The 450019-nt window shown below is 38.2% G+C and overlaps 1 protein-coding gene across 1 annotated transcript; it reads right to left on the minus strand.

The window, feature by feature from the left end:
* Positions 1-7733: 7733 nt before the first annotated feature.
* atos (atos homolog atossa) lies at positions 7734-377825 on the minus strand. Its single transcript, XM_090369459.1, has 12 exons — positions 377651-377825; positions 200235-200410; positions 188480-188673; positions 166900-167025; positions 138818-140387; positions 116447-116575; positions 103865-103935; positions 103583-103694; positions 93780-93941; positions 72645-72704; positions 19608-19783; positions 7734-8095 (listed from the first exon to the last, which is right to left on the minus strand). Exons 1-12 carry the CDS (start codon positions 377664-377666, stop codon positions 7930-7932), a joined length of 2958 nt encoding a protein of 985 aa, XP_090225585.1. The 5' UTR covers positions 377667-377825; the 3' UTR covers positions 7734-7929.
* Positions 377826-450019: the final 72194 nt, after the last annotated feature.

Below are 450019 nucleotides of genomic sequence, written 5' to 3' on the forward strand. Positions count from 1 at the left end.
CCAATTTGATTGGATACTATGATGTGGTCACAAAGGAACTGGATGCAAAAAATAATTTTGATCTCATATACTTAATCTTAGGAAAGCTTTTGATACCGTTTCATATGGAAGACTACTGTACAAATTGGAGCACTATGGCATTAAGGGCAACATGCTGCTATGGATAAAGGATGGTTGAGTGGGAATCAATGGACACTGCTCTTCGTGGACTAATGTTATTAGTGGAGTCCCCCAGGGTTCAGTGTTGGGTCCATTGTTGTTTTCTGTATTATTAATGATGTTGATGACGGTATATCAGGCTTAATGTCGAAGTTTGCAGACGATACGAAGGTTGGTAGGGTTACTAATGACAGTATACTACTGCAAGAAGATCTAGAAACATTGGGCTGAGAGGTGGCAACTGAAGTTTAACATTAACAAATGTAAGGTACTGCATAGTAACCTCCGAGTACCATATCAACCGTGTGTGGTACTACCTGGGGATAATTGTGCAGTCAGATATGAAGTTTCCTGAGCAGTGCAGACCGTCTGCAAGAGTAGCTCATGGTGTCTTGTGAATGATATATAGAAATTTTTCTAATAGGGATAAGGAGGTTGATTATACCATTGTAGAAGGCAATGGTCAGGCCACACCTTGAGTACTGTATACAGGTCTGGAGGCCTCATTTTAGGAAGGATGTAGAGCTGCTGGAACAAGTACAGATATGGGAAACAAGATTATTGAATGGAACAAAGGCTTAAGATTTGCAAATGTCTGGTGACTATGCACCTGCAAGTTGATCTGAATGAGGTGTATAAGGCCTTGAATGGTTTGAGCAAGCTCAATGCTGATGGGATCCTGCCTCTTGCCCAGATTAAATCACTTGAGGGGACATGAATTCAAACTGAGGAAAGACAGTTGTTGAATAGATGTGCAGAAGTTTGCCTAGTAGTTATTTGTTGTAACAAACTTCCATCTGTTGTCATAGAATTCGACAGCTTAAATAAATTCAAGACAGAACTAGACAAATACTTGGAGTGAATGGATGGGTGAAATGGGAATTTTTTTTTGGCTGATGCTGTATTTTTTTGCTTTCTTGCATCATATGTCTCTTCTCATGCTAATGCATTTGAAAAGTTCATAGCCCGAGTATGAAGGGTTTGTTTGAGGAGTGTGGTAACATATTACTTTTCATCGTAGTCCTCTTTAGTGTCAATACACTTTATCCACCAATGCATTGATTCCAGCTGAAATGAGGTTTTTTCCATGGGCCTCCAGGAAATGCATCTACTGCAGCAATGACATCAGTGTTGGTGGGAAAATGGATGCCATCCAAAAAATATGTGAAAGTCCAATAGTGCTAGATCTGGTAAATATGGGGGATGGTCTAAGATTTTAAAAGCTGCACTCATGCAGTGCAGACATTGCAATGAAAGACTTGTGAGCAGGAATGTTATCCTAGTAGAACAAGACCCCTTTGCCGAGTTTTCCTCTACATTTGTCTGATGTTTTCATGCAAACACCTCGTAATAGTATTTGAGGATTTTTGGCACAAGGACCTCTTGGGCCATATTGTGCCTGTTCTTGATTTAGTTATTACTAATTTCGCATTACTATAATTAGATATAATAATACAAATTTATGCATTTTAAATACTGAAACAGTTCCTCCAAATTTGCTTTATTACCGAGAATACGTGATAATGTTAAAGGTCCCTGTAAGTTGGATAGGGAGCTAAAGCTAGATTTTCGGACAGTTGAAAGTTCAGAACATTCAATGCGTATGTGTTTTATTGTTAGGTGTGACTGACAAAAGAAACACTAAGGAGAGTTCTCTCCCATAAGCAAATACAGGTGAGTTGGATGCGAATTACCAATGTGGAACCTTACCAGAATCACTTGTCAGCTTGTCCTGAAACTAGATGACCACTGTTGGCTATTTTTTAATCTGCAACATTTTATTATTGATTTGAGCTTGCCAGAGATGAGACCATTGTTTTCTACATGTTTTTTTATAATGGATTTGTAGTCAGTGTAGGCACTTTCAGTTGAGTGAAAAATCCAGAGTCGGGATGTTTAGAAGCAGAGTCCGCATGTTCGTTACCTGGGATGCCAACATGGTCAGGGATCCAGCAGAAGGTAACTTTCTGGTTGTCTGTTTGATAGTAAGATAATTTAGACCTGATGTCTTTAAGAAAGGGGTGATAGGGAGAAAGAGTAGATTGGATGGCAGTTATTGCACTTAAGGAGTCTGTATATATAAGCGATTGCTCAATATGGAAGTTGATTATGTTGTCTAGAGCCTGTTTTATTGCAAATAATACTGTGGTATAGAGCTACTGAGAAGGTGTAAGAAACTGCTGTAGCCGCATCTGTTTTGCAGCCATCAGTATAAATTTGTACTTTCTCTGAGTTGGCCAAGGAATGCGATTTGTGTAGTTGTTGAATGGTGATATTTGCCAGGGAGGATTTTCCCCATCTTAAAAAGAAATTGTCACAGAGAGGTGAGAAATCAGTCCGGGGAGATTTTGGAGTGGGAAGATCCTCAAATATGTTCTGAAAGTTAATATCCCAATTGAGTAAGAGTTCTTGCAATCGAAGCCCTGCGGGGCAGTTTTCGTTGGGTTTATTGTGATATAGCATGGTGAACTGAGGGTAAAACAAGTACTGCCAGCTGGGGTGGAATGGATTGCATTTAATCTTTGCTGCATAGTTACACAGTAAATTTTTCTTCTGAGATGAAGAGGAGGTTCATTTGCCTCAATATACAGGCTGTGAACTGGGGATGTTCTGAAGGCTCCCACAGCTATCCTAAGGGCACTATGCTAGATGGTGTCCAGACGTAGTAGGGAACTTTTCCTTGTGGAGTCATAGACCGGTGACCCATAATCCAAGCATGATCTTATTAAAGCTCTATAGAGATGTAGGAGAGAGCTTCTATCAGCACCCCAGGACATAGCAGAGACTGTTCTAAGAATGTTCAGTTTTTTAAGACACTGTCCACAGATAAGCTATATGAGAAGCAAAATTAAGTTTATTGTCTAAGTATAACCCCAATAGATGGAACTTGTTGGTAACAGGTATTAGGCATTTTTTTAAAATATATTTCTGGGTCCGGATGTAGTTTGCATTTTTTACAAAAATGAATTGCAGTGGATTTCTTTTCTGCTGGGGAGAAACCATTCCGTAATGCCCATGATTCTATTTTAGCTATAGAAATTTGAAGTTGCCTTTCAATGTATTCATAGTTTGGGATTTACAAGAGATAATGAGATCATCAGCAAACATGTACCGTTTCTACTGTATTTGGTACATCCCATGTCATGTTTGTAATTCTTATTGAAAATAATGTTGCACTGAGAATGGAACCCTGCGGTACACCCTCCTCTTGTTCCAATGATTTGGATAAATTGCTCATGTATCTAACTTGAAACGTTCTGTAGCATAGGCAGTTTTGAATAAATTGGGGTAACTGCCCTCTCAAGCTGAAAGAATGAAGATCTTGAAGTACAGCATATCGCCAGGTGGTATCAAATGCTTTCTCAATATCGAGATTAATCACAACTAGATGTTCTCTCTTTATGAAGGCATTAACGGATGGCAAACACCTCATAAGGTCTGCATAATATGCACTTGTGACTCTGGCCTTTCTGAAGGTAATCCACTAGCAACACTCCATCATCATCCCAAAAAAGTAATGCCATCTTATCCGGCAGAAGGAATTGAAGAATGGGGAGGACAGCCATGTTTCCACTGTTTGTGACTGAGCAATTTGTCATCCATGGTCATAAATTTTGCAAGGAAATGTGTTGGATCTGCTTGAAAACTATTCACTTCACTCGACAACCCTTGTGCATATTTGATCTGCTGACAACAACTTTGGGATCCATTGTGCTGACACCTTTTTCATAGCAAGAATCACTGTTATTATGTGGTAACACATGTTCAGTGGAAATGTACAAAACTGTCACTTACTGATCAGTCAATACTGGATCATGCACACACTCAGCCGACCGGGCTAGCCGGGTGGGTAAAGCACCTGCCTAGCAACCCAAAGGTCGCGGGTTCGAATCCCGCCTCTGGCTTGGATCAAAGTACTGCAAAAACCTTGGGAGGTGCATTATGGCCACAGAAGCCGATGCGCCAATAACTACCAAAGAAAAAAAAAAGCACACACTCAACTTCTGGAGTGATTCACTGTGTAGGTCTTCCACAGTGTGGGTCTTATAGGCTCTTTCTCTTCCTCGTTTAATTTCTGCTGCCCAATTCTTAACTGTGGAATAAGAAGGGGCATCCTCCCCCAATGTTTCAACCATATCCTTATAAATTGCCTTTTGGCATTAGTCCCTTTTTTTCCCCAAACATTAGATGACTGCATGGTGACTGATTTGGCCTCATTCATGCAACTTTGTCGACTTCAGTACCTGTAATTTAAAAAAAACAAGACATTGAAACCCTGGTGGATTACTGTTTGAAGTGTTATACATTAAGTACAGAAATGAAATTTTTAACACTGTACCACAACCTTTTCATACTCAGCCCATGAACTTTTCAAAAGTCCCTCCTAGTGTGTTCATTATTCATTTCTTTTTATAATGCTGTAGTTCTTGCTTGTGGTGTCAGATTGGATTTCCGATTGGCTCATTTGAGTAGCCAATATTCAGATGCAATGAGAGGCTTTTTGGAGAATTTCCATAGTGCTGAGATTTTTTGCTTTTCATTCTTGGTTTTATTATTATTACTGTTTTGGGGGAGTAAAGGCTTTCCCAAATCCACATCTTCCTTGACGAAAAATTTGTAGAACAGATTACCTGAAGTTGTTTTGTTTTGTTTTTCCTTCTATATTTGGATGGAGGAGGAGGTTTAAGTGGTATGGAAACTGGCATGTTTACTGGTCTGGGTTTGTGTTGTACTTTTACTTACTTTGGGAAAGACCTTCTTTTGGTGGTATCAACTCAGTCTGATGTCCACAAAAGAGTCCGATTCAGTTGATTGATCAGTTTCTCCTTGTCGGCAACAGACCTGCACTTAGCACAAGTAGGAGTACTAGACAACTTGCCATGGAATAACCATATTTCTGACATCAGAAACATCATAATGGGTTTGGTTAATATGGTCTGATAGTGCATACCAGATATCAGGCCTTAATGGAAGTTGGATGCTGCGGTGTGTTTATGGTCAAAGTAAGATTACATGTGAGAATGCCATGCCATCTCTTCTAATGGAGATTCTCTTGGCTTGTCTTTCCTTTTGTTCTTTAAATTTTTCAAAGATCTCCTCTTCAGAAACATCTAATAGATCAAGCCTTTAGAAGAGTCACTATTACTGGTAATCCTGGTAAATTACTAGTAAGCCACAGAATGACAAAGACATTCTGCGGCTTTGCTGTCAACACGCCACTGGCGATCTGAACTGGGTACTCTAACCTGGTTCCCTTTAAAACCTCATCCCCAGGCGGGCGGGGGGAGATGATCTCTGTCTCCTCTCCTCCCTGCCTATCCCCCATACTTTGCCTGGTGGGCTCATCTCCACTGACCTCTTTGGGGCTGTCTACTCTATCATCTCTATTCTTCTGTTTTCCCCCCTCTCTCACTAAATCAACCAAGGTACACCCTTAACAATGCCTTCAAATTCTAATCAACGTCTAAATTCCACCGGTTTTGTCTAAATCTCTAAGACAACAAACACTATTAGCCTTTATCTAGCATATAGCCTCATGTTTAAATTTAATAACATCAAAGTTTTGCCCAACCTATTAGGCCTTTAACACATCTCTTTAGTGTTCAACCCCAACCAGCGATTTCCTAACAGCAATCCCATTAAGCACTAATGTCAAATGCATAAATTTTTTTTTTTTTTGGTCCTAGCCACTGAAATCCCAGGAAACTAGGTGGCAGGACCTGCCAGAGCAATTTGTTGTGATACTGGATACACCCGGCTAGCCTCCACGTGGCAAGGTATGGGCAAAGTCAGGCCCCACTAGGGGCCTGGCAGCCAATAAGCCGGTCAAACAATGGGCACAACATATCACACTGCAAAGACATGGCCCACACACTTTCAAGCCTCTGGCTTGACAGTGTACTGTCCTCAATACAGCGAAACACACACGGAGTTTGGAGAAATCCCAGGTGCCATTTGACACGAACATACCTTATTACTGGTAATCCAGCAGAAAGAGGTTAATATCAAGTCACTTAGAATGTCTAGCATTAGTAGTCTCAATGAGGATGTGTCCTGACCTGAGTCTTAACAGATTTGGGAGATCCAGTTATACTTTCCAATTTTTCTTCTGAACTCTAAAAGGAGAGAGTTTTCCAATCACGTTTTCAATATTGGAGTAAATGATCAAGAAAATTGTTCATATCTTTTTTTATTTAAGTGTCTGGGTTGTCTGTCAGCACAGAGAAATTAATGTATGAGTTATTCATGATTTGCTCTTATTTGGCCCTGGGAGATTTGTCTTTTCTCCCATTTTGCCAGCCCTGCTACCTGGAGGTAAGAGTGATGCCACCTAGTGACCCAAGTGAAGAAGGAAAAAAAAATTGATTAAAGAAAGGTGACTTTCCTTCGTAGGCTATTGTGATTAGTCTTATTAAGTTAGCAGATTGAATATGTAGGAGAAACTTATTTACAGTTAAGCATATTAGATAATCATTATGAAAAGACACTCTGGTCACTAATATTGCTTGACACCCAAAGCCACCTAAACCATAATGAGATGAATGGTACCAGAAATTGAACATTATCCTTTGTGTTCAGTTAAAGGACTTCGATTGTGTTTATGTGCCCATCTTTCTGCTAATTCAACCTATGGGAGACACTGAATGCTTGACTTCTGCAAACTAAACTAAAAGATAAAAAAGCATGGATTATCAAACTTCTTAGCCAATATGTTAAGTGGAAAATGTTAATCATGAGATAACTACAGCAGACAAATTCTGGTGGAATTAAATAATGTAGAAAATGATCATATCTTGTAATTCTTTCCGCTTCCCCATACCATTCCAAGAGTTTTACATTAAGGTCTCCCTGTATCCTTTTTATTCATTTTCTAGGACTAGTCAACTCATTATGGTTTAGGTACATCTTTATCTAGAAATCACTGTTTTTATTTACTCTTATGTTATTCTCAGATGTTTACATTTTCTTTATATGTAAATAGTTTTTCTCACTTAAAAAAAACTCATTACTTTCAGTCTCTCCCCACCCACACAAGTTGGAGGTAATGGTGACATTTGATTTTCTTTTGTGTATTTCCTTACCTATCATGCCTCTTGCCATTTTTCTGTAGTTTCTTGAGAGGGCTGAAAAATAAAACTCATTCTCTCTCTCGACAGATTTATGTTGTAACATTAAGCATGTGCGTCCATAAGTTAATTCATCTGTTTCTTACATATCATTTCAATGAATACTATGAGATTGTAATTTGTTTATTTTTCTGTTTCCATCTAGAGGCTCGCTGACAGCGTTTAGTGAAGCCCTGAAATATAGCCGATATGTTAATTTAAATAGAGGTGTGGTAACATATCAATGAACAGCTTACACAAAAATTCCCCTTCCAATTAAGAAAGAATTGGCATTAATTTCTATAGGCATATTGCTACTTCTTCAATATACTATCAAATATAAATGTTAAGACGAGCTGTTTTTAAGTGTTGAAATAAAATACATATGTGATCAGAAATGTGTATTCTTTTTATCATGCATAATTAGTACAATAAGAAGTGAAAATTTTATTACAAAAATGTCTAACAATAAGTTAACCATGATTTAATGTTGCTTCAATACTACTACAGTCTCAATATTTCAAACAAATACCCACACAATCTATAACTTTCACATTTGATCTTCGACTTAACATAAACACCAACAAGTAAGACACTGTAAAAGACAACCAGTAACAATATCTACAACAATATATATGGTCGGTCCCTAAAGTAGCAGCCATTGTTACTTATGAGGAGAAAATTTGGGATTGGTGGGACCCTGAGTAAATGATCTCAATTCATAGGGTCTTTGTCCATGAACAGTGGCTGCATCCAAGTCACTCTTTCGAAATATGATCATTCGGACGTCAGTATGGAGGTAGATCCTTCCAGATTTGGAGCTGGCAAACCTAAATGAAAAAGATATTTACGGAAACCTAAAGTTAGTAAACCTAGAGAGAGAGAGAGAGAGAGAGAAGGCAAATCATGAAAGGGAATGAAGCTAACTTTGATAATTTGCTTGATACATTGTCAGACTTCTTTTAACCATCATCTCATTCACTGTAACAAACATTTTTGATCATGAAATTGTTAAATTGACAGTTTTATTATTTTGAATTGGAGGGGTAGGTTTAATAAGTCCTTACTTAAATATATGTGCACTAAAAAGAAGTTAGAGAGAACGAGAGACTTAGCATATGATACAAGAAAGCGAGCTTGTATAGCATCAGCCAAAAAACAAACAAAAACTTCCCATTTCGCCCATTCACTCCAAATGCTTATCTAGTTCTGCCTTAAGTTTTCAACTTCCACTACAAATGATGGAAGTTTGTATTAGTATTAGCAATGGCCACCTGGTGCAAGGAAGCCTATGGCTTATGCTGCACCAGCCAAAAAAATAAGAAAAAAATTTAAAAATAATAATAATTAATAAATAAGAGAAAAGGGAAACCTAAGTGTTTTCCTCTTACCATACATAATTATCCAATAATTATCCATAATTATCCATACATAAGTTACCCATGTAGGTAACTTATTCCTGTAATTTATACCTCGCTGGCTCAAATAAAACTTCCTGCAATCCAGTCTAAACATCTCCCCCAGTAACTTGAAATTATGGCCCCTAGTTCTAGAATCATTTATAACTATGAGAATTTCATCCTCATTCATTTTGCTCATGCCTCTCAGAGCCTTAAACACCTCAGTCAAGTTTCCTCTAAGATGTCTAGTTTCCAAGCTCTGCAACCCACATATTCGAAGTCTTTCCTCATATGGATGCCCTTTTGCTGATCTCACCAGACGAGTTACCCGTCTCTGGACCCTCTCAAGAAGAACAGTGTCTTTCTTTAGGTGCTGTCTCCATATCTGAACACAGTATTTCAAGTGTGGTCTAACAACAGCCTTATATGATGGAATTATGATGTCCTTATCTTCCACTACCAGCTTCAGTTCATCTCCACCAAGTGTATAAGTTATTTTGGGGTTACTGTTCCCCAGGTACAATACCTTATACTTTGCTGGATTAAAGCATAGCTGCCATTTTTTTTGACCATCCTTGAAGTCTACCTAGGTCATTCTGAAGAAGCTCTGCTTGGAGCAATCATTAACTACTCTACCGATCTTTACATCATGCCCTCTATCCCTTCATCGATGTCATTTATGAAAATCAAAAACAAGTGGCTCTAATACTGATCCTTGGGAACCCCACTTCTTACATCAACCCAATCTGAGAAATAACCATTTATTACAACCCTCCTGCCCTAAAGCCATGCAGCTATCCATCTAAAGACTTTCCCTGTGATTCCAATCTGTTCCCACTTATAAAGTAACCACTCATGTGGGACTGAGTCAAATGCGTTGCTGAAATCCAAATAATGTTGCAATTATTCCCAACGTCCAGCTCACCAGATTAGTTAAACATGATTTTACCTTTACAAAACCATTCCTTCAGAATTCCATTTCTATCTAAGCGATCCTGAATTCCAACTTTGATCATTGTCTCCATTATTTTCCCTTCTACTGAAGTTAAGACTGACTGGCTGGTAATTTCCCACTTCACTCTTAGAACTGCCCTAATGTATTGGACTGGCAGCTGGACAAATATACACTGGCATCCCAATCCAACGGAATCACTCCCAAGTTCAGTGATACTTGCATAATTAGCCTCAATGGTTCAATGCACTCATTTTCCACCTCCCTTAAAATTATAGTGTATATGCGATCAACCTCAGGAGCCTTACTGGCCTGTAGGCTCGAAAGTTTTTTTTATTAAATAAACATGTTGTTGTTGATATGGGGGTTTGATGGCACATAAGCTACTTTGGATATAATGCGCCTATTCATTTATTATAAAAAGAAATGAGATTCTCTAAAGTTATTGGTCTACCAAGTTCTGTCTTGTTCATAGTAAGGGCAGTCAATGAGAATGTGTTTAATACTCAGATTTATATTACAAAGTGGACACTGTGGCGGGTCGTTCCCTGTGAGTAAATAAAGGTGGGTCAGATAAGTATGTTCTATTCTTACCCTTGAAAGGACTACTTCTTCTCATCTTGATGTGCGGACACTGGAGCGCCAAATTTTTGGATCACGTTTAAATTGAAAGAGTTTATTATTAATTTGAGAGTGCCATATTGCTGTCCATTTTGACAGGCATGCAGCCTGAATGGTTAATGCATAGTCTGATGGTGGAACAGGGATATTAGTTAAGTCTAAGGTGGTTGGATTTATTGCAGCTTTATCAGCCAGTTCATCGCCCAAAATGAGCGGGAATCCAACAGAAGGTGACAAGTTGATGACATTCTTCAATCTGTAGTAATATGCTTTTTATTTCATCTAGAACAGGGTGTACTTTATCTAAGGAGTTACATAAAGCCAAGATTGAGCTGAGGGGAATCAGTGTAAATAACAGATTTTAAAGCACAGTCAGAAGAGAGATTTTATAAAGCCAGTTTGATTGCATATAATTCAGCTGAGAAGATACTGAATTCAGATGGCAAGGATGCTGAAATAACGGTATTTGGAAACACTGCAGCCGCTCCAATGTTTGAATTAGATTGAGCCGTCTGTATAAATTGGAGAAAAATCCATCTTTGAGTGTGAGCTTCATAAAGATATTTGATGTTTGTAAAATATTTTTTCCCCATTGAGAGAGGTAAGTGTCACAGGTCGGTATAGGAGGTGGAACCCATGGTGGTCGAGTACAAGTTGTTACCTGTTGTACGGAATGGATGGAAACATGCCAAATTTGCATCAGTTCAAGAAGGTGAAGACCAGCTGGCTTTACGTTGCTTGGTTTATTTCTAAAAAGGTTTTCTAATGGTGGATTGAACATTAGTGGGGGCTCATGGGTATCAATATAGAGACTATGTGCTGGTGATGTTCTGAAAGCACCGAGTGAAAGTCTCAAAGCACTGTGTTGAATTGGATCAAGACAGCGCAATGCACTCAATCTGGCTGAATCATAGATGGGAGCTCCATAATCAAGACGGGATCTGATTAATGCCCGATATAGCCGAAGCAGAGATTGAACGATTTGCGCCCCATGTTTGGGAGGATAAAGCTCCAAGTATATTTAACTTTTTTTAGACAGGAAGATTGTACATTTTTAATGTGGTCTATAAAATTTAACTTGTTATCAAGGGTTAATCCTAGAAATCTGATGCTATTAGTGACCGGGATGGAGACATAAATTTGAAGTTCAGGATCCGGATGAAGTTTGCGCTGTCTACAAAAATGAATGGCAACTGTTTTCTGCTGCGAGAGTTGATAGCCATTGAGGCTGGCCCACTGTTGTATTTTATTAAGTGATATCTGGAGCTGCCATTCAATAGACCTCATGTTTTGGGAATGGCAGATGGAAAGATCATCTGCATAAAGGTAGGTCTCAACTGTATTTGGAAGCTGATTGGTGATGGAATCTATTCTAAGAGCAAACAAAGTGGCACTCAGTACTGATCCCTCTGGTACTCCTTCCTGTATGAACGTTTTGGAGAGGGCATGTTGGTACTGAACTTGAAACGATCTAGTACGTAGGAAGTTCTGAACAAATATAGGAAGGTTGCCTCGCAGACCAAGAGAGTAAAGATCACTAAGTATGCCATGCTGCCAGGTAGTGTCAAAAGCCTTCTCAATATCTATTGAAACCATTACAAGATGTTAATGTTTAACAAAGGCATTTCGAATGGCGAATTCAGCTTTGACCATAAGATCTAAGCATGACCTATTTTTACGAAAGCCATATTGGTTATGGCTCATTAGATGTTGTGACTCAATGATCCATATGAGTCTTCTGTGGACAATTTTTTCAAGGATTTTGCTCAGGCAGCTTGAGAGAGAGATCGGTCTATAGCTATAGGGGTTAGTAAAAAAAAAAAAAAAAAGTAAAGTGCAGCCATTATCAACCCACTGCAGGATGGAAGCCTCCTGAACAATTCATGCTGAGGGAAATGGACCATAATCTGCCACGCTGGTCCAGTGCAGGTTGGCAGATCGACCGTATTCAGCAGTCAGGGGCTTGAACCCCGGTCTACTCAAAGAGCGTGTGCTACTGCACTCCCGCTCCTGACCACTTGGCTACAGAGGTTAGTTGGATCTTTCCCAGGTTTTAGGAAAGCCAAAACAGTAGAGTGATGCCAAGAAGCTGGAAAAACATTTTCTAAAAATATACGATTGTAAAAAACCAGGAGCAGGCATAAAGCTTTGTCATAGAGATGTTGTAGCATGACATAATAAATCACATCTGGCCTGGCAGCACCATTGTGGGCTGTTCTAGTGGCATGCAAAAGTTCAGAGTATTGCAGAGGTTTGTTATATGGAAGAGGGCTGGTGGTTTGAAAGTTTATGGCATGCTTTTCTGGAGCATTAGCAACAAAGGCCATATTGCTCCGGGATATGCGGTGGTCATTCCTTGACCTTTCCACATCCTCCGTATTTGGTGGTGACAGGCTCGAACCCCGGTCTAATCAAGAAGCATGTGCTACGCACTGCTGCTCCTTCCCACCTGGGCTATGGAGGTAACCTTTTCTCTAGTGTTTTTAATTCGTTGGAATGATGTAGAATATGCTGATGCTGCTGATATTTCAGCAAAAGTATTGCCCAAAGCATTAGCAATATCTAAGGAACTGGATAGAGCTTGCTCTTTCCAGGAGAGGTTTGGAGAAGTTATGGTAGGAAACTTACCAGATGAACTGTCTAATTTTTTTCCATATAATTTTCGGATCAGTGTTTTTGTTAAAGGTCGATGCAAAACGGGTCCAGGATTCTTTCTTGGCTTGCCTTTGTGTAAAACGTGCTTTTGCCTTTAGCTTCTCGTAATTAATGAGGTTGATTGTGGTTGGACATTGCCGAAATAAATTCCAGGCTTTGATTTTTGCTTTTGTGCATTCATCATTCCACCAGTAATTATAATGCTTGTGACCAGGGGGATTTGATAATGGCATTGTGTCCTTGGCCACTTTTAGGAGATGTGATGTGATCTGTTACATTATCAATATTCTGGAGCTGGATTTTTTGCTTGTCAAGAGAGATTGATGATCGAAATTTTGCCCAGTTTGCATGAACAAATTTCCATTTCCTGCGGAGTTTGTTATGAAAAAATTGCATACGACTGGAAGGTGGTCACTGCCCATAGGATCATTTAAAATGTATCACTATGATTGGAAAGTGTATTGGAGAACAAATTGAGAGATCTATTGCTGAGGTGTGTCCACTTGGGAGTTGTATGTGAGTGTGTGCACCAGTATTGAGTAAGGTGAGGTTTTGTGACTCTAGAAAGCTTTCAACGAGTCAACCACGTGTGTCTAGTTTAGGATCGCCCCATAAGGGTGGTGCCCGTTAAAATCCCCTAATATACAGAGAGGTGGAGGTATCTGTATTAAGAGATCTTCAAGATCTTTTAAACAGTAAGTATGGTTTGGTTGTAGGGGACTTAGAGGGGAACAGGTATCCTGTGTGTTATCAGACACTCAGCCTAAAACACTGATGGATCCAATATCTCTCTATTACAGAAGATTTAGGAGAAGTCCGGTTGGCCTGCCTCCCTAAAATCCACTCATGCACACCTTCTCGATGGTAAGCCCTGTTACGTCACTTAGGTGGCAACGAACGTGTAGAGTGGTTCTCTTCAAGACGCCTGGTCAGCATGAAGAGGAAAAGACCAAACCCTCCAGCAATGAGAGCACAACAATACAAATGGCCCTCAGTCCCCAGCAGCTTTCACTCTCCCTCTTACGGCAGCGAGAAGATCAGAGTGGAAGCAGAGGGTGCTAAGAATCTCTGGGTACGACCAGGCTGCCATGCACGGAAATTGAACTTGGCCTGTTATAACGTACGATCACTCATCGGTGAAGCTTGGCCTGTTATAACGTACGATCACTCATCGGTGAAGACAGGATATTAGAGCTGGAAAAGGAATTAGAAAATGTGAATTGGAATATCATCGGTTTGGCTGAAACAAGAAGAAGAAATGAATCACTTATAAGTTTATCAAGTGGAAATCTGCTGTACACCAATGGAAACAGTGAAAGGAGTGGAGTTGGGTTTCTGGTCCATAAAGATTTTAAAAACAACATTTTGGAATTCAAAAGTACATCACCAAGGGTGTCAAGACTAATATTCAAGATTTCTAAGAGGTACAAGCTAAAGATTATAATGATTTATGCCCCCACTTCGAGCCATGATGATGAAGAGGTTGAAGAAATGTACACTGAAATTGAGAGTCTTCTAGATGAGCAGAAAACCCACTACACTATTATTATGGGGGACTTCAATGCTAAGGTTGGAAAAAGGCAAAACAGCGCAGAAAGAGGAACTATAGGAAATTTTGGAATTGGTGAAATAAAAGAGGTGAAAGACTTGTGGAATTTGCAGAATCTCAAGGACTGTCAGTAATGAACACTTTTTTCAAGAAAACTGTGAACAGAAAGTGGACATGGAAGAGTCCAAATGGATTAACAACTAATGAAATCGACTTCATCCTCACTAACAGAAGATATATTGTGAATGATGTTACCGTCCTGAATAAGGTAAATGTTGGAAGTGATCACAGAATGGTAAGATGTACACTTGATATAGATGTAGGAAAGGAAAGGAAAAAACTGACTCAAGTAAATAATACAAAGGTCTTTGAAATAACAGAGGAGGAGAAAAAGCAGTATGTACTGGAACTTAAGAACAAGTTTGAGCTTCTGCAGACTGCTCAGGACCAAGATATCGACGAGGAATATTACAACTTTCTGAAAGTGATAAAGCCCAAGAAACCTATAGGGAAACAGAAATCCAAAGAAGAAAAAATTAGTCAAGAAACACTTGTCATGATGAACCAAAGACGACAACTAAAGAGCAAGAAAAACACTGACAGGAAGAAAATTGAGTATACTGAGTTATGCAAAGCCATTAGAAAGAGACTCAGAGAGGACATAAGAAGATTTAACACAAGAAAAGTAGAACAAGCATTAAGGGAAAACAAAGGATTTAAATCAGCAGCCATGAGCAGTAATACAGAAAGACAAATGATACTGAAACTGAAGAATAGCAATGGTGTACTTATAAACAGCAGAGAAGGCATAATTCAAATAGCAGAAGACTACTATAGAGAATTATACAAGGAGCGAGGGAATAATACCAGCAGTGGGGAAGATGGATTGCAAAGTAGCAACACATACGACATACCCGATATTCTTCCTGATGAGGTAGAACATGCATTGAAGAAAATGAAGAATCGGAAAGCCCCGGGGGAAGATGAAGTTACTGTAGAGTTGTTAAAATTGGGAGGAAGAGACATAACACAAAACTGGCAAGGCTCTTCACAAAGTGCATTAGAAAAGGTGTGGTGCCTAAGCAGTGGAATAATGCAATCATAGTTTTGCTGCATAAGAAAGGAGATAAATCAGAAATTGGAAATTATAGACCAATTAGCTTGTTATCCCACATCTACAAGTTGTTCACAAGGGTCATTACTAACAGATTAGAAAGAATACTTGATGAGAATCAACCGAAAGAGCAAGCTGGCTTTAGGACAGGATTGTCAACTATGGATCACCTTCACGTAATATCACAGCTAATGGAGAAAGCAAATGAATACAAAACACCATTATGCCTGGCATTTGTGGATTATGAAAAGGCATTTGACTCCATACAGCATAAGGCAATGTTTCGGGCACTGGAAAGACAAGGCATAGATACTCCATATATTATGATTTTGAAGAAAATATATGAGAGTGCTACATCCTTTATTAGACTAGACAAAGACAGTAGGAAATTTAAAATCGAGAAAGGAGTTCGACAAGGAGACACAATATCTCCGAAGCTGTTTACTGCTGCCCTTGAGGAAGCTTTCAAAAGATTAGACTGGTCGCAGAAAGGAGTCAATGTGAATGGAGAGTACCTAAACCATTTACGATTTGCAGATGACATTGTGGTCATAAGCCACGATCCCAAAGAATTAGAGGAAAATCTTAATCAGTTATGCACAGTTAGTAAGGATTTTGGACTAAAGATGAATATGGCTAAAACAAAAGTAATGATGAACAAGTATGCCACGGAAAGGGAAATAATGATTGAAGGAGCAGTAATTGAAAAGGTGGAGTCATATACTTATCTGGGACAAGTTATTAGCTGTAATAATGATAAATGGCTGGAAGTCAAGAGAAGAATAAATTTTGGATGGATAGCATTCAGGAAATATAGTCACATACTGAAGAGCAATATCCCAGTTTGTCTGAAACGTAAAATAATGAATCAATGTATACTCCCCACCATGACTTATGGAAGTGAAACTTGGGCACTCACCAAAAGAATGGAAGAGAAGCTAAGAACTACACAGCGAAGAATGGAACGAATTATATTGGGAATCAGACTGTTAGATAAGAAGAGAAACACATGGATTAGGCAGCAAACTCAAGTAAAGGACATTCTTATCAAAACTAAAGAACTAAAATGGTCTTGGGCAGGACACATAGCTCGAAGACATGATGACAGATGGACTAAGAAAATAACAGAATGGTACCCAAGAGGAGCTAGAAGAAAACCTGGAAGACAAAAGCGGAGATGGATAGATGAAGTTCATGAGGTATTGAGTAGTAAATGGATGGCAAGTGCTCAAAACAGAGGGAACTGTAAAGTTGCTGGAGAGGCCTTCATCCTGCAGTGGATTGAAAATGGCTGATGATGATGATATTGAGAACCAGTGTTATTGAAATATGGAGAGAGTTATATGAACAGCAACAGCTTCTTTTTTCAGTTTGAAGCTTCTTTTTTCAGTTTAAAATATGTTTTTTAGTTGGGATCTTTGAATTTATCAGGATTGCTACACCACCATGGGCAGCATTTGCTGTATTATGATCTCTTCAATAAAGACAATAGTTCTTTATTGAAGGAGAAATTTGTGAGATTAGGTAAGTTTCCTGAAGACAAAGGGAAACTGGAGAATATTGGTTAATTAGATCACAGATATCATCTGTGTTGCAACGAAAGCCTCTGCAGTTCCATTGTAAAATACAAGGCATTATTTGTGTTTAATTGATGGAACTGTATCTGACTGCTTTTTGAAGGTTACTGGCTTATGATGTTCTGATTTAGATTTATCTTTTTTGGGGAAAACTGGCTGACCTGTGTCCATTTCTTCTTCTGCATGGATTTCTAGAAGGGGATCTTCCTGTATGGATGTGCCATCTGTGTCCATGGTTGTGTCCTGAAAATGTTTGACTACATTTGCGTTTGAACTATGAGATATAGTATCTATGACTGGAGTAGGAGATGCCACTGGTATTGTCAGAGAAGTGGATTGTTGCTTAGAAAGAACATTTCTAGCCCAATCAGAAATTGATTTGTTAATGGGAACTGTTACATCAGTTTGAGTGAAGACTGTCTGATATTTTTTTACAGCATTGGCATAGGTCATATTTTTGGTTATAGTAGGAGCAACTAATTTTCTCGCTTCTGGGTGACCTACTTTGTTCTCAACCTTGTATTTTACTATTTTTTTCTCAGTTTTCCACTTTTTACATGTCTTAGAATATGCAGGATGGTCACCTTTGCAATTTGGGCAGGCCATTTTTGTAGCTGTGCAGTTACTTTGTATGTGATCTGAGGATCCACAATTAGGGCAGACAGGAACTCCTCTGCATACAGTTTGTGAGTGGCCATACTTTTGGCATTTGTAACACCTTAAAGGGTTTGGAATGTAAGGGTGGATGCGGCAAAGTAAATAACCTGCTTTTACAGAGGAGGGTAAGTTGGGTGTATTGAAGGTGAGAATAATATTTCTTGTAGGTGTAAGTTGATTATCTTTTTTAACCATCATTCGTCTTGTCCCTGCAACTCTTGGGTTATTTCTTCCTCGGTGACGTTCAATAAGTCCCAACTGGATATCACACCCTTAGATGAATTTAGGGTTGTGTGTGGAGATATTTTAACTGGAATGCCAGCAAAGCTTGTAAGTTGTAACAGCTTCTCAGAATGTCTGTGGTTGGTGGTTTCTACTAGTAAGTCTCCTGATTGCAGTCTCTTCACCGTCTTGGGAGATCCTGCAATACCCTCCAGATGTTTTTGTATGACAAATGGAGACAATTTATAAATGGGCTGACTAGTAAGAGAGTGGATGATTAAGAACGATGGGCAAGGTTGCTCCATCCGATCAGTCTTTTGTCTCTTTGGATTATTGTTCTCAATATCCTGTTTGCTCCTTTTAGCCCTTGGCAAGTGGACTTGCCTGCCAAGATTTCTGGTCCCGCCATGGGAGGCAGGAGCAGTGCCACTAGGAGGCCAAGCTGTTAAAGTGTTAGTTGGTTAGTAACCTAGAAATATGGATAAAAAAGAAAGGTGGCTTTTCAAGTGTAGAACGGTTTTAAAAAAATAAGGCATTAGAGAAATGTACAAACTTAAAAATAACTTTAATCGCCTTTGAAGAGCACTTTATAAATCTCACAAATATTGCTTGGCCTCAAAATACGCTTGGCACCTGGAGCCAATAAACATGTGAAATTTCAACATCACTCCCATAATTTCTCATTGACATAAAGGGTTTTTCTTCTGTAAATATTGATTTGGTTTGTTCTTCTCTTCTTTGCATTTATATATGTGAAGAATTACTTATCCCCCCCCGCAAGCAATTTTTCATAATCTGCCTTAGCCAGCCAAACCTTTTCTGTAGCACTATTACAGATCAATTTGTAGCTGTTATACACTTCTGTACTTTTAATGCTCTAACTTTTCCATGCTGTCTATTTCATTATTCATCAACTTGGACTCCTCCTCGTGGAGTATTTTTTTTTAAATGTATATATGCATATTTTTAATTAATGTTTTAATTAATATACATAAAAAATATGTATATTTTTAATGTATATTCAAGGCTTTCAACTATCAACCACCTGCTAGCTAAAGGCAAATTTCCACACATCTATTCTACAATTGTCTTTCCTCAATTTAAATTTGTCCCCTCAGGTAAGAGGAAGAATCCCATCAGAATTAAGCTTGCTCAAACCATTCAAGGCCTTATACACCTCAATTAGATCACTTTTCAGGTGCCTAGTCTCCAGATGCTGTAATTTATAGAACTTAAGTCTTTTTGGTAAGAGCAAGCCTTTGTTCCACTCACCAATCTCATTGCCCTTCTCTAGACTCGTTCCAGCAGCTCTACATCCTTTCTAAAATGAGGCCTCCAGACCTATATCCTCTATTACTACTACTTTTATTGTTTAGAGAAGAACACAGCTCTTAACTGACTACTTGTACTCAGCCAGAACTTGTAAGCCACATCATTGCCAAATTAAATTTGTTTGACAAACTTATATAATATGATTAAGTATATTATTCTACAATATGTAGCAATAGCTGTGCTGTAAAACTGAAAAAAAAAAAAAAAAAAAAAAAAGATATATATAAAGATTGATAGCAAGAAATGAGGAACACAGGCATTACCTAAGATGGATGAGGTAGCGAAGCCACTTGTGAGCTTCCGGATCATCTTCTGAAGCATCAGAAGGCATATACAGTGTTCTCTGTCTAAGGAACGTCTGTGAATTTGGTGGCATATCTGAGAGTTCGTAGCGAACCACAAACATTTTCACTACAGTCTGATGAGGATTAAATAATGTCTAAAATAAATGGGAAACAATAATTAAGATTATATCAAAAAGATGTAAAAAAATTGAAAGAAATAAATTTTGAATTTTGAAAAAAAATTTGAAAATGAATAATAGTATCTAACATATATATATACTGGTGTTCAAAGAAGGTGCATCACCCCTTAAAATTGTAATTGTCGTCCGAATAACGTAAGTATATGGCAATATTTCTTACAGATTGCATCAGATAAAATTAACACGCGTAGGTGATGACATAATATTGCATCAGCTGTTACTTTCAGCTATATAAGCATGCTATTCAAGTGTTACAGTCATTCCTTGCTTGTGTCAGGATGGCAATTGATGATGCCACGAAGAAAGAGTGCTATTGTTGCTTTACGTGAGGAAAGATGTTTTTCCCATCATATTGCTTATAGAGTGTCTTGTAATCAGTCGACAGCGAGTAGATTTCTTTCCAAACTCAAGAATACTGGTTCTGCTGATAGGAACCGGATGCAAGCGAGTCTCTATGCCAAAACAGAACAGTGTTTTGAAGTGCTTATGCCTTAAAAACCGTAAAGCTTCTTTGTCTGAGCTGATATGAGAATGGGAAGAATATACAGGAGTGGTAGCAAGTGCAGTAACAGTCAGAAGACGCCTCTTCAAAAATAGACTTGTAGGCCATCGTCTTAAGAAGAAGCCCCTCCTCATACAAAAAATGAAAAAGGCCCGATTAATGTGGTGTAAGGAGGATGTCAAATGGACCCCCGAGCAGTGGAAGTCAGTTATTTTCTCAGATGAGAAGAAATTCAACCTCCATGGCTCTGATGGGAGACAAACAATTTGCTGTAGACGAATACCTGGCTATATTGGAAGGCAAATTGCTGCCAACCATTAGAGACCATTTCAACCTGCCAAGGAACTGCATCTTTCAGGATGACTCTGCTCCTTGTCATTGGGCAAAAAATATAAGTGGGCACTTCTGTAGTTACTTTAGTTTCATTTCTGTATTAGAGGTTCAACAGTAATGTGTTTACATTTGTTACAGGTAAAAAAATGGTTGGAAGGACGGTCCATTACAACTCTTAGCTGGCCAGGAAACAGCCCAGACCTGAATCCTATAAAGAACTGTTGACATCGTGTGGAATCTGCAGTTGCCAGAAAGAAACCAAAGACTCTTCGTGAACTTCAGGAAGCCATAATTCGTGTTTGGAACCACAAACCATCAGTTGATTATCTTCAGAAATTGATCTCGTTAATGCCTCAACGGTGTACTGTTGTCACCAGGGCCAGAGGTGGTTCAACTAAATATTAGTTTGCACCTGGTGAACTTTCATTTTGTTTTCCATTTAAAATGATAAACTGAAGCAAACTGAGGGCTTCTGATAACATTTCAGCCATAACTGTAACTGTCTTGTTCAACAAAACTGTTGTATAAAGGTTGCAAATGCTCATTTTGGAATAGTTTGAAAGCACCTGTTAAATATTACTTAGCTTTGCCTTAACTATTAATAAATATCTTTTGTTTATATTTCTATTTGTGATGCTAGTCATTAATGTAACATACCATTGTGAAAAAGGGTTAGAAATATGAAATTCCTAGGTGATGCACTTTCTTTGAGTGTGTGTGTGTGTAAGATATATTAATGTATCATATGTAATTTATCAATGTTGCATTCACTGAAACCATTTCATCAACTGTATACCTCTTTTCTATATAACTCTTTAAACATTTCCTTTAAAGAGTTACACTGAATACCCATTTATATATACAGCAATACCTCGCTTAGCACATTTTCCAACAGCATGGGTTTCACTATAACACTGTTTTCAATTAAGTTTAAGTCAAAAATTTACTATACATATTAAAACTCATTCAATAGTCTAGACACGTACTCTATATATATATGCTGCATTGTTGTAGCCTAGGTACACATACATATATGCTGTGGTGTCAACTCTATTGTCTCACATGCACATGTGTCAATAGCTCCCCTCAGGCAGTCAGAGGCAACATGCTACTGTGTTCAGTATTCTTAATTCCATCCTGATGAAATGAAGTGATAGATTTTCAAACTTTTCACTTCACAATTTATTTTTTACTCCTTTATATACAATTGAAAATATATCTGCATCTTGGCTAGAAATCACTGCAAACAACATGCATTCTGTTTTGCCCCATTTGGCAAATGATTTCACTGGTTTTGAATCACAAGTTCAGACAATTGCCGAAGACATTGTGAAGATCGGAAGAGACTTGGGATTTGAAACTTTGGACACTGCCAATGTACATTACTGCATTGACTCACATGATGTGACTCTTCTTGTAGTTTGTCTGTTACAAACTGCAGAATTGTTTTCCTAGAAGAGGAAAACAATTCTGAAGTGGCACCAAAAGAATTTTCAGCAGAAGAATTGGAGAAAGTTTTTCGGGGGGGGGGGGGTGACATGGCCTGCGAGGCGATTATGAATGGAGATCTGAATGTTGAACATAGCATCAAGATACAGCAAATTTTACAAGATAGGATTTGAAGCTACAAAGACGTGTAAGCCGAGAAAAAGAAGGGATGACTTCATTATTGAAATATCTAAATAAACAAAGCTTTTTTTTCTCATCTTTCATAATGTCTTTTCATTAATAAAATTTTTGCAATATTTTTAAATTTCAAATCCTTTTAATTGGCTATCAAGTGCAAATTGTTTATAGATTTATTGTAATTTGTTTATAGACTGTTTCTCTTGTATGCATTCAATTAAAACCCAATAATAATTATACCTCAATCAGCACTGTTTCACATAACACTGAACAGTTTCGGTATCGATTATCAGTGCTATGCGGGGTATTGCTGTGTGTGTATATATATATATATATATATATATATACACATTAAGCAGAATTTTTATTTTTTTTTTTTTTTTTGTAGTTGTTGGCGCATAGGCTTCTGTGGCTATAATGCGCCTCCCAAGATTTTTTTTCAGTACTTTGATCCAAGCCCGAGGCGGGAATCGAACCCGCGACCTTTGGGTTGCCAAGCAGGCACTTTACCCACCCGGCTAGCCCGGTCGGCTCTACACATATTAAGCAGAAATATGTGCGCATGAGCAAATTAAAGTTTTGTATGCTTATTTGACTTTTACACTGAAAAAGACAGATTTGTGTTTATATTTTATGTATAAATATTAAGTTTACAACAGAATCCCCCCCCCCTTTTTTTTTTTGGAAAATAAAAGATAAAAAAAACCATTTAACTTTTAATAAAAATTAAAAAGTTAAAAATAAGAATGAACAAACAGTATGCTTAATGGGAAAAGAAGCAGCAGGAGCAATCCATTAGGAAAAGAAAAAGGATTGGTATTATCCAAGCAGAATTAAAAAAAAAAAAAAAAAAAAACCTTTTCAGAAAATTGGTCAACTGGCACTTTCCAGATGCCACATTACTATGTTTGTTTGTCACTACTTAGGAAAGATGAAATATTGTCCAAACCCAATCCAAAAAAATAAAATAAATAAATAATAATAAATTTTTAATTTTTTAGAAAATTAATGACCAAACTGGCACCTTTCAGATGTCACAATACTGCATTTGTTTGCTACAAGCATGCTATCAATGCTGGGTTAAAGGTGCCAAACAAGCAACTCACCTTTAACCCAGCACTGACGTCACATTTAGCCCAGTATACCATTTGATATCCTATATAAGCAGTGAAATTTTGAAGCTGTTTGGAGCTAGTATTTCAAATTCATATCACTGTTTCTGTAATAGGATGAGACTGGCTTAAGGCCAGTGCTGCATAGTTTACAGCTAGGAAATTACTAGACTTAAAATTTCACATCAAAACACACTGAATTTGGTGTAAAACTGATTTTTCATTCAAGTAATGTTTGAACATCCTATCCATATTTTCCAGTATAGGAAAATATGTATGGGATGTTCAATGATGGCAGTGCTCAGATTGACAAATTGCCACCATTAAATGTTAAGAAAACCTTCCACAAATCAAAATTATAATAGAATTTTAAGCACTGAAGCAACAGAATCAATAAAATATTCAAATGGTCTAACATACATAAAAGCAAGTTTATCTCACGTTTACAAAAATTTGAGGCAAGACTTTCCATTCTAGTTACCAAAAGGTTAACTCAACCATTATATTGGATTTAAAAAGAAAACAGCAGTTTTAATGTCCAAATCATCAAATCTTGTATTTTAGTAAGAGAGATTTTACAATTTCCATAAGATATCAAGTAAGAATCACTAAAAGTTGAAGTTGCAAGAACTTTTTGTTGGTAAAGAACTTAGAACTCTGGGCTATTCGAAACACTGGTTTTAAAAATATCATATAAGTTTAACAACAGTATTATTCTTATTAAGTTTGTCTATCTACCACTAGCCACTCTGTAGTGTTTAACTTAAGAGATAAAGTTAAGAGTTGTCTAAAATTTATTACATTGTCTTAAACCAGAGTCAATTCTTTCGTAAATGTCGCAATTATTCCCAAAGTCCAGCTCACCAGATTAGTTAAACATGATTTTACCTTTACAAAAACATTCCTTCAGAATTCCATTTCTATCTAAGTGATCCTGAATTCCAACTTTGATCATTGTAAAATACTGAATGGGGAAACTAAAGATCAAACACTTATTTTTTAATATGACTTTGTAGAAGTAATTTATAAGATTCTAAGGCATATCTGCTGCCGGGAAGCAAACTTGCATCAAAACAAACAAGTGCTGTGCCTTAACACAAATATTTGTCCATTCAATTGTTCTCTGTAAAAGGTAAGGTGCAAAATAAACTGTTCGAAATCAGTACACTGATTGAACCATGGGCTATTTGCATTATAGCTCGGATTTTTGCTCAGCATCAACTGTCCTGCCTAGAAAGCACTATAAAAGCTGTATACTTGGTTCACAGTTTCATATGTTCTTTACTAATGTTGAAAATTTTTTTTTTTATAGTTTGGTATTTTCCACAAGAAAAGGTAACATTTCTGAAGGTTATGCTTGTTGAATTTTAACTCTTTAGTTTGTGAAAAACAAAATATCATCCTTAGTGTGCATCTACCAATAAAATTTTACCCTAAAGGGTTATTATAATGGATCCACAGCCCGGGGATATCAGGACCAAAAAGAAACAGGGATGGGCAGTAGCTGATGATGTTGAAGCTGATGAAATTGAATCAGCTCTTCATAACATCATCTGATATTGAAATGGAATTCTCTATTCAAGTGATCCAAATTCTGAATCTTGCTCAAATACATCTGTTAATGTTAGAATGCTACAAACAACATATGCCTGTATTACTTAGAGAGGTGATTCCATCCTAGATGAAATTTCTTTTATTTACTAAAAAGCAGTGCCTATTTGTTCCAGCACTCCAGAGAAATAATCTAATTGGCGGATGATATTGAACCAAAATCTATAAAAAATATAAGTTATACTAAAGGCACACAGAAGTAAATATAAGCAGCAGCAAACAACTTAAATAATGAAACCTAGCATTTCAGACCTATGTGAGATACCCAATCAGTCAATACAGGGGTTTTTTTTTTTTTTTTTTTTTTTTTGATACAAATAAATACAGTACTTAAATCTCTCTCAAGATTAAGGGCACAGCCACTTAGCATTAACATTAGTAGAGGCATGCAATGCAAGAAAGCAAGCTTATGCAGCATCAGCCAAAACAACCCAAAAAAACTCGCATTTCACCCCTCCATTCGATCCAAATGCCTGTCCAGCTCAGCCTTAAATTTATTTAGGCTATTATTATTAGCATCCACAACAAGAGATGGAAGCCTGTTCCACCAATCAACTACCCGCTGGCTAAAGGAAAATTTCCGCACATCTATTCTACAACTTTGTTTCCTCAATTTGAAACTGTGTCCCCTCAGGTTCTTAGTCTGAGCAAGAGGAAGAATCCCATCAGCATTCAGCTTGCTCAACCCATTCAAGGCTTTATACACCTCAATCAGATCACCTAGCAGGTGCCTACTCTCCAGGTGCTGCAATTTGCAGAACTTAAGCCTTTCTTGGTAAGAGCACCCCTTTGTTCCCCTCACCAATCTTGTTGTCCTTCTTTGTACTCGTTCTAGTAACTCTACATCCTTCCTAAAATGAGGCCTCCAGATCAGTACACAGTACTCTAGGTGTAGCCTGACCATTGTCTTGTATAACGGGATAATCACCTCCCTGTCCCTGCTAGCAAAATTCCTATATATCATTGACAAGACCCCATGACCTACCCTGGCAGCCCATCTGCACTGTTCAGCAAATTATTAGTTTGTTTGGCTGTTTTCATTTGTTCAGTCGCAGCTGACTTTCGGAGACTTTATGGACAGGCTGCCTCCATGCTGTCCAGTCTTCAACAGCTTCTTTGAAGTCCTTCGTGCTCATGCCATTAGTACACCGTTGCAAATGGGCATGTTGCTAAGAAAGGTTACACAAGATAGTGTTTCTCCAGTAAAGAAATCATAATTCTCTGGAATAATGAGATGTATTTTTTGTATTTATCATTTTTTTGAAATAAAAATTGAAAAGAAAACTTAGTTAACTTCAATCCTTAAAAGGAGTGAAGTTAACTAGGTTTTCTTCTTCCCACTGAAGCATGACCTGAGATCAGCACAATAAGGAACTGGTGGAACAAAACACAAGTACAGGGTTTATTAAATTGCCAAGTGGAATGAAGTGTACTATTATCAGTAATTATGGAGAGGATTTCCATAACAGGAGATTATTCACCCACTGGCAATTACGTTAAATCACATAGAGAAAACCCTAAAATTCACAGCTTTGCAGTCAGCTGATTATGCATTGTTTGTGCTTTGATTAGTCACTAAATCTAACATTAGTTGGAAATTGTCTGTTATGTGTACCCAGGAATCTCTGCAGTAGATGAGTGTTTACTGGTCTAGAAGTTCTTGTCAATCAGTTGCTTCCCTGAGTGATTTTAATTATAAATGATAATGTATATGTATCTGATATGTAGTTTGCAAAAGAGTGCCTCCCATTTCTTCATTTAACGGTAAATGACAGCTTTCTTCCCCTTGCGAGGCAGAGGAAAGAAACTTATCCACAAGCTTTACATTAATTAGTAATTTGACCTTATAGTTGCTAGTCATTTTGTCGCTGTACTCTATGATTTAAAAATTATAGCCAGTAAAGTGCTACATTTATTTTACATTTTAATGGTGGGTTTATAAAATTCATGCTAGTGCTTCAACAAGGAACTATGATAGCAACAAGAAGTTAAAAAACCAAACATTGTTCCTGAACTTGAAGTAAAATATCAAAAATGTATCAGAAATTGAGGTTCCACTTTAGACTTTGCCTTGAACATGCTGGCACTTTCTGAACAAGTTTATGGCAATTCATACTAGAACTCAAAATTGCCATATACCTATATGTCAAAAATGTCAGGATAAGAACTCCGCCCAAAGTGTTAATTTTTAAATGATAATAACAATTAATATAATAATAATGTGTATAGTGTATATTTTGTAGATAAAAGTTCATTTTGAGATTCTAGGATTAGTACCTTTGTAAGCCCACCTGGATGAATGCCACTAGTAGGTAAATATGTAAATTATTGTTTTGCATCTAATAACAAAGTCTGCAGATGGCCAGATGTCTATTCCCACTAACAGAAATCGCAAATCCATAGCTGGGAGATTAAAACAATAGTCCAAGAGACTGCCCCATGTAAACAATGCAGTCATACAAGGTATTTCTTCCACCTGAGGCAAATAAAAATTTTGCACCCCTACCCCCATATAAATAAACACAAATTTAACAACAGATAAAGAATTAATGAAATACTGAAAAACGCATGTCATCTTCATTCGTTTTCTATATTTAAAAGAAAACAACAAATAAATACATATTACTGTATATAAACAAATATATTTTTAAATTGCACATTCTGCACCCCTGGTTTTGATGGAACTTGGGAAAGTTCCCTGCCAAATTATGGGTGGGGCACTTTCCCAAGAAAGGATTTCTTTATCATTTAGGATGATAAAGAAATCCTTTTAGATTTCTTTATGCATTATTCATTTAACAATTCAAGGGGGCTAAGGCAGGGTATCACTTTGAGCTGTTAGTAAAATCTGGAATAATGTCTGAATTTCCAGCTGCTGGGTGAGCACAATGTCTAATCTTTGTGCCAATGTGATTTTTTGACTGGTTAAGTTAATTTAAAGCACAAACTCTACAATCTGATAACCTCTAGATTTAACCACAGTTAACAGGAAGGAATCAATAACCAGTTAATGTTTAAAATATAATTTAAATAAAAATATCTTGTAAGCAAAGAACTTAACTCTCACTTGTCCACAATCCCTTAACCTCACTATTTGCAGATACCCTTCAGAATAAAAATCACCACAAACAAAGTTATACTGCATAAACTATTTAGCATATTTTTGCCTTATTCAAAAGATTTCTCTAATTAATTTTTAAATTAGAAACTAGAAAAAACTTCCCCTGAAAAGTATTAAGAGTTGCTCCATAGTAAACAGAATCGCTTGAATGAAGAAAAAAAAAAGTGGATGAAAAATTACCCCATGTGATTAGCAACAAGTTAATATAGAAAAGGAAAGAATGCCTGAAAGAACAGAACCTAACCTAGGGAATCTCAAGCATTAGGTGTGAAGCTAGATGGAATAACCCTCCATTAAAACAAAAATAAGTGGTCAGAATGTGAACTGATGATGAAATTGAAAGTGAAACTACAAAATGGAAACATACTCAGAAGGCCTTTCCATACCAAATACAATCAAAAGGCTTGGAAATATCAAGAGTAACTGCTCCTGTTTCTCCAGACTTTTTCCACAGCCAACTGCAACTTTAAACACAAAGCGTATTGAAAATCCTATAGCAGAATTATGATACAAATGACCAAAAGAACCCTCAGAGGTCAGGAACCTTGATACATGAATAATTCTTGACTTCAAAATATATTTTTCTGAATTCAGAATATATTTTGTCGAATTAGCAATAACTGTGTTCTATTGGCAAGAGGGGCAGACTTCCAACCAAATGATGTTCAAATTATTGGTACTGCACAAGATTTCAAAATCTGTTGCTGGTTGTAATCACCACATGCACAGTACTAGACATACTTTGAAGAGAAATGATGGCATGCGAATACAACTCAGCTTTGAACCAGTAGTGTTGCATGAGTTGGGTGGACATCATCCCCTGTCTTCTCTTACCCATTCCACCAATAATTTGTGTGACTTCTGGTTACAAAAACGTCAGGACAGTCATAAATTCCTTTCTCCCTCCCCCCTTTTCTCTTTACTTTTATTCTGTGACACTTTCTGTTTTTTTTTCTCACTGCATCCTTGAAAATGTTACTGCATACAGATACTAGTCACTATTTGCTTAAGCACCAACTCCACTAAATGACCGAAGATGTCTGTAGGGATCTGCAGCCATGCTGCCAGCAAAGGTTTCCACAGGTAATATGAGACATCAGCATAATCACCGTTGCGTGTCCATATGCCTCAATTCCCTATTCCAAACATCCCACGGATGTTCAATTGGACTGAGAATAGGTTAATCTTGAGGTCAGTCAAGGTGGGTGATATCTTCGGTGTGTTCCTCGAATCACTCACGCATAGTGCAAGCCTGATGACATGGTGCATTATTGCCTTGGAAGATCCCATTTCTGTCCAGGAAAAAATGCAGGATGCACTTGCTGGAACTTGTAACTAACCTTTCAACTGGTTGCTGCTCTTGTTGTTATAATTTATTAATGTTCTGGTTTTCAGGAGAAAAGAACACTGAAACACATCCGGCGAGCATGGGCTTGGCACACCCAGGTCCTGAGCTGGATATCATCATTCTTCTCTTTCTTGGTGATTCCCTTCTACTTTTGACTCACACTCTCACTCTCTCTCTCTCTCTCTCTCTCAGGGTAACTCGAATTTTTTTTTTTTTTTTTTTTTTGGCTGGTCCAGCACATAAGCTTCAGGCTTCCTTGCACCATATAGCTAATAATAATAATAATAATAATATAGGGGCTAGCTTTCTGTCTCCTGCAAGAGCAGTTAAGTGAGGCCACCACCATGAAATATGTTAGGGATTCATCCTTTTTTAATTTTCATATTCATTACTTTTAAACAATCAAAGCATTAACAGTTTTAAGTAGGTTAAACCTAAATTTACTTGCCATTATAAATCTTTAAAAAAATCCATGAATTGCATAGATAAAAATGGGGAAAACCTTTCTTCAAAACCAGCTCACATTTCAAATCTCAGGCTGATTTAGGGTTCAGTGAATAACCACATTGCAAGTTTAAACAAAATCCAACACATTACTACCAAATCTCTGTTGAATTCACATGGGTATGTACAAGTATTGATCTCTAGTATTGGTTTTTATAAGGTACATTTTAAATTATTGTTATCTATATAAATTCATTTAGCTAATTTTATATTTTGCAGATTCATATTCTATCTTTTGGTTATACTTAATCATAAATTATTCTGCTTACAATCAAAGTAAATTCTTATTTAAATTTAACCGTTGATACAAGTATGTACTTTATAATTAAAGATATTATTAAAATGACTAATTAATAAAATTTTTAAATAAGTTTTTTTTAAACCTTCACCTCTGGGTACAATGGATATAAGAAAAATTTTAATTAAAAATAATAGGAAGAGACAATCAAATGAACTAGAAGCCAGCATGAGCAAAAATGATTCATTAGAGCATTTACAGAAAAAGCCTTGCCAAAACATCTGTGAATTAAAAAGAGAGTTTAATACTGAATGGGGGAGAAAAATATTTAATGGTCAAACAACAAAATTCTTTGGACATTGTTGCTATTTGTGAAATTTGCAGAGCTGTAATTGACCAAATAAAACCTTATGCTATGAAACACCATTATAAAATGCATGAAAGTATAAATACAAAATACGTATGGTAATCCGATTCTTTGCAAGAAACTCTAAGTTTCAGATCGAGTTGTCTTTGCAACTCGATCTGAAACTTAATTTGCATTTATTTCAAGGTCAGAAGAAGAAGAATTACATTTGGAAACTCTAAAGGCATGTTATATTATTGGACAGAGTGTGTCAATAAATCTTTCTTCAGCTTATGCCTAGATGAAAGTAAAGATTTAACACAAATCAATATAATGCACACATTATATTGATAGTGATCAAGGTCATTTAGAAATGAAGCATAGTAGTTTTAGTGAAACACTGTACTTAACTTCTCTAAAATAACGCTTGAATGTCAGAAATATTTACAATGCAGTAAAATAAACTTGAATGTTCTTGGCATTTCAATGAGAAATCTTCGTGCTGTAACTGCAGAAGGCACTGACATGATGAGGAGCCAAAGTAGTGTATTGAGCCTCCTTAACAATGACTGTCAAAGTTCTACATTTCATCTACGCTGTTCTTTCCTTCAAGAAACACTTGTTTGCAACTCTGCTAACGAATCAATGGTAAAGAAGGTTATTACCATGATAAACATTAACAGTGTACGTAGAAATAATGTTTGATTGTTATGTGACACTACTAATGAAAGGCATAAAGTACTTCTTAACTACAATTATATCTGCTGGTTAAGTTTCGATTCAAGTGTGCAGAGATTGTGTGAGCTTTACGATAATGTAGTAACTGCCTTGGCCCCAAAATATCATCATTTAGTGCTAAAATTACAACAAGCCTCCATTCGTGGTGGCACCCTACTTTTAAGACTTAATCAAAGCTTAGTTTCATATATTGCCAATTGACAATTACTGATGCACTTTTGATAACCTAGAGTTTTGATAACAAAATTACTACTGCTGACATAGTCACTCAAATAAAAACAGATGATGATCTATACATTTTTTCAAGCATTAATGATTTTCTTTCAAATAAATCACTAGCAATTTAGACTCAAATAGAACATAAAATAATAATGCATCTTGAAACATCATATCACAAACTGGAAATACACTTAAAGAGTTACAGTTTTTCACAAATACCACATCATTTGTGTTGTTGCCATTTCAAGAGATCAATCAAACTTCACTCTCCATCAAATGCTAATTTAGCCTAGAAGCTCGCTTGCCCTACCATCTCTCCAAGATGGTATCATCCCAGTCTTAAGCAGCCACAGAGAGTTGGCAGTTACCTTTGACCCAAAACTTAATTTTCCAAAACTATAGAGTAGCCTTAGTAAATAAGATGAGCTGCTTCAGATGGTATGCTAAACATCATCTACTTTATGTAGATGATGTTTAGCATAATGACTTGAACACCACAAAGAAATATATCCAGCCCTTAATCTACCCTACTGTGTTTGTATGCAGCTGAAATGTGGGCACCAAATCCAACATTAAAGAAAAAGGATTATGGAGAAGAGTACTGGCTTCTGAAACTGGTAATGTACAAGCATCATATTTCCTATTAATTCAGACTACCAAAATGGTCATGCAAATAAATCTACCAAAGCTTCCAATGACCATTAAACCTTTCAAACCTATAATTATTTTTGTTCTCTTCTCCATGTGGTACAGCTGTATATACTGAAACAAGAAGAAATGAAGCACAAGATTGATTGTTATTTAGTTTTTTAGGAGCATTAGGCTATATTGCTACGGGGATATGCGTGGTCATTTCCTGACCTTTCCGCATCCTCCATATTTTGTGGGACACTTACAAGATTATCAAGTGGAAATCTGTTGTACACTAATGGAAACAGTGAAGGTTCAGTTGGCTTTCTGGTCCATAGGGGTGTGGTGCCCACACCACATTGAGGAATGCTGCTCCTCTATGTTACCAGGTAGTACTAGGTGGTAGATGACTCTCATCAACCGGTGTAATACCACCACTTTACTTATTGGAGGCTTGAAGTGGTGGAACCCATGTTTAATCTCTAGAGCTAAGTTCCGGTCAACCCTTCCCTATCTCTTCCATCATGCAGTATGATTGATGACTTTTGAGGTTATGATGAACATCGTGACGAGATCCAACATTCCTTACATTTCAAGGGTACAGCTCTAAAACGGTGTTCGCAGGGCGGCCGCTAGTTAGTACACCAGACCAAACCTATCGGTAACGCTCTAGGAGGCTTCTGGATCGGCTAGTGTATAATCTTGCTACCCCTACTCTGCCAGATAGTGACTGGAGGGAGTCCGAGTAGTGTGTATGCGGGAAGCATTGTGGAGGCCACGTTATGTCAAGGATCTGGGTATATTCTTACCATGTGTACGCCATATCCAAAAATTTCATTACTTAATACAGTATGTCCCACCCACTTTTTCTTACTATTGAATACACCATGAATTGTCAAACTAATAGCGCAAGCTTATCTGCGAAAAGATCTAAACCTCCCAAGCACTTCCTAATTCATTTCATAAATATACGTGGTCCCAATTATAATCTTAATGATGTCCATTTCCACTTGCAGTCTGCCAAACTCCATGTACTTTTTCTGACAGAATCTCAGTTATCAGTTGATTCAACTACTGCTCATCTCAAATGCCCAAATTATTCACTGTATGATTCCTTTCACCTCAAAGGTGGTACTTGTGCATATGTCTGTTCTGATATTCCCTGTCAGAGACTTGGCAGGAATCTACTCTCTTTGATCTTCTCTGGCTTAAAATCTCCCTACCTCATTGTGTCAAATTCATCTGTTGTCTCTACCGTTCTCCCAACTCCACTAATCACTTGGAGCTCTTTGACTTCCTCTCTTTGCAACTTGACTTTCACCAGTCAAACTTTCCTAACAGTGAGGTAATTTTCCTTGGTGATTTTAATGTTCACAACTCAAGCTGACTTCCAATTTCTAGTTACACCGATGCAGCTGGTTGAGATGCTGAGGCTTTTATCATTACTAATGACCTTGCACAGATTGTTCATTTACCTACAAGAATACCGGACAATACTATTCATACAGCCAACACACTTGATCTTTTTCTCACAAACAACCCGTCTAAGTACACAGTCGAAATGAGAGGTCCTTTATGCACTTCAGATAACAACTTGGTGATTGTCTCTTTTCCAATGGAGCCTTTATCTCATGGCTATTCCCAACCTCGTGTTGTTTGGCATTACAAGAATGCAAAATGGGATGACCTGCGAGATTTCTTTTCTTCTTTTCCTTGGTTGGATTGCTGTTTCAAAACTTCTGATGTCAACGTTTGCTCCGATCGTGTCAGTGAAATTATTCTTGCAGGAATGGAATCCTTTATCCCACACTCCACTTTAAAATCTCGTCCTTTATCTAAACCTTGGTTTTCCAATAAATGTGCTAAGGCTGTTCAAGAGAAGAATGTTGCATATCGTAATTGGCTTGTTTCTAATTCTTCAGTTTCATTTTCTGCCTACACCAAAGCTCGCAACAATTGTAAAGCAGTTATTAATCAGTCCAAACTAGAGTTTGAACAGGCTAAGAGTAGAAAACTTGCTTCTTGCTCTAATGGTAGCCAAGCATTCTGGTCCCTTGTCAAAGCTATTGGCCGCAACTTTTGCCCATCTCTGCTCCCCCCTCTGTCCAAACCAGATGCACCTGTTGTCACTTCAGCCAAGGATAAAGCTGACCTGCTAGCATCCCATTTTTCTTCCAAATCGTATATTAATGATCTTGGTAAAACACCTCCCACCATTCCCAACACACTCCATTGAATGCCTCCTGTGGTCTTTCGTCAAAAGGATTTCAGAAGGATTTTGACGAATCTTGATGCTAAGAAAGCTCCAGGTCCCTATGGTATTTCTCCACTTGTTCTCAAAACCTGTGATCCTGAACTTACTCCTATTCTTTGCCGCCTTTTTTCACTTTCTTATTCCAAAGGTGTTTTTCCTTCTGCTTGGAAATTTGCTCATATCCAGCCAGTTCCTAAAAAGGGTGACATCTGTAACTCCAATTATCGTCCCATTGGAATTACTTCTACTCTTTCTAAAGTAATGGAGAAATCAATTAAGTGCCAACTCTTAAAATACCTAGAAACCTTCCATCTGATCAACGATCGCCAGTATGGATTCTGTCAGTGTCGATCCACTGGTGATGTTTTGGCTTATGTTACCCATTTATGGACTAATTCAATGGAAAGGTTCGGTGAAACACAAATAGTTGCTCTTGACATCTCAAAGGCTTTTGATCGTGTTTGGCATAAAGGTCTTCTAAACAACTTTCCATCTTATGGTTTCCCAACTGTTTTTTTGTAATTGGTTATCCAGTTTTCTCTCTGATCGCTCACTGAGGGTGATGGTAGATGGCTCTCTGTCTTCTAACTTCTCCAATAATGCCAGTGTCCCCCAAGGTTCAGTTCTTTCCCCCACTCTTTTCCTCTTGTATATTAATGACCTTCTTCCATCAACTGGAAATCCTATTCATTGTTTTGCCGATGATAGCATATTGCATTCCACTTTCCATTTTGAGAAACCTTGCCCTGTTCAATTAGCTTCAACTTCTCGAAAATCTGCTACCAATTCCTTAAATGCCGATCTTCTGGTAATTCTCCAATGGGGCAAAGACAGCTTAGTTTATTTCAACCCTTCTAAAACTCAGTCTTGTCTTATATCTCCAAAAAAAAAGGATTCTTCTGATCCTATGCTTACCTTTAGTGACATTCCGATTTCTAGGCAAAATGATATATCTCTTTTGGGGATTACCCTGACTTCTAATCTCTCTTGGCACAAGCACATTACAAATACTGCTTCCTCTGCATCTAAAAAACTTGGTTTTCTCTTTCGCTCTCGGTGTTACTTTTCTTCCAAACAGCTGCTCACTCTGTATAAATCGCAAATCCACCCTGCCATGGAATATTGTTCCCACATCTGGGGTGGTGCCCCCAAAACCTCTCTCAGGCTTCTTGATTCCATTCAGAAGAGGGCAGTTAGGTTAATTAATGATTCATCTCTAACAGAGTCTCTCCACTCGCTGTCTCATAGACGTACTGTTTCTGCTGCATGCCTCTTCTACAGATACTTCCATGGGCACTGTTCTTCTGAATTGGCTTCTATAATTCCCACTCTCTCTTTAAAAACAGTCCGAACACGTGCAGTCACCAGCCAACATCCATTTACTGTCCAACTTCAAACTCACAGGACCAACTTTTCATCTTCCTCGTTTATTCATTCAACTGCTGTTTTCTGAAACAACCTTCTTTCATACGTATTTCCTGAAAATTACAGTCTACAGAAGTTCAAGTCCAATGTCAACAAATATCTTCTTTCATCTTCTCAACCTCCAACCCAAGCACGGTACTAAGTATTATAGGTTCTAATGCCTCTCGTGTTTGGGGTTTACATAAAAAAAATAAATAATAAAGATATGACAACATCTTGGAATTCAAAAGTACATCACCAAGGGTGTCAAGATTACTACTCAGGATTTCTAAGAAGAACAAAATAAAGGTTATAATGATATATGCACCAACATCAAGCCACGATAATGAAGGGGTTGAAGAAATGTACACCGAAATTGAGAGACTTCTAGATGAAAACAGAAATCCCCACTACATCATCATTATGGGGACTTCAATGCTAAGGTTGGAAAGAGACAACCCACCACAGAAATGGAAACTATAGAAAATTTTCGAATTGGTGAAAGACCTGTGGAATTTGCAGAATCTCAAGGAATGTCAGTAATAAACATTTTATTCAAGAAGTGGGTTAACAGAAAGTGGACACCTAAGAGCCCAAATGGATTAACAACTAATGAAATTGATATCATCCTCACTAACAGAAGATATATTGTGAATGATGTTATCCTGAGCAAGATAAATGTTGGAAGTGATCACAGAATGGTAAGATACATACTTGATATATATGTAAGAAAAGAAAGGAAAAACTGACTGAGTAAACAATATGAAAGTCTCTGAGATAATAGAAGAGGAGAAAAAGCAGTATATACTGGAACTTAAGAACAAGTTTGAGCTTCTGCAGACTTTCAAGGATCAAGATATTGACAAGGAATACAACTTTCTGAAAGTGATAAAGCCCAAGAAACCTATAGGTAAAATGAAATCGAAAGAATAAAAAAATAGTTAAGGAACACTTGCACAATGAACCGATTACAACAAATGAAGAACAAGATAAATGCTTGCTGACATGGACAAAATAGAGTATACTGAGTTATACAAAGCCATTAGAAAGGGACTCAGAGAGGACAGAAGATTTAACACAAGAAAAATACAACAAGCATTAAGGGAAAACAAAGGACTTAAATCAGCAGTAATACAGAAAAACAAATGATACTAAATCTGAAGAATAGTGATGGTGTACTTATAAATAGCAGAGAAGGCATAATTCAAAAAAGCAGAAGACTTGGGCCTTTTAATGCACCCAGCAGACACTAGGGTCCTTGGCCTACCGGGACCTCACTTGTTGATCTTAAATAATTTTTAAAAGACCCTCTGTCCCATGTGTTACGTTGCGGTCGAAAGCACTGCAACCACTGAACATAATGATATATGAATAATTTTTTTGGCTTTCTTTAAATAATTTAAAGTGCCGAAAATATTAATATTTAATTCTCGCTTATGATTATAAATTAATAATATATATATATATATAATTTTTAAGTGTCAGCTAGGTTCTGTGCAAAGCTTCTCACATGCAAAGTGATGTCACGGATGCCTTATAAGTCCGCTGCCAGTCAACAAATTTATTGCTCGGCGAATTGTATTATGTAGATTTGCCGCATCATCATCAGTGTTATTGCAGTTGGCCACTGTACTGGTTAAAATAGAAACATATTTACCAATAATAGATTCTCTAATATATAATTTAGAAAAACCTGGTAAAGCATACAAAAAAGTGTATGATAACTTTGGTTTTTTAGAACACCTGCATTTACTTGGTGAGAACAAAATTAAAAATAAACCTCACAAGTTAGCTGCTTTTTATCACTTAGATTTAAATGGAAAAGAACTGAGTTCTGAATGAATGTATTCATTTAAAATCTTACTTAATAAATAGTAGCAATAGCTTAATTTTCAGTACTTACCTTAATATACTCTGCAGTTGGGCTTAAAGTGAATACAATGGAAATAGACTAAAAATTGGATTTAATGTGGATGAGCTTAAATTTTTGAATGGGGTTAAAATATGCTCAAGGAAATAGAAGTGCACGTCTTCATCCTTGGTTGTCATGAATTGAAGTTGAAAGAAATTGGAACTATGAGAGTTACAACCAAGGATGAAGACGTGTACTTCTATTTCCTTGAGCATATTTTAACTCTGTTCAAAAATTTAAGCTCATCCACATTAAATCCAATTTTTAGTCTATTTCCATTGTATTCACTTTAAGCCCAACTGCAGAGTATATTAAGGTAAGTACTGAAAATTAAGCTATTGCTACTATTTATTAAGTCAATTAAATCGGTACCCTAAGGAATCCTACAATTTATCCAATTAAAATCTTACATAACTAGATTTGATTTACACAAAAAACAACTCTGGTGAGAAAGAGGAAAGTATAAGTATTCAAAAATTGCACACCCATATGCAATGAGAAAACATTTTCAATGTATTTCCAAATATTAAAATTTTTTTGAGCATGATGGTAACAAATGAATTTTGCAGTGAACATTCATTTTCAAAGTTAATAAAGAATGAATATAGAAATAATATGAACCAGTCACATTTAAATCATTTAAGTTTAATGGCAATAGAGAATGAGCTTTTACAAAACATCAATTTTAATGATGTCATCCAGGGTTTGCCACTTTGAAATGTCGAAAACCACTTTTATAATTTTTGTAAAAAAAACTTTTTTTAAGTTGTTCATAGGTAAAATACCTATGAACAACTTTAATACTAAAATACCTTTCTTCATATTTTGAACAAATTTCATACAAATTAAAGATTTCAAAAAATATAAAAAAAAAAAATTTAAAAAGAAAAACAAGAAGAATTTCAAAAATAAAAATAACTTCATCAATGGGTTTCCACCTTGATGTGGTGATGAAGCATAGTTTCCAATAGATCTTTTAACACATATGGCTAGGAATGCAACTAAGACCCAGAAAAAAATTAAAACAAAATTTAAACAGAATAGGGGGCCACATTTGGAAATTCGCCAGGTGCCCCGAGAGTTCTTAAAACGGCCCTGCAGAACACCACTAAAGTATTATATGAGGAGCACGGGAATGATGCCCAGCAGTGTGGAAGATGGATCACAAATTAGCAACATATACAACATACCCGATATCCTTCCTGATGAGGCAGAACATGCCATGAAGAAAATGAAGAATAAAAAAGCTCCAGGTGAAAATGAAGTTACTGTAGAGATGTTAAAATTAGGAGGAAGAGACATAACACAGAAACTGGCAAGACTCTTCACAAAATACATTAGGAAAGGCATGACACATAAGGAGTGGTATAATGCAATCATAGTTTTGCTGCATAAGAAAGGAGATAAATCAGAAATTGGAAATTATAGACCAATTAGCTTGTTATCCCATATCTACAAGTTGTTCACAAGAGTCATTACTAACAGATTAGAAAGAATACTTGATGAAAATCAACCAAAAGAGCAAGCCGGCTTTAGGACCGGATTCTCAACTATCACCTTCACATAATATCACAGCTAATAGAGAAAGCAAATGAATAAAAAACCATTATGCCTGGCATTTGTGAATTATGAAAAGGCATTTGACTCCATACAGCTTAAATCAATGTTTCGGGCACTGGAAAGCCAAGGCATAGACATCCCATACATTATGATTTTATGAGAACACTACCTCCTTTATTAGACTAGACAAAGACAGTAGCAAATTTAAAATTGAGAAAGGAGTTCAACAAAGAGACAGCATATCCAAAGTTGTTTACTGCTATTCTTGAAGAAGCTATCATAAGATTGAACTGGTCGCAGAAAGGAGTCAACACAAATAGAGAATAACTAAACCATTTAAGATTTGCAGGTGACATTGTGATCATAAGTAACGATCCCAAAGAATTAGAGGAAAATCTTAATCAGTTATGCAGAGTTAGTAAGGATTTCGGACTAAAGATGAATGTAGTTAAAACAAAAGTAATGATGAACAAGTATGCTGCAGGAAGAAATTTAATTATTGAAGGAGCAGAAATTGAAAAGGTGGATTCATATACTTATCTTAGACAAGTCATTAGTTGTAAAAATGATAAATGGCTGGAAGTCAAGAGAAGGATAAATGGATAGCAACCGGAAAATATAGTCACATACTGAGGAGCAATATCCCAATTTGTCTGAAACATAAAATAATGAACCCAAGTATACTCCTTACCATGACTTACACAAGTGAAACTTGGGCACTCACCAAGAGAATGGAGGAGAAGCTGGAAACTACACAGCGAAGAATGGAACAAATTATATAAGGAATCAGACTATTGGATAAGAAGAGAAAATACATGGATTAAGCAGCAAACACAAGTAACGGACATTCTTATCAAAACTAAAGAACTGAAATGGACTTGGGCAGGACACATATCTCAAAGACATAACAGATGGACTAAGAAAATAACAATGGTATCCAAGAGGAGCTAAAAGAAAACCTGGATGACAACAACAGAGATGGACAGTGAAATTCACAAGTTCGTGGGTACTAAATGGATGGCCATTGCACAAAAGAGAAGAAACTGGAAAGTTTCTGGAGAGGCCTTCATCCTGCAGTGGATTGAAAACGGCTGATGATGATACAATTATGTGCCACAGTTCATGTAATAATAGGCTTAAGCATTTGTTGAGAATGCCAGATTGTAAACAACAGGAACTGGAAAGTTGCTGGAGAGGCCTTCATCCTGCAGTGGATTAAAAATAACTGATGATGATGATAGCTATATGGTGCAAGGAAGCCTGAGGCTTATACTGCACCAGCCAAAAAAAAATTCCTGAGTTACCCTGAGAGAGAGAGAGAGAGAGATCACCAAGAAAGAGAAGAATGATGAAAAAAAAAAAAAAATATATATATATATGTATTTATATATAATATATAAAAGATTATATTAAAGAGTAAAAAACAGATAAAACATCAGAAAGTTAAACTGGATATGGCATGTATATTAATTATAATATACACATATATATATACACATATACACACACACACATATATATGTGTGTGTGTGTGTGTGTGTGTGTACGCTCAAATTTGATGTTCAAAAATTATTTGTTTTGTGGTTTAAATGAACTATGAAAACTTGATGGTAAAACATTTTGAAAACTCTTGTTGTTGTTTGGGGTTTAATGGCAAGAGCAGCTTCGGCTATATTGCACCTTGAAAACTCTTTTACAACATTTTAAATGCATGCCTTGTAGTATCAAACTTTCCTTTTCTCCCACCTCTAACACTTCTGTCACTGTTTTCTTCTTATTTGGATTTTCATCTTTCATAAAAAAATGAAAGATGAAAATCCTCAACCATTTCACTGATTTTCAGCCAAAAAAATTAACTGGCACAGAAATGGCCAGCTCTGTCTACAGTACCCATTTCTTGTGTATTCACAAATAGTGACCAGCTTTCTAATTTGAAAATATTCTCTTCTTTTTAAGTTTGCTTTACCATTGTTACTGCAGTTTCGGTATGATAGAAAGTACAAAGCATAAGTACAGTTCTTTCCACACTAACACTTAAACTTTTATTTCTTTTTGAAAACCAACAATTCTGTCCCTAATCATGACTTGCCTTTGCAGTTGTTGCCTTTGCATGTTAATTCAATTAAGATCTAACTACAATTAAAAAACACTGTAGCAAAGGTAAAGAAAGCCCACACGAGAAGCACACAAAAGTTTGGTAAATTTACCGGTAAAAGTACTTTGCCATAGCAGGATTTGTATTGTTCGTTCAGTAAACATACAGTGGGTGTTATCAGTAAGGAGTAGAAATTGAATCCATGGGAGATTGAAAGCCTCCCAAAGGGGAGGGGGTAACGATCTTTTTTCTTTAGAATCAGTGGTGGGCTAATAGATAAATTGTTTATTAAGAAAAAAAAAGGCAAAGGTAAAGGAAGCCCACACGAGAAGAACGGCAAACTTAGAAAAAGTTTACCGGTGAAACTACGTTACGAACATTTTTTACGCCAGAACTTCCAATATGACTCTGTTCATGATTCAATTAGTGATTCTAAAGAAAAAAGGCCAGGTTATCCCCCCCACACACACTTCAGGAGGGTTTCAAGCTCCCGTGGGATTCAACTTCTACTCCAGACCGATAACACCCACTGTCTATTTACCGAGCGAGCAACAATACAAATGCCGTTATGGCAAAGTACTTTTACCGGTAAATTTCATCAAACTTTTACATGCTTCTCGTGTGGGCTTTCTTTACCTTAGCCAACACTGTTACTTGCCTGGACATCCTGACCACCAAGGGGAGTTTTGCACATGATCAATGGATCACTATATGTCCTGGAATGTGATGCTTTTATCTGGGATAAATTGTGGTAAATATTGTGGAGTATTTTTTTTTTATTGTAGTTATATCTCAACAATACTGCATTTTTCAATTTGTTTACAGTCTTCATCTCTAGTGATAATTAGTTTATGAAATTCTTCTATTAGTTGAATTCCAGTGTAAAATAGGTCACTGAATAAATGAAATCCACCGTACTCAACTGTGAAGCAGTTTTTGGATGAGATGATGCACAACCTTGAGGTGAAAACCAAGTCTAGTCTTACCAGACTGCTGTCAGCAGAAGGTTCCCAAAATATTCTCTAACATAAACTGTTTGTAAGTTAACTAAATCAAAGGCCCCACTCTGCTGGATTTTAAGGATTGTAATGTTTGAATGAAACCATACCCTTGAAACCAACAGTATTTTTATCTAATACAGCATTTTATCTGAAACAAAATACTCAAAGCCAAATATTTTTTACTTCAGATCTCCACTTTGAATTATTTTTGTTTGCTCTTTTGTTGGTGGCTAGAGATGCAGCATCCAAAATATCTGAAGAAATAGAATTCTGTCTGTCCATGCTTCAGACCAGTATTCCTTTACATCAGTTTTTTTTTTTTTTTTTTTTCATTTAGTCTCATATGAATAATAACACCAAACATGTCTTTAATGAAACTGAAGCCATTTAGTGAAACCCAGTCACATCATATGAAATAATCTTCAGCATAGTTATCTGTTTCTTTTAAAATTTCTTCAAATAAATAAGCAATAAAAAACAACTGAAAAAATTCAAATTCAGATTTTCAAATACTTCACTTACCCAACCAAAATCCACAGTTTGAAATGGTAAAGGGGAAAATGTTTTAATGAAACATTTACCATGCTTTACCCACAATCTTCATAGTGACATGTTGTCATCAATTTCTTTATCACTGCTACTAGAAACACCATTTGGATCAAAAATAACACTGTCACTATCTGACAAAAGTTAATATTCTGAACCAGAACGGCCTTTACAAGATGTTGATACCATGTCTAAATATTTCACCTTCTAAAACAGAGCATAAGATACAAAAAAAATGGAAAAAATTTTACCCAAACTGAAAAAACTCAATCGATTTAGTTTTTTCAGTTTGTTTATATGAAGTATTAAAGATGACAGTACAATAATTATGCTGGCACAGCATGGAAAACAAATTTCAAAATAAGCAACTACTGATGGTCTTCGCAGCCATCACAGATGGGAAATGGGATTTTACAACAGCTTCTTTTACAAGTAGCTGTAAATATTATGTGTGCCATTGTAAAATTTTTACAAATGTAATCTCCTTCCAGAGTTTCTCATTTAAAGACATTGTTAATTACTTAAGTACTAAGTACTGACTGCAGAGAACAACACTATTATCCCAAGTTTCTATTCTGCAATATTAATAATCACTGCACACCTGCTGGACAATTCATTAACAAAAATAAGCAGAAGTTTGCAAAATTTTATATTTATTAATTTTTTATGAAAAGAAAAACTTTGTCATTAACTAAATTACGATAGAAGGATGGAGAATGGTCAAATTGAGTAAACAAGATGGAGTCTTCATGATAAGTCCAGAGAGTTGGCAACTATTAAAATTGTTTTAAAGTAATAAAAGTTGTATCAGAATTAAAAATTAAATGTGTTAATTTTTATATACAGTACTTCAAATATAAGACCCTTAGTTTTACATGTTAAATCGACCTCCATTGCCTTACTCCATTCGTTAGTTAGCACAGAAGATTATTTATTTATACTTCTCTATATGCAGTAATCTATCTGCTCATATAATACGTGTATATTATTCTTGTTTTGGCCAATAGAAAAAAAAAAACAAAAAACTTTTTCATATGGTTTTTTTTTTTTTTTTTTTTTTAAATACTGAACCAACTCTTTCAAAAATTGATCAGTATGAGTTAGCCACACGGTTTACATAAAATGCAAAAAATGACTCAAGTACAGAGAAGTATCATGTGTTTCTAGCACAATGATACTTGTGTTAGATATATGTTAGAAATAAATGAAATGTACCTAAATAACACTGAGAACGATAACACTAGCATTAGCAAAGGCACATGATGCAAGAAAGCAAGTTTATATAGCATCAGCCAAAAAAAAACACCCTTATTTCACACATCCACTTGCTCCAAATGTTTGTCAAGTTGTGGCTTGAATCTATTTAAACTATCAACGTCTACAACGACAGATGGAAGTTTGTTCCAGCAATCAACCACCTGCTGGCTAAAAGCAAACTTCTGCACATCTATCCTACAACCGTCTTTCCTCAATTTGAATTCATGCCCTCTCAGGCAAGAGGGCATGAATTCAAATTGAGGAAATCTGAGCAAGAGAAAGAATCCCATCAGCATTGAGCATGCTCAAACCATTCAAGGCTTTATACACCTCAATCAGATCACCTCGCAGGTGCCTAGTCTCCAGACACTGTAATTTGCAAAACTTAAGCCTTTCTTCGTAAGAGCAACCCTTTGTTCTATTCACTAATCTTGGTGTCCTTCTCTGTGCTCGTTCCAACAGCTCTACATCCTTCTTAAAATAAGGCCTCCAGACCTGTATACAGTACTGTAGGTGTGGTCTGACCATTGCCATATACAAGGGGATAATCACCTCCTTATCCCTGCTAGAAAAATTCCTGTATATCATTGATAAGATACCATGTGCTACTGTTGCAGACCATCTGCACTGCTCAGAAAATTTCATATCTGCCTGCACAATTATCCCCAGGTCCTTTTCATTCTCTACCACTGTCAATGTGGTACCACAGAGTTGATATGTTACTCTGGGATTACTGCTTCCCATATGTAGTACTTTACATTTGTCAATGTTAAACTTCGTTTGCCACCTCTCAGCCCATCTGCTCAACTTTTCTAGATCCTGTTGCAGCAGTGTACTGTCATTAGTGTCATTAACAACCCTGCCAACCTTCATATCATCTGCAAACTTGGACATTAAGCCTAATATACCATCATCAATATCATTTATAAATGCAGAAAACAACAATGGACACAACACTGAACCCTGAGGGCCTCCACTAATAACATTAGTTCATGAAGAGCAGTGTCCATTGATTACCACTCTGTCTTCTCCCACTCAACCATTCTTTATCCATAGCAGCATGTTGCCCTTAATGCCATAGTGCTCCAATTTGTACAGTAGTCTTCCATATGAAACAGTATCAAAAGCTTTCCTAAGATCTAAATACAGTGAAACTTCCCTTTAACGGACAGCCATGGGGAACGAAAATGTGCCCGTTAGAGAGAAGTGTCCGCTAACAAGAAGTCTGAAGGAGAAAAAAAAAAAGAAAGAAAGAAAAATCGTTAAACGTTTAATGTAAAATTAAATTAAAATATATACAGATTTTGCACAATATTTTTGTAAATAATATACATACAATTGTGCTGTGCATATTATGACTTTATCTTAAGAAAAATACATACAGTAATCACTTATTTTTTCTGCACCTTCTTCCGGCTGATAATTTTGTTTTCAACATTTGTTTGGAGTGAAGAAACCATCGAAAGTCCTTCAGTATCTTCTTCAGCGGCGAAAAACATTTTTAAATGATTGATTTGTATGAGCTCTTCTTCTATTTTCATCGGTGGTTCGTCGTTAATATGTTCTTCGACAGAATGACCTCCTTCCATTTTTTCATCCTTATGAGGAACTTCTTGAAAAATATCGATGATAATGTCGTTGATATCTACAGCACCATTTTCTGTAGTGAGGTTAGAGTCTATATCTTTGTAGCCAGGGTCACTTGTAGCGGAAGTATCGTACATTATCAATAGATGTTGAAGTTCTTGTTCTTCTTGGTGCTCCACATTGCTGTTCACAACTTCAATTTTTGCATTTGAGAAGCCAGACTTTACAAAACAGTTCACGACAGTTTGTTTTCTAATTGCGTTTACTGAAGAGGAAATCCATTGAATCGCATCTAGGATGCTGAGTTTCTTTGCAAGGTCACTCGCACATGTTACATCGTTCATGTTTGCAATGAGATGTCTTAAAATATGTTTTCTGTAGTGAAGTTTAAAATTTTTTATTATCCCTTGATCCAAGGGCTGACACTCTGCAGATGTGTTTGGTGGCAGAAAAACGATTTGAACGATACAATTCAATGTGCGGGTAAGATGCAGCATTATCTATGAAAAGAATAATTTTTCTGTTTTGACGAATCATGTTTTGGTTAAAGTGACTTATCCATTCACTCACGATATCTTGTGTCATCCACGCTTTTTTATTAGACTTCCAGTCAACATTCAAAAGATTCAACTTTATGCCCTTGAAACAACAAGGATTTTGTGGTTTTCCTATAACAAGAGGTTGTTCAAAGTCTCCCAGCATATTTGTACACAATTATACAGTCAAGCGTTCCTTAGAAATTTTTTCGCCCTGGCACTTTTCGTTTTTTAGACTCATTGTTTTTTCAGGAAGAGCTTTAAAAAACAACCCTGTTTCGTAACAGTTGTAAATATCCTTAGCTTCAAAATCACAACATAAATCTTCCAATTTGACGGTCCACTCTGTTACAACCCCAGTATCAACAGATCCACTTTCACCACTTACGGTTTTCCAAGAAATTTAATGCAAGTTTTGAACTTGTCTGGCCATCCCACAGAAGCTTTGAACTCATTTACTCCCATAGATTTCGCAACCTCCAAAGCCTTTTCCCTAATAATAGGCCCATTAATGGGAATTTTTTTAGCACGTGCGCGACAAAACCACTCATATGTAACATTGTCAATTTGAAGTTCAACAGTTTTCGGGAATGATTTTTAAACCTGATCATTTACGTGTTGCCAAAATTGTTTGAGCAGTTCATTTTTTTTCTTTAGGATTTCGCTTACCTGCGTCTTCCCGATTTTGAATTTTGCAGGGAGATTGCAAACACTATTTTTTTGCCGTTCATACGCATTAATGAGTTAGACCTTATCTTTTAAAGTTAAATGTTTACAAGAAGACATTGTGCACTTCACACGACACTGAACAAAACTGAAAACTGAAACTCAAAAGACAAAAGGCCGACAAAATCCACCCCCCCCAGCACACACCAACTAGATCAGAAGTTTTACACGTGCCTTAAAATTCTTGAAAAAGAGTTTAGAACCGTGACATAAACCTTGATAAAATTCAGAGAATCGGAAATAGAAAATAAACACACGATTGAGGCAATACGTGGAAGAAACGTTCCTAGAAAAAGGGCCGTGAGCTCAATCGCTGTCCGTTATGGGGAGATCAAATTAAGTGCTAATCTAAACGAAACAGTGCAGATTACCTGTCCGCGTCCGTTACAGAGAATGTCCACTAGACACAAGCTGAAAACACGTTAAAACCAATAGAGGAGAGTTGGGGAATTTAAAAATGTCCGTTGTAGAGAGATGTCCGTTGTAGAGAGGTGTCCGTTAGGACAAGTTTCACTGTATATGATATCAAAATTATTTTTTGCATCCAGTTCCTTTGTGACCACATCATAGTATCCAATCAAATTGGTCAGACAAGACTTCCCCTTAACAAACCCATGCTGTGTCTGATCTATAAGTGTTGTCTAGATGATCCTGCAGTGCTTCTTTAACCAGCGCCTCCATTAATTTCTGTGGAACAGAAGTTAAACTAACAAGTCTATAAGTACTTGTCACCCTTTGATCCTCCTTTGTGAATTGGGGTCACATTTGCACATCTCCAGTCCATGGGTACCTCCCTGGGTCCGAGGAAGCTCTCATAATTATGGCTAAGGGTTTGCTTATTTCCTTTGCTACCTCCATTAATATAACTGGAAAGATCCCATCCACTCCAGGTGCCTTTTTCATGTTTATCTTCAACAATTTCTCCTCCACATACCCTCAGTTATTAAAAAATCATTTAACTCACTACCATAGTTTAATACACTCTCTGGTATTCCCCTCCTGGAATAACTCCTCATGTTTGAATATCGATGCAAAATATTCATTTAGTTTGTTAGCTACCTGAGCAGGATCATCAACAGTTGAACCATCGATATCAAGTGGACCAATCTGATTCATCCCCTTCCTTGTAGAGTTTACATAAGTAAAGAACTCTTTGCTGTTCTTCTTTGCATCCTTTGCCAAAGATTTCTCATAACCTGCCTTCGCCTGCCTAACCTCCTTTGTAACTTGGTTACAGATCAACTTATATATATCATAGGCTTCTGTGTCACATGTTAATTTATATGTATCCTATGCATTTTTCTTCTGTCACATGTCTAATTAGTTCGTCTGACATCCAGTTAGGCCTAAATCTTGAACAATATTTCTTTGTTGATATGAAAAGCCTAGTAGCTTCCAAGATTAATTCTTTGAATGCTTCCCATTTTGGATTTGCTGTTGGTAACATCATCAGTTGGTTCCACCGTATAGAATTTAAATACTGTCTCAGACCACCGTAGTCACCTTTACGAAAGCAAAAACCCTTCCCTTTACCCTTGATAGTAGTTACCTCTTTGAGTAAATCCCACTTCAGCACACTGTGATCACTGCCACATAGTGGTTCCTTTATCTGCAGATTCTTGATGCATGAAGAATCATTAATGATAATCAGATCAAGAGTTTACCCCCTCTAGTTGCTTCCCGAACATGCTGCTGTAGAAAACAATCATCCAATAAATCCACAAAAGCCTTGCTAGTGTATGAGTGACCAAACCACAAATTCCAGTCAACATCCTGGAAATTAAAATCCCCCATTATAAGACACTCTAATTTACTGGCCCACTATTTCTCTGCACAATTGCTCATTATACTCATCAGATTCATTAGGCCTATAATGCACACCTACTCTCATTTTTCCTTTCCCAGTGCTTATGTCACACCAAACAGACTCAACATTGCATTGTCCACCAACATCAATTGGATGCACTTCCTTAGATTTTATGTTTCTCTTAACTAACCGCATAAACCTTCCTCCCTTCCTATTCTGTACACACCATACTCCCCAAATTCCAGTTCCGCACTGCTTATGTCTGTGTGACACCATGTCTCTGATATCCCAACAATATCTGCCTTTGATGTCTGCCTTTGAGCACTTCAAGCTCATCGAATTTATTAACTATACTCCTAGCATTGGTGTACATGCAAGTATACTTGCACCTGTTTCTACTCTTAGTTACTCTAACACAGCCCATGTATTTACTTGTTCCACTATGACTCACAGCAGTCCTGGAAATTCCCTTGCTTTCCAGGCTGCTGCTCAACTGCATTTCAACAGAAGTAGTGCAAGAATCACTTTTACCTCTGCCAGTGGCTACTGTTAATCTATTAGTCCGTGTATCCCCCCCCCCAAGCCAGCAGTTTTCTGATCCACCTAACTCTGCCTCGATAGCATCAGCAAATATTCTTGCACCCTTTCTATTTAAGGGTATCCCATCTCTGTAGAAGCAGTCTCTCCTGTTAACAAGGACAGACCAGGCTGAGAAAAATTCTACCCCTTGAGCCTTGCACAATCTCTCCAGGGCCCTCATCATATACTCCCTCCTATCGTGTCTGTGCAGAATTGCAAACACTTTCAAATTCAACCCTAACTCATGGCTTTTTTTCAGCATTGTCTTGTACTTGTTAAGTAATTCTGCCGGTCTCCTACTCTTAATATCATTAGTGCCAACATGTACAACAATATCACCCTTTTTGCCCTTAAAAGATGATATCTGCCCTACAATGTCATCAACCTTTGTCCCTGGCAGACATACCCTGGTCCTGTTCGATCTATCCTTTTTGCATAATATGTTCCCATTTCCCTGACAATAGAGTCACCTATAACAACTAGTTCCTTTGGGACCAGCGCATTCTGCCTTGGGGGTTGCCTCTGTGTTGCGTGATGTTCAAGTGCAAGCTCTGGCATTGATGTGGGCAGCTGAGAGCTTGATGGGCCCCTCAATTTAAATCCTTCGAGGGCATCCACCCTGTCCTTCAAGCTATCATATAAGCCCATAACAATGCCGAGTTGGTGCCTGATTTCCTCGCACTCCTTACATCGCGCGCGCGCACGCGCGCACACACACACACACACACACACACACACACACACACACACACACACACACACACACACACAGACATTCCCCTTGGCAATATCATGTCCCGTTCCTGATTGCTCTACAAACATCAAACAAGCAGTACATTTCAATAGACTGTGATTCAGAGGACAACCCCCCCCCAGCTCTTCCACTAGTTTGAGCCTTTTGCTTTGCTGCTCTGGTCTGAGTCATGATTTCTATTCAAGTTCAATAAAATTCCAATACAAAATATAACCCTAAACGTATATCCCAATGCAATTATAACACTATATATATGTATTTCGGTATCGAATATTATCTCCGAGTTACGTTATATGACATTCTTAAAAGGGAAATTAAACTTATGGCTATTAGCCAGGATTTAATGTCAACAGTACTAGGAAATATTACTAATTTTTAATCTTTTCACTATGGAAGTTGCCACTACCCAAATCTAACAATTAGGTGTTTATATGATGCAAGGTAATAGACACTAAAGCAGGGGCCAAAGTTGGATGTGAAAGATGGGTCCCCCTCAACCACATGATCCCTTTCCTTTCCAAATTTCCACAGGTCATGGTACATGGCAAACAGGATTCCATTGGTGTTAGCCGAGAACCTAGGCTTAAAAAACTAGATAAGTATAACTTTTGTCTCCTTATGGTTTCTTGAAAATTACAATCTACAGAAATTCAAGTCCAATGTCAACAACTTATATCTGTATTTTCAACCTTTAACCCATCCATAACACTAGAGTACTACAGATTGCAAATTTTTCTTTGGGATTACCAGGTATTTAAAAAAAAAATTTTTTTAATACCATAAAATAGTCTCACTACTACCTGCCAGACACTAAAACAAAACCACATGGCAGATAATGTGTTCAGCAGTTCACTGTATTCTGTGATAAGGTAAAGGGTAAACTGCAGCCATTATCAATCCACTGCAGGATGGAAGCCTCCTCGACAATTCATGCTGAGGGACATGGACCATAATCTACCACGCTGGTCCAGTGCGGGTTGGCAGATCGACCATATTTAGCAGTCAGGGGCTTGAACCCCGGTCTACTCAAAGAGCGTGTGCTACTGCACTCCCGCTCCTGACCACTCGGCTATGGAGGCCTTGTGATAAATTAGAGCATATCAATATATCCAGTAGGCCCACAACTGTTCCAAGACATTACGTAAGCACTACTAACTTAGGATTAATAGTAAGAAATATAAATTGTTTCTATACTGTTAAGAAGAGCAATAATTATCACTAATTTGATTATCACTGACGGTTTCAGAAAGGGCTTTTTTTTTTTTTTTTTTGTTTAAGAGTGAATAAATACTTTGTGTATTTTAAATTCTTAAATATAATTTTAAGTGCTACCTCTTCAATTTGATTCTTTTTATTTTTTTACTCTTGTACATTTTCAAAAAAATCTTATAAAAACTTAATTTGGTGTTTTGGTTAAATAATGTTATTACAGTGAAAAATATTTAACACAGAATGGCTCATTCCATATTTGTATGTGTGTGTGTGTGTGTGTGTGTGTGTGTGTGTGTGTGTGTGTACATGCACGTGCACCCGCATGTTAACCCTTACTTCATCACATGAATAACAATGGTTATCCATCATATTTAAAACTGTTGCCCACAGTTAGTTGGTATTTGTGGCTGGAACTTAATGACACAAGGGCAACTAAGGCCTAAACATATCTCTCTGCTATTCACTTGAAAACTGGATTATGAGCAGCATTTCAATGTTAATTAAATGCAGTCAAAGGTTTCTCTGTCTCAGGAAGAAAAAAGTTCTGTAAAATTTGCTGTATTTCCTAGAAGACATTGTAGGGTTGGAGGGCCCTGTTGGTTTCAAAGAGCCTGATATTTAAGTAATGGGGACAATCAATTACGATGTGTTTGACAGTGAGCTGGGTTCTACATGAAGTGCATTGAGGACTTTTGCCCAGAAGTAAATAAAGATGGGTAAGAGTGGCCAGTGCGTAAACATGCTAACACACTTCCTCTTGTCTCTTTCAGCAGGAGCTAGAAATCCATTTTTGTGGTTCAGTTTTAATTTGATGGAGTTTGTTAGTCTGTTCTCTCCGTATCTGTGCGTATTCAAGGCTGCATGCTTTTTAGATTATACTCTTAAAATCCACATAGGTAACTAGGGCTAGAAAACAAACTGAACAGAAACAAATGTTCAGTATGTTATGCAGCCTGATCTACTATTTCATTTTCAAGAATAACAGAGTACCCAGTATCCAGCAGAGTATCATTTCTTTACAGTGTCCTTGAAAGTGTTGGAGGTAATTTTTGATGTCTTTCAATACGAGATGGAAAGAAGAAAGATTATTTTGAATAGCCAATAATGCACTAAGGGATTCTGTATAAATTAAGACAAGATATAAGGACATGGCTACCTGGATTACATATAGCTCAGCCATCAGTATGCTACATTCAAGGAGTAGTGAAATACTGTCTGTAAAGGAGGGAAAAATGCTATCATACTGCACCTACATGATTAGCATTAGTTGAGGCATATGATGCAAGAAAGCAAGCTTATAGAGCATCAGCCAAAAAAAAAAAAAAAAAAAAAAACTTCCCCATTTCACCCATCCAGTCCCAACAAATGTTTGTCTACTTCAGGCTTAAGTTTATTTAAGCTATCACCTTTTACAACAACAGATGGAAGTCTGTTCCAGCAATCAACTACCCACTGACTAAAGGCAAACTTCTGCACATCTATTCTACAACTGTCTTTCCTTGATTTAAATCTATGCCCCGTCAGGTTCTTAATCTGAGCCATTGGAATTATTCATCAGCACTGAGCCTGCTCAAACCATTCGTGGCCTTGTACACCTCAATCAGAGGTGTACAAGGTCATGAATTCCTTGTAGGTGCCTTCTCTCTACTTGTTCTAGCAACTCTACACCCTTCCTAAAATCAGGCCTCCAGACCTGTACACAGTACTCAAGGTATGGCCTGACCATTGCCTTATACAAAGGGATAATCACTTCCTTGTCTTTGCTAACAAAATTCCTATATATCATTGACAAAACTCCATGGCCTGCTCTGGCAGCCCGTCTGCACTGCTCAGAGAATTTCATATCCAACTGCACAATTACCCTCAGGTCTTTTCCAGTCTCCACCTACCTGAGTGTAGTACCACACAGTTGGAACGTTTCACTTGGATTACTGCTACCCATATGCAGTACTTTGCATTTGTCAATATTAAACTTCAGTTGCCACTTCTCAACACATCTACATAGCTTTTCTAGATCCTGTTTCAGTAGCATACTGTCTTTACTATCATCAACAACCCTGCCAACCTTTGAATTATCTGCAAACTTGAACATTAAGCCTGACATACCTTCATCGACATCATTAATAAGTACACAAAACAACAATTGGCCCGGAACCAAACGCTGGAGGACTGCATTAATTACATTAATCGACATAGAGCAGTGTCCATTTATTACCACTCTCTGCCATCTCCCACTGAACCGTCCCTTTATCCATTGTAGCAACTTGCCCTTAATGTCATACCGCTCCAATTTGTACAACAAAATATACAAATACTCCAGATGTACATTCTCCTTCTTCCATGTGCAGCAATATCAAAAGCTTTCTTGAAATCCGAGTATATGATATCAAAATTATTTTTTGCATCCAGTTCCTTTGTGACCACATCATAGTATCCAATCAAATTGGTCAGACAAGACTTCCCCTTAACAAACCCATGCTGTGCCTGAACTATTACTGCAGTCTTGTCTAGGAGATCCTGCATCACTTCTTTAACCAGTGACTCCACATTATTTTCTCTGTCACAGAGGTCAAACTAGCAGGTCTGTAATTACTCCTGTCACCCTCCGATCCCCCTTTGTGAATTGGAGATACATTTACACATCTCCAGTCTGTGGCAACTTCCCGAGTCCAAGGATGCTCTCATGATTATGGCTAAGGGTTTGCTTACTTCCCTTGCTGCCTCCATTATAACTGGATAGATTCTATCTGCCCCAGGTTCCTTTCTTGTGTTTAATTTCAACAATTTCTCTTCTACTTTGCTCTCAGTTATTACAAAATCACTTATCTCCCTGTTAGAGTTTGATAAACTTCTGGCATTCCCCTCCTTGAATAACTTCTCACATGTGAATGTAGATGCAAATTACTCATTCTGTTTATCAGCTACTTGAGCAGAATCATCAATAGTCAAACTATCTATGTTAAATGGACCAATCTGATTCATCCCCTTCCTTCTAGAGTTTGCATAAGTAAATAAGTCTTTGTTGTATTTCTTTGCATTTTTTGCCAAGGATTCCTCGTAATCAGCCTTCGCTTGCTTAACCTCCTTTTTGACTTGATTACAGACTAGCTTATATGTGCCATAGTCTTCTGTATCACCTGCTAATTTATAAAAATCCCACATTTTTTTCTCTTCCACGAGCCTTATTAGTTCATCTGACATCCATTTAGGCCTAAATCTTGAACAGTATTTCAAATTGGTATGAAAAGCATAGCAGCTTCTAAGATTAATTCCCTGAAGGCCTCCCATTTAGAATTCACTCTTTTTAACATCATCAGTTGATCCCACTGTATAGAATTCAAAAACTGCCTGAGACCACTGTAGTCACCTTTACGAAAACAAAAACCCTTCCCTTTACCCTTGATGGTAGTTACATCTTTAAGTAAATTCCACATCAGTAGACTGTGATCACCGTCATCTAGTGGTTCCTTTATTTGCAAATTCCTAATGCATGAATAATCACTGCTGACAATCAGGTCAAGAGTATTACTCTCTCTGGTTGTCCCTCAAATATGTTGCTGTAGAAAACAATCCTCCAATAAATCCACAAAAGTCTTGCTAGCGTGTGACCAACCCACAAGTTCCAGTCAATATCTGGAAAGCTAAAATCCCCCATTACAAGACATTGTAATGGAGGATTTTATTGGCCCACTCTATTTCTGTACACAATTGTTTGTTGTAATCATCAGAGTCATTAGGCCTATACCACACTCCCACTCTCATTATCCCTTTCCCTGTGTTTGTTACACCAAACTTACTCAACATTGCACTGTCCACCCGTGTCAACTGGATGCACTTCCTTAGATTTTATGTGTTTCTTAACTAACTGCATAATCCCTCCTCCCTTCCTACCCTCTCTATCCTTTCTGTACACATTGTACTCCCAAATTCCAATTCTGCACTGCTTATATCTGTGTGACACCATGTCTCTGATATCCCAACAATATCTGTCTTTGATGCCTTGATGCAGTTAAAATTCATTTACTATACTTCTAGCATTGGTGTACATGCAAGTATACATGCACCTGTTCTTACTCTTAGCTACTGACACAGCTCATGTATTTACTTGTTCCATGATGACTGCCAGCAGCTCTTGAAATCCCCAGCAACTTTCTCTCTAGGCTGCTGCTCATTACAATAGAAGTGGTGCAAGAATCACTTTTGCCTCTGCATGTGGCTACTGTTAATCTTTTAGTCTGTGAATCCTCCCAAGCTATCAGTTTTCCTCCCTGGCAAGATCAGGTCCTGTTCTAGACAGCTCTGCAAACATTTCACATTTTGTGCATTTTTTTTTAGACTGACGCGTTGGAGAATCACCCCCTTCAGTTCTCCTCTGAGCCACAGCACTCTGGCTAATTTGTGAGTGTTGCTTTGCTGCTCTAGTATGGGTCATGATTCCATTTAAGTACAAGTTAATTAACAATGAAATTTAATAAGATTAATAAATTTTACTGATTAATTGATAATACTATAAAGCTAATAGATTTCTAATATAGTGATACGTGTTTCGCTATCTAGTTTTATATTAACTTTATGATATCTTGTTCAGGATATACGTTGTATCGTATAACAATGATGGCAAGTTACGAATGGTAAATCTACGGACACTAAGTATGAACTTTCAAAATCACTATCTAAATTTAAAATAAACCAAGGAGCTTGACTAGGACTATAAGCAACTTATAGAAAATAATTTAATATAACAATTAAGTCAATAAAATGGTTAAATATAATTAAAAACTTAGCGTTTGCCGGAGCTGCAAAATCTTGTTTGACACATGGATACCCCTTACTGAACCAGATTTTGTACCGTTGGTGTATATTGTGCATATGGGATGCACAATACACTTTTTATGGGAATATTCTGAAGTATGAACAGCATGCAGTTGTTGGAAACTAAGGGCTGAGAAACTATTCTTTTTCCACTGTGTGAAGGAGTCATCACAGTGAGGATCAAGAGTCATCCATGGCAGATTAGGCAAGTAAGTATCCTGATGGCTGTTGCTGAAATCCAATTTCCAGTTAAGCAAATGTTTCAGGCAAAGTACTGCAGGTCGAGGCTCTCTACACTCTGCCTCATAGAAAGGAAGCCATTGAAGAGACAGTTCCAACTTGGATGAGTATGAAAGCTTTGTATCTTTGAATGCTGCAAAGATATGCTATAGACACAGCAAAGTTTGCTTTCTAAGAGATAATGGGGATTCATTAGCTTCAATATATAAACTGTGCACTGGGGAAGTTCTATAAGCTGCAAGAGCTATCCAGAGAGCGTTGTGCTGAATGGTGTTGAAGAGTTGTTACAAAACACTCTTCCTGACTGAGGCATGTACCAGAGATCTGTAATCCAGTAATGATCTTATTAATGCCTTATAGAGATGTAAAAGTGAACCTATCTGTGCCCCACAATGTGGCTGATACCAATCGGAGAATATTCAATTTCTGTAGGCAGTTAGTTCAGGGATTTTTTTACATGAGTCTGAGAGTAAAGTTTATTATCCATGATTAAGCCCAAAAAATTGATGGTATTAGACACTTTTCAGATTATTCTTTATACGAAGTTCTGGGTCGGTGTAGCAAATGTTGTTTTCAGAAATGAATTTTCAGTAGATTTTTTGCTCAGATATTCCTCAGACTTTTGCTCAGATATTCAGTTATCCATTTCAGAGTTCAATATTCTAGTTTATCACCAATTGGAGCTGTCTTTCTATGGTGCTCATACTTTGAGAGTGATAGGAAATAGTGAGATCAACTGCATACATATATGCCTCAACTGTGTTTGGAATGTCTCAGGTCATACTGTTTACTCTCATTGCAAATAATGTTGCACTTAGAACAGACCCTTGTGGCACACCCTCTTCTTGAAAATGTATGGAGAATAACGAAATCTAATCATCATCATCATCATCATCAGCCATTTTCAATCCACTGCAGGATGAAGGCCTCTCCAGCAACTTTCCAGTTCCTTCTGTTTTGAGCACTGGCCATCCATTTACTACCCAAAAACTCATGAATTTCATCTATCCATCTCCGCCTTTCAGGTTTTCTTCTAGCTCCTCTTGGGTACCATTCTGTTATTTTCTTAGTCCATCTGTCATCATGTCTTCGAGCTATGTGTCCTGCCCAAGACCATTTTAGTTCTTTAGTTTTGATAAGAATGTTCTTTACTTGAGTTTGCTGCCTAATCCATGTGTTTCTCTTCTTATCTAACAGTCTGATTCCCAATATAATTCGTTCCATTCTTCGCAGTGTAGTTCTCAGCTTCTCTTCCATTCTTTTGGTGAGTGCCCAAGTTTCACTTCCATAAGTCATGGTGGGGAGTATACATTGATTCATTATTTTACGTTTCAGACAAACTGGGATATTGCTCTTCAGTATGTGACTATATTTCCTGAATGCTATCCATCCAAAATTTATTCTTCTCTTGACTTCCAGCCATTTATCATTATTACAGCTAATAACTTGTCCAAGATAAGTATATGACTCCACCTTTTCAATTGCTGCTCCTTCAATCATTATTTCCCTTTCCGTGGCATACTTGTTCATCATTACTTTTGTTTTAGCCATATTCATTTTTAGTCCAAAATCCTTACTAACCGTGCATAACTGATTAAGATTTTCCTCTAATTCTTTGGGATCGTGGCTTATGACCACAATGTCATCTGCAAATCGTAAATGGTTTAGGTACTCTCCGTTCACATTGACTCCTTTCTGCGACCAGTCTAATCTGAAAGCTTCCCTCCTTACGAAATCTAATAACGAACCTTAAAAGTCCTGAGGTTGAGGACGTTCTGTATTGGTTGTGGCAAGTAACCTCTTAGGCTGAAATTATGTAGGTCTTTGAGAATGCCATACCCCCGTGTCATGTCAAAGGTTTTTTTCAATATCTAACAATACCATTACCAAATGCTGTCTTCTGACAAATGCATTTTGGGTGTTAGCTTCAGCTTTGATATGCATATCTAAGGTACATTGGTTCTTTTGAAAGTCATATTGACAGTCAATCAAGAAGTTCTGTTTCTAAGATCCACATAAATCTATGATCTACCATCCTTTCCATTGTCTTGCCGAAGCAGCTGGTAAGGGAGATTGGTCTATAAATTATTTGGTAAGAAGGAATCTTTCCCTGATTTCAGGAAGCCTAACACAATTGAATGACACTAAGATAGTGGATGTTTTCTCTAAGATCCAGTTGTAAAAGGTTAATGGGTTATGGCTTTCTCACTGAGATACTGGTCATTGCTAGAAGAGTTATGCAAGGACAGCAAGTTCTACTAGTGTAAAAGGTTGATTATATGGACAAGAGGCTGCAGTAGCAAAATTGATCTTGTACTGCTTGTCACAAGATTTTTATATTGAAAATGTGGGTCATATGCAGTAGCAGTTGATACTGCAGAGAAAGCTTCAGCAGTGCTTCTGCTATCTCAGCAAGAGAGAACAAATTTGTTACTCCTCCAGGAAAGGATCGAGGAGGAAACTTTATATTTACCATTCAGAGCTTGAATTTTATTACAAATTAATCTTGAATCTGTGTCTGTTAATGGTGCTGGCAAAGTTAATTCAAACTTCTCGTTTGGCCTACCATTTGATTTGTCATGCTTTGGCTATGAGTTTCTTGTAATTAATGAGGCTATCATTAATTACAAAAAATTAATAACCAGTGGGAAATTTATGGTTGATTCCATGCTTTAATTTTCCTTGATTTCGCAAGGTAGAAGTCTCTATTCCACCAGTGATTGCAAAATTGTCTACATGCTCATGATTTTGGAATTGATACAGTGGCAGCATTTAATATTTGGTTGATATGTGTGGTTACATCTTCAATAGGAGAGAACCAAATCAGCTGATCATCAAGATGGATGTGTTTTGAATAATTAACCTCATCTGCCTTATAGAAGTTCCAGGTAGAGCAACTCGAAAACCAAGGAGTCAACTGAGTTTGTATTATATAGATAATAGGGAAGTAATCGCTGCTATGTGGATCACTCAGCTATGTGGAAAAAGGCAGCACTTTTTGTGCTGCCTTTTTCCACACGTACTGCTCAATATTGAACAAATATCCACAGCACTAGGAACTCAAACTTTGCATTTATTTGCATTCTGGTCATTGTCATCACTGCTGTCATCTGTGGAATTAACAGGGTGCACTAAGTCTGTAACGTCACTATCTGTCAGCATCTGTGCCGTAGTAACGTTTTCATCCACTTACATCTTCATTTAACGAAGATGAAATGTTTGATACAAGTGAACATCTTACAAAATGTTGGTTCCATTTCATTTTCTTCAGAAGGCTGAGGAAGAACAAAATCCAGTGTGAATAAAACAGTTTTTGCTTTTATCATTGCTGACATCCCAAGACACCAGACAGCACATGGCAAGCATCCAGAAAGCTGATTCTGAAATCTTGTTTTGCTTCGATTGCAGTCAGCTGTTTCCTCAGTAGTGTTCTGTAATGGAATTATGTTTTGTATAATGTCCTGGTCACATGGCTGTATAGTTTTGCCTTTCAATCAGCATTCCTTATTTTTTGGAATTTGAGAAGTATATCCATGAAAAAAAAAACAAAAAAAAAAAAAAGCAGATCTGAGTTTTAGGCATTCTGCATACACTTATAAGGGGTTTAGAGGGGAACAGGCATTCTGTGTATTATCAGACACTCAGTCTAAAGCACTGATGGATCCAGTATCTTTATATTTCAGAAGATTTAGGAGAAGTCCAGTTGATCTGTCTCCCTAAAATCTACTCATGCACACCTCGATGGTAAGCTCTGTTACGTCATTTTGGTGGCAACGAACGTGTAGAGTGGTTCTCTTCAAGATGCTTGGTCAGCATGAAGAGGAAAAGACCAAGCCCTCCAGCAGATGACAACACGACAAAATAAATGGCCATCAGTCCCCAGCAGCTTTCACTCCCCCTCTTACGGCAGGTAGAGGGTACTAAGAATCTCTGGGTACAATCATGCTGCCATGCACGGAAACTGAACTTTGCCTGTTACAACGTAAAATCGCTCATTGGTGAAGATAGGATATTAGAGCTGGAAAAGGAATTAGAAAATGTGAATTGGAATATCATTGGTTTGGCTGAAACAAGAAAAAGAAATGAATCACTTATAAGTTTATCAAGCGGAAATCTGATGTACACCAATAGAAACAGTGAACGGAGCAAATGTGGGGTTGGCTTTCTGGTCCATAAAGATATAAAAAACAACATTTTAGAATTCAAAAATTCCAAAAATTCATTATAAAGGTTATAATGATTTATGCACCAACATTGAGCCATGATGAAGAGTTTGAAGAAACGTACACTGAAATTGAGTCTTCTAGAAAAGCAGAAAACCCACTACATTATCAATATCGAGACTTCTATGCTAAGGTTGGAAAGAGATAAAACAGCGCAAAAAGGGGAACCAAAAGAAATTTTGGAATTGGTGAAAGAAATGAAGGAAGTGAAACACTTGTGGAATTTGCATAATCTCGAGGAATGACAGTAATGAACCCTTTTTTCAAGAAAAGGGTGAACAGAAAGTGGACATGGAAGAGCTCCAATGGATTAACAACCAATGAAATTGATTTCATCCTCGCTAACAGAAGATATATTGTGAATGATGTTACCGTCTTGAACAATGTAAATGTTGGAAGTGATCACAGAATGGTAAGTGCACACTTGATATAGATGTAAGAAAAGAAAGGAAAAAAACTGGCTTGAGTAAATAATAAAAAAAAAAATGTTCTTCTTTATACTCCGAAAAAACCAACAGGTCAGTGGAATTTACAATAAATCATCAGTACAAACATTAATCTTATTTAGTAGTCATGGGCTTGAACTCCAGTCTACTCAAAGAGCACGTGCTATTGCACTCTTTCTCCTGACCACTCGGCTAATATGAAGGTCTTTGATATAACAGAAGAGGAGAAAAAGCAGCATGTACTGGAACTTAAGAACAAGTTTGAGCTTCTGCAGACGTTTCAAGACCAAGATATCGACGAGGAATGCTACAACTTTCTGAAAGTGATAAAGCCCAAGAAACCTATAGGTAAAAAGAAATCCAAAGAAGAAAAAATTATTCAAGAAACACTTGTCATGATGAACTGAAGACAACAAATGAAGAGTAAGATAAACACTGATTAGGACAAAATTGGGTATACTAAGTTATGCAAAGCCATTAGAAAGGGACTGAGAGAGGACATAAAAAGATTTAACACAAGAAAAGTAGAACAAGTATTAAGGGAAAACAAAGGACTTAAATCAGCAGCCATGAGCAGTAATACAGAAAGACAAATGATACTGAAACTGAAGAATAGAAATGGTGTACTTATAAATAGAAGAGAAGGCATAATTCAAATAGAAGACCACTATAAAGTATTATATAAGGAGCATGCGAATGGTGGCCAGCAGTGTGGAAAATGGATCACAAATTAGCAACACATACAATATACCCGATATCCTTCCTGATGAGGTAGAACACGCATTGAAAAAAATTATGAATCAGAAAGCCCCAGGTGAAGATGAAGTTTACTGTAGAGTTGTTGGGAGGAAGAGACAACACAGAAACTGGCAAGACTCTTCACAAAATACATTAGGAAAGGTGTCATGCCTGAGGAGTGGAATAACGCAATCATAATTTTGCTGCATAAGAAAGGAGATAAATTGAAAATTATAGCCCAATTAGTTTGTTGTCCCACATCTACAAGTTGTTCACAAGGGTCATTACTAACAGAGTGGAAAGAATACTTTATGAGAATCAACTGAAAGAGAAAGCTGGCTTTAGGACAGGAATCTCAACTATGGATCACCTTCAGGCAATATCACAGCTAATGCAGAAAGCAAATGAATATAAAACACCATTATACCTGGCATTTGTGGATTATGAAAAGGAATTTGACTCTGTACAGCATAAGGCAATGTTTCAAGCACTGGAAAGACAAGGCATAGATACTCCCATATATTATGATTTTGAAGAAAATATATGGGAACACTAACTCCTTTATTAGACTAGACAAAGACAATAGCAAATTTAAAATTGAGAAAGGAGTTCGACAAGGAGACACAATATCTCCAAAGTTGTTTACTGCTGCTTTTCAGGAAGCTTTCAGAAGATTAGCCTAGTCACAGAAAGGAGTCAATGTGAATGGAGAGTACCTAAACCATTTATGATTTGCAGATGACATTGTGATCATAAGCCACGATCCCAAAGAACTAGAGGAAAATCTTAATCAATAGGCAGAGTTAGTAAGGATTTCAAACTAAAGATGATTATGGCTAAAACAAAAGTAATGATGAACAAGTATGCCACAGAAGGGGATATAATCATTGAAGGAGCAGTAATTGAAAAGGTGGTTTCATATACTTATCTGGGACAAGTCATTAGCTGTAATAATGATAAATGGCTGGAAGTCAATAGAAAAATAAATTTCGGATGGATACATTCAGGAAATATAGTGACATAGAGGAGCTGTTGTTGTTGTTATTTGGTTTTTAGGAGCATTAGCAACTAAGGCCATATTGCTCCGGGATATGCGGTGGTCATTCCTTGACCTTTCCGCATACTCCGTATTTGGTGGTGACGGGCTCGAACCCCGGTCTAATCAAGAAGCATGTGCTACGCACTGCTGCTCCTTCCCACCTGGCTACGGAGGCGCCCATAGAGGAGCAATATCCCAATTTGTCTGAAACGTAAAATAATGAACCAATGTATACTCCCCACCATGACTAGTAGTGAAACTTGGGCACATGCCAAAAGAATGGAAGAGAAGCAGAAAACTATGCAGAGAAGAATGGAACAAATTATATTATTAATCAGACTATTGAATAAGAAGAGAAACATGGATTAGGTAGCAAATTCAAAACTAAAGAACTGAAATGGACTTGGGCAGGACACATAGCTCGAACACATGACGACAGATGGACTAAGAAAATAACAGAATGGTACCCAAGAGGAACTAAAAGAAAACCTGGAAGACAACAACGAAGATAGGCAGATGAAATTCACAAGTTCGTGGGTAGTAAATGGATGGCCATTGCACAAAACAGAAGAAACTGGAAAGTTTCTGGAGAGGCCTTCATCCTGCAGTGGGATGATACACTTATGTGCCACAGTTCATGTAATAGTAGGCTTAAGCATTTGTTGAGAATGCCATGTTTGTAATAAAAATGAACATCATGGGTCAAAAATATTAATTTTAGAGGGACATAGGTGTCTATTATTAATTTATTTTTGATTTTGATTTCATATCTTACATGTCACTGTTTCAGTTTGTAGTGCATCAGTTGGATTATAAATTACCAGTAGGTAATGTAATTTGCATTACAAGTTTTTGATCAATGTTGTTTCATGGACTGTTATTGGTGGACCTTACATTCTGGACAGCTGACCGGGTAAATGGAATTCTTATTTTAATTTTTTTCATGACAGCTGCATTTGGTGTGCCAAGCTGTGATAGCTGAACACTAGCACCAAAAATATGGTAAGAAGAATTATAAAAATTGAAATAAGATATGACATGAAATTTTTGAATGCATCAACACATTAATTCCATATTTAGCATTGTTACTGTACACAGTGCTAAAAAATAAAATAGTAAACCTTTATTATTATTATTGCATCAGTGTAGAATGTTATTGATTTCATTTGCAGTTTGATTGTTCACTTTTATTCACAATCTGATTCACATACATTATGCGCTTGATTGCAGAAATTTAATCAAGAGCAAAGAAGTGGTGAAATCATATCTGGCACTTGCATTACTTAATTATTTTTTTAAAAAAAAATCTCTAAAATTTTAAAAATATATTTTTAAAAAATGTATATTGAAAAATTAAGTTTTTATTCTTAAAGTTTTATTAAACATTATTTTAAAACTCATTTAAATCTTTAAAATGAGTTTTTAAAAAAATTCCATATATGCTTAAAAGATATTACTCAGAATCTGTGTAAATTTATATGCTTATGAAAATATCTATTATTATGATGATTTTTAATCCTGGTTTAATGTTAATTTATAAAAAATAATTTTTAACATAATTAAAAAATATTTATTTTTCTTATATTCACTATACTGTCAAGATAATGAATATATTATTAAGTTCCCAATTTTAAATCATTTATTGCCTCTATTCCAAACATTTCCATGGAAGACTCATGCAATACATGGTGTGACTTTTACGTATGTGCCAACTAGAGGGGCAACGGCTGTTAATTTTATGCATTGATTATATCAATAATCGGTGCAATTTTTCTCTTTTGGTGGATGAAGCATTTTTTTAATGTCAGTAGCCAATCAGAAAAAAATACTAGATGCTCTTTCTATTTGCAGCATATTCTACTGGCAATTTTTAAAGCAGCAAAGGGAATTTAAATTTAAACAATGGAAGCTTTTCTCATCCATTAGCACTACATACAACCATCACTGTGACCCTTTTCCTTTGATTTCTTGCCACCAGAGTATCCATCTTTAAAAGAAAGATGTTTTAATATTAGAGGCTTCATTGGGAGGATATTCTTTCACTAAAACAAGCAATGTTGATTCAAGCCAACTAAATGTCACTTCTTGTGATGCTTTTTGTAACTCCATAGAAATGATGCCATTCCTTTTCTTACACTGTTCTAACTAAGATGGATTCACAGAAAACTAATCAATCCCATCATTCCAGCAAAAACTGTCAGCCTTCTCCACCAGAAGTGGACCAGAGACAGTAGCAATTGTGGAACTTTGCTTGTTTGAATCATGCTTGTTTGAATCAAGAAATGCAGCCTTTAAATTTTTAATTTTCACTACCTTCAGACATTGTCAATCCACTTTAAATTTATCTTGATTTATTCTTCTTGTAGAATTTTATATAGAGTTTGATATACCAAATTTTTTACACGTTTCATTTGGAGAAGCTCCATTTTAGTTTTAAGGGAAACAGGATTTTATTTACTTTTCTCTCTATACCTTTCTTTCAATTTTGCAGGAACTTATTGGCTGTAAAAGATAATACAGTCAATCCACATATAACACAGTACTTCTACAACATGTTTCGCTCTAACATGATTGATAAATTGCAGCAATCCTCCCACAACATGGTATTTATATAACATGGTTAGAGAATTAGGGCAAACCTCGCATATCACTGTATTTTTGAGCTTTTATGCTGGGGAAACTGATATTATGTTGGATGTAATTTTTCAACATTTCCATTCTTTTTTGTGAATCCCTGCTGTTGACTCGCTAGTTGTTATGCAAAAAAAAAAAAAAATTATTAGGAAATCCCATGTTGGGTTCGGTGCTATGGAACTTGTGCTTTTTTGAGACTAAAAAAAAACTAACTTTGAAGCATACAGTCGTGACTTTTAAGGTTTTTGTAAGGTTATTTTGGTTTTTATTTGATTGTTTATAAATTTTTTGGGTTATTAGCATTAGAAGAGGCATATGATGCAAGAAAGCAAGCTTACACAGCATTGGCCAAAAAAAAAAACCTTCCCATTTCACCCATCCATTCGTTTCAAAAGTTTGTCTAGTTCTACTTTGAATTTTTTTTAAGCTATCAACTTCCACAACAGCTGATGGAAGTTTGTTTCAGCAATCAACTACCCGCTGGCTAAAAGAAAATTTCTGCACATCTATTCGACAACTGTCTTCCCTCAATTTCAGTTTATGCCTCCTCAGGTTTGTAATCTGAGCAAGAGGAAGAATCCTATCAGCATTCAGCCTGCTCAATCCATTCAAGGCCTTATACACTTCAATCAGATCACCTCACAGGTGCCTACTCTCCAGGCAGTGAAATTTGCAGAACTTAGGTCTTTCTTGGTAAGAGCATCCCTTTGTTCCCCTCACTAATCTTGTTGCCCTTCTTTGTACTTTTTCTAGCAACTCTAGATCCTTCCTAAAATGCAGCTTCCAGACCTGTATGCAGTACTCAAGGTATGGCCTGACTATTGTCTTATATAAGAGGATAACTACCTCCTTATCCCAGCCTGCAAAATTCCTGTATATCATTGAGAAGACCCCATGAACTACTCTGGCAGCCTGCCTACACTGCTCAGAAAACTTCATATCTGACTGCACAATTACCCCAAGTCTCTTTCATTCTCCACTATCCTGAGGTAACACCACACAGTTGGTACATATCTGTGGGGTTACTGCTACCCATTTCCACCTCTGCCTGCGGCTACTATTAATCTATTAATCCCCCAAGCTAGCAGTTTTCCGACCCACTTAACATTGCCTCGATAGCATCAGCAAATATTCTTGCACTCTTTCTATTTAAGTGCGTCTCATCCCTGTAGAAGAAATCTCTCCTGTTAACAAGCACAGACCACACTGAAAAAAAATTCTACCCTGTGACTCTTGCACAATCTCCCCAGGGCATAATTGATTGACAAGGCTCTCATCATATACTCCTTCCTTTCGGTCTGAGCAGGATTGTAGACACTTTCAAATTTAACCCTAATTCGTGACTTTTTTTTCAACATTGAACTGTACTTGTTAAGTAAATCCACAGATCTCCTACACTTAATGTCATTAGTGCCATCGTGTATGATATCACCTTTTGTACCCTTAAAAGATGATATCTGTTCTACAACGTCATCAACTTTTGCCCCTGGCAGACATACCTTGGTCCTATTCCACCTCTCCTTTTTGCACAATATATTTCCCGTTTCCCTGACAATTGAGTCACTGACAATAACTAGCTCCTGTGGGACCAGCACATTCTGTCCTGAAGATTGCCACTGTATTGTCTGGTGCAAAAGAGTGAGATCTGGCATTGAGTTGGGCAGCTGAGAGCTTGATGGTGCCCCCATTTTAATTCCTTCGAGGGCATCTACCCGACTCTTTAAACTCTCATAGAAGCCCATCAGAATGCTGAGTTGGCACCTAATTTCTTCACATTCTCTGCACCTAGCACACACACAAAGACATCCTCCATGGCAAGATCATGTCCTGTTCGAGAAAGGTCGCAAACATGTCACATATTGTACATTTTTTTAGACTGTGATGTGTTGGAGAATCACCCCCCTTTGGTCTCCCCCCCCAAATACAGCACTTTTGCTACTTTGTGCATGTTGCTTTGCTGCACTAGTCTGGGGCATGATTTCCGTTTAAATACAATTTAACAATAAAAATTAATAAGATTTATAAATTTAATTGATTAATTGCCAATACTAAGCTAACAGATTCCTAATACAGTGCTACATATTACGCTATATAGTTTTACGTTACACCTTACGCTAGCAAGTTTGAGATATACATTGAGCTATTCTGTATCAATCTACAACAATGACGGCAAGTTTTGAACAGTACAAGTTTTATCGATACTAAGTAAAAAAAAAAAATGTAAAGTGCAGCCATTATCAACCCACTGCAGGATGGAAGTCTCCTCAACAATTCATGCTGAGGGAAATAGACCATAATCTGCCACGCTGGTCCAGTGCGAGTCGGCAGATCGACCTTATTCAGCAGTCAGACGCTTGAACCCCAGTCTACTCAAAGAGCGTGTGCTACTGCACTCCCGCTCCTGACCACTCAGCTACAGAGGCCGTTGATACTAAGTAATAACCCACAAAAATCTCTATCTAATTTTGAAATAAACTAAGTATTGTAACTAGAAATATAAAGCTACTTCTAGAAAATAAATTAATATGCCAAAATTTAAGAAAAACTTCTGTATTAGCTGAAGCCACTCTCATTCCCAATCTCTATATAGGTACAGTAAGTCTCCGACTTACGTAAGCCCGAATTACGTAATTTTTTTTTTTTTTTTTTTTTTTTTTTTTTTTTAAGGATTGTAAAATTATTCTCAGTGGTTGCTACTTATTCTCAGTGGGCACCACTGAGAATAAGTAACAAAAGTCTTCTCTACTAGAAAAGCATTACTTATTCGAAGTAGTGCAATACTTGGTATCTCGTTGTGAAGGTAGTCACAATAACGTTTCTCTAGTAGACAAATAAGTAACACTTCTCTACTGTTACTTATTCTCAGTTGTGCCCACCAGAAATAAGTAGCAGTAGTCTTCTCTACTAGAGAAGTGTTACTTATTCGAGATACCTGGTATCTCGTTGTGAAGGTAACCACAATATGAGATACAATTAAAAACAATGCCTTTACACTATATACATAGTTTAATTTTATGGGTTAACTATGGTGTATCTACACCGATATGATATATACATCAGTTTTTAAGTACAATAACATGCATTCTTCCTTCCTTTTGTGTTTTCTTATGTGCCACTTCAGCTACTTCACAACTGTCCCCAGAAAGTTTTTTAAACTAATTAAAAAAATATAACTAATTATATGAAAAATCAGATCAGTATGTAACTATTTTTCTTCAATTCTTCTGAGGATATCAAGTGGTTTTTGTAATTTTGGCATATCAGGGATATAGTAGCAATATTTTATTAGTCATTACCAAGTTACGTAAAACTCAACTTACGCAAGAAGTCCTGGAACGTATCACTTACATATGTAGTAGTAGTAGTAGTAGTTGTTGTAGTAGTAGTGGCATGTGATGCAAGAAAGCAAATGTATGAGCTTATGCAGCATCAGCCAAAAAAAAAAAAAAAAAAAAAAAACACACCATTCCCTCCAAATGCCTGTCCAGTTCCTCCTTAAATTTATTCAACCTATCAACTTCCACAACGACAGATGGAAGTTTGTTCCAGCAATTAACCACCCGCTGCCTAAAGGAAAATTTCCGCACATCTATTCTACACCTGTCTTTTCTTAATTTGAATTTATGCCCCCTTAGATTCGTAATCTGAACAAGTGGAAGGATCCCATCAGAATTCAGCGTGCTCAACCCATTCAAGGCCTTATATACCTCAATCAGATCACTGCGCAGGTGCCTAGTCTCCAGCCACTGCAATTTGCAGAACTTAAGCCTCTCTTGGTAAGAGGATCTCTTCATTCCCCTCACCAATCTAGTTGCCCTTCTCTGTACACGCTCAAGTAAATCTACATCCTTCCTAAAATGAGGTCTCCAGACCTGTACGCAGTACTCAAGCCGTGGCCTGACCATTGCCTTATACAGAGGGATAATCGCCTCCTTTTCCCTGCTAGCAAAATTCCTATATATCATTGACAAAACCCCATGACCTGCCCTGGCAGCCTGTCTGCATTGCTCAGAAAACTTCATATCTGCCTGCACAATTACTCCCAGGTCTTTTTCATTTTCTACCACCTTAAGTGCAGTACCACACAGTTGGTACGTTTCTCTGGGGTTACTTTTACCCATATGTAGTACTTTGCATTTGTCAAGGTTAAACTTCAGTTGCCACTTCTTAGCCCATCTGCCCAAATTATCCAGATCCTGTTGCAGTAGCACACTGCCATTACTGTCATTAACAACCCTGCCAACCTTTGTATCATCTGCAAACTTCGACATTAAGCCTGATATACCTTCATCAATATCATTGATAAATATACAAAACAACAGTGGACCTAACACCGAACCCTGTGGGACTCCACTAATAACATTAGTCCAAGAAGAGCAGCACCCATTGATTACCACCCTCTGTCTTCTCCCACTCAACCATCCTTTTATCCATTGTAGCAACTTACCCTTAATACCATTCTGCTCCAATTTGTTCAATAGTCTTCCATGCGCAACAGTGTCAAAAGCTTTCCTGAAATCCAAATATATGATATCAAAATTATTATGTTGGGGACTTACTGTATTACTAAACTTTGTTCTTATAAATATGGTGAAACCGGCAGAAAACGGAATTGGTGAGATTGAACTTGCTAAGTCGGTAGGAGGGGAAGGTTTTGATATGACTACTGAAGATGTTCAAGAATTGCTAGTAGAAAATGAGGCTGGAGAAGCGGATTTGGTGGAAATGGCATCGGAGGTAAACCAAATCAATTCAGAGGCTGATAGCGCAGATGAAAATTCTGAAATTCCAAATTTTACACTAAAAAGTATACTGGAAGGCATAAACTTAGTGGAGCAATTAGAATCTTATTTTTTGAATGCAGATCTTTTGACTGAAAGAGCGCAAAGTTCAAAAGGGAGCTTCAAAAATGTTTGGTTCCATACCATGAAAATTTCAAAGATCCATCAAGAAAAAGCAAACAAACCCAGATTACTGATTTTCTAAAGAGAGTAGAAGATACACAAAATCTATATGCTGCAGAAGAAAGTTCAGAAGGTGAAAATATTCTGCAACAGAGAAAACATTCTTGTTTGATTGTGCTTAGCAGCGACGAAGATGAAGAAAATTAAATGAAATGAAATTAAATGAAAATTATCTGACATATATGTATCACAGTTTGTAAGATGTTTGTTCAGTTATTACTATTTTTAATAAAAATTAAGTTTCCGATAGTTATAAAAATGGTGTATTTTTGTTAGCTTTTGCAACGTAAGCCCCCTTTTGTACTGGTTCTTAGTCCCGTATAACACAGTTTCGCACTACATGAGACTTTATATTTTTAATGAAAGGAGAGTTAACTTCATTTCCATGAAGTTAGTTCTCCTTTCATTACAAGATAACACAAAGAAACACTATTGGTATTTTTAATATGTGCTCCATGACAATATGAGTCAAAACTCTAAAACTGTAACCTTGTGAAAAAAGTTAAAGCACAGTTGAGGTTAAAACTTTCAAAAATTGTAGTTAACTCTTATCAGGTAAATTATTTAGTAATAGTTCTTTTTTTTTTTTTCCATACCTGGTAAGGCTGCATCCCCCCCCCCCTTTTCATGATTAGAATGTTTGTGAATTTTTTTTTTTTTTTTTGGACAGAACAATTTTTTCATCTTAACTGATGTTTTACAGTTATCCACTTCTTGTTAACCATTCTAAATATAATGTTAAAATGCACCTTTCTAAGACCTTGTGAATATTTTGCGTTAACTGACTCTGGTCATACATTTTCACATTAAAGATTTCACTGCAATTCCTAGGTTGAATATTGTAGGGATCATTATCTTTATGTTGTATTTTATTACCATTATTATTAGTATTATTAGTTTACTTATCAGTCCTAAGGATGAGAAAATTATTTTTAAATACTATTAATAATGTTATTTTCTCTTATTTTTCTTTGTTTAATTTCAGTTATCTTAAATTTACAATTTCTTTATTACTATTGGATTGAAGATTTTCACAGAGTTTTTATTTCATCTGCCCTTTATTTAATTATTAGCAATTATTACCTGTAATAACTGCTAGTGATTTATCCCTCCATAAAGAATGCCATTTTTCCCAGTAGCACCATTGTGTACTTTGAGCTTTATTACAGGTTCATCCAAAGTCATGTTACATAGTTCCTACGTTTGTCCACCTCTTTTTAACAGCACAATTTCCAAAACTCTGTTTATAGTGAATTTGTCACATTCTGCACCACATGTTTCTCACGTGAAGCTGTGATGTCAATTTTGATTATAATAGTTGAATACCTGAATATCCTCCAGTCACTGAGGATGGATGTGTAATTATTTCCAAAACTTTTAGTGATAACTAAATTATTTCTTTTTTTAAATCGGCATAGATTTGTATATTCGTTAATGTTAATTATATTAAGGAATATACTATCATCATTTTGAAGAAAAGTAAGTTTTCTGCAAAAAATGCAATTTCCAGAAATCTTTTAGAAAAGTTGGCAGGTATAAAACTATGGTAGCACAGTTTGTGATTTGAAATATTATTTTAAAGGATAAGTTGAAGGATATTTTTAAAATAGAAAACATGATCACACATGCCAACAACAGTTAATTTACACACAACCTTTTGCACACAAGCTTTTGCTATTTTTGAATTTAGTCCAATAAAACAGTACTTTAAGACATACTATAACTTCTAAATTTACACACAACCTTATATGGTAACCCAAACCACTCAGGATACATTAAATCAAGATATATATTTAAATAAATCAGTCTTCAGAATGTGAAGAGGTTATAGTAGGGTCCTTAAGTTTTTTCCACTAACATGTATCGTGCCTGCAAATTATACATTCTAAAGATCAATTTGCCTGCTTTAGAGGGTAAAAGCCTGGAGTGCCTTATCAAAAATCCTTCATGCCAGTTATTGTATAGTATCAATTGTTTGATAATTCAAATTATCAAGTTTTGGATGGTAGGAAAAAATACCTTTATGCACTTCACTTGTTTTTCAACCACTTCATCTTACTACAGCTTTTTCCAGTTCACTTGTCCTCATTGTCATGTACAGTATAACATAACAAACTACTAAATCGTGATAAAATTATAATGGTGATATAAGTAATACTTACCACTTGAACTGTTCCTTTCCTTGGAACATGGTAACCTTTCTTTCCAAGGTTGATGTGACCCTAGTATAGGAATAATATCTCGTATAAATCAAGATTTCTATTATAAGAAATCTAAGATAGTAACATCAACGTGAGTTTTTTTTTAACAAAATAAAATAATCATAAAGCATAGGACTACAATTAGCAATTCACTATAGAACTGGCAGTGATAATTCACAATATTTTGTTTGTAGTGAACTATAAAGTAGCATAGTGGATGGCATCAATATATACCGACCTCCTTCTTATACAGAAGGAGGTCGGTATATCGTCCGCCTACATTACGTATTATCCAGGAGTGTCAGGACGCATCTCGAAGGTCCTTAGAAGCTACAACATCAAATGTGTGCAATTACCCTGCAGGAACCTACGGTCACTTGTCTCCAACGTGAAGACCGCTTTCACACCTGTCTTACTCAGCAATGTGGTGTATCGTATCACCTGCAGAGACTGTAACAGTTGCTACATAGGGGAGACATCAAGACGTCTCCAAGATCGCCTCACAGAACACGACAGAGCAATCCGGCTTGCCGAAACTGACCAGTCCGCGGTCGCAGAACATTTTTGGGCCACCAACCATGATCTTGACCCCAAACGCGACTTGGAGATAGTGGACCACTCACGACACTTTCGCCACCGCCTATGGCTAGAGTCACTCAACATAATAAACAATTCTAAGGCATTAAATCGCCAGAAAGGCATGTGTCTACATCCCATCCTGGAAACTATTGTTTTATTGCTGGATGATCAGTGGCGTAGAAGCAGCACACGGCCGTGCAACAACGATGACGCATGATTAACGTGCCACTTTGCTCGTTGTATTGTATTCAAAATTTGTATTAACTTGTCAGTTGACAAAGGGACACGCGTCCCGAAAGCTACTGGTTTTTTATCTTATTATATTTTATTATAATTTGTTTTGTTAATAAACTGGGTAATAACTATAACTATGTGTATTTAAACTATGGACACCAGTACTCCAGGCCCATTCGTTACCATTAGTTATGAAGTATAACTCCACAAGATGAGAGATGCCTGATGGTGTACATAATGACAAACTAAGAAAATAATTGCACAAGGCATAGATTATGATTAGCAATTCACTATGAACAAAATATTGTGAATTATCACTGCCAGTTCTATAGTTTTAACATAATGACTGCAATTAAAAACTATTAAATTACTCTTTTATAAAATAAATTTTAGACTCCTTTATGATTAAAAACTACTAAATTACTACTTTTATAAAATAAATTTTAGACTCCTTTATGTGGGGTATAAGCAATGTGCAAATTTGCATCCACACATTGTGAAATCAAGCTTGTACACTGCTACAAAAAAAGTGCACAGCCCATTGTTAGCTGCTGCACTGTTATGTCAACTGTAATAAAACAATTGCAATGAAGAGGTCAATTCTTCTTTGCTTTGCCATCCAGAGTATAAAGAGACAGTAAATTATTAATGGTAAATTATGTACTCCATATGTTGTTAATTCAAGATTAAAAACCAAGCTGAAGCCTATTCTTAAAAATCAATAAACAACTTATGGGAAGTAGTTCTATGTCTCACAATGGTACACTTGATATTATCTTAATTTCAACCCTCATCTCTTCCATCATGCAGTATGACTGACAACTTTTAAAGTTATGTTCAGCATAATGGCAAGAACGATTCTTCCTTACATTTTGAGAGTACAGCTCTAAAATAGCATTCGCAGGCCAGCTGCTAGATAATCCACTGGACTGAAACTAATGGTAATGCTTTAGGAGGAATCTGGATCAACTAGGGTATAATCTTGCTGCCTCGACTCTGCCACACAGTGATTGGAAGGAGTCAGAGTAGTGTATTTGTGGCGGGGGCACGTCAGGGCCACATTATGTCAAGGAGCTGGGTATATTCTTTCTGTGTGTATACATCCACATCTAAAAATTATTACTTCATACAATGTCTCACACCTCTACTTTAACTTTACTACTAAATACATCACAAACAGTCAAATTAATAGAACAACAAAAAATTTCCTTGTTCATTTCACAAATATACGTGGTCTCAGTTCCAATCTCAATGGGATAAATATTTTTAATTTTTACCGTATTCTTCGTTAATTAACATAGTACATCGTGTTTTACAGAGATATTAAATAGGTTTAGTAGCGTTCATTAGCTTCTTATTTAGAATTTAACCAGTAATTTTTGGAACTTACGACTCCCTGTGTTGGCGGCAATATTCTTGAACTAGCCACCATATTGTAGTCGATAAGCTTAACGTATATAGTAAAATTAGATAGCGTAATACAAAGCATTGTATTAGCAATCTGTTAGCTTATTATAATATTATCAATTAATAAAAAATAATAATATTATTAGCTTCTTATTTAGAATTTAACCAGCGATTTTTGGAACTTACGACTCCCAGTATTGGTGCCAATATTGTTGAACTAGCCACCAATATAGCAGTCGATAAGAAATTAAATTTAACGTATATATATCTCGACCCGATAGTGTAAGGTATAAAGTAAAATTAGATAGCCTAATATGAAGCACTGTATTAGGAATCTATTAGCTTATTATAATATTATCAATTAATCAAAAATAATATTAATATTATCAAAATTCAATGTTAATTAAATTTAAACGGAAATCATGACCTAGACTAGAGCTGCGAAGCAAAGATCACAGACGAGCAAGAATGCTGTGACTCGGGGGAGAAATGAAGGAGGCGATTTTCCAATGCGTCACAGTCTCAAAAAGTGTGACAATATGAAATGTTTGCCGACCTTTCTAAAACAGGACATGATCTAGCCAAGGAGGATGCCTTTGTGTGTGCTAGGTGTCTAGAGTGTCAAGAAATTAATCGCCAACTCAGCATTCTGATGGGCATCAATGAGAGCTTGAGGTGCAGGATAAATGCCCCAAAGAAATTAATGAGGGGCCCATCGAGCTCTCAGCTGCCCAGCTCAACAACAGAGCTCACTCCTGTGCATCAGGCAAAAGAGAGGCAATCTACAAGGCAAAATGTGCTGGTCCCAAAGGAACTAGTTATTGTTGGTGACCATTGTCAGGGAGACAGGGAATATACTATGCAAGAAGGACAGGTAGAACAGGACCAGGGTATGTCTTCCAGGGTCAAAAGTTGATGACGTTGTAGAGCAGATATCATCTTTTAAGGGCACAAAAGGTGATGTTGTTGTACACATTGAAACTAATGACATTAAGAGTAAGAGATCTGCAGATTTACTCAACAAGTACAGTTCAACTTTGAAAAACAGTTGCAAGTTACAGCTGAATGTGAAAGTGTCTGCAATTCTGCCCAGACACAAGAGGAGGGAGTATATGATGAGAGCCTTGCCGTTCAATTCGGTTCTGGAGAGATTGTGCAAGGCTCAAGGCGTAAAATTTTTTTCATCCTGGTTTGTGCTTGTTGACAGGAGCAACTGCTTCTACAGGGATGGGGCACACTTCAATAGAAAAGGTGCAAGAATATTTGTTGATGCTATCGAGGCAGTGTGAAGTGGGTTGAAAAACTGCTAGCTGGGGGGGGGGGATACACAGACTAAACGGTTAAAGTGGCCGCAGGCAGAAACAAAAGTGATTCTTGCACTGGTTCTATTAGAATGAGCAGCAGCCTGGAATGGAAGGTAATGGAGATTTCCAGGACTGCTGGGAGTCATAGTGGAACAAGTAAATACATGGGCTGTGTTAGGGTAACTAAGAGTAGGAACAGGTGCATGTATAATTGCATGTAAACCAATGCTAAGAGTATAGTTAAGAAATTTGATGAGCTTAAAGTGCTAGTCAAGACATCAAAGGCAGATATTGTTGGGAAATCAGAGACATGGTATCACAAAGATATAAGCAGTGCAGAATTTGAATTTGAGGAGTGCAATGTGTACAGGAATGATAGACAGAACAGGAAGTCAGGAGAGGTTGTGCTGTTAGTTAAGAAACACATATGCAAAATGGGATGACCTGCGAGATTTCTTTTATTCTTTTCCTTGGTCGGATTACTGTTTCAAAACTTCTCATGTCAATGTCTGCTCAGATCATGTCAGTAAAATTATTCTGCAGGAATGGAATCCTTTATCCCACACTCCACTTTAAAATCTCGTCCTTTATGTAAACCTTCGTTTTCCAATAAATGTGCTAAGGCTGTTCAAGAGAAGAATGTTGCATATTGTAATTGGCTTGTTTCTAATTCTTCAGTTTCATTTTCTGCCTACACCAAAGCTCGCAATAATTGTAAAGCAGTTATTAATCAGTCCAAACTAGAGTTTGAACAGGCTAACAGTAGAAAACTTGCTTCTTGCCCTAATAGTAGCCGAGCATTCTGGTCTCTTGCCAAATGCTATTGGTTGCAACTTTTGCCCATCTCTGCTCCCACCTCTGTCCAAACCAGATGGTTCTGTTGTCACTTCAGCCAAGGATAAAGCTGACCTGCTAGCATCCCATTTTTATTCCAACTCATGTATTAATGACCTTGGTAAAACACCTTCCACCATTCCCAACAAGCTCCATTCAATGCCTCCTGTGGTCTTCCATCAAAAGGATGTCAGAAGGATTTTGACGAATCTTGATGATTTTTCTTCAAACTCATGTATTAATGATCTTGGTAAAACACCTTCCACCATTCCCAACAAGCTCCATTCAATGCCTCCTGTGGTCTTCCATCAAAAGGATGTCGGAAGGATTTTGACGAATCTTGATGCTAAGAAAGCTCCAGGTCCCGATGGTATTTCTCCACTTGTTCTCAAAACCTGTGCTCCTGAATTTACTCCTATTCTTTGCCACCAATTTTCACTTTCTTATTCTAAAGGTGTTTTTCCTTCTGCTTGGAAATTGGCTCATATCCAGCCAGTTCCTAAAAAGGGTGACAAATCCCTCCCATCCAATTATCGTCCCATTGCAATTACTTCTACTCTTTCTAAAGTAATGGAGAAATCAATTAACTGCCAACTCTTAAACAACCTAGAAACCTTCCATCTGATCAACGATCGCCAGTATAGATTCAGTCAGTGTCAATCCACTGGTGATATTCTGGCTTATGTTACCCATTTATGGACTAATTCAATGGAAAGGTTTGGCGAAACAGAAGTAGCTGCTCTTGACATCTCAAAGGCTTTCGATCATGTTTGGCATAAAGGTCTTCTAAACAAGCTTCCATCTTATGGTTTCCCAACTATTTTTTTGTAATTGGTTATGAAGTTTTCTTTCTGATCGCTCACTGAGGATGATGGTAGATGGCTCTCTGTCTTCTAACTTCTCCACTAATGCCGGTGTCCCCAAGGTTCTGTTCTTTCCCCCACTATTTCCCTCTTGTATATTAATGACCTTCTTCCATTGACTGGAAATCCTAGCCATAGTTTTGCTGATGATAGCACATTGCATTCCACTTTCCATTTTGAGAAACCTTGTCCTACTCAATCAGCTTCAACTTCTCGAAAATCTGTTACCAATTCCTTAAATGCTGATCTTCAGGTAATTCTCCAGTGGGGCAAAGACAACTTAGTTGATTTCAACAAAACTCAGTCTTGTCTTATATCTCGCAAAAAGGATTCTTCTGCTGCTATGCTTATCTTTGGTGACACTCCGATTTCTAGGCAAAATGATATATCCCTTTTGAGGATTACGCAGACTTCTAATCTCTCTTGGCACAAGCACATTAGAAATATTGCTTACTCTGCATCAAAAAAACTTGGTTTTCTCTTTTGCTCTCGGCGTTACTTTTCTTCTAAACATCTGCTCACTGTACAAATCGCAAATCCACCCTACCATGGAATATTGTTCCCATATCTGGGTGGTGCCCCCAAAAGCTCTCTCAGGCTTCTTGATTCCATTCAGAAAAGGGCAGTTAAGTTAATTAATGATTCATCTCTAACAGAGTCGGTAGCCAGGTGGGAAGGAGCAGCAGTGCATAGCACACGCTTCTTGATTAAACCGGGGTTCGAGCCCGTCACCACCAAATACGGAGGATGCGGAAAGGTCAGGGAATGACCACCGCATATCCCGGAGCAATATGGCCTTAGTTCCTAATGCTCCTTAAAAAATCAAACAACAAACAAACTAACAGAGTCTCTCCACTTGCTGTCTCATCGACGTACTGTTTCTGCTACATGCCTTTTCTACAGATATTTCCATGGGCACTGTTCTTCTGAATTGGCTTCTATAATTCCCGCTCTCTCTTTCAAAACAGTCCAAACTCGTGCAGCCACCAGCCAACATCCATTTACTGTCCAATTTCAAACTCACAGAACCAACTTTTCATCTTCCTTGTTTATTCATTCAACTGTCATTTTCTGGAACAATCTTCTTTCATACGTATTTCCTGAAAATTACAGGGTACAGAATTTCAAGTCCAATGTCAACAAATATCTTCTTTCATCTTCTCAACCTCCAATCCAAGCAAGGTACTAAGTACTATAGGTTCTAATACCTCTCATGTTTGGGGTTTACATAAAAAAAAAAAAAAATCTAAAGAAGTGCATCCAATTGATATTGGTGGACAATGCAGGGTTGAGTCTGTTTGGTGTGACATAAGCACTGGGAAAGAAAAAATGAGAGTAGGTGTGTGTTATAGGCCTAATGAATCTGATGAGTATAATGAGCAATTGTGCAAAGAAATAGAGTGGTCCAGTAAATCAGAATGTCTTATAATGGGGGATTTTAACTTTCCAATTATTTATAGGAAATTGTGGGTTGGTCACTCGCACACTAGCAAGACTTTTGTGGATTTATTGGATGACTGTCTTCTACAGCAACATGTTCGAAAGGTAACCAGAGGGAGTAATACTCTTGATTTTATTATAAGCAGTGATTATTCATGCATTAAGAATTTGCAGATAAAGGAACCACTGGGTGACAGTGATCACAATGTACTGATGTGGAAATTACTTAAAGATGTAACTACCATCAAGGCTACAGGAAAGGGCTTTTGCTTTCGTAAAGGTGACTATAGAGGTCTCAGACAGTTTTTAAATTCTGTACAGTGGAATCAACTGACGATGTTACCAACAGTAAATTCTAAGTGGGAAGCATTCAATGAATTAATCGTGGATACTACTAAAAGTTTCATACCTATTAAGAAATATTGTTCAAGGTTTAGGCCTAAATGGTGATCAAATGAACTAATGAGGCTCGTGGCAGAGAAGCAGAATGTATGGGATGCATATAAAGCCTAGGGCAGGTATAAACTAGTCTGTAATCAAGTCACAAAGGAGGTTAGGCAGATGAAGGCAAATTACGAGAAATCTTTGGCAAAGGATGCAAAGAGTTCTTTACTTATGTAAACTCTAGAAGGAAAGGGATGAATCAGATTGGACCACTTAACACAGATGGGTTGACTACTGATGATCATGCTCAGGTAGCTGATAAATTGAATGAGTATTTTGCATGTACATTCACACATGAGTAGTTATTCAATGAGGGGAGTGCCAGAAGTTTATCAAACGTTAACAGGGAGCTAAGTGATTTTGTAATAACTGAGAGCAAAGTGGAGGAGAAATTATTGAAATTAAACATAAGGAAGCATCTGGGATGAACAGGATCTATCCAGTTATATTAAAGAGGCAGCAAAGGAAGTAAGCAAACCCTTAGCCTTAATTATGAGAGCTTCCTTGGACTCAGAGGAGGTAATATGGACTGTAGGTGTGCAAATTTATCACCAATTCACAAAGGGGGTTCAAAATTTGGCACAAGTAACTACAGACCTGTTAATTTAACTTGTATTCTGGGGAAAATAATGGAATCACTGGTTAAAGAAGCATTGCAGGATGATCTAGACAAGACTTCAGTAATAGTTAAGACACAGCATGGGTTTGTTAAAGGGAGGTCTTGTCTGACCAATTTAATTGGTCTATGATGTGGTCACAAAGGAACTGAATTCCAAAAATAATTTTGATATCATATACTTTGATTTCAGGAAAGCTTTTGCTGCTGTACAAATTGGAGAGGTATGGCATTAAGGGTAAGTTGCTACAATGGATAAAGGGATGGTTGAGTGGGAGATGACAGAGAGTGGTAATCAATGGACACTGCTCTTCATGGACAAATGTTATTGGTTGAGTTCCCCAGGGTTCAGTGTTGGGCCCATTGTTGTTTTGTATATTTATCAATGATATTAATGAAGGTATATCAAGTTTAATGTCCAAATTTGCAGATGACAAAGGTTGGCAGGGTTGTTAACGACAGTAAAGACAGTATGCTACTCCAACTGGATCTAGATAAGTTGAGAAAATGGGCTGAGAAGTGGCAACTGAAGTTTAACATTTACAAATCCAAAGTACTGCATATGAGTAGCAATAACCGAAGAGAAATGTACCAACTGTGTGGTACTGCACTCAGGGAAGTGGAAAATGAAAAAGACCTGGGAGTAATTGTGAAGTCAAATATGAAGTTCACTGATCAGTGCAGACGGGCTGCCAGGGCAGGTCATGGAGTCTTGTCAATGATATATAGGAATTTTGCAAGCAGGGACAGGGAGGTGATTAACCTGTTATACAAGGCAATGGTCAGGCCACGTCTAGAGTACTGTGTACATGATTGGAGACCTTATTTTAGGATGGATGTAGAGTTGCTAAAATGAGTACAAAGAAGGGAAACAAGATTGGTGAGGGGAACTAAGGGGTGCTCTTACCAAGGAAGGCTAAAGTTCGGCAAATCGCAGTGCCCGGAGAGTAGGCACCTGCAAGGTGATCTTGATCGAGGTGTATAAGGCTTCGAATGGGTTGCGCAAGCTGAATGCTGATGGGATTCTTGCTCTTGCTCAGACTAAGAAACTGAGGGGGCACAGTTTCAAATTGAGGAAAGATAGTTGTAGAATAGATGTGTGGAAATTTGCCTTTAGCCAGCAGTTAGTTGATTGGTGGAAGAGGCTTCCATCTTTTGTTATGGAAACTAATAGCCTAAATAAATTAAAGGCTGAGCTGGACAGGCATTTGGAACAAATGGAAGGGTGAAATGGTAGATTTTTTTTTTTTTTTTTTTTTTTGGCTGATGCTACATAAGCTTGCTTTCTTGCATCGTATACCTCTACTAATGCTAATGCATGTCCATTTCAACCTGCAGTTGGCCGAGCTGCAATTCCTTTTTTTGACAAAATCCCTATCACTGCTGCTTATCTTATTTGTCCTAATTATTCATTGTATGATTCCTTTTGCTTAAAAGCTGATACTTTTGGATATGCATGATAGTTACTCTGAAGACGCTCTGCTTGGCAGTGATCATTAACTACTCTACCAATCTTTATATCATCTGCAAATTTAGACATTACATAAGCCATCTATCCCTTCATCGATGTCATTTATGAAAATCAAAAATCATAACACCCAAGTCCCTTTCCTCCACTACTGGCTTAATTTCAACCCCACCAAGTGCATAAGTTATTTTGGGTTTACTTGTTCCCTAAGTGTAATACCTTACACTTTGTTGGATTAAAGTACAGCTGCCATTTTTCTGACCATCCCTGAAGTCTATCTAGATCACTCTGAAGAAGCTCTGCTTGGTGGTGATCATTAACTACTCTACCAATTTTTACATAATCTGTAAATTTAGACATCATGCCCTCTGTCCCTTCATCGATGTCATTTATGAAAATCAAAAACAACAGTGGTCCTAATACTGATCCTTGGGGAACCCCACTTCTTACATTAACCCAATCTGAGGAATACCCATTTATCACAACCCTTTGCCTCCTGCCCTGAAGCCATCCTGCTATCCATTTAAGGATTTTCCCTGTGACTCCAATCTGTTCCAGCTTAAAGTAACTGCTCATGTCGGATTGAATCAAATGCTTTGATGAAATACATATAAACAATGTTGAAATTATTCACTAAATCCAGCTCTTGAGTGACCATGTCAAAATAGCTAGCCAAATTATTTAAACATGATTTTCCCTTTACAAAACCATGCTTAGTATCCTTCCAAATTCCATTTCTATTTAAATGATCTTGAATTCCACCCGTGATCATTGTCTCCATGATTTTCCCTACTACTGAAGTTAAATCGACCAGATGGTAATTTCCCACATACATTAAAACTTTTCCAATCCAACAGAATCACTCCCAGTTACATTATTCCCGAGGGCAAGCACTTGTTTTTTCAGAGACTGAAATTTTTCTAGCAATGCACCAAATTTTATCTTAAGATCGGTACACTCCTTACAATGGTGACTAAGAAAAGAATCGCCAGGTGAGCTATGATTATCCACCAGGTCGACCTGTCGGGCAAGAGGAATGGGAGCCCATACCCACTGCAGTGCATCATTCATTGGTGGAACATCTACGTGAGAGTGGAGTGTGGTATAGTGACCAGAGGAAGACTGACACGCTTGAAGTTCGTAGTAGTGATATCAATGTAAAACAATGTGTCCAGATACTTTTTGGAGGGTGATTATTCAATTATAAAGGAATTTTTATACAAATTAAAACTCAATTAGTGCAAAATTCCATTAGAATGGAATTTTACAATAATTATGCAGGCCTTCCTAAATTTCTAAAAACTATATTTATGAGCACATATATCGAAATAAAATTCAGAAACTCAAAACTAAGATCTCTACTGACCAACAAATAGTTTAAAAATTAGCAATGACCAATTAGATGCTGATATACCTGAACATTCAGAAATTCTATTCCCAGTTGATTTTAATGAAAAATATGGAGTATTGGTCTTTGTTTCTATTTTTATATTTAATGTGTTTGTTAAACACTTCTGTTCCTCAGTTTTATACTTTTTTAAATCTTATTATGTTGCTAAATGATGTGGTTACCATCGATAATTGAAAACTTTATCTGCATTTGAGGAAAAAGAATTTATTATTAATTTAGAAATTTACTAAGTTATATATGTGAAATTTAAAGCATCAGATGTTTCAGGCCCCATATTATTTTAGGTTTTGATGAAGGGCCTAAAAATATTTTTTGACCAGCTAAGAAAGATTTTCTTTATCAACCAATTCTAATGCACAGGCCAGGCACAATTTGTGAAGTAGTAGCATTAATGGAAGCATGTGATGCAAGAAAGCAAGCATATCAGCTTATTGCACCAGCATCATCAGATATGGAAGAGCTTAAATTTATTTAAGCTATCAGACTTTCACAACAACAGATGGAAGTCTGTTTCAGCAATTAACCGCCCACTGGCTAAAGGCAAATTTCCGCACATCTATCCTACAACCGTCTTTCCTCAATTTGAATTTATGCCCTCTCAGGCAATTATTCTGAGCAAGAGGAAGAACGCATGCCCACTCAGGTTCATAATCTAAGCAAGTGGAAGAATCCTATCAGAATTCAGTGTACTCAGCCCATTCGAGGCCTTATACACCTCAGTCAGATAACCTCGCAGGAGCCTACTCTCCAGATGCTGAGGGTCTCCAGAGGACCCCTTCATTCCCCTCACCAATCTTGTTACCCTTCTCTGTACATGCTCAAGCAACTCTACATTCTTTCTAAAATGAGACCTCCAGACCTGTACTCAAGGCATGGCCTGACCATTGACTAAGGATAGTCACCTCCTTTTCCCTACTAGCAAAATTAGCATTAGCAAAAGCACATGAGGCAAGAAAGCAAGCTTATATAGCATCAGCCAAATAAAAAAAAAAAAAAAACATCCTTATTTCACCCATCTACTCGCTCCAAATGTTTGTCAAGCTCTGCCTTGAATCTATTTAAGCTATCAACTTCTACGACAGATGGAAGTTTGTTCCAGCAATAAACCACCTGCTGGCTAAAGGCAAACTTCTGCACATCTATCCTACAACTGTCTTTCCTCAATTTGAATTTATGCCCTCTCAGGCAATTATTCTGAGTAAGAGGAAGAATCCCATCAGCATTGAGCATGCTCAAACCATTCAAGCCTTTATACACCTCAATCAGATCACCTCACAGGTGCCTAGTCTCCAGGCACTGTAATTTGCAAAAGCCTTTCTTCATAAGAGCAACCCTTTGTTCCACTCACTAATCTTGGTGTCCTTCTCTGTGTTCACTTCTTGGTGTTCTTCTCGTTCCAACAGCTCTACATCCTTCTTAAAATGAGGCCTCCAGACCTGTATACAGTACTCAAGGTGTGGTCTGACCATTGCCTTATACAAGGGGATAATCACCTCCTTATCCCTGCTAGAAAAATTCCTGTAGTATATCATTGACAAGATACCACGAGCTACTCTTGCAGACCATCTGCACTGCTCAGAAAACTTCATATCTGCCTGCACAAATATCCCCAGGTCCTTTTCATTCTCTACCACTGTCAATGTGGTTCAATCAACAATAAAAAGCAGTGTACCTGCTACAACAAAAAAGACCTTGCCAAAACAACCACACCTGGTGGTACTGCGACCAACAACCATTGAGGAAAATCAAACAAGTGAACATTTAAAGATGCAAATCATGACCAGCCTAAAAGAGGAATTCAAGACAACCAGAATAAAGTCGGCCAGGAAAACTAGAAATGTCGGAGTACTGATAGAGACAGAAACAAGGGAGGAAGTGCAAAAAATTATCAGTAATACCAAAATCACTGAGCTGGGGCTCACAGCGACTACCCCTAAAAGAAAAGGGCCCTCAATAGTTATATATGACTTGGATATAGACCTGACCCCGGACAAACTAACAGAGGAAATCTATCAAAGAAACCCGATGTCCGCTCTCCCGGAACACAGAAGGAATGCACTGCTGACAACAAAATATTCAACCAAGTCCAAGGATGGCACTCAACAAAACTGGATAACTGAACTTGTGCCTGCAGCATGGAAAGTATTAAACACCCAGAACAGAGTATATGTAAATTGGGGCAGCCACCGTGAACATGTGGCTGTACCCAAATGCTTCAGGTGCTGTAAATAAAGGCATACAACGCACACCTGCACCCAGACTGACCCCACATGCGGCCACTGCTCGGCAAAAGGCCACACCTACAGGGATTGCCCAAACAAGAGTACTGACCCAATCTGCACCAACTGCAAGAGTCTGAAGCTGGACTGCACCCACTCAATCAGGGATAACAAGTGCTCCACCTACCTGAAGATTAAGAGCTTGTTCCAATCCAGGCTGGATTATGGGGATGCGCCTTAGAGGATACAATACTACAGAGGTAAAATTTCTGCAGATCAACGCACATAGGGCCAAAGCAGTAGCATATCAAGGTCCGTATCAAGGTTGAAGAGGAGAATGTAGACGTCATGATAATACAAGAGCCATACTCACACATGAAGATAGTCAAGGGATACCCCCTGACCTACAAGATAGTACAATTCGAGGGCAACACCCCTTGGGCTGCAGTCGCGGTCAGAAATCCGGATATTATGGTGACCAAAATCACACAGCTTTGCACAGCCTGGGCTGCATGTGCCCACCTCACCACAGCTGTGGAGGCATTTTATGTTATTGTCCCCTACTGTCGCCCGGGCAAAGACATAACCTCCGCCACAAGATACCTCCAACTGGCTTCTGACACCCTTCCCAATGCTAAAATTATAGTTGGTGCAGATGTGAACTGCCGGTCACCAATGTGGCATAGTCACACGCCAGACAGACATGGCACCAGAAACGGAACTATATTGGAAGAGTTCCTGGCAAATTCAACGTTGACAGTGTTAAACTAACCAAACAATCTGCCCACATTCAGTAATACACTGTGGGAGGCCACCATAGATGTCTCCTTGGCTTCCAGGAACATCACTAATCATACTACCGACTGGTCCGTCCAAGAGGCCTGGACAACATCCGATCATTGAGCCATTACGTTCCAACTCAACAGATCGCTGACTAGGGTACCTGCAGCTAGACAAACCACTCACAGATACTCCATATACAAAGCAAACTGGGAACTCTTCCAAAGTACCTTAAAAAGCAGCATAAAACAGAGACAGAGGGAGCTTGAGCACCTCGAAGACCCAGATCACCTCCAAAGCAAGATAACAAAGATCATAATGCACACAAGCGACATCACTATTAAAAAGAAAAATCCAACCCATGCGGCTGTGCCCTGGTGGAATCTAGAACTGCAACGACTCCGGAAAGAAACACAAACCAGAAGAAGGGCCTTTCAGCGGGCCAGGTGCTTCTGGCCGACTGCAGAGGTCGAAGTACTCCGACAACGCTACAAAGAAGCTGGGAAATCATCAAAAAGACAGTAGAGTGTGCCCCGAACCTGTTGCTCAACCTCTTCAACCTCTGTCTTCACTGTGGCACCTTCCCGACCTCGTGGAAGAAAGCAAACGTCAAACTAATCCTGAAAGGAACACTTACACAGCCCAAATCAGAAGCTGTAAACAGCAATCTTGGGAGCGCCTGGTCTCCACCATAGGAAACGAGAACCCCTGAGGAATCGTCTACAAACTGACCATGAATAAACTCCCGAGGGGAAGTTATTGCCGCCACCACATTGACCCAAGGAGGCATGTCCACAACCTGGGAGCAGACCATTTCCAATATCCTGGACACAGTCTTCCACCCGGCTATACAACCGGAGACAACAGAGCAGATCCAACTCTGCTCAGAAAATTAAAGCTATCAAACAGCAACGACAGAACCTCACTTCACTGTGGAGGAGCTCAACAGTGCTGCCACCCCCATTAGGGGAAGTAAATGCCCTGGACCACACCTTTTGGAGCCCAAAATCATCAAAAGGACAGTAGAGTGTGCCCCGAACCTGTTGCTCAACCTCTGTCTTCACTGTGGCACCTTCCCGACCTTGTGGAAGAAAGCAAACGTCAAACTAATCCTGAAAAATCCGACCAAACCACCACACCTCCCAGAGTCGTACAGACTAATCACACTTTTCACAGTTGCAAGTAAACTACTCGAACGCCTCCTCTATGGACGAATACAGCAATATTATGACAGCTGTCCTGGCCTCACACAACCAATTTGGCTTCAGGCGGGGCGCTCAGCCATGGACGCCTTAACACACCTACAAGAACAAGTAAGAAGATGCACCAAGAAGTATTTCCTCGTGATTGCCGTGGACTTTGCTGGAGTGTTCAACACACTTTGGTGGCTGAGCGTCTTGGCAAGGCTTCGGGTTGCTGGGATCCCAGGCAACCTCTACAGCGTCATCAAGAGCTACCTCACAAACAGATCCATCAGGATTGTTGCTCTCTATGGGACCCTCTCCAAGAATACATTTCGCAGCTGTCCACAGGATTCGGTCCTTGGACCACTACTGTGGAACACAGTAATGGACTCCTTCCTAGCCATAGACCTTGACGAGGTAAAATCACAGGCCTTTGCCGACGACCTCTTACTAACAGTGTCAGCGACTCAAGGGCACAACTTGAGACACTGGCAAACCGGGCTCTGTCCACCCTTCAGGAATGGGCAAAGCAAAATCAACTTAGAATATTCCCTGAAAAGACAAACTCCATTTTGCTCAAGGGGTGCCTCAACCTCAGGCAGCCTCCACAAATCAAGATTGACCAGAAAACAATTAAATTCTCAAAGCAGCTAAAGTACCTAGGCATGATTCTAGATCCGAATCTATCATTTCAGGACCACCTGAAATACTTGCGCACAAAAGTCAGACAATACACTGTATTGGTTGCCAGAGTCACTTGCAGAGACTGGGGCCTAGACAGACGGGTGCTACGTCTTTTCTATAAAACCATCTTCACCCCAATAGTCACATATGCATCTGGCGCATGGTATCAAAAAGCCACAACTGTTGTCAATAAACGAATCATTGACTCGATTCACCGATCAATCCTTCTGACCATTACTCGAGCTTGCAGCACAGTGAACACACATGCCCTGCAAGTCCTTGCTGGTGTCCTTCCACTGGACTTGGAGATCATTCGACGGGGCCTCACGCACCACCTAGACAAGGGTATCCCACAGACATGTTTAGGATTCGCCACCGACATCATCAATAGCAAGACAATGGAAAAGAAAAAGCTGCATGCTCACCTGCTACAGGTGTGGTAGGATAGATGGGCACCTCGCAAAAAAGGCGAAATCACCAGAAAGTTTCTGCCCAACATTGGCCGGATTTTTCCGAACTTCCCACTCTGGTTTTCTCCAGTCCTACAAGTAACATACCTACTGACAGGACATGGAGCTCTGAATGCAAAGCTATCCCTACTCGGAATACAGGAAGATCCCACCTGCACCTGCAGGGGGTTGGAGAGCTGGCAGCACCTCATGCACGACTGCCAGCTCTATGATGACCTCCGCAGTGCATTCATCACCAAAATACAGTAACTACCGTACAGCCAGGAGCACCACATCTTGGACACCAGGGAAGAATATCAGGCTTTCTCCAGCTATGCACTGGCCCTGTTCATAAGACGGAGAGCTCTTATCGCAGCGAACCGCAAACAACCACTGACACCATAAGGAAATGAACAAACCTCGAAGGAAATCGTCCTGCGGAAGACGCCTGGAACCCAATGGCCTCCGATAATCAAGGCACTAAACCCTGAAGTGGACCTAAAGTCGAATCAATGAGAAATGAGTCTATAAACAACATTGATGCAAACACCACATGGATGGGAAATGAAACAAGAAAGATCCCACAAACGCCGACAAGCAAACCCGGACCTTTTGACAGTAAAGACTGCAGAATGGACGGGAACCACCCCATGAACTAACATGCTTCAGTCCGATTGCTCCTGGGAACGGACTAGGACCACCAGCAGCTCCGCTGCCAAATGCTATATGGCAAGCTGAATGTGGTACCCTTACTTTATTCACCTTAAATTCCCTATCCCTGGCAGGAGGGAGAGGAGACATGCTCTGGTTCCTCCCTGCCTTGCCGACCCATCTCTTCGCATGGTGAGGCATGGACTGCCTCACTGACCACCTAAGGTCGCCTTCTCTATTGTTCCCATGCTTCTGCCTTTCACCCCCCCCCAGTCTTCAGCCTCTTCCCCCACTCTACCTGTATATCTTATCCATGGCAGGGGTAGATAACTCTTCTTCGTCTCCTCCACCCGCCATCCAAACTTCCCTCTGGTGTGGCATGGGCATGCCATGCTGCCTAGCAGGGGGTCATCTCCTCTATCGACCCCTTACTTCTACTTCTACCCACCAGTCTTCAACCTCCCCTCCCTCCCGCTTTTATCTTTCATCTAATGTATAGCCCACACGTCTAAATTTAGTAACAACAAAATTCTGCTCGACCTATTAGGCCTTTTAACACATCTCTCTAGCGTTCAACCCCAACCAGCGATTTGCTAACAGCAATATTATTAAGAATTAACATCAAACGCGTATGTATATTTTTTTTTTTTTTTTTAGGTCCTAGCCACTGAAATCCCGGGAAACTAGATGGCAGGACCTGCCGGAGCAACTTGTCAAACACCCAGCTAGCCTCCACGTGGCGAGGTATGGGCAATGTCAGGCAGCACTAGGGGCCTGGCGGCAAATAAGCCGGACAAACAATGGGCACAACACATCACACTGCACAGACATCGCCCACACACTTTCAAGTCTCTGGCTTGACAGTGTACTGTCCTCGATACAGCGAACACACGCAGAGATGGGAGAAATCCCAGGTGCCATCTGACACGAACATACCTTATACCTGCCAATGTGGTACCACAGAGTTGATATGTTACTCTGGGATTACTGCTTCCCATATGTAGTACTTTACATTTGTCAATGTTAAACTTCATTTGCCACCTCTCAGCCCATCTGCTCAACTTTTCTAGATCCTGTTGCAGCAGTGTACTGTCATTAGTGTCATTAACAACCCTGCCAACCTTCGTATTGTTTGCAAACTTGGACATTAAGCCTGATATACCATCATCAATATCATTTATAAATACAGAAAACAACAATGGACCCAACACTGAACCCTGAGGGACTCCACTAATAACAGTAGTTCATGAAGAGCAGTGTCCATTAATTACCATTCTCTGTCTTCTCCCACTCAATCATCCCTTTATCCATAGCAGCAATTTGCCTCCAATGCCACACTGCTCCAATTTGTGCAGCAGTCTTCCATGTGCAACAACAAAGGCTTTTCTAAGATCCAAATATATGATATCAAAGTTATTCTTTGCATCCAGTTCCTTTGTGACTACATCATAGTATCCAATCAAATTAGTTAGACAAGACTTCTCCTTAACAAACCCATGCTGTGTCCGAGCTATAACTGAAGACTTGTTTTTTTTTTTGTTATTTTGTTTTTAGGAGCATTAGCAACTAAGGCCATATTGCTCCGGGATATGCGGTAGTCATTCCCTGACCTTTTCATATCCTCCGTATTTGGTGGTGACGGGCTCGAACCCCGGTCTAATCAAGAAGTGTGTGCTACGCACTGCTGCTCCTTCCCACCTGGCTACGGAGGCGCCAACTGAAGTCTTGTCTAGATGATCCTGCAATATTTCTTTAGCCAGTGCCTCCATTAATTTCCCTGGAACAGAAGTTAAACTAACAGGTCTGTAATTACTTGTGTCTCCCTTTGATCCTCCTTTATGGATTGGGGTCACATTTGCACATCCCCAGTCCATGGGTACCTCCCCTGAGTCCAGGGAAGCTCTCATAATTATGGCTAAGGGTTTGCTTACTTCCTTTGCTGCCTCCTTTAATATAACTGGATAGATTCCATCCACCCCAGGTGCCTTTCTCGTGTTTATCTTCAACAATTTCTCCCCCACTTTACTCTCAGTTATTACAAGATTATCTAGCTTACTGCCAGAGTTGAATACACCTCTGGCATTCCCCTCCTTCAATAATATTGTGTGAATGTCAATGCAAAATATTAATTTAGTTTGTTAGCTACCTGAGCAGGATCATCAACAGTTGAACCAGCGATATCAAGTGGACCAATCTGATTCATCCCCTTCCTTCTAGGGTTTACATAAGTAAAGAACTCTTTGCTGTTCTTCTTTGCATCCTTTGCCAAAGATTTCTCGTAATCTGCCTTCGCCTGCCTAACCTCCTTTGTACCTTGGTTACAGACCAGCTTATATATATCATAGGCTTCTGTGTCACTGTTAATTTATGTATCCCGTGCATTTTTCTTCTCTGTCACATGTCTAATTAGTTCGTCTGACATCCATTTAGGCCTAAATCTTGAACAATATTTCTTTGTTGTTATGAAAAGCCTAGTAGCTTCCAAGATTAATTCTTTGAATGCTTCCCATTTTGAATTTGCTGTTGGTAACATCATCAGTTGGTTCCACCGTATAGAATTTAAATACTGTCACCGTAGTCACCTTTACGAAAGCAGAAATCCTTCCCTTTACCCTTGATGGTAGTTACCCCTTTGAGTAAATCCCACTTCAGCACACTGTGATCACTGCCACCTAGTGGTTCCTTTATCTGCAGATTCTAAATGCATGAAGAATTGTTACTGATAATCAGATCAAGAGTATTACTCCCTCTAGTTGCCTTATGAACATGCTGCTGTAGAAAACAATCATTCAAATAAATTCACAAAAGCCTTGCTAGTGTTTGAGTGACCAACCCACAAATTGCAGTCAATATCCAGGAAATTAAAATCCCCTATTATAAGACACTAATTTACTGGCCCACTATTTTTCTCATCAGATTCATTAGGCCTATACCACACACTTACTCTCATTTTTCCTTTCACAGTGCTTATGTCACAACAAACAGACTCAACATTGCATTGTCCACCAACATCAATTGGATGCACTTCCTTAGATTTTATGTTTCTTAACTAACAGCATAACCCCTCCTCCCTTCCTATTCTGGCTATCCTTTCTGTACACACTGTACTCCCCAAATTCCAGTTCAACACTGCTTATGTCTGTGTGACACCGTGTCTCTGATATCCCAACAATATCTGCCTTTGATGTCTTGACTAGCACTTCAAGCTCATCGAATTTATTAACTATACTCCTAGCATTGGTGTACATGCAAGTATACATGCACCTGTTTCTACTCTTAGTTACCCTAACACAGCCTGTGTATTTTCTTGTTCCACTATGACTCCCAGCAGTCCTGGAAATTCCCATTGCCTTGCTTTCCAGGCTGCTGCTCAATTGCATTTCAATAGAAGATTTCTGGTATATCATTGACAATACCCCATGACCTGCCCTGGCAACCTGTCTGCATTGCTCCGAAAACTTCATATCTGACTGCACAATTACTTTCAAATCTTTTTCCTTTTCTACCACCCTAAGTGTAGTACCACCCTGTTGGTACATTTCTCTTGAGTGATTTCTACCCTCATAGGCAATACTTTGCATTTGTCAATGTTAAACTTCAGTTGCCATTTCTCAGCCCATCTACTCAAATTTTCTAGATCATGTTGCAGTAGCACACTGCCATTGCTGTCATTAACAACCTTGCCAACCTTTGTATCATCTGCAAACTTTGACATTAAGCCTTCATCAATATCACTGATAAATATACAAAACAACAGTGGGCCCAACACTTTACCCTGGGGGGATTCCACTAATAACATTAGTCCATGAAGAGTTGCATCCATTGATTACCCACTCTGTCTTCTCCCACTCAACCACCCTTTTATCCATTGTAGCAACTTACCCTTAATACCATACTGCTCCAATTTGTACTACTGTACAAATTGGATAATAATGTCAAAAGCTTTCTTGAAATCCAAGTATATGATATCAATATGCAAGTAATATGCTTTTACTATGCAAGTTTTATTTAATATCCCAGCATAATATGAAAAATAAATTTCCATTAAGGACCATGCCACAAACTATATTTAAATGAACATGAACTAAAATGTCTTTATTGTGAAACAGGGTACAAATTAAAATTAATGTATTTTTTTTTTTTAATAAAAGATATATTTAATGTATTGAAGCTAGCTGCAAAAGATACAAAGATCTACAATATTTGTGCATCTAGTTTTAGAATTTTATATAAAAGATAATGCTATCAGTCTGCAAAATAGCATACTGTATAGTTTGTTAGTGTTGACATCAATCAGTTCCTAATATGGTACACAGTAATTTTATTTATCATCCAGTTTATCTTTCCTACATCATGATTCATGTTTTACTGATATATCTCAACTTTGCAGTTGCTGAATTATATGTGCCATTCAGTAATTATAAAGTTGAGATATAACAATAAATCATAAAGGTTGAGCAACTTAATAAGAAACAAAGTGGCCACTTAAATTATACTATAACAATTATTGTTACTATAAGAGTACTTACTAGATATGGAGATGCTACTTTATCTGTATCTTGCAGGGAATAGAAGAACACTGATACAGATAAAATGATATGACGTGGGCAAAATGATCCACTAGCACCAATCTCAGCTGTAAAACCTTGTACTGTACTTACTGGCTCTAGTCTGCCATTTAAAACTGATTCCTGAAAATAAAGAACTTCTTAATAATAACAGAAGAAAATTTTAATTTTAATAACATTATACAAGATAATCTGCAAGATGTGTGACCCTAATTTCAGATATTATTTCTTAGCAGCAAAAACAGACGAAATACAAAGGAATACAACTACAGTAAAAATTTTTATTTTATGTGTAAATATATTTATTTCCGTTTTTCAAAGTAGTCTAAGCTTAAAAAAAAAAAAAACAGTGCAGGAGACTCTTAAGATGCATGGTGTTTCTTTATTATCACATTACAGGATAATTTTTTTTAAAAAATCAAATAAACACTTTCACAATGAATCATAAAAAGACTCCCTGCATTCATAAAACCAAAATGAAATTCCAATCCAAAATTAAATTCCTTATTTCAGTAGGATAATCCCTCACCTTTGCTCATGCATTCCATGAATGTACAAGTTTAAGGCTTTAAATGTATTAACTAAATGTTGATGGCATCCTTACTCTAGCTGAGTGGTGTCCAACCTACAGCCCGCAAGGAAAGAACTAAAATAGCATTTTAGAGAGTCACATCACTGTGTGTACAAGCATACATGGACACATAGTCCAATGTAGTCATATGTATGCTAAATACAATTATGTACATATCAATCTTTTCATATTGTGAAATTCTACAATTTTGATATAACTTGTTCATTGTATTGAATTATTATTGATTTGTATTGAACTGAAAAATCATGGATAAAAATTATTGATTTGTATTGAACTAAAAAATCATGCATAAAAATGTTCCAAAAGAGGAAAGTTGATTTGGAGTGTTGTATTTTTAATCGAAGGTAGACTGAAAACTATTTCTTCATTGAGTAAGACAAAAAAGCAGCGTGTTTGGTGTGTAAGGAGACTCTCAATTTTTAAAGAATATAATTTAAATGATACTATGATTCCAAGCATGATATGAAAAGAAAAGTGTTCAAGGTTACAAAACAAATTTAAAAAAACCAACAAAACACAGAAAACTTATCATTCAAGAAATTTATCTGCTGTAAGTGCCAGTTATCAAGTTACACATTTGATTGATTGATTTTGAAAAGTAAACCATTCAGTGATGGTGAATTTGTTAAACACTGTTTGTTAAAAGTTGTGGAAGAAATTTGTCTGTAGAAACGAACAATGATGAAAGACATTACTTTGTCTCGATAAACAATTATGCGAAGAGTAGAAGATATTGGAAAGAATTTGTTCAAACAATTTTTGGAAAACAAATGAAATATTTCAGTGTCTAACTGGATGACTGTAGTGACATAAATTAGTATTAGTAATGGCCACATTGTGCAAGGAAGCATATGGGTTATGCTGCACCAGCCAAAACATTAAAAAAAAATAAAAATAATAATGAGAAGAAAATTTTAAAAAATAAATAATTAATAAAAGAGAAGGAAATAGACAACCTATAAGTTTCCCTCCTCTCATAAGTAACTATCCAATTGACCTTTCAATTTCCTCAAACTGTCAGCCTCTACCACCCATGTAGGTAACTTATTTATAAACCACTGGCTAAATTAAAACTTCCTGCAATCCAGTCTAAACATCCCCCTATAACTTGAATTTATGGCCCCTAGTTCTAGCATCATTTATAACCATGAAAACTTCGTCCTCGTCCATTTAATGTATGCCTCACAGAGCCTTAAACACCTCAATCAGGTCTCTTCTAAGGTGCCTAGTTTCCCAAGTCTGCAACCCACATATTCAAAGTCTTTCTTCATATGGACGCCCTTTTGCCGATATCACCAGGCAAGTTACCCGTCTATGGACCCTTTCAAGAAGAACAATGTCTTTCTTTAGATGCAGTCTCCATACCTCAACATAGCACTCCAAGTGTGGTCTAACAATAGCTTTATATAATGGGATTATGATGTCCTTATCTCTACTAGAAAATGTTTGATAAATCATTGATAGGACACCATGGGCCTTCCTTGCAACCTGTGTACAATGCCTCGGAGAACTTCATTTCTGAGTGTATCATAACACCCAAGTCCCTTTCCTCCACTACTGGCTTAAGTTCAACCCCACCAAGTGCATAAGTTATTTTGGGTTTACTTGTTCCCCAGATGTAATACTTACATTTTGCTGGATTAAAGCACAGCTGCCATTTTTCTGACCATCCCTGAAGTCTATCTAGGTTACTCTGAAGGAACTCTGCTTGGTGGTGATCATTAACTACTCTACCAATCTTTACACCATCTGTAAATTTAGACATCACAACCTCTTTCCCTTCATCAATGTCATTTATGAAAGTCAAAAACAACAGTTGTTCTAATACTAATCCTTGGGGAACCCCACTTCTTACATCAACCCAATCTGAGGAAACTTTTCCATTTATCACAACCCTTTGCCTCCTGTCATGAAGCCATCCTGCCATCCTTTTAAAGATTTTACCTCTGATTCCAACTTCTCATGTGGGACTGAGTCAAATGCTTTGCTAAAATACAAATAAACAATGTTGAAATTATTCCCTAAATCCAGCTCTTGAGTGACCATGTCAAAATAGCTAACCAGATTAGTTAAATATGATTTTCCCTTTACAAAACCATGCTGAGTATCCTTCAGAATTCCATTTCTATCTAAATGATCCTGAATTCCACCCTTGATCATTGTCTCCATGATTTTCTCTACTACTGAAGTTAGACCCACCGACCGGTAATTTCCCACATCACTCTTAGAACCGCCCTTATGTATTGGGGATACATTCGCACTTTTCCAATCCATCGGAATCACTCAAGTCCAGTGATGGTCTCATAATTAGCCTCAATGGTTCAATGCACTCACTTGCTGGCTCCCTTAAGATTATAGGGTATATGCCATCAACCACAGGAGCCTTACTGGCCTGTAGGCTCGAAAGATCTTTTTATTAAATAATCATGTGAAATTTCAATATCATTAATTACATATTTTTCAACTTCACTCCCATAATTTCTCTTTGACATAAAGGGCTTTTCTTCTGTAAATACAGATGCAAAGTAACTGTTGAGTTAATCTGCAAAATCAGCCAGGGTATCTAATATTATCCCACACCAATTACATAAGGGTCCAATCTGGTTTGCCTTTCTCTTCTTTGCATTTCTGTATATGTGAAGAATTCCTTATCCCCATTCTTTGCCAGCGATTTCTCATAATCTAACTTTGCCAGCCTAACATTTTCTGTGGCACTATTATAGATCACTTTGTAGCTGTTATAGGCTTCAATACTTTTTATTGCTCTGTAACTTTTCCATGCAGTCTTTTTTTACTCAAGTAATCTGGCAATTTCATTATTCATCCAAATTGGGATCCTCCTCATGGAGTATTTTTTAATGGTATATACACATTCAATGCTTCTGTGATTAATGTTTTAAAGGTGTACCATAATTCAATTGTATTCATTCTATGTGCAATATCAACCCAGTTAATAGAAGCCATGTAGCATTTTAAGGCATTGTAATTTCCTTTTCTGAAATTATAACCCATTCCATTGACTACTGCTACCTCTCTCTTCATCGTTCACCATAGAACTCTGTGATCACTTCCTACTACTGGTTCCTGTACTGTCAGCCCTATTATGTCATCTAGTTCATGGGTGATGATGAGCTCTAGAATATTCTTTTCCCTAGTACTTTCCCTGACATGTTGGTACAAATTAAAATCATCCAGTTGATTTTAAAATTTTTCCCCATGTGGAGTTTCCTTCCCACTTGCTCCATCAATTAGAGGCAAATTAAAATTACCCATCATAAAACATTCACACTTACTTGCCCACTTCATTTGCATGTAGAGGCTTTCATCATAATCTTCACAAAATCACCTGGTCTGTAGATTATTCCCACTTTCATTAAAGACACAGCCCAACTCCTTATCATCATATGTGGAAATAATGATAATTTTGTTTGTTTGTTATTTGGTTTTTAGGAGCATTAGCAACTAAGGCTATACTGCTCTGGGGATATGCGGTGGTCATTCCCTGACCTTTCCGCATCCTCCATATTCAGTGGTCATGGGTTCGAACCTCGGTCTAATCAAGAAGCGTTTGCTACGCACTGCTTCTCCTGCCCACCTAGCTACGATGATAATTTTGTACCAGTTGAAGATTTAGCTGATCTACAGAGTGTGCAGTGAACAAGTACAGGTGAAAATCTTTTTGAAAATTTTTGCCAATCTATTAAAAAGTTAGGATTAAATATTAAAAACCTGTTAGGAGTCAAACTGATGGTGAAAAAAAAAAAATGATTGGTAAAAACATTGGGCTTATGGGTAGAATAACCAAGAAAATAATAAATATCAGAGCTGAACCTCCAATTGAAATTCACTGCATTGTGCATGAAGATGCTCTCTGTGGGAAATTTTGTAAATCACGTGGCCTTAATCAACATAAGTTTCAACAGTTTCTTTCAGAATATACGAAGATGTAATTTTTCACAGTGCATGTTCGTGTCAGACGGCACCTGGGATTTCTCCCATCTCCGCTTTTCATAGTGCAACGAGACAGCTTAGTCGTGACAAAGTGTTATTGTTTCTTTAAACTGCATCATGAAATTGATATTTTTTATGACAGCAAAAGGAAAACCAATAAAACCACTACCAAATATGGAGTTGTTGTTTGATCTTGCAATTCTTACAGACAATTCTAGTCATTTAACTGCTCTTTAGCATTAGCATTAGCATTAGTAGAGGCATATGATGCAAGAAAGCAAGCTTATTCAGCATCAGCCAATAAAAAAAAAAAAAAAAAAAAAAACAACCACTACTCCCATTTCACCCCTCAATTCGTTCGAAATACCTGTCCAGCTGAGCCTTAAATTTGTTTAGGCTATCAACTTCAACAACAAGCGATGGAAGTCTATTCCACAAACCAACTGCCCGCTGGCTAAAGGCGAATTTCCGCTCATCTATCCGACATCCGTCCTTCCTCAATTTGAATTTATGCCCTCTCAGGTGATTATTCTGAGCAAGAGGAAGAATCCCATCGGCATTGAGCATGCTCAAGCCATTCAAAGCCTTGTACACCTCTATCAGATCACCTCGGCGATGCCTAGTCTCCAGGCTCTGTAATTTGCAAAACTTAAGCCTTTCTTCGTAAGAGCAACCCTTTGTTCCATTCACTAATCTTGTTGCCCTTCTCTGTACTCGTTCCAGCAGCTCTACATCCTTCTTGAAATGAGGCCATCAGACCTGTATACAGTACTCAAGGTGTGGCCTGACCAATGCCTTATACAAGGGAATAATCACATCCCTGTCCCTGCTAGAAAAATTCCTGTATATCATTGACAAGACACCATGAGCTACTCTTGCAGCTCGTCTGCACTGCTCAGAGAACTTCATATCTGCCTGCACAATTACCCCCAGGTCCTTTTCATTCTCTACCACTGTCAGCGTAGTACCACAGAGTTGATACGTTGATCTGGGGTTACTGTTTCCCATATGTAGTACTTTACGTTTGTCAATGTTAAACTTCATTTGCCACCTCTCAGCCCATCTGCTCAACCTTTCCAGATCCTGTTGCAGCAGCATAGTATCAGTAGTGTCCTTAACAACCCTGCCAACCTTTGTATCGTCTGCAAACTTGGACATTAAGCCTGATACACCATCATCAATATCATTTATAAATACAGAAAACAACAATGGACCCAACACTGAACCCTGAGGAACTCCACTAATAACATTAGTCCACGTTGAGCAGTGTCCATTGATTACCACTCTCTGTCTTCTGCCACTCAACCATCCCTTTATCCATAGCAGCAATTTGCCTCGAATGCCACACTTCTCCAATTTGTGCAGCAGTCTTCCATGCGCAACAGTATCAAAAGCCTTTCTAAGATCCAAATATATAATATCAAAGTTATTCCTTGCATCCAGTTCTTTTGTGACTACATCATAGTATCCAATCAAATTGGTCAGACAAGACCTGCCCTTAACAAACCCATGCTGTGTCTGAGCTATAACTGAATTCTTGTCCAGATGATCCTGCAGTGCTTCTTTAACCAGTGCCTCCATTAATTTTCCTGGAACCGAAGTTAAACTAACAGGTCTATAATTACTTGTGTCAGCCTTTGATCCTCCTTTGTGAATTGGGGTTACATTTGCACATCTCCAGTCCATGGGTACCTCCCCTGAGTCCAAAGAAGCTCTCATAATTATGGCTAGGGGTTTGCTTACTTCCTTTGCTGCCTCCTTTAATATAACTGGATAGATCCCATCCACCCCGGGTGCCTTTTTTATGTTTATCCTCAACAATTTCTCCTCCACTTTCCTCTCAGTTATTAGAAAATCATCTAGCTCACTGCCAATGTTTACTTCACCTACGACATTCCCCTTCCTGAATAACTCCTCATGTGTGAATGTAGATGCAAAATACTCGTTTAGATTGTTAGCCACCTGAGCTGGATCCTCAACTGTTGAACCATCAACATCCAGTGGACCAATCTGATTCATCCCTTTCCTTCTTGAGTTTAAATAGGTAAAGAACTCTTTTCTGTTTTTCTTTGCATCCTTTGCCAAGGATTTCTCATAATCTGCCTTTGCCTGCCTAATCTCCTTTGTGACTTGGTTATATCTATCATAGGCTTATATCTATCATAGGCTTCCACGTCACCCATTAATTTGTATGTATCCCATGCATTTTTCTTCTCTGCCATGTGTCTCATTAGTTCATCTGACAACCATTTAGGCCTGAACCTTGAACAATATTTCTTGGTTGGTATGTAAAGCCTGGTAGCTTCCAAGATTAGTTCCTTGAATGCTTCCCATTTTGAATTTGCTGTTGGTAACATCTTCAGTTGGTCCCACTGTATAGAATTTAAATACTGTCTCAGACCATCATAGTCGCCTTTATGAAAGCAAAAACCCTTCCCTTTACCTCTGATGGTAGTTACCTCCTTGAGTAAATCCCACTTCAGCACACTGTGATCACTGCCACCCAGTGGTTCATTTATCTGCAGATTCCTAATGCATGAAGAATCACTACTGATAATCAGATCAAGAGTATTACTCCCTCTAGTTGCCTCCCGAACATGCTGGTGTAGAAAACAATCATCCAATAAATCCACAAAAGCCTTGCTAGTGTGTGAGTGACCAACCCACAAATTCCAGTCAATATCTGGGAAATTAAAATCCCCCATTATAAGACTCTCTGATTTACTGGCCCATTCTATTTCCCTGTACAGTATCTTATTATACTCATCAGAGTCATTAGGCCTATAGCACACTCCTACTCTCAATTTTGATTTACCTATGCTTATGTCACACCAAACTGACTCAACACTGCACTGTCCAGCGATGTCAACTGGCTTCACTTCCTTGGATTTTATGTGTTTTTTAACTAATAGCATAACCCCTCCTCCCTTCCTATCCTGTCTATCCTTTCTGTAGACGTTGTACTCCCCAAATTCCAGTTCTGCATTCCTTATATCTGTGTGACACCACGTCTCTGATATCCCAACAATATCTGCCTTTGATGTTTTGAGTAATACCTCAAATTCATTAAATTTATTTACTAAACTCCTAGCATTAGTGTACACGCAAGTATACATGCACCTGTTCCTATTCTTAGCTACCCTAACACAACCCATGTGTTTACTTGTACCACAATGACTTCCAGCAGTCTCTGAAATATCTCTTAATTTAAAACAAGGGAAAGGAAAATTGGTCTTTGATTTGTATGGAAACATCAAATCATTTCAGAATAAGTTATTATTTAAATCCAAATTGTGCAAGACAATTTAGTTCACTTTGATTGTTGTATGGTGCTAAAAGAGAAACACATTTCCAAAGAATCATTGCCTCTCATTATTACAATTACTTTTTGATGAGTTGAAAGTCAATTTGCTGATATAAGATTGCACGAAAAAGACATAAGCTTGTTTGAGAATCCATTTACTTCTATGGCTGAAAACCATAATCCCAGCTTGCAACTTGAAATTATTGATCTTCAAGCCAAAACAATCAAAAATAAGTATATGGACTGTGAAAATAAACTACTTGAATTCTGCCATCTGAAGATTTTCTGATAATAATAATAAAAAAAAAAATTCCATGAAAATGGCTACTTTGTTCAGATTAATGTATGTTTGCGAGCAAATTTTTTCATGCATGAAATCAAATAAATATTTAAAAAGAAACAGAATAACAGATAAGCATCTTCGTTTCATATTGAGAACTGGAGTCACAATTTTTCACTCAAATTTTGAACAATTATCTAAAAATATTCAGCCTCAATCATCTCATTAAATGTTAAGTTTTGTTCAGTAAATTTATTGTGTATTGTACTTAATAAAATTTTCGAATGTTTTCAATTTTAGATGTATTATTATAATTATTTATTCACCTTCATATTGGAAAAGCAGTGAAGTGATCCTTTTCAGGTTGTAAATTTTTTAAATGGAGCATTTAAAAACAAAAATAAAGTATTTTTTTAAAAAACAAAAGTAAAGTATTATTTTTTTAAAAACAAATGTAAGTTATATTTTAATCATTTTAATAAAATCTAAAAAAATAAATCATTGACATAAATTTGTTACTCATAAAGGTGTTGGGAATTTGCATTTTTTATATATAACCTGAAAATAAAAAATGGTAACATGAAAATAGAAACTTCCTTTTACATGTAAAAAGATATAGAAAATGTAACACACTCATTTTTCTCGAATCACTCAAGTGCGGCCCACAAAACAAATCTAACTTTGAATATGGCCCCTGTACGGGAAAAGGTTGGACACCACTGCTCTAGCTCATACAACATGGGCATAAACTTAAATTGAGAAAAGGATGTTTGCAAGATGGATGTGCAAAAATTTCCTTTCAGCCAGAAATTGAGTGTTGGAACAGGCACAAATTGCCAGTATTGGCCATGGTTTAATCTGTATTTGGTTCACTGACTTGAACTTGTCTACAGTCTGATCCAAACCAAATTTACAGTACAGTAATTACTTGAATTCACAAAAGGAAATCATTCCTTGAAAGTCATTTGTTTAGAAAAAAAAATCATTAAATGAAAATGAATTTGCTATTAACTTAAAGGTAGTAATTGGGGATATGGTGACCTAATACAGATGTGTACAAATGTATTGCACACATGTGTATATGCTTTAATATATTTAATGATAATTTTAAATGAAGAGGAACATTAAAACAGAGTATAAAAGAAAGAAGGAAAAATGATAATTCATTTACTAGTTGGATTTGATCACTAAGGTCCTGAAGCTAGATTGAAGAGTTGCTGGATTCCATGGCTTCAAGAAAAGTGTCTAGTGACACATGTTTCATATGCTTAGTTTGTTGTTCTTTCATTTTATAGAAACAGAACATCTTCAACTTTACTTATGTTGAGGCTGCATTCCACAGTTGAACCATCTTCTTAAAATCTATTGCAAAAGAGGTGGGGAGGTCGTGTAAAGGAAAGCAAGCCCATGAAAGAGAAATCTTCCTTTTTTGATATAAGAACATTTTTCAACGAGAGTAATAATGCTTTCATTTGGAACACTTTCTTGAAAAATACCTAATTCTTAAGTAGTTAATATAAGATATTTAAAAGAGTATCTTTAAAAGTAAGAGTGTATTTTTCAATATAATAATATTTTACTGGCAAATTAATATGTACTGCACAATGATAAGTGACATATCCTAGTATTAAATTTACCTCAAAAGTTCCCAGCAAACTACATATAGTGATGGAAGCAGGTGCACTTGTACTAAGCTGAAGAACTCTATCATGATCCTCTTCATCTTCTGGTTCTTTTTCAAATAGTGCCCTAAAATTTATACAGATAATTTTATAAATGAAATGTTCTACTAAGGTGAAAATAAATTTTATAAATTTTTGTGAGTGTATTTCATAATGTATAAATGTTCACACACAAACTCTATTTTTGTTTATTCTAAAATATATACTACAAGGTTCATATCTTAAATTCATCCTCACCTTTTTATAGCAGAAACTGTTGTTAGTGAGCTATCAAAGTCAAAGCAGGTACCAGATTTTCTGATTGGGGCCTAAATCAATAAACAGCACAGTTATTGGCACCTTACCTAAGATGATTCATTTAATTAAATACATTAATAACAAAGAATCCTTATAATTTCACATTCATTCTCCACTGCTGAATGAGAAGCTGAGGTAATTACCAAGAACAAAAAAAAAATATATATATATATATATATATATCTATATATATATATATATGGCCCTAACACTAATATTTAAATTTATTAAATTTAAATATTAGTGTTAGGGCCAAAAGTTTACAAACGTGGATTAACTTTATGTACAGGAAACTGTGGCATCTACGTTAGGTTACCTGTTGTTTAAAGTTATTGATAGTAGTTGCCGTTGAATTTAAGCCAAAGACCTATTATCATGCAGTAAGATTACGTGGTAATAGGCCTTTGTTAATCCACATTTGTAAACTTTTGGCCCTAACACTAATATTTAAATTTAATAATAAAAAAAAATGGACAGGAAACTATTGAAACATTAATGGCAGCATATATGTACTATTTCAGCACATACTGAAATAGTGAAACGGTGTAGCATCCTCAAGAGATACGTTTAACATATATCTGCCAGTTACCTAATAATTTCTAATTTTTAATGCTTATGTAAAACCTTTATAAACGTAAGTTGAATCGTTAGTATTAAATTTAAAATTCAGTTATTAAGGCCAGTGAGCCTATTTAATTGTAAAATGCCTCAGAAAGTAAGTATAATGGTTAATTTTTTAAACTTTAAATTTAACATATATAAAATTGAATCCTTAAAGCTAGAGAGAATACTCAGAAAACAAATTTGTTAGTTAATATTGATAAATTAAAATGAATTCTTAAAGCTTGTAAATCTCGGAATAAAAACTATTCAGAAAGTAAATTGTATTAAAATAAATATGGAGTTCTTATAACTAGTAAGTCTATTATAAAAAAAAAAAAAAAAAAAAAAAAAAAACTTTAGTTATAAAAAAACTTAAGTGAATATTTTAAATTTTAGATTTTAATAAAAATTCAGTTCTTAATGCTAGGGAGACTATTATAGTAAAAACTATTTAGAACATAAAATTGATGGTTAATATTTGTTAAAAGTTAAAATTTAGTTTGTAAAGCGAATAAGACAATTATGGTAAATACTATTCAGAATGTAAAATCTATGGTTAATAATATTTTAAATTGCAAAAAATTGAGCTCTTAAGGCTAGTGAGGCTATTATAATTGATAGTCTTTTCAAAATAAAAAGTAGACATATAAAAAATTCTGGATACACAAAGAGACAAAGATAACCCTTACCAAATTACGAATACCTAGCTAATCCAGGGCCATTACTAATGACGGGTGGTAACTTGCACCTAACATTTTTTCTGCAATCATATTCTATTTGCAATCCTTCTCCTTAAATCTTTTCAACACTCTAATAAGCCAGTGGTTTTCAACCGGGGTGCCGCAACAACATTCTAGGGGTGTTGTGTAATTTGGGTTTTAAGTTACTTAAAATTATTATTATTTGTTTTGTTTTTTTATTTGTATATTTATTTCATTATAAAAAAGTGTATGGTATCCATTGTACCATATCTTTTTAATTTTGTGGTGATCTATAATTGATCTTTATTTAGTACCTCTATATAAAGAAAAAAATATTATATAGGTATATATATTAAAAGGTCAAAAACCAGTGTTAGGTATTTCTTTTGGCCTGGGGGTGCCACAAAAAAATTACTGGGACACTAAGGGTGCTGTGAACCGAGAAAGTTTGGGAACCTCGGCTCTAAGCTGTTAGTGCAATACGAGAGCAGGAGTGGCTATTGCCGTCCTAAGTACTTACCTAATTTCACCTTCCACTTGCTGTATACCAGACATGAAATAAGGGTGGAAACTACCCATACTTAGAAATGTCAATACATATATATATATATATATATATATATATATATATATATATATATATATATACACAGGGTGTTTCACTACCAGTGCAACAAACTTGTAGGAGGTGTAGGGGGCACAAAGACGAATCGGAATCACATAGCATTGCAGGGTCCGAAATGCCTTCGTCATGCGGTAGAGGACGTTGAACGGGAAGGTCACGTGAACAGCGATCCCGCTGGAAGTCAGCATTTGTGAACCGGTTCCTGAGGCAGTAGGATGGACGGGTATTCAAACATTGAACTGGCCAACATACACCTCACGTATGGAGCTGCAGACTGTAATGGGCGCGCCGCTCTGCGCTTGTACCAGGAACGTTTCCCGCACAGGCATGCTCCTCATCATACGATTTTCGCACGTGTGCACAGAAGGTTACGTGAGACTGGTTGTTGCACGAGAGGTACCATGAATCGAGAGCGAACGACGAGGACGCCAGACAATGAGGAGAATGTCCTACATCTTGCAGAAGGCAATCCGAGTACTCAAGCGATAGGCCAACGATTGGGTATTTCCCAATCCACTGTATGGAAAATACTGTCAACAAACCAAATGAGTTTATACCATCTGCAACATGTCCAATCATTGGAGCCTGCGGATTATCCACTCCGGAGGACTTTTGCTACTTGGTTTCTTCAACAGAAACGGTTCGCAAATGCTGACTTCCAGCGGGATCGCTGTTCACGCGACCTCCCGTTCAACGTCCTCTACCGCATGACGAAGGCATTTCGGACCCTGGCTGCTATGTGATTCCGATTCGTCTTTGTGCCCCCCCTACACCTCCTGCACGTTTGTCGCACTGGTAGTGAATCACCCTGTGTGTGTATATATATATATAAACGTAAATAAACTTTGTTTATACTCCAGAATGACCACATAAAGTCAGGAGTTCACAAGATAAAGAGGACACAGGAACATTGCCATATTTAGTAGTCACATGAGCTTGAACCATGCTCACACAGGGCACATGTACTTATGTACACTTTTGCTTGACCACTCAGCTATGGCAGTGTGCTTGAAGGGTTCATTAGCAAAAAAGAGAATAAACAAACAAAAATTAAATAAATACACAAGGGTCCTTATTACATCATTTTGCATAAGACAATTTTCTGGAAGCTGCTAAGAGGCATTTTCTTTACAGCTTAAAAATTGTTTTCTTGTTAACATTTGTTTAAAATTAGTCATGTGACCAGGAATGTATATCATGGTTAATAAATATTTATAATTTATAAAATCATTCATTTTGCAAGATATCCAATACTAGTTTGCAGTATAGCACAGTAGTTACATACAGCAATACCCCACTTAGCACGGCTTCAAACAGCATGGGTTTCACTATAACATGGTTTTCAATTAAGTTTAAGTCGAAAATTTACTGTACATATTAAAACTCATTCAATAGCCTAGACAGGTACTATACATATATGCTGCATTGTCGTACCCTAGGTATGGTACATATATGCTGTGGTGCTAACTCTGTTGTCTACCATGCACATGTGACAATATCTCCTTTCAGGCAGTCAGCTGCAACGTGCAACAGTGTTCAGTATTCTTAATTCCATCCTGATGAGATGACATGATAGTTTTTCAAACTTTTCATTTCAAAATTTATTTTTTACCCCTTTACATATGATCGAAAATATATCTGCATTTTGGCTAGAAATCACTGCCAACAACATGCATTCTGTTTGGTAGAACGTTTTGCCCTATTTGGTAAATGATTTCACTGGTTTTGAATCGCAAGTTCAGATAATTGCCAAAGACATTGTGAAGGTCGGAAAAGACTTGGGATTGGAAACTTTGGACACTGCCAATGTACGTGACTGCATTGGCTCACATGCGACTTAGATGATGCAACTCTCCTTGAAATTGACAAGCAAACTGCATATGCAGAAGAGGAAAATAATTCTGAAGTGGATAACACTGAAGTGCCACCAAAACAATTTTCAACAGAAGAACTGGAGAAAGTTTTTTGGGGGGTTGACATGGCCTGCAAGGCGATTACGAATGAAGATCCGAATGTTGAATGTAGCATCAAGATACGGCAAATTTTACAAGTTAGGATTCGATGCTACAAAGACTTGTATGCCAAGAAAAAGAAGAGATAGCTTCACAAGACTTCATTATTGAAATATCTAAATAAACAACTGGTTTTTTAAAGCACTTTTCTCATCTCTCATGATGTTAACTTTTCATTAATAAAATTTTTGCAATTTTTTTTAAAGTTTCAAATCCTTTTAATTGGCTATCAAGTGCAAATTGTTAATAGACTTTTTCTCTGGTATGCATTCAATTAAAACCCATTGTAATTATACCTCAATCAGCACGGTTTCACATAACAAGGAATAGTTTCAGTACCAATTATCAGTTCTATGCGAAGTATTGGCTGTATTTAGTTTCTAAGACAATTTGAGTGATAAAATCATATTCCACTATTTATTATTTGTGTTTAGCTGATTAAGATGGTGAATGTTATTTACGTGACCTTCAAAGTTGCCTTAAAAAAAAAAAAATCCAAATTCGACTTCTGCTGCCATTGTTACAGTATTGATAACAATATATAGTAAGAATATAGGCAATCATGCCCCAGCTACAAGTGAAGATCTCAAACTGTAGCGAGAATGCATTGGATTGGGGAGAACTGTTAGTGGCATATGTATGAATAATATGTATACCCCATATATTATGATTTTGAAGAAAATATATGAGAGTGCTACCTCCTTTATTAGACTAGACAAAGACAGTAGGAAATTTAAAATTGAGAAAGGAGTTCGACAAGGAGACACAATATCTCCGAAGCTGTTTACTGCTGCCCTTGAGGAAGCTTTCAGAAGATTAGACTGGTCGCAGAAAGGAGTCAATGTGAACGGAGAGTACCTAAACCATTTACGATTTGCAGATGACATTGTGGTCATTAGCCACGATCCCAACGAATTAGAGGAAAATCTTAATCAGTTATGCACAGCTAGTAAGGATTTTGGACTAAAGATGAATATGGCTAAAACAAAAGTAATGATGAACAAGTATGCCACGGAAAGGGAAATAATGATTGAAGGAGCAGTAATTGAAAAGGTGGAGTCATATACTTATCTGAGACAAGTCATTAGCTGTAATAATGATAAGTGGCTGGAAGTCAAGAGAAGAATAAATTTTGGATGGATAGCATTCAGGAAATATAGTCACATACTGAAGAGCAATATCCCAGTTTGTCTGAAACGTAAAATAATGAATCAGTGTATACTCCCCACCATGACTTATGGAAGTGAAACTTGGGCACTCACCAAAAGAATGGAAGAGAAGCTGAGAACTACACAGCGAAGAATGGAACGAATCATATTGGGAATCAGACTGTTAGATAAGAAGAGAAACACATGGATTAGGCAACAAACTCAAGTAAAGGACATTCTGATCAAAACTAAAGAACTAAAATGGTCTTGGGCAGGACACATAGCTCGAAGACATGATGACAGATGGACTAAGAAAATAACAGAATGGTATCCAAGAGGAGCTAGAAGAAAACCTGGAAGACAAAGGCGGAGATGGATAGATGAAATTCATGAGTTTGTGGGTAGTAAATGGATGGCCAGTGCTCAAAACAGAAGGAACTGGAAAGTTGCTGGAGAGGCCTTCATCCTGCAGTGGATTGAAAATGGCTGATGATGATGATGTATGAATAATGACTATATTATGTATGCTACTTACTCTCTTTTAGTGAAGCTACATTTAGCAGAACATGGCAACCATAGGGATACCTTTGTTTATTTCAAAGAGCATTAGGAGATTAAGCACAAATTCAGCATTATGATGGGCTTATACAAAGGGTACTAGGAAAGTTTTGCAATACAGCTTTGTTTATTTAATTTTTTTCAAAGTAATTTCTTCTACATTCAATACACCTCTCCATCCTCCGAAACCAATCTTTAAACCAGTTCTGCCAAGTTTCACTAGGGAGTAAAGCACACTCGTTGTCCCAAGCCCGTAGAAGGTCCTCATCACTGGAAAACCGCCTCCCTTTTAGCTTCATTTTCACATGCGGGAACAGTGCAAAGTCGCAGGGAGCAACGTCTGGACTGTAGGGAGGGTGCTCGAGAAGTTTCAGTCCTGTCGTGGTCAAATATTCGGTGCAGGCTTTGGCGCGGTGAGCTGGAGCATTTTCGTGATGGAGGTACCAGGTGTCCATTCTTGACTTTGGCCGCAGGTTCTTCATAGATCCAATGACTTTAGGCAGGCATTGTTCAGTATACCACTTAGCTGTGACTGTCTTCTGCGTGTCCAAAACGACACGTTCCACAATTCCACTCGATTTGAAAAATACAGCTATCATTTTCTTCTTTACAGATCGGGATTTTCTGACAATTACGGGTGTGTCGTCATCATCAAAGACCCAAACTTTGTTTTGAGCCTTGGTCGGCAGATCGTAATAGTACAGCCAAGTCTCGTCACCTGTCACAATGTTGTTCACATACCGAGATTGTCCCTTATCAAACTTTTTTAACATCTCCCGGCACCAAGTCACACGTCGTGTCATCTGCTCTTCAGTCAGTTGATGCGGCACCCAGAGAGAACAAAGTTTCTTCACGTGCAAATGATCTTGCAGAATCGAACGAATTGCTGGTGCATTTAGGCCCAAAGTATCCTCTATCTGTTGGTAGGTCACTCACCTGTTTTCGTCAAGCATTTTCCTCACAGCAGTAACGTTTTCCTCCGTAACTGACGTTCGTGGCCTTCCCGGCCTCTCAGAATCCTCCAGAGTGAAATTTCCCCTTTGGAATTCTCTATACCACCTGAATATCGTTGTACGATGTGGACAATCATCATCTAGTGCAAGAGTCATTTCTTCTAAGCACTGGTCTATGGTTAAACCACGCACGAAACTATACCGAAAAACTGTCCTTATCTCATTTCGTGACCACGATGCCATCGCAAGCACTTTACACTCTCACTACTAATGAATAACTGAGCCCATCGACTTGGCGCGGCGGCTACTATGCACGTATGAACATGTCTCAACATGCAGCAACAAGCAGCTTCCTGTGATTCATTGTTGCGTCATATTGCAAAACTTTCCTAGTACCCTTTGTATGAAGGCTTTGAAGAACAGGGTTAATGCCCTTGGAGGATTAAAAAAGAGAAACCCATCAAGCCCTCAGTAGCACTGAGCATGATTCTAGCAGGGATAAGGAGGTGATTATCCCCTTGTATAAGGGGATAGTCAGGCCACACCTGATTACGGTATACAGGTCTGGAGGCCTCATTTAAAGAAGGATGTAGAGCTGCTGGAACGAGTACAGAGAAGGGCAACAAGATTAGGGAATAGAACAAAGGGTTGCTCTTACGAAGAAAGAGCTTAAATTTTGCAAATTAGTGTCTGTAATTTGCAAAATTACAGACACTGTAAATTTGTCTGGGACTAGGCACCTCAAGGTGATCTGATTGAGGTGTATAAAGCCTTGAATGGTTTGAGCATGCTCAATGCTGATGGGATTCTTCCTCTTACTCAGAATAATCACCTGAGAGGACATAAATTGAAATTAAGAAAAGACAGATATAGGATAGATGTGTGGAAGTTTGCCTTTAGCCAGCGGGTAGTTGGTTGGTGGAACAGACTTCCATCCTTTGTTGTTGATAGCCTAAGTAAATTTAAGGCTGAGATGAACAGGTATTTGGAACAAATGGAGGGGTGAAATGGGAGCGGTTTTTTTTTTTTTTTTTTTGGCTGAGGCTGCATAAGCTGGTTTTCTTGCATCATATGCCTATACAAATGCTAAAGGCTAGAAGTCCCAGGAGGAAGATGAATGGAAGATCTAGGTGCAATGGGAATGGAGGAGGAAGGCTTTAAGATTTGTAATAAAGCAGTCTTTTTTTTTTTTGTTTTTGGCATAAATCTTCTCACAGTAAAACTATCTAATCCACACTTAAACTGCAGGCTTCTGTCCTATCTTATCAATCATATCGATATCATATTGCTTCCTGCGCAAGTTTTTCAGCATTTGAGAGAGAAAATAAAAAAAAAGTTGCATCCCTTCACTGCCACGAAGCACAACCTCTTACTCTTCTTCCTGCTCTTCAGCAGTCATGATCAAGAAACGAGTGAATGACAATGACTGTTATGGAACTGATATGCTTATAATGAAGAAACACCGTTAACACAATCGAGTATTAATGAGTTCATTCACACTAATTTCTTCACCTGAAAATATCAGTTCCATTACATTTGCATCATTAAGGTCAAAACACACACCACCATTTGTAGGATTACCATTTCTTTCTTATCAAATCCTGGAACAAAATGGCTTCAACATAAAGAATATGGAAAATAAACATATATGATTCTGTTTTAGGATATCGATAAGATAAAAGCTGAATTATTAAATAATAGCAGTTAGCATTAGTAGAGGCATACAATGAAAGAAAGCAAGCATATACAGCATCAGCCAAAAAAAAAAAAAAAACCCTTCCTATTTCACCCATCAATTCATTCCAAATGTTTGTCTAGTTCTGCCTTGAATTTATTTAAGCTATCAACTTCTACGACGACAGATGGAAGTTTGTTCGAACAATCAACTATCTGCTGGCTACAGGCAAATTTCTGCACTTCTATTCGACAACTGTCTTTCCTCAATTCCAGTTTATGCCTCCTCAGGTTTGTAATCTGAGCAAGAGGAACAATCCTATGAGCATTGAGCCGGCTCAATCCATTCAAGGCCTTATACACCTCAATCAGATCGCCTCACAAGTGCTTAGTCTCTGGATGTTGCAATTTGCAGAACTTAAGCCTTTCTTTGTACGAGCACCCCTTTGTTACCCTCACCAGTCTTATTGCCCTTCTCTGTAGGGCAACAAGACTGGTGAGGGGAACAAAGGGATGCAGAGTTGCTGTACTCGTTCTAGCAACTCTACATCCTTCCTAAAACGAGGCTTCCAGACCTGTACGCAGTACTCAAGGTGTGGCCTGACCATTGCCTTAGGGGATAATCACCTTCTTATCCCTGCTTGGGAAATTCCTGTACATCATTGACAAGACCCCTCTGGCAGCTTGTCTGCCAGAAAACTTTATATCTGACTGCACAATTACCCCCAGGTCTCTTTCATTCTACATAGCTGGTACATTTCTCTGGGGTTACTGCTACCCATATGCAGTACTTCGCATTTGTCAATGTTAAACTTCAGTTGCCACTTCTCAGCTGATCTACCCAACTTTTCCAGATACTGATGCAGCAGCATACTGTCATTACTGTTATTAACAGTCCTGCCAACCTTTGTATCATATGCAAACTTTGACATTAAGCTTAATATACCTTCATCAATATCACTGATAAATATACAAAACAACAATGGGCCCAACACTGAACCCTGAGGGACACAACAACTAATAATGGACACAAAGAGCTGTGTCCATTGATTACCACTCTATCTTCTCCTACTCAACCATTCTTTTATCCATTGTAGCAACTTGCCCTGTATGCTATACTACTCCCATTAGTACAGTAGTCTTCTATGTGCAACAGTATCAAAAGCTTTTCTGAAATCAAAGTATATGATATCAAAGTTATTTTTTGCATCCAGCTCCTTTGTGACCACATCATAGTATACAATCAAATTGGTCAGTCAAGACTTTCCCCTTAACAAACCCATGCTGTGTCTCAATTATTACTGCAGTCTTGTCTAAATGATCCTGCAATGCATCTTTAACCAGTGACTCCATTATTTTCCTTGGAACAGAAGTTAAACTAACAGATCTATAATTACTCGTGTCACCCTTTGATCCCCTTTGTGAATTGGAAATACATTTGCATATCTCCAGTCCATGGGGACTTCCCCTGAGTCCAAGGAAGCTCTCATAATTATGGCTAAGGGTCTACTTACTTCCTTTGGCACCTCTTTTAATATAACTGGATAGATCCCATCCACCCGAGTGTGTTCATCCTGCTTGAAAATCCGGTTGGTTTTATTGTCTGGATGTGGGGAAGGGCCTATGTACTCTGTTTTTTTAAACAGATGTACTGAGTTGCTTTTAATCAGAAGCACTTGGGACACCTACTGAGGGAATCGGGGATTTTTCTAATAAAGAAAAATTTTTTAACAAGTCTCCTCAACCTGTGTCAATCTCTAAAAAGTGTTGTAATTTTTTCAAAGTACCAATAATATCCAGTTTCAACGGAATGTAGGAACACATCCAAGATGGTAACCTACCTGAAATGCAGGTCCTTTGGTCCCTCCATATCTGCTTTGACATCCAGGGTGAGCTAGCTCACATTATAAGCAACGTCATTCATAATGGTACCCATTACCGATCATCAGAAGCATAGTGGCTTCCACCTTCAAGAGCCAAACACCTGACAACTATGGTAATCTCACCACAAAAATACCACTTATCACAGAAGACAAACTTCACATCATTAGCATTAGCATTAGTAGAGGCATTTGATGCAAGAAAGCAAGCTTATGCAGCATCAGCCAAAAAAAAAAAAAAAAAAAAAAAAAGTAACATAAATAAATAAAAATAACCACTTCCACTTCACCCCTCTGTTCGTTCGAAATACCTGTCCAGCTGAGCCTTAAACTTATTTAGGCTATCAACTTCCACGACAAGGGATGGAAGTCTGTTCCACCCACCAACCACCCGCTGGCTAAAGGCAAATTTCCGCACATCTATCCTACATCTGTCTTTCCTCAATTTGAATTTATGCCCTCTCAGGTGATTTTTCTGAGCTAGAGGAAGAATCCCATCAGCATTGAGCATGCTCAAACCATTCAAGGCTTTGTACACCTCTATCAGATCACCCCGCTGGTGCCTAGTTTCCAGACACTGTAATTTGCAAAACTTAAGCCTTTCTTCGTAAGAGAACCCCTTTGTCCCATTCACCAATCTAGTTGCCCTTCTCTGTACTCGTTCCAGCAGCTCTACATCCTTCCTGAAATGAGGCCTCCAGGCCTGTATACAGTACTCTAGGTGTGGCCTGACCATTGCCTTATACAAGGGAATAATCACCTCTTTATCCCTGCTAGAAAAATTCCTATATATCATTGACAATACACCATGAGCTACTCTTGCAGCTCGTCTGCACTGCTCAGAGAACTTCATATCTGCCTGCACCACCACCCCCAGGTCATAATCTAATTCATCCCTAGGACAAGTGACAAGACTTCTTAGTTAGCCAGAAACAAGGTCAAAACAAGATTTTCTGCTTCCAGAAAAATATGGAACTTCTCAAACCTTCCCACACCCACTTATCAGAAAGCAAAATTAAACATCCTGTGTATCACATGAAGTGTGGGGTTTGCAAAAGGGGGTTTATGTAGAACAGAGTCAAAGGAATATGTTGAAAAGAATCAGTGAACAGAGAAGCAATATGCAAGTCAGAAAGGTTTTCACCTCAGATCTGGCCCTACGTTCTGCTGAAGGTAGACAGTGTTGAAACTTTGAAATTACAACTTTTCAGAAACCGGCAGAGGTTAAGGAAACCTTTTAAAGAATCATTTTTCATTAGGGCTCTGGTTCTCCTCAATTCCATCAACAGGTCCAAGAGTCTTCTAATTCACAATGACCTGGTACGTTTTCAAAACCAGAGTCTCAGCACAAGCTCTCTGCCATCACAGACATTGAATTCCATGTCCAGCACAATATAACTGACAAGCTCTTCAAGCTGCCAAGCAGTCTTCTTCTGCGAATAAAGCTAACACATCGCAAAATGTTTCACTCAGGCTATGCAGTCATACTGCCATGAGAAATAGCAAAATTTCTTCATCTTCTTATTAAGCATGAGGAATATCCACTTTCACCTACACTTTGGTACTGTCCAAACAGCTGTAAGTTACCAGGACAGGGATCATTAACAACAATTACAACATGTAGCAGCCCTGTGGATTTTAGTGTGTGCCCTGTATTCCCATAGCTCTTTGCAGAATCACATTATTCAAAATGAATAACATACTTGTTAACTTGTGCTCATTTCTTCAGTTTGTTTGTGTTTCCACTTATTTATTGTTTCTGCTTTTATGTGTGTTTTCAAGTATGTTTGGAACTGACAAAGTAAACCAGGAAATTCATATTTTACAAAACATCTACATTAGTAACATAATTTTAATGTAGTTATTCCTGAAAATTTCCTCTGTGTGTGTGTGGTTTCTATCAGACATGTCTAAATTACTATGCAACTCATTGTTAATAAACTTGCATTAAATTAACACAATAGTGTAAAGTGCCTCTTTTATCCATTTATTTTGCTAGATAATGACTTTTAAAAATCATATAGGACTGAATGTAACAGTGAATTTCCTAAACCAAAACCCAGTGGCAACTAATTAATACATTAACAAGAAGGAGGAAAGAGTAGGAAGATTCCAGGGTTACTAAATCCTACATAAAATGAGTAACGAGCAAACAAGAATATAAATGAATAGGTCTATCATACCCAATCTGGTCACAATGGGGTTAAGTAGGTTTTACTTTTTTATTTTAATTGCTTGCAGAAATTCTTTCCTAAATATCTTGACTATCCAAGAAGCAGATGTGCATATGTTGCCTATCAAATTATTTAAGGATACTACTTTTCACTTACAGCATATAAAAACCTTAGTTCCAGGAAAATTTACTTACTGGACTGGATGTCAATGGGAGACCCGTTTTCTGATGGAACACAAGACTGGTGGCACTATCTAGTGAACGCCTGAATCGGGCTTTTTCTTCAGCAGAAGGAACAGGATGGCCATTACTGAAGAAATCAATCTAAGAAATGTACTATCAGTAAATAACGATGTACAATACAAAGGCATGTAGTGATATTGCTCATAACTGTATAGGGTGTCTGAAAAAGAATCATACTTTAAAAAGTAAGCATTAAAACTACTTGCCCAGTTTTCAAAGTGAAGGCTGACTCTCAAAGTTCTTTTTATATCTAATTAAATCCCAAATGGATGCTCCATTTTTTGCAGGACAAGATTATATTTGAACCCATGAAAAGATTTAGCATCAATGCAGAATAACTGTTTCCACAGGCATAGGCAATTCTTTCAGTACACTCACTTTTTTGTTATGTGCAAAAAATTAGTCAACACATGTTATTAGGTGGTATCAAATAAGTCCTTCCACAGTCTCCAATTTTATACCCAGAAACCATCTCTGCCTGACATTCAGATCCAAAAGCACTTGTTTACAAAAAACTTTATCCTTAGATGTAATTCCTCCAGCAGACAAAATGCATATGACTAGAAATAGGTAATTGGCACTCATTATCACTAGTTATATCAAGAAGATAGCATTAGCATTTTAAAAAGGCATACGATGCAAGAAAGCAAGCTTATGCAGCATCAGCAAAAAAAAAAAAAAAAAAAACCCTCCCATTTCACCCCTCTATTCGTTCCAAATGCCTGTCCAGCTCAGCCTTAAATTTATTTAGGCTATCAACTTCCACAACAAAAGATGGAAGTCTGTTTCACCAATCAACTACCCGCTGGCTAAAGGCAAACTTCTGCACATCTATTCTACAACTTTCTTTCTTCAATTTGAATCTATGGCCCCTTCAGATTCTTAATCTGAGCAAGAGGAAGAATCCCATCAGCATTCAGCTTGCTCAACCCATTCAAGGCCTTATACACCTCAATCAGATAGGACCAAGAACCCAATTATATAAAAAGCACATACACTAAAAGTGCCAATTAAAAAAAAAAAAAAAATATATATATATATATATATATATTTTTTTATGCAAAGGTATGCCACATTTCTTATTGGCTACATCAACAGGTATAACTTCTGAAAATAGGATTCTAAGAATCTACATGTTCTTTAAAAACATGAAACAGGCACTCCTGAAATTGGCACTTTTAGTGTATGTGCTTTTTATATAATTGGGCTCTTGGTCCTATCTGATTGAGGTGTATAAGGCCTTGAATGGGTTGAGCAAGCTGAATGCTGATGGGATTCTTCCTCTTGCTAATATATATATATATTTATATTTATATATATATATTATTGCCAGTGGTGAGAATACAGTCTAGCATGGAAGTGCATAGTCTCTATTGGACATCTAAATTACCATGCAACTTGTTGCTAATAAACTTGCATTAAATCAACACAATAGTGCAAAATGTCTTTTTTATCCATTTATTTTGCTAGATAATGCTTTTTAAAAATCACATAGGACCCTGTGTAACAGTGAATTTCCTAAACCAAAACCCACTGTTAAAGATCATTTAAAATTCTTACAATTTTTAACTGGTCTCTAGCAAATTCTGCAGAACTTGAATCAAAGCACACACAAAAAAAAAAAAAAAAAAAAACTTTGAGAGTTCCTAATCATTCTAGTGACACCATAAGTAATGACTTAAGCAATTCGAACCCCATTAATTTTTTAACTATGATGATTCTATGTAAATAATAATAACAATACAAATTTCACTTTTGGGAAAAATTTTATTTTGTGTATTTTACACATAAAACAGTATTATTTAATGTGCTGCTGAGTAATTTCTATACTACTAATGGTATGGATGGTTTTTTTTTTTTTTTTAAAGTACAGTGGACCCCCTGCTTTACAACTGGTTCACTGTATGATCAAATCACTTTACAACGGATTCTCCATAATAAAATACCATTCACTATACAATATGTAGTAAGCACCAATCATTGTGATCACCACGATTGCAAATTGAATTTTAATTCCATTAAACAGTGATTCTAACAAATGAAAATGGAAGAATATTATCCATAGGCTATAAAAGTAAAGATATAAAGCACAAATTTACACTTTATTACCTTACCAATTAACAAAATTAAATGATACGTGAAAATCAGAAGAATATTTTCCACAGGTTAGCAAAATAAAAATAAATTTATGCTTATGTGCATAGCTTAATTTCAATTAAAACGCAATAAAAAATAAATTTATGCTTATGTGTATAGCTTAATTTCAATTAAACCACAGTGAAAAAAATGTCACACTAGGGTACTGTAACATGTGCATACTAACTAATATTTCTGTTCACCGACTTTTTTTTTTTTTTTTTTTTTTTTTATGTTGTAAAATTAAAAACATTAAAAAAGATAATCAATGCCAAGGAACATGGCACATACAAACTAACTAACATGATACGCACAAGTGAGATAAGGAGTAACAAGTTTACGAAGCTTAAAAAGTAGGAATGAAGAGAAGATTCCGAAAATTTATGTTTTTTATGATTGAAGATTTCGTGGAAAAGGAAACACATTTCACCACAATAAAGTAAAACCCCACAGAATTCCAGCTATCAGTATTATCATAAATGCAATAAGATCAAGTTTACTACTCATTTATAATAGATTGCACTAACAGAAAAGCCCAATAAACCAGAAACTGCAAATTGTTTTTGTTTTATGATAATGATCTCCAGAGATGTGCTTTAGAAAAATATCACAAAGGTGTTCAAAATTCATTCTTATAATTCAACATATGATAATGATGAAAGTGTGGTGCATTTTAACGATTTCAATTGGTTTTTTGAAATTTTATTCTATAAATTGGTTGATTCTACTAACCAGTGATCGTGTTAACTGGCACCTATTTCACTTTACGATGGGCTTACGACTGTCTCTGACTGGACCACGTGGTCTTTCCTCTCAGACAATAACAGCATTTGTAAATGTGTTTTCCACGTGTTTTGTTTTTGCTTACTTTAGTTGAAGTGATTTTTTGTGTTGTGCTTACTTGACATAAATTACTGGATTGAATTTGTGTATGTAAAATGTTGTGTAAACTGATAATATGGCCCCTAAAGTTTGTTGTAAAAAGAAAATTTTCAATTAAAATTAAACAAGAAATAATGAAAAAATATGATGTAGTGCTAAAATTAGTTCATTGGTGTGTGAATATGGTTTTTTCCCCATCAACCACTTCTACCATAGTGAAACAAAAAGAAAATCTTAAAAAAATTAAAGTAAGTGATGAATTTAACACAGTCCAAAAAAATTAGAGAACTGATTGTAGAAATGGAAAAGCTTTTGTTGCTGTGGATAAAAGAAAAACAAAGTTCCTGGACTTTACACCTTCAACTAATAATACACGATATGGGGACTTTAAATCCAACAAAAATTTGTTTTACTGTTTTAGGAAAATATCTGATATTAAAAGTGTAATAATCACGGAGAGGCTTGCAGTGCTGATCAGGAAGCAGCTGAAAACTGTAAGGTGGAGTTTCAAGAGCTCATTGAGAAGGAGGGTTATCTTCCTCAACAAGTCTTTAATACAGACAAAATGGGCCTCTTTTGGAAAAGAATGCCCGGTCAACATACATCACAAAAGACGCCTTGTTGCCTGGGCATAAGCTTATGAAGGATAGGGTTACATTGCTATTGGGGTCCAACACCTCTGGAGATTTTAAACTTAAGCCAGTGTTGGTTTACCACTCAAACTCCAAGAATGTTTAAACAGCAAAAGGTCATCAAAGGCAGGTTGGACATCTTCTCGCAGTGTAACAAGGTCTGAGTGACTAGACACCTCTTCAATGAATGGGTATTTGAAGTGTTTGGTCCTTCAGTCAAAAGATACTTAGAAAAGAACTAACTTCCTTTAAAATCACTATTACTTTTTTAGATAATGCTCCAGGCAATTATCCCCAAACTTGCCCAATCTCTGGAGGAGCAATTTGGCTTTGTTTATTGTCAAATTTCTTCCACTCAATACCCCCCTCTCCATGCTTCAACTGATGAAGCAGCAAGTGATTGCCAACTTTAAAATATCATTGTGAATTCTTCAAATGAAATTTCTACTCAGCACCTCAATGCAGCCTGGAAGAACTTGTGGCCTTCGGTCATCCATAATTTCGAAATATTTGAAGATGAAGGTGTTCTAGAGCAGGAAATTATCACTTTTGGTGAGTCCTTGGCTCTTGATGTTGATGCAGAGAAGTTAACTGAGGACCATGGAAGGGAGTTGACAACAGAGGAGCTTCAGGAATTAGAGCAGATGAGCAAGCATGACAATGGAGATGAGGAACATGAGAAGGATGACGATGTAGCAAATTCTCGAAATTAATTACATGTTTGCTGCATGGGACATTGTGAAGAGAACAATAAGAAAAAACCCAGTACTGAAACTACTGAATTGATGACCTGCAAATTTGAAGATCAGGTGTTTCAAGAACCTTCAGAGAAGGTGCCAAAAACAAACTACTTTGGACAGTTTTTATATAATAAATAGCAAGAGTCAGCAATCATAAAGAACATCAGATCCTGAAGGTTGTCCTGATATTTTGATGGTAGAAGATTCTCCTTCAACTTCATCACCACACCATCATTGCAATAGCTTTTCTGGTGTAAATTAAATGAAAATTACCAATCTTGTTTTTTAATATTTATAATTTTAAACAACATTTGGGGGGGGGGGGAATAAGTAAAAATGTAGCACCATCAGCATTTTTTTCATCTTTTTTCTTTTTGAAATTTGTACTGTAGCATGTTTTAATGTTTATTTCAGTGTATAAGATTCTCCACAATTTTATGGCACCTTTTTTTTTTTCAAATAAAAAGTCGCATGGTATATACCGGAAATACAGTATTCAGTATTATATAAAAAACTAATACAATTTCCATTATAAAAATCACCTTTTAGAGAGATTTAGTTATATAGCAAAAATTTCAACTTCCGAGGTCTTGGAATGAATTACCAAAAAACAATGTGTTATTCAGTTCACATTACGATATTTTCATGATACAACAGCGTTTCTGGAACGGTTTAATATTGAAAAGCAGGGGTCCACTGTATTTTATAATGGATGAATTATAGCTATTCTTGGAGAGATAACTGAATTATCTTTAATTCCAGTAAAACTCACTCCTGTAATATCTAACAAAACCATTCTAATCTAAACAAAAATGATTTCCACTTTACCCTTGACATAACATTTTTTTTTCAAAAAGGGGTGCACAAACCTCAACTCTATTCAAAACAGAGCAGTTATATCCATGGCCTCTGTCACATCAATTCATTCCAATCCTTTTCACATGGGCATTCACTTTACATTTTGTTATATGCCTTTTCTACAGATATATTCATCCTAATTAGCATATAAAATTCCTCCAGCTTCTTCCAAAAACCATGTTTATAACCTGCCACCATTGATTCATAGTCCAAACTTCTCAAACTAATTTTGCTTTCTTTTCATTCATTTCCTCTATGTCCTTCTTTTAAAACCACCTTCATTCATCTTTATTTCCTAAAATTTATAATCTACAAAAATTTCAAGTCTAACAAGTCTCTTCATTTGTCTAAAATCCATCTTATCTATGAAATTAAAGAGCTAGAAAATAACCAGTCTTTTATGTTTGGAATTACAATACCAGAAATGATTTACACTTCACCCTTTGTTCTCTTAGCAGATCAACAGTTAACTGTACATCTGACAGATTTGAAACACATTACTGTGTTAAGGTTGAGATCCAGGATCAAGGCTACAGCATGTAGCTGCATTTTTCCCAAGCTCTTCATTGCAATTAGTTTTTGAAATAATTCTGAGATTTTTTAAATTTTATTTTAATACACTAAACTGTAGTTAATATATAGTTTGAATTCCTTTAATCATGCAGGTTAGTTTATTTTTGTATTTAGATAAATATTTGGAAAGCTACAGCTTAATGTTCAGATAGCCTTTGCTATCGATATTTTGGCGGGAACTTAGTGAATTTTGTTGGATAGCTCAAATTTAATTTCACGAGTGGTTAAAAGTTTTGTTAGCAGTATAATTTCTGTAATACTCTTTTAATTTAAATTCTGTGGTAAATAGTGTAAATTTAAATTTGTAAAGTACAGTATTTGGAAAGCTATAGCTTAATATTCACATAGCCTTTGTTATCAATATTTTGGCCAGAATTTAGTAACTTTCGTTCGGTAGCTTAAATTTAATTTCTTTAGAGATTTATGTTTTATCAACACTAATTTCTGCAATATTTTGTTAACATAAATTCTGTAATATATTGTAATTTAAATTTCGTAATCTTTGTAAAGTTCAAATTTTACAAAAATTATGGTTGATACAAGATCCACTTAAAATACAAAGTCCAGGGGGATCGTGACTCAAACAGAAATGCGTGCAGGTATTTCCGGTGTGAGTCCTGACTTCGTCGTTTGTACAGCCTGTGGCATGTATTCTAAGGTACCTTAAATTTAATTTCTTTAATTTCTTCACTAATTTCTGCAATATTTTGTTAGGACAGACCTAGCTCATCTGGCGATTCTTTCTTTGCAACAAATGTAAGGAGTGCATTGATCTCAAATTACAACTTGGTGCATTACGAGAAAAATTTGAGTCACTGAAGAAACAAGTGCTTGCCCTATGAAAAAATGTAACTGGGAGTTAATCAGGGACTCAAGTATCTCCTGACCTACCAAGTGAGGCACCCCCAATTCGGGTCACAGAAAAGAATAGCTAAGCACAGACTGCTCTGGTCGAAGGTGATCTAGTTTTACTGAGACTCTACTGTCAGGCAAATGGGCAAAATTTTTTGTAATAAAGATAGGTAGGCTTGGAACTAGTGTTTGCCAGAAGCAAAAATTGATGTTACCAACAGATTGTCAGATTTTAAGGGAAGTAAAGAGAGAATTATTATTCATGTGGGGAATAACGATATTAAATGTAAAGACTTGACCATCTATTCGATAAATATAGGACTATGATAAAAAAAAAAAATGCCATGAGATAAGTCAGAATGTGCATCCGTTTGTCTGCAATTCTGCACAGACACGACAGGAGGGATTACGTGCTGAAAGCCTTGTGGATTAATTCAAGACTTGAGGGAATCTGCAAGGCACTAGAGGGAGGGGGGATTTTTTTTTATCAGCGTGGCCCACATTTGTATGTAGAAGGAATCTATTTTGTAGGGATGGTATTCATTTGAAGAACAGTGGTGCAAGGATTTTTGCCAGTATCATTGAGGATACCCTAAGGGGTCAGGGAAACTGCTAGTTAGGGAGAAGGGAAGGGAACTATAGATCCACATTTATCTGAAAATATGGGAATTCAAAAATGCAATCACAATAACTGGCACTCACTGTAATGATTTTATGGCACCAACATAAAAAATAAATAAATGCTGGCTCATTCGGATTACTGATGTTTCCAATTACTGACGTTCGGATTTGAAGCTCTACTGTACGTAGATTTCAACAAAGCTTTAAATACCTTTCCACATGAAAGACTTCTATACAAATTGAGCAGGGTGGCATTAAAGGAACATTGCTGATATGGATAAAAGCATGATTGATTGGGAGAAGACAGGCAGCAGTTGTCAATGGATACTGTTCTTTTTGGACTAATATTATTAGTGGAGGCTCTCGGGATTCAGTGTTGAGCCCACTGTCATTTTCAATATTTATAATGGTATTGATGAAACATATCAAGCTTAATATCTGAGCTTCCAGATGATACAAAGGTTAGTACGGGGTGGTTAATGATAATAATCAGGATATTCTAATGCAACATGATCTAGAAAAATTAGGCAGATAGGATGAGAAGTGGCAATTAAAGTTTCATGTTACTAAATGCAAGGTGCAGAATATGGGTAGCATTAATTCCAGAATAACATACCAATAATATTCTTCAAATAGGGGTTGAAGAATATTATTGGTATGTTACTCTGGGGTTGGGAAAATTCATATTCACAAAAATTACACACATACACCAACCGTTGCTGAAATAATTTACTTTTAATTTACTTTAATACTGTAAAATATACATAGAACTAATAAAATAACAAAACTTTTCTTTAAATTAATGTAGAATTAAAATAAAATCTATTTACCATAAATATAAAAATATATAAGAATTCATGAGAAAATAAAAGCGATAAAATAATGAAACTAAAACACCGAGACTAAAACCACTAAAATCCAAAAGCTTTCAGAGGCATCCGCCTCCTTTCTCAACAGTAAGATTTTTATGGTACAACACATCCTTAAATAACAGCAGGCTCACAGCTCTCAGCACGTGGTTCCACAGGAGCATGGGCAGTATTCTCTTCATGCATACTGGAACCGGAAATGGCTCGGGAGCATGCCAGGCGGAACTGGTCATCCCGTCCGAGAATCACCACCTCAAAGAGGGGATGAATGCAAATTCCCCTGTCTCTGTTAATGGTATTGTTCTCGGAAGAACAAATCCGCAAGCTCTCAAGCCACTTGCGGTCTCAAAACCTATGTGCATGGTCAACGATGACAGCTTTGTCCGGGGAGATCTGATGATGCTTCTCCCAAAAATGTTCCGCTACAGCGGACTCCCCATAATCCGCAGATTTTATAGCATTCATGTGTTCCCCCATACGATCTTTGAACTGCCACCTCGTTTCACCAACATAACACTATTGTGTTATGTTGGTGAAACGAGGATGTCAATTACCCAACATAAATCTGGGTAATTGGCATCCCGTTGCATGTAATGTCCAAAACACCTGATTCGAAATCTTTCCCACCTTCATCCAAAGTTGTAAAATCTTGTTGACTTGTCATTCTAAACCCACCAGTGGATTTCTACGGGTAACCTTGTATATGGCACTATCATTTAAAAGTTCCAAGGCTTTTTATAATATTCATCTTTATCTAATTACATTACATGCAACAGGATGCCAATTACCCATAAAGCAGGGGTGCCGCTCAGACTCATTGTCTTTTATAGGTAGCCCTATGCATGCTCATTCCAGGTTTTTAGCCAAGTTGATCTCACCCATAGTTGGACATTCCATTTTCACCATTAGGGACAGTAGGAAATTGTTAGATTCGTAAGGGATCAAAAAATAGAGGAAGGCGAGGCTATGATATCTTTTGATGTGTTGTCCCTGTTCACGTGTATTCCCATTGAACATGGGGTGCGATGTACACGTATGGCTTTGGAAAAGGATAACACCTTAAGTAATAGGACTCCTTTAAGCTTAGAGGATATTTGTAAGGGGGTAGAGCTTTGTCTTTCAAGCACCACTATGGTGTTCCAGGATACAATGTACAAGCAGGTTCATGGCACGGCAATGGGGTCTCCCATCAGTGGCATCATAGCAAATTTAGCTGTGGAGGAGCTGGAAACCAAGATTTTTGATAGATTAAATTCTCCCGTGCACACATGGAAAAGATAAGTTGATGATATGTTCACAATTATTCGGAGGGGGAGAGAAGATGAGGTACTTAGTTTTCTAAATAGCTTCTCCCCGTTCATTCAATTTACCTCGGAGGTGGAAGTAGGGGGGGTACCCTCCCTTTCATTGATGTGTTGGTTTACAGGGAAGGCCTCAGGCTAAAAACTAAGAGTATACAGGAAGTCCATGTGCCGAGGCCAATATACACACTATAACACGGCCCAAATCAACCATCATAAGAACGGTGTCATTAAGGCATTGTTGGGACCCATTGCAGCAGCACCGAGGATAGAAATGAAGAAATTATATGAGTTACAGTGGACCTCAGGAAATGTGGTTACCCCCAGAGGATCTTGGACAAATTTATTAGAGGAGTGGAGTTTGAGCAAAGAGAGCCGTTCATACCAGTTGCCACCGCATACATTCCTTACTATCCGGGCCTAACAGAACGTATAGCACATAACTGTCAGACACGCTGTGTGCAACTTCCGGGACGGAGGTTGCACACAGTTGTGTCTCAGGTTAAGGACCCCATACCAAGGGATGTTAGTAGTGGGTTTGTTTATGAGATTAGATGCCCAGATTGTGGCGTGTGTTATGTTGGTGAAACGAGGCAGCAATTCAAAGATGTTCCGCTACAGCGGAAGTAGCAGAACATTTTTGGGAGAAGCATCACCAGATCTCCCCGGATGAAGCTGTCATCGTCGACCATGCACATAGGTTTTGGGACCGCAAGTGGCTTGAGAGCTTGCGGATTTGTTCTTCTGAGAACAATACCATTAACAGAGACAGGGGAATTTGCATTCATCCCCTCTTTGAGGCGGTGATTCTCGGACGGGATGATCGGTTCCGCCTGGCACGCTCCCGAGCCATTTCCGGTTCCAGTACGCATGAAGAGAATACTGCCCGTGCTCCTGTGGAACCACGTGCTGAGAGCTGTGAGCCTGCTGTTATTTAAGGATGTGTTGTACCATAAAAATCTTACTGTTGAGAAAGGAGGCGGATGCCTCTGAAAGCTTCGGAATTTTAGCAGTTTTAGTCTCGTTGTTTTATCGGTATTTTAGTGGTTTTAGTTTCATTATTTTATCGCTTTTATTTTCTCATAAATTCTTATATATTTTTATATTTATGGTAAATAGATTTTATTTTAATTCTACATTAATTTAAAGAAAAGTTTTGCTATTTTATTAGTTCCATGAATATTTTACAGTATTAAAGTAAATTAAAAGTAAATTATTTCAGCAACGGTTGGTGTACATGTGTAATTTTTGTGAATACCAATAATATTATTGAATAGCTTCTATTAGCACCAGATGACATTTACTTTTAGCTTCAACAATTTCGTTTCCATCTTCTCAGTTATCATAAAATTATTTATGCCCCAGTTAGAATTTGGTAGACTTCTAGTAATACTCATCCCTAAAAACTTCACATGTGAATGAAGATCCAATATATTTATTCACTCTGAAAAGAAGATTATCAATAGATATGCCATTAATAGCTAGTGATGCAATGGTTCCTCGCTTTCCTTCTAGTGTTAACATAAGCAAAGAATTCTTCACTACTTTTCTCTGCATTTTCAGCCAGACTTCTTGCAAGCTTCATTTAGCTTGCCTAATACACTTAGTGACTGATTGCAGACTTGTGTTTGCATTTGTTGTCGGTTTCTGTTTCCTCTAATAATTTAGAATTAGATGAATTTGATAAGCTTGAAGTGCTAGTTTTGATGAGCTTGAACTGCTAGTCAAGACATCAAAGGCAGATATTGAAGAGATGTGGTGTCACACAGATATAGGCAGTGCAGAGTTGGAATTTGGAGAGTACAATGTGTATAGGAAGGATAGACGGGACAGGAAGGGAATAGGGGTTATGCTGTTAGTTAAGAAACACATAAAATCTAAGGAAGTGCATCCAGTTGATGCTGGACAATGCAGTGTTGAGTTTGTTTGGTGTGAAATAAGTGCTAGAGAAGGAAAAATGAGAGTAGGTGTGTGTTATAGGCCTAATGAATCTGATGAGTATAATGAGCAATTGTGCAGAGAAAAAGAGTGGGCCAGTAAATCAGAATGTTTTATAATGGGAGATTTTAACTTTCCAGATATTGACTGGAACTTGTGGGTTGGTCACTCGCACACTAGCAAGACTTTTGTGGATTTATTGGATGACTGTCTTCTACAGCAACATGTTCGAAAGGCAACCAGAGGGAGTAATACTCTTGATTTGATTATCAGCAGTGATTATTCATGCATTAAGAATCTGCAGATAAAGGAACCATTGGGTGACAGTGATCACAATGTATTGATGGGGGAATTATTTAAAGATGTAACTACCGTCAAGGCTAAAGGGAAGGGCTTTTGCTTTTGTAAAGGTGACTACAGAGGTCTCAGTTTTTAAATTCTGTACAGTGGGATCAACTGATGATGTTACCAACAGTGAATTCTAAATGGGAAGCCTTCAGGAACTTAATTTTTGAGGCTACTAGTCTTTTTATTGCAACAACGAAATACTGTTCAAAGTTTCGGCCTAAATGGATGTCAGATGAATTAATGAGGCCAGTGGCAGAGAAGAAGAATGTATGGGATGCATATAAAGTATCAGGAGACACAGAAGCCTATGACAGGTATAAACTAGTCTGTAATCATGTCACAAACGAGGTTAGGCAGGCGAAGGCAGATTATGAGAAATCTTTGACAAAGGATGCAAAGAAAAACAGAAAGGAGTTCTTTACTTATGTAAACTCTAGAAGGAAAGGGATGAATCAGATTGGATCACTTAACACAGATGGGTTAACTATTGATGATCATGCTCAGGTAGCTGATAAACTGAATGAGTATTTTGCATCTACATTCACACAAGAGTTATTCAAAGAGGGGGAGTGCCAGACGTTTGTCAAACATTAACAGGGAGCTAAGTGAATTTGTAATAACTGAGAGCAAAGTGGAGAAGAAATTGTTGAAGTTAAACATAAGGAAGGCACCTGGGGTGGACAGTATCTATCCAGTTATATTAAAGGAGGCAGCAAAGGAAGTAAGCAGGACCTTGGCCATAACTACGAGATCTTCCTTGGACTCGGGGGGGGGGGGTCCTAATGGACTGGAGGTGTGCAAATGTATCACCAATTCACAAAGGAGGTACAAAAGGTGACACAAGTAACTACAGACCTGTTAATTTAACTTGTGTTCCGGGGAAAATAATGGAATCACTGGTTAAAGAAGCATTACAGGATATAGACAAGACTGCAGTAACAGTTAAGACACAGCATGGGTTTGTCAAAGGGAGGTCTTGTCTGACCAATTTGATTGGTTACTATGATGGGGTTACAAAGGAATTGAGTGCCAAAAATAATTTTGATATCATATACTTCGATTTCAGGAAAGCTTTTGATACTGTTACACATGGAAGACTACTGTACAAATTGGGGAGGTATGGCATCAAGGGTAAGCTGCTACAATGGATAAAGGGATGGTTGAGTGTGAGATAACAGAGAGTGGTAATCAACAGACACTGCTCCTCATGGACAAATGTTATTAGTGGAGTTCCCCAAGGTTCGGTGTTGGGCCCATATTTGTTTTGCATATTTATCAATGATATCGCTGAAGGTATATCAGGTTTTATGTCCAAGTTTGCAGATGATTCAAAGGTTGGCAGGGTTGTTAACGACAGTAATAACAGTATGCTACTCCAACTGGATCTAGATAAGTTGGGAAAATGGGCTGAGAAGTGGAACTGGAGTTTAACATTTAAAAATGCAAAGTACTGCATATGGATAGCAATAACCAAAGAGAAACGTACCAACTGGGTAGTACTACACTCAGGGAAGTAGAAAGTGAAAAAGACCTGGGGGTAATTGTGCAGCCAAATATGAAGTTTGCTGAACAGTACAGACAGGCTGCGAGGGCAGGTCATGGAGTCTTCTCAATGATATATAGGAATTTTGCTAGCAGGGACAGGAAGGTGATTATCCCGTTATACAAGGCAATGGTCAGGCCACACCTAGAGTACTGTGTACAGGTCTGGAGGCCTCATTTTAGGAAGGATGTAGAGTTGCTAGAACGAGTACAAAGAAGGGCAACATGATTGGTGAGGGGAACAAAGCGGTGCTCTTACCAAGAAAGGCTTAAGTTCTGCAAATTGCAGCATGTGGAGAGTAGGGACCTGCGAGGTTATCTGATTGAGGTATATTAGGCTTTGAATGGGTTGAGCAAGCTGAATGCTGATGGGATTCTTCGTCTTGCTCAGACTAAGAATCTGAGTGGGCACAGTTTCAAACCGAGGAAAGATAGTTGTAGAATAGATGTGCGGAATTTGTCTTTAGCCAGCGGGTAGTTGATTGGTGGAACAGGCTTCCATCTTTTGTTGTGGAAGCTAATAGCCTAAATAAATTTAAGGCTAAGCTGTACAGGCATTTGGAACAAATGGAGGGATGAAATGGGAGGGGAGGTTTTGCTGATGCTGCATAAGCTTGCTTTCTTGCACTGTATGCAATATGCAAATTAATGCTAATAATAATCCCATGCATTTTTCTTCTCTACTACTGTTCTCATCATTTCATCCAACATCCGTTTAATTCTAAATCTCAAACACTGTCTCTCAGCTGGTATAAAATTAGAATCTTCTGCAATCAGTTTCCCGAAAACTTCCCATTTAGAATTTCCATTTGTTAACATTATTAGTTACACCCACTTCATCGTATTCAAATTTTGATCCCCTATATCTGAATGGCACAATGTGTCAGATATTCCTACAACACCCATGATCACAACCAATACTTCAAATTCACTATATTTATTTATTATAAGCTTATTAGTGCAAAAGTAAGTATGTAAGCCCATTTTTGCACCTAGTGACCCTAACATAGAGTATATATTTGCTTATCCCATGAAGATCTGTAGCAGACCTTGGATTCCCCCACAACTTTCTCTCTAGGCTGTTGCATGTCCCAATAAAAGTACTGCAAGAATTAATTTTGCTTCTGCTTTTGGCTGTCATTAAGCTATGTGTGGGTTTGCTTAAAGATATAATATAAAGTAAGGTATTTTCTGAACTAAAAAATTTCTTTTAACTTTCATGAATATAAAACAAAATATTTCTAGGATTACGGATCAAATTCTAACCATAATCCATAGTAAAGTAAAGAATATACCTCAGAATATAAAAGATAAGGGGGGGGGGGGAATGACAGGTAGTTCCCACTTCACGCCTTACGAGTTCTTTTCTTCAATAAATAAATGCTAAACATTAATAAATATGGCATTTCATATATGCGTAGCTATACAACACACTACTACTGTGCATGCGTTTGTTGGTTCAGGCAGACAAGAGCATCTCACTGACTCGCATAACATAAAGCAGTTACCATGCTGAGTTACACAGAGTGGTTGCGTTGCTCTTCATTTTCGCTGTCTTGTCAAGTGCACTAGAAATGCTGCTACAGATTTAAAAAATGCTGATGCATGCTATCCTAAAATTTATAAAGAAAAGAGATGACTGTCTTGGAAACAAATGACTCTTTAGGCACTTCCGAAGAAAAAGATGACTCCTTGTGTTTCCAACGAACCAACAAGTTTTTTTTTTTTGGTAGTTGTTGGCGCATAGGCTTCTGTGGCCATAATGCACTTCCCAAGGTTTTTGCAGTACTTTGATCCAAGCCTGAGGCGGGAATCGAAGCCGCGACCTTTGGGTTGCTAGGTAGGCACTTTACCCATCCGGCTCGCCCAGTCGGCTTAACCAACAAGTGCTGAGCAAACAATGAGTGTTGAACCATCAAGTGTGAATTTAGTCGATGATGATGAAGAATAAACATTCTTTAACATTTGTATGACATAAATAATTTCTTTATTATTATAATTTGCTCGATTTTAAGGGCTTTTCTTTCATTTCTTCCATCATGCAGTATGATTGATGACTTTTGAGGTTATAATGAACAACGTGGTGAGATCTAATATTCCTTACATTTCGAGGGTACAGCTCTAAAACTGTGTTCGCAGGCCGGCCGCTAGTTAGTACACCGGACCGAACCTATTGGTAACTCTCTAGGAGGCTTGCGGATCAGCTAGTGTATAATCTTGCTACCTCTACTCTGCCAGATAGTGACTGGAGGGTGTCCGAGTAGTGTGTATGCGGGGAGCATTGACGAGCCACGTTATGTCAAGGAGCTGGATATATTCTTACCATGGGTACGCCATATCCAAAAATTTGATTACTTCATACAGTATGTCCCACCCACTTTTTCTTACTATTGAATACACCATGAATTGTCAAACTAAAAGAGCAAGCTTATCTGCGAAAAGATCTAAACCTCCCAAGCACTTCCTAATCCATTTCACAAATATACGTGGTCTCAATTCTAATCTCAACGATGTCCATTTCCACTTGCAGTCTGCCAAACCCCATGTACTTTTTCTGAGAGAATCTCAGTTATCAGTTGATTCAACTACTGCTCATCTCAGATGTCCAAATTATTCGCTGTATGATTCCTCTAGCCTCAAAGGTGGTACTTGTGCATATGTCTGTTCTGATATTCCCTGTCAGAGACTTGGCAATTTGGAATCTCCTCTCTTTGATCTTCTCTGGCTTAAAATCTCTCTACCTCATTGTGTCAAATTCATCTGTTGTCTCTACCATTCTCCCAACTCCACTAATCACTTGGAGCTCTTTGACTTCCTCTCTTTGCAACTTTACTTTTTCCAGTCAAACTTTCCTAACAGTGAGGTAATTTTCCTTGGTGATTTTAATGTTCACAACTCAAGCTGACTTCCAATTTCTAGTTACACCGATGCAGCTGGTTGAGATGCTGAGGCTTTTATCATTACTAATGACCTTGCACAGATTGTTCATTTACTTACAAGAATAAAGGACAATCCTAATCATACAGCCAACACACTTGATCTTTTTCTCACAAACAACCCTTCTAAGTACATGGTCGAAGTGAGAGGTCCTTTAGGCACTTCAGATCACAACTTGGTGATTGTCTCTTTTCCAATGGAGCCTTTATCTCATGGCTATTCCCAACCTCGTGTTGTTTGGCATTACAAGAATGCAAAATGGGATGACCTGCGAGATTTCTTTTCTTCTTTTCCTTGGTTGGATTGCTGTTTCAAAACTTCTGATGTCAACGTTTGCTCCGATCGTGTCAGTGAAATTATTCTTGCAGGAATGGAATCCTTGATCCCACACTCCACTTTAAAATCTCGTCCTTTATCTAAACCTTGGTTTTCCAATAAATGAGCTAAGGCTGTTCAAAAGAAGAATGTTGCTTATCGTAATTGGCTTGTTTCTAATTCTTCAGTTTCATTTTCTGCCTACACCAAAGCTCGCAACAATTGTAAAGCAGTTATTAATCAGTCCAAACTAGAGTTTGAAGAGGCTAAGAGTAGAAAACTTGCTTTTTGCCCTAATGGTAGCCGACTTGGCTACCATTAAGCTATTGGCCGCAACTTTTACCCATCTCTGCTCCCACCTCTGTCTAAAACAAATGGTTCTGTTGTCCCTTCAGCCAAGGATAAAGTTGACCTGTTACCATCCCATTTTTCTTCCAACTCATGTATTAATGATCTTGGTAAAACACCTCCCACCAATCCCAACACGCTCCATTCAATGCCTCCTGTGGTCTTCCGTCAAAAGGATGTCAGAAGGATTTTGATGAATCTCGATGCTAAGAAAGCTCCAGGTCCCGATGGTATTTCTCCACTTGTTCTCAAAACCTGTGCTCTTGAACTTACTCCTATTCTTTGCCACCTTTTTTCACTTTCTTATTCCAAAGGTGTTTTTTCTTCTGCTTGTTCCTAAAAGCCAGTTCCTAAAAAGGGTGACAAATCCCTCCCATCCAATTATCGTCCCATTGCAATTACTTCTACTCTTTCTAAGGTAATGGAGAAATCAATTAACTGCCAACTCTTAAACTACCTAGAAACCTTCCGTCTGATCAACGATCGCCAGTATGGATTCCGTCAGTGTCGATCCACTGGTGATATTCTGGCTTATGTTACCCATTTATGGACTAATTCAATGGAAAGGTTCGGTGAAACACAAGTAGTTGCTCTTGACATCTCAAAGGCTTTCGATCGTGTTTGGCATAAAGGTGTTCTAAACAAGCTTCCATCTTATCGTTTGCCAACTGTTTTTAGTAATTGGTTATCCAGTTTTCTCTCTGATTGCTCACTGAGGGTGATGGTAGATGGCTCTCTGTCTTCTAACTTCTTCACTAATGCCGGTGTCCCCAAGGTTCAGTTCTTTCCCCCACTCTTTTCCTCTTGTATATTAATGACCTTCTTCCATTGACTGCAAATCCTATCCATAGTTTTGCCGATGATAGCACATTGCATTCCACTTTCCATTTTGAGAAACCTTGTCTTGCTCAATCAGATTCAACTTCTCAAAAATCTGCTACCAATTCCTTAAATGCCGATCTTCAGGTAATTCTCCAATGGGGCAAAGACAACTTAGTTGATTTCAACCCTTCTAAACCTCAGTCTTGTCTTATATCTCGCAAAAAGGATTCTTCTGCTCCTATGCTTGTCTTTAGTGACACTCCAATTTCTAGGCAAAATGATATATCTCTTTTGGGGATTACCCTGACTTCTAATCTCTCTTGGCACAAGCACATTACAAATATTGCTTCTTCTGCATCTAAAAAACTTGGTTTTCTCTTTCGCTCTCGGCGCTACTTTTCTTCCAAACAGCTGCTCACTCTGTATAAATCACAAATCCACCCTGCCATGGAATATTGTTCCCACATATGGGGTGGTGCCCCCAAAACCTCTCTCAGGCTTTTTGATACCATCCAGAAAAGGGCAGTTAGGTTAATTAATGACTCATCTCTAACAGAGTCTCTCCACTCGCTGTCTCATAGACATTTGGTTTCTGCTGCATGCCTCTTCTACAGATACTTCCATGGGCACTGTTCTTCTGAATTGGTTTCTATAATGCCCACTCTCTCTTTCAAAACAGTCCGAATACGTGCCGCCACCAGCCAACATCCATTTACTGTCCAACTTCAAACTCTTAGAACCAACTTTTCATCATCCTCGTTTATTCATTCAACTGCCGTTTTCTGGAACAACCTTCCTTCATACGTATTTCCTGAAAATTACAATCTACAGAAGTTCAAGTCCAATGTCAACAAATATCTTCTTTCGTCTTCTCAACCTCCAACCCAAGCACGGTACTAAGTACTATAGGTTCTAACACCTCTCGTGTTTGTGGTTTACATAAAAAAAAAAAAAAAAATTCCTTTGGATAAATAAATCATTGTTAAACATAAAATAGTGTTTTGTCAACCTTTATTTAACATTACTATAGTCAAATTTCATTGTTGAAAATGTAACCCCTGTTTTTAACATTATTTCTATGAGAAAAATATTCCCCACTTTACGAATTTTTGATTTATTGTGCATGCTCTAAAAATGAATGAACTCGTAAAGTCGGGAACTACCTGTATATTTTTCAGAATAAATAAAGTACTTACAGTGAAACTTGAAAACAGATGATCAAAGTTATTAATTTTTAAAAGAAAAATTTAGTTTCAGTGAATTTAGAAAAGAGTAGAAAATAAAATTTTTGTTAGAAAAATCTGACAAAATTTGCAGCTATCTATTATGTTAAAGATAAAATCTATATAACGAATTACTGAATTTTAAAAAGTATATTACATATATGAAAAAATTACAGTTTTGGATTTAAATTGTTCTCTTTCTGCATTAAAAAAAGTTTGAAACTACCTCACAAGTAATTTAAATTAAGGAAAAGTAATACATTTGTTCCTATTACACGTTGAAAATGATATTTTGTAAAACATTAGACTGAACTATGTCATAACTGAATTCATTTTACAAAAACAAATAAAAGTTTAAATATAACATTTGCATATTATATTCATTATTATATATTAAAAATCTGTTCACATGCAAGACCTCAAAATTTGTATTTTTTTGGCACATTTTAACCAAGGAGACAAAATATATCATTTAAAAATAATATACAGTAGAACATTGAAAATCCAAAAGTCAATAATCCAAACGAGCCAGCTTTTATTTTTTGCACCATAAAATAATTACAGTAAGCGCCGGTTATTGTGATCACATTTGTGAATTGAATTTTTATTCTATTAAATGGCAATTATAATAAGCAAAAATCTGAGAAATATTATCCACAGGCTATAAAAATGAAGATATAAAGCAGCAATTTACACTTTTATTACCTTACCATTTAACAAAATTAAATGATACACAAAAATGACAAACAAACTGAATGATGAATCGACAAACGATCAACAAACTGAATGCCGTCCAACCCAACTACTCTTGCTGAAAAGAGTGAGAGATCTGGCAATAAAGAAACAAAGTTCGAAAATGGTGCAACAAAAAATACGTAATTATTTTTGTTAAAGGTCCATATGTGTTGTTGTGGCTGAAAGTTTCATTTATTTTATTACCTATGAATAAAAATACATAAGTAAAAACTTAGTGTGTTTATTTCTAAACTTACTAAACCTTTTTATTTTAGTCTCCACAAGAGTATTTTTGATAAGTTCGAAAATCCAAACAAATCTGAAGTCCGAACTACCCCCGGTCCCAATAGTTTGGATTATCGATGCTCTACTGTATTTGTATTTATTTGCACTTCTTTTTTTTATATATATTTAACTTTGATTATGTAAGTGAGCACAACATGCATTTTGCAGTATTTCATATTCATTTTTAATTTATGTTTATTTATGGGGGATGGGGAGAAGAATACAGCCACCAAAATTTTTTAAGCTGAAACAGTAATGCACACTATCAATGAAATGCTGTTTTTTTTTGCATCTTTCTATACACTGCATTTTGTTTTTATGCTCATTTGGTTGACAATATGTGATCACATTGCACTTCCTGCCATTTTAAAAATTAAACCTACATACAAAAAAAAAAGAAACCTTTTCTAGATTTTATAATACAGGTAAAATTCTTGAGAGAGAGAGAGAGAGAGGGAGGGAGAGAGAGAGAGAGAGAGAGAGAGAGAGAGAGAGAGAGAGAGAGAGAGAGAGAGAGAGAGAGAGAGAGAGAGAGAGAGAGAGAGAGAGAGAGTGTGTGTGTGTGTGTGTGTTCTTTGGCATCATACTGAAGGATGCTGCTAAATCAAACAACTTCATACACCACATGCACAAAAAATATGGTTTATCATTAAATCTTATAGAATCTATCATTTCACTAAATGTGTTCTACATATTCATGCAATATAGACTAGCACATCTGATGAACAATTTTTAAACAGAAATGAAAAATAAAATTTTTAAAAAAATTCAATGTTTTTAAAACTGAATTAAAAGTGAAGTTTTTTTTTTTTTTTTTATGAAAAACACCGAGAAAAACTTAAGATGGTGGTCAAAGAATGGACATTAAAAAAAAAAAAAAAAAAAAGAGTATATTTTATATTGTAAAATTGGCAGCTATGCAATAATTACACTCGATACTTGTATAATTCCAATAATGATTTATTCAATTTAATCATTAAGGAAAATCACATGCATGAAACATGGTTATTTTATATCAGTTAAAATATTTTAAAGTAAATTTAACTTATAGCTAATTAAGAAGGCTAAATCCTGCCTTCATTGAGCAGTATCTGGTGATACTGCTCAAAGCTTAAATATAAAATGTTTCTATTCTGTATTACCTCCAACACTGTAGTTTAAAACTACAGATACTGTACTGTGACACATTTATGCTGATGCAAATAAATTACAAGGATCTATCATCTAAGGCAAATGTACACTCATCAGAGATGAAAAGTGGCAATAAAGAAGAGTTGGATTTGACCAGTAGAAATCAGTCTTCCAGAAATTAAACCGTGAATCCCACCAATCTCAATTCAATATCAAACGAAATCTCCAAGCTTCTTGGGTCCTAGTACCATCCCTGGACTTTGGTCGCAGTAAAAAGAAGCTGAAAACAGCTCTGAATGAATTAGAACATGGTCATTCAGAGATATTTTCACTATCTCTTTACTGTAGTCAAAGTCTAGGGTTGACGCTAATTATTGGCAAATAATTAGCCAAAATCTAATTATTGTCTACCATGTGGTAGTATCTCAAGTATTCTTAATATCTCTGCATATATTAAATGTCCTCATTCCATATTTAAGCAGTCCTGATAGTGATCATGCCTTCAATACAGATGCTCAAAATATTTTCTGCATTGTCTATATATATATATAGTATTGCTGCTCTTTCTACACGTCATTATCAAAAGTTGTTGTGATGTCATCTCTGATATATTTTCCACAATTTTTTTTATTGTGCAATTTTTTCTGTATTATTTATTATTTTTTATTTATTTACTCTTTCAAAATATCCTTCAAGTATATCACTTTTATGGAGCATTTGATCAAGAAATGTGATAATGTATGATAAATTACAATGCTATTATAAACTGAACACAACTCTCAGATATGTACTACTGCACTGTGATTTCAAAAAATTATTTGGTAATATTAACATGACAGCAAAACTATCACTTTACTTAGGGTTGAAAGATGCAGGCATTATTATAAGATTTCAAATTACAAAAAAAAAATTAAAATTAACAAGACAATAGTATAAAAATAATAAAAGAAATATAGCAGATGTTGAAAAGGATAAATATTCTCTGTCACTAGCAAAAAAAAAATGACATCTATGTAAAAAAGTTCTATTATAAATGAAAATAAAAATGAAAGATCAAAAACAGCTAATAAATGAGAGAATGAGGAACGGGGCAAAAAAAAAAAAAAAAAAAAAAAATCAGTATACAGGTTGCAATAATACTGTGTAGAGTGCACAAAAATATGCACTCTATACAGACTTACTAATCAGGACAAAAGTAAAAAAATTTGATTAGTTTTGAAATTAGCCATAATTACCTCACAGTTTTGAGCCAATTCGCTTCCGGTTGGTTTTAATAACTGTCGAAGCAAGCAATTACTTTTAAGCATACTGGCCGTCATCTCAGAGCTATTAAGTCCTTCACTCCATGTACTACTGTGGGGCAAAGTGGTGCCATTAATTTTTTTATCATCTGTTTGTTTATTCTCACTGAATTCTTGAAGATTTTTGACACATGTTTGGGATTTATTTTGTAGATATGTACAGTCATCTTCACCTTTAGAGCTTGAAAAAATATATACATTTCTTTTGCCAGGTTCATATTTTTTATTGTGGTTAAAATTTTCATTTCCGCTACTGCCATCTATATGTACATTACTTTCAAGTTGTTTCTGATCCTTCGGTAAGTGAAAGGAGGTATGTAAATTTGGCATCTCATTTTTATGTAGAGGACAATGTGGCTCCATTTTGTCACTACATGTCCCTACAAAAAACCTGCAAGTCCTACTTTGATATTTTTGTTCTGTAGGAAGAAGGGTTGCCTGCTCTGTATTTCCTGTACTGCTGCTTCTCTCCAACAGTTCAGTGGCTTTATTGCACTTAAGTGTAGACACTGAATCCTTGCATGTTTTAGTCCTGTGCAATTCCTGCAACAGATCTAACTTGGTAAAACCTTGGTGTGAAGATAAGTGAGCATTTTGTGATGCACTACTTCTGTGAGCATTCATGGAGCTATGTACATTTTCTGTCTCTATATTAGATTCTTTATGCAATGAAAGTTCTTTATCTTCCAATGGAAATGACAACTGGGAATATCTATTACCATATTTAACTCCAGGATATCTTTGTTTCAATCTGTTTAGAACACATTCCATTTCTTCCCTGGGCAAAGATAATTCATCAGTACATAAATAATTTGCTACTTGGTCTTCTCTTTTATTTACATCCTTGACAGTATTCTTCTGAACACTATGTATAATGGGCCGCTTTATATTTACAGCTTCTGAATGAACATCACAAGGGGTAGAGGCACGTATGTCACTTACAAGGGAGTTTTTCAAGAACCTTTCTACAACTGGCCGACGCTGTGGTCTACTTCTTTCTTTAGTAGCTTGCTGCAGCCTCTGTCTTTCTGCTTCTCTCTTTGTAATAGCTCCTTTACCAAACATAAGATGCTCTGGAACTTCAAGGCTTGGACTTCCACACCTGGATGGAGACTGATATCTCTTTGGATACATCTGAAGAGAATGTGGAGGATCTAAAAGACTATCTCCTAACATTGAGTCAGCAGGACTACTAGTCCTGGAATTTTGTGTGGCAAGAGGTTTAGATGGTGGAATAATACTGGAACTGTATTCTCCTTCATCCCTTTCCACATTATAAGAAAATTCTTCTCCTAACTTTGAAGCTGAATGTTTAGAGCTCTTTATTCCATTATTCTGTACCAGGTGTTTTTCACAAACTACCACAGGAATTTCTCCACATCGTGGAATTGATCTTACAGTAACCTTCATTGCATTACTCCTTCCTACATTAGAAACTGGGAAAATATGAATGTCTGGCTGTTTGTTAAACTTGCAGGAAAAAGCTTCTCCAGGCACACATATCCTAAAAGACAAATTGATATTTGTTATTTACTAACCTGTTTAAAGAAACTATTAAAACAGGGGTGGACTGGCTGCAGTTGGCCCTGCTGGCTCCAAACAATTTTGGATTCCCCCCCCCCCTCTTATTCCCAGCAATAACACACTACAAACCCTATTGGTCCTGGTGGCAATCTCCACCTAGCTTCCTGCACCAGTCCTCCACTGCACTATTATATGTGTTTAACACAACAATATTTAAATGTCATAGCATATAAAGAAAAATTCAATAATATTGATTAAATTCTAAGCTACACTTTTGTAAAACATACTAACTCACTATAATATCACTCTTCCAAAAATCAACAAGAAAAATTATTAACAAATTTCAATTATTCCCAAAGCAATGCACTTTGAAATATTGGTGTGTCCTGACTACAAATTTTGTGTATTCCAAGGCAGGACTATACTTGTAGAATGAAGAAGCTACACACATGAAAAAAATTTGATGTCCACCACCCCAAGCTGGTCAATTGTTAATGGTTATTTCACTCTGTGTGTGTCCACACAACAGAATTAACACTCAGATGAAAGCAACTCAGAATAAAGTATGCCAAAGCTGTTTTTTTCCCAATTTAAATAAAATCTTTACCAATTGATTACAGATTATCAGCAGTGACTATTCATGCATTAAGAATTTACAGATAAAGGAACCACTAAGCGGCAGTGATCACAGTGTACTGATGTGGGATTTACTTAAAGATGTAACTACCATCACATCTTTAAGGGAAGGGTTTTTTGCTTTTGTAAAGGTGATTACAGTGGTCTCAGAGATTTTTTAGGTTCTATACAGTGGAACCAACTGATGAGGTTACCAACAGCAAATTCTAAATGGGAAGCATTCAAGGAAGTAATCTTTTAGTTCAAACTAAGAAATACTGTACTAGGTTCAGGCCCAAATGGATGTCAGATGAAGTAATGAGACCAGTGGCAGAGAAGAAAAATGCATGGGATGCATAATCAAGTCACAAAGGAGGTTAGGCAAGCGAAGGCTGAATATGAAAAAGCTTTGGCAAAGGATGCAAAGAAAAACAGCAAAGACTTCTTTACTTATATAAACTCTAAAAGGAAGGGGATGAATCAGATTGGTCCACTTGATATCAATGGTTTGACTGTAGATGATCATTCTCAGATATCTGCCGAACTAAATGAGTATTTTGCATCTATATTCATACATAAAGAGTTATTCAAAGAGAAGAGAGCCAGATGTTTATCAAAGTCTAACGGAGAGTTAAATGATTTTGTAATAACTGAAAGCAAAGTGGAGGAGAAATTGTTGAAATTAAACATAAAAAAGGCACGTGGGGCAGATCGAATCTAGCCAGTTATAATGAAGGAGGCAGCAAGGGAAGTAAACAAACCATTAGCCATAATTATGAGAGCATCCTTGGACTCAGGGGAAGTCCCCACAAACTGGAGATGTGAAAATGTATCTCCAATTCTCAAAGGGGGATCAAAGGGTGACACGAGTAATTACAGACCTGTTGGCTTGACTTCCATTACAAGGAAAATAATGGAGTCACTGGTTAAAGAAGCATTGCAGGATCATCTAGACAAGACAGCAATAATAATTCAGACACACATTTGTTAAGGGAAATGTCTTGACTGACCAATTTGATTGGATACTATGATGTGGTCACAAATGAACTGGATGCAAAAAATAATTTTTATATCATATACTTGGATTTCAGGAAAGCTTTTGATACTGTTGCACATGGAAGACTACTGTACAATTTGGAGCAGTATGGCATTAAGTGCAAGTTGCTACAATGGATAAAAGAAAGGTTGAGTGGTAGAATACAGAGAGTGGTAATCAATGAGCACTGCAATGGGTAAAGAGGTGGCAAATGAAGTTTAACATTGACACATGTAAAGTACTACATATGGGAAACAGTAACCCCAGAGTGACATATCAACTCTGTGGTACTACACTGACAAATTACTGGGGTAATTGTGCAGGCAGATACGAAGTTTTCTGAGCAGTGCAGATGGTCTGCAAGAGTAGCTCATAGTGTCTTGTCAATGATATACAGGAATTTTTCTAGCAAGGATAAGGACGTGATTATCCCCTTGTATAAGGCAATGGTCAGGCCACACCTTGAATACTGTATACACGTCTGGAGGCCTCATTTCAAGAAGGATGTAGAGCTGCTGGAACGAGTACAGAGAAGGGCAACAAGAATAGTGAATGGAACAAAGGGTTGCTCTTACAAAGAAAGGCTTAAATTTTTCAAATTACAGTGTCTGGAGATTAACACCCGCGAGGTGATCTGATTGAGGTGTATAAAGCCTTGAATGGTTTGAGCATGCTCAATGCTGATGAGATTCTTCCTCTTGCTCAGAATAATCACCTGAGAGGGTATAAATTCAAATTGAGGAAAGACAGAAGTAGGATAGACGTGCGGAAGTTTGCCTTTAGCCAGCGGGTAGTTGGTTGGTGGAACAGACTTCCATCTTTTGTTGTGGAAATTGATAGCCGAAAAAAATTTAAGGCTGAGCTGGACAGGAATTTGGAATAAAGGGGGCAGGGGTGAAATGGGAATGGTTTTTTTTTTTTTTTGGCTGATGCTGCATAAGCTTGCTTTCTTGCATCATATGTCTCTGCTAATGCTAATGCTCTACATGGACTAATGTTATTAGTGGTGTCCTCAGGGTTCTGTGTTAGGCCCATTGTTGTTTTATATATTTATCAATGATATTGATGAAGGTATATCAAGCTTAATGTCAAAGTTTACAGATAATACAAAGGTTGGCAAGGTTGTTAAATAACAGTATGCTGCTGCAACAGTATCTGGAAAAGTTGGGTAGATGGGCTGAGAAGTGGCAACTGAAATTTAACATTGACAAATGCAAAGTACAGCATATGGGTATCAGTAACACCAGAGAAATGTACAGTACTAGCTATGTGGTGTTACACACAGGGTAGTGGAGAATGAAAGAGATCTGGAGGTAATTGTGCAGTCAGATATGAAGTTTTCTGAACAGTGCAGACAGGCTGCCAGAGTAGGTCATGGGGGTCTTGTCAATGATATACAGGAATTTTGCAAGCAGGGATAAGGAGGTGATTATCCCCTTGTATAAGGCAATTGTCAGGCCATACCTTGAGTACTGCTTACAGGTTTGGAAGCCTCATTTTAGGAAGGATATAGAGTTGCTAGAATGAGTACAGAAAAGGGCAACAAGACTAGTGAAGGAAACAAAGTGGTGCTGGTTTGAAGAAAGGCTTAAGTTCTGAAATTGCAGCTTCTGAAGACTAGGCACCTGCGAGGCAATCTGATTGAGGTGTATAAGGCCTTGAATGGATTGAGCATGCTCAACGTTGATGGGAATCTTCCTCTTGCTCAGATTACAAACCTGAGGGAGCATAGATTCAAACTGAGAAAGACAGTTGCAGAATAGATGTGCAGAAGCTTGCCTTTAGCCAGAGGGTAGTTGATTACTGGAAGAAACTTCCATCTGTTGTTGGGGAAGTTAAGAGCTTAAATAAATTCAAGGCAGAATTAGACAAACATTTGGAATGAATGGATCAGTGAAATGGGAAGGTTTTTTTTTTGGGGCTGATGCTGTATCAGCTTTCTTTCTTGCATCATGTGCCTCTACTAATACTAACTTATGAAAATACGAACTAAGCATTTTATTAAGTCTATTCATGCATATAATTATCAAGTGTTGAAACAGCCATTTGAAATTCAATAGCACTGCATTTGATCTGCAGGTCTATCAATGGAAATGCTTGCTTCTAATGTTGTTTACATCATATCCCAGTAGCATCTAATCACTGCAGCATGCTTTGCTGTCACCTTTTCAAGTTAACTTGTTAACAGTGAATCTCAAATATGGACATTTTTTAACATGTGGGTGTGTGTGTGGGGGGGAACTGTCTATAGCATGGCAAAGGGAGTTTTATTCTAAAAAGTAATTTAAAATATTTTTTAAATAATATACAAAATAGATTATTATAACTGTGTTAATAATACATTCAAATGAAAGGATAGTTCAAGACAAGAACAATTTTGAAAAGGAAATTTGCATGTCTATTCAAGAAACAATCAGGAGGAACCATCTAATTTATAATATATATATATATATATATATATATCAAATAATTAAATTAGTTAAGCAATAAATTCAGCAAAGTTACTCATACACACAGAAAATTATAATTAAAAGTTTGTTGTTGAAGAAACTGACTGCATAGTTCATTCATATGCAGTCAGTTCCATAAGAATTTATTATCCTTGTTAACAATTAATCACACAGTTAAATAAAAATATGGTTGTGCTCCTAGAGTAACATATGCAGCCACTACTGCACAATTAAAAGAATGAGCCCATAAACTGCAGCAAAAATTACATGACCCATTATCAGTTTTTCTCATAATTCTCCTCCCACCTCGAAAAATGCTACAGCTAGATCCACACCTAGGCTCCATAGGAAAAAATATGGTTAAATTCAGAGATCTGAAGTTCCAGAAGCCTTTTGGAAAAGCAGTCTCTAAATAAGCTTTCAATTTCTACAATGCTTGTTTTTAAAATGAAGTACATTATTCTACTTGCTGGAATAGCCACACACTGAAAACAGATGCTCACATCATGGTAGTGATTCTCATACTTTTGCTAGTGTAACCCAAGCCCCCTTTTTGTTAAAACAAATTTACAGACTTTCAACATACAAAAGCTTAATTTCCATTGAAAACAAAATAAGACAAAAAAATTTATATAAAAAAGTATAATATTATTAATATAAAAGACATGTAAATACAGTTTTATGTTTCCACTTTTGATTAATTTTAGTTAAATCCAAACATAAAACTGTATTTACAAGAAATAAAAATAATAATATCGCAAACCTGTCTTTTTCATTTATTTAAATCTTAAAAGGGGAATGCAAGATGTTTCCAATTTATTTTCAACTTTATTAGTATAAAGTAGCCTTAAAATGAAACAAAATGGCTAAGCATTAGCATTAGTTGAGGCATATGATGTAAGAAAGCAAACTTATACAGCATCAGCCAAAAAAAAAAAAAAACCCTTCCCATTTCAAACATCCGGTCATTCCACATATTTGTCTGGTTCGGCCTTAAATTTATTTAAGCTATCAACTTCCACAACAACAGATGGAAGTCTGTTCCACCAATCAACTATGTGCTGGCAAAAGGAAAACATCCGCACATCAATTCTACAACTGTCTTTCCTCAATTTGAATCTATGCCACCTCAGGTTCTTAATCTGAGCAAGCAGAAGTATCCTGTCAGCATTGAGCCTGCTCAAACCATTCAAGGTGTTATACACCTCGATCAGATCACCTCGCAGGTGCCTAGCCTCCAGACTCTGCAACTTGCTTGTTATTCTCATCAATCTTGTTGCCCTTCTCTGTACTTCTTCTAGCAACTCTACATCCTTCCTAAAATGAGGCCTCCAGACCTGTATACAGTACTCAAGATGTGGCCTGTCCATTGCCTTATACAAAGGGATAATCACCTCCTTGACTCTGCTAGCAAAATTCCTAAATATCCTTGACAAAACTCCATGACATGCTCTGGCAGCCCATCTGCACTGCTCAGAAAACTTCATATCTGACTGCACAATTACTCCCAGGTCTTTTTCATTCTCCAACTCTCTGAGTGTAGTACCACACAGTTGGTACGTTACTCTCGGGCTACTGGATAGAATTTTTTTCAGCCTGGTCTGTACTTGTTAACAGAAGAGACTGCTTCTACAGTGATGAGATATACTTAAATAGAAAGGGTGCAAGAATATTTGCTGATGCTATCGAGGCAGTGTTAGGTGGGTCGGAAAATTGCTAGCTTGGGGAGGATACAAGAACTAATAGATTAACAGTAGCCACTGGCAGAGGTCAAAGTAATTCTTACACTGCTTCAATTGGAAGGAGCAGCAGCCTGGAAAACAAGATGCAGGATATTTCATTGACTTTTTTTTTTTTTTTTTTTTTGGTAGTTGTTGGCACATCAGCTTCTGTGGCCATAATGCACCTCCCAAGGTTTTTGCAGTACTTTGATCCAAGCCTGAGGCGGGATTCGAACCCGCGACCTTTAGGTTGCCAGGCAGGCACTTAACCCACCCGGATAGCCCAGTCGGCTTTTCAGAGATTGTTGGGAGTCATTGCGGTACAAGTAAACACATGGGTTGTGTTAGGGTAGCTAAGAACAGGAACAGGTGCATGTATACTTGCGTGTACACCAATGCTAGGAGTTTGGTAAATAAATTTGATAAATTTGAGGTATTGCTCAAAACATCAAAGGCAGATTTTGTTAGGATATCAGAGACGTGGTGTCACACAGATATATATAAGGAATGCAGAACTGGAATTTGGAGAGTACAATGTGTACAGAAAGGATAAACAGGATAGGAATGGAGGAGGGGTTATGCTATTAGGTTTTTTTTTTTTTTTTGGTAGTTGTTGGCGCATCGGCTTCTGTGGCCATAATGCACCTCCCAAGGATTTTGTAGTACTTTGATCCAAGCCCGAGGCGGGATTCAAACCCATGAATGCTATTAGTTAAGAAACACATAAAATCCAAGGAAGTGAAGCCAGTCAACAATGCTGGACAGTGCAGTGTCGAGTCAGTTTGGTGTGACATAAGCACTGGGAGATCAAAATTGAGAGTAGAAGTGTGCTATAGGCCTAATGACTCTGATAAGAATAATAAGAAACTGTACAGGGAAATAGAGAGGGCCAGTAAATCAGAGAGTCTTATAATGGTGGATTTTAATTTCCCAGATATTGACTGGAATTTGTGGGTTGGTCACTCACACACTAGCAAGGCTTTTGTGGATTTATTGGATGATTGTTTTCTACTGTAAGGACCCATCCTTACAATAATTTAATAAAGTTTTGTTAAATATTGGGAGAATTAATTGTAGTGTAAATAGTTAGTTTTCAGCTCAAATATCATGGGTTAGGAAACACTGGAATTCGAAGGTTATTCCAGACACTCCCAGTTAGTTATATCTCGGTTGTAAAGGATTCCTTAAGCGAGTAAGTAAAAGTATAATAGACCGAAACAAATCCCACTTAAGACAGGAGCATATACTCTATAGAAAGGGCACTGAGTGCGGGAGTGGCCCTCCTAAAAAATTTCACGGTGCGACTCTAGCAGGTGTGGGCGAGGTAGTAATGGATGTGAATGTGAGGTCACAAAGAAGGCATGAAACTTGCTTAGTTGACCGGAACTTACGTTTATTTTTCTCGAAAGTGCCAGAAATTTCCAGACCAACGGAAGTTCGGACACAAAAGGATGGAAAAACACGCCCATGGAAATGAAAGGAGACGAATAAGAATCACGAAGGAAAGGATGTGGAAGTCAACGATTGGCCAGGAAGAAAGCGGAGGGATTTTTGAGAGAACGTAGAGAAGGGTCTGAAAGATTGATACTGAGCAGATTCGAGGAGTTTGAGTTTTGGGGTGATTCGGAAAGAGTCGTGATCTAGTTTTGGTGGTGGATGCAGTCCTGGGGAGATGGAAGTAGTAGCGGGAGAATTGTGATAAGAACTCTAGGTAAGACGTTCACTTGTAGATATTGAAGCAGTATGGAGGGAGAAAGGAGAAACACACTCTGAGAATTCTAGAGGTAAAGTTTAATCAAATGAGCTGTCGAGCGACTGGCCTACTCGGAAAGCACCTCAGTCCACGGAAATAAATGCAGGCTAGGAAAGAATATAGGATCCTGAATTAAATCCAGCCGCGTAGTACCCGGTAGGGAAACATCAGAAAGATTACCGTGATCCCCGGATGGACGACTTTCTGCATTCCAGTCCACGCCTAAGACAGACAGGAACGTAAACCGAGCAAGGAGAAAATCACGTAATTGTATTTTCAGTAGTCATTCTTCATGGATTAAGAATCTGCAGATAAAGGTACCACTAGGTGGCAGTGATTACAGTGTGCTGAAGTGGGATTTACTCAAAGAGGTAACCACCATCAGGGGCAAAGGGAAGGGTTTTTGCTTTCATAAAGGCGACTACGATGGTCTGAGACAGTATTTAAATTCTATACAGTGGGACCAACTGATGATGTTACCAACCAACTAAGAAATATTGTTCAAGGTTTAGGCCTAAATGGATGTCAGATGAACTAATGAGACATATGGCAGAGAAGAAAAATGCATGGGATACATACAAATTAATGGGTGACATGGAAGCCTATGATAGATATAAGCTGGTCTGTAACCAAGTCACAAAGGAGATTAGGCAGGCAAAGTCAGATTATGAGAAATCTTTGGCAAAGGATGCAAAGAAAAACAGAAAAGAGTTCTTTACCTATGTAAACTCTAGAAGGAAAAGGATGAATCAGATTGGTCCACTGAGCAGGATCCTCAACTGTTGATGGTTCAACAGTTGAGGATCCTGCTCAGGTGGCTAACAAACTAAATGAGTATTTTGCATCTACATTCACACATGAGGAGTTATTCAGGAAGGGGAATGCCAGAGGTGTAGTAAACTCTGGCAGTGAGCTAGATGATTTTGTAATAACTGAGAGGAAAGTGGAGGAGAAATTGTTGAGGATAAACATAAACAAGGCACCCGGGGTGGATGGGATCTATCCAGTTATGTTAAAGGAGGCAGCAAAGGAAGTAAGCAAACCCTTAGCCATAATTATGAGAGCTTCTTTGGACTCAAGGGAGGTACCCATAGACTGGAGATGTGCAAATGTGACCCCAATTCACAAAGAAGGATTAAAGGCTGACACAAGTAATTATAGACCTGTGAGTTTAACTTCTGTTCCAGGAAAATTAATGGAGGCACTGGTTAAAGAAGCACTACAGGATCATCTAGACAAGACTTCAGTTACAGCTCGGATACAGCATGGTTTTGTTAAGGGAAAGTCTTGCCTGACCAATTTGATTGGATACTATGATGCAATCACAAAAGAACTGGATGCAGGGAATAACTTTGATATTATATATTTGGATCTTAGAAAAGCTTTTGATACTGTTGCACATGGAAGACTGATGCACAAATTGGAGCAGTGTGGCATTGGAGGCAAATTGCTGCTATGGATAAAGGGATGGTTAAGGGGGAGAAGACAGAGTGGTAATCAATGGACACTGCTCTTCGTCGACTAATGTTATTAGTGGAGTCCCTCAGGGTTCAGTGTTGGGTCCATTATTGTTTTCTGTATTTATAAATGATATTGATGATGGTATATCAAGCTTAATGTCCAAGTTTGCAGACGATACAAAGGTTGGCAGGGTTGTCAAGGGCACTACTGACACTATGCTGCTGCAACAAGATCTGGAAAGGTTGAGCAGATGGGCTAAGAGGTGGCAAATGAAGTTTAACATTGACAAATGTAAAGTACTACATATGGGAAACAGTAACCCAAGAGCAACATATTAACTCTGTGGTACTACACTGACAGTGGTAGAGAATGAAAAGGACCTGGGGGTAATTGTGCAGGCAGATATGAAGTTCTCTGAGCAGTGCAGACGGGCTGCAAGAGTAGCTAATGGTGTCTTGTCAAATGAAATATGTGCTTTTTGCCAAATGAATTTGGCAAACAGCACATATAATGAATTATAGGGAGAGAGAGTCAAAAGACCATGTCAGTGATTGTTACTTTTGTAATGTTACTTTTGTTACTTTTAATAGTGAAGAATTTGCATAACATTGTTTATCCAACCCTGGATTCAGTGATGAGACCAATCTCTCACAACGAAGTATGCCAATTCCAGCACCTGCACAGCATGGACTAGATTTTTAGAAGACAAAATGGAATGCAATGAAGGTACAGCTGGCAGTGCCCTAAGCACTTCATTAGATCCTGAGTACACCCCCAACAAGAGCCATAGCTCTTTATGCCAGATGAACTGAATGGACCCATCAGAGATCTAGCTCTCTCCAAAAGATATTGCTTAGAGTAGTGAATGGTTTGAGCAGGCTCAATACTGACAGGATACTTCTGCTTGCTCAGATTAAGAACCTGAGTGGGCATAGATTCAAATTGAAGAAAGACAGTTGTAGAATAGATTGTGCAGAAGTTTGCCTTTAACCAGCAGGTAGTTGATTGTGCTGGAACAGACTTCCATCTGTCGTTGTGGAAGTTGATAACTTAAATAAATTAAAGGCTGAACTAGACAAACATTTAATGACCAGATGGGCAAAATGGGAATTTTTTTTTTTTTTTTTTTGGCTGATGCTGTATAAGCTTGCTTTGTTGCACCATATGCCTCAACTAATGCTAAAAAAAAAGGAAGATAAAAGCTGACCTTCTCGCTTCAAGACTAAAGCTGAAACAACAGGTTGTTGTTGTTTTGGTTTTTAGGAGCATTAGCAATTAAGGCCACATTGCTCCGGGATATGCGGTGGTCATTCCCTGACCTTTCCGCATCCTCCGTATTTGGTTGTGACAGGCTTAAACCCTGGTCTAATCAAGAAGCATGTGCTACGCACTGCTGCTCCTTCCCACCTGGCTACAGAGGTGCAGCTAAAGCTGAAACAACAGGTTAAGAAGAACAAAGTGTCTCACTATTTTAAAACGAAACCAAGTTTTGGTGACATTAAATAATAAAATAAACAGTCTGTTCTACTACTGACATGATATCAATGGAATTTTTTGGGAACTGTCACAAGTATGTAATGAAGGTGGAAGAAGCTTTCTTGCATAACAGAATCATCCATCCCTACTGCCCACTCTGTTCACCTAAAGGAGACATACTACAACATGAAGAAACTACTCTAAGTAATTCGATACAGCACTTATCAATGTTGTTGTTGTTTGGTTTTTAGGAGCATTAGCAACTAAGGCCATATTGCTCAGGGGATTTGCGGTGGTCATTCCCTGACCTTTCTGCATCCTCCGTATTTGGTGGCTCACGGGCTCGACCCCCGGTCTGATCAAGAAGCATGTGCTACACACTGCTGCTCCTGCCCACCTGGCTACGGAGGCACCGCACTTATCAATGGAATATCTGCAGTGATGACGTCAAAGTCATTGATATGTTAACACATATGCAAGGAGGATTCCAAAAAATTGTTTCCTATGCCTATGGAATAGCTGTTCTATCACAGACCACTACATCAGACATGCCTGGCCTCGAAGAAGCACATATTGAGCCAATAACAAGCAGTGGACAGTATGTTCTATTAGTGGATCAAATGAAAATTTTTCCTTCCACCTCTGAAAAATTGGTCTAATGAAGAGTTTTCTGAAAACAATGGGGAAGATGAATTAAGAGGATTTCATTACATAAAAATCAGTGCTGCAAAAAGTGAAAAATGAAATCTTTGTAAAGCCACAAATCAGAGGACTTCTGCAGGATGAGAGGTTTGAAAAATGCCTCAGTGTATTAGAACTAAAAGCATGTCATGCTTTCAAATGAATCTGTGGAAAAATTTTGGGTACCCACTGAATTTCTGCATATGAAGATGGAGTTCAGAAACTGCTCAATGTATATAAAGAAATGGGATGTTGTATATTACTGACACTTCATTTTTTGAAACTGCAGTTAGACTTCTTCCCTTGGAAGGGGGAGTAATGAGTATGGGGAACAATTCCATCAAGACGTTAAATCAATTTACATTTCATTATACAGAAAAATAAAAACCTAATAAGATATGTTCTGTATTGAATTAGATTAGAAATGAACGGAGCTGTTGTAGTCATAGGCTTTTAGCCAGCTTGATTTGATTGTTCTAAAAACCAGAGGGGATGAGAGTGTCCACATGTTGCTCAAAGAAATTTCAGCTCCAGGAATCCGATAAGTTTTTAAAAATATCTTGCCGTTTTTACCTATTTGTCATCTTAAATAATATTCCATAAGTAGCTTTCTATTCTTAGTTACACTCCTTAGTTCATTTTGAATTTAGTTAGGGATTTTCAAGGTTACCGCTTAGTATACGTCGAAGCTTGTACCATTCAAAACTTGCCATCACTGTTCTAATGCATTAGATCAATACAGAATCATCATCAGCCATTTTCAAATCCACTGCAGGATGAAGGCCTCTCCAGCAACTTTCCAGTTCCTTCTGTTTTGAGCACTGGACATCCATTTACTACCCACAAACTCATGAATTTCATCTATCCATCTCCGCCTTTGTCTTCCAGGTTTTCTTCTAGCTCCTCTTGGATACCATTCTGTTATTTTCTTAGTCCATCTGTCATCATGTCTTCGAGCTATGTGTCCTGTCCAAGACCATTTTAGTTCTTTAGTTTTGATAAGAATGTCCTTTACTTGAGTTTGTTGCCTAATCCATGTGTTTCTCTTCTTATCTAACGGTCTGATTCCCAATATGATTCGTTCCATTCTTCGCTGTGTAGTTCTTAGCTTCTCTTCCATTCTTTTGGTGAGTGCCCAAGTTTCACTTCCATAAGTCATGGTGGGGAGTATACATTGGTTCATTATTTTACGTTTCAGACAAACTGGGATATTGCTCTTCAGTATGTGACTATATTTTCTGAATGCTATCCATCCAAAATTTATTCTTCTCTTGACTTCGAGCCATTTTTCATTATTACAGCTAATAACTTGTCCCAGATAAGTATATTACTCCACCTTTTCAATTACTGCTCCTTCAATCACTATTTCCCTTTCTGTGGCATACTTGTTCATCATTACTTTTGTTTTAGCCATATTCATCTTTAGTCCAAAATCCTTACTAGCTCTGCATAACTGATTAAGATTTTCCTCTAATTCTTTGGGATCGTGGCTTATGACCACAATGTCGTCTGCAAATCGTAAATGGTTTAGGTACTCTCCGTTCACGTTGACTCCTTTCTGCGACCAGTCTAATCTTCTGAAAGCTTCCTCAAGGGCAGCAGTAAACAGCTTCGGAGATATTGTGTCTCCTTGTCGAACTCCTTTCTCAATTTTAAATTTCCTACTGTCTTTGTCTAGTCTAATAAAGGAGGTAGCACTCTCGTATATTTTCTTCAAAATCATAATATATGGGGTATCAATGCCTTGTCTTTCCAGTGCCTGAAACATTGCCTTATGCTGTATGGAGTCAAATGCCTTTTCATAATCCACAAATGCCAGGCATAATGGTGTTTTATATTCATTTGCTTTCTCCATTAGCTGTGATATTACGTGAAGGTGATCCATAGTTGAGAATCCTGTCCTAAAGCCAGCTTGCTCTTTCGGTTGATTCTCATCAAGTATTCTTTCTAATCTGTTAGTAATGACCCTTGTGAACAAATTGTAGATGTGGGATAACAAGCTAATTGGTCTATAATTTCCAATTTATCTCCTTTCTTATGCAGCAAAACTATGATTGCATTATTCCACTGCTTAGGCGTCACACCTTTTCTAATGCACTTTGTGAAGAGCCTTGCCAGTTTTTGTGTTATGTCTCTTCCTCCCAATTTTAACAACTCTACAGTAACTTCATCTTCCCCCGGAGCTTTCTGATTCTTCATTTTCTTCAATGCATGTTCTACCTCATCAGGAAGAATATTGGGTATGTCATATGTGTTGCTACTTTGCAATCCATCTTCCCCACTGCTGGCATCATTCCCCTGCTCCTTGTATAATTCTCTATAGTAGTCTTCTGCTATTTGAATTATGCCTTCTCTGCTGTTTATAAGTACACCATTGCTATTCTTCAGTTTCAGTATCATTTGTCTTTCTGTATTACTGCTCATGGCTGCATAACGTATATCTCAAAGTTGATAGTGTAAGGTATAACATAAAACTAGAAAGTGTAATATGTAGCAATGCATTAGGAAACTGTTAGCTTAGTAAAGTATTAGCATTAGTAGAGGCATATGATGCAAAGAAAGCAAGCTTATAACAGCAAAAAATTAAAAAAAAACCTTCCCATTTCACCCATCCATTCACTCCAGATGTTTGTCTAGTTCAGCTTTGCCTTATTTAAGTTATCAACTTTCATAACGGCAGATGGAAGTTTGTTCCAGCAATCAACACCTGCTGGCTACAGGCAAATTTCTGCACATATATTCTAAAACTGTCTTTCCCCAATTTTAACTTGTGTCCCTCACCTCAGGTGAGTAACCTGAGCAAGAGAAAAAAATCCCATCTGCATTGAGCTTGCTCAAACCATTCAAGGCTTTATACACCTGAATTAGATCACCTTGCAGATGCCTAGTTTCCAGAGGCTGCAGTTTGCAGAACTTAAGCCTTTCTTAAGTTTTGAAATTTGTAGAACTTAATCATTTCTTGGTAACAGCAACCTTTTATTCTACACACCAATTTTGTTGCAATTCTCTGTACTCATTCCAGCAGCTGTACATCCTTCCTAAAATGAGGCCTCCAGACCTGTATGAAGTACTCAGGGTGTAGCCTGACCTTACTTATACAAGGGGACAATCACCTCCTTAACTCTGCTAGCAAAATTCCTGTATATCATTGACAAGAAACCATGAGCTACTCTTGCAGCCCACCTGCACTGCTCAAAAAAGTTCATACGATTTCCCAATTATCCCGAGATAGTTTTCGATCACCACTACTCTCAGTTTAGTACCACTCCGTTGGTAAGCTATTCTGGGGTTACTACTACCCATATGCAGTACTTTACATTTGCCAACGTTAAATTTCAGTTGCCACCTGTCAGGTCCATCTGCTCAACTTTTCAAGATCCTGTTGCAGCAGCATACCATCCTTACTGTCATTAACAATGCTACCAACCTATGTATCATCTGTAAACTGGAGACATTAAGCCTGATATACCTTCATCAATATCATTGATAAATACAGAAAACAACAATAGACCCAACACTGAATCCTGAGGGACTCCACTAATAACATTAGTCCATGAAGAGCAGTGTCCATTGATTACCACACTGTTTTCTCCCACTCAACCATCCTTTTATCCATAGTGCAAATTGCCCTTAATGCCATACTGCTTCAATTTGATGAAGCCATACTACTTCAACTCGTGTAAAAGTACCAAAATCTTTCCTAAAATCCAAGTATATGATATCAAAATTATTTTTTGCATCCAGTTCCTCTCTGACCACATGATAGTATTCAATAAAATTTGTCAGACAAGACTTCCCCTCAACAAACCCATGCTGTGTCCAAACTATAACTGCAGTCTTGTCTAGATGATCCTGCATTGCTTCTTTAACCAGTGACTCCATTATTTTCCTTGGAACGGAAGTTAAACTAACAGGTCTGTAATTACCTGTGTCACCCTTTGATCCCCTTTGGAATTTTTGGACACATTTGCACATCTTCAGTCCATGGGGACCTCCCATGAGTCAAAGGAAGCTTTCATAATTATAGTTAAGGGTTTGCTTGCTTCCTTTAATATTACTGGATAGATCCCATTCACCCCAAGTGCCTTTCTTAAGTTCAATTTCAATGATTTCTCCTCCACTTTCCTCTCAGTTATTACAAAATCATTTAGCTACCTGCCAGAGTTTGATAAGCTTCTGGCCTCCATCTGCCTACACACTTCCTCATGTGTGAATGTAGATGCAAAATACTCATACAATTTGTCAGCTACCTCAGCAGGTTCAACAACAATCGAACTTTCGATATCAAGTAGACCAATCCGATTCATCCCCTTCCTTCCAGAGTTTACAAAAGGAAAGAAGTCTTAACTGTTTTTCTTTGCCAGACATTTCTGTAATCTGCCTTTGCTTGCCTAACAGACTTTGTACTTTGATTACAAACTATCTTATATCTACCATAGGCATCTGTGTCTCCTGATAATTTATATGCATCCCATGCATTTTTCTTCTCTGCCACGAGTCTCAATAGTTCATCTGACATTCATTTAAGCCTACACCTTGAAGAGTATTTCTTAACAGGTACAAAAAGACTAGTAGATTCCAAGATTAATTCCTTGAATGCTTCCAATTTAGAATTTGCTGTTGGTAACATCATCAGTTGGTCTAGAATTTAAAAACTGCCAGAGACCACCAGTCACATTTACAAAAGAAAAAAACCCTTCCCTTTACTCCTGATGGTAGTTACATCTTTAAGTAAATCCCACATCGGTACACTGTGATCACTGCCACCTAGTGGTTCCTTTATCTGTAAATTGCGCCTCCGTAGCCAGGTGGGAAGGAGCTGCAGTGCGTAGCACACGCTTCTTGATTAGACCGGGGTTCGAGCCCGTCACCACCAAATACGGAGGATGCGGAAAGGTCAGGGAATGACCACCGCATATCCCCCGAGCAATATGGCCTTAGTTGCTAATGCTCCTAAAAACCAAATAACAAACAAACAACAATCTGTAAATTCTTAAAGCATGAATAATCACTGTTGAAATCAGATCAAGAGTATTACTCCCTCTGGTTGCCTCTCAAAAACATGCTGTTGTAGAAAACAATCATCCAATAAATCCATAAAAGTCTTGCTAGTGTGCAATTGACCAACCCACAAGTTCCATTCAATATCTGAGAAGTCAAAATCCCCCATTATAAGACAATCTGATTTGCTGGCCCACTATTTCTCTGTACAGTTATTTGTTGTACTCATCAGAGCCATTAGGCCTATAATACTCTCCCACTCTCAATTTTGCTTTCCCAGTGCTTATGCCACACCAGAGTGACTAAACATTGCACTGACCACCCATATCAACTGGATGCACTTCCTTAGATTTTGTTTCTTAACCAACAGCATAACCCCTCCTCCCTTTCTAAACACATTGTACTCCCCAAATTCCAATTCTTCAAATGTGTGAAACCACGTCTCTGATATCCCAACAATATCCGCCTTTGATGTCTTCATCAGCACCACAAATTGATCAAATTTATTTACTACACTCCTAGCACTGATGTAGATGCAAGTATATATGCATCTACACCTTAGTTACCTTAACACAGCCCCTTAACTAACAGCATCGCTCCTCTTCTACTGCCAATTAACCAATTAAATTTATTAATCTTATTTTCATTGTTAATCAATTAAATTGAAATTAAACTGAAATCATGCCCCTGACTAGAGCAGCAAAGCAATGGGCACAAAGTAGTGTAGTGCTGTGGTTCAGAGAAGAACCGAAGGGGCGATTCTTCAATGCAATACAATCCAAAAAAAATCTGCAAAATGTTAAATATTTGCAAACCTTTATGGAACAGGACATAATCTAGCCAAGGAGCAGTGGCGTAGCTACCATGTAGGCAGGAAAGGCAAATACCTCCGGGCCTGGCATCTTTGGCTGTCTCCTGTTTTTGAAATTTTCATTAATTAAGTAGGGGCCTGAATATGCCTCTGGGACCAAAAAAGGGTAGCTACGCTACTGCCAAGGAGGATGTCATAGTGTGTGTGTGTGTGTGTGTGTGTGTGTGCGTGTGTGTGTGTGTGTGTGTGTGCGTGTGCGTGCGTGTGTGCGTGTGTGTGTGTGCGCGCGCTAGGTGAGGAGACTGTCAAGTAATTGGATGCCAATTCAGCATTCTTATGGGCATCTAATTAAGAGAGTTTGGGGAGTTGGGTAAATACCGTCAAAGAAATTAAAATGGAGGCCAAACTCAACACCAGAGCTCACTCATGTGTATCAGACAAACAAGGCAGAAAGTGCTGGTCTCATAAGAGCTAGTTATTGTCCCATTTTCCTGACTCAACTGTCAAGGAAATGGGAAATATATTGTCAAAAAATGATAGGTGGAGTAGGGGCAAAAGATGATGACTTTGTAAAGTAGATATCATCTTTTAAGAGCACAAAAGGTGATATTTTTGTACATGTTGGCACTAATGAACCTAACCTCAGAGGGCTCACATCCGGTGAGTATGGGCTTGGCAAACCCAGGATCCTGAGCTGGATATCATCATCATCATCCACTTTCTTGGTGATCTCTCTATCTCTCTCTCTCTCTCTGTCTGTCTGTATGAGCCCGTTACCACCAAATATGGAGGATGCGGAAAGGTCAGGGAATGACCACCGCATATCCCCGGAGCAATATGGCCTTAGTTGCTAATGCTCCTAAAAACCTAACAACAACAACTTTCTCTCTGTCTGTCTCTCTGGGTAACTAGGGAAAGCATAAGCCTCATGCTTCCTTGCATCATATGGCTAATAATAATAATAATGACATTAAGAGTAGGAGATCTGCAGACTTACTTAACAAGCATTTGAAATTTGAAAGTGTCTGCAATTCTGCCCAGACACGATAGGAGGGAGTATATGATGAGAGCCTTGTCGATCAATTCGGCCCTGGAAAGATTGTGCAAGGCTCAAGGGGTAGAATTTTTTTCAGCCTGGACTGTACTTGTTAACAGGAGAGATTGCTTCTACAGGGATGGGATACACTTAAATAGAAAGGGTGCAAGAATATTTGCTGATGCTATCGAGGCAGTGTTAGGTGGGTCGGAAAACTGCTAGCTTGGGGGGAGACAAAGACCAATAGATTGACAGTAGCCACTGGCAGAGGTGAAAGAGATTCTTGCACTGCTTCTATTAGAATGAGCAGAAGCCTGAAAAACAAGATGCATGGTATTTCAGAGACTGCTGGGAGCCATTGCGGTACAAGTAAACACATGGGTTGTGTTAGGGTAGCTAAGAATAGAAACAGGTGCAGGTATACTTGCGTGTACACCAATGCTAGGAGTTTAGTAAATAAATTTGATGAATTTGAGGTATTGCTCAAAACATCGAAGGCAGATACTGTTGGGATATCAGAGACGTGGTGTCACACAGATATAAGGGATGCGGAACTGCAATTTGGGGAGTACAACGTCTACAGAAAGGATAGACAGGATAGGAAGGGGGGAGGTGTTATGCTATTAGTTAAGAAACACATAAAAACCAAGGAAGTGAAGCCAGTCGACATCGCTGGACAGTGCAGTGTGGAGTCAGTTTGGTGTGACAAACATTGGGAGATCAAAATTGAGAGTAGGAGTGTGCTATAGGCCTAATGACTCTGATGAGTATAATAAGGAACTGTACAGGGAAATAGAGTGGGCCAGTAAATCAGAGTGTCTTATAATGGGAGATTTTAATTTCCCAGATATTGACTGGATTTTGGGGGCTGGTTACTCACACACTAGCAGGGCTTTTGTGGATTTATTGGATGATTGTTTTCTACATCAGCATGTTCGGGAGGCAACTAGAGGGAGTAATACTCTTGATTTGATTATCAGCAGTGATTCTTCATGCATTAAGAATCTGCAGATAAACGAACCACTAGGTGGCAGTGATCACAGTGTGCTGAAGTGGGATTTACTCAAAGAGGTAACTACCATTAGGGGTAAAGGGAAGGGTTATTGCTTCCGTAAAGGCGACTACGATGGACTGAGACAGTATTTAAATTCTATACAGTGGGACCAACTGATGATGTTACCAACAGCAAATTCAAAATGGGAAGCATTCAAAGAACTTATCTTGGAAGCTACTAGGCTTTACATACCAACTAAGAAATATTGTTCAAGGTTTAGGCCAAAATGGATGTCAGATGAACTAATGAGGCATATGGCAGAGAAGAAAAATGCATGGGATACATACAAATTAACACATGACACAGAAGCCTATGATAGATACAAGTTGATATGCAACCAAGTTACAAAGGAGGTTAGGCAGGCGAAGGCAGATTACGAGAAATCCTTGGCAAGGGATGCAAAGAAAAACAGCAAAGAGTTCTTTACTTATGTAAACTCTAGAAGAAAGGGGATGAATCAGATTGGTCCACTTGATATTGATGGGTCAAGTGTTGATGATCCTGCTCAGGTAGCTAACAAACTAAATGAATATTTTGCATCGACATTCACACATGAGGAGTTATTCAGCGAGGGGAATGCCAGAGGTGTATTCAACTCTAGCAGCAAGCTACAGAATCTTGAAATAACTGGAAGTAAAGTGGAGGAGAAACTGTTGAAGATAAACACAAGAAAGGCACCCGGGGTGGATGGGATCTATGCAGTTATATTAAAGGAGGCAGCAAAGGAAGTAAGCAAACCCTTAGCCATAATTATGAGAGCTTCCTTGGACTCAGGGGAGGTACCCATAGACTGGAAATGTGCAAATGTGACCCCAATTCACAAAGGAGGATCAAAGGCTGACACAAGTAATTATAGACCTGTGAGCTTAACTTCTGTTCCAGGAAAATTAATGGAGGCACTGGTTAAAGAAGCACTGCAGGATCATTTAGACAAGACTTCAGTTATAGCTCAGACACAGCATGATTTTGTTAAGGGGAAGTCTTGCCTAACCAACTTGATTGGATACTATGATGCAGTCACAAAAGAACTGGATGCAGGGAATAACTTTGATATTATATACTTGGATCTTAGAAAGGCTTTTGATACTGTTGCACATGGAAGACTGCTACACAAATTGGAGCAGTGTGGCATTGGAGGCAAATTGCTGCTATGGATAAAGGGGTGGTTGAGGGGGAGAAGACAGAGAGTGGTAATCAATGGACACTGTTCATCGTGGACTGATGTTATTAGTGGAGTCCCTCAGGGCTCAGTGTTGGGTCCATTATTGTTTTCTGTATTTATAAATGATATTGATGATGGTATATCGGGCTTAATGTCCAAGTTTGCAGACGATACAAAGGTTGGCAGGGTTGTCAAGGACACTACTGACACTATGCTGCTGCAACAGGATCTGGAAAGGTTGAGCAGATGGGCTGAGAGGTGGCAAATGAAGTTTAACATTGACAAATGTAAAGTACTACACATGGGAAACAGCAACCCCAGAGCCACGTATCAACTCTGTGGTACAACACTGACAGTGGTAGAGAATGAAAGGGACTTGGGGGTGGTTGTGCAGGCAGATATGAAGTTCTCTGAGCAGTGCAGATGGGCTGCAAGAGTAGCTCATGGAGTATTGTCAATGATATACAGGAATTTTTCCAGCAGGGATAAGGAGGTGATTATTCCATTGTATAAGGCGATGGTCAGGCCACACCTAGAGTACTGTATACAGGTCTGGAGGCCTCATTTCAAGAAGGATGTAGAGCTGCTGGAACGAGTACAGAGAAGGGCAACAAGATTAGTGAATGGAACAAAGGGATGCTCTTACGAAGAAAGGCTTAAGTTTTGCAAATTACAGTGTCTGGAGACTAGGCACCAGCGAGGTGATCTGATAGAGGTGTATAAAGCCTTGAATGGTTTAAGCATGCTCAATGCTGATGGGATTCTTCCTCTAGCTCAGAAAAATCACCTGAGAGGGCATAAATTCAAATTGAGGAAAGACAGATGTAGGATAGACGTGCGGAAATTTGCCTTTAGCCAGCGGGTGGTTGGTTGGTGGAACAGACTTCCATCCCTTGTGGTGGAGGTTGATAGCCTAAATAAGTTTAAGGCTCAGCTGGACAGGTATTTTGAATGAACAGAGGGATGAAGTGGAAGTGGGTTTTTTTTTTTTTTTTTTTGGCTGATGCTGCATAAGCTTGCTTTCTTGCATCAAATGCCTCTACTAATGCTAATGCTAAAGCAGGGAGGTGAAGAATGAAAAAGGGTGAAATGAAAAAGAGAGAAAGAAAAAGAGATGGAGAATGAAAAAGACCTGGGAGTAATTTCACAGTCGGATATGAAGTTCTCTGATCAGTGCAGACGGGCTGCCAGAGCACGTCGTGGAGTTTTGTCAATGATGTATAGGAATTTTGCTAGCAGAGACAAGGAGGTGATTATACCTTCGTATAAGGTAATAGTCAGGCCACACCTTGAGTACTGCTTAGAGGTCTGGAGGCCTCATTTTAGGAAGGATGTAGAGTTGCTAGAAAGAGTACAGAGAATGGCAACAAAATTGGTGAGAGGAACAAAGGGATTCTCTTGCCAGGAGAGGCTTAAATTCTGTAAGCTGCAGCATCTGGAGACTAGGCACCTGCGAGGTGATCTGATTGAGGAGTACAAGGCCTTGAATGGTTTCAGCAGGCTCAATGCTGATGGGATACTTCCACTTGCTCAGATTAAAATCCTGAGGGGACATAGATTCAAACTGAAGAAAGACAGTTGTAGAATAGATGTGAGGAAGTTTGCCTTTACCCAACAGGTAGCTGATTGCTGGAACAGACTTCCATCTGTTGTTGTGGAAGTTAATAGCTTAAATAAATTTAAGGCTGAACTAGACAACCATTTGGAGTGACCGGATGGATGAAATGGAAAGATTTTTTATTTTTTATTTTTTGTTTATTATTATTATATATTTTTTTTGCATCATATGCCTCAACTAATGCTCATACTAAGCACAGATCAATTTTCTTAAAAAATTGCAAGTGAGGATTAAATTTGAAGGTGCCTGCAATCCTGCCCAGACACAATAGGAGGGAGTATATGATGTGAGCCTTGTCAATCGATTCAGCCCTGGAGAGATTGTGCAAGGCTCGTGGTGTAGAATTTTACTCAGCGTGGTCTGTGCTTGTTAACAGTAAAGACTAAATAGAAAGGATGCAAGAATATTTGCTGACACTACTGAGGCAATGCCAGGTGGTTCAGAAAACTACTAGCTTGGAGAGATTCATAGACTAATAGATTAGTAGCAGCTGCAGGCAGAAGGGAAAATGATTCTTGAACTGCTTCTATTGGGATGAGCAGCAGCCTGGAAAGCATGTTCCTGTGGATTTCAAGAACTGCTGGGATTCATCATGGAACAAGTAAATACATGGGCTGTATTAGGACAACTACAAGTAAGAACAGGTGCATGTATACTTGCATGTACACCAATGCTAGGAGTTTAGTAAATAAAACTGAAGAATTTTAAGTGCTGGTGAAGACATCAAAGTCAGATATTATTGGGATATGAGAGAGGTAGTGTCACTCCGAGGTAAGAAATGCAGAATTTGAGTTTGGAGAGTTTGGTCACCTGCAAACCAGCCAGACTTTTGTGGATATATATGGAACGATCGTTTTCTACAGTAGCATGTTCAAGAGGCAACCAAAGGGAGTAATACTCTTGATCTGATTATCAGAGGTGATTATTCATATATCAAGAATTGCAGATAAAGGAATCACTTGGTGGCAGTGATCACAGTGTACTTATATGGGATTTATTTAAAGATGTAACTATCATCAAAGGTAAAGGGAAGGGTTTTTGCTTGGCGGAGACTTGTCTGACCAATTTGCTTTGATACAGTCACAAAAGAAAGGGATGCAAAAAGTAATTTTGATATCATATATTTGGATTTCAGGAAGGCTTTTGATACTGTTGCACATGGAAGACTGCTGTACATATTGGAGCAGTATGGCATTAAGGGCAAGTTGAGTGGAAGAAGACAGAGTGGTAATCAATTGGCCACTGCTCTTCGTGGACTAATGTTGTTTGTTTTTTTTTTTTTTTTTTTTGTTAGTTGTTGGTGCATCGGCTTCTATGGCCATATTGCACCTCCCAAAGTTTTTGCATTTTCTGCTCTGATCCAAGCCCAAGGCGGAATTTGAACCGGCGGCCTTTGGGTTGCCAAGTAGGCACTTTACCCACCCGGCTAATGTTATTAGTGAAGTCCCCCACGGTTTGGTGTTGGGCCCATTGTTGTTTTGTATAAATATAAATGATATTGATGAAGGTATATGAGGCTTAATAACCAAGTTTGCAGATGATACAAATGTTGATAGGGTTGTTAATGACAGTATGCAACAGGTTCTAGTAAAGTTGGGCAGATGGGCTGAGAAATGGCAACTGAAGTTTAACATTGACAAATGCAAAGTAATGCATATGGGTAGCAATAACCTCAGAGTAACCTACCAACTGTTTGGTACTACGCTCGGGGTAGTTGAGAATGAAAAGAACCATGGAGGGATTTGTGCTGTCGGATATGAAATTTTCTGAGCAGTGCAGACAGGCTGCCTGAGCACGTCATTGGGTCTTGTCAATGATATGCAGGAATTTTGCTAGTAGGAATAAGGAGGTGATTATCCCCTTGTATAAGGGAATGGTAAGGCCACTCCTTGAGTACTGCATACAGGTCTGGAAGCCTCATTTGGGAAGGATGTAGAGCTACTGGAACAAGTACAGAGAAGGGCAATGAGATTGGTGAGGGAAGTGAAGGGTTTCTCTAAGAACGACTTCAGTTCTGCAAATTGCAATGTCTGGAAACTTGGCATCTGCAAGGTGATCTAATTTAGGTGTATAAGGCCTTGAATCGTTTGAGCATGCTCAATGCTGATGGAATTCTTCCTCTTTTTCAGATCGTGTACCTGAGGGGGCATAAATTCAATTGAGGAAAGACAGTTGTTGAATAGATGTGCAGAAATTTGCCTTTAGCGAGCAGTTGATTGATTGATACAAACTTTCATTGGTCGATGTGAAAGTTGATAGCTTAAATAAATTAGAGGAAGAACTGAATAAACTTTTTGGAGTGAATGGGAAGAGGTTGTTTTTTTTTTTTTTTTTTTTTTTTTTTCCCCACTTGTACAAACTTTGTTAAAATTTTTTGCTTGTACAAGCTTGCTTTCTTGCATTACATGCCTGTACTAATGCTAACTGATATTCTAAAATCATATAAAAATGTATGCAGTTACATTATATTTAAGAAACAGTTAACTCTGGGGAACCTGTGTGAAATGATTACATGATTAATATATGCACAAAATTATATTAACCTGTTCACTGCTGGTTTGTGAAGGAGTTTTTAATCCATGTGGATGAAAAACCACCTGACTTTAAGAATCATTTTCTTCTCATCTGACAGAAGAAAAAACTGGATATTTTTGTCAAGCTACCTTTGCCAGCAACTGACTAATTCAGCCATAGTTCAAAGAAAGCGCAAAAATGTCTCTGCCCTCTCCAATCCAGACTGACTTGATCACATAATTTTTGAATTCAGTCCATTAAGATCATAGATCGAAACAGCAGTGAACATGTTAAAGTACAAAATATATAATGTATTTGTTTTAATTTAACCTGGCAGTGAAGTACTTTACAAGCACAGCTGAAAAATATCTGATAGTATTATTCACCTCTTCGAGATTAACAGCATTTTCCTTATCTAGTCTAAACATACCAGATTTTGTTTAGGTAGTTTTGTAAGTAACGTGCAGGATTATTGTTTATGCAGAGTTACAAGTGAAATTGGCAATTCTTCAAATAGGCTTCTGAGGTTGGGTAAGTTCTAATTCATAACTGCAATGTAATACACCAACCATATAACCAAAACTTTAGCTGTACAGTTTATAACTAAATCATATTTTTATGGTTTACTAAACAAAATTTTTAACATTAAAATGTTAAAATAAAATACACTGATTGCACAATAAAAGCAATAAAATATAAAGAATAGCAATTACACTATTATGGAATAAAAGCAATAAAAACAACCACAGCTTTCAGAGGCAACCACCTCCTTTATGAACAGTAAGACTTAACTTGTAATGGTACATCCTTAAATACCTGCAGGACACAGCTCGCAGCACGTGTTATCGTAGGAGTATGGGCAGTATCCTCCACACGTGCACAGAAATAACTCAGGAGCGTGCCAGGCGGAACCATTCATCCCATCCAAGAATTATGGTTTCAAAGAGGGAATGAATACGGATTCCCGTCTCTTTTAATGGTGTTTTGCTCGGAAGAGCAAATCCGCAAACTCTTGAGCCATTTGTGGTTCCAATATCCGTGTGAACGATCAACTATGATGACATCACCAGATGAAATGTAGTGGTTCTCCTCCCAAAAATGTTCAACCACAGCCAATTTCCCATAATCTGTGGCCTTTGTGTTAATATGATCCCCCATTGGCACGCTGTAGTTAATACATATAAATGTGTCAATTTGAATTTTAGCATTTTAACTGTTTTCTAAACATGAAAATGGAAGTGACTAATAGTTTAATGTTTATGTTTACAATAGGTATTTTTTTATTATTTTTTTTTTTTTTTTTTTTTTTTTCTGTCTAGCAGAATTAACAATTTTCTTCTTTTTGGATGTGTAAAAACACATTTTTGAATTTAAAGATTTTCATTAAAAAACATATATTTCATATCATTAGGAAAAGGTTGAAGCATGGGTATATTGCAAACAAAATTTTAAAAATAAACTTTATTTTACAGAGGGGGGAAGGCAGGACTGTCAGGCATGCTGCCACTATGAATGTTACTTTTTTTTTTTTTTTTTTTTTGTAGTTGTTGGCGCATAGGCTTCTGTGGCCATAATGCACCTCCCAAGGTTTTTGCAGTGCTTTGATCCAAGCCCGAGGCGGGAATCGAACCTGCGACCTTTGGGTTGCTAGGTAGGCACTTTACCCACCCGGCTATGTGAATGTTACTGCTGGGTTAACACTAATAATAAGAATCATTTATAATATTTATTACAAATGTTTCCAGCTTCCTTATAATGGCATAAAAAACATTTCAGTGTTTAGATGTTTCACATTTCCTCATGAATTTAAAGCTTCAGACTTTAAAAAAGCTACACTTTGATATGCAACAAGATGAGAGAGATCTCACTAAGTTCAATGGCAATCACACTTTAATGTGCTCTGAATATAGCATCTTTTATTAAAAGTATGACTCAAGTGATAAAAGGTTGGGAACCACTGCTCTAAATTACCTTTTTTTTTCTTCTTGCACATATATAAATATATTTTTCACAAATCTAAATATATTTATCATACAAATTTTAGAATACAGAAAACTTGCATAGTTGAATGAATTACAATAATTAATTATGCCATATACTAACCTGTAATGAATATTTTGTGGAGATTTGCCTCCAGTCAAACTTAACCAAGCACAGAGCTGAGAAAAGTGCAAAAAAGATCGAACAGCCTGCAACAGGCCCCGAGGATTGATATTCGCATCAAGCACTCTAGAAAATAAAATCAAAACACATTCAATTAACTTTATGTATAAAGATCATTAGGGTATATCATTAATTATAATTCAAATATCTTTGATCTATGTTTGAAAACAAAATATCATTTTAACATATTACCACCATACTTGTTAATAAAATTAATTTTTTTTATTAACACTTACGGTATTATATGTTAAAATTTACAATCAAACAAATTAGGATCATAAATTTTACATTGATTGTACAGTGCAGTAAGGTTGCAATTAAATTGTAAATTTTGCAACATAGGCTACATTATGTCTGTTCCGATATTCCCTGTCAGAGACTTGGTAATTTGGAACCTCCTCTTTGCGACCTTCTCTGGATTAAAATCTCTCTACCTCATTGTGTCAAATTCATCTGTTGTCGCTACTGTTCTCCCAACTCCACTAATCACTTGGAGCTCTTTGACTTCCTCTCTTTGCAACTTGACTTTCTCCAGTCCAACTTTCCTAACAGTGAGGCAATTTTCCTTGGTGATTTTAATGTTCACAACTCCGGCTGGCTTCCATTTTCTAGTCACACCGACCCAGCTGGTCGAGATGCTGAGGCTTTTGCAATTACTAATGACCTTGCACTGATTGTTCATTTACCTACAAGAATACTGGACAATCCTAACCATACAGCCAACACACTTCATCTTTTTCTCACAAACAACCCTTCTAAAGTACACAGTCAAAGTGAGTGGTCCTTTAGGCTCCTCAGATCACAACTTGGTGATTGTCTCTTCTCCAATGGAGCCTTTATCTCATGGCTATTCCCAACCTCGTATTGTTTGGCATTACAAGAAAGCAAAATGGGATGACCTACGAGATTTCTTTTCTTCATTTCCTTGGTCGGATTACTGTTAAACTTCTGATGTCAATGTTTGCTCAGATCGTGTCAGCCAACTTATTCTTGCAGGAATGGAATCCTTTATCCCACACTCCACTTTAAAATCTCGTCCTTTATCTAAACCTTGGTTTTCCAATAAATGTGCTACGGCTGTTCAAGAGAAGAATGTTGCATATCGTAATTGGCTTGTTTCTAATTCTTCAGTTTCATTTTCTGCCTACACCAAAGCTCGCAATAATTGTAAAGCAGTTATTAATCAGTCCAAACTAGAGTTTGAACAGGCTAAGAGTAGAAAACTTGCTTCTTGCCCTAATGGTATCCGACCATTCTGGTCTCTTGCCAAAGCTATTGGCCGCAACTTTTGCCCATCTCTGCTCCCACCTCTGTCCAAACCAGATGGTTCTGTTGTCACTTCAGCCAAGGATAAAGCTGACTTGCTAGCATCCCATTTTTCTTCCAACTCATGTGTTCATGATCTTGGTAAAACATCTCCCACCATTCCCAACATTTTCCATTCAATGCCTCCTGTGGTCTTCCGTCAAAAGGATGTCAGAAGGATTTTGATGCTAAGAAAACTCCAGGTCCCGATGGTATTTCTCCACTTGTTCTCAAAACCTATGCTCCTGAACTTACTCCTATTCTTTGCCACCTGTTTTCACTTTCTTATTCCAAAGGTGTTTTTCCTTCTACTTAGAAATTTGCTCATATCCAGCCAGTTCCTAAAAAGGGTGACAATTATCGTCCCATTGCAATTACTTCTACTCTTTCTAAAGTAATGGAGAAATCAATTAACTGCCAGGTCTTAAACTACCTAGAAACCTTCTGTCTGATCAACGATCGCCAGTATGGGTTCTGTCAGTGGTGATATTCTGGCTTATGTTATACATTTATGGACTAATTCAATGGAAAAGTTTGGTGAAACACAAGCAGTTGCCCTTGGCATCTCAAAGGCTTTTGATCGTGTTTGGCATAAAACTCTTCTAAACAACCTCCATCATTCCATCTTATGGTTTCCCAACTGTTTTTTGTAATTGGTTATCCAGTTTTCTCTCTGATTGCTCACTGAGGGTGATGGTAGATGGCTCTCTGTCTTCTAACTTCTCCACTAATGCTGGTGTCCCCCAAGGTTCAGTTCTTTCCCCCACTCTTTTCCTCTTGTATATTAATGACCTTCTTCCATTGACTGCAAATCCTATCCATAGTTTTGCCGATTATAGCACATTGCATTCCGCTTTCCATTTTGGGAAACCTTGCCCTGCTCAATCAGCTTCAACTTCTCAAAAATCTGCTACCAATTCCTTAAATGCCGATCTTCTGGTAATTCTCCAGTGGAGCAAAGACAACTTAGTTGATTTCAATCCTTCTAAAACTCAGTCTTGTCTTATATCTCGCAAAAAGGATTCTTCTGCTCCTATGCTTATCTTTAGTGACACTCCGATTTCTAGGCAAAATGATATATCTCTTTTGGGGATTACCCTGACTTCTAATCTCTCTTGGCACAAGCACATTACAAATATTGCTTCCTCTGCATCTAAAAAACATGGTTTTCTTTTTCGCTCTCTGCATTACTTTTCTTGCAAACAGCTGTTCACTCTATAAATCGCAAATCCGCCCTGCCATGGAATATTGTTCCCCCATCTGGGGTGGTGCCCCCAAAACCTCTCTCAGGCTTCTTGATTATGGAATCAACAACCTTCCTTCATATGTATTTTCTGAAAATTACATTCTACAGAAGTTCAAGTCCAATGTCAACAAATATCTTCTTTCATCTTATCAACCTCCAACCCAAGCACGGTACCAAGTACTATAGGTTCTAATACCTCTCGTGTTTGTGCTTTCATAAAAAAAAAAAAAAAAAAAAAAAACTTATCAAGACCTAACAAGGGAATTGTTTCCTACCTTAAAATAATCTGTCAAAACACAGTTTCAATGGTAGAGCATGTTTCAAAAGAGAATTAGGAAGGTGTGCGATAGCAGTTATTTCACTTTCACAGTTAGGCTGTGCTCGAAAAAAAAAACAAGTTCTAATCCATGTTGAGCATATTTCACTGAAACTTCTTCATCTTCATCACTGCAAATTTTGCAAGATTCTATTGTCTGCAATGAATTCCTTTTCATTTGTCATAACCTGAAACATTATCCAGATCCACTTCTGCATAATCTTTGAAGCTTATATTTTCCTGTTGTTTGTTTGTTATTTGGTTTTTAGGAGCATTAGCAACTAAGGCCATATTGCTCCGGGATATGCGGTGGTCATTCCCTGACCTTTCCGCATCCTCCGTATTTGGTGGTGACGGGCTCAAACCCCGGTCTAATCAAGAAGCGTGTGTTATGCACTGCTGCTCCTTCCCACCTGGCTATGGAGGTGCCACATACGTTTTCCTTTAAGTTTATGTGATGATACACATGCTCAAATATTTCTTCCCTATTATCACTGTTCTTTGCATTTACTAGAGGAAGAAACATGTGAAACTTCACACATCGCATCATTCAAGGCAGTAAATCCAGCATGTTTGAAGCAGTTGCCGATCACTTTTTCATCAACTTCATCCCATGCTGAAACACAAATACATTGCCTGCAGGATGTCAACTTCACACTGAATTTTGCTTTCAAGACATAGCACAATTCTGTTTAATAGCATTCTTCAGTAGTTTTTCTTAAAAAATGGATTACACTTTGATCAAGTGGCCGAAGAACTGATGTCATGTTTGGTGGTAGGCACTTGACAGTGATTACACTTGGGTAGTTTACTTGATAACGAGGGGTGCAGTTATCCACAAACAGCAAAATTTTATCTTCAAGCCTTAAAGCATAGGTTCCCAAACTTTTTTCAGGCCACCGCCCACTTTGCAAGACATAAATTTTGTAACACCCCCCATTATAACAGTTTTCCGCGTTCAAGCCGTTTGATATTTTCGACGTAAATAGCAACTAATGATACATTACTGCTTATGCTATTAAATTATTGAAAAAGTAGTGGCCAATATGTGCTTCATCTTGACACAGTTATTGCTATTCCGATTTTGATGAAACATAGCCCATATGTAAAGATTGTAAGTGTATGCTCGAATAAAATTATGCACAGTTTCATACAATGGTTTAAATATGAAAATTCAGAATACATATTAAGAGATTGTATTACATTAGTAAGAATCTTATTGTAATAATTAAAACACCATCAAATGTATTATAAAATTGTTTATTTCGAACTTACAAAGTAAAAATACAAAGAAAAAATAACAAATTAATGTGAAGGATGAGCCTGATGCATTTTTAAAAGTTTGTTAATATCGAGTTCAACTTTCGTTAAAAACAGTCGTAAATCGCCACGCTCAGTTATATGCAATCGGTTCCTTTTCTTAGATAGTAAATTCGCTACAGCACTAAACCCATGCTCGGCCAAATAAGAAGATGGAAATGCAATTAAAAATTTCTGCACTATTTCCCATAATCCAGGGTACAGTGTCGGTATTGATTTCTGAAGCCAGAACTCTTGGTATCCACTTTTGAATTTTATTTTTAGTTCTTCATTTGTTGTGAGTTCTATAAGTTCCTCTTCTAAATTTGATAATCCTGCTGTGTTTACATGTGAGAAAAGATCTAGAACCCAATTTGGTATATTCATGTTTAGAATATCCTGGAATCGCTCATTGAAATCAGCATGGAGAACCTCCAAGTGTTGGCAGTATGTAAGTAAATCTTCCTTTTTGAGAGACACTGCTGATAAATTTGAAAAGTGGCTATATTACCCTTGGCCTAGATTCCTCTTGAACAGAAGAAGTTTCCCCACAAAAGCGGCAATAACGTTTTTTGTTTTAATTAAATTCCATTCATCACCTTGTAATTGTAGATTGACTTCATTAAATATTTTATAGAGGTCTGTCAAATAAGCAATGTCATTTTTGGATGTAATCAGGTTGGCCCGCAATCCGTCATCTCTGTTTTCTAGGAATTCTAGTACTGAATCAAACAAATTGTAAAATCGATTCAGACAAATACCTTTTGAAAGCCAACGAACTTCTGTGTGAAGCAGCAAATGATCTATCACTCAATGAATTGCTTCTAATCTTGTTGACTGCTCTAATAATGTAATGGAGCAATGTATGCAGGCGTTCACTTAAATTCTTCACAACCAAATGTTGACGATGAAGAACACAATGTATAGCGAGCACATTTGGTACTGCTTGTTTCAAATGCGCTATGAAACCCTTGTGGCGCACTGTCATTGCTGGAGCACCATCAGTAGCAGCAGACAAAATATTACGAATAGGAATGTCTTTCTCTTGAAAAAACTTATTCATGGTATTAAATATAGATTCTCCTTTTGTATCCACTTCCAAATTTTTAGCAAATAATAATTCTTGACAAACTTTTTCTTCTTTTATGAATCGTACGTAGGATAAGAGTAGTGTGTCATTATTTGGGAGAGCTGATTCATTGAGTTGAATGGAAAATTGGCATGTCTTCAAATAATCGCACAATGATTTTTCAAAGTCTTCAGCCATTTCATCGATTCTTCTTTGCACTGAATTATTGCTCAAAGGAATTTTCCTGATGATATCTGACGCTGGCCTATGAAGCACAGTGTTTATTACTTCTTTTACTGCCGGCAAGATTAATTCCTCACCAACTGTGTGTGGTTTTCCCGCTTTTGCGATTAATAATTAAATATTATAAGAAGCTTGTAATCTGTCATTATCTTGTTTAGTGGACGATGCAAAAAGTTTTGATATAGTTGGACGTTTAAAATATTTTTCTTCTAGTACTTGAAAATAGGACAAATCTTTATCCTTTTCGTCAGCATGCATTTTAGTCAAATGCTCTTGTAGCCTAGAAGGCTTCATTGCTTCATTTTAAAATACTTTTTTGGCAAATCAAGCACATAGGTAATAATTGGTTCGTAGGAGACTGAATAAAGCCGTATTTCAAATACTCAATACTGTACTGTCGACATTTCTTCTTAGATTCAGACATAACGAAGTAATAAAATTTGCAACAATATTCACAAGATTTAATTTACACTTTGTATGACTCCAATTATCTATCACACTTTCGACTGATGATTGTAATGAAACTTATTCCTAAACAGCAAAAATGTACGCCTTTCAAAAACAGTTGTTGCTACTGTTTCGCTTTATTGCTTCTTATGTCAACTCACAGTAGCTCACGTTGCCGCGTTTCAAAGGCCCTAGGCTAATTAGGATGGGTTTAGAAAAATAATAGAAAAAGGCCTAAAAAAATACACACTTGATGCCACATTTTTGTCATCTGCGTGAAATTCAATAGAAGGTTTTGAAAATTGAAGTGGGAAAATCGAAGAAAACAGTTCTGGCTTCACCTATAGCGAATTTCAGCTGTGCCCATAGAGTAAAAATTATAGAATTTATTAGTTGACCTTTGAACTGGGTCCACTGGACCCTGAGGAGATAAAAATACGGATAAGGAGCCACCGACCCCTAGGCCGCCTGAACACTCCCCAATTGCTTCTGAACCCACTATTGCCCCCCCCCCCAGAAGGCTTCAGTGCCCACTGGGGGGGGGGGTACCACCCACTTTGGAAATCTATGCTTTAAAGCATTGAGGCTTCTGAGCTTTCCTAATGATTAAAAGAGGAAGCTTCTCTGTGCCAGACATGTTTGCTGCTAGGAGAATGGTGATCCATCATTTGGCCTCTTTACCCCCAGAGGCTCACATCTGGTGAGTATGGGCTTGGCACACCCAGGGTCCTGAGCTGGATATCATCATTCTTCTCTTTCTTGGTGATTCCCTTCTACTTCTCTCTCTCTCTCTCTCTCAGGTTAATTCAGAATTTTTTTTTTTTTTTTTGCCTGGTGCAGCATAAGCCTCAGGCTTCCTTGCACGATATGGCTAAGAATAATAATAATAATTTTCCGCAACTATATTTCTTGCCTTTAAATGCAAGTATTTTATCCAGTAGCAGTTAAAAAAAAAAAAAAAAAAAAAGTCCTGTTTCATCAGCATTGAAGATGTCATTTTGATCGTATATCAGCAAAACATTCTTTAAATGATTTTCCTTCCATTCCTTTGTAGTGTCAATGCCCACAGCTGCACTTTTGCCACAACACACTTTTTTTGAAACACAGGCCATGGAGTCTTAAATTTCTGGAACCATCCATCTGACTTTTAAATTCTTCAGTATCTATTTGATGCAGAAATGATTCAGCCTTAGCCATTCCAAAAGTACCTTTTCAAGATCTAGATACTTCGGCTTTCGTACTCAAATCCTACCCAGTGCAGCAGATTTCTCTGAACTTTCAATCTTCTTCCGATCTTTTAGAATAGTGAGCAAAGTACTGTTAGGAATGCCAAGCTGTTTGGCGATGTTAAGTCTTAGAATGCACACCATTAACTACATCTTGCAAAATCCTAATTTTATCTGCAATTGGCAAAGCTATCTGCTTTCTTGGAGCCATACCAATAAATATACACTATGACTAATGAAATTAACTTCTAGCCAATGTTCGTTTCATTACCACACTGCAAGAAAGAGCATGGGAAATCTTAACATGTGATTTCTTTCTGTCAGGCTGCAAGTTTGTCAATTACTTCAAATATTTGAAGTGTTCTGTCATTTTTAAACACAAATATTGTAATAAAAAAGTAAAAATTAAAATTAAGAGGTAGAAATTTATGGTCGTTATAGAGAAATCCTTTCATTTTCAGTGACGTTATACTGAATGTAAAATAACATTAGGGTAATGAGAAATTGGTCAAGACCAACCATACAGGATGTTATAATGGTGTGTGTGTGTAGAAAATGTAAATTAAGTTACATGTGCAAATTAAAATGATAGCAAAATGGATAAGGCAAATATACCAAAAGCTAACATAACAATAGTTAAAAAAAAGAAACAACAAAGAGAAGGAAGGGGGGGGGATAAATTAAGAGTTTTGTGAAAAAGAAAGGTAGAGCTTCAAAACAATATGTACCTAAAATTTTGAATAATACCTTAGATAATGCCAATACAGCATAATTTACAATCCAATTAAGAAAAAATTTAGATCCCCCAGAAAACACAGAGGCCAAATAACGTGACATATCAGAGGTGATTTTCCAAATCCTTTCTTTCACTGAAAGATGTCTTCTTCTAGTAAAACAATACCTTGAATTTGTAGTAAAGGAAAAAACTGTTATAAAGCAGTTGACCGGTAAATAATGCAACCAAGGCTTTTATAGGTAAAGCAGTTTTAATTGCTAGCTGTGAAAATCAGTGGTACATCCAGAAATTTTGTTCAGGGGCAGTTTGCACATATGCATAAAACTGTAAAATGTGATGCTTTACAATCTGAAAATATTAAGAATGCAAGCTGGTGCTGCATCAACAATATCATTTGGCTTTAAAGATACAGTGAATTCTGGTTATTTGGGCCACCGGTTAATCGGGGGCGGCCGTTTATTTGGGGAAAATCTTAAAAAAACAACAGAACCCAATCGAGAAAATAGCCAGGATTTACTTCTCTTAATTGGGACAAAATGCCGTTTAATCGGGGCAGAAGACCGCAGCACTGAAGATTACCCTACGATTGTCCCCAACCGTACCACGTAGTTCGGTCGAATTTCTGGAGGTCACAACCATAAAACAATAAAAACAATTAGCAGTCACCTGTTTATTGCTTTTGTGTTAGTGAAATCTATCATAAACTGATAGTAAACTTGATCTTATTGAATTTGCGATAATACCAACAGCTGGAATTCTGTGGGTTATTATTGTGAAATGTGTTTACACTTCTATGGAATCTTCAATCATATAAAAAAAAATAATTTTCAGGCTCTTCTCTTCATTCCTATTTTTAAAGCTTCGTGATTTGTTATTCCGTTCTCACTTGCGCGTATCGTGTTACTTGCAATTTGTGTTCTTTGTTATTGATTGCTTATCTTTTTACTGTTTTAAATATTAACCCCCACCCACAAATGACACTGAATAGAAATGTCAACTCGTTTAGTTAGTATGTACATATTACAGTACGTATTAATTATTCCGATTATCACGTATATTCTTCCGAATTTCACGTATCATTTAATTTTTTAATTGGTAAGGTAATAAAGGGTAAATTTGTACTTAATATATCTTTACTTTTATAGCCTATGGATAATATTCCTCCTATTTTCGCTAATTAGAATCGCTGTTTAATAGAATTAAAATTCACTTCACAAACGTGATCACAATGACCGGCGCTTATTACACATCGTATAGTGAATGATACTTGACAATGGTGACTCCATCATAACGTGATTTGATTGAACAGTGAACCAATTGTAAAGGGGGGGGGAGTACATTGTATTTTTAACTATTTACGTGAAACTTCGAATAATTGGGGCAGCCGCTTAATCGGGCCAAAATGCACTAGTCCCAATGTGTGCCAAATAACCGGAATCGACTGTATATGAAAAAAAGGGTAACATTCAACTCTTAATGTTATCACTTATTCAGTAAACTTTGCAATTTAATGCAAACTGCTCTAGAAAATTACAGTTGTGTGGCTGATCATGCAGCACTTGTATGAACAAGTTAACAATTTGAGAGCAGAGCAGCACAGATAAAAAGAAAGAAAATGTTCAGTGTGAGCACACCTAGAAAAACATATGCTCCATTAAATGTATGATTAATGCCGTCCGCAAAACAATGGTTTACTGATGTGCACAGCTAACAGATTTAAATTAAACACAACCCAAGTTTTCTGCCACCATGACAACTAGTCAGCTGAATGAGAAGTTAAGTTTCAAGGTTAATATTAATAAAAATCTGATTGAATTTCTCCAGAGTACATTAATAAGTGAGCAGTGGTTGCATGGGACATCACAGGTCCCTCTCCAAATTAAGCATTAACTATTGGTTCAATGCTAATGGCAGAAACTTTCAATTCCTTTCTAAATAGAGTCAAACCTTTATTTGAGCAGCTTTGAAAGTGAACAATTATGTACTCAGAAGTATGTATGTATGCAATGGGGCTGTTTTTGCCTTCTGCTTCAACACTTCAGTTTCAGCAAAATGTAATCAATATGTCATTTAAGCTGAAATTAACTAACATGTTGGCTGACTTAGCTGATGCACCTGATACAGAAATTATTCTGTTTCACAATTACTTTACGAAATGCGTTTTTGACTATATTATAAAACTTTTTCTCTTTTATGGGATTTTTTCCACCTGTGATGGGTACTACTACCAAGTGAATGGGATGGTTTGTTGTGTCTGACTACTACTATTATTATTACTGTTGGTTGAGGAATTCTAACCATCCTACAAGTGTTCAGGATTGTGGCTTTCTGGAGTTCCATGTGAGTTTCTCTGCGAGGCCTATTGCTGCTAGGTTCTTATGAAGAATCTTTGGCACCATGTTGATGGTTGACAAGGTGATCATAACTTGTTCCATATGCCACATTTATTCGACTTCCTGTCTTAGATCTGTGTATTTCCTGATATTTTCTTCATATGTTTTCTGGAGGTTGCTGTTGGGCACTGCTATGTCAATCAGGTAGGTAGCTATTTCCCCCTTTTTGATGAGGGTTATGTCCGGTCTGTTGTGCAGAATTGTCTACCATTATTATGGCATGGCCCCAGTATAGTTTGTGAGTAGAAGTCTCTAGTGTGGCCTGAGATTTGCACTTGTAATAAGGCACAATTTCTTTTGATCAACTGGTATTTTTACACTAGCTTCTGTGTATTATCCTGGTAACCTGGTCATGTCTGTGAGTGTATTCCATCTGGGTGATAACCCTGCATCCTGTAGTAATGTGCTGGATTATTTCCAGGGCCAGGTAACATTGTTGACATGCATCACTTGTCACTCCTGGATCCTTGGTGATGTAGTTCTCAGTGTGGATTACCTGGTCTTGGATGGAAAGCACGAATACTTCAGTCTCAGGGAAGAGTCTCCCACTCAACTATCTTATCTATGTAGTCTTGATGGAGGTCATTGTAATGTCTGCATGGAGTGCCTTCTTTGCTGATCTTTGTTTCTACTGTCTGTGTAATTGGGGTCTCCTTGTTAAGGATAAGTGGTGTGCCATTTGTCTATCTTTCTTATGGCTTAGTAGATGGCACTATTTTCCTGGAAGATTCCACAGGTTCTTAATCTCCTTCTCTTGTTCAATGAGGTCAGTCAAACTCCTCCCTCCTCCTATGGTTAGTCTCTCGATGGGCAACTTCAGGTAGTTTTGGCAGCATTTGGTTATCATTATCCTGGACAATAATGGTATCTCCTCCAGCTCTATGTTGATCCAATCTATGATCCCAAAGGAGTACACGGTACTAGGATCACGTAGGTGTTTATGGCTCTGACCATGTTCCTGCCATTCAGCTTTGATTTTAGCAGGCTCTTCATTCTCTGATGATATTTCTCAGTGAGGCGGGCCTTTATCTCCTTGTGTTCTAACTGGTAAGCCTGCATCACCCCAGATATTTGTAGGTCTCTCCCTCTGTCATGGCTTTTATCTCTTCACTGGTCTTTGGCTGGTAGTTGTGCCCAAATGGATTTCCCTGAAGAAATCCATGGTTCTTGCACTTGTCTAGGCCAAATTGCATCCTGTCACTGCTGAACTCTTCAGTGATTTTGAGTAGTTCTAGGAGTTGATTCTAGGTTGTGACATTGAGGTTGATATCATTCACATACATCAAGAAAGTACAGTTTGATATCATCTTCATACAGTAAATATTATTATTATTGTTAATGTTATATTATTTCTCCCTGATAGGGGATTCCACCCAGTGACGGGTACTGCTACCAAGTGCATAGAATGGTTATGTCTGGTGTTACTGTAGGTCGAGAAGCTCTCTGACTATCCTACAGGTGTTCAGGATTGTGACCTTCTGGAGTTCCTTGTAGGCGTTCTGTGGGAAACCTATTGCTGCTAAGCTGTTATGTAGGACTTTGGCACCATACCGATGGTTATACAATGATCGGGATAGTCGTTACTTGTTGCACATGCCACATCTCTTTGATCTCCCATCTTAGACCTGTGTACTTCCTGATCTTTTCTTGGTGGGGTTTCCAGTGTTGGGCACCGCTATGTCAAATAGATAGGTAGCTTTCTCCTTCTTCTTGACAAAAGTTATGTCTGGTCTGTTGTGGGGAATTGTCTGGTCTGTTATTATGGCGTGGTCCAAGTATAGTTTGTAGGTTGGAGTCACTAGTACAGCCTAGAGTTCGTACTTGTAATATAGTACACTTTCTTTGATCAAATGGTATTTCCTCGCTGGCTTCTGATATATTATCCTGGCTAAATGGTTGTGTCTACACGTGTACTCCATCTGGGTGATCACTTTGCATCCTGCAGTGACGTGTTGCATCGTTTCTGAAGCCAAATGGCATGGTCGGCATGTGTCATCTGACACTCTAGGCTCTTTTGCGATGGATTTTCTGTAGTTCTCGGTGTTGATAACCTGGTCTTGGATGGCCAGCGTGAATCCTTCTGGAAAGAGCGTCCCACTCATGAGTCATGCATTGAAAGTCATTTTATCTGTGGTCTTGATGGAGGTCATTGTAGTGTCTACCATGGAGTGTATTCTTTGCCCATGTTTTTAGACCGTTTGTTCCAACTGGGCAGAAGGGGGCTCCTCACTTAGGTTGAGGGGTGTATACTGCTTGGCTATCTTCCTTATGGCCTGGTAGAGTGCTGCTGTGTTTTTCTAGAAGTAATCCTTCAGATTAGCTATCGCTGTCTTCTGTTGCTCAATGAGGTCTATCAGGCCGCTTCCTCCCTCTTTCCAAGCTATTGTTTCTCCACGACTGACTTTGGGTGGTGCTGGCGACCATTGGTCATCATTGTCCTTGTCTTTCTCACAATATCCTACAGCTTGGTGTTAGTAAAATCTATGATCCCGAAGGAGTATGTTAGCACTGGGAGTGCATAAGTGTTTATGGCTTTAACTGTGTTCCCTCCATTCGGCTTTGCTTTTAGCAGCCCCTTCATTCTCTGATATTTCTCAGTCAGGTGAGCTTTGATCTCCTTGTGCCCTAACTGCTGAGCCTGTATCATCCCCAGGTATTTGTAGGTCTCTCCCCCTGTCATGGCTTCAATCTCTTGACCAGTCTGTGGCTGGTAGTTTCAATCAACAAATTTCCCCTGATGCAATCTGTGGGTCTTCCATTTGTCTAGACCAAATTCCATCTTCATATCGCTGCTGAATCCTTTGGAGATCCAGAGAAGTTTGCTGGAGTTCCTTCTCAGTTGCTTTGTTATTTGTTGTCATTTGGTTTTTAGGAGCATTAGCGACTAAGGCCATATTGCTCCGGGAATATTCAGTGGTCATTCCCTGACCTTTCCGCATCATTCGTATTTGGTGGTGATGGGCTCGAACCCCGGTCTAATCAAGAAGCGTGTGCTACGCACTGCTGCTCCTTCCCACCTGGCTACGGAGGCGCATTTCTCAGTTGCCATGTAGAGCTTGATGTCATCCATGTACATCAGGTGGGAGGGGGTGTACAGGTTTTTCCTTCCTTCCTTTGAAGTTATATCCATACTTGCTGTTATTGAGCATTGTGGATAGCAGGTTGAGTGCTAGACAGAACCAGTGGGCTCAGGGCATCTCCCGGAGAGGTATCTATCAGGGGGCATCTTATGATGTGGATTGGTCTGGTTGTGATGCTCTCGACATTGATGGTCAAACTTAATTTTGCCATGGTTGCTTCTAAGAAGTTTGTCACTGTCGGATTGACTTTGTAGATCTTCGGCATCTCTATTAGTCAGCTATGAGGCATGGAGTTGAAGGCCTTGGGGTAATCGATGTAGGCCGTGTACAGGTTGCGGAGCTTCTTGTAAGCTTGCTCTCTAACTGTGGCATCAATGGTTAATTGAGCCTTGCAACCTTTCTGTTGTTCAGCCATGATATTCTGTCTCTCCAAGTGAGCTGATATCTTCTTAGTTATGCAGCTGGTTAGGATCTTATACATTGTTTGGAGACTGGTGATTAGCCTGTATTTTGCCGAGTTCCTTGTATCTTGGCCTTGAGCCTTCAGAGATATGTGATTCCTTGGGTAAGAAATTCTGGATTGTCTCCAGATGTTTTTGATTTGGGTGAACTGCTTTGCTAGGTACTTGTGTGCAAGTGAGCTTCTTGTACCAGTATTTATGGATGTTATCTATTCTCGGGTTTTGCCAGTTGTGGAACTTCCTCCTGAATCTCTCATCCCTTGTACATCCTTGGTTTTCTTCCATTCTAGTTCTATCTAGGGAGCTCGGCTGTTATGTCTTACTTCACTGCTCCATCATATGTTGCCCCAGAACTCCTCAATCATCTGCTCAGGTGGTCCATTTTCGTCTTTCCCATCTTGTCCGATACTCCTGTAAAAGGCTCTCTGATTTTCATCGAAGATTCGGTTTATTTTCTTCTGGGAGCTCTCTTTGTATCAGCATGGTCTCTTGCTGAGCACGAGGAGGTTCTGCTTCAGTGTGTCTAAGTATTCTCCTATTCTCTGATTTTTGGTCTTATGTTTAATGTGGACATTGTCTCTTTTGAGGATGCTCTTCACTTTTCCAATCAATCAATTTCTTACTCCTATTATCCTGTGGTACTGGGTCAATTGGCCTATCTTGGCTCTTAATTCTTCTATCTCCAGCTGAAGTCTTCTTTACCAAGCTGGCAGGTCCTTGTTTTTTCGGTTCTTCTGCTGCTGGTCTGTTGTTTCTCTTCCATTAACCCTAGTGCAGTAGTTTTCAACCAGGGTGCTGCAACAATATTCCAGCGCTGCCATGTAATTTCAGTTTAAGTTATTTAATATTATTATTTTTTAAAGGTACATCTTTATCTTACCTATGTGAGTTAGGATTTTCTGTGCTTACAACTATAAAAACTCATAGAAGCAAACGATTGGGGAAGAAATGAGGGTATGTTTCTGCCATATTCCACCCAATATCAAAAATTATCTGCAAATCACACCAGGCACAAATATCTCATTGAAAAGTTACGTAAACTTTTCAATGAGAAAAGTTTACGTAACAAAGCAAGTGTTTAAATCCTTCAAACCAAGTGTTTAAATCCTTCCATTGTACAGTATCTTTTTAATTTTGTGGTGATCTATAATTGATGTTTATTTAGTATCTCTATATAAAGAATAAACTTATTATATAAGTATATATAATTTGTATTATGAAGTGTAATTTTGTTTACAGCAGACTCTTGATTAACCGGGATCGGATTAACTGGGACATTTCAAGACTCCAAATTAAAAAAAAAAAAAAAAAAAACCAACCAGAAATAAATTTCAAATAATAACTAGAATAGGTATAAACATATCTTGCAAGTCGTAAATTAGCGACAAGAAGCGGCGTTATAAGTCATCAATGGGAGATTAGTGTACCTATTATCTTGCAAACCCTGCTGTCTTCACATCCACGGCTCAAAAAAAAAAAAAAAAGGAAAAAAAAGAGAGATAGACCAAATATCTAGTTTGTTTTAGTGCGTTACGGCGCGTCGATTGTTGTGTTCAATCAGCACAACTAAAGGCAAATTTTGTTTCATTATTTATGTCAGGGATATCAGAATTTTTATTATTATTATTCATTTATCATTTTTTTTTTTTTTTTTGTTCAGAAATCGCAAAAATGATGGGCAAACGCAAGAGTTGTTCTTTCAATTAAACAAAAACTTATTATTCAAAAGTAATAGTGCATTCATTAAATTATAATGCTGGTGACCAAACCATACGCAACATTGTAAAAAATAAAGGGAAGCTATATAGATTTAAAATCGACATCGTAAAAAAATAAAGGGAAGCATCGTATTGGACACGCAAGTATTACGTGGTAAGGTTTTTCGTTTTTTTATCTATCGCCATACTTTTTACGTAGGTTGCTGAACATTTTTCGATACAGTAAGTCCTCGACTTACGTTATTTATATTTTTTTTATATGACTAAATATTTCAGTGAAGAGGACACACACACTTCACTATAATACTGTAACTTAAAAATCCACAGAATTTCACCTATCCGTATTATCGCAAATGCAATAAAATTGAGTTTACTCCCGTTTATAATGAATTGCAGTAACAGAAAAGCCCAGTAACCTGGAAAGTGCAAATCGTTTTATGGTAGTCTTCTTCAAGAGGAGTGTTTCCATTTACAATGGATTTCATCAGCCTACAGGCGCCTCCGTAGCCAGGTGGGAAGGAGCAGCAGTGAGTAGCACACGCTTCTTGATTAGACCGGGGTTCGAGCCCGTCACCACCAAATACGAAGGATGCGGAAAGGTCAGGAATGACCACTGCATGTTCACGGAGCAATATGGCCTTAGTTGCTAATGCTCCTAAAAACCAAAAATAACAATAACAATATCAGCCTACAAGTTATTTTTGGTAGGAATTTTTTCCCACCATAAAGTGCAATTCAGATGTCTTGGTTGGTTAAGCCTCGGGCTGTCATGCACTCCCGTACTCCATCCATCCATGTCCTCCTAGGTCTTCCTCTTCTTCTTCCAGGAGGTATCCATTCCAGGATACCCTTTGGATGGTAGAGACCATCTTGGTGGCCAAACGTTCCTTAATGTTCTCTGTTTGTTCTACCATCCCACTCACACAGAAAGCAAGGCATTTTTGTGTAATTCAAGTTCTTGGCCAAGTAGCAGACCAATAACTTAATCTCCACACACTAGCCAACCATGATCCTTGTCCTGAATCTTTTCCAAAAGAAGCTTAACTCTTTTGTAGTTTTAAGCAAGCTGAATGGGTTACAGGAATGGATGCCTACTGTCAGGACAAAAAGGCTGTTCTGTGAAGCATGCAGTGCGTCCAGATAACTTCGGGTGCTTTCTTTTTAACTAATGCTTGAAGACCAGCCTTTTTGTCCTGACATTGACTGTGCTCCGTCAGTACAGAGTCCAATGCAGTTATCCCACTTTATGCCGTTCTCATCAATAAAAGTATCAATTATATTAAAAATTTCATTGGATGTGGCCTTTCCAGGAATGGGGTTGCAAAATAATATATCTTCCATTATATTATTTTCTGCAACATATCGAACATATGCAATTAAATGAGCATCTTTAGCTACATCAGTTGCCTCATCTGCTTGTATGGTGAATTTCGAAGTACGCAGTCGAGAAACTAATTGATCGCAAAGATCTTCAGATATATCATCGATTCTTCTGCCAACTGTATTATCAGCAAGCGGTATTTGTCACAACTGGTTCACATATGATTCGCCGAACATTATTTTAATCATATCAATAGCTGCTGGCAAAACTAGAGTTTCTCCTATTGTGTGTAGTTTTTTACATTTTGCGAATCTGTAAGAAACTTGGTACGACGCTAGCAATGCATTTGATGGAACAGAAACTATTTTTTTGAACGTTTGCTTTTGTTAATTAATAAACTCATCTAATTTTCCTTTAAAAAATTCTGTGGGCTTACCAACGTATTCAGAATGCATAGTTTTAAGGTGCCATTTTAATTTGCCTGGTCTCATACTATCCGCAGCCAAAACTTTCGTACAAAACAAACACATTTGTTTTTCCAAGCCATCTATAATAACACTTGTGAATCCTAATGATAAATAGGATGAATCGTATTTTCTTGTCTTGGGAGTTCTACCTCCTTGTTCACTGTTGCTTGTATTCCAACTACCTTTACTTGTATCAGCATCAGTATCTTCATTATTAGTGGATTTTCTCTTGTAACCAGTCAAAAATTTATCCATTCATCTAAAAATATTAGGATTAAATTTATATTCTTAAAAAATACAACTTCTAAATTACAAATGATTATTATCAGTAAGTAATCATGCCAAAAACAATAAAAAACACAATCGCACACTGCTGAAACCATATTTTCAACCATTCATCTAATGCTATACTATGCAATCTACCTATATATGTCATACATAGTACGGACTAAATTATATATATTACATCATATCAATCATAATTCATCAATCCATTTCAGCAAAATATAATATTTTTTTTCCAAATAAATGTTTATCTCATGTTTATATTGAAGTTAGAGTGAGATAGGTAGCGGTAAATGCTTTAAAAAATAGCTTATAAAATTAAATGTTACGTTATGAAAGTTTATTTATATTTTTTTATTTATATATGTTATGTTATGAAATTTACATTTCTGTTAAACTTTTCGCGCCTCCTTTTGCACTAGTCCGCGCCTCCCCAGGGAGGTGCACCTCGAGTTTGGAAATCACTGGCTTACAGTCTGTTGGTTAGAAGAAAATAAAATACCAAAAAATAAATAAAATATTTATTACTCCAGGAATATTGTTGAAATAGTAGCAGTAGTAGTGGCATGTGATGTAGCAAGAAAGCAAGTGTATGAGCTTATGCAGCATCAGCCAAAAAAAAAAAAAAAAACACACCATTCACCCCAAATGCCTGTTCAGTTCCTCCTTAAATTTATTTAACCTATCAACTTCCACAACGACAAATGGAAGTTTGTTCCAGCAATTAACCACGCGCTGGCTAAAGGCAAATTTCCGCACATCTATTCTACATCTGTCTTTTCTTAATTTGAATTTATGCTCCCTTAGGTTCATAATCTGAACAAATGGAAGGATCCCATCAGAATTCAGCGTGCTCAACCCATTCAAGGCCTTATACACCTCAATCAGATCATCGTGCAGGTGCCTAGCTCCAGCCACTGCAATTCGCAGAACTTAAGCCTCTCTTGGTAAGAGGATCCCTTCATTCCCATCACAAATCTTGTTGCCCTTCTCTGTACATGCTCAAGCAAATCTACATCCTTCCATCCTTTCTAAAATGAGGCCTTCAGACCTGTACACAGTACTCAAGGCATGGGCCTGACCATTGCCTCATACAGAGGGACAATCACCTCCTTTTCCCTGTTAGCAAAATTCCTATATATCATTGACAAAACCCCATTACCTGCCCTCGCAGCCTGTCTGCATTGCTCAGAAAACTTCATATCTGACTGCACAATTACTCCCAGGTCTTTTTCATTTTCTACCACCCTAGGTGTAGTACCACACAGTTGGTACGTTTCTCTGGGGTTAATTCTACCCATATGCAGTACTTTGCATTTGTCAAAGTTAAACTTCAGTTGCCACTTCTTAGCCCATCTGCCCAAATTTTCTAGATCCTGTTGCAGTAGCACACTGCCATTACTGTCATTAACAACACCCTGCAAACCTTTGTATCATCTTCAAACTTCGACACTAAGCCTGATATACCTTCATCAATATCATTGATAAATATACAAAACAGTGGACCCAACACCGAACCCTGTGGGACTCCACTAATAACATTAGTCCACGAAGAGCAGCACCCATTGATTACCACCCTCTGTCTTCTCCCACTCAACCATCCTTTTATCCATTGTAGCAACTTACCCTTAATACCATTCTGCTCCAATTTGTACAATAGTCTTCCATGCGCAACAGTGTCAAAATCTTTCCTGAAATCCACATATATGATATCAATATTATTTTTTGCATCCAGTTCCTTTGTAACCACATCATAATATCCTATCAAATTTGTCAGACAAGACTTTCCCTTAACAAACCCATGCTGTGTCTGAATTATTGCTTCAGTCTTGTCTAGATGATCCTGCAATGCATCTTTAACCAGTGACTCCATTATTTTACCCAGAACAGAAGTTAAACTAACTGGTCTGTAATTATTCGTGTCACCCTTCATTATTTTACCAGCAATATATCCCCAAAATGTATCCCCTTTGTGAATTGGGGATACATTTGCACATTTCCAGTCCATGGGGACCTCCCCTGAGTCCAAGGATGCTCTCATAATTATGGCTAAGGGTTTTCTTAGTTGCTTTTCCGCCTCCTTTAATATAACTGGATAGATCCCATCCACCCCAGGTGCCTTATGTTTAACTTCAACAATTTCTCCTCCACTTTGCTCTCAGTTATTACAAAATCATTAAGCACCCTGCTACAATTTGATAACCTTCTGCCATTTTCAAACCTTAATAACTCCTCATGTGAGGAAGAAATGAGGAAGATTGTAGATGCAAAATACTCATTCAGTTTGTTTGCTATCTGAGTAGGATCATCAACAGTCGAACCATCAATATCAAGTGGACCAATCAGATTCATCCCCTTCCTTTTAGAGTTTACACAGGTAAAGAAATCCTTGCTGTTTTTCTTAGCATCCTTTGCCAAAGATTTCTTGTAATCTGCCTTCACCTGCCTAACCTCCTTTGTGACCTGATTACAGACTAGCTTATATCTGCCATAGGCTTCTGTATCGCTGAGATATACATCACTGAGCCTAAAAAAAAATGGTTCCCCATTTTTTTTAGGCTCAGAAAAATGATGTCTCTATCATGAAAAGACTGTTCCTGGGTCCAGCAGATACTTGGATTTTAGCCTCGACTCTGAAAGCTCTGCAGACCCTTTCGGTAGATTTAAATCTCTCAGGAGATCATCAAGCTAACTTTGTGTAAACAGCTGTGGTCCAGAGTTGTGATTTTTCTTCACCACATTAATCTATATCATCCTCTAAATTGCAAATGTTAGATTCTGGATCTGAGAGCATATGCTGAAGAACAACTGGTTGAGCTGGTACTGGTAGTTGAGGTCCACGGAGTACTGGCCTTATAGCTGAAGTAACACTGTTGAGGTACCACAATGCTCTGCTTGTTCTTTGTGTTATAACCTGCAGAAATTAGGGAAAAAAAGTAGCGGTCATTAGTATGATCCTAAGGTTCCCTCCACACCACAGAAATGTCAAATGTCTTGGCTTTCTTTTTACCATTCTCACAACTGCAAGCCTCCAAGCATGTATGGAACTTCACGGGAGGGGGGGGGGGCAACTTTTATCTTGGTCATGTAATTTCATTCCAAAATATGTAGCATATACATTTTGCATAATTGTTATATTCTGCCTTTTTTTCACCACAGCATAATTTCCACAAATATAACAAAATATGTTTAGATCATTTACACAACCACGGGTTGCCATTGTCAAACACACAAAATATGAAAATCACATTAGAAGCAGATACTCGTTAGCATCACAGCACCAGCAAACAATTGAATGAGGAAGAAACACTTTGCAGGTTTATAAATAAAGCCGGCTTGCAGGGCTCGATATGTCTAAATACATCTGGGGATGTCTACACCTGTTGGTGTAGACAAAGGAAGTAGTACAAGCATAATCTGTAATACCTCATAATCTTTTGCATTTTAATTCTACAAATTCTTCATCTCTGTGACATCATAGCTAAATCCTGATGGTCCAGCCCTCCCTTTGCCTCCCACTTTTGGCATGGCAGAATGCCCAGTTATGTGTTATATTAAATACAATAGCAAGAAAAATCACATACCCTACAACCTTAACTACCAAATAAAGGGTACAAATTTGAAGTTCCAAATGCCTATTTAGTTTCCCCCCACCTCAAAGCCTTTTATAATTCTTATAAAACCATTTTTTTGCACATTCAACTCTCATAAATATCTTATATAAAAATGTACTCATCATCCTTTTAGATACTGTTTCAACAAAACTAAATGCAAGGATAAACACTAGAAAGATATAATAAAAACACCAAACCAAGAAAAATAACTACCATATGAGTACTCTTATTTCTGGGGAAGTAAAATGAGAAAAAATAAGTTAACGTTCTCACTTATATCTGTTTGTCAATTACCTTCTCGGCAACATATGAACAGTCCACTGTTCCAATAATGTATATGACATTTCAGGTACTGATGATGTATCAACATTCTGAGTGCCTGAGGAAGACATACAGCAATCTGGATACAGAAGGACTTCTATTGACATTGGAATTCCATTTTTCCATAGGAGCAGCATATGTTTTTGAATAGTTTCATATTTTTGACACTGAAAGCATAAAAAAAAAAAAAAAAAACTTAAATAGAATCAACTCGCAAATAATAAAAAATAAATTATTTCAATTTAAAACAATATTATAATTTTAACAGATTCACTAAATCGAAATTGCTTTACATGCCACATAAAGAAAATTTAATACATTCATAAAAATCAGTAAAGAAAAAAAAAAAAGCTCTGAGTGTCACCATATACTAAACTAAATGCAATGTGATAAAGGTATTAACACTTATGCTATGGACCAAATATTTTATTGCTGTCTGCTAATAAATGCAGTTATGAAAGTTCACTTTTTTATTATTATATTTATTTATGTGTTTGTTTGTTATCTTTTATTTAGACACTAGTCACTACAGTGGATTCAGTATTATACTGATTTATTATTTTCCCCTTTAATTTGTTCACATTTAAGTTCTATCCTGATAAAATAATATATATCTGAAATTTGAACACATGATTTTTAGGCTCATTAGCATATACACATAATCCATCAATCTTCCATCTGAATGTAACAACTCTGCACCCTGTGGCTGGATTTTCATAGAAAGATTTGTCTGATAGCTTTACTCTACAACAGGATGTCAACACATATGTTCACAGGCTAAAGAGAGTGTACTTAGGGACTAGCAGGCTAGAAGAGTGAAAAAGGTATAGCATTACAGAAAGATTTTTTTTTTTTTTTTTTTTTGTCTCAGACAGGTTTTAAATTCTAATACAGTGGAACCATCTGTTGATATTATCATCAGCAAATTCTAAATGGGAAGCATTCAAGGAATTAATCATACTTTTTCATACCAATGAAGAAATACTCTTCAAGGTGTAGGCCTAAATGGATATCAGATGAGCTGATGAAATTTGTAACAGAGAAAAAAAAGTGCATGGGATGCATATAAATTATTGGGCAACACAGAAGCCTATGGTACATAAAAACTAGTCTCTAATCAAGTCAAAAAGGGGGGGTCAGGCAAGCAAAGGCAGATTATGAGAAACCTTTGATGAAGGATGCAAAGAAAAACAGCAAAAGCTTCTTTACTTATGTAAACACTAGAAAGAGGGGGATGAATCAAATTTGTCCACTTAACATTGATAGTTTGACCTTGATAATCATGCTCAGGTTGCTGACACTCTGCATGGGAATTTTGCATTGACATTCACATATAAAGAATATTTTAGGGAAGGGGATGCCAGCTTATCAAATGCCAGCTCTAAGAGGGAGCTAAATGATTTTGTAATAAAACTTTTTTTTTTTTTTTTGATGAAAACCCCAAACACAAGAGGTATTAGAACCTATATTACTTAGTACCATGCTTGGGTTGTTGGATGAGAAGACAAGAAGATATTGACCTTAAATGAACCTCTATAGACTAATTTTCAGGAAATATGTATGAAGAAAGGTTGTTCCAGAAAACGGCAGTTGAATGAATAAACGAGGTAGACAAAAAGTTCGTTCTGTGAGTTTGAAGTTGGTTTATTATTTGGTGTTTTTTTAGGAGCATTAGCAACTAAGGCCATATTGCTCCATTAAGCCACATGCGGTGGTCATTCCCTGACCTTTCCGCATCCTCCGTATTTGGTGGTCACGGGCTTGAACCCCGGTCTAATCAAGAAGCGTGTGCTAAGCACTGCTGCTCCTGCTCACCTGGCTACGGAGGCGCCTTTGAAGTTGGACAGTAAATGGTTGTTGGCTGGTGACGGCACATGTTTGGACTATTTTGAAAGGGAATTATAGAAGCTAATTCAAAAGAACAGTGCCCTTCAGTGTACACCTATGAGACAGCGATTGAAGAGACTCCATTAGAGATGAGTCATTAATTAACCTAACTGCCCTCTTCTGAATGGAATCTAGAAGCCTGAGAGAGGTTTTGGGAGCACTGATCCAAATGTGGGAACAATATTCCATGGTAGGGCGGATTTACAATTTGTACAGGGTGAACAGCTGTTTGGAAGAAAAGTAGCGCCAAGAGCAAAAGAGAAAACCAAGTTTTTTAAAAGCAGAGAAAGCAATATTTGCAATGTGCTTGTGCCAAGAGAGATTAGAAGTCAGGGTAATCCCCAAAAGAAACTATTAGCGGTCATTAGTATGTTGGCAAGATATCATCTTGCCTAGAAATTGGAGTGTCAACAAATATAAGCATAGGAGCAGAAGAATCCTTTTTTGCAAGACATAAGACAGAACTGAGTTTTAGAAGGATTGAAATCAATTAAATTGTCTTTGCTCCACTGGAGATTGGCATTTAAGGAATTGGTAGCGGATATTCGAAAAGTTGAAGCTGATTGAGCAGGACAAGGTTTCTCAAACTATAAAGTGGAATGCAATGTGCTATCGTCGGCAAAACTATGGATAGGATTTCCAGTCAATGGAAGAAGGTCATTAATATACAAGAGGAAAAGAGCGGGGGGGAGGGGGGGCTGAAGGACTGAACCTTGGGGACATCAGCATTAGTGAAGAAGTTAGAAGACAGAGAGGGATCTACCATCACCCTCAGTGAGCGGTCAGAAAGAAAACTGGATAACCAATTACAAAAAATAGTTGGCAAACCATAAGATGGAAGCTTGTTTAGAACACCTTTATGCCAAACATGATCGAAAGCCTTTGAGATGTCAAGAGCAACTGCTTGTGTTTCAAACTTTACCATTGAATTTGTCCATAAATGGTTAACATAAGCCAGAATGTCACCAGTGGATCGACACTGACAGAATCCATATTGGCGACCGTTGATCAGACGGAAGGTTTCTAGATAGTTTAAGAGTTGGTGGTTAATTGATTTCTCCATTACTTTAGAAAGAGTAGAAGTAATTGCAATGGGACGATAATTTGATGGGAGGGACTTGTCACCCTTTTTAGGAACTGGCTGGATATGAGCAAATTTCCAAGCAGAAGGAAAAACACCTTTGGAATAAGAAAGTGAAAAAAGGCGGCAAAGAACAGGAGTAAGTTCAGGAGCACAGGTTTTGAGAACAAGTGGAGACATACCATCAGGACCTGGAGCTTTCTTAGCATCGAGATTCGTCAAAATCCTTTTGACGGAAGACCACAGGAGGCATTAAATGGAGAGAGTTGCGAATGGTGGGAGGTGTTTTACCAAGTTCATTAATACATGAGTTGGAAGAAAAATGGAATGCTAGCATATCAGCTTTATCCTTGGCCAAAGTGACAATAGAACCATCTCGTTTTGACAGAGGTGGGAGCAGACATGGGCAAAAGTTGCAGCCAAAGTTGTAATAACTGAGAGAAAAGTGGAAGAGAAATTGTTGTAGTTTAACATAAGAAAGGCACCTGGGGTGGATGGGATCTATCTTGTTATATTAAGGGAGGCAGCAAAGAAGGAAGCAAACCCTTAGCCATAATTATGAGATTCGGGGAAGAAATGTGCAAAGTTATCCCCAATTCACAAAGGGGTAACAAAGGGTGACACAAGTAATTACAGACTTTAGTTTAAATTCTGTTCCAGGAAAAATAATGGAGTCACTGGAAAAAGAAGTAATACAGAATCATATAGACAAAGCCACAATTATACTTCAACAACAGCATGGGTTTGTTAAGAGAAAATGTTGTTCGACCAATTTTATTGGTTACTACAATGAAGTCACAAAGGAACTGGATGCAAAAAATAATTTTGATATCATATACTTCGATTTCAGGAAAGATTTTGATACAGTTGCATATAGAAGACTAGTGTACAAATTGGAGCAGTGTGGCATTAAGGGCAAGTTTCTGCTATGGATAAAGGGATGGGTGAGTGGGAGAAAACAGAGTGGTAATCAATGGACATTTTTCTCCATGGACTAATGTTATTATTGGAGTCCCCCAAGGTTAAGTGTTGGGCCCATTGTTGTTTCTATATTTTATTGATGATACTGATTAAGCCATACCAGGCTTAATGTCCAAGTTTGCAGGTGACACAAAGGTTGGGAGGGTGGCAGTATACTACTGCAACAGGATACTAGAAAAGTTGGGTAGATAGGCTGATAAATGGCAACTGAAGTTTAACACTGATAAATGCAAAGTACAGCATATGGCTGCAGTAACCCCAGAGTAATGTACCAACTGCCTTCTCCTCTCTCTCTGGCAAAATTGCAAAAGCATATGATAGTAGTAGTGGCAAGTGATGCAAGAAAGCAAGCTTATATAGCATCAGCAAAAAAAAAAAAAAAAAAAAAAAAAACACTACATATTTCTCCCATCCATAATTTGTCTAGCTCTTCATTGAATTTATTCAAACCATCCACTTCCACAACAGATGGAAGCCTGTTCCAACAATCAACAGCCTACTGGCTGAAGGCAACCTTCCGTATATCTATTCTACAACTATCCTTCCTCAACTTTAATTTATGCCCTGTGATGCGTTCTCAACCACAGGAAGAATGCCATTCACATTCAGCTTACTCAATCCATTCAAGGCTTTAAACACCTCAATCAGATCTCCCTGTAGATGCCTAGTCTCACTGCAATTTGCAAAACTGAAGCCTTTATAGGTAAGAACATCCTTTTATTCCTCTCACCAATCTGGTTGCACTTTTCTGTACTCATTCCGGCAGATCTATATCCTTCCTAAAGTGACACCTCTAAACCTGTATATGATACTCAAGGTGTGGCCTAACCATGAACTTGAACAAAGGGATAATCACTTCCTTATTCTGCTAGTGAAGTTTCTGTATATCATTGACAAAACCCCAAAACCCCCACATGTCTTTTTCATTTCCCACTAACCTGAGTGTAATACCAAACAGTTGATAAGTTACTCTGGGATTACTGCTACCCATATGCAGTACCTTGCATTTATCAATGTTAAACTTTAACTGCCATTTCTCAGCCCACTAACACAATTTCCCTTGATCTCGTTGCAGTAGCTCACCCTGATTACTGTCATTAACTACCCTGCCAACCTTTGTATCATCTGCAAACTTTGACATTAAGCCTGATACCTTCATCAATATCATTGATAAATATTGAAAACAACAATGGGCCCAACACTGAATCCTGAGGGACTCCACTGGTAACATTAGTCCACAAGGAGCAGTGCCAATTGATTACCATTCTCTGTCTTCTATCACTTAACCATCCCTTTATCCATAGCAGTAACTTGCCCTTAATGCCACATTACTCCAATTTATACAGCAGTCTTTAATATGCAACACTATCTATCAAAAGCCTTCTAAAATCTGAGTATATGATATTGAAACTATTTTTTGCAACCAATTCCTTGGTCACTGCATCATAGTAACCTATCAGATAGGTTAAACCAGACTGCCCCTTAACAAATCCCTGATGTGAATGTAGTATAATTACATTCCTGTCCAGATGGTCCTGCATTACTGATTTAACCAGTGACTTCATTATTTTCCCTGAAACAGACGTTAAGCTAACATGTCTGTAATTACTTATTTCACCTTTTGATCCCCCTTTATGAATTGGGGATATATTTGCACTTCTCTAGCCCATAGGGACATCCCCTGAATCCAAGCACATGCTCATAATTATGGCTAAAGGCTTGCTTAACTCGTTTGCTGCCTCTTTTAATATGATTGGATAGATCTATCCACCAATGGCACCTTTTTTATGTTCAGCTTCAACAGTTCCTCACCCCCCTTTCTTTTTAGTTATCCCAAAGCCATTTAGTTCCCCATTGGAGTTTAATAAACTTCTAGCATCCGCTCCTCTAAAGAATTTCTCATATGGGAATGTAGATGCAATATACCTATTCAGTTGGTCCACAACGTGAGCCAACTGAATAGGTATATTCAGTTGGCTCAAACATCAAGTGGCCCAATGTGATTCAATCCCTTCCTTCTACTTTTAATATAAGCATAGAAGTCTTTGCTGCCTTTCTTTGCATTCTTTATGCACTAGTTACTTCTCAATCTGCCATAGCTTGCCTAACCTCCTTTGTGATTTGTTTACAGATTAATTTATATCTACCATAGGCTTCTGAATCACCTGATAATTGATATGCATCCCATGCACTTTTCTTCTCTGCCACTTGGCTCAATAGTTCATCTAACTTCCATTTAGGTCTAAGCATTGAACAATATTTCATCATTGGAATGTAAAGTCCAGTAGCATCTATGATTACTTCCCCAAATGCTTCCCATTCAGAATTTTCTGTTGGTAATATCAGTTGGTCCCACTGCATATAATTTGAAAACTGTCTGAGACCACAGCAGTCACACTTGTGAAAGCAAAAGCCTTTCCATTTACAATTGACAATAGCTATGTCTTTAATTAAATTTCACATTAGTATACTGTGATGACTGCCACCCAGTGGGTCATTTACCTGAAATGTCTTAATACATGTAGAATAATTGGTGTAAAAAAGTTAAGAGTATTGCTTTCTTTTATTGCCTCTCTAAACATGCTGCTGTAGGAAACAGTCTTCCAAGAAATACATAAAAGTCTTGCTAGTCTGTGAGTGAACATTTTACCCCAGGGACTCGCATCTGATGAGTAAGGGCTTAGCACACCCAGAGTCCTGAGCTGGATATCATCGTTCTTCTCTTTCTTGGTGATTCCCTTCTACTTCTCTCTCTCTCTCTCTCTCTCTCTCTCTCTCTCTCTCTCTCTCTCTCTCTCTCTCTCTCTCTCTCTCTCTCTCTCTCTCAGGGTAACAGAGAAATTTTTTTTGGCTGGTACAGCATAAGTTGGGGGGATACACAAACATAGATTAACAGTAGCTGCTGGCAGAGCTTAACAAACATTTGGAGCAAGGGATGGGTGAAATAAGGGGTGTTTTTTTTTGGCTGATGCTATATAACTTGCTTTCTTGCAGCATGTGCCTTTGCTAATGCTAAACCTCAGGCTTCCTTGCAGCATATGGCTGATAATAATAATAACCCACAAATTCCAGTCCACATATGGAAAGTTAAAATACCCCATTACTAGATGTTCTGATTTTCTGGTCCACTCTATTTTCCTGTATAGATGTTTGGTATACTCACCAGAGTCATTAGGTTTATAACATTAATTCTCTCGAATTTTGTTTTTCCCAGTGCTATTATCACACCAAACTAACTCAACGTTGCACTCACCACCCAAGTCAACTGGGTGCACTGCCTTAGATTTAATGTTTTTCTTAACTAAAAGTATAACCCGTCCACCTCTCCTATCCTGCCTGTATACATTGTACTCTCCATATTCAAATTCAGCATCACTATGTCTGAGTGACACCATGTTTCTGCTAGTTTTACAATGTCTGCATCTGATAACTTAATCAGTACTTCAAATTTATTTACAATGCTCCTAGCATTAGCATACATGCAACTATACATACTGTTAATCTTTGTTACCCTTACACAGCCCATATATTCACTTGTCCCATGATGACCCACAGCAAGGCTTGAAATCCCCGACACCATGCATTCCGGGCTACTTCATTTTACAATATCAGCAGTACAAGAATCACCTTTACGTCTGCCTGTGGCTCTGGCTAATCTATTAGTCTGTGTATCCCACTGCTCCAAGCTAGCAGTTTTCTGACCCACCTATCACCCACAATAGTATCAGCAGATATTCTTGCATCCCATCGATTTAAGTGTATCCCATCACTGTAAAAACAGTCTTTCCTGTTAACAAGCACAGACCATGCTGAAAAAAAATTTTACTCCACAAGCCTTGCACATTCTCTCCAGGACTGAACTGATTCAAAAAGCTATCTACATGTGCTCTCTCCTATCATGTCTGGGCACTTTCAAATTCAATCCTAACTCATGACTTTTTCCCAACGTTGCCCTGTACTTATTAAACACAGAGCAACGTTGAGTCTTCAGATCTCCTATTCTTAATATCATTAGTGCCAATGTGTACAACAATATTACCTCTTGTGCCCTTAAAAGATAATATCTGCTCTACATCATCATCTACTTTTGCCCCTTGCAGACATACCCTGGTTCTACTCCGCCTATCCTTCTTGCATAACATATTTCCCATTTCCCTGACAATAGCCATCTCCTGTGTCCCCCAGTGGATTCTGCCTAGGAGATTGCCACGGTGTTGTCTGATGCACAAGAGTGGGCTCTGGAACTGAAAAGAGCAACTGAGAGCTTGATGGTCCCCCATTTTAATTCCTTTGAAGGTATCTATCTACCCTCCCCTTCAAATTCTCATAAATGCTCATCAAAATGCTGAGTTGGAACCTAATTTCTCCACACTCTTTGCACCGAACACACACACAAACACATCTCCACTGTACCATGTCCTGTTCCAGAAAGATTGGCAAAGATTGCACAGTGTTTCACATTTTGTTAAGGTGTGATTCTTAGGAGAATCGCCCCTTTGGTTCTCCCCAGAGTCACAGTACTCCTGCTACTTTCTGCCAGTTGCTTTGCTGCTATAGTCTGGGGTATGATTTCCATTTGAATACAATTTAATTGATTAACAATGAAAATTAATCAATTTAATTGATTAACTGACAATACTACTTTAAGCTAATAGATTCCTAAATGCAGTGATATGTTTTACACTATCCAGTTTTACATTATACCTTATGCTATCAATTTCAAGAAATATGTTACACTATACCATTATGACTGCGGTTTTAAATTAGTCATATCCTTATTAAAAAGTAAAATTTCTTAGCTAAAAACAAATATATATATATACATATATCATCATCATCAGCCATTTTCAATCCACTGCAGGATGAAGGCCTCTCCAGCAACTTTCCAGTTCCTTCTGTTTTGAGCACTGGTCATCCATTTACTGTTGTTGTTGTTTTTGGTTTTTAGGAGCATTAGCAACTAAGGCCATATTGCTCCGGTGCGGTGGTCATTCCCTGACCTTTCCGCATCCTCCGTATTTGGTAGTGACAGGCTCGAACCCCGGTCTAATCAAGAAGCGTGTGCTACGCACTGCTGCTCCTTCCCACCTGGCTACGGAGGCGCCCATCCATTTACTACCCACAAACTCATGAATTTCATCTATCCATCTCCACCTTTGTCTTCCAGGTTTTCTTCTAGCTCCTCTTGGGTACTATTCTGTTATTTTCTTAGTCCATCTGTCATCATGTCTTCGAGCTATGTCTCCTGCCCAAGACCATTTTAGTTCTTTAGTTTTGATAAGAATGTCCTTTACTTGAGATTGTGGCCTAATCCATGTGTTTCTCGATTTTAATTTAGTATATTTTAATGTATTTTATTGTTCTTAACCCAGTATATTTTAATGTATATTTTATATGTATATTTCATATATTTTAGTTGTAAAGTTAATATAATTTATTGTAAATACAGACAAATATAACTTATTATAAATACATAGTTATCAAGATTCCAGTTTTCGTTTTCTTTGTGTTTTATTTCTACATAAGGTTGGTGAAAAACATTTAAAACTACAATATTTCTCTTCTTATCTAACAGTCTGATTCGACTTCTCTTCCATTCTTTTGGTGAGTGCCCAAGTTTCACTTCTATAAGTCATGGTGGGGAGTATACATTGGTTCATTATTTTACGTTTCAGACAAACTGGGATATTGCTCTTCAGTATGTGACTATATTTCCTGAATGCTATCCAACCAAAATTTATTCTTCTCTTGACTTCCAGCCATTTATCATTATTACAGCTAATAACTTGTCCCAGATAAGTATATGACTGCACCTTTTCAATTACTGCTCCTTCAATCTTTATTTCCCTTTCTGTGGCCTACTTGTTCATCATTACTTTTGTTTTAGCCATATTCATCTTTATATATATATGCCTAACAAATGATTAGAACCTTCAAGCTACTTAATTATCACTACTGAACCCTACTATTCCACTGCACTACTAGTTATGTTACAATATTCATGCCAAAACACAATACAATAGTGGTACAAATAATAAGTCACATTTTACAAAATTGCTAGCTTCATTTAAAAATATGCTAACAAACACAAAGACTATCAAACTATTTGTCAAACACAATTATTTGATATGTTAATAAAATCACAAAGACAGTAAAAACTGCCAATAAACTTATCCATTCCACGAGCTGAATATTCTTCTACCATTCACCAGGTATTATAATACAGACTATATATTTATATATATGAATTATTCGCAGTGATGCCATTTAACAAAGAAAAAAAAAAAAAAAAAACTGAAAACAAATAAATTCAATAACATAGCATTATTCTGTCAAACTGAATAACCATATTGTTCTGTCTAGCTTTTTTCATTTTTTATAAGAAATTAAAAAAAAAAAAAAAAAACTACTACTACTTTTATAACATAAGAATACCCTAACCCATTACATGTCAAACTGACAACCCAACCACACTACTTGGGCATAGTAGCAGCAGCATACCAAGTACCGCAAAAATAAAATTATTTTTAGTGGCATCCAAAGTTGTTCTGTTTTTGTTTTTCTGTGATATTCATGATCCCTCTTCTAATCCCTAATCCCTCTTCTCTTCCCAGATATGAGATCACTTGCAATACAGAGTCAGCAAGGCATTTCGCTACACCACTGCACTATTGCCTTTCCTTATCAGTTGTTTTACATTGAAAAATGAACAACACTTGGCAGTGTATTCACTGTGTGTTTTAATTTAAAAACTACACATTCTTCTCAACTGCTGCTTAATGGAGGCAGTAGGGACGTGCTATACTGTTTACCCATCCATAGCTATAATATCAATTACAATGATATTAACAGCCTATAACAAATCAAAAATAACTTGAAAACAACAACTGCAGTATTACTGATCCTCAGAAACAAAAAGTTGGAAATGGTATTGCTTTTTCAGTGTTCAATTAAGACATTGAAAATTAATGCAATTCATAAGACAATTAAAATTAAAGATAAATTATAAGACCAAACACTTAACATCGAAAGCAGCTGGAGATAGAAGGATATAAACTTAAAACAATACATAACATTAAACACTTGGGATCGATAATACAGGCTGATGGATCATTCAAACTGGAGGTTGAGAAGGGAATTAGCAATGGAAGAAAAGTGATCCTTTGGAGTAGGAATATACTCAGTAAGACAAAGAGACTTATCTACCAAACAATAGTTCAGAACATAATGCTCTATGGGGCAGAAACACGAATGGTAAATAAGAGACAATAAGGGGAATTTCTTGCAACAGAAATGGACTACTGGAGAAGAGCAGCAAGAAAATCAAGACTGGAGAAAATAAGAAATGAACAGATTCAACGAATGATGGAACTGAAAACTGATATAATCCAGGTAACTGAAACAAAAAAGCAGAGGTAATAGGGATATACCAGAAGAATGGAGAAGGATAGATTTCCAAAACTGATTATGAACTGGGTGACACTAGGAAGAAGAGAGGACGACCAAGGGAGGTGTGGATGGAGGAGTCGAAAAAGACATGGAAAGATGAGGACTGAGAGAGGAAGATACAGAAAACAGACAACTGTGGCAAAAAAGACTAGAACAATAAAAGTTTTTTTTTTATGCAAGGAAAACCTACTGCATAATGAAAAATTCCTAATGATCATGAATGAAAATTCCACATTAAATTTTAAATAATAATATAATATAGTAATAATCATAAAATTAACATCGTTAACAGCAACATATGCAAGTCATTTGCAATGTTTAAAACCTTACCTCTGGTGAAACAGGATCACACTGGTGTCTATTCTGACCTTGAGGTGGGGGACAGTGGTGACCTTCTCCATAGCCTCTTTCAGTTACACCAGGCACTCGGCCCTCTACTATCAAGGTGCCTAAGTCAATATACAGGTCACATGGATCAAGGTCCTCCTCCACAGATGCATGCATCTCTAAAGAGTAATTATATACATATTATTAATAAAACATTATTAATAAAAATAAATATTTAATACACAAATTAAAATATCATATCTGCCTGTCATATACTCCAATGAAAACATTAGTATCAGTAAAAGCAAAGATATGCAAAATGGCAATCACTAAAAATGAGCAAAAACATGCTTGATATAAATTATACCACTTACATCCAGAAATGCAATTTATTCCTGTGGTTGACAAAATGCAATGAAACAAACTTCCTAATATCTGGTCTATTAGTTTTCCTGGATAGTTTTGTATTTATGCACCCTCGTTTTCACATCACCTCAATGCCCCATCAAATACCTAGCTTCCCAACTAGGTATTTGACAGGTATATGCACATCCCTTTACTATTTTTAGTATTAAGTATTGTCAAATTATGAAGTGAGCTTATGATGCATCAACTAAGAGAGAGAGAGATCAATGTGACCTGTCTTCACAATAGAAGTCTCCTACCTTTGGACCCTTTCATAAAGCTCTTTAGATGCTGCCTCTAGACGAGATCTGATACTCCAAATGAAGTAACCTCCTTATTGGATGCAGAAAAAGCACAATAAATCAGTTAATCACTAATCAAACTTCTTTATTAAATCAGTTAATTACTGATAAAACCACTGTACACTACAGTGTACACTGTAAAGTAAGCTGTGTGTCTGACTATAATGCAAATAAACAAATAGTTTCTCTTCCATTACACCCTTCAGCTGTGCATAAATTATTCTCAGAATATGATTTCCCAAATGTGCAACCATACATCTGTCCAAATCAATCTGAAGGAGCTCAACTTGCTGACTTACATCATTAACCAGACCTTCGCGTCAATTTCAACATCACACCCTTTATTCCTTTGCTAATACATTTAAGAAAGCTAGAAATTGGAGTAGACCAACACCAAACCTTGAGGGACCCCACTTATAACCCTGGCCCACTCTGAAGAATTTATAATAACCCTCTGCTTGCTGAATGCAGCTATCCTTTAATTCCCCTCACATTCTTACCCATAATCCCAATGCACTCCAGCTTGTACAGTAATCTCCCACATGGAATGACATTAAAATTCTTTACTAAAGCCTAAGTATGAAATTTCAAAATTATTCCTTGCGGCCAACTCCTCAGTGGCCATGTCATAGTAACTAGACAGACTAGTCAAACAGGATTTAAAGTGCCATACTGTGATCCATTTAGGACAGTGGTCCCCAAATGTGATACATGTACCACTAGTGGCATAAAAAGCTTCTGCTCGTGGTATGCAAATTTAGTGCCAGTATTCACTTGGGGAAACTGCAAAACACAGCACCACTTCTGCTGATGACTGTGTTTCCATGTACAATAAACCCTCGATTTAACAGACTAATAGGAGAGAAGGGGTGTCCGTTAAATCAAATGTAACCTGGGGGGGCATTTTTTATTGTTCTTAATGTAAAAAAAAAATCACTTATCCTTCCATGTCTTTACAATTAATGTAATTTATTGGCTGATCCTTACTCTGGCAATCCTTGTAAACATGTCCTGATTGGGCACAACGCCCACAAGTCACAGTTATATAAGAACAAAGTGCAGAAGAGTGCCATAACCTAAACAGTTGAAGCACTTTGTAACAACTATGAACTTCCAGAACTTATGAGAATTATAACCAAGATAGATTCTATCATTGCAAAATATATACTTATACATTTTTTATGGTAAACTAATGACTCAATTGGTTATTTTAGGTTTTAACCCAGTGTTAAAACACAAATATACACCCACACATTCTAATTTCTATATATATATATATATATATATATATATATATATATATATATATATACAGGGTAATTCACTACCAGTGCGACAAACTTGCAGGGGGCACAAAGACGAATTGCAATCACATAGCATTGCAGGGTCCGAAATGCCTTTGTCATGCGGTAGAGGACGTTGAACGGGAGGTAGCATGAACAGCGATCCCGCTGGAAGTCAGCATTTGCGAACCATATCTGTTGAAGAAACCAAGCAGCAAAAGTCCTCTGGGGTGGATAATCCGCAGGCTCCAATGATTGGACGCGTTGCAGATGATATGAACTCATTTGGTTTGTTGACAGTATCCTCCATACAGTGGATTGGGAAATACCGAATCATTGGCCTATCGCTCGAGTACTCGTACTGCCTTCTGCAAGACGTAGGACATTCTCCTCATTGTCTGGTGTCCTCATTGTTCGCTCTCGATTCATGGTACCTCTCGTGAAAGAACCAGTCTCACGTAACCTTCTCATCATAAGATTAAAATCGTCTGATGAGGAGCACGCCTGTGCAGGAAACGTTCCTGGTACAAACGCAGAGCGGCACGCCTGTTACAGTCTACAGCTCCATACGCGAGGTGAATGTCGGCCAGTTCAACGTTTGAATACTCGTCCATCCTACTACCTCGGGAACCGGTTCGCAAATGCTGACTTCCAGCAGGATCGCTGTTCACGCGACCTCCCGTTCAACGTCCTCTACCGCATGACGAAGGCATTTCGGACCCTGCAATGCTATGTGATTCCGATTCGTCTTTGTGCCCCCTACACCTCCTGCAAGTTTGTCGCACTGGTAGTGAATCACCCTCTATATATAATGTGAGGTTTGTAGAATAAATAAAGTGTCTGTGAAAATGGAAATGAAAACTACACAAGGTGCCACAACTAGCATTAGCATTGGCACATGATGCAAGAAAGCAAGCTTATATAGCATCAGCCAAAAAAAAACCCCTTATTTCACCTAACCACTCGCTCCAAATGTTTGTGAAGTTCTGCCTTGAATCTATTTAAGCTATCAACTTCTATGATAGATGGAAGTTTGTTCCATCAATCAACCACCTGCTGGCTAAAGGCAAACTTCCGTACATCTATCCTACAACCGTCTTTCCTCAATTTGAATTTATGCCCTCTTAGGCGATTATTCTGAGCAAGAAGAAGAATCCCGTTCGCATTGAGCATGCTAAAACCATTCAAGGCTTTATACACCTCAATCAGATCACCTCGCAGGTGTCTATTCGCCAGACACTGTAATTTGCAAAACTTAAGCCTTTCTTCATAAGAGCAACCCTTTGTTCCATTCACTAATCTTGTTGCCCTTCTCTGTACTCGTTCCAACAGCTATACATCCTTCTTAAAATGAGGCCTCCAGACGTGTATACAGTACTCAAGGTGTGGCCTGACCATTGCCTTATATAAGGGGATAATCACCTCCTTATCCCTGCTAGAAAAATTCCTGTATGTCATTGACAAGACACCATGAGCTACTCTTGCAGCCCGTCTGCACTGCTCAGAAAACTTCATATCTGCCTGCCTGCACAATTACTCCGAGGTCCTTTTCATTCTCTACCACTGTCAGTGTGGTACCACAGATCTGATACGTTACTCTGCGATTACTGCTTCCCATATGTAGTACTTTACATTTGTCAATGTTAAACTTCATTTTCCACCTCTCAGCCCATCTGCTCAACTTTTCTAGATCCTGTTGCAGCAGTGTACTGTCATTGGTGTCATTAACAACCCTGCCAACCTTCGTATCGTCTTCGTAAGAGAAGTTTAAGGGATAGTAGAAAGTGGAAGTGAATTAGTGGTTAAACAGGTGAAAGAACTTGAAAAATCTAGTATAAAAATGAACTGGGACTGAGAGGGGGGGAAGTAAATAACACTATATTCAGATATGGAGGGCAATTTTGGGAAGAGGTCAAATCAGGGGATGGCAAATATGCAGAATCTGAATATAGGTGAAAATATGATACATAGCCAGAAAATTCATCAGAGGGACTACTCCTAAACATGTATCAGGCACTGCATTTCGAAACTTGTCTGTAGTATAAGAAAAAGGGGGCAAATATGCGGCCTTTTATGCAAGGGTGATACAAACACTCCGTCTATCCTTAATCCTATCGCTATTTTCGCTTTCTTTTGAGCATCTTTTATCCCCTTCCCCTCCCCTAGAATTTATCATTCCCTATACCATTTGCTTGTCTATACTTTTCATGCACTTCACATATATTTGTATATATTTATATTTATTTTAATTTACATTTTTTACACTGCGTAGGGACTACCTTGTCTACCAATATTACAATAAAACCCGCATATTTGCCCCCCTTTTTCTTATACTACAGACAAGTTTGGAAACGCAGTGCCTGATACATGGTCAGGAGTAGTCCACTGATGAATTTACTGCCTATGTATCATATTTTCATCTACTACAGGGTGGCCAAAAATTAACTTTACAACTTTAATTTCAAATAATTCATATAATAAAGGCAAAACAATTAATATGTTAAAATAAATGCTTTATTTGGACCTTTCAATTATTTGTGGAATATAATGTCGGCCAAATGGCCGCCTCTTGCTGCCACACAAATGCGAGCTTTTTCTCATAACAACTACACAAATTTCAGGCGATTTTTTAACTACTGCTTCTCAAATATTGTTCTTTAGTTGTTCAATCGATGTTGGCTTGTTGGCATAGAGACATCCTTTAAGATAACCCCACAAAAAAAAAGTCTGCAGCAGTTAAATCAGACAATCCCGACGGCCAGTTGATGTCACTGCTTCTGGAGATTAATCGGTGTGAAACATTCTCTTCAAAATTTCGATTGTGGCTCGTGCTGTGTGACATGTAGCCCCCATCTTGCTGAAACCACGTTTTCCAAACTCAGTTCATCCAATTGCTATGACAGAAAGTTCTCGATCGTGGCACGGTAGGGGTTGCCGTTCACAGTTACAGCATTACCCGCTGCGTCTTCGAAGAAATAAGGTCCAATAACACCTCCTGACCAAATTCCACACCACACTGTCACTCTGCGAGGATGCAATGGTCACTGATGGATCACTTGTGCATTTTCAGTGCCCCAATAGTGGCTATGTTGTTTGTTAACATAACTGCTGAGGTCGAAATGGGTTTTGTCGCTCGTTATGATTTTCTCATAAAAATTCAGGTCTTCATTAGAGACGAGTAAGATTGAATTAATGTAGTTGCAACAGCATTTGTGGTCTCAAGGCTGAAGTTCTTGAATCAACTGTATCTTATTTGCATTTGTATTCATATCTTTTTTGAGAATATTCTGCAGAGACAACCACGAAATTCCAATTTATTGGGAACATCGCTGTGAGGACGTTGTCGGTTCTTCAGCTACACTTTCATGGACGATTTCAATATTCTCCACTGAGTGTGCACTTCTAATGTGGCCTGACCTTGGTCTATCTGCCACAGCACTGCTTTCCTTGAAATTAGCCACTAAACGAATAATTGTGGGCTGGAAGGCATATTGTTTCTGCCAAGAATTGGATGCAATTTTCTGAGGGTCACCATTATTGATGACTGATTTTTGCAGTATGTTTTAATAATAACAACGCGTTGTTGAATCTTTAAGTGCTCCGTAACAAATTTTCCATGTCTACACTGCTTGACGGTCAAATATGCACTGTCATGTTCGACCCAAACTAAAATGGCGGCCTTTATAAGTTGTAAAGTTATTTTTTGGCCACCCTGTATATTCAGATTCTGTATATTTGCCATCCCCTGTTTCGACCTCTTGCTAAAATTGCCCTCCCATATCTGAAATAGTGTTATTTATTTTATTTATTTTATTTTTTTCCCTCAGTCCTAGTTCATTTTTACACTAGGGGTTTCAAGTTCTTTCACCTGTTTAACCACTACTTCACTTCCACTTTCTACTATCCCTTAAACTTCTTAGTTCTGGCACCTTGTGAACTTTTCATTTCCATAGGCACTTTATTTATTCTACAAACCACACATTATTTATATCCTTTTGCTATATATATATATATTAGAATGATGATTAAAAAAATAAAAATGATGCCAGCAGCATGGCAAGATAGAAGAGCGAAAATAGTCAAATTTAAACATAAGGATCAAACCAACAGGGAGGGAAGAGAAGGGTAACAAGAGTAAAAATACTGCAACAGAAACTCTCCAAGATAATTTAGAAAATCTAAGTTTAAATCTAAAAATCTAAACGCAAAGATAAAGAAAATAATAATCAATTAAAGTTTGAATGCCAATTAAATAGAAATTTAATAGCAACCTCTCTGATGGGCACCAAGTCCAAATTTATGTGAAATATCACCAGCAGAGATGTAAACCAACTACAATGAAATAAACCAAAAATAGACTGACCATGATGCCCCATCTCAACAGAGGACCGCAATGCCAATAATGGTCAGGGAATCGCCGCATTTCGATCGCTAGACAAATCGCTGCAAAGGGAAGTCAATTATTCAAATAGAGGGTGATCTAAAAGTCACTAAACAATTAAATAATCGGTATTTCAGTGAATTTTTGATGTATGGTAACGAGATTAGCACAGAAATGCATAGAATTATGTGAAGTTTTTTCCGAAAGAATGTCAAAATTATTTCCAAATATGTCCACCATTTGGCGCTTGATCTGTAACACCACAAAAACACCTCATTATAATAAATGTTCATTGTGGTGACCTTCGCGGTTGAGCACTGCCTGAAGACGAGTAACGACGTTATGGACGGCATGAAACAGCATTTCTGGAGGTATCATTGATATCTGCCATCGTATAGAGTCATTTAGCATTGCCAATGACGTTGGGTGATCTCTGTAAACCCGTGACTTCAGGTAGCCCCACAACCAAAAATCGCAGGGCGTCAGGTCTGGAGACCTTGGTGGCCATTCATGCTGAAAGTGACAGCTTATCACTCGATTTTCTCCAAACACCGAGAGTAACAGCTGTTTCACAGGAGAAGCAATATGGGATGGTGCACCATCCTGCATGAATGTCACAACATCCAAAGCTTGCCTTTCCCCCAGGCTAGGGATAATGCAGTTTCATAACAGGTCAGCATAATGCTGACCTGTGACAGTGACAGTTTCAAAACTAGAGTCACTGATTTCCTGAAAGAAAAATTGCCCTATTGGTGTTTCCGTGTAAGCTCGAGGGTTTTTCATTACCCAAATTCTGCAATTGTGTATGTTTACAGTGCCATCGAGAGTGAAATGGGCCTCATCCGTCCACAAAACATTTTACGGCCAGTTGTCACATTCTTCAATTCACTGAAAGAACCATAATGCAAATGCTTCCCGCTTTGCAAAATTGGGATGCCTAAGTTCTTGAAGGTGTTGAATTTTGTACGGATATCTACGGAGGACTACTCTTAGTGCTCTCCATAAACTCTCATATGGGATGCCATTTCAACCCCAGGGGCTCACATCTGGTGAGTATGGGCTTGGTACACCCAGGGTCTTGTGCTGGATATCATCATTCTTCTCTTTCTTGGTGATTCCCTTGTTCTCTCTCTCTCTCAGGGTAACTTAATTTTTTTTTTAGCTGGTGCAGCATAAGCCTCAGGCTTCCTTGCATTATATGGCTAATAATAATAATTTCGACATGAAACTGTGATGATGATACCATTAGAGTATCCATGTCTTCCACAACTGCAGCCACAGTTGTGGAAGACATTGTCTCAAATTTCTCAAATTTCTTAATCATCATCTTTAGTCCTGAAACAGTCACTGGTCCTTTACCACGTCGCATACCCTTCAGCTGACGGAAAGATCACAAAGCTGGAGTTGCAGATTCAGCATTAAGGTAATAACATTTCACAGTATTTTATCCCGTAATGATAACATGACTGCTTAGCTTCTTTTCTTTTTCTTTCCCAAACGTTCACTAAACTGTTTAACTGTTGTTCTTGCAGTGCCCTTATGGCAGACACGCCACCTGGTGGCCATAGTTGGAATTAATTTTGACATTCTTTTGGGGGGGGACCCCACATAATTCTATGCATTTTTGCGCTAATCTCATTACCATGCGTCAAAAATTCACCGAAATACCGATTCTTTAATTGTTTACTGACTTACTGCCTTTGTGGCGATTTGTCTAGCGATTCCCTGACCATTATTGGCCTTGTGGTCCTCTGTTCAGATGGGGCATAATGGTCAGTCTATTTTTGGTTTATTTTATTTTAGTTGGTTTACATCTCTGCTGGTGATATTTCACATAAATTTGGACTTGGTGCCCGTCAGAGGGGCGCTGTTAAATTTTTATTTAATTGGCATTCAAAATTTAATTGATTATTATTTTCTTTATCTTTGCGTTTAGATTTTCTAAATTATCTTGGAGAGTTTCTGTTGCAGTATTTTTACTCTTGTTACCCTCTTCTGTCTTGCCATGCTGCTGGCATTATTTTTATTATCATCGTTCTAATTTATTTTTATATTTCAAGCATCATGTAGAGGAATATGCTTTTTGCTGCCTCTGATGTTTTCTTTACCTTTTTATTATGAAAAATTCAGTTCAACTATTTCAAACATTATTCAAATGTATGCATATGAGTCGACAAACATTTTTAAAGGGGTCTGTAAATCTCAGTAGTTTGGGAACCACTGATTTAAAGAATGGTTTCTAAATTGTTTTGTGCCAGCTGTGGAAAACTATTTAAAGCAGAAAAATCTAGATTTCAAAGTTTTATTATCCAAAACATTTAAGTTATCCTAATGCTGAAATAATGTTTCTACCACCTAATGCAACTTCATTAATTCAACCATTAGATCAAGGTATTATATCTACCTTTAAAACTCATTACATCAGAAAATCGCTACAATGGATTTTAGAAAAAAATTGATTCCATATCTATTGAAGTGGTGGACTGTATCGGAATCATAGCTTTATCGCTCAAAGAAGTAAAACCGTCAACATTAATTGTGTGTTGGAAAAATGTATGGCCAGAGACAGTTCATTCAAGAAATATGGTTGAACGGGCAGAAAACAGAATCGATGCTATTTCTACCAGTAGAACTTGCTAAGTCGGTAGGAGGGGAAGGTTTTGATGATATGATTACTGAGGACGTTCAAGAATTACTGGTAGAAAGAGGCTGAAAAAGCAGATTTGGTGTAAATGGCATCGAAGGTAAACCAAAATCAATTCAGAGTATGTAGTGCAGATGAAAATTCTGAAGTTCCAAATTTTACACTAAAAAGCATACGGGAAGGCATAAACAGCCGAGCAATTAGAATTCTATTTTCTTGAATGCAGCTCTTCGACTGAAAACAGCAAAAAGTTTCAAAAATGCTTATCTCCATACCATGAAATTTAAAAAGGTCTATCAGGCAAAAGTAAACAAACCCAGATTACTGATTTTTTAAAAAGAAAGAAGATACACGAAATCTAGATGCTGCAGAAGAAAGTTTAGAAGTTGAAGATATTCTGCAACAAAGAAAATATTCTCGTTTGATTATGCTTAGAAACGATGAAGAGGAAGAAAATTAAATGAACGTACATTATCTGACATATGTATCGCAGTTTGTAAGGCGTTTGTTCAATTATTACTATTTTTAATAAAAATTGAGTTTCCAATAGTTATAAAAAAATGGTGTAATTTTGTTAGCTTTTTGAACGTACCTCCCCCTCCCTTTTTTGTACTAGTTCTTAGTCCGGTATAACACAGTTTCGCACTACAAGAGATTTTGTAGGAACCTAACTACCGTGTTATACAAGAGTTACCTGCAGACGCGTAGCTAAGTTTTTGGCACCCTTGGCAAATTCGTGGCTACGTGCCTTTTTTCGATAATTGGTAAAATCATGATAAATAATAAGTACAGTCGGACCTCTGTTTAACAAACTTCTTTATAGCAAATTTTTCTATTTAGAGATAAATATTTTCTTTTTACCGAATTTTTTTTAGAATTCACTCAATAGAATTTTATTCTTTACCAAATTTTTTTTAGAGTTTTTTAGAATTTTTTTTATTTCTTCATTTTATGGAAACTAAAATTTTCTTCGTTCATAGAACGAAGAAAATTTTCATATAACGACTGCATTACGACGAGACTTAACTGGGTACACATCATTCGCACCCATGGCCTTCAAAGCAAGCAATAGTGCTGTTGTTACACCAGAATTAAAAGATAAAGAGATTACCATCTGCAACTCAGTGGGACCAATAAAACCTATCCAACTACCTGTCCCACATACCGAAAAGTTGAACTGGTCAACTACTTTCTGTGTATCCATAGCCAATGGGCAGACCAAGGCTCTGGTCAACCTTTATTGTAAGCACCCTGTTAGAGATTTAGAAGAGAGTGGTTTCCTTTATCCTGAAAAGCGGTCATCTGTTGTTTTGTGGAAATGAAATTGCACTGTTTCAAAGCTATTGGCCTATCATCAAGCACAATAATGAGATACAGAGGAAATGATGCCTCCCACACTACTATCGTAGTTTTTTCTTATCTATGGTGTATCCACACCGATATTATATAGATTTAAAACTCTTACTCTTAACATATTATGCTTTGTCGTATTTAGTTATTTTAAATTATTTCACTTCATACTTTTGTTGCTAACAAATTAATAAATTCATTATGAATTTCTGAAGATAAATAATTAGTGTGGTGTTTAATATGCGATTCTAGAGCATTTTTCATACCAATGTCAAATTGGCTGACAAATTTTATCAAGTTTAAAAATATGGCACAATTTTTTTCTTTGATATCGATATTACTAGCATGTCCACGAAATGCCAAATTATTTTCAGCACAGAACAATATACATTTCAATATTATTTTCAATATATGACGCCATTTCAAAATTTCACTTCTTAGTGCTGCTTGTGCAGCGTCATCAATTAGTCCACCTTTTTGAAGACCCTTTTCTAATAATTTCCATTTTATGAAATTGTTTATGTTGTAATGAATTCTCATGAAAAAGAACGTTTGGGTTTAGATGTTTCCAATCCTTAAATCCATCTAAGCTGCAAAATGGATCATTATTTGTGCCAGATACAAATAAGAGGCATGGAAAACAATATATTGCATCTTTGTTTTTGCAATAAAATAACCATTTCCTCTCTTTCAATACTTTCATTTTTGTAATTGCATGAATTATTGAAACAGCGGCCATTAGTGGCAGGATACGTATTTAAGACTATGTTCGGACTGTGTTGCACCATAAGAGATCTGTTTTTGTGGGTATTAAAGTTCCATGTGGTCGGATCATTAAAATTAAGACTTACATGTTCCATGTAATTATTGCTGCCATAATTTTCTTCTGCCAAAATGGATCAACAACGATATTGTCCACACTTTCTAATTCTTTTAAAAGAACTTCAACTGTTTGAGCTTTTTCTTGGACTTCCATTTCAGTGGCATTATCGTTTATTTCATCTTCATTCGAATCATGTTCGTTTTCTTTGCCACTTTCAGGTTTGGAGTGGCTTATTGTAATCCAGTTTTGTAAACTGGCAGAATGTTTTTTTCTAATTTCCTCTTTATGCATTCTTTCTACACGGTACTGATATCCACTTTTTTTCTTTGGTGGCATGTCTAAAATTAATTTGGCCTTTTATTGTTTTATTTAAATTATAAATCACAATATTCACGATTACCTGTTTATATAGCAATCACAAAAACACTATAACTTATAACTTATTCAGTTTGTACACAATGCGAGAATTGCAAACTACTATGCATTTGAGCAAGCGCTGATGAAGCTATCGCCTGATTGGCCCCTTCAAGGTTACATTCTGGACAGAAAATAGATCTTATGTACTCACATGTAAGGATGCGGTGCAAGGTTGAATCGCGATGTGAAAATTAATTTTTAGCCTCCCTGTGCTGTCATCTTGATTCGACATCATTAAGGGGCACCATTTCGTCAGCTAGCCTCGGGTATTGAAATAGCTTGGCACTGTACTAATGTGGCCTGTCAGTGGCGCCCCTGGCACCTGCCCCAATTCCAAGGCATTCCTACGCCACTGGTTACCTATATTAACTTCATTTGCACAATTTTATGACAGCGAATTACCAGGAATGCTCAATGTTATCGGTGGAAAACAGTAAAGAAAACAAGCTACTACAATTGAAACATTAGCTCTTTGTGATGGAAACATATTTCCTAACGTGTATCAGCTAAAAATATTAGTTGTCCTTCCTGTTTCCATAGCAAGAGTCAAAGAGTTTTCCAGCCTAGGCAGACTGAAAAGTTATTTGAGAAACACCATATCAGAATCTTGTCTGGTAGAACTGGCCGTTACGTCAGTATACACAGGGACATTGATATAAGTGATATCAAAGTAACTGATAAAAATACGGTAGTAGTATTTAAAAAAATAAAATAAAAAAATTGGGGTGGGTTGTGTATGGGGACACAACCACAATCGTTTAAGGCGTGAATCAGTCTTTGTGTTATTAGAGGAAGGGTAAGATGTAAATGAATAAAGTCTTGGTGGTTATAAGTGAAGTATAATTTTATTTATGCCTATCTATATAATTTTATTTATGCTTATCCTATCATTGGCCAATGATAGGAGAAGTAAGATACATATGGCATAGTATTTACATCGATGTTTCTTACAAAGGTTAAAGCTATACAAGTGTTGTGGCACCTCAACACAACACTTGTAAAGCTATACAAGTGTTGTGGCAGCACTGCATAGCACACACTTCTTGATTAGACCGGGGTTCCAGCCTGTCACCACCAAATATGGAGGATGTGGAAAGGTCAGGGAATGACCACCGCATATCCCAGAGCAATATGGCCTTAGTTGCTAATGCTCCTAAAAACCAAATAACAAACAAACAAGTGTTGTCCAGAGTAGTGGGCGATGTAGAAATGCACTTCAAGTTGAACTCACATTGAACTTTTGAATTTTTCTTTCCAATGATATACGTTCCTTACATTTGTTTATATTTCCTTTGCAATTTTTTCGACATTTATGAAAAATTTTCTTCAACTCAGCACACTTATCGGCTTATAACTTTACAAATTTTATTTTATCGGTTATTATTGCTAAATAATATTGTAGATCCTGTTATTCTCTACAAATCGACACCGATTTCAACGTCCTATCTCTTCGCAATCCAAAGTTACACTGCCCAAACGCCGCGCGGCACCGCCATTTTCAGTGTTCACGCAAAAGCGCTACCCCTTCCCCCCTCACCGCTGAAAACCCCACTACCCACCATTTCAGATACGGACATAAACCCTCTATCTAACACAATTTAAATCATTAGATTATCATTTACAGTTTACGAGATATAAGCGCGACAAATCTTGCCATTTTTTGGTCGCTACAGTTTTCGTAGAGACCCCCCCCCCATACCGGATCGAATTTAAAGACGTATTCATGTCAAAAAATAAAAAAATAGAAGAGTGGACGCAATATTTAATTTCTACAGTCATGCAGGCGATGATTTTTTTACCTATACTACATAGTGTGTATCTGTCAGTGGTACCAGTGGATCCCCACAAAACCGCGAAAAAATATACTACAATCATCCGGTCAGCAGGTTTAATTACTTTTAAGGAAGACATAGCAAAAAATTTATCAGCACCCCACTTCGAAAAATCCTGGATACGCGCCTGCTGGCTGCCAAACACCGTTACAACGAAGCTGTAAACTCCTTTAACCACCCCGGAGCTTTCCAGAAACAGTTATAAATTTCTTCATATGGAAACGAACTTGAATCTTTCGTACGCAGGATTGTCTGCAGCACAAGTACTTGGTACGGATGGCTGGGAACAGAAGGCTATAATTTCTCCCTGACTAATTTCATAAAATAATAATCTACTGCACTAAATACCCGCTTCTTTACTTATGACATCTTTTTAATGTAAAATTTTAATCCATTTAGCGCTCATATGTGACATGAAAACTTTCACTGAAAAGCTGTTTATTTCGTCCCCTACTTACATTTGATTTGATGGAGAAGACCTCAAAACTTCTGTTCATGGTTTTCCTCATTTGGCACAAAAACAAACTTTGGTTTCGACTGAAACAATGCTGATCAAAGATCCTTACCTAGAGGGTATTTTTCTTCTCTTTTTTTTTTTTTTTTTTTCCCCTGCTCCAGAAACTACCAGTATACCCGCTCAAGCTGAAAACAAATCACTGAACGGTCTAATAATCCACGCCATGAATGCTTCCAAGAAATAAGCTTGCGACACGTAATGTCAGGTATGACATTACTTGTTGCTTATTTCTACAGAAGCCTTAATTAACCATTTTACGATATCTTTGTCTGAATATTTTTTCCCCTTTGCTGTTTTTTAGAGCAGGAAAAGCTATTTAGAACTTAATCTCTCAACAAAAAACCTGCCTAGAGTCTCAATTCAGACCTCTATAACTGGACATGGGGGGAACAAATCGAAAAATAATTACAGTAGATTATGATTATGTCAAGTTTTTCCCGAAACTGCTTGTTACTTTGCTTAAGCCAGAAATCGCTGTTACAAAAATGATTATAATAGACTGAATGTTTCATTTCCTCATTATAATTAACAAACTCCTCCAAAATGTTTGGGGGACTACCTGCTTAAGTTTGCACAAATTCCAGAAATATGCAAAAGCTCTTCGCAAAATACGCAAAAACTCGAAGCTTTCTTAGCGCTCGTCCATATTACATTTTCAGTCGTAATTCGACAAATATTTTAAACACAAAATTTTAATAATAATAATTAAAAAAAAAAAAAAAAAAAAGTTTCTTTGGACTCTGCCACGGTTCTGCTCATTCTTTCTTTCTCCCTCATGTTGCCTTAGGATTACCCTACCCGATGCCGATCGTGTCTTCAATTAATTTTGCGGATCGAGGGTGGGATGCAGTTTCAGTTTTTGAGTGTAAATAATTTAATACAATAATAACAAAAAATTACTATATTAATTCAATGCTTATCGGGTGTGTGTCATATTTCGATTTGTAATATGAATTACAAACAATACTAATCCTAATACTGATAATTTTTATAAAATTGCATTCATTCGCCTGAAAGATACTACAGTATCAGTTTTCGAGATTTAAAAAACTGTTTTAACCCCTCCTTCGATATGAAAAGATAGCCATAAACTGCTATTACTTATATAGCCCATTAGTATCTAATGCAATATTGTGCTTGACTATGAAGTTTGCACTCATTAGTAAAAAATTAGAAACTTAACACCAACAATAAAACCTTTTAGTACGAAACATCAGTAAAAGTTTCCTAAAAATTGTAACTTTATTATTATTAGCCATATGGTGCAAGGAAGCCTGAGGTTTATGCTGTACCAGACAAAAAAAAAAAAAAAGAAAGAAAGAAAGAATGGTGAAGTTCAATCAAGAATGGACAAAAATATATACTGTAGCTGGTTACGTGAAGGACGAGGTGAATTTCAGCAAAATTCCACCGGTGCCTTGTGCAAGGGAGTTTTTTCTCTCACCCCAGGGGCTCACATCTTGTGAGTATGGGCTTGGCACACCCAAAGTCCTGAACCAGATGCCATCATTCTTCTCTTTCTTGATGATTCCCCACCCCCGCTCTCTCTCTGAGTAAATTGGAATTTTTTTTTTTTTTGGCTGGTGCAGCATAAGCCTAGGCTTCCTGCACCATATGGCTAATAATAATAAGTGCACAATTTTTAATAATATGATTTTCATTATTAGTCACGGTGGAGAAAATGATATTAAACAACATATGACAAAAACTCGTATCTACAATTTAAATGCATCGGCTCAATCTTCACACACATCAAACTTCTTTGTGGCACTAAATAGTAGTTCTGAAAGTCAAATTAGAATAGCTGAAACAATATTTTGCTACCATTTCTGTTTACATTCATAAAGCTATCGTTCAACAGGATGTGCTGAAACTTTGTTTAGTGGAATTGCTAATCAATATAGTTGTGGAAAAACAAAAAGCAATGCAATAGTGACTGGTGTTTTAGGCCCATTCTCAAGAAAAATGATTTTAAAAATATTGGAAGGTGAAAACCCATTTTCTATAATGACTGATGCTTCAAATAAAGGCAATATTAAAACTTTTCCTTTGATAATTAGAGTTCAAACTTCACTTCTTAGCTTCTATTCTCTTGAAAGTGAAACATCTAAAGGGATAGCTAATTCGTTGAAAATAAAAATTGAACCATCTGGACTTTTATTAAAAAATATTACATTTCTTTTTTAAATAATGCACCAGTAAATTTTGGCAAAAATCTATTTTTTCACGGAATTAGAAAAAATCTAACGCCGATATTATATCAATAGGATGTAATGCTCATATTTTACACAACACTATAAAAAATGCTGCTACTACCTTAAAAATAGACAGAAACAATTATTAAAATTTATGAGTTTTCGTCTTCTACAAAAAGAACTGCAGAATTAAAATCTTTTTTTGAATGGATCGAAACGGAGTGGATGGAACTATTAAGGTCATATACCAATTCAATGGATGTCACTTTTACCTTCAGTTGAGAGATTGATTTTAAGTTTTCTACTAGTAAAGTCATATTTTATGAGTCAAGACTCGACTGTTCGTTTATTACAAAAATTTGAAGACGACTTGTCTCTTGCATGTGTTGGATTCATTTCGAACGTTGGGGCCATTTTTCAAAAGGGATTGTTGAAATTACAAAGCGAGGATGCAACAATCGTTGATGTTTATGATATAATGGAAAATTTAAGAACATTCTTGAAGGAAAGACAAAATGAAGTTTTATGGTACGTGAAACTACATTAGTTGAAAATGAATTAAGAAAATGTGATGACGATCAAGAAATTAAGCGATTCAAATTAGACGTTTCAAAATTTCATCAAAAATCTATTACAAATCTAGAAAAGTGGTTTGATTTTAATGACAATACCAGGAGACCCGTGCATGCTTTTCTACGTAATATGTAGAGGTATGACAGAGCAAGTCAAATCTTTTCTATGTAAAAGACACCCGTCGAAACGTACCGATCGATATCTAATCGGGAAATGACCTTGTAATTACAGTATTTACCTGTGCATTTGTAGCGCGCGGCATTCAAGGCCGAATAAATATCACTACGTAATTATTTACCTGCATTTACATAGGTCACTTAGCCCAGTAAAAATTCAGATCTTGGAGGTACCACTCCATCAAAGTCAATTGCAGCCATTATCAACCCACTGCAGGATGGAAGCCTCCTCAACAATTCATGCTGAGGGAAATGGACCATAATCTGCCACGCTGGTCCAGTGCGGGTTGGCAGATCGATCGTATTCAGGGGCTTACCATACTTTGACTAAAAGTCAGGAAGAAGGCAGTGATTGGTAGGTACCACTCACTGTTTAGCTCCGCCCCTTTCCAACTAGGTTGGTATGCCAGGGTGTTTATCTCCCCCCCCCACACACTTGCCACTGTTTTAAAATCGGGAACTCGATTTTAAAACAGCAGGATGGGGGGGATAAACACCCTACCTTGTCAGTGATATATAGGAATTTTGCTAGCAGGCTCAGGGAAGTGATAAGGCAATGGTCAGGCCACACCTAGAGTACTGTGTACAGGTCTGGAGGCCACATTTTGGGAAGGATGTAGAGTTGCTAGAACGAGTACAGAGAAGGACAACAAAATTGGTGAGGGGAACAAAGGTGTGCCCTTACTAAGAAAAGCTTAAGTTCTGCAAATTGCAGCGCCTGGAGAGTAGACACCTGCGAGGTGATCTGATTGAGATGTATAAGGCCTTGAATGGGTTAAGCAAGCTAAATGCTGATGGGATTCTTCCTCTTGTTCAGATTAAGAACCTGAGGGGAGCATAGATTCAAATTGAGGAAAGACAGTTGTAGAATAGATTTGCGGAAATATGCCTTTAGCCAGCATGCAGTTGATTGGTGGAACAGACTTGGATCTTTTGTTGTGGAAGTTGATAGCCTAAATAAATTTAAGGCTGAGCTGGACAGGCATTTGGAACGAATGGAGGGGTGAAATGGGAGGGCTTTTTTTGGCTGATGCTGCATAAGCTTGCTTTCTTGCATCGTATGCCTCTATTAATGCTAACTAAGCAGCCCCCACTCCTCGATGACACAAAATCAAAACGCATTCACAATAATCACCCAATCACAGAACTCGATCGTACAATCACTCCGTTCTACGACCACGCTCACATGCGCAGAGACAAATGCTACCCAAATAATAAATTTTAGCCAAAGGCCTTTTGCTTTAGGTTTCATGAGGAATACCGTTTTATCCGAAAGAGCAGGACTAAAATATTCAACTGAAATATTTACAAACTATACAAATATTTACATACGCACAACATTCATTAATATACAAAAAAACGTTACAAAGGAACATCAAATGTTAGACAGTGAAGTAAGTGCACAAGGTTAGTGAACGTTATGGAGTCAGTTGTCAATAATCAATTGCATGTTTAGTGACGTAATTGCCTAGCCCTCCCATTGCCTCGAATAAATATCACTGGGAGGAAAACTTTTTTAATGTATAGAAAGATGTTAAAAAAAATTACATTTAACATTATCTAATCCATTAACATTTAATGCAATTCGAGAATTAGTAGAAATATTCAACATCAAAAATGTTAACTTAGATTTGCTTTTTGAAGAAATTAAGTTTAAAGGCATTTTGTTCGTTACTGAGTTATGAAGAAAAGAAAATAAGTGTTGATAAAAAATGTGTGCAATTTTTCTCAAAATTTCCGGAGGTAAATAATTTGTCTCAAATTGTAAGCTCCATATTAAGCATTACACATTCAAATGCTTCATCAGAAAGGGTTTTCAGCTTAATGAAAACTGCTTGGCGGAAAGGGAGAAACCGTCTTTTATTAGAAAATTTAGAACCCAAACTTATGGTGAAAGAAAACTATAACATGTCCTGTTTAGAATTTAAAAACTTTTTTAAAATCTTCGGAAGGAGAAGAAATTTTAAAACTAGCGAAATCTAAAGAAAAATATTTAAGGTAAAAGTAGTCTTCCTCGCTATTTTTAAAATAACTGTTATAAATAATATTATAGTTTATATAGGACAAATACATATTAACAACAATCATATAACAAATAAATACTATGATTGATTGATAAAAAAAAATTATATTAATTGTAATTTTATATTTTTATTTTACTTTTTTGAAGGAAAAAATGCTACACTAAACATTTCACGTTGTCCCGCTTACCAATTTTCAAAATATGGCCACCCTGATTGCGGGAAATTCAACATTACTGTATAAATTTAAGTAGCTTATCGTCATACATAGTACATACAAAATCGTCTGTATTTACATTTTTTTACTGTTTATTATTTTTTTAAAAAAAGGGCGTGCGTTCATATACTTAAGAAAAAATTATAGTACAGCCTCGACATAACGCGGATGTCAGGCAACAACTCTAATACGGGCGTTATAGAAGAAAAATTTACAATTTTTTCCCCGTTTTTTTTTTTTTTAACAAAATTCGTAAAATAATAAGAGGAGTTTACCTCAATATAGTACGTAGAACACTTCCGCATGATACACTCCAGAAATTAAAACGGAAAAACCGAAAAAAACCGACAACTTACCGGTACATTAGAGTAAAATATAAATAATTAAATAATTAAAAACCAATTTAACACAATTCAAATCAATTTAAAACAATTAAAAATCAATTTAACGCAATTAAAAAGAATCTAACGAAAATATTCAAAATGATTTTCCTTCCTTAAGCTGACAACGCTTTTCGATCGTATGTCGTGATCACAGGAATGAAAATTACCGAATAAGGTTGAATCTGAAACTTATAGTGATTATTTGTCTTCGCGCATGCGCGTAAAGGTCCACGCATCGGAGATCAAATATGGCCGCCGAACATTAACAGAATTCTCGTGTAATTTAATTTCTACGGTTTCTGCAATTAATAGTCGCGTATAATTACGTTGAATATTAAGTATTTTGGCCTCGTTAAATAAAAAAGCATGTTTTTCGTTAATGGCATGAAAGGCTAATTCTGACGCTGCTGAACGAGAAGCACGAACTGAGGCTTGATGTTGATTTACACGAATATTAAGAGAAAATCGCGTCGAACCTTGGTAAGACGAGTTGCAATCACCGCAAGAAATGTTGTATACCAGATCATTAATTTGCGTTGCGAACGCGGAAAGAACCGAGCGATTGTTCAGTATAGTGTGAAACTTCCGTATTGGCCTAGCCACAATTTTAAATTCGGTATCTTTAAAGAATCTATTAAGCTGTTTGTGCCACTGTTCAACATATGGGACCGAAATAAAGTATTTTTTGATAGTACTATTGTTGGTTGGTGTATTTTGTATCATAATTCGGTTTATTGTGGCAATGGAATAACCCCTGTTTAAGAACCTGCTAGTTAATATTTGTATTTCTGAGTCCAAAGCAGATTCCGTTGTTGAATATTTATAGGCATTAAGAAATTGATTAAAGATAATCGATCTTTTGTAGGCGAACGGGTGATAGCTATTATAATGTAGAAGCATACTGGTGTTTGTAGGTTTTCGATAGATGTTAAATTGTATTTTATTCGAGTCCCTGGTAAGCGTGAAATTTAGCAAGTTTAATGACTTTGTATCCGTATCCTCCCTTTCCAATGTAAATTTGAGTCTAGAATGAATATTATTAAACGAATATAAAATGTCTTGGATAGTACTACTATCAGTAATAACTAGAACATCATCTAAATACCTCCCATAGGAGTCGAAAAGGTGTCAAATGTATATTCTCAATCGTTGAGAGATAGATCTCTGACATTAAGCCGCTAAGGTTCAAACCCATCCAAAAATTTGTTTGTACACCTTGTCTCGAAAGGTGATTGGCCTCAACTAACAGTTTAAAAATTTCCTTAATAGGTAGCTTTATATAATTAATCGGTGTCGAGTTTTTATTTAACACATCCCAAATAATATCTAATGTGTATTCAACGTTTACATTCGTATATAACGAGGTAACATCTAGTGAGAATAAATTGTCATTGTCGCCGAGTCTACAGTCTTTAAGATTATTAAATAATGTATCGTAGTTCTTAATCCCAAATTGTATTACCTGTCTAAAGGGTTTTATAATGTTATATACATGTGTGGCTAAGGATGAAAATGCCGAGTTCCTGTAGGAAACAATAGGTAGAATAGGAAATCTAGTCTTGTGTAATTTTACCTGACCGAAAAGTGCAGGAATATTGTATGTTCTGGCCTTCAATTCTTTTAACTGGGCCATAGTAATGTAGTCGTTTTTTCGATACGTGGTTAACGTTTTATTCTATTGACTGACCAAATTGGTAAACAGTGGCGGGTATACTTCAAGATAAGTGGAAGTATCTGAAACAACTAAATCTAACTTAATATAATCAGGTTTATCTAGTATTACCGCTGCCTTTATCTGCCCTCTGCATAATAATGTCCTTATTTCCCCGAAGTTCTCGTAAAGCTGAACTGTCATGTGTATTCAATTTAGGAAGTCGTGTTTCTTTTATGTTATTCACTACTTGGTTAACTTGTTGAATAAATACATATTTTTGTGGACATTACGAAGTCCAAATTCCAATTACGCATTGTTTTTTTAGGCAGTTTTCGAGGTGGCAAATTATAATTTAATCCTTTGGATAAAAGTGAAATCTGGTCCTGCGATAGTGTACATAAGGAAAGATTTGTAACCTGTTGATATGTCGGTTCGTTGAATACTGGGTGGGGTGGGGGGGGGTTCGTGAACTAGCAGATATATTCTATGGTAGTACGTTGTGTGTCTGTGGGGGGGTTGTCACCCAACTCGTATGAACTTGATCGAAAGCCCGCGACAATGTGTTAGAATTCGCATGAACGTGTCTTGACCTATCCGATAATTTTTGCAACTTATTTAAGTGTCTGTATTTTATTTCTGAGGCCTGTGCTTCCCGTCACAAATCTATGGAGGTCTTCAATACAGACCAATCGTTCGGATGTAGATAATTTCTTAATTTATCGCGAAGTTTCCTAACCTGGGAAAGGTATTTTTGTTTATTCGAATATCGAGATTTTAAGGCAAGCTTAACAATATTACGCGATGTGGTCAGTGTTAGTTGTTTTATGCCTGAAATTTTTTGATTTAAATTAACCCTGGCAAACTTCGGAACGATGTTGTTTTGAAGGCAATATTTTAGAAAAGAAATATGGTAACTTTGGGCCGAGTACCTTAGTGTTGATTTAATGTAATTTTGCACCAAGCCATTCAAAAAATCTCCCATAATTGTGTGTATCGATAGTTTACTACTGGAGAGACAGGAAGTGAATGAAATAGTCAATAAGAGTTTAAAAAATGAATTAGATAGTATGAATCAGAGCTGTAATACTCAATACGTTCTACGTTGATATTAATATTCGTAAAATAATAAGAGGAGTTTCCCTCAATATAGTACGTAGAACACTTCCGTATGATACACTCCAGAAATTAAAACGGAAAAAATCGACAACTTACCGGTACATTAGAGTAAAATATAAATAATTAAAAAAAAAAAAAAACACAATTCAAATCAATTTAAAACAATTAAAAATCAATTTAACGCAATTAAAAAGAATCTAACGAAAATATTCAAAATGATTTTCCTTCCTTAATAAATAAACACTTTATTTACTAATGTTTTATAAGTATACAGACTTAGAGTATTAGAGGTTATATCATTCCCTTTACGTTAAAGTGACCAGACGTCCCGGATTATGCGGGACAGTCCCGGATTTCAGTCATTTTCCCCGCATTGCAAACAGTTCCGGATTGGACATGTAGCCGCCATACATAATGCAAATGATTTGCATTACGTTTGCCGGGAACCAATGACACAACGGAAAGAGTTTTTTCGGTAATAAATAAGCTGTGGACGTCAACAAAAACGCAGCTGACCGTAGAAACGCCGAAAGCAATACTACAAGTTAAGTGCAATTTTGCTACTTCTTGTGAAGAATTTTACGAAGAAATAGCAAATAATGAAGAATTATTAAGAAAAATCCACTCAGCGGAAAATGTTTAATTATATTTTTTAATTTCTCTTGGTTTTTTTGTTAAAAGAAGTATGTATTTTTATTATTATTCTACAGAAAAAAACAACCTTTTTTCACTAAAGAAAAATGAAAATCGATTAAAAACATGAACCCTCCAATGTGTTTTTTTCCCCCTTCTAATTACAACTATTTTCCCAGTTCACGTCCTTCACGCAACCTTCTGTTCGTTACGTAGCGTACCACGAAGGGTACCGTATACGGAATTTCAGCCTTTCTGTGAGAGAGAGAAAAAAAAATAAATAAAAAATACACACACACATATATATATATATATATATATATATATATATATATATAGCTATATTCGTGTTTTTTTTTTTTTTTTTTTTAAGTGTGATATTTTATAAGTTTAGTTCAAAGAAGTATATGTATTAATTTATATTTTGTATAAAAAATTTTAAAAAACCGTGTATATTGTTTCGGGGGGGGGGGTTTGAAAATCCTCCCCTAGATGTCCCGCACTGGAATACCTAGGATCTGGTCACTTTACTTTACATTCTACTAATACACAATGCTTTATGGAGTTATATTTTACGGATTCGTACTGAAATAGTCATGTAATTTAGTTTGTCGGAACTGATCACAGCATTTTTATCAGTACATCATTCTGAATAGTGGTCAGATGCAATAAATGAAGATGTTCACTATCACTCTGCCGTTCTAATCATGCCTTAATCTCATTAATGTTTTCAGGCACTTTATTAATTTCTGGTTCTTTTTTCCTTACACTAGTCATCTGAGTCACTCTCTATACTTCTGTTTCTCGATTGTCTTCCCACTGTTCATATAGGCTATTATTTTTTCCTCGCTCAGGTAATGAGCAACTGGAGCTTCCGCATCCACCTCAATCCAAGCATGGAGGTCATTTGCTCCAAGAATGCCACCAAATACATAACAAGCAGCCTCTGCTTCTTGTTCGGGAAATGCTGCTAATTCCAAGTATTATCAGTAATCTCGTCTTTTTCAATTTATTTTTTTCAGCAGTTTTCAAATTGCTGTTGAGCTTACTTTCTCCCGCGCTAATCCAATATTGTATGCAACATCTTTCAGTGTTAATGTTTCCAGAAATTCTAGAACTTGAATTTCTGAGTTCACAACACCAACAAGTAGTTCACCACGATTGTAAGAGCTGAAGGCCCGAATAATGCCCTGGTACATGGGCTGAATTAGCGAAGTTGTGTTATTTGGCAGAAACGTGACTGTGATCTTGCCACCTTTCAATTTTGGGGTATCAGCCGAAGGAGGAGCTGGGCAGTGATCCAACAGTAACAGGGCCTTTCCCTCAAGTTTTTTGGAAGGCAAGTGCCGTCTAACCAACAGTACAAACTCACTTTCAAGCCACGAAGCAAAAATATCACTCGTCATCCAAGCGTTGGAGCTATTTTTATAAATCACATGTAGTGATTTCATGTTGACTTGCTTAAAGTACTTTTACCAATGCGCAATGGCTTTAGCCTGTGATTTCCAGTCTTGTTTGTGCACAGTAATTCTCTCTCTCTGTTATTTTTCGTATCAACTTTTTTTTTTTTTTTTTTTTTTTGGGTGCCTTTTTAATACTCAGAGACTTGTTAGAGAGAAGTTCACAGTACAGCACTGTATCGTCACAGTTGTACAACTGTTCATCTGTGAATTCACGATCTTGAATCACATTATGCAAAAATTCAGGAAATACCTCTGCTGTTGTAATGTCACCAAATGCAGATTGACCTACAAGACTAACTTGAGATACCCCACGGCAAGCCTTCCATCTACAGGGCCAACCTTCAAAATCTTTAAATGTGTCATCATCTCCGCCAAGTAGCTTATATAAAGATTGGTCCACATCACTGTTTTTATAAAGTCTAGTTTTCTTTCGAGGCCTACTACATCTTCTGCAGTCTACGAATGAACGCAATTTTATTTCCTCTTTCATCCAACTGCGAATCGTTCCTTTTGAAATTCCGCACTCGCGAAATATACTGCATTTTGTTTCTCCACTCTTAGCTCTTTCGATAATCTTTAACTTTTCTTGAATTGTATAATTTTTCTTTTGGTGGCCCTACCGATTTTCTAATTTTGCCATATATTTATTTCTGATGACCTCGATTTTAGCCTGTTTCCAGAAAACTAAAGCAGAACCAAACTCCGGCCTATGGGCGCCGGCAGCATGGTGGTGCTAGTGCAACATCTTTGGATTTCGAAGTAATACAACACAATGCAATTGCATCATTTCTGTTCATAGCACACCGATGTGCACAAAACATTATGACCAGCGAGGCGTTATGCAAATCGAAGCAACTGCACGTGAACTACGGCGCGTACGCGGGTCGGGACACGGTATTAAAAACACCCGATACTGAGCTCCGTTAATCAGTGTTACTCTTGTTCTTCAAATGGGAAAGGCAGCGTACTTAAGCGAGTTTGACAAAGACCAAATTGTAATGGCCAAACGACTGGGCCAGAGCATATCCGAAACGGCACGGCTGGTGGGTTGCTCACGGTCAGCCGTGGTTAGTACCTACCGAAAGTGGTCCGAGGAGGGGAACCCCACGAACAGCCGCTGTGTTGGACGACCACGACTTATTTCATGACATAACACCAAACTCAAAATATTTTTAAGGTAAATTTTACTATTCTCTTTTTTTATATGTCGTTATTCTCCTCGTGTAATTTAGTTTACAGTTTAAGAAAATGCGACATGAAAGAATATATAGCTGTTTTAAACTGCCTGATTGAAGAATACAGTGAAAGGTTTGCTGATTTTAAGAATCGTCATTCTCTCTCTCTCTCTCTGGGTAACTCATATCTTTTTGGCTGGTGCACCATAAGTATTAGGCTTCCTTGCACCATACGGCTAATAATAATACGCTGGTGCACAAAACTTAAGGACTATTTCTAAATGTTCCAACCACAGAGGGTAGAGGTCGCTGACTAAATCTGGCCAGATGCACAGTTCTTCTGCCCCTCGGATTAATTAGCTAATTAGTTATTCAAAGTGATTAAAGTGGCCTTATTTTGAGTTCAGAAAATACTATTCGTCAAGATCTATCAGTAGATGGTCTCAGAGTCAAGATCGGCAAAGGTAATGAGAAGTTATGACTACTGTATTTCAACATTTTGATTTGTAGCGTGTGATTACTATGTACAACTGCACACAGCATGGCGACGCTATATAGGTTCGGCCGTTATTCAACATAGAGTTTTTAGTTTTTTTAAGGAGTTTGTAACTTTATTGTCTATTTAGATGTTTGACATTATGCAGGATTGAAGCTGCTTCATTACGGTTTAGTTATATTTAATTTTTAGAAAGATTGTATTTGTCATTAATGAAATTGATACTCATGAAGATTTCGTTGAAATAATTACGTACATCGGCGGCGGCCATAACTTCTTCTCCAATCAAATCAAAGGGCATTGTTTCCGTTGTTTTGGTCACGTGACCATCAGCAACACCTCTCATTGGTCGGACCACAGAGGATCGCCAATATGGCTGCCGTTGTTACTGCCACGCTGAAACAGCGCTCTGCGATTTATCGATTAAATTATGAGTTCTTAGTGCTTTCATTTCAGGAAAAGTATGTCCAGTGATTTATAAACTACAGTGGACTCTATAGGTGAGGAACTTTTGAGTATTTAACTGGGATTTTGCAAGTTACCAGCGTTTTTTTATCTGTTTCCTTTGTTTGCCAGACCTACACTGGTCACCATGTGGCTGGCAGCAGGGATATAGAGAGGCACCGATTTTAACGCGGAAGCCACGTTGGTACCTTGTACTTGACTGGGGAGGATGCCACGATCTGTGATATATCCAGAGCAAAAGCTGCTCCAACAAGCTGTGCTTACAACTGTTTTAAAAGACAGTGAATAATGTTTTTAGTGACTCCCCCCCCCCGCCATAAACTTTCCATCATGTTGTGGAATCTTCTCTCACGTGCCTATTTCAATATTTTAGATGTCACAGGAAACCCCATGCAGAGGTAATCCCACTGCTCTAGGGGCATTTTAACACTTGACCCCCCCCCCAACGATTTGACCTTGGGGATAGCTCAAATCGTTGCCAGGGTATTGTGTGACAACCATACAACGCACGAACTTGTGTGACCCACCAAACTTAGTGTTTTTAAATCAGCTACAAGAATATATAAACAGAACCCCGCTAATCCGAATACTCCGATTTTACGATATGGCCAGAAATGCCTTCGGAAAACCCCAACCAAACCGAAAAAACATCGGAAAAGAACCAGAACCCATCCTGATTGCTGGCAATAGGGACAACACCAAGGAACAAAAACCGACCCCACTTTCAAAAAAAAGGAACAAGAAACCGGGCGTCCCGAAATTCGAACGGGAAACCAGGTCGCAATCTGACCCGAGCAAAAGTAATTTGGAACAACAAAACCAACTGACTGAGATGACTGAAGAAATGCAAACCCTAGACCGCACCTTACCAGGGGGTCCAGTACCAGACCAGATTCTCATACTCAGGTCTGCACTGGAGGAAATTTTTGCAAAGCAGAACAATCGAGTTACAACAACGATTCGAGCAGACATTGTCTCACTGTGGACAAAACTGGAGACTATCCTGTACAAAACCCACATAGAGAACGAAAAAATAAACGCCACATTAGAGGCATACCTGCAAGGCGGGGCAAGAGAAATGCCACAGCGTGCCCCAACCTACTCAGAAGCGCTGAGGAGCAAAACCACCACTGCAAACATAAATGAACCTGCCGCCAAACCTGCAAGAGTGTCCTCGAGAAGAACACTCCTACCAACACCCAACATAGTCATCTTAAAGTCAACAGGACAAGATCATACAAGCGAAGAAATAAAGAAGGTGGTAATGGAAAACCTGCGGAAAGACCTCGGAGCTACCCGAATTAAAACAATAAGGAAAACAAGAAACCCAGGGATTGTAATAGAAACGGAAACCAAGGAAGAAGCGGAAATAATCATGTCCAATGCAAAGATCCCAACCTTGGGCCTTACTGCGGAAACCCTAAGAAGAAAAGGGCCATCTGTCATAATATTTAACGTGGACCAAGACATCACCCCCGAGACTCTAACCGGGGAAATCTATAGGAAAAACCTACAGAGAGGACTACCAGAGAGGGATGAAAAGCTAATGGTAATGCCCAAGTATAAAACAAGGGCCAGAAGCAGCGGAAACTGTAACTGGGTAGTGGAGCTGGCCCCAGAGGCCTGGCAAGTCCTTCGGAAACAGCGATCAATTTATATAGAGTGGAGTAGCCACAGGTACAGAGAACACGTGGCTATAGTAAAGTGTTTTAGGTGCTGCAAATATGGGCACATGACGCACACATGTAAAATATTGGAACCAACCTGCGGCCACTGCTCCAAAAAGGGGCACAACTTCAGTAGCTGCCCAAACAAAGCAAAAGACCCTGTATGCGTCAACTGCAAGCTACTAAGGCTAGATCATACGCATTCCATAAGAGATCCAAAATGTCCGACATATCAAAAGTTGAAGTGTATATATCAACTCAGAACCGATTATGGGTACGCAACGTAAAAAAAATATAACGATGGAGTGCTAAAAATTCACCAAATAAATGCGCAACGTGCGAAAGCAGTGGTCACCCAAGTATGCCTAAAAGCAGAAGACGATGCTGATCTCATCCTTATTCAAGAGCCCTACACTCACATGAAGAAGGTTAGGGGATACCCGCTCAGGTTTAAAATAGTACAGAGTGACGAAGATACACCGTGGGCAGCAATTATAGTCCGCAACCCAGAAATAACAGTAACCAAGATCCCAGTTATGCACGCCATGGGCAGCATGTGCACATATAATCAGCTCTGGTCGGCTGCCTATATGCAGTCTCTCTCTACTGCAGACCTGGCGTCGAGATTGACTTCACCATTACATATCTCCAGGATGTCCAAACTACCCTAGCAGGACAGAGGATTATAATAGGTGCCGATGTCAACTGCCGATCCCCAGTCTGGCACAGCGCCACGCCGGACCGGCAAGGCACCAGAAACGGCCAAAGATTGGAAGAGTTCCTGGCTAACTCAATATTGACGGTTAAAAATCAACCTTTCTGCCTCCCAACCTTCTGTAATACACTTTGGGAGGCGACCATTGACATCACCCTAATCACAAGAAATATCGATTCCCACGTGACCGACTGGACGGTGCAAAATGCTTGGACCACGTCGGATCACCGTACCATCACCTACCGGATACAGAGAACCACAGCAAGAATCGCAACAGAAAGGATGATGCTAAACAGATTTGCAATCTCCAAAGCCAATTGGGAACTCTACCGAGAACAGCTTATTAGTAGAGCCCAACATGATAGAATTGGGCAAACCAGACAGGATGGCCAAGAAATGAGAGAGGACCCAGACGAACTGCAACAAATAATAACAAACATCATAACCAAGGCAGCTGAAGTTGCCATAAAAAGAAAAATGCTTTCGAGCAAGACCATGCCCTGGTGGACCCCAGAGCTGCAACGACAAAGGAGATTAGTCCAACAAAAAAGGAAGGAATATCAGAGAGCACGGAGGTCGTGGCCACCCGCTGAGGTCACTTACCTGCGCCGCCAATATACAGTACTGAGAAATACTTATACCGAGAGTATAAAGAAAAGTAAAAAGTCCTCCTGGGAATGACTGGTCTCAACTAAAGGTAATGAGAATCCCTGGGGAGTGGTCTACAAGATCACAACAAATAAACTCCCCAGGGGGGAAATAACCACAGCAACTATAACGCAGCAACGCACCCTCACCACAACATGGGACGACTCTTCTTCAAACAGGCCTCTGAGGTTGGGTATATCCGTACTGTGACTTTAGTGTTTTGCACCAACCTTGCGTAGAAGTAGAAATAAAAACACCAGGGAAACTAAACTTTTGATAACTGTATTTAAAATAACCCGCATCTACAATAAATTTAACTTTACAATAAACTCTACATATAAATTATTAAAATCTGCTACATTACAATCAAAAATGTATAAATATACAGATTAAAACGATAAAAACCGTAGCTTTCAAAGGCTCAGCCTTCTTCTTCAGCGGTAACTCTTGCTATGCAGTACAACTTTAAATATCAGCAGGCTAACGGTACTCCTCACGTGTTTCCATTCTCGTGTGCCTCGTTCTCTCGCGTTGTGGAACTGGAAGTGGCCCGAGTGGAAGCCACACGGAATCGTTCATCTCTTCTGAGGATAGTGGTCTCAAAGATGGGATGAATCCGCGTACCTCTATCCCTATTTATGTTAATTGTAGAACAAATCCGCAAACTCTCGAGCCACTTACGGTCCCAAAACTTACGCGCCCGATCGGTGATGATAGCATCGTCCGGGGAGATCTGGTGCTGTTTCTCCCAAAAATGCTCGGCCACGGCGGACTTGCCATATTCCGCATTTCTTATTGCCTTAGCGTGTTCCCCCAGACGATCTTTGAGACGGCGTTTTGTTTCCCCTACATAACACTCCCCACAATCCGGGCATCTAATGCTATATACGACCCCACTAGTGTTCTCTTTTTTAATGGGGTCTTTAACCTGAGACACGATAGTGCGCAGCCTCCGTCCCGGAAGCTGCACACAACGCGTCTGGTACTTTCTTAGTATTCTAGCTATATGATCAGTTAAACCCGGATAGTAGGGAATGTATGCAGTGGCTATCGGTGTAAATGGCTCGCCTCTCCTCTGATTTCCTTTAACATATTTCTCTATAATCCTCCGGGGGTAACCACATTTTGCAAGATCCGTTGCGACCCGTTCATACTCTAATTTTCTATCATCGGAGGCACTGCAATGTGATTTTGCTCTTTCAACTAAAGCTCTTACCACACTGTTCCTATGATGGTTGGTTTGGGCTGAGCTGTAATGCAGTATGGGACGACTCGGTGGCCAACATTTTGAACACCATTATAAAAGATCCACCGAATATACTCACGGAAGACCAACAAGCTATCATACAGGCACACGAGACCTATAACACCCAACAAATGGAGCCGCCAATTACCATGGATGAGCTACAGGAAGCTGCAACACAAATGCACAACAAGAAATGCCCTGGTCCTGACCTCTTGGACCCAGAACTCGTTAAGAGGGCGGTGGAGCACATACCGGAACCCCTGCTGCACCTCTTCAACGGCTGCTTCAGAGTGGGCCATTTCCCAACTAGCTGGAAAACAGCACATCTCAAGCTCATCCTGAAAAACCCAACTAAACCACCTGAACAACCAAACTCTTACCATCCAATAGTGCTGCTATCAACACTAAGTAAACTCCTGGAGAGAATACTACATCGAAGAATACTCAGCCACTACAAAGAAGCTAACCTAGAGTCACCCAGACAATATGGGTTCAAACCCGGACTCTCCACGATTGAAGCAATTCGGAACCTCCTAGAAAGCGCAGCACAATGTAATGAAAAGTACTTCCTGGTAATTGTGGTCGACTTTGCCAGGGCGTTCGACACCCTCTGGTGGCCGAGCGTCCTGGGCAGACTCCGCAAGGCAAAAATCCCCATGAATTTATATAATTGCATTAGATCCTACCTCTCAGATAGAAAAATCAGGGTAATGGCACCATTCCGGAGCCTGACAAGATTGGTCCGCAGGGATCTGTGCTGGGGCCGCTCCTGTGGAACATTGTTTTTGATGAATTCCTGGCACTCGACTTGGGTGATGTCAATGCACAAGCTTTCGCGGATGATCTCGTCCTAACGGTGGCAGCGAGCTCTAGATCACAGTTAGAAGCCCGTGCAAACCATGCACTGCAAGTGCTCCAGGACTGGGCAAACCTGCATACACTGGAGATTTCCCCGACCAAAACGAACTCAATTCTACTGAGAGGAACACTCAACATCAGACGGCCGCCCCAGATAAAAGTAAGGGGAAGCACAATCAAACTGGCAAAACAGATGAAATACCTAGGCATTATCCTAGATTCCAACCTGTCCTTTAAACAACACCTCTTATATCTGAAGGAGAAGCTGAGAAAATACACAGCACTAGTAGTCAGAGTAACACGCAGGGACTGGGGACTAAACAAAAGAACATTATCCCTCTACTATAAAGCAATTTTCGTCCCAGCAATTACTTATGCAGCCCCAATATGGTACGTCAAAGCAAGAACTGCAGTAAGTAAAAGAATCCTCGATACAATACAGCGAAAAATACTCCTCACTATCACCAGGGCGTGTAACACGGTGAGTACCTGTGCGCTGCAGGTCCTGGCGGGAACTCTCCCTCTGGACCTGGAGGTGGCGAGATGTGGGCTGATGTACTACCTGGCAAAGGGAACACCGACCACGTTTGACACTTTTACACTGGACCCTACAAACAACCACCGAATGGAAAAACAGAAAATCATGGAACACCTGAAAGAAACTTGGCAGAGGAGATGGCAAGAGACGACCAAGGGTGAAGTCACACGGAAATTTATAGCCTACGTAGACAAGACCTATCCAAAAGCCCGCAAATGGTTCTACCCAGGACTGAACACCACCTTCCTCCTGACGGGCCATGGGCCCTTTAACGCAAAACTGAATGCATTCGGACTGACCGAGGACCCAACTTGCACCTGTGGCAATATGGAGACGTGGCAACGTATCATGCACAAATGTGAATGCTATGAGGAACAAAGATCAGTACTCATCACCAGTATAAAGTTTGTACCAAAAGACAATGAGCATCACCTCCTGGATTCGGAAGACGAGTACACCGCGTTCAGCCGCTACGCCCAGGACATCTTTAACAGAAGTAGAACAGAAATCGCAATCCGCAACAATATGGAAACATCTGAATAGAAGAACTCCATTGAAATTAACCAAGGAGGAGACATTCACGACTACAGCATGAACATACCGCATGACTACAACCGATCAGAAGAAATTACCAACAAAGCTACCTCTCCATTCATGACCTGGTGCAAATGGCCAGGACTGATGCTCTCAACAAATATGACTACCTGAATTGACATCAAAGCAGTACTACAAAGTGACCAGAGTCATCACTCCTCTTCCTGATCACATAAGATGAACACGAGACAAGTGAGACTGAACCAAGACTGTGACCTACCTGAAGTAACACTGAATTGAACATCCAAAAACCATGACTGTGACCGCAGCTACGCTGTTGCCTCGCCTTTTGGCGATCTGGGTTGGACACCTAGTCTGGCCCACTTTCTCTCCATATCCTGGCGGTGGGAGGGGCCGGGACCGTCCCCTCCCCCTTCTCCCCCGTTTACTTCTCTTGGTGCGGCATGGGCATGCCACACTGATATCTGGGGTCATCTACCCTATTGGCCTCATACTTCTCTCTTTCCCCTCCAGTCTTCAGTCTTTCCCCCCACTCTCTCTCTCTATACATCACAGTGTATGCCCCACACGACAAAAACTTAAACTTCGAAATTATAACAGCCAAATCGTGCATCAATTCCGAAACTTTACCTCATTAGCGAACCACCCCTTAAAATCGTGTTATTATTATTATTTTTATTTATTATTACTATTTTTTTCTATATATATATATTTTTTTTTAGGCCCTAGCCACTGAAATCTCAGGAAATTAGGTGGCAGGGCCTGCCAGAGTAAATAATTATGCTGGGTGTACCTGGTCTGCCTCCACGGGGCTGAGTGTGGGCAACGTTGGGCCCCAGTAGGGGTCTAGCGGCTAAATGGCCAGAGGAACAACGATACACAACACAATACTTCCAAATCCCATACACTTTTAAATCTCTGGCCTTAACAGTGATCTGTTACACCCACAAAGAAAACCACGCGGAGATGGGGGAAACCCCTGGTGCCGTTTGACACGAACACTTTACACTTTGGTCGGACCACTCTGAGCAATATGTTGTCAGAAGATTTTTTACACACCTGTCAGGCCTGTCTGAAGAAGGTAAAACACGTAATAATCTGCAATGGCAACTGCAGCCGATCCCTATGCGGGATCGCATAGGGATCAGCTGCAGTTTGCTAAGTTTATCAGGACGGTCACTAATTTCTAAAATGACAAAGGTAGCTAATGAGCGTTACGTTTGTGCCCGATGCCAGTGCAAACCTGCCCCAAGGGCAGCCACAGAAGCTAACATGCTGCCAGGGCAGAATGACGACCCCAAAGACATTACATCACTGAATACAGATGCTAACACCGTACAGTCACTAGATGGATCTATAACAGAACAAATTCATTCACTGCGCCTAAACCTGGAAGCAATAATGGCAGAACAGAGCAATCAAATCACTACCATTGTCAGAGGAGAAATCATAGAAGTATGGTCACTAATGGAGCATGTTCTGGTAAATCTTCATGTAGAACATGAGAGAATGAAGGCTAAGCTAGAAGCTTACCTTGAAGGAAGGGGGAAAGAAATGCCACAGCGCCCGCTATCCTACGCCCAAGCGCTGAGGACAACTCCAGATACAACCGCAAGCATCAACAAAGAAGAAAACACTACTCAGCACGCCACATCTAGTCATAATAAAGCCAGTGGAAAACTCGACTATAGACAGCAGCGAAGCAGTAAAAACTACCATTGTCCAGAAACTGGCCAAGGACTTTAAAACCACAAGAATAAAGTCCATCCGAAAAACAAGAAATGTTGGAGTAATCATTGAAACAACAACCAAGCAAGAGGCTCACTCTATCATCACCAATCCAACAGTCATTACCCTAGGTCTTACAGCAGAAATCCCTAAAAAGAGAGGCCCATCTATACGTATATTTGATGTGGGCAAGGATATCACTCCAGAGAACATCACAGATGAACTCTTCAACAGAAACTTCCAAGAATTAACTGACATAAGTAATGCCAAGGAACACATTGAACCAAATTATCACACTAGCTCCAAGTCTCCCCAGCTATACAAAGGGGTGGTGGAGCTTTCTCCACAGGCATGGAAAATCCTCAAACTACAGGACAGTCTTTATGGGTTGGAGCAGTCACCGCTTCAAGGAGCACGTGCCTGTTCCAAAGTGCTTCCGATGCTGCCGTTTTGGGCACACCACCCACACATGCATGCAAACCGTGTCTACCTGTGGGCACTGTGCCCAAAAAGGGCATGACTATAATTCTTGCCCAAACAGATCCACAGATGCAGTTTGTGCAAACTGCAAAGCAGCAAAGCTCAATGCAGCACATTCTCTCAGGGACAGTAAGTGCCCTGTTCATATAAAAGCTAAGAGGAACCAACAAATAACGACCGATTATGGCAGCACGCCCTAAATCATTCAACAGCAATATCATAAAGTTTATCCAACTAAACACCCAGCGAGCCCGTGCAGTAAGTGCCCGGATTAGAATCAGGGCCGAAGAGGAAAATGCTAACATTAATTCTACAGGAGCCATATACCCATTCAAAGCTAGTCAGGGGATACCCCCCGACTTTCAAAATCATACATACAGATGAAGACACGCCCTGGGCTGCCATAGGTGTCCGTAACCCTAACATCGTGGTTACGAGGATTTCCTCCCTATGCATTGCATGGGCGGCATGTGCCCATGTAATTTGCCCGTTGGGAGCCTTCTACCTCATCTCCCTCTACTGCAGACCTGGCCAAGATATCACTCCAACAATAAATTATCTACATACAGTCCTTGCTACACTTCCCAACAGCAAGTGTATCCTTGGGGCAGATGTAAATTGCCGCTCTCCTACCTGGTACAACCTGACCACTTATCGCTCTGAGTGCCACAATGGGCAGCTTCTTGAAGATTTCCTGGCCACTTCTCCCTTCCTGGTTCTGAACAAGCCCAATAACCTGCCTACCTATTCCAGCACTCTGTGGGAATCCACAATAGATATCTCCATAGCTATACAATCCATTTCCAGCAAAATTTCTGGGTGGCAGGTCAACGAGACCTGGACCACCTCAGATCACAGAGCTATTACATTTCAACTCACAAGATCCATTGATCCAACTCCACCACCTCACTACAATATTAGTCGCTATGCCATTAACAAGGTCAACTGGGAAATCTTTTGCTCGACGCTGCAGACCATGATCCAGAACCACAACTCTTCTGATCTTCCAGCACTGGACCCCAACCAACATCAAAAGCTCACAACAGAAATCATCATCCAGGCCTGCAATCAATCAATTAGAAAGAAAAGACCAATGCCTAATGCTGTCCCATGGTGGTCCCCAGAGCTGGAGCACCTTCGCCGAATTGTACACTCCAAAAGAAAAGCCTTTCAGAGAGCTCGTACCTCTTGGCCCCCAAATGAGGTCAACACTCTCCGTGAAGAATATCGAAGAGTGAGAAACGACTACACCTCCCTTATAAAGCAGCATAAAAAATCATCTTGGGAATGACTCGTGAAAACGACTGGCAATACTGAACCATGGGGGGGGTACCGCATCACCACCAACAAGCTCCCGAGGGGCGAAGTTATCCGATCCACTCTCACACCAAAGGGCACTATGACTACATTGTGGGAGCAGTCTATGGCCAATATTCTGGACACACTTTTTGGCACAGATACTGATCCTCTGACAGTACAACAGCAAGAAATATGCCAGGCAAACAACACCTACTTCAACAATGCTGTTGAAGACCAATTTACCACCGATGAACTGCAGCAGGCTCTTACCAAAATGAAGGAGAGGAAATGTCCCGGACCAGACCTCATTGAACCCGAAGTCCTTAAAAAGACCACCCAAATCAACATCCAGTTTCTACTCGACCTCTTCAATAAGTGCTTGTCCCATGGATCTTTCCCAGAAGAATGGAAAATCGCCAATGTAAAACTGATCATAAAAAATCCGTCTAAACTGCTCCAACAACCAGAGTCATATCGACCCATTGCCTTTTTATCCATGGTCAGTAAACTGTTTGAACGACTACTCCTAGTACGGCTCCAAGACCATTACACCAAAGCTGGGCCCCAGTCCAACTTCCAGTTTGGAGTTCAACTGGAGCGTTGCACAAAAGACGCACTGCAAAGGATTATCTCTGCAGTCTCAACTTCTACCTCCAAATACTACCAATAGCAATAGATTTCGCAGGAGCATTTGACAGGCTCTGGTGGGCAAGTATCCTTTGCAGACTTAGGCAAGCAAATATTCCATTAAATTTATACAAATGCATCGAAAACTACTTATCAAATAGGAAAATTACAATCTCCTCAACGTACCGAAGAATTACCAGGTCAATCTACAGAGGTTGCCCCCAGGGTTCAGTCCTTGGGCTGTTTTTGTGGAACATTGTCCTGGATGAGCTCCTTGGACTGGACCTAGGTCCTGTAGCTATACAAGCCTTGCTGATGATGTGACCATCTCGATTGAGGCTAACAGCAGAGTTTCTCTGGAAGCCAGAGGAAACCAGGCACTTCAAATCCTTCAGAACTGGGCAGCCCTACACAAACTAAGACTCTCACCCCAAAAGACACAATCCATTCTCCTGAAGGGATCACTGCAGCCTACTAGAAACCCTACTATCAAACTTCAAGGCCAAACTGTCAAGCTAGTTTCTACGTTAAAACTACTGGGAATAGTACTTGACCCTAAGCTCACTTTCTCTCCACATCTTGTTCACCTCCACGCAAAAGTGAGAAACTACACTGCTCTCATTGCACGGGTGAGTCGTTGTGATTGGGGATTGAACCGACGCACCCTTAAGATTCTGTACAAATCAATCTTCCTTCCCTTCATAACATATGGATCAGGGGTCTGGTTTCGCAGGGCAACTCTTTACAACAACAAACAAACTGGGAACCATCCAGCGCACCATCCTTACTATTACAAGGGCATGCTGCACAGTTAGCAATCCAGCCCTTCAGGTTCTTGCGGGCGTCCTTCTGCTTGATCTGGAGGTTATTCGAAGGGGCCTCCACTACTGTCTATCCAGGGGTATACCAGCAACTATCCTTGGACACTCCATCAATAATCTGAATGAAATCAGGCAGGAAAAGAAAAAAATTGCCATCCTACTACTTCAGACCTGGCAGGACAGATGGACTGGTACCGACAAGGGCCCAATCACCAAGAAATTTATACCTTATGTGAATGCCGTATTTTCTAAATCTCGAAATTGGTTTTCTCCTGGTCTTTATACCACCTACCTCATTACTGGACACGGATCAATAAACCATAAATTAACATCCATGTTAGCCTCAATTAACATCCATGGGAATCATTGACAACCCCTACTGTGCATGTGGTGAAATAGAAGACTGGAACCATCTAGTATATACCTGTCAACACTATGAGGACCTCCGCAGCATCCTGTTTACTTGTATACAAGATAACCCTCAAGGAAATGAACACTTATTCATCAGAGAAGAAAACTACTACTCTGAGTTTACCAAGTTTGCACAAGCCCTCTTCACAAGACGGAGCACCCTATATTGCCAACACAAAACAGGAACAACCCAAACATCTGATCCTAACCTAACTGGCCAACCGATCTTAACCTGGATAGGATCAACTGGCGTATGGGCCACCTCATTCCTCAGTGGCAACTTGCACACAGCTCTTGTCTTATTTTACGTCCTTCCCGGGTTCCCCTTTCAACTGATGGCACTTATTGCTCCATTGATAACCTGGAGGATGCCTTCACCTACATCTTTCATATTTCTAGCTATACCCTCCTTTCTTGCGTACACTTTGTACTTCTGACTCTACCTCTTTTTTTTTTTTTTTTCCCCATCCAGGAACCTCTGGCGAGCCTGGCGGAGACAAGCCAGAGAATAATGGGCAGTCTGGCTACCTCCTAGTGGTGTGTGCGGGCAACGTGGAGTCCTACCAGGGGCCCTGCGGCCAAATGCCAGGACACAACAGAACCTGATGCAATATGTCATATACAACACACAACACTTTTCTGGCATTTACAGTAGTACTGTATTCCTTCACAGCGAACATATGGCGCAGATGTGGGAAACCACAGGTGGCACCTGACCCTAATACTATGCACACTATGAATAATGTTCCAACCACAAAATCTTTACTTAAGGTGCTCTTTACTGATGAGAGTAGATTCAGTCTCAGCAGCGATTCTGGATGTCAGATAATCTGGCAAGAGGTTGGCACCCAGTATCACCACGCAAACATCACTGAAAGGGATTGATATGGAAGTTGAGGTATTCTCGTCTGGGGAGGCGTTATCTTGGATGGACGTACAAACTCCAGATACTGGAAGGCGGTACTGTAACCAGTGCACGTTACTGTACTGCAGTAATTCTTCCCCATGCATATCTGTTCCGAGGTGCTATTGGCCCCGAGTTCGTGTTTATGGATAATAACGCCATACCCCATCACACTGCAGCTGTTGATATGCTTTTAGAAAGTAAGTACACTGTTCGTATGGATTGGCCTGCCCGTTCCACCGATCTAAATCCCATTGAACACATATGGAACCCTCTGGGGAGACGCCTAACGGCACGTCTACACCTACCGAGAGGAATGGATGATGTTACCGCAAGAACTTATCAACATTGTTTTAAGTATAGACAGGCAGTGCAGAGCCTGCATTGACATTAGGGGTGGCCATATCTCCTACTGAGGACCACCTCTTCCCTTTGTTCCATCTTTGGCAGTGATGCATCTATATCATGGCAGCCAGTGCTATGCTGCGATTTTTGAATAAAGTTCCTCTGTACCGTTGTTTCCATTATTGAATCGGTGTTGTTTCCTTCATCATTTCTGTACTTCACGAGGTTCCTTTGGTATGTTTTTCCCATATCCAGGCCACTCCTATGAGAAGCTACAGGTGAAAACCTGACGGGTCATTAAATTTTGCACACCAGTGTATATGCTGCATTCATCGAGGGAATTTGACCCCAATCATCAGTGAAGACAGGCAAGAAGCCAGAGTATTTGGCTCGGTGGGCAGCATAGATTTGTTGGCAGACAGAATTTGGAATGGTAGCCCTTCCCCCACTTAATACATAAGTTGCATGATACTGTTCGAGCATGCCAGGGCAGAAGTAGTTGCTCGATGAATGGGGAACATTGTCTACCGTGCTGTTAAACTCTCTGAGCAGCTCTTGGACACGAATACCAAAAGGGACGGTTGGCAGTCTGATAGGTGTCAGGGATATTCCCATCATGACTCAAAAACTGTCTTTACGTGGGGTCTGGCAGGGATTTCAGATTGAAAGCATACTGTAGACTCTACAGTATGCTTTCAATCTGACCAAAACAGTTCTCTACAGTGTAGAGAACTGTTTCGTACGCAGCCATAACGATGGCTCATTTTCCTTTGACACAGAAGCTCTGGACAGGAGATGTTCGGAATGCTCTAGAGGAAATACGAATCGAAATGCTCCAGTGGCAATACCTGATGGTCGATGGGATCCAGCCACCAGAACACACTGAGTCTAGCAGCTGCATATACCTGTGACCGGTAAACTAACTTAGATCGCACTAGTGGACGACAGAGACGCCCAGTGGCGGCTCGTGACTCTGATGTTTGGGTATGCTGCGTCTTAAAGTTACATTAAATTGCCTTGGTTATAAGACATACACAGTAATAATAATAATAAGCAAGTTAAATAACTACAAAACATTAACAGACTTGAACTTTTATTTTAAAAAATCCATTCTTCGGTTTTTATTTGTTGAAAATAAATTAATAACTTGTTTATCCAAGTTTGGTGCACTGTTCACCAAGCTTTTCTCTATTGAAAGCATTTAGCCTTTCTGGATTCATAGTGCTCCTTAAAAATGTTTTTATTCTTTTTAATATCGAATGGCAGCGTTCGGGCTCTGAAGTAGTCATCGGAATGGTCAAAAGAACTTTTTATGCGTTTTGTAGGTTCACCAAGAACTTCAGCTAGATTATTTTCTGAGATAAATTTCAGCAAGTCAGTTAATTTGCAATAATTGTGTAGATCATGTCTGCTATAGAAAATTTGTAATTCCGTAAGAAGTTTTTCTCTTTCAATCATGGGATATGCCTCAGTAGTCCCCGTACCTCTTCCATGGGCATTTTCGTACGAAGAATAACGAAGTTCTCCTTGTTAAACAATTTAGCAGCAATTAATTGCTTTATTTCTCACCTATGTCAACACTTATATAGTCACATACTTCTTTCGCTTCAATCATAAGTGTTTTTGAAGGATTTTCACAGTACATTGAATTCCTGATTTTTTGAATGGAATTCTTGAAGTTCGTATATATTCATGTATTTTAATTGCCTCAATTTCTCGAGATTGCATTTATTATAAATAACTTCCACGTGAGGCATTATCTAATGGAAAAGCTCTAGCCAGAACTCGAATTTTTCATTACTCAAGATGTGCAAAATTGCAGTTGCTTCTGAAATCGTCTTATCTGCGTTTGCTATCGCTTGTAGTTCCTCCATGCACTTTTTTAAGGATTCAAAATTTTCATAAACGCTGTTGACGGTGCGTATATTGAAGTGCCGTCTTGTAGGGGAAGGTCGGGCAACACGGCTGTCCATATACTTTCTGAGAACAGAGACGCTGTGGTGATCTCGAGAAAAATATTGGTATCGACTTCAGGTTCGAAAAGAATATTCTTGAATCTCGGGTACTACTCGCTACATTTCTCATAATCAGATTCAGTTGGTGCGCATTTTTGTAACTTTTCTTTTATTTTAGCCTAAACTCCCCCCTTTCTTGCCTTTCATCACACTTGCGCCATCAAATGTCTGAGCAACCAGTTTTTGAGTATTTCCTTCAAGGATTATGTCTAACTGATCTAGAATGCACTTCGATATTACGTCTGCCGTTTGGTTTTCCGAAGTGAAAAAACCCCAAAAACCCTCAAAAATGTCTCCATTCAGTTCATATCTCAGAACAATTACCATTTGTATATGTTCTGAAACATCTGACATCTGTTGTGTTTCGTAGCCATGACAGCTACGAATGAAGCTTCTCTAATTTCTCTTTTTATTTCATCCCAGCATATTTGCAACAAACAGTCAAGAATATCATTATGAATAGTTTTTGAAATGCCTTTAAAATGCTGCATTACTTTCTAAATGGTTCTTTAAATTGGAATCCAATGTACAAGCGAAATTTATTTATCCTCTGAATACTCCTGAACTTTTAGAATCGTCTTTTTCGTCATGTCCACGTAAAGGAATTTCAAACTGTTCACAAAATTTAATGAAGTCTATTATTTTTGATAATACCTCACGATTCTTGGTAACTTTTCTGTTATGTTTGCAGACCGAAAGTCTGTAGGCCTCACTAAGCTGTTCTTTAATATTTACGCTTCCTAAAAGCGATAGTGAAATCACATTATCAATATGTTTCTTAGAATTCTGTTTTAGAGTTTTTTCTTTCATTCTGTTTATGTTTGTAAAGCCACTTTTTGTCCACGTTAAGTCACCTCCGAACAGTAAACATGGAAAATAAAACAATGCATTTTTAACTTCACATCCACAAAGCCAACTTTTCCTTTGGTACCATTCAGTTTTAAAACTGCGAATATATTTCTTATTATTACTTATTCCCCACTGAGAAATTTAAATCTTTGGTGTGGGGCGGCGGCCTTTTTTAATCGCATATTTTTCTTGGAGAGATAATCGTGAAAAACTAAGTTGCTGAAGTATATTCACTGTCACGCGATTTACTTCATGGGGAAGCATGGAGGCCATGATCCAATCAAATTTCACAAAATCGTGTGTCGTAGAAATAATGTTTTACTTACACATCACCTCATAACATAACTTCAACTTAACAAGTTCAAGCTCAATTCGCAATTAAGCTGTAATCACATAATTACACTATTGAATGTTGAGTATTGACTTAACACTTATATTATTCAGTTACTTAATTAGGGCGAATAACAAAAATACACCGACATTGTGGCGACACACTCATCATGGTCAACGGTGAAATCCGCACTAAGCGCTTTACAGTGACTGATTCGTTTCACCTATAAAAAATGTATATTCGCAAGTTGCCAGTGGCAACCAACTACCAGATATTCACTGGAATGTAAAATGTGGCGCCTTCGTAGACAGGAGCAGCAGTGCGTAGCACACGCTTCTTGATTAGACCGGGGTTCGAGCCCGTGACCACCAAATACGGAGGATGCGGAAAGGTCAGAGAATGACCACCGCATATCACCGGAGCAATATGGCCTTAGTTGCTAATGCTCCTAAAAACCAAATAACAACAATACAAAATGAGTCACTGCCTGGCACATAGTGAGGCCTACGGTTAATTAAACTTCAAAGTTGGAAACGATTTCGTGTTTTTATTCGTTTATTATTGAAATGATTACTGGAAATAGATGTTGCGCATACTGTATGCGGGTCCTGTTAATAAAAATATTCATTGCGTTGCATTGTTCTTCACTACATTTCATATAACTCTGTTCACTGTACATCTAGATTTAAATAGCTGGGAATGGTGCGGTGCCTATAGACGAGCCGCCCCTGGAGACGAAATAAAATGCATCGGTCAGCATCCCAAGAATTAGAAATTGCATGTAGGCCATTCAAGATTCTCGTGCACTTAGCACGTAGATGGCGGATATGTTCTGGAAAGGTCAACCTTCTACCAAACACAAGCCCGAAAAATCTAGTCTCGGTTATTACTGGAATTACATTTTGTCCATGTCTCATTTTAGGTTCAGGGTGGTGATTACGCTTGCGACAAAATGTACGCAGTCTTTTGCGGTAAGAACCTGAAGCCATTATTCGCTGCCCATGAGTTCAGGTGATCAATGGCACGTTGCGGTTGTCTCTCGATTACACTCATGCTGCACGACTTAGGGAATATGCTAAAATCGTCAACATAGAGGGCGCAGTTTACAGTTAGAGGAAATTGTTCTGTAATGGAATTCACTTTGATGGCAAAAAGCGTAACACTTAAAACTGATCCTTGCGATACTCCCTCGCCCCATGTGTGACAAAGCAGAACAGAATGCAGCACAGACAGTAGAGAACAGACTAAACGCAGCACAGCTGCAAACAGCCTGATGTGATCTGAAGAGGACACCCTAGCCCTCTTCACCTATTATTCCCACTTCCTTGGGGGGGGACGTTTTTTGTTCCTTCTCCTCCACCCCCAAACTTCTATTCTGGTGGGGCATGGGCATGCTCCACTGAAAACTGAGGCTATCTACTCTATTGGCCCCATATTTCTGTCTTTTCCTCCCAGTCTTCGGTCTCCCTCCCCTCTCTACCTTCATCATAGCGAAAGCCCCACATGTCAAACTTAACATGATAAAATTATGTTTAACATGATACTTAACTTAAACTTACCCCAAACGTAACATAAAATTACCTTACGCCCAAAACTCGGCCTAGCAAACCAAAGCGATATTACCCCTACGATAGCGAAGATTTTTCGCTTATTCATATTTTTTCTTTAGTTATTTTTTTTATTTTATTTATTTGTTTTTATTTTATTTATTTTATATATATATATATTTTTTTTTTTATTTATTTATTATTTTTTTTTTTTTTTAAGGTCCTAGCCGCCGAAATCCCAGGAAATTAAGCGGCAGGACCTGCCAGAGTGAATCTACAGCTACTGGGTTCCTGGTCTGCCTCCATGGGGCGTAAGTGGGACAACGTTGGGCCTCAATAGGGGTCCAACGGCTAAATGACCAGATGAACAACGGTACAGAACACAACACATGAACAATTGCCACACACTTTTAAATCTCTGGCATTTCCCAGTGAACTGGTTCACCACAATGAAAGCAACGCGGAGATGGGGGAAACCCCTGGTGCCGTAAGACAACAACACACACTTACTCCCTCCTCCTGGCAAAAGGGATGAGAGAGTGTGTATGTTACTCGAACTTGGAAATAATAAATAAATCTTTACTGTGAAGTACAGAGTTACAGCACAATATCGCATCAGGGCGACGAACGCCAGTGGTTCACATGTAACAGTTTGAGAAAAACAGAATAAAATATGGCATACAAATACAAAGGGGCTAAATAATACAGCGTACAAATACAGAGCTGAATACAACATGAAAATACAGAGCTGAATACAACATGAAAATACAGAGCTGAATACAAATACAGAAAAACAGAATACAACTTGCCAAAGATTCAGCAGGGCTTTAGTGATGACAAATTTTAACATGACAATGGGAGCATCGTGATCCTCTTTCAGTAGGTCAGGGTTCAAGAGCTTTGATAAAGTTTTCCATATCAAAGAACACAACACCAAATGTTCTCGTTTTAGGAAAGCATCCTAAAAATCATCCGGATGCATGTTTCCAATCTAATTAAATGGTCAGGAGTGGACTTGTGCCTTCGGAAGCCGCACTGCACTCTGGAGAGGAGGCCATTTGGCTTCAAATATCATATAAGATGGGCGTTGGCCATTCTCTCCAGGATTTTGCACAGACAGCTGGGACTACTGGATCTTTTCCCACTTTAAAAAAGACAAGCAATTGCCTTATGCCAGAAACTGCTCTTCTAGAAAGATTCTTTTATACAGAAAGTTTGTTTTTCAGGAACAGAAACGCAGAGGAATAAGGAGCTGTTAAAGAGATGATAGAAAAAGTCTCTCTAAGAGCACTGGCAACTATAGTTGGATCTGCAATAATGCACCATTATGTTCCAACATCGCACCCTTCAACGATAGGGCTCTCATTTGTAGAGTGTATTTTCCAGATTTTGTCCCAGACAGCGTTAGGGCTCGTCGATTTGGTAATAGTGGAGGTAAAACGGATTCAAGATTGCTTTTGGCTCTGAAAGCGAATATATCAGCGAGCACGTTTAAAGGCTAAGACAGTAGTTTTCAACCGAGGTGCCGCAATAACATTCCAGGGGTGCCACATAATTTGGGTTTAAGTTACTAAACTTGTTTTTTTAATTTATGTTTATTTCATTATAAAAAGGTGTACAGTATCTTTTTAATTTTGTAGTGATCTATAATTGATGTTTACTTATTACCTCTATATAAAGAATAAAATTATTGTATACTGTATACATATAATTTGTATTATGAAATGTAATTTTTATAATTATATTATTGTAATAACTATCACATATATATATATATATATATATATATATACATATATATATATATATACATATATATATATATATACATATATATATATATATACATATATATATATATATATATATGCAGAGAGAGAATCGGATCTAACAGGCAGAAAATTAAGTAGGGGGTGCCGCAAAATAAAATAACTTACTTAGGGATGCCATTATTAAAAAAAGGTTGAAAACCACTGGGCTAAGAGATAGACCGCGGTAGGATATCTTCGAAATATCTCCCAAGCTTTGCTTTGAGGGTTTTTTTTTTTTTTTTTTTTTTTTTTGCTGCTGTGCATTCTATCAAGGTTTTGGAAATGGTGGAAACTGGTTAGATGTTTTCGGAACTGTAACTGCACGGACAATATTTTCTGTGATGTAAGTCACTGCATTATTGGTAGGCTCCTTGCTGTTAAACCAGATATGAAAGGTATTCCATTCAGCCCCATCAATCTCCATGACGGTAACATGAAAGGGAAGCAGGATCTCACATTAAGTAGGCTGGTAATCATGCGGAAGTGATCACTCACTTCCATATAGCTTCTCATCCGCCAGCGAAGAAAGGAAAGGAGAGCATATAAAAAAATCGAAAGCAGAGTACGTAAGGGTAGGCATATGGAAAAAGGTGATGGATCCCACATTTAGAAAGGCAAAGTCATTTTCAGCGCGTATGTGCTCTATGACACGTTCCCTTCCATTAACGTCAGCACCACCCCATAGGGTGTTTTATATCCACTGATATCACTGAGGAGTAAGACATGAGTGGGCATGTGCACAATGAGATCATCCAGGTCTGTCTGGAGGATGTCAGCCCCAGGTGGCAAATAAATAGAACAGGCTGTTAATAAAAATCCTACCGTAAAGTGAATTGCTACCGCTTCTGCATTGGAGGAAAGCAGATGAGGTTAAAATGGGGTTTCGTTGGCCACAAGGTTAGCAAGTCCTTCATGGGCAGGTCCATCCCCACTCTTGTCCTTATTTAATATAGTAGTATTATGAAAGGAAGGGCTTTATTTACCTTCAACTAGGTCACCTGCAAGCAAACTGGCTCATACTTTTGCAGTTGCCTTGATGCCATCAGTATTTCACCACAATCAGCGACAATTTCAGTGTAGGAATTTAGTCATTATTTCAACTTGGTGAATCCGTCGATCAGCTTCCAAAGTGCAGAGGGCTTACTTTCCTCAGCCTTGGATTTATCTTTTTTGGAGAAATATGGACGCTGTCCCGTGTCCACTTTTTCTTCCGCAAAAAGTTCCAAGACTGAATCGTCTGTCGTCTCTTTCACCTCGACTTCCATTTGGTTGAGAAAGAATAAAAAACTAAGTTTTTTATTCTTTGCTCTAGCGATTTCTTTTATTACTGCTGGAGCATTGAGAGGTACCCATATGGAAGTGGCAGCTGATTGGTCTTTCTGCGAATGTTTATGTGAGCTTAACAGGTGGCGTATAATGGAAGCGAATGACTCTTTACGTGGGACAGTCATTTCTGTTTGAGTTCCAATTGAACTTCTTCCTGCTACTTTCTGAGCTTACGTAGGTTTGTTTGTAATTAAGGGTTTCACCTCTTTTCTTGCCTCCTGATATGTCCAGCCCTGCCTGGAGTTTTTTTTTTTTTTTTTTAAACTTTCCACCTCTGGCATGCTGAGTGCTTTCCTTGACAATTAATGCAGGCGTATTTTGGGGCTGAGCATAATGTAGTTTGGGGTCCTTTGCAGCATATCCAGCGCATGCAAGGGCTCCACAAGAGGCCATTTGCAAGTGTTCATATTTCTGGCACTTAAATGACCTTAAAGAATTTGGGACATAGGACAGCCAGCTTTGATCTCATTAGGAAACACTAGTGAACTGAACGCTAGGATGATGTTTCTAGTGGAAACAATTAACCCATCCCTACGCATGAATATTCGGTTCGCACCTGTCAGTTTTATTCAGAACAGATTTCCTCTTCAGATACTTAAAGAAGATCCCATTTTGTGATGACACCACAGAATGAATTCGGTGTTTTGTAGTGGTAACTATGATCAGCATTCCCCCTTAGAGGAGCTGTTCTGAATGTTTGTCACTTCTGGTCTCTACAAGGATGTCTCCTGAGCGAAGGTGTTTCACTAATTTAAGGAAGTCTGCCAATCTTTTCAAACACTTCTGGATAAAGAAGAGTGATATTTTTCCTATAGGGCTCTCATTTGTGGAGTGTATTATCCGGTAACGGGGTGTTACCGGATAATACACTCGGTAACACATCCGGTAACGGGGTGTTGGGCCTAACCTTGCTGTAAGAGGCTTTTAAGAGCATCAGCGACTAAAGTCATTGCTCTGTATACTGTCTGTAAATTGTGTGTGTTCTGCGGTATATCTCTCTTTGCTGGATGAAAAACCAGAGTTCCGGGAGAAAAAAACCAGGCTACCCTTGCCTGAGACCAAATAACCTAGCTATGTTGTGAAAATGGCTCTGAAAATTCCTCCCGTCGCCGACAGAACTAACTCAGGTCATTTCTACCTGGTGTGGGGAGGACGGCGATCCTACCAACTGTGCTACCCACTTGGGCTGTGTATGTGTAGGGCCTGATATAAGTTCTGTTTTCTGCCTTTTTGCTGAAGTGACAGCGGGGTAAACTTACAATTTATCAGGGGTTGTATCGGGGCCCAGAAGAAATAACATTATCAGGATTCCTAGAGTTTTTGATTCAGTGCCGGCGCTCCCTACTCACCACACCCATCACAGAGCACAAATGGGACGCCCACTACCCGACAAACAATAAATGTGCTCTTGAGCGGAACGCCAGCGCTACCCAGACACCTTATCCGCATCGCCACCAGCCTGAGTTCTATCCCTTGGACCAGGACATAGCATTGGCACAGCTGACGCTTTAGGGCAAATCCTCTAGCCGAGCAACCCTTATCAAAGCAGGGCCCTCAACCAACAGGATCCCTCCCAGAATTCTCGCAGAACTCAATGCACGGCAAACACGCCGGATTCCTGTGATATTAGCCTGAAAGCTAGGCTGTAGGTGTTGGATCCCAGTGATGCTAATCTGGAGGACCAGCAGCATCATCATTGGGAGATCCCCTCACAACGCACAGGTGCCAAAGTTGAGGGGGATAAGACACGACGTGACTGTCTTCATGAATACAACTTACGTGCAATTCTTAGAGCAGCTCCTAAACTACGCTCACACGAAACTTGCCTTCACCTTTTATGATTGTTTCTTGCCAGCTTAGATGCCCGAGCTAAATTGTTCAAGAGTTAGATGCAAAAACATGTTTGTAGAGAATAGCGTGTCCAGAAAACATATTTTGAATCAAGTTTCCCTACAATCGAGTCAACCCTAATCTCAAGTTGACACCTACAGTGTGACTGCGTTATTCCTGGAATATACATTAAACTGTGCACAATGTCATCTCTCATCCTTCAGTTAGAAATCAGTTGGTAACGTTCCAGTTTAGTAAATGTTATTTGCTTACTAATTTTGGTTAATTTAATGTTTTTGTATTTCTCATTTTATTTATTTTTTTTAGGGACATTATAAGGATCCTCCGTAGTCTAACGAAGGATCCTTATAATGTCACTCGGTTGTCTGTGTCACAAGCATTGTATATATATATATATATATATATATATATATATATATATATATATATATATATATATATATATTTTTTTTTTTTTTTTGTTAGTTGTTGGCGCATCGGCTTCTGTGGCCATAATGCACCTCCCACCAAAGTCTTTTGCATTTTACTCTGATCCAAGCCCGAGGCGGGATTCAAACCCGCGACCTTTGGGTTGCCAGGCAGGCGCTTTGTCCACCCGGCTGCATTGTATCTTTGGAACCACAACCTATTGACTTGAAATTTTGCATGGGTTTGTACATCATGTGGGCCAACATAACGCCATATTGATCGTTGTTCACAAAAATTTGTCTGAGAAATGGGGGGGGGGGGTAAATGTGGAGGGACAAAAATGTTCTCGACAACCTATAGCTTATTATAACACCGTTGGAAAGAGCTGAACGAGTAGGTTTAAAATATTTTTAAAATTAAAAATGACGGCGCCAAACGGGAAAATGTAATTTTCCGGTCCCCGCCTCTATTTCCGTCGCTAATGGAGCTAAAAATTTAAAAATCACATTAGCTATGCGTTATTCGTTGCTTATCAAGGGAAACCTATTCCGATCGAAATCTATCATTTACTTTGTGTTAAAATTTAAAAAAAAAATTTATTGCACTTCGACTGCGCGCTTCTTTGTACTAAGTAACTTTCCTTTTGGTGACTAAAAGGTTGCTAAATAGTTAGTTAATAATTCTATAAAGGTCACTTATAAATTTTGCGACGAGAAGTATTTTTTAACAATTTTCAAAGCTGGAGTCGTTGTCATTCACAACTGGAAAAACTCAAATAGACAACGTTTTCGTTAGTTGCTCAGTTTTAGACCAAGCCGGGGTCCTAAACTTTTTTCAGTTACCATAAAGCTCTCTATATGAGATACTACACTAATGACCATTCGTGAGCCAGTGTTCACGAATGGTCAGTCTCAGAGAGCCAGTGGTGATGCGGTGGTGATGTAGAGGCGCCTGTACGGAGTCTTCCACGGCCCTTATCTGCTAGTCGCTTCTCCCCAAGACTTTAATCGCTTCTCCAGGAAGAAGTCGGAGTAACTTCTCCCACCATTGTCATTAACAACAACTGAAAAAACTCAAACAGACAACGTTTCGTTAGTTGCTCAATTTTAGACCAAGCCGGGGTCCTAGAAACTTTTTTTCAGTTACCTACATAAAGCTCTCTATATGAGACACTACTCTAATGACCATTCGTGACTACGGACCCTTCATCCTGAGTGCCCGGCACTCAGTAGTTGACCAATTTATTTTAAGTCTAATGCTTCTCTTTTCCTCTCGCGATATTGAAACCTTTATCCTATCGTTGGACTCAAACATCAACTGTCAAAATAAATCTAAAATCTCTAGCCTCCTGGCGATAAACGGTTAAATTGAAATATAACGTACATATTTTTTCCTATTAATAAATTATTTTCTCTGTCTAAAATTTGAACAGTAATACCCATTATACTTGTCCAGAGCTTTAAGAGACACGTGTCAAGTTTCCCCCCAATGTTGGTACTATATGAATACCTTAACAATGGATCGCGTTACTTAATGGGCACTTGCAGCGAACGAGCTACAGCGAAGGACGTTAAAAGCTATCCTTGACCTCAAAAATTAACATCACCAGGGAAAACGGCGGTGTAGAGGTGCTCGCATGAAATTGTGGTCAATGGCGGCACCCATATAGCTAAAGCGAATGAAATGATATTGGTTAGCACCTGCTAATGCAAAGTTAAATTCCCGTGAGAAACGGTAAGCATTTGGTTGAAGTAGCATTACTGCTATTGTACTACTTCTGCTAGGTATTAAAATGAGAGATTGATCAATTAAAAGCATTTGGTGGGCAAAGCAGTAAAAATTTGGCTATTACCGTATATTCCGCCCTATAAGTCGACCTCTAGTTTTTGCCTTTAAAACTCGTGAATATTGTTTAGTCATATACTCACAGTAAAGTCGATTCCTTTCTACAGTCATCTTTCGAAAGTCACATAATGGTATTTTTTTATAGTAAAATCTACATGAATCAGTCACCTGCTTTGTATTCCAATGATTTTTGCTGTTTAAATTCAAAAGTTTAAAAGTATTCCTCTGGAATTCCCTTATGTAGCAGGTCACGAAACAAAACCTAGAAGTTTAGTTGACGAAGTGGCATTGCTCTTACTGACGATAATGTAGGCGGGAGGCTTTATGTACTGAAAATTGTTTTTTCCATAACGAGGCCGCATTAGGCAAATTCAGCCGATTGTACCCAATTGGGCCCCGTGCCTGTTTTATTTTTTATTATTTGGCATTAAGTTTGCGGATCATTTGAGAAATAGCTTCAAGTGCAATATTCTTCTACTTGCTCTACACGTACTGACTTGGGAGTAGTAGACAATAATACAGCAATATGCAGACAGAAAAGCAAGAACGATTACACTTTAAGTATAAACAGAAACTCTACAGTCATTAACTAAACGCTCATTTGTGCAAGAAGATAAGGGCATGATTACATACAGACCTGTGTGAGTGTTGCCTATTGCAAAACCGTCTTTTGTCATGCACATTGTATGAAAAATGACAAATTGCACACACATTTTCAACAATAATAATAAAATATGTCCATACTAGGGGGTCCCAAAGTATTTTAAGATTTTTTTATTAAGCACTGAAAAATTTGCAGCAAAAAAAAAAAAAAAAAAAAAAATTGGAATGATTAATATTAACGTAGTGATTTTATCAAAATATCGCTCCACGAGATTTTATCACTGCCATGGCATTCTGGAAATTAATTTTATAATAGGGTCTTGACTAACTTTATTCCACTCGATCTGCAAGGATCCCCCATAAATTTTATGAAGATGGGCAGACTTAACGGTCTAGAATTCAGGGGTCCCAAACTTTTAGAGAGGCGGACCACATGAATTTTTGGAATATTTGGCGAGCCGCAGAAAATCCCTAATTACTGAAAACTACATTCTCTGCATAACTTTAATGTTATGCAGAGAAACAAATTTTATACCTGCCTATATCTACAGATTCAAAAATAAATCGATGGATATGTAATATAAAATATACCAGTTTGTTTATATCAAGTTTTAATTATTACTTTTTTTTTTTTTTTTTTATGTGAACCCCAAACATGAGGTATTAGAACCTATAGTACTTAGTACCGTGCTTAGGTTGGAGGTTGAGAAGACGAAAGAAGATATTTGTTGACATTGGACTTGAACTTCTGTAGATAGTAATTTTCAGGAAATACGTATGAAGGAAGGTTGTTCCAGAAAACGGCAGTCGAATGAATAAATGAGGAAGATGAAAAGTTGGCTCTGTGGGTTTGAAGTTGGACAGTAAATGGATGTTGGCTGGTGGCGGCACGGGTTTGGACTGTTTTGAAAGAGAGCGGAAATTATAGAAGCCAGTTCGGAAGAACAATGCCCATGGAAGTATCTGTAGAAGAGGCATGCAGCAGAAACAGTACGTCTATGAGAAAGCGAGTGGAGAGACTCCGTTAGAGATGAATCATTAATTAAACTAACTGCCCTCTTCTGAATGGAATCAAGAAGACAGATTTTGGGGGCACCACCCCAGATGTGGGAACAATATTCCATAGCAGGGCGGATTTGCGATTTATACAGAGTGAGCAGCTGTTTGGAAGAAAAGAAACGCCGAGAGCGAAAGAGAAAACCAAGTTTTTTAGATGCAGAGGAAGCAATATTTGTAATGTGCTTTTGCCAAGAGAGATTAGAAGTTAGGGTAATCCCCAAAACAGATATATCATTTTGCCTGGAAATCGGAGTGTCACTAAAGATAAGCATAGGAGCAGAAGAATCCTTTTTGCGAGATATAAGACAAGACTGAGTTTTAGAAGGGTTGAAATCAACTAAGTTGTCTTTGCCCCACTGGAGAATTACCTGAAGATTGGCATTTAAGGGATTGGTAACAGATTTTCGAGAAGTTGACGCTGATTGAGCAGGACAAGGTTTCTCAAAATGGAAAGTTGAATGCAATGTGCTATCATCGGCAAAACTATGGATAGGATTTCCAGTCAATGGAAGGTCATTGATATACAAAAAAAAATAGAGTGGGGGAAAGAACTGAACCTTGGGGGACACCGGCATTAGTGCAGAAGTTAGAAGACAGAGAGCCATCTACCATCACCCTCAGTGAGCGATCAGAGAGAAAACTGGATAACCAATTACTAAAAACAGTTGGCAAACCATAAGATGGAAGCTTGTTTAGAAGATCTTTATGCCAAACACGATCAAAAGCCTTTGAGATGTCAAGAGCAACTACTTGTGTTTCACCGAACCTTTCGATTGAATTAGTCCATAAATGGGTAACATAAGCCAGAATATCACCAGTGGATCGACACTGACGGAATCCATACTGGCGATCGTTGATCAGACGGAAGGTTTCTAGGTAGTTTAAGAGTTGGCGGTTAATTGATTTCTCCATTACTTTAGAAAGAGTAGAAGTAATTGCAATGGGACGATAATTGGATGGGAGGGATTTGTCACCCTTTTTAGGAACTGGCTAGATATGCACTGCTTCTATTAGAATGAGCAGAAGCCTGAAAAACAAGATCCATGGTATTTCAGAGACTGCTGGGAGCCATTGCGGTACAAGTAAACACATGGGTTGTGTTAGGGTAGCTAAGAATAGAAACAGGTGCAGGTATACTTGCGTGTACACCAATGCTAGGAGTTTAGTAAATAAATTTGATGAATTTGAGGTATTGCTCAAAACATCAAAGGCAGATATTGTTGGGATATCAGAGACGTGGTGTCACACAGATATAAGGGATGCAGAACTGCAATTTGGGGAGTACAACGTCTACAGAAAGGATAGACAGGATAGGAAGGGGGGAGGGGTTATGCTATTAGTTAAGAAATACATAAAATCCAAGGAAGTGAAGCCAGTCGACATTGCTAGACAGAGCAGTGTCGAGTCAGTTTGTTGTGACATAAGCATTGGGAGATCAAAATTGAGAGTAGGAGTGTGCTATAGGCCTAATGACTCTGATGAGTATAAGAAGAAATTGTACAGGGAAATAGAGTGGGCCAGTAAATCAGAGAGTCTTATAATGGGGGATTTTAATTTCCCAGATATTGACTGGAATTTGGGGGCTGGTCACTCACACACTAGCAGGGCTTTTGTGGATTTATTGGATGATTGTTTTCTACATCAGCATGTTCGGGAGGCAACTAGAGGGAGTAATACTCTTGATTTGATTATCAGCAGTGATTATTCATGCATTAAGAATCTGCAGATAAATGAACCACTAGGTGGCAGTGATCACAGTGTGCTGAAGTGGGATTTACTCAAAGAGGTAACTACCATTAGGGGTAAAGGGAAGGGTTATTGCTTCCGTAAAGGCGACCACGATGGACTGAGACAGTATTTAAATTCTATACAGTGGGACCAACTGATGATGTTACCAACAGCAAATTCAAAATGGGAAGCATTCAAAGAACTTATCTTGGAAGCTAAAAGGCTTTACATACCAACTAAGAAATATTGTTCAAGGTTTAGGCCAAAATGGATGTCAGATGAACTAATGAGGCATATGGCAGGGAAGAAAAATGCATGGGATACTTACAAATTAACACATGACACAGAAGCCTATGATAGATACAAGTTGATATGCAACCAAGTTACAAAGGAGGTTAGTCAGGCGAAGGCAGATTACGAAAAATCCTTGGCAAGGGATGCAAAGAAAACAGCAAAGAGTTCTTTACTTATGTAAACTCTAGAAGGAAGGGGATGAATCAGATTGGTCCACTTGATATTGATGGGTCAACTGTTGATGATCCTGCTCAGGTAGCTAACAAACTAAATGAATATTTTGCATCGACATTCGCACATGAGGAGTTATTCAGCAAGGGGAATGCCAGAGGTGTATTCAACTCTAGCAGTAAGCTACAGAATCTTGAAATAACTGGGAGTAAAGTGGAGGAGAAACTGTTGAAGATAAACACAAGAAAGGCACCCAGGGTGGATGGGATCTATCCAGTTATATTAAAGGAGGCAGCGAAGGAAGTAAGCAAACCCTTAGCCATAATTATGAGAGCTGCCATGGACTCAGGGGAGGTACCCATAGACTGCAAATGTGACCCCAATTCACAAAGGAGGATCAAAGGCTGAAACAAGTAATTATAGACCTGTGAGCTTAACTTCTGTTCCAGGAAAATTAATGGAGGCACTGATTAAAGAAGCACTGCAGGATCATTTCGACAAGACTTCAGTTATAGCTCAGACACAGCATGGTTTTGTTAAGGGGAAGTCTTTCCTGACCAACTTGATTGGATACTATGATGCAGTCACAAAAGAACTGGATGCAGGGAATAACTTTGATATTATATACTTGGATCTTAGAAAGGCTTTTGATACTGTTGCACATGGAAGACTGCTACACAAATTGGAGCAGTGTGACATTGGAGGCAAATTGCTGCTATGGATAAAGGGATGGTTGAGGGGGAGAAGACAGAGAGTGGTAATCAATGGACACTGCTCATCGTGGACTAATGTTATTAGTGGAGTCCCTCAGGGCTCAGTGTTGGGTCCATTATTGTTTTATTGTTGTTTTATTTTATTATTGTTGGGTCCATTATCACAAAAATACAGTTAGTAATACAACAAAATCATAATTAATCCGATGAATGGGGTTGTAGAGTACTAAGTTTCGTAATATCGGGTTTTAAAGTACTAGTTCCAATTCTTAAAGTCATGTAAATGCGGGTCAGTTAGATGTGATCGTATTTTTGATTTTATATATTTCATTTTTGAAAAGGTCGGCTCACATATACATGTACTTCCGAAAATTGATGTAACCTTTCTTGCAAAATTTTTAATTTTTGAATAATCGGACTCAGATAATGCTGAATAAAACTAAATTAGATTTTCATTTTTAAATATTGTATTCAGTGCAACATTAGATTGAATGATCTACCAACTTTTTTTTACGAGATGATTTTGAACATCAGCTCCTAAATCTTCAATTCTACTCGTTACAGTTGATGAAGATAAACTTACAGACGAAAAATTCTTTGCTTTCTCAGGACATATTTCTTTTGTAATTGCCAAAAAAATTCGTTTTAAAAATTCTCCATCCGTAAAGGTCCTTCCTTCTTCGGCAATGATTTGGGAGGCTCGAAAACCAGCTCTAACTGCAGATAAATTTTGATGAGTAAAAAGTTCTAATCTGTTGTTGACTTCGAAAAGTTTGGATTAGTGCTTGGAGTTTTTTCTGCCGCAGATTTCCTTGAAATTTGTCGTAATTTGAGGCATGTTTAGTGGAGTAGTGAAGTTTCATATTATATTCCTTGAACACCGACAAGGCTTCATTGCAAATAAGACACATGCAAGTATCAGTGAGCAGTGCAAAAAAAGTAATTAATTGGCCACAGCTCATTAAGAACGCGACAGTCAGCATCAACTTTTCTTTTTTTTTTCGACATGATTTTTATGGGATCACTAGAATAAAAAAAAAACACTCAAGAATATTGAAGTAAGCAAGCACTGAACGTGTCTTAATTTTATGAAATATTTTAACATAAAGATTATTGTTCATATCACTCATATCACGTGAAATTAATAATATAGTTTATTAGGCTCATTGCTTAATAAACTACATTATTATAATATAAAACTATATTATTAATTATAACTAGGGGGCATCGCCAACCCCCGCGCACGCTTTTCTACGTAATATGTAGAGGTAGGACGAAGTAAGTCAAATCTTTTCTACATAAAAGACCTGTCAAAATGCACTGATCGATATCTAATCTAATATATAAAATAAAATAGAAAGTGTAAGAATAAACTATAAGAAGTAAAATTGTGTGAATGTAAGTTATTATTAATTGCATGTTCTATCTTAGCCTCTTCACTGGACAGACTGATGGCTATGCAGGCCCTAAGGAGCCTCATGGGTATCCAAGCTGACACCGCGCTGTAGCATTTCCTAGCTGGCATAGTGTGGGATGCTGACACTGGTCATTAGGGTAACCCCAGGCGAGTGTGGGATAGAGCTGCAAAAAGCACGCTCCACCATAGGAATCTCTTTCCCGATGTTCTTTTATTCCTACCACCTGGGGTGGTAGGAATTCTCCTTCCCCACCCTGGGTTGCCCCTACCCGCTTTTGCGTGGTGGCTCACCCCATCACCCACTTTCAACTCCCACCCTCTGGACCTGGATGGGCATCCTGTTCCAGGGGTCTACTTACTGTCTCCCCTTTCAAATCAGGCGAGTGCCTCAACTATTTCCCACCGCATGTTCTCTGCTCGTTTTATCCCACCCTATTCCTATCTTTCCATTATTATTATTTTTATTTATTTATTATTTTTTGGGCTCTCCTTGGATGCCTAGGCTACACCACAAGGTTCACCCCACCAGAGCTTTCTTCTCTCCTAATGTGTCCTGGTCCTCGGGGAAATGATGAAAACTGGGGGTGTTAGTGGCTCTCCACAGGCCCCAGGCTAAGTGACCAAAGGAACAACACAACTCACACTAATACTTCACAAAACACACACATCATGGCCTTATGCAGAGTATTGCATTCTACACAATACTAGTAAAAACGCGGAGTTAGGGAGACCATCCCCGGTGCCGCCAGACAAAACACTGTCACTATGATCGATATCTAATCAGGAAATAACCTATGTAATTAATTACCTGTGCATTTGTAGTGCGTTATTTATCTGCGTTTACATCGGTCTCACTTAGGAAAGGCCTTTTACTTAGGGTTTCATAATGCATGAGGAATATTGTTGCATACCAAAGCGCAGGACTAAAATATTTATTAATATATAAAAAAAAAACTTGACAATTGACCATCAAATGTTCCATGAACAAACAGGGAAGCACGTGCACGAAGCACGGCGAACGTTATTGGAGGCAGTTGTCAATAATTAATTGCATTTGTAGTGACGTGTTTGCCTCACTCTCTTCTCCCACTGGCTCTAATAAATATCACTAGGAGGAAAACGTTTTTAATGTACAGAGAAATACAGGATGATTCACCAGTGCGACAAACTTGCAGGAGGTGTAGGGACACAAAGACGAATCGGAATCACATAGCATTTCAGGGTCCGAAATGCCTTCGTCATGCGGTAGAGGACGTTGAACGGGAGGTCACGTGAACAGCGATCCCGCTGGAAGTCAGCATTTGCGAACAGTTTCTGTTGAAGAAACCAAGTAGCAAAAGTCCTCCGGAGTGGATAATCCGCAGGCTCCAATGATTGGACGCGTTGCAGATGGTATGAACTCATTTGGTTTGTTGACAGTATCCTCCATACAGTGGATTGGGAAATACCCAATCGTTGGCCTATCGCTCGAGTACTCATACTCGGATTGCCTTCTGCAAGACGTAGGACATTCTCCTCATAATCTGGCGTCCTCGTCGTTCGCTCTCGATTCATGGTACCTCTCGTGAAAGAACCAGTCTCACGTAACCTTCTCATCATACGATTAAAATCGTATGATGAGGAGCACGTCTGTGCTGAAAACGTTCCTGGTACAAGCGCAGAGCGGCGTGCCCGTTACAGCCCGCAGCTCCATACGCGAGGTGCATGTCGGCCAGTTCAACGTTTGAATACTCGTCCATCCTACTGCCTCGGGAACCGGTTCGCAAATGCTGACTTCCAGCGGGATCGCTGTTCACGGGACCTCCCGTTCAACGTTCTCTACCGCATGACGAAGGCATTTCGGATCCTGCAATGCTATGTGATTCCGATTCGTCTGTGTCCCCTACACCTCCTGCAAGTTTGTCGTACTGGTAGTGAATCACCCTGTATAGTTTAATAAAGTGACGTTTCGGATATCTTGCTGAAATCTATCATCAGACCATGCTGTGGGGAGAAAAGAAAGGGATACAAATTTCAATATTTTAGGATATTTAAATTTGTATCCCTGTTATTTTTTTACAATTACCAATATTACAATTTGCAAATTACGATTCTCAAGTATTAAGTTGTGAATTGCTGTTACAATAGAAAAGGAAATCGAAGATAATACAAAGAGATTAATTTCAACACCTGTCGACAGCCTCCTCTTGCCGATGCTACCAGAAACTTTGTGTATACAGGCTGCCAGCAGTTAATTTATAGCAGAGGGATTAATTCCATTAATTCTACTATCTCAGTATAGTAGATACTTCCTCAGTATTTACTATACAAGATTGTATAGTAGATACTGAGGTGGCCTTTACTTCCATACTCTGACATCTTGCACAGGCTGGTTCTGGATCTTACCGATACCAATCATCAGACCATGCTGCTGGTACTAGGTTTTATCCTGTATCCGGGATTCTTGTGTAGTGGAAGCCTAGGGTGACCTTTGCTCCTACCTTCTAGACATTAGGGTTGGTGTGCAGGCTAGCAAGGGATTAGGAAATCCCTAATTACTGTCTCTAACGCCTATTGCTATTTAATGACAGGGTCATTAAAGGATTATTTTAATGATATTTCAAAGAAAAGCTTTGAGTGTAAATAACAGAATTAATATCCAAGACTAAGCTGACGACACAGAGGCGTCAACACTATTAATCAACCGACGAATATTAAAATAATCTGTAAAATGCATTTTTCATATTTTTTGTGATCTTTTTACGATCTAATTGAAATATCCGCGGGCCGGATACAATTCTTTCGCGGACCGGATCGTAGTTTGGGTACCCCTGGTCTAAATGATAACATAAAAAAAAACTCTACTGGATTTAACTCAAGCAATTGGGATGGCCACACCATAATCTTCAATATTCATACTGTTACTTTGTTGCTAGGAAATCCTTGCACAGAGCTGTACACGGACTTCAAGATTTTTGGAGAACTTGCTAGGAACAATAGAGATGCACTTAGTGTCATTGTCCTGTTATAATATAAAATTTCTTCCACAAAGTAGAAGTCAGAAGACACTGCATTATGACCAAGAATGCTTTTATAGCTTTCTTTTCTTAAAATTCCTTCAACTGACGATGTCGCCCACTCCAGAAGAACAAAGGCAACCCCAGTCCCCAGATCATGATTGAACCACCAAAGTGCTTGACTATAAGCAGTAAACAATGTGGCACCATTTTTTCTTCAGTTGATCGTCTCACAAACTCTATACTTGGATCCAAAAATTACAAATTTGAATTCATCCGTCCACAGTACGTTTTTCAATTCTTTAGCTATCCAATGTGGTTGGTTCTTAGCCCACGCCAACAGTTTCTTTCGATTTTCCGGTTTTAAGAGGGTTTTCGGACCGCTACATGACCATGAAGTCCTGCTTGTTTAAGACGAAGTTTTACGTGGACGTAAACAAGGGAGTTTCTCTGTTCCTATTGAACTTGGTTCGAATTTCGGTCGACTGCGTTTAGAAAGCAGTGTTATGATCTTATCTTGTGCTCCCGTTGTTACACGCTGTAGCCCTAATCGTGATTTATCCTTTAAACTGTCATTGAATCGTCGAAGGGTAGTTTGTACTCCTTTAAGTGAAACAGCCTACTTTTTTGCCAATACTGCTCATGGAATAACTTTCTTTATGCAGAGTTACAATAGTATTTTCTAATACTCAATTATTTCTCGCCATGTTCATTAAGAAACACTATATAATATCGGTGTTTAGATACACCTTAGACACTCTTAAAAAACTACAAAGTAGTTGTTGTGGGCATCATTTGTTCTTTCTCATATTGTGCTCTGCCTTCACGACGAGTTGCCATGATACTGCACTACCTCAAATAAGTAACGCTTCACTAATAGAGAAGACTATTGTTACTTATTCTCAGTGAGTACCACCACCCAGACATGTTTCAAGGCTATTGGCCTATCATCAGTGGGTGGGCAGGTACCCTAGTCTTGCAGACATGACGTCATGATGTCTGGGTGGTGGTACTCACTGAGAATAAGTAACAATAGTCTTCTCAATTAGTGAAGCGTTACTTATTTGAGGTAGTGCAGTATCATGGCAACTCGTCGTGAAGGCAGAGCACAATATGAGAAAGAACAAATGATGCCCACAACAACTACTTTGTAGTTTAAGAGTGTCTATGGTGTATCTAAACACCGATATTATATAGATACTAAACTCTTAAAGTATTATGCCATGTGCATTTAATTATTTTAAAAAATTAAGAAACACAAAAAAAAAAAAACTTACATCAAACAATTTTTCTGAATGAAAGATGCTCGATTTTATATGTTACACTCCTACTCCTCGATTTATATAATTTCAAAGCACTCTAGAATCATCTACAATCTTCTATAACATTGAAACGATACTCCCACTTTCTAGAATATTCTATATTTTGTATCTACAACGTTCAGGAATCTTCTACAATATTCTACCACGTTCATGAGTCTCCAAAACTTTTCTGGAATATTTTAATATTCTAGAAATTTATTAAATATTATTTAAACTTTGATTTTTTATACATAATAGAAAATATTGTAACAAAAATTGGTAAACAAGTTGATGCTATTTTAATAAAAACTTTGAAAATTAAGAAAAATGAAGGTATATATGCAATAAATTGTAAATATTTTGGTATTAATTCATGTCTTCTTAGCCAGTCTTAATCCAAGACTAAAATTTTCTAGTAGGCGTATAACTCAGACTTAATTTTTGATGAAGTGCTTCAAAGATCGACTTATACGCCAGAATATACGGTAGCTAAATGTCTTCGGATCAAAACAAAAACATTTCAGAAACAAAATAAAACAGATGCGCAGATATACCAAGGGAATCAGTAGACTGAACAAGTGTAGTATATATTTTCGCTGGTAGAAATGAAAAGAACTAGCGTACAGCTGTTCCTGTTGTCCAGGTGAGAAAACTTACATTTAGAAACGTTCAAGTGCAGTTGCCATTTTCAGATCATTTTAATGGTTTTCCACAGTGAAATGGTGAAAATGTAGGAAAAGTCCGCTTCCTCGCATTTTTTAGCCATTACAATCAGTACTAATACTCTAATGAACTGCATTGCGTTAATACTATCCGCTTTTGGTCACAATAAATTTCGAAGTTGTATACCTTACTATCTAACACCCAGCACATGATGGGCATATATTATTCATCACATTACTCACCGAAAATAGAAAAGAACACCAGGTAAAGAGAAGCAGAAGCAACTATTTTATTTGGGGTTGGGGAAGGAAAGGTTTTCAAAGAGGCGTGAATAAGTTTTCACATATGTTCCATTTGTGGCCCATAGGATGTCAAAATGTTCAATTTCACGGCAACTACTGTTCAGCATTTGTTTTGTTGCAGAACAAACTGCTTTGTTTACATGCAAAAGTTCATTCACACTTTGAACTTTAATGGGATGCAGTTGTTCCTCAACTCTTGGGTTCCCCCTCCCTTCTTCTGGCTTTACGTTATCAGGGAAGCGAGGGAGACAAGAAATGGGTCCATTTCATGGAATACAACAACCTGTTAAATGCGTTATCAAGAAATCCTCTAAGGCCTTCCGGCAATCGTCGTGGTAACCTAGTAATGTCTGCATGAAAATTTCCATCTTTGTTTCTTTCTTATAAAATAAAATATACATTTTATCAACTTTTTTTAGGGATATTTGTAATGTGGTAAGTCATATTTCCACTGCGCAGTACTAATAAGAGTGCATTATTACTACTATATGTAATATTTATTACGAAAATAAAAACCATTTTAGTATTTTCGCGTATCACCGGTTAAATATCCCGACAGAAATGAGAAAAAATAAATTACAAATTAAACAGGTAACAGGGTGATATTCAAGAGCAGTCCCAGGTAACAGTACCTCTAAAACCTTAAGGTGTTTTTTTTTTTTTTTTTTTGTGTACTGCTACATGACAACTGAAGCTTAACGTGGAAAATAATATATTAGGTCAGGGTCCCGATAGATTTTGGTTTGCGAGTGGTGGTGAAAATTCTTGGGCGGGAAGTATTACCGGTAATTAAGGCCTACTTAACTGGCTAGCTTTAGTTGTACTAGCAGTTTTTGGATCGCCTATAGTTCCATGTTAACTATTAACATGGGATCAAGTTAACAAAAATATAAATGTAAAGTCTGGAAAACTTAGAGATTTAAAAACAGTGAAAGAGGAAATAAAGGAAATTATTAAAGATTGAATCAAGAAAGGTTAGGAATATAGCTAAGGAGAAATTAGGATGTTGACTTTCTTTCACATGGCCGTCTCTGCCACTTCCTCGGGGGGCTTTGAGTAGATAGATAGGCATACTAAAAGAATGTCAAAATCATACCCATTTCTATAGTCTCAATAACAGTTTTGGTGTGTAAGTACTCATATTAAGTTATGGATGTCCTTTATTAATAATTCAAATAAATTTTATAAACTAATAGAGCATTTTATAAACTAAAATGCTCTATTCCCCCCGCCCCTGCTTTAAATTTTGGATTATTAGCTGCAAAATGGGATTGAGATCCAACGCCCGTCTTTGGGTCTCAATTATTGAGACTACAGAAACGGGTATGCTTTTGACATTCTTTTAGTATTGCTATATCTGCTCAAAGCCCCTCGAGGAAGTGGCAGAGAGACGGCCATGTGAAAGAAAGTCACCTTCCTAATTTCTCCCTAGCTGTATTTCTAACCTTTCTTGACTCAATCTTTAATAATTTCATTTCCTTTATTTCCTCTCTCCTCCTCCTTTAAATCTCAAAGCTTTCCAAACTTTACATTTATATTTTTGTTAACTCGATCCCATGTTATAATTAACATGGAACTACAGGCGATCCAACAACTGCTAGTCAGGTCTTATTACCGGTAATGCTTCCCGCCCAAAAATTTACCACCACTCGCGAACCAAAATCTATCGGGACCTTGACCTAATATATCAATGCGCGTACAATGTTGTTCATCCTACAATAGCATAAACGCAGCATTGTCGCAACGGAATATTTAACAAATATAGAACATTGGCTTAAAAATAGTGTTCAAAAAATAGTGTTCAAAAAAAAAAAAAATAATATATATATATATATACATACACACACATACATACACACACACACACACACATATATATATATATATATATATATATATATAAAAAGAGTGCAAAGTGCGCTACCCGGAACATTGCTCTATTCCCCCCGCCCCTGCTTTAAAAATCCTCTGAATGCTCTGGTGGTATAAGTACAGATCTATAATACATAATATCGCTTGCTTATAGACAAATTCTAATAAAGTTGCAGGTTTCGTTAGTTTTCCATTTCTTCCAATATTAATATATCTTTATTTATTTTACTGCCTACAATTAAAGCAAGATGTTCACTAATGCACTGAATGCAAATAAAAAAACTGCAACATTTCAAATTTTATTCATGAAACGAAGGAAGGATACTATTTTCGTACTGCTTACCGTTACATGATTAACAAACGTCATCCACAAGACACTATTAAAAGCGCTGAACGTCACTGTTTCCTGTTTCTCTTCTCTTATTCTCTGAAGTAGTGTAAGTTCTGCCAAGGGCATCTCTCACTCACACACACACCAATTATTTCCGTAAGGAAATAACAGACTAACAAAACATTGAATAAAATTGATGCAAGGACAGCAAATAAAATCGTTTTTGTCAGGTACGCATTTATACGTTTGGCAGCTCAAGACAACCCCTACAGAGGAAATTAAAATCTCCTACAGAGGAGATTTTACCTGGCCGGAGACCACATAGTGGTCTCCGACCAGGTAAAACAGTCCTACGTATTAGAAACAATACCAGAGTTCAAAACTTGGGCGCCAAAGTACATTTTCATAATACTGATTTTTTAAAAACAACCGGTTTTAGTAGTATTACATTTTTCTGTATTGTTCTTTATGACATTTTATATATGTTTCTCAATAGTTAAAAATATTAGGAGTATTACAACAGTTAATACAATAAATGTATAGTGTCACATAACTGTTGTATTTTCGTATTTATTAATTATTTATTTATCGTATGGCTTGTACAGTACATGGAATCAAATTACATGACTCAAGAATGATTGATATAAAATTAAGTACAAAATAAAATTAAATAGAACAAGAATCGCAGATGAACATTTAACTTATTTAAATAGTCAATTGCTGCATCGGTCACCATCAGGAAGTCTCCAGGGTTTCCTTCGTAGGCTCGCAAAGCACAGTCCTCTGTGTTGGATGGTCTGTCTATCAGCTCCGCAGTCACACGTCGGGGAAGGAATTTTGCCCCACTTATAGAGAAGGTTTGCACGTCTACCGTGGCGCGTTCGTACCCTGTTTAATGCTAGCCATATCCTACGAGGCTGGTCAAAACCAGGTGGTTTTTCAGAGATACAAGGCATGTTACAAACCTAAGGGGGCATAAATTCAAATTAAGAAAGGACAGATGTAGAATAGATGTGCGGAAATTTGCCTTTATCCAGCGGGTGTTTAATTGCTGGAACAAACTTCCATCTGTCGTTGTGGAAGTTGTAGGTCAAATAAATTTAAGGAGGAACTGGACAGGCGTTTGGAGGGAATGGTGTGTTTTTTTTTTTTTTTTTTTGGCTGATGCTGCATAAGCTCATACACTTGCTTTCTTGCATCACATGCCACTACTACTACATCGAGGAGGGGAGTTTTGTAGCCACTCTTGCGTCGAGGTATCCAGAAGGTTGAAATTGGCTTGTTGCAATGTTTTTGGCCGTCAGGATTGGTGGATGTCTGGAACGAAGCCTGTTTATTCCTAGGTCTCCAATGTCGGAGTTTATTGGTAGTTCAGGATTGTCTATTATTTTTTTGTATTCTCTGATGAGGGATGTGGCTCAAGACGGGTAGCCAAAAGGTAGGGGTGGACCTGACTGTTCCAGCTATGATGCGCATGGTGTTATTTAGCCGTGCATCCACCTTTTTTTTTTTTTTATGTGGTTACTGTTAAGCCAAACTGCAGCACAATACTCAGCAGCTGCATAGACAAGGCTGACAAAAGTACGGTGGAGGCACAGTCCCTTGTGGTACCACACAAGGGACTGTGCTTTTGCCTTCAGCCCTTGTCAAATGTTCGCTGAAAGATAAAGTTCTGTCTAGTGTGACACCCAAGTATTTCGGATATTTGTTGTGGTTAAGCCAGGCGTTCTCGAAGTGTACGTTTAGCTCTCTAGTGCCATCTTATTATTGAGATGGAAGCGCAAGATGCCTCATTCTCGGCTGCGCTAGGTTGGAGCCTCCACTTGCAAAAGAATTTTCCCAAGGTGGATAGATCAGTTGTTAAAATCCCTTCTGTTTTTTCGACTGATTTGTGTCTCGTTGCTATTGCCCAATCATCCGCGTAGCCAAACTTTCTGGAGCGAGTCTCATGCATGTCTGCAAGGACTGGACAGCAGCGCAATGGGGTAAGGAACTCCTTACTGATGAGAGTAGATTCAGTCTCAGCAGCGATTCTGGACGTCACCTAATCTGGCAGGACGTTGGCACACAGCATCACCCTGCAAACATCACTGAAAGGGACTGATATGGCAGTTGAGGTGTTCTTGTCTGGAGAGGCGTTATCTTGGATGGACGTACACAATTCCAGATACTGGAAGGCGGTACTGTAACCCGTGCACGCTACTGTACTGAGGTAATCCTTCCCTATGTGCGTCTGTTCCGAGGTGCCATTGGCCCGAGTTCATGGATGATAACGCAACACCACATTGCACTGCAGCTGTTGATATACTTTTGGAAAGTGAGGACATTGTTTGTATGGATTGGCCTGCCCGTTCCACCGATCTAAATCCCATCGAACACATATGGGACGCTCTGGGGAGACGCCTACCGGCACGTCCACACCCACCAGAAAATGTTCACCAGCTGAAGATGGCGCTGACAGAGGAATGGACGACGTTACCGCAAGACGGTGCAAAGCCTGCATCGACATTAGGGGTGGCAATATCTCCTACTGAGAACCACCTCTTCCCTTTGTTCAATCTTTGGCAGTGATGCATCTGTATCATGGCAGCCAGTGTTATGTTGCCATTTTTTAATAAAGTCCCTCTGTTGTTTCCTTCACCATTTCTGTACCTCACAATATTCCTTTGGTATGCTTTTCCCATATCCAGGCCACTCCTATAAGAAGCTACAGGTGAAAACCCCTACTGATCCTTAAGTTTTGCACACCAGTGTATTACTGCCTGCAATTAAAGCAACCTCCATTTCACCTTATAAAAATATTTTTATATAACAGAGAAGAAATTAGAATAGGTTTAAATAAATAATTTCTTAGGGAAATAAAGATTTATTTGACAATAACTCAAATCAACAATTTTCAAACTTAAAAATGGTTGATTTGTGCTCCTCGTAGTAAATATCATTCTCAATAGATAGAACAAAATGAAGGACTTTTCAGCTGAGGTCCTTCGTTCTGATTTAAAACTTTATTTAAATCAATGGTCGTTGCCGGTGAAGATCAATCTGGTGTAAATGGAAGACAAATGCATACAATGAGCGACTAACTGTTCTGGTGGCTTTATATAGTTATATAAAAATCCTCAATAGTTTGCTATGATTTTCAAGCTGTTTAAACCGCTGTTTCTGGGAAACATGTGTAATGTCCATCAAAAAGCAGAAAAACCCACTCTTGAATATTTTCTCCCGTCTTTCTTTAGTGATTGTTCTCGTCCATCAAACATTTTCATATATCTACCCTTTCAAGCAGTTTCCTGAAAGGACATTAACATCTCATTCGCAATATTAACAGGGCTTTCAAATCCATTGTTTCTGTACCAAGACTCCAAAATAACTCTTATGAGGAGACGTTACAGTTGTAGTTATTTACTATCGGATTTTGCATTATCTTACAGTATTAATTAAAAACAAAATAACGTACCATACGGTAACGAAATTAGAAGTTGATATGTTAGGCAGCGTGCCTCATGTCTAATACCAACACACCTCCACAAGAATCAATTTAAACAGCCTCGTGTTTGATAACATAGCCATTACACTCAGTGTGACTCTCTTCCACACTACTTTACATATAATTTTATCACAAAAACTTTAGGTTTGCGACGGCCCAATATCACTTGGGGTCCGGGGAGAACGCCAGTGACTAAGGATATTGGGACGCGCTGAACTGTTGGTAATCAAGACAAGGTGTAGGCCCCTGTCGTGTATGGCGGACTCGCCATAAGACTTATCAGGGACACCCGGGGAGGAGGGCGGATACCAATGTGATTTTGACCATAAACAATACGGCTATAAACTGGTATGAGGCCGCTACAAGTTTTCCGCGGTAACAATTTTTGACCCATTCCGCCTCTGCTAGTGTTTGCTGTGTTAGTTGCAAATCAACGGTAGGGGAGGATGGCTTCAGGGTAGCCTTAAGTGTACATCTTTTGCTATACCTCAATATGGAGAGAACCCACAAACCATCATGACTAGTACTATTTTAAAAAAAAGTCTACGGATTGAAAACTGTAGTGCATCCCTAACATACAGTTGATGCCAGGACGTTTTACAGATTCATCATGACCACACCTCTTCTTACAGATTCATCATGACCACACATACTGATCTCTATTTTATTACAGGCATTCCCCGACACGTAATACTTGACTTCCGTAAATTCTGCTTTACGGAAATTTTGCTGGCTGGTGTAAAAAATCATGGAAACGTATTTTCCATCCCGCAGGAATAAATGGAAGTATTGTGAAAACATCGCAATGTGAACCCAATAAACACAATTAAGCTATTTAACTCTCTAAAATGTCACTTTAATGGAGCGCTACCCTTTCATCGTTATCATATGTTCTGTTGTAAGAATCAATTTTAAATGCCTTTGTTGATATTTTTCTAAAGAAAATTTCTGGAGGTCACGACCATAAAACAATTTGCACTTTCCGGTTTATTGGGCTTTTCTGTTAGTGCATCTAATTATAAACGAGTAGTAAAGTCGATCTTATTGCATTTGCGATAATCCCGATAACTGAAATTGTGTGACTTTTTACGTTATTATGGTGAAATATTTCCCCTTCACTGAAATCTTCAATCATATAAAAAACAAATTTTCAGAATCTTCTCTTCATTCCTATTTACTTATTACAATGATGAATGGTGAGTGCAAGTGGCGGCAATGCTAAGATACGAAACAAAATTGATTTAGAAATGAAGATGAAATGATTAAGAAGTAAGAAGCAGGACAAAGTTTGTCATCTACTGAGCGAGAATTAGGTCTTCTGCTTCAGCAGTGAATACTACTTTAAAGGACAGTGCGCGCATATAAAAGAACATGTTAAAAGATCAACAATGATCACAAAAGAGCATTCAGGTGCTATATCGAAGATGGAAAAACTATTATTAACATGGATGGAAAATCAGATTCAGAAGCGAGTGCCCCTGAGTCTAATGGCCGTTCAAGCAAAAGCAACAAGTATTTATGAAGATATTAAGGATAATTACGGCGAACCCAAAGTCAACTTCGCTGCAAGCAACAGGTGGTTTAATAGGTTCAAGCATCGCGCTGGTTTCCACAATGTTAAAGTATGCAGTGAAGTCACCAGTGCCGATTCTGCAGCAGCAGAGAAATTGTGATGTGCTGGACCTCACCTCAAAAGCCTGTTTTCCAAGTAAACCACACACATTATCAAATTAGTAAGATTCGTTGATTCTTGCCGATTATAAAAATCTAACGAGCAATCTAACCAAATCCAATGCAGACCTCTTAACATTTCGCTTTAAGGAATGGAATCTACTGGATCCAGAGGCGAAACTAAATTTTGCCTCTTCCCTCGGGAGATTTCTAAACTGAGGCCTGCATGATCCACAACAAATCAGTCGTCGTTTCCCAAGCCTTCTGACCCCATCCTTCAGCAATTCAGTTGCATCAGTGTGAGCTGAGAAGAAGTGATCGACGTTCAACTCCAGGAATTTGTTACTGAAATTGCTATTCTTATGGAAAATGTCAATCAACTGACAAACAAGATTTGAAAATTAGGAGTGTTTCGGCATGTTTGTGCCTCGCATCCTCACTGATAATCACAGACAGTGGAGAGTTCTAGCATATCAGAATTTTCGTCGACGTATTGTTGCTAACCTACACTTTGTTTCTTCCATCGTTACTGATGATGAATCGCTAGCGTATGACTCGGAAACAAACACCCAGTCCCCTCAATGAAAGGTTGTCTTCTCCATGGCCCCAAAAAAAAAAAAAAAAGAGCAAGAATATCTCGATCAAATGTGAAGGTGATGCTTTTCGTATTTTGACTCACAGGGCACTGTTCATTATGATTTTGCTCCTTGGTCAAACAGTGAACCAGGAATACTACAAAAGTTTTAAAGCGAATGTGCGACGTTGTTCTGATAAAATCACCACAAAAGTGAACTTTAGGGAATTTTCACTGGCATCATGACAACGTGATGGCATGTTGTATTACAAGGTACCTGCCCGCCCACTGATGATGATGAAGCCCAATAGCTTCGAAACGATCACCTGGGTGGTGGTATCCTCTGAAAATAAATAACAGTAGTCTTCTCTACTAGAGAAGCGTTATTTATTTGAAGTAGCGCAATACCGCTATCTCGTTGTGAAGGCAACCACGATATGAGATACAATTAAAACGATGCCTTCTACGCTACTTAAGTAGTTCAAATTTATGGGTTAACTATGGTGTATTTACACCTATACTATATAGTTAATTACCAAAACCCATAAGAATTATGCCTAGTGCATTTCATTTTCAAATTACATTAGTAATTAGGCACAGGAAAGGGTGTATATAGAGTGGACAAGCCGTACGTTCCAAGAACACAGTCGTCATCCCAAAGTGCTTTCGCTGTTGCAGGTTCAGCCACACTACACATACATGTACACAGGTCGATTCCACGTGTGGGCACTGTGCTTAGAAAAGGCATACCTAACAAAGCTGAGGACCAGGTATGCACCAACTGCAAACTAGCGAAGATGTATTACAATTATTCAATAAGGGATACCAAGAGTCCTGTTTATCTGAAGGCAAGAAGCACACAGCAACAAAGAATCGACTATGACTCCACTTCAAACTTATACAATCATGAAATTTACACAGCTAAATGCTAATTATACAACCATGAAATTTATTCAGCTAAATGCCCAGCGAGTGCGTGCTGTCGTGGATCAAATAAGAATAAAGGCCGACGAAGACAATACAGGTATTCATCCAAGAGCCCCCACACAAATGCAATCAGTCAGCGAATATCCCCCTTATGTACAAAATTACAGTCAGAAGACAAAACTTGGTGGGCAAATCACGTAACCAAAATCCACACCCAATGCACCCCCCCCTGGTACAATGGGTTGATGGAATCGCTCCCATCAACCCATTGTACTGTCACCCAGGTGAGCGCATAGCTCCAGCCATCGGGTATCTGCAAGTAGTCCAAACCCGCCTCCCAATGGGAAGATTATTCTCTGTGCTAACATCAACTGTCATTCTGCATGTGGCACAGTAACTCGGAATTCAGCCCAGGCAACCACAACAGCCTGCAACTCGAACACTTCCTCGCTACATCCTCTCTTATAATCCTTAATAAGCCCAAAAGCCTGCCCACATTCAGTAACACTATATGGAGGGCCACAATATCTATCTCAACAGCCACAACACAGATCATTGACTTGCTAGTCCGCAAGCCTTGGACAACTTCCGACCATTGAGTGACTACTTTTAACCTTCAATGCTCGATAGCAGCACAGCCTCCTAGAAACAACATAATCTGCTATGCACTAACCAGAGCAGATTGGAATCTCTTTAATTCTACAATTCAAGGTCCCTTCAAATTCTTGGAAACAACAATCTCACAACCAACAACCAGGATCAGAGGAAAATAAAATCAATCATAACCAATGCCAGTGACAAAAGCAATCAACAAAACCATTCCCCAAGTGCCGTCCTGTGGTGGTGGTGCAACCCACTGGAACATCTCGGCTATCAAGTTCATGCAGCGAGGAAAGAATTCCAACAGGCTTGCTCTACTTGACTTCCCCGTAAAGTAAATGACCTGCGTAATACCTACTGTAGGCTAAGGAATGACTACACAAACCTATAACCAAGAAGAAACAGTCATTGGAGCACCTGATCTCCATGACTGGAAACACTGACCCCTGGGAGTTGTATATCACGTTTTTAAGATACAAGTTCCCCCGAGGTGAGGTCATCTCCCTACTCAACCTCTGGAGGATGAGTAGGATTTCTTACTCATCTCTTTGATTCTCTTCACTACATCCTTAATTTATTTATTTTATTTATTTATTATTATTATTTTTTTTTGTCTCTATCCAGGAAGAGAAGGCGCCACTGACAGAGACCAGCCAGTGAATTATGGGCAGTCTGTCTACTTCCTAGCGTTGTGTGTGGGCAACGATACATCATTTCCTGAACTTTCTGATCATACATCGTACACATAATAGAATTCGTCCTAATTTCCAAGGAAAGTAGGATGAATGTAATTAGGGAAGGGCGTTACGCAGTCGTTTTCCATCAAGATTATTACTAGATTAATACCAGTCATACACGATGTGAAATTAATAATACTGTTTATTAAGCTAATTGCCAAAATTACTATACAATGTAAGGTGACATTTCAAGCATCTTACCGACAGACCATGCTGTTGGAGGACAGAGAAAGGGTTAAAATTTTGAATATTACAGTAACAATTACCAATATTACAATTTCAAATATACAATTCCAATAAGTTAATTAATTGTGGATACTAAGTCTAAAGCAGGTTTCTTAACCAGGGGTCCGTGGATTTCAGGGAGTCCGTGAGCTTGGATGAGAAAAAAATCAACTCATTAATTTCCTTCACTTATGAATGTGTGTAATAAATTACAATTGTATTAGCTGTTTCTGTAGTCACCAATAGAAATAACAGATATTTTCATATCATATTATAGTTATTGCATATCTCGAAAAATCGCTTACGCTCATAGTTACTTTGAAATTACGGCAGTTATTAGACCTGCCGCTAGATCGCACTTGATTGCAGTCCTGCTGTGGAGAGACTATCGGGCGACGTAGTTGGCAAACTATCCGGAAAAGCAGCGCCTATTTGCCACTTTTAACACGAATAGACACGATGACTACAAGTGTAAACCAGGTATGTTCAAACACGTCTTACGGTTTAGATAACAGCTGAAGTGTGTAATTTAACCTTTTCGCTGCTATGTGCGTGTATACCGGTCCAACGGTGATGGCCCCTGCATACAGTCTTCGTATAAAAGGTAAAGTGCAGCCATTATCAACCCACTGCAGGATGGAAGCCTCCTCAACAATTCATGCTGAGGGAAATGGACCATAATCTGCCACGCTGTTCCAGTGCGGGTTGGAAGATCGACCGTATTCAGCAGTCAGGGGCTTGAATCCCGGTCTATTCAAAGAGCGTGTGCTACTGCACTCACGCTCCTGAAAGACATACGAAGACACCCGGCTACGGGTGTCTTCGTATATATCTTTCTTAGTTGCTAACATTGCATTAATTATTTAACATTTGTTACAGACCAAATTTAAGTTGAAATGTCGAAGAAAAGGAAGTATGATGAAAACTATGTATTATTTGGTTTCGCTTGCATTAATGAACGTGGCGGGACTCAAATACCACACTGTTTTTTGTGCGGAAAAATTCTTGCGAACGGAAGTATGAAGCCAGCAAAATTGAAAGACCATCTCAAGTCTGTCCATGCTGAAAATGGATCTAAAGATGCTGGGTTTTTTTTTTTTTTTTGTGCGAAAAAATCTCAATTCGAAAAAGCAGGGACACTTCCAAAACTTGGATTTGCCATTTCACGAAAACCTTTTCTTGAAGCATCCTATAAAGTTGCTTACCGGATTGCCGAGCAAAAGAAGCCCCACACTGTTGGAGAGACTTTAGTAAAGCCATGTGCACTGGAAATGGTCGAACTAGTCTGTGGACTGGAACAGAGAAAAAAAAACTGGAAGCTGTTCCCTTGTCAAATGATGTAATACATTCTAGAATAGTTGATATGTGTTTTAATATTTTGAAGCAGGTCATCGAGGAAATGACAGCCTCGCCATTCCCCTTCAGTATGCAATTGGATGAAACTACAGACATTTCTCAATGTAGCCAGCTCCTTGTTTTTGTTCGTTAAGTGCATGCTGACGCCATCAAAGAAGAATTCTTATTTTGTGAGTCTCTTTCGGAAACTACAAAGGCCGCCGACGTTTTCGAAATGGTAAAAAGTTTTTTTTACAAACGAAACTTTGAATGGAAAGGAAAACTTCATTCTCTTTGCACTGATGGAGCTCCTGCGATGCTTGGTAATACATCTGGTTTTGCTACTTTAGTGAAAAAAGAGGCTCCTCAAGTCGTCATCACTCATTGTTTTTTACACAGACATGCACTGGCAACAAAGACTCTTCCAACAACCCTGAAAGAAGTCAACAGCCATAAAAGTTATCAACTTTATCAAAAGAAGTTCTCTGAATCATCGTATTTTTAAAAGATTTTGTCAAGAAATGGGAGCAGAATATGAAGTGCTTCTCTACCACACAAGTGCGCTGGCTTTCAAGAGGACAAGTCTTGAAGCGCTTGTTCGAACTAAGGGCAGAAGTTTCACTTTTTCTGGAAGAAAGAGAAAACCCACTCTTGGAACATTTTGAAAGGAAGGATTTTATCCATGGGTTGGCTTACCTGGCAGATATTTTTCACCATATGAATGAGATAAATCTTTCCATTCAAGGTCATGAAGTCACCATTATGGATGCAACTGAAATATTACAAAGCTAAGATATGGAAGAAGAGAGTAGAGACCGACATTCTTGCAAGCTTTCCACTGTTGCAGGAAGTGCTTTACCAAGATGTAGTTGAAATGCAAACTTCTCTCTCAATTTTTTTGAAAAGAGATATCTGCGAAACTTGGAAACATTACAGAACTCTTTTAAAAGTTATTTCTAGCTTGATGGCATGAAAATTGAACCATGGATCCGAAATCCTTTTCTTTCTGATATAAACTGTATCGACGATGTTGACTTAACCAAAGATTAACTCATTGATCTTAGGTCAAAAAACTTACTACGATTGGAATTTACCTCAAAAAGCCTTGGAGAATTCTGGTGTTTCCTGAGAGAAGCCTATCCTAGTCTTGTAAAGCGAGCTATGGAAGCTTTGATACCATTTGCATTGCAACAATGTATCTGTGCGAACTGGGATTTTCAGCACTTGTAACAATGAAAACAAAAAATCGAAATCGATTAGATGTCCAACATGACATGCGTGTTGCCTTGTCAAATACCACACCACAGTTTAATGTTCTTATTCAAGATAAACAACAGTCTTCACACTGATATGTCCTTAAAAAATAAAATTTGACTAAATTTTATTTTTTTTAATAAATTTTATCTTTTAAAAATAAAATCCGACTTTCCTATATTTTAAATGTTATTATTAATATTCAATATTATTATTATTCAATATGTTAAGAAAGAAACACATTGTATAATGTTTTTTTTTTTTAATTTTGGTAACTATTTCATTAAACTGTTTTTTTTTTTTTTTTTTGTAATTTTATTTTATGCATTTAAAAACATTCTGAGAAGGGGTCCGTGGCATTCACCTGACTGGCAAAGGGGTCCGTGGAACTAAGAAGGTTAAGAACCCCTGGTCTAAAGTATTAAAGTAATTCAAACATGAAAGTAATTCTAATGTAATTCAAACTTAATACTTCAGACTTATTTTCCACAATTAATTAACCTATTGGAATTGTATATATGTAACTTACAATATTGGTAATTGTTATTGTAATATTCAAATTTATAACCATTTATATTTCTGTCCCCCCCACAAAACCATGGTGGATACCCATCTAATGATGGGTATCGATAAGATGCCCGAAATGTCATCTTAAATTGTATAGTGATTTAGGCGATTAGCTTAATAAATTATATTATTCATTTCACGTGGTTTATGAGTAGTATTAATTAGAGTAATACCCCAGGGGTTCACATCTGGTAAGTATGGGCTTGGCACACCCAGGGTCCTGAGCTGGATATCATCCATCATTCTTCTCCTTCTTGGGTCTCTCTCTCTCAATTCTATTTTTTTTTTTTTTTTTTTTCGGCTGGTGCAGCATAAGCCTTAGGCTTCTTTGCACCATATGGCTAATAATAATAATGAAACAAGATGAAGATATGATGAGTTACTATATCTGGTTCTTGATTCAGGGATCATGCTAACCATAAAAGAGATGCAAAATTTAAGGATGGTTTTCTTTTTTTTTTTTTGATAAATTTAAGGATGTTATGATTTTTTTTTTTTTTTTAATCTTACTGTTCATAATCTATTGTTCTATGGTAGAGTTTTAGGAGCATCGGCGATTAAGGCCATATTGTTCCATGTATTGTCTATAAATTGCGTGTTCTGAAGTCGATTATCTGTTTTGCTGGAGGAAACACCCGAGTTTCCAGGAGAAAAAAAAATATGCTATCCACCCTCTCCTGAGACTCACTAACTCAGACATGTTGTGAAAAAAGCCCATAAAAATTCCTCCCTTCATCAATGGGACTCAGGTCTTTTCCACCAAGTTTGGGTAGGACAGCGATCGTACCAACTAACGCACGAAGGCTAATCTATTCTGTTAAGAAATTAAACATTGTTAATAAATCTGATTTTTTCTGAGTTTCATTCCATATTTACGTTTCTGCAATTTCTAGTGCTATGCCAAATCGCTGATGATATGCCAAAACTAAGGTCATATTTGGAATCTGCATACAGCAGTATCTAGGCATTTCAGTATAAAGGCCTTGTGATGACTTACAAACACCGAAGCTGCAGTGGATGCCATTGGAGTACCTTCTCTCCTACCTGATCGATGAGTAGTTCTTCCTCGGTGGTGACTCACTAGACTTCCTCTCATGCATAAATTGAGAAAATACGATGTAGCGACAGAAATTACATTCAAGAAAACCCTAATTACAAACACTATTTAGTTACCTAAAAACTGCACATTAATATTCACTACAATACCCAAGGAGTTCATGGAGTTATTTCAATACAGTAGCTGTAATTAGCATAAGCATATGATGCAATGAAGCATACTTATACAGCCAAAGTAATAATAATAATAACAACAACAACAACAACAACAAAACCTTCCCATTTCACCCACCCATTCACAACAAAAAACTTTGTCTAGTTCTGCCTTCAAATTTATTTAAGCTCTCAACGTCCACAATGACAGACAGAAGTGCATTCCAGCAATCAACCAACTATTCTGTGTGCAGAATATAGATGTGTGCAGAATAGATGCTGGCTAAAAGGCAAATTTCCACACATCTATTCTGCAAGTCTTTCCTCAATTTGAATTTATGCCCCCTCATGTGCATAAACTGAGCAAGAGGAAGAATCCTATTAGCAGTGACCTTGCTCAAACTATTCAAGGCGTTATACATCACAATCAGGCCATCTCGCAGGTGCCTAGTCACCTGAAATTTGGAGAACTTAAGTCTTTCTTAGTAAGAGGAACCCTTAGTTCCACTAACCAATCTCATTGCCCACCTCTGTACTCGGAGCAGCAGCTCTATATCGTTCTTAAAATGATGCCTCCAGACCTGTATGCAGTACTCAAGTTACAGAACCATTGACTTATACAAGGGAATAATCGCCTCCTTATCCCTGCCAGCAAAATTCCTGAATATCATTGACAAGACCCCATCAGCTACTCTTGCAGACTGTCTGCTCAAGTTAGAATACCTCGTATCTCACTGCACATTTACCCCCAGGTCTTTTTATTTTCCACTTCCCTGAGTGTAGTACCGCACAGTTGGTATGTTACTCTAGGGTTACTGATACCCATATGCAGTACTTTGCATTTTTCAATTTTAAACTTCATTTGCCACCTCTCAGCCCATCTGCTCAACTTTTATAGATCAAAAGTGTACTGACATTAACAACCCTGCCCTCTTGGATAGCACAGTTGGTAGGATCGCTGCCCACCCCTATACAGGGTGAAAATGACCCGAGTTCGAATCCATCGATGACGAAAAAATTTTAATGGGTCTTTTTCACAATATGGCTGAGTTACTCTGTCTCAGAAGGGTGGGAGCAATTTTTCTCTCAGATACTCTGGTTTTTCATCCAGCAAACAGAAAAACGACTTCACAGCACACGCAATTTACAGACAACATTCAAGGAGCAAAATTTCTTTAGTTGCCGATGCTACTAAAACCAAACAACATGCTGCCAACCGTCGTATCATCTGCAAACTTGGGACATTAAGCCTGATATACCTTCATCAGTATCATTGATAAATACAGAAAACAACAATGGGCCCAACACCAAACCCTGTGGGACTACACTAATAACATTAGTCCATGAAGGGCAGTGTCATTGATAACCACTTTGTCTTTTCCCATTCAACAGTCCATTTATCCATAGCAGCAACTTGTCCATGCCATACTGCTCCAATTTGTAGAGTAGTTTTCCATATTCAACAGTATCAAAAGCTCTCCGAAAAGCCACGTATATGATATTGAAATTATTTTTTGCATCCAGTTCCTTTATTACCACATCATAATATCCAATCAAATAGATAAGACAAGACTTCCCCTTAACAAAACCATGCTGTGTCTGAACTATAATTGCAGTCTTGTCTAGATGATCCTGTAGTGCTTCTTTAACAAGAGATTATTTACTCTGGTACGGAATTTAAACTAACAGGTCTCTAATAACTCGTGTCACCCTTTGATCCTCCTTTGTCAACTGGGTATACAATAGCATAATCTCTGGTGTGCGGTGACCTTCCCTTGAGCCCAAGGATGCTCTCATAATCAGAGCCAAGAGTTTGCTTACTTCCTTTGCAGCCTCCTTTAATATAACTGAATGGATCCCATCCACCCCAGTCTCTTATATTTAAGTACAATAATTTCTCCTCCACTTTGCTCTCAGTTATTACAAAATCCTTTAGCACCCTCTTACAATTTGATAAACTTCTGGCACTCTCCCTTAACTCATGTCTGAATGTAGAAGCACAATACTCATTCAGTTTGTCAGCTACTTTCCACAACGTCCCATTAACAGTCGAACCATCGATAGCAAGTACACCAATCTGATTCATTCCCTCCCTTTTAAAGATTACCTAAGTAAAGAAATCTTTGTTCTTCGTATTTGTATCTTTCACCAAAGATTTCTTGCAATTTGCTTTTTCTTGCCTGACTTCCTTTATGACTTGAATACAGACTAGCATTATAACTACCATAGGCGTCTGTGTATCCTGATAATTTATACTCATCCAATGCACTTTTCTTTTCTGCCACAAGTATAATTAGTTCATCTGGCATCCATGTAGGCCTAAACCTTGAACAGTACACTGAGTGGACAGAAATCATGGCAATACCTTTGGCCCGGATAAGGGCAGTCACATGTGAGGCATTGAGTCCAGCAGTTCTAGAAAACATTCCACAGATATTTCCATCCATTCTTTTGGTCCCACTGTTGGTCCATTCAGTTGGTCCCACTGTACAGAATTTAAAAACTGTCTGTAGTCACGCTTATAAAAACAAAAATCCTTCCCTTTACCCCTCCCTGATGGTAGTTACATCTTTGGTAAATCCCACATCAGTGTAATCATTGCCACCTAGTGGTTCCTTTAGCTGCAGATTCTTAATGCATGAATAATCACTGCTCATAATCAGATCAAGAGTATTACTCCCTCTGGTTGCCTCTCGAACATGCTGCTGTAGAAAACAATCATCCAATAAATCCACAAAAGTATTGCTAGTGTGCAAGCCATCAACCCACAAGTTCCAGTCAATATATGTGGAATATTATAATCCTCCATTATGAGACTAGAACTTGTATTTCAGTGACAACATATACAGCCATAGGATTGTTAACCAGTTGAGAACACTTTCAAACATTATTTAAAATGATTTTTCTGGCTGTGGATTATCTGTTAAACTGATTTTTATTGCTTCAAGAAATATACTGTTGCAGATTTTGCCCTCTTCAGAAATGTTAAATTAAAGTTTTGTTTATAACAATGGCAATGCCGTTCAAACGTGGTTGTCAAGACATGAAGAGAATATCTGAATTCTATTCCCCCATCCATGTGGTGGAACATTCTCTCACACTCAGCATGAATTATGATGGAATTATTGAAGTGTCATCATGAATTATGATTATGAGGAATTATTAAAATGTCAAGAATAACTACATAATTTTGCAAAATCTATTCATTTCAATTGTGGTTCTAAAACTTGTTCACCGAATTGCACTATTCAAATGATGAATTAAAAGTTAAATAAAACTAAACTGAATACTTCCAAAAAACTCAGTTTATAGATATGCACATCTATAAATTTTTTGTTTGGAGTAAGCAAGTTCACAAAATCATGTAGATTTTGATGTCACCGACCTAAATATTTCAAGTTAACTAAGGTGTATTACAACTAAAATTTACTAGTTGGTAAATGACACTCAACAGGTGACGTATCAGGGGAAAAGCTCTGGCAAACTCCCCCCCCCCCGTCTCTTCCATCATGCAGTATAATGTCTTTTTAGTTAATGATGGACATCATGGCGAGACCCAATCTTCCTTACATTTGAGAGTACAGCTCTACACAGTGTTTGCACTCGGCTGCCATATAGTCTACTGGCAAACCTACTGGTAACTCTCTGGGAGGCTTCTGGATCAACAAGTGTACAATCTCACTGCCTCTAAGCTACTCAGCCAGATAACGGCTGGTGGAGTCAGTGGTGTATATACAGGAAGCATTATCGAGGCCCCATTATGTCAAGGAACTCAGCATCTTCTTGTCGTGTGGACACCATATCCAAAATTTCATTACTAAAAACAAAATGCCTCCCCCCCCAACCTTTTCTTACTACTAAATGCATTACGAATAATCACATTAATAGAAAAAAAATGTATCTGTGAAAAGATTTAAACCTCCCGAAACACTTCCTCGTTCATTCCACATATATACGTGGTCTCAGTTCCAATCTCAATGATGTCTATTTTCACTTGGTCTGCAAACCTGCACATTTTCTAACAAAATCACAATTATTGGTTGATTTAACCACTTCTCATCTCAGCTGTCTTAAGCTGTACGATTCCTTTCACTTTAAAGATTGCATTGGTGCATACACTGAGTGATCACTAAATTATGACCGCCTACCTAATACTTCGTAGGTTCTCATTTTGCCCTCAGTACAGCAGCTATCCAGCGTGGCATTGATTCAACAAGATGTCGGAAGCGTTTGGGAGGTATGGCCAATCAAGCTGTGTGTAATGCGGCCAGCAATGCAGGTATGGAGGTTATTGGTGTATCCAGGTGCCTGATACGTCTTTCCATATTGTCCCACAAGTGCTCTATGGGATTGAGATCGGTGGAAGTTCGGAGGCCCAATTACTCGGCGCATTGTCATCTTGGAAAACACCATCGCCATTTGGGAAAAAGTAACATAGCAGGGTGTACACAGTCAGCAAGCAGAGACCACTGATATGTTGTTCCACATGCACCAGGGGTCAAAGTTCCTGTCAGTGAAACATGCCCCACACCATACAACCACCTCCACCAGCGTGCACTTTTGATACCATGCATCAAGGATGGCGCCTCCATAGCCAGGTGGGAAGGAGCAACAGTGCGTAGCACACGCTTCTTGATTAAACCGGGGTTCGAGCCCGTCACCACCAAATACGGAGGATGCGGAAAGGTCAGGGAATGACCACCGCATGACCCGGAGCAATATGGCCTTAGTTGCTAATGCTCCTTAAAAAACCAAACCAAAAGCATCAAGGATCAAGAGCCTCATGTTGCTGATGTCAAATCCATACACGACCATCCACGGTGTGGAGTAAATAACGTGACTCATCCGACCAGCACACCTTCCAGTCTTCTAACGTCCAACTTGCATGCTCTTTGCACCAGGAGAGTCTTTTACGCCGATGAAACTTGGTTAGAGGAGGATGTTATAGGGGTTGTCTGATGGTATAGCCCATGCGTGCGACACATGATAATGCCAGATATTGTTCCGGGTTTGGCCCATGCTGTATTGGGTAGTCAACTCTTCAACAGTGCTGCACCTGTTTGCCTGTACGAGTCGTCGGACGCAGTGCTCAACTATAACATCAACCTTCTGCTAACCTTTGCAGTTTTGTCATCGGGTCATTGTTTGACAATTTTGATGCCAGTCCTGATACACTAACTACAGCGGCTCTCGAACACCCCACCAGTTCAGCTGTTTGGGAAATCGAGGCACCAACTCGTCGAGCACCCAAAACAATCTGTTCTTTATCAAAGTCTGATAAATCCTTCCTTGTACCCATCACGCCCAGAATTTTACTACCTACTGAACCACTGACACCTTATCTCATTTTTTTTTTTTTTTTTTTTGTAGTTGTTGGCGCATCGGCTTCTGTGGCCATAATGCACCTCCCAAGGTTTTTGCAGTACTTTGATCCAAGCCCGAGGCGGGATTCGAACCCGCGACCTTTGGGTTGCCAGGCAGGCACTTTACACACTCGGCTAGCCCGGTCGGCGACACCTTATGTGCTACATAGGTCGATTAACTCCGCAATCTCATATCTCACATGGTCAACGGGTCACATTAAGTTTTCATAGTGGTGGTCATAATTCAGTGACCACTCAATGTATGTCCACTCTGATATTAGCAGTCAGACTTAGTAATTTGGAATCCCCTCTTTTCGATTTTCTCCAGCATAAAATCTATTTACCCCATTCTCTCAAATTCATCTGTTGCCTCTACATTTGCCCATCTACACTAATCACTTGGAACTTACTGACTTCCTCTCTTTGAAACTTTCTCCATTCCAACTTTCCTAAGAACATAATTTTACTTGATTTTAATGTTCCGAACTCTAGCTGGCTACAATTGTCTTGTCATACAGGCTCTGCTGATCAAGATGCCGAAGCTTTTGTGATCAGTAACGACTGTGCACAGAATGTTCATTTACCTACAAAAATAGCAGACAATCCTAACCACACTGCCAACACTCTTAATCTGTCTCATAAAACAACCCTTACTTCAAGGGTAGCACAACTGGTAGGATCGCAGACCTTCTGAAAAGGGGTGGAAAAGACCCGAGTTAGTGTCCCCTCAATGGCAAGAGGAATTATGGGCCTTTTTGACAACATGGCTGAGTGAGTCAGTTTTGAGGGGAGTGTAGCATGATTTTTTCTCCTGTGAACTAGGGCTTTTCAACCGGCAAAACAAAAAAACTGACCACGGAACACGCAATTCAGTGTAATATACACGGAGCAATAGTTACTTGTGGGTGCTCCTAAAACCCTACAGCAAATGATCCCTCTAAGCACACTGTCGAGGTGATTCTCCAGGCAACTCAGATCACAACTTGGTGATAGTCTTTTCCAGTGGAACCTTTCTCTCGTGGTCATTCTCAACGTTGTGCTGTTTGGCATTACAAGAATACAAAATGAGATTATCTGCCAGATTTATTTTCCTTGGTCGGATTACTGTTTCTAATCTCCTGATGTCAACATTTGCTCAGATCGTGTTGGTGAAATTATTTTTGTAGAGATGAAATCTTTTATTACAACTACACCTTAAAATCTCGTCCTTTATCTAAACGTGTTTTCCAATAAGCTGACCTGCTAATAGCATCCTACTTTTCTTCTAACTTGTGTATTGATGATCTTAATAAACCATCTCCCATTCCCAGTACACTCCATTGAATGGCTCCTGTGGTCTTGTATGAAAAGGTTAGAAGAATTTTGAACAGTTTTGATGCCAAAAAAGTGCCAAGTCCTGATGGTATTTATGCACTACTTCTCAAAACCTGTGCTCGTAAACTTACTCTTGTTCTGTGTCGCCTTTTCACTTTCTAATTCCACCATCGTTTTCTCTTCTGCTTGTAAATTTGTTCATATCCAGCAGGTTCCTAAAATGGGTGACAAATCCCTCCCATCCAATTATTGCCCCATTCCACTTACTTTTTATTCTTTTTAAAGTAATGGAGAAATCTATTAACTGCCAACTCCTAAACTATCTAGAAACCTTTCATCTGATCAATGATTGCCAGTATGGATTCCATCAGTGTCGATCCACTGTTGTTATCCTGGCTTAATGCTGGCCATTCTTTGGACAAATTCAATGGGAAAGTATGTGAAACTCAAGCAGTTACTCTTGACATTTCAAAAACTTTATCGTGTTTGGCGAAAGATCTTCTAAATAAGCTTCCATCTTATGGTTTCCCAACTGTTTTATATATATAACTGGGTATCCACTTTTCTCTCAGATTGCTCACTGCATGTAATGCTTGACAGTTGTCTTCTAACTTCTCCACTAATGCAGGTTTATCCCCCCCCCCAAAGGTTCAGTTCATTCTCTATTTTGCTCTAGTACAGTGGTTTCCAAATTACTGAGATCTACGGACCCTTCAAACATCAAACAAGTTTGTGGACACACACACCCTTAAAATTGTAATTGCCGTCCGAATAACGTAAGTATATGGAAATATTTCTTACCGATTACATCAGATAAGATTGATACGCGTAGGTGATGTAATATTACATTGGTTGTTACTTTTAACTATGCAAGAGTTGCAGTCATTCCTTGACTGTGTCAAGATGCGAGTTACATGCAGTTGACTACTGATAGGAAAAAAAGGAACTGGATGCAAACCAGTCTCTCCGCCAAAACAGGATAGGTTTTGAAGAGCTTATACCTTAAAAACCGTAAAGCTTCTTCCTCAGCTGAAAAGAGAATGGGAAGAACATACAGGCATGGTAGCAAGTGAAGTAACAGTCAGAAGATGCCTCTTCAGAAATGGATTTGTAGCCCGTTGTCCTAAGAAGAAGCCTCTCCTTATACAAAAAATTGAAAAGGCCCAATTAATTTGATGTAAGGAGCATGTCGAATGGACCCCAGAGCAGTGGAAGTCCACTTATTTTCTCAGTTGAGAAGAAATTCAACCTGCATGGCTCTGGTGGGAGACAAACAATTCGCAGTAGACTTTATGAAGAATACCATCCAGACTGTATGGTGTCTACAGTGAAATTCCCTACCAGCCAAATGCTTTGGGAGGGCATTTCATATCGCGGAGTAAGTCACCTGTAGTTTATAAAAGGTTAAGTAAATGCCAATAGATACCGTGGAAGGCAAATTCAAGGCTATATTGGAAGGCAAATTGCTGCCAACTACTAGGGACTATTTCAACCTACCAAGTAACTGCATCTTTCAGGACAACTCTGCTCCTTGTCATTAGCTTCATTTTTGCATTAGAGGTTCAACAGTAATGTGTTTAAATTGGTTACAGGTGAAAAAATGGTTGGAAGACTGTTCTTCCAACTTACAACTCTTAGCTGGCCAGGAAACAGCCCGGCCCTGAATCCTATAGAGAACTTGGCATTGTGTGGAATCTGCAGTTGCCAGAAAGAAACCAAAGACCCTTCCTGAAGCCATAATTTGTATTTGGAACCATGAACTATCAGTTAATTATCTTCAGAAATTGATCTTGTCAATGACTCGATGGTGTGCTTCTGTCATGAGAGCCAGTCTAACTAAATATTAGTTTGCACCTAGTGAAATTTACATTTTGTTGTCCACTTAAAATGATAAACTGAAGCAAATTGAGGGCTTGTGATAAAATTTCAGCCATAATTGTCATGTTTACCAAATCTATTGTATAAATATTGCAAATGCTCATTTTGGAATATTTTAGAGCACTTCTCAAATATTACTTAGCTTTGTCTTAATTATTAATAAATATCTTTTGTTTACATTTCTGTTTGTGATGCTAATCATTAATGAAACCGAACATTGTGATAAAGAGTTAGAAATGTGAAATTCCTAGGTGATGCACATTCTTTGAACTCCAGTGGATACATCGATGAGCCAAAACATTATGACCACCTACCTAATATGATGTTCATCCTCCACGTGCAGCCAAAACAGCTCGTACCCAGTGAGGCATGGATGCTACAAGATTTCTAAATGTGTCCAGCAGATCCTTTAACTCCTGTAAAATCCTTGGTTGAGACATGGCAGATCGGAGTTGCTGGTCCAACAAAAACAAAGATGCTCAATGGGATTGATATCTGCGGAATTTGGAGGACAGGGCAATAGCTGGAAGTCTTCCTTATGTTCCTCAAACCAGTCTCGAACAATCAGGGCAGTGTGGCATGGCACATTATCCTGGTGAAAGACAGCACTGACAGAGGGAAAGACCGTTACCACGAAAGGGTGCACCTGGTCAGCAATGATGTTTAGGTAGGTGGTAGACAGTGCCCAGCACATGGATGACTGGACCCAGGGTATCCCAGCAGAACTTCGCTCAAAGCATGACACTGTCGCCGCTGGCTTGTTTTTATCCCACAAGCACCATCACTTCTCCAGGTAAACAATGCACACGTACCCGGCCTTCCACATTGTGCAACAGGAAACGTGATTCATCAGACCAGACTACTTTCTTCCAATCACTCACAGTCTGGTTTTGATGCCTGCGTGCCAATTGTAGGTACTGTCACCGGTGAACAATGGTTAGCATGGGCACTCTGTTCAGCCTGCAGCTGTGCAGTCCCATTTTCAGCAGGGTTCGATGTACTGTCTGTTGACACATTACTCCCATCACCAGCATTCCAATTACCAGCTAGTTGCACCACAGTCACCCTTCTGTTGCCACGTACCATCCGGGAGAGTCTGCTCACTTCAAGCATCAATGAGCCATGGTCATCCAACATCTCACCAGTGGGTCGTGGGTTCCCCCTTCCTCGGACCACTTTCAGTAGGTACTAACCACGGTTGACCGTGAGCAACCCATCAGCCATGCTGTTTTGAATATGCTCTGACCTGGTCTTCTGGCCATTACAATTTGGCCTTTGTCAAACTCTTAAGCCCGCTGTCTTTCCCATCTGAAGAACAAGAGTAACACTGATTAACAGAACTCGGTACTGTATAAGTTTTTTTTATACTGTGTCCCGGCCTGCACACATGCTGTAGTTCACCTGCAGTTGCTTTGATTTGCATAATGACTCAATGTTTTGGCCCATCGGTGTATATATACACCGATGCGCGCGTACACACACACACACTCTAGGTTTCTTGAGAAGAAAGTTATGTTTAAAACAACTTTATTCTTAAATTTATAAATTTATTATAAACTTTATTTATCATCAATTTGTTATACATTGAATAAACAACTTGGCCAGTTCCAGAGGGTCTGTTTCGTGGACCCCCCACCTTTGGAACTGGACTACGAACCCCAGTTCGGGAAACGCTGCTCTAGCATATTAATGACCTTCCATTAACAAGAAATCTTATCCATCATTTCGTTGATGATAGCACATTGCATTCCACCTTCCAGTTTGAGAATCCTTGCCCTACACCGGGGGTCGGCAACCTTTTTTATCTAATTTTTTTAAAAAAATTAATCCGAAGAGCCGCACCTCGGTTCAAGTAGGGGGACCGAGTTTTTTTTTTTTAAGAAATGGAATTTAAGGATTGGGAAAGTGTTTTATTAAAATAAATATATTTTTTGAAATATTATTCATTAATACCGAAAAAACAAACATCCAATTAGGTACGAATTAATGGACTGTTTCTTGATTTATTTTTAATATAGTTTATGTTCAAAAATATTTGCTCGCAGAAATACATCGCTTGTCATACATGTGGGCCAAAAGTTAAAGAGCGGCAGTTACATGTTCAAAGAGCCGCATGCAGCTCACAAGTCGCCGACCCCTACCCTACACAAACAGCTTTAACTTCTTGAATATCAATTCCTTAAACGTTGATCTGTAGGTATTTCTCGAGTGGGGCAAAGATAACTTTGTTGATTACAATCCTAAAACTCAGTCCTGTCTTAATATCTCGCAAAAAGGATTCTTTTGCTCCTATGCTTATCTTAGACTAACTGTGATTTCTGGACAAGATCACTTATCTCTATTTGGAATTACGCTGACCTCTCTCGCTCATCACATGACAAATATTGATTCCTCTACATCTGAAAAACTGTTTTTTTTTTTTCCCCCTTTCATTCACGGCATTACTTTTCGTCCAAACAGCTGCTCACTCTACAAATCACACATTTGCCCTACCATCTAATATTGTTCTTGAATGGAATCCTAGATTCCATTCAAAAAAGGACAGTTAGGTTAATTAATGCTCCATCTCTAACAAAGCCTCTCCATTCTGTCTGATAAGCATGCAGCAGAAACAATGTCTAAGTTTTGAATTTGCTTCTATAATTCCCGCTCTCTTCCAAACAAGTGCCACAACTAGTCAGCATCATTTTATTGTTCAACTTCAAGCTCACAGAACCAACTTTTTCTTCCTCATCTATTCCAACTTCCACATCTGGAACAACCTCCCTTCATACGTATTCACTGAAAATAACTTACAGAATTTCAAAGTCTAATGTCAATAATCATAAGCTAATGGCAATACACACTAAGTACAAAGGGTACTAGGAAAGTTTTGCAATACAGCTTTGTTTATTTAATTTTTTTCAAAGTAATTTCCTCTACATTCAATACACCTCTCCATCCTCCGAAACCAATCTTTAAACCAGTTCTGCCAAGTTTCACTAGGGAGTAAAGCACACTCGTTGTCCCAAGCCCGTAGAAGGTCCTCATCACTGGAAAACCGCCTCCCTTTTAGCTTCATTTTCACATGCCGGAACAGTGCAAAGTCGCAGGGAGCAAGGTCTGGACTGTAGGGAGGGTGCTCGAGAAGTTTCAGTCCTGTCGTGGTCAAATATTCGGTGCAGGCTTTGGCGCGGTGAGCTGGAGCATTTTCGTGATGGAGGTACCAGGTGTCCATTCTTGACTTTGGCCGCAGGTTCTTCATAGATCCAATGACTTTAGGCAGGCATTGTTCAGTATACCACTTAGCTGTGACTGTCTTCTGCGTGTCCAAAACGACACGTTCCACAATTCCACTCGATTTGAAAAATACAGCTATCATTTTCTTCTTTACAGATCGGGATTTTCTGACAATTACGGGTGTGTCGTCATCATCAAAGACCCAAACTTTGTTTTGAGCCTGGGTCGGCAGATCGTAATAGTACAGCCAAGTCTCGTCACCTGTCACGATGTTGTTCACATACCGAGATTGTCCCTTATCAAACTTTTTTAACATCTCCCGGCACCAAGTCACACGTCGTGTCATCTGCTCTTCAGTCAGTTGATGCGGCACCCAGAGAGAACAAAGTTTCTTCACGTGCAAATGATCTTGCAGAATCGAACGAATTGCTGGTGCATTCAGGCCCAAAGTATCCTCTATCTGTTGGTAGGTCACTCGCCTGTTTTCGTCAAGCATTTTCCTCACAGCAGTAACGTTTTCCTCCGTAACTGACGTTCGTGGCCTTCCCGGCCTCTCAGAATCCTCCAGAGTGAAATTTCCCCTTTGGAATTCTCTATACCACCTGAATATCGTTGTAAGATGTGGACAATCATCATCTAGTGCAAGAGTCATTTCTTCTAAGCACTAGTCTATGGTTAAACCACGCACGAAATTATACCGCAAAAAACTGTCCTTATCTCATTTCGTGACCACGATGCCATCGCAAGCACTTTACACTCTCACTACTAATGAATAACTGAGCCATCGACTTGGCGCGGCGGCTACTATGCACGTATTAACATGTCTCAACATGCAGCAACAAGCAGCTTCCTGTGATTCATTGTTGCGTCATATTGCAAAACTTTCCTAGTACCCTTTGTACTATAGGGTCTTATACCTGTCGTGCTTGGAATTTTTTCATAAGAAAAAATAATAAAAATTAAAATAATGGATGGTATGAGCACACAAATCACCTAGAGGCCACAATGCTCATAAAACTGCACTAGCGCCCTTTTTTTTTTTTTAAGGCATGTATAAAACAGCTTACTACAACAAATGGTTCTGGATCGACCTGTTTTGACTTCATCCCGTATCGCTACACTTCTGTCTCATAGGTTGTTCGTAACTGTGATTGAGAAGAAATGCGGCTTACTATATACCGTATAAATTAATCCATTAATTTATTGAGGTGGGCGGGCGGTGTTTTGGGTCATATTTCTAGTCTATAGAAAATGCGGGATAAGAATTCAAAACTAATTTATTTTATTTGAAAATAAATTTTAATGATATTAGCTTTTAATAAAGTTTAAGTTCCTTTATTGGTAATCCTCCACACAATAACACACATTGTATAAATACTGTATAGCACTTAAGCTCATTTCTGTATATCATCACAGAAAACCAAGGCAGAGTTGAACTGATGTTTCGGAACCGTTCTACATCAGATACAGAAACATGTTCATTAGAAATCCTCCAACTTGGTGACAAATTTCAATAGTATTCTTCGTGTATCACCTTTAGCTGAATTTGTGCTTGCTCCGACCGATTCACCGTTAAGTAAATCTGTTATTTGGAGCTTGCGGGTCCTTATTTGCTCGTCTGTAATAGCAACCCGCAAGTTCCAAATAACAGATTTAGGCAGTCATTATCAGCGTATATATTTTCAGTAATTCAGAAAGACAGAACAGGTTCTGTATTTTGTGTTGTATGACTGGCCTCTTAGCAACCGACCAGCAGCAGTCATTTCGGTGCTGTCCCTTGTACAAAGCATGAATTTTTTTTTGGGGGGGGGCTTGCAAACAGCAAAAGGAATGTGTTTGTATGGATGGGGAAAAGAGGAGGAACAAGTGAATAAAGGCCGGCTTCCCCCCCACCCCCAAAAAAAGCTGAGAGGGATAAGAAACTATGGGAGAGAAGATGAAAGACGAAAGGAGCAGTCCCCCACCTTCCAACAAAAAAAAAAATATATATATATATATATATATATAAAATAATAAAGGACCATAAGATATATTCACAGACTGACACTTCAGCAGGGTTCTAGTACAGCAGTGGCTCAAAATGATCTGAGTTGCCAATGTGCTTAATACTCAATTTAATACCAGAATTGGTTTTCACAGAAAGAGAATCGTATATGGAGTCTCTGTGACAGTTCAAAACCCTGGCTCGTCTAACAAAGACAAGCCAGTATTGAGGAGCTGTTAATAGTCCTGTATGGTCTGATGACGGGATCCAACAAAGATCCTGAAACGTCACCTTTGTAATAAGTTTTAGGATTAGCTAGTCAAAGCACTTAACTTAATAAATTAATTTTGTATTACTGACATGGTAAAAGATTAGCTCATTAAAAAAATTAATCCATGGATAATTACCAAGTAATGTCATTTTCAATTTATATTAATTCCCCTAAAGTTTACGATGCTAAAAACCAGATTAACTGTACAAGACTTTATTAACTGATAGAATGGGTTAACGACAGAACCAGGCCATGTTGCTTCAAAATGACTTGGAACGGCTGCAAAAGTAGGTTGAGGGAACTGAAGTTTAATATTTCTAAATATAAGGTTTTGCATCTGGGGAAGAGAAATGCGTTACTTATAAACTAGAGAAGTGTTAAACGGTTCAGTATGAAAGAGACTTAGGAGTTACTATTCAGTCTGAAATGAAATTTTCACTGCAGTGGAAACAAGCGACTAGGAAGGTACGTGGTGTCCTGTATGATATATAGATCCTTTGCAAGTGGGGGAAAAGGATGCCATGTCCATTTTCCTTAAGAGGATGGCGAGACCGAATCCAGAATACAGTATTGTGTTCATAACTGAAGGCCACGATTGAAATATGACAAAGTTTCTAGAAAGATTTAAAGACGGGCAAACCAAATTCATGAGTAGTCCTAATCGAAGTCTTCAAGTGGATATCGATTAGAACTGCTCATGAATTTGGTTTGCCCGTTTGCAAAGCTTGGAACCTAGACATATCGGGGGGGAACGGGAGATCTGACTGAGATATAAAGGCCCTTAAGGGTATCAGTAAATTAACGAGGAACGTATATTTTCACCAGAAGGAGAAACAAGAATTATGGATCATAAATATAAAATTTTGGGGAGAAACAGAAGGCTGAATCTCCTGCTGCCACCGTTTTTGAAGCGGAGAGTTTGGTAAAGTTCAAGCGGAAATTGGTGACAGGAAAAGTGAGTAATTCGAGTTTTTTTTTTTTTTTTTTGCAAATTAAAAAAAAAAAAAAAAAAAACTTTTACTTGCATCATTTAGCCATTAAAATGCTAATATCCCGACAAAGTAACACTTAATACAGCCACTCCCAGTCTAAAGTAATACTTGGCTTACAGAAATTCGACTCTACGTAACTTTTTGCCGGGCGGTGCAAACTTAAAATTGTGGTAACTAATTTTGCATCCGTAAGAATAAATGGAGGTATCGTGAAAATATCGCAATGTAAACCCAACAACACTGTTGGGGGATTTTTTTTTTTTTTTTGGAAATTCGTTCCAAGACCTGGAAAGTTGAAATTTTCGCTATACAACGAAATTTATTTCTCTCTAAAAGGCCATTTTTATAATGGAAATTGCACTACACTTTTATCCTTATATGTTCCGTTATAAGAATCAATTTTGAACGCCTTTGTGATATTTTTCTAAAACCACATTTCTGGGGGTCACTACATTAAAACAATAAAAACAGTTGGCACTTTCTGGTTTATTGGGCTTTTCTGTTAGCGCAATCTATTATAAACGGGTAGTAAACTCGATCTTATTGCAGTTGCGATAATATCGATAACTGGAATTCTGTGGGTTTTTACATTGTGGTATTATGGTGAAATGAGTACCCCTTCACTGAAATCTTCATTCATATAAAAAAAACAAATAAATTTTAAAAATCTTCTCTTCATTCCTATTTACTTATTACAATGGTGAAGGGAAAGGAACCAACCGAAAGTGAAAGTGCTGGCAGTGCTAGGAAACGAAACACAATTGATTTAGAAATGAAGATTATTAATTAAGAAGTACGAAGCAGGCCAAAGTTTGTCATCTATTGCGCGGAATTAGGTCTCGCTGCTTCAACAATGAATACTATTTTAAGGGACAGTGCGCATATAAAAGAACATGTTAAAGGATCAACAGTGATCACAAAATAGAATTCAAGTGATATTATTATTATCGTCCATATGATGGAAGGAAGCCTGAAGCTTATGCTGCACCAGCCAAAAAAAATTCGAGTTACCCTGAGAGAGACAAAAGTAGAAAGGAATCACCTAGAGAGAGAAGAATGATGATATCCGGCACAGGAACCTGTTTGCCCCAAGGGCTCACCAGATGTGAACCCCTGGGGTGATGTCGAAGATGGAAAAGCTATTAATAATATGGATGGAAAATAAGATTCAGAAGCAAGTGCCCCTGAGTCCAATGGCTGTTCAAGCAAAAGCTTCAAGTAATTATCAAGATATTAAGGATAAGAACGGCGAGCTCCAAGCCAAGTTCGTGGCAAGCACCGCGCTAGTTTCTACAACATTGAAGTCGCAAGTGCCGATTCTGCAGCTGCAGAGAAATTGTGATGTGTTGGAAAAAATCCCTTCTAAATCTCCACAGCCCTCAACTTCTGTAGCGGCGTGCTTATCAGCTGGAGATTCAATTGTGACAACGATGCTCGAAAGGTAAAACTTGCTGACGTTATGCCAATCTCCTCTCTTTTTGTAATTTTATAATTTTTGGTTTTGTGTTTTTTTTTTTTTTTTTTTTGTAATTTTTCCTGCGCATGAGAAAAAATTGAATAAATAATTCTACTTCCATATTCGTCAAACATTCCTTTTTTGCTTCAATCAAATTTGCGAGTGCTACATAAGCATTTAGGAAAATTCCGACGTAGATTTCCGCGGAACACAATCCTTACGTAAGTCAGGGAGTGGAATAGTAGAATAATGTGAAAGAGTACAGTAGAATAATGTGAAAGAGGAAAATAAAGAAAATTCAGCACTGAATTTGACCTTATAATTTAGCACCGAATTGCTTACTACTACTAAATGCTTAATCCAGAGGGGGTCGCACTCTTCCAATAAGTAAGAATGTACGAGTATGCATGGTTCATTTACAATTCAAACAAAATTTTACTTGTACTTACATACAGGTCTCGCTGTATGTAAGTACAGGTAAAATCGCATTCAAATTTTAATTTCATTTCTTCATGGGTGACAGACCAGTAAAAGTTTGAATTAATTTTAATTTACTGTTGAGCATTATCTTTACCAATACTGAAAGCCCTTTCACGATACACAAAAGGGTACTACTGTTTATAAGTGCTAATGCAATTTGTTATACGGGATCAACCTTGCTCGTACGACATAAAAATTTCGTGTTGATTAGCATTAGTAGAGGCATACGATGCAAGAAAGCAAGCTTATGCAGCATCAGCCACACAAAAAAAAAAAAAAAAAAACTCATTTCACCAAATGCCTATCCAGCTCAGCCATAAATTTATTTAGGCTATCAACTTCCACAACAAAAGATGGAAGTCTATTCCACCAATCAACTACCAGCTGGCTAAAGGCAAATTTCCACATAATCTGTTCTACAACTGTCTTTCCTCAATTTGAATCTATGCCCCCTCAGGTTCTTAATCTGAGCAAGAGGAAGAATCCATCAGCATTCAGCCTGCTCAACCCATTCAAGGCCTTAAACACCTCAAATCAGGTCACCTCGCAGGTGCCTAGTCCCCAGATGCTGCAACTTACAAAATTTAAGCCTCTCCTGGTAAGAGAACCCCTTTGTTCCTCTCACCAATATTGTTGCCCTTCTTTGTACTCGTTCTAGCAACTCTACATCCTTCCTAAAATGAGGCCTCCAGACCTGCACACAGTACTCTAGGTGTGGCCTGACCATTGCCACAATTGACAATTCCTATATATCATTGATAAGACCCCATTACCTGCCCTGGCAGCCGTCTGCACCGTTCAGCGAACTTCATATTTCACTGCATAATTACCCCCAAGGCGGGGTTCGAGCCCGTGACTACCAAATGACCGTGGTTCAAGCCCGTGACCGCTGAATACGGTGCTGTTTCTTGTATTCTGTCTATCTTGTTAACTCCTCTGACTGTTTGGTCGTCCCGGAGTATAAACAGAAAATTTATTTATTTAAATACGGAGGATACAGAAAGGTCAGGGAATGACCAACGCATATCCCGGAGCAATATGGCCTTAGTTGCTAATGCTCATAAAAAAAAAAAAATACCCAAAGTTTTTTTCAATTTCCACTTCCTTGAGTGTAGTACCACACAGTTGGTACGTTTCTCTTCGATTACTGCTACCCATATGCATTTGTCAATGTTAAACTTCAGTTGGCACTTCTCAGCCCATTTGCCCAACTTATTTAGACCCACTAATTGGAGTAGCATACTGTCATTACTGTCGTTAACAACCCTGCCAACCTTTGTATCATCTGCAAACTTGGACATTAAACCTGATATACTTTTATCAATATCATTTATAAATATACAAAACAACAATGGGCCCAACACAGAACCCCGGGGAACTTCGCTAATAACATTTGTCCACGAAGAGCAGCGTCCATTGATTACCACTCTGTGGTCTCCCACTCAACTATCCCTTTATCTATTGTAGCAACTTACCCTTAATGCTATATCTCTCCAATTTGTACAACAGTCTTCCATGTGCAACAGTATCAAAAGCTTTCCTGAAATCCAAGTATATGATATCAAAATTATTTTTGGCATTCAGTTCCTTTGTGACCACATCATAGTATCCAGTCAAATTGGTCAGATAAGACCTCCCTTTAAAAAACCCATGCTGTGTCTTAACTGTTAACTGCAGCCTTGTCTAGATGATCCTGCAATGCTTCTTTCGATATGACTATAACATACACATATAACCTAATTGTACCAATTTCTGGGAATACTGTTAACAAGGTGGAAAATGAGTTAACCCTTTTATGACGGTTCGCAACCACGCTCGTTTTTTTTTTTTTTTTTTTTGAATTGGACACTTGAAAAATACTGTTTCACTATCCTGTGCACAAACTTTTAATAGTGAAAATGCACTAAAGCCACATCGCTTAGAAGAGAACAAATTCTTGCTAACTGCACGTACTATATTCAGATTTCAAGGTCCTGCCCTTGAAGATTTAACTAAGTAAAAATAGTGCTGGAATAAATAGTTCTTGAACAGAACTTTGCTGCACTGCCATAATTATGAAGACCATATAATACTGTATTTACGTTTTAAAAAAAAATGTTACCTTGCACGTGTGTTAATAGCTTCATTGCCGTTTCAGTACCTCTTGTTTTTTCGCATAATTACATTATGCTCCAAGAGAATTCTCCAGGCCTGGATGGATTTAATAAGCTGTCAAAAACAGCTGTACCTCAAGGCCAACCTTGGCAAGCTCACAAATGGGTCTCCTTGAAAACGACGGAGAGCATAGAAGAGAACGTTCGTCCTATCACAAGCTGAGATTTCATTTCCTCTCAGAATAGGTTGTGTGCGTTCCTTCAATCACTAGCAATATCCATTTTTTGATATAAATCTATGCTGAAACTGAATACATGGATATTCCCCCTCCCATTCTTGATGGAGAAAGAAATAGCTACGCTAACCTTCAAAGGGCGTTCAATTGTTTCAAAATTTATCTATATGATATTGCATATTACATTAATACAAAAGGTTAATAAAACTTCTTACAATCACATACTGGGCGAGTGCACAATTCCCTGCTGAAAGGCAAACTACAAAAGTTTTAAATATAATAAAAATATGAAAATTAAATAAAAATTAATGTAGGAAAGCAAACCATAATTATGCTAGTAGAATGTAAAGATGCTTTCGTTATTAGAAACTAGCTTAAAATACAATCTAAAAGAATGTGTTAAAAGAATTTACATAAACGCTAAAGAATTTAGCTGTTCTTAATCTCCTAGGTAACTTTTAGAAGTTTGGGTAAATTCTTAATGTAGTGTTTACACTACAAGAATAAAATAAATAACCTTATATTAAATAATTAAAATCGTTATTGAAAGTGTACTTTCCACTTTTGTGCTCCAAGCTGGAGCACAAAAGTGAGAAATTGAACTGTCATTATTGTTATAAAGAAAAAAATTTTAACTGTCATTTTTAATATTCGCAGTAGTAGTGACAAATGATGCAAGGAAGCAAACTCATACAGCATCAGCCAAAAAAATAAAAATCCCCATTTTACCTATCCATCCCCTCTAACAGTTTATCTAGTTCATCCTTGAATTTATTAAACTATCCACTTCAAAAACAACAGATGGAAGTTTGTTTCAACAATCAATCACCCGCTGACTGAATGCAAACTTACACACTTATTCTGCAACCATCGTTACTTAATTTCAATTTATGCCTCCTCCTGTGTGTGTGTGTGTGGTCTCAGCAAGAGGAAGAAAGCCATCGACATTGTGCTTACTGAATCCATTCAAGGGCTTAAACTTCTCAATTAGAACACAAGTGTCTAGTTATCGGACGCTGAAACTTGCGAAACTGTAGCCTTTCCTGGTAAGAGAATAACCCTTTTGCACCTGTTTCAACATATCCACGCCCTTCCAGAAATAAGGCCTCCAGACCTGTATGCAGTACTCAAGATGTCGCCTGATCATTGCTTTATACAATAGGATAATCCACTCCTTGTCATTGCTGACAGAATTCTTGTGTATCATGGGACAAAACCCCATGAGTCTCCTCGCAGCTTATCCAGCCTGCTCAGAGAACTTCATAGATGACTGCACAATTACCCCCTGATGTTTTTTCATTTTCCACTTATCTGAGTGTAGTACCACACAGTGGGTATCTGAATTACTGCTGCCCATATGAAGTACCCTGCATTTGTAAATATTAAACTTCAACTGCCACTTCTCCACTCATTTGCTTAATTTGTTTAGATTTTGTTGCAGTAGCAAACACTGATGATTACTGTGATTAAATTACTTTGCCAACTTTCAATATCATCTGCAAACTTAAAACATTTAGCCCGATATGACGATACAAACGGAACTACAGTACTCTTTCAGAATAACGGCACCTTCGGGGATTCAAGATGCAGTTATTTCGATTTTCCGTTACCTAGAAAGTTTTATTTTTAATATATTTAATGCAGATATAAAAAGGTAAATAAAAAATAGAGAGATTAAGAATGCAATTTTATTAACTGCACATAAAAAAAACAAACATGTTGATGATCCAGTGTTATATTCTGCCATTAATACACTCCTACTTACGCCCGTTCTATTTTCTATTATTATATCAAGTTTGTCAATAAGCTTTAATGTTTTTGATTATTCTTTTCTTCTTTGTATGAGGTAATTTTAAATTTAAAAACCCATTGTGATGGGTTTTTACATTTAATTAAAAACCCCTCACTGTGCCTCTTTACGAGCCATAGTAAGGGGTTTTTAATCATGCAGTATAATTGATGACTTGATTTTATGATGAACGTCGTGGCGAGATCCAATATTCCTTACATTTCGAGGGTACAGCTCTAAAATTGTGTTCGCAGGCCGGCCCTTGTTAGTACACCGGACCGAACCAATTGATAACTCTCTAGGAGGCTTCTGGATCAGCTAGTGTATAATCTTGCTACCTCTACTCTGCCAGATAGTGACTGGAGGGAGTCCGAGTAGTATGTATGCCGGGAGCATTGTCGAGGCCACGTTATGTTAAGGATCTGGGTATATTCTTACCACGTGTACGCCATATCCAAAAATTTCATTACTTCATACAGCATGTCCCACCCACTTTTTCTTACCATTGAATACACCATGAATTGTCAAACTAATAGAGCAAGCTTATCTGCGAAAAGATCTAAACCTCCCAAGCACTTCCTAATTCATTTCACAAATATACGTGGTCTCAATTCTAATCTCAACGATGTCCATTTCCACTTGCAGTCTGCCAAACCCCATGTACTTTTTCTGACAGAATCTCAGTTATCGGTTGATTCAACTACTGCTCACCTCAGATGCCCAAATTATTCGCTGTATGATTCCTTTCGCCTCAAAGGTGGTACTTGTGCATATGTCCGTTCTGATATTCACTGTCAGAGACTTGGCAATTTGGAATCTCCTCTCTTTGATCTTCTCTGGCTTAAAATCTTTCAACCTCATTGTGTCAAATTTATCTGTTGTCTCTACCGTTCTCCCACCTCCACTAATCACTTGGAGCTCTTTGACTTCCTCTCTTTGCAACTTGACTTTCTCCAGTCCAACTTTCCTAACAGTGAGGTAATTTTCCTTGGTGATTTTAATGTTTACAACTCCAGCTGGCTTCCGTTTTCTAGTCACACCGACCCAGCAGATCGAGATGCTGAGGCTTTTGCAATTACTAATGACGTAGCACAGATTGTTCATTTACCTACAAGAATACCGGACAATCCTAATCAAACAGCCAATACGCTTGATCTTTTCCTCACAAACAACCCTTCTAAGTACACGGTCGAAGTGACAGCTCCTTTAGGCACTTCAGTTCACAACTTGGTGATTGTCTCTTCTCCAATGGAACCTTTATCTCATGGCTATTCCCAACCTCGTGTTGTTTGGCATTACAAGAATGCAAAATGGGATGAACTGCGAGACTTCTTTTCTTCTTTTCCTTGGTCGGATTACTGTTTCAAAACTTCTGATGTCAACGTTCATTCTTGCAGGAATGGAATCCTTTATCCCACACTCCACTTTAAAATCTCGTCCTTTATCTAAACCTTGGTTTTCCAATAAATGTGCTAAGGCTGTTCAAGAGAAGAATGTTGCATATCGTAATTGGCTTGTTTCTAATTCTTCAGTGTCATTTTCTGCCTACACCAAAGCTCGCAACAATTGTAAAGCAGTTATTAATCAGTCCAAACTAGAGTTTGAACAGGCTAAGAGTAGAAAACTTGCTTCTTGCCCTAATGGTAGCCGAGCGTTCTGGTCTCTTGCCAAAGTTATTGGCCGCAACTTTTGCCCATCTCTGCTCCCACCTCTGTCCAAACCAGATGGTTCTGTTGTCACTTCAGCCAAGGATAAAGTTGACCTGCTAGCATCCCATTTTTCTTCCAGCTCATGTATTAATGATCTTGGTAAAACACCTCCCACCATTCCCAACACACTCCATTTAATGCCTCCTGTGGTCTTCCGTCAAAATGATATCAGAAGGATTTTGATGAATCTTGATGATAAAAAAGCTCCAGGTCCTGATGGTATTTCTCCACTTGTTCTCAAAACCTGTGCTCCAGACCTTACTCCTATTCTTTGTCGGCTTTTTTCACTTTCTTATTCCAAAGGTGTTTTTCCTTCTGCTTGGAAATTTGCTCATATCCAGCCAGTTCCTAAAAATGGTGACAAATCCCTCCCATCCAGTTATCGTCCCATTGCAATTACTTCTACTCTTTCTAAATTAATAGAGAAATCAATTAACCGCCAACTCTTAAACTACCTAGAAACCTTCCGTCTGATCAACGATCGCCAGTATGGATTCCTTCAGTGTCGATCTACTGGTGATATTCTGGCTTATGTTACCCATTTATGGACTAATTCAATGGAAATGTTCGGTGAAACACAAGTAGTTGCTGTTGACATCTCAAAGGCTTTTGATCTGTTTGGCATAAAGGTCTTCTAAACAAGCTTCCATCTTATGGTTTGCCAACTGTTTTTAGTAATTGGTTATCCAGTTTTCTCTCTGATCGCTCACTGAGGGTGATGGTAGATGGCTCTCTATCTTTTAACTTCTCCACTAATGCCGGTGTCCCCCAAGGTTCAGTTCTTTCTCCCACTCTTTTCCTCTTGTATAGTAATGACCTTCCATTGACTGGAAATCCTATCCATAGTTTTGCCGATGATAGCATATTGCATTCCACTTTCCATTTTGAGAAACCTTGTCCTGCTCAATCAGCTTCAACTTCTCGAAAATCTGCTACCAATTCCTTAAATGCCGATCTTCAGTTAATTCTCCAGTGGGGAAAACACAACTTAGTTGATTTCAACCCTTCTAAAACTCGGTCTTGTCTTATATCTCACAAAAAGGATTCTTCTGCTCCTATGCTTATCTTTAGTGACACTCCGATTTCTAGACAAATGATATATCTCTTTTGGGGATTACCCTGACTTCTCATCTCTCTTGGCACAAGCACATTACAAATATTGCTTCCTCTGCATCTAAAAAACTTGGTTTTCTCTTTCGCTCTCGGCGTTATTTTTTTCTTCCAAACAGCTGCTCACTCCGTATAAATCGCAAATCCGCCCTGCCATGGAATATTGTTCCCACATCTGGGGTGGTGCCCCCAAAACCTCTCTCAGGCTTCTTGATTCCATTCAGAAGAGGGCAGTTAGGTTAATTAATGATTCATCTCTAACAGAGTCACTCCACTCGCTTTCTCATAGACGTACTGTTTCTGCTGCATGCCTCTTCTACAGATACCTCCATGGGCACTGTTCTTCTGAATTGGCTTCTATAATTCCCACTCTCTCTTGCAAAACAGTCCGAACACGTGCCGCCACCAACCAACATCCATTTACTGTCCAACTTCAAACCCACAGAACCAACTTTTCATCTTCCTCATTTATTCATTCAACTGCTGTTTTCTGGAACAACCTTCCTTCATACGTATTTCCTGAAAATTACAATCTACAGAAGTTCAAGTCCAATGTCAAGAAATATCTTCTTTCGTCTTCTCAACCTCCAACCCAAGCACGGTACTAAGTACTATAGGTTCTAACACCTCTCGTGTTTGGGGTTCACATAAAAAAAAAGGGAAAAAAAAGGGTTTTTTTAAATTAAAAATAAATGTAAGAAAGCACTATAATCAGTGACAACCCCAGGGTCATGAGCTGGATATCATCATTCTTCTCTTTCTTGGCGATTCCCTTGTACTTCTGACTCTTGTTCTCTCTCTCTGTGTGTGTGTGTGTGTGTGTGTGTGTGTGTGTGTGTGTGTGTGTGTGTGTGTGTGTGTGTGTAATTCAGAAATTTTCTTTGGCTGGTGCAGCACAAGCCTCAGGCTTCCTTGCACTATATAGCTAATAAAAATATCAGTACAGAATTCACTTTCAAATTGGCGAATTTAAACAAAAAAGTAATCACGTGAAGATTTTTTTTTCCCCCTTCTGCACTGCAAGATATGTGCTGTATGTACACATCCAATCTCAATGTGCCGTTATTTCTACAGTCTACTGTACCTTCTATCCAAAACTACCACCATTCTTCCTTAAATTAATTATATTTTCTGTTCGACATCAGTGTATCACTAATAGTAAAACTAATGGAACAAACTTATCCGGGGGGGGGGGGAACCCTTGCAAAAATATCCTCATCTATTTCATAAGCCCCAGGGGCTCACATCTAGTGAGTACTGGCTTGGCACACACAGGGTCATCCTCCAAATTGCACATTCATTCCCCGAACTAGCGCACGGCAACAAATAAAATCTAGTGCTTCAGCCACAACAGTGGTTCTCAAACGGATGTAGGAAAGGAAAGAGCAGAGAGTTGTTTAAGAAAAGGTAGACTGACAACGGATCTAATTTGGGGTAGAATTTTTTTCAGCCTGGTCTGTATTTGTTAACAGGAGAGACTGCTTCTACAGGGATGGGATACACTTAAATAGAAAGGGTGCAAGAATGTTTGCTGATGCTATTGAGGTAGTGTTAGGTGGGTCGGAAAACTGCTAGACTGGGGGGGATACAAGGACTAATAGATTAACAGTAGCCACCGGCAGAGGTGAAAGTGATTCTTGCATTGCTTCTATTGGAATGAGCAGCAGCTTGGAAAATACGATGCAGGATATTTCAGAGATTGCTGGGAGTCATTGGGGTACAAGTAAACACATGGGTTGTGTTAGGGTAGCTAAGAAAAAGAACAGGTGCATGTACACCAATGCTAGAAGTTTGGTAAATAAATTTGATGAATTTGTAGTATTGCTCAAAGCATCAAAGGCGGATATTGTTGGGATATCAGAGATGTGGTGTCACACAGATATAAGTAATGCAGAACTGGAATTTGGGGAGTACAACGTCTACAGAAAGGATAGACAGGATAGGAAGGGAAGAGCGGTTATGCTATTAGTTAAGAAACACACAAAATCCAAGGAAGTGAAGCCAGTCGATATCACTGGACAGTGCAGTGTCGAGTCAGTTTGGTGTGACATAAGCATTGGGAGATCAAAATTGAGAGTAGGAATGTGCTATAGGCCTAATGACTCTGATGAGTATAATAAGTAACTGTACAGGGAAATAGAGTGGGCCAGTAAATCAGAGTCTTATAATGGGGGGGATTTTAATTTCCCAGATATTGACTGGAATTTGTGGGTTGGTCACTCACACACTAGCAAGGCTTTTGTGGATTTATTGGATGATTGTTTTCTAAATCAGCATGTTCAGGAAGCAACTAGAGGGAGCAATACTCTTGATTTGATTATCAGTAGTGACTCTTCATGCATTAAGAATCTGCAGATACAGGAACCACTAGGTGGCAGTGATCACAGTGTGCTGAAGTGGGATTTACTCAAGGAGGTAACTACCATCAGGGATAAAGGGAAGGGTTATTGCTTTCGTAAAGGCGACTACGATGGTCTGAGACAGTATTTAAATTCTATACAGTGGGACCAACTGATGATGTTACCAACAGCAAACTCAAAATGGAAAGCATTGAAAGAAATTATCTTGGAAGCTACTAGGCTTTACATACAAACTAAGAAATATTGTTCAAGGTTCAGGCCTAAATGGATGTCAGATGAACTAATGAGACATATGGCAGAGAAGAAAAATTCATTGGATACATATAAATTAACATGTGACACAGAAGCCTATGATAGATATAAGTTGATCTGTAACCAAGTTACAAAGGAGGTTAGGCAGGCGAAGGCAGATTACGAGAAATCTTTGGCAAAGGATGCAAAAAAAAAAAAAAAAAAAACAGCAAGGAGTTCTTTAGTTATGTAAACTCTAGAAGGAAGGGGATGAATCAGATTGGTCCACTTGATATTGATGGTTCAACTGTTCATGATCCTGCTCAGGTAGCTAACAAAGTAAATCAATATTTTGCATCTACATTCACGCATGAGTTATTCAGGAAAGGGAATGCCAAAGGTGTATTCAACTCTGGCAGTAAGCTAGAGAATCTTGTAATAACTGAAAGTAAAGTGGAGGAGAAATTGTTGAAGATAAATACAAGAAAGGGACCTGGGGTGGATGGGATCTATCCAGTTATATTAAAGGAGGCAGCAAAGGAAGTAAGCAATTCGTCAGCCATAATTATGAAAGCTTCCCTGGACTCAGGGGAAGTACCCACAAACTGGAGATGTGCAAATGTAACCCCAATTCACAAAGGAGGATCAAAGGCCAACAAGTAATTACAGACCTGTGAGTTTAACTTCTGTTCCAGGAAAATTAATGGAAGCACTGCAGGATCATCTTGACAAGAATTCAGTTATAGCTCAGACACAGCATGGTTTTGTTAAGGGAAGGTCTTGCCTGACTAATTTGATTGGATACTATGATGTAGTCACAAAAGAATTGGATGCAGGGAATAACTTTGATATTATATATTTGGATCTTAGAAAGGCTTTTGATACCGTTGCACATGGAAGACTGCTGCACAAACTGGAGCAGTGTGGCATTGGTGGCAACTTATTGCTATGGATAAAGGGATTGTTGAGTGGCAGAAGAGACAGAGTGGTAATTAATGGACACTGCTCGTCGTGGACTAATGTTATTAGTGGAGTCCATCAGGGTTCAGTGTTGGGTCCATTGCTGTTTTCTGTATTTATAAATAATATTGATGATGGTATATCAAGCTTAATGTCCAGGTTTGCAGACGATACAAAGGTTGGCAGGGTTGTTAAGGACGCTACTGACGCTATGCTGCTGCAATAGGATCTGGAAAGGTTGAGCAGATGGGCTGAGAGGTGACAAATGAAGTTTAACATCGACAAATGTTAAGTACTTCATATGGGAAACAGCAACCCCAGAGCAACGTATCAACTCTGTGGTACTACACTGACAGTGGTAGAGAATGAAAAGGACCTGGGGGTAATTGTGCAGGCAGATATGAAGTTCTCTGAGCGTTGCAGATGGGCTGCAAGAGTAGCTCATGGTGTCTTATCGATGATATACAGGAATTTTTCTAGCAGGGATAGGGAGGTGATTATGCCCTTGTATAAGGCAATAATCGGGCCGCACCTTGAGTACTGTATACAGGTTTGGAGGCCTTATTTCAAGAAGGATGTAGAGCTGCTGGAACGAGTACAGAGAAGGGCAACAAGGTTAGTGAATGGAACAAAGGGTTGCTCTTACGAAGAAAGGCTTAAGTTTTGCAAATTACAGTGTCTGGAGACTAGGCACCGGCGAGTTGATCTGATAGAGGTGTACAAAGCCTTGAATGGTTTGAGCATGCTCAATGCTGATGGGATACTGCCTCTTGTTCAGAATAATCACCTGAGAGGGCATAAATTCAAATTGAGGAAAGACAAATGTAGGACAGATGTGCGGAAATTTGCCTTTTGCCAGCGGGTAGTTGGTTGGTGGAAAAGACTTCCATCCCTTGTTGTGGAAGTTGATAGCCTAAATAAATTTAAGGCTCAGCTGGACAGGTATTTCGAACGAATGGAGGGGTGAAGTGAAAGGGTTTTTTTTTTTTTTTTTTTTGGCTGATGCTGCATAAGTTTGCTTTCTTGCATCATATGCCTCTACTAATGCTAATTTTTTGCTCTGAGACAAATTGTGGAAGAACATTAAGGGCATGCATGGCTTTCTTTTTCTGGATATTGAAGAAGATAGCAGAGAAGAAAGGTATGAAATGTGTTAAGGAAACAGTCAGTAGAAAAGTCATTGATAAAGAGTATTAAAAATCTATACAGAAGGACTGAAAGCTGTGTAGAAACAATAGTTGGAAATACAGGTGGATGGTCTGAAATTAATAATGGACTGAGACAGGGTGGTACACTCTCACCTCTACTGTTCATACCAGTAATGGATCATACAGCAAATGCTGTGAAGAAAAAGATTGGGGGAGAGAGAAAAAAAAAGTGATGTTTGCTGATGATTTGTTGATTTATGGGGATGGGGTATACAGGAGCAGGTGGAAATCTGGGTATAGGAGGCAAAGAAATACAATTTAAATTTTAGAGATTCTCAGAATAACATAACGAGAATGATATGAAAAGAGGGGATAATGTCTTTATTGAGGGAAAGAAGACAGAAATGGATAATTCCAGATATTCAGGGAGTACAGTAGAAAAAGGAGATATGTAGAAGAGTAGATCAAGGAAAAAATGTTTTAACTGTGTAAAAAAGGTCTAGTTTTAGAAAAAGTAGATACCTGAGAATTGCAAGATTATAACTCTATAGAGCTTATTATTTACCAATAATAACCTATGGTTTGGAATCATGGGTAATGCAGAATATTATCAGAATACAAGCAAAATGAACTTTCTGAGAGGTGTTGGGGCAGGGGATACAGGAGAGATGGAGCCTATTCAGATGCAAGTGGGAAAAGAACAAATATAAGAAATGATTGAGAGGAACAGACAAGTGGTTTGTTCACACAGACTGGAGGATAACAGACTGTCAAAGAGGATATTAGATATGAAAATGGGGGGAAAAGATTAAGAGGAAGGTCAAGAAGATGTCAAGAGGTCAAGAGTGACAATATGGAGAGAAGACATGTTAGCTGAGAGGTTGTTGTTGCTGTTATTTGGTTTTTAGGAGCATTAGCAACTAAGGCCATATTGCTCCGGGAATATGCGGTGGCAATTCCCTGACCTTTCCACATCCTTCATATTTGATAGTCACAGGCTCGAACCCTGGTCTAATCAAGAAGCATGTACTATGCACTGCTGCTCCTGCCCACCTGCCTACGGAGGCACCTTTAGCTGAGAGGTGCTGGAGAGAGAGGGGGGGAATGGTGTAAAAATAGTACAGAACAGGAGCAAAGTTTTCGGTAGTGGAGAAATGGCATAAGGAGGCACTGATGGATTGTACTGGGAAGGGTGGCAGTTGGTTTACCAAGATAATATAAGAGTTAGAAGAATTGTGGAATACTAGTAAATCAGTTTTATCTTTAACTGAGGAGACAATAGAACCATCAAGTTCTAAGAAAGGTGGGAGAACAGATAGACAAAATGGGCAGCCAATAAGCTCTGGAAAGTGACTAGAATACTCAACTACCATTTGGACAAGAAGCAAGTTTCTACTCTTAGCCTGTTCAAAATCTAGTATGGATTGATTTACAACTACATTACAATGATTGCAAACTACAGTGTTCAACAATTATAAATTTGCTTTCCATATATAGGGAAGAAAATGAACCTGGAGATTTGGATGAAAGCCAATTTCAATGTCCAACACTCCGGTCTTAAATGGACTAAGCACGTGTGTTTAGTTTAGATAGGTGCACAAGATTTTAATGTGGAGTGTGTAAAAGGATTTTATTCCTACAAAAAATTTTACTAACATGATCTCAGTAATCAATGACATCACTTGATTTAAAACAGCAATCCAACAAAACAAAAAGAGAACAGAAATCTCACAGTTCATCCCATTTTGCATTCTTGAAATGCCAAATAACAAGAGGCTGAAAATGACCAAGAAACACTCCACTGGAGAAGAGATTTTCACCAAGTTGTGATCTGAGGTACCCAGACAACCACTTGTTGTTGTTATTTGGTTTTTAGGAGCATTAGCAACTAAGGCCATATTGCTCCAGGAATATGCGGTGGTCATTCCCTGACCTTTCCGCATCCTCCGTATTTGGTGGTGATGGGCTCGAACCCCGGTCTAATCAAGAAGCGTGGGCTATGCACTGCTGCTCCTTCCCAACTGGCTACGGAGGCGCCACACGCCACTTGTCCTCAACCATGTAATTAGAAGGGTTGTTCGTGAGAAAAAGATCAAGAGTGCTGAGTGTGTGTGGTTAGGATTGTCTGGTATTCTGGTAAGTAAATGAACAATATGTGGGGTCACTGGTAATCACAAAAGCCAGATTCTTGACCAGCTGGGTCCATGTGACTAGAAATCTGAATCCAGCTAGAGCTGTGAATGTTAAAATCAAGGAAAATTCTCACTGTTCAGAAAAGATGGACTGCAGAAAGTTTCAAAGAAAGGGGACTTCCTTTCTTTGAAAGAGTTACAAAAGATTAGTGGAGTTAGGAGAATGATAGAGGCAACAATTGAATTGACAGAATGGGACAGAGAGTGAGGTCAAAAAGAGGAGATTCCAAATTAGTAAGTCTTTGACAGGGAATTTCAGAGTAGAGATATGCAGAAGTGCCACCTTTGAAGCATAAGGGACCATACAGCAAATAATTTGGACAACTGTGATGAGCAGTCAATGAGGCAACCAATTACTAGGATGCTGTCAAAAAAGTAATAGGGCTTAGCAGGCTGTAAGTGGAAATGGACACTGCTCAGACCAAATATATGAAGTGAATGAGGAAGTTTTTGGGAGTTTTACAATTTTTCGAAGATAAGTTTGTTCTATTAGTTCGACCATGCATGATGCGTTCAGTAGATAAAATAAAAAAAAAAAACGGTCAACTACTGAGTGCCGGGCACTCAGGATGAAGGATCCGTAGTCATGAATGGTCATTAGTGTAGTATCTCAAATAGACTGCTTTATGGTAACTGAAAAAAGTTCCAAGTACCCTGGCTTGGACTAAAACTGACGAACTAACAAAAACATTTTCTATTTGAGTATTTCCAGTTGTGAATGACAAGGGTGGGAGAAGCAACTCCAACTTCTTCCTGGAGAAGCAGTTAAAGTCTTGGGGGAGAAGCAACTAGCAGGTGAGGGTTGTGCAAGACTCTACACAGGTGCCTCCCCACCACCACTGCTTCAACACTGGCTCTCTGAGTACCTCCTTGCCAGGACAACTCCAGCATTGAAAATTGTTAAAAAATACTTCTCATTGCAAAATTTATAAATGACTTATAGAATTATTAACTATTTAGCAACCTTTTTTGTCACCAAAGGGGAGAGTTACTTAGTACAAAGAAGCACACTATCAAAGTGCAATAAAAAATTGTTTTTTTTTTTTTTTTTAATTTTAACACAAAAAGTAAATGATAGATTTCAATCGGAACAGTCTTCCCTTGATAACCAATCAAATAACACATAGCTAATGTGATTTTTAAATTTTTAGCTCCATTAGTGACAAAAATAGAGGGGGGGACATGGAAATTACATTTTCCTGTCTGGCACCACCATTTTTAATTTTAAAAATATTTTAAAATTATATTTTAACCTACACGCTGTGCTCTTTCCAAATGTGTATAATAAGCTATAGTTTGTCAACATTTTTTGTCCCACCCACATTTCACCCCCCCATTCTCAGACAAATTTTTGTCAACAACGATCAATATGGCGTTATGTTGGCCCACATGATGTAGAAACCCATGCAAAATTTCAAGTCAATAGGTTGAGTGGTTCCAGAGATACAATGCTGTGACAGACAGACAACCAAGTGACATTATAAGGGTCCTTCAACTAAAGACCCTAAAAAGAGGGGAGGAGAAGAAACATGTTGCAAGTAATAATTTTTGGGTATGGTATATGCACAGTAAGAATAATACTCAGCCCTTTGATATAACATGGCCTCAACAATACCCCCTCTCGCATACACACTACTCCGATTCCCTCCAGTCACTAGCTGGTATAGTTATCAATAGGTTTGGTCCAATGGGCTATCTAGCAGACAGCCTATTTTAGAGCTGCAGCCTCAAACATAAGGTTTGGGTCTCACCATGATGCCCATCATAACATCAAATAGCATCAACATACTGTATAATGGAAGAGACAGGGATTGCCAGAGCTTTGTTCTGGAGACTAAACCTAAGTTTCATCACTTCAAGCCTCCAATAAGCAATATGGTGATACTGCAGTGGCTAATAAGTCACCTGCCACCTAGTATTGCCTGGTGACGCAGAGGGGCAGTATTCCTCTGCGGTGTGGATGTAACACCTTAACTCCCATATTTTTGTTGGTTCACACCTGAGTGGTCACCTCCAGTATACTAAGTCCAGTCTCAGGACTTGCACACTGCTAGGCGATACACCCAGGTCTCACCATCATCAAATTGCATGCAAAGGGTTTCGTTGTCACAGAATGACTAGACTTCACTCATGAGTGTCACCTAAATATCAATTTCATCAGCATTTTTGATTCCCAGGAAGCAAGCAAGCACTAGCTTGCCATAACTGAGAGCATGTCTGTGATAAGCCTCGGGGCCCCTGGAGATAATCTGAGAAATATTTTTCAAAAGATACACTTCAAATTTCCTGGTATACTAAACTTTCTTTTTCAAGCTGGAAACCCTTTAAAATAATAGCAATATATTTGCCTCTAGTTTCTTAGTCACATTTGTATATGTATGCATAAGCACCTATTATTTTCACCATGTTTGTCCACAATAACTCTATTCTCAAAAAGCAGACTTTCGTGAAATTGTGTTATTAGTGGCAAATAGTGTAAGCTTATTTTACTCAAAAAATAAAAAAAAATTTTGTATATGCTTAAACACAATGACTGAAGTCTTTTTTGGTAGAAATATTTATTCTTTGTATCCTTGACTAACCTTGCTTTTCTTTACACCCTTTAAACAGATCCATATCCTTCCTAAAATTCCAGATTGTATGTATGCAATACTGAATTTGCAGCCTAACCATTGCTTTATAAAACATGACAATCACTTCTTTGTCCAGCCATTGATAGAACCTCCACATGAGCTGTTCTGGCAGTATATCTATTGTTCAGAGAACCACATATGAGATTTTACTTCTTTCGCCACTACCTTTGAGTGCAATACCACCCAATTGTCTTGTTATTTTGGGATTACTGATTTCCATATATAGTACCTTGCGTTTTTCAATATTAAACCCCAGGGGCTCACATCTGGTGAGTATGGGCTTAGCACACCCAGGGTCCTGAGCCGGATATCATCATTCTTCTTTTTCTTGGCGATTCCCTTTTACTTCTGACCCTTGTTCTCTCTCTCTCTCAGGTTATAAAAAATTTTTTTTGGCTGGTGCAGTATAAGCCTCAGGCTTCCTTGCACCATATGGCTAATGATAATAATAAACATAAATTGCCACTTCTCGAATCCAAGTCTGTGGATGGAACAAAGGGTTGCTCTTATGAAGAAAGGCTTAAGTTTTGCAAATTACGGTGTCTTGAGACTAGGCACCTGTGAGGTGATCTGATTGGGGTGTATAAAGCCTTGAATGATTTGAGCATGCTCAATGCTGATGGGATTCTTCCTCTTGCTCAGAATAATCGCCTGAGAGGGCATAAATTCAAATTGAGGAAAGACAGTTATAGGAAAGATGAGCCTTTAGCCAGAATGGTAGATTGCTAGACAAAACTTCCATCTGTCATTGTAGAAGTTGATAGCATAAATAGATTCAAGGCAGAGCTAGACAAACATTTGGAACAAGTAGATGGGTGAAATGAGAAAGTTTTTTTTTTTTTTTTTGGCTGATGCTATATAAGCTTACTTCTTGCATCACGTGCCTTTACTAATGCTAATATCCAAGAAGAGCAGTGCCCATTAATAACCACTCTCTGGCACTCAACCATCCATTCACCCATAGCAGTAAATTTTCCCCTAATGCACACTGCTCCAATTTATATTTGGAGCAGTATGGCATTGGTATCTAAAGCTTTGTTGAAATTAAATATATGACGTCAAAATTATTTTTCACATCCTTTGTTACCATATTATAGTAGCCAATGAGATTTGTGTCAAGCAAGATCTTCACTTAACGAATCTGATGCAATTGCTATATAACTGCATTCCTCAAGATAATTCTGTACTACTCTGATCACAAACAGTTATTTTCCTCAGAACAAGATCTTCAATATTTATGCCATTCATATTTAGTGAACAACTGTGGATCATTTCTTTCCTTCTAGTGTTAACATAAGTATTACTAGTGAACGGGTCAGTACCTTATTCTTATTCCAATGTTACTTGTTCTCGGTGGATACTACCACCCAGACGGCACCATCTCTAAGCTAATTGACTTCTCATCGGTGGGTGGCCAGGTACCTTGGTGTTGTAACAGTAACAATTCAATTATGAAGTACAAGTTCACAATATGAGAGATGCCCGATGGTGTGTAATATTATAAACTAAGGTGATTATTTTGCATGAAGCAAGGGACTACAATTTAAGTGGTTGGGATATCAGAGACATGGTGTCACACAGACAAGCAGTGCAGAATTGGAATTTGAAGAATACAATGTGTACAGAAAGGATAGACAGGAAGGGAGGAGGGGTTATGCTGTTAGTTAAGAAACAAAAATCTAAGGAAGTGCATCCAATTGACATTGGTGGACAATGCAATGTTGAGTCAGCGTGGCATGACATAACCACTGGGAAAGGGGAAATGAGAGAAGGTGCGTGTTATAGGCCTAATGAATCTGATGAGAATAATGAGCAATTGTGCAGAGAAATACAGTGGGCCAGTAAATCAGAATGTCTTATAATAGGGGATTTTAACTTTCCAGATAATGACGAACTTGTGAGTGGTCACTCGCAAACTAGCAAGAATTTTGTGGATTTATTCGACGACTGTTTTCTAGAGCAACATGTTTTTGTTTGTTATTTGGTTTTTAGGAGCATTAGCAACTAAGGCCATATTGCTCCAGGAATATGCGGTGGTCATTCCCTGACCTTTCTGCATCCTCTGTATTTGGTGATGACGGGCTCAAACTCCGGTCTAATCAAGAAGTGTGTGCTATGCACTGCTGCTCCTTCCCACCTGGCTACGGAGGCGCCGTCTAGAGCAACATGTTTGAGAGGCAGCCAGAGAGAGTAATACTCTTGATTTGATTATCAGCAGTGATTCTTCATGCATTAAGAACCTGCAGATAAAAAAACCACTAGGTGGCAGTGATCATAGTGTACTGATGTGGGATTTACTTAAAGATGTAACTACCATCAGAGGTAAGGAGAGGGTTTTTGCTTTCATAAAGGTGACTACAGTGGTCTCAGACAGTTTTTAAATTCTATACAAAGGATCAATTGATGATGTTACCAACAGTGAATTCTAAATGGAAAGACTTCAGAGGCTTAATCTTGGGGGCTACTAGACTTTTCATACCAACTATGAAATGCTCTTCAAGATTCAGGCCTAAATGTATGTTAGATGAATTAATGAGGCTCGTGGCAGAGAAGTAAAATGCATGTAAATTATCAGGTAACACAGAAGCCTACAGCAGATATAAGCTAGTCTGTAAGCAAGTCACAAAGGAGGTTAGGCAGATTACGAGAAATCTTTGGCAAAGGATGCAAAGATAAACAGCAAAGAGTTATTTACTTATGTAACCTCTAGAAGGAAGCAGATGAATCAGATTGGTCCACTTAACATAGGGTTTGACTATTGATGATCCTACTCAGGTAAGTGATAAACTGAATGAGTATTTTGCATCTACATTCACACATGAGTTATTCAAGGAGGGGGATGCCAGAAGTTTATCAAACTCTAACAGGGAGCAAAGTGATTTTATAATAACTGAGAGCAAAGTGGAGGAGAAATTGTTTAAGTTAAACAAAAAAAAGCACCTGGGGTAGATGGAATCTAACCAGTTATATTGAAGGAGGCAGCAAGGAAAGTAAGCAAACACTTACCAATAATTATGGGATCATTCTTAGAGTCAGGGAGATCCCAATGGACTGGATATGTGCAAATCTATCCCCAGTTCACAAAAGGGGTGCAAAGGGTGACACAAATAATTATAGACCAGTTAGTGTAACTTCTGCTCTGGGGAAAATAATGAAGTCACTGGTTAAAGAGGTGATACAGGATCACCTAGATAAGACTGCAGTATTAGTTCAGACACAGCATGGGTTTGTTAAGGGGAAGTCTTGTCCGACCAATTTGACTGGATACGACAATGTGGTCACAAAGGAACCGGATGCAGAAACTGATTTTGATATTACATACTTTGATTTCAGGAAAGATTGAAAACGGAAGACTGCTGTACAAATTGGAGCGATATGGCATTAAGAGCAAGTTGCTATAATGGATAAAAGGATGGTTGAGTGGGAGAAGATAGAGAATGGTTATCAATGGACACAGATCTTCATGAACTGATGTTATTAGTGGAGTCCCCCAGGGTTCAGTATTGGGCTCATTTTTGTTTTCAGTATTTATCAATGATATTGATGAAGGTATATCAAGGTTAATGTCTAAGTTTGCAGATGATATGAAGGTTGGCAGCTTCGTTAATGACAGAAATGATAGTACATTACTACAACAGTATCCAGAAAAGTTGAGCAGATGGGCTGCGAGGTGGCAACTGAAGTTTAACATTGATAAATGTAAAGTGGGTAGCAGTAACCCCAGATTAATGTACCAACTGGGTGGTACTACACTCAGGGTAGTGGAGAATGAAAAGGACCTGGGGTTAATTGTGCAGTCAGATATGAGGTTTTCTGAGCAGCAGTAGCTGCTCAGAAAATGCTGCAAAAGTAGTTCATGGTGTTTTGTCAATGATACAGAGGAATTCTGCTAGCAGGGATAAGGAGGTGATTGTCCCCTTGTATAAGGCAATGGTCAGGCCACACCTTGAGTACTATATACAGTCTGGAGGCCTTATTTTAGGAAATGATGTAGAGCTGCCGGAACGAGTGCAGAGAAGGGCAACGAGATTGGTGAGTGGAACAAAGGGTTGGTGTTACCAAGAAAGGCTTAAGTTCTGCAAATTGCAGATTATGCACCTGCGAGGCGATTTTATTGACGTGTATAAGGCCTTCAATATATTGAGCAAGCTCAATACTAATGGGATTCTTCAGTTTCCTCAGATTACTCACCTGAGGGGGGCATAAATTCAAATTGAGGAAAGAATTTGTAGAATAGATGTGCAGAAATTTGCCTTTAGCCAGCAGGTTGTTGATAGTTGGAATAAACTTCCATCTATTGTAGTGGAGGTCAGCAGCTTAAATAACTTCAAGGCAGAACTAGACAAACATTTGGAGTGAATGGATGGGTGAAATGGGTAGGGTTTTTTTTTTTTTTGGTTGATGTTATATAAGCTTGCTTTCTTGCATCAAATGCCTCTATTAATGCTAAGATTCACTATTGAACGGGTTAGTACTTTTGCACCATGTTTTGTTCATAGTGAACTGTCCAAGTTCATAATTGGCATAGTTTTAATTGTATCTCATATTGTGAATTGACTTCAAAACAGTGCCATCTGGGTAGTGGTATCCACCGATAATAAGTAACAGTTTTCTCCTCTGGTGAAGCACTACTTATTCAAAGCAGTGAATAAGTATATACCTCGGCCACTCATTGTGATGGTATTCACAATGAGATACAATTAAAACAATGCCAATTATCAACTTGGACAGTTCATTAAAATCAAGACATTGTGCAAAGGCACTGACCTGTTCAATAGTGAAATAATCACCTTAGTGTTAACATAAGTATAACTCATTCTTCACATTCGTAATCAAAGATTTCTCGTAATCTGCTTAGCTTGCCTCCCTTTGTGCTTTGATTGTAAAGTAGTTTATACTTAATATATTTTTTTTTTTTTTTTTTGTCCCCTGATAATTTTTAATCATCCCACACTAAAATGCCCAATTTTGGGTCTTTTAAAAAGATTTGTCAAGCAATCCCAAATTTCATTAAAATCAGACACAGAAATCCAGAAAATATTTTTCACACACACACACAGTTGAAAGACTATCTGATTGAAAAAGAAATCACCAAAAAACTTATCAAATCTATGAAACAAACAAAAAAATCATAAATAAAAATGAAGTAAAACTTTCTAATTTTTTTTTTATTTAGTATTATTTTAATACAATTCTCTATTGGTCAACAGCAATTGGTCTTGCAATTTTGGCTAACCATTAGAAGTAAAATTCAAAATTATTTTCTATATTATTTATGATTGCTTTAATATAGTTGAGAAAGAACTGCAAACTGATATTTTCCTCTCAATTTCAAGTGTTTGACCCTTAAAAATGTCATTAAAATAAATTGAGCAGTACACTTTATTTATTTTTATGTACCTGTAGATTTTTCATTCGTATAGTCTTCTAACCTGTATATTTCCAAATTACATATTTGCGGGCATAGATAGATTTTAAACTTTCGAGAATGTAATTAAATTTTTAAAATAATATTTTTTTAATTAATTGTTAAAAAATATTTGCAGATCTAAATAATGAAGTTATTTTTTGTTCGGGTATTATGAAAAATCTGAGTTTTTTGTATGCTATACGATTAATAAGTGATTGATTCATCTTTGATTAAACTTATTAATCATATAGCACACAAAGCCTGTTCTAATTTACCAATCTGCCTTTCCTTCAGATTCATATTCATCTTTAATCTCCCTTCAAATTCACTTATTACTGCATACATCGACTTATTATTTTAATTGTGTTATACTGTTATTTAATTTTACTTTAAATTTTTCATATACACTGCATTGGGAATACTCTCCCAATCTTTATGGAAGTATTTGCTGCTCTTACCCTCCTTATCATATATATATTTTTTAATACCTTCTTATTCGTATAACTTTCATTCTATCCGAGTATCCTCTTTTAAATGTTTTTTTCTTCCATAGCTATACATAGGCACAGAAACAGCTGATTGATACATAATCAGGTGTAATCCCCCAATGAATTACCTCCTTTAAGTATCAATTATTTATAGCATGCATCAAAAATTTATTATTTTACTAGTCTTTACCTTATCACACCTTTAGATTTCTCATGCTTTAAAAATAAAAACAAATTTCCAACCTCTTATTTGATGCATGCTAGTTTATTATAATCATTAATATTAATGACTAATTTTACAGCTGAAAGCTTGAAGTACTGTTGATTATCTATTAAGATTCTTAGCAAAGCTTATTAAGCACCTCTAGATCCGTATTGGTTAGGGTTAAATTTACATAAAGGAAGTAGAGTAAAAGTTTTCAATTATATAAATTGATTAATTAATTTAAAAACATGTCTCTAGGAAGAGGGAGTGCACCACCTTTTTCCTGATTGTCATTTATAAAATTATATGAAGAAGATTGCGTGTTGAAAAACCAAGAGCTGGATGAGAAGCTTTCATTGTTGTCGTCATCAGTTGGTGAATGACACGAGTTGTAAATGTTGATTTATAGTATCGTGGTACCCAGGATGAATTACGTGGAAATTTGATTCGTGTGAGCTACCATATTGGTGATAGATTCATGGGTAATTTAGTATTTAAAATTCCGATGATCTATTTTGGCAGAACAATTCTTTAGCTAGGGCTTTGTACTGGAATATCTCATAATTCGATTTAAGTTTAATTAGTGTAATTGTGTTATCTATTAATGGATCGTGATTAAAAGAGTGTACGTGCTGACTGAGTTCAGTTCCTGGTTGGTCTGATTTGAAACTATTATAAAGATAGTATGCTCTCGTGTTGGCTGTTCTGAAGTTCCATATTTTGTGGTAGTGCTACTTATGTAGCATGCATTACATCCAGATTGGCATTTTATAAAAGGTATATTATATTGTTTATGTCTTGAATATTGTATTTATATGTTTCTCTGTATTTGCTGAAAAAAGTACTTAGTTTATTATATGATGAATAAGATCAGTGTAATGTCTGTCCCTCTAAAAATATTCCGGAGCTGAGGTGCAAGTTGGCTATGATATGGAAGTGTATGATCAGTACTAAATGTTATCAATATATGGTTTCTTGAATTAACTGTTTGGGGTATTTTCTAGCTATAAAAAAAGGTTTTTGTTAGTTAAAATAGTTCCGTAGTCAAATCTTCCTGTAAATGATTGTATTTAATCGCATTGTACATTTGGCTGTATAATACTGGTTTTTTGTGTTGTAGGGATGGTGGGAATTAAAAAATGTAGGAATTTTCCTGTATGTATGTGTCGTTTTCCTGTATGTTCACGTTTTGAGTTTGTTATCAGATTTATATATGGTCAGAATTAAAAAGTTAATACTATTATCTTCTTCTAGTTCTAAAGTATATTTTAGTCTGTTGTGGATGGAATTAAATTTTTGTAGGAGTTAATTGATGGTGGTTTTATTATTTATAATTAATACGTCATCTGCATATCGCATGAATAATTTAATCTTAGAAGGAAATGATGGTTTAAGTATTTGGTTTTCAATGGTGGCAAGATAAATTTCTGAAAGTGGGTCAAAATGCCCAAACCCATTAGAAGGCCGTATACTTGAATATTTCATTCTCAAACCAAAAATGTTTTGCCCTAACTAAAAGGCTAGTTAATTCTAGGACATTGTTGATGTTTAGGGGCGTGTGATCTTTTAGTGCAGAGTATTGTCAACAACTCCTGCAATTTTTGTAGTGTGTAATCGACGTTTACGTTAGTAATAAAGTGATACAAAGTCATAGGATGCTAGTGTGTCTCAGTCTGATGTATTAGTGGAGTTAATTTTCTTGTATGCCTGATTAGTATTGTGTATTCTGAGAATCTCATAATGGTGATATTATTTTTGCGAGAAAAGTTAAGTGGGCAAAAGCTGATTTCTTATATGAAATTATGGGCGATTTATTTATTTTTTTAGTTTGATTGTCCCAAATATATGTGGTAGAATGTTGTTTCGAATAACTGTTTTGTAAGATACATAGATCAATTTCTTTGAGCTCTAAGTTGTCTAAGAAGATTATCGGATTGATTTTTGAGTCTAGTGATTGTATATGCATTATCTATTTTATGGGTATTCTCATCAGAAAGAATCTCTTGGATTTTTTGATGTATGTAGATTTGTCCAGAATTACTATTGTGTCACCTTTATCTGCTGCTTGAATTATGATGTCGTTGTCTTTCCAGAATTTTTGAAGGCTCATTAACTGTTGTGTATTCATGTTGGGACGTGTTCTGATATTTGGTCTAACCTATTTGTCTCATGCAGTAATCGATTCTTATCAGGGTGGTTCTCTAGTTTCGTTTGGAGCTCTATTATACTGTTTTTTATGGGGTGGTGATTATTGTTAATGGAAAAATTGAACCCATATTCAAGTGCAGATAATTGTGTAGGTGTGAAGGATTTCGCAGAAAGGTTCACGATTGATGTTGGTTGGGGTTTATGTGTCCTGCGTGTGTTTATGTGTCCCATTTTTATTGGGTCTCTGGTTTACTATATGTTGGATAGTGGTAATTCGTGTGTTATTTTGTTCTGTAAAATTTATCTTGCCACCATTGAAAACCAAATACTTAAACCCTTTCCTTCTAAGGTTAAATTATTCATGCGATATGCAGATGACGTATTAATTATAAGCAATAAAACCACCATCGATGAACTCCTACAAAAATTTAATTCCATCCACAACAGACTAAAATATACTTTAGAACTAGAAGACAATAGTATTAATTTTTTAATTCTGACCACATAAATAAATCCGATAACAAACTCAAAGCACAAACATACAGGAAAATTCCTACATTTTTATTCCCACCACCCCTACAACACAATAAAATCAGTATTATACAACCAAATCTACAATGCGATTAAACACAATCATTCACAGGAATATTTCACTACAGAACTACTATACTAACAAAAACCTTTATAGCTAGAAAATACCCCAAACAGTTAATTCAAGAAACCATATTAGCTGTAAAAGAAAAAAAAAAAAATAATAATCCTTGCATTAATAACACTAGTACTGATCATACACAAAATACAATAGTCACACTTCTGTATCATAGCCAACTTGCACCTCAGCTCCAGAATATTTTCAGAAGGACAAACATTACACTGATTTTTTTCATCATATAATAAACTAAGTACTTTTTTTCAGAAAATACAGAAAAAAAATATATTAAAGACAAACAATATAATATACACATGCTCTAATACCTCAAAACGTTGGCAACGTTCACATACATCACAGCCTTCAAAATAAAACAACTATTGCTTCATGCAGTTTCATATACACAACTGGCAGTACACACCCTCACGTTCCACACTCAAACTGTCAGTTTGACTGATGAAGGTTACCATGTTTGTTTGTTTGTTTGTTATTTGGTTTTTAGGAGCATTAGCAACTAAGGCCATATTGCTCCGGGATATGCGGTGGTCATTCCTTGACCTTTCCGCATCCTCCGTATTTGGTGGTGACGGGCTCGAACCCCGGTCTAATCAAGAAGCGTGTGCTACGCACTGCTGCTCCTTCCCACCTGGCTACGGAGGCGCCGAAGGTTACCATAATAACCGAAAGCTTTTATACTGTATGTATTTAATATATGTGTTTTACAATTAGTATTAAACCTGTCATTATTTATTCTGTCTTCCATTTCGCTCTGTGTCACACAATAATAATGAATCCAGAGCGCACAGGCCTCTTTAATCATAATATACCTTATAAAATGCCAATCTGGATGTAATGCGTACTACATAGGTAGCACCACCACAAAATATGGAACTTCCAGAACAGCCAACACGAGAGCATACTATCATAATAGTTTCAAATCGGACCAACCAGGAAGTCAGTCAGCACATACTCTTTTAATCATGATCCATTAATCGATAATGCAATTACACTAATTAAACTTAAATCGAATTATAAGATATTCCAGTACGAAGCCCTAGCTATAGAATTTTTCCGCCAAAATTGATCATATGAAATTTAAACACTAAATTACCCATGAATCTATTGCCAATATGGCAGCTCACACGAATCAAATTTCCATGTGTTTAATGTAATACATCCTGGATACCACGATACTATAAATTAACACTTACAACCATGTCATTCACCAACTGATGACGACAACATTGAAAGCTTCTGGTCCAGCCCTTGGTTTTTCGACACGCGAATCTTCATATAATTTTATAAATGACAACCAGGAAAAAGGTGGTGCACTCCCTCTTCATAGAGACATGTTTTTAAATTAATTAATATAATTGAAAACTTTTACTTTCTTTACTTTGTGTAAATTTAACCCTAACCAATACGGATCTAGAGGTGTGTACTAAGATGATAAGCATCTTAATAATATTAATGTTATTTTTGCTTTTCCTTTTTAGGTTCACTCCATCTAATTGGCTTTTTAATTCAGCCATTCATTTCATATAATTGAGAGTATCACTTAGGTTTTTTTTCACCTTCTTTCCCTTACATCCACCTTAAATACTTCTTTCTATTCTTTCTCTACTAGTTTGGCACTTTGTGCTCTTTACATTTCTATTTGTCAGCTTTTTTTCCCCCTCTCGCTTAATTATTATAACTTTGCTTATATATTTTTGTATTATTTATACAATTTGTGCACCTTCAACTAAATACTTATATATCCCCATTTTTTACATATTATATTATGTTACCTTAAATTTAAAAATCTAAACTTATATAGATACATGCACTGAAAGGACAGAATTCAAAATTCATGGGCAATGCAATGCTGTCACCCCTCTCGCTAGTGGACAAATCCACCGCTTGGCAGGTATATGGGTAAACTGCATTCACATAGATGGTAATTTGATGTCAGTATGGATAAACGTCGTGAGTTAAGACTTTAAAGGGGGAATGATAGCATGTGCCTGATGTGGGTCACTCTATTGCAGAGGTGATACAAAAATTGCATTATGCCGTTCGACAGTATCAAGAGTGTATCGGGAATACTCTATTTTCGGAATAACATCTCATTGTGGACAGCACCGATGGTGGATGAACATTGCTATCGACATCTGTCATGCATTTTTCAGCCAACCAGAGCAACAGTGGCACAAATCACCGCAGACTTCAAACAGGGAGGTGCCAGGAACATCTTGCACAAATACCATCAGATGATCATTAGACACAATAGGTTATGGGAGCTGCCAACCCACCAGAGTCCCATTGCTAACACCACAACGCAGGACTGTACACCACAACTGGACCTTGAATGATTGGAGATGGATATCCTAGTCCAGTGAGTCCCATTTCCAGTTATTTTGAGCAGATGGGAGAATGCGTATCTGGCAGAAACAGGTGTTCAACTGGCACACGTTGGGACCTTTGATACATCAAGATGCATCTCTTTAAATATGTCCATCCTTGCAGACCATCTGCATCCCTTCATGGTCACTGTGCACCCACAGGGCAATGAACTCTTCCAGCAGGACAATGCACCTCCCCACAGAGCCGTGGTGACTAGAACATGGTTCAAAGAGCATTCCGCAGATTTTACCACCATGGAATGGCCTCCCTATTCATGGACATGAACCCTGTGAAGCATGTTTGGAATGCTGTGGAAATTCCGTTTGAGCTTTGGATCCTATATGGCTGGAAATATCTGTGGAATGTTTTTGTGAACTAGTGGATTCAATGCCTTGCAGTGTAGCCCCATGTTTTGCCCTTATCTGGGCAAAAAGTGGGCCTACCCATTACTAAGTAGGTATCCCATGATGTCTGTCCACTCAGTGTATAAAAGCACCTATTAAATTCATGTCCATCCATACACCTGCATGTAACAACTCTGCTCCAGTGGATGAATTTTCATGAAATTTCATATTTAGTTCTTTTAGAAAGAACTGTCGATCCATCCCAAATTTCATTAATATTAAGATAAATAGAAAACCAGGAATTTTTCTTCCCCCCATAAAGTTTTTACAGGAAAAAAGAAAAAGTCAGATTAAATGTTGTTTTAATGCAGCCTCTGTAGCCAAGTGGTCAGGAGCAGGAGTGCAGTAGCATGCACTCTGAGTAAACCAGGGTTCAAGCCCTTGACTGCTAAATACAGTCAATCTGCCAACCCACATTGGACAAGCATGGCAGATTATGGTCCAATTTCCTCAACATGAATTGTTGAGGAAGCTTCCATCCTGCAGTGGGCTGATAATGGCTGCAGTTTACTTTTTTTTTTTATTGTTAGCTTTAGACAATAACTGCAACTCTTTGCATGCATAGTTATGTGAAACTCGTAAATGTGTTGTCATTTCATTAAAGAGTATACAGGAAAAGAGTAAATATACATGTGTAATTAAACTGAATAACTAAGTTAGAGAATATAAAACTACACAATTTTATTAAATATTCTATAAAGTTACAATCTTAGTAATTAATTATAAGGAGATCGCCATATTTACTTTTCAATTCTACTAATTATAGAAAAAAAAATTCAGTTGATTTAAGGAAAAATCAAATACAGTATAATGCACCTGAAATGTAACATATATTAACTTGTTTAAGTAAATACTTAAATTCTCTGTAATAAGTATCATAGAAGAGGTGTGTGTGTGTAAATCTGTATGCTAAGTATCTCTTTCAAAATGCTAACAAGATGAAAGAAATTGTGATATTCCTGTTGCCACCAACCCAACTGGAAAAAAAAAAAAAAAACTTCAAAAATGTCAACCAAAACTAATATTGACAGAAATGATATCACTAATATTTACTTAAAGTTTAAGAACTCTAATAATAAACTGTATAATGATTAAATACAACTAAACATTAAATATGACATAGCACATATTTAGTAGTACATACAACAGCAATTAAAACTTAAATAAAAAAAATAAATAAAAAAAAGTGTTGATCACCATCTGGAGCTACAGAAAAATATGAACAGCCAACATTCAAAGTTACATGATGACAAACATTTCAGCTATTAGTATTTTACCGTGTTTTGCAAGAAACATTTGAAACACTATCAAACAATTTTTACAATTTTGCTAAAAAAAATTAAGCAGTACCAAGATTTCATATATACAGAAGAAAATAAAAGAAAAGATGTGCTTTTAATCATCTAGAGTAATAATTATTGATATTACAATTAAATTCCATTTGCTGCAGTTTTTCCAAATGGTTTATCGTTGCTGATATAATTTTGCCTTAATACTTGAAGAAAGGAACATTTAGAGCATGTGAAAATCAAGATAATTTTTAAATGGAAAACTCGTCCATTCTACAAAAATTAATTTCAGTATTTCATATCCAATATCTATTGAAATGCCACCCCCCATCAGATGTAATTGTCTCAGCTGTTTCATGGTACTTGCTGTACCACTTCTTCAGTGAAGTCCTGTAATGCTGTGTTTACAACACCATCAGCCTCGCATAGTTATATGAGGATGTTAAAGAAGAGAAAACGTACAAGGAATGAAGTTAGATGAGTGAATGGGAGTATAAATTTTAAAAGGAACTTATTCAATTATCAGAAAGACACCGGTTTTCATGTTTGGTTGGTTTCTCTCATTTGTGGCACAAAAGCAGCTAATGACTATGGTGTGCCACCATCAATGAGTTTTCATGAACAGACCACAATTGGAGAAACGAGATTAGGAAGGAAGAACCAATCATGAATATTAGACTGTCCAGCAGGACTTGAGAAAGTGGGAAGCATGCAAGGTAAATAAAATATTTGATTGTGTTGCAATATAAAATCATCTAAAAGACCACATTTGTCTGTGAGGAAGGAGACTTTGCAATAAAGTCAGCACAAATGATGCATTTAGCAGCACCAATTAGCTGCAATGCAGGTCCAGAAAGATTAGAATTGGTTCTAGATCATCAATTGGACAGCAATATACAGAGAAAGAATAAATTGATACAAATGAACCAGCAATTAATACACAAACAATATACTGATATAAAATCTATTTATAACAGTAATTTCTAAGGAATCATTAAAAATAAATTTGGCAGTGTGAGGATGGTCGCGAGAACAATTAATAATTCTTTTGGTGAGAAGATATCCAACAATTCTTCCAGAAAGGTAGTAAGGCTCTTGAATAAAGATAAGATCATAAGACTTATCCGTAGCAAGTTGACAAAATTCACCAGCAACATGTTTAGATTTGTATGACTTTAATAAAAGGAGCAGTAACATTTTGTTGAGACTGTGTAGAGATTTACTTAGAATTATTACTCATAATGAATATGATTTTTTTTTTACAGGTTCCACAGCTGTAACATATTCTGCACAATTAACATTACATTCAGAGTGCTTAAAAAGTGTTTCATTTTCCATTTCCAATTACAGCAACACAGAGACTGATCCTGACTGAGACAATCATCAAAAATATATCTGGCTTGAACACAGTGTCCATAAGAAGAAACAGCCAGAGAACAAGACTGAGCAGGGTACTCACAGCCGAGAGAACTACAGCATATTTACAACCATGAAAGATTATGCACTGTCCAACTGATAAATACATGTTGAAGATGAATAATAATTTTGTACAAATTCAGAGAAAAATCTAATATCTAATTTACTACTGTTTTTATTTGTATGATGTACTAAATCTTAAGGTTACATTATTAATGAAATCATTGTAAGAAATATTGAAATCACTAAAGTTTTTGTTATACAAGTTGTCTTGGTTGGACAAGTTTTCAACATCATATTAACACAATAGGTTTGGAAATTTCTGGCGATTCAGCTTTAATACCTTTATTGGTGAAAGAAGAAAGAGTGATCTTGGCAATATTCTTTCTATCTGCTGTTTCTCACACAATACCCCTCCATTTTTTTTTTATATTAGCTTAAGTGACTTGAAACTGATTTTAATGAGAAATTAAGGCTTTAGTAATCTCATCCTTCACACCCTGGTTGGTACTGCAAGAAGAGATGTTCAGCCTTTAAGATCACAATACTGTTTAGGTTAGGAAGACATTACAGTATTAACAATACTGACACCATTTACAGCAGTTTTACTAGGCACATTAAATTAAACCATCAACAACAACTGATTTTAAAGTATCACACACAGGTCTGACAAGAACATCAACAGTTTTTTGCAATTTTTCCACTCTGACTTTGTAGACTGCATTATCCGTGATAGGATTGTTCACAATAACTTCCGAGTCTGCAAGCTTATCATACAAAAATTTACTTGTACTTTTAGTCACATGATTGCTTTCATCCACAAGGAACTGAGCAATCTTTGTGGATTTTATTAATTAGTGCTCTGACATCAGTGCACCTAGGTATATAAACTTCCTTTTAGTTTCCAATTTTTATCACTGTCAGAAAATTTATCAAACTCAAGATGCACCAAGCTGGGTTAGTTTTCAGAAGGAGGTAAACAGAGAAAGAACCGAGAGGTGGAAACTTTATCAGCTATGATAAAAGTGTAACAATTTAAAACAGAATAAATAATGATGAATTTGGAACACACTTGTTCCAAAAATTAAAAAAATTTATAACTTTAATAAAAATTTAGGATTTAAGGAGTGAATAATTTAAAAGTATTTAGATTGTCATAAACAAAACACAATTAAGTAAGCCTAAAATGTACATGGAAGAGCCATTAACAGAGGGTGGCTGTACTGTCAGCAAAAATTACATAATGTAATTATGTATTTGGATACTGAGTATCCAAATCTAAAGAACACTGAAAAGAAAGTTTATCTATGAGTAAATCCCGTTCGGTGTCTATCTTCAAATGAGAACTACCAGTTCTCAGAAAGATACAAATACTATAGTCTATGGGTAGTACAACACTATGAAACTGTGGCCATGTTATCAGAGCAGAACACCTCAGAATACAATTTAAGGAAAATGATAAATTTTAAAGAATTTTTCTTTAAAAATTAACTTAACCTCTGGGGGGGGGGGGTACATTAAAGGGATGGCAAAAATAAGTTAATCTGTAACAGTCTAGTAATTTAATTTTAGAATTTTGGGTGGGGTGGTTAGGAAGTTACAAGCTAACACAGCAGAATAAAGCACCCCTCCATTAGAGGGAGTCTTGACCACACTTCTAGAAATTATATCCACAAGGAATCAGTTAGGATATAGAAAATTTAATATTTCTCAAAATTCACTAATACTCTTTTAGTGCACTAGGAGTAACAAATATAAACAGAACAGCAACTTGCAAGTACAGTAATACCCTGACTTACGCGAACTCTGAGTTATGCGGTTCTTGATTTTTTTGTTTGGTATATATCTAAAATTAGCTTACCAGCGTTTTGGAAGTTAAATCATAAAGCTTGGGTGACAGCTTCCATTTTTGAGGACTGGTTTGGTCACCACTTCATACCCGAAGTCGAACGTTATTGCAAGTCTAAACAGATTCCATTTAAAGTGATGCTTCTTATTGACAATGCACCCGGTCACCCTCCTGCCACCCTAATTAGTTTCGACCCACATGTGAAAGTAGGTTTTTGCCTCCAAACACAACCAGCTTGTTTCAGCCGATGGACCAGGGAGCCATCAAAACATTTAAGGCTTACTACACAAGGCTTTCGTTTGCACCTCTGAATGAAGCTATGAGACAAAATAGTGAGATATCTGTTAAAGACTTTTGGAAACAACTCAATCTTTTAGATGCCGTAAGAATCATTGAAGAATCTTGGGATAAAATTCACAAAAAAAAAAAAAAAAAAACATTGGTGTCTGGAAGAAACTTTGTCCATTTTTTTTTCAAAAACGAGATGAAAACAATGCTAGAAACTGATCATGTCGCTTATGTGATAGAAGGAAGTAAGCAAACCCTTAGCCATAATTATGAGAGCTTCCTTGGACTCAGGGGAGGTACCCATAGACTGGAAATGTGCAAATGTGACCCCAATTCACAAAGGAGGATCAAAGGCTGACACAAGTAATTATAGAACTGTGAGCTTAACTTCTGTTCCAGGAAAATTAATGGAGGCACTGGTTAAAGAAGCACTGCAGGATCATTTAGACAAGACTTCAGTTATAGCTCAGACAGCATGGTTTTGTTAAGGGGGAAGTCTTGCCTGACCAACTTGATTGGATACTATGATGCAGTCACAAAAGAACTGGATGCAGGGAATAACATTGATATTATATACTTGGATCTTAGAAAGGCTTTTGATACTGTTGCACATGGAAGACTGCTACACAAATTGGAGCAGTGTGACATTGGAGGCAAATTGCTGCTATGGATAAAGGGGTGGTTGAGGGGGAGAAGACAGAGAGTAGTAATCAATGGACACTGCTCATCGTGGACTGATGTTATTAGTGGAGTCCCTCAGGGCTCAGTGTTGGGTCCATTGTTTTCTGTATTTATAAATGATATTGATGATGGTATATCGGGCTTAATGTCCAAGTTTGCAGACGATACAAAGGTTGGCAGGGTTGTCAAGGACACTACTGACACTATGCTGCTGCAACAGGATCTGGAAAGGTTGAGCAGATGGGCTGAGAGGTGGCAATGAAGTTTAACATTGACAAATGTAAAGTACTGCACATGGGAAACAGCAACCCCAGAGCAACGTATCAACTCTGTGGTACAACACTGACAGTGGTAGAGAATGAAAGGGACTTGGGGGTGGTTGTGCAGGCAGATATGAAGTTCTCTGAGCAGTGCAGACGGGCTGCAAGAGTAGCTCATGGAGTATTGTCAATGATATACAGGAATTTTTCCAGCAGGGATAAGGAGGTGATTATTCCATTGTATAAGGCGATGGTCAGGCCACACCTAGAGTACTGTATACAGGTCTGGAGGCCTCATTTCAAGAAGGATGTAGAGCTGCTGGAACGAGTACAGAGAAGGGCAACAAGATTAGTGAATGGAACAAAGGGGTGCTCTTACGAAGAAAGGCTTAAGTTTTGCAAATTACAGTGTCTGGAGACTAGGCACCAGCGAGGTGATCTGATAGAGGTGTATAAAGCCTTGAATGGTTTAAGCATGCTCAATGCTGATGGGATTCTTCCTCTAGCTCAGAAAAATGACCTGAGAGGGCATAAATTCAAATTGAGGAAAGACAGATGTAGGATAGACGTGCGGAAATTTGCCTTTAGCCAGCGGGTGGTTGGTTGGTGGAACAGACTTCCATCCCTTGTGGTGAAGGTTGATAGCCTAAATAAGTTTAAGGCTCAGCTGGACAGGTATTTTGAACGAACAGAGGGGTGAAGTGGTTTTTTTTTTTTGGCTGATGCTGCATAAGCTTGCTTTCTTGCATCAAATGCCTCTACTAATGCTAATGCTAAAAAAAAAAAAAAGTTGTTAATCTTGCCAGGCAATTAGATTTGGAAGTCAATGGTGATGATGTCAACAAGCTGTTGGATTCACATAATCAGGAGCTGACAATGAATGAGCTCAGAGATGCGTGAGCAAAACATCACTGAAGTATCCGACACTTCAGATCCAGTTCCACCAGAAAAGCACATGACAATTGCAAGCTTGACAGGTCTCAGCTCAATTGAAAAGGGCTTAAAAATTTTAGAAAACAGACTCCAATGGAGAATGCGTTATTGCTACAAAGCAAGAAATAAAAAAAATTAGCTTGCTACGAAGAAATTCTGCGTGAAAAAAAGAAGGCGCTGTGTCGTCAGACGAATTTGTTAGATTTTATGAAGCCATTGACATCAAAATAACTTTTTTACGTAACTCATTTATTTTTCAATACATATTTTGTATTAATATGTATAAAGAACTGCAATTTTATTAAATATTTTTCTTCTAAACTAGTGTTTTTGTTAGTCCTTGGTCCCAATTAAACAAAATTTATATGTATTTATATGCAAAGTTGTACCCCGATTTACGCGACTTCGACTTAAGCGATTTTCGTTGGACCCACCTATTGCGTAACTTCGGGGTATTATTGTAATGCTTCCTTCCAAAATAAGATGTAGCGAAGTAGTTTCATGCCAAAAAATTTGGTAACAGAGAGAAGCAGCAATGGCTATACTGAAATGACAGTCATTGTATATAGGCAAGTGCTACTCAAAAATAAAACTGTGATCAAGTGTCTTAGTTTGCAAAAAATGTCCCCAGACTACTTCAAGCAGTCCTTGTCACACAGAAGCCAACCCCTGCAAGTAAGGGGATGATAAAAAGTCACACTACTAAAAATAAGAAAATTATGCAAACTGAAGGGTAGACATTTAATAATAAAATTATACAGAAAATAAGAGGATAATAAAGAAATAATAAAGTAAGAAAAAGATAAAAAGGGCATAAATAGTTTATATATATATATATATATATATATATATATATATATATATATATAATTATAACCAAGAAATCATTTTAATATCTATATATTAATACAGAAACTGTTTTCTTGAGACTGACATTGTAAACTATGGGTCTAACTGATCGCGCTGAAAGTGACCTCAGATTGAAGATATTTCTTCCTAAATGTGCAGAAAAAAGGGAAATATAAAAATTCCAAATAGTTTTATTTTACGGAAGGAGCCAGTTTTGTTTACTAGCACTGCCTACCTTAGTCCCTACATCTAAATGGATGTCAGATGAACTAATGAGACTTGTGGCAAAGAAGAACCGCCATGCTACTCTGATTGGTCGTATTGAACATACCTTACGGCAAAGAAGAAATGCTCATTTTCGTGCTCCTGCAAATGCATCCAGGCATTTTTATGCCTGGAATATGCATTTAAAGATCTGAAAGATTTAATATGTCACAGTATTGTGAAATACTTACTTAGTGAAAGGCATGTTCATTGTAAATTTAAGTGTAACATTTAAGTGTAAAAAATGTCTGGGATCATTTTTATTTTACTGCAGAATATGGCACAATTTCAGAAGGATTGATCAATGGTATGAGACATAGTCAAAGTTATGCATAAGAATAGTTTAGATTAGAAATAATAGCAGGAGAAGCTAAAGGAAAATGGGTACGTTTACCGCATGTAGATTTGACTCCATCCAATTCGACTTTGCCATTCTCATTTAAAAGATAGCAGTTTTCTATTCAGCTGGCTTTTGTGCTATAAATAAAAGTCAAGGGCAAACATTTCATAGTCAGAATTTCACTTACTAACCCTGCATTTAGTGCCAATTGTATGCGGCATTGTCTCGGGTCAGACCATTCAACATGTTAAGATAAGGTTAGGAAAGGCACAAGAATATAAAAAAAAAAAAAAAAATTGTTGTTTTCAAAGAAGTATTATAGAGACTACTATATTTTGTACCTGTGAAATTGTTACGCAACATGCACATTTTGAATAATTGGAAAGATGGTGAAACCAAAGAAAATTTATGTTTCCACAGACACAAGAAATGAGCAGGTAAACCAGTATGTGTTGAATCCTGACAAAACATGGACTACATTTCTTGAGGATAGCTAGAGGGGGAAAAAAAAAAAAAAACTCCGCTACCAATTGAAAAATTTTTGAGACAGGTACAGTTAGTATATATAAAATGGCATCCCCTAATGCAAGGACAAAAACAGTATCCCCAGACACATGTTCATGAACTTGAAGCACACATTTATATAAAGGGTAAGAGGATCTCAAAAACACACAAAACAAAGATATTCAGGTACTAACTTTAATAAGTTGACACAACCAACAGACCAGTTCACTCCCTTACAGAAAGAATAGGCAGGGCAGAGGTTTTGCTCTTAGTTAAATCAGAGCAAAACCTTATTAAACCAAAGGCAGTGAATCAAGTCAACGTGGGTGACCAGTGTAACACCGAGTCAGTTTGGTGTAACATAAGAACTGGGAAAACGAAAATAACAGTAGGAGTGCTGTAGGCCTAATAACTATAACAAGTATAAATAACCATACAGACAAGTAAAATGAACCAGTAAATCAGATTGTCTTATAATGGGGGATTTTAACTTTCCAGATATTGACTGGAACTTTTTGTGGGTTGGTCATTCACACAGTAGCAAACCTTTCCTGGATGACTTGTTTTCTACACCAGTATAATAGTGAGGCATAAGAGAAAGCAATACAATTTATCTGATTATCAGCAGCAACTGTTCATGCAAAGAATCTACAGATAAAAGACCCACTGGGTGGTAATAATCACTGTACTGATGAGAGATTTACTTAGACATAACTATTGTCGAGGGTAAAGGGCAGGGCTTTTGCTTTCGTATGCAGTGGGATAAACTGATGATGTTACTGTTCAAAGTTGACATCTAAATGGATGTCAGATGAACTAATGAGACTTGTGGCAGAGAACAAAATGCATATAAATTATCAGCATATGGTAGATATAAAATGGTCTATAATCAAGTTACAGACAAGGTTAGGCAAGCTAAGGCAGATTACAAGACATCAATAGCAAACAAAAGCAGCAAAGACCTCTTTATTTTTATTAACAGCAGAAGGAAGGGGTTGAATCACATTAGTCCACTTGACATTGAAGGTTTTACTGCTGATGATCCTGCTCAAGTTACTGAAAATTGAATAAGTATTCTGCATCTACGTTCACATATGAAGAATTCTTTAAGGAACGGGATGCAAGAATTTTATCAAATTCTAATAGGTATCTAAATGATTTTGTGATAACTAGGAGTAAAGTGAAACAGAAATTCACTGAAGCCAAATATAAAAAAGCCAACTGGGGGGAGTGCTATCAATCCAATTATATTAAAGGAGGCAGGAAAGGAGGTAAGCACTAACACATAATTATATAATAGCATCTTTGGATATCCAGGAAAGGTTCCTGTGGACTGGAGATATGGAATATATCCTCAATTCACAAACGGTGACATGAGTAATTACACACCTGTTATGGCACCAGGTGGGAAGGAGCAGCAGTGCATAGCACACGCTTCTTGATTAGACCGGGGTTTGGCCAGTCACCAACAAATACGGAGGATGCGGAAAGGTCAAGGGAATGACCACCGCATATTCCCGGAGCAATATGGCCTTAGTTGCTAATGCTCCTAAAAACCAAATAACAAACAAACACCTGTTATCTTTACTACTGTTTAATGGAATACAACAGTGTCAGATTAGTTAAAGACATAATGCAGGACCATCTATACAATTATAGTGCAGTTAGAATGGATTGTCAAGTGACAATCTTGTCTGACCAATCTTATTGGATACTATGATACAGTAACAATGGAACTGAATACAAAATACACCGATGAGCCAAAACATTATGACCACCTACCTAATATGACGTTGGTCCTCCAAGTGCAGCCAAAACAGCTCATATCCAGTGAGGCATTGATGCTACAAGATTTCTAAATGTGTCTTGTGGTATCTGGTACCAGCAGATCCGTTAACACCTGTAAGGTTCATGATTGAGATGCCGCAGATCAGAGTGTCTGTTCCAAAACAGATGCTCGATGAGATTGATGTCTGGGGAATTTGGAGGCAAGGGCAATACCTGGAAGTCTTCCTCATGTTCTGCAAACCAGTCTCGAACAATCCAGGCAATGTGGCATGGCACATTAGACGGCACTGCCAGAGGGGAAGGGTGTACCTGGTCAGCAATGATGTTTAGGTAGGTGGTAGACCTCAGAGTGCCCAGCACATGGATGACTAGACCCAGGGTATCCCAGCAGAACATCGTACAAAGCATGACACCGCTGCCACCGGTTTGTTTTCGTCCCACAGTGCATCCAGGCGCCACCACTTCCCCAAATAAATGACCCACACATGGTTCATTGGATCAGACAACCTTCTTCCAATCACTCAAGGTCCGGTTTCGATGCTCACGTGCCCATTGTAGACGCTGTTGCTGGCGAACCGTGGTTAGCGTGGACACTGAGCAGCCTGTGGCTATGCAGCCTCATTTTCAGAAGGGTTCGGCGTACTGTGTGTTGTGACATATTACTCCTGTCACTAGCACTGCAATTACCGACTAGTTGCGCCACAGTTTCCCTTCTGTTGGCACATACCATCCGAAAGAGCCTCCGCTCACCTCAAACATCAATGAGCCGTGGTCATCCAACACCTTGCCGGCGGTTCGTGGGTTTTCCCTCCTCTGACCAGTAGGTACTAACCACGGCTGACCGTGCTATTTCGGATATGCTCTGACCCAGTTGCCTGGCCATTACAATTTGACCTTTGTGAAACTTTCTTAAGTCTGCTGCCTTTCTCATCTGAAGAACAAGAGTAACACTGATTAACAGAGCTCAGTATCAAGTGTTTTTTATACCATGTCCCAACCTGCTGTAGTTCACCTGCAGTTGCTTCGATTTGCATAACGACTCGCTGGTCATACTGTTTTGCCTCATTGGTGTATAATTGACATCATATACTTGGATTTCAGGGAAGTTTTTGATTCTTTTTCACATAAAAAAAAACTGCTGTACAAGTTGGAGCAGTGAGGCATTAAGAGCAAGTTACTGCTAGGTGGTTGAGTGGAAGAAGACAGAGTGGTTATTAATGGACACTGCTCTTTGTGAACTAGTTATTAGTGGAGTCCCGCAGAGCTCCAATAATAACTTTATTTGCTGTTTTTGTTTCTTACTCATTTAGTTAATTTTTAACTTTTCACTTTATTTCCCATGGAATTTTAAATGATAATACGGATTTTAAGAAGCAAGTACTGAGAGATAAGCTTTCGCTATAACATTTTAATGTTTTTGTTATTTGTTTATTAATGATATTGACAAAGGTATAGCAGACTTAATGTCTATGTTTGCAGATAATACAAAGATTGGCAGGGTAGTTAATTACAGTAACCAATATAAGCTACTGTAACAAGATGTAGAAAATTTAGGCTGATGGGCTGAGAAATGGCAGTTGAAGTTTAATATTGATAATTGCAAGGTACTGCACTCAGGTTATTGGAAAATGAAAGACTTGGGGGTAATTTGGGTGTCAGACATGAAGTTCTGAGCAGTGCAGACATGCTGCCAGGAGAGCTCACACGGCTTTGTCAATGATATACAGGAACTTTGCTAGCCAAGATAAGGTGATTATCCCATGTACAAGACAATGGTTAGGCAACATTTTGAGTACTGCATACAGGTCTGGAGGCCTCATTGGAGAAAGGATGTAGATCTGCTGGAAGAGGTGCAGAGAAGGGCATAGAGATTGATGAAGGGAACAAAAGGGAGCTCTTACCAAGAAAGCCTTCGGTTCTGCAAACTTCAATTTTCTGGAGACTAGGCACCTGCAAAGTGATCTGAATGAGGTGTTTAATGCATTGATCAAGCTCCATGCTGATGATATTGTTCCTCTTGCTCAGTCTGCACACATGAAGAGACAAACTCAAAGCAAGGAAGGATGATTGCAAGATAGATGTGTGGAAGCTTGCTTTTAAACAAGCAGGTAGTTGATTTTATTAACCAACTTCAATCTCTCATTTTGGAATAGGTAGAAATAAATTCAAAGAAGAACTAAACAAATTATTGGAGGAGATGAACAGGTGATTGATGTGGGAAGTTTTGTTTTTTAGCTGGGGCTTTATAGGCTTGCTTTCTTGCAAGCTTACTGTCATCTTGTGCAAACAAATATAGTCAATTTTTCACAACGATGCGTGTTCTTCCACTACCATATTTATTTGCGATCAGGAAACATTTCAAAAAAAAAAATGCACCTCTGTGATCGCACAGGCTCAGAGGAACATTATATTCTACGATAAAAGATGCAAATAAACATTTGGCACACATGACAACATCCTCTCCGTGAAATGTAACTTCTTTTTGTATTTCTTTCTATCCACGGCACACAGTTATTATGCTTATTTGTTTACATTGTTTCCCACCAATTTAAAAATAAAAAATTGCACATCTACATATGGTACACAAGGTAAATGTGTTACCTTTAAGTTTTACAAGACAGGGAAAATCTTGCAAGTAGGTAGTCATTCTGAAATTGTTATATTTCTTTTGCACTTTACTGAAAGATATTGTTAATTAGTTTTTCACTACACTGGTACTATTAAATGACTGCATAAACAGAGAACAACACATAAGTATCATATGTTTCATCACATATGTATCATAAGCAACTATATTACAACAGCGAGATGGAGAAAGGTCAAATCATGTAAAGACACAATCCCTGTTTTAAATCCAGAAAATTTGCAGCTATGCATATACCCAACAATTTTGAGGGAGGCTGCAAGAGTGTTCTGAAAAATCAAGTTTGATTATAAGGGCATCACTGGTCTTAGGAGAGAGTCCCTTGTATTGGAGAAGTTTCGATGTATTGCTGGTACATAAAGGTGATTCTAAGAGTGAAGTGGGTAACTACTGACTAGTCAGTCTGATTTCGGTGGTAGGGAAAATTGTAGTCAATAATTAAGAGTGCAATACAGGATCATTTAGACAGAAATGGAATTCTGAAGAAAACATGGTCTCATGATCTTGTTTTGTTGTTGTTTGGTTTTTAGGAGCATTAGCATCTAAGACCATATTGCTCCGGGGATATGCGGTGGTCATTCCCTGACCTTTCCACATCCTCCGTATTTGGTGGTTACGGGCTCGAACCCCAGTCTGATCAAGAAGCGTGTGCTACGCACTGCTGCTCCTGCCCACCTGGCTACGGAGGCGCAGTCTCTCGTGATCTGGATGCAGAAAATAATTTCAAGATTGTTTACTTTGATTTCAGCAAATTATTTGACTGTCCCACATAATTTGCATACAAGCTGAAATCACAAGGAAAATCCTCAGTCAGTTTGCAAGATGGCTGTAGGACAGAAGGTTGCAATTAATGGTTATTCTTCGGACCAGAATAGTGCAAGAAGTGGGGTTCTTCAAGGATTGAAGTTGTTTTTGATTTTCCTAAATGATATCGATGAAGGAATATAGGGCATGGTGTCAAAATTTGCAGATGATATCGAAATCAGTAGAGGAGTTAATGATCAGTGGCAAGCAGTGTTTCTTTAGGAAGACTTAGAGTTGGTCAGAAATGTGGTAGCTATGTTTTAATGAAGCAAAATGCAAGGTCTCACACTTAGGAAAATAGCAACTCCAAAGTAACTTATACACTTGAGTTTAACTAAAAATAGCAGAAGAATGGGATTTGAGATTGACGGTATGGTGAGACATGAAGTTCTCTAAGCAACAGGTGGCAAAGAAGGCCTATGACATCCTATCAATGATTTGTCATACATTTGCTTATAGAGACAGAGGACATAATCCTCTTAGATAAGGGAATGTTAGACGACTATCGGAATACTACTTTTACTCTTTTTCCACTAGCTTTTCTTCTTTTATATAGAATATAAGAAAATCTCACACAAAAGAAAAAAGTTATCATACTGCTCTTAACTCAAAGTAATCAAGAAATTCATAATCCAACAACTCTTGTACTGTACTGAAACCTTCTATTTAATTAATTATTGCCAATATTGATTCCATCAGTACTAATCCCCCACTCCCTAGTGATACCTTGGACAAATACTATGGAAAAGTTTTCAGAACAATTAATCAATTGCTCTTAACATTTCTAAAGCTTTGGATCATGTATTTTCATGAAATTCTAAGCAAGGTTAGTACTTTATTATAAAAAATTCATTTTACGGTCTGCTTTCTGAGTTTAACAACTGGATAGCCAGTTTTATTTCTACCCATTCCCTGCATGCAATGACTGTCTTCGAACTTCAATTATTGTGTTCCAAGATCTTCTTTCACTCAGTTTTTTTTTTTTTTTTTCCTTCTTTTAACTCCTATATGTTAATGATTTTCTTCCATTAATTGGAAATGCTATCCACAAGTTATTGGGTTTTTTTTTTTTATAATTGTACATTATAGTCCACCTTTCAGCTTGAGAGACCTTGCTCTGCACAAACAGATGCAACACATTATATATCTCTCCACCTTCAGTTCCTTAACTTTGAGTATGTACAGGGTGATCTCCAAATAATTCAGTTATGGGAGGTATAACAATGTTTATTGATCCCTTTATATCAGAAGTCAGCATATTTTAGTTGGTCACAGTGTATAGAAATAAAAACATACCTATACATAAAAAAACCCAACCCACACAATCCACCAAAAATTAATATCAAAATTAATGTAGGTATTGTAACATTTGTGTGTTACTAATAAATATTATACACAATGCTGAAGACCAACTGCCAGAAGCATCAACATCTAAGTTTTAGTATTATGCATAGACTTTGGCCAGCAAGTACATCAATGACATCCCAAAGTGTACATTTTGCAAGTCTGTTGTGAGGCAGTATTCATGCATTTCCTATTAGTATTGCATTGTTTCAATTTTTCATTGAAATTCAGATTCTAAAAGGCTGAGCAATAAAATAAGTCTTATTGTTTGAAGTAATATTAACTACTTTTTGTTCATAAAACACTTAGCCAAATATTTCTAATGTCCGAAATCACTTGCCTCATTCAGTTTAAAATTTATTTATTTGAAATTTTTATAATAAAAATTACAATATTCTACAAACTTATTTTATTTAAGATTTATTTATATATTTATAAAAAAAATTATAGGTTGATCTTAAAATCAAACTTTTTTTTAAATACTAACTCAAATGTTGAAAAAGGAGGAACCAACTGGAATGCTTTCTGCAGTTAGTGTGTTTAAAAGTTAAGTGTAGCCCAAAAAAAAAAATAAATAAAATAATAGTTGAATTGCATCTCAGGGTAGACTAAGTAGAGATAAACTAGCCAACACCTCAAAAATGAATATTTGTAATAGTTGTTCTGTTTGTGAGCCATACTCTTAATTAGCAAAATCAAACCATGTTTGTAATTTTCCTGTTTTCTTCAATAAATTGAAATTTCTTGGTTGTGCTTTACTTCTATAATCAATTATGTTAACTTAATAATACTCAAAATTAAAAACTCCCCCATAAGATCTCACATTTCATATCTACTCTTTCTTAAGAAAAAAAAAAAAAAAAAAAAAAAAAAAATTTACTTTTAGTATTTAGGTTCAGTTTATTATTTCCTTTTAAAATAAATATTTAAAATATAAGATAAGCCTTCACACAATTCATTATTTGCACAGTTAACCCAATCAGAGACCTCAGAAATAAAGAAATACATATGCACAATCATATTACACAAGTCATTTTCCTAGTTTGGACTTCAGGTATTGAAGCCAAGATAAGCATTTTAATTACAAAAGAAAAGCAGCAGCAAAGCTTTCTCATACACAGTACTCTTTATCTACAACAACAGGCTGCCTGTACTACTCCAATGATCTAACTAAAGTTTGCATTTTAAACCACTTTTATTTAGTATGTGTCATTCAACTTTCTCAGTAAGTTGCTGGTCTTTCCCTACTTGTAGCATTCCCAGTCTGAAGTGGTTTTTTGACATAGTACAATATTAGCATTAGCAGAAGTATATGATGCAACAAACAAAGCAAGTTTATAGAGCATCAGCAGGGGGAAAAAAAAAAAAAAAAAAAATTTCCCATTTTGCCCATCCATTCACTCTCAAATGTTTTTCCAGTTCTTCCCTGAATTTATTAAGCTATCAACTTCCACAATAAATGGAAGTTTGTTCCAGCAATCACTGGCTAAAGGCAAACTATACTGACGCAACCCAAATTAAAAAAAATATATAGAAACTCCCATTTTCAAGGTGACCTGGCAACCCTAGTTATAGCTGATAATCACAGCCTCCAGTTTCATACATTAGCATCAATTATTTGATATTAGCTAAGCTGGCAGGATGCTTTCCAACAAAACACGAGGAAAGTTTCATCTCAAAAGAAAAATATAAAATAGGGAGGAGGATTATAGTAAGAAATAATAATCTAATATACAAATGGAACTAACAACTGCATTTATAATTTTTTTTTTTTTTTTTTGTTGTTGTTTTATTTTTAAGAGAGAAAAAAAAAAACATCTTTCATATGCAACAAAGGCATACCGTATAAGATGCACCTTTTTTCGAAAAATTTGGGGTCTAAAAACGGTGCGTCTTATACAGTGGTTGTAGATTTTTTTTTTTACTTGCATTTCCGGCTTGTCTTTGTGCTCATTGTTTCACACTTGTTACCGGTATATTAGGTTACGTTTTGCCCAGAAATGGCTCAGAAAAGATTTTTGTACAGTGCTGAATTCAAGTTAAGTGATCCAGTTTGCAAAAGTGAATGGAAATCGTGCTGCTGAACGTAAGTTTGGTCCTCCTCCAACTGAGAAAACAATCCGAGACTGGCTACAGGAAGAAGAAACCCTACTGAAAATGCCACAGCAGAAGACCATGAGAGGCAAGTCAGCAAAATGGCCTGATTTAGAGAGGGAATTGAAGATATGGATTGAAGGGCAAAATGCAATTAGAATTCTTGTGTCCACAAAGATGGTTCAAGCATGAGGCAAGAAGAATTGCTGATGAAAAAGAAGTTACTGATTTCAAAGGAGGACACAATTGGTGCTTAAGGTTCGTGAAACGGATGGACTAAGCATGCGTACACACACCAGACTTTTTTTTTTTTTTTTATGAAAACCCCAAACACGAAAGGTATCAAAACCTATAGTACTTAGTACCGTGCATGGGTTAAAGGAGAAGTATGGGGGGGGGGGATGCCGGAAACTTCTCTAGAGACTAAACATGGGTTTCACCACTTCAAGCCTCCAATAAGCAAAGTGGTGGTATTTCACCAGTTGATGAAAGACTTGCCCAAAAGCTATGAGCAGAAGGTCCTTGAATTTCATCGTTTTGTCATTCACTGTCGGAGTTTGAGTTGGGACAGATTGCAAATATGGACAAAGTCCCCCTTCAATTTGATGTCCCAAGTAACAGAACTGTTGATAAGGAGGTGAAAACTAACCCTTAAGACAAGTGGACATGAAAAGAGCCATTATACAGTTGTTCTAGCTTGTTGTGCCGACGGAACCAAGCTGCCTCCTATGCTGATTTTCCAAAGCAAAACAATGCCAAAAGAAGACATTCCTCAAGGAGTGATTGTCCATGCTCATGACAAGGGTTGGATGGATCAGGATGGGATGAAGATCTGGTTTGAGAAAGTCTGGAGCAGGAGACCAGGTGGGCTCTTACACAAACCTGCCCTATTGGTGCTTGATCAGTTCAGGGCACACAACAAAAAATACAAAGAAGATTGCTGCAGAGCAAAAAACAAAACTTGCCGTCATACCTGGAGGCTTGACATCCCAGCTCCAACCACTTTATGTCAGCATTAACAAACCCTTCAAAGCTGCCATAAGAGACGAATGGAACCAATGGATGAAGTCTTCTGGGGACAATTTGACACCAGCAGGAAGAGTGAAGAAACCAACTATAGGAGAAGTTTGTACCTGGGTGAAAAGATCCTGGGATAATATCAAGATTGAGATCGTTGTCAAGTCATTTAAGAAGTGTGGCATTTCAAATGCCATAGATGGAACTGAGGATGAGACAATATATAAAGACAGTGATTCGTCATCAGACACAGATGAGAATAAGCTAATGGATGGGAGTTTTGACAGTGATGAGTTGTATGAATTTTATGATGAATAAAACTTGAGTTCAATAACTTTATGTAATACATTTCTTTTTAAATTTCAGGCCCCAAAATTAAGGTGCGTCTCATACATGGGGAAATACGGTATTAAAAAAAAAAAAAAAAAAAAAAAAAATCCTTCTAGTTACTTCTACAGATTTATCACAGAAATTGAAATTTCTGTTGAAACTGTTGAGAAAGAAAAAAAAAGTTAATAATGCCACACTAACATGTCATGAAATAGATTCCATTACTTTTATTGAAACGCAGTTTAAATTGAAAATTCAATACCAACACTTAAGTTTGGTGATATTTTGGGAATACAAGTTTCACACCCAAAACATCACCAAATTTAATTGTTAAACTATATCTACTGAACCAACACAATTCATACCCCCTTCATACTAGGGTTTAGATATTTTTGCTGACTTTCTTTGCATATTTTGTCAAAGACTTCTTATAATCTGCCTTAGTTTGCCTAATCACTTTTTTGACTTGACTGCAGACTATTTTATATCTATTATAGGCTTCTCTATCACCTGATAATTTATATGCATCCCATGCATTTTTCTCTGCTGCCACATGTCTCATCTGACATCCATCTAAGCCCTAAACATTATTTCTTAGTTGGTACTGAAAAGCCTAGTAGCTTCTAAGATTACTTCCCTCAATGCTTCCCATTTATAATTTGCTGTTGGCAACATCAGTTGGTACCACTGCATAGAATTTACAAACTGTGTGACCACTGTAGTCAACCTTTCAAAAGCAATAGCCCTTCCTTCTACCATTGATAGTAGCTGTCTTTCAGTTTTTTTTTTTTTTTTTTTTTAAAATGGTATTAGAACCTACAGTACTTAGAATAATGCATGGGTTGAAGGCTGAGATAATGAAAGACGATATTTGTTGACATTAGACTTTTACTTCTGCACACTGTAATTTTCAGGAAATACATATGAAAGAAGGTTGTTCCAGAAAATGGAAATTGAACGAATAAATGAGGAAGAAAAGTTGGCTCTGTGAATTTGAACAGTAAAAGGATGTTGACTGGTTGTGGCATATGTTCAGACTGCTTTGAGAGAGTGAGTTATAGAAGACAATTCAGAAGAACAGTGTCCGTGGAAGTAACTATAGAAAAAAGCATGCAGCACAAGTACAATGTCTATGAGATAGAGAAATTCTATTAGAGATGAATCATTAATTAACCTAACTGCCCTCTTTTGAATGGAATCTAGAGGCCTGAGATAGATTTTTGGGGAAATGCCCCCAGTGTGTGAACAATATTTCATGTAGAGCAGATTTGCAATTTGTACAGAGTGAACAGCTGTTTGAAAGAAAAGTAACACTGAGACTGAAAGAGAAAACTGTTTTTTAGATGCAGTGGAAGCAGTATTTGTAATGTGCTGATGCCAAGAGAGATTAGAAGCCAGGGTAATCTCCAATAGAGATATATGATCTTGCCTAAAAATCAGTGTCACAGAAGATAAGCACAGGAGAAGAATCCTTTTTCTGAGGAAAAAGGAATACCCAATTACAAAAGACAGTTAACAAACATTAAAAGTTGGAAGCTTATTTAGAAGACTTTTGTGCCAAACACAATCAAAGGCCTATGAAAATAAGCCAGAATATCACCACTAGCAGAATCCATACTGGCAATCATTGATCAGATGGAAGGTTTCTAGATAGTTCAAGAGTTGGCGGTTAATTTCTCCATTACTTCAGAAAGGTGGTAAATGCAATGGGACGATAATTGTATGGGAGGGATTTGTTACCCTTTTTAGGAACTGGCTGGATATGAACAAATTTCCAAGTAGGGAAAACACCTTTGGAATAAGAAAGTGAAAAAAAACAACACAGAACAGTAGTGAAGTTCAGGAGTACAGGTTTTGAGAACAAGTGGAGAAATACCATCAGGATCTGGAGCTTTCTTAGCATCAAGATTCATTGATCAAAATCCTTCTATCATCCTTTTAATGGAAGACCGCACAAGGCATTGAATGGAGTATACTGAGAATAGCGTAGGTGATTTACCAAAATCATTCAATACACGAGTTGGAAGAAAAAGAAAAACTGGATGCTACTAGGTCAGCTTTATCTTTGGCTAAAGTGGCAATAGAACCATCTGGGTTTGACAGAGGTGGGAACAGAGATGGATAAAATTTGTGGCCAATTAGCTTTGGCAAGAGACCAGAATGCTCAGTTACCATTTGGACAAGAAACAAGTTTTCTACTATTGGCTTATTCGAAATCTAGTTTGGACTGATTAATAACTGTTTTACATTTGTTGCAATATTTGGTGTAGGCAGATGAACCTGGAGATTTGGAAACAAGCTAATTATGACATGCAGTGTTCTTCTCTTAAAAAGCCTTAGCACATTTATTGGAAAATTAAGGTTTAGATAAAAGATCTGATTTTAAGGTGAAGTGTGGAATAAAGGATTCCATCCATACATGAATAATTTCACTGACACGATCTGAGCAAATGTTGACATCAGAAGATTTGTTACAGTAACCCAACCACGGAAAAGAAATCTCTCAGGTAATCCCATTTTACATTCTTGTAATGCCAAATGACAAGAGGTTGAGAATGGCCACGAGAGAAAGGCTACATTGGAGAAGGGACCATCACCAAGTTGTGATCTGAGGTGCCTAGAGAACCACTTGCCTTGACCATGTACTTAGAAGGGTTGTTTGTGAGAAAGATCAAGGTTGTGTGGTTAGGATTATCTAGTATTCTGGTAAGTAAATGAACAATTTGTACGAGGTCATTAGCCTTAGCATCTCAACCAGCTGGGTCCATGTGACTAGAAAAAGGAAGCCAGCTGGGGTTGTGAACATTAAAATCACCAAGGAACATTACCTTGCTGATTAGGAAAGTTGGACTGGAGAAAATCAAGTTTCAAACAGAGGAAGTCAGAGAGTTCCAAGTGATTAGTTGAGTTTGGAGAAGGATAGAGGCAACAGATGAATTTTACAGAATGTGGTAGAGAGATATTAAGCTAGAGAAGATTGAAAAGAGGAGATTCCAAATTAGTAAGTCTCTGACAGGGAATATCAAAACAGACATGTGCACAAGTACCACCTTTGAAGTGAAAGGAATCATACAGCGAATAATTCGGACAACTGAGATGAGCAGTGTTTGAACCAACCGATAACTGAGATTCTGTCAGAAGAAGTACATGGGGTTTGGCAGACTATGTGGAAATGGACATCTCAGATTAGAACTGAGGCCATATATATTTGTGAAATGAACAAGGTGTTTTAGAGAACAAGAAGGAATCATACAGCGAATAATTCAGACAACTGAGATGAGCAGTGTTTGAACCAACCGATAACTGAGATTCGGTCAGAAGAAGTACATGGGGTTTGGCAGACTACGTGGAAATGGACATCTCAGATTAGAACTGAGGCCACATATATTTGTGAAATGAACAAGGTGTTTTAGAGGTTTAGATCTTTTCACAGATAAATTTTGATATGCATTCGCCATATCCAAAAATTTATTACTTAATATAACATGTCCCACTCCCCTTTCCATGGTGTATTCAGTAGTAAGAAAAGGGGGAAGGGAGTGGGACATGCTATATTAAGTAATGAAATTTTTGGATATGAGGAATGCATCATAAGGATATACCCAGATCCTCGACAAAATGCAGCCTCAACAATGCCCCCAGTCACTATCTAGCAGAGTAGAGGCAACAAGATAATACACCAGCTGATCCAGAAGCCTCCCAGAGAATTACCAATAGGTTCGGTCTGGTGGACTACCTACTAGCGGCCAACCAGCAAACACCATTTTAGAGCTGTACCCTTGAAATATTAGAAAGATTGAATCTCACCATGATGTCCATTATACCCTCAAAAGACATCAATCATACTGCATGATGGAACAGATGGGGAAGGTTTGCTAGAGCTTTGCTCTGGAGTCTAAACATGGGTTCCACCACTTCAAGCCTCCAGGCTTGAAGTGGTGGAACCCATGGTTACTAACAGTTTCAACATCATGAAGGTGTTGAGAGGATTTGGCTGTCAGAGACCAAAAAGACTTTTCAAAAATTAGGCCCACTTGGCTTGAGTGTCACCTGAATATCAATTCCATCGGCATTTGACTTCCAGACAGCAAATATGGTTTGGCATATCTGAGATAATGTCTGCAACAGCCTCAAGGACCAAGTAAATCCCACATCAGTACACACACTGACTACTGCCACCCAGTGGGTCTTTTACCTGCCAATTCTTAATGCATGAAGAATCTACTGCTGATAATCAGATCATGAATACTTCTTCCTCTTGTTGCCTCTCTAACATGCTGCTATAGAAAACAATTGTCCATTATATCCACAAAAGTCTTGACAGCGTGCAAATGACCAAACCACAAGTTCCAGTCAATATATGGAAAGTTAATCTCACATAAGACAATCTGATTTACTGGTTCACTTTATTTGTCTGTATAGTTGTTCTTTAACTTGTTACAGTCATTATTCCTACAACACACTCCTTCCTTCATTTGTTTCCCAGTGCACATGTAACACCAAACTGGTTCAAAATTGCAGTGGTCATTCACATCAATGGGATGCGCTTCCATACATTTTATGTGCTTCTTGATGACTTAACCAGTATTTCAAATTGAAATTTAGTTACTGTGTCTCTGGCATTAGTGTATATGCAAGCATACATATAAATGATTTTCCTCTTAGTAATCCTAATACAGCCCATGCATTTGCTTGTTCCATGAGGACCATACCCCAACAGGCCTTGAAATCCCTGACATTATTTGTTTTCCACACTGCTGCTTGTTCCAATAGAAGCAGTACAAAAATAGTCTGTGCATCCCAGCCCACCTCCAAGCCAGCAGTTTTCCGACTCGCCTAACACTGCCTAGACAGATATCCATGCACCCCTTCTATTTAAGTGTAATTCTATCCCTGTAAAAACAAGTCTCCTCTTTTAATAAGTACAGACTATGTGAGAAAATAAAGACTGCAGAATACAGTCCTACCTAAATAACAACAATGGTTGCAAAAATGTATTAAAACAGGCAGTCAGCTCCATATTTTACTCTGGAAAACAACACACAAAAATTTTAAAATGTCATCAAAAGTAACATTAGATGTGGGTTATTGGAATGTTTTCTGTAAAGATTTCTTTCCAGCTTGTTTCAATAAGCTCAATTATTTTTTGCCTTAAATATTTACGAGTGCAGTATCGCTTAATCTCTTTTTATAATTAGTTAATTCCCACTTAAGTCTTTCTCCCAAAAAAATGACAATCTTTGCTACGTCAATCACAAGCTTTAAAAAAAAAAAAAAAAATCAAATTAATAAGGAAAAACCTTTAGATTAATCAAAAAAGAAAACCCTTAAAAAAAAAAAAAATACATTTGAATGATTTTTTTTCCCTTTTGTAGTCAAAATGATCGTCCCAAACCAAGAATTAGGTACAGTAGTCATCAGTCTTACCCCACCTTCCTTGGTGCCTCTTTTCTACTGACTATACAGAGTCCAGTCACAATATTATGACCATCCCCAATGCAGACATCATACACGCCTAGTGAATCATATAGTACACATGTCAAGTTCACACACCACAAGCATATAAGGCTTGATGTTCAGCATCCATGAACACAGTAACAGCCTCTCCCGTGAGCAAAGCATGCGACCTATCAGACCTAGAAAAAGGCATGATCATCGGCTATCGGGCCAGCATTTCCGAAACAGCTGACTTTGTGAAATGCTCACGTGCTGCAGTGGTGAAAGTGTGTCAAGACCCATCCAATGGGACAGTTTTGATGACCCGACATACCAATTGTGGAGTCCCACGCACCACTGATCCTAGAGATGAATGAACGTTGGCTGAAACTGTTGGTCAGGACTGATCGGCGCGCTACTGTTGCTGAAATGGCTTTTGCCCACCAGAAAGTGGGCACATGAACACGACAGTGCGGGGAACCCTGTTGCACATTTAGCTCTGGAGCAGATCCTTAGTGACAGCACTCATGCTGACAGCCGTTCATCGCAAACAATGCCGTTAGTTTGCACAGCAATACTGACACTGAACCCCAGCCGAGTGGCCTTCTCCGATGAGTCACGGTTTCTGCTCCACCGAGTGGATGGACGGTGGCATATTAAGCATGAAACCTCCAAAAACAGACAGCCGGACACGATTATTGACAGAAGGCAGACTGGTGGAGACAGTGTTATGGTCTGGGGAATGTTTGCATGGCATGGCTTGGGCCCGCTGATACCTCTGGATGGCACCCTGAATGCAAATGGTTGCCTATCGATCGTTGCTGATCAGGTACACCTGTAAAAGTTAACCGTGTTCCCTGGAGGCGATCGTATCTATCAGCAAGACAATGCCATGTTGCAAGAACTGTCCGCAAGTGGTTTGAGGAGCATGACAAAGTTACTCCCTTGGCCACCAAATTCTCCGGATCTTAACCCAATTGAAAATCTATGGGACCACCTCAATCAACACAACAGATGGATGGATCCTCCACAAGGCACCTACAGGAACTCCAGAGTGTACTGCAGTTTGTGTGGTCACAGATACCCGTAGAAACCTTCTGCAGACTTACTGAGTCCCTCCCACTGCGGCTGGCTGTGGTTCATGCTGCAAAAGGCACATATTCTGGATACTAGGTAGGTGGTCATAATAATGTGACGATCCTGTATGTTCTGGTGTAATTGCTACCACAACCAAAATTTGGTCTCAAAAATATGAGTGTACTAATGTCAGGAGCACATTAGTACACTAATATGAGCTGACTACGATTCAAGTATTTCATCGTCAGCCATTTTCGATTCGCTACAGGATAAAGGCCTCTCCAACAACTTTCCAATTCCTTCTGTTTTTGTGCAATGGACATCCATTTACTACCCACAAACTCGTATTCATCTGTCCACCTCCATCTTTGCTTCCAGGTTTTCTTCTAGCTCCTCTTGGGTACCATTCTGTTATTTTCTTAGTCCATCTGTCATCATCAGCATTGGCATTTGATGCAAGAAAGCAAGCTTATGCAGCATCAGCCAAAAAATAAATAAATAAAAAATAACCACTTCCACTTCACCCCTCTGTTCGTTCGAAATACCTGTCCAGCTGAGCCTTAAACTTATTCAGGCTATCAACCTCCACGACAAGGGATGGAAGTCTGTTCCACCAACCAACCACCCGCTGGCTAAAGGCAAATTTCCTCACATCTATTCTACATCTATCTTTCCTCAATTTGAATTTATGCCCTCTCAGGTGATTATTCTGAGCAAGAGGAAGAATCCCATCAGCACTGAGCATGCTCAACCCATTCAAGGCTTTATACACCTCTATCAGATCACCTCGCTGGTGCCTAGTCTCCAGACACTGTAATTTGCAAAACTTAAGCCTTTCTTCGTAAGAGCACCCCTTTGTTCCATTCACCAATCTTGTTGCCCTTCTGTGTACTCTTTCCAGCATCTCTACATCCTTCTTGAAATGAGGCCTCCAGACCTGTATACAGTACTCTAGGTGTGGCCTGACCATTGCCTTATACAAGGGAATAATCACCTCCTTATCCCTGCTAGAAAAATTCCTATATATCATCGACAATACACCATGAGCTGCTCTTGCAGCCCGTCTGCACTGCTCAGAAAACTTCATATCTGCCTGCACAACCACCCCCAGGTCCCTTTCATTCTCTACCACAGTCAGTGTAGTACCACAGAGTTGATACGTTGCTCTGGGGTTGCTGTTTCCCATATGTAGTACTTTACATTTGTCAATGTTCAACTTCATTTGCCACCTCTCAGCCCATCTGCTCAACCTTTCCAGATCCTGTTGCAGTAGTGTCCTTAACAACCCTGCCAACCTTTGTATCGTCTGCAAACTTGGACATTAAGCTTGATATACCATCATCAATATAATTTATAAATACAAAAAACAATAATGGACCCAATACTGAACCCTGAGGGACTCCATTAATAACATTAGTCCACGATGAGCAGTGTCCATTGATTACCAGTCTCTGTCTTCTCCCCCCTTTATCCATAGCAGCAATTTGCCTCCAATGCCACACTGCTCCAATTCGTGCAGCAGTCCTCCATGTGCAACAGTATCAAAAGCCTTTCTAAGATCCAAGTATATAATATCAAAGTTATTCCCTGCATCCAGTTCTTTTGTGACTGCATCATAGTATCCAATCAAATTGGTCAGGCAAGACTTCCCCTTAACAAAACCATGCTGTGTCTGAACTATAACTGAAGTCTTGTCTAGATGATCCTGCAGTGCTTCTTTAACCAGTGTCTCCATTAATTTTCCGGGAACAGAAGTTAAACTAACAGGTCTATAATTACTTGTGTCGCCCTTTGATCCTCCTTTGTGAATTGGGGTCACATTTGCACATCTCCAGTCCATGGGTACTTCCCCTGAGTCCAAGGAAGCTCTCATAATTATGGCTAAGGGTTTGCTTACTTCCTTTGCTGCCTCCTTTAATATAACTGGATAGATCCCATCCACCCCAGGTGCCTTTCTTGTATTTATCTTCAACAATTTCTCCTCCACTTTACTCTCAGTTATTACAAGATTCTCTAGCTTACTACCAGAGTTGAATACACCTGTGGCATTCCCCTCGCTGAATAACTCCTCATGTGTGAATGTCGATGCAAAATATTCATTTAGTTTGTTAGCTACTTGAGCAGGATCATCAACAGTTGACCCATTGATATCCAGTGGACCGATCTGATTCATCCCCTTCCTTCTAGAGTTTACATAAGTAAAACTCTTTGTTGGTTTTCTTTGCATCGCTTGCCAAAGATTTCTCGTAATCTGCCTAACCTCCTTTGTAACTTGGTTACAGATCAACTTGTATCTATCATAGGCTTCTGTGTCAGGTATTAATTTGTAGGTATCCCATGCATTTTTCTTCTCTGCCATATGTCTTATTAGTTCATCTGACATCCACTTAGGCCTAAACCTTGAACAATATTTCTTAGTTGGTATGTAAAGCCTAATAGCTTCCAAGATAAGTTCTTTGAATGCTTCCCATTTTGAATTTGCTGTTGGTAACATCAGCAGTTGGTCCCACTGTATAAAATTTAAATACTGTCTCAGTCCATCATAGTTGCCTTTACGAAAGCAATAACCCTTCCCTTTACCCCTAATGGTAGTTACCTCTTTGAGTAAATCCCACTTCAGCACACTGATCACTGCCACCTAGTGGTTCATTTACCTGCAGATTCTTAATGCATGAAGAAAAACTACTGATAATTCAAATCAAGAGTATTACTCCCTCTAGTTGCCTCCCGAACATGCTGATGTAGAAAACAATCATCCAATAAATCCACAAAAGCCTTGCTAGTGTGTGAGTGACCAGCCCCCAAATTCCAGTCAATATCTGTGAAATTAAAATCCCCCATTATAAGACTCTCTGATTTACTGGCCCGCTCTATTTCCCTGTAGAATTTCTTCTTATACTCATCAGAGTCATTAGGCCTATAGCACACTCCTACTCTCAATTTTGATCTCCCAATGCTTATGTCACAACAAACTGACTCGACACTGCTCTGTCCAGCAATGTCGACTGGCTTCACTTCCTTGGATTTTATGTATTAACTAATAGCATAACCCCTCCTCCCTTCCTATCCCTTCTGTAGACATTGTACTCCCAAATTCCAGTTCTGCATTCCTTATATCTGCGTGACACCACGTCTCTGAAATCCCCACAATATCTGCCTTCGATGTTTTGAGCAATACCTCAAATTCATTTACTAAACTCCTAGCATTGGTGTACACGCAAGTATACATGCACCTGTTCTTTTTCTTAGCTACCCTAACACAACCCATATGTTTACTTGTACCCCAATGATTCCCAGCAGTCTCTGAAATATCCTGCATCTTATTTTCCAGGCTGCAGCTCATTCCAATAGAAGCAGTGCAAGAATCACTTTCACCTCTGCTAGTGGCTACTATTAATCTATTAGTCCTTGTATCCCCCCAATCTAGCAGTTTTCCAACCCACCTAACACTGCCTCGATAGCATCAGCAAACATTCTTGCACCCTTTCTATTTAAGTGTATCCAACCCCTGTAGAAGCAGTCTCTCCTGTTAACAAGTACAGAACAGGCTGAAAAAAAATTCTACCCCTTGAGCCTTGCACAATCTTTCCAGGGCCAAATTGATCGACAGGGCCCTCATATACTCCCTCCTATCGTGTCTGGACAGAATTGTCTGTCTTCGAGCTGTGTCCTGCCCAAGTCCATTTCAGTTCTTTAGTTTTGATAAGAATGTCCTTTACTTGAGTTTGCTGCCTAATAAGTCTGTTTCTCTTCTTATCTAACAAATTCCTACTATAATTCGTTCCATTCTTCACTGTGTAGTTTTCAGCTTCTCTTCCATTCTTTTGGTGAGTGCCCAAGTTTTACTTCCATAAGTCATGGTATACATTGGTTCATTATTTTACATTTCATTTTTTAAAATTTTATTTATTGCTCCTCAGTATGGGACTATACTTCCGGAATGCTACCCATCCAAAATTTATTCTTCTCTCAACTTCCAGCCATTTATCATTATTACAGCTAATGACTGGTCCCAGATAAGTATATGAATCCACCTTTTCAATTACTGCTCCTTCAATGATTATATCCCTTTCTGTGGCACACTTGTTCATCATTACTTTTGTTTTAGCCATATTCATCTTTAGTCCAAAATCCATACTAACTCTGCATAACTGATTAAGATTTTCCTCTAATTCTTTGGGATCATGGCTTATGATCACAATGTCACCTGCAAATCGTAAATGGTTTAGGTGCTCTCCATTCACATTGACTCCTTTCTGCATTTGTCTTCTAAAAGCTTCCTCAAGGGCTGCAGTAAACAACTTCAGAGATGTCTCCTTGTTGAACTCCTTTCTCAATTTTAAATTTGTTACTGTCTTTGTCTAATCTAATAAAGGAGGTAGCATTCTGATATATTTTCTTCAAAATCAAAATATATGGGGTATCTATGCCTTATCTTTCCAGTGCCCAAAACATTGCCTTATGCTGTATGTAGTCAAAATGCCAGGTATAATGGCGTTTTATATTTATTTGCTTTCTCCATTAGCTGTGATATTATGTGAAGGCGATCCATAGTTCAGAATCCTGTCCTAAAGCCAGCTTGCTTTTTTTGATTGATTCTCATCAAGTAGTCTTTCTAATCTGTTAGTAATGACCCTTGCAAAAAACATGTAGTGCAAGATAACAAGCTAATTGAAATATAATTTCCAATTTATCTCCTTTCTTATGCAGCAAAATTATGATTGCATTATTCCACTCCTTAGGTGTCATGCCTTTTCTGATGCATTTTGTGAAGAGTCTTGCCGGTTTCTGTGTCATGGCTCTTCCTCCCAATTTTAACAACTCTACAGTAACCTCATCTTTCCCTGGGGCTTTCTGATTCTTCAATGCATGTTCTACCTCATCAGGAAGGATATCCGGTATGTCATATGTGCTACTAATTTGTGATCCATCTTCCCCACTGCTGGCATCGTTTCTTATATAATTCCTTGTATAATTCTCCAAAGTAGACTTCTGCTATTTGAATTATGCCTTCTCCGCTATTTATAAATACACCATCTCTATTTTTAAGTTTCATTTGTCTTTCTATATTACTGCTCATAGCTGCTGTTTTAAGTCATTTGTTTTCCCTTAATGCTTGTTCTACTTTTGTGTTAAATCTTATGTCCTCTCTGAGTCTCTTTCTAATGGGGCTTTGCATAACCCAGTATACTCAATTTTGCCCTTGTCTGTGTTTTATCTTGCTCTTCATTTGTCATCTTCGGTTCATCATGACAAGTGTTTCTTGACTAATTTCTTCTTTGGATTTCTTTTTACCTATAGGTTTCTTATGCTTTATCACTTTCAGAAAGTTTTATTCCTAGTCGATATCTTGATCCTGACCAGACTGCAGAAGCTTGACCTTGTTCTCAAACAAGTTCTAGCACATACTGCTTTTTCTCCTCTTCTGTTATCTCAAAGACCTTCATATTATTTACTCAAGTCAAGTTTTTCCTTTCTTTTATCTACATCAAGTGTGCATCTTACCATTCTGTGAGCCTTTCCAACCTTGTTCAGGACAATAACATCATTCATGATATCTTCTGTTAGAGAAGATGAGATCAATTTCATTAGCTGTTAATCCATTTGGGCTCCCTTCATGTCCACTCTTTTCTTGGAGAAAAAAAAAAGCATTCATTACTGACATTCCTCAAGATTCTGCCAATTCCACAAGTCTTTCACTAATTCCAAAATTTCCTATAGTTCCCCTTTCTGCACTGTTTTGTCTCTTTACAACCTTAGCATTGAAGTCCCCCTTAATGATAGTGTAGTGGGTTTTCTGCTCATCATGGCTCAACATTGGTGCATAAACCTCTTATAAATCCTGAGTAGTAGTCTTGACACCCTTGGTGATGTACTTTTGAATTCCAAAATGTGGTTTTTTTTTATACATTTATGGATCAGAAAACCAACTCCACCTTCGCTCCGTTCACTGTTTCCATTGGTGTGCAGCAGATTTCCACTTGATAAAGTTAAGCAATTCACTTTTTGTTTCAGCCAAACCAATGGTATTCCAATTCACATTTTCTAATTCCTTTTCTGGCTCTAATATCCTATCTTCACCTATATATTCAAGTATATCAGGTTCAAGTATATATGATTGCTAAATGTGATTAAAGATAATTTTCTTATAAAATAACTATTTGTAAGCTCCTAGCCTAAGTGGTCATGCAAGAGCATAAACAGAAAAATTTTGCATCCATTAAACTAGTTCTTTGTAATTTTCACTCCTAAAAATCACAAGGCAACTATTCATTACAAGGCAAAATGACTGCAAGGCATTTCACTCAGCATCTGTCAATCATTCTGTCTTCCAGTTATTGTGAAATCAATATCAGCCACCTTTCACTTTTTCACCAGGCAATTTGGAAACACAGACTTGAAGATGCCACCTTAGGGATCTAATGCTTAACACATTATTTGACCAGTCTCAGCTTGATATGGAGTGATGAAAGAAAGTGCTGAATCCTGGTACACACAATGTATTAAACAATTTCTTTTTCTTGGAACATTGTTGCATGCTGGTGCACATTATGTGCACCAGCATGCAACAATTCTAGCAGACCATTTTCTTCTCCTATACTGTTGATATACTGCTGCCGTCTCAGACCACAAAAAGCAAGTGAATTTAGCAAAACCACCTTGCTTACAAACCAGCATCTTGAAGTTCCCATACATCCCACTTATACTGGTCATACTATCCTTTCTAAAACATGCTTCACATTTCTGTAGTCTTCAATATGAACAGAATGCACAGCAGTAATTGATGGGCGTATATTTCCGTTGCAATGCAAAACAGCTTTCAAACTTTTGCTTGAACTGTCTATGAAAAGATGCCACTATTTTGGATTGTGACTAAGCCAATTTCTTTATAAATACCCATAATTCAAAATAACAACAGATTCTGCAACAATGTAAAAATGTGAAGAACATACTTTTTTCTGTATGTGAAAGCACTGCAGCTGGGATTCACTCAATTCCACTCTTTTAAATGAAATGTCAAGAGCTCTGCAATGGAATTTAACTTAGGTTAAACCCAAGTCACTCCCTAAGTCTTCCAATTCTTTCTGATTAAGGAAAGTATACTACATTATGCAGGCTTCTGAAGTCTAATCCGAATTATCCTGTTTGGTACATTCATCATCCAATTCTTCTCTGGAAGGTGGATTGGAAATTACCAGATTTTCATCATGGCAAGGGAGCAATATAGGATAGTATGTTGGAATATACTATAGCTCTTTGATCCACTCAGTTTTTTAAAAAAAAGTTTGCTATATCCACCATAAAAAAGTAGCTGTTGTTGTTTGGTTTTTCAGGAGCATTAGCAACTAAGGCCATATTGCTCCGGGATATGCAGTGGTCATTCGCTGACCTTTCCACATCCTCCGTATTTGGTGGTGACGGGCTCGAACCCCGGTCTAATCAAGAAGCGTGTGCTACGCACTGCTGCTCCTTCCCACCTGGCTACGGAGGCGCCATAAAATAAAAAAGTTGCAGTTGGCAGGATGTGGTTCATGGCCTGTGTATTTACAGTGTAGCAAAAAAAAAAACAACTACTTCCAACAACCACTAAAACCATTCCTCTAACACTGATCTGCAACCACCAGAGAAGAAACAAAGTGCCCAAAACCTGTCTTTATCACCAGTAGACATTCCAAAATAAGCTTTGTACAGACTCCAAAAACTTGTTACCACCAATGATCTCATGCTCTGCCTCTTCAGTGGAATCTTGTTAGTTTATTCATGCTTAGCACGTTTTCCTGCATAGTAAAAATGCTTCACTGAAGTCACAGTCCCATTTCTAGAGATTATGTTTACCACGTTTATGATTCTCACTTAGGATGCTTAAATTTCCTCCATGCAAGAGATTTTAACCAGCCATGTTCCTTATATGTTAATAATGCCCTCTTCCTTAAGCCTGTGAGTAGGGATTCTTGGAAATTGCACCAACAAGCCGGTGGCTGGAGATCCTTGACAGTTACACCAACATCCGTTGGATGCTGAGAGGATGACTATCACTTGCCATGCTACCATAGAAGCACTCTGGTGTGCCAAGGTAACTTTTTCAAATGTGTTTGTAAGCTGGCTGTTAGTCTACTGGATCAGACCTACTGATAACTGTCTAGGTGATATGCAGATGAGTTAGTGTGTACTCACACTGCTTCTACTCTGCCACAGTGATTGGAGAGAGTACAAGTAGCATGTATGCAAGCACTATCAAAGATGTAATGTCAAGGAGCTGGGTATATTCTTGCTGCATATATGCCATAACCAAAAATTTTATTACTTCGTACAACATGGCCCCCCCCGATACTTTTATTTCACCTACTGAATGCATCATAAATAGTGAAACTAACAGAACAATATCTAAACTTCTCAAATGCTTCCTCATTCATTTCAAACACATATGTGGTCTTAGTTCAAATCTGAATGATCCATTATCACTTACAGTCTGCTCTGCCAACCTCCACATACTTTTTCTGACAGAATCCCAATTATCCACTGCTCATCTCAGCTGTCAGTTATTTGCTGTATGATACATTCCAATTCAAAAGGTGGTAATTGTGCATATGTGCACTCTGATATTCCCTGTTAAAGATTTACTTATGACTTACTTTAGAATCTCCTTTTCTTGATATTATGTACCTTAAAATCTCTATACCATTCTGTTAAATTAGTCTGTTGCCTCTATCATCCTCCCAACTCCACTATTCACTTGGAACTCTGTGTTCCTTTCTGTGAAAGGAAACTTTCTAGCTCTCTTCAGTTTTCTAGTTACACGGACCTAGCTGCTCAGGCTTTTGCAATTACTGAAAACTTCACACTAATTGCTCGTATACTTACCAGAATGCCAGACAATTCTAAACAAACATCCTACACTCTTGGAAATTTATGATCTTTCTCTCATAAATAACACTTCCACGTACACGGATAAGGTGAGTGGTCCTCTAGGCACTCTTAGATAACAATTTGGTAATGACTTCCAACAGAACCTTTCTCTCATGGCCATTCTCAGCCTCACATTTTTCATTATTACAAAAATGCAAAATGGGACAATCGAAGAGATTTTTATTCCTCTTTTCTTTGGTTAGACTACTGTTTTAAAATGTCTGAGATCAATATTTGCCAAGGTTATGTCAGTGAAATTATTTCTATAGGGATGAAGTCCCTTATTTCACACTCCACCTTAATATATCTTATCCTTTATCTCAATCTTGGTTTTCTAATAAATATGCTAAGCTGTTCAAGATAATGCTACCTATTGCCATTGGCTCAAATCTAAATATCAGCCTCAACTTGTTCTTAAAAGCGAATCTCCAGGCTCATTTTCTGGCTACACTAAAACTCGAAACAACTATAAAGCAGTTATTATTCAATTCAAACGAGATTATGAACAGGCTAAGAGTAGAAAACTTGCTTCTTGTCCAAACAGTAGTTGAGCATTATGATCTCATGCCAAAGCTATTGATCACAACTTTTGCCCCCCTATGTTTCTATTGCTTCCTCAGCTAAAGATAAAGCCAACTCACTAGCATACTACTTTTCTATGTCTTTCTCGGTAAATCACCTCTAACCATTCCCAGTGCACTACACTGAATGTGGTGTTCCATCAAAAGGATGTCAGAAGAATTTTGAGCTATCTTGATGCCAAGAAAACTACAGGTCTTGGTGGAATTTTGACTTGTTATTTAAACCTGTGCTTGGTCCTGTTCTGTCTTTCTAATTGGTATTTTACCTTCTGCTTGGAAATACTAGTATCCAGCTGGTTCCTAAAAAGGGTAACAAATCCCTCCAAGCCAATTATTATCTCATTGCATTTACCCCCTACTCTTTCCAAAGTAATGAAGAAATACATTAACAACAGTACCTGAACTATACTGATATCCTCCATCTGATCAATGAACATCAGCATGAATTCAGGTTGATCAACTGGTGATAGTGCTTTATGTTACTCTATGGTCAAATTCAATAAACCAATTTGGTGAAACTCAAGCAGTTGCTTGAAATTTCCAAGGCTTTTGATCATGTTTGACATAAATGTCTTCGAAACAAGCTTCCATGTTATTCCAACTGTATTTTGCAATTGGACTATTCAGTTTTTCCTTTCTCTCACTGGCCCCGGGTGCCAAGCGAATGTGATCGAGCATTTTCTCTGTGCTTAAAAAGTGATTATCTAAAAGCGATTTAAAGTTATATTAAGTTACTGTCCTTAAGAAATTTATATTTTTTATATCAGCTACTGTCACAAAAAGTACTTGTACAGAGCAAGAAAGAAAAGCTACCTTTCTTTATTTTTCATACTTCTTTTACTAACACTTAATACTCTACGCTTGGTCACACCGGGCACTGCTCCTGCCTCCCCGTGGCAGGGCTGGAAGTCTTGGCAGAAAAGCTAATCTGCCAAGGGCTAAAAGGAGCAAACATGGATCAACATGCCTTCCCGCCTCTCGAGCCGACAAGCTCTCGGCCAGAGTTAGACAACGAGCATAACACGTCGCAACCCAAGAGGATGAAAACCACTTCCTCAGCGACAAATTGTCCTGCAGTTCTAATAGTGCACTCTCTTGGAGATCAGCCTCTCAGTAAGCTCTCTCCGTTTGTTATCCAAAAACACCTAGAAAGTCTGGCACGATCGCCTAAGACAGTCAAGAGACTGCAATCAGGCGACCTACTAGTGGAGACAATAAACCATGGACATTCGCAGAAACTACTAAACCTTGCCAACTTTGCTGGAATTCCAGTAAAGGTTTCTCCCCATGCTACCCTAAATACATCCAAAGGGATTATATCCAGCTGGGATCTTTTGAATGTCACGGAGGAGGAGATAATGCAAGAACTTCAAGACCAAAATGTCATTGCAGTCAAAAGGATTATGACTAAAAAAGACAATATACTTGCACCTACAAGGAACATTATCCTCACTTTCAATACGCCAAATCTACCAACATCGATAAAAGCAGGCTATCTACATTGTCGCATTAGGCCCTACATCCCTAATCCTTTGAGATGTTTTAAGTGCCAAAAGCATGGTCACTCTCAAATGGCATGCAGAGGAAATCAAGTTTGCCCCAATTGTGGGTCCTCTGAACACACTCAAAGTGATTGCTCAGCAAAAGAAATGGCCTGCCCCAACTGTAAAGGCAACCATCCTGCTTATTCCAGGTCATGCGAGAAATGGAAAACTGAAAAGAAAATTGTGACATATAAGATTGAAAATAAAGTAAGTTTTCAAGAAGCAAGGAAAGTAATTGCTCCCAGTATGACTAAGCATACATACGCCAGTATTGCACAAAAGTATCAATCAGTGGGCACCCAAACCGATGTTACAGTACCTACAAACACTTCAATCTCTGACTGTTCTCTCCCAGCAACAGTCCAATACCCCTAAGCAGATGAACCAGGCAAATAATACTGCAATTACAGTACCAGCAACATCTCCTTCTCCTCCCACAGTGATTGCTTCTACATCAAATAATCGGAGCTCGAATTTAAAAAAGAATATCCAAGAAACATCTATGGATACATTCGACTCATCTAGACAAGAAACTATATTAGAATTACATGCGGAAGAAGAAATGGACACCGGTCGACCATTCTTCTCCAAAAAAGACAAACCAAAGCCTGAACGTCACAAGCCAACCACATTAAAAAAGCAGTCAGATACAGCTCCTTCTACTAAACACCAATAATGCCTTGTATTCTACAATGGAATTGCAGAGGATATCGTAGCAACCTTAATGATATTCAAGTCCTAATTCACCGCTACTCTCCAGTTGGTTTCTGTCTACAGGAAACCTACCTAACTCCACAAATTTCCACCAACATAAAGAACTATGTCATCTATCGACAAGATCGTAATACTTCAAATGCTGCCTGTGGAGGTGTGGCCATCTTCATCAGCTCAAAGATCCCGACCAAACAAATTGTTTTGCAAACTGATATTGAAGTTGTTGCTGTACGTTTGATAACCCAGATTGCGTTAACACTAGCATCAGTCTATCTCCCACCAAGTCATACTTTCTCTTACCAAGATCTTGAAAACCTGCTAATGCAATTGCCACCCCCGGTCTGTCTGTTGGGTGATTTCAATAGCCACCATCCCTTATGGGGATCAGCAAAAGTAGATACACATGGCCGACTAATTGAAACTTTCCTAGACAAACAAAACCTTACTGTTCTTAATACTGGTGCATCCACTCACATACAATTACCAACTGGACAAACTTCTGCAATCGATCTATCAGTATGTTCCCCGATTCTGTTTCCAATCATAGAATGGTCTGTTTTAGATGACCCCTTGGGCAGTGATCATTTTCCCATTATTTGTGATCTGCTCACTGCACAACCACCATTAGTCAATCCCTGCAGGAAATGGAAGTTCTCTCAAGCCAACTGGGTCAAATTTCAATCTTTTGTCACCCTGGATGAGCAATATATACGTACACAGTCGATAGATGAAGCCATAGATTATATCACTTCCACATACTATCTGCAGCTAAGTGTTCAATTCCATTGTTGAATCCTCATTCCCAACAGCACCATAACTATTGGTGGACTGCACTAAAGCAAAGAAGTTAAAAAATAAAGCATGGAATCTATTTCGCAGATCACCAACCACGACTAATCTAATCAATTACAAGAAGCTAAGAGCGAAAGCACGTCTCATTCAAAGGCAAGCCAAGAAGAATTCTTGGATTCATTTTGCATCTACCATAAAGAGAAACACTAACTCCAGGTTAATATGGAAGAAAATCAGACAGATTTCTGGAAAATTCCCAACAACCCCTTCACCAATTCTTTCATGGAATGGGCAGGAACTCTCTGCTCCTGAGGACATAGCAAATGCTTTGGGCAAAACGTTTGCTAAAGTTTCAGCGGCCTCAAATTATTCTGCGAATTTTCAGAAAATAAAGACCAAGACTGAAGAATGAGCCATAAACTTTCGAACCTCTGTTTTCCTTCCGTATAACCAGCCTCTTCAATATCACGAACTTCTACATGCCATGAAAACGACACACAACGGTGCTGCTGGGCCAGATGGAATATCTTATATCATGTTACAAAACCTTGGAGACAAAAATTTACAAATACTACTAGTCTACTATAACAGAATATTTATGGAAAACATTTATCCCATCTCTTGGCATCATGCCACAGTTCTTGCCTTTTTGAAACCTGGAAAAGACCCTACAAGGCCATACAATTACCGACCAAATTCCCTCTCCAGTTGCCTCGGTAAATTACTTGAAAAAAAATTATTCATAATCGACTTGTTTGGACCATCGAAACACAACACCTAATGAGTAATAATCAGCATGGCTTTCTTAAGAACAGGTCCTCCTTAGATCTCATGATTAAGGCAGAGTCTGCAATTCGCAATGCCTTCTTAAAAAATGAACATCTCTTTTTGGTTTCCATTGACATAGAGAAGGCATTTGACACTACCTGGCATCATGGCATACTCAGCGACCTCCATGCCATTGGTCTACGAGGCAACCTTCCTATATTCATCAGAAACTTTCTCCAGAATCGTTCGTTCCAAGTTCGATACCACAACTCACTTTCTATGACATTTTTACAGGAAGAAGGAGTGCCACAAGGTTCTGTATTGAGTTCAACCCTCTTCACCCTTAAAATTGATTCTATAACAAAAGAACTCCCAAATACAGTTGAGACCTATCTTTATGCGGATGATCTATCCATTTCTTGCCATTCTCAGAATATGAGATCCATTGAACGGCAACTGCAGTTATCCTTGAATAAGGTGCAAAGGTGGGCAGGACTCAATGGCTATCGTCTATCTCAGCAGAAAACTGTTGCAGTCCACTTTTGTAATCAACGAAAAATGCATACAGATCCTGAACTTCAGATGTCAAATATTACCATTCCAGTGACCAACAATATCAGATTCTTGGGATTAATCCTTGACAGAAAATTAAATTTCTTTGAGCACATTAAATCGCTACGTACTTCCTGCCTTAAAAAACTGAACATACTGAGAGCTTTATCTGCAATGTCTTGGGGAGCAGACCATACATCTTTGCTTCTGCTATATAGAGCATTGATCAGATCCCGTTTGGATTATGGTGCTCCAATCTATGATTCTGCCCAAAAGAGTACACTACGCTGGTTAGACCCTATACAGCATAGTGCACTGCGGATTGCCCTTGGCGCATTCAGGACATCCCCTACCCAAAGTTTATATATTGAAGCACATGAGCCCCCTCTTTGTCTCCACAGGAAAACACTACTTCTTAAGTATGCAGCCCGAATACAAAACTGCTGCCAGCATCCTATTGGGCCATATCTCTTTAATCCACCACTGCAAAACCTTTATAGAAACAAACCCAGTAAAATAAGACCGGCAGGCTTACGCCTAATTGAAGTAACACAGAGTTGGAATATTCCTAATGTCAACAGGCTAGATGTAGTGAAATGCCTTCGCCCACCTTGGACACCTCCTCCACAATTAACGTGTGATACTTATCTTAAAAAATGGGGGAAGAATCTTCTACCGTCACTCAACGTGAAACAACTCCATGCAAGCCATATTCAGAAATATGCTAGTTTATTGCCAATATATACTGATGGCTCCAAATCACACTCAGCTGTTGGAGCAGCAGCAGTATTTCCCTCTACAATCATTTCTGCTTCCCTTCCACCTGAGTATAGCAGCTTCTCTGCAGAACTTCATGCAATAAAGTTAGCTTTAGAAAACCTGAATCTCTACCCATCTCTAAAATATATTGTATACACTGACTCTCTAAGCTCAATTACAGCAATACAAAACTTTTCTTATAAGGTTCATCCTATATTAAACCAAATCAGAAGCCTATTATTAAAAATTGAGGAACGTCATCAATCAGTGACCTTTTGCTGGATCCCAGCCCATGCGGGGATAAAAGGGAATGAACTCGCTGACAAAACTGCCAAAAATCCAACAACTTATGATTTAACCTTTGCTCCTATTCCAATCTATGACAATAATCATATCATACAAACAACATGTCTTGCGATGTGGAAAGAGTTATGGCACACCCAAAGCAATAATAAACTTTATCAGTTGAAACAGGATCCATAGCTTTGGCACTCTAGCACCAAAACAGTACGAAGAGAAGAAGTAGTGCTTGCACGAGCACGGATAGGACATACATATCTGACTCACCTTCACCTAATCATAAGAGAAGTGAACAGTGTGGACAATGAGGATCCTCCTCATTGTTCACACTGTTCCTCACACTTATCAGTCAAACACATTCTCATTGACTGCCCTCACTATGATCAGGGCAGAATATCCATCCTCTTTTCCCTAAAAAATCTTCCGGAACCAAAGACATTAAAAAATATTATAGGTGACGATGCAAACATCAACGAATTCTTCTCTTTTTTGAAAAAAATTGGATTGTATCATAAATTTTAAAACATCACTCTATTAAACCATAAATTGATTCTATCTGAAATTTGATTTTTATTATTTTCCTATGAATAGGCACACTATAGCCCCAGCAGCTCGTGCGCCATTAAACCCCCATCACAACAACAACAACTTTCTCTCACCATGGTTCTTGCTCCCACTCTATCTTTTACATTAAGAACCTTCCTTCACTGATTGGAAATCCTATCCATAGTTTTGCTGATGACAGCACATTGCATTCCAGTTTACAACTTAACAAACTTTGCCGAGTACATACTGCTTCATCCTTCTGAATATCCAGCACCAATTCCATAAATTTCTGATCTCCAGATAATTCTTGAATGGGGCAAAAATAAGTTCGTTAATTTCAAATCTTCTAAAACTGAGTCCTGTCTTACACCTTAGAAAAAGGAGAGCTTATAGGAATGCTTTGCAAAAAAGGAATCTACTGCTATTATGCTTATCTTTGATGACACTCAGATCTCTAGACAAGATCACGTCTCTATTAGGGATTACTCCAACTTCTAATCTCCCTCCTGGCACAAGCACATCACAAATATTGCTTCCTCTGGAAAACTGAAAAATCATAAGTGGACAGTAACCCTTACACAATGTGTGGATATCGTGCAAATGCTGAATATTCCTCATTCTACACTCAATAAGTGTCCAAAAGGGAGCAAATTTAAACTGCATTCAAAGAGGCAAGAGCCTCTTTGAATGAAGGAAATGAAGTGCATGAAGGAAAACATGCAAGGCTCAACGAAGTGCGTCTGAAGTGGTTTGAGCAGTCCATGCATCAAACATACCAGTAGACAGAAGTGGTTCAGCCAAACGCAGCTGATTTAGCTCAAAAGATGGGACCAGATGATTTTATGATGTCAAATAAATAAAAATCTAAGAGGCACAATCCTGTGTCCTGCTGTGTGCACAGTGAAGGCGCTAGTGTAGGACAGTGGATGTGTAAAAATCTTCCAGCCATCCTAAAAGAATACCACTCTGAATGTTTTCAATGCAGATGGGAATGGACTATTTTCCAACCTTTTACCCAAAAAAAAAGCACTGCAGTTCAAAAGTGAGAAGCACAATGGGTTACTATTGAGCAAGGAAAAGCTTATAGTCTAATTATACTATAACGAAAGTGGAACGGAGAAGCTTGCATCATCAGTGAGAAGGAAAGAAGCTGCCCACGTTTTAAGAATGGGTGCATCTTTCCTTGCACTTATCACTCAAACACTAAGACAGGGATGACATGTCCACTTTTGAAACTTCCATACACCCATTTTTAAAAACTTCTTTACAAAATGGAGTCAAAGCAGAGAAAAATTTTACTCTTCGTAGATCAACATGTGGAGCCCATCCCTCAGACACCTTATATCAGCAACAAGAGAAAATGCATCTCAAATCACTTGCATCAATGTCAAGAAGCTCCCTCTCCATGATAAGGTGGCGTTCCCACTAGCCAAGTCACCTTTAAGCCCCTTGATCAAGGTATAATTCGGTGTGAAACAAAATTATAAAAAGAGGCTGGGTTTTGTACACGCAATGCTGAAGAAAATTTCGATGTTGGATGCAATGCACTTTATAATATTTACTTAGGATTCTGTTGACGCAAACGGCATAAGGAACTGTTTCAACAAAGCAGGCTTTCATTAGTTACATTTCAAAATAACTTTTAACTAAATGTAATTACTTTTATCACCCAGCTAAGTTAACTTAGTTTGGTTTTAAAAAAAAGGTAATTTGGTTTCTTTGTCCACTGAAAAAGATAACCCAATCAGAAAACACAATTTACAGACAAAATACACTTTGGAGATATAAACTGCAACCCTAACTTCAAATAAAAAAAACTTCTCTCAGATAAGATGATATAGCCTACAGCAAGACAACTTTCTCTAAATGATTCCTGCCAAAGTAGTCTCAGCCCCCACTCAAATTTTCTAGCAAAAATTTTATATACAGAGGAGTCCAATTAACAGAAATTTCACTTTTATTTTTTTTTTCTCTAGTTTCACTCAAAAAACTTGACGCAAAGTAGAGAAATTTTATCCATTCACTTCTGCATAATACTAACCACACTAATATAATGCCTGAAAATTTCATTATTAAAAAAAGTGGAGTCGGTTAGAAGCAATTTAACAGCAAAGGGTTAAAAGGAATTAATATCTCAGTCAATTTAATATCAAAATTGATTTTTTGCATCCACTTCCTTTGTCATTGCTTTGTCCCTGCTGTGATTGAAGTATATTTGTCCTGCACTTCTTTAACTAGCAATAACCTATCAGATTTAACTACTCGTGTCATTCTTTGAGCCCCCTTTGTGAATCGGAGAAGCATTTTCACATCTCCAGTCCACAGAGCCCTCTGAATCCAAAGTTGCTCTTATAATTAAGGGTTCGCTTAACCCTCTTTGCTGTCTCCCTTAATATAATTGGATAGATTCCATTCCTTTTTGGGGAGTGTGTGTTCAATAATTTCTCTTCTAATTTCCTCTCAGTTATTGGAAAATTATTTAGCTCCCTGTTAAAGTTTGGTATACTTCTAGAATCCTCTTCCCTAAATAATTCCTCACGTGTGAATGAAGGATGCAAAATACCTATTCAGTTCGTTAGCAACTTGAGCAGGATCATGAATCTATATCAAGTGGACCAATGTGATGTGATTCAACCCCTTCCTCTTAGTGTTTACATAAGTAAATAATTCACCTTGGCTTGCCTACCACCTTTGTGACTTCATTGCAGACTAGTTTATATCAAGCAGAGGCTTCTGTATCACCTGATAATTTATATGCAACCATGCATTTTTCTTCTCTGCCACATCTCATAAGATGATTGATTATTCTGGATTTATTTGAATGCTTCCCATTTACAATATCATTAATTAGTTCCACTGTATAGAATTTAAAAACAGACCAAGCCACTGTGGTCTCCTTTATGAAAGCAAAACCCTTCCTTTTACTCTTGATGGTAGTTACATCTTTAAGTAAATCCCACATCAGTACACTGTGATCACTACCACCTAGTGGTAGTTTTATCTGTAGATTCTTAATACATGAAGAATCATTGCTGATAATCAAATTAAGATCAGCGCTCTCTTGTTGCCTGTGATTATGCAAATGAAATTTGCATAATCACTGAGCAATATCGAGTCACATAAAGCTGACTTGATATTGCTCTGGCCACCCATATCAACTAGATGCATTGCCTTAGATTTAATATGCTTCTTAACTAAGAGCATAACCTCGCTCCTGTTCTGCCTTGTCTTTGTACATAGTATACCACATATTCAATATCTACATCCCTTATATCTGAGTGACACCACATTTATGATATCCCCACAATGTCTGCATTTGATGACTTAATCAGTAGTTCAAATTTATTTACAGTGTTCTAGCATTAGCATACATGCACCTGTTCTTGCTCTTAGTTACTTTAATATAGCCCACATATTTACTTGTTCCGTGACCACCCACAGCAGGGATTGAAATTCCCAATACCTTGCTTTCCAGGCTGCTGCATTTTCAATAATAGCAGTTCAAGAATCACTTTTCTCCTCTACCTTCAGCTCTAGTTAATCTATCAAATTGTGTGTATATCCCCTTCCCCAAGATAGCAGTTTTTCAGCCTGCTATCACTGCCTCAATTGTATCAGCAAAATTTTCTTGCACCTCTTCTATTAAAGTGTATCCCATCACTGTAAAAAAAGTCTTTCCTGTTAAAAATCACAGACCATGCTAAGAAAAATTCTTCCCCATGAACCTGGCACATTCTCCCCAGGGCCAAATTGATCGATAAGGCTCTTCTTGTGTACTCCCTCTTATCGTGTCTGGCCAGAATTGCAGACACTTTCAAATTTAACTGTAACTGGTAACTTTTTCTCAACACTGCCCTGTACTTATTAAGCAAGTTCTTAGATTTAGTCTCAATATCATTAGTGCCAACATGTACAACAATATCACCTTTGGTGCACTTAAAAGATGATATCTGCTCTACAGTGTCATCAACCTTTTCTCTTGGCAGACATACCTTGGTCCCATTCCACCTATCCTTTTTATACAATATATTCCCCATTCTCTGACAACAGTCACCAATAATAGCTACCTCCTGTGGGACCAGCACATTCTTAGGCCAACAGTTATTTGAAAATGTTTATTGAAATCACTAACTTTCAATCCTTTTATCAATTTAAATTACAAATAAAGTGGTATTAGTTAATAGATTTTTATCTGTTAATAATAATTCACTTTTTTTTTTTTTTGTTTCTTAGCATTATTTTTTTGCTTCATAAAATAGTATCATCTGTGGCAAATAAATTACTTGCTTTATTTCAATAGATTGGAAATGCTTTCTAAAATCAAATATGAATTCTTTCAATATTTTGAATAGAGAAATGCTGTTGAAAATATTAAAAACTTTTGATCTTTTAAATAGTAATAGGTCAACCACTTTCATACACTAATATTCTGTACTAATGAAGATCATCTGTTTTGCTTTATAATCTTCAAAGTCTAAAGAAGTTCCCTCTATTATAATGTAACTATTTTGGAAAATTAATTTTCACCAATTTTCAAAAGCACCTCCTTGTTATTACAAAAGATTCATCATGTCAATGATGGAAATCAATCTAAGACCTTTTCATTCAGTATGGTGGACAATGGTTATAACCACTGTGCTTTGATCAATTTGCTACTTCTGCACAAAAGATAAGTTTCTGGGAGCAATAACCATGTAATCCTCACCTGAGAATAACTAACACACTTATAAGGGTTTTTTTTTTACACAACAGAGTTCTGATAAAACCCATAAAAAATGGGTTAATTTCAGAGTTCAATAAAGATTTATTTATTGGATAATATTCAATGATTCTGTCAATTTTACCTAGCCATAAAGTGATGCTATGCAAGTAGTTAAGATCTAGACTTGGGTACTTCTCATATATCTCTTCTTTTAATCTTTCTCATATGATACTGTTACCACTGTTTGATATAAAATGAAAAAATAAAATAAAAATACTGTTTAAAACGAAACTATTATGAATACATTGTTATACAATTGTATTATATTGTAGCTTTTCATCAAATAGCCACCCCAAAGTGTGAAAAGTAAGCTTTTACTATATTACTTTAATCCTAGTACCATGAAATTATTTCTAGCAGTTAGGGCTCAGTTCAACCGCAGAAGTAGGTGCTCTTAAAAATTAAACAAATAATCAATAATTATGGAACAGAGTTGAAAGTATGCAATATTCACTTCTGCTGAAAACAGACCCAACTTCAAATGTTTTAAATTGATTTATGGCCCAAGAAATATCTATTTTTTAATTATCTATAGTTAAGTGGAATGCAAATCAACAGTTTAAGGCAATGTTCATTTGTCAAAATGTTTTTTTTTTTTTTCTTGTTAGTTGTTGGCGCATTGGCTTCTGTGGCCATATTGCACCTCCCAAGGTTTTTGCATTTTCTACTCTGATCCAAGCCTGAGACAGGATTCGAACCCGCAACTTTTGGTTGCCAGACAGGCACTTTACCCACCCGGCTAGCCTGGTCGACTCAAAATGGTTTGAAATGAGTGATCATTTTAGCTAAGGCTTCAATTTTTTTTTTTTTTTTCCTGACATCAGCAAAAGATTATTATTATTAACCATAGAGTGCAAGGAAGCCTGAGGCTTATGCTGCACCAGCCAAAAAAAAAAAAAAAAAAAAAAATTTTGAATTACCCCGAGAGAGAGAGAGAGAGAGAGAGAGAGAGAGAGAGAGAGAGAGAGAGAGAGAGAGAGAGAGAGAGAGAGAGAGAGAGAGAGAGAGAGAAAATCACCAAGAAAAAGAAGAATGATGATATTCAGCTCAGGACCCTGGGTGTGCCAAGCCCATATTCACTAGATGTGAGCCCCTGGGGTCTTAGAGTAAAGAGACAAAGGTTTCACTACACTTGCTAGGTATCACTAATTCATTTGTAGAAACATCCATATTATATAAATAAAATATGTTTTATTTTAGAGTTTGGGGACCACAGGTACATCTAGAGTTAATTTATCTCTTTTGTAAGTTAAAATCCTGCAGTTTCAGACAGACAGTTCCCACTTATCTGACCATCCCTTGACACTATCCAAGTTATTGGTCATTAATTCCCTCTTCCAATCTCCACACCTGTAAATCATTTCATCATTAAGAAAATCTGAAACAGCAGTCCAAGCGCTGTTCTGATATTAATAACCATAAATATAACCCTTCCCAACTGCCGTGTAGCCATCCAGTAATTTGTAAAAGTCAAAATAAACAATGCCAAAGATCTTGTGTGAAAGTGATGGCATGATTAGATAATTAACTTTAAAGCAATAAAACATTTAAACTTCATGCAATAAAGAAACATACAAAATTAGTTTGATTCTTTGATGTGGTACAATTACTATGATATAAGTTAACAATAGCCAGATAATTTTCCCTTTAATCTGAAAAGGTTTCTGAATGTTTCAAGTTCCATTATTTGGAAGACCTGATAACAGAGCACAAAGACATAGAAACAATGCCAGATTTAAGGAAAGATTCTCTGGATATTTGGAACTTATTTTAGAGTAAATAAACTATGCTTAGAAATTAAACACGTGCCATTACCACTCAACATCCTTTTACTGTCCAACTTCAAACTCACAGAACTTTTCTTCCTCATTTATTCATTCAACTTCTGTTTTCTGGAGCAACCTTCCCTCTAAAGTATTTCCTGATAATTACAATCTACAGAAGTTCAAGTCTAATGTCAACAAATATCTTCTTTCATCTTCTCAACCTCCAACCCTATACTATAGAATGCAGTTGGAGTTCCAGTACTATAGGTTCTAATAATAATTTAAAAAAAAAAAAAAAAAAAAAACTAACATTATCTGCTTATTGCATGAATTAAGAGTTCTATTTCTTTATCATTAAACAATATCAATTTTTTTTTTTTTCTATCCAACTCGAGTAACAGTGTTATAATAGTGTTTCAGACTAGTTAAACAAGATTTTCCACTTACAAAAACCATTTCAATTTAGATGTCCCCTGTATTGCACTCATAATCAGTGCCTTCAGGATTTTTCCTATCACTAAATTCAGATTGGCTGTCCTATATTTAATTACTTAATTCTTAGATTAACCTTAGGACTGACAATATTTTGGCACTTCTCTAATCCAAAGAAATCATCCCCTCAATCTAATCAAGGCTTTGTGATTAGCCTTAATGGTTTGAACTGGATATATTACACTCCTCCCCTGGGCCCTTACCAGCTTTCAGGATCAAAAGCTTTTCTACTAAGCAGTAGTTCTCTGTAATTTCCATATCACATTACGGTGCTGAATTCACTAGCACACTTTTTCCTCCAGAATATTTTAATAGGCCAAACTCCTTTGATCCAGGGATTAGTAGTGCCATATGATGCAAGAGAGCTAGCTTATAATGCATCAACCAAAAAAAAAAAAAAAAGAAATCCTCCCACATCACATGTTCATTAATCCAATAATTTGTCTAATTCTTCTTTGAAAAACTATCCACTTCGAAAACAGATGGAAGTTTGTTCAAAAAAAAAAAAAAAACCAACCACTTGCTGCAATCATCCTTTCTCGGTTTGAATTTACAACCCCTCATGTGTGGAGGTTGAGCAAAAGGAAGAATGCCATCGGAATTGGGCTTCTTCAAACCATTGCAGGCTAAAAACTCTCTTCATCCTTCATGGATAAAAGAGACTTCAAGTGAAAATCCATTTTAATACATTCTGTTCAATTATCTCCAGGTCTTTTTCATTCTCCACTACCCTGATTGTAGTACCACACAGTTTGTACGTTACTTTGGGATTACTGCTACACATATGCAGTAGTTCACATTTATCAAGGTTCAACTTCAGTTGCCACCTCTCAACCCATCTGCCCAACATTTCCAGATCCTGTAGCAGCATATAGTCATTAACAACCCTGCCAACCTTTGCAAACTTGGACATTAAGCCTGTTATACCTTCATCAATATCACTGATAAATATAGAAAATCAAGAAATACATCAGAACAATTATCTACCCACCTTTACTGTACACGCCAGAAGTCTGGGCCTCAGCACCCAAACAACTAAAAAGCCTCTCACTGCATCCGAATATTGGCTACTGAATTGGTCAATTGGAAATCTAATCTGCCACCACAAGCCTAGAACAACAGCATTAGCGAATTTAATGGGGGTTCCCCGTCTCTCTGAACTTATTGACTCCCAGAGGTAGGTCGTCACAGTGAAGATGGTTGCAGGATTTATCTCTGAGCCATCCATATGGGATACATGCTTCTGGAGAATCCCTATCTTTTCCTTGTGGGCAACCCCTAGACTGGCTGCCTGGAATTCGAGACTTCTCCTGACAGATCGATTCCTCCCTTTTCAGATGCTCTCCCTAGTTTCATTACTTTATACAACATGTCCCCCCATACTTTTACTTCACCTACTGAATGCATCATAAATAGTGAAACTAACAGAACAATATCTAAACTTCTCAAATGCTTCCTCATTCATTTCAAACACATATGTGGTCTTAGTTCAAACCTGAATGATCCATTATCACTTACAGTCTGCTCTGCCAACCTCCACATACTTTTTCTGACAGAATCCCAATTATCCACTACTCATCTCAGCTGTCAATTATTTGCTGTATGATACATTCCAATTCAAAGGGTGGTAATTGTGCATACGTGCACTCTGATATTCCCTGTTAAAGATTTACTTACGACTTACTTTAGAATCTCCTTTTCTTGATATTATGTACCTTAAAATATCTCTACACCATTCTGTTAAATTAGTCTGTTGCCTCTATCATCCTCCCAACTCCACTATTCACTTGGAACTCTGCCTTCCTTTCCGTGAAACTTAACTTTCTAGCTCTCTTCAGTTTTCTAGTTACACGGACCCAGCTGCTCAGGGTGCTGAGGCTTTTGCAATTACTAAAAACTTCACACTGATTGCGCATATACTTACCAGAATGCCAGACAATTCTAAACAAACATCCTACACTCTTGATCTTTCTCTCATAAATAACCCTTCCACGTACACGGAGAAGGTTTGTTATTTGTTTGTTATTTGGTTTTTAGGAGCATTAGCAACTAAGGCCATATTGCTCCGGGATATGCGGTGGTCATTCCCTGACCTTTCCGCATCCTCCGTATTTGGTGGTGACAACACGGAGAAGGTGAGTGGTCCTCTAGGCATCTTAGATAACAATTTGGTAATGACTTCCAACAGAACCTTTCTCTCAAGGCCATTCTCAGCCTCACATGTCTTGTCTAGATGATCCTGCAATGCTTATTTAACCAGTGAATCCATTACTTTCCCTGGAACAGAAATTAAACTAACAGATCTGTAATTACTCGTGCCACTTGTTGATCCCCTTTATGAATTGGGGATACATTTGTATATGTCCAGTCTGTGGGGACCTCCCCTGAATCCAAGGATGCTCTCATAATTATGGGTAAGGATTTGCTGACTTCCTCTCCTTTAATGTAACTGGATAGGTCACATCCACCCCAAATGCCTTTATGTTTAACTTCAACAATTTCTCCTCCACTTTCCTCTCAGTTAACAAAATCATTTAGCTCCCTATTAGAGTTTAAGAAACCCTCTGGCCCCCAATTCTCTATAGAATTCCTCATGTGTGAATGTAGATGCAAAATACTCATTGTTTGTCAGCTACCTGAGCAGGATCATCAACTTTCAAACCATTGATATCAAGTCGACCAATCTGATTCATCCCCTTCCTGCTAGAGCTTACACTGGTAAGAAGTCTTTGCTGTTTTTCTTTACATCATTCGCCAGACTTCTCGTAACCTGCCTAACCTCCTTTGTGACTTGATTATAGCCTAGCTTATATCTACCGTAGGCTTCTGCGTCACCTGATAATTTATGTGTCCCATGCATTTTTCTTCTCTGCCATGAGTCTCATTAGTTCATCTGACATATATTTAGGACTAAACCTTGAACAGTATTTCTTAGTTGGTATGAAATGCCTATTAGCTTCCAAGATTCATTACTTGAATGCTTCCCATTTAGAATTTTCTGTTTGTCCTACTGCACAGAATTTAAAAACTGTCCGAGATCACCATAGTCACCTTTACAAAAGCAATAACCTTTCACTTTACACATGATGGTGGTTATATCTTTACGTAAATCCCACACCACCTAGCAGTTCTTTTATCTGCAAATTCTTAATGCACGAATAATCACTGCTGATAGTCAGATCAAGAGCTGATAATCAAAACATTCATCCAATAAATCCAAAAAGTCTTGCTAGTGTGTGTGACCAATACACAATTTCCAGGCAATATATGGGAAGTTAAAATAAGTGTAATTCAGGGAAAATATTTCTTAGTAAGAAATTTTTCTTATTTTTTTTTATTAATTTATTTTTCCTTCTCCTCTGGCTAAGTAAAATCAACAGATAATGGTTGGTAGTAAGTTAAAGATAAAGAATTTTTGGCATTATCTACAGGTCCAAATTATGCAAAATCATGTTCAAGTTTTGATTGTCACTGGTAGGTGGTGTTTCAAGTCTTTTGAAGCAAAGCCTGTTCAGTGCATTGGCACACTCCACAAGTGCTTTGGTGTGTCTGGGAACTGGCATGTTGAAGTTTTCGCACACTATCTTGTCTAGGAACATATCAGTTGTATTCACGTTGTCATCAATTCTATTATCTTCTTTATGAATTGAATTAATGAAATAAATAATACATGTGTATTATTTACTTTATGAAATAAATAGTGGATATTTACCATTTCTTGTTTATACCTCTCAACTTAAGTATGATACACACCACAAAAAAAAAAAAAATAAATAAATAAAAGACTGACTCATCTGTGTGTTAATTATTCCATATCTGATTGGAGGGGCATTACTCTCCCCCACCTCATTTTTTACTCTCAAAATGTTCACTAATTTCCTATTGAAGGATATCCCAATTTTTGTCCATGTCTATCCATATTTCAGTAATATTAATAAATTAAAATTTGTTTACGTACAACAGGGAGTGAAAAGAGTGCATCTTGTTTCCAGTGCTCTGTAACAAGTGGGTCTCCATATTTGCCACCACTTCTATATTTCTTAATTGCTATTTTGCAGGATTCCCCATGGAGTACATATTCTTTTGTGTCAGATTCTCTCTCTCTCTCTCTCTCTTCCCCTCCCTCTGTCTCCCCCCCATGGCTTTATCAGTGCCTCTGGTGGCTGGTATTATTGTTATACATAATGATGGTATAATACATAATGATATAACATAATACATTATGTTATACCATTATGTCATGCATAATGGTATAACAATAAATAATGGTAATTCCCTCATTATCTGAATTTATCTTTGTTGATCACAAAAAAAAAAAAAAAAAAAAAAAAAGTTACCAAATTTTTATTGGAGTGTAAATTTTCTCCAATATTAAATTCAAATGTTCAGAACAGTCTCATTTTAATATAAAACCCAGCTATTTTATTTATTTATATTTTTTATTTCTTCCACAATTTTTTTTATGTGCAAGGACTGTTTTTTAGTCATTTTTTAATGTTTAACATGGACAGTTACCGGTATTTCCATGGTATATATAAATTCCTTTATTGCGTACACTATTAAAATAAATAAAGTACAAGAAAAAAAATTCTATGCAGGCACACACTGCCTGGCCAATTTAAGACAATCACGAGCTAATTATATATTGGACCACCGATAGCCTAAATCACTGCTCAGCTTGATTCCATGTCATGTCATGGAATCAACAAGGTGTTGAGAAGTGATAGGAAGATGGTTGGACCATTCATTTAACAAAGCTGACATATGCACAATCCTTTGCCCATGTCTGTGACATAGGCAGAGAATTGTGCTAACAAACTCACCTTTTCAGTTTGTACTACAAATGCACAATTGGACTAAAATCCAGGACTGATGCTTCAAGTCTTTCCAGTATTCCTCAAATCATTCTTTCACACCTTTGGCACAGTGAATGTCTGCAATGTTATCTTTAAAGTAACCTTATCCATAGGAGTAAACATGCAACATTATTTACTCCTATGCATCAAGTGAACCTGATCTGTAATTGTTCAGATATGCCACAGCATTCATAGTACCCTCTGACAGGATCAGGAAACTGAGGCTATATCATGTAAACCTGCCCAACACTTTTACACCTCCAATAGCCTGGACTGTTTGCACATAAAAGGATAGTTGCACCCTTTGTTGTACATAAAAGGTGACTAGTGCGGTTCTCTCTATGTACCGTTTTCATCAGAACTGAAAAGCATAAATCAGACTCGCTGGACCATGTGACCTGCTTTCATTCCTGGCACTAATGCAGCCATACTTTCCAGTTAGTATCTGAGATCATCAGCTTCCATGAAGATTTCCTATTCCTGTATCCTACTCTGACCCTTTGTAGGGTTCTTTATATGGTGCAGATACTGACACCTTGCAATTTTCTCCCATTAAATACAAAGATTAATTGTTATATTGTTTGGCAACAATTACACCATCGTATATTTCTTTCATGGCTGCATCTGTCTACAGATGTTTTTCCAGGTATTTATTCATTCACCAAGGACTTCTTTACCCTATATAGTTTTACATGGATTGTTCCATACAGTCCAAATCTCTGTGGTTCTAATAAATAGCCAGGTACTATTACTTAGAGGTGGTGTATAATCATAAGAAGATATACAAAAGCACTGGTCTAACATGTGACCAGTGCAAATTCATAAGAGCTGAAGCTGAGAGATCCATAAAAGTCAAAAGTTCACTATCAGAAAATAAGATGTTGATGATGGTCCTTCAAAGACTAAACCTCTGTACCAACAGCAAGTCAGTCATCCTTTGGTTAACCTTTATCCAATAGCAGATCTGATACTGTGAATCCCACTTGACAGTTATACTGGTCAAACAACTATTTCTGATTCTTCCAGAACATGTGAATTCATACAAAAAACTGGTTTTGTAATGTTATTTCGCTTTAAAAATTCAAACTATAAATGACTGCACAACCACCAAATGCATACCCCTTTTTTCATTGGTTTTCAAATAAATTACCTTAAAACCTTATCTTGCTCTTATTCCTTTAGAATTTAAAAATAATCCACTAAGCCCATTAAACATTTTTATATAGTTTAACTGCATAAATACTGTATATGAAAATGAATACGTTAGGGGCAACTGCGTTATTTACTACTAACTAAAGCGAGGATGATCGACCCTCATTTCATGAATGTAGTTATACCAAATGTAAAAACAAAATTTCGCCACTTATTCCTCCATTTGTGAACTGACCCTATTTTGCCAAAAATAAAGTTACACTTACGCATATGTGTGTGTGTGTACGCGCTTGCGTGGACAAACAAGCCCGATTTAATAACTAAATGGCTGTTGAAAAGGGTTACTTTCCTGTAATGTAACGTGAGCAGATAAGGAAATAATTTTGCTTCTTTATGAGAATATTTGACTACACTTCAATGACTGAATACTAATCTGGTTCCAGAGTCCTACATAATATTTTCGTCATGACTTAAAAACGTAGTTTTATTGTATACTATACTGCTGCTCAGGTGCATACGAAGAAGTTTCTAGTTATAACTTGGAACACTAAAGTGAAATAAACAACGTCAGCACAAATATATTTCCTCCTACAACAACAACAAAATAACTAGGGCTGCCCTTCATCAACATGCCTTTTGTTATTGATTAATGACATGTCAGAATACTGCTCAAGGGTATTATTTGAACACTGAAATAATTATGCATTCACATGCTGGAAATGTCTTAAAACAATCAAAAGCTCTTAATGCAAACCATATAACTATACTAAACTAACGTAAACCTGATCTCAGAAAATGGAGAAAAACTGCTTCAAAATATATAAAATAAATAATAATTAAAATAGTAATAAAATAAACAAATAATCATATTTTTTAATAAAACAATTACGCAAAATGTTGTTATTCCAAAATTTGATAACTTCAACATTTCTAGAATTCTAAAAACTAGAGAAAAACATACCTGATTTAAATATTTTCATTACTCAACCAAAATGCAAATAAATACCACTAACAAGACAAATATTTACAACGCATTTTTGGTTACAAATTGTAAAACACTAGTTATCCCGATCTACGCTGTATACACCCAGATAAAGTCCAATCATAAACTAGTAAAACAGGATTATACTCTGTGCAACCAAATGGAAGTTAGGCTTAAGATAGCATTTTCGTGGTACCCATAACTTGGAACTGAGTATTAAAGTACACACACTGTACTAATTAAAACTAACCTTCATCTGGTTTCATCCCTCTAAGTGCTCACTGTTGACTTCACATCAGCACTCCTAAGAAAAGAAAAACACACGAACAACGAATAGGTAGACATGAACTGTAACACTATGACAGGCAGCTAGAGCACATCCCAACATACACAAGACAGACGAGCCAAGACAAGGAAACCCAGTCCCATAGTGCCAGCTGATTCCTAGTTATGCTGCAGCAAGTCACATAACCAGTCGTGAGCTCCGCCCTTTCTTTAGTAACCAATAGAAATCTTCCATCACTTGGAGCACGTGGGGTCACGGACAAAGTAATCAGCTGTTTTTGTCCACTGTTTATCCCTATTTCTTAATATTTCTAATAAGTGTCCACTTACAATCACCATTTGTATAGACCAAAGTACGTGTGCAGTTACCGCATTTCTTTATAAACAAATAACATTTATACACAGGCTGGCCAGGTGACTTTTTCGTTCGTTTTTATTTTACGAAATAATATCACATCACATAAAAACACCATACAAGTACTGAGTATATTAAATCGCGTTCTGTAGGCAGTCTTTGGTTTGGTTACCTAACGGTAAGGCTAGTCATATGTTTAGTATCTGAGTGGATATATGGACTTTAAAACTCACTTGAATTTTATTTGAATTTCATTCTGAGTGGTTGATAAAATAAATAATTGATATAAAGAAACGCTATTTAGAGAAGATAAAAAAAAATGTAATACTACAGTGAAAAGAGCAAAATAAATGTTGTTTTCAGCACTAAAATGGACCCGGACCGCTGGCAATGGTCATATTTCTGAAGATTTCATCGAACAAGGTTAATGTCTTAAAGGGATTTTAGATTTTATTGGAGCATTTGCAGGAGACAAGGGATTTTAGATTTTATTGGAGCATTTGCAGCAATGGCTATTACAAATAAAAGTGTACGGGAAGTTCTCTGCTCGCAAGATATTTTTGTATAAATATACCGTATTGTAAACATTAAGTGTTAATTAGATTTATACCTTAATAATGTATGATACTTTCTTATTGACACTTAAGTCTCAATAAGTAATTATGAAACTAACATACTTTCACTTATTTTAGAAAATCTAAATATTTTGTATCTGTTAAATGTCCTATAGATAAGGTAAAAGTTCTTGTTTAAGAAACTAGAGAGAAAAAAACTTTTCCATTTCAGACATCCGGTCACTCCAAATGTTTATTTAGGTCAGTCTTCAATTTATTTAAGCTATCAACTTCCACAACAACAACAGATGGAAGTCTGTTACAGCAATCAACTATTCGCTGGCTACAGGCAAACTTCCGAACATCTGTTCTACAACTGTCTTTCCTCAATTTGAATCTATGTCCCGTGAGGTTCTTAATCTGAGCAAGCAGAAGAATCCCATCAGTATTGAGCCTGCTCAAACCATTCAAGGCCTTATACATCTCAATCAGATCACCTCGCAGGTGCCTAGTCTCCAAACGTTGCAATTTACAGAACTTAACCCTTTCTTCGTAAGAGTACCCATTTGTTTCTCTCACCAATCTTGTTGCCCGTCTCTGTACTCGTTCTAGCAACTCTATATCCTTCTTAAAATGAGGCATCCAGACTGCCTTATACAAGGGGATAATAATCTCCTTATCCCTGCGAGTAAAATTCCTATATATCACTGACAGACAAGATTCCATGACATGCACTAGCAACCTGTCTGCACTGCTCAGAGAACTTCATATCCGATTGAACAATTACCCCAGGTCTTTTTCATTCTCAACCTCCCTGAGAGTAGTACCACACAGTTGGTACGTTCCTTTTGGGTTACTGCTACCCATATGCAGTACTATACTTTCCATTTGTCAATGTTAAACTTCACTTGCCACTTCTCAGCCCATCTACCTAACTTTTCTAGATCCTTTTTCAGTAGCATACTGCCTTTACTGTCATTGACAACCTTTGTGTCATCTACAAACTTCGACATTAAGCCTGATATACCTTCATCGATATCATTGATAAATACACAAAACAATAATGGACCCAGCACTGAACCCTGGGGGACTCCACATTAGTCCACGTAGAGCAGTGTCCATTTATTACCACTCTTTGCCGTTTCCCACTCAACCATCCTTTTATCAACTGCAGCAACTTAATTCCATACTGCTCCAATTTGTACCCATAACCCCAGTGGCTCTCATGTGATGAGTATGGGCTTGGTACACCAAGCGTCATTTTTTTTTTTTTTTTTATCTAAAAACCCCAAACACGAGAGGTATTAGAACGTATAGTACTAGTACCGTGCTTGGGTTGGAGACTGAGAAGATGAAAGAAGATATTTAGTGACATTAGAGTTGAACTTCTGTAGACTGTAATCTTCAGGAAATATGTAGGAAGGAAGGCTGTTCTAGAAAACAGCAGTTGATGAATAAACCAGGAAGATGAAAAGTTGATTCTACGGGTTTGAAGTTGGACAGTAAATGGATGTTGGCTGGTGGCGGTACGTGTTTGGACTGCTTTGAAAGAAAGAGCGGGAATTATAGATGCCAATTCAGAAGAACAGTGGCCATGGAAATATCTGTAGAAAAGGCATGCAGCAGAAACAGTACGACTATGAGACAGCGAGTGGAAATATTCTGTTAGTGAGGAGTCATTAATTAACCTAACTGTCCTCTTCTGAATGGAATCTAGAAGCCTGAGAGAGGTTTTGGGGGCACCGCCCCAGATGTGGGAACAATATTCCATGGCAGGGCGGGTTTGTGATTTGTACAGAGTGAACTTTTTGAAAGAAAAGTAAGGTGGAGAGTGAAAGAGAAAGCAATATTTGTAATGTGCTTTATGCCAAGAGAGGTTAGAAGTTGGGGTAATCGCCAAGATTATTATTGCTGCTCTTATATTATTTCTCCCTGATTGCGGGTTCCACCTCGTGATGGGTATTGCCACCAAGTACACAGGGTGGTGGTTGTTATGTCTGATGTTACTGTTGGTCGAGGTCCTGACACATATATGATTGTTGGTCGACAATCCTATATGTGTCAGAGAGTTCAGACACCTGTAGGATTGTCAGAGATCGCAATCAGAGGGTTGCGACTTTCTGGAGTTCCTTGTAGGTGTTCGCTGGGAGACCTATTGCTGCTAGGATGTTATGTAGGGTCTTTGGTACCATACCTGTGGTTGACACGATGATCGGGATGGTCGTTACTTGTTGCATATACCACATCTCTTTGATCTCCTGTCTTAGGTTCGTGTACTTCCTGATTTTTTCCCCATGGGTTTTCTGCAGGTTGCCAGTGTTTGGTACTGCTATGTTAATCAGATAGGTAGCCTTTTCCTTCTTGTCCACAAGGATTATGTCTGGTCTGTTGTGCGGGACTGTCCTATCCGTTATTATGGTGCGGTCCCAGTACAGCTTGTGGGTTGGGGTCTCTAGTACTGCCTGGAGTTCGTACTTGTAGTACGGTACACTTTCTTCGATCAACTGGTATTTCCTTGCTAGCTTCTGATGTATTATCCTGGCTACCTGGTCGTGTCTATGAGTAATTCAGTCTGGGTGATCACTTTGCATCCCGCTGTGATGTGTTGGATCCTTTCTGAGGCCAAGTGGCATCATCGACATGTGTCATCGAAAACTCTAGGCTCCTTGGCAATGTATTTTCTATAGTTCCTGGTGTTGATTACCTGGTCTTGGATGGCGAGCATGAATCCTTCAGTCTCGGGGTAAAGAGCGTCCCGCTCGTGAGCACTGCAAGTTTTTGCTGCTGCAGTGTTTTCCCGGAGATTAATCATAAGGAACCTTTCAGATGTTGAGCTGGCTGCTTATAATGCGAGTATTGTTTGATCGCATCTGGGCTTGGGAGCTTCAGACCTGGAAGCTATTCGTCGGGTCTGGGTCTCCTAAGCATGTACCACTACGGTGTTTTTTTTTTTTTTTTTTTTTTTGTCCAGTTCTTGGGTTTGGGCGGCTCAAGACTGGACAGCTGGTACCCAATAGTATTGCACTTCCTCTGTTGGGGGTTGAATTGTGCTTTGGCACTACAGCTAACAATAGTAGAAACAGGTCCGGCTCCACGTGCTGGGGATGAGCATCAGATCGCAGCTGTTGATGTCAGCTGCTTTCTGATGGCAAAGTGACCTGACATTAATAACACACTACACACATAAACATTTCTTCAATACATTTTAATCTTTCCTATACAAAATTTTTTTTTTTTTTCGGTTTTGTTTGTTTAAAATTGTAACTATCTCAAAATTTCTCTTGTTTGGATATTCTATTTCCTAGCTATCTAATCTATCAGGCCCACTTTACAGATTTTCTGCATTAAAAACGAGCTAGGTGGAGATGGGCATATGCCTGGGAACCACCCCGAAACAGTATACACACACACACACGCTCGTGAGCCATGCATTGGAAACAATTTTATCTATGTAACCCTGATGGAGATCACTGTAGTGTCTGCTATGGAGTGTCTTCTCTGCCCATCTTTCTAGCTTCGTTTGTATCTCCTAGTTGAGGGGGGGGACTCCTTGCTTAGGTTGAGTGGGGTATACCGCTTGTCTATCTTCCTTATGGCTTGGTGGAGTGCTGTTGTGTCTTTCTGGAAGTAATCCTTCAGGTTAACTATCGCTGTCTTCTGTTGCTCAATGAGGTCTATCAGGCCCCTTCCTCCTTCTTCCCGGGCAATTGCAGTCTCTCCACGGCAGCTCTCGGGTGGTGTTGGCGGCTCTTTGTCATCATTGTCCTTGCCTTTCGCATGATATCCTCCAGCTCGGTGTTAGTCCAATCTATGAACCTGAAGGAGTATGTTAGCACTGGGACTGCATAGGTGTTTATGGCTTTAACAGTGTTCCCTCCGTTCAGCTTTGCTTTCAGCAGGCTTCTGAGTCTCCGATGGTATTTTTCAGTCAGGCAGGCCTTAATTTCCTTTTGCTGTAACAGCTGAGCCTGCATCATTCCCAAATATTCGTAGGCCTCTCCCTCTGCCATGGCTTTGATCTCTTTACTACTCTGCAGCTGGTAGTTTCGGTTGACTAATTTTCCCTGACGCCATCCGCGGGTCTTGCATTTGTCTAGACCAAATTCTATCCTAATATCCTTGCTAAATTCTTTGGTGATCTATAGTAGTTGCTGAAGGTGCTTCTCAGTTGCCGCTTAGAGCTTCATGTCATCTATATACATCAGGTGGGTGAGGGTGTACAGGTTCTTGCTTCCTTCTTTGAGGTTATATTCGTACTTGCTACTGTTGAGCATGGTAGATAGCGGGGTAAATGCTAGACAGAACCACAATGGGCTCAGGTCATCTCCCTGAAAGATTCCTCTCCTGACGGGGATTGTCTGATTGTCATGTTTTCTACCTTAATGGTGGTACTCCATTTCGCCATCGTTTCTTTTAGGATTTTTGTCACTATCGGATTGATTTTGGAAGAAAAGTAACGCGGAGAATGAAAGAGAATATTTAGATGCAGAGGAAGCAATATTTGTAATGTGCTTTATGCCAAGAGAATATTATTATTGTATTGTATTGTATTGTTGTTATTATTATTATTTATCAAGTATTGTATTGTATTGTATTATTATTATTATTATTAAAATTAGTTTATTCCCAAGGGTCACCCCAGGACGGCTCCTCCTCCTCATGACAATGATTCTGTGACACAAAATATTTATTCATTAACCTACTATATTAAATTTATTTTATAAACATAATTTAAAAACTTTTTTTATTATAAGCACATAGTATATACAGTAATTCCTGTTATATAGTTAGCATTAGCATTAGTAGAGGCATTTCATGCAAGAAAGCAAGCTTATGCAGCATCAGCCAAAAAAAAAAAAAAAAAAAACCACTTCCACTTCACCCCTCTGTTCGTTCGAAATACCTGTCCAGCTGAGCCTTAAACTTATTTAGGCTATCAACTTCCACGACAAAGGATCGAAGTCTGTTCCACAAAACAACCACCCGCTGGCTAAAGGCAAATTTCCGCACGTCTATCCTACATCTGTCTTTCCTCAATTTGAATTTATGCCCTCTCAAGTGATTATACTGAGCGAGAGGAAGAATCCCATCAGCATTGAGCATGCTCAAACCATTCAAGGCTTTATACACCTCTATCAGATCACCTCGCTGGTGCTTAGTATCCAGACACTGTAATTTGCAAAACTTAAGCCTTTCTTCGTAAGAGCAACCCTTTGTTCCATTCAGTAATCTTGTTGCCCTTCTCTGTACTAGTTCCAGCAGCTCTACATCCTTCTTGAAATGAGGCCTCGAGACCTGTATACAGTACTCTAGGTGTGGCCTGACCGTTACCTTATACAAGGGAATAATCACCTCCTTATCCCTGCTAGAAAAAAATTCCTATATATCATTGACAACACACCATGAGCTGCTCTTGCAGCCGGTCTGCACTGCTCAGAGAACTTCATATCTGCCTGCACAACCACCCCCAGGTCCCTTTCATTCTCTACCACTGTCAGTGTAGTACCACAGAGTTGATACGTTGCTCTGGGGTTGCTGTTTCCCATGTGTAGTACTTTACATTTGCCAATGTTAAACTTCATTTGCCACCTCTCAGCCCATCTGCTCAACCTTTCCAGATCCTGTTGCAGCAGCATAGTGTCAGTAGTGTCCTTGACAACCCTGCCTACCTTTGTATCGTCTGCAAACTTCGACATTAAGCCCGATATACCATCATCAATATCATTTATAAATACAAACAATAATGGACCCAACACTGAGCCCTGAGGGACTCCACTAATAACACTAGTCCACGACGAGCAGTGTCCATTGATTACCACTCTCTGTCTTCTCCCCCTTAGCCACCCCTTTATCCACAGCAGCAACTTGCCTCCAATGTCACACTGCTCCAATTTGTGCAGCAGTCTTCCATGTGCAACAGTATCAAAAGCCTTTCTAAGATCCAAGTATATAATATCAAAGTTATTTCCTGCATCCAGTTCTTTTGTGACTGCATCATAATATCCAATCAAATTGGTCAGGCAAGACTTCCCCTTAACAAAACCATGCTGTGTCCGAGCTATAACTGAAGTCTTGTCTAAATGATCCTGCAGTGCTTCTTTAACTAGTGCCTCCATTAATTTTCCTGGAACAGAAGTTACACTCACAGGCCTATAATTACTTGTGTCAGCCTTTGTGAATTGGGGTCACATTTGCACATCTCCAATCTGTGGGTACCTCCCCTGAGTCCAAGGAGGCTCTGTGCCAGAAGGGTGTGAATATTTACCGACTAAGGTGCGAGGAAGACATGTACAACATACGACATTCTGCCACTCCTGATATTACAGGAGTGGCAGAATGTGATGTGAGGAATCATACTACATAGTCTAAATATCTTTTGGATGCACCTTGGTATGGCATAAGCCCAAAGAACAGTTTACCCAGGTTGTACTAAGGGCGTTTAAAAAGTTCGTCGTCTGAATATTTATTTTAGAATTCCAGTAACATGTTACTTTCCAACAAAATCCCCTTTGGAGTAAATACACTTTTTCTACCGATGCTGCAATGCATCGATTTCAGTTGCGAAGAAAGTTTTGTCTTGTACCTCCAAGAACGCAACCACTGCAACAATGACGTCACTATCGGTGGGAGAATGGATACTACCCAGGTATTTTTTTCAAATGAGGAAATAGCTGAAAGCCCGATAATGCTAGATCTGGTGAATATGGAAGATGGTATAAGATTTTAGAGCCGGACTCATGCAGTGCAGCCATGACAATGACAATGTGAGCATGTGCTTCTTCCGGATGCTACAGGGTTCTTTGCCGAGTTTTCCTCCGCGTTTGCCTTTGATGTTTTCACTCACACCCCTCACAAAGTCTGCTTAATATTGGAGAAGTGTGGCATTGGAGGCAAATTGCTGCTGTGGATAAAGGGGTGGTTGAGGGGGAGAAGACAGAGACTGATAATCAATGGACACTTCATCGTGGACTGATGTTATTAGTGGAGTCCCTCAGGGTTCAGTGTTGGGTCCATTATTGTTTACTGCATTCATAAATGATATTGATGATGGTATATCAAGCTTAATGTTCAAGTTTGCAGACGATACAAAGGTTGGCAGGGTTGTTAAGGACACTACTGACGCTATGCTACTGCAACAGGATCTGGAAAGGTTGAGCAGATGGGTTGAGAGGTGGCAAATGAAGTTTAACATTGACAAATGCAAAGTACTACATATGGGAAACAGCAACCCCAGAGCAACGTATCAACTCTGTGGTACTGCACTGACAGTGGTAGAGAATGAAAAGGACCTGGGGGTAATTGTGCAGGCAGATATGAAGTTCTCTGGACAGTGCAGACGGGCTGCAAGAGTAGCTCATGGTGTCTTGTCAATGATATACAGGAATTTTTCTAGCAGGGATAAGGAGGTGATTATTCTCTTGTATAAGGCAATGGTCAGGCCACACCTTGAATACTGTATACAGGTCTGACGGCCTCATTTCAAGAAGGATGTAGAGCTGCTGGAACGAGTACAGAGAAGGGCAACAAGATTAGTGAATGGAACAAAGGGGTGCTCTTACAAAGAAAGGCTTAAGTTTTGCAAATTACAGTGTCTGGAGACTAGGCACCGGCGAGGTGATCTGATAGAGGTGTATAAAGCCTTGAATGGTTTGAGCATGCTCAATGCTGATGGGATTCTTCCTCTTGCTCAGAATAATCACCTGAGAGGGCATAAATTCAAATTGAGGAAAGACAGATGTAGGATAGATGTGCGGAAATTTGCCTTTAGCCAGCGGGTAGTTGGTTGGTGGAAGTTGATGGCCTAAATAAATAAATAAGGCTCAACTGGACAGGTATTTCGAACGAACGGAGGGGTAAAGTGGCAGTTTTTTTTTTTTTTGTTTTTTTTTTGGCTGATGCTGCATCAGCTTGCTTTCTTGCATCATATACCTCTACTAATGCTAATGCTAATGCTACTGCTACTGCTAATGCTAATACAAGAGTACATGCGTGCTCTACCTGAGACATTCCCAGGATTAAATATACAAAATATACAATTGCATGAAGACAAAATAAAGTCTTTGTGAAATACAAATAGGCCAGTTAAAAAAAAAAAAAAAAAAAACAGTCAGTCATGTCCAGGAGCAGGTGAATATCATACATTCATTATCTGGTAGCAGTTCTTGAAGATTTCCTTCCTGAAAGATCTTGCCTAGAAGTCGAAGCGTCATCAAAGATAAGCGTAGGAGCAGAAGAATCCTTTTTGCGAGATATAAGACAAGACTGAGTTTTAGAAGGATTGAAATCAACTAAGTTGTCTTTGCTCCACTGGAGATCGACATTTAAGGATTTGCCAGTGGATTCTCGAGAAGTTAAAGCTGTTTGAGCAGGGCAAGGTCTCTGAAACTTGAAGATGGAATGAAATGTGCTTTCGTCAGCAATACTCTGGTTATGATTTGCGATGGAAGAAGGTCATTAATAAATAAGAGAAAAAGAGTGGGACAAAGAACTGAACCTTGGGGAACACCAGCATTATTGGAGAATTTAGAACAAAAAGAACCGTCACAGTGAGCGGTCAGAAAGAAAAATGGATATCCTATTACAAAGAACAACTGGCAAATCATAGGATGGAAGCTTACTTAGAAGACCTTTATGCCAAACACAATCATAAGCCTTTGAAATGTCAAGAGCAATGGCTTGAGTTTCACCAAACTTTTCCATTGAATTTGTCCACAGATGGGTAACAAAGCCAGAATATCACCAGTGGAATGTCACTGACGGAATATATACTCGCGATCGTTAAGCAGATGAAAGATTTCCAGATAGTTTAAGAGTTTGCAGTTAATTTTTTTCTCCATTACTTTGGAAAGAGTATAAGTAATGGCAATGAGACAATAATTGGATTAAAGGGATTTGTCACCCTTTTTAGGAACTGGCTGGATATGAGCAAATTTACAAGCAGAAGAAAAACACCTTTGGAATAAGAAAGTGAAACAAGACAGATCTCCGAAACACAAAACAGAAGTAACTTCTGTTTTGTGTTTCGGAGGAATACCTGGATCTTTCTTAGCATCAGTTTCATCAAAATCCTTTTGACAGAAGACCACAGAAGGCATTGAATGGAGTGTACTGGGAATGGTTTGATGTGATTTACCAAGATCAATACATGATTTGGAAGAAATGTGGGATGCTAGCAGGTCAGCTTTATCCCTGGCTGAAGTGACTACAGAACCATATGGTTTTGACAGAGGTGGGAACACAGCTGAGCAAAAATTGCGGCCAATAGCTTTGGCAAGAGACCAGAATGCTCCGCTACCGTTTGGACAAGCAAGTTTTATACTCTTAGCCTGTTTGAAATCTAGTTTGGGCTGATTAATAACTGCCTTACAAAGTATAAATAATATTTAATAATGATAATTATTATTATGACGTGACACAATGTCGTTTATACACGTAGTACTGGAAATATTTTATAATAAAAATTCAGAAATATTATACGAGTTCAGAGAATGTAGGCTTAATAGTTCGCATTAAAAATATTACGTTGAAAGGAGTTCGCGATAAAAAATATTAAGTTGAAAGGGATTCGTGAGTGAAAAAAGGTTGGGAACCACTGGTCTAAATAATTTTAATTAAAACAGTATCCATGGCATGATACTTTAGAATGATCTTCACTTTACTTAAGTGAGAGAATCGCTGCCCTATAACTCATGACATTTAACAAGGTCAGTTTAATCTCTAAACTATGGAAAGAGAGAATCTATTCGCGCATACTACAATACTAATTATAATAAAACAAATTACAACCTTAAAAATATATTGTTATTTCATCGTTTAGTAAATGGAGAAATAATTTTTATCAGTTTAGAACTAGTTAAACGGTCGTTCCAATAATATGCCCCAGAATGAATTTTCCATACAATAAAGAATTTGATTTAGAAAAATCACATGCAATTTACAGTCACATTACGCTGATGAGGTAATTATTATTATTAGCCATATAGTAGTAGTAGTAGTAGTAGTAGTGGCATATGATGCAAGAAAGCAAGTGTAGGAGCTTATGCAGCATCAGCCAAAAAAAAAATAAATAAAAAATCACACCATTCCCTCCAAATGCCTGTCCAGTTCCTCCTTAAATTTATTTAACCTATCAACTTCCACAACGACAGATGGAAGTTTGTTCCAGCAATTAACCACCCGCTGGCTAAAGGCAAATTTCCGCACATCTATTCTACATCTGTCCTTTCTTAATTTGAACTTATGTCCCCGTAGGTTCGTAATCTGGACAAGTGGACGGATCCCATCAGAATTCAGCGTGCTCAACCCATTCAAGGCCTTATAGACCTCAATCAGATCACCGCGCAGGTGCCTAGTCTCCAGCAACTGTAATTTGCAGAACTTAAGCCTCTCTTGGTAAGAGAATCCCTTCATTCCCCTCACCAATCGTGTTGCTCTTCTCTGTACACGCTCAAGCAAATCTACATCCTTCCTAAAATGAGGCCTCCAGACCTGTACGCAGTACTCAAGGCGTGGCCTGACCATTGCCTTATACAGAGGGACAATCACCTCCTTTTCCCTGCTAGCAAAATTCCTATATATCATTGACAAAACCCCATGACCGACCCTAGCAGCCTGTCTGCATTGCTCAGAAAACTTCATATCTGACTGCACAATTACTCCCAGGTCTTTTTCATTTTCTACCACCTTAAGTGTAGTACCACACAGTTGGTACGTTTCTCTGGGGTTACTTCTACCCATATGCAGTACTTTGCATTTGTCAAGGTTGAACTTCAGTTGCCACTTCTTAGCCCATCTGCCCAAATTATCTAGATCCTGTTGCAGTAGCACACTGCCATTACTGTCATTAACAACCCTGCCAACCTTTGTGTCATCTGCAAACTTCGACATTAAGCCTGATATACATTCATCAATATCATTGATAAATACACAAAACAACAGTGGACCCAACACCGAACCCTGTGGGACTCCACTAATAACATTAGTCCACGAAGAGCAGCACCCATTGATTACCACCCTCTGTCTTCTCCCACTTAACCATCCTTTTATCCATTGTAGCAACTTACCCTTAATACCATTCTGCTCCAATTTGTACTGTAGTCTTCCATGCGCAACAGTGTCAAAAGCTTTCCTGAAATCCAAGTATATGATATCAAAATTATTTTTTGCATCCAGTTCCTTTGTGACCACATCATAATAACCAATCAAATTTGTCAGACAAGACTTTCCCTTAACAAACCCATGCTGTGTTTGAATTATTGCTGCAGTCTTGTCTAGATGATCCTGCAATGCATCTTTAACCAGCGACTCCATTATTTTACCCGGAACAGAAGTTAAACTAACTGGTCTGTAATTACTCGTGTCCCCCTTCGATCCACCTTTGTGAATTGGGGACACACTTGCACATCTCCAGTCCGTGGGAACCTCCCCTGAGTCCAAGGATGCTCTCATAATTATGGCTAAGGGTTTGCTTAGTTGCTTTGCCGCCTCCTTTAAAATAACTGGATAGATCCCATCCACCCCAGGTGCCTTTCTTATGTTTAACTTCAACAATTTCTCCTCCACTTTGCTCTCAGTTATTACAAAATCATTAAGCACACTGCTACAATTTGATAACCTTCTTCCATTTTCAAACTGTAATAATTCCTCACGTGTCAATGTAGATGCAAAATACTCATTCAGTTTGTTTGCTATCTGAGCAGGATCATCAACAGTCGAACCATCGATGTCAAGTGGACCAATAAGATTCATCCCCTTCCTTTTAGAGTTTATATAAGTAAAGAAATATGGTGCAAGAAAGCCTGAGGCTTATGCTACACCAGACAAAAAAAAATTCCCGAGTTACCCTGAGAGAGAGAGAGAGAGAGAGAGAGAGAGAGAGAGAGAGTAGAAAGGAATCACCAAGAAAGAGAAGAATGATGATATCCAGCTCAGGACCCTGCGTGTGTCAAGCCCATACTCACCAGATGTGAGCACCTGGGGAATGTAATTTCTATATTTTTATTATTTCTTATCATATTAATTTATTATATTAATATAATACATTAATAAATTTAAATTTATTATATTTATATTTCTTTAAAAGACAGAATAATGTCATTTTTTATCTTTTTTTTTTTGTTTTTTTTTTAGGATATCCTACTATCGTTTCATATAACTGTGCACAAATAATCTGAAACTTATTTTTCGTTCAAGCAAAACTATTAATCAGTTAACTGGAAAAACCAAAAAATCATTAAAAAAATTAACAAATAATCCTATTCATAACTATTAGTCCTGTTTTTTTTTGTAGCAATGTTATAATATTCCAAGAAAACCCAGAAAAGCAATGTTTCAAGAAAACCAGTTAATTACTACTTATAGAATTTCTTCCAGTACAGAGATTTCCATTCTATATTAATGTTTGTTTGTTTTGTTAATCGGCAAAGCAACTATGTCCGATTTGCCTGCATGCTGGACGAAAACTCAGAATTTTTCTGGAGAAAAAAAAAATATGCAATCCTCGCCTGAAACCGACTAACTCAGCCACATTGTGAAATAAACCCATAAAAGTTCCTAGCGTCATTGACGTTATTTGAACCCAGACCTTTTGCACCCGTTACAAGGAGACTGGTGATTATAATCCGCTTGCTATCCGCGAGGGTTCTATTTCGCTCTTCAATATATTTCAATAATATATTATTTCCAAGTTTACATGATGTTAAGGAATTAAGAATAATAAAAAAAAGAGAGATATTGACACAGCTTCAAGATTTTGAGTATTTCGCTACTTGAGAACATTTTTTTTAAAGAACGGTACTCGTTTATCGTAGCACTAATAAAAATGGATGAGAAAATCTCTGCATAAATTTATTTTAATTCTTCATTAAAATTTAAAAAATAATAATAATAAAAAAACCCTGTCGTATTAACCCACCTGAGAATGAACTCATCAGCCCGTGTGTAATTAGTGATGGGCATAATCTCAATTTCTTTCTCCTTCATTAGTAAAATAAAACTCTGATGTTGTCCTAGGAAGAAGCCAGGTCATTTTATTTACAAATTCCATATTGTTACTGGTACGTGAAACTCATTTCGGGCTATCTCAAATACGAGGGGCGTTTGAAAAGTTTGTGGCCTGGTATGAAAGGGTTGTGGTACTTTCATACAATTTCAATAGTCTTTTTGATGTGAAAACATCTATGACGGCACTAGAGCAAAATGGATTGGTAACGAAATTTTCTTGTAACGGAAATGACGCAACTGATTGGTAACGAAATTTTCTTGTAACTGAAATGAGTTAATTGGTAACGAAATTTTCTTGAAACGGAAATGAGGCATGAATTGAATTGATTGGTAACGAAATTTTCTTGTAACGGAAACACGCAATTGATTGGTAACGAAGAAAGCTGACCATTTAGATTTTAAATGACGCATTTTACGTCACTTCCTATTAGGTGGAGTTAGATTTTAAATGACGCAAATGTCGTCACTTCCCCTGGCATTGTCTGCCGTGAAGGGAATTTGTCACTTACCAATGTACACCTATATTTTAAATTTTGGTAGGACAAATAAAGATTTATATAAATGGCGCTAACGATGCTAACTCAGTCACTAACATTGATTCCGTAGAGTAAGCAGCGGGTAGTAATAGTATGCAAGAATAAAAGCTTCGAAGCCACCGAAGAAGCCTTTCGTGCCGAAAAGGAACGAATTCAAAAACATGGAGAATGAAAAAAATGCAGACTTTAATAAAATCTGCAGATTTTATTAAAGAATATTCTTTCACACAAGACCATTTCCATTTCGTTGCTTAAAATTTAAACTGGTTTGATTCACGGGCGAAACAACAAAACAATCACTTCAACAAACAATAACTTCTTGCAGTAGTTTTTGGTTATGACATCATACAAGTCCACAAATGGATTTCGCTAACTATTGAATTGTAAAAATACCTATAAAAGTATTTCGAAGATAGCTAGAACTCCAGCGAGGGAAATCGAGATAAGTATGCAAGAATAAAAACTTCAAAGCCACCGCAGAAGTTTCCCATGCCGATAAAAGAACAGGGTCAAAAACATAAATAACAAAAAAAAAAAAAAAAAAAATGCAGAGTTTAATAAAACCTGCTTCTCAAGATTTTGATCAACATCAATCTCCTACATCGACTTCTCATCAAGAAGCTGTACCATCGACATCACGAAATTATATTCAAGAACTTGAATATAATTTCTGACCTGAGTCTGAGGTCGAGGGTTTCCTGTGCGGACGTGCCTTTCTGCCGCTCTTGGAATAGAGAAGTTTTTCTGATTTATTTTCTGCTTTATTAGTTTAAATTGACATATTAACTTATTTCTAGAGTAGCTTTATATTCCTATTTACGGTACTTAAAGTTAAAATAACTTAGATAGAGATTTTGTAGGTATTACTTAGTATCGGAAAGGGTATCAAATCCACGTGTTTACCGTTCATAAACGGCCGCCATTGCTACGTGAAAATTAATCAGTAAAATCTATTAATCTTGTCGAACTTCATTGGCAATTAAATTGTAATTTTAACTATACATATAACCACTTAGGTTACGGAACATAAATAATTAGTAAAAATAAATAATTAATACATAACTTGATACAGAAGTTATATAAAGGGATTTCGTAGATAACACTCGTTACTGAAGCGCGATACAGCATATCCGGAATTCGATAGCATTAGCTTTGTATAGTATAGTGCATAATATAATATTGTCAATTAATCAGTACATCTATTAATCTTGTTAAACTTCATTGTCAATTAAATTGTACTTTTAACTATATATATATAACGACTTAGAGTACAAACGTAACAAATAATTAATACATACTTGATACGGAAGTTATATAAAGGGAACTCGTAGATAACACTCGATACCGAAAAATAAATATAGCGTTATAACTGTGTTAAGATACAAGTTTAAGGTTTTAATTTTGTTCTGAAATTTTAATTTTATTGACATTTAAATCGAAATCATGACTCTGACCAGAGCAGCAAAGCAAAAGGCTCAAGCTAATGGGAGTGCTGTGACTCAGGGGAGAACTGAGGGGGGCGGTTGCCCCCTGAATCACGGCCTTTTAAGATGCACTGTTTGCTTGATGTTTGCGGAGCAATCGGGTACGGGACATGATACTGCCATGGGGGATGTCTTTGTGTGTGCACGATGCAAGGAGTGCAAGGAAATTAGGCGACAACTCGGCGTTGTTATGGGCCTATATGAGACCTTGAAGGACAGGGTGGATGCCCTCGAAGGAAATAAATTGAGGGGCCCATCAAGCTCTCAGCTGCCCACATCAACACCAGAGCTTGGACTTGGTCATCTTGCAACACAGAGGCAGCCCCCAAGGCAGAATGCGCTGGTCCAACAGGAACTAGTAGTTGTTGGTGACTCAATTGTCAGGGAAACGGGGAACATGCTTTGTAAAAAGGATAGGTGGAACAGGACCAGGGTATGTCTGCCAGGGGCAAAGGTTGATGACGTTGTAGAGCAGATATCATCTTTTAAGGGCACAAAAGGTGATATAGTTGTACACGTTGGCAGTAATGATATTAAGAGTAGGAGACCAGCGGAATTACTTAACAAGTACAGGTCACTGTTGAAAAAAAGCCGTGAAGTAGGGATGAATTTGAAAGTGTCTGCAATTCTGCCCAGACACGATAGGAGGGAGTATATGATGAGAGCCTTGTCGATCAATTCGGCCCTGGAAAGATTGTGCAAGGCTCAAGGGGTAGAATTTTTTTCAGCCTGGACTGTACTTGTTAACAGGAGAGATTGCTTCTACAGGGATGGGATACACTTAAATAGAAAGGGTGCAAGAATATTTGCTGATGCTATCGAGGCAGTGTTAGGTGGGTCGGAAAACTGCTAGCTTGGGGGGAGACAAAGACTAATGGATTAACAGTAGCCACGGGCAGAGGTGAAAGAGATTCTTGCACTGCTTCTATTGGAATGAGCAGAAGCCTGAAAAACAAGATGCAGGATATTTCAGAGACTGCTGGAAGTCATTGCGGTACAAGTAAACACATGGGTTGTGTTAGGGTAGCTAAGAATAGAAACAGGTGCATGTATACTTGCGTGTACACTAATGCTAGGAGTTTAGTAAATAAATTTGATGAATTTGAGGTATTACTCAAAACATCAAAGGCAGATATTGTTGGGATATCAGAGACGTGGTGTCACACAGATATAAGGAATGCAGAACTGGAATTTGGGGAGTACAACGTCTACAGAAAGGATAGGAAGGGAGGAGGGGTTATGCTATTAGTTAAAAAACACATAAAATCCAAGGAAGTGAAGCCAGTTGACATCGCTGGACAGTGCAGTGTTGAGTCAGTTTGGTGTGACATAAGCATAGGTAAATCAAAATTGAGAGTAGGAGTGTGCTATAGGCCTAATGACTCTGATGAGTATAATAAGATACTGTACAGGGAAATAGAATGGGCCAGTAAATCAGAGAGTCTTATAATGGGGGATTTTAATTTCCCAGATATTGACTGGAATTTGTGGGTTGGTCACTCACACACTAGCAAGGCTTTTATGGATTTATTGGATGATTGTTTTCTACACCAGCATGTTCGGGAGGCAACTAGAGGGAGTAATACTCTTGATCTGATTATCACTAGTGATTCTTCATGCATTAGGAATCTGCAGATAAATGAACCACTGGGTGGCAGTGATCACAGTGTGCTGAAGTGGGATTTACTCAAGGAGGTAACTACCATCAGAGGTAAAGGGAAGGGTTTTTGCTTTCGTAAAGGCGACTATGCTGGTCTGAGACAGTATTTAAATTCTATACAGTGGGACCAACTGATGATGTTACCAACAGCAAATTCAAAATGGGAAGCATTCAAGGAACTAATCTTGGAAGCTACCAGGCTTTACATACCAACCAAGAAATATTGTTCAAGGTTCAGGCCTAAATGGTTGTCAGATGAACTAATGAGACATATGGCAGAGAAGAAAAATGCATGGGATACATACAAATTAATGGGTGACGTGGAAGCCTATGATAGATATAAGTTGGTCTGTAACCAAGTCACAAAGGAGATTAGGCAGGCAAAGGCAGATTATGAGAAATCCTTGGCAAAGGATGCAAAGAAAAACAGAAAAGAGTTCTTTAGTTATGTAAACTCTAGAAGGAAAGGGATGAATCAGATTGGTCCACTGGATGTTGATGGTTCAACAGTTGAGGATCCAGCTCAGGTGGCTAACAATCTAAACGAGTATTTTGCATCTACATTCACACATGAGGAGTTATTCAGGAAGGGGAATGTCGTAGGTGAAGTAAACATTGGCAGTGAGCTAGATGATTTTCTAATAACTGAGAGGAAAGTGGAGGAGAAATTGTTGAGGATAAACATAAAAAAGGCACCCGGGGTGGATGGGATCTATCCAGTTATATTAAAGGAGGCAGCAAAGGAAGTAAGCAAACCCCTAGCCATAATTATGAGAGCTTCTTTGGACTCAGGGGAGGTACCCATGGACTGGAGATGTGCAAATGTAACCCCAATTCACAAAGGAGGATCAAAGGCTGACACAAGTAATTATAGACCTGTGAGCTTACCTTCTGTTCCAGGAAAATTAATGGAGGCACTGGTTAAAGAAGCACTGCAGGATCATCTGGACAAGAATTCAGTTATAGCTCAGACACAGCATGGGTTTGTTAAGGGCAGGTCTTGTCTGACCAATTTGATTGGATACTATGATGTAGTCACAAAAGAACTGGATGCAGGGAATAACTTTGATATTATATATTTGGATCTTAGAAAGGCTTTTGATACTGTTGCGCATGGAAGACTGCTGCACAAATTGGAGAAGTGTGGCATTCGAGGCAAATTGCTGCTATGGATAAAGGGATGGTTGAGTGGCAGAAGACAGAGAGTGGTAATCAATGGACACTGCTCAACGTGGACTAATGTTATTAGTGGAGTTCCTCAGGGTTCAGTGTTGGGTCCATTGTTGTTTTCTGTATTTATAAATGATATTGATGATGGTGTATCAGGCTTAATGTCCAAGTTTGCAGACGATACAAAGGTTGGCAGGGTTGTTAAGGACACTACTGATACTATGCTGCTGCAACAGGATCTGGAAAGGTTGAGCAGATGGGCTGAGAGGTGGCAAATGAAGTTTAACATTGACAAATGTAAAGTACTACATATGGGAAACAGTAACCCCAGATCAACGTATCAACTCTGTGGTACTACGCTGACAGTGGTAGAGAATGAAAAGGACCTGGGGGTAATTGTGCAGGCAGATATGAAGTTCTCTGAGCAGTGCAGACGAACTGCAAGAGTAGCTCATGGTGTCTTGTCAATGATATACAGGAATTTTTCTAGCAGGGACAGGGATGTGATTATTCCCTTGTATAAGGCATTGGTCAGGCCACACCTTGAGTACTGTATACAGGTCTGGAGGCCTCATTTCAAGAAGGATGTAGAGCTGCTGGAACGAGTACAGAGAAGGGCAACAAGATTAGTGAATGGAACAAAGTGTTGCTCTTACGAAGAAAGGCTTAAGTTTTGCAAATTACATTGCCTGGAGACTAGGCATCGCCGAGGTGATCTGATAGAGGTGTACAAGGCTTTGAATGGCTTGAGTATGCTCAATGCCGATGGGATTCTTCCTCTTGCTCAGAATAATCACCTGAGAGGGCATAAATTCAAATTGAGGAAGGACGGATGTCGGATAGATGTGCGGAAATTCGCCTTTAGCCAGCGGGCAGTTGGTTTGTGGAATAGACTTCCATCGCTTGTTGTTGAAGTTGATAGTCTAAACAAATTTAAGGCTCAGCTGGACAGGTATTTCGAACGAATTGAGGGGTGAAATGGGAGTAGTGGTTGTTTTTTTTTTTTTTTTTTTTTTTTTGGCTGAAGCTGAATAAGCTTGCTTTCTTGCATCATATGCCTCTACTAATGCTAATGCTAATGCTAAAACTTCCTGAAGATTTTGAACCAGAAGAATTGAGTTCAAATGAATTACCTGAGGCTTTTCAATTGATTCCTGAACCGACTAAACAGAGTATACTGCAACAACCAGCTTCGATTGTATCAAAAAAAAAAAAGAAACAAAATTATATTTTACCTTCTTGTGCTATTATCATCCATATTCTTGGGCTATTACCATCCGTAAATCTCACGGAGGTATTTTCAATTCCGTAGTTTATGGATACAAGAAATATCACGTACAACAACTAGTTTATGTTGCTTTGTCTCGAGTTACCGATATCAATGATCTTTACATTATGGCTGCAAATGGAGAAAAGAAATTTTATCATGAACTGAGAAACGCTACATCTACTCTTGCACTTCAAGCTGAAATTATCAGGTTGTCAAGTAATTCTCTATTTACCATGCAAGATACTTTATACGAGTTCATTAGTAAACGACAAGATCTTTCCATTCTAACGTTAAATTGTCAAAGTTCACCTGTTCACTGATAATCTCACTGATGCAGTCACACAACAATCCAATTTTCTTCTACTTTCTGAAACGTGGTTAAATAATAAAGAAGTGAGCATAACTAACTTCGATTGTGTCGTTCAATTCAAGCTAGAAGATCAATAAGCTGGTGGTGGAGCAGTTTTCCATAAAAGAGAAAATCGCATTTATGTTGTTACTTTTCATGTTTTTTTTTTTTTTTTTTTTTTTATAAAAACCCCAAACACGAAAGGTATCAAAACCTATAGTACTTAGTACCGTGCATGGGTTGAAGGAGAAGTATGGGGGGAGGGGGATGCCGGAAACTTTGCTCTTGAGGCTAAACATGGGTTTCACCACTTCAAGCCTCCAATAAGCAAAGTGGTGGTATTTCACCGGTTGATGAAAGTCATCTACCACCTACGTGGAAGTGATTTATCGACAAACTGTTGGCAAATCCGTGAGTGTTAGGCTTGTTGGAGACATTTGTGCAACTGAATGCTTTCTTCCTGATGGTCAAACGATATTGTCGGTTATCATTTACATTTCACCTAACCAAAAGATCGAACACATCATTGAATTCATCCATTTTGTTTTACTTCCTTACACGATTGACGGAGCTGCATTTCTACAATTTTCTCACAAGAAATTCGACCGAATACCAATGACGAGTTCGGATTCTTTTCATACTAAATCCGTTTAATCTCGTCCAAGCCAAGCATGTTTTCACATAAAATAAAACATCTTTCGTGCGTACAGGGTACACACAAGGCGCCTCCGTAGCCCGGTGGGAAGGAGCAGCAGTGCGTAGCATACGCTTCTTGATTAGACGAGGGTTCGAACCCGTCACCACCAAATATGGAGGATGCGGAAAGGTCAGGGTATGACCACCGCATATCCCAGAGCAATAAGGCCTTAGTTGCTAATACTCATATAAACCAACAACAAGGTACACAGTGTTTTTTTTTTTTTAATTACAGGTCCTGAAGTCAACAAAGTTGTGTAAATGAAGAAAGATGAAGAAAATCAGCTACCGTGCAGTTATCCAATATTTAGCTAAAAAGGACTAACGCCAAAGGCAATTAGTAGTAGTAGTAGTAGTAGTAGTGCCATGTGATGCAAGAAAGCAAATGTATGAGCTTATGCAGCATCAGCCAAAAAAAAAATCACACCATTCCCTCCAAATGCCTGTCCAGTTCCTCCTTAAATTTATTCAACCTATCAACTTCCACAACGACAGATGGAAGTTTGTTCCAGCAATTAACCACCCGCTGGCTAAAGGCAAATTTCCGCACATCCAATCTACATCTGTCTTTTCTTAATTTGAATTTATGCCCCCTTAGGTTCGTAATCTGAACAAGTGGAAGGATCCCATCAGAATTCAGCGTGCTGAACCCATTCAAGGCCTTATACACCTCAATCAGATCATCGCGCAGGTGCCTAGTCTCCATTCACTGCAATTTGCAGAACTTAAGCCTCTCTTGATAAGAGGATCCCTTCATTCCCCTCACTAATCTTGTTGCCCTTCTCTGTACACGCTCAAGTAAATCTACATCCTTCCTAAAATGAGGCCTCCAGACCTGTATGCAGTACTCAAGGCGTGGCCTGACCATTGCCTTATACAGAGAGATAATCATCTCCTTTTCCCTGCTAGCAAAATTCCTATATATCATTGACAAAACCCCATGACCTGCCCTGGCAGCCTGTCTGCATTGCTCAGAAAACTTCATATCTGCCTGCACAATTACTCCCAGGTCTTTTTCATTTTCTACCAACTTAAGTGTAGTACCACACAGTTGGTACGTTTCTCTGGGGTTACTTCTACCCATATGCAGTACTTTGCATTTATCAAGGTTAAACTTCAGTTGCCACTTCTTAGCCCATCTGCCCAAATTATCCAGATCCTGTTGCAGTAGCACACTGCCATTACTGTCATTAACAACCCTGCCAACCTTTGTATCATCTGCAAACTTCGACACTAAGCCTGATATTCCTTCATCAATATCATTGATAAATATACAAAACAACAGTGGACCCAACACCGAACCCTGTGGGACTCCACTAATAACATTAGTCCAAGAAGAGCAGCACCCATTGATTACTACCCTCTGTCTTCTCCCACTTAACCATCCTTTTATCCATTGTAGCAACTTACCCTTAATACCATTCTGCTCCAATTTGTACAATAGTCTTCCATGCGCAACAGTGTCAAAAGCTCTCCTGAAATCCAAATATATGATATCAAGATTATTTTTTGCATCCAGTTCCTTTGTAACCACATCATAATATCCTATCAAATTTGTCAGACAAGACTTTCCCTTAACAAACCCATGCTGTGTCTGAATTATTGCTGCAGTCTTGTCTAGATGATCCTGCAATGCATCTTTAACCAGCGACTCCATTATTTTACCCGGAACAGAAGTTAAACTAACTGGTCTGTAATTACCCGTGTCACCCTTCGATCCCCCTTTGTGAATTGGGGATACATTTGCACATCTCCAGTCAGTGGGAACCTCCCCTGAGTCCAAGGATGCTCTCATAATTATGGCTAACGGTTTGCTTAGTTACTTTGCCGCCTCCTTTAATATAACTGGATAGATCCCATCCACCCCAGGTGCTTTTCTTACGTTTAACTTCAACAATTTCTCTTCCACTTTGCTCTCATTTATTACAAAATCATTAAGTATCCTGCTACAATTTGATAACCTTCTGCCATTTTCAAACCTTAATAATTCCTCACGTGTGCATGTTGATGCAAAATACTTATTCAGTTTGTTTGCTATCTGAGCAGGATCATCAACAGTCGAACCATCGATGTCAAGTGGACCAATAAGATTCATCCCCTTCCTTTTAGAGTTTATATAAGTAAAGAAATCCTTGCTGTTTTTCTTAGCATCTTTTGCCAAGGATTTCTCGTAATCTGCCTTCGCCTGCCTAACCTCCTATGTAACTTGGTTACAGATCAACTTGTAGCTATCATAGGCTTCTGTGTCACGTTTTAATTTGTATGCATCCCATGCATTTTTCTTCTCTGTTACGAGTCTCATTAGTTCATTTGACAACCATGTTGGCCTAAACCTTGAACAATATTTCTTAATAGGTATGAAACTTTTAGTAGCTTCTACGATTAATTCCTTGAATGCTTCCCACTTAGAATTTACTGTTGGTAACATCGTCAGTTGATCCCACTGTACAGAATTTAAAAACTGTCGGAGACCACTCTACTCGCCTTTACGGAAGCAAAAACCCTTTCCTTTACCCCTGATGGTAATTAAATCTTTAAGTAAATCCCACGTCAGTACACTGTGATCACTGCCACCTAGTGGTTCTTTTATCTGCAAATTCCTAATACATGAATGATCACTGCTGATAACCAGATCAAGAGTATTACTTTCTCTGGTTGCCTCTCGAACATGCTGCTGCAGAAAACAATCATCCAATAAATCCACAAAAGTCTGACTAGTGTGTGAGTGACCAACCCACAAGTTCCAGTCAATATCTGGGAAGTTGAAATCCCCCATTATAAGACATTCCGATTTACTAGCCCACTCTATTTCTCTGTACAATTGTTCATTGTACTCATTCGAGTCATTAGGCCTATAACACACTCCTACTCTTATTTTTTCTTTCGCAGTGCTTATGTCACACCAAACTGACTCAACAGTGCACTGTTCATCTATATCAACTGGATGCACTTCTTTTGATTTTATGTTTTTCTTAATTAACAGCATAACACCCCCTCCCTTCCTATCCTTTCTGTACACATTGTACTCCCCAAATTCCAGTTCGGCATTCCTTATATCAGTGTGACACCATGTCTCTGATATTCCAACAATATCCGCCTTTGATGTCTTGACCAACACTTCAAATTCATCAAATTTATTTACTATACTTCTAGCATTTGTATACATGCAAGCATACATGCTCCTACTCCTATTCTTTGTTACCCTAACACATCCCATATACCCACCCGTTCCAAGATGACCACCACCCGTCCCTGAAACCCCCAACACCCCACGCTCCAGGTCGCTACTTATTCTAATAGAAGTTGTGCAAGAATCACCTTCATCTCTGCCTACAGCTACTGTTTAACTATTAGTCCTTGTATCCCCCCAAGCTATCAGTTTTCCGACCCACCTAACACTGCCTCGATAGCATCAGCAAATATTCTTGCACCCTTTCTATTTAAGTGTATCCCATCCCTGTAGAAGCAGTCTCTCCTGTTAACAAGTACAGTCCAGGCTGAAAAAAATTCTATCCCTTGAGCCTTGTACAATCTTTCCAGGGCCGAATTAATCGACAAGGCTCTCATCATATACTCCCTCCTATCGTGTCAGGGCAGAATTGCATACACTTTCAAATTCAACCCTATTTCACGGCTTTTTTTCGACAGTGACCTGTACTTGTTAAGCAATTCTGCCGGTCTCCTACTCTTGATATCATTAGTTCCAACGTGTACAACTATATCACCTTTTGTGCCCTTAAAAGATGATATCTGCTCTACAACGTCATCAACCTTTGCCCCTGGCAGACATACCCTGGTCCTGTTCCACCTATCCTTTTTACAAAGCATGTTCCCTGTTTCCCTGACGATAGAGTCACCAACAACTACTAGTTCCTGAGGGTATAGTTACAATATTGGGAGAGGATGCTTTTCCTAGTCTTTAATCAAGAAGTGAGCAGCAGAATATAAACGAGGGAGGGAGAGCCTTGAAGATCGCACTCGCTGTAACTGACCTGCAACTCCATCAGTCCAAAAGTTGTTGACAATATGCATGATCTGATGATGAATGGTCAACGAGTGACAGTTCGGTACATTACGAGACGAAATGTACCGAAAAAAGTGTCAGCACGATGGGTCCCAAAGTCATTGAAAGCAGATAAAAAAACGTACACAAGAGTTTTAAAGTCAAGTGAACATCTTGGCTTTAAAACTCTTGATCCATACCATGGATAAGGCATGGGTTCTTCGCTTTCAGCCAGACATAATGGAGCACTTCAAAGAGTGTAAATACAGTTCGTCTTCCTTTCCAAAGAAAGCCAAGTCGATCCTTTCTGCTGACAACATGATGGCATTGGTTTCTTGTGCTGCTGATGAAATGATTCTAGTGGATTACTTTCAGAAAGACCAGACAGTCACATGGACATATTAATAGACCTTGTGAGGAATTTGCATGAAAACATCAAACACAAAGGAGTTTTGTTCCGCTAGGGCAATGCGCCTGCTCACAAGTCATTGCCAAGGCTGCTCTGCACGAGTGCGAATTCAGGTCTTGAAGTAAAGCATTTTGAAAAGGCAGTAGAAGCTAGTATTTAAAGTAAACATGCCTATGAAAAACCACGCCAATATCATACATTTAAACCACTAGAAGTCTTATGAATAGCTAGGCGCTGCCTGAATGCAGGCAAGTTATTTTAACGAAAAATTATATCAAGTATTTATATTTAAAACTTCAGCCAGCATCTTTCATCGCCTATTCAATTGTAATTATTAAAGATTTCAAAAGTGTCGCTATTTGTTTAAAGTAATGAAATTAATAAATTTCACAAATCATTGTCTGAGTTATTGCTCAGACAACTGAATATTGCTCTTCGTGCAGCAATGTTATTCGTGGAATTTCACAGGGATTGCTGTTGGGCCAAATATTGTTTTCTATTTTTATCAATGATATTGATGACTGCATATCAGGCTTAATGTCTACCTTTGCAGACGATACGATGTTTAGCACAGTTGTTAACGACAGTACGTTACTACGACAGGATCTAGAAAAGTTGGGCAGATGGGCTGAGTAGTGGCAACTGAAGTTTAACATTGACAAATGCAAAGTACTGCATATGGGTTGCAGTTACCCTAGAGTAATTTACCAACTGTGCGATACTACAGTCAGGGTAGTGGAGAATGAAAAGACCTGGGGATACTTGTGCAGTCAGATATGAAGTTTTCTGAGCTGTGCAGACAGGCAGCCAGACAGCTCATAGGTATTGTCAATGATACACAGGAATTTTGCTAGTAGGGATAAGAAGGTGATCATCCCTTTATATAAGGCAATGGTCAGGTACAGAGTACAGAGAGGGGCAACGACATTGATGAGGAGAACAAAGGGTTGCTCTTACCAAAAAAAGGCTTAAGTTCTGTAAATTGTAGCGTCTGGAGATTAGGCACGTGCGAGGTGATCTGATTGCTGTGTATAAGACCTTGAATGGTTTAAGCAAGCTGAATGGTGATGAGATTTTTCCTCTTGCTCAGAATAAGCAACTCAAGGAGCATAAATTCAAGTTGAGAAAAGACAGCTGTAGAATAGATGTGTGGAAATTTGTCTTTAGCCAGCGGTAGTTGATTGCTGGAACTAGCTTCAATCTGTTGTTGTGGAAGTTGATAACTTAAATTAATTCAAGGAAAAACTGAACACATTTTTGGAGCGAATGGATGAGTGAAATAGGAAGATTTTTTTTTTTTTTAACTGATGAATATTCCTGTGCTAATACTAAACTCGACCATGTTGTGAAAATAAAAATTCCCTGTTTAATTGACGGGATTCGAACTCTGGTCTTTTCCACCCAGTATGGGAATGATGGTAATTCACTGACTGTGCTACCTACCCATGAGAGTAAATATACTTGGTCTCAGTTATTGCCAACCTCAATCATTTCCATTGTGACTTAGAGTCTGCCAAGTCCCACTTTTTCTGATAGCATCTCAATTATCTCCAGTTATCCACTCTTCACCTCAGTTGTCCCAGTTATCACATTATTCGCTGTGCAATTCTATGCAATCAATTCTGTGGTACCAGACTGACAGTGGTAGAGAATGAAAAGGACCTGGGGGTAATTGTGCAGGCACATATGAAGTTTTCTGAGCAGTGCAGACGGTCTGCAAGAGTAGCTCATGGTGTCTTGTCAATGATATACAGGAATTTTTCTAGCAGGGATAAAGAGGTGATTATCCCCTTGTATAAGGCAATGGTCAGGCCACACTTTGAGTACTGTATACAGGTCTGGAGGTCTCATTTTAAGAAAGATCTAGAGCTTTTGGAACGAGTACAGAGAAGGGCAACAAGATTAGTGAATGGAACAAAGGGTTGCTCTTACGAAGAAAGGCTTAAATTTTGCAAATTACAGTGTCTGGAGACTAGGCACCTGCGAGGTGATCTGATTGAGGTATATAAAGCCTTGAATGGTTTGAGCGTGCTCAATGCTGATGGGATTCTTCCTCTTGCTCAGAATAATCACCTGAGAGGGCATAAATTCAAATTGAGGAAAGACGTTTGTAGGATAGATGTGCGGAAGTTTGCCTTTAGCCAGCGGGTGGTTGATTGCTGGAACAAACTTCCATCTGAAAGTTTGGAAGTTGATAGCTTAAATAGATTCAAAACAGAACTTGACAAACATTTGGAGCGTGTGGATGGGTGAAATAAGGGTGGTTTTTTTTTTTTTTTTTAGCTGATGCAATATAAGCTTGCTTTCTTGCATCATGTGCCTTCGCTAATGCTAATGTTAATTTCTTTCGGTTACAAGCTCGCAAATTGTGCATATATCCACTCTGATATTTCCTGTCAGCTCAATTTTTCAAATTCATCTGTTAACTTTTTTTTCGATCTCCCAGTTACACTAATCACATACAAGGTGTTTCAGTTAAACGTTTCAGAACTTCTAAGAGGGGTAGGGTACATCCTGACAACTCGAAATCATATAGCAATGTGGGGTCGGAAATGCTTTCCTGAAGCGGTGTTGTACACAGAAGCACCATAAAGAAAAGAGACCGTAAGTGAGAAATCGTTTTAATAATACATGAAAAGAAGCAAAAGGACATGGATTAAAGTAAGTGTTCGAAGTTTCTTCAACCTCGTATTGCTTTCGCACTGTGGTACCTTGGAAAATGTGCTACAAATCCCCTTTTTCCTGCTGAAGTGTTGTTTTCCGATGAGGCATCCTTCACAAGGGAAGGAATTTTCAACACGCATAACGATCATATCTGGGCGGTCGAGAACCCGCATGCAATACGACGTCGTGCAGCACAGATTCGGTCAATGTATGGGCCGGTATTATGGGAGATAACCTCATCGGACCTTACCTGTTACCGTGTCGTCTAACCGGACCTATCTACTTGATCTTTCTGCAGCAAGTATTGCCACAACTTTTGAGAGATGAATAGATTTCTGCATCGACGCAACAGACAATGTGGTTCCAACACGATGGAGCCCCTGCCCATTATAGCGGAGATGTTCGTAACTATCTGGATGTCACATTTGGTCAACAGTGGATCGGACGTGGTGGTCCCGTGCGTTGGCCTGCTCGGTCACCCGACCTATCATGTCTTGATTTTTATTTCTGGGGTCATATGAAATCGCTAGTTTATGACACCCCTGTTGACAATGCTGAGGAGCTGTTTGCAAGAATCGCAGTAGCTGCCGAAGAAATTCGAAATTCGCCTGGAGTATTCCAGAATGTTCGGATGTCCATGCGTGGGAGATGTGAGGCGTGCATTGTAGCCCGTGGAAGAAACTTCGAACACTTACTTTAATCCATGTACCTTTTGCTTCTTTTCATGTATTATTAAAACGATTTTTCACTTACGGTCTCTTTTCTTTATGGTGCTTCTGTGTACAACACCGCTTCAGGAAAGCATTTCCGACCCCACATTGCTATATGATTTCGAGTTGTCAAGATGTACCCTACCCCTCTTAGAAGTTCTGATTTAACTGAAACACCCTGTATAACTCATTGACCTCCTTTCTTTGAAACACGACTTTCTCCAGACAAACTTTCTTAACAGTGAGGTAATATTCTTCAGCGATTTTAATGATCACAACTCTAGTAGGCTTCAGTTTTCTAGTGATACCAATCCAGCTAGGCGAGAAGCTGAGGTTTTTGCAATTATTAATGATCTTCTTTATCACACTCTAACGGAGTTAAATGATTTTGTAATAACTGAGAGGAAAGTGGAAGAAAAATTGTTGACGTCCGACATAAGTAAGGCACCTGGGGTCGATGAAATCTATCCAGTTATATTAAAGGAGGTTGCAAAGGAAATAAGCAAACTCTTAGCCATAATTATGAGAGAATCCTTGGACATCAGATATGCAAATATATCTCCAATTCACAAAGGGGTGGATCTAAGGGTAACACGAGTAATTACAGACCTGTTAGTTTGACTTCTGTTCCAGGGAAAATAATGGAGTCACTGATTAAAGAAGCATTTCAGGATCATCTAGACAAGACAGCAGTAATAATTCAAACACAGCATGGGTTTGTTAAGGGGAAGTCTTGTCTGACCAATTTGATTGGGTGCTGTGACGTGGTCACAAAGGAACTGAATGAAAAAAAGTAATTTTGATATCATATACTTGGATTTCAGGAAAGTTTTGGTACTGTTGCACATGGAAGAGTACTGTACAAATTGGAGCAGTAGGGCATTAATAGCAAGTTGCTACAACGGATAAAAAGATGGGAGAAGACAGAGAGTGGTAATCAAAGAATACTGATCTTCGTGGACTAATATTATTAGTGGTGTCCCCCAGGGTTCGGTGTATGGCCCATTGTTGTGTTGCATATTTATCAATGATATTGATGACGGTATATCAAGCTTAATGTCAAAGTTGGCAGATGATACAAATTTGGGAGGGTTGTTAATAACAATAATGACAGTATGCTGCTGCTGCAACCGAATCTCCATTTTCCATTCCTTTTATTTACAAACACAACTTTATGTATATTCTCATGATATATAAACAATTTATATACAAGATTATATACAGTTTTATAGATATTATCATATATATATATCCATTCTATATAATGGTAATCAAGGTACTGTGTGTTTGTGTTTGTGTGTGTGTTCTTATATCGGGGTGGCTCCTAGGCCTTAGCCCATCTCCACCTTTGTACTCTGTTATGGTGCAGAAACTCTGCATAATGGGCCTGAAAAGTGTCAGTGCATGTGTGCAATATTAATGTGTGTTGTTTTGTTTGTGTCAGGCTATTATGCCACCAGGGTGCAGCCAACGAATGGGCAGCTGCTGCCTAGTGCCCATCCCTAGTACCGGGCCTGGGTCAACAATCATCCTGTACCGGTGTGATTACCACTGAAAATCTCGCACTCGCCAGAGGTAGTGCAATATTGGCGAGTGCCTGCAACCGGATCTTTTATTATTTTTTTTTATTTATTATTATTATTTCTAAGGTGGCACCTAGACTTCAGTCTATCTCCACCTGATAAAGTTGACTTTGTGCAGAACCTCTGCAAAGTAGACATGTATGGAAGGTCTCTTCGCCATCAGGGAGAAGCTGTTACCTGCACAGCCGCTCCCCGGTGGCGAAGACCCTAATGGCCGCCCATATTCACTTGGTGCTGGACCTGGTCTTCTGTTTTAAGTGCCTCATGCACAAAAATCCCGCACCCACCGGAAGTAGTGCTTTACCGGTGGGTGCCAGCAATCCCGCTCCCAGGCTGCCCACACCTGAGAGCCAGCAAAAAAAAAAAAATAAATAAATAAAATAAATAAATAAATAAAATAAAATATGGAACCGGATCTGGAAAAGTTGGGCAGATGGGTTGAGAAATGGCAACTGAAGTTTAACATTGACAAATGCAAAGTACTGCATATGAGCAGTAACACCAGAGAAATGTAAGAGGGGTTTCGCCATGCACAGCAACCAGTTCACCTGGTTACTGTGCATGGCGCAAAGGTGATGACAAAGAAGCAGGTGTGTTTTTGGTGCAATGAATTTAAAGCGGGCCGTACTGACATTGAAGATCGACATTGGCGGGCAGGCCTGATGTTATGGCCACAGTGATCTGGGATCGCTAAGCCGTTCTGTTGGTGGATTTCTTTCCGAAGGAAGAAACAATCAATGCACAGCTTTACTCTGCAACGGTGGAAAAACTGAAAGCCAACATTCGACGCAAACGACCAGGACTCCTGACAAGCTGCGTGATTTTGTTGCCTGACAACACAACTCCACACAGTGCCCACACCACTCATGAGTGGTTGCGCCGTAATCGTTGCGAAACTCTGTCACATCCTCCCTACAGCCATGACTTAGCGCCTTCAGACTTCCATTTGTTCGGCCCTATGAAAAAACACATTTCAGGAAAGCATTTCACCACGGATGTGGAAGTTCATCAGGAGGTGCGATGTTGGTTACTGCGTGTGGGCACAGACTTCTTCACTACTGGTATTGATAAAGTGATCTATCGTTGGGACAAGTGCATCAATATATAACTGGAGACTTTATGGAGAAGTAGTGCATGTTCACTTATTTCTGGTGTGTAATTTCAACTTCGTATTATTAAACATCGTCGAGAGAAAAAATGTGTTACCTTACTTTTCGGAAACCCCTCGTACCAACTGGGTGGTGTTACATTCATTGTAGTGGAGAATGAATGAGACCTTCGGGTAATTGTACAGTCAGATATGAAGTTTTCTGAGCAGCATAGACAGGCTGCCAGAATAAGTCATAGGGTCTTGTCAATGATATAAAGGAATTTTGCGAGCAGGGATGAGGAGGTGATTATCCCCCTGTATAGAGATGTGGCCTGACCTTTCGTCAGGCCACACCTTGAGTACTCTATACAGGTCTGGAGGCCTAATTTTAGGAAAGATGTGGAGCTGCTGGAACGAGTGCAGAGAAGGGAACGATATTGGTGAGTCGAACAAAGGGTAGCTGTTACAAGAAAGGCTTAGTTCTGCAAATTGCAGCGGAGACTAGGAACCTGCGAGGCGATCTGATTGAGGTGTGTAACGCTTCGAATGGATTGAGCAGGATGAATGGTGATGGGATCTTTCCTCTTGCTCAGATTGAAACCTGAGGGGGGCATAAACTGAAATTGAGGAAAGACAGTTGTAGAATAGATGTGCGAAAATTTTTCTTTAGCCAGTAAGTAGTTGATTACTGAAACAAACTTCCATCTGTCGTTGTGGAAATTGATAGTTTAAATAAATTCGTCGCAGAACTAGACAAACATTTGGAACGAATGGATGAGTGAAATGGAAAGGTTTTTTTTTTTTTTTTATGCTGAATCTATATAAGCTTGCTTTCTTGCATCATATATTTGTACTAATGCTAATGCTAATCTCGCACATATTGTTATCTACCTACCAAAATACCGGACAATCCTAACCATACACCCAACACGCTTGGTTTTTTTTCTTAACAACACTCCTTCTAAGTACACGATCAAGGTGAGTGGTGCTCTAGTCACCTCAGGCCTTAACTTTGTAATGGTCTCTTCTCCAAAAAAGAGCCAATCCCTTTTTGCAACTTTCAGCTCGCCGTTGTTTGGCATTGCAAGAATGCAAAATGGCATGGTATGCGCGATTTCTCTTCTTCTTTTCCTTGTTTGGGCTACTATTTTAAATCTGTTGATATCAAAGTTCATTCAAATCGTGTCATTGAACTTTTTGTTGTAGGTATGAAATCCTTTATTCCACACTCCACCTTAAAATCTCGTCGTTATCTAATCCTTGGCTTTCCAATAAATGTACTAAAGCTGTTTAAGTGGCATATCGCCATTGGTTTGCATCGAAATCTATAAAATCTTTTTCTGCCTACACCAAAGCTGTAAAGTAGTTATGAAACTAGATTTTGAACAGGCTGAAAGTCAAAAACTTTCTTTTGTCTAAAGAGTAGTCCAGCATTCTGGTCTCTTTCCAAAGCTGTTGGCCATAACGTTTTACGCCTCTCTACTACACCCGCCTCAGCCGAAATCTGATGGTACTATTGCCACCTCAGTTAAAGATAAAGCCGACTTTCTAGCATCCTAGTTTTCTTATAATGCTTGTCTTGACGTGCTTAGTTAACCATCTCCTACCGTTCCCAGTACACTCCACTCAATGCCTCCTGTGGTTTTGAATCAATGTAATTTCTGATAAATTCTGAACAGCCTTTACAACCAAGGAATCAAAATTTGCTGATGCTATTTCTCTGCTTGTTCTCAAAATTCGTGCTGCTGAGCTTACTACTCTTCTCTGTTGTCTTTTTACAATTTCTGATCCCACCGATGTTTTTCTTTCTGCTTGAAATTTGCCTTTCCCAGACAGTTCCTAAAAAGAGTGCCAAATGATTCCCATACAATTATCATCCCATTGCACTCACTTCTACACTTTTTAAATAATGGAGAAATCCATTAACCGACTATGAACTATTGCTATCATACAACACCATGAACATGGTGATGTACTGGCTTATTTACTAATTTACGGACAAATTCAACGGAAAAGTTTGGCGAAACGCAAGCATTTGCTCTTGACATTTAAGGTTTTTTATAGTTCAGGTCTTCTAAATAATTTTCCATCTTATGGACTGCCAACTGTTTTTTACAATTGGCTATCCAGTTTTTTTTTTCTTTGACCACTCACTGCACGTAATAGCACACGGTTCTCTGTCTTCTGACTTCTCCACTAATGCTGATTTACCCCAACGGCCAGCTCTTTCTCTTACTCTTTTCCTCTTGTACAGGGTATAAATTAAATTATTCACCTAATTATGAAGCTCGATTAAAATTTTATTGTAATAGGTATCTTAAAATGGTTTGGTGCAGATATCAAAGCAACTCAATGAATTTTTTCTCATGCAGTTGTCTGCCTTAATCCTAGCAAGCATTACCACAGACAGCATAAACGGCCACAGTGCAGGAGACAATAATTTGAGTTGTGTTTGTGTGATAATAAATCTCTAATAACTGTAAAGAGATGTTTTGAATGGAATGCCAAATCAATGGGCGAAGGTTAAAACAGTTCCAAGAAACCAACAGTGTGCTGCACAAAAAAAAAAAAAAAAACTCAAACTATTATATCAAGGCCACCTGTAATTCTTATATATGCCCATATATGTATTATTTCTGCAAATTGCGTCTGTTCTCTGGTCGATTTATCTGTTTTGCTGGATGAAAAAATTCAGTTTCTGGGTAAAAAAAAAACCTTGCTATCTACTCCTGAGACCGACTAACTCAGCCACGGAGTGCAAAAAGCCCATTAAAGGTCCTCGTGTCATCGATGGGATTCGAACCGGGGCCTTTTCCACCCGGTGTGGGGAAGACGGTGACGATACCACTGTATCTGCCTAATGTAAGGCCTAATGTATCTTTGGATAAATTTTCGAAAATTCAGGTAGTGCTTACCAGAAGTCCTATAAAATCTATCCTCCGAGAAAGCTTACAACTGCAGATACCGCAAGCAAAATTGCACAGGGTGGTTCGCAAGAGATTGAAACTTTATGCTTACAAGTGAAATCGTTCAGGAAATTAAGCCTCACGACAAACCACAACAAGAAGAATTCTCTGTTCACATTCTCAATCGTACAAACGAAGATGAGCACTTTGTGGAAAATATCGTTTTCAGTAATGAAGCGATATTCCACCTGTCTGGTAAAGTTGACAGACAATTCTCGCATATGGGAATCTAATAATCCCTACTCAGTTGGTGAACACGACCATGATAGTTCCAAGGTAAACGTGTGGTACTCATTGTCCTTCAGCCAGGCGATTGTTCCATTTTTCTTCCACCAAAGTACTGTGAACTTCGTCAATTACCTAAATATACTCGAATTATATGCTACTACTCATTTGGTTCTATCAGTAAGATGGAACACCACCACGCTGGAGTTTGCATGTGCCCGATCTCCTCACTAAAAAATTCCTAACAGATGGATCGGCTGGGATAGTCCCATTCTATGGCTTCCTAATTCCTCGGATAATTACACCAATGGATTTAATTTCATGGAGCTACGTAAAGGACAAGATGTATGCAAAAAAAAAAAAAAAAGTTAACAATGTCAGAAAGTTAACAGACCGGATTGAACAGGCAGCGACTTCCATTTCTCAAGAGATGCTTCAAAACTTTTTGAATTAAATCGGCTACAATCATGACGTATTAGTGTTACCTAAGGTTTCCATGTGGGAGTTTACTGAAGTGCCGTTGTGTAATAATAAATCCCATATATTAATGACCTTCCATTGACTTAAAATGCTATCGGTAGTTTTGCTGATGATGATGGCACATCGAATTATTATTATTATTATTAGCTACATGGTGGAAGGAAGCCTGAGGCTTATGCTGCAACGGTCAAAAAAAAAAAAAAAAAAATTCTCTGAGTTACTCTGAGAGAGAAAGAGTCAAAAGTAGAAGGGAATCACCAAGAAAGAGAAGAATGATGATATCCAGCTCAGGATCCTAGGTGTGCCAAGCCCATACTCACCAGATGTGAGTCCCAGGGGTTTAAATTCCACCTTCCAATTTTAGAAATCTTGCCCTGCACAAATAACTCTTGAACTTCTCGAATATCCACTACCAATTCCTAAAATGGCAGGTGAATTCTTCAGTGTGCAAAAATAACTTAGTTAAATTTAATCCTTCTGAAATCCTCTGTCCTGTCTTATTTTTCGCAAAACAGAATTCTTCTGCTCCTGTGCTTAGCATTGATGACACTCAGATTTCTAGACAAGATCACATATCTCTATTAGCGATTACCCTGACTTCTAATTTTTCTTGGCATACACATCAAAAATATTGCTTCCTCTGCATCCAGAAAACTTGGTTTTTTCTTTAGTTCTCGACATTACTTTTCTTATAAACAGTTATTCACTCGGTACAAATCTCAAATCAGCTCTTCCATGGAATATTTTCCCATGGAATTCTGATCTGGTACGGTGCCCCATAATCTCTCTCAGGTTTGGTTTCTACACTCTGTTCAAAAAGAGGGCAGTTGGTTAATTAAGGACCCATCTGTTACAAATTCGCTCCACTCATTTTTCCATAGGAGTTCTGTTTTTGCTACATGCCTCATCTATAGATACTTCCAAGGGCACAGTTCTTTTGAACTGGCTTCTAAAATTCCACTCTCTCTCTCTCTCTCTCTCTCTCTCTCTCTCTCTCTCTCTCTCTCTCTCTCTCTGTCTCTCTCTCTCTCTCTCTCTCTCTCTCTCTCTCTCCCCCCAAACCGGTCCGAACATGTGCAGCAATCAGTCAATATACATTTACTTTTCAACTTCGAACTCACAAAACCAACTTTCCCTCTTCCTCATTTATCTCTTCACCTTCCATTTACTTGAACAATTTCCCATCACACTCATATACCCTGAAAACTGAAAACTGCAGAAATTCAAATCTAATGTTAACAAGTATCTTCTATCATTTTTTAAATATTCAACTTACACGCTGTACGACTAAGTACTACACGCTCTAATACCTTTCCTGTCGGTGGTTTTCATTAAAAAAAAAATTCAAACCTTCGTTTGGACGCATATTTTGTGTGAAAGTTTACAGTGAAGTTTTCAGTTCATCAGAGCTACACCGTGAATATCACTTTCAGTTTGCTATTTTTTTGACCGTTGTTTTTTTTTTTTTTTCAGTATAACCTTGACTGCCAAGTTTTCAGTTCGTCAGAACTACACTGTGGATATCACTTTCAGTTTGACTTTTATTATTAGCCAATTTTAAATGCAAATTTTTGCAGTGTTTTGTCTCTCGTTTAATTTATTTACGTTATAATTAATGACTAATATGTAGGTTAGTGCAAATGCATCATTTTAACATAGCTATCTACCAAAGTAGTTAAATTAATTAATTAAATTGGCATCGTTTTGGTTATATCAGGCATCTCTCATATTGTGAAGTTATACTTCATAACTGGGTTGTCACTATTGCAACACCAGGGTACCTGCCCACCCACCAAAGAGAAGCCAACAAGCTTTGAAACGGTGCCATCTGGGTGGTGGTGGTATTCCCTGAGAATAAATAACAATAGGCTTCTTCACTGGTGAAGTGTTATTTATTCGAATTAGTGCAATACCATGGCAACTCGTTGTGAAGGCAGTCACAATATGAGATATAACCAAAACAATGTCAATTTAATTAATTAATTTAACTACTTTGGTAGATAGCTATGTTAAAATGATGCATTTGCACTAACCTACATATTAGTCATTCTACTTCGTAGCATGAGGCCTTTGCCCTTAAATACTTTATAGTTATAATTAATGTTAAATATTTCACTGTATTCTTTTAACAAATGAAATTGTTCGTAATGGTCGTGCCTAATTTCGTGAAAAAAAATTATTGCATTTATTCCCAGTATTATATTTATTATTATTTTTTTTATTCATTATTTATTTAAAAAGCCTGAACTGTTCTGCACTCTTTAAAGTGGTTGTAGCATTTTTAAGGTGTTCGATAACTTTGTATGGTACACAAAATTTAGGGTAAAATCTGAAATAAGTTAAACCTATAAATTATTAGAGGGAATGCACAGGTGAGGTGCCTAGTTTTTTTTTTTTTTTTTTGGCTGATATATAACTTGCTTCATTGCATCATTTGCTGTTAATAACACTAAGTAACTTAATTTTGCTTTTCTTTTTTTTTTTTTTATACAAAATAAGATTTGTCAGGTCAAATATACTAAGAGTCATAATTAGGACCATGGTTTCAGCCTTTTCCTCTTAACAGTTCTTAAACCATAAGGCATAGATGATCCAGAGTCAGAAATTTGCAGCAGAGCCGGACCTAGTCCTGATTTTCTCTTGAATGGGATTGAACCGGGTCAATCAATTCTAAGGATCCTAAACGTCTTGAGGAAGCAACTTGGGTTGGCATGGTAGCATTCAGTTACAAAGAAGCCTACGGCTAGTGGATAGGAAGCGTCACTGGTGTGCAGTGAGAAGCTATGCATGATGTAGCATGGCATCTTAAATGTTTAGTCTGTCAAGGGTTTCCCCTCTGTATTTCTTGTTTTCCACCATTTCTTGGAGCCATTAGTCAATCTCTTGAAGCATGAGAAGTTGTTATTGTTGTTGTAGCAGGGTTTTAGGAGCATCAGCGACTAAGGCTATATTGCTCCATGTATATTTCCTGCAAATTGCGTGAGTTCTGAAGTCGATTTTCTGTTTTCTAGACGAAACACCGGAGTTTCCGGGTATTTCGTCCCTCACCTAAGACCGACTAACTCAGCCACGTTGTGAAAATGGCCCATAAAAATTCCTCCCGTCATCGACGGAACTCGAACTCAGGTCTTTTCCACCCGGTGCGAGGAGGACGGCGATTTTACCAGCTGTGCTACCCACGAGGGCAGCATGGGAAATAACTGTTTAAAAAGGAATCCGACAGTGAGTGCTAGCTGGTCGTGGTTTGCTATCGGTTGTGCTGGTGATCTGGTCACAAATTAAGGGAATATGCCCAAAACATTCCTCCCATAAATTTTGTTGTTATTTGTATCCATTGCCATCTTTATCGGGAAAAGCATCTTCCTTTCCGCGATATATAATCGCATCCTCCTGTCAGGGCATCAGCTAACTAGTACTCTGAAAGCTGGAGGAAGGTGCAACTTGGTGCTATCCATTAGAGTAACCAGATTGAACAGTCCGAGGCACTTATCACAGAGGCATATTTTAGCAGACATAGGTCGTCTCAGCAGCAGCTGTTGCGTTGGAAACCAGCGATACAGAAATTACATAGCTCCGATTTCGAAAAGCTGCTGTGCTTGCTGGATGACAATTTCATGTTGAGCACAATTCCCAACTCCTTTTGCGATTGAAAGCTTGGTACTGATGAGTTGTCTAAAGTTTGCTCTGAAATTGGTGAGCTGAATATCAGCAAGATGATCTGTGCGGATTTTAAGAAATTGATTAGGAAGTTAAAGGTGTTTAAGTAGCCGCCTATTAATTTGCTCGGTGATCACTGCTGCCGTAAGTGTGGCGAAATTTCTGCGAAGAGTTTGACATCGGGTCATGTCAGCACATGTGATCCAATCGTGTTTGTTAATCAAGAAATGCATATGACCATAAAAAGTATACTGGATAAAACCCCACTTTGCATCACGCCACTTATTTTTATTGTGATGTCCTTTGTTTACTTCCTTTAGGAGGAGTGTTCTTTTAGATTAGAACTAGAGCGCCTCACCTTGAACATCGAAATAGCCTTATAGAGATGTTTCAAACAGTGAGTGGATGTCTAAATATATGACTGAGAGGTTCCTCTCTTTGTTCTTAAGCTTCTAAAACAACGTTTCCCAAACGTTTTTAGTCACGGAACACTTTTCATCTCACAACGTATTCACAGAACACTTATGAAACACAAGTTTAGCGGGAGCCAAAGAACTGTTTGTTAATATTTTATTACATGACTAATATGTAGGTTAGTGCAAATGCATCATTTTAACATAGCTATCTACCAAGGTAGTTAAATTAATTAATTAAATTTGCATTGTTTTGGTTATATCTCATATTGTGACTGCCTTTAGAAAGAGTTGCCATGGTATTGTACTACCTCGAATAAATAACACTTCACCAGTGGAGAAGACTATTGTTATTTATTCTCAGCGGATACACCACCCAGACGGCACCGTTTGAAATATGGTATGGGATAATGATTCTCGGTCATCCTCACACTGTTCCTGTTAGACTAAGAAAGTAGTAAAGCCGTAGGAAAGCGACAGTGGGAGAGTTAGAGGAAGAAGATGCCGAAGAAGAAGGAAAGGGACAGTTGTTTCTTCAACTCTCTCACCAGGTGTTATATTTTCCTCGAAACAGCAGCGCCCTCCCCAAAGTGATAGACTATTGCTGCCCATTCGAGGAAGCTCGGCGGCCATAAGGCCCCTCGGACGGCACCGTTTCAGGGCTGCTTGGCCCCTCCTCAGTGGGTGAGCAGGTACCCATTGTTTCTTAAAAAAATTTAAAAAAAAAACTTTTTTTTGAAAAAACTTTTCAAAAAAAAACAAAACAATTTCCACCATTAAGTCTTCTTTGTGCTCATTATAATGATTTTATTTCCCAATAGGGCTAATCTCACTCAGAAACATTCCATGGAGGACCCAGCTCATGTGACTATCTGCTCCGCAGGCAGCCGCCCTGAGTTGGCTTGCCCTACATGAGTTCTCAAGTCCTCCACCTCTTTCACTCTTCTATCTTTACACACGGCTCTATTTTAACAGTAGGCCGCCGCATTGTCGGGAGAGGGACCATTTGCCTGCAGTCAGCTTGGTCCATATCCCTTTTAGCCTAAACTAAGTAAATCACTGCCTCACAGTCCCTAGCTTTACCACCTAAGCTGCACATGGACCTCACTGTTTACTAGCCGGCAAAGTGGTGTAGGGCAGCACCACTGTTTTAGGAATTTCTGGTCCCCCAATTGCAGTAATTCCAACACCAGAAACCTACTGATTGCAGCATGCATGGATTGGATAGCGTATTTCTATACCTCTATATACAGGGTGATTCACTACCAGTGCGACAAACTTGCAGGAGGTGTAGGGGGCACAAAGACGAATCGGAATCACATAGCATTGCAGGGTCCGAAATGCCTTCGTCATGCGGTAGAGGACGTTGAACGGGAGATCGCGTGAACGGCGATCCCGCTGGAAGTCAGCATTTGCGAACCGTTTCTCTTGAAGAAACCAAGTAGCAAAAGTCCTCTGGAGTGGATAATCCGCAGCCTCCAATGATTGGACGCGTTGCAGATGGTATGAACTCATTTGGTTTGTTGACAGTATCCTCCATACAGTGGATTGGGAAATACCCAATCGTTGGCCTATCGCTCGAGTACTTGTACTCGGATTGCCTTCTGCAAGACGTAGGACATTCTTCTCATTGTCTGGCGTCCTCGTCGTTCGCTCTCGATTCATGGTATCTCTCGTGAAAGAACCAGTCTCACGTAACCTTCTGTGCACACGTGCGAAAATCGTATGATGAGGAGCACGCCTGTGCGGGAAACGTTCCTGGTACAAGCGCAGAGCGGCGCGCCCGTTACAGTCCGCAGCTCCATACGCGAGGTGCATGTCGGCCAGTTCAACGTTTGAATACTCGTCCATCCTACTGCCTCGGGAACCGGTTCGCAAATGCTGACTTCTAGCGGGATCGCTGTTCACGGGACCTCCCGTTCAACGTCCTCTACCGCATGACGAAGGCATTTCGAACCTCGCAATGCTATATGATTCCGATTCGTCTTTGTGCCCCCTACAACTCCTGCAAGTTTGTCGCACTAGTAATGAATCACCCTATATGTTCCTTCTATTTTCCTTTTCCTGATTTTCCATGCTTGGTATTTTCCCTCATTTATTACAAACATCAAGATGTGTGTAGCTCTGGAGACAGGCGCCGGAAACTGCAGAAATGGCATCTGATCCCTTGTTAATCGCTGTACTTTCATAATCTTATGAACCTTGAACCTTCTTCCAAATATATTGTACAACTGGACAGGAGAAGAACGCATGGTCTACTGTTTCCCGCGCTTTACAATATTGACACTCAGTATTTCAGTATCCTCGGAACTTAGCCTTGTTCACTTCCACCGGCAAGTGCCTGTGAATTACCCTCCAAGCTAAGTCGCTTCATGACCCATACCCTACATGTTTATGAAGATTTTTAAACATCTGAGTTACATCTAGGCTGTGCCATGCTCGGGGATTTGGTACTGGTTGTGTGTATAAGTCAAACAATTTGCAGTAGATTTCTGAGACGTTTAGTTTTATTCCCATATCTAGGCCTTCTGCCGATAGTTTCTGGAGTTATTTGATAATTTGTTTGTAGAAGGTTGGTATTATTTCTGCTGTAGGGCCTGTATATTCCACTCCCAGCAACTTTGTGAACCTTCCCATGTGGTATTTTGTTAGGGTGGAAGCTACATGCGTGCTCCATAAAGCCGTTCGGACACGCTTCATTACATATGCCCACCGTAGCCACTTTAATTGTGGTATTTCATAGCCACCGTGGGCCTTTCTGCAATGCAGTCTTTGCTGCATCACCTCTTGTTGCCTGTTATTCCAGAAGAACTTAAATAGTCTCCTATGTAGTCTTTTCTGTGTGATATATTTGAAAGTGGTGACCATCACTATATTCATCATTAGTGGGACGAGGATCATCCATATGATTAATGCTCTTCTAGAGAACGACAATAGGCCTAGGTTCCACTGGCCGATTTTTTCCTTCCAGGAACTCGATAGTTGTAGGGTTGTTATTTTTGGTCGTCCTACAAAGGGTACTCCCAAGATGGTGAGCGGCTCCACTGAGAAGGAGAGGCCTACTGGAAGTTGTAGTGGAGCATTCTTTCCCCATTGTTGGCCTTTTGTTTTGTGTTTGTTAAGACATAAACCACTAGACAGGCTAAAGTAGCTAAACAGGTCCAGCGCATTCTGCAGAGAACTACAATCAGACATGGTTAAAACGACATCATCTGCATGGGCTATATATTTGCAGTCGGGATTTGATCCAGGGGGATGAACTCCTTTGATATTACTGGAGTTGTCTAATTGCTTAAATGCAGGCTCCAACGCCATTGCAAAGAGAGCAGGGCTTAGTGGACAACCCTGTCTCACCCACTCTCCAATTTTATTTTGTCCGAACTATATCCGTTGATTACTAGAGCGGTGCTTGCTCCTTTGTATAGGCTGATGATGGCTGCTTTAAGCTGTGAACCCACCTGTGCAGTAGACATTATTATTATTATTATTTTAGGGTTACCCGTAATTAAATACATTAACCCGTATTTGTATCTGTAAATTGCGTATGTTCTATGGTTGATCTGCCTGTTTTGCTGGATGAAAAAACCCCAGTTACTGGGGAGAAAAACCTTGCTATCTACGCCTGAGACTAACTAACTCAGCTACGGAGTGATCTGTGAAGTAGCCAGCAAATTTTGAAGATAATTATGAGAGAGTTTATCAAAAGCTTTCTCTAGGTCCAACACCGCTAGAACTATGCTGTAACCTTTCCGCTGACAGTATGGTTGAAGGCTCTTAAGAAAACCAGATTTGCTCCCATAGCTCTGCCTAGCACCCCATATGTCTGATTTGCCCCTATAATGGATCCCAGATGCCTTTTGAGACGATTGTTCAATATTTTGGCATATAGTTTATAGTCTGAATTGAGTGAAATCGGCATCCAGTCTCCGACCTCTTTGCCCATTCTTCCACTGCTTCCTTAGAAATACCGTCTGGGCCTCCAGAAAGCTTTCCGGGACTTGACCGGCCATGAAGAAGTCAGAGAAGATTGCAGCCAAAACCGGCCCAATCATCTCCCAGCCTTTCTTGTAAAATTCTGTTGTTAGTCCATCTGGATCTGGCGCTTTGTCTGCTTTCATTTCTCCCAAGGCTGCGGTGATTTGTTTCAAAGAGATTGGCTGGTTGTGTTCCTGCCGATGAGCCGCAGAGAACCGTGACATCTCCCAACTTGCTGGCAACCCTGGCCTTTGAAATGCTGCATACATCTGTTTGCACGTTCCATTAAAGTACTCCATGATGTCTTTGGTAGTAACGTATTGACGTAATCCCACTTGAATCTGTTGTATAGGGCTGCTGCTCGTTTGCGTCCTATTGTACTGATCAAAAACACTGACATACTGACATCTCCCAACTTGCTGGCAGCCCTGGCCTTTGAAATGCTGCATACACCTGTTTGTACGTTCCACTAAAGTACTCCATGGTGTCTTTGGTAGTAACGTATTGACGTAATCCCACTTGAATCTGTTGTATAGGGCTGCTGCTCGTTTGTGTCCTATTGTACTGATCAAAAATGAACCCTGCCCTCTTGTCAGCAAGCCTGTACCATAGTCGCATTTGGACTGCTCTATTCTCTGCCTGTGTTTCCAGATGTAATTGTATTTCTTTTTGCACCTGTTGCACCCCGATTTCCTCATGACAATAACCCAGCAATCGCCTTACTTCATATAGATGTCTTAGCGCTTTTTTCCCTTCCACTCCCTCTTTCCTTTGCTGATTTTTGGAATGCTGTTTTTACTGCCTGCTTAAGGTTTGCCCATTCTTCCCATGTCCAATCTTCAAGTTGCATCAACTCATGTATTAGACCCTCAATGTTATGCCAATCGTCCTGTAAGTGAGCCGAATTTAGGCGCCAGATACCTCTGCCATAATCTATTGTTGTGCCTAACGGGAGGTTCATTATTAACAGTTTGTGATCTGTGACGGGGTGTGTCCTGAAATATTAACATGCCTAACTCTGGTTGCTTTGTTTGCCATATTTCTTGGTGCATATATGCGATCTATTCTTGTACCTACTGTACCCCTACTCCACGTTGCACCATATGCTGTGGGATTATGCCAGCGCCATACATCTATTAGATCATATTTTAGGCAAATGTCATTCAGCTCCAGAGACCCCTTGTCCCCCTTGTAGGATCTCCCGTGCCAATCTTGTCCTTGACTGGATCTAGGACACAGTTCCAGTCACCCTCAAGGATACTCCAACGTGTGCCCAACATGAATGGACGCAAGTTATTGATTAGCCGTATCCGTTCTAGAGCATCATTTGGCGCGTACACGTTTATCAACCGTATTGTATGGGAATCTAGTTTCCAGTCTACACAGACTACACTGCCCTCTACATCTCTTTGAAGATTACTAAATCTGCCTAAAATGGGTGGTAGGATTATAATGCCGAACCCCCTGGCATTCCTTGTGTCAAAGCTCCAAAAGGTTAAGCATTTAAATCTATTTTGAAATTTTTGTACTTGTGAAATGCTATGGACGTGACTTTGCTGAATAAACAAGATTCTAATACCCATTAATAATGTCATTCTCCAAATATGATGCTGTGTGCGTCCTTGGGTGAAGCCCCGAACATTTAAGGTGCCAATAGTTATCATGTGAACCGATAAAGTAAAGTGTAAAGTGTTCATTGTCTAACGGCCCCAGGGGTTACCCCCATCTCCGTGTTGTGTTCTCTGTTTGTGAAACACAGAACACTGTGAAGGCCAGAGATTTTAAAAAGTGTAAGGTACATGTTTATGTTGTGTAGTGTCATGTTGTGTTGTTCCTCTGACATTTTAGCTGTTGGGCCCCTAGTGGGACCCCCCGTTGCCCGCACTTAGCCCCAAGGAGGCAGGTCAAGCATAGAGGGATCGCATTAGAAGTAAGTACTCTGGCAGGCCCTGCCACCTAATTTCCTAAGATTTCAGTAGCAAGGGCCTAAAAAAAATTAAAATTAAAATAAAAAATAATAAAAAATAAAATAAAATAAAAAAATAATAAAAAAATAGTAATAATAATAATAAATAATAAATAAAGTAAAAAAAAAATAAAAAAAAAAATAATAATAAAAATATATAAATAAAATGCATATTTAGTTAGAGTAGGGGTGAAGAATGAGGAAGGGGAGGACAGATAGAAATGTGGAGATGATCGGGAAGGCAACCAGAAAGGTCAGTGGGGACTGGTACAACCAGGAGAAAAAGGGGGTGGAAGGGAGGGGGAGGAGACAGAAACCCGTTCCCTTCCTCTCCCTACCAGGGGAGGGGGGGATTAAAGTGAACCAAGTTAGGGTACCCGGTTCGGAATGCTAGTTGGCCAAGAAAAGCGGTTGACATCTAATGGCACGCCGGTGGCGTTGTCAGTCTTTATCTAGGAGATTGTTTTATTGGTCACATCTGTGAGAGTTAAGTCCAGAAGTATACGAACCTTTTGTCTTTCTTAGATTATCTTAATTTGTAGGTTGTCTCTATTCAAAGGTAGTTACTTGGTAGTTATCTTTGGTGGGTGACATCTTTGGAGAATGTATTGTAGTTCACACCAATGATGGTAATGCTGGTCAAGTTTAGCTGCCTTGTTCCAGTACCATCAGAGTCCCTGGATTCATTTAGTAGAGGGTTATCACGTTGCTGCGATTAGTTGTCTTCTCCTCAAGAAAAGCTGTGCATAGTTGGTGAGAGTTTGATACTCTTCCTTAGTATCCAGTAGGTGGTTTTCTTTGCCTTTTGGTATATAAGTCAGCTTTGTGATAAGCTGGCAGTGGAGGTCATCGTAGAGGGGGGCACTCGTGCATGAGGTGATCCCAGTCCTCATTTCCTCCACAGGAGCATGTTGGGTCCTCTTCTAGGCCAAAGGTTGTTAGTTTTGCCTTTATTGAACCATGGCCAGTAAGCAAATACGTGGCATACAGGCCTGGAGAAAACCATATTGGGGATTTTGGATAGACTCTGCTAACATCTGGGATGAATCTCCTGGTGATTTCCACCTTGGTTGAATTTGTCCAGTGGTCCTGCCACACCCACTGCTTGTGTGCTTGAAGTCTCTTCTCAAATTTTTGGTTGTTGTTAAGATTCAGCTCGAATCCCAAGTAGGTCTGAGACACGCCCTTTGAAAGATGATACAACATTCCAGTTCTCACCACCTCCAGGTCGAGGGGGAGGGCCCCACCAGGACCTGGAGGGCAATGAGTACTCACAGTACAGCAGGCACGAGACATGGAGAGCAGGACCGTGCGTTGAGTGGAATAGAGGATTCGTCTGTTTACTGCAGTCGTAGCCTTGCCAAACCAAATTCCGGTTGCATATGTAATCACAGGGATGAAGATAGCCTTGTAATACGAGAGGGTTGGCTTGCTGAGACCCCAGTCCCGACGGGATATCCTAGCAATCATGGAAGTATAGTTTCTTACTTTGGTTCTGATGTAGTTGAGATGAGCTTGGAAGGAGAGTTTTCTATCTAGTACTATGCCAAGATATTTCAGTTGCTCTGACAACTTTATGGTCATGTTTCCAATTTTAATCTGTGGTGGTCTTGTAATACAGAGAGTTCCTTTAAGAAGCAGAGAGTTTGTTTTTGATGGTGATATGGTCAAGCGGTGTGTTTTTGCCCAGTCCTGGAGGATTTGGAGTGCATAGTTTGCCAAGGTCTCAAGCTGGGCCCTGGAATTTGCAGCCACCGTCAGGATGAGTTCATCAGCAAAGGCTTGTGAACGAACCTCCCCGAGTTCAAGGCATAGAAATTCGTCCATCGCCATGTTCCATAAGGTCGGCCCTAGGACCGAGCCCTGGGGGCAGCCACGGTGTATCAGTCTTGTGAGTTTCTGATAAGGTGCGTTTACTGTGATCACCCTATTTCAGAGGTAGCTTTTCATGATATTGAACAAATTGTCTGGTACATTTGCTTGCCTGAGTCTGCGGAGGATGCTAGGCCTGGGTCCGCCAAGGAGTTTCACCTATTTTGTTTGGGACATACTAAGGCCATATAGGGTCTTGCCAAGCTTTTGTTCTTGCCCCGCGATCCATTTGATTCGGGAGTTGCTTCATTGCTGTGTGATTCCTAAAAGAGTTTGTCCTACCAAATTTCCAAAAAAAATATCCCTCCACATAAATTGTATTCTCTCTATTCTTCCTTCTCCGGTTTGTTCTAATATTATTCTGGGTTTCCCCAGATTTTGCTCCCATTTTGTTAGCTTTTCCTGTCCTAGTGGTATATATTTTATTAAATGCTGTACACCAGTTAGCTTTTCCCTTCCTTCCCCTAATGGCCCTTCTACTTCAGAATCCTCTGAGCTCGACTCGTACAGAATTTCTGCGACGATGTTATCTGTGGTTGACTTCTTCCTTTTTCCCCCTCCTCCCACATGTTCTCGCTCTCCGTTTTCTCCCCTCTTCTGCCCTCTTGCTATCTCTTGTTTCCATTAGAGTAGGGGTGGTTTGTTTTATATCTGTAACCCCATTCTCCTCCTCTATTTCCGTTATTACTTTCGCTGGTTCTATCGATGGACTTTTTTTCCCTCCTCCCTGTGGCTTTAAAATAATCATATTTTCCCCTTTCGAGCTCATTTCACTTCCCTTCTCCTCCCCTCCTCTGATAGCGTCTGCATACGACCTCACTCAACAGCTGCCTGCTTTATGGTCTGTTTCCCCACATTTGCTGCATGGTTTTGAGCAGTCGCTGCTGATGTGCCCAACTTCTCTACAGTTAAAGCATCGCCCACTCGTACAATTCGACCCTAGATGATCCGAGCTAGCGCACTTCAAACATTTTTTTCTCCACCCCCATCCCTATAGTTCAAAACTAGCCGGTTTCCCATAACATATATGATATTGGGCACCGGCTTCCTCATTTCTATCTGCACCGTAACTTTGCCCGTGTATAGCTCTGGGAAACCCTCCCACGCATGCATCTCTATTCGTGTAAATTTTCCGTATGAATGTAATGCGCATTTCAAATATGTGTTTGGCATCTCAATTGGATAACGTTCTATGATTGTGTATTTTCTAATGCTGCCTACCATATGGGGGTGTACCATTTGGTTTTCAAAGGGAAAACCTCTCAGTAATATGTCCCTGGTCACGCAGTCCTTGCACACTACTTGATACTTCCTTACGGGCAGCAGAGTAAACCCCTGCAATCTTGATAGGTTCACGCATTTCGCTAATCCCTCTATTACCTGCCGCGGTTCATACTCCGTGTCCAGAGTTCTTTCGCGTATGTAGAAACTCATCTTTAACCAAAAAAAAAAAAAAAAAAAAAAAAAAAACAGCCAACACAGAGTGCCCGCAGGCACTTAATCCCACCCTGAGAACTTTATCAGGGTCAGCAAAAAAAAACAAAAAAACCCTAATATCAGAACTTACGGTCTCCGAAAGTCTTCTCTCTTGTCAAAGTAGTATCCGCCGAAATAGCTCCTTATGAAAGTTTGTTGGCCCTTCTTCGGTGGGTGGGTAGGTACCCTGGTGTTGCAATAGTGACAACCCAGTTATGAAGTATAACTTCACAATATGACAGATGCCTGATGGAGCGTTGTGATATAGACTACAAGGTATTTAAGGGCAAAGGCCTCATGCTACGAGGTGAAGGCAGTCACAATATGAGATATAACCAAAACGATGCCAATTTAATTACCTTGGTGGATAGCTGTGTTAGAATGATGCATTTGCACTACATATTAGTCATTCTACCTCGTAGCGTGAGGCCTTTGCCCTTAAATACCTTGTAGTCTATATCAATACGCACCATCAGGCATCTCTCATAGTGTGAAGTTATACTTCATAACTGGGTTGTCACTATTGCAACACCAGGGTATCTGCCCACCCACCGAAGAGAAGCTAACAAGCTTTGAAACGGTGCCGTCTGGGTGGTGGTTTTGTTTTTTTTTTGTTTTTTTTATGAAAATCCCAAACACGAAAGGTATCAAAACCTATAGTACATAGTACCGTGCATGGGTTGAAGGAGAAGTATGAGGGGGGGTGCCGGAAACTTTGCTCTAGAGACTAAACATGGGTTTCACCACTTCAAGCCTCCAATAAACAGTGGTGGTATTTCACCGGTTGATGAAACTCATCTACCACTATCCGCTGAGAATAAATAACAATAGTCTTCTCCACTGGTGAAGTGTTATTTATTCGAGGTAGTACAATACCATGACAATTCGTTGTGAAGGCAGTCACAATATAAGATATAACTAAAACGATGCCAATTTAATTAATTAATTTAACTACCTTGGTAGATAGCTATGTTAGATGGTAGATGCATTTGCACTAACCTAAATATTAGTCATTCTACCTCGTAGCATGAGGCCTTTGCCCTTACATACTTTGTAATTTATTACATATGACGCACTGTGCATCAGGAGCATCTTTATTTCCAATACATTTTAAAATTCAAATAACTGTCATTATACTTTCGTTTTGGTCTTTTATTAGTTGGTTCCTGTTTTTTCACTTTGGATTTTTGGGGAACAAAAGGCTGCGATTGTTCATCCTCACTTTTAAGTGTGGCAATATTGTGTTCGTTTTTATCGACCACAGTTGCACTACTAGAAGTACTTTGCTTCTCGTTTTAAAGTTCCTTTTTTCAAGCATACTTTTCTATGCAAAGCCCGCCAAAATAAAGTGTTCCGCGGTCTATGGCAGTATATTAATAACCGAAAAAAAATTATGTTAAATATTATAATGATACAAAAGTGGTGTACGCTACAAATATGCAAAATTTATTTACTTTTTTAAATTATTAATTACAATTTTTCGCGGAACACTTGTTCACATCTCACGGAACATAGTTTGAGAAACGCTGTTCTAGAACATGATTTGTGGTTGCTGCCAGGTTGGTCTTCCTAAAATTGAATAAAGGTACGTGATGCTATTATCACGACAGATTCATGGGTAATGAAGCGAAACAGCGATTTGGCGAGAATTTTTTTTTGGTTTCTCTGCCATACCGGTCGGCAGAGTTTGAAACTTTGTGAGCTGTACAATGGAAGATTCGAAGACTGACTAATGTTTTGTTGTTGTTTTATACGCTGTTTTGTAATATCATAGAAAAATAGCAAATGTTTACGGAGACAAATGTTTGAACAAAACTGAAATTTTCAAGTTTCAATTTTCTTCAAAAATTTGCAATGCCTTTGAATGGATTGAGCAAGCTCAATGCTGATGACTTTCTTCCTCTTGCTCAGACTACACACATAAGGGAGCATAAATTCAAATTCAGTAACGCTAGTTACAAGATAGATGTGAAGAAGAGTTTGCCTTCAGCCAGCGGGTGGTTGATTGCTGGAAAAAAAACTTCCATCTGTTACTGTGGAAGTGAATAAATTGATTAAATTCAAGGAAGAATTAGAAAAATTATTGAAGGGGATGGACAGGTGATGTGTGAAGTTTGTTTTTTTATGATTCTTGATAAGCTTGTTTCCTTTCAGCATTTGCTACTACTAATACTAATACTAATAATACGCAGAAGTAGTCAATGAAATGCTCACATTTTGTTAAATTCGCTTATTGATGCTTCTGCTGGAAATTAAATTGGGCTGCTGATATAGTTGTCACCCTTGCCAAATCTGAATTGTATTGCCTTCTGTACACAGTTTCAGGAACAGGATTTTATTAAAATGTCTGAAAAGGCACCCATAGCTCCCATGTTTAGGTCAACAAAATGATCTGACTGGTCCAATTGGTTTCATGAAGTTCGCCAGAACTTCTCTGTAACATCAACACATTGTAGGATGCATCTCATAAACCATTATTTAACAAAACACCTTCCTTATTTCAAATTGTCACTGATACATGTTTGGTCCTCGCCAATACCACAGCGGTTATAAAACGGCTGGGTTCGAATTCCGCCAATTATATAAGGAACTTATATAATTGGCCAATTATATAAGGAACGCCAATTATATAAGGAAGGTGATTGATACTTGTTAATATTTGGTTAAATAAGTGAATGACTAAGTATGAATTTTGGAAGGGGATAGACGGATGTCAGTAACCCCCGAATGTGCAAGTAGTTAATTGTAGAAATTAGATAGTAATAATTACCTAGATTAGAGAAGGTTGTAGGCTATAATCTGTTAGAAAACAGAGTAATGATTTATACTGAAATTAAGAGTATCGGAGCTTTATCAATTTGGAGTAGGAATTGTTTTGTAATGAAAGAAGAATGTTAATAGATTCTTTTGAAAGTCAATTGAACTCAGGAGTAAGGAAGTAGAAACATTTGGTTAGTTTAAAAGAGGAGATAGTTGTTTATGATTTATGTAAAGGAAATAGCCCTCCTTGAGTTTGCTCAATAGGCAAATTACTTTGCTCATTTACATTCTGTTATAAGAAGATGAAATTAAATCTATTTGGTCATGAGTTTAATAAATTTCTTTTGTTTGATGTATCTATGTAAAAGTGTCCAATAAACTTTATTAGCATTTTTTATAACGTGGTCAAGTTTGTCTTCAGCGAGGTGCATAATCTAAGTTTCTAAGTGCAAAAATAACATATGTTACATATTTTTTCTGGTATTATACCATATTTTTGGTATGAAATATGATATTATTACAAAAACTGTAATTAAGAAATTGAAATCCCAAAATTAAATTTGCATTGTCATAATAACTTGTTTCAGCATTCTTTGTTCTTTTGTGCGATAGGCAGACGCGACTGTAGGATTTTTGGCGCCCACAGGCAGAAATATATTTTTCCCTCTGAGATACTTTTCTTAAATATTATTATAATAAAAATTTTGAAATTTTGCGCCCTCAGACGTTGGTACTCTATGCTTTATATTTGAAGCTGACTAGGCTAAAAATGCATTTGTGCATTTTACATCTGTTAATGTTCGTTGGAAAATAGTACAGTCGTTCAAGAGACTATAATGTTTGAATAAATGCAATGTAAACTATACATGGCAATCCACGAGAATGATTAAAAGCCAATTTCGGATTTATACCCCCAGGGGCTCACATCTGGTGAGTATGGGATTGGCACACCCAGGGTCCTGAGCTGGATATCATCATTCTTCTCTTTCTTGGTGATTCCCTTCTATTTTTGACTCTCTCTCTCTCTCTCTCTCTCTCTCTTTCTCTCTCTCTCTCTCTCTCTCAGGGGTAACTCAGAAATTTTTTTTTTTTTTTTTGGCTGGTACAGCAAAAGCCTCAGGCTTCCTTGCACCATATGGCTAATAATAATAATATACACTGCTGCGCAAAGTTTGGAATTAGAGCGTACGTAAACAGTATCCGTTAATTAATTTTTTTAAATTAGCTATGACTATGTAAGATTTAATATATATATAAAAACACTACAAAGTATTTTAAGATTTTTATTAAGCATTTAAAAATTTACAGCAAATAATATTGAAATGATTAATATTAACAACTATAATCCGTATCTTAAAAGTTTCAAAGGAGACATACGGGTATAAAAGTTAATTTTGTTTTATTTCAAAAGAAAAGAAAATGATTAAACGTGATGTGATCGATTAATGTAATGATATATAAATAAAACCATTTTTATACCATGTCAGAAATTGCTGCTTAGCTGAATAAGAAAAAAAAAACTTGAGTGGTGTCTGTGTTACTGTGATTGATATTTAGAATTTTCTGGCGCATCGTCTACTTCGGTCCTAACTGCTGCCTGCTAAAAAGCCATGCAATTTAAAAAACTAAATTGCTAAACAAATTGAAAAATCAAGAAGAAACCAAATAAATAATTGAAGATTTTAAATTGATCGGTAGCAGGTAGCACCTCCGAAGTATTTCATATTCAGTCAGCAACAATTTCTTACATGGTTCAATTTAGACGCCTTTTATTTTATTTTATTTTTAACTTCTCTTATTGTTAGATTAACGTACTCCAGTACATCTGCTGCTGATATCGAGCCATAAACTACAGACCACTTAAATGTCAATTTCCTGTGTTCCGTTTACAAGCCTAAATCTGTAACCATAGAAACAAACTGTTGCAGAAGCAGTGACATCCAACAGCTGTTTGCTATGTAGAATTTTTGTCGATTTCAAAATAAAAGGCTTTTATTCCAGGAACCTTCCACGCACTAAAAAAAAAAAAAAAAAATATATATATATATATATATATATATAAGCGAGATAGAACCCATTCCTTTATTTCCTTATTACTCCATATTTCATCCTATTCTAAATTAAGTATTCTTAATTATCTGTTCAGCATAGAACATATGCTATTTGGCAGTAATGTGTTAATTTAAATGATCTGTAAAAATTGTCTATAATTTATTATAAAATCAGTTAGTATTTAGGCATTTGGACTTAGCCATTCCTTTATTTCCTTATTAGTCCATATTTCAGCATTATCTTTATCTATTAAACACTATCTGGTGTCCTCTTGTAGACATACCAGGATCCCTTACTAAAGGGTTGGGCAGTTACGCTCCAAGTATATATATCCTAAGTACAATTACATAAAACTGTTTTCTTTACTTTTCACCTTTTATTATCTAACCCTAATTTTTCATACCTCAAGATCTATTAGAGCAACTCGAGGGAAATTGAGGTATTATTACTATACTTATCCCTATTTCCTTTCTCCTTAAGTCAGCAGTAGCTTTCTTTTACATAAATATAAATCAAATAAAACCACAACAACAGAAATTTAAAATTATGGTTGTCCCTCTGTTTTTTTTTTTTTTTTAATATATATATATATATATATATATATATATATATATGAGCAGCAGTGCGTAGCACACGCTTCTTGATTAAACCGGGGTTCTAGCCCGTCACCACCAAATACGTTGGATGCGGAAAGGTCAGGGAATGACCACCGCATATCCCCGGAGCAATATGGCCTTAGTTGTTAATGCTCCTAAAAACCAAATAACAAACAAACAATCCCTCTGTTTTCTATATATTCGTTTCGAAGTTATCTGTTGGGCTAACTGTTATCTTGCCTATTTGCTGCTAAATTTAAATTTTAACCAAATTAGCCTTTATGTTTAAGTTTAATAATTGGACTTAGTTAAACAGGCAGATGGCAATCAGAAACAGATAGCTCTATTAATCATTGGTGGGATATATTGAAAGGCCCTAGAAAAAGTTCCTTTCAAAGTATCTATATATCAATAATTAGCTACATAATCATTATTGTATTATATATTTATATATTATCACTAATTATATGTTTATTTCCAGGGTATGGCATTGTAGACCACAGGCTATCTTAGTCTTTATAAGTTATTTTGGCTGTTATGTTTAGATATATCATCTATATAACACATATTATACTTTTACTATAATAACTATATATATAACGAAAGTTGTCTGCGATTGAACGGATGAAAACAGCAACAACACCAACGGTGTTTCAGTTAAAACGCATCAGGTTCTATCTCGCTTACTTTTAGTTTAAACAATTTATCGTTTGGACCTTTTCGTCATATTTGGGCTGAAATTTTTGAATTTGATGTTAAAATTGGACTAAGTTTAGATTTTACAATTTCTAAATTAAAATTTTACCTAACCAGCTACTTTTTATCAACGGGAAAGATGTTCCTCGTCGCCGGCTTAATCAAAAAAAAACATCATCAGTATACTTTTGAAACGAAGTAAACCGATTTTATTTGAAGAAAGAAAGAAACAATCAAACAAACGCAACGGTTGTATCTGATGGTCACTTTTCGATAGGCGCGTTTAGCTGTGTCGAACAGCTAGCTGTACAAGGGAAGTAACGGATGAAAACAACAACACTAATCACCCTAGGGGTTCACATCTGGTGAGTATAGGCACGGCATACCTAGGGTACTGAGCTGAATATCATAATTTTTCTCTTTCCTGGTGATTCTTCTCTCTCTCTCTCTGGTGCAGCATGCATAAGCCTCAGGCTTCCTTGCACCATACGGCTAATAATATTAATAATATATATATACAGTGACGAACAAAAAAAAAAACTGCACCACTTGAGAATTTTGCAAATAATGTGCTTTGCGCTGCATTGTGGGTTGCAGAAATGTTCGAAATGCATTGGTTATATAGGATATACACTGAGTGATCACTGAATTATGACCACCTACCTAACATTTCGTAGGTCCTCCTTTTGCCCACAGTACAGCATCTATCCGACGTGGCATTGATTCAATAAGATTTCAGAAGCGTTCGGGAGGTATGGCCAACCAAGCTGTGTGTAATGCGGTCAGCAATTCAGGTATGGAGGTGATTGGTGTATCCAGATGCCTGATATGCCTTTCCATAGCGTCCCACAAGTGCTTTATGGGATTGATATCGGTGGAGTTCGGAGGCCAATCGATATGCTGGAAGTCAGAACTGTGTTCCTCAAACGATTCCTGCACAACAAGTGCCCGATGGCTCGGCGCATTGTCATCTTGGAAGACACCATCGCCATTCGGGAAAAAGTGTAGCACAGCGGGGTGTACACAGTCAGCAAGAAGTTGACGATAGCGGAGACTACTGATACGGTGTTCCACATGCACCTGAGGTCCAAGGTCCAAGTTCCTGCCAGTGAAACATGCCTCACACCATACAACCACCTCCACCGGCCTGCACTTTTGATACCATGCATGATGAATCAAGAGCCTCATGTTTTTGAGGCCAAATCCGGGCACGACTATCCACGGTGTGGAGTAAATAATGTGACTCATCTGGGCAGCACACCTTCTTCCAGTCTTCTAACATCCAACTTGCATGCCCTTTGCACCAGGCGAGTCTTTTACGCCAATGAACCTTGGTTAGGAGAGGTATAGCCCATATGTGCGAGTGTGCGATGCATGGCCATGCTAGATATTGTTCCGGGTTGGCCCATGTTGTATTGGGTAGTCAAACTCTTCAACAGTGTTGCGCCTCTTCGCCTGTACGATTCGTTGGACCCGGTACTCACCTCTAACATCAACCTTTCGCTGACCTTTGTAGTTTTGCCGTCGGGTCGTTGTTTGACCATTTTTACGCGTCCTGGTACACTTTAAATATGGCGGCTCTCGAACACCCCACCAGTTCAGCCATTTGGGAAATCGAGGCACCAGCTCGTTGAGCACCCGCAATCTGTCCTTTATCAAAGTCCGATAAATCCTTCCTTTTACCCATTACGCTCGGAATTTTACTACCTACTGAACCACTGACACCTTATCTATGCTACGTAGGTCGACTACTTCTGCACTCTTGTACCTCACGTGGTCAACAGGTCGCATTCAGTTTTCATAGGGGTGGTCATAATTCAGTGATCACTCAGTGTATATATATAAGTATGTATGAATAGAGAAGCAGTTCATCGGCGTAGCATACGCTTCTTCAGTAGATCGGGGTTCGAGCCCTTGACCACCAAATACGGAGGATGCGGAATGACCGCATCCAGAATGACTGCATCAGGGAATGACCACCGCATATCCCCAGAGCAATATGGCCTTAGTTGCTAATGCTCCTAAAAAACAAATAACAACTAAATGCAGGCGCCTTCGTAGCCAGGTGGGAAGGAGCAGCAGTGTGTAGCACACGCTTCTTGATTAGACCGGGATTCGAGCCCATCACCACCAAATACGGAGGATGCGGAAAGGTCAGGGAATGAGCACCGCATATCCAGGAGCAATATGGTCTTAGTTGCTAATGCTCCTAAAAACCAAATAACAACACAACTAAATGCATGAATAGATATATTAGATAAAGTATGCATAGATAGAGGTGAAAATTACATAAAGTGCCAGTGACTAGAAGGGTAAGGACAGTAGAAAAAGAAGTATAGTAGATATAAGTCGAATACCGGTAAGGCAAATATGCAGAACCTGATGTCAGCTAAAGTAAATATTTATACATGGTCAGAAATTTCATCAGGGGACTACACCTGACCATGTATCAAAAAAAAAATTAAAAAACGCAATTCCTAATACATAGTCAGGTGTAGTCCCCTGATGAAATACCTGACCATGTATCAATATTTACTTTAACTGACATAAGATTCTACATTACCTGCCTTACCTGTTTCTGATTTACCTTACCTGTATTCTACTTCTTTTTCTACTGTCCTTACCCTTCTAGTCACTGGCACTTTGTGTAATTTTCACCTCTATTTATGCATACTTTATCTAATATATCTATTCATACGTATACTTTTCCATCTTTTAATTAATGCTGCTTTGCGCTTTATATATATAGTAGTAGTAGTAGTGGCATGTGATGCAAGAAAGCAAATGTATGAGCTTATGCAGCATCAGCCAAAAAAAAAAAAAAAATCACACCATTCCCTCCAAATGCCTGTCCAGTTCCTCCTTAAATTTATTCAAGCTATCAACTTCCACAATGACAGATGGAAGTTTGTTCCAGCAATTAACCACCCTCTGGCTAAAGGCAAATTTCCGCACATCTATTCTACATCTGTCTTTTCTTAATTTGAATTTATGCCCCCTTAGGTTCGTAATCTGAACAAGTGGAAGGATCCCATCAGAATTCAGCGTGCTTAATCCATTCAAGGCCTTATATACCTCAATCAGATCACCGCGCAGGTGCCTAGTCTCCAGCCACTGCAATTTGCAGAACTTAAGCCTCTCTTGGTAAGAGGATCCCTTCATTCCCCTCACCAATCTTGTTGCCCTTCTCTGTACCCGCTCAAGTAAATTTACATCCTTCCTAAAATGAGGTCTCCAGACCTGTACGCAGTACTCAAGGCGTGGCCTGACCATTGCCTTATACAGAGGGACAATCACCTCCTTTTCCCTGCTAGCAAAATTCCTATATATCATTGACAAAACCCCATGACCTGCCCTGGCAGCCTGTCTGCATTGCTCAGAGAACTTCATATCTGACTGCACAATTACTCCCAGGACTTTTTCATTTTCTACCACCTTAAGTGTAGTACCACACAGTTGGTACGTTTCTCTGGGGTTATTTCTACCCATATGCAGTACTTTGCATTTGTCAAGGTTAAACTTCAGTTGCCACTTCTTAGCCCATCTGCCCAAATTATCTAGATCCTGTTGCAGTAGCAGACTGCCATTACTGTCATTAACAACCCTGCCAACCTTTGTATCATCTGCAAACTTCGACATTAAGCCTGATATACCTTCATCAATATCATTGATAAATATACAAAACAACAGTGGACCTAACACTGAACCCTGTGGGACTCCACTAATAACATTAGTCCAAGAAGAGCAGCAGCCATTGATTACCACCCTCTGTCTTCTCGCACTTATATATATTTGCAAATACGCTCCTTTTTGCAAATATTGCTCCTTTTGCAATATTGCTCCTAATAACAACAGAAATAACATTCAACACCATTACATATTTAAAAAAAATGATGGAATGGACAGCACCATTTTCATGAAAAAAAGACGTGTTATCAAAGAATAGAACAAAAAAAACAGAGGATAAATATAATGGGAATGTATTTTTCGGTGTTGAACTTTGCGATTTGACCTTTTGTTATCAAAGATCAGTTATCGGTAACGCTCAACAGTGTACAGCTGTTGCTATTATTTCCACAAATTCAAGGTAATAATGTAGTAATAACAATGGCACGTTCAAATAATTTTAAAACAGCAGATACACACCACAAAAATAATTTAGAATATTCTACATTGTTAATAAGAAAGAACACATCAATTAATAATTTAAATAAGGTGTTCCCAACCTTTTTTACCTGCCGATTCCTTTAAAAAACTCGTTTCTCTCATTGACCCCCCATGCAAAAAAACACTCACACACACATTTTAATTGATGGTTTATAAGAAAAATCTGTTAATAACAGTTAAGCATTTATTTAAAAAATATGAAATAATTATAAAGTAGCAATCAGTTCGTGATTACTTACCAATTATTTTAGGTTAGTAACAAAAATACAGTAAAAAGTATTATTTGGTTTATTACTGCCATTTTAGTTTCGTAAAAATCACAGCCAATTACATATCCATTTTAATCATTATCATTACAGTAATTGTTAATGAGACAGTTGTGGCAGATATTTTTGCAATAAGCTGTGATATACGAGCTAAAATCACTTAATTTGATCCTTATGTTCTGATATGCATGCATTCTAACAGAGCCATGCCGAGGCGAACGAGGCTCTTGCCTCAGGCAAGAGGTAGAAAGGGGCGCCAAAAGAAAGATTAAATCATTGCCAACGTTACCATCTTTAATAATAGGGCGCAATTTTTCATTCTTGCCTCAGGTATTAAAATGGCATGGCCCTGCATTCTGATATACATGTCAGTAAAGAAAATGACTAATATGTTCAGTCACTTTTCTTGTTTTTCTCAGTATATTATTAATATCGCTGAAATCAGCTTCCACTAGCTAAGAATTGGGGAAAGTTGACAAAAGCGGTTCTGCCTTAGTTTGAAATTAAGGATATTTATTTCGCGTATCTTCATTATTACAATAGCAGTCTTAATTAACTCTTCATGTAAAATAAATTCAACTTGAGACGTATCACACTCGAATGGTTGTAGAATCCATTCTGACGTAATCATATCAGTTTCTTCAAGTGGAAGGTGTACAATAGCAAATTGTCATCTGAAGTTGTATCCTTTTCCACAATTGATAGGCATGACAAGTTAGCAAAATATCGAAAATCACTTCGATTTAAAGTGGATATAAATAGGTTAATTTTAGTTAAAATCCCAAGAATAATTGACTGAACCTGCATTTAGTCCGGAGAACAGCCAGTTAAAATCAAAAGAAGCGTTTTTAGCTTTTAGCAGGTATTCCTCAGCAGTCTTTAAAAGGCATTTGTATCATCTCTCCACATCTGATCGCAAAACACAGACATCCAGACCAGACATTCCTGAACCGCTATATCTCTCCTTGTACCTGCTCTTCCCTCATCACCAGCCACTATCAGGACTGAATGAACACCCAACTGGACATCTTCCTTGTAGGAATGACGGCACTAAACTTATAGCAATCAAATTCACACACTTCCCATTGCACCTAACCAACTTTGAAGACCTCCTTTGTTCCACAAGCTATCTTCCTTTCCCTGGCCTTCGGTGGGCTCCCAGATCAGGAGTGATTCCTACCTCTCCCTTCCCACTTCTTTTCACTGGAGGATGCCTTCTTTCCTCATCATCCTCCTTTTGCCTACTTTGACCCCACCACTTGTACTTTCTTCCCCACTCTCTTCCCTTTTTTTATTTGGTCTCCAACCAGAAAGCTCAGGCGACCCTGTTAGAAAGCAGCCAAAGTATGAGGGCAGCCTGGCTCACCTCCCAGTAGTGATGGTGGGCAATGTAGGGTCCCACTAGGGGGCCCTTCAGCCAAGTAGACAAAGATACAACAACAGAACACAACACAATATTGCATAAACTAGACACTACACTTTTTTTCTGACTTATGCAGTAATTCTACATTCCATCACAGAATACACACAACACAGAAGTGGGAAACCACAGGTGGTGCCTAACCCTAAATACTCTGCTTCTATGTCCGAACCTGTATTATATTCATATCTCTGGCTTGTCTTGGCTCTGCAGTCTTGTTTCTTTATCATTAAACTTCGAATATATATTTGCCAAGAAAACACATGCTTTTTTGATTCAATTAATTTTGTTGCTGTTTTTTCATTTCAAGAATAAATTCTATTACAGAATCAAAGAGTTCAATCAAATTGCAAATAATTTGCTTTTTGATTGCCAACGAATGTCAAAGCAGGTGGTTGTAGATTTCATCATTTTGATCTCACAATTGACCAAACAGATGACAGTAGTATTGGGATGGTATTTGAACCGGCATAATGGTGGAGGGAAGTGATGCCACAAAAATTTTCTAACCCGCTAGGTGGCGCTGCTTGCTTCCAGTTCTGATTGAATTTTTTGTTTTCATTTTTCTCCCCAGATGGTGTTAGTAGTATTTTCACATTTTTTTATTTTTACCTTGAGCTGGTCTTGAACTTGGGTCAGATTGCTTGCTTACATGTGACGGATCCCCCCGTTAGTTTCGGGTGCCTTTGAATGTAGCAGTTGTGATGTCAAAAGTAGGACTTGTGAATATTTTGAAAGTTAATTGTGTGCGCAATGCATTTTGCGGGTGGGTTTTGAAATGGGAGCATTACATTCTGGGAACATATAGCTGTATTAGGGATGAAATTTTGGGGATTTGAATTCTGGGACAAGTTTTAATGTGGAGGGCCGCCACCACCACCACACATCTATTTCACAGACAGGGACCTTCCACCATCTTGTTTGTAGGCATTTTCAAAATTCTGATGGTTGCAGACCATCTGAATTTAGAATTTCCACAAAGTGTGGCTCCCTCTATTGGTAGGAAATCCGAATTTTAAAAATCCTTCCCAAGAATAAGAAACAACCAAAAATTTCCAATGTAAAAGTTTGAAAATTAGACTTAGTTTATTTTTGTATACCTCTTTAAAACCAGTTAAGTTTTTTGTCAGTATTAACCTCATTAGCATTTAATTTTTAAAGTTTATTTTCACAATAGTACTTATCCTTAAAAATAAAGAAACAGACACTGGTAAAATTTACCAAAGCATAAAAGCATAGTTTATTGTTAGCCAATATACCAGAGGTTCTCAAACTTTCTCAGTTCATGGTGCCCTTAGTGTCTCAGTAATTTTTTCACAGTGCCCCTAGGTCAAAAGAAATACCTAACAGTTCCATTTATCAAGCAGTTAGGTCCAAACTACTTAATAAGTAATGTAAAAATTGTGAACTACCTCAAGCTAGTAGTTCGCGGTGTCTGAGAGATGTTGAGTACGCTATGTTTCCCTGGAAATTTTAAAATATCCCACGTTTCCCCTGTGAGTTTGCTGCGACATCCTGGGGCACCGTGGCACACCATTTTTGGGAACCGCTGCTATATACACATTTTTTATTGAAGGGAATTGATCAATGACACGTTTAATGTCCCTTTGGATACATCCTTTATGGTGTTCACCCATCTCTGTAGTTTGTCTAGCAGTATATTGTAAAATTTCCAGATGAAAAACAATATAAGGACCGGCATTAGAACAATGAAACGTTTTCCTATAGTTCCATTATCTGCAAAAGAACATGTTACATTACAATGACCCTTGTGTAGTGGATAGTTTTAGTGGTATTGATACATTGCAAAAACATACAAAGTTACCCCAATGTATCGTAAAAGAGTGCTTGTCCAGTCAACCAGCTTATGTGGGACATTAGCCGCAAAGAGCTAATTTTCTGAGGAACAAAATAATAGTTCTTGGACTTCATCACACATTTCTGTGCGACTTAGCTGAATCTCCAATCTTCCAAAGAGAATGAGGGCATATGTTCTCTTTTCGTTAGTATTAATTGCTTTTCGAGATGTTTGGGTTAGTCCAATTCAAAGTAAGACCACAGCAAGTGGTAAAGGCATTCAAGTCGGTTTTTAAAGAAGAAACTTCTTTAAGAAGTTTCTTCAGCTTCTTTAAGCTGAAACTCCTTTAACATTGTTTTCTTTTTTTTTTTTTTTTTATGTTTTAATATTTGTAGTGTTGTAATATTAGTGTTATTAAGATTAATTGTCCGTAAAGGAAGAAACTATCGTACTAGAGTACACCTTTCTCTTTTCATTGCATGGGAAAAGAAAGGAAGAAGACTTCCCCTCATCCTTTCTTCTGGCTGGTGCAGTGAGGGGTGTCATAAGGGAGTTTTAATTTATGCCTTTTTTAATTGTTTCTAAACCACCCCTTTACATATTTCTTATTACAAAATTAACCTTATTTTAGTACTCCCCTATCCCTTTGTTATGCCCACTAAGGATTTCTACAGAATCTTTTACTTGTAATATTCAATTATCAACTCCATTATAACGAAGTATAGTAGTACATAAAAAACCTCTCACAAAGTTCTACTGAGCTGTTTCTTAAAATAACCTATATTATAAACAGAGAAGCCTTACGCTACTAGCTTGGACATAAATTACATGAATTTAGTGGTATTCATGCATGTGGATATCAGCAGTAGGGCCAAATATGGAAATGCACTTGGTACTTCGGGTAGTCACCGGACAAAGATTGAGATATGGGGGGACATTGTGATCAATCCTTTCCCATCACGTGCCATCCAGGTGCATGAAACGAGCACTGGAGAGTCCAATCATATCTGAGATTTATGTAAACGATGATCTTCTCCCTATAAAAACTGGTTCCTGGGAGACCCAGCGAAGGTTCATTAGGGTAGAATAGAGCCGAGAGAGGAGAGTGTCGGGAGGTGTCATTGAAGCAGCTTTTGACCATATGGCGGGAAAAATGTTGCGATAGTATTTCTTTTGTGATATGGTGTCTGTGTCGTCGCCAAGGGAGAAGGCCGCCGCCCAGTTTCTCCAGATGAAGGTACCCATGAGAGGACAGCAAGGGAGCAAGAGAGGAGAATGGGGTAAATAAGAATCCCTTTTCATAAGAGTGAAAGGATTGTGAGGAAATGATAACTGAATAGAAAATGTTCATGCTAATTCTTACCCATAAGGAATGATGATTTCTTCCTAAGAATATATATTTATTCTTAATGTGTTTCCACTGATTGGAGTGCTCCTTTTTCTCTGGGTGAAAATGATGAATCCATGTCTTGACCATGGTCACAAACCTTGCAAAGAAATTTGCTGGATCTACTTTTAAAATGGGCACCTCCATAGCCAGGTGGGAAGGAGCAGCAATGCGTAGCACACGCTTCTTGATTAGACTGGGGTTCGAGCCCGTCACCACCAAATATGGAGGATGCCGAAAGGTCAGGGAATGACCACCGCATATCCCCGAGCAATATGGCCTTAGTTGCTAATGCTCCTAAAAAAAAAAAAAAAAAAAAACAAATAAACTTTTAAAATGATGCAAATGCATGTGCATTTTTAATCTGCTATCAATGACTTTTGGACCCATCGTGCTGATACCTTTTTCATAGCAAGAATCACTGTTATTATGTGGGTCACACATTCCGACGAAATGCCCAAGATGCTGACAACATATCGAAATATCACTCATTGTCATACGCACTATCAACAACTTCTGGAGTGATGAATGTTCTTCTAGAGGGTGGGGCTCTCACTCACTCATTGAAATGAGCAGAAGCCTGAAAAACAAGATGCAGGATATTTCAGAGACTGCTGGGAGTCATTGCGGTACAAGTAAACACATGGGTTGTGTTAGGGTAGCCAAGAATAGAAACAGGTGCATGTATACCTGCGTGTACACCAATGCTAGGAGTTTGGTAAATAAATTTGATGAATTTGAGGTATTGCTCAAAACATCAAAGGCAGATATTGTTGGGATATCAGAGATGTGGTGTCATACAGATATAAGGAATGCGGAACTGGAATTTGGGGAATACAATGTGTATAGAAAGGATAGACAGGACAGGAGGGGAGGGGAGGAAGGGTTATGCTATTAGTTAAGAAACACATAAAGTCCAAGGAAGTGAAGCCAGTCGACATCGATGGACAGGGCAGTGTCAAGTCAGTTTGGTGTGACATAAACATAGGGAAATCAAAATTGAGAGTAGGAGTGTGCTATAGGCCTAATGACTCTGATGAGTATAATAAGATATTGTACAGGGAAATAGAGTGGGCCAGTAAATCAGAGAGTCTTATAATGGGGGATTTTAATTTCCCAGATATTGACTGGAATTTGTGGGTTGGTCACTCGCACACTAGCAAGGCTTTTGTGGATTTATTGGATGATTGTTTTCTACATCAGCATGTTCGTGATGCAACAAGAGGGAGCAATACTCTTGATCTGATTATCAGTAGTGATTCTTCATGCATTAAGAATCTGCAGATAAATGAACCACTAGGTGGCAGTGATCACAGTGTGTTGAAGTGGGATTTACTCAAGGAGGTAACTACCATCAGAGGTAAAGGGAAGGGTTTTTGTTTTCGTAAAGGCGACTATGATGGTCTGAGACAGTATTTAAATTCTATACAGTGGGACCAACTGATGATGTTACCAACAGCAAACTCAAAATGGGAAGCATTCAAGGAACTAATCTTGGAGGCTACCAGGCTTTACATACCAACTAAGAAATATTGTTCAAGGTTTAGGCCTAAATGGTTGTCAGATGAACTAATGAGACATGTGGCAGAGAAGAAAAATGCATGGGATACATACAAATTAATGGGTGACATGGAAGCCTATGATAGATATAAGTTGGTCTGTAACCAAGTTACAAAGGAGGTTAGGCAGGCGAAGGCAGATTACGAGAAATCCTTGGCAAGGGATGCAAAGAAAAACAGCAAAGAGTTCTTTACTTATGTAAACTCTAGAAGGAAGGGGATGAATCAGATTGGTCCACTTGATATTGATGGGTCAACTGTTGATGATCCTGCTCAGGTAGCTAACAAACTAAATGAATATTTTGCATCAACATTCACACATGAGGAGTTATTCAGCGAGGGGAATGCCAGAGGTGTATTCAACTCTAGCAGTAAGCTACAGAATCTTGAAATAACTGAGAGTAAAGTGGAGGAGAAACTGTTGAAGATAAACACAAGAAAGGCACCCGGAGTGGATGGGATCTATCCAGTTATATTAAAGGAGGCAGCAAAGGAAGTAAGCAAACCCTTAGCCATAATTAGGAGAGCTTCCTTGGACTCAGGGGAGGTACCCATAGACTGGAAATGTGCAAATGTGACCCCAATTCACAAAAGACGATCAAAGGCTGACACAAGTAATTATAGACCTGTGAGCTTACCTTCTGTTCCAGGAAAATTAATGGAGGCACTGGTTAAAGAAGCACTGCAGGATCATTTGGACAAGACTTCAGTTATAGCTCGGACACAGCATGGCTTTGTTAAGGGGAAGTCTTGCCTGACCAACTTGATTGGATACTATGATGCAGTCACAAAAGAACTGGATGCAGGGAATAGCTTTGATATTATATACTTGGATCTTAGAAAGGCTTTTGATACTGTTGCACATGGAAGACTGCTGCACAAATTGGAGCAGTGTGGCATTGGAGGCAAATTGCTGCTATGGATAAGGGGATGGTTGAGTGGCAGAAGACAGAGAGTGGTAATCAATGGACACTGCTCAACGTGGACTAATGTTATTAGTGGAGTTCCTCAGGGTTCAGTGTTGGGTCCATTGTTGTTTTCGGTGTTTATGAATGATATTGATGATGGGATATCAAGTTTAATGTCCAAATTTGCAGATGATACAAAGGTTGGCAGGGTTGTTAAGGACACCACTGACGCTATGCTGCTGCAACAGGATCTGGAAAGGTTGAACAGATGGGCTGAGAGGTGGCAAATGAAGTTTAACATTGACAAATGTAAACTACTACATATGGGAAACAGTAACCCCAGAGCAACATATCAACTCTGCTGTACTACACTGACAGTGGTGGAGAATGAAAAGGACCTGGGGGTAATTGTGCAGGCAGAGATGAAGTTCTCTGAGCGTTGCAGACGGGCTGCAAGAGTAGCTCATGGTGTCTTATCGATGATATACAGGAATTTTTCTAGCAGGGATAAGGAGGTGATTATTCCCTTGTATAAGGCAATGGTTAGGCCACATCTTGAGTACTGTATACAGGTCTGGAGGCCTCATTTCAAGAAGGATGTAGAGCTGTTGGAACGGGTACAGAGAAGGGCAACAAGATTAGTGAATTACAGAGTCTGGAGACTAGGCACCGGCGAGGTGATCTGATAGAGGTGTATAAGGCTTTGAATGGTTTGAGCATGCTCAATGCCAATGGGATTCTTCATCTTGCTCAGAATAATCAGCTCAGAGGGCATAAATTCAAATTGAGGAAGGACGGATGTTGGATAGATGTGCGGAAATTTGCCTTTGGCGAGCGGGTGGTTGGTTGGTGGAACCGAATTCCATCACTTGTTGTTGAAGTTGATAGCCTAAACAAATTTAAGGCTCAACTGGACAGGTATTTCGAGCGAACAAAGGGGTGAAATGGGAGTGGTGTGTTTTTTTTTTTTTTGGCTGATGCTTAATAAGCTTGCTTTCTTGCATCATATGCCTCTACTAATGCTAATGCTAATAAATTCTGCCACCCACTTCTTTACCATGGAATAGGAAAGGGCATTCTCACTTCCTATTTCACGGTAAATATTGTATCCCCCAATGTTGTAACTATATCCTCATGAATTGCCTTTGGCATTAGTCCCTTTTTTCCTCCAAATATTGATGACCGCATGATAACTGATTTTGCTCACTTTCCTTATTCATACACTTGTAATTAAAAAAAAAAATAAAAAAAAAAGACTTTACTGAAACTGCATAAAAACAAGTTTCATGCAGTTTCAATATTTGAAGTGTTGCACATTACGTAAAGAAATTTTTAACACTGTATCACTATCCTTTCATGCTCAAGCCACAAACTTTTCAAATATCCCTCGTCAGAGGTGTATTGCTAAAAAAAAGTTGTACTGGAATGCTCGTCGATTAACTACAAATATTTACCTACGCTTTTTTCATTTGCAAAAATAAATAAGTCAAAGATTAGAATATTTGTTCAGTATTTATTTATAACTATTAAATAAAAATTTCAAAAGTAAAAAACAAAGACAAAAAATTTTAAAAATTGGAAAAGAAAAAAAAAAAAAAAAAAAAAAAAAGAAACGAAAACAAATACCCCAAAATAATGTAAAAAATACTGTTCAGAAGAATCTAGAAATTCCCATACCGGATCGATTACGTATTCTTGTGTGACTGCCCTTTTTGTATCTTGGGCAACAGCAGAATGATGAGACCGCAACCAAGTTCGGACATAAAAATGTGGATTCCATAATTCTAATGGTGGACTGCGTAGTTTAATAAACAACAAACTTGCACCATGTTCAACAAGAATATGGGGTTTTCTCAGTTAATATTAAATTCATACTGCTGAAGCTACGTTCGCATACAGAAGAACTGCAACCTATAATTTTGGAATAAGTTTTTAAATGTTCCAAATCTGTGGGCACACTACGACCACTTAATAATAAATAATCCCTGAAGTCATTCAAACGTTTTGTGAAAGATAAATTAAAACATTTACAGAGAGATTCTATTTCATTTTCTCCAAATCCAAGATCAATTTCAGATGGCCATTCGCTTGGTCCAAGAATTCGCAACTCTTTTATAATGTCTGAAGTTGAAATTCCCTCAATAAATTCAGTAGAATCTGTACTAACACTCAGCCTATGCTTCATATTATTAATAATACTGTTTAGAAATTGATTTCTATAAATTAATGTTACTTTGTTATTGTCCGTTAATGTTACTGAAAATAATTGCATTTTTTCAATAGCATCTGAGGCTTCTAACAACTTTTTTTCCTTTTTTAGGATCTTTTAAAAATTCCAAGTAATGAATTGTACGACAAATCAATTTGTCTGCATATACTATTGTTGTATCTCTTTTTTGCAATGACTCTGAAAGAATCGATAACTCAAACAATACATTATATATCAGGGCTAAATTAAGAACAAACTGTTTGGATGAAATTCGTTTATATAATCCGTTGAACATGGATTGTTCAGTTTTGTTTCGGTTGTTACCTTTACTGGCATTTTCAAAATGATGGCATAAAGATGCAAAATTTTGCCAAACTGCTCATACGGTCCTAAAGGAGCTGGCCACCCACCTTACATTTAATACCCGTCCAATCCTTTTAAATTCTTTGCCGATGCTGGTAGCGCATGCTTCTATTTCTCTCTGGTTTTTTGGAGATTGACTGTACAAAGTGTACAGTTTGTCCATAAATATTTGAAAATGCTTAATTCCATGAACTTCTGATATTGCATCTCCAACTGATAAATCAAGTCGATGGTTTAAACAATGCCATATGATCAAATTTGGATATTTTTCTAATAATTTATTTCCAACTCCAGATTTTCTGCCCAATATAGCACTTGCCCTATCACTCGTGAAAGAAATTAAATAGTGTTTTATATAATTGTCATCAAATCCTTATTTTTCAAGACATTTTATGAGACACTGTTACTGTGAAAGCTGTTTGATCTGGCAATTCAATTAAATTAAGAAACAAGTAATGTGGATCTTTCATTTTATTGGTTTCACATTTTAAATAAATAATCAGAGTAGATTTCTTGCTTAGAGTGGTAGACTCATCAGTGAGAATTGATAAATTTCCACGTATGGCCACAATTTGTTGGCACAATTTTAATTTCATTTGCCTTGCGATATGCTCTATTATATTAGTAGCCCTTAATCATGAATGCAAACCGCGAGCAATAACGGTGCCATTCAATTCTTGAAGTTGTAACAACTCAAAATGGTCAGAATAGGGTCGATCATGTTTCGCAATATAATATGCAGTTCTAAAAACCTTACAGGTGCTAGAAATTTCAAAGTCATTCATTTGATCAATTACCGTTCTAAATGTTGTTCATTTGCAGCTTGCAAGATTTTTTTGGCCTGTATATGTGAAGTACTTTTTGAATGTTCATAAATTTTCTTATGCAAAGATGTCGATTGTGCACTTCTATCTTTGCCATAAGATGATACCACTACCAAATTCCACTCCTTTGAAATGCTAATACCCTGTGTTTTAGATGGCCCTAATTTTTTTACAGCAGCACAAGCCAAACATCCTAATTTTCCAGCGTTGCATGTAAGCCAAGGATATGCTTTTTTTCTTCTCAGTCCACATTCAAAAATCTCAGTCTCAGCATTCCAAATGTGGGGCCAATTAAATTTTAATTCTGTGTCACTGTTTCTCTCATCTTTAGATCTTGATGGTTGTTGTTATTTGGTTTTTAGGAGCATTAGCAACTAAGGCCATATTGCTCCGGGAATATGCGGTGGTCATTCCTTGACCTTTCCGCATCCTCCATATTTGGCGGTGGCGGGCTCGAACCCCAGTATAATCAAGAAGCGTGTGCTACGCACTGCTGCTCCTTCCCACCTGACTACGGAGGCGCCGTGAGAGATCTTGATGGAAAAGAAGAGGTCATGTCATTATCATTTCCCCATATTTGTATATTTTCTTGCACAGTTTTCAGTTTTTTTATCAAGGAATCTATTTAATGTTGTTTGCTTGCATTTTTTGCTCATTTTGTATTTAAGGAAAATTTCTCCTTTTAATTTTTAAATAGTGAAATTACGTAAATTTAAATTTATATATATTTAATCCAGTAAAAAATGAATTTTTACCTTAGAAGAAACAGTAATAAATAAATTAATTAATCTAAATAGTAGAGATCAGTCATAAACTCACATGTACATATTATATATATAATACATATATGAATGACAAAAAAAAAAAAAAAAAAATTCTGTACGTCATTCTCCAGAAGACTATAATAATGATCATAGCACATCGACTGTACGGTAACTGAATCAGACTTCAAACTCACAGTTGACAGAACAACCAGTTCTAGCATTCAGCTCATGGCGAATCAAAATGCAGCATTCGCAAGCAATCACAGTGTATCTCATTCGTTGGATCTCTTTATCTAACACATTGTACTTTAGTAAGAAACGTTCAAGTTTCATTGCGAAATTTATATTTTTGTTTTTAAATAAATTTTTAAAGAAATCTATTAATTTTAAAGATTACTATGAATATACATTTTAGTGGCAATGGGTAAAATAGATATTCTTTCTCCCTCCCCTTTGATTATGGCATTGTTCCCCTTTGATTCTGTCTTAGTAGAAAATCATTAATGATTTTCTATTATGACATTTAGAAAAAAGTACTGGAACGTTGTTCCAGCCCGAATACACCACTGCCCCTTGTATATATAAAATACAGAGTGTCTATAATTTATTCACCTGATTATGAAGCTTGATTAAATATTATTGTAGAACAGGTTGCTGCCCTTAATAAAGAAACTCAGAATTTCCTATCACAATTTCACACAATCGCATTTAAATAAACTTCCACGTGGACACCTTTGGTAGCACAAAGAATGTCCAGGCAGTAACCAATTAATTCCAGGTATTTTGCAGTATATCTTGAGAAGTTCAATCCAGTCTTTTAATTCTTTGACATTAACTTTCTTTTCTTTTTTGCATACACCTTGTCCTTTATTTAGCCCCATACAAAGAAATCCATAGGTGTGCCATCCAGGGGAACAAGGAAGCCATGGAGTCTGTACCTGTAAAAATTTTTACAGGTACAGACATCATACTAATTTTTTCCTCCTATAACAAAGTTGGAAGTTTCTTTAATAATTACAGGAGACTCATGAATATAAGATTAAAGATATTAATAATTTAATATACTTTATAAAATGCTAATCAGGCTGTAATGCTGGCTGTATAGGCAGTGCCACCACCAAATATGGATCATCGACAATGGCAAGCACAAGAGCCTATTACCATTTTAATAGTTTTAAAACTAACCAATCCAACACAGAGCTTACGGAACATGTACATTCATATAATCATAATCCGTTAATAGATTCAGCCATTACATTGATAAAATTAAATTCTAATTATAGGATATTGTAATACAAAGCTTTGGCCATAGAATAGCATTGTCAGAATACATCACTTAAAATATTAAATGCGAAACTACCAGCTGGCCTCTCCTCAATATGAAGACTAACATGTTTTAAAATTACTATGTGTCTAACTCAAAGCATCATGGGAAATAGAACTACCTTATAAACTCTTTCTCTGCTTACCCCAATTTAGTCAACTGATGATGATGATTCAATTGAAAGTCCCTCGTTTTAGACTCTTGACTTCCTATATTATTATCCTTCTTAGCAGTTTACCTTCAGTAACTTTTATATATGACAACCATAGGAAGAGGGAGTGCATTTCATTTTCTTCTAGGCTCTATTTTAATTATTAATGTAGTTTAACTTTAATTCTATTTCACCTTCTTAATATGAATTATGTGATAAACAGTTCAAGAGGTAGGTACTGAACTATTAAGCTTTTGCTATATTTCAATATATGATTATGCCAACAGTACCTTCATAACTATAAAATTTACTACTAATATGGCAAATTTAAATCATGGTATGTATAAAACTTCTTGAAGTTTTATACATTCCATGATTTATAGGTGTGCCACAAGAAAGTGGCCTACCTGTATATCATATCCTAGTACAACTGACATGAAAAAAAAAAAGGCAAATCATTAAAATTTATATTTTAACAATTAACATAGTTATTAAAATATTTCAAATTTTAAACCTTTTTGGGGA

This window comes from Mastigoproctus giganteus, chromosome 3, assembly GCF_048544385.1.
Source record: "Mastigoproctus giganteus isolate SK-2022 chromosome 3, ASM4854438v1, whole genome shotgun sequence".
Lineage (NCBI taxonomy): Eukaryota > Metazoa > Arthropoda > Arachnida > Uropygi > Thelyphonidae > Mastigoproctus > Mastigoproctus giganteus.

What these genes read in the sequence shown, in the direction of transcription:
- atos (XM_090369459.1), bottom strand. An exon ending in TCCCATTGACATCCAGTCCA is followed by an intron (nt 103,936 to 116,446) that starts GTAAGTAAATTT and finishes TTATTGATTTAG; the next exon opens with GCCCCAATCAGAAAATCTGG. An exon ending in ACAGTTTCTGCTATAAAAAG is followed by an intron (nt 103,695 to 103,864) that starts GTGAGGATGAAT and finishes TATAAATTTTAG; the next exon opens with GGCACTATTTGAAAAAGAAC.